General features: G+C 41.2%; 2 protein-coding genes across 6 annotated transcripts; one reads left to right on the top strand and one right to left on the bottom strand.

Moving 5' to 3' along the window:
- Positions 1-28,189: 28,189 nt before the first annotated feature.
- On the top strand, positions 28,190-140,326 carry STT3B (STT3 oligosaccharyltransferase complex catalytic subunit B). Of its 2 annotated transcripts, XM_023620807.2 has the most exons (17): positions 28,190-29,371; positions 78,229-78,337; positions 82,765-83,052; positions 103,882-103,947; positions 105,056-105,155; positions 119,014-119,112; positions 120,897-121,043; positions 122,000-122,048; positions 123,456-123,610; positions 125,813-126,024; positions 127,286-127,473; positions 128,195-128,366; positions 129,265-129,438; positions 132,277-132,390; positions 135,517-135,729; positions 136,426-136,490; positions 138,701-140,326. In XM_023620807.2, the coding sequence occupies exons 1-16, from the start codon at positions 29,058-29,060 to the stop codon at positions 136,444-136,446; spliced, it is 2,421 nt and encodes an 806-aa protein (XP_023476575.1). In that variant the 5' UTR covers positions 28,190-29,057; the 3' UTR covers positions 136,447-136,490; positions 138,701-140,326. The 2 variants fall into 2 exon arrangements, with proteins under 2 accessions (XP_023476575.1, XP_023476574.1); XM_023620806.2 differs by lacking the exon at positions 136,426-136,490 and having other exon boundaries at positions 28,195-29,371.
- Positions 140,327-161,987: 21,661 nt separating this feature from the next.
- Positions 161,988-447,376, bottom strand: OSBPL10 (oxysterol binding protein like 10). 4 transcript variants are annotated; one of them, XM_023620803.2, is made up of 12 exons: positions 446,609-447,376; positions 356,222-356,397; positions 353,164-353,243; positions 312,370-312,561; positions 242,175-242,385; positions 231,522-231,676; positions 196,893-197,042; positions 182,438-182,915; positions 171,994-172,180; positions 170,104-170,286; positions 165,777-165,930; positions 161,988-163,329 (listed from the first exon to the last, which is right to left on the bottom strand). In XM_023620803.2, the coding sequence occupies exons 1-12, from the start codon at positions 446,887-446,889 to the stop codon at positions 163,297-163,299; spliced, it is 2,280 nt and encodes a 759-aa protein (XP_023476571.1). In that variant the 5' UTR covers positions 446,890-447,376; the 3' UTR covers positions 161,988-163,296. The 4 variants fall into 4 exon arrangements, with proteins under 4 accessions (XP_023476571.1, XP_023476573.1, XP_070094169.1 ...); XM_023620805.2 differs by lacking the exon at positions 446,609-447,376 and adding an exon at positions 379,675-379,861; XM_070238068.1 differs by lacking the exon at positions 446,609-447,376 and adding an exon at positions 377,464-377,830.
- Positions 447,377-476,696: the final 29,320 nt, after the last annotated feature.

Here is a 476,696-nt window from a genome sequence, read left to right as displayed (position 1 = left end):
AGAGGAACAATATGCTTTGCTGAATTAAAGATATGAAAATGTCGTGTGAAAACAGAATGGAGCAGGATTGGAAGGCTCAAGTAGGGCTAACTGAAATTTCTGAAATGGAGCTGGATATGAGAAGATGACAGCCGTCCTCAGGACTGGTTCTAGAAACCCCCATTCATCCACTCTGGTATCCTTCTCCTGTGGTAACTGTAATAATGGGTGTGTATTGTGTATTCAAATTCCTATAGCTCTTAGAAATTTCTAGATCATTGATCAAGAGACTTTCTCATTTGTAGAAAGGGGTTAATATGTTTCCCTATTCATTTCACAAGGCTGTGGTATGAATCAAAGAAAAGAAAGCCTATGAACATCCTTTGTTGTCTGGCAAGTGATTTATGCACATAGAATAATTATTATCACCCTCAGTCAGTGGATCTGTTTTCACATTCACACCATCCACATATCCCTGGGTGCTACTTCCCACAGCAGCTTTGTCACAGAATGTGTGAAAAAGCACAGAGTACATGCAAAGTTTTTATTAACCTCACTTTGGACATAGCCAGCAACTAATAGTCATGCAATAAATTTTTATTGAGTAATTAATTGATAGGCTTTTTCCAATTACATTAATCTCCCCTGGAGATGAAATGGAGTTGTTTGACATATTCCTAGTCTTAGATCATTTCCCCTACTGAATACATGATCTCACAGTAACAAGGAAATATTGATTCTTTCTCAAAGAAGATATAAAACCGCCCTGAGTGACATAACCTGAGGTGAATTGCCTGAATTTCCTTATTTCATATGTAGATGGCTGCAGTGCCTTGCAAACCACTGATTTCCGGATCACATTCTCTCCATGGCTTTGTTTCCTAGTTTTTCAAGTCCCTCAATGTGGACAGAATAATCAGATTCGGTCAGATTATTTTCTTGAGCTGGGCAAGCTCTTCCTGGTGACAGTCGCTGCTGCTGTATCTTGCCCCACAGCATTTCAGAGTAAGTCTGTCATGAACAAGCCTGCGTGGGATCTCTAACTGGTTTGCTTGACTTTCTTTGTTTCTTGTTAAGTATCCTCAGAAGGGGGGGGACACACGTTGGAAGCCTGCTGTGTGTAATTAAGAGATAATTGTAGTTGTCTCGGCATTTTGTGCTGCTATACCATTAGCTCATTTTCAAGTGATGCCTAAATGTGGTTAGGATGACGATTTCGAAAATGAATAAAGAATACATTTTGAAGGATGAAATGTGTGATTATTTGAAAGAGCGCTTTACCTTGTATTGCTAAGATATGCTAAATTTTAGCTTGATGTTTTTAAATTAAGCTTGAAGTTTTTAAATTAAGCTGACTTGCTTTGGTTTCCAGGAGCCATCACCATGTATTTTGTCCTACTGTGTACAGCCGTGGAGAATTGTTTTCTACTATAACTTTCCTTCCTTGGAGATGTGTAATGCAAACTTTGGACAACTGAATATGATTAAATGCATTCTAGGACAGTGAATAATGATTCCCAATGAATTTTTGGAGCAAGTCTATTCAATTTCATTAACATTAGCTAGATGAAGAAATTGTCTGGTACTGTCCTGGGTTCATGACTTTTCCCCACTCTACTATATGATGAATGCTAATAAGTTATTTACGGGGAAATAAATTCCTAAAACAATATGCTGGAAACATTTTTCATCTCACTGAATAGTGGAAGGATAAGTCAGAATAGAGGCCAAAACATGGGTAGTTGCTTAGATTAAATAATGCACATAATTCCTGTTTCATTATTGTTTTCTCCATTGAATTCTCTGCCATTATGTTTGAATTGGGCTCTTTCCGATAAGGTTTATAAAGGTCTCTAGCCAGTTCTAAATGGTAAGATTGAGCCATGCATGCAAATATATACCCTGGATGTGCATTTGGCGAAACTGTGTTGCTGTCTAATGGAACCATGCAGAGATGTTGCAATCTCTTCACTTAGGCTCTTGACATGTGTAGAAGAATGTGAAAAATTGACGAGATACCTGAGAAGAAATTCAGTTTGCATTGAACCCAATTGTATAAAGTCAGCATCCCCTAACCGTGCACATCTGAGTAAGACATAATTTTTTAAGCTTTTAGAGATGACTAAAGGGAGCTAATGGCACTTACCTTTAAAAAAAAAAAAGGCAGAACTTTATTTGCTCTTTTGCAATAATTATACCCTTTCACTATGGTAATGGCTACCATAAATAGCACAATCTTAGAAGTGTCATTATTATCAAATATTTATCGAGTCCTCCTTCATTGCACACATAGATTGTACAGATTTATAGAGTTGATTAGAAACAGCCAGTGTTCTCAACAGTTTGGATTCTAAAGACAGAGATGATTCAGAAGAACATAAAAGACGCTATTCTCTTGAAGCTTAGAATGTTGCGATCTATCATTCTGTATTTCTCCTCTTCCATTGTCCTTCTAGAGTCTCCCATCCTAAGTGGGCTCTCTCAAAAGTCCCTGAGACAAGAATTTGGTGCAAGTAGTTTATTTGGGAGGTGATCACAGGAAGTATAGTGAGACAGTAGGGAAGGGAGACAGGAAAGAGAGGGAAACCAATCAAGGGTGTGTTCATGAGCTTATTACTGCTGCGGCATCAGGGCCAAAGTCCTGCTGGGGCCCCACTGAGCACCTCATAGAACCCATCTCAGAATTGTCCCTTCTGCCAAAGAGGTGAGGAAATGTGGATATTTATCCTCCAACTCCTGTCCCTAAGTGGTTGGTGGTTACTACTGGAGCACTAAATCCCAGGCACTGTGGGCATCCTCCTCGCACAAGCCCAGCACAATCCCACTGGCCTGGCCGAGAGACGCAGGAGGGAGGGAGCTGGTTTGTAAGTATCCCAATTCTCCACTGAAGCTGCAGGTGACCTCAGTGAGGCGCCAGAGGGAGGTGAATTGGGCATTGATATCTACATCTCCTTTTTCCATTTGGGTAAAAATTAGTCCGGCCCAAAGCCATCATCAGAATACCTGGGATTCGAAACACTTTTACCACTATTTTAAGGCACCATATACTTCACTTGTACTAAAAATTGTGTAGTGTCTAATTTAGTCTTGAATAACCTATCCTGATTTTGAATAGCCTAGAAATTAACATCCAAATCAGGATCATTTTTTATCACAAGTGTAATACATTCTCTTTTTTTTTTCTTGTCGCCATTTTTTTCTTGTAGGGCAATGGGTACCTAAGAAAAGAAATTATCCATCTTATATAAGAAGACAATTATCTCAAAAGAATGAAAGTGAAATCTATGCTAACCAAAATAGTAGATACTTCAATGTCACCCAGCAATTACATATTATATTTCTGAGGTTATATCCATGCCAAACAGGTTCAATCAAATTCAATTTTAAAAGACTGAATTCAATAAAATCCATTTTTAGAGATTGTCCTTATGACAGAGAATAGCAAGTTTGAAGGTTTTCCCCAACTTCTTAAAAGGTTGTGTGGGTGACCTAAAGATACAGTACATTTTAGTTGGACAGAGGCAAGTCAGGACTGGGGCCAAAACAGCAAACAGCAGCATCACACCTTTCTGGAAACTACGCTGGCCTAAGTGCATGAAGTACATAAGTATGAGCAAACCAATTGGTAGTCTTTTATAGGCACTTCAAAGGAAAGACTATTAGACTCAGGGCATGTGAAAGACGCAGAAAGGAAAATGGGCAAATCAGGACAAAGCTGTTTTATCACTTAGGGTTCCAGCAAGAAACACAAGATACGCTGAAACTGAATGATTCGAGGAGAGTTTAAGAAATGGATTATTTGTAAAAGTGTGGGCAGGATTAGGGAAACCACAATGGATAATGTAGTATGCAGGACTAGGGACAGCAGGAGGAAGCTCAGAGCCTGAAGGGGTAGGGAGTGAGAAAAGTTACCAGAAATCACAGAGAGAGAACAGGGAGGAGAGGACCACCTCGCAAGAGCTGTGTCAGTGTGTTAGCACTGGTGACCCCACAGAGAGGATGCCAGGGGAATAAATATCCCAGCGTCACCTGCCAGTACTCACCATTGGACAACCCCAAACAGAAGACAGAGGGCAGGGTCCCTGTCGATGTCACCCATCCAGGTCAGCCACCAGAGGCAGAGGGCATGGTGGAGAGAGGATCTGGAGGTCAAAAGGAGATATCCAGTACCATGATTCTATGAGAGGAAACTGCTTAATTCATGCACAAGCTAGACAAGAGAGATCACCAACCCTGGGTATGCTGGCTCTTTCTGAATTGTCCTGACGCCAACTTGAGAGAAGGCAAGCAGGAGTTTGCCATCTCATTAGGCAGTAAGGTGTCCCCCAATGTCATGTGAGAGGAAGGATACTCAGTCACCACAATGGCAGAGAGTCTAAAATGTCAGGATCCCATTTATAATTCTGAAGAGGATGTGTAGCTCCCTGAGTTCCATTAATTTGTGACAGACTCGCAGAGTTAGTCCCCATAATCATAAATTAGTAGCATCCACCCCCCCCACGCCCCCGCATACCTGGACATTTGTAGAATTTGACCTTGTGCTTCAGAAGCTTTAGGAGTCTCCATGGTGCTCCCGAGCATAATCGCACTAGGCTGGTAGCAACTGCTTATCATGCCCTGGGGGGAATGAATGATGTTCTGTAACGTGGCTCTGCCTCAAGTTAAATAAATTTTAAAGAATACATATAAGTGAAAGACACCCAGAATTCTCCCATTTCCAGAACTTTGTACTCATGGCTGCCTCAGCATCCAGTTGTGGAAAGATGGGCAGTAGTTGCCCCAGATGGATTCTCCCCATCTCTGATGGTTGTAGCAACTTTTCTCGCAGTGGCTTAAGGAAATCCTGTACATAGGCGCTTTGGGAGGCAGTAGGCAATGCTAAACCTCAGAGAGCCGATGAAACTTGGACTGTGACGGCAATTTCCCTTGCTTGAGAGGAACTCTCTGTTAGATAAGAAATTGAGCACTCCTTTCTCCTCTGCCATATGGTGCTGCGGCATAATTTAAATTCAAAAAGCCAAATTTCATAGCCTGAGAATTGCAGTTGGTAGACACTCCTAATCACTTTAGTGATATAAGAAGGTACAGAGAAGCATAATAATTTAAGTGAAAACCGTGCTTTCAGAATCTGATAGGAAAACTTCCAAACCTAATGTTTTGTATCTTCTGCTTCAAAAGAAAGACCCAGAAAAAAGATGCCAAGAAAACAGGCTAGGCAAATTGGTTCTATTAGCAAAGTTACTTCAAAAAAAAAAAAAAAAAAAGGCTGTATTGCTGACCAACTGTTTGGAACCCTTTAAAGTGAGACCTATTATGGCAGGATTCACAGATCAACAGAAAGAAATCCATTAAGCTCTAATTCCCACAGACGCTGTTAATGTTAATAAAAGTCATAACTAAGGTGGGTATGCAGCCAAGCTATTTGACAGAGGTTTTTACTGAATAGCAAAAGAATTCCAGGAAGCATTTGCTAAAGATAAATAAATATACCTAGACTAGGTAGGGCTGAGAATTCCAGCTTAAGAGTCTTAGTAGAGATTTACAAGCCAACATATTTTTTAAATTTTTAATCAAATGCAAGAAGGCAAGTTCTAAGAAACACAAGTAAGTTTCCTCTCCTTTAGGCTGAAAGGAAATGGAGCATGTAGATGCATAATTTGGACTCCAGGAGATCAAAGGGAAAACTCAGTTGCCATTCTGAGCAATTATGAGGGGAATGGAGAGCTTGAAAGGACAAAGGAATAAAGATGACCTTGTATGGTCTTTGGGAGAATCCTCCTTTCTGTACCAATCAAGATTTTTTTCAGTTGCAAAAAAAAAAAAAAGTAGTAGAAGAAGAAGACAGGAAAGAAGGAAGGAAGAAAGTAAGGAGGTGGGTAGGAAGGAAGATTATTAGCTTAAGTAGCAGGGGTAGTTTGGCTTCAGGTGCAGCTTGATCCAGAGGTTCAAAGCTATAATTGGGGCAAGAGTGATTTATTTTCATCTTTCAACTCTGCTCCTTCAGGACAGGCTCTATTCTCAGTCAGGCTCTCCTTTCTTGGAGATACAGCAGAGAAACCTCATTGTCCTCCCATTGCTGTTTTCCCCTTACTCCTTTGTAATAAAACCTCTAACTTGCAGCTGGGCACACAGCTTCCTGAGATAAAGACTACGTTTCCATTCCTCTATTGCAGTTAACCATAGTAGCATGACTAAGTCTGGCCAATGGGATACAAGTAGAAGTGTCATGAGCAATTTCCAGAAAGTGTCCTTGAAGGATCCCTTTTCACTCCCTCCTCCTCCCTACAACCTGGAAGCTCTAGCAGCCATCTGGGACCATCAGGTAGAGCCATGTTATCAAGGACAACAGAGCAAGAGAGAAAGACACCACTCTCTGACGACCTTGGAGCCACAACACAGCCCTGAATTGCATACCTCAAGACTTCATTTATGTGAGAAAAAAGACATTCCTATCTTGTTTAAACTATTGTAAACTTGGATTTTCTGTCTCATAGCAAAACCTAACATTAATTAATATACATAGCAGAATGCTTTCTACAGTTCCAAGCTTATATCCTATGAGGTAAAGTCCTGTGGCATACCATGCCTGCCTCTTTCTCAGTAACTCCAGAAAGAATTTCATTCGAGCATCTCAGTGGCTCTGATGGGCTAACGGGCCAATCCCTGCACCAATCACTGTGGCGTGGGGCTCTCATGGGTTTAACAGATGTGCCCACTGCTAGAGCTAAGAGTGGAGTCCTCTCCATCTGAATTGCACAGACTGAGAGCTGGGGAGGTTTCCCAGAGGGGAAACAACAAATGTTCACTATGCTTCCCAAGCCAGATTTTTTTCCTAATTTTCTGATTTCTATCAAAGACGTGATCACTCTTCTGGGCTCGCAACATATGATACATAATCCATTACTTTTTAACATGGTCTCATGCTTGATATGGTCTCTTTTCCAACATCTCTCAGGAAATAAAAACAAAGAGACAGATACAAGAGACACATTACTATTCAGTAGCATAGCGTCTGGGGGAGGGCAAATGATACAAATGTGCCTACGATTTTCTAAGAAAAAGTTTTTAATAGCTATTATAAACACAATAGTTTAAAGTACGCAAATCGATAAAATAAATGATCAGTATTCTTCAAAAGTGTCCAGGGTATGAAGGACAAGAAGACTGAGTAACTGTCACAGATTTCAGGAGACATGACAGCTGTGCCGGATAGAGTCTACAGGGCCAGTCATGATCCCCAGCCCCTGGTGGTCATGCCCTTGTGTAATCCCCTCCCCTTGACTTGTTTCTAACCAAGAGAATATGGCAAAGGTGATGGCGTGTCATTTCTGTAATTATGTTATATTATGTAAGAATACATATTGCTGATAGACTCGCTCAAGGGATCTCTCTTCCTAGCTGCCTTTGCAGAAGTAACCGGTCATTTTGGGAGGGAGGCCCACCAGCAAGGAGCTGAGGGCAGCCTCTCTGGGCTAAGAGTAGCTTCCAGGCAACAGCCAGCGAGAAGCCAGGGCCCTCAGTCCTACTGCTTCAAGGGAATGAATTTGCCAACACCTGATTCTTAGAAGTGGCTCCTTCCCAGGCTGGCCTCCACATGAGACTGTAGCCCAGCTGATACCTTGATTGCAACCTTGTGAGACCCTAAGTAAAGGATCCAGAGAAGCTGAGCCCAAACTCCTAACCCACAGAAACTACGAGATAATTAATGTGTTGTTTTAAGCTGCTATGGTCGTGGCAATCTGTTATGCAGCAGTAGATAATCAGCTAGAGCTGCTAGAACAAAATACCACAAACTGGACAGTTTATCAGCAACAGAAATTTATTTCTCACCGTTCTGGGAGCTGGAAGTCCCAGATAATGGTGCCAGCATGGTCCGATTCTGGTGAGAACCTTCTTCCTGTTGTAGATGGCTGACTTCATGTTGCATCCTCACGTAGTGGAAAGAGAGCAAGGTAGCTCTCTGGCCTCTTCTTGTAATATCATTCATGAGGGTGGAGACCTCATGACCTAATTACCTCCCAAAGGCCCCACCTCCAAATACCATGATATTGGGGATTAGATTTCAACATATGAATTTGTGGGGACATAAATATTCAGTCCATAACAATAAGTAATAAAACAACTAAAAGCAACGTGGGATCCTAGCACACAAAAAGGACATTAATGGAAAAACTTGTGAAATCCAAATAGAGTCTGTAGTTTAATTAATAGTCAAGTACCAATGTTAATTTCTTAGTTTTAATCATTGTACTAGGATTATATAGGAAGCTGGCATTAGGGGAAGCTGACTAAAGAGTATTTGGAAACTCTGCTACACATCTAGAATTTTCAAATAAAAAGTTAAAAAGTAAACACAAATAAATTTGAGAGTACACAAATCAGCTATAGAACTTGTGAAAAATAAGCCTTGATTTTGTTGGTTAGCAATAGCGTAAAAATAACAAAATGTTCATCAAGATGGAAAAGAAAACTATGGACAATTTGACACTACCTGTCTACTTATCTGAGGCCCAGCTTTCCCTCTTGCCCAAGCTTGTCTGTTCACGTCAACACCTGAGCAGCATTTCTTCCCTTAGCACACAAATTTCTTATTTTCAATCATTTGATATCTCACAGCTATGTTTTGCTATAGTTAGATTCTTAGTTACTTTTAATTGAAAACAATATTTATATAAAAGATCTTTCCCCCCACTCTCCGTACTCTCTAGAAATCTGTCTTGCTTCTGTCTCTCCAACAGAGTGTCTCATAACGGTGTTACTTTCTTTCTTCTCCTTCCACACCTCTTTTCTCTCCCCTCATCATCTCTTCCTCAAGTGGTTTGGAATTTCTAAGGAAGGTTAAACAGGAACCATCAGTATAAGAGAAACAAGGGGGCTTCCTGATGTGTTACTGTTTTTTAATACTCTAGAGAACACATAAAACCTACTCCTATCCCTTCAAAATTTTAGTTGTGCAATGTTTAGACACCATCCAGAATTCATCACTTCCCTCTACTCAAATCTTTCCAGCAGAATCTCAGCCCGGAGTAAAATGTGCCCAAGATGTTGTACCTTCTTGACCTCTAGAGGGTTTTATAACTTCAAAGGAAGTTTGTAACCACTTTTTAAAATGTAGATCAGGATATGACTTGGCAAAGGAAATGAATGTGGAGAGCCAGAAACAGTTATTAAAGAACAGAGTGCATTTTTATAGGCTATTGTTTGGAAAATAAATAGCTCCACCTGGATCCCAAAGAAAACTAGAATAATAAATGTGCCATTGACTTGGAGAAAATGTCCTGTGTCTGGTTGAGAGGGGCATAAATATTAATTGAATAAATTCCTTACATTTATCCTATCTGTAGAGTTAAAAGCCTCCTAAACATATTGGGAGCTCTCAGGGTTATTTCTTGCTGCCTGTCCTGAGCATTATGAATTCCTCCACAGATCTTAATGTCAACAATATTTGGTCAGTGTCTGCTATATAATCTGTACTTAGATACTTCTTAACTTCAATACGCTTCACTATTCCTCTGAAATCATAAAACCTTCTTTTGAAGTAGATCTAGAACAAGGCATCCCCTAGTACTAAGGCAGAGGCACAAAACCATAATTATGTTTAAATTGTGAAATAAATCACTCTTATTTAAAGGGCACAAAGATGAACAGCGAAAAATAGAGGAAAACTAAATTAAGGCCCTTATCATGCTCATAGAAGCTACTATTAACCGTTTATTATTTTTTGTTAAATAGTATACGTAGATATTTGAATTTCTTATTTCAAGATTACTTAGTTTTTTAAAGTAAATTTTAAAGTGCACTCAGAGTCTTGAGGGTTTTTCTGATCTTGGTGACATACTAAGCTTGTGAACACATGGGCTTAATGAGTGCTTTCAATTCAGAGAAGCAAAAACTTGAATTCAAGCAGAAATCAATGTAATGGTTCAGATTTATTGGCATACGTGAACAAGACTTTATTCTCACAAATATTTGGTGGGGTTCTCAATGTTGGAATGAAATAGAGTTGCCTGTGTCCAGTAGATGCCGGCAGGTGGGAGAAGGCTGCCTGGGCAGGTTAGACAACCTGCTGGTAGCTGGTATTCAGTCCTACATCCCTGGGGGAGGGAGTGAGGAGTTAACGGTGCCCAGGAATCCTACGCAGAGGCACTGAGAAATCACATTCCCCAGAGGCACTGTCTAGCAAAGAAGGAATAAGAGTTCAAGAAGAATTGGGATTCTTAAAATACATTTACCTAAGTCGAATGTTTTCAGGCCCAGTAGCCAAGAAGAGATTGAATATATTTCTTTTTGTGTGTATGTGTGAAACGAGAGTAGGTTAAATAAAATCTGTATTTTTAGTTTAGGTTTTACTTCTCAGTTCATGAATATACAAGACTGTGTCCAAATATATTACATTATGTACAGGATACATGAGGAGGGACTACCAAGATTGAATTTCACGTGTGGCTTGTCAAATATCTTGCTGCTTTACATTTTGTACCTTGCACACAAATGCCTGCACACGCACTTGCTTTCGCCGATAAAGACGACCACACTGCTCAACCAATTTCAACTGAACATGACCTTTGAGTTGTTTTTCCAATAGTGGTTTGAGGTTTGCACTGTTATTCCCTCTCATGTGGTTGCCTTTGTGACCCAGTGCACACGTTTCCACATTTTCTTTCTGAAGTTACATCTTGCAGCTGAGAAACAGTTTTTCTCAGTGAAAAACTAAGTGGTTCAGCAATAATAATTACAAGATTTATTAAGCACTCACTGTCCTCATGCTTTATTTTAATGAACTCATTTAATCTTGAAAACCCTGTTATGCAGACCCTATTGCGAACATCATTTTATTCCCTTTAACAGATGGACAAAACTGAGACACAGAGAGGTCGAATAACTCACCCAACGGCACACAGCAAGTAAAAAGAGCCAGGATACAAATTCAGGGAGTCTGGTTCTAAGGCTCATGCTCTTAATCACCAGGTTACTGTGACTATTATGCTGTTTTCTACATTTTCTATAAGGGAAATCTTTAACAACTGGTACTTTAAAACAATGAAATAAAAGGTAGCTAGACAAAAAGTCTAGCTAAACCCAAAAGAAATTGGGGTCTAATGGACAGAATACCTATTTTATAGTCAGAAATGTCTGGGATTGCCTCTGTACTAGTGATATTTGCTGCTCTCTGGATATCCAAGTGCTCCACTACATTTTCTAGGCCACTAGTAATTGTTAAGGCCATGTCACTAGTTCTGTCCATTGGGTGTGAGTAGAAGTGATAGAGGCCACTTCTGCACTGAAAATTTTAATTCTTCAGTCCCGTGTTCGTCTGCCTTGGCGATGGAGGAAGCCACTTGGTCCAGATGCTATAACTATATGATGGTAAAGCCTCAGTCAGGCTAGGTCTGTGAGCAATCATACAGAAGAGAACCCCCCACAAGCCCACTTGGATGTGAACCATGAGTGAGAAATAAACCTGAGCTGTATTAAGCCACTGAGAGTTAAGGCTAATTCATTTCTAATATTATCTAATACAGTCTACAAGTTTTACCAGGTTTTTTATGCATTCATAGAAAAGGTGTTTGACCTCTCTGCACCTTATTTCTTTATTTTAAAAACGTGAACACCAATGCTTTCTTGGCAGAGTTGACTTGAGGATTAAATGAGAGCTCTCAGTGTGCTTGGCACATAGGAGATGCTCAGTAAATGGTAGTTATTGTAATTATTCAGTATTACACTACATAAAGGTGACAGGAAAGCTCAAGTGACATAGTGTATAGAACATGAAGGACATTTTCCTAGCAGAGCTTATTACTAGATTCCTATAAATTGCATATAACTATAAAACAGCTAAAGAATATTTCCAATACAACACAGAAATGGGATTATAATGTGCACCTATTTTATGAATATCTCTTGTTTTGGCACTCAGCATCCACATTACTGTCTTTTGTTAACTGTAACCCCATTTCCCATGGGAGACCTTCTCTTCCCCCATTCTCAACCAACATGCTTCAGGTGGGGGTCCAGAATCAAGCTCCAGAATGGAACATGTGACTTGAGTCTAAGGCAATTATCACAATTCCCTGGCTACAATGATTGGTTCAAGGATGGGGACACTGTCATCTCAGAGCAACTGCAATACAGTGTGAATGCTGGGTATCCTGAAACAAAAGATCATATCATTCTTTTCTCATTTGAATGTGAGATGTTGAAATATTTGGAGATATGGTATCTATCTTGAACTACAAGGGAAAAGGCTGTCTGGGAACGAACCCAACATGGAAACGAATGGTACCAAGTTGATGTTGTGATAGAGAAATGAGGGCCTAGTGACATTGTTTGAGCCCCTGATCAAGCTGTACCTGAAACCAAAACAAACCCTGGGACCTTCACTTTAGTGAATTAATAAATTATCTTTTTTCTTAATCCTGTTTAAAATGAGATTTTGGTCAGAAATGACACTTGGGTAGCCTAAAAGGAAAGTGCCCAATTCTGACTAGATGGGATTAAAATATGGATGACACGAGTCTATATAGGATTCCTTCCCATTCCTGGGGCTCTACAAAGCTTTTTCTCTGTCATTCTTCCTGGATTCTGTATTGGCCTCTATTTTATTGCCTCTAAATTCTACACTCTTGGATTCAGAACTCTCTTTTAACTAACAGTTGTGTCTATGACTAGGTAAACAAAGTTAGGTTTACACACTCTAAACATTAAAACTCCTCACATAATTAAAATTTTTCCAAAATGACGAGTTTACAACCAGAATATATCTCTTTTTTTCTCATTTAAACAAAGCGTTGCATGTAAGTAAAACAGATACTCTTCAGAGGAAACATATATTTTGCTCAAGAAATATAGAACTTTTAATTAATACTATCTTTCCTTGTCTTAAGAAAATGTGTAAAGCATATTGAAATTTATTTTTACTTTTGGCTCATAAATTTGCTGCATGGAATTATATAAAGTACATTTTACAAACTATATTCTAATAAGCAGGAACCACAAGTGATATTTTTCATAGATTAGATTATTGTTTTCAATTCGTCATTCTCTTGTAACAGGATTACACACTCATATTCTTTGCCAGTGAGACTTTGCAATGATTCCCAGGAGAGCTGGTGATGTATACAGGCCCTCCCCATTGATGTTGGACTTGGTCACAGGATGTATTTTGGTTAATGAAATATAAGCAGACATTACCAAACAGTGGATTTAAATGTGTTTGCATGATTTGGCTTGATTCTTGAGCTTCTGCCATCTGCCCTGAGAAGAGCAGGTCTGAATAGCAACTGGGTCCAAGGAAATTGAAGAGACACATGGAGGAGACCTCAACCCTCCCCACACCTGAAGCTGAGCCACACTGATATCAGCTGAGCCCCACAGAATCAGACTGTTCACAGGCCCATGGGTGAAAATAAACGCTTGTGTTACGCCACTAAGTTTTGGAGTTATTTGTTATACAGCATTATTGTATCAGTAGCTGCCTAATGCAACCCAAAATTCTTGTTAAAAAGTAATGCCCAAAATAACACTTTCCTTTCCAAATGTTAAGGTGGTAAGTATTCTGTCTCTGATAATCTGTATTATCTTGCGAATTTAAAACATATTTTGTGGTCAAATTTATTACCTTTGTAATATAGTACCTAGTGTGGTGAATTGGAAGGCATTGAAAATATACCAGCAGTTACTAGAACTGGATTCTAATACTGATTTGGCCACTAATAAGTTATGCATCTTTCACAAGTCACTTAGCCTTTCCGGACTTCTCAGTTATCTATAAAATGAGGGTTAAACTAGATTCTCTATAGCCAAAATGTTATGGGTGTGGTCTTCAAATTCATTTAAAGTATGTACATAAAAATTAAATATAATGTTTGCTGTATGCTAATATATTTAGAATATAGGTAAAATAAGAATTCAAATCATAAGCCTTCTGGGTACTTCTAGTGTTCCTGGGTTTCTTAAGTAAATGAGATATATGTGTTAGTAAGTTTCTTGCATTTGGTCTGGTTGAATCTCATAAGTTTAAGATGGTGGAATTTCAAAAATTTTTATGAATATGCTAGAGCAAGGAAAGTCACTAAAAGAAAAATGTATTGATCATCTAGGTTGTTCTCAGTACACATGTCTTAGTCAGCTCGGGGTACCACAACAGAACACTACAAACTGGGTTGCTAAAACAACAGAAATTTATTTTCTTACAGCTCTGGAGACTGGAAGTCTAAGATTAGGGCACCAGAAGTATTGGTTTCTGGTGAGATTTCTCCTTGTGTCATCAAAGGCTGCTTTCCCCCTGCGTCCTCACAGGGCCATTCTCCTGTGCACAAAGGAGAGAGACACATCTCTAATGTCTCTTCCTCTTCTTAGAAGGACACTGGTCCTGTTGGATTAAGGTCCTACCCTTATGACCTCATTTAACCCCAGTCGCCTCCTTAAAGGCCCTATCTCCAAATACAGTCACATTGGGGGTTAAGTCTTCGGCATATGAATCTGGAGGTGACACATTCAGCGTATAACAACACATATAGTAAAAGAAGAATTTAGTAGAAAGAACACAGATTCTGGCTTCAAACATGCAAGGTTTAGGATCAGACCCTGCTACCTACTAGGGTATCTCCAAGTTATTTTCCCTAGAAGAATGTTTTATGGGCAATAAAACACAGGGAAATCAGATTTTTCTTCGCTATGCTCCATCTTTCTACAAGCAGGTCAAGAGCTGCTATTACTTTGCCCAGTGTTTCAAACCACCCTTCTTGGAGAAATGTGGCCGTTTCTCGACACACCCAAGTCCTGACATGCAAGGGCTGCACTATATGTTGGAAATGACAGCACTTCAGCCCCATCCAGTTCCTGCATTCTCACTTGGATCAAAAGCAACACTTCAAAATTTCATGTACATGCTCAGGTTATCCTACACAAAGGACAGCAATCCTGGCCCTATCACATGGAACAAGGATAAGGTGCTGAACCTTCTCAGCATTTCATGAAACACACACTATCTCTGTGTCTGGAACAAAATGGCTGAACCACCACCTCAGTCTCTTGAGGACGTTCATCTACCAATCCCTCCCCTCTAGCTTCACAGAATTCCTTGACTCCGCTTTGCACTCAGGTCTTTTTTTCTAGCAGGAATGTAGAAGAACTCAAATTATAATTTTGTAGTCACACTACTGGGAGGCTGCAGTTAGCTCAAATGAAATGATCTACACAGAGACACCATGTAGTCATAGACATCTTGAAATTTCCTTCAAGTTGATAGTAAACATATTTGTAAACAAGTAAACTTTCACCTTGCAAATATAGCGTCAACGGAAACTTCATTTTATGGACTTTTGAGACGCCTTCAGTGTTAGCTGTAAAACCTCAGGTGAATTAGCCTTTTAAAGCTTCATTTCCTTAACAGTAAAAAGAAGTGGATAATATCTACTTTGTAAAGCAGTGGTTCTCAAACTTTGACATGAATCAAATTTCCTTGGGTGCTTACTGAAAATGCAGACTCTTAGGCCATACCCCCCACATACTGGGTATGGGGACCAAGAATCTGCATTTATAACAAGAACCCCAGGTGGTTTTCATGTAGGTATTATTGGGGTCTTATTTTGAGAAATTAAGTGAGAAAATACCAAGTACCTGTTCCCTTTCCTGTACATGAATGGTAACTACTATTTAGAATCCCTGCTCATCTAAAAAATTAGGTCTGAGATATAGAGATAGTGGCTTACTTTCAAGACACACTTGAACAAAACAAAAGTTAAAGTAGCAAGTATGCATCTACGTGAAAATAAACTAAAATAAAATAGACTAATCTATACTGACACAGACCACGCAAGATATATGATGCAGGCCAGTTACTCTGCTCTCTTTTAAGAGCCTCAGCCTGTCTGTCAGAGCCACAGCCACCTATCTGAGGCTTTTTATACATAGGTGACCACGCACTGTAGCATGTGACCCTACTACCGGAGCCACTACTGACAAGACTAGAGAAATATGCCTGGTCTACAGTATCCAGTAGCCTACGGAGTGAGTGACCCAGTACAACAGCCCAATAGGAGCACCCTATTATAGGAGGGTAACTTCTGGACCCAATCACATTTTCTCTCTTAGAGAGCTCCAATCTGAGCCATATTTGAACCTGAGAGGGATGCTGACAGCAACGCTCCAACCATATCCAAGATCCTCAGATCTCCCTTTACCACGTGCACGTGCTTTTGCCCAAGCTTTCCCTTCTGATGACCTGAGAGCCAGAAGTACCTAAAAGCTCATGCATCTCCTCGGCCCTTCACCAGTGACCGACAGGTGTAGGAGCAGGAATCAGGTCTTTGCCTCCAGTTTGGACGTCAGAGGTGTAATTTACACTCCCTACTCCCACACTGGGATTAGGCCAGAGGACCCTCCTTGGACCTAGCTGAGACTGCATCCTCACTGGGGCTTCTTCCCTTGCCTTGACCTTCTCACCCTCTTACCGATTTCTCCTGAAGCACTTCCTTAATAATTCACAAAATCTCATCTTAGGGTCTGCTCCCAGGGAAACTGATCTAAGACAGATGTGCAAAGTTTTCATGGAAGCAGAGAGATGTTTAAGAGAGAGCAGTAAGCAGAAGCCCCAAAGCAGTAGGAGACATAAGGAAGTATGAGTAAAGAGTTGTTGAGAACAAGAATAGTATGAGTGAGTTAGAGGGTAGACAGGAGAGGCAGTTACAATGGGAACCAAGACAACAGTGGAGTCAGCATATGGACAGAGAACAGCGTAGGGAGCTGCTGAGCCCAAAGAAGATGACAGGTCCTGCTATTCGCCTAGCAAAGTTTTGTTGAGCCACCAGAATTGCAGTGCGTTCCAAAATAGCTTCTTGTTTTCTATGAGTTCTAGGTGGGCAGCTGCAGAGATGTCTTCCTGTCTCTCTGACTCCTTTGTACATCCTTTCAATAAATTCCATTACCCAGTAACCCAAATATATCTGTTCTTTCAAAACTGAAAGAGCCTAAGAAACCCACGCTATCAGAAGTAAAATTAACACCCCAATGGTAAATGCATTTACAATGCTTTAGATGCTTAGAATATTTTTACAATTAATATATCCCTTCAACTCCTTTTAATTTTGCTTTTATTATCAAAATTATAATGTAATTTTTGATTTTATAACTTCCAGTTAATGCACCCTCCATTCCTCATTGTGTCACTAATTTAATACCAACAAAATCTCTTCTAATTCCTTAGTAAATGAGTTTGTTTTGTGTAATTACTAAGTGGAATACATTTCTTCCACATGATATTTATTGTAACTAACTTTAAAATTAAACATTTGATATATCAACAGTTTACAATCAAAAGAAGTGGGGAGATTTTTTTTTTTAAATGTATACACAAATTGTTAGGCTCAATCTATATTAAATTCTCTTGTTAAGCAAGAGAGAGTCCCTATTTCAAGTTTCCTGTTTTCCTGACACCTATAGGGGGAAATGATAGCATCTCCATATTTTATAAACTTCTTCTTTGAACTTCAGTCTGACTTATTTTATAAGAACATAAGATAATAAATTCTCTTGCAAATATAATGAAGTTACTGATACTGTCATTGCTTGGATTAATATATAAAAAACACAACCGTATAGGATAGGTGATAGTACAGCATCAGAATCACTGCAACTGTGATTGAAATACATTGAAAGAAAACATTGGGGCCAGCCTGGTGGCGTAGTGGTTAAGTTCACACGCTCTGCTCCAGCAACCCCGGGTTCCCAGTTCAGATCCTGGGCGTGGAGCTACACACTGCTCATCAAGCCATGCTGTGGTGGCATCCCACATGGGAGAACTACAAGGACTTACAACTGTGATACATGACTATGCACTGGGGCTTTGGGGAGAAAAAAAAAAGATAGAAAGAAAATATTATTTGCTAAAGTGACCTATTTACTTGTCTGCTCCTAGAAGGCTCTCCGGAAGAAGCAGACAGTTACACATCAGGAAGGCACAAAACTTCATGACACTAAAACAAAGTGAAACAACCACCTTTCTATCTGGGGAAGCTTTTGCTAACAGTTACTTTATCTTTAGAAAATTTCTACCTGAGTTTCTTAATGCACCATAAAAATCCCGTCATTACTCTGAAAGTACTTTCATGAAGTACATGATCTAGAATAGATAATCTAGGGGATACGCTAAATTGAACAGTAGAAGAGTTTAATTTTTCTTAAGAACAGATTTGCATGAATTCAATATAGATGAATGACCTCGTTTTCTGAGCAACTGGCAAATAAAACTATACATGTTAATGGTTTCCATAACATTGGAGCATACTACTCCAATAATTACACTTAAAGATACACAATCAGTGAGGCAATTCTGCCTCATTGAGGATATAAAAAGATTGCCTTAAATACAAAATCAAGTACCCTCAGCCTTACTCGTAAGGGAAATGCAAATTAAAACTACCAGTTTGAACTTCACTTTTTGGCAAAAAGCCAAGTTTCTTACACTCTGTTGATGAGTCTTGAGAAATGGGCCTCTCACTTGTTGTGAGAATGCAATTGATGCAAGCCTGTAGACAGGTCAGTTTATCTACTGAAATTACAAATGGACACACCTACGCCAAATTTCACTCAGGATAATTTCTCCAACCAACACACTGGCACGTGGAAGAAATTACTTCTTTATAAGTCTATTCATTGCACCCTTGTTTGTAGCAGCACAAGACCGGACACAGCCCAAATACCCACCAATGGGTTATTGATTAAACTAATATGGTACATCCATCCTATGGAATATTATGAAGCCAGAAAAAATTTCTCTATGAGCTGGCGTGGAAAGATCTTGAAGACAAATGCTTAGAAAAAAAATAATCAAGATGGAGAGAAGTGTGTAGAACATGTAAAAAGAAGGGAAAAATAAGAAAATATGTTCATATGTGTTTGCGTTTCCATAAAGAATGTTGAAAAAGAAATAATAAAAATGACTACTTATAGGGATGAGGAGAGGGAAGGAATTAGGCTGCAGGAGAAAAGGAGGGAGAGAGTCTTCACGTGACTCTATTACCCCTGTACAGAATTAAGTAATAATAATAATAACACCAAGTTCCCAAGTTTGCAGCATTTCAGGGGTAAGGAATAGCCTAATTGAGGAGTTGGCAAACTGTAACCTGTGGACCAGATCTGGCCTGCCACCTGTTTTGATAAGTCGAGTTTTACAGGAACAGTCACTTCGTTGGTTTACATGTTGTCCAGGGCTGCTTTCACGCTACCTTGGCAAAGTGGAGTAGTGAAGACCGTAAGGCCCACAAAGCCTCGAATACTTACTGTTCGGCCCTTTCCAGAAAATCTTTGCAAACCTCTGTTCTAGATTGATATCAGATCTGAATCAAGCACAAGTCAATAAGGAAAGTTGTCTGCCACCCTCCTCAAAATAATTCTTTTATGTATTCTTCAAATTTTAGGTTTATTGGTATTTTTTCTAGCTCATATACACACTATAGTGTAAATAACTATACTGAGATTTGTTGCTCTTGGCCAAAATTCTCTATCCCATGTAGAGTGGAGAATTAGTTTTTTCTCCCTAATATCCAGTTCTGCTTCCTTTCTGTAACAGTGCCTCAGATTTTCTACAAGTAAGATTTGTGTAGGATTGCTCAAACTTCAGCTCCAGGGTAGCTTAAACCAGTGAGTGTTTTTCATCCCCTTAACCAAGGCATTTGGTCAGGAATTGGCACATGATCTAAGTCAGGCCAATCAGAGTTACTGAAACCCAATTTCAGGATTTTTGTTTAAGCTTCAGGAAGGCCAGACATGCCTAAAGAAGTGAAGCTGGAGCCCTGGAGCAATATAGTCAATATGAGCTTGGGAAATGGGGATGGTGGATTCTTGCCAATGAGACCTAAGGGAAAGTCAGGTAAGGTAATTTCTGGGAAAACTTTTGTTTTCCTTAAAAAATGAAGACATACGTGATTGACACTTCCCCTTCTCCTGACATTCTGCCTCAAATGCTGATGTGATGTCTGGAGCTTCAGCAGCTATCTTACAATAGTGAGGCAACAGTCTTAAAACCAACATACTAAGGGAATTGAATGTGTATTATTGGGTCCAATTAGTAAAACAGAGGTACTCTAGGCATTTCAGAAATAAAGAGTTTAATATAGGAATAATTACTTGTATGAATGTTGGGAGATCAGAGAGAATAAAGATCAGGGAAGTTGCTGCCTGAAGGTGAGGGTAAGGGAAGCAGACTTTGAAAACTTTAACCTGAAGAACTGAAGCAGGTAGTTCTGAAAAGCTCTCTAGGAAACTGCTCCAAGTCTCATTTAAAAAGCTCCCATAGAGTAAGCTGTCTTACTCTATGACAATGATCTAAGTGGTTTTCATAGCAGTCAAAAAGATGTTGTGGGGGCTGGCCCCGTGGCTGAGTGGTTAAGTTCGCGCGCTCCACTGCAGGCGGCCCAGTGTTTCATTGGTTCGAATCCTGGGCGCAGAAATGGCACTGCTCGTCAAACCACACTGAGGCAGTGTCCCACATACCACAACTAGAAGGACCCACAACGAAGAATATACAACCATGTACGGGGGTGCTTTGGGGAGAAAAAGGAAAAAAAAATAAAATCTTTAAAAAAAAAAAAAAGATGTTGTGAATCTTACATTTGCTCATTCTTCTCCTCCTGTCTGGAACCACCTTTCCTTCTTTCCTGTTTTCCAAATCTTGACTAAACTCTACTCATTGACAAATTCTAACATGGAACCATACAGGGAAGAGGATCTGGGAAACGTAGTGCCCAGCTTCTCCTATGCAATGCAGAGGTGACCATAGAAGGGGGTGAAGATGAACTGACAACAGACAATCCAGCACAGAGTGGAAGGACATGAAACCCTGAAGGCATTCTTGAGCAACTGAATCAATACCAGCAACTACCTTTCTCTGGACTTCATGGTATGGGAGAAAATAAACATTTATTTGTTGAAGTCATTGTCCTTCAGCCTCTCTGTTACTTGCAGCCAAATACAAACCTAATTGATTCACTTTCCTTCTTTGGAACCCGTGAGATAGCAGACACAGAAATGTGAACTTTCAGAATTACTAAAACAGAAAATTAACTTGTTTTATATGACCTGAAGCCTTAAGACTGGAATGTGCCACTGTTTTAACAGTAGCAAATAAAGATAAAATGTGATAATGCATCTCAACTCGATTACCAGCTCATTCCCAAGTATTCACTACGTGGCTTTACTTTTCCTTTTCCTCTGCTTCTCATGCACTCTCTCCACCCTCCAAATCTCACTTGTAAAATTCCTATCTCTTCTTTAAGACTAAGCCAATCATTCATGAGTGTCCTTGATTATTGCCCACATGCAAGCTCTTCTCTCTTCTCACGGTAGAGAAAATTCTCTGCCCCATAATGGATTTTGAGTTAGATTAGATCTGAGTAAACATTTTATTCCTCTACCATAAGGGTCAAAAAACTACGGCCTGTGGTGTGGCTGTGCTTGTTGGAACACAGCCACTCCCATTCCCTTACATATTGGCTATGGCTGCTTTCGTGCTACCACGAGTTGAGTAGGTGCGAGAGACAGTATGACCCACAATGCTGAAAATATTTACTGTGTGGCCCTTTACAGGAAAAGTGGCAGACTTCAGTTTTGTTGGATCATAAATTGGAGGGTATTATTTATTTCCATATTCCCCTGCAGCACTTACCTATTGCCTGACTTTGTAATGCTGTGAGTCACTGTCTTCACCCCTTTTTCATTTGAACTTTTCCATTAAATGCGTAGAAAATTTCCCCATGGGAACTTGGGACTACACCAACTTCGAAAAAAGGACTAACTTTACCGAGACATTTTATTAACTTGTATGTACCAAATAAAATAAAAATATAATACTGCAGTGCACCTCAGCTCACTTACTCAGTCATTTATCCAGTACATATTTACTGCTATGTGCCAAACCCAGAGTTAGGACCTGGCACTAGAGCAGTAAAAGGACAGGCGCAGTCCCTGCACGGTACTTAGATTCCTCTTCTGTGGTTACACTGAAGGACCTCCTAGACTTGCCGAGCTGTATAGCATTTAAGATAATGATGCTCTGTTTACTTTATAGGTACATGCAGGAAGCTTCGGTGACTTGCCTAAAGTTACTTGACTTACTGGCAAGATCTTACCCAACTCTCAACTACCTATCCAGGGTTCTTCCATATGAAAGGCCCTTCCAGTTTTAGAGCTGAAGTTGAAGTGTCAACTTTAATCTCATGCACTGTTTTCCAAAATACGTCTTAGGACTAGGTGTTTCACAGTCTGTTGATAAACATGATGAGGAAAAGAGGTCCTAGGGTCAAACAGGCTTGGGCCATGCTGGGTGAAATCAAGTCACTGCAGGACTTTCCAGAGCATGCAGAATGGTAATGTTTATCATAAATCTCTAAGGGGGAAGTAAACCATGTGGATTTTTTCAGCCAGGAAAACTTTTTTTTTCTCCCAAAGTACCTTATGGGAGGTGTGTGCCCTAGAACATTCTTTGGATGATGAAGTGGTGATAGTAGCGTTGTTTCTTTTCATCCTTGCAGGTTATTTAGGTATATTCTTAGGAAAATTATGAGAAAGATTGCTGATAAATCTTGTATTCTTTATTCCTATTATATTAGTTATTCAAGCTGTGTAACAAATTACCCCCAAACTTAGAGGCTTAAAGCAATAAACATTTATTATCTCACTGTTTCTACGGATCAGGAATCTGGGCCCAGCTTAGCTCAGGGTGTCTCACTATGCCAATCAAGGTGTCATATGGGGCTGGAGTCATCTCAAGGCTGAGCTGTGGGAGTATTTGCTTCTAAGCTCACTCTTCTGGCTGTTGGCAGGCGTCAGGTCCCTGCAAGTTGCTGGCCCGAGACAAAACTTCCATGACATGTAGGGCTTCTCACAATATGAATGTTTGCTTTCCTCAGAGTGACAGCTGAGAGAGACAGAGAGAGAAGAAGGAGGAGAGGAAAGAGAGGAGAAGAAGGAGAGGAAGGAGAAGACAGGAGAGGAGAGACCAGTTTTTAATAACCTAATTTCGAAAGTGACATCCCATCACTTTTGCTGTATTCTGTTTGTTAGAAGTAAGTCGCTAGATCCACCCCACACACAAGTGGAGGGGATTCACAGGGTACAAATACCAGGAGTCGAGGATCACTGGGAGCCATTTTAGAAGCTGCCTACCACACCCACTCCCTGAGGTTTTCTTCCCACCTTAGCTGCCCGCTAGTTTATCCAGCAGATATTTCCGTGAAACAGCATTCCTAAGTAGTGGCTGATTTGAGGCAGGCACTTCCCAGTTCAAAGAAACAGAGATGCATTCAGACAGGCTCCGGTCAATGGAGAATTTTTTAAGGATATCCCGGGAGGGAAGTCTCATAGCCCACCTGTCATTGTTCTAGAAGTAGTCCCAGTAATATTGCCAAAAACAAGATGTATTGCATGCTTCTTTTGTGCCAGGTGCTGTTCGAAGTTCTTTTCATGTATTGATTCATTCACTCCTCATTTCAACCCTAAGAGGAAGGTGCAATCCTTATCCACACTTTAGAGAGTGGGATACCCGGGCCCAGAGAGGTGAAGGAATTCACCAAGACCAGGTAACTCAGAAGGAGAGTCAGGATTTGACCCCTAGCAGCATGTCTCCCAGCCTATGTTCTAAACCACCACACGACAGTGCTTTTAGGCAGCAGACCTGGGATTTCACAAGCTCCTCAGTTTCTCCCTCCCTGCTTCCCTGTCCTCCACTGGTGCTATGGGTCACCAGGCAGGTACTCTGACCAAAGCTTGTCAGAAGGGGACAACATAAGAGACAAGAAGTCTCTTGGTCACCAAATATTTATAAATGCCAATTATATGCCAGACTCTGACGGCTCTCTACTTTGGTGTGTCCCATACAAGAGTATGTGTCACGCTGTTTCTCTTCCTCCAGGAAGGATGAAACTTTCTCTCAGACCTGTGCCATTCCTGAGACACATTATCATCACTTAAATCTTTTCTTGACCACAGTGGGAAATGCCAGGGACTGAGGATCTGTCATTTTGCCGTTTCTTCTCTAACCTGGTCCTCCGTGTGCTTTCAAAGCCAGACTTCTAGAAAGGGTGGTTTGCACTCCTTGCCTCCACATCTTTTGCTTCCAATCCCTCCTCACCCACTGCCATCTGGTTTCTGCTCCCTACCACCTCACTAAAATTGACCTTGCTAAAGTAACTGGCGAACTCCTGGTTGCCAATACAAGGTACACTTTTCAACGGTGTCACACTTCAGTTCTCTGCACTCTGTCACTGCTGGCCTCACTTTATAGCCCTTTCTTAGCTGCTGGGACATCACTCTGCTGATTCTTCTACTCTTTGGCTGCTTTATCTTGGGCTCCCTTGTAGGCTCATTTTCTAGCTTCTTAATTTGGGAGTTCCTTACGGTTCCATCCTCCACCCTTCTCTCATTATCTCTAAATTTCATTTCACCAAAATTGAATCCATAGCCACAGAATCCCAAACCTTTATTCCCAGAAAGAGCCTTTGTCTTGAGCATCATATCACTTTATTTAAGTGCCCGAGAGCCAACTCCTCTTGGATGTCCTAAAGAGACTAAAACATAACATGTCCAAAGCTGATCTGATCATCTTTCCTCCAAACTTGCTCCTTTCCTATGCTCCCCATTTCTGTGACACCACCTCCCACCCAAACGGCCAATTCAGAAACTCCAGACTCATCCTCACCTCCACTTCCCCTATCTCTCCCCCACCATCAATTTCTGGATCCCACTCTCTTGATACCTCTCCCATCTATCCCTTCCTCTCTGGGCCCTGCTGTCCCAGTTTTGGCATCCAGTTCTCCAATTCTCTTGCCTAAACTTCTGCAAATGCCTCCTTACTGGTCCCCCTGCTTCTACTCTCACCCTCTCCGGTATACTCTTCACACTGCTGTCAAAAAATTGTTTCCATCAACCAGGTCTGACCATTTTACTGTGGTTCAAAATGATTCAGTGGCTCCCAGCTGCTTAAAGGTTAATATCTAAACTCTTTAACCAGGCAGACAAGTCCTCAATAACACGGCTCTTATCTCTCTTTCAGCCTCATTTCCCAACACACTCTCATTAATACTAAACTTTGGGTATTACTTCCAGGGACTTTCTTGTTCCTGCTTGGAATCCACCCCCATCCCTCTTCCTGGTGTGTCTGGCAAACTCCTACTCATCCCTCAAGTTTCAGCTCAAATACTACCTCCCCTCGGAAGCCCCTAGTCTGGGCCCACCGTCTGCTTTGCTCCTGATGTCCCCCCGACTCTGCTCATCATACTGTCCCGTTTATGTTGGATTATCTGATTCCCCAGAGTTTTGAACTCAGTGAGGACATTATAAGCACCTAGCAGGATCAAGAAGTTCAGGTGCAGAGAGGCAAAGCTATACATTTATGTTCCATGTGCAAACTAGAAACCATTTTTCTGTGTTGGTGAGCTGGAAATTGAGAATGTCATAATTTATTTTTATAGGTTCCTTAGTGGTTCCTCAGTAACGCATTCCTCGCAAAAGTGACCTCTGAAATCTCAGATGTTCGCACGGGTAGACTGATGAGACCTCTTACTGGTCCCCTCCCCAACGTGATTTTCGTGTTGCACTCTTGGTAATCTTTTCAAAACACATATATCTGATCATCTCTCTCACTCCATCTCACATACACCACATCCTGCTTAAAAGCCTTTAAGGCTCCCTATTATTCTCAGGTTAAAACAAAACAAAAACAACCCCTGAACATAACCTATGCTATCTAGCCATTTCTTCAACTCCTATCCCACATTATTCCACTATCTGTGTTGCAGTCATACTGGTCCTTTTCTGGGTTCCTTGTGCTTGCTTCCCTAGCCCCACTGCATGGCCTCTGCGTGTGCTTCTCTGTCTGGATAATTCTTTCCATTCTTCTTTCCCTGGTCCATCTTATCCTCACCCTAAGTCATCAGCCCTAGTGCTGCTGCCTCAGGGTAATGTTCCCATCTTGTGCAGATCAAATTCCGTGTCTCTCTCTGCCATAGTTTGTGTCACATTGCATTTTGGTACTTAGCAATGTGGTGGTTTAATCAATGCCCAGCACTCTAGGGCTGGCTGGTGAGTTCCGTGAGGGCAGGAACCACGTCTCCCATGTTCCCTACGGCATCTCAGTGCCTGCATAGAGCTTGGAGGCCAAGGACAAAGGAGCAGCTCAACAAATAATTGATGAATCAGTGAATGAGTAAGTGACTGAATGAATGAAGAACAAGACTAACAGGCGTTTTTCCCACTGCTTTCACCCTCACTGCTGCCCTGTGGTTGCATACGTTCCTTAACAATTTTTCAAAGTGTTTTGAGATAAGCTATCTCATTTGATATTAACAACTGACTTTTAGAAAGGGCAACCAATGCAGGTGACTTGTCCAATGATACATGGCTAGTAAGCAACAACGGGACTAAAATCAAGCCTTGTCACTTTTCAGACCAGGACTCTGGTCATTAAACAACCAAAAAGGAAGCAAAAGAAGGGAATGTAGAACTTCATAAGGAGCATCTACACAAAAGACATCAAATAGAAACAGCCAAATAAACTAAAATAAAAACACAAAATAGGGCCGGCCTGCTGGCACAGCAGTTAAGCGTGCACGTTCTGCTTCGTCGGCCCAGGTTTGCAGGTTTGGATCCTGGGTGCGGTCGCGGCACTGCTTGGCAAGCCATGCTGTGGTAGGCGTCCCATGTATAAAGTAGAAGAAGATGGGCATGGATGTTAGCTCAGGGCCCATCTTCCTCAGCAAAAAGAACTTTGGTGCATGGAACATGGGCACAAATACTCTATGGGCTGGCATTTTAGCATACACAGTTTGGGCTCTCAGAAAGAGCACATCACCATTCTCGTACAACAGGGCTCAGTTAATATTCTATCATCATTCTCATTAAAATTTAGATGTTCAATAAATATTGACCACTAAATTATTAGTGGGAAAGTCTATTTCTGGAAACCTTTCCCTTCTTTCCTTAATGAGACTATTTATTTATTCTTGTAAGGAAATGAGAGAAAAGTTATCACTTGGCAGGTTAAAAGAGTAGCTGGATGCCTTAGTTTCAAAGAGCGACCTCAAACTAAGTATACTTGCTCATTTACCTAACTTTTTGAAAAGATCTACTATTTTTTTTCTTTTAAAGATTTTATTTTATTTTTTCCTTTTTCTCCCCAAAGCCCCCCAGTACATAGTTGTATATTCTTCATTGTGGGTCCTTCTAGTTGTGGCATGTGGGACGCTGCCTCAGCGTGGTTTGACGAGCAGTGCCATGTCCGCGCCCAGGATTCGAACCAAGGAAACACTGGGCCGCCTGCAGCGAAGCGCCCGAACTTAACCACTCGGCCACTGGGCCAGCCCCTGAAAAGATCTACTATTGAAACACAATTTCTAAGTGTGTTTAAATTTTCCAAATGTGTTTAATTTTTTGATGACTTAAGAAAATGATTGAGTACCTTTATAATACTACGCGAAGACGTGCTTTTAAGTTCAGATGTTATTTGCCTAACAAAATGGACAATTAACTGTTAATGTACACGAAAAGTTAACCATTTACTGAGTGTTGACTATACTGAAAGCTCTGTGCCCTTCATGGGGCTTATATCAAAGCAATTCTAGTCTTCCAACTGCTCCACTTATGTTTAAACTCATTTTGCCTTGAGTTTAGTCTACTCAGCAGCACTTTCTTTTTGGGGGGGGGGGGACGTGAGAAAGGGGAGGAAGGTATAAACATACGACCTAGACGTGCAAAAATTCTTGTACAGTATCTTCAGTCCGTTATCATTTCCTAGAGAGAATTGGGTAACAGCTGAAAGTCCATACAAAGTTAAATAGTTTCACTCGTTTGATGGAATGTATGCAGCCGTTAACAATGAATTCCTGCATTTGCCCATATTCCCAGTGAACAAACATTATTTTTCCAACTAGGAAAATGCAAGAATTGAAAAAAGCGAGAGAAAGTCGCCCTTCGCCTGACCCACTAAGTCTTCCTCGAGCTAGGGGATTGTCGGCTGGCTCCGATGAGTTTCCAGCGCCGGCAAACTCGTCTTCTCTCGCAGCCTGCGGGGCCGACCGCGGCGCCAACAAGCGCGGCTCGTGCGCTGCGCTGGCCGCGGGGCGTCCCGCGGCGGAGCCCTGCCGGCCAGACCCACGCGCGGGGGGCTGGCGCAGCGCGCCTGCGCGCTCAGTCACGTGGCGGGCGCTCCGCGCAAAGAGGGTTAAAAGTCACGACCGCGGAGAGCCCGCGAGTGCCCGGCCGCTCGGCGCTACGCTCCCTGCCTCCCTGAAACTGATTCTGACGGAGGCCGCTCCACTTTTCTCGACCACCTCCCGACCCCTCGGCCCGGCTCAGCTCCATGGAGCGAGCGGAGCCGCCTAGCACCCTTCCTCGCCGACAACACAGGCGCGCGAAACCGCGTCTTTCAACTGACAATGAAGCCATAGCCGCGCAGCACGGCCGCTCCGGGCGAAGGGGCGCGAGGCCGGGAGGGGGAGGGGGAGAACGGGTGGGCCAAGCCCCGCCCCAGCTCTTCCCCCTATTGGCGGGCACCGCGGGCCTAGGCCCGCCCCCTAACGGACCTGTCGCATTGTGACAGGTGGAAGAGCCAGTTCCTGTTGGGTCGGGGGCGGAGCCAGAGGTAGCCTGAGCTCCGCCCGGACTCCAGGGGGCTCCTCCTCCCGCTCCTCACGGCGGGGCGGGCGGCGGGTGTGAGGGGGAATGTCATTGCTGCTCCGAGCTGTGGTGCCGCCTCCGTCGGCTGCTTCTCCTTCTCTGGCGCCCTCGTCCCGTCGGCTTTCGCCGCTGCCGCAGCTGCGCTGGGGACACGGATGGCTAGTGGGGCGCAAGGGCCATCCGAGTTGAGAGAGCGGCGGTCGCGGCCGCTGCTGAGGCGGAGACTCCCCGCCGCCGCCTCCACCCGCTGTCCCCCGGCCTCGCGGCGCTGAGGGCGGGAGCGCGCGGCGCTCTTCCCTCCTCCTCCTTTTTCTTCCTCCTCCTCCTCCTCTCCTCCGGGTCCCCGCCCAGCACCCCTCGCACCAGGCGGCGGCGGCGGCGAGGAGCGAGACCCGCCGCCGGGGCACAACATGGCGGAGCCCTCGGCCCCGGAGAGCAAGCACAAGTCGTCCCTCAACTCGTCCCCGTGGAGCGGCCTCATGGCCCTGGGGAACAGCCGGCACGGCCACCACGGGCCCGGGGCCCAGTGCGCGCACAAGGCGGCGGGCGGCGTGGCGCCGCCAAAGCCGGCCCCCGCGGGGCTGTCCGGGGGCTTGTCGCAGCCGGCCGGCTGGCAGTCGCTGCTCTCCTTCACCATCCTCTTCCTGGCCTGGCTGGCCGGCTTCAGCTCGCGCCTCTTCGCCGTCATTCGCTTCGAAAGCATCATTCACGAGTTCGACCCTTGGTGAGTGTCCGCCGCCCCTCCCCCGCCGCGGGCACGGGGACGGGGACCGGGACCGGCGCCTCTGCCGCCGCCGCTCTCCCCGGACTTGGCCCCGAGCCCCGCTCGCGCCCCGGCGGAGCGCGCGGCTCCCGGAGCTCCGGGCGCGCCCCCTGCCTGGGGGCGAAGTTTCCCCCGAGCAGCCGGAGGCGGGGCGTCGGGGTCCCCGAGTGGGACCGCGACGCCCGGCCGGGCGAGGGTGACGACCCCCACGAGGGCGAACGGAGCCTCTCGCCGTGGGCTCGGGTCGCAGGGTCCGGAGTGGCCACGCCGGGAGCCGCAGGTCGCTCCTCGCCGACTCGCTGCGGACTCCCGCCCACCCAGCCGGCCGCCCGCGGCGTTCGCGTTCCTGCGTTTTGCGGGCGCGTTTCTGTGGTTGGGCTGGATCGGCCCGGGGCGCGCTGTTGCCGTCGGAGGGGAGCCCAGAGGTGCGGGAGCCCTGCGTGCCAGCCTCGCAGTCGTACGCCTTTCCCGTGTCTCCTTTTGCTCTCATTATACGAGAAGGGAAAAAGAGAGGGAGCGAGGTGTTGTGGCAAAGGAAATGGTATCCCTGAAAGTGATCTGAAAGCTGGGGACTCTTATTTATTTAACATTAGATATTTTCAAGAGTGGCTTTTTCCAAGGCCCTTAAGTGCACTCAGCGCCTCACTGTTCCACAGTTATCTCGGGTCGCTTTCTAGAGCAAGATCGTTAGTCTGTTAGCCCAACTGTCACCCTCGGTAGGTTATGCACGAGATCCGAAAGCATTGCATTAGTTCCTTTATTGGTCTCTGCAGGAAGGTTTGTGGATGAGAACAAACGGCCCTACGGTGACGAGGAGCCAAGCCCTGGATTATACTACCGAAGTTGCACATGTGTCAGGAACTGACCTGGATGTTTTTGGGAATTACTCCATTAAGAGCACTAGCTACTTTAGACGGCAGACTGGGCTATGAGTTATCCAGATAGGAAGATTGCTTTTATTTTTTTTTCCAACTTGTCCAATCTGAGTTTGGTTTTTTTTTTTCATTTTTTTCTGCTTGATCGTATGCCTTTTAAACTAACTCAATTCATCTTGCTGGCCTATCAGCCTTGAGTTAATCTTGCTTATAATTAGACTTAAGTAGACTTGAGGATATTTATCATTTGAAATATAGAAAGAGAATCTTCTTGAGAGTTACTAAATATATAGGTATTAAATATTTTGGGGAGTGAGTTACCATATATTCAAATGTTGGATTAAAGTTATGTTATGAATAGAAAAACTGGTAGTGCCTCGTCTATGGAACACCAGGGGGGCCCACTCATGGAGAATTCAGTTTAGGTAGTCAGTTAGCTACTGTGACATTCTTCCGTGAAACGTTTTAATTCCACTTTAGAGGTTTTCATTTTTTCCTAACACTTTTTAAAAAATAACTTTTATGTTACTTGGAATCACAGAAGAGAATAAATTACCGTGAAGCTTTGTTAGCTAGTTACAGTATTCTTATTCTTAGCTTAGAAACACTTATGCAAATTAGGTAAAAATGAAATTGGAACCAGAAAATGAAAACTGCTAATATTTTACTGAACAACATGAAAAGAGAAAGTTCTGTCTTTTCACATTACAACAGCAGAAGTGTATGGCTGGGCAAACATTACGGGTAACAAAAATTGTGAATAATGTTCCCAGAGAGTATCATCTTTACAAACGGAAGGCCGAATACTGTTTAGTAGTGATGTTGAGGCTGAAATTAAGGATTGTAGAAAAATTCAAAACTGAATGATGAGACAGTTTTGTCATTTTTCCTTATTTTGAAGGAAGATTAGAAATCTACCTCAAGTCAGCCAAAGAGTACTACTAAAATTGAGTATCGTAATCATGAAAAGTCTTACTGGGTTGCTTCACAAATAATATTCCTTTTTTTTTTTTTTTTTCAAGTGTTCCAAAGAATGAAAAGTTGATTTCTTTCTCTAGTTTCGAGAATACACTTAGAGAGCATAAACCTTTTTTATCCGCATGAAAATGTCTATAAAAACACATTTCAGAAACATTTTCCTTTAGCTAAATGCATAACATTTGAATTATAATTTGTATACACTAATCTAAATGTATATGCACCTCTTCGTTCTTAAAGACCTGCTTAATTTAGGTGTTCTGCTTACTGATAGTTTTAATATTTACATTTTAATATATTTGTGATTAAATGTTTCTGTTCATAATGTTAGATAATTCTGATTAGTACTAAACAGCCTTTTATCATAAAGGAATTGTCCCTATCTCTTATTGTGAACAGAGATTTGCCAATATAAATCTAATGTCTAGTTCAGGTGACTTAATGAGAGAAGTAGGTTTCAGACAAGAAAAAATCCCTTATTTGCTCATTTTTTATTTCTTTTCATATTTGTTGAAGATCTTCAGTAGTTAGGCATTGCATTCTTAATCCATTCTTGTTGAAAAATTTTAAAAAGGAGCTTAGGTGTAGATTTGCCTGTCATTATTACTTTGGATTTTTGAAGTAGTTTTCCTTCAAAGCTACTAATAGTACCAGCACTTTGACTGATCTACCATCTAACACCCTAGTGTTGGACTAGTTTGGGAGTCTCTCAGATTACTGTTTTAACATGTAGCAATGACATGAGCCTTTAATAATACTTAAATGTTCCTCTCAGGTTCTGTGTCCACAAACCAATTTATTCTGACCTTCCCCCATCTCTTTTTTTCATGTTTCTGTTACTAGCTTCATTTCTGAAGTCTTTTTAGTGAAAAGTTTACTTTCTTTGTTTGATTGTGAGTTATATCTATAAATTTTACGTTAGTTCTTAGGTTGTATAAGACTTTAGTTAGCTGCCAAAGGTGACTCATTGTCACAAAGTTATACTTGTTTTTTAAATTTGTCACTCAAGTTATTTTATAAAACTTACCAGTTATAAGGGGTGGTATATGATGTTGAATATGTTTATTCAATTTTAAAGTATGCTGCACTTTTTTAGAATTTAGAACCATTTTTGGTGATGATCTCCTTACCACTTCACTGTAGTAATTTCCTCTCTTATCAGTTGAGTTGATCACACATGAGGAAGCAGTTTGAGAACATGTTGTCTGTAATTGAGATACATTTGGTTGACCAACTAATTTAATAGCACCTAATTTTGTCTTTTTATCTGGAGCAAAATGTAGTTTGTTTATTTTTGTTGTAACTATTAATACTTTTACATTATATTAACCAAGTACCTTTTCTGTAATCATTCTCTTATTAAATTGTAGCTTTTCCTACAGAGGCAATGTAAAAGCTCTCTGTGTGAGGAGAGCTGCCCTTTTCTCTGCCTGCACGGGTGGTAGTGGGTTCTCCTTAGGGCCCTAGAGAGAGAATTCTCTGAGCCTTGAGTTTTGGCTGCATTTAGCTGATGCCTTTTTGCAGGTTAGAAAGCTGCAGTTTGGAGTTGAAACTTGAAATGCACCTTTTCATAGAAACTGTGGTATAAATAGGTTAATTAGTACAAACATGTTTTCAAAGGACTGATAAACCTTTGGAACATAAGCTGTTTGTAAGTTGGGGACTACTTCCTGTACTTTGAGGTGTCCATGTTTTTCTTCACTTTGCAGATGACTAAAAGAGGCTATTGACCTCAGTTCTGAAGAAGACAAAATGGGTAACAAAACCAGTTTTAGAGCACAAACATCCCCAAATCTTAAAAAGTCACTTTGTGGAATCGTTAGCAACAGCAGTCCAGCTGCACTTCAGAACAGGTATACTGTCACTGATTTCATTGTAATTTAAAATTTTTCTGGCCTTGAGCTTTTGAGATCATTCTAAATTATAAGAACACTTAGGGAGGAGGTGCAGGGAGTGCCTTGAGTTGCTGGATTGGATCTGCTCCCATTTGGGGTAAGTGCGGTGGCTCCTATAGGTAGTAATCATGGGTTTCATGAAGCATATGATAGGTCCTGGAGTAGGATCTGTCAGCAAAGATTCTGGAACTTTTTCTTTCTCTTTAGGGTTTTCATGTTTTGAGGGCTAACTTGGGTAAGACTGCACCACCCCGTACAGTATAGGCTCTGACCCAGTATTATTAATGTGGGGAAACTTACTGGCCTGTGTATACTTAATCTGTCTCTTATTTTTACGTTCTCAATAAGTTTTGAGTGCTTCAGGATATGAGAAAGTGTTAAAAGTTCTCTTCATGGTAATGTCTTAGTGTTCATCAATGCATACATGCTCTCAGAAATAATGGAAAGATTAATATTCTCAAGTGACTGAATCATATTTTTTCTGTTTGTTTACTTTGAAAACTTAAAGACAAAACTGCAGTTAACCTGAATTATAAAGCACTCCACAATTCAACAGATCTGTATATTACTAAATTGTTATACTATGAAAAATTTCAAACATACAGAAAAGTTGAAAGAATTTTATAGTGAACACTCATACTCAACACCTAGGTTCTACAGGTAGTATTTTATTTTACTTTATCACATCTTTCTATTTGTCCATTTCTGCTTTTTTTTTTTTTTTTAAAGATTGGCCCTGAGCTAACAACATCTGTTGTCAGTCTTTTTTTTTTTTCCTTCTTCTTCTCCCCAAAGCCCCTCAGTGTAGTTGTATATTCTAGTTGTAGGTCCTTCTAGTTCTGCTATACAGAACGCTGACTCAGCATGGCTTGATGAGTGGTGCTAGGTCCACGCCCAGGATCTGAACCAGTGAAACCCTGGGCTGCCAAAGCTGAGCATTCGAACTTTCGTGGGGCTAGCCCCACGTTACTGCTTTTAAGTCCTGCTTGTACACACTGATAGGGCATTGTTCACTGTCATATGAAGAACGTTATCTTTGTTCCCCAACTTCATGATAAAGAGGATCTCTTATTTCTGGATAGCGTTTGTTACTATAATACTTGAACATAATGAGTATAAATACTGTTTCTGTATCATCCTCAATTGGACTGCAGGTTAAAACTAGATTCAATCATTCTAGGTTTTGGATAGAAACTTAGCTGAGTACATCATAAGTCAGTGCATTAGCCTATGCCTGTTAAATGGCTTCACTTGGCTGAATCTGATGTCTCAGAAGAAACTCGGAAGATATTAGAAGGGTATTGATTTTTTTTTTAAGTCTTAATTTATGTGAAACTCCTAAGTTCTTTTGAATTATTAGAAGCCTTTTATTGGTCAGCCTGTTGCTTACTCTGAGTCTTATTCGTGCTCTTTCTTTGCCATGTTTTATCCAGATGTAATGCTTAATTTATGTATGATTGCAAAATGGCTTCTGTCAATCCCTGCAATAAATAGGAAAAAAGGAGAGCATTTTCAAATAATATAGGACCCACGAATATGATGTATGGGCCAAATTAATACTATTAACAGGGAAAAAAATATAAATGGTTAACCTAATACTCCTCTTCACTCCTTTATTTGCTTTACCTGATTCTGGTGGATATTTTTTGTTTTTAAGCTGTTTATCTTTTCTGAGAAGGTTTCTTTGTCCTCACTTCACCTACGTCAGACCATGACTAATTTCCAGGGATTTGGAAGTTGATAGAAAGTGGCAATATCATAGGATTAAAAAAAAAAAAGTGTGTGTTAGGTGAGGGTAAGGGTTGGAAGAGAGAAAGGCAACTGGCAGAGGCTCTCATATTTGCAGTAAATGTAGGTTAACTGGCATTTGTAGACTTCCCAGGAAACCTAACCACTGTTTGGAATTTTAATTCTTTGGAAAAATACTTTTTTTTTTGGTGAGGAAGATTCACCCTGAGCTAACATCTGTGCCAGTCTTCCTCCATTTTGTATGTGGGTTGCCACCTCAGCATGGCTGACAGTGGTGTAGGTCCTCACCCAGGATCCGAACCTGTGAACCTGGGCCACTGACGTGGAGCACTCAGATCTTAACCACTATGCCACTGGGTCGGCCCTGGAAAAATGCTTTTATAGTTTCAAATGAAACCCATCTAAACATATTTTGGAATTTACCCTGTACATAAGTTGGTGAATGCCTTTACATTTGTCAAGTGTGTACTATTTTTAAATAAATAAATTTCTGTAGAATTATGACTGGTACACGAATTAAATTGACCATATCATCTGTGACCATTTTTTTTTTCTTTCTGTGGAACTTAGTGTTGCAGAGTAACTGTAATATATGTTTTAAATGGCAGTAGACACTTAGTTTTAATAGTGTCTTATAACTATTTTAGATTTTAGAATTGAGATAAGGTAATATCTTTTATTTCTGTAGATAAAATATATTTCAATTCAGTATTCCCCACAAGGTTTGAATAATACAAGTCTGCCTGTCGCCAAAATCTGTCCTTCTTACTGCATCGTCTGCCTCCAAGGCAGGCTTAAATGAAAGTGTCCTCCATTTAATTTATGTTTTTTAATCAGCTGCTCCGATTTAAGTCTTAACATATTGGCCTCTCAAAATTCCTGGGCACAATCTGTGCTCTAGCTAACTTAAACTCACTATTTGGATGATGGCTAATTACTTTGTTTGTTTTGATGTAGGGAAGAGAGAAGAGTTGATGATGGCTTGAAGTTTTTAAACCTAAATGACTAGGGAATTCTCAGAGATGGGGCTTTTAAGGGAATAGCTGAATGAGAGGAAAAGATGATGGAATCCAAGTGAATGTTGTTTTCATTTAGATTTATTTTGTCTGTAAAAAGTTCATAGTAATGAGGTTGGAAGTATTAAACCATTCCAGTTAAGGGAATTGCGAGGTGGAAGCTAAACTTTCAGAGTAGGCCCAGAGTTCTGTAGCCTGAAGGACTTTTTAGAGTATATGTTGGCTTGTCTTTTTTTTAACATATTTTTTTGTTGAGGGGGGCTGGTGAGGAAGACTGGCCCTGAGCCAACATCTGTTGCCAATCTTCCTCTTTTTACTTGAGGAAAATTGTCCCTGAGCTAACATCTGTGCCAGTTGTCCTCCGGGATGCTGCCACAGCATGGCTTGACGAGCGGTGTGTAGGTCCACGCCCAGCATCCGAACCTTGTGAACCTGGGCCGCTAAAGCAGAATGCGGAATCTTAACCACTACGCCACTGGGCCAGCCCCTGATGAGAACTTTTTTTTTTTTTTTAAAGACATTTTTTTTTTATTTTTATTTTTTCCTTTTTCTCCCCAAAGCCCCCCGGTACATAGTTGTGTATTCTTCGTTGTGGGTTCCTCTAGTTGTGGCATGTGGGATGCTGCCTCAGCGTGGTCTGACGAGCAGTGCCATGTCCGCGCCCAGGATTCGAACCGCGAAACACTGGGCCGCCTGCAGCAGAGCGCGCGAACTTAACCACTCGGCCATGGGGCCAGCCCCCCCTGATGAGAACTTTTAAGATTTACTCTCTTACCGGTTCATGCCTAGTCTTAAGACACCAATAAATCCTGTAAAGTAAAATATACTATATTTAAGAAGGTTTTATTATTAAATTATTATACCATCTTACTTGTGTAATCCACAGGGAAAGTAATGGTGTACAGAATTATTGGAAGGCAGCACTCTTGTAGTTTTTGAGATATTTTTTGAAAATGTCTGAAATATTTACATAGCAAGAGAAAAGAGATGTGTTCTACAAAGTCTTATTATTGGTGAGAAGGTTTTCAGTTTCACTCTAAAGAAATTTTCTTTTATGGTGAAATACAACACATTCTGAAAAGTATATAAACCTAATGTACAGTGTAATGACTAATTATAAAATAAACACCCATGTGACTGTCACCCAGATCAAGAAATAGAACATTGCTGCCACCTCAGAAGCCTTGGTGTGTGCTTTCTCAGTACCCCCTCCTCCCACTTTTATAGTAATTACATCCTTGCATTTCCTCATAGGTGGTATAGTTCTGTGGGCATTCCTGAATAATAGAATTTAGTTTTGCCTATTTTAAAACTTTAGATAAATGCACTTGTGGCTTTTGTGTCTTGCTTTTTTTGCTCAGCATTGTTTTTAAGAGTCATCTTTATTGATCAAAGGGTTGTATGTGGGTAATAAGGTTTAGCAATAATTTGTTTAGGAAGGCTTCTTCCCACCGGAGGAGGTTGCCTGCTCTTTTGCAGTAGGAAGGGGAAGGCATCCTTTTCTTCACTTGAGATCAAAAATTATATCAAGATTTAACTTTTGATCTGGAGTCAACCTTGTCTCCAGATAACCTTAACAACTTTTTTAAAGGTGCTAAGTGGCAAGATGGATTCAGTGATTCAATAAGCACTGAAACCATGAGGAAGAGGGGGCAGGGGAGGAGACATCTCTGTCTTTCAAGAGACAAATGATAATCAAATAATCAGATAAATGCAAAATTACTGGTTTTTGAACTATGGCTTTTGCCAACTTGTTCATTTTAAAGTATATGTATTAAAATATACATAAGGAAGGGAGCAGTTGTAGTTAGTTCTTGAAAGAAAGAAGGAAAAAGAATGTTGGAAGGCAATCTGAACTGAAGGAATTTAGGAAAACCATAAGAATGGACTGTTTAATGTGTTGGTATTTTTGTAGAGGATTGTTGACCCTGGGTTGTGTGTGATTTTGTTTGTGTAGATATCATGGGATCTTGAATAGCTTGCATTTCTTCTACGTATGTTTTCCATGTTGCTTTCTTCTTCCGGTCTTCCATGGCTACCACTTTTATTCTTTCCCACGTCTTTATTTCCCTTATTGATTTAGTAGCTGTCTTGTTCTTCAGGAAGAATGGCAGAAGTATGATAATAGTAGGATCCTTTCAGAAATTGTCGTCAGGGGATAAAAGTTTTATTCAAAGGATGGTAGAGAAATGGTCATGAATCTATATGTAGGACCTTGAAATCTATTGGGGTATGAGAATTTGGTGGTGGTAGCAAAAGACTGAGGATGTTGGAAATGTGATTCCAGCTTATAAACTTTTCTTTTAATTAGAAAGCAGTTCTTGAGTGAAACAATAAACATGAATGCTCTTCAGTGCATTTCTGTTTATTGGTCAGAATAATTTTGAACTAATTTGGTATTTTCCTGCTGTGCATTAGTATGGAACCCATGCTACTTGAATGGATAACAGTTGATTTCTTTTGTAAACAAATAAAAGACTCTTATCATAGTTAGTTGATTGCTAGTTGAAGAGTTTCAATCTAGGACTGCCTTTCTTTTTCTTTTTTTTTTTTGAAGATTAGCCCTGAGCTAACATCCACTGCCAATCCTCCTCTTTTTGCTGAGGAAGACTGGCCCTGAGCTAACATCCATGCCCATCTTCCTCTACTTTATACATGGGACGCCTACCACAGCATGACTTGCCAAAGCGTGCCATGTCTGCACACGGAACCCGAACCGGCAAACCCCAGGCCGCCAAAGCGGAATGTGGAAACTTAACCACTGCGCCACCAGGCCGGCCCCTAGGACTGCCTTTCTCCAGACTCCCAATTTAGTCACCCAGTATTTCTACAGAATTCAAACTTAAAATTTAAACTAAGTCTCGTAAGGAAGGTATACATACTTATTGTCCCTTCTCCCCCAAATCCCGTGTAATACATGCCAGAGAGAAATATAAATGACTTTGAATTAGGCTCTATTTGGATATGATCCAGCTTAATGATTTAAGTTAACACCTTTAGTAGTCTTGTGTGAATTCTCCAGGGAAGTAGAGATACTTTTCTGAAATGTATTAACTGTTAGGAAACATTCGTGCATACTTCTAATATAGCTTATCTACCTTATGGGAGAGGTTTGGGTGCAGGTTTTATTAAACCTGTTTAAAGCAAACCAGTTAAATTTTGTTTAGGACTGTTCATTTAATTAAATAGGCCAGAGCCATTTTGAAGAAGATTTTAACACCTGTTGTGAAAAACACTCAAGGAGACTTAAGTTGTTATTTGCCTAAATTGGTAAGATATATTATGGTGATATGGTGCTCATTTCTCCCACTGAGGAATAATAATATTAATAATAACTTATTGTTACTATGGAGAGACAGAAAAGAAGATCCTTTAGGGTAAGAATATCTTTTCCAGTCTTCTTAGAATATCCTACGCTGTACTGGGAATATAATATTCAATTTATTATTAACATGGATCTTTTATCCTTAATGATAACCATGTTTTATGTTTTGTTGATGATAGTACAGGAAGTCTCTGTTGTGTAATACCTTGATAAACCTTGGATTTGACTGTGATGTCAGTAAAATCATATGTGTAGTTGTGATAATGTGATTTATAATAAATATACATTTGGTTTTCATCTGTTTCTGGCACAGAACTTCTAAAACCCTTATGATTTCCTAAGTGAAGAGAGTGATGCAGGGGTCATTTGTTATGTTAATGAGGTGACTTGGAAAGCCCCTAGGTAACTAAGGATAGGGGTTGGTTGCCGGTGGACCCAACCTTGTGATTAGATGGCTGGAACTTTCAGTCCTACCATCTGACCTCTGATCTAGTAAGTAAAATGTTTGTGAGTTCTGTGAGTTGCTCTAGCAAATTAGTCAAACCCAAGGAGGGGTCATTTACACCTCTTATCTATAACCAGTTGATTTGAAGCATAGGTGACAACCTGGACTTGAAATTGGCATCTGAAGTTGAGAAGGGGGTCAGTCTCTCTAAGAGCTTTTAACCAGTGGGAGCTGACCCGTCAGATCCCAGGTTGATGGTGTCAGATTTGAGTTGAATTGTAGGACACCCAGCTGGTGTTAGAGAATTGCTTGGTGGTGTGGAGACCTGCCCTCACAATAGAGTTGTTGGTGAACCTCTTGCTCCCAAAAAAGGTGTCATTTGAATCTTATAGAAGAAGGAAAGTCGATAATGAAGAAAGGATGATGCTTACAGATGTAGTAATTTATATGATTGCCATTAGCACTTGGGAGATGGCTGGGTGAACGGATATCTTCGGAAGAACTTTGAGGGAGATTTTAGTTCCATGAGTATTTCTTCCAAGTACAAATAACTCTGAGAGAGTTTTGTCTGAAGTTTTTTGGTTTTTTTAAAATTTTTTTTTTAAAGATTTTATTTTTCTCCTTTTTCTCCCCAAAGCCCCCGGTACATAGTTGTATATTTTGTTGTGGGTCCTGCTAGTTGTGGCATGTGGGACGCTGCCTCAGCGTGGTCTGATGAGCAGTGCCATGTCCACGCCCAGGATTCGAACCAACGAAATACTGGGCCGCCTGCAGCGGAGCGTGCGAACTTAACCACTCGGCCACGGGGCCAGCCCCTTGTCTGAAGTTTTAACTCACTTTTTAAGGAACATTGAATAAGAAAAGACAGACTAGTTAATATCCAAAAACCATATGAATGATAAAACTTTCAATGCTGTTAACTTTTGAGATGGTAAATGAAAAAAGACCAATGTCAGCAATAGAAGTAAAATTTACAGGATGGCATTTTGTTTGAACATGAGAAATATATCTTGATATGGAGGAATAGTAAGAATAGAAATGATCATTGTACACATAGGCATTAATTAGAATATGCTAAATTCACGAAAATGATGAGTTTGGGTGGGGTTAGATTAATGATCCATTTGGTTTCTTGGCTCTAAATTTAACTTTATGATTATAGCTAATTAATATGGAGATTAGGCAACACTTTAGGAAGCCATCACAGCTCTCACTGATCTCATTTAAACTTTACCATAAGAGGTTAAGGGATACTAAATAAAAATACTCATTAGGGATGAAGTTGCTTGTCTCCATTAAAGTGTCTCTGCAGTGGAAATAGCTTTGTCTGTCTAATTACTGGGAGGGTCATTGAATATCTTGAGAGTTAAATAAGCCAAGACATGAAGTCTTTATCTTCTTTTATTATGGATTGAACTCTAACAAAATGACTGGTCAGCTCTTTAATTATACTATTATTTTATGTAATAGTAGCAGTATTCTTGTGAGTCCTAAAACCGATATGTGGTAATGATCTCACAAGGTGTTTTTGCTTAAAAACTTGCTTAAAAATGCTATGTGCTTTTTTTTTTAAATAACAAGTCTTTATCCATCAGTGTCCCTTTAAAAAAAGTCTCTTATTGTCAGCAGGGTTTGTTGAATATATTGACAATTAAAAACATTGCATGTGTACCTTTTTTTAAGATTGGCACCTGCACTAACATCTATTGCCAATCTTTTTTTTTTCTTCTTCTCCCCAAAGCCCCCCAGTACATAGTTGTGTATTCTAGTTGTAGATCCCTCTGGTTGTGCTATGTGGGATGCCGCCTCAACGTGGCTTGATGAGCAGTGCCATGTCCGCACCCAGGATCCAAACCAGCAAAACCCTGGGCCGCTGAAGCGGAGCCCATGAACTTAACCACTTGGCTGTGGGGCTGGCCCCGCATATGTTCTTAATTTTAAAAATTCAATAAACTTGCTCTATAGAAGTTTAATTTCAATCCTAAAATCATTTTTACTTTAGACCATAGCTAAAGAAAAGTTTTATTTTAATATGCTAAGCAGCTTCCTGGCATTTGAAGGAACAGGATTATGAACCAATGTGCAGTAGATTAAATAAATCTAATCTTAAAATTGTGTAAAGGCCACTGATTTGTTCAAAGTAGAAAAATGAGCTTGAGGAGCAACCAAAATCTTTTAGATAAAGATATGTTTTGAAGGTTTTTAAAATAAGTCAGTTCATTAGAAAGAGAAATCTTTTCTCCTACGATACTTTATTTTGGTTGTTAAGATAATTTACCACATTTAAATAAAATGTCTAATATAAACAGCATTTAAAACAAAACAAAAGGTTTTCCTTTTGAAATAAAAATCATTCTGGAGGGGCCAGCCCTGTAGCCAAGTGGTTAAGTTCGCACGCTCTGTGTCGGCGGCCCAGGGTCTCGCCAGTTCAAATCCTGGGTGCAGACATGGCACCGCTCATCAAGCCATGCTGAGGAGGCATCCCATATGCCACAGCTAGAAGGCTCACAACTGAAAATACACAACTATGTACCGGGGGGCTTTGGTGAGAAAAAGGAAAATTAAAATCTTAAAAAAAAAAAATCAATCTGGACTTTTAAAGAGTTTGTGTAATAAGTATTTGTTATACCTGGATATGAATTGCAACACAATATAGTTATATTAAGCAATTTTACAAATCAAACTATATTTAAAATGCAACTTACATATAAAAGAATGTATATATCCGTATATGTAATTATCAACATAGTGATAAACACCTGTGAAACCCCTACGCAACTATAGAACTAGAACATTACCAATTTCACATCTATCCACATTCCTTCTCCAGTCCATCCTGGTTTTTCCTCTTAGCACTAGGAAACCATTATCCTGAGTTTTGTTCAACATTCACTTTGCCACATGAAAAAAACCCAAATCTCTTATGTATGTACCTCTAGACAATATGTTGCTTTGTTCAGAGTTTTGAAAAAATAGTATTATCCTATATAAAATCTTTGACTTGCATTTATATCTTTGCTAGTTGACAGGCATTTGGGTTGCCAGCTTTTTGCTTTTATAAACATTAAATACTATATTTTCTGATGCATATTTATACATTTGCTAGGATATATACCTGGGAATTTTGTCATAATATTTCAGTTATTTATAAAAATACGATACGCCACCCCAAATTTAGTGATAAAACAGCATTTCCTTATTTCACAATTCTGTGGGTTGAGTAGGGGGGTCGTCTGCTTCATCGTGTCACCTGTGGAGCTGGGATGATTATAGTCAGCTGGGGCTAGAATGGCTTGGATGCTGGGCTCTAAGGTCATCTGGAGTCTTGATTGGGTTCTCTGCCGGGGTTTTTGGCCCTTTATGTGGCTGCTTGGGCTGCCTCACTGCATGGTAGCTGGGTTCTGAGAAAGAGCATTCCAAGAGAGAGGAAGCTGCCAGGCCGATTAAGGGCTAGGCTTGGAATGGTCAGGGTCACTTCCAGTATATCTTATTGTTCAAAAGAGACACAGGCTTATCTCAGAGTCAAGGGAAAAGATGGATATACAGGCAGGGACAGAATTGTTTAGGGCCATGTTTGAAGACTAGCTACTACAGTGTATTTATCATTTTTATCTCCTATTCTATGAAATACCTGTTCATGTGTTTGGTCAATTTTGGGGATTTCTTTTGGTGAGGAAGATTGAGCTAACATCTGTTGCCAATCTTCCTCTTTTTGCTTGAGGAAGATTGTTGCTGAGCTAATATCTCTGCCAATCTTCATCTGTTTTGTATGTGGGACACCACTGCAGCATGGCTTAATGAGTGATGTGTAGATCTGTGCCCAGGATCTGAACCCACGACCCCAGGCCACTGAAGTGGAGCGTGCGAGCTGAACCAGTCCGTCACTGGGCCAGTCCCATTTTGGTCAATTTTTTTATTGGATGATTTTGTTTTTGTGGGAGGTAGAGATACTAAGTCTGGGTTAAATTTCTTGCACATACTATTGCAGTTTGTAGCCTATTGGTCCTTAAGCAATTCTGTGAGGTAGATATTTTATTACCCCCATTTTAGAGATGAGAAGAGGAAGTACTGCTTAGTATGTTAAGAGAGTAGGCCTTGAAGTGAGACGGCTTAAGGTGATGTTTTTGATGTAAGGAATAGCGTGTGCAAACATATACAATTATGAAATGGCATGATGCTTCCATCAATCTACTTGTTACACCCCTCTCCCTCGAAAAGATTGAGGCTTGGAAAATTTGCATGTTTTTTATTCATTTATGGTCAATTATGTTTTAGATAAAATGTGTGTGTGTGTATATATATGTGTATATATATAAAATATTCATTGGAGATCTCGTTTCTGTAATATATGACTGTGTGCCTCACTCAAATATATATTGCACACACGTGTGTGTATGCTATGTAGAGAGGGAGAATATATGGAAGCATATGCACCTGTCCCTTTTGCTTAGGTTTTTTAGATTTCATTCTGTGTTGGACTTATTTGAGCAAAGAGTATCATTGGATAGTTTTAATTTATAAATACACTATTTTATATGTGATCCTAGAATTTTTTTCACATTTTTTGAGCTACATTAAAACACTTACATCAACCTCCTATTTTGATATAATATTTTGTTGCCAGCTTCTCACTGTTCTTTCCTTTTTTCCATTAGTTCATTAAATGTCCTTTGTAAAGCAGAACAAACCCTCCTTTTTCAAATGAGTACTTAGGAAAATTGATAGCTGTCACTGACAATTAAGGCAGAATTTAAGAGATAGGACTGAAATATGTATCTGGTTTTCAATTAATATATGTTTGGAAGGAGTTTTTCTCTGTGTGTTCTTATGAGTTCTAGTATCTTTTTGATTTGTAATGCATCTCACTTTAAGTGGAAACATAGAGAAGCTGTAAGAAGTCTGTAAGACATTTTCAGCTTTTGAACACTCCTTGGTTTTTTTCTGTGTGTTGGTCAAAAATAGAGAAATAGGTGGTTTGTCCATCTGATACATACAGTGTGCTCTCTGCTTATGGAAGATCTTGAATAAAAATGGCCCACTCATCAGTTGTAAGAGCAGGAAGGTTAGTGAGAGTTGTCTTAAGACCCAGTTGCAGCTGCTTGTGCATAATGAGTAGTGATGAGTTGGTGATGTGGTAGTGTCAATCTTTGTACTTGTGGGTCTTTTCAAACTTCAGAATTGACCTAGTCAAAGTAAAATAGTGAAAAATCACTTGTTTATTCTGTATCATTAGTAATCCTTTGAAATTTTATTGTTTTGCTCTTGTTGCTTGCTTAAACACTGATAAGAATCTCTGTAGTAATACTAGGCTTGAACATATCCTCATATGAGTTTCCATAGTTATAAAATTGGCTGTGGATTTAATATGATTATCTAGACAGTGTCCATATGTATCACGTGGTAGGATTGGATTTAGATTGTTAGTTTTAGTGGTCCAACTTTTTTTTTCCTGCCATGTGTACTTATTTTGTATGTCAGTCTAGCATGCTTTTTTTGGTTTTTGATCCTGCCACTAGATGGCGGGAATAATAAAAGGTAGATTGAGAAACCAATTTTAGCTGGTTGCCCTAGCTGCTTTGTACTTTTCCTTTGCTCTGTTCCCATTAGTGCTGAATTTTGGATATGTATGAAGTCTCCCAACTAGTGGGGCTTATGTAGATCTGGTACCTTGTGTAGCCTGAGAGTGACAGGGTAAAGGAAAAGAGAAAGAATAGAAAATCTTTAATCCTGGCTGTAATCGTTGGTGTTCTCACACTTTGCTTTTCATTTCTATTTTCCCTTTGTGGAATTCTGTTCCTTTCTTTTATTTCTTGATTCTCTTACGCTTACATTGGCATCTATAATTGGTCATTTCTGTTGGTGGCGCTAGTTGCCTTCTCATTTACTAGGTGAATACGTGTTAATCTGACCAATTTTATAAAATCTTACACAACACTTTGCACACAAACTCTTAGAGTTGTAATTGACTCTGTAAATCTTTTCACGTAATGAATTATTTTTGAAAGAACCTGGACCTGTGTGTTGATAGCCGATAGCCTTCGAAGAATAGAGTGGTGGACAGAGTCTATGATGGTGGGATGTAGCTTCCATGATTATGATACATTATATAAGACTTTATCTTACTAGCAGACTCACGCCAGAGACTCTCTTTGCTGGCGTTAATGAAGTAAGCAACCATGTTGGAGAAGCCCATGTGGCAAGGAACTTGCAGGCAGCCTCTTATGAGGCTCCTTCCTACAGCCAACAAGAAACCAGGGCTCTCAGACATAGCCTCAAAGAAATGAATTCTGCCAGCAACCAAAGTGAGCTTGGAAGTGAATTCTTTCCCTAATTGAATCTCCAAATGAGAACCCAACCCAGGTAATGCCTTGATTGCAGCCTTTTGAGACCCTAAGCAGAGGATCCAGTTAAGCTGTGCCTGGACTCCTGACCCCTGAAACCGTGAGATAATGAATGTTGTTTTAAGCCATTGAGTTTGTTATAATTTGTTATGCAGCAGTAGAAAACTAATACAAATACCCTTGATAGATCTTTCCCATCTCTGAATATTATCTATTTGCCAGGTGCTGTGGGTATCGTGGTGTGAGCCCAAATAGATATGGATTCTAGTCTGATGGGGAAGATAGACTTGAAACAATTGAGAATGACAGGAGCTATGAAGGCAAATGATACCATGAGAGCAGCTAATAGACTTAAACACAAATATCTCTTTAGGACTTATTCAACTTTTTAAAACTTACTCTTCCTAGGTTGCCTTCTCATTTTTTGCTTTTGAGCATATTCTTGCCATCACAAAACTTAATCTAGCTTTATTTTCTATTAGAGTTATGAAAATGATCCATGTGCATTTTTTAGCTCTTGCACATGCTCTTTCTTCTTTCTAGAACACTTCTATTCCTTCCTGCCTTTTTGCTCAATAATTCATCTAGGTTTAAGTTAGATGTCAATTGTGGAAGCTTTCCATGACAGCTTTGTGAGAACAGGTCTGTCCTGTTTACTAGTGTCTCCAGTAACTAGCATAGTGCTGGTAGGGCTTTAAAAAAAAAAGGAGAAAGAAAAACAAAAAAACCTTGATATGGAGGAAGTAGAACTCTTATACATTGCTGGTGGGAGTGTAAATGGTACATCTACTTCCGAGAACTGTTTAATATTTTTAAATACATGTGTACTGGATAACCTAGGAGTGCAACTGCTAAGTATTTACCCAAAGAAATGAAAACACAAGTCCTCAAAAAAAGACTTCTACAAGAATGCTTGTTTATATTTTATAAGAACAAGAATGGTATAGGCTTGTTAATTGTTGCCTCAATTGGAAACAACCCATATGTGCTTCAATAGGAGAATGAATTGTAGTAATCGTAAAATGGAATACTGCTCCGCAGTAAAAAAGGAACAGACTGCTGCTACATGAATAAATCTCAAATATTATGTTGAGTGAAAGAAGCCAGACACCTATAGAAAGTAGAATTTATGATCCATTTATGTGAAATCTGATAATAAACAAAAGGAATCTATTGTCAAAGAATTCTGAAAGTGTTTGGGAGGGAGAAGTGCCTGGAAAGGTACATGTGGGAACTTGCTGGGATGATGGTTTTGGGTGATAGTTATGGTTGATAGTATGTATACAATTGTCGAATTCAACAAATCAAGCATGTAAAATTGGTGTATTTTAATGCATGTAAATTATACTTAATATTTTAAAAATTAAGAAAAATATGTCTTTTAGTATCCCATGTGTTCCCTTCTCTGCTTGATTATATTGGCTTTTTGCTGGTCCCTCCTGCAAGATTGTCAGAGATCATTAGCTTCATGAGGTCAGGGACCAAGTTTGTCTTTGGTTCTTAGTTCGAATTTGTACTTATATGCATAATGCCCAGGCTTATTGGCTGTGGGTCGAAAGTTATTTGTGAACTACAGTTTATTCATAAGTTGGTATCCATATTTTATGGTTGGATTTTCAAGAAAAATATTTGCGTTATTACAACATCTTATATTCAGTGTTTTTCTTTATGTAGCTTCTAGCTTTTTGAGTTCTAGGATGCACAAAAGACATCTGTTTAAGTGTTGGTAATCTCACTCCAACTACAGCTTTGCCAGCCACAATTTGAGATAGCACAGTGCTATATTTGTATACCAAAATTTAAAAATCAGATCTTTTTTATAATTATGAAGTTTATTTTATTCCTCTTAAACAAGTGAAAATTAAATATTAATCCTGTTTTCTTCCAACTCTCTTCTTGCATCTTGCCTTAACTTTTTGAGATAGGGCAAAGAAAAGAGAACATATTTTTTTACTTTTTTGATGCAAAAAGCCTTAAGCACCACATTAATTTGAAAAAGAACCAGGTGGTTACATAGCACTTTGCCTAACCAGTTCTATGCCTTGCGGTAGTGGTATTTTTTTTCCTTGATGAAAATAATATTAAATTTTAAATGATTTAACAATTGGGTCAGAAACTTGAAAAATAAGTATAGTCTCGATTTCCCAAAACTTCCTTGGTAGATCACAGATGTAGTTTTTTCTGAACTATCGAGGAAGGTAACATAGTAGATTTTTCAGAGCTAGAAATCTAGAAATGCCTTTCTATTGTAACTTATATGTTGGAGGTCTTCTAAACATAAATTCAAAATTCTGCAAATTTTTATGCACATTCTTCTGGTGAGAGAATCTGTATTTTCAACAGATTCTCAGAAATCCTCACCCCAAAAGATTAAAAACCTTGCCTCTCCCTCTGCTTTTTATGAGATTTTTTTTATTGTCAGTTGATGAGTTTGCCAGCTTTTCAGAAATGTAACCAACTTGAAGGTTGGCAAGAAATTGCTTTGTATTGAGTGTTTACCTATTCTGAACACTGTGAAAGTGTATTTAATGTGTCTGGTTCCCTTCGTTCCTTTGTTGTTGTTTTTATTGTTTTTCTGACCTTTTTGGTTGCAGAACTGAATCATAATTACTGGGTTTCACTGGCTGACCTCTTTGCTTCTGTGTTCTAAACCATCCCAGACATGGGTGTAAGAATGGTGAAGAAAAAAATACCTCTTCAGTAAACCTGAGTTTTGTTATGGAGTCTCTGGTCAGAAATACTCTTCTCAATTATAATACAGTTTTGTGGGGGAAAATAAATACTACTTAGCAAGACATTTAGGAATGTCAAAATCTGAAACTATGTGGCTTCATGCATATCGTGTCACCTGTTAACTTATTCTGCCCTCACTCTCCTGTTTGTAATCTTGTTGCTCTTAGCCTTGAGGTGGTACCTAGCTATAAAAACCTATAAAAAGATAAAATAGCTTGATTCTTCTAAACAAATCAGTTATTTGGATAAGCTTCATATTTTAAAAAATTCATGTTAGAGTCACTGTGTTTTTATATTTGTACTCTATTTTAGTTTAAAGACGCTATCATATTGATATACTTTCAATCAAAATTTAATTTGAGGAAATATTTTTTATCCTTTCTGTTGAGAGTTATGTCTCTCCTATTTGGCTTTGATTGCTGGGAAATGAAGTCAGATTTAAAGTTTAAACTCACAGGCCCTTATGACCTACATTTTCCTATGTTTTTATCTATTCTTGAATTTTTGTGTCTGTACTTCTCTTGTTCTTTATCCTTCTATGCTACCTTTACCTTTATTTTATTATGTGTTTTTGTGGAAGAAGAAAGTGATAAATTAAGACATCTTATAGATCTTAGAATTTTTTAAAGCATTGATTTTTGGGGAGGGGATAGGCTTTGATTCTGTATTTGAACTATGATAGAGCAAATGCTTTTAATACTAATGGTACCTTCAACATTCAAGTCATTTAACAAATATTTATTGTGATAACTATGTGCCAGACACAGTACCAACTATTTGGAATATATACAGGGACTCTGTTGTAATGGAGCTTATTTTCTGGCAGGCAAGCACATAAACAAAAAGATCAAGATAATTTTAGTTAGTGAATAAAGCCTATGAAAAAAATAAAGTAATACGGTAGTTAGGATCTGGGCTATTGCTGTGGGGCTACCACTATAGATAGGGAAGTGAAAGAGGCCTTTTCAGGGTATTTGAGCTAAGACAAGAACGACAAGGAGTTAACTACCCCTAGCCTTGTGAAGATCTGAATTAAGAGCATTCCTCTAAGCAGGAACAAGCTTGGAATGTTGAAGGGACAAAAATAAGGCCCCTATAGCCAGGATTTGGTGAGAAAAGTGGTATGGATAGTGTTAGGGTAGGGCCAGATCAAGTGCTGAGATTGGTAATTGTGGGAGTTAAACCCTTATTCAGATTAATTTTTAAAAAAAGAATAAATAGAACAGAAATTCATTTGGCTGCAGCAGATGTTTTTCATTTCTGTATACAATACTGAGTGGTTTTGTGAGTGATAAAGATTGATGAAAGACTCATTGATGATGAGGCCAGAATGTAAAGAGGGACCCAAATAACATTGTCTAAAGTATATGGCATGTTTGCACCATGAAAAGTCAATTAAACCAATACAGTATTTTTGTTACCTTCTACCTGAATAGTATATTTCTATAGAAAGAATAATTTACCTTAGAGTGGGAGTTAAAACATTTTACACAACTCATAACCGCACACTACCATTGAATCACTTTATTCAGGGGACATTCATGGAAAAATGTGTAAATTGGATCGTATAGAAAGTGTTCAGAGGCACTTTAACAAACATTTATTGAACTTACTATATGCCAGGCACAGTGCTTGGTGCTAGGGATGGGAAGATCGATTCATTCATCTTTGCCTAGAGACCAAATCATGTGAGGCAGACTCCTGGCTTTGCTATTCATTAATTGAGTGACCTTGAGCAAGTTACTTAACCTCTGTGTGTGTTGTCTGCAAATTGAAAATGACAGTAATACCCATCTCAATAGGTTGTCATGAAGATTAAATGAACTAATACACATAAAGGTACTTAGAACAGTATATGATTCATAATAAGCCCCATTAAATGTTCACCTTTTTTTTGTTGTTGTTATTCACTTACAACAAAGTCTAATAGGTAAGTTAATGCTCTTTAGTATATTGGGTTTGAAAGAGGTAAAATGTAAAGTGCAAGATCCAGTAGAGGTATTAAGGAGAGAGTGTCCACTCTTACTGAAAAGGATAAGATAGTTAAGGCTTAGGAGGAGGTGTCTTTTGAGTTAGGTCTTGGAAGGTAGGTGTGGAAGGATGTGGAAGGATTTGCTCTTCAGGCAGCAAGAACAGCTTGTACAAAGGTATAGAAGTATGAAAAAACGTAAACAGTACATGTTTAGGGAAGAACCAGAAGTTTAGGAATATCCAGTGACAAAGAAGTAGAGAGGAGCCATTTCAGGGTGAGGATGGGGAAGAGAGTCTTAAAAATATTAGGACTTTATCCTCTAGATTTTGGGAAACAGTTGCAGGATTAGTGTAGTTAACAGTTCATTTCAGAGAGAAAATTGTTTGTTGTGTGGGGGATGGATTGGGAGATAATTAGGGAATACTGGAATCTAGGAAGTCAGTAAGGAGGCAAGTGAAATAGTCTGGATAAAATATGAAGAGAGCTTTAATTAGGGGAATTTCACAGCTGGGTTTAGGGAATGAGGAATCTAAGAGGATTCCCAGATACCAGTGATAATGGTAACGTTTTAACTAAGATAGAGAGCAACTTTAATAGTGGAAGGCACAGTAAATAATGAGTTCCATTTTGGGTATGTTGAGTGTAATGTGCCTGTGGAGACATCTAAGTAGATATTCAAGTAGGCTGTTCAATATATGGATTTAGAATTTAGGAAAAGGAATGTGTACTTGGGAATCACACGTAGTCAAAGTTCAGAGAATGGACAAAGGAAAAGAGGAGAGTAAAAAGAACAATGAAGACCAAGCCTTGACACCAATATTTGGAGCATTAGTGGCTATGTACATGTATACGGTACTTGAAGATTTTTTTCATCCAAGAGATTTAGGGGCATGGGCACTTGTAAGAGAATCAGTTTTCAGATTCTCAGCTTCTTTGTGTGTTTTTTCTTAAAACTGGGGTCGAAACATCATACTGATTCTTTTTTCCCATCTATCACTGCACAGTCATCCATATTCCATTTTACAAAAGGAAGGCTTACCACTCGCCTGTCCCTATATGTTGCCCTCAGGTATAAAAACCTCTGGGTTCTAAGTGAAGGTACGGTTTGCAGTGCTGGTGTGCAGATACTGTTCTGTTCTTGATAGAGAACAAGTAAGATGTTATTGGGAGAACTCCACGATTCTTTCTGAAAATTTGACTTGTCAGAAATTTATTTCCTGGATCATAATCTGTTGAGATCAAACATAGTAAAGTTATCTTGAAAGTACTGACTAATATATGTCCTGAGATACTTAGGAGAGTAAGTCCAAAAAATTATGTTAAGACTATCCTAATTTTAAGGCATGCAGAAGAGCAGAAAAGTCAGCATCAAATGAAAAGAGGAAAAAATGAACAGAGGTCACTTTCAGGGACAGAAATTACAGTACAAACCTTGAGATGCTTGGCTTTCGTGAGATGTATCTCATTTGAAATTTTGATGTTCAGATGGTCTCTCTTAGGACAGAGCCAAGCTTTTATGTAACTTAGCATAGATTTTCTTATTCTGATGAAACTGATCATGGTTAAACAGGGTTCTTTAGGAAGCAGTGTAGAACTCTGAAATTAGAAAAATAGATCTTTTCCCTAAAGCTGATATCTTTTTTAAAAGACAGTGCTTTTTCTTATGTTTTCATACTACAGTTTTTGCTACTATATTTGACAAAATAGAATCATTTTCTCTTAGGGAAGTCCTAGAGTAATGCTAGAGAAAAAAGAGACTAATTGAAATAGATTTTTTTTTTTCTTTTTTGAGGCAGATTAGCCCTGAGCTGACATCTGCCAATCCTCCTCTTTTTGCTGAGGAAGACTGGCCCTGAGCTAACATCCATGCCTATCTTCCTCTACTTTATATGTAGGATGCCTACCACAGCATGGCCTGCCAAGTGGTGCCATGTCCGCACCCGAGATCCGAACCGCAAACCCCGGGCCGCCGGAGCGGAACGTGCGCACTTAATCTCTGCGCCACCAGGCTGCCCCCTGAAATAGGTTTTAGAAGTATGTAATGGAGAAGGTGAGCTCCCATTGCTTCACTTAGGGTGGAGACTCTACTTTTAGGTAGTGTAATAATATATTGTTTGAATAATCTAAGAGTGAAAACCAGCCAAAAGGAGCCACAAATTATCCACCCCTACAAATTTTTGGCATTTTTTTCCTCAAAAAGAGAGGGAGAATGACTTCTTAAGACAGACAAAATAAGTCTTATGTAGACTTTTTCTCATTTCTGAAATGGGTACATGAATAATTTTCTCTCTTAGATAACAAGACTGCTTAAAGATTTAAGGAAAAACGGGATGAAGAATAAAATGTGATTTTTAAATTCAGTAAAGGAAGAAAAACAACCATACTTGAAATTCAGAAATTGTGGAATTAGAAAATACTTGGTAACAGGGGTAAGAGGAAGAGATTCAGATCTAATTGTTAAACTTTAGATCTCGTAAGTAATTTGTTCAAATCAAAATGCTAATAGATGATTATGGTGATAATTAGTAATGAAAGTTGTATATCTCTTGGAAGATGTTTCAATAATGGACAATAGAATTAACCTTTTAACATGTCTGTCTGTGTGTCTTGCATTCTTTCTTTTCATGAGAACTGAGACTTCGCTTTCTACTACATAAGTTTTTGATCCATGTTTAACATGTATGTTGCTAAAATGAACTGGCTTTCTTAATAGAAATTCCTAGTTCCCTGTTTTATATCTTGTAAACAGAATTTTGAAAGCATGAAGGAAAAGTTCCGTGTGAAAAAAAGCATACTTTCCCATCCTTTTTCCTTTCTTTTTGATACATTGAATATGCAAATGATAGCAGACATTATTTCTATATTATCATTAGACATTCTCCCACAATATTTCATTTGTGTGGTAAGTTTGTCTATGATGGGGTAAAACAAGCCTGTATTGGGTGGAAGAGAAAGGAGGGCTTGCAAGTCTTTTGGAAAATAAATTGTACTCATGCTTACATGTAAAATGCCTTTGAGGGAGTAAAGATTAGAAATTATAGCTTACGGGAAGAGTTTGGTTATCTGGAAACTGATAGTAGTTGGATTGGTTAATATATGAAGTATAAGAGCTGCTAAGAAGAGGAGAAATTTGAGGCAAAGATGGGGACCACTTGTTTTCCATCTCCTATTGAGAGTAACAACTTGTTGGAGGATTTGCTAAAAAAGATTTTTACAGGTTGTGTGTAATGCTTATAAGATGGTGATGATGGTTGTTTTTGGTCAAGCAGTATTTAGTAATGTTTTCTGGCCATGATTTTTTCCTTTTCTTTGCCTAGGCTTTTTGGTTTCATCTTTTTAATTGTGTGTGTGTGTTTTTTTTAAACAATCACTCTGTGATTAAAAAAAAAAAAAAGAATGAGGCATAATCTATTAACAGCTTGTTGTGTACCTTGCTAGAATTTCTTCCCAGGATATACACAATCTTTGAAATATTATGTAAATATCCATGCATACATAACCTTTAAGTTTTTGGCATAAATAAGATCACATTATACAGACTAATAAATTTTGTTTCGTCTACAAAATAGCACGACATATATGGTAGCCCGTGGTACTGTTAACCAGTACCTGGTTTCCCTCTCTTCTGTGCATATGAGTAGGGCCATGTGACTAGTACTGGCCAAATGAATTGAGAGTTTAAATAAAATATGTATCTCTTCCCAGCTGAGAATTTGTTCTGCTCAATCCTCCAAAGTTCTCTTGTCTCTCTGGCAAGAATGACCGGCAACACTCAAGGTAGTGGCTATTCTGGCCAAGATTGTTTAAAAAGTACAGTAGTCCCCCCTTATCCTCAGGGGGATACATTCTGAGAGCCCCAGCGGATGGCTGAAACCACAGATTGTACTACATATACCATGTTTTTGCACTATATATACACACCTATGATAAAGTTTAATTAATAAATTAGGCACAGTGAGAGATTATATAAACTAACGTTTATGTTGTTTAATAACATTTATATTGTACTATGTATACGATGTTTCTTCCTATACATACATACCTATGGTAGTTTAATTTATAAATTAGGCACGGTAACAGATTAACAACAATAACTAATAATAAAATAGAATTACAACAACATACTGTAATAAAAGTTACCATACATCTTACCAACCTCAGCGTATGATTTTTTTCTTTCCTTATTAAGTTAAAAACGTTTACCCTTTGACTTAAAGGAAGCACTTTACAGCTTCTCTTTGGCATATCTAATTGCCAGCATCACTACTCTTGTGGTTTGGGGCCATTATTAAGTAAAATAAGGGTTACTTGAACACAAGCACTGCAATGCAGTGACAGTCGATCTGATAACCAAGATGGCTACTAAGAGACTAATGGGCAGGTAGCATACGGCGTGGATATGCTGGACAAAAGGATGATTCAGTCCCAAGTGGGACAGAGCAGGACAGCTCCACATTTCATCACACTATTCAGAACAGCATGCAATTTAAAACTTATGAATTATTTCTGGAATTTTCCATTTAATATTTTCAGACCACAGTTGACTGCAGATAACAGAAACGACGGAGAGCAAAATGGCATATGGGGGGGAACTACTGTAATATCTGTACCAAAAAGTTGAAATCTGAAATGGTATAATCAGAGATATATTGGACTTCTTTATCCTTTTGTTTCCAGAATAACTTAAGAAAGGGCATTAGCTTCAAGGTTCAAAGTTGCATCTTAAAACATCTTAGGAGAACTATGCTAATAGTTTTTGCTTGTATGATTTTAAACATATGCCAGTGTTTTTCAAACACTTGTTTTAGCTTTTGAACTGTTTCTTTAAATAAGAGTTTACACAAGAGCCTAATATATAAACAGATAAATGTGGATTAAATAGGATGGTACCCTTTTCTCTTCAAAAGTATATGCCCCACTCCTGTCAGAAAGGTAGTCTTAGAGGGGCTTTTTGGAATCCTTGAGGTAGAGGGAACTGTTTGAAATCTACTTTTAAGGTTTACAATGCCCAGAAGGTGATGCAAATGATTACTGGAATTTATTGTTCTATTGCTGTTGGGAATCATCTTGTGATCATGCTCAAGAATGCGGGCACCAGAGTCAAAGCTGCCTAGTTCAAATCCCATCTTGACCACTTAATGGCTATATGACTTTGGATAAGTTATTTAACATCTTTGTGCCTTAATTAGTCTAATCATCTGTAGATTGGGCATAATATCTTACCTCAGAGGTTTGTGTGTGATGATTAAATGAAAACTATTCTTATCACAGTACCTAACAATTGTTAACAATTTTTTTAAAATAGTAATTGTAAATAAATGGTGTTCAGAATGTATCTCTTTACCACTCTGCCTCTTGGACATCTTTCTCTTCCTTAAACGTGCTGAACTCTCCCATCTCAAGTTCTTTGCACTTGTTAGTTTCTGTACCTAGGAAGAGCTCTTTCTCCTCTTTGAATGCTGGCTACTCCCATCCCTAAAGGTCTCACAGATGTGATAAGACTTTATTTGTACCTTTACTTAAAGCAGTCTTTACCCCTTCTTCCTTTATTTTTTTCCCATTTCATTCTTTATTTCATCCCTTTAATGTCTTCCAGAGCTCTTGTTTCGATCTTTAATTACCTGGTTTGTGTTTATTGTACTTAAACTCTGGGAAAACAGAGACTTTGCCTGTCTTTTTCACTGCTCTGTTCCTAGTGCCTAACAGAAACCTGATAGATATTAGTTGTTCAAGAATTCTTTTTAAATAAATGGTTATTGCTCTTTTTTTTATTTTTTAAAGATTGGCACCTGAGCTAACAACTGTTGCCAATTTTCCTTTTTTTTTAAACATTGGCACCTGGGCTAACAACTGTTGCCAATCTTTTTTTTTTTTTTTTCCTGCTTTATCTCCCCAACCCCTGCCCCGTACACAGTTGTATATCTTAGTTGCAGGTCCTTCTAGTCGTGGGATGTAGGATGCCACCTCAACGTGGCCTGAGAGCGGTGCCATGTCCGCATCCAGGATCCGAACCCTGGGCTGCCGCATTGGAGCGCACGAAGTTAGCCACTCGGCCATGGAACCAGCCCCGGTTATTACTTTTTAAAAATGAAAACCATATTAATACCCGATGTAGAAAGGCCACCCTTAGTAACCCATGTTATTGTAATGTCTTGATAGGCAAGAGTTTTGGGGAGGCTTTGAAAGACATACTGTCCAATTGACATGTTTATCCATAGGAGACAACCCTAAGCTCTCACTTGGAGTCTGTGTATCCTTATTTTTGATAGAAACTTAAGTTCAGTTAACCTGGTATCTCAACTCAAAGCAAAGTAAAACACTAGGGTGATCCAAGGCTTCAGCCTTAAGGAGACTGTTGAGATGTGGTATAGTGGGTGCAGTATTCCACCACCTCTCTTCCCTTCTGCCCTACCTCTTCTTTGCTACTTATATTTGCTGTTCTTCATCACCATCATTGGTCCAAGCTACTTGCCTCTCCTTTGTTCCCTCCTTCCTGTTTCTGATTGATCTTCTGTTTGTTAGATTTTATTTGCAAAGGCTAGCCTTGTGTTGTCTTTGAAAATTAGACTTGTGAACTGAACGTTTGTGGGATGTGGGACATGTTATTGTTACACTCCTCTTTAACTGCCAAAGTTTTCTTTTTCTGTTGTTTCCTGCTTAGTTCCTAGTTTGAATCCATTCTGTAAAGCCTGGCCTCTAAATTTCTGAGGTTTTTACTGTGTTGATCTAAGTGTGTTGATCTTGGATCTGATAAGAATGTAACATAGAAGTGAAAAGTGTAGGAATTATTATAGCAAGCACCTATTTTGAGGCAATCATTGTAATGCCAGTGTTATGAAAATGCAAGATATACCCCTCCCCCAGGAAGATGTCAAATAGCAAACTTCAGTTAAAGGTTTAACAATGTTTGTATGCATTTGGTAGATAGTTTTAGAGAAGTAACATGGTTTAGGGAAAAGAAGGGCAGAACTGGCCCTTGGGAAACTCGTGTTTAACTTTCTGCACTGCCATTAGTCCATGTCTTTGGTCTAGAACTTTCTCTTTTACTTCTGTAGCTATGAATGAAGTGAAACCTTTATTTCTCAGCTTTTCTAGCTCAGATTCTACACATATCATATATTAAGTTTCAAAAGCTAGCTACAGGGGTCTTAGGTGCCTTCAGGTTCGTCGTAGCATTAAGGCTAACAGTATACTGTTCTTCCACTTAATTTATTCTTAGGCATTTTCCAATTATATTAATATTTTTTTCTAATACAGTGCAATATTTTTATAGAGAACTGGAAATGTTAAACATACAAAACCCTTTCCCACCTCAAAGGTTTCTTCTTGAAGATAAAAAAGCCTTAGGTTAATTTCAGGGCTGAGGCATAGTTTTTTTTTAACCTTTACAATTAAGGGTGTATTGTGGTATTTTACTTCAGCATATAATCATAAGATTTCATTGTTGTTGTTTTGAGTGTACACTTAGGTATTTCAGTATAATATAAGATGAAATAACAAATCTAAGAGCAAATATATCAAGTGGTTAGTTCTTCAACAAGATCCATAGAAGGAAAATGCAGAGGCAGCTCTTAGTGGCTTTCCCTCCTTGTTCATAAAGGCAATCTTAGTTTATAAATGGGTTGGTACTTAGTGTTTGTTTTCCTAAGGAAACAGTATATTATATGTTGGATAAGCCTTAAACCAGCTCGTAAAGTTCTATTTAGGCTGTAATTTTTGAATAAGGTGTTGCACTAATATCTCTACTAGAACTCGAAGTATAACCTTTTTTTTTTTTTTTTTGAGGAAGATTAGCCCGGAGCTAACTACTGCCAATCCTCCTCTTTTTGCTGAGGAAGCCTGGCCCTGAGCTAACATCCATGCCCATCTTCCTCTACTTTATATGTGGGATGCCTACCACAGCATGGCGTGCCAAGTGGTGCCATGTCAGCACCTGGGATCCGAACTGGCGAACCCTGGGCCACCAAGAAGTGGAACGTGCGTGCTTAACCGCTGCGCCACCGGGCCGGCCCCACCATTTTTCCATAAATGGAATTCCATCATTTAATCTCATCTTGCTACTTTAGGAAGTAGTCTCTTCTCCCTAAATCAAGCACATAGACCCTTCTTAACTTTTGAAGGGTTTGTTGGGATGAAGAAGAAATAAACTATGGGATTTATAAGGATTAAAAAAAAAAAAAAACAGGTGTGTGGCTTCCAGAAGCAAGTTCTTTATTCCTGTCTTTTCATTTGTTTCCTGTAGATATAGGGAAAGGCAGTTATAAAATGTAGTGTCTTTAAATTGCCAAAGGATACTTTAGGTCTTACTAATATACATTGCAGAAGAAAACAAAACTTATAAATATATTGTAGCTTCTTTGTAAAGATGAGTCTCTAAGACCTCTTTTAATTTGTAATATGGCTATTTCATTTCCTTTATCAAATTTAAAATGCACATTTTACTCTTTCTTTCCCAGTTTCTCCTTACATCTTTAAACAGTAAGTTTGCTTGTTACTGGGAAGTAGTAAAATTATTTATATGTCCCTTTCAGGAATGAAGAACGTTCATAGAATAATTTTATCTGTCTTAATAAGTCGTTCTCCTACACATTATTGGAATTGCAGGGTGGCTGTAGAGATTAGATTGAGAGCATTTGGGAGGGACATTCACTTATTTTTTTAAAAACTTCTATGAAAGTGTCAACCAAAAGTAGAGAAGACCATAATGAACTTCATATATCTACCATCTGTATTTAATAAGTATCATTTTTTTGTCACACTTGTTTCAAAACAAACCATTTTATTGAAGTTAAAATACTGAAAGTTGCTTTGGCAAGGTTAATACCAGGAAGGATATATATATATATAACCTGATAGTGTTCTCAGATGGTTTTAAGATAGATGTTATTTTACTACTTGTGTTTCTTTTTTATTTCAGTTTATTTCAGTGACTGTTAACCTTTAATACATCATTTCTCAGTTCACCTAGTTTTACTTGGGGAAAACTGTAATTTGTATGTATGAGCGCGAGTATTGTGTGAAATTTTCCATAATTTAAGTTTACATATATATGTATTATGTTACTTATATATAATTGTATGTCATATCTATGTACATAAATTTTATTACAATTACATATGTACATTGTGTGCATGTAACTATACATATATATACACGTATGTGCACACATATGGTATCATGGAAAATTCAGACATACAAAAGTGGAGCTAATACTATAATGAACCTCCATGTATATATATCACCTAGCTTCAACAGTTATCAATTTATGGTCCATCTTGACCCATCTATAACACCCTCCCCCAGCTATTTAAATGTTTTTAAAAAATATGTTGGACATGTTAAGATTGAAAGACTGCTTTTATGCACAGTTGCTTGAGTTTAATGAAGAAAGAAATAGAAGAGAAAAATTTAAGTGTTACTACTCGTTACTGGTGCACCAAAAAGGAGAATTAACTAAACAGTAATTGAGCCTTGTGAATGAAATGCCAGAAACTATATGATACCTCCAAGGATGCAAAAATGACTAAGGAAATATGTTCCATTTTTGAGGTGAACTAGAGTAGAGATTGCAACGTGATATTTTCAAAGCAAATTAAAGTGGACTGGGGAGAGGAGGATGGACTATTAGAGAAGGCTTCTTCAAGAATGAATTTCAGGTTTGAGAGGATTGCATGAAGAAGGGAGAATAAAATGCATGGCTGTGGTGGGTTTCTCTGTAGATGGAAAAAGAGTTGAGAAAGACCATGCTAAAATTGCTCAGTAAAGAGGTGAAACTAAAGATTGATAGGTATATTTGTTTCTCCGTTAGTTTCTGTAATGGAAAAGAGTAGTCAGTCCAAATGCCTTTTATATTTGTTTTGGATTTGATTTTTTTTTCTATTTATTAACTTTTTTGCCTGTTTGGTTTTTTTTTTTATATATAATTAACATAGAATAATGTATTAGTTTTAGGTGTACAACATAATGATTTGATATATCTAGATATTGCAAAATGATTACCACTGTTTGTTTAGTTAACTTCCATCACCACACCTAATTACAAATTTTTTTTTCTTGCATGAGGACTTTTAAGATCTACTCTCTTAGCAACTTTCAAATACACAATACAGTACTGTGATGCTGTACATTACATCCCCAGGGCTTATTTATCTTATAACTGGAAGTTTGTACCTTTTGACCACCTTACCCATTTTGCCCACCCTCTCACTCCCCACCTTTGGCAACCACCAATCTGTTTTCTGTATCTGAGTTTGGTTTTTTTCTATCCCACATATAAGTGAGATCATAACAGTGTTTGTCTTTCTCTGTCTGACATATTTCACTTAGGATAATGCCTTCAAGGTCCATCCTTGTTGTCTCAGATGGTAGGATGTTCTTCTTTCCTGTTGCTGAATAGTATTCGTGTGTGTGTGTGTGTGTGTGTGTGTGTGTGTGTGTGTGTGTTACCATATTTGTTTCACTAGTCATTCGTCGATGGACGCTTAGGCTGTTTTCATGTCTTGGCCATGCTGCAATGAACATGGGAATGGAGATATCTTTTCAAGATGGTGATTTTGTTTCTTATGATAAATACCCAGAAGTGGAATTGCTGGATCATAATGGTATTTCATTTTTAACTTTTTGAGGAACCTCCATACTGTTTTCCAAAGTGGCTGCTCCAGTTAACATTCCCACCAACAAGGGTTCCACTTTCTCCACATCCTTACCAACATTTGTTATTTCTTTTTTTTGATAATAGCCATTCTAACAGGTGTGAAGTGATATCTCATGTGGTTTTGATTTGCGTTTTCCTGATGATTAGTGTTGTTGAGCATCTTTTCATGTATCTGTTGCCATTTGTATGTCTTCTTTGGAAAAATGTCTATTCAGTTTGGATTGGGTTTCTGATACTCAAACTGATGTATTCTGGGAATTCACATAAATGGAAATAATAAGATTATATCTGTTGTAGTAACAGCTGAATCTGTAACAGTGTAATATATTATAAATTTAGATTTGAGTGCTTCTGGTTTTTCATATGTATATAATAATTTATATAATTTGTTCATGAGAATTTAATAATTTGTGTAGTGAGAAATACAAGCAATTATTATGTGTAGTTAATCTTGAATCACAATTTTCTCTTAGGCTCCAAACAAATTTCTGCATCATATAATCGAACAATGTCTTTAAAAGTTAGGAAAACTTTTAAAAAAATTATTAGTTTGACACTTATGTTTCTGAGTCAAAAATTTTTACAGTTTATGAACAGATGACATGGTTAGCATCATTGCAACTATGATATATAACCTCAAACTCAAAATTCTATGTTTACTGAAAGAATCTAATTGTTCTTATTGATTGACTTTATGAGTAAATGTTACAGATTTGTACTTAAATTTCTATTTTAAAAAGTACTTTTGTCTGTTATTTTTCATGAAGATTTTATTTGAATAAAGGTTCCATGCCTTTAAAGTTTGAAATTCAGTAGTTTTACTCCATATTGGATTTTGTATTCTGTATCTTAAATAGATATTTCAGTTAAGTTTTACTTTGAATGAAATTAATATTTCTCTGTGTTTTCTGCTAATCAAAAAGATTGGCAGTTAATAAGAGATGATAATAGGATAGAATGAGATGGGAACAAACTATTACCTCTTATGACAGAGCTTTAAAACCCTGAAGTTTGTCAAGTAGGCTTTGAAACATCTCTCTTTTTAACGTAGTCACAGGCATGTTTATTGACTTTCAAATTTTAAAGTGTGAAGGAATCTAGTGATAAATTATTGGAATTATTAAGCATTTGCAAGGTTTCTGGTTACAAAATCAGTGTAAAAGTAGCAAGAAATTCCTGTCATAACGTCAAACAGAATTTTTAAAAGATAAATGAAAATGTCATTAAAGAGGGGAATAAATCTAATAAGCAAAGATATGCAAGACCTCAAAAGGGAAATTATATGTTTTCTGGAGAGACATTAAAGACCTAAATGAATGAGGTAAACTATATTTATGGATTGGATGAGTCAGTATTGTAAAGAGATTAATTCTTCCCAAATTGACATGTGGAGTTAATGGACCTTCAATCAAAGCTTTCCATTTTTTTGGTGGAATTGACTAGCTTTTTAAAAATTTTACATAGAAATGCAAAGAAACAAGATAAAAAGCACAGTTAAAAAAGTTCTCCCAGATATCAAGATTTAATTTAAAGCTCTAGTAATAAATGTTGCATATTATTGCAAGGATAGACATAAAGACCACTTAAACAGAATAGAATCCAGAAACAGATCTGCACATTAGTGAACTCTTTTTTTTTCTTTTTTTTAGAGATTGGCACCTGAGCTAACAGCTGTTGCCAATCTTTTTTTTTACTTTTTCCCTTCTCCCCAAAGCGCCCCAGTACATTTGCATATTCTAGTTGTGAGTGCCTCTGGTTGTGCTATGTGGGAAGCCGCCTCAGCATGGCCTGACGAGCGGTGCCATGTCTGTGCCTGGGATCCAAACCAGTGAAATCCCAGGCCACTGAAGTGGAGCACACGAACTTAACCACTCGGCCATGGGGCCGGCCCCATGGTAAGCTCTTAATATAGGATAGAGGTGGAACAGTAGTGCAATGGAGAAAAGATAATTGTTTCAATAAATGATGGGGGAACAATTATTTATAAGGAGGAAATAAAAATAAAATTGAACGTCTATTTCTCACCATAAAAAATAATCAATTCCTGGTATATTGCTGGGCCAGTGAGTCCATCTCTGCATTCAGGGCCTGCATGAGTGTCGGGCCTGTGTTGGTGGAGTGTGTGGGGCCTCTGCAGTGGGGTGACTGGGTCCACTTCAGTGGGTTGAGGGGCACACCCATGGGAGGACCCTGTTCACAGGGTGTGTGGCCCTGCAGGCAGTGGGGCTTGTCAGCTGCAGAAGACTTGTGCTTCTCAAACAGCCACATAGGGAATCAGCCCCTCCTTCCAAAGCCTGAACAATCGGTTGCTCCCATGCCTGGGGCTGGGCCCACCCAGCTGCACTACTGAGAGCTGACAGCAAACTTACAGGTGGGAGGCCTACAGCAGTGGTAAGCCCCTGAGCCTACCAAACGGCCACACTGGGAGCCTGCTCACTCAACAAAAGAACTGCAACAGGAATGTGCTATTAGACCTTGCATCCAGCTGTTCTAGGGCTCCCCATGCCTGATAAAGTAACTGAAAGGTCCATAGCAACCACATACAGCTGAGCATTAGAACCAGCCAGCCATGGGGACAGCCTAGCCTCCTTGGGCACTTGCAGCAAGAGCAACTCTGCCATCAAAGAAGGACACACATAGCCCACACAGGGGACACTCCTGGAACATTTGGGACTGGTGACAACAGGGAACCTCACTGCTAGACCTCATAAGGCATCTCTTACGTAACAAGAGTCTTTACATCTCCCTCCAAGATCAGGAGATGTAGCTGACCTACCTAATACATAGATACAAGCACAGAGAAAGAGGCAAAATGAGGAGACAGCGGATATGTTTCAAGAAAGAGAACAGGACAAAACCCTAGAAAAACGACTAAGCGAAACAGAGATAAACAGTCTACCTGACAAGAGTTCAAACTAAAAGTCCTAAGGATGCTCACTGATCTTGGGAGAAGAATGGAGGAACTCAGAATTTCAGCAAAGAATTGGAAAATATAAAAAAGAACCAATCAGAGATGAAGAATACAATACCAGAAATGAAAAACTCACTAGAAGGATTCAGTAGTAGAGTAGATGATACAGAAGAACAGATCAGAGAGCTGGATGAAAGACTAGAGGAAATCACCCAAGCTGAAGAGATAAAAGGAAAAAGAATTTAAAAGAATGAGGACAGTCTCAGGGACTTCTGGGACAACATCAAGTGCACTAATATCCATATTATTGGTGTTACAGAAGGAGAAGAGAGAGACAAAGGGGCAGAGAATCTATTTGAAGACATAATAGCTGAAAACTTTCCTAACTTAAGAAACAGACATCCAGGTACAGGAAGCACAGAGAGCACCAAACAAGATAAACCCAAAGAGGCCCACATCAAGACATGTTATAATTAAATGTGAAGAATTGGGGATAAAGAGAGAATCCTAAAAGCCACAAGAGAAAGGCAACAATTTACATACAAAGGAAACCCCATAAGGCTATCAGCAAAAACCTTATAGGCTAGAAGGGAGAGACACGATATATTTAAAGCGCGGAAAGGAAAAAAAACCTACAGCCAAGAATACTCTACCCTGCAAAGTTATCATTCAGAATAGAAGGAGAGATAAAGAGTTTCACAGACAAGTGAAAACTAAAGGAATTTATCACCAAGAAACCAGCCTTGCAAGAAATACTAAAGGGACTTAAGTGGAAAAGGGAAGACCACAAATAGGAATAAGAAAATTCTTTTTTTAAAAAAAGCAATAAAGTTACTGGTGAAGGCAAACATACAGTAAAGGTAGCAGATAAGCCACCTATGAAGCTAATATAAAGGTCAAAAGAGAAAGTACTAAGATTATGTGTTAGTGATAAGAGGGTGACGTATACACACGGACAAAAAGAGAGGTTAGATATGATGTCAATAACATAAAATGTGGGAGGAGGGGCGTAGAAGAGTAGAGTTTTTAGCAAGAGGTCAAACTAAAGAGACCATCAACTTAATATAGATTGCTACATACGTAGCTTATTGTATATGAACCTTACGGTAATCACAAACCAGAAACCTATAATAAATACACAAAAAATTAAGAGAAAGAAACCCAAACATAATACTAAAGAAAGCTGTCAAACCACAAGGGAAGAGAGCAAAAGAAGAAGAAAGAGAGAAAGAACTACTAAGACACCCATTAAAAACGTAACAAAATGGCAATAAATGCATTCTTTTCAGTAGCTACTTTAAATGTCAATGGACTAAATACTCCAATTAAAAGACATAGGGTCAGGAGCTGGCCTGGTGGCATAGTGGTTAAGTTTGCATTCTTCGCTTTGGTGGCCCAGGGTTCGTGGGTTCGGATCATGGGCATGAGCCTAGCACCACTTGTCAAGCCATGCTGTGGTGGCATCTCACATAAAATAGAGGAAGATTGGCACAGATGTTAGCAACAGTCTTCCTTAAGCAAAAAGAGGAAGATTGGCAACAGATGTTAGCTCAAGGCCAATCTTCCTCACACACACACACACACACACACACACACACACACGGCATAGGGTGACCGATTAGATGAACAAACAAGACTCATATATATATATATATGCTGCATACAAGAGGCACACTTCAGACCTAAAGATGCTCACAAACTGAAAGTGAAGGAATGGAAAAAGATACTCCATGCAATTGGCAATGAAAAGAAGGCTGGGGTAGCGATACTTATATCAGACAAAAAATACTTTAAAACAAGAACTGTAACGAGACAGCGAAGGGCACTGCATGATGATAAAGGGAACAATCCAACAAGAGAATTTAACAGTTGTAAATATCTATGTACCCGACATAGTAGAACCTAAATATATAAAGCAATTATTAACAGACATAAAAGGAGAAATAGACAGCAAAACAATAATAGTAGGGGACTTTAACACTCGACTTACACCAATGGATAGATCATCCAAACAGATCAATAAGAAAACGTTGGACTTAAACAACACGTTAGACCAGATGGACTTAGTAGATATATATATAAACGTTCCATCCAAAAACTGCAGAACACACATTCTTTTCAAATGCACATGGGACATTCTTCAGGATAGATCGCATATTAGGCCACAGAACAAGTCTCAATAAATGTAAGAAGCTTGAAATAATACCAAGCATCTTTTCTGACAACAGAAGTATGAAACTGGAGATCAACTATGTGAAGAAAATTGGAAAAACCACAAATTAGTGGAGATTAAACATGATGCTACTGAACAACAATTGGGTCAATGAAGAAATCAAAGGAGAAATCAAAAAATATTTGGAGACAAGTGAAAATGAAAGTATGACATGCCAAAATTTATGGGATACAGCAAAAGTGATTCTAAGAGGGAAGTTTGTAGCATTATAGGCCGACCTCAACAAACAAGAAAAATCTCAAATAAACAATCTAACAGCGCACCTAAAGGAACTGGAGAAAGAAGAACATGCAAAGCCCAAAATCAGTATTATTTCCAAAAAGGAAATAATAAAAATCAGAGCAGAAATAAATGAAATAGAGACTAAGAAAAATAGAAAAAATCAATGAAACTAAGAGGTGATTCTTTGAAAAGATAAAATTGACAAACCTTTAGCTAAATTCACCAAGGAAAAAAAAGAGAAGGTTCAAATAAATAAAACCAGAAATGAAAGAGAAGAAATTACAACAGACACCTCAGAAATACAAAAGATTATAAGAGAATACTACGAAAAGCTATATGCCAACAAATTGGATAATCTAGAAGAAATGGATAAATTCTTAGAGTCATACAACTTTCCAAAACTGAATCAGGAAGAAATATAGAATTTGAATAGACCCATCACCAGTAAAGAAACCAAAAGAATAATCAAAAACCTCCCCAAAAATAAAAGTCCAAGGCCAGACAACTTCTCTGGTGAATTCTACCAAACTTTCAGAGAAGACTTAATACCTATCGTTCTCAAGCTCTTTCAAAAAACTGAAGAGGAGGGAAAGCCTCCTAACTCATTCTACAGAACCAACATTATCCCGATACCAAAACCAGACAAAGACAACAAAAAAGATCATCAATATCACTGTCTTCCACCTCCACATCTTGTCCCATTGGAAGATCTTATGGGACCCCTGTCATATATGCAGTCCATTGTTGACTAAAACGTTATGTGGCGTTGTTGAAAACAATGTGTACATTATTTTCCATCTCCTTTTACTGAGGAGACAGCCTTTCCGTGGTCCCACCTTTAAGTACGATAAATACTTTGTTTCTGGCATTTGGGGATTCCCCTTTTAAAATTAAGCTCAGATATCTGTTTTTGGAGAGTGGATAGCATTTTTAGCATTAGCTTAGTTTTCCATGTTGCTGGCAAATAAAGTTGCTGTTTTAACTTTATGTTCTGATTTTAAAATCCTTTTCCTTCAGACAGAAATTTGAGCATATTATTCCATTGCCTTATAGCATTCACTCATTCCACTTGATTCGATATTCCTTTGAAGAAAATCTGTTTACTTTCTATGAATGACTTTAAGTTGTAACTTTATCCTTAGCATTTTCAAATTTATTGAGATTTGTATGAGGTTTTTTGTGTTTTTTCCCAATCTTCTGTGGCACCTACTGATTTTTTTAAGATAAATGTGAAAAATTTATCTTTAGACTTTAAAATTTTTTCATAATACTTTTTCCCAGCTTTATTGAGGTATAATTGACAAATAAAATTGTATATATTTGTTGTCCGCAGCCACAAAGGGCAAGGAATGACAGGTACCGCCAAGGCTACTTGGTTGTTTAAGCAATCAAAGTTTATTGATAAAGGGAAACAGAATGAGGAGCAGGGATGAAGGGGGACAACAAATCGGTACTTACAACATCCACACCACAATCAGCTGGGAAAGTTCCAGTAGGTTGTACGGCGGAGCTGCTGATTGTCCGGGTTTGAGGCATAGCGCCCTTTCTTCAGTGAAACTTCCAATTGTTCTATGCCTGTGACTCCTTTTTATCCTAAGGTTTCTCTAGATTCTGACTCAGGGTTTTAGACATTTGGATACTTTGAGTTATTTCTTCTTGCTCCCGCGGACGGGCTGCTTCTATCTTTTTTTGTTCCCATGGATGGGATGTTTGTAAAGTCCAGTCAGGTGCCTGTCAGGGTGGCCAGCCCAGACAAGGAACATGATGCAGGACATGTTCTTTGTAACTCGTGCCTTAGAGTCAGGGCCGAAGTGACCATCTTTGGCCCCGATCCCAGACACATTCCTTCGTGTAGGGCCCAGGCCCAGTGTCCTTGGAAGGCGGGCAGGTCAACGAACTCTGTACAATATTTAAAGTGTACTACGAGATGATTCAATATATATGTACATTGTGAAATGATCACTACAATCAATTTAATTAACACATCATAGCCTCACATAGTTTTTTTTTGGTGAGAACTCTTAAAATCTACTCTTGTAGCAAATTTCAAGCATATAATACAGTATTATTAATTATAATCACCATGCTGTATGTTAGATCCTTAGAACTTATTTGTGTTGTAAGTGAAAGTTTGTACCCTTTGACCAGCATTTCCCCATTTGTCCCATCCCCATCCCCTGCTGGCAGCTACTCTGTTTCTGAGTTAAACTTTTTTTTTTTCTTAGCATTCCACATATAAGTTATACTATGCAGTAAATTTCTTTCTCTATCTGGCTTATTTCACCTAACACAATGCCCTCCAGGTTCATCCATGTTATCACAAATGGCAAGATTTCCTACTGTTTTGTGTCCAAATAATATTCCATTATATATATATATGTATGTTTTACATTTCTCTTTGTCTGTTCATCCATTGACACACTTAGGTTGTTTCCATGTCTTGGCTATTATTGAATAATGCTGCAGTGAACATGGGATTGCAGATTCTTTTCCAGATACTGATTTTGTTTCCTTTGGATATCTGCCCAAAAATAGGATTGCTAGATCATGTGTTAGTTCTGTTTCAATTTCTTGAGGAACCTCCATACTGTTTTCCTTAATAGCTATACTAATTTACTTTCCCACCAACAGTATACAGAGTTCCCTTTTTTCTACATCATGACAACATTTGTTACCTCTTGTCTTTTTGATAGTAGCTGTCCTAACAGATGTGAGGTTTATCTCTTTTGTGGTTTTGATTTGTATTTCCCTGATGATGAGTGATGTTTTCATCTACCTTTTGGCCATGTGTATATCTTTGGGAAAATGTGTATTCAGGTTCTTCGGCTGTTTTTTAATCAGGTAACTTGGGTTTTTTGCTGTTAAGTGATATGGTTCCTTATATATTTTAGATATTAACCCCTCATTAGGTATATGGTTTCCAGATTTTTATCTCATTCCATAGGTTGCCTTTTCAAATTGTTTATTGTTTCCTTTGCTGTACACAAGCTTTTTAGTTTGATATAGTCCCACTTGCTTATTTTTTTTCCTTTTTTTTTTTTGCCTGTTTTGGTGTCATATCTTAAAAAAATCATTGTCAAGGCCAATGTCAGGGAGCTTTTTTCTCTGTTTTCTTCTAGGAGTTTTATGGTTTCAGGTCTTATATTTAAGTATATAATCCATTTTGCGTTAATTTTTGTGTATCCACTTTTCCCAACACCATTTATTGTTGAGACTATCCTTTTCCCACTGTGTGTTTTTGGCACCCTGTCAAGATTTAGTTGACCATGTATATGTGAGTTTATTTCTGTGCTCTGTATTCTGTTCCAATGATCTTTCACTTCCTTCATTAAATTTATTCCTGAGTATTTTTTTGACTTTGATACTATTGTAAATAGGATTGCTTTCTTTATTTGTCTTTCAGATAGTTCATGTTTAGTGTATAGAAATGCAACTGATTTTTGAATATTGATTTTTTATCCTGCAGCTTTACTGAATCTGTTTATTACTTTTAACAGTTATTTGATAGAGTCTTTAATGATTTATGTATATAAGATCATGTCATCTGCAGAAGGAGACAGTTTTACTTCTTCCTTCCAAATTTGGATGCCTTTTATTTCTTTTTCTTCCTTAAGTGCCCAGGCTAGAACTTCCAGTACTATGTTGAATAGAACTGGTGAGAGTGGGCATCCTTGTCTTGTTCCTGGTCTTAGGAAAAAAGCTTTCATCTTTTCACCATTGAGTATGATGTTAGCTGTGGGTTTGTCATATATGGCCTTTATTGTGTTGAGGTACATTCCTTCTATACCTAATTTTTGAGTATGTATCATGAAAGTATGTTGAATTTTGTCAGGTGCCTTTTCTGCATCTATTGAGATGATCATATGATTTTTATCCTTCATTCTGTTAATGTGGTGTATTACATTTATTGATTTTTATATGTTGAACCATCCTTGATTCCCAGGGATAAATCCCTGTTGATCATGATGTGTATGATCCTTTTAATGTGCTATTGAATTTGGTTTGCTAGTATTTTCTTGAGGATTTTTGCATCTGTATTCATCAGGGACATTGCTCTGTAATTTTCTTTTCTTGTAGTGTCCTTGTCTGTCTTTAGTATCAGGGTAATGTTGGCCTAATAAAATAAGTTTGGAAGTGTTCCCTCTTCAGTTTTTTGGAAGAATTTGGAAAGGATTGGCATTCTTTTTTTTAAACATTTAGTAGAATTCACCAATGAAGCCTTCTGGTCCTGGGCTTTTCTTTGTTGAGAGGTTTTTGATTACTGATTCAATCTCCTTACTTGTTATTCATCTGTTCAGATTTTCTTTTTCTTCCTGGTTCAGTCTTGGGGTAGGTTGTATGCTTCTAAACATTTGTCCATTTCTTCTAGGTTATCCAATTTGTTGTGTGTAATTGTTCATAGCAGTCTCTTATGATCCATTGTGTTTCTGTGGTATCAGTTGTAATGTTTCCTCTTTCATTTCTAATTTTATTTATCTGAGTTTTCTCTCTTTTTTCTTAGTTTAGCTTAAGATTTGTCAATTTTGATTATCTTTTTTTTTAAAAAAACAGTTCTTAGTTTTGGTGATATTTTCTATTGTTTTCTAGACTGTTTCATTTGTGTCTGCTCTGATCTTTATTATTTTCTTCCTTCTGCTAACTTTGGAGACAGTTTATTCTTTTTTTTCTAGTTACTTGGGCTTTCAAGTTAGGTTGTTTATTTGAGATCTGCTTTTTATTAATGTAGACATTTCTTGCTATGAACTTCCCTTTTAGAACTACTTTTGCTTCATTCTGTAAGTTTTGGTATATTGTTTCCATTTGTGTTTCTCAAGATATTTTTTGATTTTCCATTTTTTTCTTCTTTGACCCATTGATTGTTCAGAAATATGTTGTTTAATTTCCACATATTTGTGAATTTTTCAGCTTTCTTATTAATTTCTAGTTTCATACCATTGTAGTTGGAAAAGATACTTAAATTCGTTAAGACTTGTTTTGTGACCTAACATATGACCTATCCTGGTTAATATTCCATGTGCACTTGAGAAGAATGTGTGTTCTGCTAGTGTTTGATGGAATGTTCTGTATATCTGTTAGATCCATTTGGTCTAAAGTGTAGTTCAAGTGCAACATTTCCTTAGATTTTCTCTCTGTGTGATGAATCCATTTTTGAAAGGGTATTGAAGTCACCTACTATTGTTGCATTTCTATTTCTGACTGTAGATTTGTTAATGTTTGCTTAATATATTTAGGTGCTCTGGTTTGGGGTGCATATATATTTATAATTGTTATATCCTCTTGATGAATTGCCCCTTTATCATTATATAATGAATGACCTTTTGTCTGTGTTACAGTTTTTGACTTATAGTTTATTTTGTCTGATGTAAGTATAGCTCCTGCTCTCTCTTCCTTTCCATTTGTGCAGAATATCTTTTTCCATCCCTTCACTTTCAGCCTATCTATGTCCTTAAAACGAAGTGAGTCTTTTTGAGGCAGCGTATATTTGAGTCTCGTATTTTTAATATTTTCCCCACCCTATGTCTTTCGATTGGAGAATTTAATTCATTTACGTTTATGGTAATTATTGATAGATAAAGACTTATTACTGCCATCTTGTTAATTGTTTTCTAGCTGTTCTGTAGTTCCTTTATTCCTTTCTTCTCTTGTTGTCTTCCTTTATGATTTCATGATTTTCCTTAGTGGTGGTCTTAGATTCTTTTCTCGTTATCTTTTGTGTATCTACTATAGGTTTTTGCTTTATGGCTACCCTGAGGTTTACATAAAACATCTTGTAGTTACAGCAGTCAACTTTAAGCTGATAATTTAACTTTGATCACATGCAAAATCTCTACTCATTTTGTCTCCCTCATTTTATTTTATGAATGTCACAATTTGTGTCTTTTCACATTATGTATTTTAACAAGTTGTTGTAGCTATCAATATTTTTAGTATTTTTGTCTTTCAAACTTTATGCTAGAGTTTAGTGATTTAGACACCATTATAGTACTAGAATATTCTTATTTTGATTATATACTTATCTCACCAGTGAGTTTTATCTTTTCGTATGTTTTTATGTTACTAATTATTGTCCTTTCATTTCAGCTTGAAGAACTCCCTTTAGCATTTCTTCTAAGGCAGATCCAGTAGTGATGAACTCCTTCAGAATTTCTTTTGTCTGTGAAAGTCCTGCCTGAAGGATAGCTTTGCTGAGTAAAGTATTCTTGGTTGGCAGTTTTTTTGCTTTCACCACTTTGGATATATCATACTACTCTATTCTGGTCTGAAAGATTTCTGCTGATAGCCTTATGCAGGTTTCTGTGTATGAGATAATTTCTTTTGATGCTTTCAGAATTCTCTCTTTGTCTTTGATTGTTGATGGTTTTATTATAGTGTCTCTCAGTGAAGTTCTATATGGGTTGAATATGTATTGGAACCTATGAGCTTTCATGTACATGAATGTCCATCCATATCTCTCCCCAGATTTGGGAAATTTTCAACCATTTTTTCTTTAAATGAGCTTTCTGACCCTTTCTTTCTTGTCCTTCTGTGGCTCTCATAATGCAAATATTGTTCCCCTTGATGATGTCGCATAATTAATACAGACTTTTTCACTCTTTTTTTTCTTCTCTACCTTGATAATTTCAAACGACCTGTTTTCTATTTCACAGATTCTTCTGCTTGTTCAAGTCTGCTATTGATGTTCTCTCCTGTACTTTTCATTTCATCATTGTATTCATCAGCTCCAATATTTCCCTTTGGTTCTTTTTTATGGGTTTCTATATCTGATGAACTCCTCCTTTTGTTCATATATTGTTTCCCTGATTTTTTTGAGTTGTCTACCTGGGTTCTCTTGTAGCTTGCTGAGCTTCCTTAAAAGAATTATTTTGAAATCTTCGTCAAGCAGTTCATAGATCTATATCTTTATGGTCAGTTGTTGAAAATAATTGTGTTCCTTTGGTGGTTGTGTCGTGTTTTGTTGATTTTCCATGTTTCTGTTGGCCTTGCGTTCATGTTGCCCCATTCAATGGACTGGTTTTGGTGGGGAAAGACCTCCACCTGCAGGTAGGTGTGAGGGTGCCGGCTGGATAGGCTGTGGCAGTTCTTGCCCCAGGGAAGACCAAGAGGTGTAGTCTCTGTGCAGCGTAAGTAGCTGAGTTTAGTGTTGGTGAAGATTGTAGGAGTCCTCCAAGCCCAAGGCAGCAAGCATCTACAGGACTAGTGAGGGCTGTTGGGGACCTCCTGATCTCTTTTTTTCTCCCATGGGGAATTGTTGTGGCCAAGGGGGATCCCCTTGGCACTGGGTTCACCTCATGGACACCCTCTTAGTGGTGGTGGTAGTGGTAGGTGCCCATAGATTGGCCATGGAGCTGGGACTGGACTTGCAAAACAGCTATGAAGCCAGGGTCTGGAGTTTAGACACACATAGGGTGGCTGCAGAGCCAGAGTTGGAAGTGCAAGTACTCACAGAGCAACAGTGGTTCTGGGGTCCAAAGTATTTGTGGGATTAGGAGGAGCATGGCAGCCCTGGTCCTGGGGCAGTGCAACAGCAACTCCTTCTTTTGGGGGGTGCAGCAATGTCTCCTTCTGCAAGGGATCTTTGGAAGTGATGGCTTTTGGTTACCTCAGTGGCAGAAGTTGCTGTTGTCCTCTGTGAAACAGGCCACTGGGGTCGGCACTGATAAACACTACAAGGTCCTCCTCTGTGAAAGCTTCAGGGAATCTGCGGCTGTCATGGGGGCTGTCGAGGTCCTCCACAGAGCGGGCCACTGGGGTCTGCGGTGGCATCCAATATATGGCTGATAATGATAGCCTCCACCCTTCTTTGTTCCTAGCTGTCTCCAGATGTCTCAGCTAAGCCTATCTCCCTAGTGATCCTTTCTGTGTGGTTATTCCCCATTCTTTTGCTCTGTTGTGCTTCTATAGGATCTTAATTGTACTCGAGCCCTCCCAAGGATATTTTCCTTTATGGATTGCTGTCTGTTCCTTGTTTTTTCTTGGGAGAGACTGGGATATTCTACTATGCCATCTTGCTGATGTCGCTCCTCAGAATACTTTCTATCTTGTTCTAATTTGCTTTTCATTTTTGAGCTTTTTGCTATTTAGCTTATCTTTTATTTTATCTTGATAATCACTTTTGACATTCAACAACTTAAATAGTTCTTTTATCATAGGTTGTACTGTTTACTCATCATAGCTACCTTGTGACATAGATATATTGTTATCCCTGTTTTACAGATGAAGAGACTAGATCACAGAGAACATAAGTCATTTGCCCAATCAAGGTTGCATATTTAGTTAGTATGGAACTAAGATATTCAAACACTGGCAGTATGATTCTAACATATACTCTTAACCTCTAGGTTATACTTCCTTTCAGGCTGCTTTGGCTTGTCTTAGCCCTCTGAAGATACTCTTATTTCTGTTTCCTGTGGTATTAGTTCCTTCATTTGTTTATTTTGATGCTTAGCTTTCATGTTACTTACTTTTCTCAAATGTTTGATTTTTGGGTGTGTACTTATTTATTTATTTATTTTTTCGAGGAAGATTAGCCCTGAGCTAACATCTGCTGCCAATCCTCCTCTTTTTGCTGAGGAAGACTGGCCCTGAGTTAACATCCATGCCCATCTTCCTCTACTTTATATGTGGCATGCCTACCACAGCATGGGCTGCCAAGTGGTGCCTTGTCCGCACCCAGGATCCAAACTGGGGAACCCTGGGCCGCCTAAGTGCGACTTGAGTACTTAACTGCTGCGCCACCGGGTCGGTCCCTTTATTTTTGTATTTGATCGAGTCTGTCTAAAAATGCTAGTGTTTGTATCTAGTGATTGTGGTAGGGAGAGTCATGACTTGCTGCTGGGAAGGATATATCAAACTGATTTTGGATATGAGGATATCCTGTTCATCTTCTTTCTGTCCAGCATTATTCTGCCTTTTGATTCATCTACATGTAGTGCAGATACCTCTGATGCTCATCACTTCCTTACTTGGCAATGGTAGGGGAACGGGATCCACCTGCGTGGCTCTTCCTAATGCTATTAGTCTGAGGATTGCTGCAGGATTCTCTCCTGTCCCCCATAACTGCTTCATACTTAACATGGAATATCCCTGAAATTGCCCCCTCGCCGCCTGCCACCCCCCCCCCCCCCCCCCCGCCCCGTAGTTTGTAGTTTACTTCTGGTTGCAGTTTGGGCTGTAGTTTCTTCTCATTTATCTCTTGTCTTTCATTGATTAAATTTTTCATTCCTTTAGGTCATATTCTTGTTTTACAATGTTGTTATGGTTTATTCTCTTATAGTTTTAGTGCTGTTATAATTTATTCTTTTTTTTAGAATTATTATATTGAGGCCATGTTGGTTTATAACATTGTGTAAATTTTGGGTGTACACTATTATATTTCAGTTTCTGTATAGACTGCATTATGTTCACCACCAATAGTCTAGTTTTCATCTGTCACCATATATATGTACCCCTTTATCCTTTTTGCCCCCACCCCCACCCCCTTCCCCCTTCCCCTCTGGTAACCACTAGTCTGTTCTCCTTATCTGTGTGTTTATCTTCCACATATGAGTGAAATCCTATGGTATTTGTCTTTATCTGACGTATTTCGCTTAGCATAATACCCTCAAGGTCTATCCATGTTATTGCAAATGGCATGATTTTGTCTTTTTTATGGCTAAATAGTATTCCATCATACACACACACGCACACGCACCCCTTCTTTATCCATTCATCCGTTCATGGGCACTTGGGTTGCTTCCACATCTTGGCTGATATGAATAATGCTGCGATGAACATAGGAGTGCATAAATCTTTTTGAATTATTGATTTCAAGTTCTTTGGATAAATACCCAGTAATGGAATAGCTGGATCACATGGTATTTCTATTTTTAATTTTTTGAGAAATCTCCATACTGTGTTTCATAGTGATTGCACCAGTTTGCATTCCTATCAGCAGTGTTCAAGGGTTCCCTTTTCTCTACATCTTCTCCAACACTTGTTATTTCTTGTTTTGTTAATTACAGCCATTCTGACAGGCATGAGGTGATATCTCACATAGTTTTGATTTGCATTTCCCTAATAATTAGTGATGTTGAACATCTTTTCATGTGCCTGTTGGCCATCTGTATATCTTCTTCAAAAAAATGTCTGTTCATCTCCTCTGCACATTTTTTGATCAGGTTGTTCATTTTTTTTTGTTGAGTTGTATGAATTCTTTATATGTTTTGGAAATTAATCTCTTGTCAGATATATAATTTGCAAATATTTTCTCCCAGTTGATAGGTTGTCTTTTCATTTTGTTGGTGGTTTCCTTTGCCATGCAGAAGCTTTTTAGTCTGATGTAGTCTCACTTGTTAATTTTTTCTTTTGTTTCTCTTGCCTGAGTAGACATGGTATTGAAAAGATACTGCTAAGACCGATGTCAAGGAGCATACTGCCTATATTTTCTTCTAGGAGTTTTATGGTTTCAGATCTTACATTCAAGTCTTTAGTACATTTTGAATTAGTTTTTGTGTATGGTGTAAGATAATGGTCTACTTACTTTCTTTGCATGTGGCTGTCCAGTTTTCCCAACACCGTTTATTGAAGAGACTTTCCTTTCTCCATTGTATGTTCTTGGCTCCTTTGTCGAAGATTAGTTGTCCATAGATGTGTGGCTTTGTTTCTGGGCTCTCAATTCTTTTCCATTGATCTATGTGTCTGTTTTTGTGCCAGTACTGTGCTGTTTTGATTACTCTAACTTTGTAGTATATTTTGAAGTCAGGGAGTATGATGCCTTTATTCTTTATTCCTGTAATTTTTAGGGTTGTAGGTTTGGAGGTGATTGTGTTGAATATGGTCCTTTCATTTTGATGCTATCTTCTGTCAGTGGTTCTTAATCTTTTCACAGCCATTGACTTCTTTGATCATTTGATGAATTCTATGTATGGTCACCTTTTTTTTTTTTTTTAAGATTTTATTTTTTCCTTTTTCTCCCCAAAGCCCCCCGGTACATAGTTGTGTATTCTTCGTTATGGGTTCTTCTAGTTGTGGCATGTGGGACGCTGCCTCAGCGTGGTCTGATGAGCAGTGCCATGTCCGCGCTCAGGATTCGAACTAAGGAAACACTGGGCCGCCTGCAGCGGAGCGCGCGAACTTAACCACTCGGCCACGGGGCCAGCCCCTTGGTCACCTTTTTTTATATGCAAATACATAGCGATGAACCACCTGTATCTCAAGCAATGGCCAAATGTTAATTTGAGGATTATTAGTTTTGTGGGTGGGTGTGGTTTCTCACAGGGAAGGGGTTTTGTTTTTTGTTACGTTAGAGGTATAAGCCTGTTCCTTGGAGAATAATTTGTTATTCAAGTTTGAGGAAAATTGCTGTAAAAGATATATTTAGCCATAGAGTTAAATAGAGAGACATTCATTTTTAAAATATTAGAAAGATGGAGCTATTTCTTTCTAGTAAACAAAGTTTTATAACATTTCTTTTTTTCCTGTTTTTCCTAGGTTTAACTATAGATCAACACATCATCTTGCGTCTCATGGGTTCTATGAATTTTTAAATTGGTTTGATGAAAGAGCATGGTATCCACTAGGAAGAATAGTAGGTGGTACTGTAAGTATATTTGAAGTTATTTATGTTAATCATTAATTTTTATGGTTATTTGAGTGAATTATTAATTGCCAAGATAATGGAGATTCTTGAAAGCTTTGTATAGTTAACTAATACATTTTTCTTTGGCTGATTATCCAGTATTTAATTTACTAAATCTCTTTTCTTGACACTTCCCGCCCCTCCCACAAACCTGTTTTTGTGTTATCTCACACTAGCCACTATCTCTGACAAGTGGTGGGGGCTGAGAGGGGGATCTCTTGTCATAGTATATCTTAAGTTCAGGTTATGTGTTTCTGTTTTGTTCTATAGCAACTTTATTGAGAAAACATGTTTTGGAAGGAAATAGGAATTTGGAAGAATTAGATAATCCTAATTTTCAAGTCCCAAATCTGTTGTAAATTACTCCAGGTAATTGAGTATTGATAACAATTTATGAGGAGTTATTATATCCATAAGATAACGTAAGGGAAAATATTTTTAGGATTTGGGATGTAAGGAGAATATTGAAGAGAAAGTGAAAGACAGACACCTATTTGGGAAACATTTATGCTTAGTATTTTTTTTCTCAATCAATTTTGTCAGAGGTTTATCAGTTTTATTAGATTTCTTAACCCAAAGAAACTTAGACTTTGTTGATTACCTCTATTTAATGTTTGTCTTCTATTGTATTAATTTCAATTTATTTCCTTCCTTCCACTTTCTTGTTTATTTGGATGTTTTTTTCTGACTTCCTGATACAGTTTGCCCAATAATTTTCAACCTTTCTTTGTTATCACTGTTTTCATTTTCAAGTTATAAATTTCCCACTAATCACTGTTTTAGCTACATTGCATTGGGTTTTATTTATTTATTTATTTATTTAATTTATTCAACCGGAGCTAGCATCTGTGCCAATCTTCCTTTATTTTGTATGCGGATTGCCACCACAGCATGGCCGCAAAGTGGTGTAGGTCCGCACCCTGGGACCAAACGTGGACCACCAAAGCAGAGCATGCTGAACTTAACCAGAAGGCCATGGGGCTGGCCCCTGCAGAAGTTTTCACATGTAGTATTTTCATTATCATTCAAGTCACAATGTATTTTAATTTCCCCTGATTTCTGGATTATTTAGAATTGTATTTTACGTTTAAACATAAGAGGATTTCCCAGTTATCTTTTTTTTGCTTTATATTTCAAATATATTGTGGTTAGAGAACAAATTCTATAATGTCAATACTTTGAAATTTGAGACTGGATTTTTGTGGTCTAGGATATAGACAAATTTTATAAATGTTCTCTATGTGTTTGGAAAGAATATGTTCTCTGTGGTAGTAAGATGTTCTGTTTCTAATCTGGGCATCTTCTTATCTTTGATGCAAATAGAGATAAAGATACAAGGAAAGTAGTCATGATGCTCTCCAGGGCAAATCAGAAAGATATTGAATAGTAAGAAATGTGGTAGATGGCTGTTATCTGCACTTCTTGTGGTGCTAATATTGTCATATACCTTATTGTATTAATATTTGATGACTATCGTTTGTTTGCTAGTGTGTTTATAACTTTTTATCTTGACTTCATCCTCAGTGGAGGCTTGTTTCTGAGGCTTCTGGTGTCCTGGTGTTTGAGACCATCCCTATAATAATCTTTCTCGTTTGCATTTGTTTCTATTCAAAGCTTTGTAAATAAGACAGGAGTTCTTTATTGTTTCCCTTGATGAATGGGTAGAATTTGTCTAGTCTAGTTTCATAAATAGCTAGCCCTGGTGGTCTAGTGATTAAGGTTCAGCACTGTCATCGCCACAGCCTGGATTCATTTCCTGATCAGGGAAACCACACCACCCATCTGTCAGTTGTCATATTGTGGTGGCTGCATGTTGCCGTGATGCTGAAAGCTGTGCCACTAGGATTTCAAATAGCAGAAGGGTCATCCATGGTCATCCATGGATAGGTTTCAGCGGAACTTCCAGACTAAGACAGACTAGGAAGAAGGACCCACTTCCAAAAACTGGCAATGAAAACCCTACGAATAGCTGCAGAGCATTGTCTGATACAGTGCTGGAAGATGAGAGGATGGTGCAAAAAGACTAGGCAGGGTTCTACTCTGCTGTCCACAGGGTTAGCCAGGAGTCGGAATTGACTGGATGGCACTACCAACAACAGAGTTTTGTAAACGGGCCCTGGTTTTGTGCTGGGAATTAGGCCGTTTCTCTGATCACTGTGTTAAATCATAATCCCCTATCTAAAGTCCCTAAGGTGTATATCAAGCCTGATGTGGTTTTTTTTTCCCCTCCCTTTTGGGCTCCAATGGCATCAGTTCCTACTTTGAATTTCCCCTTTATTTTTGGCATCTGGAGGGTTCCCTGTCTTCTGAGCTTAAGTAATGCCTTTGTTGTTGGGTGATTTTCTTTTGTTTGGTTAGGCTTTTTTGGTCTTTTGATCCAATACTTCTGTGTATTTTGGCTATACTTTGTAAGTCAGCTCAGTCTGCCATATTGTCATGGATGTATTGACTTACCTTTAGAGGTATTTTCAAAGTCATATCCTTTTGTTTTGAATATGGCTGACAAAATCCAACACTGGGACCTGGTATTATCGTATGTGAAATAGAACAAAATTTTAATTTTTAACACTAGTGATAATTCCCACACTTTTTTCCACCTTCCTTTATTCCATTCTGCTTCCATGAATACAAAAGGTATTTAGCATCCATTTTGTGCTAATGATTGTCCTGGATGCTGATGAAATTTTTCCTGCTATTTTGGATCTTATATTCTTGTGACAGTGTTTAGTTAATAGACAAATAAAAAAGGTAAAATAAATAGTATGTGAAATGTTGATAAGTGCTATGGAGGAAAAGAAAGGGAGTAGGTTGAAGACCATGAGGAGTTTGCAATTTTAAATAGTACAGCTTGGAAAGAAATTTATAGCATTCTTTATAGTTTCAATGATGGAGAAAGAAAAGAATCTTTTAGGATTTAGCTAAGGATGGAAATGTAAATACAGTAGGACCCCCTTATCCACAATTTCACTTTTCACAGTTTCAGTTGGCTGTGGTCAACTGCAGTCTGAATATATTAAATGGAAAATTCCAGAAATAATTCCTAAGTTTTAAATTGCATCCTGGTCTGAATAGCATGATGAAATCTCACATTGTCCTTCTCCGTCCCACCTTGGATGTGAATCATTCCTTTGTACAGCATATCCACACTGTATACGCTACCTGTCCATTAGTCACTTAGTAGCCTATTCAGTTATCAGATCACCTGTCGCTGTATTGCACTGCCTGTGTTTGAGTAACACTTATTTTGCTTAATAAATGGCCTCAAAGCTCAAGAGTAGTGATGCTAGCAGTTTGGATATGCCAGTGAGAAGCCATAAAGTAGATTCCTTTAAGTACAAGGGTGAAAGTTCGTGACTTAATAAGGAAAGAAAAGAAATTGTATGCTGATTTGCTAAACATTGTAGCTGAGGTTGCTAAGATCTACAATAACTTTTATTATGTTGTTATAATTGTTCTGTTTTATTATTGTTAATCTCTTAGTGTGCCTGATTTATAAATTAAACTTTATCAAAGGTATGTATGTATAGGAAAAAACATAGTCTATATGGGGTTCAGTACAATCCTAGGTTTCAGGTATCCACTCACGATGTTGGAACATATCCCCTGTGGATAAGGGGGGACTATCATACATGTTTTAATCACTGATGAATAGCTCAGAAATAATGTCCTATTTACTGTTCTTTGAATCCTCTTAATAAAGCTTTCATATTCCACTTTTAGAGAGTGAGGGTGAGGAGTACAACTATTTATTGGCCTCTTCTAGATTATTATTTCCCTTCCATCCTTAAATACTTTAGGTGGTTTAAAAACATTCAACCTTCCAGGAGTTCCAAAATATTATCTTTGAATTCACCAAATGACTAGTCTTTCTTTTCCTAGCTAGAGTTGTTTACTTTCCAAATCTTGGCTTTGAAAGGGAAAAATCATTTATAAATACCACTTAAATAATATTGCATATAACTTTTCTTCATCTTCTCTCCTTTTCTCATTCTCTTATACATACACAAATTATCAGCAAAATTGGAGCATGTTAAAACACCAAACTTAAGTGTAAGTTAGACTAGGACTCTGTTTTATAGTGAAAAAACAGTTAATGGGATCAATAAGAAAGTTACCTATGGTTTTCCATTGTTAAACATTTTCAATTTTGATCATTCATTCTATCTGATCTTTTATTTAAATATCTATCTCTCCATATCTGTGCTTTTTCTTGGTATCCAATCCAAAAGAACATTTAATTTTGTAGTGTGTGAGGAAGGCAAACTGTTTTGAGATCTTATTCTCAAACTTACAGTAAACAACATGTAATAATACAGAAAAGAACTTATGTTCATGTTTTCCTGCCTCACTGTATATGTAATTAAAATTTTCGATGTTTTTCTTCCTAGGTTTACCCAGGGTTGATGATAACAGCTGGCCTTATCCATTGGATTTTAAATACATTGAACATAACAGTTCACATAAGAGATGTATGTGTGTTCCTTGCACCAACTTTTAGCGGCCTTACATCTATATCTACTTTTCTGCTTACCAGAGAACTTTGGAACCAAGGAGCAGGACTTTTAGCTGCTTGTTTTATTGCTATTGTACCAGGTTACATTTCTCGGTCAGTAGCTGGATCCTTTGATAACGAAGGCATTGCTATTTTTGCACTTCAGTTCACATACTACCTTTGGGTAAGTAACACTTAATGTTTTGCTGCTATTAATATGCATGAACTTTCTCCTAAAATGCTATTGGTTGTACTCATTTATCTTTTATCAATTATAGTTGCATTCAGAGCTCTCTGTTACTATTCATAATAAATTTAATAATGAATAACATTTAAAAATGGTACTGTTCTCTCTATTATATATATATGTATGTACGTGTATATATATAATTTTGACAACAATCTTGTTACACCTATTTTACAGGCAATGATAATATCCTTACTTTATAAGTCATAGTTCCAAAAAACAAGGTATTGGTTTTTTTTTGTTTCTTTTTTGGAGAGGAAGGGGATCAGAAAGACTTTGGAAAGTTGAAATGTGGTTCAGTGGCTTGAGATTTTGAATTCTGTTTGTGAAACTGGCATTATTTTGCTGTTGCCAAGTTTTCTCCTCCCAATCTATATACCTTTTATTTCCTTTTCTTGTCTTATTGCATTAGCTAGTACTTCCAGTACAGTGTTGATAGGGGACAGGCTTGCCTTGTTCCTGATCTTAGTGGGAAGGCTTTAGGTTTCTCACCATTAAGTATGGTGTTAGCTGTAGATTTTTTGTAGATATTATTTATCAAGTTAAGGAAGTTCTGCTATATTTCCAGTTTGCTAGGAGATTGTATCGTGAATCGATGTTGAATTTCGTCAAATCCTTTTTCTGCGTCTATTCATACAGTTACGTGATCTTTTCCCATTGACCTTTTGATGTGATGAATTATGTTAATTAATTTTCAAATGTTGAACCAGCCTTTCGTACCTGCGATAAATCTTACTTGGTTGTGATATATAATTTCTATAATACATTGTTGGATTTGATTTGCTAATATTTTGTTGAGTTTTGCATCTGTGTTTATAAGAGATTATTGATCTGTAGTTTTCTTATGTCTTGTTTGGTTTTGGTATTAGGATAATTCTGGCCCTATAGAATGAGTTAGGAAGTATTCCCTTTGCTTTTATTTTCTTAAAGAGATTGTAGAGAATTGGTATAATTTCTTCCTTAAATGTTTGGTAGAAGTCACCAGTGAACTTGAACTGGTGCTTTCTGCTTTGGAAGTTATTATTACTTCAATCTCTTTAATAAATACAGGCTTATTCAGATTGTCTATTTCTTTACATGTGAATTTTGGCAGATTTTGTCTTTCAAGGAATTGGTCCATTTCATTTAGGTTATCAAATTTGTGGGCATAGAATTGTTTATAGTATCTCTTTATTACCCTTTTAATTAATGCCCATGGGATTTGTAGTAATGTCCCTTCTTTCATTTCTAATATTTCTAATTTGTGTCCTCTTTTTCTTAGCCTGTTTAGAGGCTTATTGATTTTGTTGATCTTTCAAAGAACCAATTTTTGGTTTCATTGATTTTTCTCTGTTGATTTCTTGTTTCAGTTTCATTGATTTCTGCTGTAGTTCATATTTCTTTTTTCCTACTTCCTTTGGATTTAAATTGCCCTTCTTTTTCTGGATCTTTCTTTTCTGCTATATGCATTTAGTGCTATGAATTTCCCTATAAGCACTGCTTTCTCTGTATCCTACAAATTTTGAAAAGTTGTGTTTTCATTTTTACTTAGTTAACAGTATTTTAAATTTCTCTTGTGCTTTCTTCTTTGACCCATGTGTTACTTAGAATTATGTTGTTTAATCTCCATGTATTTTGAGATTTTCCAAGTTATCTTTCTGTTACTGATTTTTAGATTAATTCCATTGTGGGCTGAAAACACACATTATGTGATTTCTGTTCTTTTAAGTTTGTTAAGGTGTGTTTTGTGGCCCAGAATATGATTTATCTTGGGACTGTTCCCTGTGATCTTGAGAACAAGGTGTATTCTGCTATTCTTAGATGAAGCAGTCTATAGATGTCCATTATATCCACCTGATTGATGATGTTGTTGAGTTCAACTACATCCTTACTGATTTTCTGTCTGCTGGATCTGTCCATTTCTGAGAGAGGGGTTTTGAAGTTTCCAATTGTGATAGTGGATTCTTCCAATTCTCCTCGCAGTTCTATCAGTTTTTTCCTTAGATAGTTTGGCACTCTGTTGTTAGGCACATATACTTTAAGAATTATGTCTTCTTGGAGAATTAATCTGTTTATCATTATGTAATGCCTTTCTTTATCCCTGATACCTTTCATTGCTTTGAAGTCTGCTCTGTCTGAAATTAATATAACTACTGCTTTCTTTTGATTAGTGTTAGCGTGGTATATTTTTTGTCATCTATTTGTTTATTTTTATTTTATTTTTTATTTTTATTTATTTATTTATTTTTGAGGAAGATTAGCCCTGAGCTACTATCCCTTGCCAATCCTCCTCTTTTTGCTGAGGAAGACTGGCCCTGACTAACATCTGTGCCCATCTTCCTCTGTTTTATACATGGGACACCTGCCACAGCATGGCTTGATAAGCAGTATGTAGATCCGCACCTGGGATCTGAACCAGCAAACCCCAGGCCACTGAGGCAGAGTGCACGAATTTAAGACCTGTGCAACTGGGCCGGCCCCATCCTCTATTTATTTTTAATCTGTATTTGTCTTTATGCTTTTTAAGAAACACAAAAGTGGTCTTGTCTATAGTTTTGTATTCTTTATTTTCTTCTAACATATGAATCTGAACCATTGCAGGAGTGTGTTAGCTGGCACCTTAATTACCTTTTAACATTTTTTAAAATTTAACCTTTAAAAATTGAGATAAAATTCACGTGAAATAAAATTCACCACTTTAACCTTTTTAAAGTGTACAATTCAATTGTTTTTAGTATCTTCTATTTTTAGTATATGTGCTGCCAAAGCAAGCACAAGTATCTTCTATTATTTACAGACATTTCTCCCTAAAGAAATCCTGTACCTCCCAATTCCCACCCTCCCTCCATTGATTTAATTTCTGTCTCTGTAGACTTACCTATTCTGGACATTTCATATAAATAAAACCCACGTAAGATCCCACATAAAATATATGAATTTTTATGTATGATTTCTTTAGCTTTACATAATCATTCATGTCTTTGACATGTATCAATACTTCATTCCGTTTTATGGCCGAATAATCCATTGTATGGATATGTCATATTTTTTAATCCTTCACCAGTTGATGGACATTTGAGTTGTTTTTGTGTATTAGCTATTATGAATAATGCTACTCACATTTGTGTACAAGTTTTGGTGTTTACATATGTTTTCATTTCTCTTTAGTATATACCTAAGAATGGAATTATTGGTTCACGTGGTAACTCTGTGATTAACCTTTTTGAGGAACTGCCAGACTCTTTTCCCACAGTGTTTGCACCATTTTACATTCCCACCAGCAGTGTATGAGGGTTTTGATTTCTCTAAATCCTCACCAATACTTGTTTTTTTCTGTTTTTGTTGTTACTTTTCTGTTGCCTACTGGTGTGAAGTGGTGTCTCATATGAGTTTTTTTTAATTGTTGTAAAATATACATAACATAAAATTAACCGTCTTTAACCATTTGTAAGTGTAGAGTTCAGTTCTACCCATTACACAATAACTCCCCATTCTTCCCTGCCCCAGCCCCTGGCAACCACCATTCTACTTTCTGTCTCTGTGATTTTGAGTACTCTAAGTATCTCATGTGAGTGGAATTATATAGTTTTTATCTTTTTGTGACTGGCTTATTCACTTGATATAAAGTTCTCAAGGTTCATCCATATTGTAACATATGTCAGAATTTCCTTCCTTTTTAAGGCTGAATAATATTCTTTGATATTTATATACCATATTTTGTTTATCCATTCATCCTTTGATGGACACTGGGTTGCTTTCATGTTTTAGCTATTGTGAATAATGTTGCTGTGCACATAGATGTACAAATATCTCTTCGAGACCCTGCTTTTAATTCTTTTGTGTATATACCCAAAAGTGAAATTGCCAGATTGTGTGGTAATTCCATTTTCAGTTCTTTGAGGAACCACCATACGTTTTTCCATAGCTGCTGTACCATTTTACATTCACATCAACAGTACACAAGGGTTCCAGTTTCTCTATGTCCTCACCAATACTTGTTATTGTTTTTTTTTTTGGATAGTAGCTTTCTTAATGGTTGTGAAGTGGTATCTCTTGTAGTTTTAATTTGCATTTCCCTAACGATCTGTGATGTTGAGCATCTTTTCATGTGGTTAATGGCCATTTGTATATCTTTGGAGAAATGTTTATGTAAGTCCTTTCCCCATTTTTGAATCTGGTTGTTTTTTGTTGATGAGTTTTAGGAGTTCTCTATGTAATAGATGATAATCCTTTATATAATCCTCTGTAATGTATAATAATCTTCTATATAATCCTTTGAAGATACATAATTTGCAAATTCTTCCCCATTCTGTGCATTGCTTTTTTTATACTGCTGATACTGTCTTTTGATGCACAAAATTTTTAATTTTTCATGAAGTCAAATTTGTTTATTTTTTCATTTATTGCTGTGCCTTTGGTGTCATAGTCAAGAAATCATTGCCAAATCTAATATCATGAAGCTTTTGCCCTGTTTCTTCTGAGATATTTAGGTCTTTTTGTATAAGGCATTAGGGAAGGGTCCAACTTCATTATTTTGCACATGGATATCCAAGTTTTCCAGTACCAGTTGTTGAAAAGACTGTCCTTTCCCCATTGAATGGTCTTGGCACCCTGGTCAAAAAGCATTTGACCATATATACAAAAGTTTATTTCTGGGGGTTCTATTATGTTCCTTTGGTCTATCTGTAAGTATGTCTTTATACATTTGTAGTAAGTTTAAAATCAGGAACTGTGTGTCCTTCAGTTTTGTTTTTCTTTTTCAAGATCCTTTTGGTTATTAGGGGTCCCTTGAGATTCCATTTGAATTTTAGGATGGGTTGTTTTTACTTCTGCAAAAAACAACACTGGGATTTTGATACAGATTGCTTTGACTCTGTAGATTACTTTGGGTATTGTCATCTTAGCAATACTGTCTTCTAATCCATGAATGAACATGGGATGTGTTTCTATTTATTTATGTCTTCTTTAATTTCTTTCAGTGATGTTTTATAGTTTTCATTGTACAGGTCTTTTACTTCATTAGTTAATCCATAAGTATTTTATTCTTTTTGATACTACTATTACTTGGGATCTTTTGGTAATTTCCTTTTCAGATTGTTCATTATTAGTTTATAGAAATGCAGCTGATTTTTGTGTGTTGACTTTGTATCCTTTTACTTAGCTGAGTTCATTTATTGGCTCTAACTTTTTTTTTTTTTTTTTGGTGGGGAAGATTGGCCTTGAGCTAACATCTGTTGCCAATCTTCCTCTATTTTGTGTGTGAGATGCTGCCACAGCATGGCTTGATGACTGGTGTGTGGGTCCATGCCCAGGATCCAAACTGGCGAACCCTGGGCTACCAAAGCGAAGCGTGTGAACTTAACCACTATGCCACCAGCCTGGCCCAGCTCTTAATATTTTATGTGTGTGTGGAATCTAGTGTTTTCTCCATATAAGGTCATATTACTTGCAAACAGTGATAGTTTTACTTCTTCCTTTCCAATTTGGATGCCTTTTATATTTTTTCTTGCCTAATTGCTCTGGATAGAACTTCAAGTACTATGATGAATAGAAGTGGAGAAAGTGGGCATTCTTGTCTTGTTCCTAATCTTAGAGGAAAATCTTTCACCATTGAGTGTGTTTGCTGTTTTTCATATATGGTTTTTATTATATATTATATATTGACATATATGTTATTAAATATGTAATGTGTGTTTTATATTATAGATTAGTACATAATATATTGTGTATTAATATTATTTGTATACTTATTAAACATGATATTTCTCTGTTGGATGCAGGTATTCCTGCAGTAGACAGGAAAGGCTCATGAGTACAGTATTCCTCAAGTTCTTGCATGTTTAAACCCGTTTTTTTATAGCCTCATACTTGAGAGTTTGGCTGGATATAAAGTTCTAGATCATATGTCCTTTGCTTGAATTTTTTCAAATTGTTGTACCACCATCATTTTATTTTGCTTGTTACTGTTAAGAACCTAATTGATTAGCAGACATTTGGATCTATTCAAAACATCTGTGAAACATTTGCTCCACGCCATAAGGTTCTTGACTTTTGGTCCTGTCCAAAATGTCCATAAGACATTTGGACATCCAAAACATCCATGAGCATATTTCGTCCAAGCCAGATGGTTTTGGACAGGACCAAATATCAGGGACCTTTGGGCATGGACCAATTGTCCTGCAAGGGCCTAATTTTATGTTTTTCGTAAGAAATCTGGTCTTTTTTTCCTGAAGTAATAGAGGATTTTTTCCTACAGCATTAAAGTCTAATAAATTTCTTAGAATATGTCCCAAAGTTAACCCTTCTGGTAATGATGGCCCCTTTCAACATGTAGATTGATTATTTTTTATTCCTGGAAAGTTGTCTTTGGTTAGTTTTAAATATTAGTTTGTTTCACTGTTTCATTTTCCTTGGATCTTCTTCCTAACTTGTACATCACTTTCTTTATGACCCTTTCTTTTTCTTTCTCTTAGCTGTTTTCCTTCCTCTCCTTTTAATATGCTGCTGAATTCTGTTTGCTAGTATTTTGTTGAGAATTTCTGCATCAGTGTTTGTAGGTGATATTGCTCAGTAGGTTTTTTTGTAGCATTTTTGTCTGGCTTTGGTATCAGGTTAATGCTGGCTTCATAGAATGAGTTAGGAAGTCTTACGTCCTCGTCAGTTTTTTAGAATAGTTTGAGAAGGATTAGTGTTAGTTCTTTTAATGTTTTGTATAATTTACCAGTGAAGCCGTCAGGTCTAGGACTTTTCTTTGTTGGGAGATTTTTTGATTACCAATCCAATCTGCTTACTATTCCTAGGTCTATTCAGATTTTCTATTTCTGTGTGATTTAGTATTGATAGGTTTTATATATTTATAGGAATTTGTCCTTTTCATGTGGGTAACCCAATTTGTTGGCAATACAGTTATTCATAGTACTCTCTATAATCCTAATTTCTGCTGAATTAGTAGGAATGTTCCCGTTTTCATTTCTCATTTAGTAATTTGAATCTTCTCTCTTTTTTTCTTAGGCCAACCAGCTAAAGGTTTGTTGCTTTTGTTAATCCAAAAAAGAAAAACCAAGTTTTTCTTTGGGTTTCATTGCTTGGTTGGGGTTTCATTGATTTTTCTTTATTATTTCTCTATTCTCTGTTTTATCTCTTTATTATGTCCTTCCTTCTGCTAGTTTAGGTTCAGTTTGTTCTTCTTTTTCCAGTCTCTTAAGTTGTAAAGTTAGGTTGTTAATTTGAGATCTGCTTTTTTTTTTAAATGTATTTGTTTATAGTTGTAAATTTCCCCCTTAGCACTGTCCCTTTAGTTTTGGTATGTTATGTTTTCATTTTCATTCATCTCTAAATTTTTTCTTATTTTCCTGTGATTTCTTCTTTGATACATTGGTTGTTTAATTTCCACAAATTTGTGTATTTTCTAATTTCACTTCTGTTTTTTATTTCTAACCTCATTCCCTTGTGATCAGAGAAAATACTTTGTATAGTATCTTTAAATCTATTAATAGAGACTTAATTTGTAGCCTAACATATGGTGTATCCTGGAAAATGTCCTATGTGCATTTGAGAAAAATGTGTATGCTGCTGTAATGTTGGGTAGAGTGTTCTGTATGTCTCTTAGAGCTAGTTGGTCTATTGTGGTCCTCCATTTCTTTGCATATCTTCTCTCTGGTTCTATCAGTTATTGAGAGTGGGATATTGAAGTCTCTAATTATTATTGTAGAACTATCTGTTTCTCCTTTCGTTTCTGTCAGTTTTTGCTTCATATAATTTGATGGCCTGTCATTAAGTGTGTAAATGTTAATTGTTATACTTGCTGTGCTGAAACATTTATTAATATATATTGTCCTTTTTTGTCTTAGCCTTTTTTGATTTAAAGTCTGTTTTGTCTGATAATAGTATAGTCACCCTTGTTCTCTTTTGGTTACTATTTGCATGGGATGTCTTTTTCTATCCTTGCACTTTATTTGTGTCTTTAGATCTGAAGTGAGTGTCTTGTAGACACCATATAGTTGAACCATGTGTTTTTATCCATTATGCCAATCTGTCTTTTGATTAGAAAGTTTAATCTGTTTATATTTAAAGTGATTATTAATAAGGAGGGTCTTGTTTCTGTCATTTTGCTATTTGTTTTCTGTATGCCTTGTAGCTTTTCTGTCCCTCATTTCCTTCATTGCTGTCATCTTTTAGTTGATATTTTTTGTTGGGAAATATTATAAATTCCTTTCTCATTTCCCTTTGTATATATTCTATAGCTATTTTGTTTGTGGCTTCCATGGAGGTTACGTTTGAACATCCTAAAATTATAATACTCTTATTTGAATTTATACTAGCTCATCTTCAATAATATGCAAAAAACCTGCTTCTTAAAGCTCCATTCCTACCCCTTTTGGTTGCTGATGTTACTAAATTACATCTTTATACATTGTATGGGTGCAAAAACATAAACTAATAATTCTTTTAAATGTGTTAGTCTCTTAAATTATGTAGAAGACAAAATTTGGAATTACAAACCAAAGTTATAGTAATACTAGCTTTTACTAGCTTTTAGACTATTTTTTATTTTTACTATTATTTTGTTTGCCTATTTGGGGTCCTTTGCATTTCCATATGAATTTTGGGGTCAACTTGTCCATTACAACATTATTTTTCTTTGTGACATAATTTTTTTTATTAGCTCAACAGATAGTTTTGTAGAATACAGTATGGATCAGGTGCTGTTTTATATGTTTGATCATATAGGGTTAAATGAAGCTGATGACCTAGTAGGAGAAATTATGGATGTCATAATGCTTTTAAGGATTGTAGAGTGACAGAATGATAAAGCATCCTCACTAAGGACTGAGAGATTATGTAGTGAGTTTTTCATGTGTTCTGTTTTTTAAAGCAAGACATTTAACATAAACTAGGTTTAAAGTGGAAGCAGCTCTAGTATTTGAAATCAGAATACTTGGGTTTGAGTTCTGGCATAAAAAAAGTTATTTTCTGACTCATGGCAAGGTGTTTGATGCTTCTTATCTCATTCAGTTTTCTTATAAATAAAATATAAAAAATGTTTTGGCTACAGAGTTGTAATAGATAATTAACATTTATTTAAAGTTGGATCATTACCAATTGAAAATAAAAATAATAACAGTTCTAACTACTCTGAAAAGTTGTTAGCAAAGTGAAGTTATGAACTTGAAAACACTTTATCCTGTGTAATCTCTAAAATGTAAATTAAGTTGTCTACTGATTCCTCATCTGGTGTTTATTTTTAAGACACTGCTTAATCTCTTTCGTTTAGTTGTTAAACCAACTGTTTAACCTCTTTTAAAAGATATATATTTTTAAAATTTAAAAGATTAAGTATGGGGCCGGCCCCGTGGCACAACAGTTAAGTTTGCACGTTCTGCTTCCCAGCAACCCAGGGTTCACCAGTTCGGATCCCAGGTGTGGACATGGCATCGCTTGGCAAAAGCCAGGCAGTGGTAGGCATCGCATATATAAAGTAGAGGAAGATGGGCACGGATGTTAGCTCAGGGCCAGTCTTTCCTTGGCAAAAAGAGGAGGATCGGCAGCAGTTAGCTCAGGGCTAATCTTCCTCAAAAAAAAAAAAAAAAAAGATTAAGTACTCTGGGTCGCAGCATTATTTTCAAAGCACTGTCGATGGACATTTTTAAATACGCTTTTGGATTCATGTTCTATAGAGATTCTACCTTTTTTCGTCAGAATCGAGTGGTTAAGAGTACAGTCTTTGGAGCCAAACTGCCATGGTTTGTTTTCCTCTTTGAATTCCAGCTCTGTCCTTGTGGGTTGTTTAAACCACTCTATGTCTATTTCGTCAACTGTAAAATGGAAGTAATAATAGTACCTACCTCATATGATTTAAACAAGTTTATATATTTACATAAATATATATGTAAATAAAATAAATTTATATCAAGTTATAGAACATTGTGGGAACACAGAAGGTGATGAGAACATGTTTGTTGTTACTTCTGTTGTTACTGTTCACCAAAAACAAAGCTAATGCAGATGAGATAGTACTTGGAACAGTGCTTATCAGATTGCCTCCTATAGATTTTTTTTTCAAGTTGGGAAGAACTGACATCTTAACAATATTTAGTCTTCCTGTCATAAACATGGACTATCTCTCCGTTTATTCAGCTTTTTTTTTAATTTCTTTTAACAGAGTTTGGTAGTTTTCCACATATGAATTCTATACATACTCTGTTAGATTTATACCTATGTATGTATGTATTGCTGTGGTAATAGGCATTGTGTTCTAAATGGTACTGTATATTTTATTTTAAATTCCAATTGTTTTTTGCTAGTATATAGGGACTCAGTTGAATTTTGTATCCTACAGCATTGCTTATTATCAGCCATTAGTTCCAGTAGTTTTTTTTTTTTAATTCTTTGGGATTTTCTACATAGACTGTCACGTCATCTGCAAACAAAAACAACCTTCTCTTCCCAATCCGTATACTGTTTCTTTTTCTTTTATTATTGCATCAGCTAGTACTTCCAGTTCAATGTTGAAAAGGAGTATTGAGAGGGGACATCCTTGCCTTGTTCCTGATCTTAGTGGGAAAGCTTTATTTTCTCACCGTTAAGTATGATGTTAGCTGTAGACTTTTTGTAGGTATTCTTTATCAAGTTGAGGTAGTTCCCCTCTGTTGCTGCTTTGCTTAGAGATTTTATCTTGACTGGGTGTTGGATTTTCTCAAATGCTTTTTCTGCATCTATTGATAAAATTATATGATCTTTTTCCTTTAACTTTTTGATGTGTTGGATTACATTGTTTTTCAAATGTTGAACCACCCTTGAATACCTGGTTATATTCCACCTAGTCGTGGTGTGTAAGTCTTTGTATTCATTATTGGATTCAGTTTGCTAATATTTTGTTGAGAATTTGAATGTTTGGCAGAATTCACCAGTGAAACCATCTGGGCCTGGTGTTTTCTGTTTTGGAAGTTATTAATTATTGATTCAATTTCTTTGATAAAAATGGCCTATTCAGATTATCTATTTTAGGGTTTAAAGTTTCAATTCTAATTTGCTATGCTTTTTTTGTGTATGGTTTGACCCATTGTTCAAACATCGTATAACTCCATTGTAACTAATTCTACCTTTAGGTTAAGTTTAGGGACAAACTTAGCAAAGGAGAAAGAAATGATTTTAATTCTGTCAGAACAAGTGTCATCTTTCCTACCCAGGCCTTTACCATATTCCCTCAGAATAGGAAGATCTGAGCTAAACTAAACTTTTCCTTTGTCCTATTAATTAGGTAGTAGTAAACCTTCTGTGCTTTGTACTCATTAAGCAGTAGTAAGCTACTAAACAAATATAACCAAATTAAGGACAATTACAAAGCTGGAGCAGAAAGGCTTGTGAGATACACAGGTGTGACTCATGGCCATACCAAGTTTGATCTGTCCAGTGTTTTTTGTGGATAGGTACCAGCTTATTCTTGCTTTGAAGAAAGGTTATAATGAAAGTGAAATGAAGGCTCACCTTTTAAGATTCTTTTTGTTGCCCACTAGGTAAAATCTAAACTAGCATTTTCTAACTGCCAGACTATAGGACTTTTTTGTTCTAAAACTTTTATTGGGTCTTTGATCATGCTTACTAATTTTTGTTGCAAAAGTATTATAATTAGGGCCTGGCCCTGTGGCCGAGTGGTTAAGTTCACGTGCTCCTCTGCAGGCGGCCCAGTGTTTCATTGGTTCGAATCCTGGGCGCGGACGTGGCACTGCTCATCAGACACGCTGAGGCAGCATCCCACATGCCACAACTAGAAGGACCCACAACGAAGAATATACAACTATGTACCGGGGGGCTTTGGGGAGAAAAAGGAAAAAAATAAAATCTTTAAAAAACAAAATTAGAGTTAAATTACAGAAAATTGAGTAAATACAAAAAAATTACTCGTAGTTCTAGCACCTTTAACTAGACATTTTGATATATTTTCTATCTGTATTCATTTTCCCACACATGTTACTATTTCCTCCTATGCATAGTTGGTAATTGTTTGCTAAGTACAATTCTGTATCCTGCCTGTTTTATTTAATGTATCTTTGCTTGAGTAAAGAAGAAGGCAAGAGATCTCTCTACCCTGCCTGGCAGCTGGTTAATTCTAAAGATGCTTGTCTTTACCTTTCCCTTTTCTAGTAAGCCATCCCATTTTGTAGGATCTCTTAGAAAGGAGTTGCCTTCCTGACAGGTTAATCTTTTTTTTATTTTTTGGTTTTCCTCTTTTTTCTTTTTAAAACAGCTTTACTTAGGTATAATTTATGTACAATAGAATTCACCTATTTTAAGTTTTATGAGTTTTAGTAAATTTGTAAATTTCTGTAACCATCATGGCAATTCAATTTTAGATCATTTCCATCGCTCCCAAAAGTTCTTTCGCTTCTGTTTGCAGTCAAGCCCCACTTGTCTACCTATCTCTAGACCCAGGCAACCACTCATATGCTTTCTATTTCTAGAAATTTCATGTAAATAACATCATATAATATATATTCTTTTGTGTTTATCTTCTTTTGCTTACCATGTTTTAGTGGTTTATTCATGTTGTGGCGTGTGTCAGTAGTTTACTTCTTTTTATTGTTGAGTAAGATTCCACTGTGTGGATATATACCACATTTTGTTTAACTGTGTATCAGTTGGTAGACATTTGGATTTCCAGATTTTGGTTATTATGAGTAATGCTGCTATGAATATTAGGTACAGGTGTTTGCGTGGACATATGTTTTCATTTTTTCTAGGTAGTAAATAGCCAGGAATAGAATTGCTGGGTTGTGTATTTGGTATAACTCCTTAAAAAGCTACCAAACTGATAATCAACAACAACTACAGCAAAGTAGCAGGGTATAAAATTAACGTGCATAAATCAGTAGCATTTCTATACACTAACAATGAACTAACAGAAAAAGAACTCAAGAACTCAATCCCATTCACAATCACAACGAAAAGAATAAAATACCTTGGGATAAACTTAACCAAGGAAGTGAAGGATCTATACAATGAAAACTACAAGACTTTCTTGAAAGAAATTGACGATGACATAAAGAGATGGAAAGACATTCCTTGCACATGGATTGGAAGAATAAACATAGTTAAAATGTCCATACTGCCTAAAGCAATATACAGATTCAATGCTATCCCAATCAGAATCCCAAGAACATTCTTCACAGATATTGAACAAACAATCCGAAAATTCATATGGGGCAACAAAAGACCGCGAATTGCTAAAGCAATCCTGAGCAAGAAAAACAAAGCCGGCGGAATCACAATCCCAGATTTCAAAACATACTACAAAGCTACAGTGATCAAAACAGCATGGTACTGGTACAAAAACAGGTCCACAGATCAATGGAACAGAATTGAAAGCCCAGAGATAAAACCACACATCTATGGACAGCTAATCTTCGACAAAGGAGCAGAGGGCCTACAATGGAGAAAAGAAAGTCTCTTCAACAAATGGTGCTGGGAAAACTGGACAGCCACATGCAAAAGATTGAAAATTGACCATTCTTTTTCACCACACACCAAAATAAACTCAAAATGGATCAAAGACCTAAAGATTAGGCCTGAGACAATAAGTCTTTTGGAAGAGAATATAGGCAGTACACTCTTTGACATCAGTTTCAAAAGAATCTTTTCGGACACTGTAACTCCTCAGTTGAGGGAAACAATAGAAAGAATAAACAAATGGGACTTCATCAGACTAAAGAGCTTCTTCAAGGCAAGGGAAAACAGGATTGAAACAAAAAAACAGCTCACTAATTGGGAAAAAATATTCACAAGCCACTTATCCGACAAAGGGTTAATCTCCATAATATACAAAGAACTCACACGGCTTAACAGCAAAAAAACAAACAACCCGATCAAAAAATGGGCAGAGGACATGAACAGACATTTCTCAAAAGAAGATATGAATATGGCCAATAGACACATGAAAAGATGTTCATCATCGCTAATCATCAGGGAAATGCAAATCACAACTACACTAAGATATCACCTTACACCCGTTAGATTGGCAAAAACATCCAAAACCAAGAGTGACAAATGTTGGAGAGGTTGTGGAGAAAAAGGAACCCTCATACACTGTTGGTGGGAATGCAAACTGGTACAACCACTATGGAAAACAGTATGGAGATTTCTCAAAAAGTTAAAAATAGAAATACCCTATGACCCAGCCATCCCATTACTGGGTATCTATCCTAGGAACCTGAAATCAGAAATCTCAAGAGTCCGTTGCACCCCTATGTTCATCGCAGCATTATTTACAATAGCCAAGACGTGGAACCAGCCTACATGCCCAGAAACTGATGATTGGATAAAGAAGATGTGGTATATATACACAATGGAATACTACTCAGCCATAAAAAAAGACAAAATTGGCCCATTCACAACAACGTGGATGGACCTTGAGGGTATTATGTTAAGCGAAATAAGCCAGTCAGACAAAGACGAACTCTATATGACTCCACTCATAGGTGGAATTTAGTATATTGATATGGAGATCTGATCGGTGGTTACCAGGGAAAAGGGGGGGTGGGAGGAGGGCACAGAGGGGGAAGTGGTGTACCCACAACATGACTAACAAAAATGTACAACTGAAATCTCACAAGGTTGTAATCTATCATAACATTAAAAAAAAAAAAAAAAAAAAAAAGCTACCAAACTGTTTTCCGAAAGTTTGTTTCCAAATTTTTCATTCTAACCAGCATTATATGAGGGTTCCAGTTTTTCCACACTCTTGAAAACATTGGTTTCATAAGTTTCTGATTAAAGCCATTCTAGGGGGATAGTCTAGTAATATCTCATTGTGATTTTAATTTGCATTTCCCTAATCACTAATGATGTTGAACATCTTTTTTCATGAGCTTATTGGCCATTCATATTCTCTTCTTTGGTGAATATTTACTAAAATCTTTAATTCATTTTTAGGAGGGAAAGTGGTCTGTCTTGTAATGGAGTAGTAAGATTTCCTTTTTTTGTTCTGGATATAGGTCCTTTGTTGGATATGTGTTTTGCATATATTTTCTCCCAGTCTGGCTTCTCTTTTCAATTTCTTAATAATCCTTTGAAGAACAAAAGTTTAAAATTTTGATGAAGTCTGATTTGTTATTTTTTTTCCTTTTATGGATTATACTTTTGGTGTCATATCTAAGAAACTGTTACCTAACTCAAGGCCACAAATATGTTCTCCTATCTGTTTTACTCATGAAGTTTTATAATTTAGCTATTACATTTGTCTATGATCCATTTAGAGTGGATTTTTTAATATGATATGAGGTAAGGGTCTAAGCCTCCCACTCCCCTTTTTTGGACACATGGGTATTCAGTTGTTGTTCAGGCATTATTTGTAGAAAAGACAATCCTTTCCCGCTGAATTGATATCTTTGTTGAAAATTAATTGACCGTAAGTTACGGGTTTATTTCTGGACGACTGTCTTCTGGTCCATTGATCTATATGTCTATTCTTACACCATTGGCACACTGTCTTGATTAATGTAGCTTCATAGTACATTTTACAGTTGGGAAGTACTGTAGATTGGTGTTTTTTTTAAGATTTTATTTTTCCTTTTTCTCCCCAAAGCCCCCTGGTATGTAGTTGTGGGTCCTTCTAGTTGTGGCATGTGGGATGCCACCTTAGCATGGCTTGATGAGCAGTGCCGTGTCCACGCCCAGGATTCGAACTGGCAAAATCCTGGGCCTCTGAAGCAGAGCGCACAAACTTAACCACTCAGCCATGGTGCTGGCACCCATAGATTTTTATGTATTGATCATGTATCCTGTGACCTTGCTGAACTTGCATGTTAAATTTTTTTTTTAAGATTCCTTGGCATTTTACAAGATCATGTTATCTGAAAATAAACAGATTTGCTTCTTCCTTTGCAATCTGTATACTTTTAAATTTTTTTCTTGCCTGATTGCACTGGCTAGAACCTCTAACAGTATTCAGTAGAAGCAATGAGAATGGACATCCTTTCCTTCCTGATCTTAAGGGGAAAGCATGTTAGTTGTAGGGTTTTTGTAGATGCCCTTTATCATAGCTTAAGGAAGTTTTCTGTTTTCAGTTTGAGAGTTTTAACATCTTGAATGTGTAGTAGATTTTGTCAAATGCTCTTTTTGTGTCTATTGAGATGATCATATGGCTTTGTCCTTTATTACATTAATTCAGAGTTTCTCTACCTAGGTACTGTTGACATTTTGGGCCAGGCAATTCCTTGTTGTGGGTGATGTTTTGTGTATTGTAAAATGTTTTAGCAGCATCCCTTGCTTCTATACACTAGATGCTAGGAGAACACTTTCCCTATTCCCCAGTTGTGACAACCGAAAATGTCTCCAGGCATTGCCAAATGTCCCTTTGGGGTGCAAAATCACCCTCAGTTGGGAACCACTACATTAATTTACTTTCAGATGTTAAAACAGCTTTGAATTCATGGAATAAGTTCTATGTGTTCATGGTGTATAATCTGTTCTTTATACATTGCTGGTTTGTATTGCTTATATTTTGTTAAGAATTTTTGCATCTATATCCATGAAGGTTATTGACCTATAGTTTTCTTTTCTTGTGGTGTCTTTGTCTAGGTATGGTATCAGGGTTATACCAGGCTCCTAAAATAAGCTAGGAGAGTGTTTCTTCCTCCTCCTCTGTTTTCTGAAAAGATTGGCATTGTTTCTCCCTTAACTGTTGGGTACTTTTCACCAGTACCCTGGGAAGATTTTTAATTACTAATTCAATTTTTATTGACATAGTTCTCCTCTGATTTTGTTTCTTCATGAGTGGTTGGGTAAAGTACATCTTTTCTGAAATTTTTCCATTTCATCTAAATGATCTAAATTGGTGGCACAAATTGTTTATAATACTCTCTTCTAATTCTTTTAATTTCTGTACATCTGTAGTGATGTCACCTTTCTTATTCCTAATATTGGTCATTTGCATCTTCTCTTTTTTCTTGGTCAGTCTAGCCAAAGTTTATCCAATTTTTCTTTCATTGATTTTTCTCTATATTTGTTTTCTATTTCATTGATTTCTTTTTTTTTTTTTTTCCTGCTTTATCTCCCCAGATCCCCCCCAGTACATAGTTGTATATCTTAATTGCAGGTCCTTCTAGTTGTGGCGTGTGGGATGCTGCCTCAATGTGGCCTGACAAGCGGTGCCATGTCCATGCCCAGGATCCAAACTGGCGAAACCCTGGGGCCCCTGAAGCGGAGCATGTGAACTTAACCACTCGGCCATGGGGCCACCCCTGATTTCTTGATCTTTATTATTTTATTCTACTTTGTATTTGGTTTGCTCTTTTCTAGCTTCTTGAGGTTGAAGCTTAAGTTATTTTAGCGATTTCTACTTTTCTAATGAGATTTAACGCTATACTGTAATCATTGCTTTAGCTGTATTTTATATATTTTGATATGTTTTCATTGTCGTGTAAAGATTTTTTCTAATTCATGATTTCTTCTTTGACCCATGAGTCTTTGGAAGTGTGTTGTTTGATTTCCAAATATTTGAGAATTCCCCGGCATTCTTTCTTTTGTTGAATTTAGTTCTATCGTTGTTGAAGAATTCTAATTCAAGCATTGCAATATCATCATGTCAAAGACTTGAGTTCAAAAACCACCCATCCACACTCACCACCTGTTGGCCTTTCTTCTCCCCACTGATGGCTAGTACCTCAAGCTAGGAAACTAGAAGTTCTCCTCAGCTTCTTTTTCTCTATTTCTCTCTAGTTCCAGTAGCTCACCAAAAAATAGTGATTTGGGCCTTGAACATAACGTCTCCTTTCTATCTATAGTCCTGCTATAAATTTGGACCTCAACACTCACTTAGTCTATTATACCAGCCTCTTAATTTGTATTTCTGTTACCAAGGGCATTCAGGATTTATAAGGACCTTTTGGCACTCATTGTCTATATTCGCCATATGGTCTCTGTCATATTGTGCTTTGACTATAGTTCTCGCTTTTGTGTCTTATCTCTCCAGTTGGAGCAGGACTGAATTATAACTTGTGTCCAACATAGGCTAGCAAAATTTTTTGTATATTATTAAATACTGAGGAATATGTTTGATTCACAATATATATTCTTTTCTCATTCTCAGGCCATACAGTTGCCTAATTTAGAGTCTGAGGAAATTTCAGGGTATGAACTGTATTTAGTGGTTATAAATATATATTGATTTTTTTTTGTAATAGATTGTAGCAGTCTGGGTCCAATCAATCACAGTAGGTTAAATAAGGGGAATTTTACTATGACAGAAGAGTGACTAAGATAGAAGGAACCTCTGTATGATACCGTAGGGCTGATGGAGAGTACCCAAGGAAGGACAAACTTGGAAAGGATTCAGATCTCTTTGGAGAGGGTGTGGTTCAACCCACCAGCAGCAGAGAAGTTTGATGGTTTGGCGAGGCTAGAGCTGGTTTGGAGCTGCCAGACAAGCAATAGACTACCCTCTGGAGTGTAGGTGTGTTCGGGGTGGGTTGCTGGTGACCTGTAGCATGGTGTGCAGTGGGAGTCTGGGTAACAGCAGGGGACAGGAGGCTTTCTTTTTTTTTTTTCCCCTCCCCAAAGCCCCCCAGTACGTAGTTGTATATTCTTCGTTGTGGGTTCTTCTAGTTGTCGCACGTGGGACGCCGCCTCAGCATGGTTTGATGAGCAGTGCCATGTCCACACCCAGGATTCGAATCAACGAAACACTGGGCCACAGGAGGCTTTCTGAGTGTGTATGGGGCTTCTAGTTACTATGTCAAGAGGTCTGCAGAAAGGTCATTACTAGATCAAGGCTACAAAGTCACGGAAGGACTGTGTTCCGGGCCCATGGCTGAGGTTAGCCCCCCCATATGTCCTCACACCCATACCACCAACCCCAGCCTACACCTGAAATGATTGGGGAGCCTCTTCTGCAGTGTTCCTCCAGCACCCTCTGCTGAGAAAACTTAATATCATACTACTTTAAAGGAGAAATACTTAAAGGAATTCTCTTATCACAGAACATATATTGAAGGGTGCATTTGGAGCTAAGAGGCAATAAAATGATAACTGACACAAATATAGCTGAATGGTCATTGTAAGCTTTCCCTGCCAGCATTTTTCTTCTCTACCTCCAGTTTGCTGGACAGCCTGTCGTTTGTATTCTCAATCTCTTGGTTGAATGATTTCTTATTTGCTCTATTGCTCCACCTACTGTAGCCTTTTGTGCCCCTGTCCTTGGGATTCCGTTTTGTTTCTAATCCAGCTTATTCTCTGAGAACACTCTGTCTTCTAGTCCCCTCACTTAGAATTAGATTGCCTTTCTGACATTCTTTTCTTTTCCATTTCCTTAGGACGCACTCCCCTTTCTAAAAATTATCTTTTGATCTCTCTGTCTTTTGATCTCTCTATGATTTTGGCAGCACCACTTGGTTCCAGCTCACTTCTTCAATCTCTCTGGAGATTGGATATTAGAGGAATAATCTCTAATCTGCTATGGAAATTTTTCTCACTTTAAAAATTTTCAGTATTTTCATATACTCCCTTCCCTGTTCACATTTTAGCATAGGACCCACCTTGTTATTTTACCCAGTCAAAGGTAAACCTTAGCCCTTGTGTTCAAAATCAAGATGGTTTTAGGGGAAAGGGAAGTGAATTTTGTCTCACACATATGCTATGATGTTGAATTCAAAGCAGTTTTCACTAGTCTGATAAAAGTCAGCCTGATACATCTTTAAGTGCTATAAACTAGGAATATTTCTTTTTCCTTCCTCTTTCCCTCCCTTCCTTCCACTGTTTTTTTTGTTTTGTTATGTTTTGTTTTTACAACTCCTCCAAAGATTGGATGTCACCTATAGTTTGTTTTAATGTACCAGTAGAGGCCCATTTTAAAAGTAAAGAATTCCTTTCAGCTATATAGAATACTGTTAAATTTGAACTTCCTATCAGGACATGGAGGTAACTCTTTTAATACAGAATTTCTTGTAATGGGACTTATGTCTTTCATTTCTTTAGGATACTCACTTGATTCATCTTAAAGATGACCCTTTGCTCTTGGCACAAGTATTTAGAGCTTCGTTTCTGAAACTTAAAATTCAGTTTTCTGAAATTGCTAATATATTTTTCTTTTTCAGATGACCATATAAACTCTTATCTGGGAATTATTTATTTGATTAGGTTCTTTTAAGACAGAGATTTGTCAACTTTTGGATCCTTATTTATTGCAAGTTGTCTTTCCAGTTCAGAGTAATTGAAAATTTTACTGATGTTAGGCCTTCTAGAAATTATTTTAGGAATATAAATTGCTTAAACATATTGATTATGGTATCTGAAAATTTGTAGATGATGAACAGTTTTCAAAAATGGATGTTTATAATTAGAATTATGTGTGAGATAGAGATGATCACATATTCAAATGATGAAAAATCGTGGATTAAGGTAATGTTATGTCTAAGCAAACCAAGCATATGAAAATGTAGATTTACTGAACAAATTTATTCTTTAGTTAAAATCTCAGTTTGTTGATATTAATCATTTTAAGATAGAAAATATAACAAATGGAAAAATAATTTGTTCCTTTTAAGATGATTCTTTTTATTGAAAACTACATAATTAAAAAAATAAAAGCTATTCCTAAAATGTCTAACTACTGCCAGGTGTTATAAATGCATATATTAAGTGTATCTGAATAAACTCAGTACTTTTCTTTTTTTATAAACTTGGCTTTTTGTAGTACCAGTTTACTGAACTAACTTTTTTTTATTCAGCAGGAGCATTTATAAACATTTTTATTATATCAGTTGCTTGTTTTTTTGTTTTTGTTTTGTTTTTTAGGTAAAATCTGTAAAAACTGGGTCAGTTTTTTGGACAATGTGCTGCTGCTTATCGTATTTCTATATGGTAAGATTTCACATTTGAAACTACATGAAATCTGACAAGTCTTCGACAGACCCACTCCTCTTCATCGTTCTCTTCTCATCTAGGGCTAGTTCTCTGCTTCCTTTCTACTGAAATCTCTAGGATCTTAATTTTGTTTAGTGTATATAGTCTTTCATTACTGCCATCCTCTTACCCCCATCCCTGGGGTATGGACTTTATCTTTAGTGGGGAAGGCTAATTCTCAGTCCCTCAAATGCAATATTTGCAGCAAATGAAGCAATTTTTCTTTTCAAGTATACTTTGCCTAAATAGTAGTCATATCCTCTAGGTTAACCTCTAAACTACCTACATAATTTTTTCAACAGATTACTTAAGATTAGGGTTCAGTATTATCTCTTCATTCTTCTTTCTTTTCCACACCATAGCATATATAGTATCTTTAGAATATATTATCTTTAGAGTCTTTATTAGTTTACACCAGAACATACTCAATTATTCTGATTAAATTGGATTATTCTAACTTTGTCATACAGGCTAAACATTAAAATGGGATCTTGATTTGTAATCCATTAGGAAGAAGCAATTTATTCCTAAGGTAGCACCTTTTGTTTTGAGGATCTCAAAGTATATCCAGATCATTTGAATATTCCTTTTGTTTGGGTTGTTGACTGATGTTAACATTCACTGTTCTTATTCTCAGTAAAGTTTCTTGTAGTGTATTGATCATCAGAAATGGGGAAAGTAAAAGCTTTTTTCTTTTAAAAACTCATGACCTGTATCCCAAAATCCTTATCTCCGTGACAGTCTTTTTACTGCTAATTTAGTAGTGTTCTGATATTCTTATAATGTTCTCAACATTCTTATTAAGTTGAATTTAATTTGACCATTTCTCCGGTGAATGTAAAAAAGCGTACTGGATTTATGAGATTGTGTTATTTTAATTGTCAATCAGTATAAGGAGAAATAGGTTATTTGTAGGTTATATAAATCCACTTTTAAGCTCTTAAAATTGCTAAAAATCCTAGTGTTATTTGCTGATTATATATTTAGATTGTCATGACAAATAAAACTTAACTATTTTAAAGAGCAAACATGTAAATTATTTAACTTAGCATTTCTTCACCCATAGGTTTCTGCTTGGGGTGGTTATGTGTTTATTATCAACCTTATTCCACTGCACGTATTTGTGTTGTTACTGATGCAGAGATACAGCAAGAGAGTCTACATAGGTAAGTCATTTGACTTTTGAAATCTGTCTGCTTCTAAGGGGTGTTTCATATACATTCTTTTCATTGAACAGACATTTCTGTTTGGCCGGTGTTACCCATGCGAAGGTAAAAATAATTTTATATTTATTTTGCTTTTTGTATTAATAAGGAGAGTCAGGCATTTTTGCCTAAGTGCATTGTTGTCAACTTCTCCTTCATGAGTTTTTTTGTTTTTATAGAAATTCATCTAGATTTAATGTTTGTTGGCCATTTTTTAAAATTTTGGGTGAATGAGTGTTTCCATCATAAAAATCATTCATGTATACATATTATTCAAATTCAGCTTATTCACTGTAACAGATTGAGCATTCTCAAAGTAAACAGTTTATAATAAAAACTTTTGAAAGCCCTTTCTATACAACATACAACAGACTGTCTTAATCCGTTCAGGCTACTATAACAAAGTAACATAGACTAGGTAGCTTATAAACAACAGAAATTTATTTCTTACAGTTCTGGAGGCTGGATCCAGAGTCCAAGATCAAGGCACGAAAATAGTCATGTTCTTGTGAGGGCTCTTTTCTTGGTTCATAGCTGGTACCTTCTTGCTTTGTCCTCACGTGGTGGAAGAGATGAGTTAGCTCTCTGGGACTTCTTTTAAAAAGGTATCAATCCCTGGAGCCCTTGTGACTGTTCACTTCCCAAAGCCACCTCCTAATACCGTCACCTTGGACACTAGGTTTTCAACAGAAGAATTTTCGGGCAACACAAACATTCAGACTATAGCATAGACTGCGTCTTTTCTCTACAAAAATTTTTATTTTCTCTACAGGTTTTAAAACACATCTTTTGAATAAGATGCCTAGTGAAAGATGGTATGTCTCAAATCTTAGAGCTCATTTTCCTTGAGACAGAAGTTTTATGGGTTAAATTAATCAGAGAGAAGTTATGATCTGAAACCAAGGTCTTAGTAAAATAATAAAATTCTATTATAGTAATTTGTTGGAAAACAGTAACACAAAGGTAAAGCTTATTTACCTGATTAAAAAACATAGTAGGGGCCAGCCCAGTGGCACAGCAGTTAAATTTGCACACTCTGGTTTGGTGGCTCATGGTAGCTGGTTCAGATCCCAGGCACGGACCTATGCACCTCTTATCAAGACATGCTGTGGCAGGTGTCCCACATATAAAATAGAGGAAGATGGGCAGAGATGTTAGCTCAGGGCCAGCCTTCCTCAGCAAAACAGGAGGATTGCTGGTGGATGTTAGCTCAGAGTTACTCTTCCTCAAAAAAACAAAAAAGTTTGTCAGTTCCTCAAAAGCTTAGATCACAGAGTTACCATATGACCTAGCAATTCCACTCCTAAATGTACCCAAGAAAACTGAAAATATATATTCACACAAAAACTTGTAATGTTCATAGCAGCATTCGTTATTCATAATAGCCAAAAAGTGAAGACAATCCAAATGTCCATCAGCTGATGAATTGATAAGTAAAGTATGGTGTATCTGTAAAATGCAATCTTTTTTAGCCATAAAAAGAAATGAAGTACTGGTACATGCTACATCATGAGCCTTGAAAACATTATGCTAAGTTAAGCCAAACACAAAAGGCCATATATTGTAAGATTCTTTTTGTATGAAATGTCCAGAATAGGCAAATCCATAGAGACAGAAAGTAGATTTAGTTCTTGCTAGGAGCTTGGGAAATGGAGGAGTGACTGCTAATGGGTATGGAATTTCTTTTTGGGGTGAGGAAATGTTCTGGAATTACGTACTTGGATTAGTGGTGATAGTTATACAATTTTGTAAATATAATAAAAATCACTCAAAGGTACATTTTAAAAGGGTGACTTTTATAGAGTATAATTTATATCAATTTAAAACAAAAAACAGTAAATTCATAGTATGTTAATTACATTTATAGCCATTTCAGCATACATTATAACAATCACCATTGAAATAATTAATATATATCAAATTCTTATTATACACCACAAACTATCCTACATGTTCTCTACATGTATTTAGCTCATTTAGTCTTCATCACCACACTGTGAGGATATGTACTGTTACTATCCTTATTTTACAGATGAGGAAACAAGAGAAGACGTAATAATTTGTTCAAGATCATGTAGCTAGTAGTAGAGCTGAAGCCTGAACTTAGGATGTTTTTTGTCTCCACAGCCCCTGATGCTAAAAAGTCACTACAACTGTGTGCCTACCATATAAATAAATACTGTATTGTTGAAATACATCAACCTATGATATCTCCCTACCCTGAAAACACTATAAACAGTCATTGGGATCCAGAAAGGGAATGATAGATTAAACTATAATTTTCTGCTTTTTGTTTTGGAAATATATAAGGAAAAATCTTGTTAAGTTGTTATCAAGGAGGAACTAAAAGGTTGTTTAATTAAAAAGATTTGGGGTCCTGAAAATTTAATGACCAGAGAAATAGAGTGGGGAGAAGATTGAGGGATAGACTTGTGAAATGCCCATGAATCAGGACAAGAAAGAAGAGAGCCAAGCAGAAGTCAGAAGTACCCAGATAAATGTGTTATTAAATAGGTCAAAAGGAAGTATTTTCTACACAAAAGTTTAAAACATGAGCAGTGTCCAACTCCCCTTGAGTGTTAAGACTAAGATCTAGTAGGATGAGAATTGAGAAAAGAAAAAGATTGTGAATAGGATTTCTCTGGTCACTTTAGAGAAGCATGCAATTAATACTGCTTTGGCTGGCTCTTGAGAATGTTTCTTCTTTTTAGAGGAAAGAAAAATAAAATGGTTTAGGGATGTTATATATGTGTATGAAATTAGATTAGTAAATGTCTCAGATAATTTCATAGTGTTGAAATTCTCTAGCCTACGTTTGCTGTTTCTTTTCTCTTTTACTCCATTCATGTAACTAAGGGTATTTTGGGGTGATTTTTATGTTCTTTCATAGAGTTGACTGTTAAATGGATGGAAAGTGGTGTTATAAAACAGTTATTTCTCTTCTTCATCCCAAATGTATCAGTATTTAAGTTAGGTTTAACCTAACTTGATGGTCCTGAAAAATATAGAAGCATTATAAAGTGTTTGTATATACAGTTTGTCCTCTGATTTTAGCACATAACATCCTTTGTCTATAGTTCTCCCTTGTGAGCAGAAATACTTAAAGAAATAAGGATTGATAAATGGCAAACTCATAATCATATAAACCAAAAGTTTGGGTTCTAAGTATCAAATTAAATTAAGTAAAAATGAATCATTTGAAATAATTATGAAAAATTGTTTTCCCTTTGAGTAAATTTTTTGCACACGTCCTTAGAATCAGTTGATAAGCCAGCCAAAACTGTCAAAGTTTGTTCACATGTGGAAAAGGAGGCACATGGAAGGTAATGTGGATGTATAGGGTAGGAGTAGCATGGGAGGGGAGGGCAGAGTATAAGAAAAGCTGAGATGTAAGGAGGTAAGAAAAGCCCCTCGATGAAATTTGGGTGGGAAGAATTGTATAAAGTTAAATGATTTTGTGGAGATAAATTTTGGACTTGTTAAATTTCACTATATTGGGCAGTGAACTGCTTAAAATTGTTACAAATAGGATTTTGATATTTAACAAGAAGAAAGAACACCTAAATGTTATTTTGCATTTATAGAAAGACTGGTTTACAGGTATCACATATCACTGATGGGATATAAAATGATTTAACCTTTCTAATTTGATAAAAGTTTATCATACTTTATGTCATAAGGAAATTATTAAAGATGTGAAGACATGTTTAGGGATGTTCTCTGTGGTATAACTTGTAATTGTGAAAATAGCATAAATGTCCAATAGAGAAATTATAATTTATAAACTTAAATTGTAGTGTTGTCATATCATGAAATATTATGATGCCATTAAATATAATCTTTTTAATATTTGATGATTTGGGAAAATGGTAATAAAAAGAGGACAGCAAGAATTACTAATGACTTTTTTTTCTTCATGCTTTTCTCTGCTTTCCAAATTTTCTACAATGGACATTATTAAATTCATAATAAATTTTTCATTTTCAGAAACTTTTCAGAGACTTTTTCATTTACAGAAATATGACTTTTACCTCTTATGTTTAAAAGGGTCTCAGACTAAATTAGAAAAATAATTTAAGAAGAAGGAAGAAATTAGTTTCTAGTGTTGATAAATGATTTTTAAATGTCCTTGAAGCAGTTTGTTTGTGGTATTGTCTGTGTTTTCTTTAGTGAGTTAATTTGAGTTAGGAGAGTAACAATAACTTTTCATGTTATATCTAAAATGTATTTTTATGGTAATATTTGCTGGGAACCATCTTTGAAAGAGTAAAGTGTTGTAGACACACCACATACTTTAGTTTTATACAAGTTATTCTAGGATTGTACAGAATGTGAAAAAAGACAGTCCTACTATTGAGTGAATTAAAAGTAAAGCCATAAACTTTTAGGAGTCATATTTTATACTTGGCAGCTTTAAACAGAACATATCTAATGCTAGATTAACTTAGACAACAACAAACTTAAAATAAAAATTGTATGTAAAAATTTGAGCATACAAAAGCTGCAAGCGCTAGAATTTATTTTGTCTAAGTCTACCATATTATTTTTGTGGAAAGTGAAGCAAATTGGTTCACTAGAGAATTAAGTGTTTAATAGATACTAAGTTTTGTACTAGACATTAGGAGACACAGATGATTAAAAGATGACCTTCCTCTAAGGAACTTAATATATTGTACAATGTAATTCATTATTGCAATGTAATTATAGCATGTAAACAAAATGGAAATGGGAAGAAGTTTGTGAAAATCAGTTTTGCCTGAGTTTGAGGGAGGTCTTGTTAGGCATTCCAACTAACCTTGTCCTTCTGAAAGTTTTGGAGATAGATCTTGATCCTGAGAGGAGAAAATAATACAGAAACAAATTTACAGAGGATTTGTGATGATATAACCATAAATGAGAGGTGCCATAACATAGAGGGTAAGAGTACACGCTGCGGAGCCAAATGAACAGCATTCCATTTCTGGCCTTCTCACTTAACTGGTGGTACAACTTTGGGCAAATGACTTAATTTCTTTATGCTTTAATGTCTTCATGGGTCAAATGGAGATAATAATAATTCCTACCTCGCAGAGTTTGAAGGATAAATGAGTTAATATATGGGGCTAACAGGGCTAACACAAAGTACTATTTAAGTGTTTGCCTCTTGTTGATGTTAAAATTATGAAGGAATAGCCGACAAGAAGAAAGAGTTCCAGAGGACTGAGAGAGGTGATTATAAAGACTGAGAAGTAAAACCCCAAAATGAGTCTAAACATTGTTCTTTTTTTTTTCAACTGAAAATAAACTTTTATTACAGCTGTTTTTTGATTATGAGAAATATAGTGGAGAAATAACACTGATGTGTTATATAAAGTACAAAATAGCAACTAAAACAAAACTCCTAATAGAGTAATGTGCTTTTATTTATAATTTTAAAATTTAAGACAATAAATGTATATAATTGGAAAAGTGAAATTTTACTACAAGGTTTATAAGCAAAATCAGCAGCTCCTGTCTCCACCTTTTCCTTAGCTGGCTCACTCCCTAAATTCTCATCTCCAGAGACAACCACTTTCAGTTCCTTCAATTATTTCTTCTGGTTTTTACCACTAATACACTTTTAAAGTGTTCTGGTCACCAGTTCCAAACTTGTTGGGGAGGTTTTTCCACACCACCAAACAATTCTCTGACACCAGCTGGGTGTCCTACCATTCAACTCAGTTCTGACACCATCTGCCTGTAGATAGCATCAGATGCCAAAGGTTAAGGGCTCAGTCCCACAAAGACTACCCTCCACTTCAGATGCCATTCGCACGTCCAGGTTGCCACCTGTGCTCCTGACCAAATGGCTGTAAATCAGAGGTTCCCACAACCCCCTCCTTGGGTTCAATTAATTTGCTAGAGTAGCTCACGGAACTCAGAGAAACATTTTACTTAGTGTATTATTGGTTTATCATAGAAGGGTGTAATTCACTAACAGCCAGATGGAGGAGATACATTGAGCAAAGTGTGGGGAAAGGGCATGGAGCTTCCGTGCCCTCTCCCCAAATCTCCACATGTTCGATCTCCACATGTTCAACCTGGAAGTTCTCCAAACTCCATCCTTTTAGGGTTTTATGGAGGCTTTATTATATAGTCATGATTGATTAAGTCATTGCCCATTGGTGATTGAACTCAATCTCCAGCCCCTCTTCCCTCTCCAGAGGTCAGAGGATGGGGCTGAAAGTTCCAACACTAATCATGTAGTTGGTTCCCCTGGCAAGCAACCCCCATCCTTAGGTGAGATCCAAGAGTCACCTCAGTAACATAACAAAAGACTCCTTTATTATTCTCATCACTTAAGAAATTCCAAGGGTTTTAGGAGCTCTGTGCCAGGAACAGTGGGTGAAGACCAAATGCATATTTCTTCTTATAAATCACAGCATCACAACTTTAGACTCCTATTGCTTGATTTTTTTTCCCCCAATTTTAGATGCCATCTATTGATCTTCTATTATCCCTACCCTTTTAATATTTACCTGCCATTCATCAGTTTCTGCTTTCCTACCTCTGCTCCTAAACGCATTCTTTTTTAGAAAATAAAATCTGATGCCTGTCTATATAATAGGAAAGACTACCAAATTTTTTAAAATGTATAGTATTATATTCTTTGTTTTGGTAGTGTCCCTTGAAAAACATCAGAAAAGGCTTTAATTTTGTAGCCTTAAGATCAGAAATGAGTCCCATTTGTTCACATGAAGTTTAATAGGTAAAACTGTATATTATTTATGTCATTGGCTCTTTATTATCTATACTAGTACTTAATCTTTATTAACATGGCCCATTCAAGGTCTTAGGAAGTGTATGCTGCAAAGAGGAGTTAGGAGTATTGTGAAATAACAAAGACTAGCAACAGCATACTGAGATACACACATGGGTTAATTGATTAAATAGAAGAGAGGCTACATTGTTGGTGTTACACGTAACTTGTAATGCTTTACAGGGTTATTTACCCAAGAAATTAGAGTTACCTGCATTTCACAATAAATAAATGAGAACTCAAGTGTGAAAAAAAAATTACACCTAAATATAGCCTAGAATTAGTTTTTTCTCAAATGAGATCTATAAATCAGGTAAGAATTCAAAAAGCATCATAAGAGTTAAGCTTCTTACTATAGACGTGTATTTTTTAAAAATTGCTAGTGATATTTTATGGGGTAGAAATGTACAAAGTAGTGTCTTTGCCTTTTGTGGTGATATGCAGTTGTAGATAATAGAACATCTTTAAAACCTATTAATTAGTAACTTTTTGTTAATTATAAAATAACTCTTAGAAGGGATTCAGTATGTAATTAAAGTCATTTTGAGAGTTTAGATCTAAGATATTGAAAGCAATAAAGGGCTATACAATTTTATATTTATGGCAGATAAAGTTTTACTAAAATAAGAGATTACTCTTATAGCCTGTAGACAAAATAGATTTTTATAAGGATTGAATATACCCATATAACACTAAAGCATGATTTTCCCATGCTACCTAGAATGTTCAATTTATCAGTGCTGCACTATCTTGAGTTAATTGTTTTTTTTTTTCTTCTTTATTGTACTTTCAGGGTACATGAACCAAGAGATGACAGGCAAACAGAGACTACCATAATTTTCTCTCCTACCCCCGCATTTTTGTACCAACTTTTTATTTTAAAGTTAAAAATTGCAACATTAGTTACGCAAAGTGAGTTTTTCAGCTGAGTACCCTGTAGTAGGCATTGAAGCTAGTTATTGGACGAAAAGGATAGGGAATTTTCTTTAGGCTGGTTTATAATACTTAAGGATTCCTTTTACAACTTTGTCAGTGTGTATTTTAGGGGAAAAATTTTTACCTCAAGCGCACACTTGAAGGGAAAAGGCTGTTGCTTCTGCCACCCGCATTGTTAGTATGACTCAATGGTTTGCAAAGGATTAGTCTTGTACTATCTTCTTGTATTAAGACCCAGGATATTTAGAACAAGGGTCTTACCTATGATTTAACAGTAAGCAATAGCTTGATCAAAAAGGCTTTTTCAGTGAATAGAAATAAGGATCTTCATGTTCTACAGACTAAACAGAAACATTAAATCATTTGGTACTCTTACCTAGAAGAATAAACCTGAGTGAGATTTCCTTTAAGGATCTATTCTCATTGAGAACTGTGTCTACTTCATGGTCTAGAATATTTGCTTCTATGTAGTAGAAGTTAACAGATACTTGGCGTTAAATTAGTTAAATGAATTTAGAAGCTGACTTAACAGAAGTAGCTGACATTAAGAAAAAGAAATATTAAGAAGGATCTAAACCATTAATTTTTTAGTGGTAACATGATTTGTGATTCTGTGTGGTTTAAATCCTTTTTATTTTTTGCTTGTTTTACTCTTAGTTTGTGAATGAATTAAGCTTCCTGATACTTGTCTATTACTGCTTCTTGACATAGTAGGTTTAGTAACTATTTAGCTCCAAAAACTGCCAAAGAGCATTATCTAATACTTTTTAAGTTATGTAAAAATTGTATATATTTCATAAGTTCTTCATACAGTCTTTAAACACATGCACACCATATACTTTGATGTTATCTCCTTAACTTTTGCCAAAACTTAAATGAATTGCTTCTATGTGATAGAACTAAAACTCAAACCCAGATGTATTTCTTTGTTGTTTTTTTTTCTGCTATACTATCCTTGACTTCATTTTAGGTATCAATACAGAATATATTTGCTATTTTTAAAAGTTGTGATTAAGTATCTCTCTACTCAGGTGTTTTCAACAAGGCATTTCTTGCTGCTTTTACAAATCACGCTTGTAAAATATTGGTTTCAGTGACTCATTCCCTACGTGTTTTACACTGAGCAGCATCCTTGGAAAATAAAAATTATTTTTCTCCTCATGGGCATCTGTTAACTTAATTGTTACATTTCCTTCTCCTTGTCAAAATCCACGATTTTTTATTTTTGTTTTTAAGCTTTAATTCATGTGAGTTTCTTACCATTCTTCACCCTGCTTATTTACCAAGGTTCACAGTAACTAGCTAGTAAAGTATCTTTATTAATCAGACTTCAACCATCTTAGAAGCCATAAGCCTTTAATCATGTTTGTTAGTAATAATGCAAAATTGGTTGGATTTTGGAATATTTCACTACTATTTTTCTTTTGGTTAATACTACTTTGGTTAAAAGAGAAGGAGAGTGACAGAGGAATATTTTGTTAATAACCCTTTCCATTAAATATCAGCCAGGAGATAAAGCAACTTAGAAATGCTAAGGTGATTTAATGGTGGATCAAAGTTAATGGGAATAGAATATTCACAAAACCTTTTCTAACTTTAAGTAAAACGAAGTACAACAGTAATTTAAAAGTATAGAGTGCTGTCAACGTAAGTTGCCATGCTTTGTCAGGGTGAAGGTGCTTAAGATTACTCGGGGAACTGCAGCAGAAACTTCTTAAAGACTTAAAATTTCAGTGGAACTTGAGTAAGACTTTTCAGTGCTTTTTTTTCTTATTTGTGTACCTTAAGTCAAGGGCAGTGGTTTATTTCTTCTCTGTGTCAAACTGGTCCCACCCCATACCCTTGGATAAAAGAAAAATAAAATACTTTGAGTGAGAAAATACTTAGGCTATGTTTAGAAGGTTACTATTTGTTCCGAATCTAAGAGATTTTCTTTGGTTAAAACAAACAGAATAATAGCTTTTGATTATATCTTTCTAATGGTAATTTTTCAAACACATTAGAAGTATGATCTGTAGTAGTGAATGCCAGTAGCTGTGCTTCCACAGGATGGCAGTGTAGTAACATTTTCATGATGTAATAAATGATTTACAATATTATTGATGGTGTGCATTTTTTTAGAGCTCACTAGTTTGATGGAAAGCTTTATTCTGGTTTAAAAGGCTAAGAAAAGTAGGTTAACATGGGTGGTTAGAAAGTTGTAATAAATGTGGATGGTAGTTTAGTCACGTATCCCGGAGAGTCTGTAGGAAGAATTGGTGGGGAATGATTGCTGTGGGTTTGTGTTGTTGAAGTCTTCTGAGAACATTAGAGAATGGTACAGGTGTTGTCAACTGCCTCTTCAATGCTTGTGTCAAGAAGAGGCGATCTCTCCCGCCTTTAAGTTTTTATAGAGCCAGGGTTTTTTTCCACCCATGTCACGTGTCCTTGCATCATTGTAGTGTGGTTATTTGTGTAAATCCTTGATTTTCCCAGTTAGATATCTAACTTTTAGAGGATGGGATTGATCTTAATTAGATTTTGTATTTTTAGAGTGTCTTGACCATAGTAGACATAAAGTTAATATTTGAATGAATCAACTAAAGAGGTAATTTTTAAACACACTGTTAGATGCTATAGTACAAAGCCTAGAGAAAGCATATTTTCATTTTGCAGTAGAGATTGTCTTTATTTTTGAGAATTGAGCGTTACTTCACTATTTCTTTCTACTCAAATATATCTAATTTCTACCTTCTTTGTTTTAAAACATAGGTTTGTAAATGGAATTTAAATTGAGGCATAGAGATGTATATCTAATTTTACAGATTTAAGGAGAAGAGCAGCATTAAGCAAGATGAGTTTGTGATATTTTATATTATCTGGCAAACAATCCTGAATTTTATTTAATGGAAATACTTATCTGTATATTGAAGAATGCATGAGATAGAACATATATCCACCTATGTAAACGTCTCAGGATCAGTGATCCAAAATATATAAAAATAGAGGAGACTTAAATCCAGTTCTCTTAAAAGAAAATGATTATTTTTGCGTTATGGCATATATACATTTATCAGTTTTGTATCATGGGTGCATAAATGAGGCTAGTTTGGATAGAGGTATAAATGAGGCTAGTTTGGATAGAGGAATATTTCAGAGGTAAAATATTCTTGAGAACTTGCCTGTTTCTATTAGTTCAGCTTTATTTGACATAACCTATGTTTACGAAGTAATACAAATTAAAGTCCCACCTGGCCATTTATGTTTCCTGAGATTGAGTTTCTTTTTCTTGAACTTATCTCCATCACTCCTACTGTTAACTTGAACTCTAGCGCAAAGCTTTCTATATAAAGTGTTTTCTTTTTTACTGATTACAATAAATGTCTCTGCAAAGTTGCATAAATCCACTGAATTGAGAATATTATCAGATTTCTTCTTCTCTTTTTGAATATGTCTGGAAATGAACTTGAGCAAATCCCTGAGAGGGAACTTCATCGAAAGTTCTCAAGCATGTGATTGCTGAAATTTTTACATTGCCAAGCACAACATAGTTCCATTTGAAGAGAGAGAATAGGAACATGAATGTGTATGTGTGCCCACTCACCTTCCTGTGATTATTCTGGAAAATGTGACTTAGAGGGAAGTAAATGGGCTGGAGACTTTTGCTTTTTACTATATAATATAGAAAATGTAATATATATAGTTTTTTAAAACAAAAAACCTATTACCTTTGCAATTAAGAACAAACCAGTAATTCATAGAGACAGATGCAGATTTGTGTTTGCCTTGGGCTGGAATGGGGGGAATAGAGAACAATTGCTGAATGAGTCTGGGGTTGTCTTTTGAGGAGATGAAAATGTTTTGGGACTAGAGAGATGTGGTAGTTGCACAATGTTGTGAATGTACTAAATACCCCTGAGTTCTTTGCTTTAAAATGATTATATGTGAATTTCACCTCAATTTTTAAAAAGGCTTTACTTTTTTGTTCAACATGTGCCATTAGTCCAAATTCTGTGACAGTGTTATAACATTCAGTGTTCATTTGTGTTTATAAGAAAGAGAAATCCAGCCTCAGAGGTGATTGAGGTATTTGGATGTAAGGGGAGTTAGCTATAATTAAAACACATATATGACATAGGTTTTCTCAGGCCTGACCTGTCTAGTTATGCCTCTGTGTGTTCAATATTTGTCTAAGGTTTGATTTCTCAGTTCTGGGTGTCTAAAAGGCCTGTTGATCATAGAATCTTAGGTTACTATTGTTAGCAGGGATCTACAAATCTTCTTGTACAAACCCCTCATTCTGTAGTGAGGAACCTGAAACTTTTCTTGTTAAGTAGTTGTTCAAGATCACATAATGCCTTGTTCCCATTTTTTTCTGGTTCTGCCTCTGACTCTGTCAGGATGTCTACACAAGACTGATTTTTAAAAGAAACATGTTATTAGAAAACTCATCAACCAAACTGGTTGATGGTTCAAGTCGTGACATAGAAATTCTTATTTACTTAACTTTTATTGTATTTGTGTTTGAGTACCTCACTGAGGGTAATTCCATTCCAACATTAATATGTCTGGAAAGTACTGTATTGGATGGATTGCTTTTGTAGTCTCCTTCAGACAACCAGTTCTCCATTAGCTTGAGGTCATTGGAAATGTTATTCATGTATATTGGTTCTTCCTATTAAATTTACTTGAGCTTCTTATCCTTTTCCTAACACTCTACTGATCATCTCTTATCAGACAGCTTGAGGGGCAACTTAACATTTGAACCATTGCACCATAATTTACCTTGTATAGATGGGTTTCTTTTAACAGCAAATAAACATTCTTTCTCAGCTAAGCTGGGTAAAGAGAAGAGGTGTATGCTGTATGCTGTGCTATACAGTGTGTAGCATGCATATAGGTATGCTATAACAGTTCTCTTCCTAAGTATACCCCCAGTCTTTTTTCCTAATAGAGTAATTTATTTGCCAACAACTAAATATTGACTATGCTTTATATGAGTTTTATCAATGAAATAATTTTCACATTAACTTATTTCAGATGGGTTTTATCATCTTTGCTAAATAATTTTTAGTTATAGTAATTCCAAGTACAACTTTCTCTGTATTCAGCTTGTCTGATAGTGATCTGTGAACACCTAAATGCAGAACAAGTCTGTTTCACAAATTGTAACCATCCCCATTTGCCTATACATTTAGGTTGATACAAGCCAAGAATACTATAGTATACTCAACGCCAAGAGCAAATAGATTTCCTTTATTAGACCCTAATAAGTTCAGTAACTAGTCTGTTTTGTGGCGTGACTTCTGTGTACTTAGTCCTTTTCTTCTTTAAACACAGAAAACTTAGTGGATGGACTTTTTTTTTTTTTTTTTTTACTGGTAAGTACTCTACAAAGAGTATTAGGACACTATAAAAAGGGTGTGAAACGCTTGAGCTTTTGAGACAATAGCAGCTATTCATATATGATGATCATAAGTATTCATTAGGTCATGCATACTTTGGTTTAATGCCAACAGGAATGCTGTTTACTTATTTATATATTACATAGCTTCTTGGGTCATGACAATGATTATTAATGATAGATTGAAAAAAACTTGATTCCATTTTGGGGAGAGGAAAGTAGCGCCAGTCTCTTAAACTCTTCTAAATGATATTTTGTAAAATAAAGTACTTAAAATAATATATATTTTTTAAATTGACAGAAAGAAAACCAATGTTACCTCAGTAAAAAAATTAAAGGGCCAGCCTAGTGGCGTAGGGTTAAGTTTGTGCACTCTACTTCGGTGGCCTGGGGTTTGCAGGTTCGGATCCTGGGCGGCTCATCAAGCCATGCTGTGGCGGTATCCCACATACAAAATAGAGGAAGATTGGCACAGATGTTGGCTCAGAAACAATCTTCCTCACCAAAAAATAAGAAGAATTTTTTTTAAATGGCAGAATTTTTGTGATTTATAATGTATGATTAACCATCAAATATGTATCAAATAGAACAGTCAGTTCAAGATTCTGTTCTTAAAATAAGTTCACTTAAAACTTCACTAAAAATATGTTATCTATATATTTATGTTTAAAGTACTTAATGGTAGTAGTAAATTATCCTTGTTTTCTATTTTGTCTTTATAGCATATAGCACTTTCTACATTGTGGGTTTAATATTATCCATGCAGATACCGTTTGTGGGATTCCAGCCAATCAGAACAAGTGAACATATGGCAGCTGCAGGTATGAAAAAATATTTATTTTCCTTCTTCTAAAGAATATATGAATGTGTGACTGGCCAGTCTTCAAGGGAATGAAGTGTTTTTTTGGTTTTAATTTTCATCTTACTGGTTCTAAAACATCATCACTATAAAATAAGAATATCATAGAGTTTTATTTAGAGTTTCTGATATTGTGTTCCCAAAAGTGTCTATCTTCCCAGCCACTGCTGTTTTGAAAAGGAGAACATGCATTTTTGGCACAATCCGTGTTATTTGCAAATACTAAGTAACATTTACTTTGTATAAACAAACACTAAACAGTGGTGTATCTGTACACTGAGTTATGTACCACTGAGTTTCCATTTCAGCAAATTTAAATGGAACATTTCATTTTTATGTCCCTTACATCTCACTAAAATATTTTATTTATATTCACTAACTGGAATTAATGGCTTTTATGTTGTTAAAAAGTCATATCATTTCCTTCCATGTAAGCAGAGTACTTCGCCATTATTAATCTGGGTCACAATTAACAAGATAATGGGAGATCTTAGAGATTCTCAACGCAAGCTCCATGACCTGTAGGAAGTCCATTGGTATTATTTTATTTGTAATGTTTTATGAATATCAGTATATTTAACTTTCTGAGATGATGTTCTGTAGCTTTTATCAGATTCTCAGAATCTTGAACTCCCTCCCCCAAGAAAGTTAAGAACCCCCCACCTTACTGTTACATAGCACTTTAAAATCTGTGAAATACTTTTACTTACATTTATAATTTGATGTTAGGGGCCAGCCCCATGGCCTAGTAGTTAAGTTCAGCATGTTCTACTTCAGTGTCTTGGGTTTAGTTCCCAGGAGTGACAGCAACCCACATACAAAATAGAGGAAGATACGCACAGATGTTAGCTCAGGGCGCATCTTCCTCAGCAAAAAAAAAATATATATATATAAAATTTGATGTTATAAAATTACCGAGTAGTAATTTGAGAGTGAGAGAAATGTGTATTCAGTTTTGAGTATAGTCATGTATAGCAATGTTTGTGTAGACACACAGTCACTTGACTCTATGCGTATGTGTTGTTATATTTCTTAAAATCTAAATCTTTAATGATGCTTATTTAACCATTCTAAAATGAACTTTTAAAAATAACCCTTATGACTGAATTTTTTTAAGCAAAAAGTCAGTTTTCCAGATGGGATAGGATACTCATTTCTTTGTTTAGTTTTAAACGTAGTGCTTTTGTGTTGTGTTCTGTACACTTTGACAATTACTTTTCACTATTACTACTTTAATTTTATTTATCTTAGCACTCACCCTTATATTTACTAATTTAGCATCTTGTATAATAGGTGTGTAATTAAGGTCACATTCCTCACTCAATTATAAACAGTAACTATATATCAAGATTCTCCTGATCCAAGTAATATGTATCCTTCAGTAAATCTCAGGATTGTTTTTTAATGACGTTTGTATTCCTCTCCCCTCCAGAAAACATCACTAAAATCTGGAAAAGGGAGGAGTTTAATGTGCTAAATAGGCTCCAGTTATTGATTGAAGTGGGATTTTTCTTGCCTGGTCCATGTATGGGAAGTCTGATCATTTCAGAAAAAATGTGTAACAGAATTTTTTGGATTTATTAATTGGTTAACTATCATTTGACAAGGAAAATGTCGGTTAGATGAAATGACTAGTCGTGGATATGACTGGTACAGGGTATTAAGAAGCTCTTCCAAATTAACGTTTTTAAATGTCCTTGGCAAAGTGCTTTGTTGATTATTTATTTGACCCTTTTCTTTAATTAGGTGTCTTTGCATTGCTGCAAGCTTATGCTTTCTTGCAGTATCTGAGAGACCGACTAACAAAACAAGAGTTCCAGACCCTTTTCTTTTTGGGTGTATCACTAGCTGCAGGTGCTGTCTTCCTTAGTGTCATCTATTTGACTTATACAGGTAGGTGTCATCACCTGTAAGATGTGAATCTTGTCTCCAGATTATTCAAAATGGTAATTCTTTTGCAAATTTTGTACATGTTCCATTTACCCTAGCAGGTCAAATACTATGGTTGTATTCTTTACAAAAAATATAAAAATAATAGTCATAGGTTCTTAAATCTGAATAGCACTACAAATTGTGATTTCTTTTTATTTTAACAGTATCTTAATTTTTCTGCTTCAGAATCTGATAAATTCACTTTCAAGCACCCTCTTGATAGATGAATAGGCCCAAACTGTATAAAATTAAAAGCTTCCAGTGTTAACCTATTGCATGCTTGCTCTCTCGTGTGCATACACTCTTTCTCTCTCTCTCCTACTTTTAAACCATCAACCAAATCAGTTTCAATCTGCTTCTGTGTTCTGACTGTTAGTCTGTTATCCTGACTTCACTTCACTTATCCTGACCTCTAGTCCCTAGAAACAAGTCAAATTCTTCCTAAAGGTATTCCATCTGTCAAATTAATGTACCAGCCTAGCTCATAAAATTATGAAGAATTAATTGACAGGAGTAAAAGGGCATGAATGTTTAAAATCATCTTTGTAATTTATCCAAATTTGGCATACTGGATTTGATAATTTAGACACCTCCCCCCTTTTTAAATTATCCAATGCTGTGTTAATGTCTTTGCTTTATTTTAGTAGTCAACTAGAAGTTTAAGAGAGAACTGGAAAACTTTCTACAGTTTTATCTATCAACTTATGTTTCTCTGGAAATATAATCTCTGTGGATATTTGGATTTTTTGATCACTGATTTTATCTGACAGCCAGCTTTGTGAAATATGTTGTCACCTACAAAAGAAAACTGAAATTCTCTGAATATTAGTTTAAATTAATCAATAATAATCAGTAAGCATAAAACCAATGTAACAATAAAAAGGCAAATTAATTTCCTTTGCATTTTTCCTTCCAAGGTTACATTGCACCATGGAGTGGCAGGTTTTATTCATTATGGGACACTGGGTAAGTGCAGTTATTTGCCCTCGTATTATATTAAAATGCTCTTTTTTTCTCTTCTTGTCAGCATCTCCGTCAATACTTGAGCAATCTTTCTAAAGTACCTAGTTTATACTAGTTTAGTAAATGTTGAATACCTTATGGTTTTTCTTTGTTACAATGCCTGTTTGGAATGAACCTTTAGTATGATATATAGGTCCTATTTTTGTTCTACATGGACAACTCCTTATTTTAGTTTTGTTTGACAAAACATTTAAGGTAGTGTTTGTGTTATTTTAATGCTTGACTTTTGTTTTTACCAATGTATTCAAAGTTTTCATCTTTTAGTAATACTTAATTTTTAATCACTAAGGATGGGTGTTATATTGTAAAACCATACACTGTAGATATGAAGAAAAAATTTAACTTGTTTTCTAATACCACTCTAAGTTCTTCGGGATTTTTAATCTGTCAAATATGCTAGAAAATATTTGTTTCATTTTTTTGAGTGCTATTATAAAATGAGTTAATTTTTAAAAATGGTTTTAAATTACCTAGTTCAATAAAACTTTTTGTCTCTTAAAATGTTTTCCTAAGGATAAGAAACTATCTGTTGATAATTTACCTCTCTCACCTGTTTCTGCTGTTCTATCTTCTTTGTTACTCCCTATCTGGCCCAATAAAAAAACCCATCACAATTTATTGAATGGGCCTGCCTTTTGATGTGATACCAAAACGGTTTATGTTCAGGTCTAACTAAAGGGCATAAGCAAATTATGTATGAATGACTGAAACTAACATTTAGACACAGACTTCAAGAGATCAGCCTGTGGATCACCAGAGAGTTTGAGGGAAAACCCCAGTTGTAGACAGTTATTCTGATTAGGCTAAATTACTAGGTTAAATTTTTGTCAGTCTTACTTTACTCTTGCTTTCTAAACTTTAATTGACTGCTTTGGAATCTCAGGGCATTTCAGGAATAATTTGTCCTGTCCTTTCCATTTTCCTCACCTGCCTCCGTGCCATCTCCTTTTTAAGAAAAATATTGTGGCAGCATAATATCTTGTTAGATAAGGTATTTCTACTAGTAGTAAGTCCAAAAGGTAATCAAACTCATTGATGCAGATGTAGGAGATGCTAAGTTAAACTGCAGAACAAATTCCTATTTGACCAAAGATTTTTGTATTAAAGGTCAGAGCCAACACTTTTTTATAACTGGCCTTAGATAATTCTCCCAATTTTCAGGAGAGCATATTGGTTTTAGGTTTACCAAGGTGGAGCAGATTTATTTCCAATATAGCAGGTTACATTGGAATGTACTTTTAAGTGATAAGGGGTGGGAAATAGGAACCATATCTGCAATCAAAATTCTTCTAAAAGAAACAACTGTTTTATCATTTTCATTTTAAATAATATTAACTTTTTAAATACCAGGTATGCAAAAATACACATTCCAATTATTGCATCCGTGTCTGAGCATCAACCTACAACTTGGGTGTCTTTCTTCTTTGATCTACATATTCTTGTATGTACCTTCCCAGCAGGCCTGTGGTTCTGCATTAAAAATATCAACGATGAAAGAGTATTTGGTAAGAGATTTTTTAATAAAACTGTGATTTGGAACAATTTATTTTCATTATTGAGATTATCACTTCAAAGTTTTGTTTTTCTTTGCTTGACTCTATGCATATTCAAGATGTTTCCTCTTATTTTGCATAAATGCCTAATCAAGAAAAACTCAGCAATTTTGTATTGTATATACTCTAATTATATATATATATATAGCTTTTAATTTAGTACTTGTATAGAAATTTTTAATTCAATTTATTATGGTTTTTGAGAAGTTAATGTTGTCATTGTCTGTGGCTGAGAATTGGAAATTATAACTTTATTCACCTTATAGTCTTGACTTCACTTTCTAAGTTAGATTTGATTAAGTAGGAAGAAGTTTGCATCCATCGTCCAAATTTCAGTGCAAAGTATATTTTGTAATGAAATAAGAATCACCTTTAAGTAAACACCCTTTCACTGAGAGATTTGTGTATATTTCCAACTAACAAGACTTAGAAATACGAACTATTTTAAAGCCAAGTGTTTAGGATCTAACATTCAAAATATAAATGGACAATATAAGCAGATACCAACAACTTCTACATGATTCAATTATCACAAGAAGTATGCTGTGGCTGTTTTGCATGTGATAAAACCTGAAACTGAAAAAAGTTGTGTAACATGCACCGGGTCACACAAGCAAACAATTTGTAGTACCAGGACTTGAACTTGTACAAATATGGGGCCTGGACCATTAGGGACACTCAAAGTATTATTCCAGAGTAAAGTCAGGAGAGAAAATAAAGTCCCTGCATGGGTCCTAACTGAAGGACTCATTCTCCTCTGGTTTATATAGATCAGTGGACTCTGGATAAGGCCATGTTAGTACTGCATCATTCAAAAAGATTTGGCTTAAACACACTGTCCACCTAATGGCTCAGCAATCCTAATTCTAGGTGAATACCCAAAAAGAAATGAATGCGTATGTCCAACAAAGGACATATTTAAGAATGCACCTAGCAACTTCATCCATAATAGCTCTGAATTAGAAACATTCCAAAGGTTATCAGCAGAATAGATAAATATAAATTTTGATGTATTTGTACAATAGCAATTAATAAAAGAATAGCGTGGATAAATAAAAGAAGCCAGTACAAAAGAGAACACTTTGTGTAATTTCATTTGTATGAAAGTTCAAGAATAAGGAAAACTAAATTAATGCTTTAGAAGTCCAAATAGTGTTTACCTTTTTTATAGGGGGGAGAACAGTTATTGACTGGGAAGAGGAGGTATAAAAATGTTCTGTATTTTGATATGGGTAGTAAATACATAGATGTGTGCATATATAAAAATTCATTGAGCTATACACAAGAATATGGTATAATGTATTTTGTGGTCAGGAAAAAAAGTTTTTGATTAGCTTCAAATGAGATAGGAGTTCAAATGACACATTGACTTTGTAAAGTCATATAGCCTTCAACCAGAAATGGTAGCGCCTTTTCCTGTGGTTAGCATAGTGTCTGGAAGGCTTTGGCTGTTTGAAATTACTTTCAGTTCTTTTTTAAAAAGCAGCCCCAAGGGTGTAGTAGTTCAGCACTCTCCACTTTGGCAACCTGGGTTTGGTTCCCAGGTGCAGACCTACACCACTCCTGGCCATGCTGGGGCAGTGACCCACATACAAAATAGGGGAAGATTGGCAACAGATATGAGCTCAGGGCGAATCTTCCTCAGCAAAAAAAAAAAGGCTCTTGGCAGTAACTACAGTTTCCTCCTTTGGTTAATAAATTATATTCTTCTCATCTCATTCTTACTTTAATGCGGGTTTTATGCCAGATATTGGCATTGTCTTTTCATAGACTTTGATTCTGTAAACTTACTGTGCCTAATGATATAATTTGCCAAATATGTTTTCATCCATCAGCTATGGATTTTCTAATATGTGATGCTGTTGACAAATAATGAATTCTTATTCCTCATAATAACTACAATTAAATTTGAATCATGATACATTTCTCTAAACAACAGTTTGTGTGTAGTGATTATTTAGTTTACGTAGTCAACACTAGTTATAATTTCTATATGACTATTAAATCAATTGGTCAGTATTATTAATTTAAAACAGCTCTTTTTTGAGACTTTTGTCTGTTTTTAGATTTGGTTTATAATATGTTAAATTTTTAGTTCAGTTGCCTGTGAACGTTTTCTTTTCTGAAGTGTTATAAGAGAACTTGTCTTTGCAGTTGCTTTGTATGCAATCAGCGCTGTCTACTTTGCTGGAGTGATGGTGCGGCTGATGTTGACTTTGACTCCAGTCGTCTGTATGCTGTCTGCAATTGCCTTCTCAAATGTTTTTGAGCACTATTTGGGGGATGACATGAAAAGGGAAAACCCACCTGTGGAGGACAGCAGTGATGAGGATGACAAAAGAAACCCAGGAAATTTGTATGATAAGGTGGGAAATCTGAAGTAAGGCCTTTAAAAATTTTATGTACTTTATTTTTTCCTCCACAATAAGAACCATACATATTAATAAATGTGTTTAAAGAAAGATTTAGACAAACTGTGACATTTCTAGTTGGTCTATACTATTTGCCTCAAATTTGAAGTTGGGTCTTTTAGCTCAGAGTAAGAAAGTAGAATATAATCAGAGAAGGAATTCTCATTTGTTTTTGGTCAAGTTTTATGTAAAACCCCTGTAATTACATAAAACTTAGCACTATAGCCATTCTGAAACCATGTGCCCAAGTGCTTATCCTTGAGGTCCATATTTAGTGTAAACTTTTTCAGTATTTGGTTGATTGAATAGTAAAATAAAGGGAATAAAGTGCCTTTAAAAATGAAGCCTCCAATTTGTTAGCAAAAGGGGGCTGGCCGATAGAATGTAATTCGCTTTTAACCTGCAACAGCAGGATTATATTTGGTGAAACACAGAAAAGACTTGAAAGAATTAGAGCACTTGTCTTGAATGACATATTAAATTTTACTATTTAACTGGGTTTTTAAATACCAGTAAGCAATGAAACTTCCTAGTTTAAGTATTAACTTTGAAATTCTTTCTTTCCTTACTATAGGTCCAATATAATTCATACAGATTTGTGTTAATAAAGCACATACTTTCTGTTGTGTCTGTAGTAGTTATTTGTTTTGTGGTTTCTTAACTAGCCTTGCAGTTTAGAACGTATGACTCTATTCTCTTCTCTCTTCCAGTTTTTGGTAGGCTTTTTTGTTGTTTTCAAAAATGTAATCTTAACAGGTCTATTGGTTTTGGGGTTTGGAAATTGGAAGACTGATTCTGATAATGCAATTTTTTCCTATGCTAAAGTCCTACATGGGTCTGGTTTATAGCTGGACATTGCCATTTTCAGGATGAGGAATTCAGATTTTATAAGAAAAGACTGCCACAATGAGGGCATTTGGTTATCTCCGTTGTATTTACATAAAACAAAAGGACAACTGGGTGTGAAAGCAGCTTCTTACTGCAGATATTTTGCTCTGTGACTAGCTCCTGGATTGGATATAGTCCCAGGAAGCCTTCTCAGTCACATTTGACTTTAGAATCTACCTTGATAAATTTTAGAAAACATTGTATCACTGACACAAGAATACTCAAAGAATAAATTGATAGATTAACATTCTCCCAACTTTTCACCTTGAGTGTCTTAATGAAGCAAGTTAAATGATGAATTTATCTAACCAGTTTTTTATATCTTCAGGCAGGTAAAGTGAGGAAACATGTAACTGAACAGGAAAAAACTGAAGAGGGATTAGGTCCTAATATAAAAAGCATTGTCACCATGTTGATGCTGATGCTATTGATGATGTTTGCAGTCCACTGTACCTGGGTCACAAGCAATGCCTACTCCAGTCCAAGTGTAGTCTTGGCCTCTTACAATCATGATGGGTAAGAAAATAACTTGGTTACAAAAGGATTTTATAGCTATTCTTTTTTTCTGTCTCAAAACATACAATTCAAAGATAGGTGTTTTTGAGGCTCTGCATATGAATCTACCATGTTTTTCATATGGCCTCTTCCTCGCCCAGCCCCTTTGGTTGAAGTGGGTAATAATCATTGTATTTCATGCTCTTTTCCAGAATATCTTTACATCATAACATATACATCATTTTTTCTCGAAGTGTGGTCCTTGGACACAGGGCATCATCATTACCAGGAAACTTGTTAGAAATGCAAATTGTAGACACTCCACCTAAACCTATTGAATCAGGAACTTGAGGTTGGGGCTCAGCAATCTGTGGTTTAATAAGCCCTGCAGGTGATGGAGCTAAAATTTAAGAACAGCTCATTTATATATTGCCTCTCCACTCTCCCACCCCAGCTTCTGCTTTAACTTGGGTGTTTGTTTGACTTACAGAATATCAGGCCCCACCCCAGAACTGCTAAACCAGAATTTGCTTTTTTATAAGATAACCAGGTGATTTGTGTGCATATTAAACTTTAAGAAGCATTAGTCTAGCTCTTCATTGATCCCCGACCCCATCGTTGAGGCTTTTAACTACCATCCTTAAAATGTGAAATTATTCAATGCTTTAGCACCTCAAGATTTTAAGTTACCCTCTTCACATTTAGAAGCTATCATTTAAAAGACTATTGTGATTCTTTTCAGCACCAGGAATATCTTAGATGATTTTAGAGAAGCTTACTTTTGGCTAAGGCAAAATACAGATGAACATGCCCGAGTGATGTCTTGGTGGGATTATGGCTATCAGATAGCTGGAATGGCTAATAGAACTACTTTGGTGGATAATAACACCTGGAATAACAGCCACATAGCACTGGTAAGAATTTGATAAACAAAAGATCAAAAATTATAAATCTTTTACTATTTAGGAATCAGGTTTCACTTGTGATTAAGTAAGAAAAATGTGGATAAAACTCCTCTTTGCTTGCTGAATTCTCAAAATGCATCTTTACACGTTTATTCAATCAAGTGAGTTCAAGCTATGCTTATTTATTTTGTTTTTAAGAATGGTATTTATTTATTTATCATTCAGAATTGTAGGCTGATTTCTGGCAGATCTTGTGATTTTTATTTAGCTCTCTGGAGAATTAGGCAAAATTGGAAACTTTTAGAATACTGTGTTTGACTTGTATTTTCCATTTTATAAATTAAGATAACTATTTGGAAATATGTAAAGCAAATGCACTGTATTTTATAGATATGCAGATTATGTTCACCTTAACTATTAAATGACTAGTTTGCATAAATTAAGGTAATCACCTCAATGTTCTTTAAAGATTTAAATAGATAACTAGAGTTAACCAAATGAATTCTATTTGTATTAGTGTTGTAGGTAATCTGTCTGGTAGACTGAGGAGAATATATTTGTGCTAGCCAGATCACTGATCATCTCTGGCCTGAAGTTGGAGAAATTCTACTTCTTTTAATCCTGCTGCTTTTGTATTAAGAGGTTAATTTCATGAAACTTAATTATTAGCAAAATATTAGATGTATTCTGATTTTGACATTTCTGCTATAACTGGTTGTAGTAAGTAGGATGCTTAAAAATTTCAGTGAATTTGTTGAATTCATAGCAAATCATTTCTCTGAAAAGAATCCCATGTTAAATCAGAGTCTTGAGATGCATTCCGTCTTAAGGTAAAAATGTACATTCATTTTTGGTTTTAGTGTATTGTGGGACTAAGTACACATATTCTCATTTTTTTATTCTGTAGGTGGGAAAAGCTATGTCTTCAAATGAAACAGCAGCCTATAAAATCATGAGGAGTCTGGATGTAGATTATGTTTTGGTTATTTTTGGAGGGGTTATTGGCTATTCTGGTGATGACATCAACAAGTTTCTCTGGATGGTTAGGATAGCTGAAGGGGAACATCCAAAAGACATTCGGGTAAGAAACTAGATCGTTCCAGGTGTGTGAGAGACAGCTCGCAGTGTCTAAGTAACTCTCTTATCTTGCTAATTGCATTGTATTCATTTTCATCATCCTGTCTCCTACATTAGTCCCTCACTCTGACTTTCCTATTTATTAAAGATACTATAAGCATTTTCCCAGGTTTAAAACTTTTGAAACTCATACCTGATACTTCTGTTCTCCCCTATGAAGCAATCGTTTGTCAAGACTCTTGCTTTTACTCCTTCACAGCCTCTCACTTCAGCCCTTTCTTTCCATTCCCATTGCTTCCACTCTAGTACTGACCCTTACGATCATAAACCTGAAACAGGACAGTAACCTTGAAATTGCTATCTTTGCCTTAGTCTTGTTCCCTCTCCCAGTCTAACATGATGTTGATCATGGCACTTTACAGCCTGAAAAACTTGAATAGATTAAGGAAAAGGGCCTTGAAACCAGACAGACGAGTTAAAACCAAAACCCTCCCACTGTCAGCTTGGTGCTATGGACCAAGTTATTTTTGGCCAGTCAGCATTATGTGCTTTGAGCACTAGGTCTTATTCTAGGTTCCGGGTTTTAATGATGAGTAAGGCAGCCTCAGATTATCACTAATGGGGATGCCAGGAATAGTTTATTTGTAGTGCTGTTATAAGAATTTGTAGTAATATAGATGAAGCTTCAGCTTACTGGCTGGTACGAAATAACCTCTGTAATGAAGTATTGGTATAAAATCCAAACTTCTTAGCTCGGAATGCAAACCCCTTAATACTTTGCTTTCCTTTGCTGGCCTTTTGTCTCTCTTATTTACAACTTTTTTCCACTCTGTCAGTCTGCTCTAGCCAGTGAAGCTCGCCTTGTTTCTTCCTTGACTCATCTGACATGTGTGTTTACACTCTAATCTTTCTTGGAATACCTTCTTAGCACAGATTTGTCCCCTCTCCAGAAGCCCTTCTCTGGTGCGTCCATGTCTGCACTCATCATCGAATCGTACACAACTTGTTTTGTAGGTAGATTGTGTAGTCTTTCTCCCACTCAGTTGCGAGCTCATTGAGGATGGACACCCAGCTTTCTAGTTTACATGATGAAGACACAAAAGATGAAAGATTCACTGCTGATCCAGAATAAAAGAACCTTTTAGGAAAATGTATGCATATGTGTTGTGTGACAGGGACAAAGTAGCGTAGAGCCCAGATTTTCTGTTCAGATGTAAATGCTGTGACATTTTCCCTTAACTGTGATTAATGAACATTATTTCCTTGTATTAAATTAATCTTAGTATTCCCAGTATATGATTTTCATTTGTGGCTTTGTTTTAGCAGTGTTAAAATTGTAACATGTAATAGATCCAAATATATGCTTTGAACATTTATATGATTAGAAACCCTAAATGTCTGTACTTTTTCAAATCAGTGTTTTTAAACTTGGTGAATAGGTAATATATTTGCATGGTTCAAAAAATGAAATATAAATATATGGGGGCCAGCCCGGTGTTGTTGTCGTTAAGTTTATACACTCTGCTTCGGCAACCTGGGGTTTACAAAATACAGGAAGATGGGCACCAATGTTAGCTCAGAGCCAATCTTCGTCACCGAAAAAAAAAAATTTAATTAATTAAAAAAATAAATAAATATACAGTAGAAGTTTCCCCCCTCCTCCTAAGAAAAGAAAAAAGGCCATGGTACTCATCATTTTCTTCAGATTCTTATTCAAGCAGATAACTAGTAGCAAAAGAAACATCCTTTTATTGCATTTTTCACTAGATTATATATCTTGGAGATCTTTCCATATTAGAATATAGAGAGTCTTCTTCATTTTTTTTTTTTTTTACAACTGCACAGTGTGTTCCATTTTGTGTGCAAAATGATTTATTTAACTTGTCCCTACTGATGGATGTTTAGGTTGTTTCCAGTTTTAGTCTCTGCAGTAAATAACTTTCTATACTGATTATTTTGCCCATGTACAAGTATCTCTGTAGGATAAATTCCCAGACAAAGAATTTCTATCTATAGTGTCAAATTGGCCCTCTTTAGAGGTTAGTTTATAAAGTTGATGAGATCACAATAAAAATTACTACAAAAAAAAGGAGGGGGCGGCTGGCCCCGTGGCCGAGTGGTTAAGTTGCTCCGCTTCGGTGGCCCAGGGTTTTGCCAGTTCGGATCCTGGGTGTAGACATGGCACTGCTCATCAGGCCATGCTGAGGCGGCGTCAACAACTAGAAGGACCCACAACTAAAAATATACAACTGTGTACGGGGGGCACTTTGGGGAGAAAAAAGAAAAATAAAATCTAAAAAAAAAAAATTACTACAGAACTTTTCTAAATAGTCCCCTCTCCAACTAAAGAATTGATTTTAGAGTTCATATGGAAAAATAAAGAATAACATTTAAGAAAACTCTGAAAAGGAGTAATGGAGGTGAAGATGTAGCAATTGGAGAGAGCCAGTCTGCTTGGTATTAGATGATGGTGTTGATATTATTCTTTTTTAATTATTGAGGTTTTCTAACATGATTTAAAACCTGGTAGGATTAACTGCCCTCGCTGACTCCCAACAAAAGACTGCTGTTCTTTTCTATCTTAGGCACTCGTGTTTATTTTTATAAATGATTTCAGGCTCAACTTTAAAAAACATTCATAATGGTTTTATGGGCTTTTTTAGGTATCACATTAAGTTTATAAGTTAATCTTCTGATTCCATATTTTTTTTGAGATGTAACTAAATAGGTCTTTATGAAGATACCTCAAAGCTGGTTCTTATGCGGGAATGAAAAGGGGCACCTGTAGCTTTGAATGTGTTAAATTGAACTGACACAGAAACTTCTGGTTTCTTTCTTGTAGGAAAGTGACTATTTCACCCCACAAGGAGAATTCCGTGTAGACAAAGCAGGATCCCCAACTTTGTTGAATTGCCTTATGTATAAAATGTCATACTACAGATTTGGAGAAATGCAGGTTAGTTACATCAGTTTTTTTAATAATCTATTCAAAAAACTTTTGTAAAAGTAGTTTTGTTTGCCTCTAGAAAACAAGATAATGATGTTCTGGTTGCACTCTAAAGAAAAATGTGCTTATCTAAAGATTCCCCCTGCCTAGTTAAATTTAGATATCTGAAACGTCTATGTGAAAAATTAGGAAAAAAATTTTAGATCAAAGATTTTTTTCCAAAATATTAATTAACACTAGGCTCAAATCCAACCTTTGCCTGCCGTGCCACCTTTGACTTCATGCTTTTGGAAGACGTTATTCTCCAGGGGAGAGGTTTTCCCAGCTAGGAAATAGTGTGATCTTAAGTAGGTTACTTTGCTGCTTGGTAGGGAAAAGCCTGAAATTAAAGAGTTGAGTTATATAGTCACTTCAGATATTCACTCTTTCCCTATTCTCCATCACTACAGATAGCTAGGACTATCTGGGTCAGAGTTTCCTAGAAAATTAGAATGATGTGGTACAGAAGCTTAAGGGTCCACAAGATGAGTGAATGTGCAAAGAGGCATTTTGGCAAAAAGAACAGACAGTGGGCTTACTATCATAGTACCTGGGATTTGGATCTGCTCTGTCAAGCCATGTAACCCTTGGACAAGTCACATCCTCCATAGACTTGTTTTTTTCTCTTTATATAATAGGGGCTGGACTGATGACTTGAATTCTAAGGTTCTTTATAGCTCTTAGATTGTGTGACTATAATACTAAATTATGCCTTCATACTAAGATTCAGTGAAAACTGCCTGATTGCATATTGCCTGCTGGTTAAGTTGATACTAGAAGGCAGAGGAAAACTTGCTTGTTTAATTTTATGTAAATACCAGGGATCAAGATAATGTTTCATCATTATTCATTTGTAATTACTCTGTAGATGGCTTTAAAAAAATACACAATAATTTTTACTAGTAGATTTAGGTTTTTGTTTGTGTTTTGATTTTTTTGAAAGCCACTGCCCAGTCTCTAAACTCATGCTAAGAAAGAAGTACTTAAACCATAATAATTAGGTACCTCAGAAAATGGGTCAAGGGTTTGTTTCTGTGTTCACTAATGATAGCATCGAAAGACCTTTTTTCCTGTTTTTTATAGGAGTTTTAAGCCATGCTTCTAGTATGTATTTATTTTGATGCCTTCCCTACTCAAGACTAATATATGTTTAAAACATGAAGTATAACTTTTATTGTACAGATATGCAAGAACGAGTTATTCCCTCATTGGAGTAGATTAGGTTTTTATTTTTGTTTTGAAGTTGAATTCAATTAAGTTCTGCTTGTGTGTTAACATAAACTTAGTCTGAGAATTTCTTAAAGTCTTCTCCCCTCTCCTCCTTTTTTCCTTTTATCCTGGTGGAGGATGCAGGAACAGATTTCCTCTGCTATCCAAAAGTAGAGCATTGCTGTGACAGCTTTTGTAAGCCAAAATGGTGTAAAGCAAAGATGCAGTTACCACTTAGGTGGGAAAATTTTTTGAACATTCCCAGACCCAAAAAATAACCTACCAAATCATACCAAATAACACATAAAACCTAAAATAACACTGACATATAGCAAAAGCAGGAATGACCTGGTAAATACACAGCCTAAGTGAAGTAGAAATAATGTACGTACGGTGTAGTTTCACACTCTAGAATCAGGAAGACAGCAAGCACCCTGGAAGGCCGAGAGGTGGTGGTGGCGGTGGTGGTGTCTGAGGCTGAGTAGTCAGAGGATGGGGTGGTGGGAGGTACAGGGGACTAGGGTGTAGGAGAGAGAGGAGGAGGGGCATCTGTTAGTACGTTATTGTTGTCTGACTCCATCAGAGCAGGCAGGTCACTAATGTCTACACCTTCTTCTATATCTGCCTGCCTTCATGTTGAAGGTCCAGGTTAGTCATCTCTGTAACTGAAGTGGAAGGCTTGAAATACGACAGTATGCTTAAGTTACTTAGTCTCTATAACTTGCTGCAAAAAAACTGCTGAACCCCATTTTCACTTTTTGCTTTTCCATGAAAGCAAAAATCCTCTTCAGGTTTCTTTCGGTTGGTATAGGTCTTCCATAAAAGCAAAGTGGCGTAAAGAGAATTTTTGGATAGCTGGGGAAACCTGTAATTTTAAAAATAAATAAAGGGGCCGGCCCCGTGGCTGAGTGGTTAAGTTCCCGCGCTCCACTGCAGCAGCCCAGGGTTTTGCCAGTTTGAATCCTGGGTGCAGACATGGCACCGCTCATCAGGCCATGCTGAGGTGGCATCCCACATGCCACAACTAGAAGGACCTACAGCTAGAAATACACAACTATGTACCAGGGGGCTTTGGGAGAAAAAGGAAAAATAAAAGAAATCTTTTAAAAAAATAAATAAATAAATAGGGGCTGGCCTCGTGGCCAAGTGGTTAAGTTCGTGCACTCCGCTGCAGGCGGCCCAGTGTTTCGTTGGTTCAAATCCTGGGCTCGGACATGGCACTGCTCATCAGACACGCTGAGGCAGCATCCCACATGCCACAACTAGCAGGACCCACAACGAAGAATATACAACTATGTACTGGGAGGCTTTGGGGAGAAAAAGGAAAAAAATAAAATCTTTAAATAAATAAATAAATAAATAAATAAAAACTTTAGCAATGAACGCTATAGAGTAAAAGATATGGAAACAATGGAGGAGAGTTCTCAACCACCAATCTAAGAAACTGTTTCCCTAAAGAAACGGTATTTGGGCTGAGACCAAAGGATAGAAAGGAGCAAGCGTGCAAAAGAGCCAAATGAAGCACTTTCAGGCTCAGAGAATAGATAGTGCAAGGCCCTGAGGCAGAAAAGAAGTCGCTTCTGTGTGTTCTCTCTCTGTACTTATAAAAAGGGCTTTGATGGATTTTGGTTTGCTGTGTTGGTTTTTTAACGCTTGCAGGCTGCTCATAAACTTTAAGGGTTCGGTGAAATTCTAATTGTGATGTATTTAGTTTCTCTCTTCCTGATTTCTTCCTATATCTAGTTAACAGCATATGAGAATTGTTATGGTATATTACTCTGATTCTGTTTTCCTAGTTTAAAGAGAATTTTACTCTGATGATAACATTTACTTCCTTCTAATACTTAATGATATGGCTAACATCCAATACTAATGTCACTTTTGCAGCTGGATTTTCGTACACCCCCAGGTTTTGACCGAACACGTAATGCTGAGATTGGAAACAAGGACATTAAATTCAAGCATTTGGAGGAGGCCTTTACATCAGAACACTGGCTTGTAAGGATATATAAAGTGAAAGCACCTGATAACAGGGAGACACTAGACCACAAACCTCGAGTCACCAACATTTTCCCAAAACAGAAGTATTTGTCAAAGAAGGTGGGTGCCAGGTGAAGTCAATGTCTATAAAAGGGTAACTCAAGGTTGGTTGGTTTGTCTGAAAAATAATTACTAAAATTTGCTAATAAATTTCCATTTACCAGATCTGTAAAGATGATGGCTTTTATACAAAGTAAATATCAAGCTGTCCTGCTAGGGGCATTCTTTTCAAGCTGAGCACTCAGATATCCCAAGCAGCAACTTTTTCTGGATAGCATATAGTAGTTATTGGTGAACCAAGTTGAGATTTCCTGGCTTTAGTTTGCACCTTCCCATTAATAAGACTTATTCATAAAGTAAGATGTGACTGTGGCCATCACTTTCTGTGAAAAGTAAAAATGCCAAATACTGAAGTAATGCCATTGTGATTGAAAAATGCCATTCCTCATCTTTTGGTCAAAGCAAATGTATACTACATTTTCATGTTCCATTCTTAGTATGATGTTACTGTATTATTCATTGAATAAAGAATAGGTTTGAATAAAAAAAATCATTTATCTTAAGATAATTATTTTTAAATGTAATTATCATGACAGAGCTTGTAGGCAGGAATTATGATGATGAGACTGTTGCAGTCCTTTTGTATAAATATTTAATAAGATGTGAAGTATTTTATTGGAAGTCATTATTGCTCACTTAAGCCAAATAGATCTAATCTTTGCTATAAAAGACTACTAAAAATGAATATTTATATAGGTTGCCCTCTGTGGAAGATGAAAAATAATGAGCAGTCAGATGAAATATTAAGGTTGTATTACAAGGTACTACCATTAAAATACTAATAATTATTAGAACAATTTCAGTCTTAAGTCTTGAGAGATGCTTGTTTACATTGCTTGGATTAGTTATTTTAAATCATTGAAGCAATTGTCTTATCTATTTGCATTACTTAAAGTATACTTCAAGTATATTCAGAATACAGATTATTTCAGTTTGTACTATAAAAGTGCTGAATATTAGCTGTATGATATGTAAATATAAACTTTTTAAATGAATACTTTCTGTGCCAGATATGAAATTCCCGTATCTAGACTGATGTATTGAAATATGTAGAGCTGACACTCTTTCTGTGGGTCATATCAGATTCACTTACCAGTCTTTATATCAAATGACAGATCAAATGATCTGGTTTCTCACAGGCCATATAGTGGGAGAAACTGGTGAGTCACATCAGTGCAGGAGTCAAAGCAAATGCTGCTAATCGCAAGGCAGTTACTCCTAAGATATCTAAGCCCAGTGAACGTCTACCTTTTCTGAAAAACAATGCCATTGAACTTACTGATTATAGTGAGTTTTCTTACTGACCTCTTTTGTCTTCCCATCATTTCCCTAAAATAAATAAGCGAATGGATAATTAAAATGAGTCTATCTTGAATGCCCACAATATATATTCTAGTAGCCAACAACATGGATTTTGAATTTCTGGTTTACATGGCTTTATAATCTCTCTTTTGTACTAGCACCAGAGGAATGCTTTTTGTTTCTTTATTTGGTTTCCTCTCCCTACCCTGGTTTTTAGTTTAGCAAGTGAGGGGGTATGAGACAGCAGGCATTCTGGGAGTTTTTCCTGCCACTGCAAAGAAGACATGACTAAAGCCCTAGGAATTGTAGTCCAGAGCTGCCAAAATTGGCTCACTGCCCGTAGAGAAAAACACCCTTAGAGACTAGTAACATACTTGTATAGACCTGGGGCATTTTACAATATCTCATAGAAAAATTTTCATGTTAGAAATCTGTAGGTAATGATGATAAAGACACTAACTCCTTGATCTCGTTTGAATTTTTAAAAATTGTGTCCTCTGAAATTTTTTACTTTTTGCCTTAATAAAATAAGTTAATAATAAGGTAACATATATTGTGGACAAGTTAGCAGTAACTAATTTTTGTAACTTTAAGAAGGATTGCATTTTGCCTTGTATTCTTGTCCCTGTTAGAAAAAATTATAAAGTGCTTTAAACTGAACATCATAAATAAATGTGCACGATGGAGCATTTATTCTAAGATTCTGAAACCTCCTCCAAGAGTTGTATTTAAATGTGAAAATTGAATTGAGTGGTCAATCTCCTGAATCTTCAGCCTCTGCTAACCCAGTGCTTTGATGGTGCATTAAATTGCTTGTTTCCAAAAAATACTTCCTTTCTTCACTATATGTCGGATTGGCAGACACATTGTGTCTGTATGATTTATCTTGTAGGATTCTAACACAGCAAACATTTTTGCAGCAATTTCTACCACTGCATTTGTAGTAATTTTGCTTCTTATACTAGAAAACATCTGTTGAAAGTATTTTAGTGGGATCCTGAACTGTTAAGAAAAATGTGTTATTTTTAAAAGATCTATGAAACTCAAGGAATGTTGGGCTTTTTTCTTGATGTTTGGTTTTTGTTTTGTTTTTCATTTTTAGATACTTATTTTCCTACCTAAATTGGAGAATGTGCCAAGTAATTTTATTTCTCTTTCATGTGTGTAGAATAGGTACAATCATCTTCATTTTACAGATAAGAAAACTGGGACCCCCAAAGTTACCAATTTGTTATTTCTGACATACAGCTAATTCTTGGAAGCTAAACTAGGAGCAGCATTAATATTTTCTTATTTCTTAGTCTAATGTTATTTTCTATCATGCCTGGACATGTGAGTAATTATTCCAGCTAAGCATTTATTGATTGAGAGGGGAGGTGGGGGTTCATTCACCTAATGGTGCAGAATATATGATACGCATTTGAGGAATGCTTTGGTAGTTCTTTGACCTTAAAGCTAGGGATCTAGTCCAGTTCATTTTGGATCTCTTCGTGTCCTCTCCGTAGAAGAGTTAGTGATGCTCATTGACTATTCAAGGAGTCCAGCCATAGGAAGAGCTAAGGGCTTATTAAGACAGTCTTTATCAATCACAGTGCAGTAAACTGTGTGTGTTTATATTTTTTTAATTTGTAGGAAACCACTAACAACATGTGTTCTCTTTTCTTTTTAGACTACAAAAAGGAAGCGTGGCTACATTAAAAATAAGCTAGTTTTTAAGAAAGGCAAGAAAATATCTAAGAAGACTGTTTAAATACACTGTTCTGGTTCCTGACTTGAAGCAGTTGTCCTTGTGAGAACCAGTCTTTGCCTTTAGCTCATGTCATGTTTCACAGCGACAGAGGGTACAGAACCATCACTGGTCCAGGTTAATGTACAAAATTTTCTGGCGATGCCTGATTTAAAAAATAAAATTGGCTTATTGAGAACAGCTGTTTTCAATTTGTAATGTGAAGCAAGACAGAGCACTGCTGTAAATGTCTAACAGCAGATTTTTTTTATTGGTACATATTATCCTTCAAATCTGAGAATTTGGACTAATTGCACCAAAGAACCCTCTAATTTGGTCCCTGGCACATGCATACTTGTCAATGTTTTTGTTCTTTTACAAGACCTGCATTTTATTTGAACTACCCAAATAGCAATATGTAAAATACAAATGACAAATGTGATGCGAGCTTCTTGAACCAGTAAACTAGTACAGGTCTGAGAAAGAGGTATTAGAAAAGTAACTATACTTCCTTGAACTATATTTATTTTCATGTTTCTCCAATGCAAAGAATGTTTCATCAAATGTACATTTTCTGTTGCTTACCATTTGCTCTAAGAAGAAGCTGCTGTTTCAGAGATAGACCTCTGAGTAACTAATCGATTCAAGTAGTTATGTTGACACATTATTGCTGCTGTCAGCAGTTGTTTTCACCAGGTACTTACAGAGCAGATCTCATATGTTCTTCATTCAAGGGCTAAATTTATATCCTTTGGCAATCATGGCAACTGCACAGAACGTTGCTTACTAGAATGAAGTTTGGTATCTTAGTACTGAGGTTAGCACTATGTTTACATGCAAAAGATTAAGGAAAAAACCCTTAAAGTGGACAGGTATCCAAAGTTCATTTTCTGTGACTCTTCAAAATGACAAAGGATTTGTAAACTTCGCCTGCATTTCTCTCATTTTATAACAGTTTCATCCGTCACAATGATTGTCCTCCACTCCATATTTTTTTAATCCCTTAAGCATTTGATGAAACACTCTTTAATGCTATATGCATTTTCTTACTTTCATTAAAAATGTGACAATTGTCAAAAAATGCACTAAAATATAAATGGAGATTGAACATGTTCACTTTCCAGCTTATAGGCAACTTTATATAGACTTGAAAATTTTCTCCAGTTGTTTAGTAAAAGTGAAAGAGAGTTTTCCTGCCACAGGATATGACTTTTTTTTATATAAACAAGCATAACTTACACCACTGCTTTTGGTGGAAAAGTGCAGAATAGTATGTACCTTTTATGAAGAAAAGTGTAATTTACGATATTCAGTGAGAATGTTACTGCTGATTTTCTTTTCCAAAGTGTAGAATATTCTTTGATTTATAAAATTCCTTTTTGACCCAGATGATGGTTCTTTTACAGACCAATAAAATGGCTGAACATTTTCACAAATAAAGTGTAACTAAATCTGGATTTCTGATACCTTGTTATTTGGGGGATTTTATTTTACTTTGTTGCTTTAAAATTCAATGCAGAGAAGTTGTTGACTGTAGGGGAAATAAAGTTAATTCAAATTTTGTGTTAATTGTTGTCTTTTATGAATCTTTTATTTTTGAAAGGAGTTACAGAGTACTGAATGTATACTTCCTTCTTTGTTCACTCTTACAAAGGTTTTAGAGAATATGTGTAGAAAAGAAGTGCTAGATTAGTTCAACTTAGACCTACTATTTTATTTTGCCTTCTCTCTACCCCAGAATGAAATCTCATTTTGACTTTTTATGGGTGAGTGAGGGAGAAGACACCTAGCCAAATAGGAATTTTATCTCCATTTAAATGAGGATAGTACTCTAACAAAAGCCCTGTTCCGGAAAGTTCTGGTATTTAATCAGTTATCTTCATTGTAGAATTTTCTCATTAAGAGCAGGAATGATCCCTCACCTTTCTTAGTTTTAGGAAACATTTTGGTTCAGTAGATTGCCTTAATAAAACGCTGTATTTGTAACCACATTTGTGGTTTTTGTTGTAGGAAAAAAAAGTGAAATTATAGTAGTTTAAATACATTGGAATATAGGATAATTGTCTCAGAATAATCTTTACATCTTTAAATTTATTTCATGTGTGATCACTGACACTGTACATCACAGAGGGAGGTATTAAAGATCATGACCTTGAAGTTTTAGACTATAAAACAGCTTTTGGGTTTGTTCCGTATCTTAGAATTGAACAAAACTGAGTGCTCTGTAGTATAAATAAGACAGTGAGGCAGCAAGTCCAAAGATAAAATTCAGTTTTCGGACTTACGTTGTTACCTACTTGAGTTTGCATTTGTAGCGTTTTGACTTCATTTGAGTCTGTAAGCTATGACCAAGAGGCCAGAGGTCTAGATAGTATAAAAGCGTCCTGTAGAGTGTTAGTGTGTCCATAGCTAAGCAACCATAAGATCATGAAATCTGGAGCAACTGTACCTTTTTTTTAATTGTGGTAAAATATATATAACATAAGATTCACCACCTTAACCATTTTTAAGTGCACAGTTTAGTCGTGTTGAGTATGTTCACATTGTTATGCAACCAATCTCCCCAGTTCTCTTCATCTGGCTCGAACTGCTGCTTCTTGATGTGGGTTTTGTCCGACATCTGTCTTGCTGCCCATAATCCTCAGTTGAGGAGTAATGAATAAATGGAGAGCTCAACAGCAGTCTGCAACTGAGACAGTAGGAAATTGAGACAGCAACAAGTAAAGAAATGTCATAATGTCTAATTTTTCTTTTTTTTTTTTAAAGATTTTATTTTTCCTTTTTCTCCCCAAAGCCCCCCAGTACATAGTTGTATATTCTTCGTTGTGGGTCCTTCTAGTTGTGGCATGTGGGACGCTGCCTCAGCGTGGTTTGATGAGCAATGCCATGTCCACGCCCAGGATTCGAACCAACGAAACACTGGGCCACCTGCAGCGAGCGCGCAAACTTAACCACTCGGCCCCGGGGCCAGCCCCTCTAATTTTTCTTTGAAAGTAAACTTTTTTTAATTATGAAATGTAACACAAAGAAGAACACAAAAATGACACTTTGGTGAATTACCACAAAACAAGCAACTTTGTAACCACAGCCCAGGTCCAGAGAACAGAACACTGCCAGTACTCCAGAAGCTTCCTCATGCCCCCTTCCAGTCACTGGCCTGTCCCCCTTCCTCTTCAGAAGGTAATCACTCTATTAGTTTTTATGGTAATTATTTTGATTTCTGATTTTAACAATTCAGTATTTCTCTCTAAACATAATGTTTAATTGCACCTATTCTTTGAGCAATATAAATGGAATCAAAGTATGTATTTTTTTGTATCTAGCTGCTGCTCAGTTTTTGTGAAATGCATCCAGAATGTTGCATGCCGCTGTAAGTTTATTTTCATTGTATTACATAGTATTCCCTTATCTCACACACACACACACACACACACCCCTTCCCATTCCCATTCTATTGTTGGTGGATATTTACATTGTTTCCAGTTTGAGGATGTTACAAATAATGCTGTAGGAATATTCTTTTACATCTTTCTCGGAGCTTATGTGTATACATTTTTGTGGGTATTTACCTGATAAAGTAGAATTGCTGAGTGGGATGTGAAGGTCCTTACTACTCCCACATTGTAATCAGCCCTTGCCAGTCTTTTTAATTTGGCCTGTCTGGTGGGTGAACAGTGATTTCTCATCGTGTTTAATTTGCCTTTTCCAGGTTGCTAATGAGGTTAATCATTTGGAAATCCCCTTTTTAATAAGGTTTTGGTTCCAGTCTCTTTTTCTTTTTTTAATTTTTATTATATCAGTAGGAATTCTTTATATATCTTGTATATAAGCCTTGCATCATTTGTGTTACAGACTGCCTAGGAATTCATTATTTTAATGTGGTCCTTTCAATCTTCTGTGTGCCTATAGCTTTTTATGCCCTGTTTAAAAAGTCTATTCCTAACCCAAGATGTGAAGATGATAGTCTACTATTCTTTCCCAGAAAATTTTTTGTTTTATCTTTTATACTTAGCTTTGCAGTCTGCCTGGAATTCATTTGTTGAGTACGGTGTGAATCATTTTTTGTTTTGTTTTGTTTTTTGCGTATGTATACCTAATTATCTGTGTAGCATTTATTGGAAAGACTATCCTTTTTCCTACAGCTCTGCAATACTCCTTTGGCAGTAAATCAAGTGTCCATATGAGTATATTCTCCGATTCTATGTCATAGTCCAGAGAGTTCTTACCTTTGTGTGTTGACTAAGTATAGCTTTAAGATAATTAAGATAATTAAGATATGGGAAAGCAAGTCCCTCTCCCATCCCCACCTTGTTCTTTAAATTTGTCTTAGCTGGTTATCGCCCTTTGCTTTTTTATATAAATTTTAGAACCAGGTTGTTAAGTAACACCAAAAAAAGACAAAGCTTGTCGCGCTTTTGATTGGGCATTTTTAACCTTTCAAGTCTTTTTTCTATTAATGTGACATATCCTTCAATTTATATAGGTCTAAGTCATCTTTAATCTCTGTTTTATAGTTTTTAAATCTTGCACATTTTCATAAGTTTTATTACAAGGTATATGTTACTTTTTGGTAAATACTGTCTTAAATTTTATTTTCCAATTGTCAGTATAGAGAAAGTTGGTTTTATGTTGAAATTGTACTCAACTATTAAATTCATTCTAACTATTTATTCAGATTATCTTTTATTATAAACATATGCCATCATAATCTGAGAGTAATGGCAGTTTTATTTCTCCCTTTCAAATGGTTATATATATAATTTTCTCGCTTTTGCTGCACTAGTTGGGACCTCCAGTATAGTACTGCATGGAAAAGGTAACATCCGTGTCTTGTTCCCTATCTCACACAGGAAATTTTTGATGTCTCTCCTTTATGTTTACTGTAGATATTCTGTAGATATCTTTGATCAGATTGAGAACATATTTTTCCCAGTTTTCTATGAGTTTTTATGATGAGTTTTGGTTTATCAAGTGTTTTTTTCCTTCATTTGTTGAGATGATTTTAATTTTTCTCCTTTATTCTGTTAATAGAGTGAATTACCGAGACTTTTTGTTCACTATGATAAACTAAATTTGCATTCCTGGAATAATCATCAATGTTTGATAGAACTTGGTGAAACCATTTTGGCTTGCATTTTTCTTTGTGCATGGGTCTTTAATTACAGATTCAGTCATTTTACAGCCACAGGATCATTTGGGCTTTTTATTCCTTATGTCAGTTTGGTAAGTTGTGTTTTTCAAGGGATTTGTCAATTTCATCTACATTTTCAAATAGATTAATGTAAAATTGTCGCTGATATGACTTGACTATTAATAACATATGCAGATTCTATAGTGATGTCCTTTTCATCCCTGAGATTGGTTTTCTTTTTTCTTCTTGCATCCCCATCTCTTTCTCTTTGTTTCTTCTGTCTCCCTCATTACCTTGTTCCTCATTTTCCTTTGCAGTTTTTACCAATTTTGTTAGCCTGTTTTTTCTTTCAAAGACCATTTTATGGCTTTGTTGACATTTTCCATGGTATTTTTTTTAATTTCATTAATTTGTGTTAATTTCCTTTTATTTCCTTGGAAGAGAGGAGTTCTTTTTAACTTAGCGTGTTGATTTCGTCTTTTCATAATATAGGAATTTCAAGTTACAGATTTACTTCAAGCATAGTTTAAATTCCATTCTCAAGTTTTGATGTGAACTGTCATTCAGTTTAATGCATATTTTAATTTCTATTGTATTTTCTTCTTTGAACTATGGGTTAGATGTTTCTTGATTTTCAAATATAGTGGTTTTCTAGTTATCCTCTTATTATCAATCTCTACCTTAATTACATTATAGTTGGATACTCTATAATTTTAATTCTTGGAAAATGGTTGAAATTTGCTCTGTGGTCCAAAATATATATACCATAATCTCTCTGAAGCTTGTTCTGTTATTTGCTGAGAAGGATGTATTGAAATCGTATACTATCATAGTTTTTTCTTTATATGTTTTGAACCCATATTATTAGGTGTATATACATTTGGAACATTTCATTGGTGAATTGAATTTTTGATTTTCAGAAATATCAGACTTTCAGTAATGCTTTTGTTAAAGCCTATTTTGTCTGATTAATAATAGTGTTATTATTTAAGATGTTTGCCTGATGTATCTTTTTCGTCCTTATGAACCCTACTTTGGATCTGTTGAACTTTTTTGATTTGTAGCTTGTTGGTTTTCATCAGTTTTTTAAAAAGTCTCAATTATCTCTTTAAATCTGCCGCATTCTCTCTCTGCTCTCCTTGTGAGACTCCAATTAAACGTTATTAGACCTTCTTTATTGGCTGTCTCTACTTTTGCCTCTCCATTCTGTGTATTTACTCCTAACTCAATTCTGCCATCAATTATGGCTACTGTGATGTTAAACCCCTCCATTGAGTTCATCTTGCTTATGCTACTTTTCAATTCCAGAATTTATCTCCCATCCCCAATCTCTTTTTATGGTTTACAGCTGACCCACTGACATGCTCAATCTTCTTTTATTTAAATAGCATAATTATTTTAAACTGTGTTTGATAAATCCACTATCTAGAGCTCTTGTGGGTGTTTGTATTGTGTGTGTATTTGTGTGTGTGTGTGTGTGTGTGTGTATGTCCCCGCTGGTTGTTCATGTGATCTTATCTCCTAATGTACAGGAGTTTTTTGTATTCCAGACATATTTAAGAAATTGTTTAAGTTTAGGCCTAGGATGATATTTTCCTTTATAGAGGATTTTGTTTCTGCTAGGTACCTAGGGAAAATAGCATGCCAGAATCCCCTTACCCAATTTAAGTGATGATTGATAATATGCTATACAAAGCTAGCCTACCATCCTTGTAAGGGTTAGGTTAGTTCATTATTCCCAGGCTGAAATTCTTCAAGGACCTCACCCACACAGATTTCAATACCAACATTTGTCCTAGTTCTACAAGGTTACTGAATTGCTGTCTAGTCTCTGCCAATTTCTAGGGAAAAATGGCCCCAAATGCTAAGCGTGTCTCTTGGGATTTCCATTTCCTAGATTGTGGCCTGGTGATACTTAGTTCTAGAAGTCTTAGAGCAAGTGTTCTTAGCCAGGGAGTTGGTCCAAACTCCCTAGTCCACTACTATCAGAAGTAAAATATGGGCTGGCCTTGAGGCCGAGTGGGTAAGTTTGTGCGCTCCAGCTTCAGCAGCCCAGGGTTTTGCCAGTTTGGATCCCGGACACAGACCTAGGACTGCTCATCAAGCCATGCTGAGGCAGCATCCCACATAGCAGAGCCAGAAAAACCTACAACTAGAATATACAACCACGTACTTGGGGGCTTTGGAGAGAAGAAGAAGAAAAAAAGAAGACTGGCAACAGATGTTAGCTCAGGTGCCCAGCTTTTTAAAAAAAAGTAAAATATTAGAAATGAAATTATCTATGGTCCTTCGGATCCTAAAACATATATAGCATTTAATCTGTTTCTTAGAACTTCACCTCTATTTTGCTGTCTCATAGCTACACATTATGACTATCTGTCTCTGGGAGGCACAAAATTTGTATTAATCTCTTAATATTTTATTTACTTAGAAAATATAGAATTTTCTTAGAGTTGCCATTATTTTTTAAATCTTAAAAAGAGCCTAGAAGCATTTTGATTAGAATATCAAGTGTCTGCTTTTGTGAAATCGGCTTCAGTGAAAGCTGGAGCTAATGAGATTGAAAACAAGATCAAATGGCGGCCAGAGTGACTGTGACAACAGTGCATTCTCCTGACCTCAGTACACTATCTTAATTATGCAGACAAGCTGGATAGACAAACATCATCTATTCTTCATTAGACCAACATGGATCAGAACTCAGGCTTGTATCCTGCTGAAGGAAATATATATTTAAAATGTTTCTGTGGTTCTAGCTATTGATGAAAAGGCTACACTAACAATGCAGAAGGTGGGCACTAGTCAAGCTTCTATTACTGCCCTTTCCCCAGGAAATATAAAAAATAGAATCCCCCATTTTGTATCATTGGTCTATATAGAATTAACTTTTAGGTCTGCAATCTATTGAGTTAATTTTTGTATATGGCTTGAGATATGAGTTTTATTTTTTTATCCAGTGGAGCCAACACCATTCATTGAAAAGACTATTATTTCTCCCATTCAGTTGGCATCTTCGTAGAAAACAAACTGACCAAAAATGTGTTGATCTATTTCTGAATTCTCTATTATGTTCCATTGGTCTATGTGTGTTCTCACACAAATACCACACTGTCTTGATTAACTGTAGCTTTTCAGTAAGTCTTGAAATCAGGTAATGTGAGTTCTACACCTTTGTTCAATGGCATTTTAATATTTACCCTGGGACCACAGGCACACACTGGGTATCTTGGGCAAATGAGGATGTATTGTCACCCAACCTGCAACTGACATAGGATGAATACCACAATACCCAGAATATATAAAGAACTCTTAGGAAAAAACATACAAGATTTTGATTAGTCCTTAACAAGAAATCCAAATGGCATACATTTCATAAATATATGAAAAGGAACATACCCACCAAGTTAGCTAAAATGTGTAAATAAGTATTAGGATGTGCAAAAAACAAACTCTCATATATTGCCAGTAGGAACTTAAACTGTTAAAACCACTCTGGTAAACTTTTCAGCATTAGCTGATGCAGCTGAAGATACACATCCCCATGTCCCAGCAATTGTACTCCTAAATCTGTCAAAAATAGCTGAAATAAATTGATAGTATGTTAATATAATGGAATATTATAGAAGGGAAAAGAATAAACTACATTTTAAAGGGATAACATTGGTGATTTAAAAATAATTTGAAGTAAAAAGCCAGACCAAAGGATATGTAACACAATTCCATTTATATACAGTTCAAAAATAGGCAAAACTAATATATTGTTTAGGAATGTATACATCATGTTAAAGCTATAAAGCAAAGTGGGATTGATTACACACAAAGTTGGAATAATGGTCAACTTTGTGAGGGGAGAATAATGGGAGATTTGGTTAGGAATGAGTAAGCAGGGAGGTTCTGGAGTCACGGCAATGTTCCATTTCCTGAGTTGGATTGTAGTCATATGCTTTAAAATAATTCATTACACTGTACATTTGACCTTTACACTATGCTTGTGTTATACTGCACACACAAAATCAGGGCAAGGTTGGAGGCTAGGAAGCACCAGGCCTCATTCCTTTATGGAAACTCCAGCGGGGGGGGGGGGGGGGGGGGGGGGGGGGGCAGACAATTAGAGACTGGCTAAAATAACTAACTATGGGCCTCCAGATAAGTCGTCAGTGGCCTATAGCAACTGAACAAATGCCTAATCAATCACATTCAAAACAGTAGGAAATTTCATGGTGTTTTTATTCACCTGCCCTACCCCCTCCACAGTGTGGCATGGTTGGGAGAAAGCAGCAGCCCAACTCCCAATGACCTCTCTCAAACAGGAGGAAGCAAAGCAGAGCTTATTTGCAACATTCTAATGTGTCTAGGGCTGCCTGAAGAACTGAATAGTCCTTAACTAATCACCTAACTTGCCTAAGATATGGAAAAGCGGTATAGCTCAGATTTCAGGCTGGGAAAAGGGACAGAAAGAGGGAGGCACCACTCATAAGAGCTGGAGGAAGAGCAGATCTGTAGATGCCTGGGCAAGAAATTATAGGTAGAGGGACAAAAGGACATCTAAGGTCCTGAGAAGGAGCTGGGGTAAAACTGGAAAATTAAGACATGTAAAAACAGCCATATATAAGGAAAGAATCAAACAGCACACAGCCCCAGGCAAGACATGCCCAGAAAAGACCTGACAGGACCTTAAGCCTCCATCCTGGGCTAATCCCAGGGCTCAAACACCCTATAAATTAGTGAATGTCTTCCCTGGCACAGAGCCAGTTTGAACAGACTGAAAGAGATGGTTATTTTTTCAAATGCCCAATTTTCAAAGAAAAGACACGGCCCATTCAAAGGAAGAAAATGCAGCAAAAATCATCCTTAAGAAACAGGCATCAGACGTACTAAACAAAGACTTTAAACCAAATGTCAAATATGCTCAAAGAGCTAAAGGAAAACATGTACAAAGTTAGAATATCAACTAAAATAGAAATTTATCTTTTTAGAAAAAAATTCTGGAGCTGCAAAAAATAAATGAATTGAAAAGTTGACTAGAGGGGTTTAACAACACTCAAACAGGAAGAAGAAAGAACCATGACGGCAAATCAATTGAACTTATTAGGTCTCAGGAGACAAAAAATTGTAGAAATGTGAGGGAAAAAAAAAAGAAAGAAAAGCCTATGGGGCATCATTAAATGGACCACTATAACTCTATGGGAGTCCCAGAGGTAAAAAGAGAGGGAAAGGGGCAGCAAGACAGAAGAAATAACCGCAGGAAACTTCCCAAATTTGAGGGAAGACAGACATCTACAAATTCAAGAAGCTCAACAAACTCCAAGTAGGTTAAACCCAAAGGAACCCATGACCACACTGAAACACACAAACTGTTGAAAGCCAAAAGCAGAGAGAATCTCAACAGTAGAAGAGAAAAGTGACTTGTCATATAAAAGCAATGCTCAGTAAGATTATCAGTGGATTTCCCAGTAGAAACGTGGGAAGCCAGGAGGAAGATATATTTATAAGTGCTAAAAGAAAACAAACTAAACCAATAATTCTAAACCTGTCAACACTGTCCTTCAAACACGAAATTGTTTTCTAGTTAAGCAAAGCTGAGAGAGTTTACTACCACTACACCTGCCCTACAAGCAATGATGAAGTCCTTCAAGTTGAAATGAAAGGCTTTAGACAATAAAAATATAAAGGTAAATACACAGACAAATATGGTAACCAGTATTATAACTTTGGTTCATAACTCCACTTTTCATTCCACAGGATTTAAAAGACAAACATAATTACAAAAGATGTAATTTGTGACATCTATAACAAAGAGGGGTGGGGCTATACAGAAGTGTTTGTATGTGATTGAAGTTGGTATTAATTTAAAATAGATTGTTATAACTTTAGGATTTTATATTTAATCCCTCTGGTAACCACAAAGAAAATAACTAGAATATAGAGAAAATGGGGAAGGAATAAAAATCTATCACTATACAAAATCAACTAAAGACAATAAGGGAGGAAATGAAGGACAATGAAGCTATAAGACATACAGAAAACAAAATGGCAAAAGTCCTTATCAGTAATTACTTTTTGTAAATGGGTAAAAATCCCCAATCAAAAGATATAAATTGGCAGAATGGATTTAAAAACAAGATGATCTATATGCTGTCTACAAGAGATTCACTTTAGATCTAAGAACACAATGTTCAAAGTGAAAGGATGGGAAAAATATGCAAATAGTAACGAAAGAGAGCAGGGGTGGCTATACTCATATCAGACAAAATAAACTCAGCCAAAAACTTCCAAGGCACAAGGACATTATATATTGGTAAAAGAAGCAATTCATTAGAACATATAACTTAAAAACATACATGCACCAAACATCAGAACTGCAAAATATATGAAGCAAACATTTATTGAAGGGAGAAACAGACAGCTCCACAATAACAGGAGACGTCAATACCCCACTATCAATAATGGATAAAACAACTAGACAGGATCAATTAGAAAACAGAAGACTTGAGCACCATAGGCCAATTAGACTTAACATACATATACAAATCACTCCACCCAAAACCACCAGAATACACATTTTCCTCAAGTGTGCATGTTAGCCCACAAAACAAGTCAATAAATTTTAAGACTGTAATCATACAAAGTATCTTTTCCAATCACAATATAATGAAACTAGAAATCAACAGCAGAAGGAAAACTGAGAAATCCACAAATATGTGGAAATTAAACAATACTCTCTAACAACCAATGGCTCAAGAAGAAATAAGAGAAATTAGAACATATCTTAAGACAAATGAAATAAAAACACACATACCAGGGCTGGCCCCAAGGCCGAGTGGCTAAGTTCGCATGCTCTGCTTCAGCAGCCCAGGGGTTGCCGATTCAGATCCTGGGCGCACACATGGCACCACTCGTCGGGCCATGCCTCAGCAGCATCCCATAGCACAACCAGAGGCACTCACAACTAGAACATACAACTATGTACTGGGGGGCTTTGGGGAGAATTAAAAAAAAAAAGATTGGCAACAGTTGTTAGCTCAGGTGCCAATCTTTAAAAAAAAAAAAAAGAAACCACACACACACACCAAAATGTATGGGATGCTGCAAAAGCAGTGCTAAGAGGACATATATAGCTATAAATGCTTACATTCCTAAAGATCTCAAATCAACAACCTAACTTTGAGCCTGATGAAAGAACAAACTAAACTCACAGCTAACAGAAGGAAGGAAATAATGAAAGATTAGAGCAGAGATAGAGAACAGAAAACTGAAACTAATAGTTGGTTCTTCTAAAAGATCAACAAAATGGATAAACTATTAGCTAGATTAAGAAAAAATCAGAAAACAAAGTTGGGGCATTACTACCAATTCTATAGAAATGAAAGGATTATAAGAGTATTTTGAATAATTGTACAGCAACAAATTGGACAACCTAGATGAAATGGACAAATTCCTAGAAACACACAGCCTACCAAGACAATCATGAAGAAACAGAAAATATGAACAAGACCTATTGACTAGAAAGAAATTCGATCAGTAATTTAAAACCTCCCAAAAAAGAAAACTATCAGTCGTTCTCAAACTCTTCCAAAAAATTGAAAAGGGAACACTTCCTAACATTCTATCAGGCCAGCATTACCCTGGATACCAAAGCCAGAAAAAGACATTACAATAAGAAAATTACAGAACAATATCCCTTATAAATATTGATGAAAAAATCATCAATAAAATAGCAAAGCAAATTCAACAGCATATTAAAAGGATTATACACCATGACCAAGTGGGATTTATTCTTGCAATGCAACGACCGTTGAACATACAAAATCAATGTAATATACCGCATATTAACAGAACAAAGGAAGAAAAACAAATGACCATCTCAATAGATACAGAAAAAGCACTTGACAAAATTCAACACCCTTTCATGATAAAAACACTCAACAACTAGGAATAGAAGGAAACTACCTCAACACACAAAGGGTCATATATAAAAAAGCCACAACTAACACATCCAATGACAAAAGATTGCAAGTTTTTCCTCTAAGATCAGGAACAAGATAAGGATACCAGCTTTGCCACTTCCAGTTAAGTATTAGAGGTTCTAGCCAGGGTAATTGGGCAAGAAAAAGAAAGAAAAGCCATCCAAATTAGAAAGGAAGAAGTAAAATTATTTCTATTCACAGATGGTATGATCTTATATCTGGAAAACCCTAAAGATTCCACACAAAACTCTCAGAACTAATAAACCCAGCAAAGTCGCAGGACACAAAATCAACAAATAAAAATCACTTGTTCCTGTATGCTAACAATAAACAATCCAAAAAGTAAATTGAGAAAGGAATTCCATTTGCAATAGCATCAGAAAGAGTAAAATACTTAGGAATAAACTAAAGAGGTAAACGACTTGTATACTGAAAACTACAAAATATTCCAAAAGACATAAATACATGGGAAGACATCCTATGTTCACAGATTAGAAGACAATACTATTAAGATGACAATACTGCATGAGGTAATCTACAGAGAGAATGCAATGCTTATCAAAATTCCAACAATGTTTTTAGCAAAACTAGAAAATTCTATCCTAAAATTCATATGGAATCTCAAGTGACCCTTAATAGCCAAAACAATCTTGAAAAAGAAAGAAGTTGAAAGTCTCATACTTCGTGATGTCAAAACTTACTACAAAGCTACAGCAATCAAAACAGCCTGGTACTGGCATAAACCAATGGAATAGAATAGAAAGCCCAGGAATAAACTTTTGCATAGATGGTCAAATAATTTTTGATAAAGGTACCAAGACCATTCAATGGGGGAAGGAAAGTCTTTTCAACAAATAATCCAGGAAAACAGGATATCCATACACAAAATAATGAAGTTGGACACCATTTACAAAAATTAACTTAAAATAGATCAAGAACCGAAACACAAGAGCTAAAATAAAATATAAAAATATAAAATTCTTAGAAGAAAACACAGAGGAAAAGCTCCATGAAATTAGATTTGGCAATGATTTCTTGGATGACAACAAAAGCTCAAGCTACAAAAGAAAAAAGACAAATTGGACTTCATCAAAATTAAATACTTTGGACGAGGAGATCCAAGATGGCGCCGTGAGTAGTCCTCTTTGTCTCTCCCCCTTCGAGTCTACAATTATTTGGACACTTATCGCTTAAGAAAGGATATCCAGACAGCATCTCAGGACGTCTGAGAGACCCACGCGACTATACATCGGAAGGCAGATGGACTTTCCTCCAGGAGGATGTGGAAATAGGTGAAAACTCTCCAACCCCGACCGAACAGCCTAGTATCCGCAAGCGGCTTTCTTCCAACGGACGCCCCCAGAAGATCAACACACATCTAGGGCAGGAGCGAGCACACAACAGAGGAGCGACGGTGGAAACAGGTGACCAGAACCCTACCTAAACCCCCCACAATTACTCCTAAACGCAGAGGGAAACTTTGGAGTTGCACACCTGGGCCCGCGGGGAGATCCCGCCTGGTGTTCGCGGCACCCGGAGGGTCCCAGAGAGAGTCGCTGAGGGTACGGAGGTCCCCCGGCTGCCACTGCCTGCACGGTGGGGCTAGGGATTGCCAGAGATCTCCGAGCGGACTGGGGCTGGGTGAAGCTCCAGAGGCCGACTCCGCACCCCAGAAGGGAAGCTCCAGAGTTCCGCCAGGGCAGCAGACAAAACTCTCTGTCTGCCATTAGCAGAGGGGCCACGCCCAGCATTCACGGCTCCGGGAAAGTCCCGGAGAGAATCCCAGAGGGCGGGGCGACCCCCAGCTGCCATTGCCCGCCCTGTGGGACTAAGGATTGCCGGAGATCTCCAAGCAGACTGGGGCTGGGTGAAGCTCCAGGGGCCGGCTCTGCACCCCAGAGGGGAAGCTCCGGAGTTCCGCCCGGGCAGCAGACAGGGCTCTCTGTCTGCCATTAGCAGAGGGGCCACGCCCAGCATTCAACTTCGGGAAAGTCCCGGAGGGAATCCCAGAGGGTGGGGCGACCCCCAGCTGCCGTTGCCTGCCCCATGGGGCTAGGGATTGCCAGAGATCTCAGAGAGGACTGGGGCTGGGGGAAGCTCCAGAGGCCGGCTCTGCGCCCCAGAGGGGAAGCTCCAGAGTTCTGCCCGGGCAGCAGACAAAACTCTCTGTCTGCTTTTAGCGGAGGGGCCACGCCCAGCATTCACAACTCCAGGAAGGTCCCGGAGGGAATCCCAGAGGGCAAGGTGATCCCAGGCTGCTGTTGCCCACCCTGCGGGGCTGGGGATTGCTGGAGATCTCAGAGATCTCGGAGAGGACTGGGGCTGGGAGAAGCTCCAGAGGCCGGCTCCGCGGCCCGGAGGGGAAGCTCCAGAGTTCTGCCCAGGCAGCAGACAAAACTCTCTGTCTGCTATTAGCGGAGGGGCCACGCCCAGCATCCACAATACCGGGAGGGTCCCGGAGAGGAGAATATCAGGCAGGGCAGCAGCTGACCAGCTACCACTGAAATCAGGATCTCCGGCTATCCCCCAAGACAGGGCAAAGGGCTCCCCGAGTTCCTGGGGAACAGGACTGGGGTGGGGGAGTTCCAGCGACCCAGCTCCGTAGCCTAGGGGGAAACCCTACAGGCTCACAGCAGCCTCAGGGAAAGCCTCTGCACAGCACTAGTAGAAAGCACCCATCTAGCAGCCACAAGGCTGGAAGACCCCGGGACAAAAGTAGCATAGCTAGGTGAACTAACCACAGACTGTAGAAGATGCCAATAGCTCTCCTGCGACCCATAGTGGACAAGTGAGATTTTGTGGGTGCCGACAGCGACGGAGTGACAAATATAAGTGATCCCACCCCTGACCGCTGGAAAAGCCCATAACACCGTTGCAGACCCCAAGGAGGGAGCACGTCTAGGTGGGCTGCAACAGTAGGCACCAGCAGCCTGAAGCCCCCCTGTGACGGCCCCCACAGCAGAGGAGGGAATCCAAAGGACCACTGTGACTACGAGGAGGGGCCCAGGCCCAGCTAGCAACTGCAGACAGGGTTCCTGGTTGGTGCAGTATAAACAGCTGCTCCCCCACCACAGCAGCTGAAACAAGTGAAAGGAGCAACTAAACTCTATCTCTATGTGGAGGCACAAATCAACAACATCAAGCAATATGAAAAAATACATTAAATCTCCAGAACAGAAAGAAAATAACAAATACACAGAAAACAATCCCAAAGAAAATGAGATATTTAACCTAAATGATGATGACTTCAAAACAGCCATCATTAAAATACTCAATGAGTTAAGAGAGAATTCTGACCGACAACTCAACGAGTTCAGGAGCTATGTCACAAAAGAGTTTGATACGATAAAGAAGAACCAAACAGAAATATTGGAAATGAAGAACACAATAGAGGAGAGTAAGAAAAATCTAGATGCTCTGAACAGTAGGGCCGATAATATGGAGGAAAGAATTAGCAATTTGGAAGATGGCAATATAGAATTGCTGCAGGCAGAGGAGGAGAGAGAAGCAAGACTAAAAAGAAATGAAGAAACTCTCCGAGAATTATCAGACTCAATTAGGAGATGCAACGTAAGGATTATAGGTATACCAGAAGGAGAAGAGAAGGAGAAAGGGGCAGAAAGCCTATTCAAAGAAATAATGGCTGAGAACATCCCAAATCTGGTGAGAGAGATGGATCTTCAGGTGACAGAAGCCAACAGAACTCCAAACTATCAATGCAAGAAGACCAACTCCACAGCATATACTAGTGAAGCTAGCAAAAGTCCACGACAAGGAGAAAATACTAAGGACAGCCAGGCAAAAGAAACTAACCTACAAAGGAACCCCCATCAGGCTATCAGCAGATTTCTCAGCAGAAACTTTACAGGCTAGAAGAGAGTGGAATGATATATTCCAAAATCTGAAGGACAAAAATCTACAGCCAAGAATTCTCTACCCAGCGAAAATACCCTTCAAATACGATGGAGAAATAAAAACTTTCCCAGATAAACAAAAATTAAGGGAGTTCATTGACACAAAACCTCCTTTTCAGGAAATCCTCAGGAAAACCCTCATTCCTGAAAAATCCAAAAAAGGAAAGGGGCTACAAAACCAAGAGCAGAGGAGATAAGTAGAAGGACAACAACAGAGAGTAGCAGCTCTACATCAGAACAGATTAAACCATGGGACGAGAAACAAAGGAAATTGAAGAAAACCGGAAAACAAGACACAAAATGGTAGTGGTAGGCCCCCACATCTCAATAATCACTCTAAATGTAAATGGATTGAACTCCCCAATCAAAAGACACAGAGTGGCAGGATGGATCAAAGAACAAGACCCAACAATATGCTGCCTCCAGGAAACACACCTCAGCCCCAAAGACAAACACAGACTCAGAGTGAAGGGATGGAGAACAATACTCCAAGCTAATAATGAACAAAAGAAAGCAGGTGTCGCTATACTAATATCAGACAAGGTAGACTTCAAAGCAAAACAGATAAAGAAAGACAAAGAGGGACAGAATATAATGATAAAAGGGACTGTCCACCAAGAAGACATAACACTTATAAATATATACGCACCCAACACAGGAGCACCAAAATTTGTAAAGCAACTCTTAATAGAACTAAAAGAAGACATCAACAACAATACAATAATAGTATGGGACCTCAACACCACATTAACACCAATGGACAGAACATCCAGACAGAAAATCAACAAGGAAATAATAGAATTAAATGAAAAATTAGACCAGATGGACTTAACAGATATATATAGAACGCTTCATCCAAAAACAGCAGGTTACACATTCTTCTCAAGTGCACATGGAACATTCTCAAGGATTGACCATATTTTGGGAAACAAAGCAAACATCAATAAATACAAGAGAGTTGAAATAATATCAAGCATCTTTTCTGATCATAATGCTATGAAACTAGAAATCAACTACAAGAAAAAAGCAGAGAAAGGTGCAAAAATGTGGAGACTAAACAACACGCTTCTGAACAATGGATCATTGAAGAAATTAAAGAAGAAATCAAATATTATCTGGAGACAAATGAAAATGAGAACACGACATACCAAATCATTTGGGATGCAGCAAAAGCAGTCCTAAGAGGGAAATTCATCGCAATACAGGCTCACCTCACTAAACAAGAAAAAGCTCACATAAGCAACCTCAAACGACACCTAACAGAACTAGAAAAAGAAGAACAAACAAAGCCCAGAATCAGTAGAAGGAGGGAAATAATAAAAATAAGAGCAGAAATAAACGATATTGAAACAAAAAAGACAATAGAAAGGATCAATGAAACAAAGAGTTGGTTCTTCGAAAGAATTAACAAAATTGACAAACCCTTAGCCAGACTCACCAAGAAAAGAAGAGAGAAATCGCAAATAAATAAAATTAGGAATGAGAGAGGAGAAATCACAACAGATACCAATGAAATACAAGAGATCATAAGAGAATACTATGAAAAACTATATGCCAACAAATTGAACAACCTGGAAGAAATGGACAAATTCCTAGACTCCTACAATCTCCCCAAACTGAATCAGGAAGAAATGGAGAATCTGAATAGGCCAATCACAAGTAAGGAAATAGAAATGGTAATCAAAAACCTCCCCAAAAATAAGAGTCCAGGACCAGACGGCTTCTCTGGAGAATTCTACCAAACATTCAAAGAAGACTTAATACCTATTCTTCTCAAACTATTCCAGAAAATTGAGAAAGATGGAGTACTCCCTAACACATTCTATGAAGCCAACATCACTCTGATCCCCAAACCTGACAAGGACAACCCAAAGAAGAAGAACTACAGGCCAATATCACTGATGAACATAGATGCAAAAATCCTCAACAAAATTTTGGCAAACCGAATACAGCAATACATCACAAAGATTATACACCATGATCAAGTGGGATTTATACCAGGGACACAGGGATGGTTCAACATCCGCAAGTCAATCAACGTGATACACTACATCAACAAAATGAAAAACAAAAACCACATGATCATCTCAATAGATGCAGAGAAAGCATTTGACAAGATCCAACACCCATTTATGATAAAAACCCTCAATAAAATGGGTATAGAAGGAAAGTACCTCAACATAATAAAGGCCATATATGACAGACCCACAGCCAACATCATACTCAATGGACAAAAACTGAAAGCCATCCCTCTGAGGACAGGAACAAGACAAGGGTGCCCACTTTCACCACTCCTATTCAACATAGTACTGGAGGTGCTGGCCAGAGCAATTCGGCAGGAAAAAGAAATAAAAGGAATCCAAATAGGCAATGAAGAAGTAAAACTCTCGCTGTTTGCAGACGACATGATCTTATATATAGAAAACCCCAAAGAATCCATAGAAAAACTATTAGAAATAATCAACAACTACAGCAAAGTAGCAGGGTATAAAATTAACGTGCATAAATCAGTAGCATTTCTATACACTAACAATGAACTAACAGAAAAAGAACTCAAGAACTCAATCCCATTCACAATCACAACGAAAAGAATAAAATACCTTGGGATAAACTTAACCAAGGAAGTGAAGGATCTATACAATGAAAACTACAAGACTTTCTTGAAAGAAATAGGCGATGACATAAAGAGATGGAAAGACATTCCTTGCACATGGATTGGAAGAATAAACATAGTTAAAATGTCCATACTACCTAAAGCAATCTACAGATTCAATGCTATCCCAATCAGAATCCCAAGAACATTCTTCACAGAAATTGCACAAACAATCCTAAAATTCATATGGGGCAACAAAAGACCGCGAATTGCTAAAGCAATCCTGAGCAAGAAAAACAAAGCCGGCGGAATCACAATCCCCGATTTCAAAACATACTACAAAGCTACAGTGATCAAAACAGCATGGTACTGGTACAAAAACAGGTCCACAGATCAATGGAACAGAATTGAAAGCCCAGAGATAAAACCACACATCTATGGACAGCTAATCTTCGACAAAGGAGCAGAGGGCCTACAATGGAGAAAAGAAAGTCTCTTCAACAAATGGTGCTGGGAAAACTGGACAGCCACATGCAAAAGATTGAAAATTGACCATTCTTTTTCACCACACACCAAAATAAACTCAAAATGGATCAAAGACCTAAAGATTAGGCCTGAGACAATAAGTCTTTTGGAAGAGAATATAGGCAGTACACTCTTTGACATCAGTTTCAAAAGAATCTTTTCGGACACTGTAACTCCTCAGTTGAGGGAAACAATAGAAAGAATAAACAAATGGGACTTCATCAGACTAAAGAGCTTCTTCAAGGCAAGGGAAAACAGGATTGAAACAAAAAAACAGCTCACTAATTGGGAAAAAATATTTACAAGCCACTTATCCGACAAAGGGTTAATCTCCATAATATACAAAGAACTCACACGGCTTAACAACAAAAAAACAAACAACCCGATCAAAAAATGGGCAGAGGACATGAACAGACATTTCTCAAAAGAAGATATGAATATGGCCAATAGACACATGAAAAGATGTTCATCATCGCTAATCATCAGGGAAATGCAAATCAAAACTACACTAAGATATCACCTTACACCCGTTAGATTGGCAAAAACATCCAAAACCAAGAGTGACAAATGTTGGAGAGGTTGTGGAGAAAGAGGAACCCTCATACACTGTTGGTGGGAATGCAAACTGGTACAGCCACTATGGAAAACAGTATGGAGATTTCTCAAAAAGTTAAAAATAGAAATACCCTATGACCCAGCCATCCCATTACTGGGTATCTATCCTAAGAACCTGATATCAGATATCTCAAGAGTCCGTTGCACCCCTATGTTCATCACAGCATTATTTACAATAGCCAAGACGTGGAACCAGCCTACATGCCCAAAAACTGATGATTGGATAAAGAAGATGTGGTATATATACACAACAGAATACTACTCAGCCATAAAAAAAGACGAAATTGGCCCATTCACAACAACGTGGATGGACCTCGAGGGCATTATGTTAAGCGAAATAAGTCAGTCAGAGAAAGACGAACTCTATATGACTCCACTCATAGGTGGAAATTAGTATATTGAGAAGGAGATCTGATCGGTGGTTACCAGGGAAAAGGGGGGGTGAGGGGAGGGTACGGAGGGGGAAGTGGTGTACCCACAACATGACTAACAAAAATGTACAACTGAAATCTCACAAGGTTGTAATCTATCATAACATTAATAAAAAAAAAATTAAATACTTTGTACATCAAAGGACACATCAACAGAGTCAAAAGGCAAACCACAGAATGGAAGAAAATATTTATAAATCATACATCTGATAAAAGAGAGTAATATCCAGAATATATAAACAAGTCCTAAAAAACTCAACACATAAATAACCCAATTAGAAAATGGGCAAAGGACTTGAATAGACATCTCTCCAAAAAAGATATACAAATGGCCAATAAATACCAGAAGATGTTCAACAGTAATCATCAGGGAAAAGCAAATCAGAATCATGAGATAGCACTTCATGCCCATTAGGATGGTTACTAAAAACAGAAAATACTAAGTGTTGGGGAGGATGTGGAGAAATTCACACCCTTATGAATTGCTAGTGGGATTGCGAAATGGTGTAGTCATTGTGGAAAACAGTGTGGCAGGTCCTCAAAAAATCAAACATGGAATTTTCACATGATACAGTGCTTCCACTTCTGAGTGTGTATATATATATATATATATATATATATATATATATATATATATATATACTTGAAAGAACATAGACTCAGATGTTTGGACTCCCATGTTCATATCAGCATTATTCACAATAGCCAAAAGATGGAAACAACCCAAATGTTTATCAGTGGGTAAACAGATAAACCAAATGTGGTATATATACATACAATGAAATATTATTCAGCCTTAAAAAGGAAGGAAATTCTGATGAACCTTGAACATAGTATGCTAAGTGAAATAAGCCAGACACAAAAGGACACGTATTGTATGATTCCACTTACATGAGTTACTTAGAGTGGTCAAAGTCATAAAAACACAAAGTAGAATGGTAGTTACTAAGAGTTGCAGAAGGCAGGGGAAATGAGGAGTTATTGTTTAATGAGTACAGAGTTTCAGTTTGGGAAGATGGAAACTTTATGGAGATGGATGGTAATGGTTCCATAATGTGAATCTACTGAATGCCATTGAACTGTACATTCTTAAATGGTTAAAATGGTATACTTTATGTTACATATTTTACAATAAAGGAGTAAAACAAAATGTGAACTCAGCAAAAAAGAATAAGAAAACAAATACAGCAACTCATAATATGGACTGACCTTTAAACAAAATGTTAGCTCAAACAAGCAAACTTTGATTCCATTTGTACAAAGCCCAAAAATACGCAAAACCAAGCATGTTCTTTAGAAATTCACACACAGTATGTATGGTTTTAAAAAAAAACACACGAGAGAATGACTACTTCAGGAGTCAGGACAGTGGTACTGTTACCTCTGGGGTGACGGAGAGGGGATATAATTTGGTAGGGGCACAAAGGTGGCTTTTAAGGTACTGATGAACTTAGGTTTCTTACGCAGTGAGTACACGGGTGTTTTAATTATTCTTGGAACTGTAATATGTTTCATATAAATCTGTATATGATATATCACAATTTTTTTAAAAGGCAAAATGAACCCCCCCCACCACCACCACCACCAGAAAAGTCAAACTTGTTTTACTTCCCAGATGGTTTATATTTTGGAGTAAGTCTGGAAAATCTAAAAGTGCCACAGTGATTACCTTTCAGTCTTCTGAGGATTTTTTTTTTTTTTTCAAAATAGCATCTATTCTGCTTTCCCTCCCAGAAGCTAAATGGTTCCACTTTATTCTCCTGGATGTTTTAAGGCTATGGACCCGAGCAGGCCTACATTATGACACTGCCTGGTAGTAACTTCTCACCATAAAACATTCACTAGATATGAGTTAAATGTCCTTATGAACTTGTTAGAAAATATCCATAAATAATGTTTATCTGGCAGATTTTTTAATGAGTTTAAAACATTATTTTGATGTAAATATGATTGTTCACAAATTAACACTATCTAACCAATAAAATTTGAGCTCATTCAGAGCCACAAATTCCAACAGAACTTTTGAATCTCTAAAAATAAAACGCAGACACACAGATAGGCACAGTATTTAATCGAAATATATTTGTCTAATATCTACAAAGTGTGAACAATTGGTCTTAAGAAAGCAGACAAAAGGCACAAAAATTAGTATTACTACAGAGAAGCATTCATGCTACTGGATTTTATAAATATTCTCATTTGAGTGGCACAGTAAAAAATAAATTAAGCATTGAACAAAAATCAAATACTTCATTTTTTTCCCTTGATTTAAATTCTAGTCATGTCTTGACCTCATTTGTAAAGGCTGGGGACTGAAATTCAACTGAAACCATGGGACACTTATGCAGGCTTTATGTATGTTTTAATCACAGTGGTTTTGTGGCAGAGTTTGGGTCACACAAGAGAGGTGCACTTAAAAAAATCCACTGGAAATTCTTTTCTCTTTCCCCAAAGTAAACATGAGATTGAGGCTGTGGTTGTACATGTTTGTATATGCATGCATGTATTTAATTTCTAAAGCCCTTTTTTCATCATAAAAGTAGTGAAGTCTCCATTGACTTGTTTTCTACCATAAAAGCAGCAGCTTCTGAAAAATGTATGACTAGTGCTTTGAGCATGAGAAATTGTCAGAAAGGTTCTGGGGCAAGTAGATGGGAGGAAAATTCCAAACTGGGCCTGGCTCTAGGTTCTCCCAGAGGTGCTCCATCCTGAAGGCTCTGGCATCAACCTTTAACTCCCCATCCAGCAGGAAATAACAGTTTATCTTTCTTGAGTATGCACAAACGAAATGTTGAAGTGGGAAGGGAGGTGGGACTCACAACAATAATTTTGAAATGATAGCCACCTATACACTTCTCCCAGGAATGAGCCATTTTCTGCCATGTGGACATCAATTGGGCCATGCCAATTCACCTTTGTTGTGACAGGAGTTGACCACATGAGAATACCTTTGTGAGTGCAAAACTTTTGGCAAAGTGAAAAATAGAAAACTTCAAACCTCATTGATAAAAAGGAGCTCATAATTACCCACTTAAATCTTGGTAAGTAGTATTTACATGTGTAATAATACTCAGCAGACGTGTATATAGTGCATGTGTGTGAACACATAGTGTGCCAAGAGCTCACACACAAACCTGTGTACACACACATGCCCGAAATGGCTCTTGAATAAATTCAATCCTCTAGCAGAGCTTGGGGGTGCATTTTTCACAGTATGTAGTTTCTCTCTTAGGTGCCATCTCTTGAGTGATATCAAGAGGTCTCAGGGAATACCAGCAGAACCTTGATACCGTACCACTTTAATTCCTAGAAAAACAGGGCTATTTCTGAAAGCTCGGCACCTCCACGCCATCAGTGTGCCTTCTAAAGGGGATTGAAGTACACCCAGCCGTCACCCTGTAAGAGAAGGAAGCAGATATTACATGGAGACCTCTGTGGGGAAAGGGGAGAAGCAAAGACAGTCCCCAGCCTCTGCTAGGTCAGAAGCCAGGTACCACGCACAGCAGTGCTCCGTCAGCATCTGTTCAGGATTTACCACCAAGATGTCCCTGCCTTGTTCCCGATATCTCACAGCCATGCCACACTGTTGGTCTCACTACCCCTCCTCTGCCCGGTTGCTCTTTAGAGCCCATAGGATCCTCACATCTTGGCATTTCAGGAGGAAACCCCATGAAATGACTGAAATAACAAAAGAAGGAGGGCTTTGTTGGTTTACATCAAGAAAGATTAGTTGGCAAAAAAAAGGTCTTTGAAACAACGGGACAGGAGAAAAAAGAGGGTGATTGGATGAAAGGTCAGGGGAGAGAAAGGGCAAGGGCCTGCAGATGCAGAATTTGCCCAAACCAGCAATTTACAGCCCACCAGCCTGGAGGTGAACGCCCAACAAAGGATCTCTTCAGTAGGTGGCTGTCACAAACAAATCAGCACACAAGAAATGACACTGATCAAGTATCTGCGAGGAAAAGGCAAGAAGCAAAATGGTCTACACACCTGGTGCTAGAGTAGAAGGAAGACAGTGAATGGAAACAATTCTGGTAGGGGATGATGTTTGTTCTTCACATATCCTCAAGCCTTCTGTTATGAACATACTGGCTTTTATGAAACCCAGGGCGCAGAACTGTATGTGTTTCTTTGTTGTCGTCATTTTGTTTTTTAACATGCAACTTAAAAAGCCAGCCAAACTAAGCTGTCTCAGAGAGACCAGGTCCCCCTCACGGCAGGATCCTTGAAGGATTTGGTGATGGTGAGTTTTATGTGTCAACGTGCCTGGCCACGGGGTGCCCAGATCACACATCATTTCTGAGTGTGTCTGTGAAGGTGTCTGCAGAGGAGCTTGGTTTTTGAATCAGTGGACTGAGTAGATTTCCCCCCACCCCAATGTGGGTGGGCATCACTCAATCTGCTGAGGACCTGGAAAAAAAAAAAAGGCGAAGGACGGAGGAATTTGCCCCTTTTTCCTGCCTCACTGCTTGAGTTGCAACATCTCATCTTCTCCTGCCTTTGCACTGAATTACACCACTGGCTTTCTGGGGTCTCCAGCTTGCAAATGGCAGATCCTGGGGCTTCTCAGCATCCATAATCTCATGAGCCAACTCCTCATAATAAATCTCTATATGTTTATATCTCCGATTGGTTCTGTTTCTGTTCTGTTTCTCTGAAGAATCCTGACTAATACAGATTCACCTCAGCTGGCGAGGCTTCCCAGGGTTCCCGCTCAGAGTATCAGAAGGACAGAGCCTCCCCAGGCGGGCTCCCTGTGTGAACCAGAATCCAACCCCAACGCCTCCGTTCAGTCCAGAGCCCTCGTTCCTGCCTCTGGGGAGGACAGCGGCTGCTTCCAGAAGTCCGCCTCAAGGGGACTGACTCACCCTGCAGCCTTCTAGCCACACAGAGTAATCCTTCCTTGTAGCAGAAGTCAGACATTAGCAGTACCTGGGCCAAAGAAAGCCCAGACATATTTCAATTGGCTTTCAGTGTTTACATTGTTTAAAATTCCTTGACACCATGCAAATATCAGATTTCTCATTAAAAAATTCAGATTTCTGGCTTCTTGTGAAGAACTGGACAATCCAAGTATGACTGCCTTGGGGTAAGTGGCATCCACCCTCTTTAGATATGGACTCGAGTCTGCTCCATCTATTTCTCTCATTGATGCTGCCAGGCTCCTGGGGGCCTGCCTTAAAAACTGTGGCTCCTACACTTCTATTATTTCCAGTTCTGTTCTCAGAATGATTCTCAATCGCTCCAAAAACAACTTCAAGAGCATAAGGGCCTCACCTGGGCACACAGTGCCTTGCCCACTTGCCTAGGGAGGTGGGGTGAACAGTCATGTGGATATTTCTGCCTTCCAATGTCACTTTCCAGGTGACAGCAGCAGCATTTTAGGCACAGGACTCATGCTGGCCTTTCCTAGCTGTCCATCCCATTTGGCCCACAGGAGGAACAGCTCTGAAAGGGTGGTTTCTCTATCAAAAAGGCTCCAGCCCACCCAGATGTGGAGATGGGCAATGAGGTGCTTCACGATTAATTTATTACTAACGGTAAAGCAGCAGGGGTTGTGAAGGTTGTGGGTTTTTTGTTTTTGTTTTAAGTAGGACAGCACCCACGTCTGCACTCCCTTTCCTTGCCGTCCCTGGCAGGCTGATGGGCTTTTCTGATGGAGGATGCCAGAGTGGAACTGTTAGGTGCTCAGTTCTGCCGTGGGAGGGCCTGGCCCAAAGCTGGAATGGAGCCAGGCTGCCCCAAACATCCCCAGGTCCTCCCTTGCCCTATCCTCTGTCATTCAAACTGCAGCATTAGCAACACATCCATCTCCCCTCACTCAGGACAGGCAGCAGAGTTACCTCCTGGATAAAATACTTGGGCTGCCATGGTGTGCGGAGGTTTTCCCGCTTCCGTTCCTCCACCCGCTGCTTCTCCTCCAGGCACCGCTTCTGCTCCGTGGCAGCGTCAACGTCCCCCAGCCGCAGGTATCGGGTCACCTCCCGCCAGAGGTTCCTGGGGATGCATGGAGGAGAGGAAATGCTCAGGTGAGGACAGCTGGCCCAAGGATGACAGTCCTCGGCAAGGAGGGGCCGGAGCAGGGATGGTGGCATCTGGGCAGGCCACCTACAGGGGCCGCTCCTTCCCAGTGCCTCAAAGACCCCAAGAGCCAGGACAGCAACCCAGGGCTGCCAGGCCCCAGCCCCAGGTCCGTGCTGCCTCCACGCTCCTCTTGTCCTGAGCAGCATGCCTCCCTCAGGGCACTGCGTGTCCAGGGGTTGAATCTAGTGGTAGGAGCAGCAGTAAGCAGCAGCACTACTACTAGAAACAGCAATAGCGGGCACTTACATGGCACTTACTATACTGCTAAGCATTTTATACATATATATTAACTCATTTAATCAGCACAACAACCCAGGGATACAGATGCTCCATCACCCCCACTTTAAAGAGGGAAAAAATAATATCCACATAAGATGAAGTGACTTGCCCAAGATCACCGAGCTGTAAAGATGAACAATGACTGCTTTCCCCCAAGGGAACTGGTATTAGGAGCTATAGACCTGGGGGCAGGGTGGGGGCAGGGGGTGGTTTATGCTGCAGGATCTGTCATCTCCCCCACCTCTACACGGAAAGGCACTCCTCCGCCTCATGCGTTCACTGTAGAAGGCAGCCTAGACTGGCTCCTGTCTGACAGGAGGCCCTGTAGCTTTCCTCCCCTGGACTATCCCCAATTCACACACATTGTTCCAGAGGGTGAGGAAGGAACCAAGGTAATGCAATTCCTCACTTAACACACCAGGACAAGTCGGGACTCCACCCAGAAGGAGCCATCAGAATTCTCAGCAGCGAGCTCTCCCTCCCCGGCTTTGAGGAAGGGCTGCCTCTGCGGCCAGGGGGACGCAAGTGCTGGGGAATTAGATCCGGCCAGCATCTGGGAATCACATCTACTCCCCTATCAGAGCGCCCTTGACCCTGTCTGTGGGAGGGCCTTGCATAGTGGGGAGCCTTGAGTGTTGGCGTGATCAGGCTGAAGAAGGGCAGGGGGCTGCCAGCAAAGTGGGGACACCGAGCAGCCCTTCTGAGGGGCATCAGAATCAAGGAACTGACGAGGGTCAAGCTCCTGCTGCAAGATCAGCCTGCCCATTGGACCAGCCCCAAGTCCAACCATACGGAGACCCAGGGACAGCAATGCTCTGGTTCCCATTTTACAGCAGGAGAAACTTCTGGAACTGGGATACAAGGCCAGGTCTGACCAGCCTCACAGACCTTGCTCTTTCTCTGTGCCCTGATATCTGACTTAAGAGGGAAAAACAACTCGCGAAACAGTGCAGTGAGTTGAAGGAAGGAAACAGTGAGGGGCTGGAACAAATCTCATCACCTCCACCCTCAACATACATCCCGTGCTGAGGGAGGGGCTGGGCACAAGGACATCCTGGGTAGGGGGTGCTCTCAAGGGCAGGGCCTCCCATGATAAGTCTTATCATTAGCTAGTGGCCTCAAGTTTAGAGGGCAGAACCCCAAGGACTGCAGAGGGGGTGGTGAGACAAGATCTGGACCCAGACAAAGGGCTCTGCCTAGACACACACAGGGACCCAACCAACAGAGCCATCTGAAGGTGCGGGGTAGTGGGGTGGGGCTGGGGGCTCATGTGGGGAAGACTCTGAACTTCAAGCCAAAAGAAAAAGCAGACAGGACAGGAGTCTTCAGAGGGCGGAGGAGTGGGAGCAAGTCAGTGAGAAAAGAAAGCCAAGGGAAGGCCCTGCTGAGAAGGGGCGGTCAGCATGGCAAAGGGCCGGGGAGTGGTTGAGGCAGGGCATGGCTGGCATCACTGGGAACTGGCTCTGACTTTACCCACGGGGGCACCAGGGCTCTGGTCAAGGCAGGATGGCCACTCAGACCAAGCTATGGGCATCATGAGCTAATTTACAGGAGTGGGCAGATGATAAAATATTTTCACTCCTCTCCTAATGGGGCAGTGGTTACCTTCCAAGGGAGCTAGTTCGAGCCTGGAGGCTTCACCACGGCCAGAGCCCTCATGAGGGCTGAGACGCCTGTTCTAACCACTGGCCCACCTAGCCATACAAATGGTCTCTCCTTTGCCTCTGCAGGTAAGGCCCAGTGGGGTGAGAAGGCTCAGGTGCTCTGAGCAGAAAGAGAGCCTCTGGACCAGCCACTCCAGCTCTCAGGGCTGGTTCCTCTCTGGAGAACGGAGTGGGCTAGGCTCGGTTTCCCCACAGCCCAGCTCCATGTTTCAGTCAGGTCCACATATGAAGACAGAAGAGGTAATATTCCTCTCTCTTACTGTGGTATCAGACTCCATCCTTGCTCCAGGCTAACTTCTGAGTCGCCATGGGCTAACTGAGTAACTGAGGCAGCAGAGAGAGTCTCAATGAGGAGCAGCTCAGCTACTCTGATATCCTTGGAGGAAGAGCACGAGGTAATCACAATTTCGTTCTCAACAGCCAAACCAGAAACAAGTCTGCCATGAGATGAACCACAGGGCTCCTGACTCTGGGAAGGCGTCATCAGAGGCCGTGTAGGCAAGAGGATGGGTTTCTTTCCTATTGCAGCCCGTGCCTTGTCCCGCTATCACCACCCAATCGGCTGGGCTGAAAAAGCCAGTGGGTGAAAGTTCATGCCCTCCATTTGGACACAAAGAAGGTTACACTCACTGTCCTCAAATAAACAGACTAACAAGGAGGAATGTACTAATCCTACAACACAGCAAAGGCTCCAGGGACACGGAAGCCCCGTGGTTACTAAACGTGTGTAGAATAATGCATTATTTCTACACACCATTGTATCCCAGCTGTGCTTCCACATAACAAGCGCTTCTTCTATCTGGTTACATACTCTTCTTGTGATGCCTGTCCTCTCACAGAATCACCTGTCATTTCATTTTAAGCCCACATCTCCTTTCTAAAGAGCAGCACGCTTTTAGATAAGGGCAGGGGTCAGCACACATTTTCTGTAAAGGGCCAGATAGTAAACATTTTAGGCTTTGCAGGCCGATGGTCTCGGTCGCAACCACTTAACCGCCATCGTGGCAGGAAGGCAGTTCCTGTGTAAACGAATGGTCACAGCCGTGTTCCCACAAAACTTCACGAACCGAGCCATGGGCTGGATTAGGCCAGGGGCCATCGTCTGCTGACCTCCTGGATTAAAAGGCGAAGACGGCATATTCCAAGCAGCTTCCGAAGCTCGTGTGCCTGTGTGAACATCACTGGGAGTGGCTGCAGCAATTCACGGCACAGAGCCAACACTCTCACTGAGTGGACACGCCACAATTTACCTAACCATCTTCCCATCGCTGGACAGTGAGGTGGTTTCTTTTTCTTTCGTTTGTTTGTTTGGTTTTCTTTTTAAAAAACTACCCAATTTTATATTTAAAATTTTTTCTGAATTTAAGAATTTTCCCTTAGAATAGATTCCCAGAAGAGGAATACAAGATTCAAGTGAAATCATGAACGTAAAGCTACTGATCCATGCAGCTGAACTGTACACCTTCCTACTGTTAAGCAGAGGGTGTAGAGTGTCCATTTTATCACACGCTTGCCAGCACTGAAATTTTGTTTAATATGTTGCTAATCTGGTAAGAAAAAAAAAGTATCTCATTGGATCACTGCATAATTCTTTGATTACTAGCTACTCTCGGTACATAACTTTGCAATTAAGCAACAGAACAGTTGAGTTGACAACCTCTTTTAGCACAGGCATTAAAAGTCTGCTGTAGGGGCCGGCCCCACAGCCAAGTGGTTAAGTTCGCGTGCTCAGCTTTGGTGGCCCAGGGTTTCACTGGTTTGGATCCTGGGCGTGCAGACCTAGCATCGCTCCTCAAGCCATGCTGAGGCGGCGTCCCACATAGCACAACTAGAAGGACCTGCAACTAGAACATACAACTATGCACTGGGGGCGCTTCGGGGAGAAGAAGAAAGAAAAAAAAGAAAGTGTGCTATAGACCGTCTTCCCACGCCATCCCATAAATGCAGAATAACTAGACCGAAAGCTTCAAAGGGTCTACTCCTAAGAGACACCAGTGGAAAATTCAAGTATCTAAAGCAGCCAGAAGAACATGATTCCTAGCCCATTTCCACTTGCTGAGCATTCAAAGGCTTCCTCTCTGGTTCCTTAGGTCAAGTGCTGAGGCCAGCGAAGTTGGAGAGAAGCACACGGCCTGATTCCCACCTGGACTCCATGGGCCCCTGCTTCTCCAGGGGTCTGATCTTCTTCGGGTACACTGGCAATGTGGTTGTATCGATGACTTTGGTTTCTCCGTTGTTGTAGGTGAACTCTAAGGTACCGTTCCACTCCCCGTGGGCCTTACAAACGATGGTGTTGGTTGGGTTGTGCTTCACTTCTGCTGTGACCCTGAATTAACAAATAAGTCAAAAGAAATCGCTTTGTGAGATTATCAAACAGAGACTGACCTCAAAAGCTGTACTCACATTTAGAGACTTTTTTTATGGGATGACAGGGAAGAGGGATTGGGTTTTTTGCTATTTTGCTCAAAGACTAGCTCTTAAAATGTGATCTAACATCCTTGAACAGAAAAAGAAAGCACTGCTGGAACAAAATGGTGAGATCTGAGTCAAGTCTGTAGATTAGTTGACAGTAATGCAGCAATGTTAATTTATTAGTTTTGATAAACATGCAAAGGTTATATAAAATGTTATTATTGGGGTGGAGATCAAGCCTTTCAGTAGAGACAAAATATACCCTTCTCCTTCCCAAAATAGCATCTAATAGTGCTACTTGTTTTGGTGAGGAAGATTGGCCCTGAGCTAATATCTGTGCCAATCTTCCTCCACTTCTGTATGTGGGTTGCCACCACAGTATGGCTGACAAGTGGTGTAGGTCCACGCCCAGGATCTGAACCTGCAAACCTGGGCCGCCGAAGCAGAGCATGCCAAACTTAATCATTATGCCACCAGGCCAGATCCCTAATAGTGCTACATGTTAACCACCAAAGGAGCATAGGGAGGGTAGGGATACTTTTTCAACCCTTAAACAAGGTCGATTCAGCCTGTGGGTCAAATCAGGCTGCCTTTGGGAAGGCTGCCCCAAAGCAGCCAAGTGTAGGAACTAAGCTCCTCTCTTCTAACAGGCCAGCTCAGCTTGAATTTAGAGTTTTCAAACACAGCCTTGGAAGCTTTTCCCTGAGCCTGAACAGGCCACGGTTCCTAGGTGGCAAGGCAAAGGCTCACGGGCAGCCTCAGGAATCTTCTGGCTGCACACAGTGGAAGGGTGTTTAGGGCGTGCTGGTAAAGGTTTAACAGCTGGCTCTCCAGGAGGGAAAACACCTGACTTGTAGCACCTGCCAATTTCTGCAGTGGCAAACCACTGCCGATTTCAAGCTACCCAAGTGGTACAAGGGACTGTGGGGCTGGAGAGAAATGCACACAATTCTGTAGCCAGTGTGTGTGGCTCCAAAATGGCCTCTGAGGGCGTCCACTGTCCTGGGCGACACTCTGATACCTTCACATGAACAGTACAGGAAAACACTTTCCAAGAAAAAGGGCAAAGATGGGAGCCGGCTTATATGGAGATCTGCTCCGAAGGAGGAAGTTCTGTAACTGTCGCAATCAAAACAACTTTACGCATCCCTCAAACAGCAGACTTCTCCTTCGATTTCTTAGGATTGGGCTGCCCCAGCTTCTAAAAGGAAAAAAAAAGTCCTGATCTCACAGAAGACAGGGGATTCAGGACACTTAATGGAACCAACTTAACATGAAATGGGGAGCTCTCGGGCAGTGCCCGAGCTCACAGATCAAACTGCTTCCCTACAGAGAAACAGGCTGTGGCCTCAGAAGGGAAAGTTTATTGTCACAAATGGAAAAGCCTTTTGTTCTCTGGTGTGTGTTCTGCAAATACGTCGTTTAGACTGGGGGGGGGGGGGGGGTGCTCAAAAAAACTGCCACGTGAGGGGGAAAAAGGAGGCGCCTCTTCTGAAAAAGATCTGTACCTTTATCTTGATTTTCAACTCATCCCGTGGCTGGAACCCAATCTTCTAATGGAGAAAAGAAACTCAGAGCATCATAATAAGACAAAGATGGAGCCTTCCTGGCCTCCTCCTACCTGTGGACTTTCCCTCCGTAAAAAGGCTTCGTGTGGAATGTCACCGTGGCCGAGTACCCGGTCTTGGCGCAGCTGATGCTGACTTTTCCACCTAGCTCCACCCAGGGGATGGTGAGAATGGAGCGGGCGTAGGCACTAGGCAGGGTGAACACATACTCCTCCCCGTGTTCCAGGAGCCTCAGCACACCTCCAGGGAGAGAGGAGGGAAGGGTTAGGTACACAGACATGAGAAAAAGGCAGCTGGGGATCAAAAGACAAAGAAAGATGAGAAACCAAACCACCTCCTGCGATGGATGCCGTGTCTCCCACCTTTGCAAAGGTCAGTCACTCATTCACCATGTGCTTATTTACTGTGTGCTCTGCTGTGTGCCAGGCACTGGGCAAGGCACTAGGAATACAAGGGTGAACGAGACACACCCACTTTCTGCCCTCAAGGAGCACAAGAGAAAGGAGGATACTAATTAATCACCTGGCAAACACAAAATTCTAACTGTGATGAGGACGGGAGGGAGAGGTACCCAGTGCCTTGGAACCCTCCAACAGGAGTTGAGCTGGAAACAGAAATTTCCCTAAGGAAGGGACACTTGATCTGGATAAGCAGTTGAGTAGGTCAAGAGGGGAGGGAACAGTCCTCTAGGCACAGGGAAGAGTATGTGCAAAGGCTCTGTGGTGAGGAGCCTGGTAAGCACGAAGGGGCTGAGAAAAGGGCCCTTATACAGAAATGGAGGTAGTGTGTACAGGCGTGAAGGCTGGCCAGGTCAGTGGGGGCCAGATCTTGTCTTTTAAACTTCGAAAAAGCACGTTAAGGAGTTTTCCCTTTATCCTGGGAGCAACGAAAACAACCTCAATGGTTCTCATGAAATGGGAGAAATCAGACAGCACAGCTGCTATCGGCAGGCTCGGGCAGACGCATGCCATGAGCAGGAGCTGGACAGAGCCCACGCACCTAGAGGTTCTCCATCCTAGGATCCAAGCCTTATGCCTAGGGAGGTCTTAATTCTCTTCAAACAATGCAAAATTTGTGGGTTTGTCTATTTTTCTAGGGAAAAGGGCCACCCCCCAAAACGCATAGACTCCCAGGGTGCTGTACAGTTTGTGCACTGCACACAGGTGCCCATCGAGGGCTGAAATCCAGCCCTGGCTTCGGCTAGTCTGGCTGGGCACCCACAGGGCTGCCTCTGTGCCGAGAGGCTGCATTTTGCTTCACAGAGAGGCCCTGAGAACCAGGCTATGGGCTAAGATTTGTTCTGCTACAGCATCGTCTTAGCATCCCATTCCAGCGCTGGGGCTCAGCTCCCTGAATAACTCTACTCTGGCTCCTTCTGGCCTGGTGATGATCCAGGGTCCTGTGAGCCTCAGGAAGGAAACTTCTGTCCTTTGGCCAGACAGGGGAGACCAGAGGTGGTTAGTGGTGTTCCCTCCCCAGGCTCCGGGTTCCTCCGGTGCAGAGAGTGAGGAGTGGGGTCAACAGGACCCACATATGGCACCTTCTGGCTGCCAGGCGTTCCTGGGGGCTTCACACGCATTCCCTCCCTCAGCTTTACAACCTCTCTCTGTGGCAATAATTACTACTGTCTTGCAATAAGGATGAGAAAATAAACTCAGGTTAAGTAACTGGCTGGTTACTACTTCTCTCTTAGGCTGGACAAGCATCTAAATCACTCAGAGCTGGGACTTGCCCAGGAGAGAGATGAGTGTGTGTGTGTGTGTCTTTTAATACTGATGAGCTCCTGGGGATCTGAGGAGAGACGGCACTAAACGGCACAGAGGAGTCAGGAATGCTGAGTCTCTAAAGTCAAGAAGAAGATGGGTTTAACTATAACTCCATTTACCCCTGAAAATCCCTTTCATCAGCACGTGCTACCGTCTGTAGATAACACACTGGGCTTAACTGAGAGTGAGGTTGCTGGTCCTGACAAGTCCAGGAAAGGCAGCTCTGCCCTCCTCAGAAACACACGACTGGTCTGTAAACCCGGGGGATGTGCCCGCATGTGTATAGCGGAGTTGATCACTCCCAGGGGAAGGATGCTCACACACGTGGGGACAGGCAGGAGCTGAGACCAGCAAGGAGAAATGGATTTGTGGGTCACACACGATCACATGGTCAGCAGTGGAGGGTGGATATCACATTTAAATCTTTCTCTCCCTGGCCAGGAACGTAACTGAATATGTGTGACATAAACGTACAAACAGCATGACTCCACTACAGCATATATACTGAACCTCAGAACAGACTGACCCCCTCTACTTCCCCAGCTTTCATCATTGCAGTAACCCATCCTCCTACAAGGAAAGCCCCGGGCCACCTCATGCTCCCACTCTGACACTCGTCTCTCCTCCTATGCCTCAGAGATGAGAAACACCCCAGATGACCCGTGAGGCCCTGGCCTCCACAGGCACATGAGGGAGGACCATCGCGTGCCTGGGAGGAGAATTAGACTTTAGTATCTCAATCCTTATAGTTTCCGATCAGGACCCTGGGAGGAGCATGGTCAGTCTGATAGAATTCTGTTTCAAAGCTGACTTTGTGTCTGACTTCCCTGAATTAGGTTGCTCAGGAAGACAGCCCAAAGCAGGTGGAAAATTGCAGCTAATGGCAAACCAAGGTATGACACCAACAGTCAAGAAGAACCGGAAGTGAAAGCTGACGAGAGGGACGTCACCTCAGATTTCTCTCTCTGCCCCAGTTCTATTCACAAGCCTCCGGTTCCTCGAGTGCCAGCCCCATTCTCATAGTCTCGGAGCCTGTGGCAGCTGGGAGATGCCCCTGGGACCCTGTAGAAGAGGCTGGCAGACCCTCAGTCACCCTGCCTTCAAGGCCCCGGAGAAGCTTCCCTAGCCCCCAACCCTGCCCTCCATGCTAACAGACTCCTTGGTAGTAAACCCGTTCCAGGTGGTCAATATGTCTGCCCGAAAGCACCGCCTCGCCCTGATGTCTGTGGCGTCCTGATTTGGTGGTTAGTCCTTCCAGTCACTAACTGAGGGTACCTGGGGGACTCGCCCACTGGCACGTCTTGCCAGCAGCCTCTCTCTTCAGAACAGGACCACACACAGCCATGAGCTCCCCATGCTAAGCCTTCCTGGTCTCGTTCACAAACATCAGCTTCGTGAGGTAGGACCGTACACTGACATTTTCTTTGCAATGTATTTACACAGAGAACATGTCACAGGTTTTTTTAGAGACTCAGATGAGATCTTAGAGGATCCTTCCAAGTCCTCTGTCACTCACTAGCCTGGTGACCTTACCTTCTTGGCGCCTCAGTTTTCTCATCTGTGACACAGGGGTAGTGGTGTCTGTCCCTCACAGGGCTGTGGTAAGGATGAGAAGGCAGTTCTAAAACTCAGCTGAAAGTACGCAGCCTGATACACTGCCAGAATCCGGAAAGTTCTATGTTCTAACTGCCCCTCGCTCTCCAAAGCAGCTCTCTCGATGGGTGTGAATCCTTAACAGTGGCATTTCCACTTGGGAATAGAGAGGAAATGACAAAGTCTGGTGGTAGGTCATGCACATGAGGGATGAAGAGACAGGTGGGAGGTATCTGCCTCCCACTCATCTCTAGAAAAGTCTCTCTCAAACCAACGTGAAATTTCCCTCCAGCTCACAGAAATCATGTGAGTCCCAAGCTCGGCTGGTCTGGGGGCCCTGGCGACACCACACTCCTTGGGCTCTTTTCTGAAAATCTATACATGTGGGCTTACTCAGTAAATCACCTGTAATTGTGCCTTCTCAGTACTAACTCTTTTTTTCAGAGTTGCATAAAAAAAAAAATCTGTCCCTAATAGGAATAAAAGACTATACTCTAACTGGACTTACCAACAGAGTCACAAATTAATCAGCCTCAGAGCCGCGAGAAGCGGGAAAACGCCAAAGAATCCATCTCTCCACGCCGCGCTTAGTCCTCAGGCGGGGAGATTTTGGTTTTAAATCCCGCAAATTGACTTACCAATAAACAGAAGGCAAAGCACTAAAACTGTCAAAGTGATACATTTAAAACAATTTCGCATGTGTTCTCAATCTAAGGAACCAAAACATTCCGTTAGGACATTTACTCCCGGAAAGCACAGAATCACAGCAAGTGACACTGGGGACCTGGGCCCGCAGGCACTGGCAGCACCGGCACTCATCAGCACCGAGCAAACGGGTCAGTTCTCTTCCTAGAACGAATTGCCTTTGCCCCCAGACTTGATTAAGGGGCTGTGCCGTATAGTGGGCGCCGGTTCTGGAGATTGGGGGGAAGCGGGCTGCAAGAGTAGTTGAACGCCCCTCGGCTCCCCAGCAGAGTGAGCAGGGGTGAGCAGTGGAGGGAATAAGTGAGGAAAAGAAGAATAACCTGCCTCCCCGTGCCCCGCCCCTCAAAGGAGCTCTGAGTGCAGGAACCAGACGTTTTGCTTGAAAGTTTGGGGAATTTTAGAAGTATTTTGCGTGAAAAGTAAGATCATTTGTGTTACAGAGCTCACATTTCATCGACATGAAAGAAAGGGGGCCGTAGCAATGAAGGGACTTTGGCAGACAGAAGGCCTCACAAGAATGAACCAGTGGTCCCGACTCTTCCCAGGTCTGCCCACATCGGGCATCCAGCGGGTTGGTGGCCAGGAAACCCTATGTCCTGGGAACGGCCTTCCATAGTCTCTCTCCCGAATTTTCTTTCTGACTTCCGCACTCTGAGGAGCTCTAAGTAGAATTTTCAAGCAGGTAGAAAAGGTGAGAGCAGCGAATTCTAACGCTGCTTCAGGGGATGGCTCCAGCGGAGGCCCCGGGAGAGGGTGTCCCCTGGCCTCCCTCCCACAGCAGGAAGAGCTCCTGGGCATCCGAGCGTGCCCCACCGCCACCAGTCGGGGACAGGGAGCCAAGACCCTGAGACAGCAGAGGCCCACCCTGCAGAGACAGACCCTCAACAACAAGAGACAGCGAAGGTGTCAGTTAACCCCGGGGAGACGGTGGGGGAGGCAGCAGGGAAGGAGCCCAGGCCTGTCCAGTAAAGTTCCAGAGCAGACGAAGGGCCGGCAGCGCATTCTGCAGGGCTAAGCAAGGAGCCCGGAAGAGGGGTGCTTCAGTGGGAGACACAAGACACAAGAGGGGGCTGACGGGATGGACCAGGGCACAGAGAATGGACGCAAGCGGGCAGATGAGCAAAGTGTGCTGGGAGGGAAGAGCCAGCATAAAGATGTGGTTACACAGGCAGCACTGGCACACACCCACCCCCTCACCACAGCCCACTCCTGGGAGGTGGTTGGGGGTTGGGGCGTCCACCACATATGGTAAGAGAAGGAAGCGTCACCGAGGCCAGGCAGAGACAGAGCTTCTCTGATTGAAGAATTCCCTAAATCATTAGAAACGGATGTGTAAATCTTCATCTTTATAAAAAATTTCCAGATATTTGTCTAATGTCAAGAATCCCTGCTTAAGGGCCCGGAGACTGGGAAGACCCCACTCTATCCTCTCATTTAAGGACCTGTGATTTTCCCACGCCTTGACGAGTGGCAGCCAGCGTTTCTGCCGAGCGGGGGGAGTCCCCAGAAAGGAACTTGAATAAACATTTTCTGGGTACCGGAGAAGGCATTTGGTTTTAACAGAAGATATTATATTCACCAAGCACTTATTTTGGCCAAAGATTTAAAGTAACAGAAAGAGAGAGAGAGAGAGAGCTGCAGTGAGTGAGTGAGTGAGTGAGTGAGTGTGAGTGTGAGTGAGTGAGTGAGTGAGTGTGTGTGTGTGTGTGTGTCTTTGGGAGGGAAGAAGAGAAAAGAAACAACTTGTGTGCCTACCTCTAGCTTTGCCACTGGGCCCTCCCCGCTCCACCTTCAGTCTCTTCTTCACACAGCAGCCATGGGGCTGCCCCTAAAACCGTGTCACCCTCCACTAACTCCCACTCTCACTCAAGAGTAAAAGCCAAGTCCTTCCAGGACCCACCCCAAAGCAGCCCTCGCGATCTGGCCCCTTCTCTCTGATCTCGTCTCCTCCACTCGCTCACTCTGCTCCAGTCCCACTGGCCTCTGTGCTGCTCCTAGAACACCCCAGCCACACGCTCCTGTCTCAAGGTATTGGAAACTGCTGCTCCGTTTGGCTTACTCTCTCTCACCTCCGTCAAGCCTTTACTCAAGTGCTCCATTCTCACTGAGGTCCGGCCTATTAAAAACTGCCACATCCCCGCCAGCCCTCCACTCTATCATCCTGTCCTGCTTTGTCTCCTTAGCACCAGCCAGCATCTATCACATGCTTGTGTCTTGTTTTGACTCGTCCATTAGAACGTCACCTCCACAAGGGCAGGGACATCTGTCTGTCCAGGTCACTGCTGCATGCCCAGCACCAAGAATGTGCTGTTCACATCACAAATGAATGGATGCATGATAAACAAATGAATAAGCCCATGGACTGAGGGGAGCCACCCCCCTCAGATAAGGAAGTAAACACACTGAAAACAGTATGTCTACAGAACGTGCAGGGGATCGACTCACACGGGCGGTGAGGCCAAACGCACGGGGGGAACCGGCCCAACACTCTGCCTTCTCCAGCAAACAAACATACTTCATCTTCAAATGACTTGTCATGTGGGAAATTTAGAAGAAGTAATAAAATTAAGCAGAATGAGAAGAGTCTCCTGAATGCCAATTTTGTTTTTAAACAAAGGAGAAGACTTTACCATTACGTACAAACCTCATGGCATTAGGTGGGCCTTTGGCAACCTACAGAAACACAGAGCCCCCGGATAAGTCAAAATCGAGAGAATGCCACTCCCATTTCTTATTACAAACTCAAACGTACGCATCAGCGCAAACAGAAACCTCCCACATGGGCTCCTTAGCAATCCTCTGCCTTGCATTGCTCTCCCTGCCTTCAGCAGGGAGAGCTACCGGGGAGTTCGAACCCAAGCTCTGAGTTCACGGCACTGCAGGAGGCCTTGTTGGGACCTCCCACGTGGCTTTAACCCAGCAGTGGTGCATGGGGGCAGCTCCCTGTCGCAGGCTCTGAAGAGAAGGACGGGTTGAGAGAAACAAGTCGCTGGGATCAGAAGAGAGGCCTGCAAGGATACACCCAAACTCATTCTCCCCCTCCCCCTCCGAAAGCAAACCTGAATCGGGTGTCTTCTCAGCTTCAGGGAGACAGCCCTCAACAGCCCTGGCTCTGCCCCTAAGGGACCCTAAAGCCCTTCGGCCGCCCACCACCTCTCTCCTGGTCCTCCACCTGCTGCTCACCCCACCTCCTCTATATTCCTGATCGTGGCCTCCTGTGACTCCTAGATCCTCGCTGATTCTGCTTTCTCATCCACAGATGAGAGACACGTCGATGACATATGGTCCCTGCCTCGGCAAGCCAGGCACCTTCCTGCAGCCCTCCTCACCGGGCTGTGGTGAGGGGAGGATGTATGTGGTCAGGTGTTATACACGCAACTGTGGGCAAGTTGCTTCCCTCAGGCTCCTCTTCTGTAAGGCGCGGGGCAGCTGAACTCACAAGAGGTTTGCTAAACATTTTGAAGCAACTGAACCCTCTTGCAAACGAACTCACAGGGAAGTCCAACAGGTAAACAGCTAAGAGTGGAGATGCTCAGGTTGCAGTGGGGCTGGGAGAGAGCCCCACCACTCACTCCCTTCACGCACCTCAGGGCCTGAGCCCTCCGTGGAGCCCTGGGATGTCTATGGCACGCCTGGAAACCCTGGGGCTTGAGAGATGGACAAACCTTCTTTCAGCTACAAGATTTCATGGTCCTGTGATCGCAGGTAACAACTCCTCCTTAAGAAGAAAGCTACTTCTGACTAGTAGTCTTGTGGAATTTTCCAGATAGGAAATGGTTGCAATGTTGCACTCCCACAAAAAAGTATATAAGGGGGAAATGATATTCATTATTGGTGTGGTTTATTTAAAGAGGAATGTGTCCACCCCTCCCTCTACACACACACAACCCATCCCCATCTAGATCATGGAGAAAGCCTAAAACTAGGTGGCCCAAGGTCAACCTGGTGACAGGTGAGTCCCTGGCCTCCCTCGCAAACTGATGAATCTCCTTTGGGTGAATTTCTTGAACCTGACTGATCATTGAGAGGAAGGCGCAGTCAGCGCAGGGTCAGTTGGCTGAATACTGAGCCTGTGGGCATGGAAGACCCCCATGAAGGCCCGCCATGGAAGATGGGCTCATCTCTGGGTGTTCTGGAGTTGCCGTCTTATCTCTGCATGGAAGATGAGCATGTCCGAGGGTAAACCGACAGCCCAGACACAGAACAGGGAAGGGGAACTCAGGAGAGGTTTTTTCCTCAACAGTACAAGGCATTCAAACAATAAACAAGGAAAAGTTGTCTATATTTAGTTTCTCCAATTCCTGTCCTCCCATTCTCTCTTGAATCTATTTCAATCAGCTTTTCACTAGCACCACTCCACTGACAGCCCTTGTCAAGGTCACCAATAACCTGCACAGTCCAAACTCCAATGGTCAATTCTCAGTTCTTATCTTCCCAGAATTAATCAGCATCATCTGACGCAGTTGATCACTCCCTCCCCTCCTTGAAACCCTTTCTCCACTTGGCTCGCAGCAAACACATTCTCCCATTCCCTCTGGCCACTCCTCCTCAGTCTCATTGACTGTCTACTCCTCACCTTTGGGACATCTTAAAGCTGGAGGGCTGCAGGGATCAGTGCTCACTCAGCAATCTCATTAGTCCTCAGGTCTTAAATTACACGTTTTTACCTCCCCCCAGAACTCCAGCCTGTACATGCAATTGTCTACTCAAGCTTGAATGCTAAACCATAACACAACCTCACTGAGCTCCTATACTCTCCCTCCAAACTAGTGTTCCCTCCCCAGCCCTCAGTGTTCCGCATCTCAGTTAATGCTATTCCATCCTTCTGGTTGCACAGCTCAAAAGCCTTGGCGTGTCCTTTCTCTCATACCCCACATCCAATCCAGAGGCAAACCCTCTTGGCTTTCTCTACTTCAGAATACATCCAGACCCTCACCACATTTTACCGCCTCCACCACTTCCATCCTGGTCCAAGCCACCATCATCTCTTCCTGGATTATTATAATAATCTCCTAACTGGTCTCCTTGCTTCCACCTTGACCCCTCTTGTGGTCTATTTTCAACAAGCAGCTGGAACAATCTTGCTAACCTGTAACTCAGATCATGGTACTCTTCTGCTCAAAACCCTCAACAGCTACGCAGCTCACTCAGTGTAAAAGTCAAACACCCCTGGCATTGGCCCCTGAGGCCCTACATGATCTGGCCACAGTCACCTCTCTGTCCTCATCTTCACTCCCTGCCTCATTCACGCTGCTCCAGCCACACAGCTTTCTGCCTTTCACCAACATGCCAGGGACCACCCTGCCCCTGGGCCTCTGCCTTGTTCTTTCTTCCATATACACTCATCCCCTGATCAACAAGGCTTGTCCTTCATCACCTGCTTTGGGTCTTTGCTCACATGTCACCTTCTCAGTGAGGCCTTCCTGCCACCATCCCATACTATGCTATCCTACAGTCCCACTGCCCTTTCCCACCACTCACAGGTCCCTTCCCTGCCTTATTTTTCTCCATAGCACTAACACCTTCCAACACAGCCAACATAATTTTATGTCCCCAGTGGAACAGAAGCTTCATGAGGACAGAATTTTTGGTCTGTTTTGTTCATACACATATCCATAGCTCCTAAGACACTGTCTGCCATCCAGTAGGTGCTCAATAAAAACGTGCTCAGTGAATGAAAGGAGTTTTTATCTCATGGGGTTTGGAAGGGCTTCCAAGCAGCCACATACTCCTTGGAACTGAAAGTCAAACTTTGTGGTGGATTTTTTTTTCTGGGAAGAGAGTCTATACCCTTAAAGTCTCAAAGGAATTTGTGACTCAAAAGAAGTTGAAGAACCACTAATACAGATGCTTGAATTTAACAAGGATTATTATGGGTTTCTTCAAACAATGAATAAACTTCATTCACAGCTATTTGCTGAAACAAGAACGTGTAATCCACGCATGGTGTGATCACACTGTGTTCCTGCTTCAGAATCTCTAGCACAGAGTCCTGAGACTTGCCTTGGGAATTTTTATGAGCAGATTTTGAATAGGCAGCACTATTATCCTCATTGTCTGTGAGCCAGAACACCAGTGAGAATACATAAAAAATATGTTTTCACAGATTTGGAGCCAACTGTAATATTCACGCAAAGCTGAAAGACTAAGTACACATAAGGCAGCTCACCCACATGCAGGGCATGTGAAGATCCAGGGCACAGCCAGTTAGGCAAAAGCTGCATCCCACCGAGTCCAACACCTTGGCCCCATTGGGAAATTACCAGAACTTGGTCCCAAAATAACAAAAACCATCCCTCTCTCCCACTCCCCCTCAATTCTAAAACGAAATACAAAGAAAGAACTCTACCCACAAAAATCATCGATCGTCTACCAGGTATACAAACGTCACTGTATAACAGCCAAACTCCATCATATGTATGACGTGGCTTACCTTCCCCTATCATAGAGACCCCCACGGACATGCCCATGAACTTGCTTTTGGTCCATACATGAGTGTTGACGCACAGTCTCTTCTCCTTGCACTCACAGTAGAAGCAGGAGATGGGCGGGTGATGGGATACTTGCTCAGCCACAAACCTTAGTTTGTAGCTTTTGGAAGGGTCATCGGTCATCGGGTGTTCATGACTGGCAGGAGAGTGGGGAGCAGTCCTCTTTGGCTTGACCCTGTCCTTGGGAACTTCCCAAGAGCAGTGAAATGTCTCGCCAATGATGGGGTTGTAGGGCTTCTTGGCCAAGGCCCCCTTGCGGCCCTCATGGAAGGCTGTGAGATAATACTCCACGAAGCAGATGACTCTCTCCTCTGGCGTGGCTCCAGCAGTGATGGCCAGCAGCAGGTCTGGGTGCGCCATGAAGTCCGCATACATCTCCAGCAAGGATCGCTTCTCCAGAATAAACGTGGGGAGCACCACCTGCGTTCGGAAGGAGACAAAGGCAGACAGGAAGCCCTGTGATCACATGAAAAAGCTGAAAAGGAGAAGATGACGGCTGGAACCACCGTCAAGCAGGTTCATAACGGCTGATGCTAGGGAACGGTTTCTTTTGATTTGTCCACAAATGACAAATCAGGGGAAACAATATCAAAGAAATTGGAAGTGGCTGTGGTGGTGGCATCAACGCCAACCCTGCTTCATGGACAAGACTGTTCTGAGCAATTTTCTTGTCTGCTCATCTGTGCTAAAACAACAGCCTTGTTTCTCTCCCCACTGCCATCACTCTTCTAACACACAGCTCTCTTTTACTCCCCTTTATACAGAGATACGAAGAAAACAGCTTGGAAGGCTTTTTTGTATTCTTCCTGACATCAGGCACAACCAAGGGGATGCTCAGTGTGTTCCCACAAACACGGGTCCTGGGGTTTGTTGGTGCCGCATCAAAGGGGGTCCAGGTAGACCAGGATCCACCACCAACAAGCATCTATTTAAAGATCTCTGTTAAAAGAGAAGCATATAAACCCCAACTTGATCAAGGCAGGAGAGCAGCGTCAAAAGAGCCCCTGGCCCAGGTATCTAGGACGCAAGGCCAATTGGCAGGCAAATGTGCACAGAGCTGTCACGGAGAAGAAGAGCCATTTGTGGAGGTTGCTCACCAAGGTTGGGCCAGAAGAAATGAGCAGAGGTTACAAAGAGGCGGGCTGGCACTTAATACAGAATCTTCTGGTAAGTAGACTGGCATAAGGGCTACCCTTAGGTTTATTATTGGCCCTATTACTGAAGATAAGTAGAAAGCTGGATGGTTCCATCACGGGTGAGACAAAGAGACTCCTTGTTGATCCAAAGTGGATCCAGGTGGTCACTCAGGTGCCATACAACCCCAAATGCCTACAACCCAATGATTAAATCATTCAATGCGAATGAAGAAGATTCTGGAACAGGGCTGGAAAGCAGGTAACTCATTACCATCCTTGAGATCTGAAGGAGAGAGAGCCTTTTTCTCACTGCCCTGGAGTGATCGTAAAATGACTGTTCTTGGTTACTATTATTCCACCCACTTAGCGGCAAGACCCAGCTCGCTCTGACCTGGAGCATCTCACATTGCTCCTCCTCATCGGGCGTCACAGGATGTTGATGCTGGAAGGCTCGCCTTGCCCTGCTGGCTCCTCGGCACCCTCTGAGTGAGGGCAGAGGAGCCCCACACCAGTGCCAGCTGACCAAGGTCATGCAGCTGGTTTACATTCCCTCCTTACAGACCACGTCTGTCCTTCCTTCACATAGTTCTTAACTCCCATGAAAACATTTGCAAGGGGGTACATTGCTGACTGTGACCAGCACACAGCTTACAGATCTGTAACCCTGCCTCCACTGCAGCCTGCCAAGACCCTTCCTTGCAAAGGATGCAGATTCAGTGGGAGAGAGATGTCCTGAGAGGAAGGACAGACAAACAGGCAGACATGAGGTCAGCAAAACACAGAGATTTCAAAAGAAACTAGAGAAAGCCCAGGCCACTGGAGAAGTGACATTGGTTATCTTTAATGCTTTTCTATCTTTCATTTAAAACTATGTCAGGGGAAAATCTACCTGTGTTAAGTAAAAAAGCAGCCAGATGTGAAATTGAACACGTAACACAATCCAAGTATCATAAAAAGACCCCAAATGTTAACACATGTCTCTTGGTGATAGAATTGAGTGATTTTTACTTTTTTTTTCCTGAGTATCTTTCTGCTTTGCTTTTATAATATACTAGAAGATTATTTAAAACAAGACTATGCAAATTAATGGAGATGTCCTGATTTTCTTTCAGCCACAACTTGACAAAATTAAGAATCCAGCTGCCCAAGGATCTGAGCTGGCCAGGAAAAGCACATCCTGACTCAGGATGGCCTTCAGATGCTACTGTTACTACTTTCTATGTCTTTCTGTGGGGACAGGTCACATTCAACAGCCATCACTGTGCTCTCTGGGTTCTGCCCTTCCAGTGAGGGTAATGGGCCAGGCCGCTGTGTTCTCCCCAGGGCCTCTACCATGCGGGTGGCCAATGGCAGAGTAAAGAACGAGAGCCAAAGACCCGCAAACATTGCCCCTCTTCTCTCCCCCGCAGCCACTGCAGGGTTCCCCTGGGAACTCCCCAGACAGGCTGTGCAGGTTGAGGACTGTGGATTTAAGCAGCCTTGGAGACCCCCCCCCAGTGAGGCAAAATCAATTAAAAAGGAAAAGCTGCCACAAACGTCCACATCTCCAGACAATCCCCAAATGATTTCCTGCACTCTCCATTCCCAGGGGCCAGCCGGGGGCCCTCTGATCAGGAGGCAAGCCAGGGGAGGTGGCGGACAGAATTACACGGAGGGTGGTCAACCTGATAGAACTCCAAGTGAAAATGATTCCAGGACCCTGACTTGCATCCTTGCCCCTCCTTGTGGAAGTGGAGCTTCTCCGGCAACATCTGCACCTCTGGACAACAAGAATTCTCAGGTTTGTACCCAAGATTAAAATTACCAGGAAGGAACCAGCTACAATATTTACTCTCTCGTTATGTACTTTTCAAAAGGGCAAGGATTTAAGGTATTTCCCCTAATGTGCTCAGCATTTCTGAACTCAGAAGCTGAAGGATTAAAACAAAATAAATAGGAAAAAGCATCCACTCAGAACCCTAAATCACTGAACATCAGAACCAAAAGGGACCTTCAAGCTGATGGCGTTCAAGGCCCCGGTCTCACAGGTGAGGGGACAGAGATGGGGAGGATGGAGGGAAGGCACCATACCTACACCTAGAAGCAGGCAGAGCACCTCAGGGCTCCCAACTGCCACCCCAGACTTCTTTCCATCGCCCCGATACATCGTGATTATCTGCTTCGGGCCAATGAGAACAGTTTCCTTCCATCGGCAGACTAGGGAGGTGAGAGTTCACTGGACATAAGAACTGGGACGCTAGACCACCCCATCCACTGTCCTGATTAGTAAATGAGGGCAGGAGGTGGCCCAGGGAAAAGGGTGGGACATGAGCTCCACCTTCTAGTCCATCCTACTCTTCCCAGGATGACAACGCAATCCACCATTCCAGAAACTGTCATTAATATTACAGACAGTGGGGAGACCATTGGCAATAAGAAAGGACACACAGAGCAACCCCCTCTGGAAAGGTACAGCTATAGCTCCTAACTGGCCTTCCAACTTTCTGTCATGTCCCCCTTTCTTTCTTTTCCACACTACAGCCAGAGTCATCTTTCTAAAATCTCTAAAGGAGTAAATAAAGTCCAACCTGTCTCCCCCCTTTCTTCTAGTCTCACATTCTCCCTCCCTTTGTGCCCCCAGCCCTCCCCTGACAAGCACTCCCACACACACACATTCCCTCCTGATTCCTTTCCGGGCCTGCTCTCCTGCCTTGTCTAAATGATAAACATCTTTCAGCTCAAGGGTTACCTCCTCTGTGACAGCTTTTTCTGACAGCTCCTGCTCCCCAAACCAAACCCACAACCCCCTCCTTCACAGCCTCACTGCACCCCACACATATCTCCATCAGAGCCTCCACAATGTGCTGTTTGCTCTTATTAATGCTACAAAGAGCATTATTGGGAGAAATTGGGGAAATTTTACTACAGGCCATATATGAAATACTATTGCATCAATGTTGAATTTCCCGTGTGCAGACGTCTTGTGTGGGAGAATGTCCTTGTTGTTAGGAGATGCTCACGGATGGATGTAGGGGAGACCTGTCATGTCTGTAACATACTCTGAAATGGTTCACAAGAAATAACCATATGCATATTGACACGTGTATATGTGGGGATGCAGAGGGAGGGAATGAGAGAGAGATGGAAGAGACAGTGGGGAAGGAGAGAGAGTAGGAAAGAGGAAAGAAGGGAGAAGAAAGGCAAAGTGGCAAAATGTTAACAATCGGCCAATAAAGGAGAAAAATATATGGGAGTTCATTGTACTGTTCTTGCAACTCCACTGTAGACTGGAAAATGTACAAAATAAAAAGTTGGAGGAAAAAGGAAAAAGGCTCTTCTAGGGATCCAATACCTGAGAACTCAGCAGTTTTCAAAGACAACCCTCCCCAAATTGCAGACTCAGAGAATGTGGTCTCACAGCCAACAGCAAGCCCAACCCACTAGGTAGGCATTCTGCACTTGAAAATGATGCTGTGGCTTTGTCAGAGCTGGAGGAAGTAGAATGCTGGGAGAGATGGAGAAGGGGTTGGGACTGGAGTAACTATTTTCTCTTTCATCTCTTTTGGTGTTTGTGCACAATATCAGATTGATGGCTTTCAAAACCAGCACCTGAACACTCTGGGCAAGATGGCATACTTTTCATGAAAGTAGATTTCTCTCTCATACGATCTCCCTTCTTTTTGTTTGGTGCCTTTGGAAATAAGTCACTTAATCATCTGTTCCTTGGGCGGTGGACACTGGAGACATAGAGCCAAGAAGTGGTGAGTACTAATGGGCTGTCTGCCTCCAATGGAGAGGAGAGTGATGGCCCAGCTGTTCAGACTGAAGGCATCCAAATGGCTGAAACCACTACTGCAGACCTACTGAGCCATCAGTCAGGGCTGCCTCTTCTCCCATTAACGTAATTAAGACAGTGAACTACTCTGGGGAAAGGGAAAAAAAAAGATCTGCACTCAGGACTCAGAGAACTATTAATTACATTTAAAGTTGCATCAATCTAGAAGTAAATAACTAACCTTCATGTTGGGCTCTTAGAACTCTGAAATAATTGACTGCCCATTGAGAAAGTCAAAGGGCCCCCCGAAAGAGTGAGAAAGTCAAAGTTCCCCCAACAGGGAACACAGCAGACCTCCGCAAGGGAAGGCTGCGAGCAGGTGCAACTTTCTCCAAAGAAACAGCAGTTAACTTAACAACCTTGAGAATGCTCTGTCCCTAGACTGGCAAACCTGCCCAGCACAAGCAAGGAAGCGAGGGGGGCCAAGACCACCCGCCAAGACCGATCCCTATAATCCTTTAAGGAAACCACGGGAGAGACACAAAACCCAATCTTACAAAATAAAGGGTAGGTAATTCACACTGTCAAAGGTTTCTTTCCTTAGCCCACAGGATGTTTCCCTGGGTTTCCTTAAAGTGCCAGCTCCCTTCATCCCCATCTCACGGTGCCTGGAACATCACAAAAGCATTCACTAAAACTTCTGTTGTATGCAAAGAGTTTGAAATAAAATTTTACTTTTTCCAAGACGATATTTACTACATAAAGAGAGTTACATCTGTTGAAATCAACCCCCGTGATCCCTCAAGAGTTCCGGACCTCGGCCTGCACAGGGGAATCAGGAGTGGCGAGCCAAGGTTCCTCTCTTGGCAGCTACAACCAAGTGTACTTGGGCAAGTGCATCTCTTCGAGACTCACTTCTCCCACAATAAAATGAGGTCAATAAGAATGCCAACCTCCTAGGTTTCTTGATAAGTATTAAATGAGAGTGTAAAATTAGCCCAGTGCCTACCTAGCACCTGGTAAATGCTCGTTCTGCTGGTGGCGGTTACAATCAGGGATCAGCACCCTTATCTGGAGATCAGGGGAAGACAAGGACAACAGATCAGACAGCAACTTGTCACATAATATTTCAGTGACAAAGCTGAAGACTAAAAGCAAGTCTCCTAATGACCACAGAAGCCCCTGGGACCACCTCTGATGCTGCCATAAATAATCAATTATTTGAGAAAAAGAAAAATAATTGTATAAAACAAGAAAAGTATGGTAAGAATGTATGATGTTTCACACATAAACCAGCCACAGTGCTTCGCCAAGCCAGGTGGCAGTCAAGCCAGACACAGTGCTTCGGGCTTCACATTACCTGGTTCAATCCTCTCAATAGCCTGTGAGCAGGTGTGACTATTCCATTTCACCAATGAGAACACTAAAGCCCCGAAGGGTTTTGCAATGTACGGATAGCTAATTAAGTAGAGAGTTGCCATGTGACCAACTCTGCTTGGTCAAGGCCTATGCTGGATCCCCCACTGTCCCCAGAGGGCCTGAAGACTCACCATCACTCCTTGGAACTCTTTCTGGAAGAGCAGGACTGAGGAACTCCTTCCATTAGCATAGGAAGGGAGGATGCAGATGACACACGTTGCCCCCTCAAGACACAGATTTACCAAGACCAGCTTAGGGAAGCCAGGTTACTACTGTGTCCTCTAGTAAAGGGCAAACATTTCAGGAGTGGGAGCAGGCTCTGCCCCACAGCATGTTACAATAATAAAATTTGGAGAGAGCTGCTGAAGGCATCAGGAAAGGGAAGTGGAAGCAATCCCTGAATATCCACAGCTCTGCCTGGGGGTAAACTCTGGGCCTTCCGACCCTTTCCATAAAATGGTCCCCATTATAAGAAGGAGCTTAAGCACAGGAAAGTTAATCTTTGCATATTGTGATTGACTCTGGAAATGCATCAAAGGAAAAAAGCTGTATGTATGCCCAAGATGTCCACTATATCATTATAGTATCAAGAAGCCAAAGAGAGACAACATGACCAGTTATACTACTACTGGTGAGGAAGCATATGACAATGCAACATTTGCTGGACTGTTCGACATCCACTAGAGTGGACACAGGTAGTGATAATGGTCTCTTCCTTAGTCCTGGTGGTGAGCCCATGGATGTTTGTTGTAGTGTGGTTCTCTTTATAACAGGTCAACAAACTACAACCACGTACCAAACCTCCATGTGGTTTTACAAATAGTTCTATTGGAACAATTTAAACAATTCTTTAAGAATCATGGAAACTTACCAATGACCTCAGCAAGCTTCTCTTTCAAAGTATGAATCTTGTCTAACATAGCCTGGACTGAGGGGATATGCAGTGGTATCTTCAGGGTCAGGGACCTCGCCGGCCGAGGAGAACCCCATCCACTAGGCCTTGCACTCGTTTTCATCACCATCTGCATCCCCAAAACTCCTACCTAACTCTACGGAATCGGCTGTGCCTTCTGGAAGCCTCAAAATCCACTGTTCTAGAAGATCTCTCCCTGACCTGAATCTGTAAAATTGGAGTTTAGGTTAAATCTCCTGAGGAATCCATACACGTTACAAACAGGCACACCTGGGCCTTGTTGGTGCCCGTAACTACCATCCTCCATTAATCTCAGTTTCAAGCATCCCACTGTCCACCCATCACCCCTCGATGTCCAGCTCACTCTGTCTCCACCCTAGCCCCAATAAGACCTACAGTCTGTTGACCCTGTACTGTCTACTCCCCCTTGTAGCCCCATTTCCCTCCATATCCAGTGTGGAGGCCATGGCCCCACCTTACACTTACTCCCTTTGATCTGCTCCCAGTGACTCTGCCACTCTCTCCCTCTGGGATACTAACCAAGCAAACCTCAACGCTGGTTTAATCCAGCTCCTCACGTTCTCCATGCCTCAACCTGGCAGCCCCACTTTCCTGGAGCAAAAGAGATAACACGCTGACTGGTCTCACTTCAAATTCCTGACCCAGAAACCCAAGTGGCCCCCTGGTGGTGCCAGGCAATCCGCCCACTTCTTCTTCCCCTCCCTGAGACAACTACTCCTTGCCTGTTGTTTCCTCCCTCCTCAAACCTCTAACAACCCTTTTCTCTTTATCACTCTCAGCTGATCACTTTGCTTCTTTTTTCACTGGGAAAATCGAGGCAGGCCACAGGGAATGAGCACATGACAATGACAATAGCAAACACTTACACAGCACTTACTCCGTGCCAGGCACTCCCTGAGTCCTCCGCACACACTGCTGTACGTACAGGTGGAGCAACCCCATGGGAAGGTACAATTGTCCCTGTTTCACACAGGAGAAAGAGGCAGGCGGAGGCTAGGTAACTCAGCTAGGACGCCACCCAGGCCGTCTGGCTCAGAGCCACCGGCTTAACCCGCTCTCCTGCAATCTCCTGGTGCCCGCCCCCCTCCGCTCTGCCTGCCCTCCTGCTACAAAGGACAGACCGTCCTATCTAAAGGCGACCCCTCCACCTGCACTGGGTCTCACGGCCTCTCACTGCTCAAGCTCCTACAGTCATCTCCTCCCGCGCTCCTAAGCACTCCCATCAGCATCCAACATCTTAAGAAATCAAACCTCTCTTAATTCCAGATCTTCCTCCAGCTGCCACCTAATTTTCTGCCCCCCTTTTATGTCAAAGCTCCTTGAACTGCCTTTAGTCCCTGTCACCACTTTTCTTCCCATTCTCCCTTGAATTCACTCCAATCAGACCTTGACAAAACCAAATGCAATGATCCAATTGTAGGCCCAATCTTTCTTGACACAGTGGATAACTCCTTTCTCCTTGAAACTCTCTCTTCATGTGGCTTCCATGACATCACACTCCACTAGTGTCCGTCCTACCTCACTGGCTGACTCTTCTCAGAAATCTCCTTTGCTGGACCCTTCTCATCTCTCCGACCTCTACATATTGGAGTATCCCAGGACTCAGTTCTTGGACTTCTTCCCCCACATCTCTACTACTCCCTAGAGGAGCTCATTCCCATCTCCTGGCTTTGAACACCCTCTCTATATACATTGTTTACTCTCAAAGTTGTACGTGACCCTCACGCATAAACCCCAGACTGCTATACCCAACTGCCGACACGTCCTCTCCACATGGATGCCTACTGACTGGATATCTGAGACCTAACAGACCCAGGATTGACTCTATGATATCCCCCACCATCTCCAACCTGCTCTTCCTGTAGTCTTCTCCTTCTCAGTAAAAGTGGTGGTAGTCTCTTGCACTGGTGCCCCCAACGAACTCTAGCTCCTGAAATTCACACCCTTGCATAGTCCCCTTCTCTTTCCTCTGGGCTGGACCTGTGACTTGCTTTAATCAATAGAGTGGAAGTGCCAGTTTGGGTCTAAGCCTTAAGAAGGCTTATCAGCTTCTACTTTTGCTCTCTTGGGAGCTTTGAGCTGCCATATAAGATATCTGGCTACCCAACCGGAGAGACCATGAGGGAAGGATACATGGAGAGAGAAAAGGCCTAGGACTCCACAAAAAGAGAGAGGCCCACTGTCCCAGCCAAGTCCAGTCCATAACCAACCCACCAGCTGAAGACAGGCACATGAGTGGCCACTGGCAAGACCAGCAGCAGAACTGCCCCGCTAAGCCCAGACCAAATTACATAACTGTGAGCAAATAAAATGGTCATTGTAAGCCACTACGTTTGGGATAATTTCTCAACAATAGATAAGTGAAACAAATAGCAGCTCTAATTTTTATTATTCTAGTTGCTCAGGTCAAAATCTTAGAGTCATTCCTTTTTTTTTGAGGAAGATTAGCCCTGAGCTAACATCTGCTGCCAATCCTCCTCTTTTTGCTGAGGAAGACTGGCCCTGAGCTAACATCTCTGCCCATCTTCCTCTACTTTATATGTGGGACGCCTACCACAGCATGGCTTGCCAAGCAGTGCTATGTCCACACCCGGGATCTGAACTGGCGAACCCCGGGCTGCCAAAGTGGAACGTGTGCACTTAACCACTGAGCCACCGGGCCGGCCCCTAGAGTCATTCTTTAATCCTCTTTCTCTCATACTCCACAGCCAATCATACGCAAACAGGATATTCATGTCCTGTTGGTTCTACCTTCTAAGTATGTCCAGGATCTGCCACTGCCACTCTGCTGTTATCTCTCACCTCCTCCTTGCTTCTACCCTTATGCCTGCTGCCTGCATCCCGCTCACCCCTGCCCCAGGTTACTGTCCACACAGCAGTCAAAATAATCCTTTAAAAATACAAGTAAGGCCATGCATTCCTTTGCTCAAAGCTCTCCAGTGGGGGCCAGGTCCGAGTGGTTAAGTTCTCACGCTCCAATTGGGCTGCCCAGGACTTTGCAGTTCAGATCCTGGGCACGGACCTAGCACCGCTCATCAGGGCATGCTGAGGCGGCATCCCACATAGCAGAACTGGAAGGACCTACGACTAGAATATACAACTATGTATTGAGGGGGTTTGGGGAGAAGAAGAAAAAAAGAAGAAGATTGGCAACAGATGTTAGCTCAGGACCAATCTTTAAAAAAAGATACAAAAACTCTCCAGTGGCCGCCTATATCACTTGGAATAACATTCCAAGTCCTTCCAACGTCCTACACCAGACCCTACGACCCAGCCCCTGCTACCTCACCAATTTAACTTCCTGCCAACTCTCCCAGTCAACTCTGATCCAGCCACACTGGCCTACCTCTCATCCTCAAAATGCCAAACAAGTCCAGCTTGGGCCTTTTTCACTCACTGTGCCCTCTGGCCAGAACATTCTTCCACTAGATATTCACCTGGCTGACTCTCATTCTAATCTGGTCTCTACTCCAGTGTCACCTGGGAGATCCTACCTTGACCAATTTATCTAAAGGACACATCCCAACCCCCACCCCATCACCTTATACCCTCCCTGCCAGGCTCTATTTCCCTTTATTGTACTTCTCATCTCCACATTCTTTTCTTTTCTCTCGCTTCTTTATTGTCTGTCTCCTTCCATTATCACACACGCTCTGTGAGGGTGTGGATTCTCAATGTTCTGTGCATTGCTGCACTCCTAGAATCGAAAACAGTACCTGGCAGGTGCAGTGCTCCATAAATATATGTGAGATGAGTGAACACATGCATCACTAACTGTTGCCTTTCGTCTCCCTGAAAACTAGGAAACATGGTCATAAACTTCCAAGCTCCACAGTGTATTCTGTGGGCCCCTCTCCCTGGACCCCAGGATGCAGCACAGCAGCTACTCCAGCATCTCCTGACGGCCACAGCATGTTCCTCACCATCACCCTGAGGATCAAGCTCACCCTCCTTCACAGGGCCCACAAGGCTCTGCAGGATCTAACCCCACACCCCACTCCAGGTTCAACCGTGCCACTCACCAGCACACACTCCACTCCAATCATGCTGCCTTCCCCTCTGACTTTGCCCATGCTGTTCCCTCTGCCAGGAATGCTCTTCCTTCCATTCCTCCCATGAACACCACTCAACCTTTAGTCCCAACCTAAAAGAGCCTTTTTGTGGCCCTCCATCTTTCTGTGGCTCCTCCTCTCTCTCTTCTCTTCCTTTCTAGGCTACCCACCATTTGTGGAAATGCTACAGGTTATCCAGTGCAGGCATTCACCAGCACCTTGGGGGTATGGAACCACGGCTGAGGAAAGAGGGCAGACATGGGTGCTTCTGGGGGCAGGACCAGCTACATATTCCGTGGGGCCCAGTGAAAAACAAAAATACAAGTCCTCTTGTTCAAAATTATTAAGAATTTCAAGACAGTAATAGCAGAACATTAAACCAAGCATGTGGCGCTTCTGAGCATGGGGTGTTGTGCAACCCCATTGGTCACATGCCTATGAAACAGGCCCTGTCTGGGGACCACAGTTAATTAACTAAGGCAAATGCAGCATCAGGTGCCCAGGCAGGCTAGTGACTTGTGACTGCGTCAATACTGGCCACCTCCTCAAAGATGGGGCAGTTTACCCGTTTTACAGAGAGACCAGAGCTTCCTCCTTGAGTCAAAAAGTGTTCTGTCTCTAGGATGGCTGCTCATCAGACACTCCATTCTGGCTAAGTTCTCCCATCAAGCTTTACTTAATGACATGAGCAAGAGCCCAGAAGAGAAAAGGAGACAGTAAGAAAAAATTTCATCAATCTGTTTATGACACAGGGTTACAAAAGCCCAGAAACCTCATGGGACAACAAAAAGTTTACCTCTTCTTCTCACAAGTCTCTTGGCTGGTTAGGCCTTCCCCTGGCTTTGGAATAACAGTAAGTAAATTAATAAACTGAGGACTAACTGGGAAAGTTTTTCTTTCAGATAGCTAGCTGAGCATTGGATAAATGCAACATTTGCTCTTTTAGGAACAGACCGTGGCTCCAGAAATGCAAAGCAATCATATCCTAATAAAATAATAATGAACAGGAGCTGCAGAGTTCTTATGATTTTATTTTAAAACAAGAGAGCCACAATGTGCTCTCTCTGAGACACTCAACCCGCCACAATACAGCGCCCTCAGTAGTTTACTGTGTTTCTCCACGTCTCACTCGGACAATTTCAGTTACCCTCGCAGTCTCTCTCCTATAGCGTTTATGATTCGACATCAATGTTTTACAAGTTTTTTTAATATGATCCACAATGACAGTATGTTTTACATGGTGACCCAGTACACATGTATCAACAGAACTAACATAAAAGTTTCATGTGCAGTACATTCTGATATTTTCTATTGTGTTTTATTTCATTTTTTAGAAATGATAAGCTGACTCATTAAATTGGTTTTACAACTACTGAATGGGTCATGACTCCCAGTCTGGGAACGTTGATTTTAGATCATACTAGTGTACGTTATTACCCACATTCCATCCACCAGATCTTAACTCAAGCTCCATCTGAAGTGTCTCTAAGAAGCACAAGAATAAAAGAGATGGCTTTTAAAAAGGCATGCATTTAAATGATCCCTGTAGCAAAAAAGACATGAGAATGACACGGCTAGAAGACTGTCATGAAGGGAAGGCAGCAGGATGTAGAGCAGGTCTTCACAGCTCGGGAGGCAGAGCCGGAGAGATCCAATCAGAGGGCGGAGAATGGCAAAGTTAGGGAACTTTCTAGGTCAAGCCTCCTCCTCGAGGGCTCACTATTTTGTCTAAAGTGATGCAGTCTCCCAGAATATCAGACACACAGATTCAAATACATCCCAAAGAAATGGCTTTTCTGTCATCATAGAGGTTCCCGACTCCTCTGTCTGCTGGAAATGGCCAGTCACCATGTTGTCACCTTCCTCTTCAAAGAATCTCTCCCCCCAGCCCCTGCCCTCTCTTTTCTCTGGGCTCCAGCCCAGTCTGAGGTGAACTTGTGGAATCCAGACCCTTCACTGCAGCCAAACAAGGCAATTACCCTCAAGATGGTTTCCACAGGCTGTGCCTTCAGTGGCTCTGACCATTTCAAGTACGTCCACGTTTTCCTGGCTGGCTTTCAGAATCTAGAACCTTCATTCCCCAGCACACGCTCCCTATGGGTCATATCTCCGTCTCTGTCTCTCTCCCCTCCCCCCCAATGGCTGCTCCTCTACCGCACCACACAGTCCACCACACAACACAGCACTTCGTAAGGAGAAGAACGATGACGTACTTAGTACGAGTTCAGCACCAGGCTAAGTGTCTACACACAAACTCTGATTCTCACACCACCCTTCCAGGGAGGCATCAGGACTGGAAATGGAACCCAGGTGGACCAGACAGCAAAGTTCAAGCACTTTCCTCCACCCCACAATGTCCCTGATGACACCACACCACCGCTCAGTGACACACAAAACTGCTTTTCCTGCTTGCCTCCAGAATGAAGCCACCGACTCAAGGCAAGGGAAGCTCTATATGGGTCCATCGACTAGCCATCAGTGGCTAGGACACGGGGCTCTCCTGATGAGGTTCCTTAGGAAGAATCCTGGCTGACAAGGCACCAGGAAGAGTCGGTTGCACATCTACCATCATCGAGTTTGTTTCTTTACGTGTGGAAAATAAGATCTGGGTCACCAACAAGGTTGCCCTTTGGAGACGAGCTGTTAAAGCTAATATAGCTAGCAGCAGGTCATGGCCAGGTGCGCACGGTGGCCTCACTCCTGGCTCCACCATTTTCCTTCCTCCTATTTTCTCTCTGTGGTCAATGTGCCATATCCATCTCCACAGGTCACCTTGAATCTTTTCTAGGACACAGCAAGAAATTCTTTCGTGAATTTTCCTTACCATCTTACATGTTTTTTCTGATGCTCTCCCTCCCCTGGTAGAGGCCCAGCTCCTCCAGAGCATCAAATGCAAGGCTCATGCTCTGAGGAGGGGCATTTATGTAAAACTATCCTTTCAGATTATGCCTGGAATAGCCACACTTGACTGCGATCCTGACCTTGGCCTCACCGCACTTTCCCAGTCTCCCCACAGTGAAAAGAATGCGAGTAGGGAAGACTTGGAGGCAGAGACAGCACCCAAACAACTGGCCACCAACCCAGCGGGACATGCCCACCTACCTTGGTCAAATCCATTCCAAGTTTGAGCTGTGAAATGAGATGAAGGATTACACTACGCTGATCCTCCATGACGCCCAATTCTGTCTCTTCCTTATCTTCAGTGTCGCTTTTTTCATCTTCGGACAAAACCAATTCAGGGCCTAAGTTTGGCTAAAACAAGATCATCAGTAAAAATCACCAGCTGGTCCAGCAGAAATTAGAACCACAGCATATGAACCCATGTGCACAGCAATGACAGGAGCCCGATCCTGCCAGGAAGAGTTTCTCTATTGACCAGTCCTGTTGGCCAGAGGGTGGAAGATGACCCTTTTTTGGGGTACAGGCCATCTTTAGCCACTGCACTGCCCTCTCGTCTTCCCATCATCTATGAGTGAACCTTCCGGCCTAAGGACTCTCCCTGACAAGAAAGCTTCCTGCCCTTTAAGAAACTAACTCTAGTACACAAGCCCCCTCAATCCTGACTATTCCCAAACAATATTCCCCTATTAACTCGCAGACCCCAGGACACTTTATGTCTAACGGAAAATGTTCTGTTTGTAAGTAAAAGTAAGATACCCCTGGGACTGACTGAAATTATTTTGGGGAAAATTTACTCTGAGACTATTTCTACTCACATCAATTAATATCACTACAGCAAGTGTAAACAAAAACGGCTCCAAGATGGCAATAACTTAGGGAGGAAGACAAAAATGGAAAATTAGGGAAAAAACTCTGAAATTTTATAACACTGCTGAGATTCATGCTGGCCAAGAGACCCTGCTTTCCTTGATGCAAGTTTATTAATTCAACTGCTTGATTCCAATTTTACAAATTATATAGAAAACAGGCAAATTAATAAACAAAATATGCAAGGGTGATGACTGAGCACAAAACTTCCCAACACCCAAGAACCAACAACTCTGGCTACAATGTCAAGATGTCCTCAGAATTGTGTTGAATGAAGCAACCCCATCCCACCGTTCCACACTTAGCCATGTTCTTATGATGCTTGTTTACATGTAAGCAAAAGCACTTTGCACAAAACATTATGCAATTGTTTCTAATTATTAAGGACAGGTCAGACATCATGAACTTCATATACAGAAATGCAGGAGCTCAAAGGTATTAAATATAAAAGGACACAGACTTGCCCAAATGCCCATGCCAAAACTGATTTATAAACCTCATCAGACAGAATCGCCCCATTTTATCTAAAGGCACTTCCAATATGCAAAGGTTATTTTAGTGATCAGAGTGGTTGCAATTGTCTGGCCTAACATACACATGGTGGCCATTCCTTACCAACGCTCCAGAGAGGAAATACAGTGGTCCCCCCCAGGGGTAGGCATTTTAGACATTTGCCATAGACTTACTTTTCAAATGATTCTCAATCACCTCTGAATAACCCCACTTCTGGAGAGACAGTTGGGGAGGCCCCAGGGAAGCCCAAGGGGCTGTCCCTCAGGCCAGAGTTGAGTTTCCCTCCAGCGTGTGCCTGGTTCTCTAGTCTCATCGTCACGTATGTTATCTGACGTCACTGGCAAGTTGCTTTGGTAAAATACATTGAAATAACTGAGGCCTCCTGGCTCCATGCTGTTCCAGAGAAGACTAACAGAGGGAAGCACGGCGGCTCTAGGCTGCCCTGTTCCTATGCTGGGTAGTTGGTGAAGGAGGGGACTGGACTCCGGCACTTACAGTCAGTGCCCTGGAGGCCACTCTGCCTCTCCTCCTGACGCCCCCATCTGCTGCGTTACAGCGCCTGCTGCAGCCACGCCACCGCGGTCACGAGTCTGAAGGGCTAAAGCAAGGAAGAGCAGGGCCACCTTCCTACCCACCCGCCCTCCTGGCTCTCCCTTCTTTCTTTCCACTCCTCCGGATTTCAGGCAAGTTGTTAAGTGGATGGCTGTCTCATTTCACTGTGAGCGAGCATTTCCAATCAGACGCCACTCGACGCAGAGAGCTCAGACACAAGCCCTTCCAATGGCACAGGTGTTGCTGTTGTTGCTTCTCTGCGGTGACCTGGTGGGCGGTAATTGTATTAGCAGACTTCCCCACAACCCAGGGGCAGCTGGGGGAGGAAGGGCCTTTGAGAGGAAAAAGGACAAGAGCAAATCAAGCCACCATCATGCACCCAAGGGGGCAGGCGTGGCATGCAAAGTCCTTAAACACCTCAACAAGAAAGGGGGCTGCGTCCTGAGTGCAATTATTCCTGCTTGAAATTAGTTGTTCTCACAAAGTACTGACTGCAAACCAGTCCATAGCTCAAGTGAGGTTGCCATAAGCTTTATGAAGCAGAGAACGATTCTTTCTTCTGAAAATGTGATTTCCCATTGGCCCACCAGCCAGCACACTGGGAAATCTCCATCCTTCCCAATCACTGCCACGCTCAGTGCGACGTGACGTGTTTACAGACCACCTGGGACCACACCTCCTCCTGCTGTCTGCCTTACTTGAAAATTAAAACCAGCTTGTCCAGACTTCAGAGCCAGGAAGCCTTCTGCAAGATCCTGCCACATGATACGAAGCACACACATTAACGTGCACACAAACCTCTCCAGCTCTTCCCACTTCAGTCAACATCACATTTCCTCTGAGTCTGACGATGCCTCTCAGAGACAGGGGCTCCAGCACAGAGAATTAAGGCTGGTGCACAGGTCCCAGAAGTTGACTCATCCCAAGGCGACCGGTGGCCAGAACTCCTCAGGGTTCTGAAGTCCTGCCAAGGGAAGAAAAGCCATGGGGAGCCCAACACAGCCCCCTCATTGGCACAGATCCTTAGCAAACGATGCCCTAAGCATAAAAAAGGATCCAGCAATATTTCTGTCTCCCACAGCTTCTGAGAATTTGTCCTTTTACTTATTGTATGATTTGCAAAAAATTCTCCTACTCAATCTCAAGTAAATAATCAGGGTTGGAAAAAAAAAGCTGGTTTCATTCATCACGTTGTTAGTGAAGGTCTCAGAGGACACCCTCCATTGCACCTACACTGAACTCAGTCCATTTGCAGAAAGGAGAGACCACCCTCTATTGTGGGTCCAGAACGGGGCACATGGATAGAGATTTGGGAGTATGCAACAGGTCAACTCAGTCAGAAACAGGTCAGTTGACAATGTAAATACAAATCTGTCGGCATCCACAAAGCACCACTGCTACAAGAAATGGAGGATTTGAAGAACCAGCCTTTGATGGAGTTTTAAAGGCAGAAAACTTTCCATTTTTGGATCAAGCGTCTGTTGACTCTGCTACTCTGATGGAAAATCCAAAATATCAATAATTGTCACTGGATCTAAGTCTATTTCCTATAATCAGGCCCAAGTACCCTTCCACATTCTCACCCTCCCTCTCATAAAGTTCTGCTTCTCTTCTGGGTACCCCTGCATGCCCACACCCACAAATCCCTCTGGATTTCTGCTTGTAAAGCAGTGACAACTGTCTCGAGGTGATCAAAAGCGGCAGAACAGCGTTTCTCTGTCTCAGAAGAAAACTGAAAATAAGCAATGGTTTTATAACACTGAGAAAGTTCATAAGAATTAAGCAAGAAGAATCTTCAGATCTTCCCGTCCCCCAGAGATCTTTGCAAATGAGCCAGCCCAGCCATAAAAATGCAAGGAAAGTTGAAGATAAAATGGAATTAGAATATGTTTTAAAGAGAAGTAGGCTTTGGAAAAATGAGGTTTTTAATAAAAACAATAATTATGACTCAATATTTCTACCACATGAGCACCTCAGGGCATACAGTGCTGTGAAAATCCAGTGACTCATGTCCATTAGCAAATGGGGGGAAGGACAAGTGAATTTGATGGACAGGAAAAAGCTACATGGCAGGCTGGGGTTTAGGGACACTCCTTGGTGGCTAAGGAGTGACTGTGCCCCAGAACAAGGGTTCTTAATCTGGGCCCCAGTGACACTCAAGACATCCACTACAACCCTGGACATTTTATATAAAAATTGTGTGTCTGGGCATTTTTCTAGAGAGAGAGTCCATGCTTTCCTTGGATTCTTAGAAGGGCAGTGCCCCTGGGCTGACCTCAGGCCTCCCAAGGCCCAAAGGGTCTGAGGTCACGTAAGAGAGCTGGGCTCAGGGTGGGAAGTGGTCTAATCAGAGACAGTCACAGCATCCGCAGATGGGCCCCTGCCTTCCCCCTCTAGTAGGTGAACACCTTCTTCCCTAGTAGGGAGCAGCGCGTCCATGACACTATGGCTAAGGGCCAAAGCCAGGAGCAAAATAGTGCCTCGGGTTAGGATTACGTGGGTTCAACAGTCTTCTCAAGGGGACACCAGTGCAGGGGAAACACCGAACTTTGGTTTCATGTCTTCTTTTTAACAAAAACCTTCATTCTTTAACACAAATGCAAATTCCAAGCAAAACTGGAATTCCAATCTATTTTATTCAATACACACATGGAATTTAACTACAGTTTGGGTCAGTTCCAGGAAAAACCATGAAACAGATATTTCTCCTCAGAACCCATTCATCTCCCTGCTGCAGGCCTCATTCTACCCCACGCCCCCAACCCACCCCCTTCCCAGTGCCTCACTCCTATCTCCGTTCCTCAGACAGCGTACATCCTACCCTCTTTCTTCACAGTGATCTCCCCTTCCTTATCTAAGACCTAGCTCTCAGAGAGCAGAGGCCAGTACAAGCAGCTTGATCTAATTTCCCCTCTAATGTAAATACCTAATAAGCTAGTGCCTTGTCTTAAAGGGCCACACCCTGAGATCAGAGGCATTATGAGAGAGGCCTAAGAGGCTGCATTACCCAACCTTTAAAGAAGCCTTTTTACTGTTGGACAGGGAGCTCTTCCATGCTGGAGCCCTTAAATCACAGACATGCAGGTGTCAGGGGTCTACTCTAGCAACAATCAAAAAAAGTGGGCTCCTACAGCCATCTTTTGCCCATGTAAATAAGCATCCTGGAATAGGCATTCTTAAGCAGACAGTATCTTTAAAAGAAAAATATAACCCACTGAGTTCAAGCGTTCTCCAACTATCCAGAAAACTTATATGACCAAGGACAGAAAGTAAAGCCAGCTAAAGAATGCACATCAAACTCTCTCCCAGGGGCCGGCTCCGTGGCCGAGTGGTTAAGTTCGTGGGCTCCGCTGCGGCAACCCAGGGTTCAGATCCTGGGCGCGGACATGGCACTGCTTGTCAGGCCACGTTGAGGTGGCGTCCCACATCTCACAACTAGAAGGACCTGCAACTAAGATATACAACTATGTTGGGGGCCGGGGGGGGGGTTGGGAAATAAAGCAGGAAAAAAAAAAAAGATTGGCAACAGTTGTTAGCCCAGGTGCCAATCCTTAAAAAAAACAAAAAAAAACCCACAAAAAACTCTCTCCCAGCAGAGAGCACACTGCAGCTCCATCATTCTTAAAGCCGGGCAACTGTCCGCGCACCCTGCGGCCTCGGCTCGGAGGCCCCGGGCAGACTGAGCAACACAGAAGAGCCTGGGTGTGGAACGACAAGAACTCAACATTGCCCAGAGAACGTCTTTACAGGAAAATGAGGAAACCCAGCCACGTCAGAAAGAACCTCTGCTATTCTGAGGGTCACGGAGAGGCGAGTAAGGGAGAAGGCCAGAAGCACCACCCTCAGATTTCCTCAAAGGAGAAGAACGCCACGCCATCCAGCAACAGGGCACAGGAGTAACCGGGAACTGTCTCCTCCTACGTAACCTACTTCTCAAGGCCACAGCTACACAGAGCATGCAATAACATGCAGTAAAGGCAACCAGGGCAAGGACCCTCTTGCTCACAAGGGAATAAGACTCAAGACAAGTTGGTTTGCCAGAGAATGAAAGGTTTTAGAAAAACTGGTGTGTAAAGTTGAGACATGAATAGAGGTTAGGGGGCCAGAGAGCATGAAAAAGTAGGTAAATGGGAGATGAAAGGGACAAATAAAGAAAGGCAGCGGATACTGGAAGACAGAGTAGGGGGTCTGAGCATCTGAGAGGTACAAGTGCCCAGGGACCAACAACTGAACCAATTTTTTTCAGTTCTAATGATAACGGTGTTACTGTTGTTGACGACATTTATGGACTTCATAAAACCAAGGAGTTAGTCCCTTCCACCTCCGGCTACTTTTTTCATTTCAATATTTACAGCTTATTTAACCAAATTATCCTAATCATTACTTAATCCTCATAGTGCATCTTCTCACATTAGCAATATTTTATCTCCTAAGAAGCCCCATCTAACAGCCCAAGGTCAGATAATTCGCATAGGTGCATTCCAAGATTCAACTCGGTACACAAGTCAGTAACATCAGCACGGCCTCGGGTGTACCAAGACGGCCAGCAGTCCAGCAAATTGCACTTGGCATTTTTGTCCCTCATTCCCCAATAAGAACCTTATATCACATGACTATCAAGTGCAGAACACTCACTCTCACATGCTTGGAAAACTTATTTCCCCTGAGGACACACACACAGCGTTTTGTCATAAGAATGTAAAGTGGCGCTCCTAATGACCTACTGTCCTTCCCAGACTTAGCACAGGCAGGATTTTTTCCTCCAGAAGAGTCGCTTTTGTGCCTGTCTCTAATTCCCCAAAAAGAAGACATCTTTGCCGAGTGGAGAGTCTCTCAGTTGAATGGCTGGACGCTCCCCTTGGGTCAGAAGTCATGCCAAAGAGCTTGACGTCGGACACATGTCTTCGGACAGTGTGTTGTACAGCTGACGCTCCTCGGCCCTGATGCAGGGCGGCTGCTGAAAGCTCGTCACATGTACTAGCCTCGATGAGGAGCCACCATGCCTTGAAGGCCACCACCGTGTTTAGGGGACCTTATCTTGCCATTTGGAGGTAGGTACAATGCGGCCACTGTGGGGGAGAACCTGATGGAGAAGTTGGCTCTTATCCTTGACAGGTTCAAGCGCAAGCATGTCCACACAGCAGGCTGGTCCCAGCTGCCATCTTGGAGATGCTGAGTTGGTTGCCACTGACATCACAATCCTTCTGCCGCCTCCCAGTGGATGCGCTGGCTTTCTTGCTCTAACCACACATACACACACATTTACCACACTTGGCTCTCACAGACTGGAAGGACAGATGCTCTTCCTGAGCAAAGGGGCCGACCTGCAGAAAGGTTAATTTTAAATAAAACACACCCTGAAAGGTAGAAGACAGTCACTTCTGGGGAGGGGAGAGGGGGGAGCATTCGTCATCAGCCAAGACATCAGGAACAGTTATGCCAAGAGGATTCAACAGGTGCTCCTTTAAAAACATCTGAGGGAAGCATTCACAGGAAAGGGCAGCAGTCCTTTTCTTATTTCCACATGTCTGCTTGTTTCAATGAAAGTGAGAAAGAAAGGAATTGAGAAGGAGCAAAGAAAACCTAAAGAAAGTACTGAAAAGAGAAAGGAAAAAGCAGCAGCAAATGAAGGAGGCGGCAATGATTTTGCAGGGGCGGCTTTTGAAGCATGCAGCGAAGATATCTGGCTACAGCGTGCAGGAATGAGGGGCCACGAACCACACTCTGCCGTTCCTTTAGCATCAGCCTGCCCCCAGGACGAAGGGAGGGGCACAAACAGGACGGGGAGGGTCTAAGGGCCGAGCAAGCGCAGCAGTGTCAGGTGCTTTTACGACATTATCTCAATGAGCAAGTCTAGCACTTTCAAACCAAATCCAGCAGCGAATTAATAGCCTTGCCAGGGGTTCAGCGAGGCTTCCTGAAAGGGAAGCGATATGGGGTTGAGCAGCACGGGCCACCACAGCCCTAATTCTGGTGTTGCACAAGCAGCACAGGTCACATTTCCAAACTCACAGGAAGCTCGGTAGCATCAGGCTAACAGTCACAGGAAGGAAAAGAAATAGGCCACTAAAACACAGAATGCAGTCACCACAGCTTCGGGAGCAGCGAAGGATAAAGGGAGAGCTCTGGGCTTTAGCTGCAGAGAGAGTCCTGGGTGCACCTCCTGAATCCACTACCTTCCACCTGTCAGGCTCAGTCTCCTCATCTGTGAAATGGAGGTTGGACCACCCACACCCTCAGAGGACCGCAGAGAGGCCTAAGGAAGACAAAGTACAGAAAGCACTGAGCCCAGTGCTGGACGCAGAGGAAATGCTTAGGCACCAGCCATTGCTCTCGTGGGGCCTGCGGTTTTCACGGTGGGTACGTGGCGGTACCCATGGACACGTTGATTAAAGCACCCACGTCCTCCTCCTTGTGCTGTACCCCTCCTCTCCAGCAGCATCCCTCTGCAAGTTGTATGATGCTTCCTAGGTGCTCCCCAGAATGGGGACACTGAGGGCTCTGGTGCTGCCGAGGTCTAGACCCCCCAAATAGTCCATGGTCCTGACCACAAGGTAGCATGACTTCCCGAATCTGCGGCTGCACCAGGAAGGGATTCAGAGAAAACTCAAAAAACATCTCAGCCAAGGGTCACATGCAGATCTAGGAACCAGACGAGAGAAACACAAAGCAGAAAGGGCAGTGACTCAGAAAGCATGTGCCATCAACTGGCCCCAGAATACCAGCTGCGGTCTGGAGTGACAGGTGCCATGGGCCTGCCATCCATGGCTATACCAGTTATCTAGAGGGCCCAGAAAAGGGAGGAAAGAAACACCTTTGAGACCCATTCTAGCCTTCCTGGCCTCTGCTAAGAAGAAAAGCAATGGTTTAAGACATAAAAGACCCTCGTTAGACTGGGCTGAATGGTAAGCGGGCACTAGGCCTGAAAGAGATACTGTCACCCCAGCCGCCTCAAATGCCCACGGTTAGCAAGGCACCACGTTAGATACTGAAGCTAGAAGGATGCTGGAGACATGGTCTCTGCATTCAACAAGCTGGGATCTGCTTGAGGAGGAGCGCCCAGATCCTCCTTACTCTTAGTCCTTTGTAGAACCGGTAAGTTCCAACTCACCACTCGAGACTTTGTTCAGCCACGTTCCACGGGGGCAGAGGTGGTGCCTCCAGCCTAACAGGAAGCCCTAAGCACTTGGATGAGCCCAATTTGGCACTTATCGAATTGTACTTATGCAACTGCACCCCTGCTTTCCTGATGGAGCAGGAATGTGAAACGTCTTTCTGTGGAGGAACACTGACTATTTGGGCTGGCTACTTGGAGCCCTGGGTTGATATGGACTTAGAAGCCACCTCCAGAATCTGGGAGAAAGAACACTGTGATCAATTAGTCATGCCAGCCAGGAGCTCAGGAGCAGAGAACGGTGACCATGCAGCTGTCAGCTTACCCTAATCAGAACTCCCTGATGACAGGAATCCTGTCTAATCAGCTTTTCATTTCTAGAATCCCAACACAAAGGATGGTTTTTATACTAGGTGCTCAATAAAATTTTTTTTAAAGGAATGAATAAGACTAAAGAAAAATGGGGAAAAGTTGAGTTTCCAAGAACAAAATCCAGATTTAAAATTAAAAGGACAGCAAGTCACAAAAGACCACATATCATATGATGCCACCTATAAAAGACATTCAGAACAGGCAAATCTATAGAGACAGAAAATAGACTAGTGCTTGCAGGGGCTGGGGGGTGAGTGGGGTAGACGGTGATAGCTAAAGAGCACGGGGTTTCTTCCTGAAGTGAGGAAAATGTTCTAAAATTGACCATGATGATGATGGTGGCATGTATTTGTGAATATGCTAAAACCCACTAAATGGTACACTTATATGGCTGAATTGTACAGCATGTGAACTATATCTTGATAAAGCTGCTATCAAAAGAATTAAAAATAAAGGCACCCTCGATGCAAAGTCAAACAACAAGGTCAGAAGGAAGGTTGTGGCCTGGGTGATCCGAGACTTACACAGAGACAGACTCTGGGCTGAGTCTCACCAGAGAGCAGCGTGCAGGGCAGCCACAGGAAGGAGGGGACGGTCCAACGGAAGGAGTGACTCGACAGTCAGGGAAGTGTGGCTGAGGCCAGACGGAATGTGGCTTGACCCTAAGACTTGACTCACTCCCTTGGGCCACCCATCTGATGCCATGGCTTTAAGCCACTTAGACACTGGGGACTTCTAAATCTCCATCTCAAGGTCAGCCTTCTCCCCTGAACTCCAGCTGTGTGTATCCAACTGCCTATTCGCCATTAGCCCGTGAGCCACCTGTGGTAGGCAGAATAGCAGATTCGCAGAGACATCCAAGTGCTGAACCTGGAACCTGTGAATGTTACCTTACATGACAAAAGAGGGTTCCCAGACATGATTAAGGGCCTTGAGATGGGGAGAGTATTCTGGACTATCCAGATGGATCTAATATAATCACATGAATCCCTAAAATTAGAGACCCTTTCCTGGCTGTGGTCAGAAGGAGATGTGCCTGTGTAAATAGGATCAGAGAGATGCAACGCTGCTGGCTTTGAAGACGGAGGAAGGGAGCCATAAGCCAAAGAAAGTGGGCAGCCTCTAGAAGCTGGAAAAGGCAAGGCAACAGATTCCCCCCAGAGCTTCTAGAAGGGAACACAGCCCTGCAGACACCTTGATTTTAGCCCAGGGGGACCCATGTTGGACTTCTGACCTACGCAACGATAATATAATAAATCTGCGCTGTTGGAAACAAGGAAGTTGTGATAATTTGTTACAGCAGCAATAGGAAACTAACACACTACTAGTCGTACCAAACTTAATACGTCCAAAACAGACCTTTCGATTCGCACCTCCAAAATGTGCTCCTCCTCATCTCAGTCAACAACTTCATTCTTCCCGTCATGCAGCCAAAAGCCCTGGTACTGTGCCTGACTCCACACTGCTGCTCACGCTCTACCCACATCACATCCATCAGCAAACCCTGCAAATTACATCCAGAGTCTGAAGGCTTCTCACGACCCTCACCATCATGGCCCAAGCCACCGTCCCCTCTCACTAATTACTGTGACAGCTCCCCAGTCAGTCCCGCCTGCCCCCGTCCTCCTCTGGAGTCTATGTCTCCTCATAGGAGTCAGAAGGCATCTTAAATCATAAAGGAGATCATCTAACTCCTGTGCTCACAACCCTCCCCACTTCATTCAGAATAAATCTCAGAGTCCTTACTGTGGCCTATGAGGCCCTATACAATCTTGCCCCATTACTTCTCCTACCTTCCTTCCCACCACAGTCTCTCCCCCTGTTCACCCTCCTCATATCTCACCAGCCACCTTCTGTTCCTTGAACACATGAAGTACACGCCTACCTCAGGGCCTTTGTACCTGCTGTTATCACTCTTCTAGATCCATGCATGGCTCACTCCCTCACTTCACTCAGACCTCCACTCACCTGTCACGTGACCAGAGCAGCCTCCTACCATCATCTAAACTGGCACCACTCCCCACCATCACTGTTCACTCCTCCCCAGCTCTCCTTCTCCCCTCGGCACTGACCACCCTCAACCATATCATATACTGATTTATCCTATCTCCTCTGTAGAATGCTGGCTCACAAGAACCAAGATTGTGTTCTGCTCACTGCTGTGTCTCTATCAACACAAACAGTACCTGACACTGACATATTAGTTAATGATTAAATGAAGTAAACACTTGGCTTTCCCCAGTGGAAGTGAGGAACCACTGAAGATTGCTAAGAGGCTGAAGAATATAACCCAGGCCCCAAGGGGATGAATGGTTAATTAAGCCATGGTGTAACTGCAGGCAGGGGCAACAGGGCACTGAGAGGCATTCTGGAAGACTCCAGCAGCAACGGCCCAGTGTGAGGGAGACCAACATGCACTGGGCAGGTGGTAGTGAAATGTTCCATGTCCTTCCTTTTCTTTTATTCAGTAAATAGACATGTCAGACTCCGTGTTAGGCTCAGTAGAGGAATCCAGATGGCACAGGACAGGGCCTCGGTCCTTCTGAAAACCGCAGCCTTGCTGGGCAGACAGTGGTTTGGTTGGGGGTTCCCATTTGTAGGATCAAGCAGCAAGGATCAGAGGGGCCCAGGAACCACAGGGGAAGCAATAAGATGGCGGCAGGCGGGTAAGACAGCAAGCAAGAGCTGAAGGCAGCAGATGGAGCCAGAAGCAAAACTGACTGGAAAAAATGTCTGCAGATGGAATTCTCTTAGTAAACCATGGGCAATATAAACCAGCTAAGAACATCATATGGGCAGGAGGCATTCCACTGGGAGAGAAGCTATTATAATCTTACCTCCCCTCCTCTCAGACCCACACGCACCTACAAAGGGCCCCACCATCCTCCTAGGCATCCAGGCTCAACGCTTGCAAGTTCACTTGGGGTGCCCAGCACCCCCAAACCCAGGGCCTCAGGCACATGACTGTATGATCCTAACACTTCCCAGGCTGTCTTTCTACTCCAGACGCCTCCTCTCACGCTTTGTCTTGTGTTGAACCACTAAGAATGTTCTCCCCAAAACACCCTCTTCTCTGTTCAAAAGTCTTCAATGCCGTCCCATGCCCAGAGAAAACTATCCACTCGGCCTGACACGGAAGGCCTTCCTCAACCTGACCCCGTCTGCGCTTCCCTCCCCTGCTCCCCTAACCTGCCTCCAGCCTAGACGGACCACAGCACCCACGCGACTCTCCAGACTCCACTGCCCAAAGCGGTAGCCACTAGCCACATGGAGCTACTTAAATGAATTAAAACAATGCAATTGAAAATTCAGTTCCTCAATGGCACCAGCCACATTTTAAGTCCTCAGTAGCCACACGTGGCTAGTAGCTACCGTATTGGTCAACGTATAAAGGGAACATTTTCATCACTGCAGTTTTCATCAAGTTTTACTGGACACTACTGCTCTACACTTTTAATGTCCTCTCATTTCTATGCCTCCCACCATTTGTTATTTCTCTGCAAAAACAGCCCCCACGCCAGGATACGGGCTCTAACAAGCCCGGGGCAGGAGCAAGCCCTCACTCCTCTAAAACCGCGTGTGTAAGCTTCGCGGCCGCCCACAGGTCACTGCCATGCCTAACATAACTTCTTGGTAATATAAAGCTCTGTGGGATAAATGATCTGTGAGAACAAATTCCTAGCGAAGCTCGAAAGAACAATTTTACAAACACCTTCCCCTCAGAAACAAGGTGATGAGAGATGATGTACTGGGGGTAACCGATAGTAATAAAATGATTCTGCGCCTAAAAACTTAAAGGAATTCTACTACCTATGATTTGCTCCTATCGTAACTGATGCACACCATGACTAGGATTCCGGCTTTCTAGATCCACAGTTTAAATTATTATTGATTTACGCTTTGTGCTGCGTGACAGATTTCTTCTGATTCCCCAGGTGGTAAATGCCTTTATTCAGAAAGTAAACACAATGAGACGCAAGTCGATGGCCCCATGTTAATGATTCTTTCAGACTCTATACTTGATGCCACTAATTGCTACACTGCCTTACTTTTTCCACAGATTATGCACAGTCATGGCCTTGAACTCTAAGACAGGGACAGGAAAAAAGATGCAAAGCAATGAGGGTCTGCAGAGCAGCAGCAAGAGGAAGCTCTGAATCAGGCCTCCTCAACCTATGGTCCCCCAACATGCAGCCTCAGCATCATTGGGAATTGGATAGAAATGCAAAGTCTAGGGTCCCATCCACGATTTACAGAATCAGAAACTCTGGGGACAGGTGGCCCAGACCCATCTATGTTTGTTTTTTGGCCTTTACTTGTTTTTTTTTTGGTGAGGAAGATTGGCACTGAGCTTACATCTGTTGCCAATCTTCCTCTTTTTGCTTGAAGAGGATTGTTCCTGAGCTAACATCCATGCCAACCTTCTTCTATTTTGTATGTGGGACGCCACCACAGCATGCCTGATGAGCAGTGCTTAGGTCCATACCCAAGATTCGAACCCATGAACCCCAGGGAACCAAAGTGGAGGGTACAAACTCACCCACTATGCCAGCCTGCTCTGGCTTTTACTTTTTAATTGAAGTATAGTTTACGTATGTGCAATGCACAGACCTCAGTGTATGGTTCCATGAGTTATGACAAATGTATCACTTTATATCCAATTAAAATTTTTTTACCATCTTAACTATTTTTAAGTGTGTAGTTCAGTAGTGTTAACTGTATTTACACTGTTGTGCAATAGATTTCTAGAACTTTCTCATCTTGCATACTGAAACTATACCCACCGAACAACTCCCCGTTTCCTCCCCCTACTCCCTGCAGAGCGCGTTTGACGGAGGCCTGCAGCCGATTCTGATGTGCACCTGCATGTGAGATGCACTACTCTAACCAGCACAGGCCACAGGGGCTGCAGGGAACAGCAGAGAAAAGCAGCAGCTGTGGCAGAAGCCAGGCACCCAGCAAAGACTGCAGCAGGAGATGTGTTACTGGCCCCTTGTCGTTCTCCAAACCCAATCCTGAGTGCCCGGCGTGGACACGGCACTGCCTTACATGCTAGGGAGAGCCAAACACGGACAAATGGACGTTTCTCAAAAATGTGCATAGGCACAAGTTGAAGAAGGAAATTGTATTTCTCAACATTAGACCAGGTTCTGCAAATTTCGCTTGAAGGCCCTAAAATAGAATAGGAAAGCTATAAACTTTGATTGGAAGAGGGCAACTGTATTTTCATCAGTGGCCACATGAGGTGGTCATTTAATTCTGACACTGAATTTTACCTGTCCATCTTAATCATTTATGGCTCTCATTTGGAAACTCCCAAATGATTCTCTCCAATGGAAATTTTGGGAGGGTGTGATAACAAAAAACAAATAACCAGTGGCATTGCAAACCACAGAAGAGTTTTGATTTACAAGTTATTAAAAGCAAGAGGCATTTACTGTTCTTTGCAGGCAAAAAGGGATTGCATCATGAATAATGGACAAAGCAAAGTGCATTAAGAACTCTCCTGCAGACAATGTTCTCTCCAGGCCACAGAGGACACACATTCACCGAGGACTCCCTGTGTGCCAGGCACATAGCAATGCAGACACAGTTGCATCCCAGCCTTCGAGGATCAAAATCAGGCAAATCTATGCCATTTCGGTTCCAGAGGTAGAGTTTCTGGATTATTATCTCCTGACTCTCAAAAGATCCAGTGATTTGGTACCACAAGCGGATCAAGAGCTAGGACGTCTAGAAAACAACCACAGCTTGGGTAATTTTAGACTTTTCATTTTTCTTAAAAAGGATTCTGTTATATTTCTATTATGTCCTGAATTCTTTAAATATTAACAGACCAAGGGGAAAGAATCTGGGAGACGACAGGCTTTAGTGTTTTGTAGGAAAAAAGAAATAAAACAAAATAAAACCAGCACAGCTTAATTCTTAATTCTACAATAAGGACACATCAATAAGGCTCCTTTAAACCTACAATCTCTAACCTTCACTCACTATCTTTTGGCTCAACTTGCAGGCATTTTCTCTGCTTGTTAATTTGCACTGTGTGTGTCCACTTTTCTAGCCACTGTGACAGAGGATATTAAAAGAAAGTTTCTCTGTACTTTTATTCAAATGTGAATTGGTACTCAGGATCTAAGAAGGTAACCGCAGAAATTCATTTTCTTTTTCATATTGTTCCACTTCTGCAAAATCCAAATGAGGCTTACTCTATCTTCCACTTTAAAAAACTGTCACAGTGCCACACTCTGCTTTGACCCACTCTCCAATGTTGCCTCCAGTGAAAACTTCAAGGGGAAATTTGTGAGACAGCTGTAATCACCCAGGGTAATGGGAACACTCTGTGGTGAGCACTATTAATGATGAGAACTGGGGCATTATAGCATTTAGCGCAACAAGAAGACAGTATTTTAAGGTGTAAATGTACTCAAGTAGGACCTACAGTCTTCTAAATACTAAGTTCTTGTTGTCATCGTTTGTTTTAGATCACTCTGACGCACAGAATTTCCATTTCTCCAGCATAAGATAGCCTTATGATCACTCTCGAAGCTAGGTTTTCTGTCACTTGGATTGACATTTTGACAAATGTTGTACTCATGAACAATAAGTCTTCACCCCATTCATAAAGCACAATCATGAAACACACCACTCATGCGAGTTTAAAAATAACTCATGATATGCGATACTTCATTTGAAACTGATATTTAACAGGATACTTTACCATGCTATCTATAATCCAATGTTTTTAGAACTAAAAACTGCCTTAAAAACCAGAAATATCAGACCCTGGATGGAGACAGAGTGTCCAAACCAGAACCACTGTAGAATGAGTCTCTACACATTTTGACATCTGCTTCAGAGCAAGAAGTAGGACCAGGAAGAAGGCGAGGGCAGGGATAACAAGCGCTCCATGTAGCCAATGCTCATAACGAGAGGACTTGATGCTTGCTAGATGACATTTCCAGGAGGAACAAATGTATATGTCAGTTCATGTATATTCCCATAATTGCTGTACCTCCCTACAAAACAGCCGACACAAACACACAGCCACATGGTGGCTCATCCCAGTGGGTGCTCCTAGACAGTGACACGCAAAATTCCAGAGCCTCATTTGAAACTAATGCTAAGTTATGAAAGGATGTAAGGGGAGTCTGACTCTCAAACCGATTCAAGCTAAGGGATCCTTCATGTGAAAAGACTTTACAGGGCGACTATAACCATAATTGCCGTCATCACTTCTTACCTCCAAAAGTGTACCCAACACTTTTGGAGGTGGACAAAATACTCGCCCCACATTATAAAGAACTAATTGGTTTACTATAAAAAGAATTCTTGGGGGGCCAGGCCAGTAGCATAGTAGTCAAGTTCACGTGCTCTGCTTCAGTGGCCCAGGGTTTGGAGGTTTGGATCTCAGGTGCAGACCTACACACCATTCAGCAATCCATGCTGTGGCAGCATCCCACATACAAAACAGAGGAAGACTGGCACAGATGTTAGCTCAGGGCCAATCTTTCTTACCAAAAAAACAAAAAGAAAAAAAGTATCCTGGGGCCAGGCCAGTGGCACAGTGGTTAAGCTCACACACACTGCTTCAGCAGCCCAAGGTTCATGGATTCAGATCCCAGGCATGGACTTACACATCGCTCATCAAGCCATGCTGTGGTGGCATCCCACATACAAAACAGAGGAAGACTGGCACAGATGTTAGCTCAGGGACAATTTCCTCACCAAAAAAAAAGAATTTTTACAAAACATTAATTAGGAAGTCCAACAACTCAATTGAAACATGTGCAAGACATTAAAGATAAGAGAAATACAAATGGCTAACAAATACATAAAAATATTCTTAACTTCATTCACAATTATAAAAATAGAGGGGCCGGCCCGATGGCGCAGCGGTTAAGTTCACACATTCTGCTTCTCGGTAGCCTGGGGTTTGCCAGTTCAGATCCAGGGTTCAGATCCCAGGTGCAGACATGGCACCGCTCGGCAAGCCATGCTGTGGTGGGCATCCCACATATAAAGTAGAGGAAGACGGGCATGAATGTTAGCTCAGGGCCAGTCTTCCTCAGCAAAAAGAGGAGGATCAGCAGTAGTTAGCTCAGGGTTAATCTTCCTCCAAAAAAAAAAAAAGGAAATAAATTAAAATAAGATACTATTTCTCTTCTAAAAAAAAAAAACCTAGTAAGAAAATAGGAATTTTATATTCATTCCTCATCACAAAAGTGCAGAAAAACAGCAGGCCTCCCACATTGCTGTGGGAGTATCAGTTTGGCTTAGTCTTGGAGGTCAGTTTGGTAATACTTGGCAAAATTTTAAATTCCCACATTCATGGACTGAATTCCATTTAAATGCCACTGCTAGACAGTCTCCCTATATATTTGCACAAGTGTGCAAAAACCTGTGTAGAGCACTATTTGGAAAGGAAAAGCTGGACAACTTAAATGTCTCTCATAGGATCAGGTTAAGTAAATTATGGGAGTAAGTCCATGAATGATGACACATTCACAGAGTTGAATGCTTTGAAGGTATTAAAAGGAATGTAAACAATCTATATACTGAAGTAGTAAGATATCTACGATATACTGTTAAATTTAAAAGCCACATTATCCATATATATGATCTATAGTGTGATTCCATTAGTGTAAAAAACAAAGAATAAATGTATATGTATTTTCTGCTGGCATCCTCAGAAGAGACACAGTAGCCCCTTTAAGGGGTGGCATTGGAAAGAAAAGTTACAACAGCGGACTCTTACTTTTGACTTCCTACAAGTTTTATGCTGTATTTTTTATGTAACAACTTTGTTGTTTTACGGTAATCTTTAAAGTTCTCCCCATCCCACTGCCAAGCTCTGAACTGCACGAGCTGTCAAAGATGACTTCATGGTTTGGTTTCATGTCTGGTTTAATTCTGAGGCGCTTGGGAGGCAGTGGGAGAAGGTGACATGGTGATGAGCCGTGTCCGACTGGGAAAAGCAAGTCTGAAAAAGTTTCACTGTGTAAAAGGCAAAGCCAGTTACTTTTTTCCAGCAGTGAATCCAGCTGAGCTGACTGCTTTCCTCCAAGGGAGCAATTTAATGACGTGCTCTATTTCAAGCCAGAGGTCAATTCCAGTTTTATTTCCATGGTACATCTAATGTGTTCAGGGAATGCCAACCAACTCATCTGCTGTGGTAAGCTGAATAATGGCCCCAAGATGTCCAAGTCCTAATCCTCAGGACTGTGATGTTAGGTTACAGGGCGTGGGGAATTAAGGTTGCTAATCAGCTGATCTTAAAGTAAGGAGATGATCCCAGATTATCTGGGTGGGCTCAATGTAACCACAAGGATGCTTAGAAGTGGAAGAGGGAAGTCAGAGAGAGATACCGACTATGGAAGCAGGGTCAAAGAGATGCAATGTTCCTGGCCCTGAAGATGAAGGAAGGGGCTACAAGCCAAGGAATGCAGGCAGCCACTGGAAGCTGGAAAAGCCAGGGCAACAGCTTCTCCCTTTGAGTCTCCAGAAAGGAACGCAGTCCTGCAGACACCTTGATTTCAGCCCACGGAGACCTTTGTCAGATTCCTGACCTACAGAACTTCAGATAACAAATTTATGTTGTTCTAAACTGTTAAATTTCTTACAGCAGCAATAGGAAATTAATGCAACCTATTTTTATTTCCTGTATTTCTCTACATCCCAGACTTCCTCTGCTAGGCAAACCTGGGGTATGGTCTGAAAATCAGCCCACCTGGGCATCCTACCTGACAGATGCCCCAGGGCCTGGGCCCCCACTGCCAACTGGCTGCTGATTTTAGGACTTCTTCAGAGAGAACCCAGGCAAGACACCAGCAGCAAAACTGCCTTAATGATGATGAAGTTAGCTCCATCTGGAGGAGCCGTCATTAATGGAAGTCATTAATTAAAGCTATTAATGGAAGCCCACTGTAAATCATGCCTTACCATACAAATAAATAGATGTCACCCTTTATACCCAGACCACATTTTTAGAAGACTAACAAATGAGAAATGAATCTCATTAAGGAACCCCAAATAGCTTAACAACACGTGCTTAGGGGCTTCTCAACATAGGTGATACCTACAAACATGGATAGGATATGTACGCTAAGGAACAATTTTAATAAAGACTTACTATTGAGTGTACCTACTACGTGGCAGGCACTGAGTTGAACATTCAACACATATGATCTCCTATAATTCTATAACATTCCTACCAGGAAATTACTATGCTCATTCCCATTGATAATTCTCACAGGCAGTATGTGAAAGAGCTAGGGGACCCTGAAGAGATGCCATGCTAATCCCCCATCAAGGGACAGCTCAAACTGACATCTACTCTATACCAAAATGCTCAAGAGAAGAAAGGGAACACCAGCATCCTCACTCTGATCCCGGAAATGCAACCATTTAACCACACCTCTCCAAAACCCCCTGGGACCTCGAAAAATTTTAAACTTGTCTCAATAGCCAAATTCTCTAAAACAGAATCTCTCATTGTTTTTATTACTATTTTGTATTTTATGTTCTACCAATCGCTTTTCCAAGGAATCTGTGTTCTGAAAAGATATAAAGAGAAAGCTGGCCTTTGTGAAGTGGCACCTTTATGGCTCAGGAAGTAACAGTTATGACATCTGTCCCTCACTTCTGCAGGGCACAAGGGGTCTCCGCTCACGTGGTTAGGAACCACTGATCTCATCTAGCAATATCTAAAACGAGCAGGTATTTTCTCATTATGGGAGTTTCTATATAAGATCCCATTCTGAATAAAGTTTTTAGCTTTAAAAATTCATCATACTGGAATTTTGTAAAGGGCAGGTAAACACAAAAGTAGTCCCTTCCTCTTGCTTCCATTTCTTCCCTCAATTCGGTACACGAAACGGCTAACAATGTACTATGAAAAAGCTTCCCATTCCCCCAAAGGATTCATTTTCTCTCTGAATTACATAATGTATTTCTTTTTTAAGCCAGAACTACAAGCTGGCCCTGCATTTTAGTAAACAAGCCATTGAAAAGCAGATATTTGGAATCTGAAACACATTTTCCAAAAAATAATGTCATTCGAGGTGCAGGTCCATTGCCAGAGTAACCCGCAAAGCTCTTCTAAACTCATAATGTGGGTCAAATACTATACATTCACTACAACAAGTTAAGATTTGACACTCTTGAAGTACTACTTTAAAAATAACTATAAAAAAGAAGTTATAAACATTTCTTCTTCTTTTTAAAGGAAAGCAATTCTGATGAGTTTGAGGAAAATGTGAATAAAGATTTGAGTAATTTGAAGAATACTTCCATGGTTTTAAGGATTGGTATACTGTTCTCAATGGGGTTTAATTTCATTTTCAAAAAAGTTATATTTTCCTTTTCCTCCACACGGCTGTATTTCCACCACTCTTCTTATACTTATTCACGATGGGGTTATTTGCTGGGATTATCATGGCCAATAAAGAGAACCACGTGTGGCCTAAGGACAGTCCAGTGTCCACTTAGCTGGATGCAGATGGTGAATGAGAGAGAGAAGGGGCCGGGGCTTTGAGAGAGGGACAGGAGTGCACTGTTGTCAGAGAAGAAAGAAGATGGTGGTGACAGGGCATCACATGGCACCTGACTTCACTTGTCACCTCACAGAGCCTACCCACTTGGCCTGCAAGGGCAAGGAGAGTTATGGTCCTGGGGTGACTGGGGACAGCCAAAGAGCTGCTGGTGAAGTATGTTCAAGAGTGAGAGAAGTGGTTGTTTGAGTCCTATATCCACAGGGTCTGAAAACCGCTACCAGAACTTAGACAATTCCACCACTCTCTCTCCTTCTCTCTGTTCCATTCACATGCACACACAATCTACACTCTGCCTAGTGCTCACACCTATCATTATCCCCCCATTGAAAAGTTACAATTATGATTTAGCACACAGTGGGCCCCCTGCACAGCACCATAACCCACCAACAAGACTCAATTCAAATTGCACAAGGGATACAAGAACTCACTGATTAATTCAGGCAAAGCCCAAAGTATATGTGGAAAAAGATTTTACTCTTTTTTTCCATAACATTCTTTCCCCAAGATCATAAATCTCTGAGCAGTGACTTTCCATCTTAGGAAAGTGAACGTCATCTGAGGCAGCATATAAATCACCCCGGGAATAGTTATTCATCGAGGGCAAATAAAAACGTAAGCCAGGAGATGGTGAAAACCTGATTGCTACTGGTAAAATTTCAAGGGACTAGGCAAGCAAGAGGGAAAGCAGAGGAAGTTGTGAAATTTGGGGTCACATTTATAAGATGAGAATAAATACTCAAAACAACAGAATACTAAAAATTATCATACCACATCGCTACAATCTCTTCAACTCTTCACCTCTGCTTCAGATCTCACTTTCTCCCTTCGTGGCAACAGGAATGAGAGGAGGCAAAGAGAAGAGGATGAGGAGGAGGGAAAACCCACACTAAACATTGCAGTGTTTTAAGCCCTTTCCATTCACCAGTTTCAAAGCGCTTAATCCTTCAGTACTACTGCGGGATAGAAGAGATTATACCACTTGGTGCTGGTTTTTTTTCCAGACGGCTCCAGCTCACAATTGGCAAATCCAAGGTGGCTACCTCCCAACACTCTGGTGGGACGTTTATGTCACAAAGCCACACTGGCCTAGGGGGGAGGGGAGAGAAGGCAGGCAACATGGTGACCACCCTGAAGGCTCCCCCCGGAGACATGCTTATTCCAGTGTTGAAACCCATTAAATGCCCTGAAACACACTCTACAGGCCCCTGAGAAGGTATAATTTGGGTCCTTTCAATATATTCCACCTCTCTCTTATAAAAGCAACACCCAGCCAAGAAAAGAAAACCTTATCATTACCCACAGAGAGGAAGAGGAAGGAAAAAGAGATGGAGGGAGGAACAAGTCCTTGAAAAAGTAGCATAAACGGAAATTAATCCCCAAAAGCTGCACAGGAAATTATACTGTCACACCTTATGGCTGGAAAGCTCACTGATACTGCCAGAAACCCAAGTTCAAGAAGCTCTTGAAAAATGCACACAAGGCTTAGGCTTGTGTGTGATAGTTATGTTTGCTGTTGATTTGTTAAGCAGAGATGAAGGGAGAGCAGAATTTTTTTTTGCAAGACAGAAAGGAGCTCTTGGCATGGGAGACACCTATTAGAGTGCCACAGAAATGTGTCTTCAAATTCCATGTCATCTCAGGGATGGTCATCTTAATTGCTGCAGGCCACAGGTAGACCTGCGGCAACATACCACCAGGACCCACGCAGTCTTGGCATACTAACCTGGAAACATCACTTGGCTAAAAACAATTTTTCCTTCTTCTAATCTCAAGATATAAACGATAATTATAACTTATGAAATACACATGGATCTAAGGCCATAACAAAATACCAGACAGGGTGGTGTAAACAACAGAAATTTATTTTCTCAGAGTTCTCAGGCTTCTAGCCTGAGATCAGCCAGCATGGTCGAGTCTGGTGAGGGCTCTCTTCCTGGTTTGCAGACGGCTGCCTTCTCGCTGTGTCCTCAGAGGGCGGAAAGAGAGTGAGAGAGCTCCCTTCCTCTTCTTATAATGCTGCGGTCCTATCAGATTAGGGCCCCATCTTTACGACCTCATTTAACCTTAATTACCTCCTAAAGAGAACCTCAAAGATACAGTCACATTGGTGGTTAAAGCTTCAACATATGAATTTTGGGAGGGACAAAATTCAGTTCATAGTACCAGGTTTTTAAAGTCTAATAAAATAAGGAGTCCTCTTTTCAATGCTCAGCACAACATAGCTCAATTAATGTTTGGTGAGTGAATAAATAGTTGAGTAGGTGAATAATTACTGTCTTACTATACTGGGATACAGAGAAAACTTATGCAGGAGCAGTATACTTTCAAGCACAAATAACCTAGATCCTTCTGATTTTTAATAAGTCCCGAGGGTCTGATAGCTAGGAGGCATATCGTCTGCATTTGCAGATGGATGGACTACTTTCCCTCCAGACCAACAGCCAAAAGAGAGGAAAAAATCCAGATGATCAAGCCACTGCACATTCCTATAGTGGCAGTACCCAAAAGGAATGCCCTCAGTGGATCTTTGCAAAGGTTATAATAAGAGTTCTACATAAAACCACCACCATCTAGTACCTGCTGGATACCTGGTCAAGGCCAAGGCCTAAAAATGAACCAATGAGGTGAGTCTTCTGCCTGGAGAGCTCCAAGTCACTGGCCTTTAATAAATCTTTCATGACAGAAGCTTATGTAACTGACATGCCACCCCCTCCCCCCCCATAGGTTAAACTTACTTCTATTGGAGCCACCAGAACCTCTAGGAAGAGCAAGGGATAGAGATGAGACAAGGGAGAAGCACGCCCTTCAGCAGTCACGAACAGTATAAATGGACCTTATTCACATTCATTCCTTTATCAAATGTTTCCAGGCTGTCTACTATGCGTGCAATACTCTCTTAAATATTTTTGAGTATTCAAAGAGGAATCAAGAGATGGGGTCCACCCTCAAAGAACTTGGCCTATGATACACCAATGGTCAGATTAGAAAAGTCTTAGGGAAGCTGAAGATGAGCAGTGCGTGAAGACAAGCTGCTCGAGCAGATCTGGAGGACAGCAGTCACCATCTGTTACTGCCCAAGGCCCATTCCTCTCTTCTCCCTTGCTAAGAGAAACCCAATTTTGGGGCTCCCTAGGACTTGAGATCCCTTTGATTCAGGTAAGGCACACTCTTCCACAGACATGGAGGGTGACACATGATTGCTCTAAGGCAGTGTGGGGACCTGGAATTGGCCACCCCAAGATATGTCTCTTTGGAATCAGGATTATTTGAGGCTGATTGCTTTTGATAAACTGAGACAGGGAAGGAGGCTCTGAGGAATGGAATTTGCCCTTTGTTGGGACACCTTTGCATTTGTAGGGTAAATCTCTATCTGTAGGGGATGCCTCCCTCTCTGTACCAGGAAGAAGAAAGGAGATGGCCTTCTCTCTGGAAGCTCTTAATCAATGCCAAAGGCAAAGACTTAAATCTGCATTTTATTGTGCTAGTCTGGTAACCTCCTGTAACTGACTTCCCTCCCCCTCCCAACTTTGGCATTCCTTAAGGATTAAGCATCTTTCCTTAGGCTAGGAACTGATTGCTGCACTCACCTGTGACCGCCCAGCTCCAGACATAGACTTGCCTCCTGCTACCCCCACCGAGATAGCAGACCACTACCTGCTGTGTCCATCAAGCACTGTGCCGACAGGGCAATCTTGTGACTATTGTGGGAGGGACATTTCAATCACATGTGAAACACCCCGTTTGGGGGTATATAACCACTGTCTGCACCCCACTTCTTCGGTGCCCTTTCTTCCTTCGGGAAGAAAGGCCCCAGGCCATGGTTCCTCTTAAAGCTTTGTTTAATTTTCTCTTGCTATTCTGTCTCAGGTGAATTTAATTCGTTCTCCAGCTAGACGAACCCCCATTTGGGGAGAGGAAATGTCCTCCTCCCCTACAGCAGTCATGGAAATCCAGTTACCAATGAGCAGTGATAGGTCTTGGGGTGGGTGCAGAATCCATTTCTGGCTCTGAGATAACAGGAAAAGTACACTGGGGGCTTCCCTTTCCACAGAAGGAGTCTTGAGAAGACCCCCCTTTCTCTTCCTTCATTCTAAAGGATACTGCTGTAGGATACAATGCTTGGGAATGTTGTTGTCACGTTGCCACCATGAAGTAACAAGCATAAGGATAAAAAGCCAACAGCAAGAAGAATGGAAGAAGCCTGTTGGGGTTTTTTTTGAGAGAGAGAAGTAATCAAAGTTTTGCTTGAAAAAAAGAAAAAACACATAAGATCTACCCTCTTAACAAATTTTTAAGTGTACAGCATTGCTAACTATATGCACATTGCAGTATATCAGGTGTCTAGAACACTTTTTTAATTTTTTTAATTTTTTTTTCCTTTTTCTCCCCAAAGTCCCCTGGTACATAGTTGTGTATTCTTTGTGGGTCCTTCTAGTTGTGGCATGTGGGACGCTGCCTCAGCGTGGCTTGACGAGCAGTGCCATGTCCGCGCCCAGGATTCGAACCAACGAAACACTGGGCCGCCTGCAGCGGAGCGTGCGAACTTAACCACTCGGCCACGGGGCCAGCCCCTAGAACACTTTCATCTTGCATGACTGAAACTTTATACTCACTGAACAGCGTCTCCTCAATTGCCTCTCCCCTACCTCACCCTGGCTGCCACCATTCTACTTTCTGTTTCTGTAAGTTTAACTACTTTAGATACCTCATATAAGTGGATTCAGGTCCTGTGACAGGCTTATTTCACTTTACATAATGTGCTCAAGGTTCATCCATGTTGCAGCATATGACAGGATTTCCTTCTTTTTAAGGACTGAATAATAATCTATTATATGTGAATATCACTTTTTCTTTATTCATTCCACCCACTGACAGTCATTTGCATTGTTTCCACCTCGTGGCTATTATGAATAATGCTGCAATGAACATAGGAGTGCAAATATCTCTTCGAGATACTGATTTCAATTCTTTTGGAGAAAAAGCCAAAAGTGGGATTGCCAGATCATATGGTAGTTCTATTTCTAATCTTTTGAGGAATCTCCATACTGTTTTCTAGAAGCCTATATCTTTGAGGTCATCATGAGTTGCTACACCAAACCTGGGAGCACTTACAGGCAGAATTCTCACTGAGTGAGAAAATGAAATTAATTTATTGCTTGAGGTACCAGTTGTTGGGTCCTGTTATCTGCAGTTGAAAGAATGCCACCAGATACAGGAGATGATGTGGGATATAAGAAAGGGCACTGGCATGGGAAAAAGGAGTCCAGATGTCAATCTTGTCTCTACCACTGCCCAGTTCTGTGACTCTTGGCAAGTTAGCCAATAACTCCAGTTTGGGGGGGGGGCGGGGGCGGTCATTTGACCCCTAAAGACTTTTCTAAGATTTAGTGATTCAAAGGCCATGATTCAAAGAGATAAAAAGTCTGTTTTGCAGGATCTGGGAAGGAGACGCAATCAAACTGATGACAGGATGGGGTGTGGGACTTACTTGTAACAAATTCTAAATGTGATCAACAACATTTCCTACATTGCAACCAAGTGTCATTAAATTTGGGGGGGCGGTTTATCACAGAATTCAGTAAAGTGATTTTCAATCATTATAAGTCAGTGTTTGCTGTCTCACTCCTTGGTCAAAAGGCTGACAACAAATATGACAAAATGAATATTTTGAACAAACCCATAAGACTGAAAATTTATGTTCAAAGAATTATCCAAAGGATCAAAACAGCACATTACCTTATCTTCAAAAATCTATCACTGTCCCATGCCTGATAGCCTCAATCAACATCAACCTATACATTTATGTGTCCTGGAGAGGAAGAATAAAGAGATGATAAAAACGGGTTGAGGAGATTTTCTGGCCAGGCTTCAACCTGAAAGTCAGAGGATTTTAAACTGATAGCTTTATATTGCTGTTAAGCGGGTCAAAAGTTCAGTGCTAAAATGACAATTCAACCACGGGCATGAAAATTCTACTTGAGGCAAAATTCAGCTCAATCTTTTTATATCTGTCTCCTTCCTTTATTCATAAAACAATTTTCCTCCCTTGGCAAGGGGGACATTATAACACGCTTACTTGAAAATTCACTTCCACAATTTTCGAACTGTGGGGACCTGGAATTGGCCACCCCAAGATATGTCTCTTTCTCATAAGGATTATTTGAGGCTGATTGCTTTTGATAAACTGGGACAGGGAAGGAGGCTCTGAGGAATGGAACTTGCCCTTTGTTAGGACATATTTACATTTGTAAGGTAAATCTCTATCTGTAAAATGTGCCTCCCTCTCTGTACCAGGAAGAAGAAAGGAGATGACCTTCTCTCAAAAAAACTCTTAATACCAAAGGCAAAGACTTAAATCTGCATTTTATTGTGCTAGTCTGGTAACCTCCTGTAACTGACTTCCCTCCCCCTCCCAACTTTGGCATTTCTTTAAGGATTAAGCATCTTTCTTTAGGCTAGGAACTGATTGCTGCGCTCACCTGTGACCACCCAGCTCCAGACAATCGACTTGCCTCCAGCTACGCCCTCTGAAACAGCAGACCACTACCTGCTGTGTCCATCAAGCACTGTGCTGACAGGGCAATCTTGTGACTATTGTGGGAGGGACATTTCAATCACACGTGAAACACCCCGTTTAGGGGTATATAACCACTCTGTGTACCCCACTTCTTCGGTGCCCTTTCTTCCTTCGGGAAGAAAGGCCCCGGGCCATGGTTCCTCATAAAGTTTTGTTTAATTTTCTCTTGCTATTCTGTCTCGTGTGAATTTAATTCATTCTCCGGCCAGACGAACCCCCATTTGGGAAGAGGAAATGTCTTCCTCCCCTACAGAACCAAACCCAATTTGGCTAATTTATGTGCTGATCTAGAGCTCAGTACTTAGGGACATTATGAGCAGTATCTAAATCTGCTAGATTTGGGGAGAGTAAGGTGTATGGTCTCTTGATAACATTGGTGCCACTGCAACTCAGACAAGGAACTAAGCAAGGCTTCTAAGGGAACAATCAACCCAGGGGTTGATAAGAGCTGACAGCATGCTCCTGAGGCACAGGCTTAAAAACTCCCTGCTTAGGGTCTCCAGCAGAGGGATTAACAGTAGATTCTCCATCTATCCATCCAGGCCAGGAGGCAGTATCTGGGCACCAAATATTTGCCTCAAATGATTAATCAATATTATTTCTAAATGCTCCCCTTTTTCTATTTTATCCATGGGGGATTTGAGGAAGTTTTTAAAGTTTACCAAACGTTCTTCAACTGTTGAATGGATAAACAAACTCTGGATCCAATGAATACTATTCAAGAGTAAGAAGGCATGAACTACTGAAGAACTAACAACATGGATGAATCTCACACACATTATGCTAAACAAAAGAAGCCAGACTCAAAAGTCAATATCCTGTGTTGATACCAGCTCAACACAAGGTTGACATAGGGGAAGCCACATTGTAGAAAAGAGACTGTATTGTAACTTTGAATGACCTCTGATTAACTAGCCCAGACAGGCTCTGCAGCTTCTCTGGCCCCTCCCTGCTGCTTTAAGATGATAACTCTGTTCTTTTGAGTTCCCTAGGAATGCGATGGCTCCCCTGGCAGAGAGTCTATGTTGATAGCCATCATCAATGACAACTGCAAGATCAGGGTACAAGGGTTGCTCCATTCTCTCATGCATATGCAGTAAAACAAAGGACTCTCAGGAACTGGGACCAGATGTCTGCCCTACCCAGGGACAAGTCACCTCCCCTACCTGGAGATGAGCTCCATATAACTGGCCTGTAGTCTTTGTTCTGAAAGGTGGTTCTTTCAGACATGAGTCGGCCATCTTCCCTCTTGCAAGCAAGCTGTAAGAAAGAAACCCTTTCTCGCCTACCACCTTGCCTCTCCACTTTTGGGATGTCTATCAGCAAGCAGACGACCCCTTCTTGGGCAGTAATGGTATGATTTCATTTATATGACATTCTGGAAAAGGCAAAACTATATGAACAGAAAACAGATCAGCAGCTGCCAAGGGCTAGGGGTGGGGGGGGAGGCATTTACTATAAAAGAACACAGGGGAACAGCGGGAAGTGATAGAACTGTCTTCTACTTTGATTTGCTAGTACTGATGAAATTATGGTTTTAAAAGGGTGAATTTTATTATTTATGAATTATACCTCAAGAAACTGATCTTTTAAGAAACACTAAGGTTTTGACCCTCAGACACATCCTCCAGAAGGTGGGTGTACACGGTCACGTGAGTCTCATTCAGGATCATCTCCATGCCACCCTCTGCCGTCCTATTCCAATAGCTCAACCAATCAGATCCAGCACAGGGGACAGAACCCACTCCAGGTATTTCCATCAGAAAGCTTTCACATGGGAATTAGGGGCTTACAGAATCACTAAAAGACCTAGAGGAGCACAAGTCTGGCACCTTAGATGTTTTAATTTGTTAAAAAAGAAATAACAGGCTCAAATGGAGTCATTTGCCCCCAGAACCGCAAACCAAGATTTAATTACAGTTTCAACCTATCCCAGGAATGTGATCTTTTTAACAGTCACTCTGGAATTTCCTGACTAGTACTCCGGAGGTTATCTGCATGATAAAACCCCTGCTGTTCCCTCCCGTCCCAAAGAAGATGTTCTGGCCTGAAACAATCCTTTCTTTTCTTTTGCTAATAACTTCCTTACCTCACCCTCCTTCTGCCTATAAAAACCTTCTATTTTGCACAGCTCCTCAGAACACCTTTCTATTTAGATGGGCTGCTACCTGATTCATGCATCCTTGAATAGAGCCAATTGATGTTCAAGTTTACTCAGCTGAATTTTAACAGATTCAAGGACACACCATTGTAGGTAGCCATGGTCCAAACGTCAGGAAGCTGCTGCTGCCATCACAACAGCTTCCCAGGCCAGTGCAGGCGGGACTAAGGGCCTAGAGCAATGAGTCTGTGCAACTGCCTCCACACACACATCATGGCCGGCCGTGCCTGCCAGCAGCACCAGCACAGAAGAAACTGGTCTCTCTTTCAAGCTTCCAAATTGCCCACAAATGCATTTATGAAACCTGTTATGCACTTAGAAACCTTTGTTGCTGCTGTTAGTGCTACGGAGTTGATTCCAACTCCTAGCGACCCTGTGTACAGCAGAGTAGAACCCTGCCCAGTCTTTTTGAGCCATCCTCTCATCTTCCAGCACCATACCAGGTAATGCTCTGCCGCTATTCACAGGGTTTCCATGGCCAATTTTTTCAGAAGTGGGTGGCCAGGTCCTTCACAGCCCTCCAGGACCACTTCAACTGACCCCATCTTTTTTCAACAGAGTGATTAAGAACTGCCTTTCAGAAAATTTGCAACGTCATGTAACCAGAGCACGAGCAGAAGAAATCTTGACCTGAAATGACCACAGAACCAAAGATTCTTCTCCCCATGGAAATAAAAGACTGGGACACAAACAGATCTTAAAAGTCAGGCTCCTCCCTCATTTGGGAAGATCCAGTGTTAAAATTCCTTCCCCACCTCATCAAAGAAGCCCACCAATCAAAACCTGTCCTGCCAGCATTTCTGTGTGCCAGCCTGTTCCCCACAAGCTCTTAAAGTTCACCCCAAATCCTGAATCGGAAAGACAGATCTGAGGGCACACGCTCCCTGTCTCCCTGCAGATCAATCTCACAAAATAAAGCTGATTTCTCCCCAAAGAGCTGATGATGTAATCAATTGTTTTTTTATGCAAATCAGGCAGGAGAATTCCAATTTTGTGAGGTAACACTTTTTTCTAGTCTGTCTTAGTCTGCCAGTGTCTGTCAGCTCCGCTGAAACCTGTCCACCATGGGTGACCCCACTGGTATTTGAAATACTGGTGGCATAGCTTTCAGCACCACAGTAACACGCAGCCATCACAGTATGACAACCGACAGATGGGTGGTGTGGTTCCCTGACCAGGAAACAAACCCAGGCCACAGTGGTGAGAATGCTGAGTCTTAACCACTAGACGACCAGAGCCGGCATATTTAGAAAGCTAGCTATAAGAAAATCTGGGACATGAGTTGTTAGGTTTGCAGTCAGAAGGGTGGAACGAAGGCCAGAGAGCCATTCCCCAGGACCTCCACAATCACCATTCTTTCCGTCCTAAAACAAGGCAGGCTTCCACAAAGAAAGCACAATAAAAACCTTTTCTGTCTAAACTGCAATTTCAAACGGTGTTAAGAGCGCTGAAAAATTCTTCTACTAATGGGTAAAACCAAGACCTAACTCATTTCATTATGGAACAATATTTCATTTTCACATTTAGTTAGTTCTAGCCCCAGCAGAATAAAATTTTAAGATCACTGCAGTTGATAACAGAGCCAACCGCAGTTCTCTTCTAACTCATGTATTAAATATACACTGGTCTTTGAGTTTTATTCTGCAGGGAATGAAACAGACTAAGCTTGAAAATATATTAATTTTCCAGATAGCTGTAAGTTATTTTATGGTAAGCCAGAACCAGGGGAGGGAAGTGTGCCATTGTGATTTATAGTAAGAAATATATATTTGGTTTTTGTCCTCATTCTGGTACAGAGCTCCTAAGGGCCTTGGAATTTCCTAAGAGATGAGAGAGATAAAGGCGTCTTTTGTTATGTTAATGAGGCGACTTTTGGAAAGCTCCTAGGTAACCTAAGGAGGGTGCTGGTGTCAGTGGAGCCAAACCTGTGACTAGAGGGTTGGAACTTTCAGTCTCACCCCCTGACCTCTTGGGAAGGAAGAGGGGCTGGAGATTGAACCCAATCACCACTGGCCAATCATTCAATCAATTATGCATATGTAATGAAGCCTCCACAAAAACCCAAAAGGACAGGGTTTAGAGAACTTCCCAGTTGATGAACACATGGAGATTCGGATTCGGGGAGAGTAGTGCACTTTTAGAGGGCATGCAAGCTCTGCGCCCTTTCTCCATACCTTGCCCTATGCATCTCTTCCATCTGTTCTTGAATTATATCTTTTCATAATAAACTGTTAAATGTTTCTCTGAGTTCTGTGAGCCACTCCAGCAAATTCATGAAACCTGAGGAGGCGGTTGTGGGAACCTCTGAACTATAGCTAGTTGGTCAGATGCACAGGTGACAACCTGGACTTGTGACTGGCATCTGAAGTGTGGGGAGGCGGTGGGGGGGGGGAGTGTGGGGGTGGGAATCTTGTAGGACTGAGCCCTCAACCTGTGGGAACTGATCCTCCCAGCAGATGGTGTCAGAATTGAGTTGAATTGCAAGACATCCTGGATTGAGTTAATTGCTTGGCGGTGCTAAAAAAAAAAAAAAAAAAACGACAAGCACTGAAGGGAGGTACCTTTTTTATTACCCTAATTATTGCTCCTAAAGACCTAAATGATCAAAACAAGCCAGAAGAAAATAGTTCATTTAGCTAAAGTACCACAATAACTACACTCTTAAAATTAGTTTCCCAACAATTACTATTCTCTATATCAAAAGGGTTAAGGAACCTTCTCGTAAGGAATTTTTACCCCTAAGTGATTTCACTTCGTTCCTTCTTGGGTTATTTCTCCATATTGTACAAAAGGGAGGCAATGGAAACATTTTCCTTTTTCTGACAGAAACACGATTGGGTGGATATTGAGAGTTTCTTCAACTCTTAAGAACAAAAAAAAAGTGACATGGGGCTGGCCCGGTGGCGCAGCGGTTAAGTTCGCACGTTCTGCTTCTCGGTGGTCCAGGATTCACCAGTTTGGATCCTGGGTGCTAACATGGCACCGCTTGGCAAAAAAGACATGCTGTGGTAGGCGTCCCACATATAAAATAGAGGAAGATGGGCATGGATGTTAGCTCTGGGCCAGTCTTTCTCAGCAAAAAGAGGAAGATTGGCAGTAGTTAGCTCAGGGCTAATCTTCCTCAAAAAAAAAAAAAGAAAAAGTGACAAAGCACAATAGCCTAAAATAAAAACAGTGTCCAACCAACAATGGCTGTTCAGGTTGCGAGAATCATCTCCCAGAGTTGTCAGTGGAAAAAACGACAGGAGTCTCCCTGTGAAAGAACTTCAATTCTCCCTTCTCAGAAAACGAAAACCCCATCACACCATCACACCCCGCAAGTCTCTCATGGCCATCAGGGATCATCAAACTACACCTTATACTGCTCCGACAAAAGGAGTAAGGGCACAAACAGGCAGAAACTAAAGACTGTTCCCAACTTAATGGAAAAAGCTCTCCCTAGCTCTCCTCCTTCAGGGTATTTTTAAAAACTTGAACTTGGGGGCTAGTTATTTCTCTTGGACAATTAGGTACTATCTTCTGCCAATGCTGCTGACCGGCAAAGCAGAGTGGGCAACAATTTTATGCAAAAAGAACAGACCTGGCCCGCAAACTTCAGCGGCTAGAGGTAGCACCTATCAGGGAACAACAGAAGAAACACTGAGGCGGATTCACAGACTAAGGACAATCGCCAGCCCTCACAGGTAAGCTTATTAGTTAATAACCCCTGTTAGGTTTCGCCTGAGAACGCTGCTGGGAATAAGGATCTGAAGAATTCTTACCAAAGATCTAATAACTTACTTCTCTACTCCGTTTATTTCTCTCTAGAGCAAGACTTTAAATGCATTCATTATGGTGTGAACCCCCAAAGGTTCTTTTCCAAGGGAATGAAGGATATTGTATTTTTCAACCTTTTAGCAGCGAAGCACCCCATCCTCAAATGCCACCCCACCCAAGTCTCCCAAAAGAACAACATGACAGCGGGGTTCCTACCATTTCTTCAGCTGCCCACTTACCTTCCAATTCACCTGCACGTCGGATGCGAGTGATTTCAACTTGAAACTCACTGTATAGGTCGAGGCAAATGCCTTCCAAAATCTCACATCCCCTGTTTATTTCATACCCTGGGAAGGCACCTTATGGATGCTAATGAAATATCTTATAGAGGCAGGCTGCTCCTGCCTCTATAAGAGCTAAGCCACCAAGCTGTTGTCAGAGAATATAATCATGTGAAGCTTGGAGAAAAATTTCAATTGATGACCAAGACCATTTGATCCAAGAAGCTGCCTTGGGGCTTTCAACATTACAAAATAGATTTCGTGAGTGTTCTACAGTTTTCAGGCTCAAGTGATTTCAATTAAAATTAAGAACAACCTCTAACACGTGGTTAAAGTCAGTCTCAGCCCACTTCACGGGATCGCATACATAGGACACGGGCATCAAAAGAAAAAACACAAATATTCACTCAGGACACAAAGGAAAGGAAAGGAAATGCTGCATTTGGCTTCCTTCCAGCTGCCACTTGGAGGCACAGTTAGGCAGGAGAGCCACGTGGGCCGATGAGCGAGTCCACGAAGCCTGTCACAGCCTGGCTGGTCCTTAAGAGCTGCAAGGGCTGCTCCTCCCTGACCAGGAAGGGCAGGTGTCCCCTGCAGCCTAGACCTGGGCTGCAGTGCAACGCCTAGGAGTCTTGGCCGCTGCCCCATGGGCCCTGGCCTGGTTCCGTAGCATGCAGGAGTCGAGCACGTAAGCCAGGAGCTTATGTTAGCAAGAACCACATGAAGAAGCCATTATTCGGGGGAGCGACATAATATATTGTAACTGCTCCCATCATGTCAATAGGCATCATTTTAATGGGTGTGTTAGAATTTCTCCCACTTGAAGATAAAATGACTCCCATTTCAATAAAAATAGGAGAGCCCTCATTGGTAGGATCACAATTCACCCACAGCAGCTGCCAGACACAAGAACAGAAGTGCCAGGCGTGCACACAGTGGATTTCGTCTCTCCAGGCAATGGTTCCATTTTATAATTTGTCTCCTCTTAAAACAAAGAGATGAGCAAGTTACAAATATAATTACTGTGTTTCGGAACAAGCGAGAACGCAAGCCATGAAACTGCTGAGAGAGGACGGCTAGCTTACCTCTGGCTCTGGCTGTAAGGTCTGTTCATCTTCAGCGGAGTTTGGTAAAATTGCCCAGGTTATGTTGGCACTGGCTGATGGCAAAGAGCCAAGTGTCCCATTTTTCAGCTGCTCTGTGGAATGTGACTTGGGCCCGTGCCATCCCAGGATGTTTTCTGAAATAAAGACCTAGAATGATGCCAAGTATTTTCCAAATTGAACATTTATAGCTCAAGAAATATCTGTACCTCACTGTACAAGGAGACCAACTTGAAATGGGCCCAATCCTAAGTGGACTATGGTGGACTTAAGTGGGACTTGTTTTGAATGGGGCACCAAGTGTAGATTCGGATCATCTATTTATAAACTCGTTTCTGTATAATGTCAGCATCAGATTCATCATAAGCTGTTTCTCTCCCCAGTCTTGGACAAAAACAACTCACATTTTACCAAAGCCAGATTTTCTTAAAGGTGTTTTTCTTATTTATTAACTTTTTAAAAATATTTTTAAATATTTACAATAAAAAACAAAAGTCAGATTTTATCAAACACAGGCTGCTCACACTCTGGTCTGAATGCTAACTGACATGGTGACCACAGCTGAGAAAAGATGCCTGCAGTGTGATCGACACCACCTCTGCCATTAGATGTGGCCCATGTGGTCGGAGTCAGGAAGCCCCACCACTAAAGACAGGTGTGGTCACTCCATTCTAGCAAAAAACACTTCTTTGTTTACCAGATTGGTGTTTATAAAGCATTTTTCTAATCCTCCCTCAATCTTTGGAAAAAAAGACTTCCTAACTCTAACACTGGGTTTTTTTTAAGAGTCACGCATCATCATGGAATATTTGTATATGTTTACTAATGGGGATGGGAGCAATCAGAGGTAGATCTTTTGACCCCATAGCAATTCTTCCATTAGAACAAGAACAGGTCTCAAACTCAGCTGACCTACTCCCTGGAGATGCTGTCCTCGGTCCAAGAGCAGGAGTAAGCGATGAAGAAAAGGTGGGCTAAGCGGAGACTGCCTCATGTGACTAGAACTCAACCTCTCAGCCTCTCAGATGTCCCATCCACACAGTAATCACATCCATCAGCCTTTTCATTAGAGTTACTCAAGGAAAAATCTACAAGTTTCCCAAACTTTTAGCACCCTGAGGGAATCTGGTTGATGGAAACAAAATAACAGAGGCAGCTGAAAGGACGGTAGCTGTGCTTATGCATGTGTGTTCGTGGGTGCAAGATTACCCAAGCCAAGCCTATTTTTATGCAAAAACTTTTTTTAATGTCAAGTGTCAGAGCACATAATTCTGCTGCTTAAAAGCCTCCAGTGGCTTCTCATTGCAACTGGAACACAATCTAACTGCTTGGTTTGCCAAGACTGCTCAAGCTCACTTCATTCTCTCCCCACTGCTCACTATGCTCAAGCCACGCTGGTCCTTTTGCCATTCCTTAAGTGAGCCAAGTTCATTACACTCAAGAGCCTTTGTGCAGGCTATTTCTTCTGCTCAGATTGCCATCCCTCTAGTTCTTCTATGGTGGGGGCTGTGGGGCGGGGCGGGGGGGGGGGGTCCCTCCTGCGTAAATCCAGGTGTGAACTCAAACATCACTTGCTCAGAGAAGCCCCCCTGGGACTTCTGTGGCCAAAGCAGCACCCCAGAGGCAACTCCCTGCCCCATCAGTCAGTTTCCTGTCTTCACAGCACTCAGCACTATCTGAACCCGTTCTGCTTGTTTGTCTGTTTTTCTCCCTCCCAAGAATGTCAGCTCCTTGAAGGCAGGGACAATATTGTCCTTGCTCATGGCTGTGTCCCTAAAACCTAGAACATGATCTGGCAAAGAGTGTGCACTCGATAAATACATGCCAAATGAATGAATGACCATTAAGATTTTCAGAGAGGGGCCGGCCCGGTGGTGCAGCGGTTAAGTGCACACGTTCTGCTTCAGCGGCCCGGGTTTCACCGGTTAGGATCCTGGGTGCGGACATGGCACCACTCGGCAGGCCATGCTGTGGCAGGCATCCCACATATAAAGTAGAGGAAGATGGGCATGGATGTTAGCTCAGGGCCAGTCTTCCTCAGCAAAAAGAGGAAGATTGGCAACAGATGTTAACTCACGGCTAATCTTCCTCAAAAATAAAAAAAAGATTTTCAGAGAGTAAATTTCAAGAAGAACGTGCATTTCACAACGTCCAAAAAGTTAAAAAATAAGAAATGGCAAAAAGAGAGAGAGAAAGGGGAATGGTGGCTGCAAGGTGCTGGGGATGGAGGGGTGGGGGTTATTGTTTTTGTTTGTTTGTTTTTGTGAGGAAGATTGGCCCTGAGCTGACATCTGTGCCAATCTTCCTCTATTTTTTATGGATGGGATGCTGCCATAGCATGGCTTGAGGGGCGGTGCCAGGTCCGCACCAGGGATCTGAACCTGCAAACCCTGGGCCACCGAAGTGGAGCATAGGAACCTAACTACTACACCACTGGGCTGGCGCAGGGAGTTATTGTTTAAAGGGTGTAGAGTTTCAGTTTTGAAAGATGAAGAGAGTTCTAGAGATTGGTTACACAACAATGTGAATGTTCGTAACACTACTGAGCTGTATACTTAAAAATGGTTAGGATGGTAAATTTTTTGCTATGTGTATTGTACCACAATTTTATTTAATGGCAGAAGGCATCCAAAGGGGGCTGGCCCGGTGGCGCAGTGGTTAAGTTCCCACACTCCGCTTCAGTCACAGGTTCAGATGCCTGGGACGGACATAGCATCACTTGTCAAGCCACGCTGTGGTGGCATTCTACATAAAATAGAGGAAGACTGGCACAGATGTTAGGCTCAGCAACAATCTTCCTCACAAAAAATAAAAACTAAAAAAATGGCATTCATATATCAGTCCATGACATCATTAAAAAAGGATGAAAACTCACAACACTAAAATCAAAGACTGAAGGATGATCTGAGACCAGACTTGGGAGGAACCCCTATAACATAAATAATACAGCAGATGGAGCTGGACTAAGAATACCAACACAGGGTTCAAGACACCAGAATCTTCCATAAGAAAAGTGGACAGACACTGCTTACTTGTCCCACTGACCAACTCATCAGATTCTGAATTCTGGATTCAGAGCTTATATACTGGGCAGCTGTCTCGTAAACACAGGGGTACTACTTTTTAAAAATTTTATTTTATTACATAAGTAGTAAATGTCCTCTAGAGTAATTAGGCAAGCTTAAAAAGCAAGCTTAAAAATGAGATCTGCTTACCTAGGCAATCAGGACAGTGTTCCCTCCATTACTCCTACACGTCAATTCTATCCCTCCCTCCCCTCCATATTACCATCATTCAGAGATAATAACCCAGGAGATAACGCAACATGAAGTAGAATGTGGTGGAGCAGTGATGTGCTGCATCCTGGGATAGACAAAGACCAGGACAGGAAGAGTGACGGTCACAAAGCATACTGGGAAATGTAGTTTCCTGTATACTCTGCAACTTCAGAGTGTCAAAGATCCAGAGAGTAAGGAGAGGAGAAAAGCCCAATTCAGATCAGTCCAGCTGCTCTAATCAACAAACACTGGTTTTAGAGTCTTGACTAGACCTGTCTCGTTTGAGGATGAAGGAGGAAAACTCTAACATAGAGCAAATGAAAAGGACTGCATAGAGCTTGGGAAAAGAAACAGTATCCTCAGAAGGCTTAGAGGAAGAATATGTCTCTGAAATTTCTAACGTAAGATGTCAGAGAAAACAGCAGGAAAGTGTATCCTCAGCAGAACACAAGATAAAGCAGCCTCTAGGAACAAAACCAGAAAGCCAAAAGAAGAAAACAGGCTGCGGTAAAAAAAGGAGACGGATGCACTAAGGAATTATTATGAGGGAACTAAATCAGCATTAGAATTAAAATAACACTGAAATGAAGAAAAAGTAGACTCAACACTGTAGAAAGTCAAATAAGTAGTACGTCAAGATAAGGAAGTTCTACCAGTGTGCAGTTGCAAAGAGCGCAAAAACGACAACAACTAGACAGGAGGTAACAGAAGATGCACACAGAGATCTAAGAGACCCTGAAGGATCGAGATCAGGTCAATGGAACAGAAACAACAATGACAGAAGTAAAGAAAGCCAGCCTGAGCTGACGAGAGAGCTGTGGGCACTGCTGAAACAGGCCACCACACTCCAGCAAAAACAATGGGAGAGACTCACATCGAGACGCAGCTTAGCGATACTTTCTTAGGCTTTTCATTACTGAAATTTCAAACACATACAAAAGTAGACAGACAATAGTATAATGAATGCCTAGCTCGAAGTTTGGCAACATTTTTGAATAACAAAAATCAAGAGAAAAATTTTCCAATCATTTAGGCAGAAAAATTAGACTTGCCTTAAAGGGAAAAAAAAAAAAAATCAAGCTAGTCTTGAATTTTGCTACAACACTAAATGCCAGCAGGCAAATAGATGAAGAGAAGAATGCAAATAAAAGGGGATAATGCTCATCCTCAGGCAAGCGATCTTTCCTCTCCTAAAAAGAGTCAACATTGACTGAGCTCTTGTTAGGTGCCGAGGACTATCGTATGTAATTTATGTGTGTTCACTTACCTCACTCTAACGACAACCCATGAAGTAGGTTCTACTATTACGACCACTTGACAGACAAAGAAACGGAGGCACAAAGAGCTAATAAGTGGTAGAATCGAGATTAGAACACAGGCAGCCTGGCTCCAGAGCCCAGACTCAAACTCTACACTCTATGCCTTCTCAGCGGCACTGAAGACACTCAGAAAATATTCTACCTTCTGAGGGAGAAACTATGTGAGGACGTATACTAATATATGAAGAAAAGCAGCAGAACTAAGAACTCAAGACTGGAGAAATCATGTATGAAAGGACCGGTGGTGAGCAATGAAGCCAGTTAAATACAGAGCTGGGCAGGCCTGAGGGTGAGGCAGAAGAGACAGGAGCCTTGGGTACAAAATATAAAGAGGCACCAAGACCCTCCATAATCAAGATAAATGAGATTTAATCAGTATCACACATTAAGAATTAAATTAATATTAAAATACTACTAACAACAATAGCCCCCATATTAGATTACCAAAAATTGGTAAGTATATCAAAAAGATCAAGGAAATTAAAGTATGCTGAGTCTTCATCACTAAAGGAGAGGGTCAAAAAGTAGTGTATCATTCTTGTCTTTGATGATTAGAAAAACATAGGCTCAAGAATGCTTATGAGAAATGTAATGCAACCACTTCTAGAATTCATAAATATATTTTTTCCCAAAACATCAGAGAAGACAAGAGTAAAGGAAATACAACCCATGTAGCAAAATAGTGAGAAAACAAGAAAAACAGCACGGAAACGTAACCACAAAAAGCACAGAGGAGACCAACGGAAAAACAAACACCATTTGAAAGAAAAAAACCAAATGGACTACATTACTCTATGAAAGACAGACTCTCAAGATTGTGTCATAAAACAAAAAGCAAGTCTAAACCCTATTTCATTAATTCTAAGACACCTATTTTCACATCTCTGAAATTAGAGTTCATCTTCTAGTCAATGGCGTGTCATAGTTTAATTGGAAGCTTTAATAATGGTGGTTTTTACTATTGATGGTATTTGACAGTTGAGAAAATAGGCCTCACCTATGGAAAGTGACTCAGAAAGGTCTAAAGCAGGAAGAGGGTCAAAACATACCAGGGAAATACAAATGAAAAGAAGACCGAGATCAAAATATTACCAGGTGGCTGCTGCCTGACAGTAAAATCAACTAGCTGGACATTAAGTACCTTTCACTCTCAGGTTTACCCTAATGCTCCTGAGCAGGGGATCACCAAAGATGCCACAACAGAAGAGAACAGAAAGGCGAAGGGTCATGCACAGGGTTCACCAAATGCAAATGCAATCCTTAAAACAGGCTTTTACATACCTGGTAGCTCCTTCCACAACATGCCTTAGTAGATATAAGAAGAGAGGAAAGAAGGAAGTCAACTATCAGGGTCTTGGTTCCCCAAACCAACCAGAAGCAGAAAGAAAGCTATACAAGATTTAACTGTGGACTTAACGGTTTGAGTGTGGAACCATCTTCATCCATCCTTGGCTCAGTCCCCATGCCAAGGCTGTGAGGACTCTGTCCAGAGGCCTGTGACAGGAGACAGCACCAGGAGGGTCCCTCTCTCCTCCTATAACACAGGCATTTGTGCCTCCCCAGTTTCAGTAAACCTAAAATGGTTTTCCAAAATGGAGTAAGATTGACATTTACAAACTTGAGAAAAACATAAGGCATATTTACAAGAGAAAGCTGGGATGTTAGAATCTAACTGCCTTCTTTAGGGAGAAGTTGCCACTCAAAGACTCTGTTTAGACAGTTGCATTAAAAAAAAAACCTCCACCATCCGAAATATTCTACAACGCCAGTTTTTCTCTTTTCCCAATATGCTGTTTACTGAAGGAATCATCACATGTCCACCTGGGCTTTTAATCACAAAATAAAGGAAGGTGGCTTATGTAGGGCACATTTTCACCAGAAGTAGTAGGTGTCAGGATAGAAGGTATAAGAGATGGAGAAAGTGCAGGGCGTCTCTGAGTGGTGGAAAAGAGATGAACATTCGGAGTCTAAAGATGACTGGAAAAAAGTGAAGCCCAGCAGAAGGGAGAAGTCAACTGGCTGAAAAAGCCAAGAAGTCCTTATAATAGTCTCACCTATTTGACTCTTTTTGCCACACCCAAAACGGGAGGACCAATGTAACCGGCTTATTAACTGACGATCCCCACAAATCTTTTATAAGAAAATGAAAAAGGTTTTGGAAGGACAAGGTAAAGCAAGCACGTTAAATCTGGCTCTTCTTCTCCTGCTTTCAATTACATGCCTCTTGATCTTTCGTCCTGATCTTTGTCCAAGGGCATGTGTGTCCTGCACTGCAATTCCCCAAGGCCCTGCTGTCACCTGCTCTGGCAGTTTTGACTCCAGTGTTCTTTCCCAACATGCCTTGCTCTGATCATTCTGTTCGCACCCAGCTCTTACCTGGCACTAGAATGTGCATGTCTGGTTACAGGTGTCTGCTCTGACTTCTAATATGGTTCCCTGGGTCAAGGCCTGCAAGCAAGGAACTAACCAGAAGAACAGACAACAGAGCACACTGTACCCTCAAACCACTTTAAAGGTCCAGTTTCTCTCCCACACTGGTAATCCATCTAAAGCCCAGCCTTTTCCAGTTCTGAAGGTGGTCCTGCCTGCCTTTCCGCACAGAATGGGAGGCACACACCTAGACGGGGGAAAACAGATGCCCACCTACCCCTGCCCCCAACATTCACTCACCTCCATCAAGCTGTGGAGGCAGATTTAGTAAGCCACCAGGAACAGAAGAGAACTGCATAGCCTAAGCCTTGACCAAAAAGCCAAGCGACTTTATTAATTGTAATTACAAACCTCTCCATAAACAGAAGTTAAATGAAGCATTTCATGCCAACTCTATCTTAGAGATAACATTGGAGACAGGTCTAGAAGCTGAATGCATGGGTGGGAGGCAGATGAATACTAAAATACTTTCGGATTTCAGTCCAGTTGCTCAGCATGTTTGAAATGAAATGAGCATTAGCAGCAACGTTTGCAGACAAAGGCTCCAAAGCCAACATATTCCCCAGAAAATGCAATGAAATACTACAGAAGATGAAGCACTACAAGACCACAAATTAATTTTTGATTCGGAAAAGGAGAAGAAAAAAACAATGCAAGGGTTGGAAAGCAAAGAGACTCGAAGCTGGAACAATGCGCAGGGATGCTTGGTATGCTGTGGGGAATCTGCGCCTCCCTGCCCGGTGAACATTTAAAGGAAAGCTTGACAGAATTTCACTTTAATGAGATTTTGATTTCCATCAACCCCGCCTGGTGCTCCTCAGTGATAACCGTTATGTTTTTATCAGTGGGAGTCAGGCTGCTATGGCTGCTATCACCTCCAGGGTCCCGAGATTCTAAACAAACATATTAGGTGGTGACACTACTGGGGTCACCATATTCTCTCATTCCACTAGCTTGAGATTCTGGAATTCTGTTTTAATTGCAGGCAACTATGATGTTTTGGATGCAGGAAGTAATTTAATGTTTTTCTCCACTGTGTGACCTAGATTTAAAAGACACATGCAGAACATTTTAAAACTTAAGGGGCTATGTTATATGGAATATAACTTCTAAAAAGGTTAAGAAGACAAGGAAATAAAATAACCATTGTGATCTTCATACTCCCTCTAGTCTCCAACCTTCAGTCAAGTTCCTTGATATGAATGGCTGAAAGGAAGGAAGAAAGGACAAACGGCAGGGAAGACATGCAGGGGGCAGCACCACACGCAGCATAATGTCAGGGACACTGCTTGGTCTCTCCTCCTCCCAAATAGTTCCCACTTCAGCCTGTCACCACCTCTGAAATTCCCACCTTAAGCTTTGTCCCTCGAGGCCCTTAAAAGCATCAGAGACCCAATGAAAATTAGGAAAAAAAATCAGAAAATTTGCTAGAAACCAGCTCTGAAGAAATATTTAACAGACTGATTTTAGGAACAAGAAAATGGTTCAGGGGCTGGCCCCATGGCTGAGTGGTTAAGTTCGCATGCTCCGCTTCAGTGACCCAGAGTTCGCCAGTTCAGATCCTGGGAGTGGACCTACACACCACTCATCAAGTGATGCAGTGGCGGCATCTCACATAGAAGAACTAGAAGGACCCACAACTAGGATATACAACCATGTGCTGGGGCTTTGGGGAGAAAAACAAAAAAAGAAAAGAAAATGGTTCAAGCTTATACTTACCAGCGAAAGATTCTTGGAATGAGCCCATTAGGTTGCAGAGGCCAGGAGTTATGGTACAGTATGAGAGATCACAGAGACCTTGAAAAGCCTCCAGTCTAGCTCTGAATTTGTGCCCACGCCCCTCGGGGTCATTGAGGCTCAGTCCAGATCAGGAAATGACAAGGAGTCTCATGGGGGCTTCAGCATCAGAGTTCCAAGTTGAGAAGGAAGGAAGAGGAAAGGGAGAAAGGCAGGTGTGGGCGCCTTCACTCTGTGCCCCAACACACACATCCGCTCCTAGACTGGATCCTGCACCAGAAATTTCTTTTTTCTTTTGTTATAAAGGACATTTACAGGGAAACTGGCAAAATTTAGTAAGGTCTGTAGATTAGGGAATAGAATTGTATTCATGTTAATTTACTGATTTTGACCATTGTACTGTCATTATAAAAGACAGTGTCCTTTTTTTAAGGAAATACGCACTGAAGTATGTAAGAGTAAAGATACGTCATGTCTGCAACATCATCAAATGTCATCATTTTGGGAGTTTGGAGGCGGCTATATGAGAATTTTTCATACTATTCTTGCAACTTTTCTAGAAGTATGAAATTATTTTTTTTAAAAAAGTAAAGAAAACAAAATAAATATCTGCCCTGAGACAATTATGATGTGAGCAAGACAGTGTCTCTGGCCCTAAGTTGGGGGACCCAGAGCCTACTGGGTGGTCTGTTCCATATTGAACAAAGAACCCCAAGAAGAGGAAGGGATCTGCCCCAGTGGGAAGAGACTGTCTCTCGCCTCAGCTCTGCCACTTAGCTGGGTGACCTTGGGCAAGTCATTTAACCGCTCTGAGCCTCAACATCTCATCCAAATGATGGGCATAATATCTGCTTTGTGAAGATTTCAGAAACTGTGTAGCAAAGGCCAACCACTGGTTGAATCAGAGCTCAGTAAATGATGAGGGGTGTTACAGAAAGAAACCCAAATTACCCAAACACAGCCTACTCTGGAAAGCTACCATCCCTTCTAATCTTAGTGAATTGGAGGGCCAACGGGACTGGAGGAAAGCATGAAATAGAGACGATCACTCATGACCTAGCCTGACTTTTCATCACCTAAGTTGTCTCGTTTCCTTAGTAAGTGAACCCTGGGCCACAAAGCTCAATGAGGCTTCCGCTAGTCTCTTAATTCTAATACTTTATAATTACGTACAACATGACCAATCTCAAGCTATTTTCACCTTTATCGTGGCATTTAATCTGCACTAATATCTTTATATCTGCTTATTGATTAAACCCTCCTCCAAAGGGATTAAGGCATCTTAACAAACTGTATTTTTATCTCTAGTTTCTTGATAAAGAACTAGAAATGCCTCTGGTACGTATCCCAGAGAAATTCTCATACAGGTCCTTGAGGGGACATGCAGGAGGATGCTGACTGCAGCGCAGTGAGCGGGGCAGAAAGCAGGAGGCCATGTGCGTGTCCATCATCAGAGGGCGTTGGGGAAAATGTAGTGGATGGACACCAAAGGCACATTAGAAATAATGGACCAGAAGCTGCAAAGCAATGGATCTTAAAAATACAACACCGAATGCAATGTCATAGTTGGAATGAGATACAGAACATGATGCCAGCAGGTCTAAAAGGAGTTCCATAGCATTCATGTAAACATGTTAGTTAAATGTCTCATAGGATGTTATATTTCTGATTGGTAAAAGACAAATATATCCCAAATTTGGTAGGGAAGGAGAGATGGCTAAATGGAGAAACATTTGGATAAAAGGACAGACGGATGGATGGATGGATGGACGGTGGCTGGATTTAAAGACGGAAGGCAATGGAGCGACACACACACACACCCTGGATGGTACTCATTTGCAAACACAGAGGAGCCCACAGGGACGTCTCACCTGAGGCCCCTGGCTTGTGGCTGGGCTGGCTCACGTGGTGCACACTCTGCTGTAGCAAGCTGAGGCACTCCCCAAGGCAGCTGAGGGTGGCAGCAGAGGTAGCTTTCAGGAGCAGCAGATCCTGGTCCAAGGCAGTGAGGGGGCCAGAACCTGGCAGAGACTCGATGGCGTGCACAAGGTTCTTCTGCTGTCCCTCCACCTGGTTCATCATCTGTCAAATGGGAAGACGGCAAGGAGGTCAGAGGCGGAAGTCCTCCTTTCAACAGGCCTGGGAGCCAGCACTTAAACCACAGGGCTGAATAAAAGTTAGAGGAAGGTGCAGAGAGAAACCATCATCACCCAGACTACAAGTGACTGAGAGTCAGCTCAGAGGGTGTTGGGGGCCATGTTAGTCCTTTGACAACACAGGCCTGGGTGAAATCCGTCTGGGTGAATCTATCCAAAAGTACACATCTACTGCTCTGATCACAAGAGAATTTTAGAACTTTAGAGATGAAAGGGTCCATTATTTTCAGACCTTCTGAAGCTAAGTCAATAGTGAATACATTAAAAGTAGAAGTCTATGTGACCCTCTGTAAGGTTCTTTGAGTATGGAAGGTAATCTGAGACAGTGGATGAACCGTGGCTTTGCCTCGGAGCAATGTTAATTCCTTGCTTTTCCTCCAACTCCTTGGCAGTCTTTCTGAAGTCCAAGAAGTGAAATCTGGGGCCGGCATTTTATGAGTGAGATCACAGTGAAGCCAGCACTGAACCATTCCACCCCAAAAAATGCTAAATACGATGTGACTTTCTTAACACCATGTAAGATGCCAGGAGGGAGAGAAAACCCAGGAATTCTAGAGCCAGCACTACTCCATGGCTGAAGCTATGACAACCCAAAATAACCATATTTTGTGACCTGGCTTCAACTCATCAACTACAGATATGCAGTAGTCTAATTGTATCTTTGAACTGACAAATCAAGGAGAAAGGAACTCAAGAACTAGAAAAGGACTTTACTGGTTACCTTGCGACAGACATTCATCCCCCTCATGTTTTACAGCTTCTCTCACTAAACAAGCTGATGTTCATCAAGGGCAGGTCTAGCAAAGAAACAGTCGCTCTGAAAGAGGAGGAGCTAAAGCAACCAGTCCAAGGTCCCAGGGCTGGTCAGCATCAGATGCAGGAACCAACTCCTGGTCTCCAGACTCCCATCCACTGTTCTCTAAGCCTCCCCCACAAAAGCCATCCTTAATTTGGAGCAGTATCTCCTGCTTTGTCACTGTCACCCTCAGAGGATCCTTGTTACCATCATGATGTCACCAGCTGGGGAGAAGCATTAATTCTGTAAGGACCACGGGACTTGGACACAGAACTCTTTCTATGGTCAGCCTTATTTTCCTATTGAAAACAAACACCTGCTATTTTCTATCATTCCATCTAGTTGTTTGCTTTAAAAAAAGGCTCATCCCTTGCAATCCTACTCACCAAAATAGGTGTCATTACCTCAAAAAGATTTTTTTTAAAAAAATCAATGCTAAACATATTGCCCTGACATGGTTGGGAGCACTCTCACCTCCATGAGCACACCCATCCTTTGGCCATGCAAATTACTTTCTGCAGATTTCAGAGTTTATACCTAGTCATTCTAACTCCTAAAATAGCACCTCAATCGGTATTCATTTCTCCTTCAGGTCTTCCCTTAAAAGTCACCTTCTCAGGAAAGCTTCTTGAACCACATAATTTAAAATTGCATCTCCAGCGCAACCCTTGGGCCTCCTATCCTCCTCACCAACTTATTTTTCTCCACCACATTCCAACCTAACTTGTAATTTACTTATTTATTAAGTTCGTTTGAGCTAGTGTGAAAGTAGGGATCATTAATTCCATGCTGTTCACTGATGTATCCCAAATACAGTAAATATCTGTGGAATGAATGAACGAATCCCCTCTTTCACTCTTCTCTCACTGAGGTGCAGGAGAATCTATTTATGACACAGTCTACAGAAATCATTATACTCAATTAGTGTAATACGGCTGAAGATTTAGTAAATGGTAACATCTCCATTATCAGTTTACGTTTGTCAAGAAAAACTGCCAAGTTCTTAAATTTAACTTCAAACAAGATAAAATGTTGATGTATTCTTTGACAGTCAACTATATGTAGAACTGCTAACAGTTACAGAGAAGTAGATTTCAAGCTATTTGTCATGGTCAGCATTTCTGTAAATTCCTATTATAAAATGTTGTCTTAGAAAAATTATGTGTTGAAAGGGAAGAAGAAAATATGATGATGAAACATATAATACATTATGTCTTGGCTATTAAGGATGATGCCATAACACTTAAGAGAAAAGGTAAGAACAATCAAGCCATTAACTATATGGAATACACTCGTTTTTAATCAATGAAAAGAACTGTATTCCAATTATATAGTATAGGTAAAATACTTCTAATTTCACAAGCGTAAAATATTATGTAAATCTCAGGCAATAAAAACACAAAATTGACTTAAAGAATCTTCTACTCATGCCCAGAGATGGAATCCACATATCTGCTCTCTAAAAAGCATTCAGCAGTATTTGAAAGCCTACCACCAGTAACAGAGGCAGCACGGCCTGCTAGAGGAGGCATCGGAACCAGCAGTGGGGTATAGGTTTGACACTTACAATGACTGGAGAAGTACTGGCACTGAGTGGGAGGGGGGATGGGGTGCTAAAGGCCCCATAAGTCAGGGCACAGCTCCATGCAAGAACTTTCCTGCTCAAAATGCCAAGAGCGCCCCCTTGAGTAACCCTGTGCTAGAGACACATTGCTAACCAGGCCCTTGATGGATTTCAACATCTTTCTTGGTAAACTGAGCACTAAAAATAAACCGAGCCTAGCACAGTGCTTGATACACAGTAGACACCTCCTAAAGATTTATTTTCTCCCCTTTTTCCATGGGATGTGAAACAGAACTGTCGTCTTTAATGACACAATCAATGCCAATCTTCACCTTACATTAGCTTCATCAGGCTCCAAAAGAAACTGAATGAGCCCTAAAAGAAATGCAGGATTCCCAGCCTCAGAGCTGTACATCACAGTTATTACTGCTCTAACATTTCTAAGACTAGGAGGCAGTGATGAAGAAGAGTCTTCATCAGACTTTGGAAGAACAAGTTTTAGCTATTTCCATATCTAATTTTAATTAAGGGCACATATGAGAAGATGAATGTGGCACTGAAGAGCTGTAGGCAATGAGAATACCAACAGCAAATTCTTAAAGCAGCTCGCTCTTCCCTTCAAGGTTCCTGCGGGCTCATCAACAGAACAGCACAGCACAACCATCGATGAGCCGACTCGCCTACCGCTCGCTACCAGCCTTTGAAAACGTTGAATCACTTACTTTAATTACTTAAGTTTCAAATCAGAGCTCTAAACACTTCTGAAGCACATCAACATTAATCATTTGTGGGTCTTAAGAAAAAAAAGAATGCACAAGTTTCATTTCTTTCAGGCATTTGGCTTCCACAATCAGCGGCTTTACCATCTTGTAACACAGGTGCAAAGTGGGGCCCCAAACGAAATTTCAGAGATCCACCCCCTGAAAATGTCAACTCTGAGGCTGTGAAACTGACTAAATATAGGTCAAGTTGCACCTCACAGATAAGCAAACTTCACAAAGAGGGAAAAAATTCGACAGCCCATTTCTCACAGCACAAACAATGGCATACGCATTGCAAAATCAAATCATAGGAGTTAATGCTAATAAAATCAGCGGCTGCAGATTTTATTTTATTATTTTATTTCAGTGAAACTGAAACCAAGATGCAAAGATCAAAACCCAAAGACATCCAGCTCAACAAGATTAGGTCTAGCCATGGGGCCGGCCCGGTGGCACAGTGGTTAAGTGCACACATTCCACTTTGGCAGCCTGGAGTTCGCTGGTTCGGATCCCGGGTACAGACATGGCACCGCTCATCAAGCCATGCTGTGGTAGACGTCCCACATATAAAGCAGAGGAAGATGGGCACGGATGTTAGCTCAGGGCCAGTCTTCCTCAGCAAAAAGAGGAGGATTGGCAGCAGATGTTAGCTCAGGGCTAATCTTCCTCAAAAAAAAAAAAAAGTGACGGTGAGGGGCGGGCCCCATGGCCAAGTGGTTGGGTTCATGCGCTTAGCTTCTGCGGCCCAGGGTTTTGCCAGTTTGGATCCTGGGCGCAGACATGGCACTACTCATCAAGCCATGCTGAGGTGGCATCCCACATGCCACAACTAGAAGGACCCACAACTAAAAATATACAACTATGTACCAGGGGGCTTTGGGGAGAAAAACGAAAAAGTAAAAATCTTAAAAAAAAAAAAAAAAAAGATTAGGTCTAGCCAAAAAGAGAATGAAGGGGAATGAAGGGGACAGCAAAGGGACGGGGTGTCGTTTGCTTTCACTGTTTCAGACTGTTCTGAGCTGCAAACTTTGGCGCAGGTTTTGAGGAGCGCCTGAAAGGTCAAAGTCTTCACAGGCCGGACATCAGCAAATACCAGCTCAGTCACTCATCCAATAATAACCAAAGGATCAGCATCAAGCGCCTCCTGAGCACAGAGTTCTCGTCCTAAAGTAACCAGGGCTGCTTGCCTTGGTGGGCAGAGCCTCCTGGGCTCAGGGTCCCCGGGGTCTTCGGGAACTCAATCCATCTTGCCTGGAAGTAGACGAAAGAATCTGACGCCAACTTCAAGGTGGCCTTGGTTTGGCAGTTCTCCTTAGCCTGGAGGAATTCTGGAGTCTGTTCTAAGTCTGTGTCAGGGATCAGGCCTTGGCTAACTTAGGCGTTTTTCCACCTGGGCAAAGTCCTCAGCTAGGCTTAAAAGCCACGCTTCAAGGATCTTTAGAACCAAAATTCTCACATATACACACTCACACACACACAAAGCTTACCATCTCCATTGATGTAGAAGATTTACTATCCCACTATCCTTATTAGCATTAATATTCCAGGAGACTCCCACCCCAGAAATGATTTGATAGCTCATTACAGAAACTTCCTGAAACATCCATCAACTCTTTCACGAAAACCATCAAAAGGCAGTTTGCACCCTAAAATTCTTTAAATGCTTTGCCTCAAAATCCTTGCCTTGTTTGCACCACCCCTGAACTGTCCTATCTTGATCTTTACAGGATCCTGATGAAGTCTCTGTATCATGAATCAAACTTCTAATTCTCAGTAGGTTCTCCGCTTGCCCTCCCCTCTCTGAGGCACTGCCGATGGGAGAGGCGGTGCTCTCCCTTATAGTGGTGAACGATGAAGTCATCTTTGCCTTGTCAACAGATTGCATTGTTGATGTTTGGAGGGCTGACATTCCAATCGCCAAAGCCTTTCTCCAAATCTCTGATGTTGGGACACAGTAAGTCCTGGCCTCACAGCTGAACGATTTCTTCTTCTCGCTGCTGACTTTCCTACCCGACGTTTAACCTTAACCTTCCTCCTCTACTTCCTGTGCTATGTCTCGTGTCCCACCTCTTGGCACAACATCTACCTAGAATGATTATCAAGAGTTTCCTTCAGACAGGGTCCTGGGTCTCCTGGGGACACTGCCCTCTGTCCTCCTAAGCAGTCCCGTGTAGGCCAGTCCTAAACGTCTTATGGACTCTCAAATCTCTCAAGGCTGATCTGGTGCGTGGAGACAGAAAACTCCATCTAGTGGACAGATCTTTAACTCCACACCTCTCAGTAGGGTTAAGAGAATTGACAGTAGCAGTAAGGGACAAAGATGGGCAGGAGGAAATGGGGTCCATCTCCAATCAGGGGAGGCTGATGGCTACATAGATGAGGTTACAGAAAAGAATAAAATGAAAACACAGGAAGAGACAGAAAGACCAATGTAAGGAACATAAGGCTCTATAACATAAACCAAATGGAAAATGGAAAGATCTCCAAAGAATTGACCACTAGGTCTTTGATGACCTTACTGCAGGGGCCAGCAGACATCTGTAAAAGGCCAGAGAGTAAATATTTAAGGATTTTTGAACCAGTGGGTCTCTGTAGCAACTAGTGAACTCTGCCACTGTAGCATGAAAGCATGAAAGCAGTCAGACCAGGTATAAACAACTGAACGTGGCTGGTTGCTCCAATAAAACGAACATCTGATTCATCTTGGTTTTGGCATCGGATAATTATTTTTTCTCATTCAAGTTGGGATTTTATTGGTTCTTGGTATGACTAATAATTTTGCATTTTATCCTGGATATTTTAACATTTTAGCTGCCATGTTAGAAGATTCGAGGACCAATTTGATTTTTTTTTTTTTTAAGCAGGCAACCACATGTTTAGGTTGAGCACACAGGCCCTAGCCTACTTTTCTGGCCCATTTCAATGACAATCTAATCTCAGAGCCTTCGTGGTCCTATTTTGATCTACTTGATTTTCTCTCTCACCTTCGGGGCCCCTCCACTGGTCCCTGCTGGTGCTGACTGAAAGGACAGAAGGAGCTTCCCCAGACCAGGGAGACTTGCGCCTCAAGGTGGGAGAAGGGAGTCTCCAGCCTTCCCAAGAGGCTGCTTGTTTTGGTGGGATCCCCGTTGCCCTCAGGTCTGGGTCGGGGAAGGGCGTCTCAGGTCTGAAGTCATTTTTATGCCTTGAGGCATAGGAGTCTGCTTTCTTTTCAAAGGTACCTAAGTGCAGACATCCTACGCCTCCTTCCAAGTCGAAGACTGCTTCATCAGCAGATCTAACCGGCCAGATGGAAGGCTGCTGAGCACCATCCATAAATCTTTTTGGTAATAGAATCTAATCTCCCTTTTAGAAAGCTGACAGGAGAGAAGCATTCATCATTTCTAGGTTTTTACCTACTCTCTGGATTCATACCACTGGGCTTTGGACTTCACGGTGCCATTACCGAGGCTGACCATTTAAACGACTTAAGTTACGACTCCAGATTTCTCTGTCCATTCCCACTCCTGGGAGGCAGGATAGGCTAATGGCATTTTTAAGTTCAACATCTTGACACTTGGCCTTTATCACATGAGATGAGGGGGATAAAAATGACAGAAAAGAGCAGTTGAAAGGCCAATCCAGAGACTGGACATCCAAAGTCTGTTATGGTCCCTCCATAGTTTAAATACAAGTATTTGAGTGGTATCAAGACATGTCAGTGCTATTTATAAATGAGTCATGCTGTCAAGGGCAAAAAGCAAAGGCAAAATTCCGAATTTTGCACATGCGCACACACACTCAAAAAACACTTTCTGAAGATGTGGGAATGAGTCTACTCCATTTCTTAAAAATAGATTCCTTTCGGTCATACCTTCACCTTTGGCTTTTCTACAGTCTTTTCCTCACCACTCCCAACAACAACTCCACAGTGCACAAACATGAAATGCAAATTTTATTTTTACAAACTCCTAAAAGGCAAACCCATACTGAGACATTCAAGAAATATGAGATAATAGCGTTCATAGCCAAATGAATCTTACGGCTCTGTCAAGTCCATCTCTTTCATTTTGCAGGCAGGAAATCTCAGTCCAGAGGGGCCAGGTGTCCCTGCTGAGGTCACACAGCTCACCTGTAGTGGCAGTCCTCACACTCCACTTCAGCGTCCTCTACGCTCTGAAACACGATCCTGTGGGCTTCCTCCTCTTTCTTTCTCATTTTCTGAAAGCAAACTATTATCTCCTGCCACAGCAAGTTTCTCCCACTGTCCCTCTCTCCAGCCTTTCTCATCACCTGAAAACACTTTGTTTTTGTTTTTCTGCTTACAAACGGCTGCCTCACTCCATCGACCACCATCCCAACAATATCAGACAGTAAAAAACGTTATAGGGAAGGCAGTAACAACTACCTGTAATCCTACTTCCTAGGAAAAAATAAGCACTGTTAACATTCTGGTATCATTCTGACTCTATACACACACGTTATATTATTTTACTTAAAAAGGACCATCCCTTATATATAATTTTGTAACCTTTTATCGCTTTGATTACATCAATCTGATGCCTGGGATTTACTTCAAAATAATCCAATGGGGGTAGGAGAGTAAGGCTGAAGTGATATGAGCTTTGGGAGGGTGTTGAAGCTACCAATGGCAACATGAAGGTTCAATGTCGCCCTCTCTAATGTTTTCATGTTTGAAAATTTTCATAATAACAAGGTTTTCTAAAATAGAGAGAAAGTACATGGTTATGGATTGAACTGTGTCCTCCCAAAATTCATGTTGATGTCCTACCCTCCCAGTAGCTCAAATGGGACCTTCTTTGGAGACAGGCTCTTTACAGAGGTGATAGTGGGCCTTAACCCAGCATGACTGGGGTCCTCGTAGAAAGGGGAAATCTGGACCCCGACACACACAGAGGGAGGATGAGAGAAGCCACGAGGAGAAGATGACCATCTCTAAGCCGAGGAGAGCGAGCCGGGACAGCTCCTCCCTCACAGTCAGAGGGACCAATCCTGCCGATGTCTTGCTTTTGGATTTCTAGCCTCCAGCACCATGAGATGATAAATGTCTGCTGTTAAGCCACCCAGTCTGTGGTCCTTTGTCACTACAGCCCTAGAAAACTAACACACTCCTCATAGACATCCTTCCACATAAACAAACATAGGTCTCATTTTAACGGCTGCACTGTGGAAGAGCTTTTAACTCCAACAAAGTCGACCCTGGCTTTAGAGCAAAACCTCCTTTGATGCAGTCTCACCATCACTTTTTTTTTTTTTTCTGTTTTCTCTCCCCAAATCCCCCCAGTACATAGTTGTATATTTCAGTTGTGGGCCCTTCTAGTTGTGGCATGTGGGACGCTGCCTCAGCATGGCTTGATGAGCGGTGCCATGTCGGCGCCCAGGATCTGAACCAGCGAACCCCTGGGCTGCCGAAGCAGAGCGCGTGAACTTAACCACTCGGCCACGGGGCCGGCCCCTCACCATCACTTCCTCTCATGTAATTTTTTTTTTTCTTTTTTTGTTTTTTTTGAGGAAGATTAGCCCTGAGCTAACATCCACCACCAATCCTCCTCTTTTTGCTGAGGAAGATTAGCCCTGAGCTAACATCTGTGCCCATCTTCCTCTACTTCACATGTGGGACGCCTGCCACAGCATGGCTTGACAAGAGGTGGGTAGGTCCGCGCCCAGGATCCAAACCAGTGGCCCCAGGGCCACTGAAGCAGAGCACGCGAACTTAACCTCTGCACCACTGGGCCGGCCCCTCATGTAATTTTTGCTGAAGGAAAAACTGAGGGGGAGAAAGTACTTTGAGAATTATGTAACAGAAGATGCCTACACAGAGGTTAAAAATTATTTTCTCATTCTGCGTGTCAGTACTGAATATTAACATGATAGTAATGAGGGGTGCAAGAGACAAAAGGAATAATCTCTCATCTTGTTCTCAAAGAAAACACCACAGGCCAACAGGCCCATTTATCTACACCCTCTGCCTCCCCGACACACAGACATGGACCTGAACAGGATCCTGAACTCAGATCAAGGAGCACTCTCTCTGGACACAGGGTGGCCACTCCAGTACCATGCCCACAACCAAGGCGACTCTCTCTGTTCTCATTAAAAATATCTTTCTCCCTACTCTTTTTAATTTGAATATTTTAATAATTTTGATTTAATTTTTGAGGAAACATTGGTTCACAACATACAAATTTCAGGTGTACGTCATTATATTTTGACATCTGTGTAGATACACCCTGTTCACTACCCAAAATCGAATTACTGCCCATCACCACACCCTTTTATTGTTGTTGTTCAAAAGTAATACCTATCACAGGAAAAGCAAATAATCAAATAGAAGAAAAAATACCCGTAACACGTCCAAAAACAGAGAAAATAAATGTTAAAATCTTGGTATACATACTTATACAATTTTTATGAATATATATGTATTTTTACTTGTTATGAAAATGGCTGCACATCATAATATTGCTTGTAACCTTTTTTATTCCATATCCCATGTCCGTAAATTCTGACAATACTATTTAAAATACTGCAGATCGTTGCAACTCATAAATGTGCCACAATTTATTGCTCACTTCCCTGCTGCTGGACATTATGCTGAGGTCTAACTCCCTTCTCTGTGACAAATTACATTCAACAAACTTCTCTGTAGCTAAATCTTAGCATAAATTTGTAATGATTTTCTTAAAATAAGCTCCTCGAAGAGGAATTGCTGGATTTAAGGGTATTTAACATTAATTTTAAGGCTTCTGCTAAACACTGTCAGCTCGCTGCCAAAAAAACTGTATTAATTTGTATTTCCTCAGCAGTGTGCGAGCTGACCTCTTCTTAACACTCTCTAAAATCATCTTTTACTGTTAACCAATTTCATAGGCAAAAAAATTCAAAAACCAAAAGCCAATATTTCATTGTTTAACTCATTGTACACGTCCCTGTATAATGTGGGGTAAAGAAAGGTTAAGAAGTTCCCATATCCAGCAAAAAGTAGTAACTAAGCCGTAGAGATCAAATGCACAGTAAAATGAATATAGACAACAGTATTGTACCATAATCACCAAACTTGCTAAGAGACTAGAACTTAATTATTCCAACCACTAAAAAGAAAAGATAACAATGTAATGTAACAGAGGTGCTAGGCATGCTACGATGGCAATTACAATATATAAATGTATCAAATTAACAGGTTATATACCTCAAATTTACACTGTTATATGTCAAATACTTTCAATAAAATGAAGTTTCCATATCCAGTAAAGAAAATATAAGCAAATAAGAATAAAGGGAGTCCAGAGAGTGTTCCTTCATTAGGATGGAAGCAGCAATGCGGATGACCGGGGGTGGGCACTAGCACAGGGCATGGGGCAAGAGGGTCCCCAGCAATGAAAGGAGAGCGAAAGTCCTGAGGAAATGGAGGGGAAGGACTATTTGAAATCCAGAAAGCTCTCGAAGAAGCCATACTTCTCTCCTAAGAGGTCCCATATTGAGTGCCTGCTACTCTCTTTTAAAATGTATTGCTGTTAGCTCAAATATCTACCCAAAGTAGCAGACAAGAATATAACAACCTAGTTCTCTTTTCCAGCTAAAATTAATTTCACTAGTGCCAATTATTTTCAGGAAAGAAACGTATCTCCAAAGGGCACTTGAAAGGGGGGGGGGGGGGAAATTGGACAAGAACTTCACGCCTCCAGGCAAATCCTTTATAGCATTTGAGCCTTGGCAAATGAAACTCTGGAGAGACAAACGCATTTATCAGGAATCTGCTTCATTAATCTGAAAGGGAAAACTAGGTCAAGGGATAAGCCATCAGTAATTAATATTTATTGTATCTCCACTGGGTAAATGACACTGCAGTCACCATTTTACAGAAGAAAGAACATAATTCCTACATGCAAACTGCTTACAGTGTAATCCTCAAGGTGGTCAAACATGAGCTGGAACAATGATATACAACACACTGTGCTTTATAAAAGAGCTAACCACCCTGCATAGATGCCTGCATGTGAAATTGCTTTCCAGCGACGGAAAGAACTAGCCTGGATCCATTCCCACTCCTTCTCCGCACTTCCCCACGACTCTGGCATACGCTTTTTAGGAAAGTAAGCGTTAGACTGTATAGTGCATAACCACTAATCATACAAATAAACATGTAAAAGGAAACTCTATTTAGTTCCATGCATGTCTCTCTCCAGGCCTAGCCTACTGATTAAATCAGTCAATTAATCCACTGCCATACAGTGAATTCTTTACGGGAAGGGCCCATGGGACCTTATTCATCAAAGGATTCTATTCACAGGCAATGCCTAACATCTATGTGCTGGTTGGATGGGTGGATGGAGAAGAGAAGGGAGAATCGAAGAGGGAGAAGGAATGAGGTGGCAAGTGAAAGGAAGGGGGAATGTAGGGAGGAAGATGGGGGGGAAAGGTGGGAGGAAAGAGAGGAAGGGAAGAGTAGAGGAAGAAGGGAAAGAAGGCGAGAGCTCCCAGGTTTCAGGAAGTTGTAACAAGCTGGCATGGTTCTCTAGCGAATCTGAGAACACCCTTCCATTGCCGCTAGTCTTGTGTTACTACTTCCACTCAAAGAATCAAGGATATGTTTTCCCCTTTAGCTTGGGACCTTGGAACTTCAGCTTAACCGTCAATCCTCTCTAATACCAATCTCCCCAGGGAAGAGGGATACTGTAACTGCACGTTAGACATCTCGAGGCACACAATAGTCTCAAGTTTCTTATGGCCCCTAAATTAATCTACATGATCCTGGGAAAAACAAGGCCCTACCTGAATGGGTCCAAGCTCAACTTCCAGTGTAGTCCATGGCATGCCTTTCTCCTGGTCAATTCTTACTCTTTCTTCAGACCTCAACTTAAGGCTGCTTTTACCAGGTAGCCTTCCACCATCTCCCAAAAAGGTCATGATCCCCAAAACCCATAGAACGCATTATGGTCGTAACTAAGTCATGTGTTATGTTATGAGTCGGTTCATCTCTCTCACTCTTATCAGGTTCTGAGCCCCATGAGGAGGAGGACCTGCCTCTTGTTCACTGTTATTTCCCCAGCACCTAGGACGAGGCCCGGCAAACTGTAGGCCAAAACTATTAGTTGAAAGAATGAGTGAACAAATACTTGGGGGCAAGAACCCAGGTACCTCCTTGAGAGACGGGAACTGGCTGCCCGCCTCCCTTCCAGGCATGAAAGATGACAGGGAGATCTGAATGGCACTAAGATACATCCATATGAATGAAAGTACCCAAGTCACATCTAAATGACAGCCAGTGAGTGAGCCATTAAAATCGACAAGTGAAGGAGGTATGATACCAGTTCTGGGGACGAACAGGAGCGGTTGATCATTTTCTTGCCATATCAAGGCAGAGAACTTTGGTAGTCAGAGGACAAGATTTCACACTTGTCTTGTATGCCTCCCAGGGTCTACTTGGCCATGGTCACAGAGAGCGTTTAGTAGCAAAGAACAGAAATCCACCCATGCTACTTCAAGGAGAAGGGGAGCTATTGCATGGGAAATTAATTTACAATGAAATAATACATGTTCCTCTACATGAGAGTAGGGCTTCTACACCTCTACAGGAGAGAGGCGCCCAGAATCTCTAGAAAACGCTACTCTCTGTCCTTCAGATATCCTGGCCTCTCATCTCTGTTCCTCAGTCTCTGTGGTCTCTGGTTTTCGCACCTTCTCTCTCCCTCCTCTTGCCGAACTGAAAACGTCTTCCACTTGTACAAATCGCAGCAGAGCCACTGAAGCCAAATCTACCCAATCTCGTAGGTCTGGCTTGCTTTCTCTCCTAATTCAAATTGGAGAGAAAGGGAAGATGACTGGCCGGCTATGGTCCCGTCAGTGGACACTAGGGCTGTGGAGAAGGACGGTCCTGTGATACAAGAGCTGGGGATACACAGACCTACCCCTACAGCACATCTCTCCCCTCTACCCACTCCTCTTGGACTGCGATATTTAACCCAAAATAGGACTCTAACATTCAGGATATATAAGGATGCACACTATTTATAAATATTTTTAAAACTCACTTCTCAAGAAGATTTATGTGTCAACTGGAACAGCAGTCAACATTCTAATCCAAAACAATTAGTCGAATAATGAGGTATTTCCCTAAACTTAATGTTCCTGTGACATGAATGCCAGGATTACACCATTTCCCATAAGAGGGTTCTAGAAGTACACTAAATTCTTGCAAATGCTTATGACAAACACCCAACTCCAACTGAGCCCAGACCACCCCACCTCTTTTTTCTTTCATTTGTGGTACCATCTCATAAGGCAAAGTCAATAGAGTACATCAGGTTAGAAGGAGTTTAAGAAGAGACAAGGGGGGCCAGCCCGGGGCCAGCCCAGGCCCAGTGGCATGGGTGGTTAAGTTCGTGCAGTCCGCTTTGGTGGCCTGGGGTTTGCCTATCTGGATCCTGGGCACAGACCTACACACTGCTCATCAAGCCATGCCACGGTAGGAGTCTCATATATAAAGTACAGGGAGACGGGCATGTCAGCTCAGGGCCAATCTTCCTCAGCCAAAAAAGAGGAGGATTGGTGGTAGATGTTAGTGCAGGACTAATCTTCCTCAAAAAAGGAAAAAAAAAAAAAAAAGGCAGGCGGGGGGAGCAGCCAGCCCAGTAGTGTAGTGGCTAAGTTCGCGTACTCTTCTTTGGCAACCTGGGGTTCACAGGTTCAGATCCTGGGTATGGACCTACACATCACTCATCAAGCCACAGTGAGGCGACATCCCACATATAAAGTAAAGGAAGACTGGCATGGATGTTAGCTCAGGGACAATCTTCCTCAAGCAGAAAAAAAGGTGAGGATTGGGAACAGATGTTAGCTCAGGGCTAATCCTCCTGAGCAAAAAAAAAAAGAAGAAAAACAGAAAAAGAAGAGACAGGGGCTCAGTCCACAGTCTTCTCTCAGCTTATACCTTTCCTGATGATTTCCAAAGTCTAAAAAACAACCCAATTAGCTGTGTTACCTATTTCCTCATGTCAGGCACATAGGTCCAATACTTCCACTAATGTTGTGGAAATTAAAATTACCACCAAGGAGCTCTGGATTTTGCTACAGCATTAGCCAACTTGTACTCAAGAGCCCTCTGGAGTCCTCCCTATGAAACTGTGATTAAAACAATTCCCTTCTTCATGAGAATAAATTCTTCTCTTCCCATGACCACCACCAAACCTGAGACATAAAGAAAATGTCTGACCCTGGCAATGACCTTTGAAAATACAGGATCTGAAAACAGAATCACATGTGATTCTCACAAAAGGCGGCTCGTATGTATCGTCCCTGCCTTCTCATGAAGATACTGCCCGCTTGGACAGCTTCACGCTGTTGACTTTCCCTCAGGCTACACCTTGCCTAGAAATCCTTGCCTCCTCATGCTTCCTGGTCAAAGTCCTACCAAGTTTCCAAGGCTGAGCTCAGGGCAGGGCTTCTGCGTGAAGCCCTCCTCATTTCCCCAGGCAGAAGTTAGACTCACCACGCCCCAGGCTCTCCAAGCCCTCTCGTGAGCGCTCGCCTTTCTTCAACATCTTGAGGTCTGGGGAGCAGCCCTTACCCTGTTTCCTGAGCACCTGGCTAGTGCAGGGCGATGCTAAGTAAGGTTTTCAGGAACCTCTACTGCATCCTTCAGGCTTTGGGTCATCGCTTCAGTCTTCAGGTTTGTTCTTTTCCTGATGAAAATGCTCCACTTCAGTTACATTTGTGTCGGTAGCCGAATTTTGACAAATCGGGGCATTTATGGAAGGAAAATGCATTTTCTCCTTCAGTTCAGAAAATGCTTAGAATAACTATCTCCCTTTAGACTTATCTGTACTGTTGGTTCACCATCTAGAGATTTTAGAAAATGTGTAATATTAGCTCTTCTTCCAAATATTTTCTCATGTTTCCTAATTGCAAAACAAACACACGCTGTAATTCTTTCCACACCTACAACGTAAATACATATTTCAATCTAGAGAGAAATTGGCTTTATGTAATATAATTTTCACGTAAATTTACTAGCAATAAAAGGTACCACTCAGCATGAGGCAGGCTCACTTCAGAGGCTTCTGACTGTGTCTGTTACCCTCCACCCTACCCCAAAGCACCAAAACCCAAAAAACTACGTATCTAAAAATGCAATTCCTCTAGGAAAAAGCAATAGTTTAAAATATTACTTCGAACTGAAATATATGGTAGACTCTAATAGAGCTAATTTCCTCAGCTTTTACGTGGAGTAGGTACACTTTTAAGGGCTCCATAGCTCCAAAAAGCCTGGTTAATCTGAAGGAGGATGACCATCATGACCACTACACTGCTGCCCCCTGCGGCCAGAAGGATGGGCACCTTCTCCAGACCCTGCCCCCTCCTGAGACAGTGGCGGCTGTAGACAAAAGAAGCCCACAGCCTACTGAGTGCCAAGCACCATAGAGAGTAAGAAAGGGCAACATAGTTCCTTAAGGGCTTTAAGAATGAATATAGAAGACAAAATATGTACATACAACCACCAAAAAACAGTATAAAATTACAATGTTAAGTTATAGAGTAAGGGCTGTCCAGACTAAAAGGATTCTGGGAAGAGTGAGGCCAGTGAAGACAGAGGCCCCATACAGCCCAGTGGTTCCCAATCTTTTCACCACTAAGGAACCCACCGTGCTCAGCATGAACTTCTTGCTTTCAATAATTTGTCCACATAAGAAAATCAGAGCACTCAGTGACATTCACCCAATCCCAGGCAAGAGCACAGAAACACAGATGACTGCCGGACTTCAGTTAGGTATTTTTAAGTGATGAAAAAAAACTCATAGATCTCCTAAGAGAGAAGGTTCTGGAATCCATGAACCCTAAGATGCTTTCTCAATGAGCTTCTCAGGAGGTCTGGAATACCCACAAAATGTATTCAACGACAGGGTTACGTGCCTGGAAGCATTTTCCTCCTAAGAGTCCTTAGCTTTCCCTAGATTCTCTAAGGGACTTATAGCCAACAGTAAATCAATCAACAAACAAACAAAATTAACATCTGTAGGCCCCGGGATGTTAGGCTAGGAAGTCCTGGTAGAGATGAGGAGAAAGGGTACAGATAGCACTTCCGGCAGCTGTGGGGTGGGCTAGGTACCAGGCTCTCCCATTTGTATCCTGAGAGGTTACTATTCAGGTTTAAATTTTAAAAATCTACTCTTCTTTTCCATACCAACTCCACCATACTTTCCCCTTATCACTTCCCATCAACAATTTTCAAGATTTTTTTTTTTTTAAATAGGCAGCTACAACAGACCATATTCTTAACCATTTATCCTGTGTGGTCAGTTCTCCTTGGCAAACAGATCAGTGTCTATTTGCAAAACCAGTTGGAGAAACAGGAGTTTCTCATCTGACACTTGCTACGTCACAATCTATAGAAACTGATTAGCTAAAGTACCTGTAGGCACTAAGCTGAGCTCAGCTTCATGGAAAATTAACACTAGATAAATAAATAGTGGATAGCGTGTCTAAGTTCCTACCCAGTAAATCTACTTATTGGTGGAGGGAGCGCCTTTCCCAGCCCCCATCCTGGGAAGCAACAGAGTTTAGGGTCCGAGTGTGCAGGCTCAGAACTACTTACTAAGTGTAACCTGGGCAGGTTGTTTAATCTTTCCGGACCTCAGTGTCCTTCCCTGTAAAATGGGGTTCATAATAGTTCTTATCACACAGGCAGGTTGTGAGGAACGAATTAGTCACTAATCGTGAACCACTGAGAAATGTTCCTAACACACAGCAAGTGTCACGCAAGTGTTTGCGGCTGCTGCTGTTCCCACTACCACGATTATTATTCTGAAGATTAAATAAGATGACACGTAAAGTGCTGACAACAGTGATAAGCATGTAGGAAACACTCAGTAAGTGTCAGCACCAACAATGGTGACGGTGGAGGCCAGTGGAAAAGTAAGCACAGATATGGAATTTCCATCCTGTTATTTGAGCCAGGTACCACGAAACGTCTTTAAGAAGCAATATATTCAACAAAAAGCACATCACACGTCTCTTGAAGAATCATTTCCTTCTCTATTGTAGCTGGCTTCCCCATTTTTAAAAATAACTTCACCAAATGAGTTGCAGTTGATTCTCATTATTCGGAGTAGTTATGTTCCATAAAGTCACCAAGAACACTGAAGTAGCAAATACTGAGCTTCTGCTCACAAGGGAAACACAGGGTAAGAGTTCCATGAGCGTGGAGTGACATTTCCGTCAAGGGAAATGCCACTGGCTTTACATAAGTTTATTTGCCAACATCTTTGTAAAACAAGCTAGTTTCATTAGCATTGAAAACGAGCTTTTCCATATAATCCTTTTCCTATATAACACTTAGCAGGTGCAGTCAATTCTCATTATTCACAGTAATTATGTTCTGTAAAGTTACCATGAAGTAGCAAATACTGAACCAGTATTCTTAGGACAAATGTCTATGTCTACGTGTGTGTGTGCACATGCATATATATCCAAAAGATTATAATCTTAAATGCTAACAACAACTCATCCTGGTAGATTATATGTTCTTTATTTTACAAAAGAGAAAATGAGGTTTAGAAGCATTGTCACTTGCCTGGGGCCACCCCACTAACAAGTGCCAGAGTTGAGATTCAAACCCTGTCCAACTGGCCCTCGACATGGAGCCCTACACTGAATTGCCCCCTCCCGCATCCACCTTCTGGTCATCTCTGTATGATAGCGGGAACAAGAAGGCAGAACATCGCCTTGTTCGATCTCAGCTGGGGACGTGTGTTGGACAACAAACTGTGATTTTCTGCGAATGTCTGCAAATGACCACAAAAGTGCCATGAATATCAAATGCGGAATTATAAATAAATTTTAGCAAGTAGTAGAATGTGCAAACACAGAATCTGTGAATGAGGACAGACTACATTTTTAAAATTCTTCCTCAATTTCCTGATCTTCAGAACCTGCCTCACATGCAAATTTAATGTTTTTCACGCTGTGTCACCTTTTGAAATACGTGAGCCAGCCAGCACTAGCTGCCAGGGCTTTAACTTTTTCCTGATCCTGGATGACATGACCAAAAGTTCTGTGGCTTTTAGCCCCGACAATGAGGTCGACTACCCTTTTTTAAATCAGTCGTCACCTCATGAATCTACAAATTCAGCTGCTTTTCCATCTTTTCCACAGTTTCATCACGCACTACAGATGCTACTTTAGCATTTTCCAGAGCAGCTGTACATACAGTTTCATGGCTTTCCTCTTCCTTTTTCTGGATATATCGTATCTTTTATTCACTAACACTGAACTCTCAGCCAACTGCATTAAAACTCACTCCTGAAAAAGAAATAAGAGGAATCCAAATAGGCAATGAAGAAGTGAAACTCTCGCTGTTTGCAGACGACATGATCTTATATATAGAAAACCCCAAAGAATCCACTGGAAAGCTATTAGAAATAATCAACAACTACAGCAAAGTTGCAGGGTATAAAACCAACATACATAAATCATTAGCATTTCTATACTTTAACAACGGGAACTAACAGAAAAAGAATTCAAGAACACAATCCCATTCACAATCACAACAAAAAGAATAAAATACCTTGGGGTAAATTTAACCAAGGAAGTGAAAGACCTATACAACGAAAACTATAAGACTTTCCTGAAATAAACTGATGATGATATAAAGAGATGGAAAGACATTCCATGCACATGGATTGGAAGAATAAACATAGTTAAAATGTCCATACTACCTAAAGCAATCTACAGATTCAACGCTATCCCAATCAGAATCCCAATGACATTCCTAAAATTCATATGGGACAACAAAAGACCCCGAATTGCTAAAGCAATCCTGGGAAAAAAGAATAAAGCTGGAGGCATCACAATCCCTGACTTCAAAACATACTACAAAGCTACAGTAATCAAAACAGCATGGTACTGGTACAAAAACAGGTGCACAGATCAAGGGAACACAGTTAAAAGCCCAGAAATAAAACCACACATCTATGGACAGCTAATCTTCAACAAAGGAGCTGAGGGCATACAACGGAGAAAAGAAAGCCTCTTCAACAAATGGTGCTGGGAAAACTGGAAAGCCACATGTAAAAGAATGAAAATTGACCATTCTTTTTCACCATTCACCAAAATAAACTCAAAATGGATCAAAGACCTAAAGATTAGACCTGAAACCATAAGGCTTCTATAAGAAAATATAGGCAGTACACCCTTTGACATCAGTATCAAAAGGATCTTTTCGGACACCATGTCTTCTCAGACAAGGGAAAAAATAGAAAGAATAAACAAATGGGACTTCATCAGACTAAAGAGCTTCTGCAAGGCAAGGGAAAACAGGATTGAAACAAAAAAACAACCCACTAACTGGGAAAAAATATTTACAAGTTACATATCCGACAAAGGGTTAATCTCCATAACATATAAAGAACTCACACAGCTCAACAAAAAATCAAACAACCGGATCAAAAAGTGGGCAGGAGACATGAACAGACATTTCTCCAAAGAAGATACATGGATGGCCAATAGACACATGAAAAGATGCTCATCATCACTAACCATCAGGGAAATGGAAATCAAAACTACACTAAGATATCACATTTCACCCATTAGAATGGCAAAAATAACCAAAACAAAAAGTGACAAATGTTGGAGAGGTTGTGGAGAAAAAGGAACCCTCATACACTGTTGGTGGGAATGCAAACTGATGCAGCCACTATGGAAAACAGTATGGAGATTTCTCAAAAAATTAAAAATAGAAATACGATATGACCCAGCCATCCCACTACTGGGTATCTATCCAAAGAACTTGAAATCAGCAATGCAAAAAGACCCATGCACTCCTATGTTCACTGCAGCATTATTTACAATAGCCAAGATGTGGAAGCAACCTAAGTGCCCATCAACTGATGAGTGGATAAAGATGATATCGTGTATATACATATACATACATGTATGTATGTGTATGGAATACTACTCAGCCATAAAAAAGGATAAAATCGTCCCATTCACAACAACATGGATGGACCTTGAGGGTATTATGTTAAGTGAAATAAGCCAGATAGAGAAAGAGGAACTCTGTATGGCTCCACTTATAGGTGGAAGTTAAACATGTAGACAAAGAGAACTGATTGGTGGTTACCAGGGGAAAGGGGGTTGGGGGGTGGGCACAAAGGATGAAGTGGTGTACCCACAACATGACTGACAATAACGTACAAGTGAAATTTCACAAGGTTGTAAACTATCATAATCTTAAGTAAAAAAAAAAAAAACTCACTCCTGAACAAAGCTCGTCTAACACACATTTTGTCCATCAGGCACATCACAGCCTTCTTGTGCTTAGAAACATTCAACAGCACTACACGCAGGGGCCATTTAAAACAGTGAAATCTACAAAAAGCAAACGTGCAAAACAACGTGGCACTAAATAAATCATGAAAAGGACACTTATTTACAATCTGAGAGCTGAAACAAGAAGCCAGAGTGTTGCCTTGTTCAACCTCAGCTGGGAACGTGCACATCAAGTGACTCATAATTTTGCACAGGTCTGCATGTGTCTGTGAATGACCAGGAAAGTATCCTGAGTACTGATTCTAGGGTTACAGATAAATTATAGCAAGCAGGCAAATTTCCAGGTACAGAATCCATGAAAAATGAAGATCAACTATCTATCTTTAAATTGCTAAAATATTTTTAAAGCCCAGAGCTATCAAACTAACACAAACTCAAATCTCAAAAGGAAAATATATAATGGGTGTGTGTGTGCATGCACGCATGCGTGCATATGGTGACATGAAACCATTCCATCCTATTCTTTTCACGTAATTATAGGCCTCCGATTACTGAGAGAAAAAGAGACACTTCTTATGACCACATTGTCCACTTCAAAACAGGGAGATTAACTTGACTCAATTATTTTAAAGTTTTGTGATGAATAGTAAATTGGAACAATCTTCGTCATTGCAGTTATTCAAGTTCAGAAAAACAGACTCAAAGACATGCTTCTAAAGCTTTAAAGGTATTGATTCTGATGTAGAATAAAGCTTCTCAAATACCTTTTTTTCCAGGTAAATCATTCTCCGGGCAGCCTTTATACAATAGATTTTATTGGATTTCACAGTTCAAATCGTCAATTCAGTTGCTAAATGGTATTCACCTATGGACTCCATTCTACCGCCTGTAAGTGGCCTCGTTTTCCTCACAGGTCACAGAGGCAACATATTTTAAGGCTATTCAAAGTTTCTGGGAAGAAAAACTGGGAGCACATCTTCAGCCTCAGCAAGATTAAACTGGGCACTCTTCAAAGCCAGGAGACACAACGAATAAACCAAGGGAGAGCCCACATGAGCTGATGTTCTAATGGAGGAAGACGGACCGTAAGTATACAAGCTAACGTGATGAGTGATAGGGAGAAAAATTAGGCTGGGAAGAAAGTAAGAGACGGCGGCAAGGGGCTTGCAGTTTTTAATAGGTGGGTAATCTACAAAGGAGTCACTAAGACAAACTTTGAGTAAACACCTCAAGGAAATAAGAGGAAGACATGCACCAAGCCAAAGAAAGGATGCTCTAGAAATGGGTGTCAGGAAGTGCAAAAGGCCCTGAGGTGGAGAAGGCCAGTGGGACTTGAATCAGAGGAGAACAATGGAGAAGTGTCAGAGGCAAGGAGGATGCTGCACTTCGGTGGGTCTTTCAGACTGTTTGTAAGTCTAGATTTCACTCTGTGTGAGAAGGGGCACTAATGAGAGGGTTTACTTGTTTTAGGTGGGGGTGCGTGTTTCAAAATCTCAATATTCAGAAAGATTTAAAGAATAGAAACCCACATACCCGCCACCAAGACTCAACAACTGTTAACATTTTGCCATACTTGCTCTATGTGTATGCATGTGTTTGTGTGTGTCTCTCACACACTTGTTTTTTCCCGAAACATGTGAAATTAAGTTACCGATATGCTGACACTGCACCCCTGAATATTTCAGCATGTGTTTCCTAAAAGCCAGGACATTTTTCTACTTGTCCACAATTCTACTGGAGTGGGAACGCAGAATTCGTTATTTTAAAACGCTTCTACAGAGAAACGTTTTTCACCTACAGAGAAATGTTCCATTCTTTTGGAGGTGAGTGGCCTGGTATTGTCCTACTAGCCTGGTGATCACTAAAAAGGACGTCATTCAAATCCGTAGACAATATAGAAGGTGCTAAAGTCTTTATTTCTAGAATAGTGCATGGCACACGGTAGACATCTGACTGGCATTTGCGAGAGGGACAAAGGGAGCTAGGAAAGAAATCAAGATAAAATTCAGGTCTGGCAATTGTTAAAGTAACAGTTTCAGCGAAGAAGGACTCCCAGACTTGACTCCATGTGTCTTAAAGCTCTTTCACTGGTCCCCAAGTGCCACGTGTAAGCACAAAGCCAAGGAGGGAGTTTGGGATTGGCAGCCGAGAGACTCAACTCAACCAGTAACACGTTGAGTGTGTGTGGCTTTGAACACTCACTAACCTCTCTGAGTCGTGTTCTCATCTACAAAATGAAGAGGTTGCACTAGATGGATTCCAACATGTCTCTCAGTTCTAAAATTGATCCATTCCGAGATTCCTTTTGTAAGGCTTGTCCTTAAGAACCAGAAGATGCTGGACAATTCCCGTTTGTTGACAGACAATGATCCCAAGGTAAGTCCTCACCTTCCCTTAATAGTTTTCTCAGCTTCAGAGAACTGCTCTCTTAGGAAGGCTTTGGGATGCTGGTGACCGAAGCTTCTGGACACAACAGAGCCTTAAGTTACGATTCCTAGACTGTGACTCAGAAAGGTCCCACTCAAACTCTTCATCATTGTAGGCAGAGGCCACTTGCTAAAAAGTTGGAGGGCCCAAACTTGGTTTCTGAATCACTCCCGGAATTCTCACGTGTGCCAAAAGCCCGGTCAGAGCCAGATACGGATGGAGGCAAAGACCCAGGGATGTTGCTTTGCTTTCCTTTCCAGTGAACTGTATTCTCATATTCTTTCCTCACTTTTCCACTGGATTATTGGGCTTTTCTTCATCCATTTCTGGGAGCTGTTGTACATTAGAAGAATTCGCTCTTTATCTATGTTATGAGTTGCAATTATTTCTCCAGGTTTACTTTGCTTATGACATATTTTTGGCCATGAATAAGTTTTTTTTAATTTTTATGAAGTCAAATTTATGAGTCTTTTTGTTTGCTTTCGGCTTAAGATTTTTTAAGTCATGTTTAGAAAGCCTTCCCCATTCAGGGTCAAAAAGAATTCTTGTGTGATGTCTTGAAGTACCTTTAAAGTTCCCTTTGTTTGTTTTACACCTAAGTCTTTGTTCTATTTCGAATGCATCACGACACACCTCTTGGGTTACTGCAAACTGGGTGTTCCAGACATGAGCAGTGTGGGCTAGACTAACAGCAGGAGCGTTTGAGACTGCAGACAGACAGACCAGAACCAGCTCACCTCCTTATTAGCTGAGACTTGAAGCAAATGACTTAAATATATTCAGTCCTCAATTTTCCTCCTCCAGCAAGTAGAAAGGGCACTACCTGTTTACCAGGTGTTCCTGAGATGAAATGAGACAGCTATAAAAAAGCATCCTGCACAACGCCCACCACAGACTACATGGTCAAGGTATGCTTGCTTGCCTCCTTCTTGGTTCTTCATTTGTTCTTCACTGGTTCTTCATTTCCCTTAGTCTGTTTGCCTTTTTGAGTGATTTACTGCTTATCAAAGGATATACTGATATCATGGGGACTCAACTTGTCAATTTTCTTTCTTTCTTTTTTATTTTTATTCTGGTAACAGTGGTTTATAACATTATATAAATTTTGGGTGTATGAGATTATATTTCAATTTCTGTGTGGATTACATCATGTTCACCACTCAAAGACTAACTACAATCCATCACCACACACATGGTACCTAATCACCCTTTTTGCCCTCCTCCCTCCCCACCGCCTTACCCTCTGGTAACCACCAATCCAATCTCTACGTGTTTGTTTATTGTTGTTATCTTACCGAGCAGTGGAATAGTTAGATTATATGGCAGTTCTATTCTCAATTTTTTTAAGAATCTCCATACTGTTTCCCATAGTGGCTGCACGAGTTTGCACTCCCACCAGCAGCATTAGAGAGTTCCCTTTTCTCCACATCCTCTCCAACACTTGTTATTTCCCCTCTTGTTAATTATAGCCATCCTGAAAGGCGTGCGGTGATATCTCATTGTAGTTTTGATTTCCATTTCCCTGATAATTAGTGATGTTGAACATCTTTTCATCCCTTCACACACCCAGGATCTGAACCTGCAAACCCTGGGCCACTGAAGCAGAGAGGGCGAACTTAACTACTACACCACTGGGCCAGCCCCCTTGCCTATTTTTTAATTGGGTTGTTAGTTTGTTGTTCAGATGTATGAGTTCCTTATATATTTTGGATATTAATCCCTTATCAGATATATGGTTTGCAAATATCTTCTCCCAATCATTAGGTTGTCTTTTCGTTTTGTTGATGGTTTCCCTTGCTGTGCAGAAGCTTTTTAGTTTGATGTAGTCCCATTTCCCTTGCTCGGTCAGACATGGTACTTGAAAATATTATGCTAAGACCGATGTCAAAGAGCATATTGTCTATGTTTTCTTCTAGAAGTTTCATGGTTTCAGGTCTTACATTTAAGTCTTTAATCCATTTTGAGTTAATTTTTGTGTATGGTGTAAGATAATGGTCTACTTTCATTCTTTTGCATATGGCTGTCCAGTTTTCCCAACACCATTTATTGAAGAGACTTTCCTTTCTCCATTGTATGTTCTTGGCTCCCTTGTCGAAAATTACCTGTCCATAGATGCGTGGTTTTATTTCTGGGCTTTCGATTCTGTTCCATTGATCTGTGTGTCTGTTTTTGTGCCAGTACCATGCTGTTTTGATTACTATAGCTTTGTAGTATGTTTTAAAGTCAGGGATTGTGATGCCTCCAGCTTTGTTCTTTTTTCTCTGGATTCCTTTGGCTATTCGGGGTATTTTGTTGTTCCATGTAAATATTGGGATTCTTTGTTCTATTTCTGTGAAAAATGTTGTTGGAACTTTGAAAAGGATTGCAATGCATCTGTAGATTGCTTTAGGAAGTATGGACATTTTAACTACATTAGTTCTTCCAATCCAAGAGCATGGAATATCTTACCATTTGTTTACGTCTTTTTTGATTTGACAATGTTTTATAGTTTTCAGTGAACAGGTCTTTAACCTCTTTGGTTAAGTTTATTCCCAGGTATTTTATGCTTTTTGTTGCAATTGTAAATGGGATCATATTCTTAATTTCTCTTTCTGCTACTTTGTTGTTAGTGTATAGAAATGCATCTGATTTATGTATGTTGATTTTGTATACTGCAATTTTACCATATTCATTTATTATTTCTAAAAGTTTTTTGGTGAATTCTTTAGGGTTTTCTATAGACAAACTCACGTCATCTGCAAATGGTGAGTTTCCCTTCTTTCCAATTTGGATCCCTTTTATAATTTTCTCTCTTTTAAAGTCACAAAAAAGGGATTTGATGAAGGCTAAAATCAGGCTTCAGTGCTATTTGTGGATTAATTTAACCATATTAAATCTGGTCCCTTTAAATGGATTTGAAAGACAGTAATATATTAATATTGTATGTCCTCTGGGAAGCCAGCCAGGTCAGCCACATCAATCCTGTTGATCAAAAGGTGACAGATCAAGGCCAGACCATTCACCCCCAAATTCATTTACATGCTACATACCTCACATAGAGCATTGCTAAGAAACTTGAGATCTACATGCACAGTGTTTGAATAATTTCCAAAATTCAGATTTTAAATGGCAAACAGCCTAAATACCCAACAACAGAATGAGTACTGTTTAAATAAATTATAGAGAATTTTTATATTTTTAAGTTAATATATAGAATATATTTTAAAATTCACGAATAGTATATAAATAGAAAAATACATTAAGTGAAAAAGACTAAGTTTTCAGCCCACCAGAAGCATAATAAATGTATGAATAATATTTATGCAAACTGACAAAGATGAGAAAATGTTATAAAACATTAAAATAGGGGTTTTCTCTTCTGCCATGTGAGGACCCAGAGAGAAAGTACCATCCATGAACTAGGAAGTGGGCTCTCACCAGACACCGAATCTGCTGGCTCCTTGATCTTGGACTTCCCAGCCTCCAGAACTCTCTAGATGGTGTGCTGCCTCCCAGGCTTTCATCTGCCACTCCAACCAGTCTTCAGGTTGTCTGGCCTACACAAGCTGGTAACAATGCTCCCAGCTCTCCCAGATACCAACTCCAGATGAGGCCTGGCCACGCCACCCATGGATTTCCAGTTATTTTCCATTCCTTCTGCATCGTTAGGCTATGAAATGAGAGATCTCCAACCACACACAGAGTATGAGTTTCGGCTGGTTGCCTCCGATGGATTTGGCAGTGCACATAGTTCTTGGATTCTATTCACAACCACAGAGGACAGTAAGTAGTCTGGACAATACACAGCCAAATGTCCTCTCTGTTAGGGCGTCTTAAATGTCTTCAGTTTTTCCAAAACAAAGAAATAAGCCTTCCCTGTTTTCTTGATGTTTAGTGACAATAATCTTTTCCAGGGTGCGAATGGTCAGACTCTCCAGAAAGAAGAAAAATATGGGCTTGGAGGGTTACGCCTACAGATAGGAAGAAGTAATTCACAATGAATGATGATATGGCCCCATTCTATCCTTTAGGGTGCCTGCCTCTAGGTGTCTTGCAAGAGAAAGGTTATCATCTTCTTCTCTGTGATCGAAGGCTACTTTGGGGGAATTCTGGCAGCAGAAGGACTTGGAATAAGAGCCTTACTTCACCAGATTTCTTAGAGCATCACCATACCTTTTCCTGGAAAGAGAGTCCATTGTACCTTTATTTGCACCTGAAAGACAGCCTCCAGAACAGAGAAGTATACTCTGAACACAATGATTCTGTGTGTATTATAGAGAGTAGATTGGGATTGCCCTATTCAACCAATAAAGAGAACTATCTAGTTTTTCATGAAAAAATAAAAAAATAAAATACAGGTTTTATTTTTTCAATTTACTATAATTTTTTCTCCCCAAAAAAGACGATTCTGAAATAAATTTTAAAGTTGTCTAGGGATCAACCTGTCTAGATTTCAGACCTGTCAGCAATCTAACTCTGGCAGGGTTAGATAAATTATTTTTCTAGATCATCTACATACACAAAAACACTGAAGGAAGTTACTGTACCAAGTTTTATCCAATAAAAGGATCACTTGCCACGTTATTTAATAGAAGATAACTTTTATCAATGTGGAATAAAGTCAAAACAAGTATCAAACAAATTACAAAAGACTAATTTTCCTCAAGTCTTGATTCAACTTAGTCCTTTACCTAGTTCCATCTGCTGCCAATAGGTATGCATATAATTTTTTATCTTGTTTTGCAAATTTGGGGTGTGGCAGAGAAGGAAGTTGGAAGAGGAACCTAAAAGATCAAAAGCATACTCTACTTAATCACTAATTTTGCCCTTTTTCTCTAACATTTAAGGATGTAAAAAGAAAAAAACTCCATTTAAAAATGACTTTATAGAATTATAAAAACATTATACAGACATTGTAGGAAATCTGGAAAATACAGAAAAACATGAAGAAAATGAAACTGACCTTTAACCCCATTAATTTAGAGAAAAATCACCATGTTGGTGTATTTCCTTTCAGTATTTTTTTACATATACCTTTTAATGAAATATTGTCAGACGTACTTTCATATCCTATAAATTGTATGGCCTGAAAGCTTCTATCCATGGATTCAATGGTGGGTCCACAGTGGGTAGTAAGGGGTGGTAGATGCCACCAAGGGGTCATTCTTCAGGTCTTCTTTGAGTCTACCATGAGACAGTAGTCTAGTCAAGCTTTGTCGGAAGAGAATCGGATCCTGAAATTCCTTACCACCTGAACACAGCTTGGAGTCTGAACTGTGGAATCTTCCTATAGCCTACAGGGCAGGGAGCACTGTGGGTATGAGAAGCCCTACATGGCAAGGAAAGGACCAAGAACTTAGTACTGCCTGTGGGAAGAGTGATAAGGGCCAACTGAGAGCCAGGAGCACCACCACGGGAGGGACACTGCTTCTGGAAGGACGGGAGGAGGGAAAGGGCCCAGTCAGGGCAGGTGGATGAGGATGTGGCTGAGGGTCAGGGGTGGTGCAGCCTCGTAGGAAACTCAGGTCCGGACCATCAAGCCCTGGCTGGAACAGACTAGGTCACTCTCTGGAAAGTTCTCTCCTCCTTCCCAGAGTAGAGGCTCAAGAGGATGATTGGACCACTCACCAAAAACACAGTACTTTTTCCTTGTAAGCTGAGTTTTAGGTGCATAAATTTGTGATTCTTAAATATACATGCCACACTTATATACTTCATTGATATTTTATTAAATTGGAATCATGATAGACTTTTTTATTATGATATTATTTCATTTAATATACTATAAATAATTCACTATAATATTAAATATCTTTTTTAAAAACATGATCTTAAGAGCTATCTGGTATCCCACTATATGAATGTTCCTTACTTCAGCTAAGTGAAAATTAGTGAGCTAAAACTATAAGCAATACAATTACCGAAACAAAAAAATGAACAATAAACGTGACTTTTTCAATCTCACAAGTAATTAAAGAAATGCAAATGAGAAGAATAATTAGATCCTTTTTCCTCTGCTGAGCAAGTTGGCAAAAATTTTTAAATATGATAATACTTGGTGTTGGCAAGTGTTCAGGGAAGTGAGCAGCAAACCGACCGCCGGCCAAGGGTGTAAATGAGGATGACTCTTCCCCCGGCCATTTGGCAATATGTTCCCAAAGCCTTTAAAAGACATTTGTGTGTGGCAGTACTGGTGAACCCGAGTATGTGCTCAACGAGAAACGTGTCCTGAATCACTCCCCGAATAGTTAAGAGCTGATTTACATATCACATACATCAAATCCTTATGTCTCTGAATCACAGATGTTAGGCTCCACCATCTGCCAATTACTAAACACTGATGGAGGATAAAGATGAAGGGGCCACATGATGGGTCTTGTGGCATTCCTCTCGCCACCTGCAGGCAGAGATGCCACTGAGATGCTTACTGAGCTGAGAGGTTCCTCAGAACTGGGAGCAGTCCACGGGGTCTGACCCCAAAGCACGAATTTGAAGACCTCGGAGCCCCGAGCACCCACTGCCCCCTGGTGACCCTTGCAATAAACACTACACACTCACCCACTAGATGTGACCCACACTAGTTTTTCTTGGGTAATAGGCTTAACTCATTCAAATCAGATTACCCAGCCCAGACAGGAAAGATCTACTACATATGTGTCTGAAGGCCAGATGGTGCAGAAAACACAGACACACTTGTTGGAACTCATTTGAATGTTATGCCCCAAACCTAAGCCATATGGTGGAGGTTCCCTGGCTGGCTGGCATAAGGAACTGGGCATTTGAGACTTATAAACAAGTTCTCACATGAATAAAGAGAGCATGGAGAGGACTTGATTCGGGTCCACTCGGATCATGAAAATAAATGCCATGGAAAAAAATACCTGTGTGACCTCGTTGCAAAACAAAACATTTTTGACTTAAAATAGAGGCATCATTTTTAACACTGGAACAGCTTGTTCTTCTAAAGACTTGGCTCTTAAGCTAGGTGAAAAATCTTGTCGTTGAAAAACCATAATGGATCTTTCCAAACCTCAGAAACTGGGAGTACGTGCACGGTGACTTTCAGAGAAAGAATTAACGTGGAGGACACATTCTTGGGCTAAAAATTCACATTTAGCAAAAGCCTGTTGGTCACAGTAATTAGTATGCCTCTGAAGGCGGCGGGAGTCTCCAGCACAGAGCTATAAAGGAAGGATTAACGCCAAATGAAAATACAGATGCACTTACCCTGAGGCTCTGACATTTTCTGATACCCTCACATTGTTTTCATAAGCATTCACAGGAGGATAAACTCAATCTCACACTCTGGAAGAAGTTCGCTATACTTATATTCTAATGTGCATTTAGCTTAAAGCCTGAGCCCAGTGAAAACTTTGAGTTCCTACTGGCTCGTGGAAGACAGCACACTAGTTAGTTTTACTTTACTAAGCTTTACTGAATTGACCTATGGCCAAAGAAACTGAAAATCCATTAAAACCTCATCTTTGTGCCCTAAAGAGCTAGTTACCACCAACTGAGAAAAACATATCGTTATGTAATTAATTAATTATGATCTTAAAAGCACACAGTGCTTAAAATGGAAAACTGGATTTCAAAGGCTACATTTATAAGAAAGAACACAGGATACTCCAATTCAGTCCAACATTTACTGAGACATGCAACATGTAAAGCAGCGGATATAGTGCTGTGAGGGATTAAAAAAATAAGCCAGATATATTATCATCTGACACTCAAAGAACATTCTATGAGCTTTCAAGCAATCAGACATTATGTGTCACTTTCAATAAACATTCAGGAAGGGAAAAATCATTATCAAGTTGTAAAACTGATCATTTCAATGAAGCTTATCCAAGTTTTCAAGCCCAGGGCAGCTTGCAAACATCCCATTTTAAGCATGTTGCAAAACACTTCCCCTCCCCCACACCCAGCATAGGAGATAACTGAAAGGCTTACAATTACCGAAAAATGAGAGACAAAGCACAGCAGGTTTTTTTTCTTTTGTTTTTGGTGTGTGTGCATGTCCGTGTATTTGTGTCTGTGTGTTTTAATCTCTCAGCCATTCAGACGCAGTGGATGTTCCAGAAAGTATTAGGGACTGGCTCCGCCCTCAAGAACTCACACAATGTGGATTTCCTAGAAGCTAAGCACAAGACAAGTTTTAGACTCCCTTTAGTATAGCCTCTAAGGGAAGAGAGAAAATACGTATGAGCTTAGCCAATTTCACCAGCTCCACTATTCCCACCCCACCTCCTTATTCATCAACCAACAAAAGGGGCAGAAACAGCTTCCTCAACCCTTGGTCTCTTTCCAGTTCTGTCTCCTTCCTAGGGCACCTATACCACCTGTGAACTCCCAGCCAGACAGGGAAAGCTCCTGCCACTTTCTCTTTGCCTAAAATAGCTACAACAAAACAGCAGCCAGACACTGCAGCTTCCCTCGGCTTTGCCGGAAGTTTGCAGTACCACAATCAAGTACCCATTTATATCACCCCTGTAGCATAAATAATTTATGCAGAAAATTTAAACATATGGAGAGTTTTTTTTAATTTCCAAGCTTAGATGTAATCTAATTAGCAACACATGTCTGATAATATAGCTGTGAACTGCTTATTTATCAGGCTGTCTTCAACACTATGTGGGTTTAAGGGGGGTGGGGAGGTCACATACGGGAATTACGCTAAGAAATCCAAAAACCAAGCACCAAATATGTGTTCCCCTTCTTGAAACCAGATGATCTCACAAATATGACTATTTTTCCATGGTCCTCTTAAAAAGCACCTCTGCTTTATAAAAATAACATGAAATTATGAAGACTTTCTAAGCTTCCTGAGCAAAAAAGCAATTGTAATTAAGTTCAGACTCATGAGAAATCAGTGTTAAGCACATGTATTAAAGAAAAATGACCTTTTGCAAATACAGAGAATTCAGATATATATGTACGTATTCTGCCTCGCTCTCCCATAAGTCAGGGTTCCTCAACCTCAAAACTATTGACATTTCAGGCCAGATCGTTGTGGAAGGCTGTCCTGTGCGTTGTAGGACACTCAGCAGCTTCCCTGGAGTCCACCCACTTCATGCCAGTTAGCAAATGTCTCCAGACATCGTTAAACGCTCCAGAAATGACAACCACTGCTATAAATGACTTCTTACAGCTGACCACTCTCCTGGCATAGACATGCAGCCAGTGAGGGCTTTCACCTTAGGTGTCATGCCACAGGAAGCAGCAACATCGTTCGTGATCTTTTCAAGCAGTAACTGACCTCTTTTCTCCACCCCACCTCAGCCCGCAAGCGTTTTCTCCCCCTCTCATACAGCTTCCTTCCAGAGAGACTGACAAATCTTACAAGTAATTTCAGGGCTAAACAGAAACTCGGGCTGAGTGTTAAGATCCTAAAGCAACCCTTAGCACTTCAATGGAACTTCTGCCCTTTGTTGTCTTGCTTTGAAGCCACTGATTCCATGATGGTCTTCCGAGTATAATCACAAAACCACGGCTTACAAGTCAAGAGACCCAACTCTGTGACCTCATGCAAACCATTTACCCTGCCTGATCCCTGGGGCCCAGGAGAGAAGATGAAGTTGAACCAGTTGATCTCAGGGAATGTTTCCATCTCTCCAATCTACAATTTCTGTGAACCCTACAAAAGGTCATGGCCATTTTTCCACACAAAAGGAGGTATGCTCTCACACACACACTCACACACTTCTTCCATATGAACACTGACATGAGTCACAGTCACTTTTTGCCATTTCCACAATACAGTGCAGCAGAAAGATCAACCAGGTTTGAGTCCTGGCAAGCCACTAACTCCAGGTGATCCCAGACATCTTCCTGAGCATCCACGCCTTTAAAGAGTAGCAGATTATGCCACCCCAAAATATGCCAGTTTGGCATAAGGATTATTGTGAGCTGAGGGCAACTGAGGAGATACAAGAAAAGCTCTCTGTCCACCCCAGATTTTCCCGAAAGGACATGAATTTACAAAGGTGTCCCTACTCTCTTCTCTATCAGGAAGGACAAAGGTTAATCCCCTGAGACAACTTCAGACCCTATCAACCTGGGGACACACCAGAGGAATCTACGTAACAAACTTGACTAGCTAGCCTTTATCCCCGGCCCGGGACCCCGAAACTGCTGCCCATTGTCCTGTCTTTGCTCCATAAATTTATTCTTCTTTGTTGAAGATACAATATAAACCGAATGCTAAGCCACCTCTGAGTTTCGTTTCCCTAGGTCTCTCCCACGTGTACATGAGGCATACATGCTAAAACACTCCTGTTTCTTTTTCTCCTGTTAATCTGTCTTTTTTTTTTACAGGAGTCTCAGCCAAGAACTCAGAAAGGTAGAGCGTGGTGTTGCCTCCCCTACCCCTTCCATCTGTAAAATGGGGTTGGGGGGGTGGGTGTATCAGACAAAATGACAGCTTTGGTTCTTTCCAGCACTCTCAACCTGGACACCACATGTAAACCGGAATAATGATCACTTTTATACTAATTGTTTCAGGCTCTGGGTCCAGGCCCAAGAAGCTGCCTGCAAGGCTGTCTTTACACATTTATCTACCAATAAAGCCTACTCAATCAGCAGCCTCTAGCCACAGGTAGCTTCTGAGCATGCAGAATGTGGCTAGGCCCAATTGAGATGTGGGCAGTACGTGTGAAATGCAAATTGAATTCCAAAGACTTGATATAAAAAAAGAATATAAGGTATCTTATTACAATCTTTTAATATTGAGCATATGTTGAAATTATAATATTTTGCATATATTGAGTTGAACAAAATATATTATTATAAATTAATGTTACCTGTTTCTTATTACTTTTAAGAGACCTAGTAAAAAATTTTTAATTACAGAGGCCAGCCCAGTGGCGCAGCAATTAAGTGCACACATTCTGCTTCGGCGGCCCAGGGTTCACCAGTCTGGATCCCGGGTGTAGACATGGCACCGTTTGGCAAGGCATGCTGTGGTAGGCGTCCCACATATAAAGTAGAGAACGATGGGCATGGATGTTAGCTCAGGGCTAATCTTCCTCAAAAAAAAATTTTTTTTAATTACATATGGGGCTTGCATTCTATTTCTATTGGACGATGCTAATCTAGCCCCTCGAATGCCATACTTAGTTCCAACTAAATAAACCTTTAAAGTAAACCTTTATTTAATGGTGGAAAACAGGTGTCTTCAAGTCCTCTGTACGGTTTGAGTTTGGATTGCAGAAAACTGTCACCAAGGCGGATGTCAGCAGGTCTTTTCAACACAAGGTCCTTTTAGAACTTGACCTCATCAGATTCTTCCTGCGGGGTGTGTCTGCCAGGCATGTTCCCCCTCTGGGTCTGATTTTCAGATACACCAAGAGACAGCAGAGGACTAACGTGCAGCCACGATTAAGAGTATGGACTTAGAAGTCAATCGAATCCCAGCTCCCCATTTGTGACCTTAGACGAGTGAGTTCCTTCCCTTCTCTGTGTCTCCAGTACCTCATCTGTAAAATGATGACCATAAAGGGGCGTAGCTCACGTAGCTGTTGGTGATGATGAATAAGTGCTCAGCACAGTGCCTGGTACATGGGGAGCACTCCAGAAATGGTAGCTGAAAACACTTATCAACCTCCTTTCACAGATAAGACGACGAAGGCTCAAGGAACTTAAGCCGCCGGCTCTCGATCACACAGATCATAAGCAGCAGCACCAGAAACTTATAAGCAAGAGGTGCATTTTTTAATACTCTCTGCCTGGGTTCAATTTGGCCAATCAAAGGGTTAAAGGGTAAGAAGTTTTGAGCAGAAAACGATCTTAGGGATTGTCTAACTTCTCACATTAACTTGAACCACAGTGATGACACATCTCCAGGTGCCATGTAGTCTCATGTAAAAACCACAGATGTTTTTAAAATGGAATGTCCTCCCATGTTCTCTGCTGTACTTTTTACCCTCAAGAACATTTCAGGTCAATCAATGGGACACGCTGGTCCAGCACAAGGAAGCAGCAACATGTCACCTCAAGATTTCTCGTCTGTGCTGTCTCCGATCATACTCAAGTACAACTGAAACTTGTCTCAGGGAGAGGAGAAGTTCTAACATGTCTCAGCAACGTGCTGAGCAGGGTGTGGACCTCAGCCTGCCCTCGGGCTGCGGGGCCATCAAACAAGGCGTGTGTTCCAACCCCTCCTGGGCAGGCTAGTAAAAAGAACTTCAGTCCAGACTGCCAACTAATGCTAAACCCTCGACCTAAGAAGGGTTTCCTTTTCCATCCACCTTCTCTCACTGAAAGCAAATGGGTAGGCAAAACAGCACTGCTTACAGGAATAAACAATCATTATAAAACCATCCAGGGCCACAGACAGGAAGGCGTTTAATGAGCCACATTTTGGAGGCAGGTTAAAATTCACAGCCACACCATGAAATTCAGAATGCTATAAAAACTTACAGTGCACGTTTAAAATGTTAAAAAGAAAACCGTACTGAAAGCAGTTAAGGAGACGTCAAAATTATGAGTCTCTAATAAGAAAAATGTCACCAGAATTACTCAGTTTGTAACGTCCTTTGGGGCCTTCCCTGTGAGGTTTTTCTGAAGTAAGCCTAAAATAAGGACTGTGCTTCAGGCTTATTAACTTTCTTAGATTTTAATTCAGTTACAAAATAATCCTTTACCATCCACTTTCCCCAAAACAAACTTAAAAAAAATATTTAACCTCTTAAATGTTCTTTTCTTTATAGATAAAGATAGGGCTACTGACGTCTTCGCAGCTAGGCTGGCTCCAAGAGGGCGGGGTGGGGGTAGGACTCAGTCACCCCAACTTTCTTACAGTCCCTAGATACTGAATGTCAGGCACAAGAACTGGCAACTTACTAGGGGCAGGAGATGGGGACTGTCATGTCATGTGACGTGACAGGGACCACACAGTCACATCACTCAAGTCTCCAAAGCTTCCTACAGAGACAAACAGCAGCTGCTGACACCACGCGTGCAGAGGAAGGATTGAATAGCCGTGAAAAGTTTACCTCGGCCAATCAGAGACTGAACTGTAACCTCCTGCCACCCTGCCCCAACTGCTCTAGAGATTCTGGCTTCCCACCTGCCTGCTCAATAAGCACTAAACTGCTTCCAGGTCATTTCTGAGTGTTTCCTGTGAGGTTGGGTCACTCAGAGGTCAATTTCTGAGCAGAGGCCTCCCACGGCAGGATGAGGCCCATGAGGTCTACCCCTGTGGGGATCAAATGTGTAGCCGCATTCCCACTGCAGGCAAAAGACACAGGTCTGTTCCCTAAAGGTCTTTCTCCAGGAGTGAACACAATTCCCCTTCCAAGGAAAGAGAAGGACCAGCTTAGGCACCTTAAGAGCCACAAATGCCCCCAACAGTACGTTATGCCAGGAGATGCACACACCTTCTTACGCCATGGGGTTATGATCAGACTGTTGCCCCCTCCGCTCATAGCGTTTAGACCTTATTTGCTGACAGGTAACAAGGAGCAGGGTTGAAGGCACGGGGCACATTTCTCAAGCTGCTCTATAAAGACTTCTCTGAACTACACAAAGACAGCAGAAGGTATCTGGGGACAGAAACTGCCACCGCTCGTCTAGTACCCACTCCCCCTTTCTTCCTTTTGATTCCACGCTCCTCTCAGGTTTCAGCAGAGCATGTGGCGCCCAGCTGGAGATCGCATCGCCCGGCCTCACTTGCACTTAAAGGTGTGACCACGTGGCTAAGTCTTGCAAATGCTTCCTGAGCAAAGGCCAAATGTTTAAATTCTCCATCTCACCATTAAAGACAATCAGCAGCATACTCCTCTTTCTTCCTCTCTTCCCACTGGCTGGGAAAAGGTAACAATTGGACAGCCAGGTCTGACCTGGGATAGAAGCCTGTGCTGACCATCAGAGAGCCGCCCAGCCAGCTCCAGTTCATAACCTCTGAACCCTCTGAGAGAGAAGAACAAATGAACCTTATTTAGACTGTGGTATTTCGTGCCTCTCTGTTACAGCTTCTAAGTCTGAGCTTGGCTAACATATTCCTCCAGTCTACAAAATGGATTTCCTAAAATCACAGACAACTCAGTGGGAATACCCCTGAATAATTTTTTCTGAATCAACGAGAGCACTCTGTAAACATCAGCTGCTACCCGGACATGACATTTCCATAGGAAGAAGGCAATGAGACGGCAGTTTCCGATGGTCCTGCTCCCAGCTTCCAAGAAAACCTCCACGGACAGGGCCCAATGACCAGATCTAGTCCCCTCTTCTCCCAGAGGGGCGTCGGCCTGAGGTCAGCCCGCGGGCCTAAGCTTTTGTGGGGAGGAACAGTGATATCCAGCTGTCAAGGGACATGACCGCCAAGCCTGCAACCCTACGACAAAACAGAAGAGGATGTTCTCAGGTGTTACAGAGCCATGCTAAGTCCCTGGCAGAAGCGGCAACGTCTGCACCCACCTTCCTCCAAACCAAAGGAAACAGCAGCAGCAGAAATTGTTGGTGACGTTCACTGAGCACCCAGTATGTTCCAGGCACTCTGTCAAGTCCTTCACATGCATCATGGATTTTCAAAAACCTTTTATTTTGAAGTAATTCTAGACTTACAGAAAAGATGCAAAAATTGTACAGAGAGTTTCTGTACACCCTTCACCGAGTTCTCCTATGGTTTACACCTCATATAAAAATAGTACAGGGGCAGTCCCAGGGTGTAGAGGTTAAGCCCACATGCTCCACTTCAGTGGCCCAGGGCTCGAAGGTTCAGATCCCAGGCGCAAACCCAGCGCTGCTTGTCAAGCCATGCTGTGGCGGCATCTCACATAAAATGGAGGAAGACTGGCACAGATGTTAGCTCAGTGACAATCTTCCTCAAGCAAAATGAGGAGGATTGGCAACAGATATTAGCTCAGGGCCAATCTTCCTCAAAAAACAAAAAAAAAAAAAGGAGTACAATTACCATAAACCAGGAAATTCACCCTGATACAATACTATTACCTAAATCTATACACCTAAATTTCACCAGTTCTCCCACTAATATCTTTTTTTCTGTCCAGGCTCCAATCCAGGATCCCATATCGCATTTAGCTATCACGTCTTCTTCATTACTTCTGAAAAGTCTAGGCTAGTAATTTTCAAAAGGTCCCTCATTTTCTGATGATTAGATTGAGGTTATGTGCATTCAGCAAGAATACCACAGATGTGACATTGTGCCTTCTCCACACACATTTGGGAGTACACAATGTCGTCATGTATTACCACTACTGCTGATGTTAACTTTGATCACCTGGTCACAGCAGTTGGCATCTGCTAGGTTTCTCTCTTTATAAATAAGTATCTTGTGGGGAGATACTTGGAAGTTGCACAAATATCCTTTTCCTCATCATACTTTCACTCACTAATTTTAGTATCCATTCATGGTTAGTGCCTGTGGCAATTATTCTATGGTGTTGGCTCAGTGGCGATTTCTCTCATTCCTTCTATATTAACTGGAATTCTCCTGTAAAGAAGAGCTGTTCCTACCCCCTATTTGTTTATTCATTTATTTATTTATATCAGCATGAATCACAGATATTTATTTTATTCTAAGGGTTATAACCCAATACTATCAACATAATGGATTTTTAATCCTGATAATAATTCTGATGTTATCCTCACTTTACAGATTAGGAAAATGAGGCAGAAGAGGTTAAAAACCATGCCTAATGTTACTCAGTAAGTCAGGAGCAGAGATGCAAAGCCAGTCTGACTGACTGACAAGTTCAAGTTCTTAATTAGCAAATGGTCCAGCCTTTAGGATAAACAGAGTAACGTAATGTCAATTAGCAAAAAAACCAGAATGTGATCCAACAACTAGTAGACACATATTAGGACAGAAGAGGAGACAAAAATATCTGAAGCTCTTTATCTGAACAAGCAGAATTATTTACTCCAAAATTATTTGCCATCCTCCCAGCCAAGCACTCCCACCCCTGTGCCGGACATAACGCGACAGTGCCCACGGAAGGCACTTCGGGAAGACTCGGGGCAACTCTACCAACACACAAAGTGCTGACTGCCAACGGCAATAAACAGCAACATTAGTGATCTAAATGAAGCTTAAAAAATTAAGCTGCTTCAGAGGTTGTTCAACTTTAATAAGACTTCACTCTCCCAACTACTAAATCTGCTTTGGTCCGCAATTTATTTGGGATGTTTAAATGATCAAGGTTCTCACTTTGCATGTCTGCTTGGTGGGAATGATTCAGATTTTAATTCAAACAAGCAATACTACCCCCCAAGGGAGCATCTTACTGCCTAACGACTTTTATGTCCTATCATGCCCAACTTTCCTTCTGGTTTTCTACATCATTGAGAAAATTCATAATAAGTAGTTTTATTTAATCGGAAAGGCGTTCAGGGTCTGCTGGATCATTCATCAGCTTTAAGACATACCTTTCGCTCACACTTTAAATGAATCCTCGTGGGTTTCTATTTTCTTTAAAAATGAACGATGCAAGTGATTTGGTGCCAGGTATTTCAGACTCCTCCTTACAGTGGAATCTTTAAAACAAAATTCACAGTCTGAGAAGACAGTCCATATGTTAACCCTTTCTGGGAATCTCCAACACTCTCTCCTCCCTCAAGGACCTGAACTGCCGGCCTCATGGGCAAGTGGGTGCGCGCCAAGGAGGACTGACCAAACCTGGTCATGTCTCCTACACTGCTCTCCAGTCCCCTCACTACATCTGGCCCTTTCAGCTCACGATGCTAAATGCAGAAGGCGACTTTTATCATGAGCTGAAGGAAAACTAGTCAACATAACTGTAATTGCCTCGTGTTTCTCATTCTCCCACCATCACCAAGTATTCAGTCATCCGTGCCTTGAGTTAGATAATCTGAAGTGACTAACGAATGGGTTTTCTCTCCCATGCACACCCAACTAACAAATTGGGCTTCCTTGCTTTTACGGTTTAGACATAAACAGCAACAATCCACACTCAAGACCAAGGCATGCTAAAATGGCAAATACAGAGCAAAGCCCGGCGGGTCTGGCGGTAGACCCTGAACGCTCGGCCACCACACACACTGCCATTTTACCCCTCACCAACCTCCTCCAGGAATGAGGAAATCCTGTCTTGGACTCTGAGACGGAGGACAGGCGAGCGCCCTGACTGCGGTCCCTCAGCCCTCCATGGAGCCCCTGGCAGGAGCCCCCACTCCCACACCTCCATCAGGCTCTGCCAGGAGCCAAGCCAGAGACCCGCGTCCAATTTACCACTTTCCTACTTGACCAGAAATGTCCACAGAAAGTTTTTCTCTTCCTCCCCAGCCTCACAAAATAACCTCTTCTTGAAAGACTGAACTCAAATGCGTGACTGAAAGACATTCTGGATGCCCATTCTTCATTCGTATTTCCCCACTTACTTCTTTTAGCTGAGAGTCAAAAAGAAACTACAAAGGTCGTTCATTCTTTTAATAAATATTTATTGAGCATCTGCTATGTGACAGCAGTGACAAAACCAGAGACCACCACTCCTCTCTGTGAAGCTTTACATTCTAACGCAGGACACAAGCAGTGAGCAAATAAATACTTAATAGAATGTCAGACGATAATAAAACTGTAAGTACTATTAAAAAAATAAAGCAAGGGGGCCGGCCAAGTAGCGCAGAGGTTAAGTTCACATGTTCCGCTTTGGCAACCGGGTTCGCCGGTTTGGATCCCAGGTGCGGACATGGCACCGCTTGGCAAGCCATGCTATGGCAGGCATCCCACATATAAAGTAGAGGAAGATGGGCACAGATGTTAGCTCAGGGCCAGTCTTCCTCAGTTAAAAGAGGAGGATTAGGGAGCAGATGTTGGCTCAGGGCTAATCTTCCTCAAAAAAAATAAATAAATAAAAATAAAGCAAGGCAGGGGGACAGAGTGGTGGGGGCAGGAGGAGTGCTGCCTTTCAAGGAGTGGGCAGGAAAGGCCTCTCTGGGAAGGAAGCATTTGGGCAGAGGCCTGGAGGAAGCGAGGAGGCGAGGCATGTGGGTGGCTGGAGGCGAGCAGCGAGTCCAAAGGCCCGAGATGGGAGTGTCCTGGCACATGCTGGGGAACAGCAGGAGACCAGGTGGCTGGAACCCAGGAAATGGGGGAATAGCAGAAATGGTCTGAGAAATGAGGCTGGAGACATAGCCAGGGACCTAGTGACGGGGAGCCTGTGGGCCATGGATCAGATCTGAGGTTTTACTGGAGGTATAGCGGAAAGTCATCAGAACTTTTTTTTTTTTTTTAAAGATTTTATTTTTTCCTTTTTCTCCCCAAAGCCCCCCAGTACATAGTTGTACATTCTTCGTTGTGGGTCCTTCGAGTGGGACCCACATGTGGGACGCTGCCTCAGCGTGGTCTGATGAGCAGTGCCATGTCCGCGCCCAGGATTCAAAGCCACGAAACACTGGGCCGCCTGCAGCTGAGCGCGCGAACTTAACCGCTCGGCCATGGGGCCAGCCCCTCATCGGAACTTTTTAACAGTTACATGATCTGACATGGTTATTAAAAGATTCACCCTGGCTGCTGTGTGGGAAATACAGGGTGGGGGCCAACAGCAGAAGCAGGGAGAGTTAAAGGCAAGACGCCAGGGGTTTGGAACAGAACAATAATGGTGGAGGTGGTGAGACACGGTGTGGCCAAATTTAGAACCAAACTCTTCTAGGAAAGAAAGAGGCACTGAAGACTATATAAGAAACAAGAAATCATTTAAGAATTAGAAAATATTTAAGAGTTAAAATACAGATGCTGGGCCATGATATAATAATACATTAATAACCTCATCTTTTCGCAGAAAGAACACTGCAAGGGTGGGGGGAGTTACACAGCACGAAGCAGGTGCCACAGTTCACATTCCCACCCTGATTTTGTCAACTGAGCAATTAGCTATGATGATCCTGAGTCTCACTCAGGATCAGTCACCTGCAACCCTGGAAAGAAAGGAGTCAAGATTCCACACAGCCACTAAGACTAAAGTCATTCCCCTTTTACTCCTGCCATCCCAGCAGGTTCAACAGGAGACCGGAGAAGAGAGGACCAGGGAGAAGAGCCAAAGGCAGACACTTCAGCAGCCAGAAGAGAGAGAAAAGGGCACACAGAGGCAGCCCCACCTGGAGCAACACGAGGAGAGCTGGTGGCCAGGGAAGCTCACAGGCACTCTGAGATCTTGTCAGGTGTCATGTTTGCAGATTGCGGTCCCAGAATGCAGCCAGTTGCCTTAGCAACAGTATCTCTATCCAAGGTGATAAATTACTCTTCTCCCTAACAAATCCAGTTCATTTCTTAAACAATCAGTGTCCTGGAAATAATATGAGAACAAGCAAATACCAACCAGTGGACTCAGAGGACAAATCACTCACTGGGTTTGCTCTGAAGTCCCCACAGCCAGGGGAAGATGCTGGAGGCTGGGGCTGGGGAAATGAGGCGGGGCTCAAAAGAGAGCGAATGTGCCCAAAATTCAAATCAAATAAAAAGAAAAAAGATAGAGCTAATAAAAAGGCACCGGAAAAGATTCTAAATCCCTTTCTGACCGTCCTAAATTCACCACATTATTCTCCATCTTTCTCCTCGCTTTACTTCATAGAACCCGACATTTATTAATTATTTGATTTCTGTTCCTGTCTGTTCCACTAGACTTTGAGCTTCTTGACAGCAAAAGCTTTGTCTCTGCTTCATTTCCCACTGTATCCCCATAACTAGAATCCTGCCTGAATCATAGGTCTGCAATAATATTTATCAAACGAACAGTTAATCTCTCTCCCAGATTTCTCAAAACTCTTAATAAAGTAATATATATATTTTACACATCTTATGCATACATTAAATAATATATATATTATAGTAATACATATATATGTATTTCAAGCTTAATGGGGGAAACAAGCATTTTCAGCAAACTTAACAACTAAGACAAGAATGATCACAATCACCACTTACTATTTAAAATTATTTTAGACACATTAGCCAACACAATTATTAAAAGATTTGATAAAAATCAAAAGAGAGGAGGAAAATGATCACTATATGCAACAGATAAGATTGTACACCTGCAAAACCCGAGAAAATCAACAGAGAAACTACAACATACAATAATAAAATGTATTTAGATTTCTGGAAATAAATTCAACCCAAAGAAAACAAGAGCCTCCCTATTTACAAGTTACCCAATCAAGTCGCTCAATGGGGTAGAAAATATAATGGAAAAAAATCCCATTTGCAACAGCAACAAAAGGGATAAAATACACAGCAATTAAAAGGAACATGGAAGGTCGATATGCTTTAAAATGCTCCTGAAGGACACAAAAGACCGCTGAAGTGAGTCGAAGGAATTATAACAATGACACTGTTCTGGAAAAGGATAGCATTCAGAGGGCAACTCTTAAGTAACGGATAAATTTAATGCAATCCTAATAAAAAAGCTGATAGGATGGCAGCCGCCGTGGTGGTTTTAAGAAGCTGACTCTAAAGTTCTTGTGGAAAATAACCATCAGGAACGGGTGAAATAAAGCATGGCTAAAGTCAATCTGGGTGCACTGCCTTCACCAGATGCAAAAGCATATTCCAAAGCGACAATACAGAAAACTATCGTTCTGGCACATTAATAGGCTGCCAAATCAATGAGAAAGAAGAGCAGGACCAGAGATAGACCCAAACACTTAATTTAGTATGCAGTTTAGGTGGCACTGCCATATCAGAAAGGAAAAGAGGGACTATTCAACAAATAGTGTTGGAAAAATGAAAAACACGCAGATGGATGCTGCTCTCACTTTTTTTTTTTTTTTTTGAGGAAGATTTGCCCTGAGCTAACTGCTGCCAATCCTCCTCTTTTTGCTGAGGAAGACTGGCCATGAGCTAACATCCGTGCCCATCTTCCTCTACTTTATATGTGGGACGCCTACTACAGCATGGCGTGCCAAGGGGTGCCATGTCCGCACCCAGGATCCAAACTGCCGAACCCCGGGCCGCCGAAGCGGAACGTGGGCACTTAACCGCTGTGCCACCGGGCTGGCCTCAACTCTCACTCTTTATACCAAATAAATCCCAGATCAAACAAAAATGCAAATATAAAAAAGAAAACATAATTTTTTAAAATATTTAAAACACAAAAATAAAACAGTGATAAAAGTATTCTAAAATTGGATTGTGGCCATATTGTACAACTATATAAATTTATTAAACTTCATTAAACTGTAAACTTAAAATGAGTGAATTTTATGGTATGTACTATATCTCAATAAAGCTGTTTAAAAAATGAAACTATAACATTATTTCAAAACTTCTTTTTTAATAATTCTGGAGTGGAAAAGAACTTTATTCTAATTATATTTGATACAGAGCTTTAAATCTCTAAAGAAAAGATTGATAATATGACTAAATAAAAGTCAATTTCAACACAGAACAAAACACCCTAAGTAACTGAAAGAACCACTGACAAATTAGGAAAGATGAATTTTCTTAATATACAAACAACTCTGAGAAATCAATAAGAAAAGGAACACATACTAACTAAACAAAAACGGGCAAAGAAGAGGAACGATTTTCAGAAAAGGAAATGCAACTGCTCTTATAAATAGGAAAAGATGCTCAATCTCACTTAAAATAAGAGAAATTAAAATGATGACCTACTATTTTCCCCTAGCCAACTGGCAAATGCAAAAAGTTCGTTAACACAGTGTGGCCACAAAGGGGTAAGGAAACTGCCACTCCCAAACATCCTGGGGGTGGTGTAAACCATTCCATCAAGCAATTCTCCACCCACGATCTTTACTTTTATTAAACAGCACATGACCACAGATACTCCCTATAGCACTATTTGTAAGAGCAAAAAATTAGAGACACTAATTGTCCACCAAGAGTCTCAAGAGCTGAGCTGCCAGGTGACCAGAAGGTCAGTTAGGATAAGGAGACAAACAAAGGAACCATTAAGCCTTCATTCACTTACTACGTAGCATAAGCAAGAGGCCAAACAGGGAAAAGGTGCCATTTTCCCCTATGGAACAGCACCAGGAGAGGGTCAGACCCATCCGTGTAGACGGCAGGGGAGGCCAGCCTCTCAGCGCCAAGGGAGAGGGGAAAGGGCTAAGAAAGGAAAAGGACTGAGGACTGAGTCAGAGCAGAGACAAGTGTCCTCAAGCTCCCTCCTCTCACAAGATCTCAGCAGAGGGGTCTGGGAGGGGCCTCGGCCCATGCCCTTTGATAAGGAGGCCTGGGAATGGAGGTGCCTGGGCTAGAAATGCAGATTTGTGGAAAAGCATGGCTGGCCCCTTGAGTCCTCCACTGTAACTCACTCCAGACTGTGCGTCCAGCCTTGCGTGGGGAGGACAGCTTCCCCCCCCACCCCGTGGGGCTGGCCCCTAAAGCCTGTGTCATCGCCTGCACTCAGGCCTGAAAGATAACACTTAGGATTTGGCCTGGAGCAGACGCCTCAAAGAGAGTCTTGAAGTGTGCCACGGTCTATCCATACAAAAGAGCACGCTGTCAACATCGAAAGGAAAAAGACACTTCTTGCATGTATTGCTAACGAGCCATTTCCAAGTAAAAGAAGCAAAGTTCCTAACAGGATATAACAAGTATATATCAATGTGGATAATACACTACAGTTGGTGTTTTTTAAAACAAGGCTTTTTTAATAAGCATATACATACAGGTACATATAAACATATGTGCTGACACATGTATAGAACACACAAGAAGCTAGTTAACAGTGGTTGCCTTTGGTCAAAGAAGGAAGCTGGGAGAGAGAAGACACACGTACCTTCTAAATCTGATCTCATGTGTACTTATTAACAATTCAAAACTAATTTGTCTAAAGAAATCAAGTTAACACCGAAGTTACCTCTGAACAAAAGTAAATAGCTGCAGATCTCACGTCACCAGGTTATTATAACGGACACAATTCAGTACCCAGCTACCCTCCCCGGGCAGGCCTGGAAGCCACCTGCCCCACATTCACATTCTAATTCTTGAGCTCTCTCTGTCAGTATGTACCAAACACAAGAGTTTCATACAACTGTCACATCTCACAAGTTGGTCGATCAGTTCTCTTTAGCACCTCAAATGAACGGCACTGTGCAATCATGAAGTCTTACCGCTGTGATTTATGTGCCCAAATGGTAGTAAATTCCAAATAACACGCCTTCCTGTGATCATGTCTCTCTCAGTGAGAAATCCTCACCTCACCTTCTTATCTCCTGAGTGTTAGGCTGATGTTTATTCTGGAGGTACGCCAGAACAGTTATACAACAGACAGACAGACACACACACACACACACACACACACAGATTTTTCCACAGTGTGTCAGGAGGATAATTATTTTCATGTTGGAGATAAAAAATTTGTACTAAAATGATATAAGGTTTATTTTTTTCCCCTCAAAATATAGGGCGGAAGTTTTTGTTTACGTTTACGATTCTTATTTCATCTCTATTGGACAACAAGTGTAAATCACAGATGTGGTCCACTGGAATTTCTCCATATAAGGAATAAGGAATATACTATATAAGGAATTTCTCTGAAAATAAAAATACAGAAACGCTTCTTCGCAGACCTATTTTAAGACCATATTCTTGCACTGGGGAAAGTAATCATCAAAGAATGAAAGGGAATGGAGGGAAGCAACCTTCAGAGGAAATCCTATCACGTCCTTTGCACTGTTACAGCAAGTTCTGATTTAAAGATGCCCAAAGCATCCTTCAGCTGGTGATCCCACTTGGTGCCTTCATGTTTCAGGTAGGGGCAAAAGTCAAAAAACTTGTCCAAGCGTCACACAGCAGCTCACGGGCCCAGAACCCAGACTGACTCCCTCACATGGTGTCCACCCAGCCCTGTCGCCTAAACCCACTATTCATTTCTTATCTACACAGGCAGAAGCTTTTCCCTATAAAATGACACATGGGACAAAGTGTTAATATAAATCAAAGCTACAAAAATTAAAACTTCCTGTTGTTGCTTTCAAACCAACTATAATCTGGGAATTACAAGTAGAATAAGGCATCTGTGGCCAATGCTATGCTAGATGCCATGAGCATTATTCCTGCCCTGTCACTACGTAGAAATGGAGGTAAAGTTTCTAGGGTGTGGGAGGCAACAAGGAACATGCACACTTAGCTTTGTGTGTGCCTGGTTGAGAGAGAGGGCTCCGGGGCAAGACGTCCACGGGCTTAAACTGTGGCACTGCTGCTTGTTGTTTGCATGAGCACATGCCTTGGCCCCTCCAGGCCTCAGCGTCCTCATCTGTACGGTGGGAATGAAACTGACATTACAGTGTGAGGGTTCAGGAAGACATACGTTAGCATTTACTAGATGTGAGCTCCTTTAGGTATGCGTGTACACACTGCACTCCACTGATCAAGTGAAGAATTATGACAACGCAAGAACACACTGAGTTCACACACTGGGCCTCATCGCTGTCTGAGGCTTAAGTGAGCCAGAGCCAGAATCTCCGTGTGAGAGGCTGGCCCTGTCAGCCAATCTGTGCTCAAACCCTCCCTCACCTTCGGGCAAACGTTAGAGGGAGCAGGAGAGAACCCCAGGCGGCAAGGCGACTTTCTCTGTGTGCGTGATGAACTCCAACAGGACTAGACCTCCTCCAGGCAGCCCAACAGTGAGGCCAGACCAGCTGTGGCTCCACATCAGGCCTTCCATGTTGGAAAACCAACCCAAGAGCTTGGAGAAGACACGGATGGCTCTTTGCACTAAATCATCATCGCAAAGTAAAAAACAGAAGAATAATCTTCAAGTGCTGTGACATAAAAGACCTTAACTTCATAGCGGTCTGTACTGGGTTGAATAGTGTTCCTCAAAATTCAAGTCTACCAGGGGCCAGCCCGGTGGCACAGTGGTTAAGTTCATGCATTCCGCTTCAGTGGCTCAGGGTTTGCAGGTTTGCATCCCAGGTGCAGACCTACACACCACTCATCAAGCCATGCTATGGCAGCGTTCCACATACAAAATAGAGGAGGATTAGCACAGATGTTAGTTCAGGGACGATCTTCTTCAAGCGAAAAGAGAAAGATTGGCAACAAATGTTAGCCCAGGGCCAATCTTCCTCACCAAAAAGAAAATTCAAGTCCACCAGAACCTCAGAACATGAGGCTACTTGGAGATAGGGTCTTCACAGATGTAATTAGTTAAGATGAGGTCATACTGGACTAGGGTGGGCCCTAAATCCAATAACTAGTGGCCTCATAAGAAGAGAGATGAGGCACAGGTACACTGGGAAAAGGCCATGTGACGAAGGAGCCAGAAATTGGAGTGACGCATCTACAAGCCAAGGATTGCCAGCTATCACCAGAAGCTAAGAGAGGCATGGAACACATCCTTCCTCAAAGTTTGCAGAAGGACTCAACCTTGCCAACACCTTGATTTCAGACTTCTGGTCTCCAGATGTGAAAGAATAAATTTAAGTTGTTTAAGCCATCCAGTTTGCGGCACTTTTGGTGACAGCCCTAGGAAACTAATACCGGACCCAGATCCTGGAAGCAAAGAATCAAGAAAGGGACATAGGGCTCTTTTGGCTACCTCAATATACATAAAACACATAAACAGCTTATTTGGTGGATTAAAGATGGCTGCAATTTTTTGTTCCTCCTCCCATTAAGGGGTAGGTTCTCTGTCCCCTCCCCATAAACCTGGACAGGTTCAGTGACTGTTCTGTGAGCCAAAAATACGGTAGAAGTGACAAAGCCCCAATTTCCAGGCCCAGCTTATAAAAAATATAACAACTTCTACTTCCTGTCTTCAGAGCACTGGATCTTACGGTCCTGAGCTGCTGCGAAAGAAGACTGAAGCCACCAAGCTGGAAGGCCCAAGCGGAGAGGCCCTGAGGCTACCTGCAGACAGGGATGTGCCCAGCCTCCCCTGAGCATTCCTGCACCTGAAGAACCCGACAAGAGGCCTCAGATGCTCAGAGATAAGTCGTCCTGTTGCCCTGCCCAAAGTGCCAATTCCTGAGCAAAATACATGATCGTTGCCGTTTTAAGCTGTCAAGTCCGGGGATGTTTTGATAATCAGGGCCACTTATGATGCTCAATCTCTAATATAAAAGTAGAAGCAAAAGATGTTACACCTTAAAAATGAACTAGAGAAAATTTAGGGGTACAAGTTTCCAATTATAAAATGAGTAACTCAGGATGATGACTACAGTTAATGAGACTATACTGCATATTTGAAAATAGCTAGGAGAGTGGGTCTTAAACATGCTCATCACAAGAAAACAAATTTGTAACTATGTATGGTGATGGTGAACTAAACTTGTTTTGGTGATCATTTTGCAATACATACAAATATCAAATCACTGTTTTGTACACCTGAAACTAATATGTGATGTCAAAGATATCTCAATAGAAAAATGTTTTTCCAACAAAATTTTTTTTGAAGTAAAAATAAAAGGCTTGGGAAGACCTGAATGATAGTGGGTGCAAAGCCCCAACACGCCTGGTTTTGATAAGGCAAGAATCCCATAACCTGAAAGGTGAACGGAATTTCAGAATTTCGAGATCATCTAGGCTATTTAGTCATCAAGCCCCCTCCTGGGCCCAGGGCAAAGATTTCTCTCAGTTTTTCCTAATGTAGTGCTTCAGGCAAATTATTATGCAAGCTAGGGTCTATTTGCCACCCCTGAGCAAATCCACGCCTCCCCACCTCGTATGGGTCAGGAAATAATCCTTCATATTTGCTGGTGTTGCATTGACAAGAGGCTCCCGCACATATCAACATTTAACCTAACCCTGCCCACTCACGAGAGAGGGAGAAACTGAGGCACTCTTAGTGTAAAGCCTCTGTCATCGCACTCTATACCAACACGGAGCTGCCTTCTGTGAATAGGACTCGGTACTGAGAGAGCAAACCCACACAAGCAGGGGAAAAGAAACTAAGAGGCAGCTGTCTCAGGGATTCTGAAGGCATTCCCCATCCTCTACTAAGACCCGAAATTTCACCGATTCCAGCAATTCACTTCTGAGTCTCCTATGACTATCAATAAGAATGTGACTATCCATGCAAGAGAGTTATTGTTCAAACTGAAGTGTGTCACAGAGAAGTTGTTGGGGGCTGGCCCAGTGGCACAGCAGTTAAATTCGCACATTCCGCTTTGGCGTCCCAGGGTTCACCAGTTCGGATCCCAGGTGTGGACCTATGCACCGTATAAAGTAGAGGAAGATGGACGTGGATGTTAGCTCAGGGCCAGTCTTCCTCAGCAAAAAGAGGAGGATGGGCAGCAGATGTTAGCTCAGGGTTACTCTTCCTCAAAAAAAAAAAAAAAAAGGGAGAGAAGTTGTTGAAGAAGTGAGGATTATAGTAGATCAGTTGATAGTTTGATGTACTAATTTATGTGACAAACAGTTAAGAAATTGTGAAGTTCAAGGGACTGCTGTAGGTACTGTGAGGGATTAAATGCAGAATAAATGATCCCTTCCCCGAAGGTTTTACAGTGTAATAGGAGATCCTCCAGTGGGGAGGGCAGGAGATTTTGGAAACAGAGTGGCTGTGGGAAGTGAACAAGAGTGATATAACTAATTCTAAGCTTTCTTTTGTAAAAGTTGAATTTGATAACCACTTTGAGGTATTTACTTGGTGGCATTATATGCTTTGATGCAGTAAGTTGAACATGAAGCAGGTTCTCAGAGGACAGATGAGATGTTTAGTGGGACATCCTGTAGCTAAGATGTTCCATGGATGACACATGAATGCTACGTTCAGATGACATATAAATTTTTTGAAATAGATGAGATGTCTTTGGGGCCGTCTTTAAAAGGAAAAAAAAGAAAATGAAGACACAAATAAATGGAAAGATATTCCATGTCCATGGATTGGAATAATTAATATTGTTAAAATGTCCATACGACCCATAGCAATCTACAGATTCAATGCAATCTCTCAAAATTCCAATGGTATTTTTCACAGAAATAGAACAAACAATTTTAAAATTTGTATGGAACCACAAAAGATCCTGAACAGCCGAAGAAATCTTGAGAAAAAAATAAAGCTGAAGGCATCATGCTCCCTGATTTCAAACTATATTGCAAAGCTATAGTAATCAAAACAGTATGGTATCGAAGAATTCCCGGAGTGGGGCGGAGCAAAATGGTGGGGTGAGCTGACCCGGGATTCTCTCCCCTCCAAAATACAACAAAAAATCAGAAGAACTGAATTTCAGAGAATAAACATAAGGCCAGCTCGTTAGAGACCTACAATACCAAGAAGGCGGAGATCATAAACCTTGCTTACACCCTTGGAGGCGCTGGAACGGTAGGAGAGAACATCGCTCCCTCCCCTAGAGTCTGCGATCGCTGCGGCGCGGGTCCGGAAGGAGTGGGGGAGGGGCCGCACGACGGGGGGATGATCCAGGACTCCTGCCGCTGGTTCAGTGGAAACCCGCTGACAGGGGAAAGCTTCCGTCTGCGGGGACCCCATAAACCAAGGGTCTTGGGAGACCAGAGAACAGAACTGATCTGAACCCAGACTGGCGCGTGTGAGAAACATCCCCTCCCCCCCCAGCAAAGCCAGTGGGCGCAGCCATCTTGCCCCAAGGCGGAGAGCTCATAACACACCACTCTCGACCCCCGTCTAGTGGCGACAGGCTGTAACTGCAACCGAATTCTACCACCATGAGAAAAAACTGCTCCTCTACCATCCAGCAATTTATAAAAGCCCCAGACCAGAAGGAAAACAATAAAAACATAGAATTAAGTCCTGAGGACTTGGAAGTAAGTAAACTAAGTGATAATGAGTTCAGAGCAGCTATAATCAAAAAACTCAATGAGGTAGAGAGAAAGATAGAGAAATAAGCCGAGTTCTGGAGTTACTTCACAAAAGAGATTGAAATCATAAAGAAGAATCAAACAGAATTACTTGAGATGAAAAACACAATGGATGACCAGATAAAACAGAATACGGATTCCCTGAATGCCCGTGTAGACAACATAGAGGAGAAAATTAGCATAACTGAAGATAGACAGGCTGAATGGCTCCAGACAGAGGAAGAAAGAGAACTAAGAATTAAAAAAAATGAGGAAAATCTCCAAGAGATAATGGATTCAATGAGGAGTAAGAACATAAGGATCATAGGAATTCCCGAGAATATGGAAAAGGAAAATGGAGCAGAAAGTGTGCTTAATGAAATTATTGAGGAGAACTTCCCAAATCTAGGGATCGACGGAGAAATGTGTGTAGACGAGGGTTTTAGATCTCCTAGATTTGTCAATGTAAAAAGACCTACTGCAAGGCACACAGTAGCAAAGTTGGCAAAAAGGAACGATAAGGAAAGAATACTCAGGGAAGTAAGAGAAAAAAAGAGAATAACCTATAAAGGAGCCCCTATCAGACTGTCAGCGGATTTCTCTACAGAAACCCTATAAGCTAGGAGAGAATGGAGTGACATATGCAAAGCTTTAAAGGATAAAAATCTTCAGCCAAGAATACTCTATCCAGCAAGAATTTCCTTCAGATATAAGGGAGAAATTAAATCTTTTCCAGACAAACAAAAGTTAAGGGAATTTGTAACCAAAAGCCCTCCATTACAAGAAATCCTCAAGAAGGCTCTCATACCTGAAAAAAGAAAAAAGGGAGAAAGGGGACACAATCCACAGACTAGGGAGACCGATGGATAGAACCAGAACAGGATAGCAAATATTCAATTATAGCATTAGGGTAAAGGTAAGGAAACTACCAAAACAAGGATGATCTTAGCACTCTAACTGCCAATTAATAAGATGAGTTGGAATAAAAAAATGAAAATAATTATTTAGGAGGGGAAGAGCAAAGGGTCTAAATCAGTATTGGTCAAGTAAGTAAGAGACCACCAGAGAATAGACTATATTATACACGAGATTCTAAATACAAACTTCAGGTAGACACTAAAATAAAGTACAGAACAGAGTCACAAATCATAAATAAGGAAAAATCTAAGAAACCCAGCATAAGAAATTGCAGTATTAAATGGGTAGTCTAAAGCAAACTGGAAAAGAAACGCAGGAAAACAAGATAATGAGCAACAGATTAACAGCACTAAGTCCACATGCATCAATAATCACTCTCAATGTGAATGGATTGAACTCTCCAATAAAAAGAAACAGAGTGGCAAAATGGATTAAAGAACACGATCCAACAATTTGTTGCCTCCAGGAAACACACCTCAACCCCAAGGACAAACACAGACTCAGGGTGAAGGGGTGGAGGACAATACTTCAAGCTAATAGCATGGAAAAAAAAGCAGGTGTTACAATTCTCATATCAGACCAAGTGGATTTCAAAATAAGACAGGTAAAGAGAGACACAGAGGGACAATATATAATGATCAAGGGGACACTTCATCAAGAAGAAATAACGCTTATAAATATCTATGCACCCAACACAGGAGCACCAAGATTCATAAAGCAACTATTAACAGACCTAAAGGAAGATGTTAAAAACAACACAATAATAGTAGGGGACCTCAACACCCCACTCACATCAATGGACAGATCATCCATACAGAATATCAACAAGGAAATAGTGGAGCTAAATGAAAATCTAAAACAATTGGACTTAATAGACATATATAGATCACTGCACCCTGAAAGAGCTGAATACACATTCTTCTCAAGTGCACATGGAACATTCTCTAGGATAGACCATATGTTGGGAAACAAGGCAAGCCTCTACAAATTTTAAAAAATTGAAATAATAACAAGCATCTTCTCCAATCATAGTGCTATAAAGCTAGAAATTAATTACAAGAAAAAAGCTGAGAAAGGCACAAAGATGTGGAGACTAAACAACACACTACTGAACAAGCAATGGATCATTGAAGAAATTAAAGAAGAAATAAAAAAATACCTGGAAACAAATGAAAATGATAGCATACCATACCAACTCATATGGGATACAGCAAAAGCTGTATTAAGAGGAAAATTCATAGCAATACAGGCACATCTTAACAAACAAGAAAAATCCCAAATAAGCAACCTTAAAGCACACCTAACTGAACTAGAGAAAAAAGAACAAATGAAGCCCAAAGTCAGCAGAAGGAGAGAAATAATAAAAATCAGAACAGAAATAAATACTATTGAAACGAAAAAGGCAGTAGAAAGGATCAATGAGACAAAGAGCTGGTTTTTTGAGAAGATAAATAAAATTGACAAACCACTAGCCAGACTTACAAAGAAAAAAAGGGAGAAAGCTCAAATAAACAAAATGAGAAACGAGAGAAGAGAAATAACAACAGACTCTGCAGAAATACAACAGATTATAAGAGAATACTACGAAAAACTATGTGCCAACAGAACGGATAACCTAGAGGAAATGGATAAATTCTTGGACTCCTACAATCTCCCAAAGCTCACTCAAGAAGAGGCAGACAATTTGAAAAGACCAATCACAAGGAAAGAGATTGAAACAGCAATCAAAAACATCCCAAAGATTAAAACCCCAGGACCAGATGGCTTTTCTGGGGAATTCTACCAATCAGAGAGGATTTAATACCTATCCTTTTCAAGCTATTCCAAAAAATTAGGGAAGATGGAACTCTTCCTAACACATTCTATGAGGCCAACATCACGCTGATACCAAAACCTGACAAGGACACCACGAAAAAAGAGAACTACAGGCCAATATCACTGATGAACATAGATGCAAAAATTCTAAACAAAATTTTGGCAACCAGAATTCAGCAATTCATCAAAAGGATCATACATCATGATCAGGTGGGATTCATAGCAGGGACACAGGGATGGTTCAACATCTGCAAATCAATCAACATGATACACCACATCAACAAACTGAGGAATAAAAACCACATGATCATCTCAATGGATGCAGAGAAGGCATTTGACAAGATCCAACAGCCATTTATGATAAAAACTCTGAACAAAATGGGCATAGAAGGAAACTACCTCAACATAATAAAAGCCATATATGACAAACCCATAGCCAACATCATACTCAATGGGCAAAAACTGAACCCCATCACCCTGAAAACAGGAATGAGACAAGGATGCCCTCTATCACCACTCTTATTTAACATAGTACTGGAGGTCCTGGCCAGAGCAATCAGGCAAGAAAAAGGAATAAAAGGAATCCAAATAGGGAGGGAAGAAGTGAAACTCTCGCTGTTTGCAGACGACATGATCTTATATATAGAAAACCCCAAAGAATCCAGTGGAACACTGTTAGAAGTAATCAACACCTACAGCAAAGTTGCAGGGTATAAAATCAATTTGCATAAATCAGTAGCATTTCTATACTCCAGCAATGAACCAACAGAAAAAGAACTCAAGAATACAATACCATTCACAATCCCAACAAAAAGAATAAAATACCTTGGGGTAAATTTAACTAAGGAAGTGAAGGACCTATATAATGAAAATTACAAGGCCTTTCTGAGAGGATTGGATGACGACATAAGGAGATGGAAAGACATTCCATGTACATGGATTGGAAGAATAAACATAGCTGAAATGTCCATTCTACCTAAAGCAATCTACAGATTCAACACCATCCCAATCAGAATCCCAATGACATTCTTTACTGAATTAGAACAAAGAATCCTAAAATTCATATGGGGCAACAAAAGACCCCGAATTGCTAAAGCAATCCTGAGAAAAAAGAACAAAACGGGAGGCATCACAATCCCTGACTTCAAAACATACTACAAAGCTACAGTAATCAAAACAGCATGGTACTGGTACAAAAACAGGTGCACAGATCAATGGAACAGAATTGAAAGCCCAGAAATAAAACCACACATCTATGGACAGCTTATCTTTGACAAAGGAGCTGAGGGCATACAATGGAGAAAAAGTCTTTTCAACAAATGGTGCTGGGAAAACTGGACAGCCACATGTAAAAGAATGAAAATTGACCATTCTTTTTCACCATTCACCAAAATAAACTCAAAATGGATCAAAGACCTAAAGGTGAGACCTGAAACCATAAGGCTTCTGGAAGAAAACGGAGGCAGTACACTTTTTGACATCAGTATTAAAAGGATCTTTTCAGACACTATGCCTTCTCAGAGAAGGGAAACAATAGAAAGAATAAACAAATGGGACTTCATCAGATTAAAGAGCTTCTTCAAGGCAAATGAAAAGAGGATTGAAACAAAAAAACAACCCACTAACTGGGAAAAAATATTTGCAAGTCACATATCTGACAAGGGCTTAATATCCATAATATATAAAGAACTCTCGCAACTCAACAACAAAACATCAAACAACCCAATCAAAAAATGGGCTGGAGACATGAACAGACATTTCTCCAAAGAAGATATACTGATGGCCAATAGGCACATGAAAAGAAGCTCATCATCGCTGATCATCAGGGAAATGCAAATCAAAACTACACTAAGATATCATCTTACACCCGTTAGAATGACAAAAAATATCTAAAACTAATAGCAACAAATGTTGGAGAGGTTGCGGAGAAAAAGGAACCCTCATACACTGCTGGTGGGAATGCAAACTGGTGCAGCTACTATGGAAAACAGCATGGAGATTCCTCAAAAAATTAAAAATAGAACTACCATACGATCCAGCCATCCCACTACTGGGTATTTATCCAAAGAGCTTGAAGTCAGCAATCCCAAAAGTCCTATGCACCCCAATGTTTATTGCAGCACTGTTTACAATAGCCAAGACGTGGAAGCAACCTAAGTGTCCAGCAACAGACGAATGGATAAAGAAGATGTGGTACCTATATACAATGGAATACTACTCAGCTGCAAAACAGAACAAAATCATTCCATTTGCAATAACATGGATGGACCTTGAGAGAATTATGTTGAGTGAAATAAGCCAGCGAGAGAAGGATAATCTGTGTATGACTCCACTCATATGAGGAATTTAAAATTATGGACTAAGAACAGTTTAGTGGATGCCAGGGGAGAGGTGGGGTGGGGGGTAGGCACAAAGGGTGAAGTGGTGCACCTACAACATGACTGACAAACATTAATGCACAATTGAAATTTCACAAGATTGTAACCTATCAGTAACTCAATAAAAAAAAAAAGTATGGTATCTGCATAAAACCAGACACATAGATCAACAGAACAGAGAGCCCAGAAATAAACATATATGGTCAATTTATTTACAACAAAGGAGCTTAGAATATATATTGGAGAAAGGAAAGTCTCCTCAACCAATGGTAATGGGCAAACTGGGACAGCCACAGGCAAAAGAATGAAACTGGACCACTATCCTACACCACACACAAGAATTAACTCAAAAGGACTCAAGACTTGAATGTAAGACCTAAAACCATAAAACTCCTAGAAGAAAACAAAGCGGGTAAGCTCCTTGACATTAGTCTTGGTGATGATTTTTTGGATTTGATTCCAAAAGCAAAGGCAACAAAAACAAAAATAAACAAATGGGACTGTAACAAACTACAAATCTTCTGCACAGCAAAGAAAACCATCAACAAAAGGAAAAGGCAACCTACTGATTGGGAGGAAATATTTGCAAAAAGTTATCAGATAAAAGATTAAAATCCAAAATACATAAAGAACTCATACAACTCAACAGTAAAAATACAATCCCATTAAAAAATGGGCAGAGAAGCTGAATAGACATTTCTCAAAAGAAGGCATACAGATGGCCAACAGGGACATGAAAAGGCGCTCAACATCACTAATCATCAGGGAAATGCAAATCAAAACTACAAGGAGATATCACGTCACACCTATTAGAATGGCTATTATCAAAAAGATAAGAAATAACAAGCGTTGGTGAGGATGTGGGGAAAAGGGAACCCTGTGCACTGTAGTGGGAATGTAAACTGGTACAGCCACTACAGGAAACAGAATGGAGTTCCTCAAAAAAATAAAAATAGAACTACCATATAATCCAGCAATCTCACTTCTGGGTATACATCCAAAGGAAACGGAAACAGGATATTGAAAAGACACCTGCACCCCTATGTTCATTACAGCAATATTCACAACAGCCAAGATGTGGAAACAACCTCAGTGTCCATCAATGGATGAATGGATAAAGAAGATGTGGTGTATATATACACACGCAATGGAATTATTATTCAGCCATGAGAAAGAAGAAAATCCTACCATTTGCAACAACATGGATAGACCCTGAGGGCATTATGCTAAGTGAAAAAAGTCAAAGAGAGAAAGACAAATACTGTAAGCTATCACATCTATATGGAATCTAAAATAGCTGAACTCACAGAAACAGAGAGCAAAACAGTAGTTACCAGAGGTTGAGGGGTGGGGGAAATGGGGGAGATGTCAGTCAAAGGATACAAACTTCCATTTAGAAGATGACTAAGTCCTGGGGGTCTAATACACAGCATTCTGAATATAATTAACAATACTCTGTTACACACTTGAGAGTTGCTGAGAGTAGATCTCAAATAATCTCACCAGGAAAAAGAAATAGTAATCATGTGATGTGATGGAGGTGTTAGCTAATGCTAAGGTGGTAATTATTTTGCAATATATGTGTTAAACCATCACATTGTACACCTTAAACTTACCTGTTATATGTCAATCATATCTCAATAAAGCTGAAAAATGTGATACACACACACAGAGTGGAATATTATTCAGCTATAAAAAAAGAATGAAATCTTGCCATTTGTGACAACATGGATGGACCCTGAGGGCATGATGCTAAGTGAAATAAGTCAGACAGAGAAAGACAAATACAGTATGATCCCACCTAGATGTAGAATCTAAAAAAAAACCAAGCTCATAGATACAGAGAACAGACAGTTGCCAGAGGAGGGGGAGTGGGTCAAACGGGTGAAGGGAGTCAAAAAGTACAAACCTCCAGTTATAAATCAAGTCAGTCATGGGGATGTAATGGACAGCATGGTGAGTACAGTTAATAATCTATCTTTAAAAGTTGCTAAGACAGTAGATCTTAAAAGCTCTCATCACAGGGAAAAAAAATCTGCAACTATGTATAGTGATGGATGTTAATTAGATTTATGTGGTGATCATTTCACAATATATATAAATATTAAATTATGTTGTAAACCTGAAACTAATATAATGTTGTATGTCAATTATACTACAATTTAAAAAAAAAGAAAGAAGATTAGAGGTTCAAATAACAGCACATAGAGTCCTCGGTTCCTCAACAGCTGGTAGAATTGAATTAAGAAGTTTGAAGAAGATAACGGCACAGAAAGTTAAATTGTGGGCCGGCCTGGTGGCGCAGTGGTTAAGTTCACATGTTCCGCTTCCGCAGCCCAGGGTTCACCGGTTCGGATCCCGGATGCGGGCCTACGCACTGCTTGTCACGCCATGCTGTGGCAGGGGTCCCACATATAAAGTAGAGGAGATGGGCAGAGATGTTAGCTCAGGGCCAGTCTTCCTCAGAAAAAAAAGAGGAGGATTGGTGGCAGATGTTAGCTCACGGCTAATCTTCCTCAAAAAAAGAAAGTTAAATGGTGAGGATGCAAAATAGGTAAATTCTATATTCTGGAAACAAGTGTAGGAAACCTAAGCTATCTAGGAGTAGACAGTGAACCACAATGTCAGAGGTGAAGTAAATCTGATTTCAGTAATCCGTTTTAGACTTGTTAACATGAAACTAATTTTTAAATCAACTTTATTGAGGTATAATTTCCCTACAGTAAAACAAACCCACTTTAAGTGCATTTCAGTGAGTTTTGACAAATTTATATCACTGTGTTATTACCACCACAATCAAGATATAGAACATTTCATCACTCTCCCCAAAAAGATGAACTAGAAAAAATTCAGATCAAAGCAACAAAAAAATGATTATGGTCTTGGCAGGTGGGGCAAAGAGGTGGCTAAGGAAGGTGGGGAGTTAAGGAAACTACTGTAATTAACCTGCAACTTTAGAATGGCCAAGCATCTAATGGGGAGGGGAGGGGAAAATAACCACAGCGCCTCCCTCCTGCCAACAACAGAATAAGACGACTGGGTTTTAAATGAGGAAGAATCTGTCTTATCCTGAAATACTACAATGAGCCACTAGGGGAAAAAACAACCTTCTCTGGAGAAATTCTCAAGAACAAGATCACAAAACACAAGTTCCAAGGGTGGCCTGAGTGCCAAAGGATGAACTTGGCCAACTTCCCTCCTTGTCTACTCACTCAATATCCAACATATGTTATTCTCTCAAAGCCTTGGAGCTCCGATAGGAAGGCTCCTTGTATTAAAGTGCCACATAAGGTAAAACCCAGACGTCTTTTATGTCACAGAACTAACTGTGACATAAAATAACCTGCCACTTAGCTTCCTTCTGAGTGCAGAGCTTCAAGAGTGTCTGAACCACGAATTTTCTGTGAGCCAGAGAGGGGCAGATGCTCCCTCACTATATATATTATTTTGCTCAGCAGCATTCTAAACATAAGAAGGAAGAGTTTATAAGGCATAAATTCAGTCTACCCTGGATGCTGAATCCGGAGGTGACACTTCCCAGGGTCCTGGCAACTTGCGGAACAGTTCTACATGAGGGCCAGGCAGCCCCCGCTGGCCTCACCTTCCAGTAAATCCCTATTGCCATTAACCATTGTAGCACCAAAGAATTTTCATGTTAGTTTAACCAGCCTCCTAGATTTTCAAGTCCCTGGACAATATATCATTGCACCCCCCACATCAGAGGCCAGCGCAGGACCCACAGCAAATGCAATAACTGAGCATGGTTTGACTGGCGATAGTCAAGCTCTCTTAGCTTTCCAGAAATAAACCCAGCAGACAGACACAGACAGTAAGACTACAAGGGGCGGGGCCAGCCCCGTGGCCCAGGGGTTAAGTTCGCACCTCCACTTCAGCAGTCCAGGGTTTCACCGATTCGGATCCTGGGTGCGGACATAGCACCGCTCATCAGGCAATGCTGAGGAGGCGTCCTGCATGCCACAACTAGAAGGACCCATGACTAAAAATATGCAACTATGTACTTGGGGGCTTTGGGGAGAAAAAGGGAAAGGGAAAAAAAAAAGACTACAAGGAGCAATAAGACAGTCTAGGATGCTTATGAGGGTTAATCCTATGTGTAAACTTGGCTGGGCCACAGCGCCCAGATATTTGGACAAACATTCTGGATGTTTCTGTGAGGGTGCCCTTGAATGAGATTAACATTCAAATTGGTGGATTTTGAACAAAGCAGATTGCCCTTCATAACATGGGTGCGCCTCATTCAATCAGCTTTATAGCCTGAACAGAACAAGAGTGACCTTCCCTGAACAAGAGGAAATTCTGCTGGTAGACGGCCTCAGACTTGAACTGCGACACTGGTTCTTCCCTGGGTCTCCAGCCTCCCAGCCCATCCTGCAGATTTTGGACTTGCCAGCCTCCTTAACAACACGAACCAATTCCTTAAAACCAACCAACCAAGCTCCCTCCCTCCCTCTATAATTACACACACACATATGTATACATTAACTATACACACACATATGTATACATATTTATACACACACACCCACTATTGTTTCTGTTTCTCTGGAGAATCCTAATACAATGCCACAGCAACTCTCATGGTAACCTCTAGAAGTCCACTAGTTTGTGACTCAGGGGCTTATACTCTGTTGGCAGCAGTTAGTTTCTCCACCTCTTGGTGTCTGCGCACTTCCTACTCACGCTCTAAAGGGGCAATTCACCTTTCTAGAGTTCCCACTTAAGACCACCTCAAAGTCCAATGGCAAGGCTAAAGGACAAGGCAGCGAGAGCTGGTCTGATCAGCTTTGGTCAGGATGGTGGAGTCACATGGTACAAAACTCAACAAGCTGGTCATCATTAACCACTCAAACTCCCTTTTTCTTTTTTTTTTAAATCACTAGGACTAGGGTGGGAAGTGCTTGGAGACCAGTGAGACACTGCCAGCATGACCCGCAGGCACTCTCACGCATGAATCCTAGCATGTCGTACACAGACTGACTGATTCATCAGGACTTCAGTATTTTGGCCAACTCCCAGCATAGGAACTGACACCTGGGCCAGAATCAACCACTTAATATCTGTGTGACCTCTTGCAACTTTAAGTAATAGAGATTACCTAAATAATCTGGGTGGGCCTGATTCAACTGAAAGGTCTTAAGAGCAGAGTTGAGGTTTCTCTGAAGAGGACATTTTCCCTGTAGATAGCCATGTCAGCCTGTGCCCGAGAGATCCCGCCTGCCCTCCGGATTTCAGACCCGCCTTGAGAACCCCACAATTGCACATAAGCCAATTCCTTACAATAAATCTCTTAATATATATCTCCTACTGGTTCTATTTCTTTGATTCAACCCTGACTGGTATACTTCTCTTTGCTTTAATATCTTTCTGCCTCAGTTTCCTGTCTGTCAAATAGAGATACCAACAGTCTAACCTCACAGGGCAAACCTGAGGATAACACAAGGAAAGCTGAGCACAGTTCCTGGCACACAGTAAGACCCCAACAAGCATGAAATATTATTGTTCACGTAACAGTTACTATTGTTATTAATGAATCTATATGCCTTTGGGGAAGGAGTTTATACACTAGAGGGGAGATAGAACAAATTATACACAGACATATTTGCTGAAAGTGTAGGTAGATATGAATTGCACCAGGAATTGAGGGAAGCACTCCCTAAGCATGGCTGGGGCACAGTGGGAGGTTGGCACTGTACGTACAAAACATGGTTGGGCCCAAGCTCTCCATTGCTCCTCTTTGGGACCATAACTCTCCTAAAAATATGCTACAGGACAAGAAACTACTTTCTCAGCAAAAGCTTTTAACCAAATCTGCAGAGGCGTTTTTCCCAATGGCTATGATCTCCTTTATGGAAAATCACTCATTTACTCAAATTTTTATTGAGCACCTACTATGTGCTAGGTGCTGGGCTAAGAATTTTTAAAAAAACACCTCTAGATACTCTAGATGGAGGGACAAAAGGGGTCAGATACTAAACAAGTAAATAACCAAACACCTAATTTCCCAATGTAACAAGATAATGAAAGAAAAGAGCCTGGTAAGAAAATCAGCTGAGGGTAAGGAAGGAATTCTGTGAGAAGCTGCGATGAAAAGTGGGAAAAGAGGGAATTTGCGCTACAACCAGCTAGGCTGGAACTTATTTTTTTTTTTTTTATCAAAGTGAAGAATACCATGGTAAGGGACAGAAAATTATGAACACTGCTAGTTTTCTAGAAGACCAGGTGGTTGCTTCCTTTGTGGTTAATTCCGCCCTCAGCCTCCCCCTCCTTCCACATCCCACCCAGCCAGGCCCCGAGCAGGCCGGGACACCAGAGCATCACTCTCCCGGGGCAGTGGTTCATGACACGATGAGTTGACGGTTGATAGTGAACATTATCTCACTCTTGCTCTTGTCGTTGTTCACCTGAAATGTTATTAATGCCAAAATCCAACACCTAACTCTCAAACTGCATTCTCAAAGGATCTCCATAGCGTTACACAGACCACACAAACATTTGTTTCAAATCGCACGGATACAGAGCTGATGAGGGATTGCAATGGTGGTCAGATCCTCAGTCTTCCAAGTCAACTTGCTTCACGATCAATAAATGCCCATTTTACCTTCTAAAGTAAAACTACACTAATAAAACACCACTTTTAACCTGATTTTATATAGTAAGGATTTGAAATATTTTTATTAAAAAAAACATTTTACTGCTTTAAAAACATTTGGAAATCACTCCTATTCACTAACTCCACCTTACAACTTTTGAAAACTGTAAGTCTGGAGCTGACTTATTTTTGAAAGATAGCAAATTGCTACCAAAAATACATGCTAGGGTTACTTGTCATCATTTATCCAAAAAGTGCACAGGAGAATTAATTTAGGACATTTTAAAAAATAGTAATTCTGTTCACACCAAGGATAAATGCGGTTTCCCTGGTGATGGGGCGGCTTGTACTCAACACGGCCAGTACTGACCACTACCTCAAAATTGATCAGCTAATGGAATTCATCAGGGTGATATTTACAGTTAGTGCTGCCAGAGCAAAGGCTATTTGTGAACCAAGGTTTCTAACCAGGCCTTCACTACATCCATGTGCACCAGGATCAAACCAAATCCCCCTGAAGGGAAACAATACTGAGTCAATATCATTTATAAAGTTGGCAACTTCATTAAAGGATCCTTCCTGGTATGTGTTTTAAGTAAATATGACAGGGCAATTACAAGAAGAAACATATAAATTCACACAGACCACACAAACATACATCTCCTCCATATATTATACTCTGTGACAGGTTTATTCAAAGCCATATTAAATTATACAGCCTCCATACAGTTTATCCACCCAGTATGAACCAGCACAGTAAACAGCTCTACACTTTAAAAAGGTATGTGCCTCTGGAAGCAACCTATTTTACAAAAAAACATTTGAGAAGGATAATTCCTATTTGTCAATAAAATTATCATTGAAAGCTTAATTAAATCTAAATTTATGCCTTACATATGCCCATTATAATTCAACAGCCTGACCTTTTCCCTTATCAAGCTACAGAATCCAGAGAAAGTCTCTCTATTGAATTAAGCGTATTTTTTTAAGTCTCAAATGTCACAACTCAAAACATTATTCAGTCAAAGCTGGAAAAACCTGGGCTCTCCAAAGCTGATTCTGTTTCTCAAATATTTATTATGTCCATGCCTATTACCACTTCCGGATTTAGAGAAAAATTTTAGTAGGTACTCTCTTTAGAGAATTTTCTTAACTCTAATCCAAGGAAGAGAATAGTTAAAATAAAATCAGTTGTAGACCACAAATAACCCCATACATATGCACGAATCCATGTACGTGCACAAACATACACATGATCTCAAGCTTGCAGATTCACAGAACATCTAAGGAGTCACTTCTGGGAAACAGTAATGAGGAATTAGGAAAAGAAGAAACATCTTGACTTTCCGACTTATATTCTTCAATTCACGTGTGTATGCAGGTGGGTCCACACACACACGTTAATATGAACATGTATTAAGGGCTGTATTTTTTCAGAGAGCATGTAGCAAACAAGAATTTTAGGGGCTGGCCCCGTGGCCGAGTGATTAATTCTGCACGCTCCACCATTGGCAGCCCAGGGTTTCACCAGTTCAGATCCTGGGCGTGGACATGGCACCACTCGTCAGGCCACTCTGAGGCAGCGTCCCACATGCCACAACTAGGAGGACCCACACCTAAAAATATACAACTATGTACTGGGGGGATTGGGGGAGAAACAGCAGGGGGGAAACAAAAAAAAAAAAGGAAGATTGGCAACAGTTGTTAGCTCAGGTGCCAATCTTTAAAAAAAAAAAAACAATTTTATAAAATCACACTGCACTTGTACCAAATGAACTTAGGTCTATTTAAATAAATGTGAGCCAGTTAAAACCTGTTATAATGTAACTAACAGTATAAAGTTAAACTATAAGCGAATACCATATTTCCACCAGCACACGCTTCAACAGCTGAAGGTTCAAATTGGTTTGTTAAAATATATTAGATTCCATTTATAAAACAACTCCAGAGGCACTCACACTATCATTGCTTCCCTGATCCCGACTCACACAGGCATTTCAGGGTCCACCTGACTCAACCCTCAACCAATCGCCAGGTTTCCCCTCACTCACATCCACTCCGTATAGTCACCTAAGCAACCCTCGAAAGCCTCCACTTTCCATCTCTAAAGTGCTCTAACTGCTAGAAAATGGGTCCTTAAATCAGTATGTTCAACCAACATGCCCAGCAACAGTGCCAGGGCTGGAAGATGCAAAGATGTAAGACACGACTTTCAGCATAAAAATCCAGTGTCTGGCACACACAGCAAGTGCCCAATTAACACCTGTATAGCGGATGGAGGAGTGACTGAGTGAGCAAACTCACAGTCTAGGGCAGCACCATCCAAGAGAAATATAAGGCAAGCCACAAACCGTAGGCACAGGCGTAATTTTAAATTTTCTAGAAGGCGCCTCTAAAAAGGTAAATAGAAACAAATGACATTAATTTTTAATATATTTAACCCAACGTACAGAAAATATTTTCACACGCAATGAGTATCAAAAAACATTATCAATGAAACATTTTACCTTTTATCGTACTAAGTCTTTGAAATCTAGTGTGCATTTTACATTTACAAGACATCTCAATTCAGACTAGCATATTTCAAGAGCTCATTAGCCCCATGGAAGCAGTGGCTCCCTTAGTGGAGAGCAAAGTTGTAGAACATCTCCATCATGGCACAAAGTTCTATTGGGCAATGAACCTCCCAACAAAGGGAGGAAGCAAGTGCATGGTGTGGACGAGGAGGAGCATTGAGAGAAGGGGGCAGGCGAGTGAGGCAGAGACAGACAAGGGACGGCCTTGTCTGCCGTGCTGAGGAGTCCAATCTTGACTCTACGGACAGTGGGGAGTAAGGATGATACGATAAAATGCTTTCCTTCAGGAGGGTGGCCTCCTTGAAATAGAGTAAGGAATGAACTGGAAAGAAGAGAGAATGGCAATGGAGTAGATGGGTTCGACTGAAAGTCATTTCTGAAGTTAAAAATCAGTGCTAATCAGTGGTTCAAAAACACAGATTCACAGGCCAGGATCAATCTGTAATGAACCCTCTTCTCATCCAAGATAAAACATTAAAAAGAAGAAAAACAGTATGTTTTCAAGAAATTAAATTTATTCTACGCAATGAAAGGCCCCTTATTCTCAAATTATATTGCTTTGGAGGAGGCATTAAAATGTGCTTTTATGAGATGGTGGTAAACCATAGGCTGCCAGTGTGCTTTAAAATGCCTTACTGGGCAAAGTCAAAAATTGGCAAATATATTTTCACTCCCAAAAATCTAAATTTTAGTTTGCAAGTAAAATCCAAAATTCTGGAACTACAGTTTTAAACAATTTCTGGACTTTATTAAGATGGATATAGGGTCCAATGTTTGCATATTATTCTGTATCCTGATTTTCTTATTTCACACACACATGTCCATGTAGTAAGAACACTGACAGGGCTTTCATCCTAACCTGCTATATAGCAATTCAGTATGTTCAGCGTATTGTGTTTATTTAGTCATTCCCATGATGTTATGTATTGGACTTATTAGCATGAACAGCTTTACCAAAATGAATTTTCTTCCTTCTACCCCCAATTCCACAGATCATTTCCTCAAGATACAGTACCCAATGGGGAATTTAGGAGTCAGTGGTGAGGCACAGCTTTGTTCTGTGTTTCGCTCTTATTACACATCACTAGACTGTAGAATATGCAACCCTGCCAATGCTCATTAACAGCCCAACCAAGAACGGGCTATAATTATTTCTGGTAATTTCATAGTCAAATTACCAGGTTTTCAAATTTTGTCAAACTGACAAAATAGGTTTTGCTTCTTGAACTGCTCGTGAGGCTATGCCTGCTCCTCACGACGATGTCATGTCTCGAATTCCTCATGTTCACCTCTCCTGACCGCTTCCAGGAAGGACTCTGAGTACTGACCTGTGGGATCTCAATTCTTTATATTTCGGATGATAACCATTTAATCTCTTAAACTGTCCCATTATTTTCACCTGTGCTATGGCATTCCATTTAATATTTATTCTATTGCCTTTGGCTGGGCTATTTCTCTTTTCTTCTTCAGATATTCAGGCTCATTTGTCTTGTGTACGATGATTTTCTCCAGTGCTGCAGTGGTCCTATCTTCCCTGTACAGCTGGGTTAAAAACGCTATTCCATTTTCTTCTAGTTATTTTACAGATAAGAACAGTGGAATCTAAAAGCAGAGGGCTTTATACTCTGAAATTAATATACTTTTAAAACTGTAGAACTTTCTGGTATGGACGAAATTTGCTGATAGTTTCCAAGTGGAACTGTCCACATCATAAAATGACAGATGTCACAAAACAGCTGCTGTTCTCCAGTCAGGAGTGAAGCTGGACATGATATCTGAGAATCAAAACTTTGGACTCTTCCTTCAGAGGTGTCCAGCATCCTAGAATTCTAACTGCTAATGTTTGTCCCTATGTCTCAACAAGCTCACCTAAAATTAATTTTCAGCAAGAAAGGTCATCGATAGACAAAAGCCATCACCTAAAGAGATAGACTATTGCCCAGGAATACAAAAACCAAATAAAAATAGCTATGGAGACATTTCACCTAATTATTTTTCATATAATGAAACTCCACGGGGAAGTTCAATAATTTCCCCCCCATGGATGGAAAACAGAGAGAAAACAATACAATTAAGAAAAAACCAGCATATATGTAATCACTTACAAAGTTTAGATCATACCATATAATTTTTACATATCTATATATGCAACTTACATAGAAAAAAAAGACAACCCAGAAGTAAATTCATTGAAAGAACAACAGTGGTTATCTGAAGGAAGGGAGAATTATGGGTAATTTTGCTTTTCTTCTTTAGACTTCTTTTGCAATATATACTTGAACTGTATATTTTATACAATTAAACATTTTTATATACACATCTACAAAGAACAAGATTTTTTTTTTTAACTTGACTTTTTAAAAATGGAGGTAGAAAAGATTTTGGCATTATGTTGAATTAACTGCTACTAAAATCAACTAAAGTACTTCAAATTTTATTTAGGCCATTGTTCACTCAACACAAGCACCTCCATTTTTTTTTTCACGTGTACCAAGCCTCTTATCACTTATAAAAGTCTATCAGATTCATTAGGATAGAATTCAAAGAATTTTCAAAATGCCACAAACTTTCAACTTGCCTTTTTTCCTTTTCTTTTTTTTTTTTTAAGGTTATAGTCTCCAAAGTACATGCAAAAAATATCTGCAATGAGGTTAACATAGAAACAACATGATGGTATTGCAGTTGAGTTTTTTTTTTTAAGTCCTTATCTGTTAAATAAATATTGAAGCATTTATTGGCAATGATAAAATATTTAAGATTTCCTTAAAATACTCCAGCAAAAAAAAAAGTGGTAGTAGAAAACAGATGAATCAACAGTAAGAGAAATTGGGAATGCAGTTGGGTGATGAGTACCATTATCCTATTCTACTTTGCATACGTTGAAAGTTCTTCCATAATACAGCTTTCTGTAAAAGTGTGCTATGAAAAGTGAAAAGCAATATATACATGTGCAAAACCATTCCTCATATCATCTAATGTACCAAAATTAAGCTCAGAGCCAAATACTATTTTTTATTTTTACATCAGGGTGACCACATCAAAGGGAGCATGACTCTCTATCTTTTCTTTATTAGGCAATACGGAGTATGTGCACGAGTAAATCTATCAAGAAAAACAATGTCTTTCATACGCATCTACATATTTGATGCAGATTTCAGATTTTCTGTCCTGGGCCAGAATTAGACAGTCAGCCGACACAGCACTACTTGGCTCATGACATTTAAAAAATAAAATGAGATGCATGCTGACTCAAGCAGCAACAAGACTCTATTCTAGGAGTCCCAGTCTCCTGCTGGACACAGAGGAAGGGCTCTGCTCCTTCTCTGAGAGGACAAGCTGGTCTGGACACAAGTCAGCTGCGGGGCAAAAAGCCTCAGCACTCAACAGAAGTTAGGCAACCAAGACCAACATCATTTATTTTATATAGTCTGTTCTCAGTAACAGTTGCAAAGGATAACATGAATATTAAGGATCTGGGATCCCCAAAGTGATGACTTCCTCATGTATCAAAAGCACCCACATATGTTCAGAAGGCACTCACAGTTCAAGGGCTTTCATGTGCATTACCACAAGTGATCCTCCAGTCTCCCTCGAGAGGTTGGTAAGGCCTGTATTATTCCCATTTTACAGATGCAGAAAGTGTCTACCCAATGCGTCCCCTGAAGAGTGTCTGGGACGTTAATGAGGAGGTCAGCACTTTGTAAAGTGAAGTGGGGCAGAACAGAGGGGAAATCAGCTTTAGGTCTAACACTTCCTGAGTTTCAAAACACCCGCAATTATTTCCTGATGACCCAGGATTTTGTAGCGTCTATTCTTTGCTACGAGAATGGAGACTTTAATTGATCGTACTTCCGTTTACAATCATGTGTCTACGATCTTGCTTTCTGTTTTCTGAGCTCTAACAGAGGTCTCCTAACAACTCACTTACCCTAAAAAACAGAAACAATCATTCTTTTAAAACCGGGAGGGACTGTGATGGTTGTGTGGCTGAGCGGTTGGCCACTGGTCCTCTCTCTTTGCAGTCAAGATGGCACAAAGGAAGGGAAGTTGGCAGAGCAACAGTCACAGCCCTCAACTCCCACGGACCCCTTAACCTAGTAGGAGAGCAGAGCCTACCTCTCTGACTTCGTGAAGCTGGCCGGAATACTGACTCTTGACTCTTCGGGCGGCTGCAGGCGACTTGTGATGTGTGATTGTGACAACACCGGGGGCCCCCGCACCGAGGTGTCTCTGGCTACAGGGAGATGCAGAATTGGGTGTTCCATGGGGGAGCAAAGTGAGACTTCGGCTTCGGGAGCTTGGAGTAGTCTAGAATAAGCAACAGGTGTCAAAGTCAACAACGGACCTGCAGAACACAACTAAGTGTTGGTTTCTATTTATTCTGGACCTCTTAATCTTTCCCCTGCATCTGTTTAGATGGACGAAAGCATAGGGGAGGCATAGCAACACTACATGCCCAAATTTGACACTTAATTAAGAGAGACAATCTCCATTAACTATCCTTCTGGTCTCATCTCCAATTGCGTCTCCTGCCCTACACTACGGCCATGAAGAGCCACTCAGCGTCCCCCCAAACACCATGACTCTTGGATCTGTCCCTCTGTACATATTAGCTCCTCTTCCTAGAATGTCCTTCCTCTCCTGGCTGGCAAACTTCAGCTGAATCTTCAAGACTCAGCACAGTGTTCTCCACTGTGTGAAGCATGTCCTTGTCTGTCTCGGCTTCTCAGCTGCTCTTACTCCACTGTATCAAGATTATATTCTTTGTCCAGCTACTCTCTTAAGTACTTAATAAATGTTTGCTGCATGAATGAAATCACTAAGTTATCCACCATAATCCTCACCGGTTAGTGCAGTGCTTATATTTCATCCTCTAGTAACATATAATCCAAATCACAAGTACGTATGTGATAAAGATGGCATCTCAACTTAGAGGAGATCAATTTTTCAGTAAGCAGTTTTGGGATAAGTGGGCGGCCATCTAAAAAACAAAGCTGGATTCATTTCTCAGGTCATAGATCCCAAATGGATCAAAGACTTAAGGGGGAAAAAAAGCACTAGAAGAAAATATGTAGCCTTAGGATAGAGAAGGCCTAACACCTCAAAATCCAAAAGCCATAAAAGAAAAGCTTGATAAATTTGATCACCTAAAAATTGAACTTCTGCATGGGAAACAAATTTTTAAAATGCACTGCCACCACCAACAAAGCCAAACGATCAACTAGGGAAAATAATTTCAACTTGTTTCATACACAAAAGGCTCCTCATTCTAATTTATGATTAGGAATATAATTCCTAGGAAGTGATAAGAAGAAGGGCAATCTATTACTGAAATACGGCAAGATATGAACAGACAGTTCACAAAAAAGAAAGATAAATGGCCCTTCAACCAACATGAAAACATGTTCAACTATACTCATAAGATAAATGTAAACTCAAACCACATTTAGATACCACCTTTCACCCATCAGATTGGCAAAAATCCAAAAGTTGGAGTACACAGTCTGTTGACAGGACCATAGAGAAATGCTCTAAGGTGGCGAAACCCCTAGGGAGAGCAATCTGGCAGCCCCTGTCGCAGTTACAAATGCACTTCCCTGTGACCTAGCAAGGCCTGTTTGGGCAGGTATCCTCCAATACACCTGCACCCAGTGAAATGGCCTAGGCACCCATTAGTCACCACAGCAAAGGGCAGGAGAAAACCCAAATGTCCACCCGTCTGGGACAGGTTAAATAAATTACGGTACACTTGCATAACGGAATACTACCAAGCTGTAAGAGCATAATGAAAGAGGTCTCTGAGTTGCCCTGGGAGAAAAAATCTCTAAATAATACATTTAAGTGAAAAAAGCAAGGTGTGGAACTCTTTTATAGTGTCAAGATGCGGAAAATAAGTATTTTTATTGCAATTTGTTTAAATCACAAAAATACTCTAGAAGGATACAGACAAAACTAAAACAGTGGCTACTTCTTTGTGGAGAAGCAAGGAATGAGAGGGTACAAACCAAGGGAGATTTTTTACTGTGTAGTTTTTTATCTTCTTTTATTTTGAATCATGTGAACGTATCACCTATCCAAAATTTTTAAAGTTCTACATAAAATTTACATTCTAAATGTTCCTATACTTCATTTCAGCTCAAGAAAAGGCAGTGAGATGATATGGTGGATTCATGCCAGTTTCTGTATTTCAATTATCAAGTGTTTACTGAATACCCACTGTGCGCCAAGGAGAAGAGCCACCATGTGGTGTCAAGGAGAAGGATGAGATGTATGAGTCAGTCTTTCACCACAGACATTTACAGAATATCTGGGGATGGAAGATGCACAGACACAGAGGCAGAAAGGCACATACACCCTCGAGGAGTAAGGAAGTATATAACAAGGTGCTAATTTGTCAATACAGACAGAAAGTGCCAAGGAAATGAAGACGAGAAAGATCTACCACAGCTGACCTCATCACAGAAGGCTCTTCTGAGGGTGAAGCGCCTGAAGTCTAAGGAGGATCTGGGAAGACAGACACCCGGCCAGCAGCAGTGTACAGACGACCCAGACAGTCGGGACTCAGTCTCAAGGAACACTCACAGCTCTGAAAACTGTTAAGTGTTAATGACCTGTAGGTTTACACATCATCACGGGGCAGGGAGTAGGGTGGGAGCCAGAGTGGAAATCAGAACTTCATGCTATCCTATAAGATCGCAGTAGCTAGGAAGGTTCTCTGCACGTGAACTTGGATTTAATTAAAAGGAACACAGATAAAGTTGGGAAGCATGGCATTGCTTTTAAATAGCCTTATATACAGGGAATTGGGGAAATCTGTGGTCTGAGAATTACATCTACCTTGAGCACAATGAAACACAACAATCATATACTTTCAGTTTCAGTTTTTTCAGTTGGAATGTAGAGGGGGAAAGAACCTGTTTCTTTAATCCTTTAATGACAGTAAATTTGCCTAAGCATTAAAAGTCTCCTGAAATACCTATGTTGTGGGAGCCTTATTCTAACCAAAGAAAAGGCAGATTTTTCACTGCCCTTTGAAGCCAGACAAGTTTCACTCTTTCAGCTTCACCAGGTTCCAGCTGTGTGACCTCAGGTGAGCTATTTAAGCTTTCCTATTAAGCATCAATTTCCTAATCTTTAAAAAAGGAATAATAATTCTGACCCTTAAAAGCCATCATGAAGATTAAATTAGATCATGCACATTAAATGCTTAGCCCAGTGCCTGATGCGTGGAAGCTGTATGGCCAAAGTTTGTTTCTTTCCTTACATCACTTAAAACTCGATCGATGAAGCCCTTATTGATTTTTAAAATGTTAAGAAGTCACTTAGCACGAAAGCATAAGCAGCCACTGACCTGTTCCTTATTTTCTACAGGTTCAAAGTGGTGGTGAAGCCCAAAACAATTAAATACATACTGGAGAACATATATGGTCAGCAATTAAATTGTGAGATTGTTGAGGGAAAAAACACTTCTAAATTCTAAGTAGAAGGAGAACCCGTCAGAAAGGAAGACAACTCTGGCAATGGGCACCTTTGCCTGGAGTAGTCCCAGTGTAAATGGCAATAAATCAAGAAATCCCCCCAGAATTCAAATTATTCCACCGTAGACGTCTAACCCCATGATCATTACTTAATGGCTGTCATTTGAATTCACAAGCAGTAAATTTGAATCAAAAAACCTTTAATTTTCCATTAACTGTGGGATTCTCATGATTTAATTCACACTCGTGCCTTCCCTCAGGGGAAATATGAACCAAAAAGTCTCACTTTTGGTAAATCCCACAGGTCATGAGGCCAGGAGAAAAGGCAGCAGACTGCAACCACTATAAACAAGTGGCCCTTCCCAAAACGCAGCCTGTCTAAAATTGACAGGTTTTGTTTGAAAATTGCGCTTAGATGTCATACGCACTCATCCTTGCTACTAATTTAAAATAAAATATTGTCAGAGTCTGAGGATCAACATGCTGGGTTTTTGCTCCAAATATTTACTTCAATGGGGGAGACTACAAATGCCAAGTGTGCCATCTGTGGAAAATTCTGAAGAGAGGGAAACCATTTCTATTCAGGAACAAGATTCACCCTATACCTAGGAGAATCACCCCTGTGTCCCCACCCTCAGCAAGCATCTGCCTGATAAATGATGCCAAAGAAGAGAACGAGGTAGCAAGTAAGAGAGAGTGCTGGTGCCCAGATCCCGTCCAGGCATCCGACATGCAATCAGGTTTTACGGTATTTACCAACCTCTTGGTTTTTCTTGACATTCTTCACTGGATTCCTAAATTTCCTAAGGTTGCGAGGAAGGGACATACACACACATTCTTTGTATTTACTGGCCAAAACCGGCATAAAGGAAGGTGTAACTGGAAAGGGAGAAGAAGCACTAGAAAGAAGAGGTCCAGCCAGGGAAAGCAAGCAATGAGCCAAGAGATAGGGTCTAGCCTGGGAAGCTTAGAGCAGAATCACTGGACTATCTAGAGGCTTCCAGACCATTCCTCTGTGCAGAAGGGTAGGAAGAGGATCTAGTCTGACCAGACACTGTCGGGGAGTGGTCAGAAGCACCGTTTCTAAAGTCAATGGCCTGGGTTCCAATCTAGGCTCTAACACTCATAAGCTGTGTGTCCTAAAAAAGTAACATATTGTCTTCATTTCTAAAATTTTAATATTACCCTATCTCACTGGGTTGGTAGAGAATGAAATAAGAAGAGGTAGGTAAAGCAGGTGCCACAGAGTAAGCATGCAGTAAATATCATCATCATTCATAAATTAATAAAAATGAGGCCTTCAGACACCAGTGTAGGTGAAGGATTAAGGGGTCCCAGAGGCAAATATATGGGCTGAAAGGCTGTTTTGGTTGACAATGCCTTAAGCAGACATAGCCCTGCTACTTCCTTCACTTAAAAAAAAAAAAAAAAACAGGTAAATTAAGATTAATCATCCTAATTAGTAAAAAACAGTTTGCTTCAGAGAAAAAGTACATTTAAAGTACGATTTCACATTTTCAAAAACCCATCTATTGTAGATAGAACACAAAGTGCCTGTGGATTACTCTAATGCTCCATGAGTACCCAAAGTAAAGAATTAGTTTAAATAAGTAATGAGCAATTTCCCCTTAATATTCTGGAATAAAATACAAAACCCCAAATTGAAAAGAACATCAGTTAGTCCTAAAAACCTCTTAAAACATGTTTCAAAAGTTTATAATTAGGCTTGCTGAGGCTGGAATTAAAAAACTGAAAAGGAGTAAGAGGGGACACAATTTAAATATACATTTGTGGCAACCACTTCTGTAGAAAATTTTTCTGATGGGAAAAATTGCTGAGAGTCAATTTAATTATAACAGCATTCAAATGACATTTCATTTGGAGCATATTCCTCACTTCCCTGAATTCTTTCACAACGAAGAGAAAAAGACACTATATTTCAGAATAAAATAGCCCAAGGGAGGAAGAAAAATCATACCAGCCTGGTTATGTATTTAGAAAAACTTTAACTAAAATCATTTCATTACATGCCTTCTCTCTTTCTCTAAAAAGAAAGAAATTAACATGCCATTTCTAAATATGTGAAAGCTAAGCATAAAAACTGGATTTATTCCTTTTCTTCCAAAAGTAAACATACCTTAAAATCAACAAAAAAGGAAAAGCATAACAGTTTTTTAAATAGTACATTCAGGGCCTTAAAATGATTCAGAATTTCATTTCATCTGAATAAAATGTGGAGTGTTTTTTAAATTAATCCATTCCACTATTTTACCTAATAGCTTCATATGGACCTTTTCCTTTGCCCTGCTTGTTTGTTTTTTCTAATATTCTGTTATCTCAAGCTTAAAAGAGACCTAAAGTAGAAATAAGATTTTTTAAACTAGGACATTTTCCAAGTTCATTCCTATGATTAACTTTTCAAAATTATACTTAGCTCTCTCTACTTTTCGAAATTCCTGTCTTCTTGCAGAAACAGGAGTTTCATCTTTAAGTTACCAGGTCTAGGCAATTTCTTCCACTGTCATCTGCAAATCTGTAATATATCGTAAACATTTCCACTAATTTTATACCAATATCCTCTTAAAATATACACACAGAAATGCATGCCAAGATGTGCGCAAAGGAAAAATAGTGGTTCACCCCAGAGAGGCAATCTCTAGCTTGCTTCTAAGAATACCAGCCCAAGCGCATGATAATACATGCAAATGCCAGATCTTTGAAAAATCAGTGCAAGCAAATGCATATATTGCCATTTCCTGCAATAAAGGGGAAAAAAACCTGACATTTTTAGCTTGCCTTTTCTCCCAACATTTTCAGTCCCCAAACAAATTCTGTTGACTCTTCTCTAACAGCTAAACCAACCACTACTCCAAAATCCCTAACCCATACTCTGGCCCAGCCTCTGTCTAGGTCAAGCTTGAAGCTCCCAAATGGGCTTAAATTAAAGCATTGGTCTCATGCACTTGGCTCCCTTATCACACACACCCTTTTCCCCTACTTCCCCCAGCTGTGGCTGTCTTCCAGATTCACCTAGAAGTGGTTATGTGCCATCTCAAAGCCCTCCACACATCCACCCTCTCAGCTTTTGCACCTTCCATTCAGATCCTTTGTCTGGGACCTTGCAATTCCAAGCATCAAGACTCCTTTTTGATGTTTTATTCTGATAGCGTGAAGATTCCCTCTTTCTACTGACCAAGCCCAATTCTCTCAATTTCTCATGCTGTGCAACTATAGAATTGTAGAGCTAGAAAGAACCTCAAGCCCAGTCCTCTCCTTTTATAGATCTAAAAACAACAGCCTCAAAAAGGTGAAATGCAACATAACCAAGTAGGGCCCAAATTACAAGTCTTGCTCAAGATTCAACTAAAAAAGTCTGATTAGAGACTCTGCCCCTCCAGCAGCTCCTTCTCAGTTAAACGAGGACCTAGTCATTCAGTGTCTAAGACAAGGTTGATGTTAAACTATTTGACAGAAAGGACAAATGCTGATATCCATTATGTTTTCACCGTTCCTCCTCTTGCCTAAAACTTCAACCCATTCACCTATCATAAAAATATACATGCAACACTCCTTTGAAAGCAAGATAATTGTTTACTATATTCTCTTGGAATTGCAGATCTTTAAAGAAATTTTATATTTGTTGTTTGTAAATAACATGAAACAAAGACATTTAAACCTGAATTGTCATTTTAATAGAAAAAAACCTGAAAACAAGGCCTGGAAAGAAGTTTCCCTAACTTAATTAGTTACATAACAAAAACCAAAAGCAACCACCATATTTAATATAGAAATTTTAGCTTGACTGCTTTTGGTTTTAGAAACAAGATAAGGATTCCAACATTATCAGTGTTTCGCATAGTACTGGAAGCACTGGCCAACAAAACAGGACAAGAAAAACGAAAGGAGAGGTAGAAGGATAGGAAGGGAAGGAACAAAAATGTCACTGACTGTAGATGTAATCATTTTACAAAGAATAAAAAGAAATGAGTCCAGCAAAGTTGCCAGATACATGATGAATTTAGAAAAGTCCACAGCATTCCTCTGTATCAACAATATGCAACTAGGAAATATAGTAGAAAAGATATTCACAATAGCAATAAAAACTATGATGTATAGATATTAATCCAAAAAGGAATACACAGACATCTGGAGAGAAGATTTTTTAAATCTATGAAAGGAAATCAATGAGGAATTGAGAAAATGGAGATACATATATGAGGTTAATGAATGGAACAACTTAACATTGTAAAGATGGCAGTTCTCCCAAATTATTATATAACTATTCTAACAAAAATTCCAGCAAAATTGAGTAACAAAAAATTTAAATCAAATTTATTCTAATATATAAATAGAAGAATAAAGGTTTGTGAAGGGCCAATTTTCAAAAAGGAGAGGGACTCGCCCTCCCACCAGATACAAATATTAACAAACATCAAAGCCACAATGATTATAGGGTATTTATGCAAGAACAAGTAACTAGAGTAAAAACTAGAAAAAAGGGTGTAAAAACATATTTATGTATACATGACAACTTGGTATATTACAAAGGCAGCACCATAAACCAGTGAAGAGAATAAAGGATATTGGGAAATGCACAAACATAGCCGGCTCTGTACCTCACAGTATATACGATGGTAAAAACCTAAACGTAACACAGTAAATCTATGAAACTAACAAAACAAAATGTAGGAGAGCATCTATGTAGCTCTGCATGTAGAAAAGCATTTCTTAAACAAGACCAAAAGCACACATCACAAGTTGAACATCTGACGGACTTGACTACATCGTACTATTCAATGTTGTATCTTGCAGTCAATGTAGTCAATACATGGACTACATTGTAACTATTGTGACTATTCCATAAAGGCACTTGAGACAAAATTAACAAATGTGTGGACACTGGGAGAAGACAGATTAATATCCAGAATATAAAAGGAGCTCCTACAAATAGAAGTCAGAAAACACCATGAAACAATGCGAAAGGGTAAGAATGGGCAAGATACAGAAGAAGAAACATGAATGGCCAAGAAATATATCAAGGTAATCAGAGATATATAAACTAAAATAACTAGGAGATTCTACACCCACCAGATTTGCCAAAATTCTACACCCACCAAAATTAAACAGTAAAACAGCAGTAAGTAATGGTAAGGGTACAAAGAATCTGGAACCTCCTGCACTGCTAGTGGGAGAGTAGACTGGTGCAGCCATTTTGGTAGCAATAAAGCAGAATTGAGGAAAATAGATATGCATCTTCCCTATGATCCTCACACTTTCTACTCAGCAGGTACACAACAAATATCCTCACAGTCACATGAATGTACAAGGATAAAGACAAGGAGCTTCACTGTTCACGAGGGTGGGGAGTCTGAGGCAGTGGAGGCACACATCAGTAAGAGCTTGTATAAATAAAATGTACGCTACACATGCAATAAAATAACATACACTCATCAGTTAGAAGTAGTGACTTAGATGTATGTACAGCAACATCAATAAAACTTAAAACATACTGCTGAGGTAGGCAAGTTTAAAAAGAAATCGATAAGATCTGCAAGACAATACCACTTATGTAAATTTAAACACCTATAGGCAAACAAAGACCCACACATATACAAGGAATTGATGCTAACACGGACAGAGGGAATGGGAGCAGAGAAAAAAGGGAAACAATGGTAAGAGTTGAAGAAAAATTTTTTTAAAGAGAAGGCCTTGTTTGGACTGATGAGTTTGCCATGATCCAATAATGACGATAGTAACTTTAATTATATTTATAATAGTTAACACTGACATGATAGTAGTATGTGCCACAAACTGCTGTATTATGTACACACCTTAAACCATTTAATCCTCTTGATAATCCCCTGAGGTAGATATTGTAATTTCCATTTCACAGATGAGGAAAATGAGGCACACAGAGATTCACTCTCTTTCCTTGGGTCACACAGCTGGTAAACAATGAAGCTGGCTGGCTCCCTAGTGCATGCTCTCAGCCATTACACTGCACTGCCTTGCTAGAGGGGGGTCACCCACTCTCTTCAACTGAGGTCCAAAAAGTCACCCCAGCTCTTTATGAACGCCACAACTGATAGCTTAGTTAGCATTTAGAGGGAAAAAATTACTTTTTAATATCAAAGTCCCATACAGCATACCAATTCTCAAATACTTAAACAATAAGCTCATTAAGGCTAAAACACATGGAGCTAAAATACATTGACTTAAAAGTTTTTTAAACAATGACACATAATAATAGGGACAATGTTTGATGGACAACATGTCTACAGATGTCAGAGAAAACGCAGTTCACGTCACTTGTACCACTTAATGTGCTTTACCCCTGAGTCGCCTATCTACGCCTTACTGTCTCCCAAGACTGCGACCCCCCTCAGGCCAGGGACTGTGTCTAACTCGCCACAGTGTACCCTGTGGAAGCTGATCCAGGGCCTCGCCTTGCAGATGCTATGAACACAACAAATACTTAGAGGGCAGTGAATCCCCCAACTTCAGTTTTAACCACTGGTTGAACCCCTGCTCCTTCCGTGAAAGCCTAATTTTTAAAATACCAACAATGACTCACTGGCATCTCCTCTCCTTTTCCAAGAGTCAAAAGAACCTGGAAAAGACACACCACCCACACTTAATTACATATAAACATTAAATGTCCAAAAGTCAACCTGGTACAATATCAACCAACACACATTATTCAGAGATTCAACGAGTATTTATCGAGTGTCTGCTATGTGCCAGGCACTGCTCTAGACAATAGAGACTTAACAATGAACAAAATAGACAGATATTCCTGCCCTCATGGAATCGGCATTCTGGTGAGGCAAAGAGACCAAAATAAATAAGTAAATCAGTAAAGTATAACGTGTTTTAGATACTATGTATAATAACACAAGACAGGAATAGAGAATGGTGGGAGGGCTTTCCAGTTTTAGGCAGGTACCCAGGGAAGGTCTCATGAGAAGGTGACATTTGATTTAAAGACCTGAATGAAGCAAAGGAGTGAGTCATGCTGACATCTGGGGAACAGACTTCTGGGCAGAAACTCAGCAGATGCAAAGGCCCTGGGGTGGGAGCCCACTTGGCGTGTTTGAGCAAGGAAGACGGCATGGCCAGGATGGAAGTGAGCAAGGGATGGAGCAGTAAGAGCTGAGGTCAGAGAGGCAACAGGCTGGAAAGATGAGCTCCTGAGTTAGAAATTACAGACAACCGCAGGCAAGCCAGAGTACCTGGCCTCACCTGTGGCTGATTCAAACACTCAGAATGATGAGTCAGTTAGAACAACGGGTTCCAATAAGCTTTGTCCCTCAGGGCCATACTCAGGTATTAAATTTTTATTTGCATGCAATTTACATACACCTACATAGCATGTATCATCTCTATTGGATCATTTTCATGGTAAAATTGTATTACTACTGCCCTGAAGATGGCCTTTCATGATTTATTCCATTCTCTATTTCTTCCCAAGTCTCAATATAATCGACCCAGAAGATACTTTACGCCACAAATGAATCAGAGAACAAAAGGAGACCGCATGCCAAGGAATTCTACAAATGATTACTCCATAACGTGGGGCAAAAGGGCTCTTATTTTACATTTAAACTTCTGTCACCCACCAGTGAGTCAAACTAGTCATGGGGATGAAAAGTCCAAGGCAATTCTAAGACAGAACAGTTCAAGAAGCAAATCTGATTTTCGTACAATCAGTAACTAATCTCTGACAGAAGCGCTCCCATCTGCTTAGAGCACATCCTTATCTCCTTCCTTGATGCTCCGGCACAGAAGCTCGAGGCTCAAAGGGGCTCCCCTGCCTGTGTTTCAAACAAAATCAAATCACACCATTGTCAACGTGCCTCAGCTGCACGCAGAATTCTACAGGATCTGCAGAATAAATCCCACTAACCACTGATGCCAAGCGTAATATTACTATTGGGGGTAAGACAGAAACGCGAGATTTGCTAATAACTCAGGGAACCTGGTAGGTAGCACCTTACAAACCCACGTGGGGAGTGACAAGGTTATAAGGTGTCTACAGCTTCCTGTGGCTATGTGTCAATTGGAAATTTTCCTGAAAATGTTACCTCTGACCAGAACCTTAGAAGCTATTGATATTTCTTTTTTTCTGCTGCACTTTTTATATGTATGTAACACATACCTACATAACCCCTCCCTAATTCTCCCTAAGGCACCTCTTGCCAAAGCAGAGATAAACTGTAGGTTCACAAGCTGATGCTAACACTAAGCTAAGTTTATTTTTAAAACACTAAGGAATTTAGATTTTGCGTCTCCGATTTTTAAGAATCCAGACACAGGCCTTGACATGTACAGAGAGCCAACTTTTTCTTTTTCTTTTTTTTTGCTTAGAGCTAATTTCTGGATCACAAAGGAAAGAAGCTGACTCTCTCTCAGATCTCTCAATTTTTACCGAAGAATTTAAGTCAGGGAATCAATCGAAGTGTAAGTGGTTTAAGGACCCTGTCATTCCAATCACTGAAATGTGCAGAGCCCGGCCCATCACACGAATAGCCAGCAAATCTGGAAAGCCCGCGAGACTCCCAATGGGTGCCGATAACTTCCACGCAGAAAGAGTGTGCATGGGTCATTAGAAGCAACCCAGAAGAGGTTTAGAACATTTTATATGTGAGGATTTTTGCATTGCCCAATCTCAGGGTACCAGGCAGCAGAGTTAGATGCTCTCAATGTCTTCAATTTAACCAACAAATTGGACTTCCTACCGCTTTCCATTCCTTCCACAAACTTGACTGACTGATGCAAATGGGGCTGACCAGCTCATGGCTCACAGCCTCTCTCTAGTTATGTCTGCACACTTCTGCCCCGACCGGCTGAGCTGGGCGTCTACAAAGAGCCAATTCTACGCAGTCCCTACTCTGCTTATGCTGGTGCACCTATATTTTAACTGAATAATTTAAATGACAAACTGACAAAATATAACTATGAAAAATAATTGTCTTTATGAAACTAAGCTGTACGACTTGAAAAATGTCAATAAAAGGGAGTTGCTATAAACTGCTGTTGAATTAGATGTGGTCACGATCACTGTGAAAGACTAGAAACCGTTTACAACGATCTAAAAGGATTCTGTAATCAGTTTGCCCTGTTCTTTAAAGAAATCAAAAGAGGAGATTATAAGTGATACATGACAGATATGCTTTCTAAAAAAGAGAAGATGCAGGATTCCTACCAGTAAACCCAGGCTCGATGAAAGGACCTTGGAACTACACAGAAAGACTGGCCAGTGAGAATTTTAAATTAAGATGGTATATGTGCTTAAGGTTTGTATACATCACATTTATGATTCCTTGCTTTAGCCAACTACTTTTGATTAACTGACAATGTCTCCCAATCATCAGTTAAGAGGACTTCTCCTGGAGTCTTGGTCTTAGGGTTACAGGACCCTGAAGTGGCCTGTTCTCCATTGCGTAAGCTGCAAGACAGCAGTTTCCATAAATTCAGCGAAGAGCTCCTGGGCTCATCACAGGAGATGTGGGAACGGCTAACAGGTGTCTATACCTGGACAGGTAAGGACAGGGAGGAAGATGGCCTGATCCTCAAGGGAAATGGAGATGCAAAGCTGTTGAGTGTTACAAAAACACAATAGCTCCTGCTGGGACTCAGAATGCTTCTGAGCCAGTATGTCACTGTCCTAACAGACTCCCAAGCCCATGAAGGAGAAAGTTAAACTCTGATCGCTCTCTGCATGAAAGTATGTGAGAGTTTTCCTCATTTCTCCCTGTCTCCAGAGACTCTAATACCTGTTGAAGAGTCCAAATTATTCATTTTTTGAAAAAGGGTTTTGCCTTGTATTAAAATCTAATTGGATTCCTACAGCTTTAACAGACTTAGTGGCTTTAACTCTGACAGATCAATTGGCCTTATGCCATCAAAATGAAGAATGGAAGAGAGAAAAAGACGTTAAGGGGACTGGGACAAACACACGGCCTTCACTCAGAGCCAGGCTGAGAAAATTCCCCATGATTGGGTACTGTCAGTTCTGGATATTCTGGACGCTCTGAGACATGCAGAAGTGACTACCAAAAGAGAGATGGGGGAATGTGGAAATTACATGTGCCAGATACACGTGTGTCCTGCCTTACATCCTCTCAGCTCCCTCTTAACTCCGGCAGTGGATGAGGCAACCAGTGGTCCACAGCTGTTAGTACCAAGCCTTGGCTGCACTATCTACCTCCTGCTTTCTGACTAGGGCTATTTTATGGAAGCCATTTTGGAAAGTCAATGGGAACCAACTTTCAAAAGCAGGTACAAGAGTGTGGGAGATCAGAATTGGCTACCTCAAAAATGTATCTTTTTGGCTTGATTATTTTTAAGAACAAAAGACTCTGAAAGAAACTTTGACCTTCCCCCCAACTGCCTAAAAGCATTTAAGCTAAAAGGCCTGTCTCCAAGACAGGCCATCACCATAGATAACTACGGGTATGGTAGACTGGGAGGATCCTTGCTAAGCCCACTCTTATCAAAGTTCTGTCTACCAAACATTTGCTTTTCCATTTCCACATGAATTGCCTCTCCGCAGCACCCCCCCCCCCCCGCCACCGAAGTCCCAAACCACTACCCCTAACATCCTCCTCTGTCTTCAGCTGAAGATGGTATTTAAGATGAGAGCCTCAGCCATTTTGTCAAGTTACTCAGTTTTCCTGGGTCTCTCCCATGTATACACGTTAGAAAGCTTTGTTTGATTTTTCTCCTGTTATTCTGTCTCATATCAATTTAATTCAGACAAAAAACAGAAGAACCCAGACAGTAGAGGAAATGTTCTTCCTCCCCTATAAGAGCAAACCTAGAAGTATAAGAGGAAGTCAACATCCCCATTGGGCAACGCTTGATCAAAGGAAAAGGGGAGCCAGTGGATAAATAATCTCATCTTCTGTACGTGGGGTGGAGAATTCTGAAGTGCATTCTATATGGTTCCTACAAGGGTGACGGGGGGACTTCTGCTTTAACTGCCCACAGCAGCAACCAGCACAAGAGCACACCTTTTAGCTGCCTTTGTTAATTTCTCTTCCTGGTCTCCCTGTTGCACTTGTCTAGGATCACATTCCTGGATCCAAGTCTTCATCTCTCAGGCTCTGCCTTCTTGGGGAACCTACCTAAAACAATAGGCATGCATTGTTTCACATGGTGCTGGACAGTGGCCAAAATGATATGCTTGCTTTAATCTGTCATCTCTGATATTTGTTGGTCCTTCTTTTCTTTCCCACCCAGATTTACTCTCTATAGGCTGAGTTCCAGTTGGTATGACATCAAATTCCATTTACTCCTCAAATCTTTCAAGAACTGTATTGAAGAATACAGAGATAAATTTCCAGACATGGGCCCAATCTAGACACTGTAAATGGAACATAACTGATTAAAAAGTTCACAATGGGTATCTCCAGGACATGCGCCCAGTGCTTGTGGGACTTGCTCTAACAGCTCCAGTCACTGGGAGCCCTGGACTGTCAGTTCTGAACCAAACAAAGAAGGCAGCCATGAGTGCAGATGCTCTATCTGAGCAGACAGAGGGCAGATGAGGCAAGGAAAGGGACTCTGGGGATCTTGGACTATGGAACTAAGACCTGTTGACAGAGCAGTAAAAGATTGTTTTACCCCATGAGCAGTTGTGACAAGAGTAATGAGATTCTGTCTTATAATTTACACCATACACATAAGATGCTGAACTCAGTTTCCTGTAACAAAGCACCAATCACCCTCTATTGGGCAAAAGGGACCCCATGTATTATCTTTGGGATTATGACCAAAATCAATATAGAGAAGTGCTTTGCAGGAAGCAAAATGCACAGGTTCCAAGAGTGAGCTTCATGATCTAAGTGGACTGCCTCAATCTATGTATTTCACAACGCAGGGAGTGAGGAACAAGATCAATGCCGTCCCCAAGAGAACTGAAAACAGGCACTCAAATAAATATATGTACACAGATATTCATAACAGCACTATCCACAATAGCCAAAAGAGAAACAACTCAAATGCCCGTCAACTGATAAATGAACGAATTGTAATATACACACACAACAGAATTTTATTCAGCCATAAAAAGGAACAAAGTACTCATATATGCTACAACACAGCTGAACCTCAAAAATATAATGCTAGATGAAAGAAGTCAGACACAAAAAGCTAAAAAATGGGGAAGAAAAGATTAATGCCTGAAGAATGAGACAAGCCTCCAAGGATAATTCTAACATGGTCTGTGTCTGTCTGCCTCTCCCCACGTCCTCCTACTCATTCTGGAAGGATTTATCTTCTTTTTTCCACGTATATGGAACACAACAGAATATTTTATTATAAGGCTGGTCTTATTTCCCCTTAATGCAGGCAGAACTATCTACCCAAGGCTACTGGATAAAAAACTGGCAGGCATTCTAAACAACGGCTCAAATTTTCTTAATAAAATAGGAAGTCAGTCCACCAAGAAGAGTAAAAAATATTTACACCAACTATTACAAATTGTTAACAGTGGATGCTTTAGAATGGCAAGACAACATTCTTTCCTCTATTTTCCAAATTCTTATATGCAATTATATTACGTTTTATCATTAAAAAAGTTAAACTAATGAATTAATTATATTATTCTGGAATTTCCTCATAACACTGACTGTATTACACACAGAACAGAACTCAGTAAGAAGTACTTCTCTCTCTGACTTCAGCCAGAGGAGCTGCAAAGCATGCGTTTCAGCCAGCACACATAAAATTTTTTTTAAAAACTGAAAAAAAAAAAAAAAAAGCAAAAGCAATTATTCCACCAAGTCCAGATTTGAAATTCTCTAGCACTATCCTACACGCCCCAGAAAGAGGGAGGTAAGGCAATCTAACTCATTTCAGATCTCAAAACCTCTGTTATATACCGCAGGCAGGTTCTTTTGGGTCCTTGTACTGCCACCATTTAAAGTTTCCGTGGCCTATTTGTGCACTACTTATCTGACTTCAAGAGGGATCCTGCACAACTGAGGTCAAGGTCAAGGCACTGAGAAGACAAGATGTGTGCCCCGCAGAGGGCAAATCTAAGGCAACTGAACAATGATACAACAAAGGAAAGGCTATTTTTAAAATCCTACTTGGAACAATTAATCTAATGCTGGCGGCTAAATTTAAACATACTACTCACTTGACCTTCCTTGGGACAAATCAAAGCCCTTTTCCCAATCACTCTTTATTTCTCTGCAGCTTTTGATGCTACTGAGCACTCTCACCTTTCAAAGCTTCTGGGATAATAGCCCATCCCAATTTTCCTGCATCTTAGAGCGCATCCTTTTTTCTCACCAATGTCTTCTATTTATCCTCCATCATCCAACTGTGGGTGAATCCTGAGGTCCAGTCATCAGTTCTTTGTATGTACTTTTCTCTACAAAGAGCTTTTTTTCACTTGTGTCTTCAACTGTCACCTTTTCTCAGAGGAATTACAACTGCCCACTGTCTACTCTCAAAATAACTCCAGATTTCCAATTATGTATATATATTATATCCTAAAACGCTTTCACTTTCAGGATCCCCTCAATGCCTCATTTCCCCGTTTCTTACTACATCATCTGTCCAGAGGTTGGTTTCTCCTATCTGAGCCTCCACTCACAAGTCAGCCTAAATCGTCCCCATTCTTTTATTTCTTACACTCTTGTGACCATCCCTCTCTAGTTTTTCCTCCTCAGAACTGTCCATTCCTTGGTCTACTCATGGCCGTCACCCCAACCCATGTGTGTTAACTACCAAATAAGTCATCCAAATGAGTTGTCAAAATATGGACCTCATCCCCACTATACTATGAGTAACAAGAGTGCATCTTGAGGTAACAAAATTATGTCCAGTCAGGAAATCAGAAATCTCTCAGAGGGAATTTAATATGGAATACAGAGGATGGAAGAACAGAAAAACCAACCTGGGAAAATGAGGGCAACCTAAAGATCAGCAACATCAAAACACTATTACAACCTCTAGGGTTGGAGGGATCATGGAAAGAGGGGATGGAAGAAGAGTCCAGAAGCTGCAGCCAATCTGCAGGAGCCTGACACACAGTGGGACTGTGTAGGGTGAGGCTGGCCAGGGGAGGACAGGCCACCGTGGAGACACAGCCACCACTTACCCAAGACAGAGTGGAAAGAAGAAAAACATGCCACTTCTCCCTCCTCCAGCCCACACGGCTTCTACCCATGCCTCCCACTGGCTGAACCTACCTGGAACCAGAGAGCATGGGATCCGGTAAAGACCGTTCCTTACAACATAGCCAAAGAAGCGTTGCAAATTTGCTCTATACAAGATTATTCAGAATCAGTGTTTAAATCACAGGACACCTGCCATAAAGGTTTAGTGTTTGTCTGTTTGGTCCTGAGCATGGTGTGGGGTCATTCTCTATACTTGGGCATGATTCTCCATGTTATTTTTTTTTCCAGGTCTGTTACCCTCAGTCTTACCTCTTTTTTCTTTCTTTTTAAAGACTGGCCCTGAGCTAGTATCTGTTGCCAATCTTCCTCTTTTTTTCTTCTTTCTCTCCAAAGCCCCCCAGTACATACTTGTATATTCTAGTTGTAGGTCCTTCTGGCTCTGCTATGTGGGACGGCACCTCAGCATGGCTTGAGGAGTGGTGCTAGGTCAGTGCCCAGGATCCAAACCAGCAAAACCCTGGGCCACCGAAGCGGAGCGCACGAACCCAACCACTCGGCCATGGGGCTGCCCCTCAGTCTTACCTCTTGCCGAACTGCCCACCCTTTCTCAGGGACACGTTTCATTTTCTCTTCTGCTATTGCTATTTGCTCTTTCTGCAAGAATTTCACATTCCCCCACCCCCACTCCAACATCTTGTTCAAATATAGACATATGGCAGGTGGAAGGTCATGGTTAAGAACGTTTCGGATTCTCATTTCAAACATGAAGAACATGAGTTGTGTTAGTCTAGTTCCAATTCCACTCAGTGACATTTTTCTTCAGTTCTTTTTAAAACTCATGCTCTACTCTTCTCATATCTCCTATTGTGTTTAAAACAAAAACAAGCCTACATTTTAAAGAACAACTACTTCCTATGCCAAAGCCCATCCTCGTAATGGTGCTTTTGCCTCAGAAGAAATGGGAGCAATGCCCGCCTCCCACATGCCCAGGCACACCTTGCCGTCATCTCTCTGCCCAGGTTTTAGAATTAACACAGGAACAGCTGAAAGCATTTCTACCCAAAAGCCAAGAACACCAGGCCACCTAAAAGCATGGCAAAATGGTCTATAATAGTGTCCCACACATTAAAACGAAATTGGACAAAAGGTACACCTTACTTGTTTGTCTTTATTTATCCACATCCCTGATCAAGATATAGATCATATATCAGTTTGGAACACTCTAGACTGCAAGTAACAGAAAACTGACTGACAATGGCCTGAACTAAGTCAGGACCCACAAGAAGTCCAGACTCTGGTGGTCCCAGAGTCAGTCTGGTGGCTCTTTCCATCCTTCTGCTCAGCTACTCTCCATATAGTGGTTTTGGCCCAAAGGCACAATCCCTCATGGTTACAAGTTGGCTGCCACTGCTCCAAGTGCCTTGTTATCACACATGAGTATCCAGTGCAGGAAGGAAGGGAGATGAGACCAAAGAATTTTCTCCTTCTGTAGCTTCCTCCTTTCACCAGAACCAAAACATTCCCCTTCTGACCCCAGCCGCCTCCTACTTATGTCCCACTGGTCAGAATGAGTCTCATGACCATCCCTCACTACGAGACGGGCTGGTGAGTGAGTACCCGGCCAAGGGGGAACTGATTAGCCATGAAGAGCTCAGATAAGCACAATTCATCCCTGGGCCTGGGACCACTGATTATGGAGCAAATCAGGGTCCTAGTGCAAGAACAAAGAAGGAATGGCTATTGCGCTGGCACCCAACAGCTTCTGTCACAGGCAGTCTCTCCTGAACCATGCTTCTAGGCTGCTTAAGAGAAAGGGCACACAATGATATGGCAGAATTACTCTTCACTAGGCTTCCACGGCTATTCACAGCTAACTCAAACTCATCTTGGAAGGAGCCAGGGTTGAATAAGAAATAAATATTATTCCCTCATTTTAATATGTTTGGTGTATGACATACAGGTACTAGACTCAAAAAAGGCCTTAGAAATGAAGGAACGGAAAAATCAATACTCTACCCTCTTGTCTTCCAGAACATCCAAAGACAAATTCAGAGGAAACATTGAAGTTCTGGTTCATTTTCACCAACGAGCACTTTTTCACATGGCCCAGTCATGACTTCTAGTCACATCTGACCACTGCCACATCTGCCTTCTGAACTCAGCCCTTACTGACCCCATAACTCTCCGGAGCATGAGTCCTTTGGTCTTTCCAGGGCACAGAACCTTCATTCCTGCTGTTTCCTTTAGCTGCAAACCTCTTCCCATGCCCACGCCAGCCCTTCTTTGCTCAATAAGCGCCAACTCACTCATCCTACCAGAATCAGCTCCCAAAAATCTTCTCTGACTCTCCAGATAGAAGTGGGGGGCCCCTTCCTTGGGATTGCACAGCACTGGATTTACATTAAACTATAAACACTTGTTCTGGATTATAGTTGATTGGTTTAGCTATCAAAGCCCACACTAGACATTCTCAGAACAGCGGCCATTGGGAATTTGTCTTCATATCCCTGGCATTGGGCAAAGTGTCTAGCATACGTATTGTACTGGCCCAAGGAAAGGGTTTTGTCCTGTTTTGTTTTTTTTACTGAGGTCACATTGGATTATAACAGTATATAAACTGCAGGTGTACATATTTCGATTTCTTTGTAGATTACATCATGTTCACCACCCAAAGACTAATTACAACCCATCACTATGTACATGCACCTAATCACCCCTTTCCTCCTCCCTCCCTCCCCCCTTCCCCTCTGATTACCACCAATCCAATCTCTGTCTCTATGTGTTTGTGGTTCTTGTCTTCTATTTATAAGTGAGATCATAAGGTATTTGACTTTCTCCCCCTGACTTATTTCACTTAACATAATATAGCCTCAAAGTCTATCCATGTTGTTGCAAATGGCAAGATTTCATCCTTTTTTATGGCTAAGTAGTATTCAAGGAAGCAGTTTTTTGTTTGCTTTGTTTTTTTGCAACAAGGACACTTACCACTAATGGGAAGAAGTTCTTGCAATCTCCATATTCAGCTTCTGTCTGTTTCTTCCTTTTTCTACGGTCTTTAATTGCTATTCAAAGGCTCAATTTGTAGGATACACTAGACTATAAAAATGGCCACAATTCTTTGCAGTTCTTCCCACCAAAAGGTGGGGTCTATCTCCCCACTTCCTGAATCTGCTTGGCCTTGTGACCTGCTCTGACCTACAGAATGCAATGAAGTGGCTCTGCATCAGTTCCAAACCTAGGCTTTAAGAGACCTTTCAGCTTCTGTCCTTGCTACTTTGGGAACCCTGCCCAGCCACATGTGAACAGACCCAGAGGATGAGCAACATGTAGTTCATTGACACGCCCCCATCTCTAACTGTCCAGCTAACAGCCAGCCAACCACCAGACACGTGAGCAAGGCCATCTAGAAGACCAGACCCCAACCCACCTGCAAACTGACCGCAGACATATGCCCAGCTCAGACACGAAGAAATCCCAGCCTAACTGTAAGCTAGATAACTAGTTGCAGTTTTAAGACATTAAAGTTTTGGGATGTTTGTTATAAAGCAATAGATAACTAGTACACAAGATCTGAGGATGAATTTATAACATTTAAAGCTGGATAGGATCTGAGAATATCTTCTAGTCCAAATCTCTCTTTTTAATAAGAAACTGAGGCCCAGAGAGGCTGAGCAATTAACTCTAAAATAGACAGATCCAAGACTAGACGATTTCCATATTCCAGGTCTCCTTGGCCTTACCACTTCACACCCTAACGAGGCCTTCCCCTTTAATAAGGATCTATTATGTACCAAAAATGCCCACCAAGAGACTGAGAGAATCATGACACGTGCATTCCATTAAATACCATGCAGCTGATTTCTTTTAAAAAAAATGACAGAATCAGACACATATAAACATACACTGGCATGGAAAGACTTCCAAGACTATTATGTGAAAATACAAACAAAACATGGAAACAACAATAAATCACAAAACAATTTCTAAATTATTTTGGTCCCCATTTCCCTCTCTTGTTGAGGACAATGCACACATGCATATGCCTGGAACGGAGGGGCAGAGAGCAAGGGGACAGCAAAGAGCTTCCTACATGTAACAAAGCAAATCAAAATTCTGCTTTATGTACACTACTGAATGAAAATGAGCAGGAGAGAGAAACGTTCTCCTTTCTCTCTGCACAGAAACACACAGAGGTCGGCTACAGAGCACTCCCAGGGCACTCCTAGCACCTTCAGCACAGAAGCTGGCAATTACACTATTCGTCATCATAATTATGATATTAATAGCTACTGAACCTGTCTCTGATTAAGCCTCTCTAAAGGTATTACTTTACTCATCTTGCATTATCTCTGCGAAACAAGAGGGGAAATGCTCCCCTACTTTACAGGATAAGACACTAAGGTACAAAAGAAGCAAACAGCTCAAGGTCAAGGCCAAGGGCAGAACCATCAGAATTCTCAAGTTTTCTGACTGTCAATCTTGAACTCTACCCACTAATGCAGTGTGTCTGTACATTACTTGATGTCTGAGATAATGAGGAAAGCAATAACAACATGGTGACTCGAGTTGGCTCCAAAAGCCAGCAAGTCAAAGCAGTTATCCGAGATCAGGATCTAAAGCTGCGGAAAGACTTCACAAGAGCAGACGGAGAGTTTTTCTCTTGTGCTTCAGAAGTCAACCAACTCTCAAGTAATATTCTTTAGATCCTGACTTTTAAAATACAAGAGAGACACCTTCTCAAGTTTAGCCACTCTGTACGATTCATCCCACTGGGGGAAGGAGTATTTATGGCTTCACCACATGCAGAAATCCCGGATGCCCTGGGAGCCCGTGTCTATACTGTCCTAAGTGCTTCTTCCTCAGGCAACGAGTCATGAAGGGAAGCTGAAGAGCAAGTGTGCCCTTATCCCACTCCCCAGGTCCCCAGAGCCCATTCACCTTAGATGACCAGGGGTGAGGGAGCAGGCGACAACCTCTCTCCACATCTGCCCCCAGCGGGATGAGGCAGGAGCCGGCACCGCCGTGGGTCCTACTGCAGCCGAGTGGTCACAGTCCCTAAGGAGGACAGAAGGCGCCCCGGCGGAAGCCCTGGGTGGCCCCAGCACAGCTCACACAGGCTGTCAGGCTTCAGCCTCAGGCTAAGATTCTCTCCAGTCTCTTCTCCACTCTGTCAGCGCAGCACAGAGCATGGGGGAAAAATAAAACTTCAGAAATATGTGATTCACCTCTCTAGCAGTAACAGGTGCCAGAGGGGCACCTCGCTCTTCCCAGATTTGTACAGAATCATGGCAAAGGAAGCCTAAGACTGCAAAGTTTGGGGTCCCCTTCATTCCACGGCTGGGCCTGGGGATCTCCCAAGCTGGCCTGATGGAGCAGGACTGCGAGAGCATTATTGCTTCGCTGCTAAAATCTCTTCTCAATTCCTATCTGCATCCCTCAGAGGGGGAGCTCCCAGGAGTCTCAGAGACGTGATGGATGGGCTATCTCACACCCAGCAAGACAGCAGGGACTCTCCCAACAGCAAAAGCGCAGCGGCAATCCACCGCACTGGCCTTGCTCCTCCCTGTCCCCTGACACAAGTTCCCAGCAGCTATGGGGCACAGAAGGCCTCAGATGAAGAGTCCAACATGTGGGATGGCGTCCAGTCTCACTTCCGTCATGTCCCAGCCATGTGGCCATTCAAACTTACTAAGCCTCAGTTTCCTCATCTTCAAATAGGAGAAAATACCTACCTAAGAGGATTTTGGGGAGAACTATGAGGCAGGCTGTTCTCAACTAGGGGTCATTTGCCCCCACCAGGAAGCATCCAGCAAAGTCTAGAAATTTTTTTGGTTGTCACAACTGGTGTGTGGTGGGGGTACCGCTATTAGCATCTAGTGGACACAGGCCAGAGATGCTGCTGAAGGTAACATTCAGGATAGCCCCTCACAACAAAGAATTATCAGACCCAAAATGTCAATAATGCCAAGGTTGAGAAACCCTGGTATCAGGTGATACACGTGGAAGGAACTTAGGAACTACAGTGCACCACTTATCATTTTTACTGTGAGAGAAGAAAGCCCATGTTTTTGTGGGATTTGAACGAACCACTTCCATGAGACAAAAGTATTGTCCTGTTGTGTTTTTTTTTTTTTTTTTTGAGGAAGATTAGCCCTGAGCTAACATCTGCTGCCAATCCTCCTCTTTTTGCTGAGGAAGACTGGCCCTGAACTAACATCTGTGCCCATCTTCCTCCACTTTTTTTACATGTGGGACACCTGCCACAGCATGGCTTGCCAAGCAGGGTCATGTCCACACCCGGGATCCGAACCGGCAAAACCTGGTCTGCTGAAGCGGAATGTGTGAACTTAACCACTGCGTCACTGGGCCAGCCCCATGTTTTGTTTTGTTTTAAACATCAATACATGATGAGAATCTGGCAACTTCAAGCTTCTATGCTATAAGCTGTAAAGGAGAGAGTACCAGGGACAGTGTGCTGCACACAGTGGGCAGTTTTATAAATGCCTACTGTCCAGAACACAAGAGAAGGAGCCTTTTAATCCAAAGAGGCATGCAGATGCTCCAGGAAGCAGTACTTAAAGAAGATAAGAAGATGCCATTAAGATGCCAAGTAGATGAATGAAAAATAAATATCCTACATACAGGCATCAGGCTCTTCCAGCTGCTGACCTAGCCAAGGAGTATTCAGAGGAAAGAAAGATCCAGAAGGCAGATGCCAACCTACTAACTAACTCAGGGTTCCACTGAAAATGTCCCTGTATCCTAACCCCAAATGGGCTTCTTGATAACCTGTCTGGGTTGTAAGGGTGAGTGTCAAGGAGTCTGTGGGGGGCGGTTAAAGCAGCTAAGAGCAGAACATGATGGGGGTGAAGTTTGTGTAGAGAAATAGGATCATCAAATCTGTAGCATTGGCAAGAGAAGGTGGGGATGTTGGTGCCCGGCAGAACCAAAAAACTGCAAATCAGGGTTAGTCAGGCACCTTGAGAACACAAGTCAGAGTGTGTGGATGGGTAGGTGGATGGATGAATGGAATAGTTTATCCAGGCCAAAACTGATTCCACTGATACTAACCCCAGAACACTCAATTAACTTCCCAGATACCTTCTTTTTCCTACGTAACATACTAAAGATTTCTTAGAAATCTTTCTTCTCTTCTTGGATGAAAAAGCAGCACTACACTTTTTCCACCTTTAAGTGCCCCATGTTCTGTTCTAAGGTCCTGGAGATAAATCAAGAGCCTGCTGACCCTGCCTGCACAATTCCTCCATCAGGGATCAGAGACCTGGGGCTGCTGGGGAAGCAGCCCAGGCTACCAGCTTCACAGTATCAGGGAGTATCAGAGATCTGGGTTCAAAATTCAGTTCCTCACCAGATATGTGACCTAATGTAGCTCTTTATAACCTCTCAGGGTTTTATTATCTTCATTCTCTATTAGGAAATTAAAACCTATCTTGTAAAGATTGAACGCAATAACGTCTATCAAAGTACTTACCATTGTACCTGGCTTTTTGATCAATTTTGATAGCTATTGGCTTAATGATCTTTATATATTAAATTTACATAAAACTATTGTTATTAATCATCCACAACCTTCATGATATGTATACTATCTCAATAACGTTGTTTAAAAGAAAAAAGATAAATACCAAAGATAGCATACAGCACGGGTTAGACAGGTCACCCAACGGTAGAGGCCAACCTTCAACCCAGTGGGAGTTCATCACTGGCTTGCCCCAATCGTCCTTTCTAAATCTCTATCCTCTATTACACATTGTCCTCCTTACTCTCCAAGGTCCCGTATTCTAACCAGTTCTCCATCATTAGCCTGACTCCAATGACCCTATAATGCCTCCTTTTCCCAGAATCTCTTTAACTCTCAGAAAATCACTGAGTTCCTTGGGGTTCAGCTAGATAACAGTAAGTGAATAATTACTTTCCTTAAAATTCATACTAATACGAAAATAACTATTATGTACATTTCTTAATACATGAATGACTATTATATACATTTCTACATATGTGCATGACTAACATGTAAATGATAGGAAATTTCTCCCAAGGAATATATGCCTTTTTTAAAAAACAGGATCTTGTTCTTAAAAGTGTTAGACTATACATGACTTTTAAAAACTTTTCATACATAATTAATTTCAAACTTACAGAAAGTTGCAAAAAAGAACACCTGTATCCCCTTTACTCAGGTTCACCAATTAATATTTTACCCCATTTGTTTCATCATTTGTTCCCTTCTCTCCCTCCACCCTCTATATATACACACATTCAATTATAACAAAAATAAACCATTTGCAGGTAAGTTATATACATTATAGTCTTTTACCCCTTAAGTATTAACTACTTCAGTGTGTCTTTCCTAAAAATAAGGATATTTTCTTACCATAATCACAACACAGTTATCAATTACCTTTATCTAATCTACTATCCACATTCCAATTCTGTCAATACAAAACTCAGATCCAGTTTAGGACCAGAGACAGCATTTAGTTGTCATGTCTCCAGCCTTATTTTATCTGGAACACTTCCACAGCCTTCTTCATCTTTCATGATATTAACGCCTTTTTTTTTTTTTTTTTTTTAAGATTGGCACCTGAGCTAACATCTGTTGCCAATCTTTTTTTTTTTCTTCTTCTTCTTCTTCCAAAAGCACCCCCATACATAGGTGTATATTCTAGTTATAGGTCCTTCTGGCTCTGCTATGTGGGACGCCACCTCAGCACGGCTTGATGAGCGGTGCTAGGTCCACACCCAGGATCCGAACTGGCAAAACTCTGGACCACTGAAGCAGAGCGCACAAACCTAACCATTCAGCACAGGGTGGGCCCCAATATTGACATTTTTAAAGAGTACTGTGTACGTGGCATCTGTTTTTGAGAAGGAATACCTTAAAACATCACTGTTGTTTTCTATTCTAGTCCCTGACCTTGCTTTATTTTTCTTCATAGAACCTATCAATACCTGACATAGTCAAACGGGTATGTACTACCTCCCCCAGGAAAGCATAAACTCCATGGGGCCACTCTCCATGGTCCACCACCACACCCCCAGTGCCAGGACATGACGGCACACAAGCATTCAGCATTTATTGAATACTCCTCCCAAGCTGACTTCCTTCTAAGCCTCCCCATGTCAGAAGAACAGGGACCAGACAACCCCACTCTGAACAGCTGACCCCAACGCTATGCCTAGATTCTCTTGTCCTTAGTGTCTTCATTCATACTTGTGTACTGTGAAGTTCAATGCGGGAAATGACCTCAGACTATCTTGCCTTATTCAAAACCTCTCACAGAGAGGCCAGCCCCAGGGCCGAGTGGTTAAGTTCGTGCACTCCGTTTTGGTGGTCCAGGGTCTCGTGGGTTCAGATCCTGGGCGGGGACTTAGCACCACTTATCAGGCCATGCTGAGGCAGCATCCCCCGTAGCAGAGCCAGAAAGACCTTCAACTAGAATATACAACTATGTACTGGAGGGCTTTGGGAAGAAGAAGAAGAAGAAAAAAATGAAGAAGACTGGCAACAGATGTTAGCTCAGGTGCTAATCTTTTAAAAAAAAAAAAAAACGAAACTTCTTACAGAGACCTATCTACATAAAATCATCCACCAATATTCTACACAGAGAATAGCAACTGAACTGTTTATTCTGGAACAAAGCCTTATTTAAGTACAGATAAATGGTGGAATAAATTAGTTCAACCAAATCAAAACCTCACCCTAATTCTTTCCTAAAAAATTTTAAAACTGGGGGCGGCCCAGTGGCGCAGTAGTTAAGTGCGCACGTTCCGCTTCGGCGGCCCGGGGTTCACCGGTTCCGATCCCGGGTGCAGACATGGCACCGCCCGGCAAGCCATGCTGTGGTAGGCGTCCCACGTATAAAAGTAGAGGAAGATGGGCATGGATGTTAGCTCAGAGCCAGTCTTCCTCAGCAAAAAGAGGAAGATTGGCAGCAGATGTTAGCTCAGGGCTAATCTTCCTCGAGGAAAAAAAAAAAATTAATCTGAAGGTCCCCTTGACCTAAGATCACCATCCTGGGTAGCTCTAATACTTTCCTTTTGGGCAAGGCAGGCAGCCTAATTTTAAAATTATGCTTGAGAAGGTACGCATAATTGTTGCACTTTATTGAGACAATAAAAATCCCCAAACTTTATTGTTTTAATAAAAGCTGTTCTTAAATTGTGTTTTATTTACTTAGTTTGATGGCATGTTTCGGAGGGTGATGTTTTACACTCAGTTTTAAGTACCCAAAGGGTAATTATCTGCACAAAATTCTAGAAGAAATATAGCACTGAGCTTAATGTAACACAAAAGTAAAATTGCCCAACAGCAGAAAACAGGAAGATAGAGCCAAGGGAAGAGTAAATCCTCAGAGGAGCCTGCTCAGCTTTACCTACTGGGAGCTTATCAAGCTCAAACCCATCGTATTCTATTCCCCCAAAGACCTGCTACTTAGGAAGACAGACAGTGCCCCCATGATGCTCTGCTTTTCAACTTGGGGCAATTTCTACCACAGAGTCTCAACGGGAGATGTGGTTCATCTTGCCTTTTACCCAAAAACTTGAGGAAACAAAACATTTTAAAAACATTAAGTCAGGCTAGTATATTACACAGTAAGATATACAAGTTGAATTTTTTGAGACATGTGGGATTTCTAAAAATGTTTTCAGGTGGGCAGCATCAACCGCCTTCAAGCTCCAGGGGCACTCACTCTCACTGTAGTCGGCAGCGGGGGAAGCTCTGCTCCCAGGACCCCAGACCCCGGACCCAGGACCCAGGATGCAGGACAGAGCTGACTCTGCTCATCAACCACCTGCCCCAACACTGAAGACGAGGCCACTCCACATTCATCATTAATCACCGTTCAATTCGAACAAGGGGTGGGGGGGGGGCACTTCCTCCAAAAGCATTAAACTTTAAACACTTCAACCCATATCAAGTAAAATCAATTCTAAGTAACAAAAATAGAAGCCTAATCTGAACTGGCAGAAATCTAGAATTATCGAGTATCTTCAAGGACATTTTGTTTTAAGACTTCCAAGTGGAGAGTATAAGGAGAAGCAGGTTAATCGGTGACCACCCGGTAAAGAGCTTCTCTCTGCAGATAAAAGGGCCAACTTGAAAGTGGCCTAAGAGCACAGCACTTAACCAAACAGCCTCGGCTCCACTTTTTTTGTTTTGGGTTTTTTTTTTTTAATTTTACAAATTTCTATTTTAACCATTTGAGCAACTACAATTTCTATGTGAACATTTCCAGTAGCATCAAAGGGTCCACCTAAACCCCTACTGTCTTTCAACCCTCAATCCCTAGGTCCCCCTTCCTGCCTAGGAGCAACCACTGGTTCCTTTTGCGTCCTTCCAAAGACGCGTGTATGTATCTCTGCTTTCTCTGTTTCTTGTTTCTTTGGACTGGTTGATTGGTACACCTTTCCCACCTTTTTTTCTTTAAGCTTTTCATCAATTTTAATAAGTTTGCTTGTTTAAATAGGTCAAAAATTTCTCTTCTGATTTTACAGACTCAGTTATTTATCAGAAATACCCCATTTCACAAGCTGTGCGTTTGCAATCATGGGTAGTCCAGTACTGACCGTTTCCCCAGGGAGGTCACCTCGTGAAGCCCAACTTGGCAGGGTCCCCCCGTCAGCCCAACACCCCTCTCGGAGGAGAGCCGTCTCAGCGTCTGGCCCTATGGTAAGAGCACCACAGACGGGATCTCACTGAATCATCACCACCACCCACAATTCAGTCTTCACATCTACAACTGTCTCCCTCTCATAGATGAGGCACTGAGAGTAACTTGCCCCGAGCGACACCGTAGGGCTGGTCTTGAATCTAGTACTGTCCACCCCACAGCCTCACAGAAAGTGAGACTAGAGCCGCTCAACACAAGAAGACACAATACAAACAATGCCAAACTGGTTACGTCTGGATCATACGAGAGCTTTCTGATACAGGAGGAACATCATCACTTGGGCAGTGTAGAGAGCTTCTCTGGGGACAGTCATGACAATTAGGTTTTAGGGGAGGTTCTTAGCTCCACTTCTGAGTAGTCCATCTTCAGGTGGAACCTTGCTCAACAACTGAGTCGCTCATCAACACAGATGTTCTAGCAAAGCTGGGTGAGCTCATGTTATAAAAAGAACTGATACTTGAACCGAGACTTGTGAAGCACTTAATGTCATTTAATCCTAACGCCACCCTGCGTGGCTGATGCAATTATTCTGCCCAATTACAGAAGTGGAAACGGAGGCTGAGAGGGAATAAGTTACTCCAGGTTACAAAGCTAGTTAGTCACTTGTGAGTGGCCCAGGCACAGCCGGTAACCAAGTCCTTTGACTCCAATTCCCTATTTCATGCACAAAATCACATGCTTTGTTTGTTCTCAAAAATTCTGCTTATGTCAAAAAAGATGAGAAAAGTGAAAATATTTGCAAATCATGTATCTGATAGGGCTCTAGTACCCAGAATATATAAGGAACTCTCACAACTCAACAATAAAAAATAAAAAGTGGGGGCTGGCTATGGCCTAGTGGTTAAGTTCTGCGCACTGTGCTTCAGCTGCCTGGGTTTGGTTCCCTGGAGTGGACCAATACCACTTGTTGGCAGCCACGCTGTGGCGGCGACCCACATACAAAACACAGGAAAACTGGCACAGATGTTAGCTCGGGGACAATCTTCCTCAGAAAAAAAGTAACTAATTAATTAAAAGTGACAAAGGATTTAAATCGACATTTCTCCAAAGAAGATATATGAACGGCCAATGGGCTCACAAAGAGATGCTCAAGAGTCATTAGGGAAATGCAAATCAAAACCACAACGAGATACCACTTCATAACCACTAGGACGGCTATAACAAAAAAGACAGACAAGATCAAGTGTTGACAAAGAGATGGAGTGAAACTGGAACCCTCAGACAGTGCCACTGGGAATGTAAAACGGTACAGCTGCTTTGGAAAACAGTCCAGCTGTTCCTCAAAAAGTTAAATATACAGTTACCATGTGACCCAGCAATTGCACTTTTAGCTATTTACTCAAAAGAACAGAAAGCACATTCACACAAAAACTAGTACATAAATGTTATGGCAGCATTATTCCCAATACCCAAAAAGTGAAGGCAATTCAAATATCTATCAACTGAAGAATGGATTAAAAAATGTAGCATGTCCACACAGGGGAATATTATTCAGCCATAAAAAGGAACAATGTACTCACTGATGCCACAACATGGAAGAACCTTGAGAACATTATGCTAAGTGAAATAAGCAGACACAAAAGGCCACATATTATATGATTCTACTTATATGAAACGTCCAAAATAGGCAAATCCCCAATGACTATGGCTAGTGGCTGCCAGGGGCTGGGGAGAGGGGATGGGTGGACAAGGAGAAGTGACTGCTAATGGGCACAGGCGCTTTCTTCTGGGGGTGATAAAATATTTGGGAATGAAATTGTGGTGATGGCTGCACAACTTTGTGAATATACTAATAATCACTGAATTGTACACTTCAAAAGGGTAAATTTTATGGCATGCGAATTATATCTCAAATTTTCTAAAAAAGATGGCAGCCACTTGCTAGGTATGTGACCTTGGGCATGCATATTACTTATTCTCTCTGCGCCTCAGTGCCCTCAGCTGTAAAATGGGGTAATAGTAATACCTGCCTCAAGGGGCTATTGTGAGAAATGTGTGAAATAATCCAAGAAAAGGTCTTCTCATAGTCCCTGTCACATTGAAATGTGTGCATAGATGCCATCCATGAGAAGCGCTGTCCTACAGGTAAGTACGAGTATAAATGGGAACACAGAAGAGAGAAGATCCACTCTGACCAGGCAGGTCAGGAAGGCATCACAGAAGTACATGCGCCTCAGAAACCACATGGGTATTTGCCCTAAGAAAAATGGAGAGGGAAAGGCATTCCTAGCAGAAGAAACAGCACGGAAAAAGGCAAGGAAGCGTGAAAACACAGTGTGCTTAGGGAACTGCTCGTCTAGAACACTGAGAGCACAAGGATGGAGGGAAAGAAACTGGACCCAAAATGTGATGGGCATGCAATGCCGAGGTAAAGTTTTGGCTTTTGTCTTAGGAAGTGGGTGCTACACAGGTTGTTAGAGCCGGGGAGCAGCACCATCAGCAAGCTTCCCTCCCTCCTCTGCTCCTCACCAAAGCTCAGACTAGCTTTCTCGACAAACAGCCACAGTGGTGAGCACAGAGCAGAATCTGACCACAAGAGAACAGCAGCTCCTGCCTTCAGACAACTCAGGTGGATGTCCCCGTGGCACAGACGAGGCAACTGGAGACATGAGAACGATCAAGATACCTAATGCCAAGGCCATAGAGAAGACCAGAACTCCTGACAGGAGGGATGGTAGGGAAGGACAGAGGGGTTGGGACAGTACCATTCAACCCTTTTAGATTTATACAACAAAAACAAATTAAAAAAAAAAAAAAAAAAAAAACCCCATCCACAGCACAACTGGAGATTAAACCAGACATTGGTAAGTTCCTCCTCAGAAACCATCAAGTAGTCACTGAAGCTTTATCAGCACTGTCCAACAGAACGTTCTGTGCTGTCCACTACTGCTGCCATTAGCCAAACGTGGCTACTGAGCACTTGAAACGTGGTGAAGTGCAACTCAGGAACTGAATTTTAAATTTAATTTCAACTAATTTACATTTAAAGAACCTCCTGCGGCTAGAGGCCTCCATACTGGACTGCACAATTTTAGGACCTGTTTTTCGCGCATATTCCTTATGTCTACTCTTTTCGGACAAGTGGAACAAAGGGAGTTTGGAATCCCTTCCTACTTTTTAATCACTGTATTACTTCTGAGATATTCCAAATTGTTCCGAGAGGCCTCAATGTTGATTAGTCATAAAAGAGAGGTATTCAATGTCATTTGTCAGACGATGACCACAACTCTTAGCATTCAGTCAGTGAGTTACCAAAAGTGCTCTCTCTAGATGAATCAAATTGGGTATTGTTTGAGGAAAACCAAACCATACTTCTTCATTATTACCACAAATATTTTGGTAGGCATTTTTATGCAAATAGTGGGATGAGGTGGGGCCAGGACATTGGACAAGTTCCTTGTAACCACACGGTTTCAGATTCGACAGATGTCACTGGGTTAGTCCCAGCAAGCAGGTGCTTCCTGCTGTGACTCATTTTAACCAAAATATCAAAGCACCTCTCCCAAGCCCTCGGGCTCCCACCCCAGGGTGACAGAAAGTCAGGAAAGTTGTTATTGTTCATCACCAGAAACCCCAATGGCTGGGAGAAACAAACAGTAGCTTCCAACCTCTTCACTCCTCAAACGTGGCTGTGAATTTGACACAAACAGAATCCCCAGCCACTCCTCCCTCCAACAGACAAGGCTCCTAACTACCCAGAATGAGTCCACACATCTCCCGCGCCACCCCAGATAAGTCTCTGAATGTCCCCAAACAGGGGTGTCCGCCCCTGGCAACATAGCTACCAGGGGCAGACACACCGGCTGGGCCTCTTGACCCATCAACTCCTGCGCACTCAACCAAGCACACAGCCCTGGGGACAGGAGGCACCCACAGCACGCTCCTGGACCACAGGGGACATGGAGCTGACTGGTGCGAGCCAGTTTACCAAGCCAGCCCATCATTCTTGAGCCTCCTTTCTCACTGCCCAATACCCCTGATCGAACCCCTGCATCACTGGGGGGTACCAGCTGTCATGGCAAAAGCAGGGGACGTGAGTTAGAGACTATATCACCAGTGTCAGATGTCACAGGGAGGTTGTGGGCATTAGAGCTTCCTCAAAGCTACAAGAGGAAAGGAAGAGCTGCCCTGCCTGCTTTTGGGGCCGTCTAGACCCCAGCCACAGGGCTCAAAGACCACCAAGTCTCACTCAAATTAGTATGCCAACTATCATTCTAGGAGACAGTGAGGGGGAAAAGAACTTGTGATTTGGGTATCTTCCAGCATGAATATGTATACATACGCTCCCTGAAACTCAGCAGCTTTTGCTGCTCATTCAAGACCTCCTAAGACTCACAATGAATTTAAAATCCTGTATTAGACAATCATATGCCTCCATGACCAAATCTGCATAAGACTGTACTGTGAAATCTGCACTGTCATTGAGAACTACCTAGCAAGGACAAGGAGCCCTATACCACACCCCACTCCGACCTAAGCACAATGCCTCAACACTCTACACAGACAAAGATTCCCTGGGACCTACTGGCCGCCTCAGTGAGTGCAGTAGTCAGCGTCAGCTCCTAGTAGTCGGCGTCAGCTCTCAGGGAGCACACGATCAAGTGCGGGAGGCAGACAGGAAACCAACGGAATCACTGGAGCCCGAAGTAGTAAATGCAAAGATGGAGTCAGGCCTGGGGTCCCAAGAGCCCAGAGAAGGATTTCAAGTGAATATTGTAAACTACTTTACACTCCCCAAATATCTACATGTCCTTACTTAATTCATAGATGGGAAAAAATAAAGCTACAATTCCCATTTTGTTAGACGGGCATCATCAGTAAAGACATCCCTTTATTTCTTCAACTTCCCACCTGCATCTAAACAAGAGCATGACAAGGAATAAGGGATGAAAAATGACCGCGAGGGAGGGGTAAGTAGCTAACTGGAAGATAAAACACACTGGAGATCCCGGAAGCAGTCTAAGAAACAGGCCACCAGTCATACACTCACACAGTCATTTTAAAGAGAAAACAACCCAAACACAGAGAATAGGCCCGTGGCCAAAGGCTGGTCTTACAATCCATCTTCATGGAGAAGGAAGCTGCTCATGAAATCAAATGTGTGTGACTTTTGTGTATGTGTATGTATAGAAAAAACACTGGAAGAATAGACCGCCAAACGCAGTCATGTGTTCTCTTTCTATTGATCCACACAGAAAAGTGTCTGCAAGGATGTACACCCAATGGCATCATCAGAGATCAGGTCTGGGGCTGGGTTTGGGGTGATTTTTCCCCCTTCTTTATACTTCCCTATCTTCTGAATGTTTTATACTGTGTATGGGTAATACTCACAATTTTTTAAAATAATGCTATTTCCACCATGGAATATAAAAATGCCTTCACAAGCTGTCAACAGTGAATTCATAATAAGAGTATGTTTGTGGTGGGGATGGGGGTGCCAGTCAGAAAGAAGCTGACGAAGCCAAAAAGGGAAGTCCTGAGCTCCTTCAAGAGTCTGAACCACCGCACCCCGTCTCCCCACTGTGCTGTTGGCTGAAAGACTCCCCCTTCTGAGGAAGTGGTAACCATTAGCATACATCACACATTTGCCCTTCAGGGCTGAGAGTCAGGCGAGAAGACACTAATGCCCAATTTGCATCAGAGCAGACTAGTAAACTCCCCACTTAGTATACAAGTCACCCCATGAGTGAGTCCACCTTCCATGTCTGGAGGAGAAAAATTAAATACTGGAAATACAGTAGGTTTTGATCAAGTTTAGCCTTTAAAAATGCTCTCAATTAGTCACAATGAAAGCCAACCAAACTAAAATCTTCAAAATCTGAATATCCTTTAAATGCTTTCTAATCACCTGACCATTGCCTTCATTATCCCACTTTGCCCATAGGTGAAAAGTAACTTGAAAAGAGCATATTCAAAAGTTCCTCTGACTCCTCACTCCACCCCCAAATATTGACTTTGGTTGATTTTGAATGACCCTGAGTTCTCTGATGTGCCTATTTGAAAATAACGGGGCCTATCTGATAACAGATACAGAACCACAAATGGATTCCAAGCTCTAGGGGCTGGTGCGATGCTGGACTTCCAAGCAGCAGTCTTATGAAAAGATCAGCGCGTGCTATGAGCTCCCAACTGTTGTGTGGAGCGCTGTCTGTCAGCAACCGGCTTTAGCCTGCATTATCCTGCTTTAGCCATGTGACAACCTTATGAGACCCATGTTGTCACCATTTTAAAGATGAGGACAGAGGATCAGAAAGAATAAAAGTGACCTGAGCAGGTACGCCCAACACATGATTGGCATGGCAGGGATTTAAATACGGGTCTTCTCACTCTGCACCCCACAGTATATCTTCCAAACCAGAACGTCGTGAGTTGAAACATGTATATACTCAATCAGAAGATGCTTTTAATTCAAAGTTCATGGGGACCTGCCCAAAATGTCAACTTACGTACTTACATCACAAAAAAAATTAGTGCAAGAGGCCAATAGTACTTTCAAGTAAACTCACTAGAGAAAACTTTGGAATCAGAATCTGTTGAAAAGACTGAAGGTTTCCTTGATTATATAAAAATTACAAGTGTCCTATTACAGAGGTGTCCACTCCATGTTATAAAATACGGAATTCATTGGGGGGAGAGTACCATCATGAAACTTCCAATTAGCTCCTGCCAGGAAACTAGGATGAGGGCGGGCCCCATGGCCTAGGGGTTAAGTTCGGTATGCTCTGCTTTGGTGGCCCGGGTTCACTTCCTGGGCACAGACCTACGCCACTCGTCGGTGGCCAAGTTTTGGTAGCAACCTGCATAGAAAGTAGAGGAAGACTGGCACAGATGTTAGCTCAGGGAAAATCTTCCTCAGGAAAGAAAAAAAGAAAGAAACTAGGCTGAGAAATGAGGGGGAGGAAGTATGTTTAGCAGCTCAGGCTCTTGTCCCAGTCCAGTCACTTACTGGCTTTGTGACTGAGCCCATCATTTAAGTTCAGTTAGTCTCAGTTTTCTAATTTGTAAAAGTGGAGATAACACTACCTACCCCACAGGACCACTGTGAAGAGTAATGCAATCACGAGTGAGGGTCAGTCACATAAAGGTATTAATTGTCATTACTTCTGTCAACAGGCCAGTCCTTTCCCATCCTCTGTGCTTACTGCAGTTCCCAGAACACCACTATTCCCTGTCCTAGGGGTTTCCTACTACCACCTACCTGGAAAAACAAGACACCCGCTCCCGCATGTCTGATACTGTCAAAGTCACACACAAGTCAATTCTCATGAGAACAGTTCCTCACAGGTCTCTCTGAACACTTCCTAATCAATGCAATTCTCTATACTGCTTTAATTTTGTATACTGCATTAAAAATAGGATGTTTAGTTTTGTTGTTTATATTTTCAGAGAAAGCTGATGTTCCAGTCTTCCTGGCATCCTCATTCCTAGCCTCGTATCCTCACAACTGTGCCTCAAATAACAAGCCTGCAGGACAAATCTACGTGAGATCGAAAAAAGGGGGACTCCCTGTTGTTTGGCAGTTTCTGTCCATCTAGAAGGAGAAATTGCCTCAAAGGGACCACATCAGCCACGGAGGGAAGAACATGGCAGCCCCGACATCTGTGACGTGAGAGCAGGAAACCAGGAGATCAGAGTTCAAGTCTTGGCCCCACAACCCTCCTGGCTGGAGCTTTGTCGTGTGTAAACTAAAGGAGGCTGGACCACATGGCCTTTAGATTTCAAAGGCCAATCATTTTTTTTGGTCTGGGAATTAATTTAGGTATTAATGTCTTTAATCTGAGAATTAATTTAAGAATTAATCTGGCAATTAATTGGGAATCACTTTTGATTTTTGAAATTAAGAATATTAAAAACAAAAAGTACAGGGGCTGGCCCCGTGGCTGAGTGGTTAAGTTCACATGCTCCACTGCAGGCGGCCCAGTGTTTCGTTGGTTCCAATCCTGGGCGCGGACATGGCACTGCTCATCAAACCACGCTGAGGCAGCATCCCACATGCCACAACTAGAAGGACCCACAACGAAGAATATACAACTATGTACCGGGAGGCTTTGGGGAGAAAAAGGAAAAAAATAAAATCTTTAAAAGAAAAAAAAAAGGACAACACATTCACTAAAATAGCTAAAATTAAAAAAAGAATTAGCTACTGATATAACAGCATGGATGAAATTCAGAAGCACTATGTTAAGTGAAAGAAGTATGATGTGAAAGACTGTACAATTCTATTTATAGGACATTCTAGAAAAAGCAACACTATAAACAGAAAATGGATCAGCAGTCGCCAAGAGCTGAGGGTGGCAGGGGGACTGACCACAAGGCAGAGAGAACCCTTGGGGATGGCAGAATTGTGACTGTGGTGATGGTTACATGACTGTACACATTTGTCAGACTCAAACTTTACCCTTAAAAGATGTGAATTTTACCTTATGTAAGTTGTACCTCAATAAACCTAAATTTTGTAAAAAGGCAACCAATCAATATTCTACCATTTTTCTATAATAGAAAGAATATTTTAACCCCCCAAAAGCAAAGCAAAGTAAAATGTGAATAAAGAGCAGTTCTTTCTACTGAATCAAGGTGTCTTTGGGAACAATTCCCTCCTTGTTTCTTGCACTTCACTTCTGGACCAGGGAAAACCTCATCACGAATTGACTGAGACGGTCTGGGTTTCAGAACCCCTGGACTGGCCAGCTTGAAAGCCCTTTGCAGCTCCAGAGTTCTACGAATCCTGTTTTCCTGCAATTCTCACTAAGGTGAGTTTGAATGATAGTGCCACTCCATCTACCTAATATTTGTTCCAGGGAACACTTGATTTTAAATAACACGTTTTTAAAAGGCAAAGTGCAAGCAGCTGTAGGGAGAACATTCTCTACAATCTCCCGGGGAGGGATGTGCCCTGCTGAGAGAGAATGAGAAAGAACAGTGTCGAGAAGGCTTAGCATAATCACCAGGATGCTGATGAAGTGGCCATCCTACGGCTAACGGGATATCCAGTTTACAGCCACTTTAAGGCTAACTTCATTTTCACTACTAACTTCTGTCCAAGCAGCCGCGGACTTCACAACACTCCTGCTGAATAACAAGGCCTGTTTACATTTACAAATTATTATTCCCTGATTGTTCACAATCGCTATGCTATAAATGAATGGTGGGGGCAACCTCACCTCCAGTTCTCAAATAAGGAATCCTATAGGCCCTAACATCACAATTATGATTGATTTTGTTTCTAATACTAATGGATCAATCCATATTCTTGAAACTACCTAAAGAATGTACCAGGAATTCAAATTCTCCCTCAGAGAAGCTTCAAATTCTATTTCTTACTACCATTAGGATGTCTTTACCTTTCCTTGTGTCTAGGAATTCATCAAAAACACCAATGTACTGAAAGTTGGTTTCCTTCCTGAATTCTTACACCCAAAATACATTCCAGATGAATCAGTGATGTAAACATGATAATTAAACTACAAATTTACTGGAAGAAAATACTGAAGAATGTTTTCATAATTTGAGCAGAGAAGCCCTTTTCTAAAAATGATGCAAAGCCAAAAGCCAAAAATGAAAATATTCATAAATGTGACCACAAAAATTAAATATTTTACAAAGCAATAAATGTATTCAAAGTCAAAATACAAATGACCTACTAGAAGAAAGTATGTAGAGTACAAATGACAGGCAAAGGACAAATACACTTAATACACATACGGCTACTGCAAATCAAGAAGAAAAATGATGAACTCAATAGAAAAGTGGGTGAGAAATAAAAATTGGCAGTTCATGTGAAACAGTAGCCAACAGACATTGGAAAACATACTCAGCCCCAATCATGTTTTTAAAGTGGAAGTGAAAATAACGGGAGATCCATTTTTTATTTGTAAGACTATCAAAAACTGAATATTAATAAGAGCCATGGTTAGTGAGGGGGGAAAACACCCTTACACACAAAACCCGGTGGGAGTGCAAATTAGGGCAACTTTTTTAAAAGACAATTCAGCAACGTCTATGAAAATTTAGAAGATACAATCTCTGACCCGGCAATTCCACTATGTAAATTCATATATATACCTACAGAGAGGAAAAGATATATGTACAAAAATGTTTATGATAGCATTACATGTAACAACAACAGCGAAAACAACCTAAATGCCCATCAGCAGAGGATTTAAATAAGGTACTGACATCCAGTCCTTAGATCACCATCCAACCATCCTAAAATGAGTACAGTAGATCCATGTGTCTAAGAGGAAAAGACCTCCAAAATATATTAATAAATGGGAAAAAACAGGAAACAGTTTACATGATATAATCACACATGTGTAAAAACAGATGTAGATATATATACACATACACTAACACATGCCTAAATTTATTAGACTGACATACAAGAACACTTAAGAGCAATTTCTCTAATGATCATTTACAGCAATAGTGGAGATACGTTATATCCTTTTTATTTTATCCCCCTTCTGTTATGTTTTATAAAAAGTAAAATGATATGTATAAAAAAAATTTTTAACTGCCCTGCCTAGGTGTTTATAAAATACTGATGAAATGTCCAGAACTCCTACTATAAACTCATGGAAAATAAAGGAGACCAGAGGGAAAAAGCTTTACAAGTAGGGCCCTACCTACAGTTACCCCGATTCTGCTCAGGGCAAGTCAAGAGGGGAATTACTGTGAGTGAAACTGTGGTAAGCAAGTCAAGAACAGAGGATGTCTCTAGAAAGGAAGAAAAAAGAACAAAATCATAGTGAAGAAATCATTTCAGATCATATCTGGAGGCAGAACAAGGAGGTAAAACTAAGCAAGACATTTCCCAAGGCCGCAAGCAAGACAGCAGGCAGGTTACAGCAAACGGAGTCATCAGAAGTTTCAATTGTGGGTCTTTCTATAAGATGCAGAGAATACGAAAAAAGACCACAATTAGATATAGCAGCTAAATCTGAACTGATGATATAAAAGGGGTAGTCCTTTGAATATTGATTTTAACAAATATTTATTGCCCTGAATAAATTCATTTTGCAATTATTTCCTATATTTTAATGATAGGAAATCCTCCGAATAGTCCATGAAAATGCCCACCTCCTGTCTCCCGCACGTCTCACCCAAGATCTCACACGGATCCTGGGGAGAAGATAATTCACACTCAGAGGCCAAATTACCCGAGAACATTTTTACACACTTAGAATGCAGAAGCTCCTTGCAGAGTACTTCATCAATTTGGGGTCTAGGTTTTATTTAGGGATCAGTGATGACAACTACTCTTTGTGAACAGTAAATCTGACTACTCTGCCTCCACAATGAAATCATCCACTCAATGCCTCTCAACAGACCAATTCACAGCTGCCTGGATTGACAACATGGAAAGCAAGAGAAGTGTCTTTCCAGAATCAGTTCCAATGAAGTGTCTGTGTGCATGTCTCTTCATTCTACCTACAAGCGAATCTCACTATTCTTCTCTTGGCTTTAAGTTTAAATGCAGCAGGACAAGTATGAATTCTATTATGGAGGATAACTTAAAATATAACATGAAACACAGCTTCCCCCAAGAAACGTAACCATCCAAGCACCGGGCATGCCTCCCTCCTTCCCAGGGTTACTCACCTTAGAATTCGTTTCCATGTGGTATTTGGCACAAGCTCGAAGCTGAGTCACCCAAAACTGTTTCTCTTTTGCATCGGCAGCTAAAATAGAGAAAGAAATGCTTGCAAAATTGTTCCAAAACACATCTAACCTATTTCTACACCCACCTAAGGGAGTGGGGGGCCAGGGCACAAGGGGGAGAAAAAGAAGGGAAAAACGAATGCAGATGACAATATTCTCACACAGTCTGTACTTACACCAAAACACAAACTACACTAAATCTCATCAGAAAACTCCCTCTGGAAGCACAGTCATGATGTATTCTGAAATGTCTGTTATAAGAACAATTTTGCCATTTTGTATGTGTGTGTGTGTGTGTGAGGAAGACTGGCCCGGAGCCAACATCTGTTGCCAATCTTCCTCTTTTTGCTTGAGGAAGATTGGCCCTGAGCTAACATCGGTGCCCATCTTCCTCTATTTTATGAGGGACGCTGCCACAGCATGGCTTAACAAGTGGTGCTAGGTCCACACCCAGAATCCAAACCTGCAAACCCCAGGCCGCCCAAGCAGAGGGCGCAAACTTAACTACTACGCCACCAGGCTGGCCCGGCAATTTTGCCATTTTTTTTTAACCTCCTCTGAAAAAGTAATTTTTTCTTCTTTAAAAAGGCAGCAGGGAAGGGTAAACATGATTATTTTTAAATGCCTCCACTGTGTGTGACTAATATGAGGATCAAAGCATAGTTTTCCAGGGCCCTTTGTTATGTATCAGAGCTGTACCATGGAGCTGTTAGCATTTACAAAGTAAGTGTTCAGGTGAATTACCATTTTAACATGTGTCTTCAAGAATTCACATTATGATCAGACAGAACAAGATACCAAATGCTGCCTTAGAAATCCTCAAATTCCGCCACAAAGAGGCATTAAAGTACAAGCCAACTGCACAGTCATAATCTTCCATCTACACCCCCATCCCTCAAATACATAAAAGTACTTTCTTAAAAAAAAAATCATATATATGTAATAGGTTCCAATAAAATCTAAATCAATTTAACTGCAAAAATTTTTAAATATAAGATTAACTGTGTAAATGTTGACCATGCAGAAAACAATGATTCCCCTAGAAATTGTTTTTAAAAATGGGCCTAAGTGTCATTTCTCAATAAAACCCAACTTCAGCTTGAACTTTCAGGTGAAGGAACCCAGAGCTGTAGACCAGTCTAAGATCCGGTGAGCTCAGCTTTCAAAGTCAAAGGATTTTGCAGAGACTAGAGCCTTTTTCCTTAGGAAACGTGAAGAATTGCCAGGTTGTGGCAGTATGATCCAGAGGCTGAGCCCCAAAAACATTCCCCAAAGCTGTGCACCCAATGACGTCAAGATTCAACTCGACACGTAGGTGAGATGAGAAACGAGAAAAGCAACCCCCAGACCTCGTGGGATGGGCCAAGGAGCTGCCATAAATATGCAGAAATTTATCCTGCCTTTTCTGTAGCTGATAAGTTTAAGCTAAACTTAGCCCTTGTCATTATTTCACATAAATAATGAATCTTTTATATTTGCTATTAAAACTACCCTTAAAAAAAAAAAAAAAAAAAAAACCCTGGGGTTTCAGCATCCAGAAAATAACAACCACTCTAAGGCAAAATGAGATGGCTCAATTGTCAAATTAGTTGGATTTTCCTTTTGTATGGGTTTGTGTCATTTTATAAACCACAAGCAGGGGGTAAAGTGCCATTAAGTCTTTCACCTGCTACTGTTTCTGCTCTAACAATTTATTAAGCAATAAACAGTGCAGCGAAACCAAGGACCCTATAAATCTAGCCAGCTGCAGCACGCACTGCACGAATCTCAAAAGAGAACATGAATCTTACCACGTTTCTCAAAACTGGAAAACTTTCTTCTTCAACTATAGGCATTTTTATTTCATAGGCTTTTGAATTATTTTATAGATTCTGAAATATGACTTGTATATAGATAATAAAGAAACATTAGCCTATTCCGCCTCTTGGTGGTAAAGCCTGGAGATAGAACAGCGAAGACCAGACAGCGAGGTGAGGAATCGAGGCCCCCGGGCTGGCTTTGCAGAGGCGATGTATTATGGTCAGTTCCCAGGGGTCAAGGAGAAATAACAAGGAGCCTTTTCTTTGTACACAGCCCTTACTTGGGCAAAGAAAAATGTCATTAAGAAGGCAGAATTATCAACCACCTCCCAATACTTAACACGTACTACCTTTCCTCAGACCCTAATAACACTGTGTGTGTGTGTGTGTGTGTGCGCACAGCCGTGCAAACATGTGGACTTGGATTTTTGTTTTTGTTGTTATTTTAAAAAACTGACAATTTTTCTGGCAATGCAACTGCAAAAGAATGCTGGAAGAATGATCTAGCAACCAAATTATACTGCTACAGTCAAATCCGGCGTTCCTGACAGCCTGTGTGATGGACTTGCCGTGGGGGTGGCAGGACCTACAGTTATGGCCAAGTGCTGGACTCCCTCGAAAGTCATCCTCACTGATGAGGATGCTGGGCAGACATCAGTTTTCAAGAAGCAAAGAGAAGAGGAGAAAGCATACAAGAGGAAATTAACTCAACACGAGCTGGCTTGACCAGGCTCACTACAACGGATTAACATAAGTGAAGGGGCCCTTTACTAAGAGATGGTTCCAGAGAAACTGTAGGGCAAGGGCATGATGACCCTCGAAAGGCATGTTTTGTCCTACCAGCACAAAGGGCCTACAGGGCACTAGAGTGAAGATTCATACTATAAGGTCAAAGGAGATACACACTGAGCTAACATGAAAATCGGCAGAGGTCCTAGGGCTCAGCTGGGTTTGCAATCCTTCACCTCTCCTTTGTCCTTATTTCCTCAGTTAACTAGGGCAAATGTTTCCTCACATCAGGCCCTCTCCCCATCCCAGGGGTAAGAGAGGCAGCATCCGTCTTTCACTACAGAGCCCTCAAACACAGCAAACTGTTAAAGGTGATTTTCAAAAAAGATCAAAAACCAAGAGAGCCATCACCATGGTAATCATGAAGGTAGCCCACGCCGCCAGTTTGGAAAGTGAGCAGAACAACGTACCTCTCAGTTTGTACATCTCCCCGTTAGCGGAGTACACGACCAGCATGTGGGGAGCTTCGTCGCTCAGGGAGACTATGGCTCCGGATAAAGACAAGGCTCCTCGAGGCTTCTGGTGTTTGCTTTGCTCATTCACAAAATACTGCAGGATGCCAGCCTCAAAATCCAGCACAAAGTACCTGTGCAGAGAAACCACAGTGCATCATTTTTCACCCCAGCCCATTCCTCATAGCAAAGAAGGAAAGGAAGGTAATCCTTACATTGACATCAAGGCTCCAAACCCAGGAAGCTGGCAACCAGAAGTCCCTCCCAGGCGCCCCACGGAAGTCAGTCCCCAAATAGGGAGAGAGCACTTCATTCAGAAGTCAGAATGGAGCTGGTAACAGCCACTACGGGAAAGGGCCAGGTCCATTCAGGATTGGGTACGACACCCACCACTCCCCCTGGGGCCCATGGACACCAGAGTAAACCTCAGAATGGCAAAGATAGCAAATGCATTGCCACAGACTCCGATACCATGCTCCATATGACTTCAGAGAACAGCTGGAATTCACTACGCCCCGAAGAGCAGCTGTGTTACACCTTGTTGTACTCTCAGTCTATCACCTAGGAAATAGATAAGACAACTTCCCCTTCTCCACCAGGATGGAAATGTCTTCACCTGAGTCTCAAATTCTTCCTGTGGCCTAGAGGCTCAGCACAGCCCCTGCCAACTTTTCCACCTTGTCACTTTCTGTTCCACCCACACTCACCTTTCTTTTCCTCCCTCATCTTCACCAAGTTCTCTCTCACCACAGGACCTTTGCCCATGCTGTTCCCCCATCTGGAGCAGTTACTCAAAGTCTACTCCACAAATTTTGATGGCCCACAAATTATACCAGCCCATGACAGCTTTTTGAAACTTTCCCTGCAATTTGGTTTTGCTTCAACATTCAACTGCCTGATCAGTGGCTGTGTCTCATTACACAGTCCAGATGTTGTGCAACACACACAGCACATAGCACACACAAGCTACATACTAGTCATGAATCAACCACAATGCAATTGAGGGGGGCAAGTCCTTCACGCCAGTTTGAGAAATACCTGACCAGAATGCTATTCCCTCCACCTAGAATTTGGTTCAACTTTCCATGTTAACTCCTTAGCCTTCAGGAAAAACTCAAGTACCACCAACTTGACAAAGCTTCCCCTAACCAGGTCATACACCCCTCCCACAAGCTCTCAGGCACCTGGAAATAGCCCTTCACGCCACTGGCCATGGGAGTCTACATTTGGAGGATTACCCGATTCAACATCGTTCCCACACTAGACTCTGCGCTCCTTGGAGGCAGAAGTGTGTTCCCCCCCAGGGCCCAGCACAGTGGCTGATGCTTCACTGCTACTCCGGTAACATTAATTCAGTGAAGGAATGAAGAGGGGAAAACTAACCAATTCCACAGTTTCCAACCTGCACACCAAAGCACCTAGCTCACTACTGAGAACTCAGAGGCACCGCAGAATACTGACGTTTCTGAGGGGTACATGGCCATACTCAGCATGGGTCAGAGACCGTGCCTACCCACTTAGAGAGTTTTCAGACTCGGTATTAGATGGCACTACGTTCCTTGCAATGACATCGTATCTTTGCAAAGGTGGGTTTTCAGCAGGTGCTGGGATAAAAAGCAAACACAACATGGAACAGGAAAAGAGGAGAGCGATGCCCAAAGGGGTCCAAGGTTTGAGAAGCTGTGCAGTGCCCGCAGGTCCACACATCTCATCAATATGTAATCGTGGGTATTTAACAGGGAATTAAAATATATTTCTTTCCATTTATGTTATTTTTTCCAATGGGTACTGAGGTGTTAAGATATAAATTTGCATGAAGTATTTAGAGCTCACCACTTAATAATGAAAACGTAGGATTTTTTTTAACCTATGAAGACCACGAACAAGAAAGCTTATAAACCTCTGACCTAATTCCTTCTCAGAGCAATCTAACAGATGGACATTATTATCCCCATTTTACAGCTACCCCAAATCTCAAAGAAGCTCTAGATCCGAGTCCTGCTGGTCTGTGTCCCAGCGTCCAGGCGTGGTCCACTCCAGCAGTCACACACACTCTTCATTCTCAGGTAAGGCCTCCCCTCGTCACTTTCCCCAAGCCACCTCTCCCGTAGCTACTTAGGTACTTTATTCCCCCAACCTTCCTGCCCCAGCAGAGCTGATGGAGCTGAAAGCTCCTTTCCTGGCAACAGAGGTCCCTATTCATCCCCCTCCCACAGAGCAAGGGGCAGCCGTCTCACTAGCACCTGACTGCCCAGGCCTCGACCCTCCAAAACTCCAATCCTCTAAGAAATCCTCCACTTTTACTACTTTTAACATTCCAAACGGCCTGGCCAAGACGATTTTACTCCTCTCCTTCCCTCCTATCTCTTCTGTCACTATGATAAAGATAGACTTCTGGTTTTCATGATTAATATGGATAAATCAAGACACAAAGATGTGTCATAGGGGCCAGCCCTATGGCCTAGTGATTAAGTTCACACGCTCCACTTTGGTGGCCCAGGTTCGAAGGTTCAGATCCCAGATGCAGACCTACACTTCTCATCAGCTATGCTGTGGTGGCAACCCACATATAAAGTGGAGGAAGATCGGCACAGATGTTACCTCAGGGACAATCTTCCTCAAGTGGAAAAAAAAAAAAGAGGAAGACTGGGAACAGATGTTAGCTCAGGGCTAATCTTCCTCAGCAAAAAAAAAAAAAAGTCACATACCAGGGCTATTCCAAGTGTGGTCCCCAGCCCAGCAGTATCAACATCACTTGGGAGTTTATTTGGAATGTAAATTCTTGGCCCCCATCCAAGACCTGCTGAGTCAGAAACTGGGGGAGGGGCCCAGGAAGCTGTATTTTAACAAGCTTCCAGGTAATTCTGATGCAGCTAAAGTTTGAGAAGCACTGGCCTAAACTAATAGCCCATCGTCAAGTCCCTGTCCTCCTCTTCAGAAGACACAGACAGAATATATTCCCCAGCTATCCTTGCAATCAGGACGTGGCTATTTGACTGAGCTTTAGCCAGCGGAATGTGCACAGAAGTAACGCAGGCCTGGCCCACAACATACAGACAGACACACTCATACACATTCTCTCTCTCTCTCTCTCACACACACACAGGTTGGAATGGAGACAACCTACAGGGAAACTTGGGAGCCCCACAATGCATACGGCAAAGACAAGAGGGAAGGAGCCTGGGGCCCCAAGTCACCCCCTGGCAGAGAGTCACCAGCTGAGCAGCACCCATGTCACACTGCTACATGAATGAGAAACGTCTGTGTCATTAGGCCACTAAGATCAGGATCTCCTACAGCAGCTAGTCTTACAAACTCACAAAAAACATCTTTGTTAAATTTCTATTTTTTATGTCCTTCTCCGTGAAATTTGCTCCTACTCCTTTATGTGGGACAAAAACCCAACTCCTTCAATGAGGGAAGAATGAGTGTAATGTCTTTTTCTCTTCTTCTTCTTTCCTCCAAAGCCTCCCACTACACAGTTGTATACCCTAGTTGCAGGTCCCTCGCGTTGTGCTATGTGGGACGCCACCTCAGCATGGCCTGACGAGTGGTACCAAGTCTGCACCCAGGATCTGAACTGGTGAAACCCTGGGCCGCTGAAGCTGAGGACTAACTTAACCACTCGAGCACAGGGCCGGCCCCCAAGCGTAATTTCTGAGCTGCCAATGGTCAATTTATTTACGTGCTGACCGTGCCTTCTCTTCGTGAGTAAATGTTTTCAACCTGACCTACATTTAACATCACCGTGACTGTAGCTATGCAGACACTGCTCCTGGCAAGTCAGAACATGAGCAGCAATAATCCTTCCAAGTGTAGGGAAGAAATCGTGGCTCCAACTACAGCACTCTGTGTCCCCCCATCCTAGGCAGAACTGTGGCATCCTCCATTGACAAACATGCCACCTTTACACAGGGGGAAGCAGAAAAGGAAGGATCATCTGAATAGGCTTCAAGAAAAAGGCACACGCCGTTGGTTGGAACGGAGAAAGGGCTTCCTCCTTACTGCTTCTACCAACTTACCTACTGGAACCTGTCGGCCTTCCTCCCTCCCAGAGGCAGCTTGCCAAACACACCCTGTTCAAACAAGTAACCGTATATTTGCAAAGGACATTATTCAGAAGCTCGTACAAAGAGACGAATTGCATGTTTTTCCCCAATAAGGATGACAGAATAACCAATTGATGTCACATTATGCAGGATATGGGGACACATTAATGATTTTTCATGTTACCTATTTCAAACTGACATCTTAATTCTAACCTACCTCAGATGGAAAATAACATATTTCCGCTACTTCCTAAAACAGTTTAAATGCAAATGCACAGGTTTGAATCACGTGCATAACGAAGGTCATCAATAATGTGCTCCTTTTCTAAGGACAGTTAAAAATTCTATCATCTTTGGAAGGGATGAAGGGAGATTAAAAATTGCAACAGACTAAACACCAAGTGTCTTTCAGGACAGCTTCCGGAAGTTAAGATACAGGTAAGAGCTGTCTGTACAGCACTAGGAAGGGCAACTCCTGTCGGTCACATCCCCTGGGAGGAGAGAGATTACACTGGGGTTCCTGCAGGGCCATGGCTGTGAGGCACCACTGTTCCCAGCCTGAAGCTCTATCTGAAAGTCACAGCTTTCCTTCTAAATGGGCAAGTTAACCAAACTTCTGGACCAGGCTCCATGAAACCAAGTGAAATTGCTAGATAAAATCCTGAAACATTCTCAAAGGTCTTCCCTTCTAGAGAAATGAATCAGACAACCCTGATTCCTAGTTTGTTCTTTTTAAATGAGTGTCTTTGAGCTTTATATGCAACTGGACTGATGTGTAGGTAACTTAAGTGTATACAGACAGAGCATATTTTATTTGCTATGTTAACAAACCAAAGAATGTGCTGGGGAGAGAAAAGAGAGAATGAGGGGGGAAATCAAACAAACCTGGAAGAGAGCCATCTTAATTCTTATCAGGCCGGCTTCTTGGCACCCTTGCCCAATTCCAAAGCTGGGAGCCAGGGCAAATGGCAGGCCTCCTCCTTGGAAGGCCTGAGGACAAGCCATTGCCTGCTACTACCCTTCAGACAAACACCAATGCTCTAGAAAGAACACACAAGTGCACACACACACACACACACTAACACACATACATACTCACACTGATACCCATAGATACTCACGTGTACTCACATTCACACCTGTACGGATACTTGCATTCATGCTCACTCTCATACACTCACATCCACTCTTGAACTCATGCATTCCACACTGTACACACTCACAGACGTGCAAACACATTCACACTCACTTGCACACACTCTTACTCACTTCCACACACACATACACACAAAGCAGCCCCCTCCCCATCACTGCTTTCCGAGTCTCACCTCTGAGGGTTGTCTACACCTGTAGCCTTTTAACTCCCACCCCCATCTGCTGATAGAGTTTCATTAAGGTTCAACTTTAGGATCTAAAAGTTGAAAAACATACTTTTTTTCCCTTTTTTTTTTTTTACTTTGGGAGAGGAAAGAAACCAGGCCTAGGAAGACACCAACATCCATTAGCCAAACTCCAGCTAGGAGCAGACACATACAGGGAAAGGATCCGGGGGTGGGACCGGCATCGGGAAAGAACCTCATTAATGCTGACAGGCAGAAGTTACAACCAAACTACAAGAGAATTACAAAGAGAAAAAAAATGCAGTCAAAAAAATCTTTTGAAGAGGAACTTTGCTAGACAGGCTGCTCCTGACAAAAAGCTAAATCATTTCATCTAAATTCAAAAGTGAAAATTAAAATGACAAGAATAAAGGGCCTGACAAAGGGAGGTTACCGCCCTCTCCTTGATGACTGAGAGGAACACCTTTCATACTCACGTTACTGTTACCTCCGAGAGGGTGTCAGGACTCTTCCTGTTCCCCAGGAGCCTCAGCCCCCATCCCCACGCCAGAGACTAGGGCCAGAGCCACCCAGGCCCCCTGCCTACCAGGCCCACCATCCCCCACGTGAAAGAGGAACAAGGACCACGTCCCCAATGACCGCAGCCTCTTGGGCATGAGGTCCTTCCTTCTGGGATCTGCCTCACCTTCCCCAGCTACTCTGTCTTCTGAGAAGCACCTGTTCCAAGCTGCTGGAACCCACCAGACATGGCCTGTGCTCCGACTTCCAGACCCTACCTTGTCCTGACCAGTGACAACAATGACCTTGTTCTGCAGTTTAAGATCCCTTCTTAAGGATTTACTACCTGACTCTCCCAGCATCCCAGTCCACACTCCAACAACACACCAAAATGGCAGAGACAGAGACCCTCTTGCAGAAGCGTGGACTTCTCCCCGCTCCTCACAGTCCCGTGCCCCTGGAGGACTTGACCGGTACAGCAGGCACGCAGCTGCCAGGAGTGGTTCTTGCCAGCACTGTGCGTACTGACTCTTGAGCCTTCAAGTGCCTTCCAAATTCCCTTCTGCCCACAATCACTGGAAATCGCACCACTTCTGAGATCTAGAATCCCTGTGTTTCTAAACCCTCCAATCTACTGCTTACAGAAAATAAAAACTCAGGGAAAATCAGAAAACTAAGCATACTCAGCATGTGAAGGGAGGGGAATATCAAATTGTGGATGCATTTTCCTAAGTTTATCTTAAGTCTTCAAAAGTAGTATCATCTGTTGGTCATTTATTGAGCCCTCTCATCTTCAGAGATCAACACATTAAAGTTCTCCAAAAAGTTACCTCACTGGAGCTGCCAGTCTCAAGAGAGGATGTCTAGGGGCCGGCCCGGTGACCTAGCAGTTAAGTTCACACATTCCGCTTCTTGGCGGCCTGGGGTTCACCGGGTCAGATCCCAGGTGTGGACATGTCACCACTGGCAAAAGCCATGCTGTGGTAGGCGTCCCACGTATAAAATAGAGGAAGATGGGCACGGCTGTTAGCTCAGAGCCAGTCTTCCTCAGCAAAAACAGGAGCATTGGTAGACGTTAGCTCAGGGCTAGTCTTCCTCAAAAAAAAAAAAAAAGAATGTCTACGCATCCCCAGGTGGACCTGTAACACCTTGATCATTGTGGCCTCCTCACCTCAGAAGAGTTCACATTCAAAACCCTTAGAGTTTCTGGCTTGGAAGAGAAGAATAAATCTTCCGGAATTTCTCTCACGATAACCAAACTTCCTGAAAAAGATGCTGGATCCTAGCGCCAAAACCTCACAAGAGTTCCAAGGCAGAGCATAGGCAGGCAACCTCGATCCTAGCCAAGCTTTAAAGTTTGGAATCCTCTCAACTCACAGAATTTGTGGCCGTGGCTGGAGAAATGCAGGTGCCTTCTTACATCTCTCAGTTACCTACTACTCATGTGCGACCAGAGATTTCCACCACTGCCACCACCATCCCCCAAACCACAAAGAGAAAGAGATTCCAACACACTCCAGAAAGTCCTAAATTGTCAGAGGGCCCCAAGGTTCATCACCAACCAGGGGAAAAATATACTCTATTACATAAGCACTCCACCCATTATTAAACATATTAGGTGTGCACTACAACAAGTTCAACCCCAATATATCAGAAAAATTTACCATAATGTGGTCTGTCTACAGCAGAACCACTATGCTAACCTTGAGGCATCTTAAAGCTATACAAACTAAACCATTCATAAAAATCATTGCTGGGGCCAGCCCCGTGGCCGAGTGGTTAAGTTCGCGTGCTCAGCTTCAGCGGCCCAGGGTTTCACTGGTTCAGATCCTGGGCAGACACGGCACCGCTCATCAGGCCATGCTGAGGCAGCGTCCCACATAGCACAACCAGAGGCACTCACAACTAGAATATACAACTGTGTACTGGGGGGCTTTGGAGAGAAGCTTAAAAAAAAAAAAAAAAGGCTTGGCACCTGAGCTAACATCTGTTGCCAATCATTAAAAAAAAACAATCATTGCTAATGTTTACAGGGCACTTTCTCTGCGTCACACATTGTGTGCTGCACATATTAACTCGTTTATAGCTCCCGCCAATCCCAGGAAGTAGATGTGATCAGAACCTCTTTCTACAGACAAAAAACCTCAGGCATAGAAAAGTTAACAACGTGCTCAAGATCTTACACACAGAGAAAATGATGGGCGGGCCCAGATTTTAACCTAGGCAATCCGGCTTCATAGCCCATGGCTCTAAATCATTAAGACGTTGTGTGTTGATTAAAATACAGTTTCTACTGCAAAGATCCAAAAACATAGGGTCAAAAACACATAAAGCAAACTGATAGACATATAAGAAGAAAATCAAACACAATCACATTGGGAGATTTTAGAATCCTCCTATCACCCAGTATTTGACAGACATGCAGAAAACATAAGAATATAAATTCAAAGCACTACAATCACAAGTTTTAAGTTTTACAAATTATATGCCCCAAGGAAAAACAAGACTTTTTAAATGTGCATGGAACATTTTCCAAAACAGCTAAAAGAACCATCGAACATTCAAAAGTAGAAATTTTACAGGTCTAATTCTTTAACTACACCTTATAGCAAAATAAACGTCTAGTATGATAAAGACAAATTTTTAAAAAAATAGATAGGATTACTTTTAATAATGTAATATATGATATATAATTAATTATAATATGATATATAATTATATATACTTTATAATTATACCATATGATGTATTATATAACAATTTTCTGTTATTAGTATTATGAGAAAATATCGGTGAATACTTTTAAACTGTTAGGTGGGGAGGGCATGACAAGAGGCAAAACCATTAAGTATGACACACATTTCTAAATAAAAAAATAAAAACATCTCTGAAGTAAAAAATAATCCATAAATTAAATTTTAAAACAACCAATAAAGTATAGTTTTAAAACCAGAACGTTAATGTCTGTCTTCTCAAAAGAACGTTTCTTACAGTTTCGGTGAGCTACTTTCTGCTTCTGAATCAGGCGGGCAGCTTGGTAAAAGTATGGATTCCTGACTCCCGACCCATATGTAGAGAATCACAGTCTCTGTGGATGAGGTCAGGAAATCAGGAATGCGAATTTCAAAGTTTCCCTAAATTACTCTAAAGTATCAGAACCAGTGCAAAATCAGAGTCAGGATAAAACCTCACAGTGTTATTCATCACCCTGTTTTTCTTCTAGTCTTTTAAGCTTTTCCCCCTAATCATTCATTCAGCAAACATCTGAGAACCCACATGCCCATACAACCAAGCAGAATATATTACTTAAGGGTGAGCCGATCTCCTTTTTGTCTTGGTCTGAAAGAGCCACAGCCCAGTTCCTAAATCCCAACAGTCCAGGCAGTGCATTTCTTGGCTCTGTCACTTTGGAAGTATTTTCAAGAAAGATTTAAAGAAAAGTTACACAATCGCCTGGCCTCGAGTTCCTGCATAATCAGATCATCTAATAGCATTATGCAGGTGCTCGTTGCACAGAGAGGCCCCGAGGCAGGGCTGAATGAAGCACCTGAAGATTAAGAGCCACCAGCCCGGTGGCTGCCGCCTCGGGGACCACCTGATAAAGCACCAGCATAAGTCAAAGTGAACTTTAACACAAGGTTTGACGCACTGCACTTGGATTTGATCTACGATGAGATTCAATCTGCTTTTAAAGAGTAGGTGATTTAATACCAAAAGCAAGAACTGAGACCTGTCTAACAAGGATTAATACAGGCTCTCAGAATATTGCCTTGTCACCTTCTGAGCTTCTATTAACTCTTGAGTTTCCAGTGTCTTTAGGTGAGAACTTCAGACTATTTTAAGTAAACTGTAAAATATCAAGATGTGTCTTAATGCTCAAAATTCACATTTTCATTCTTGCCATCGACAACACAGGGAATTTACCTGGGGATCCTAGAGATGGGCTGAGTCTTGATTCAAGTCTCTGCTTTGTACCAGAAGCTTGAACATACACATCAAGTCACACTGAAAAAGATTCTGACACTGGCGAAAGCCCTGAGGTAAAGATGGGTGGGCATTCCCAGCTTAGAACCCACCAAGAGGAAGAGAGATGGGAAGCTGGCCCGTGGAGAGAAGGAGAAGCAATTCGGATCACAGGCAGGCCCCTAGGCTCAGCTTTTCCCCCAAATATCCTACTAAGTCAGGCCCTAAACACCACTGTCCCTGGATCAAAGCAGCCTTTGTTTTTCCCTAGGGGTTACACAGCACAGAGGAAAGAGGTGTGATTTGCTAACAACAGGTCTGACTGTGGCCTAGACCCATGGTTTTCAAACTTCAGCTGTATAAGAATCACCTGGAATCTTGTTAAAACACAGCTTCCTGGGCCCCTCCCCCAGAGCTTCCTACTCAGAAGGTCCGGGGTAGAACAGGAAAATTTGAATTTCTAACAACTTCCCAGGTGATGCTGAAGCTGCTAGTAGGACCACACTTTGAAAGCCTCTGGTTCTCACTTTTGTGACCTTGGCCAAGATACTTACCTACTCTGAGCCTTGATGCCCACATCTGCAAAAGCAGAAAGCTGGCAAATCCTCTTTTGCAGACCGTCCCAATATCCCTGTGCCTAAAGGTCCATCTGGTTACAGAACAAGAACTTTCAGAAGTACACATCACATTTCTAAATGCAGACAGTAAATCGGATCTGATGCTGATGCTCATATTGCCTTGGCTCAGCAGTTTAGCTAACTGACTACAATGCCAACAAGACAAAACTTAGAAGAAGAGCCTGTATTTGTGCTTTTTTGGAGATACCATGGAAATATTCTTTGGCAAGGACTCATCTGGTTCTCAATGCGGTGAACCGTAAAAGGTCCTGCGATATGGATAAAGCATTGTGGGTACACTGACTCGACTGGGAGCTAAAGAAGACCTATAGAAGTCCAACTTACTGAGAAAGCTAGCTTTGGTTCAAAAATTTTTATTCCCAAGAACTCACTCATTTCTTTAAAAAAAAGAATTTACAATGTTCTAGGCACTGTGTGCCAAATGCTAAGAATACATCAGCAGGGAGGGGCAGACACACTGATGGGGGGCACCGACAGACAGCAAAATATTCACTAAAATGAAAGCAGACCTATAACTACGTCAGTGTCTCATGGTAAGAAAAGAGTAGAATGTGACCTAGCTCGGTAGTTCCCAAGGACAAAACGTCCCTAAACTGGTGAATGGATAAAAAAAAATGTGATATAGCCATACAATGGAATACTATCTAAGAATAAAAAGAACAAAATACTGATACAGGCTACAACAGAGGTGAACATCAAAAATATTATGCTAAATGAAAGAAGCCAGATACAAAAGATTACATATATGATTTCTTTTGTATGAAGTGTCCAGAAAAGGAAAATCTATAGAGACAAAAAGCAGATCAGCAGCTGTCTGGGCTGAGGAAGGGAGTGGATTAACTACAAACTGGCTACAGGGAATTATTTTGGTGATAGAAATATTCTCAAGCCAAATTGTGGCGACAGTTGCCCAATTGTATAAATTAACTAAAAATTATTGAATTGTACACTTATAATGGGTAAATTTTATGGCATATAAGTTATAGCTGGCAATAGTCTAGACCAGGGTGGAGGTGGCAGAATTACTGCAGGGGTATAAGTGACAAGACTCGATGACGAACTGGGAAGTCCGTTTTAGGAGTGTTGCACTTGAGATTCTTTAAAACTTCCAAGACATACTGACTAGCAATTGGATGAATGCATCTGGCACCCAGAGGAGGTATGAGCCGGAGATGGAAAGTTGAAATCACCTTCAGTAAATAAATAGCCACCGACGCCACAGGCATGGATAAGATTGCACAAAAAGAGTATACAGGCAGGAGAAAGGAAGGCAGACAGGAGTGGACCTGGGAACAAGACTTGAGGAACTCTAACATCAACAGCAAAAGAGACAGAGAAAACAAGACAGAGAAGTAGGAGGAAAACCAGAATCTCAGAAAGAGAATGTTTAAGTAAGGAGGGGAGTGATCAGCTGTGTCTAATGCTAACAAAATGTCAGTAAGATAAGAACTGAAACATGTCCTATTTGTGACCATACACTGATTTATCTGTTTATTCCAAGATTCATGAATTTCTGCGACCCTACTTTATTGTCAAGCTAATCAGTTCTTGTTGATGTAGCAAGCCCAAGAGAGACAGGAAAATAATCTCTCTTATTTTCCAAACATATCACCTAAGTCCACCAGGTGCTTCCCAATATCTATGTCCCATTTTTACTGGGAACAGTGGAACGATTACTGGGTTGAAACAGGGTCTGCAACCTCAGCTCTGGCACTGATTAACTCATGGTCTGCAACCGAGTATGGAAGAGACAGCTGACTAACCGCCAAATATCCATTTTCTCTTCTCAAATCAAGACAGCAAATCAATTTTTAGCTGGGCCCAATACACTATGCCAGAATACATTTCCCAGTCTTCCTTTCAGCTAGGTATGGTCATCTGACTAAGCTCTAGCTAATGAGGAACAGTGACGATTTAGACTCCTTCCTCTCCTCTACCTGCTTTTTGGGAAGATGGATGTTGTGGCTGGAATTCCAACATTCCTCTTGGACTTTGCAGAGATGGCCATACCCCAGGGATGGTTAAGCATAAAGTTCGAAGGAGCCTGGGTCTCTGAAATCTGTGGAACCCCCAAACCAACCCTGAAAAACTTACCTCAAACTTCTTTTCTGTGACACAAAAGTAAAGGCTACATATTAGAATCACCTGGTGTTATGGACTGAATTTTTGTGCCCCCCAAATTCCTATGTTGAAGGCCTAACCCTCAATGTGACTGTATTTGGAGACAGGGCCTAGAAGGAAGAAATTAGAGTTAAATGAGGTCAAAAAGGTGGGGCCTCATATAATAGGATTAGCGTCCTTATAAGAAGAGACACAAAGACACCAGAGAGACGTGAGAGCTCACGGCAAGATGGCGGGCATCTACAAACCAAAGGAAGAAGGCTAAGAATGAAACTTACCTTCCCGGCCCCTTCATCTTGAACTTTCCTGCCTCCAGAATTGTGAGAAATAAAGTTCTGTTGTTTAAGACGCCTGGTCTGAGGTATCTTGTTATAGCCGTCCGAGGAGACTAACACACCTCGAGACTTTTTCCAACTCCCATTCCCCAGCACGCATTTAGACCAATTAAATCAGACTCTCTGGGGTGAGACCTCGGTACCGGTAGTTTTTCCAGGCTCCCCAGGTGACTGCAATTGCAGCCTAATTTGAGAACCAGTGGCTGACTCCACCTTTATACAGATCTATTAATAACAGCTGAACACAAGTCCTAATTGACACATCAACCCATCTGACTCAACTTCCTGTGCCAGTATGAACATCTTTAAAACAGATGATTAAAATGCTTACTATTTCCACAAATATTTAGCAAGCCTACCATATGCCACATGCTTATACACTAGTAAACAGGTCACAGTTCCTGCCCTGAAGAAGCTTATAATTAAGTTATCTGAAAAGATACACAAATTTGTTCCACAAGCAAAAGCAAACTATATAACCACTACAATTATTTGGGGTAACCATAATGCAGAACCCAGAAAAAGTAACACGGATGAGGGGAAACCATATGGTGACGTGGTGAATTAATATAGTGTTATTAACTGAAAGTTAACCTACTCAAATCTAAATAGTGTTTCAGAATGCACTCAGTAATTAATTGCTGAGAATAACTCCACATTACTGCCATATCCCCATTACACACACATATACACACTGCACTAGAAATTATGCTTAGTACATTCTACACTTCCTGTTTATGATCATCAAGAAGAGTGCTGCATTAATTTCAAGAAACTCAAACTCCAAGAACTGTATGACAGACATATAAACGAAGCATTCATCATTGATCATAAAGCTTTCAAAACACGGCCGCCCTTTAGATTCTCACATGATCGATCGCCATCACACTTCGTAGAGGATAAAGAGTTATTGCCTCATTTTTCAGACTCGACATAAAAACAATCATTATTCCCCCAGAGATAGTTTAAGATTATATCCATTTGGGGATCAAATGCTCCAGGTTCCAAGCATAAAGACCCCATTCCAGAGGACTAATTAAATGTAAACTACTGGTATTTTCTGCAAAGGAGGGCATTCTTTCTTTACAAATCTACGAATTTCAGATCACTGCTTCCACTTCTGGACAAGCTGGAGAACCAGCACATCTTCTGGCTCGCTCCTTGGAATCCAATCCTGGAGATGACACAGAAAAGAAAGAGAGCTGAGAGACTGGAGTGGAGAGTAGAGGTGACTGGGTTCCCAGGTGCAGGGACAGGCTGGAGGCAGAGAAGATTAGCGGCAGACGCAGCCACAGAGGAGGGGCGGATTCCAGGAAAGTCCTGTAACTGGGCCAACCCATGTCACTATTACTGCCAGATAAGCAAAAGCACCAGCTTGAAGGGCTGCCCTGATATCTGGGCAGTACCTGGCTTAGGTGGGTCACCAACAGGAACAAGCACAATGGGCCAGCCAGCTCCTGACCACTCCTCCTTCCCGCCTCAACTCTCTCCATAGGCCACAGCCAGGCACAGTTAACAAAGATTCAGGTCAAGTCCTGGGGAGGATGGGGAGGAAAGAGAGCGAGGGAAGGGAAAAACAGGAGTGCACTTCAGTCCTGAGGGCACCTGCCCCCACAGGTTATCTCATCGGGGAGGATGGCAAGTGCCTGAGCTGTCTCTCTTCTCCCAGCCTGAAAACAGGAAGGCAGCTAAACCTTACCAAGTAATAAAAGGTACGTGCCAATGGCAAAAAGAACCAGATATCAGAGAAGTATGTGTGCCATGAGAGGGACAAAAAAGAATGAGACAATTTACACTGGAAGAAGCAAGCCTAACGAAAACAAAGAACAAAAACTTAAATATTTTAAACAGCCTCAGTGACCTATGGAGTGGAGTAGAAAGAAGCAGTTGGAACCACCAATTGAAAATACTGCGTTTGAAAAATAAGTTTTGAAAAAGGGCACTTAAAGGATTGGTAGAGAGCAGAGAATGAGGTGGAAGAATGAATTGGTGAGCTGGAAGACTGATCAAGGCACTCTCGCTAAAGGCAACACGAACGGATTTTAAAAATGGAAAAAATGTGATAAAACAGACGTGCCAACATCCATCTCACAGCAGTTCCAGAGAGCAAAAAAAGAATAAAAGGAGAAGAGAAAATATTTAAAGAAACAAGGACCAGGAATTGGCCACAAAGAAAGATCTAACACTTTAGATTGAAAGAATTTACAGAGTCCCAAAAAAGCTGAATAAGGAAAAGCCCCACCTAGATCTGTTACGGTAAAATTTTAAATCAAAGAAAAAGACAAAAAGCTAAAAACTTCCAAAGAGAAAAAGCAGAAAACCCATAAAGAAAAAATATGAGATTGACATCAGAGTTTTCAACAGCAACACTGGATGGAAGAAGACAAAAGCATGATATTTTCAAAATATAAAGGAAAAGATCTTGGAACCCTTAGCTTGGTATTTAGCTGAATTATCATTAAATGTGAAGATGAAAAAAGATATTCTCAAGTCCTTTCACTTCTGGTAGCATGGACAATGGGAGTTTTGAGGAATTTTCCTGGTGCAGTAATTAAACTCTACTCACAAGAAACCACGGAGGTTTCCTAGGAATGCTGCACACATGTGCCCATATGGTGCCAGGGCAGCGGGCAGCTGGGAGCAGCAGGATTGGCCATCTTGAGAGCAGATTAAGTGACAGCAGCATGCTACTGGGATCCTGAGCCTTGGGCCAGGTTTTTCCCAGGCTTAGGAGAAGCCACACCTGGGATCCCCACTAAGCCAAGACCCTCAAGGGGTCTGAAGTAGTCTCAAATCAGTGGTGCCCCCTGGCTACTATAAGAAGCAAAAGTAAATCCTCTGTGGAGTAAGCATCCCTGATGCATATCCTCAGGCCTCCCACAGAATAAGTTCAAGCAACAAGTTCAGAATCAAAGATGACCTAGCTCGAAAGAAGGCAAGCCACTATGAGTGGGGCTTAGCAGAAACAACAAACGATGCATTCAGATCTCCCAGAAGGGCAGGTATTGAATCTGTCAGACACAGAATGCAGAACTTGTTTGGAAATCTTTAATGAAATACAGGATGCAAACACGAAGATGTGCAGTTAACAAGAGACTATCAGGAAAGAGCAGGCAAACCCATCCTCCAGAAATGACAATTACAATTTTTTAATTAAAAGACTCTCTTGATGGGTAAAGCAGCAGATTAGAAACTGCTAAAAAGAGAGTAAGTACACTAAAAGATATATTCAAAGAAACTACCAAAAGTGTGGCTATGACAGAAGATAGACAGAAACCGGAGGAGGGATGCTGGGAGGTCAGGAGGTCAAACATTGATCTAATTAGAGTACCAGGCAACCAAACAGAGAGAATGAAGGAAAGGCAATAATGAAGCAAATAACAGCTGTGAATTTTCCAAAATGGATTCCAGTGTATCCCAAGCATTACAAATAAAAAGAAATTCACAGCTACTCACATCAGAGAGAAACCACAAACACCAAAGGGAAGATCTTGAAAGCAGTCAAAGAGAAAGTTCAGATCCTCTACAAAGGAATGACAATCAGAATGACAGCATGTTTCTCCACAGAAACAGCAGCGGCCAGAGGACAACACCATCAAAACACGGAGAGAATAATAGCTGTCAATTGTAAATCGTGTGCCCAGAAAAGTTCTTTAAGAATAAGAAGGAGATACCTTTATAGGTAAACAAAAACATAATAAAGAATAAAATAAAATGCTAAAAGAATAAAAAGTCTAACTTGTGCAATTTTTTAAAGGACAGAATTAAAATAATGAACAACAGCATGTAAGATAGGAGGGATCACTGAAACTTTTAACTGGGTTTGGGAAGGGGACTGAAACAGTTAACTTTACGCTTTTTTGTTCTTGCCAAATCCCCCCAGTATATAGTTGTATATTTTAGTTGTGGGTCCTTCTAGTTGTGACATGTGGGATGCTGCCTCAGCGTGGCCTGATGAGCGGTGCCATGTTCACTCCCAGGATCCAAATGGGCGAAACCCTGGGCCGCTAAAGCAAAGCAGGTAAACTTAACCACTCAGCCATGGGGCTGGCTCCAACTTTACACTTTTTAAAGCTCAATATGCATTGAAAAATTTCAAGGAAAGCCAATAAAATAATAGTCTGTAAATTCCAAACCAGCAGAAAGAAAAAATGGTATATAGACAAAGCAATAAAAAATTCAATCTATCTCAAAAAAGACAAGGGGAAAACAATGGGACAAACGGAAACCAGTGATTACAATGGCACAAATACGTCCAAATATATCAATAATCACAAAAAATATAAATGAACTATGCTTGGCAGTTAAACAACAGGTACTGTGAATAAATAGATTTTTTTTTAATCCAAACACATCCCTAAGGCAAAGGAACAAAAGTAAGAGGACAGAAACAGATATACCAGGCCTACAGTAACCATTATCAGAAAAAATAGATTGTAAGACCAAAAAAAAATTTTTTTCTAAGAAATTAAGAAGAAAAGCCATGATCATTTCAAGAAATCCAGAAAAATGATGGAATGTTTAATATCCACTTACAGGAGTGAAAAAAAAAAAACTTTTAGCAAACCAGAAATAGAAAACTGCCTTAAGTGATAAAAGGTATCTAAAACACATACACGCACTCACATGCGCATACCGACACGCACAGCAACCCTAAAAGTAAAAGCTGAAAATGATAAGGCTTTCCTACTAAAATCAAGACAAGAATGCTCACAATCATTACTTCCATTCAACAACAGTACTAAAGTCCTAGTATAGTATAGGGCTAGTATAGTAATAAAAGAAAAACAAAAACTCTAAGAATTGGCAAGAATATGAATGTCTATGTAAAGCACAGGAAAAATTTCAACAGAAAACAACTACAACTAAAAAGACCTTAGCAGAGGCCGGCCCCAGCCGAGTAATTGAGTCCTGTGGTTTCGCCGGTTCAGATCCTGGGCGTGGACATGGCACCCTCGTCGGGCCATGTTAGGGCAATGTCCCACATGGCAAAACCAGAGGCACTCACAACTAGAATATACAACTATGTACTGGGGGGTTGGGGAGAAGAAGAAGGAAAAAAGACAAAAAGAAGATTGGCAATAGTTGTTAGCTCAGGTGCCAATCTTTAAAAAAAAAAAAAAAGACCTTAGCAATATGATAAACTATTTTTAAAACTGTATTTCTATATAACAACAAAGGTAAAAAATGAAACTTTAAAAAACAAATCATTTATTATAGCATTGTCCCTTCTTGTCTGCAGACCTGCCTCTGCTGAAATTTCCACCTCCTTGTCTTCAGACTGTGCCCACCATGAGGAATTTCTCACTAGTCGGTTTTTCTACTCAGCCTTTGGCCTCTCCTCATACCAGACCCATTGTTCTCCGAGATCCTTATATCTCCCCAATTCTCAGGCTGGTCCTCCAAGGAGAAATTACACAATATAGGGGTCAAACCCACTGCAGTTAGTTGCTTTAAGTAGCAATTATTTATCTCTATTACATTGGTATACATTTTTAGATATTTATTTCATAATTTTACCATTTCATTAATTGCTCAGTTTTAGGAGTTTTTCAACTGACTCTTTTGGGTGTTACAGGTATTGAGAAGTATTCCTCTAACTGCTTCTCATTTCCTTTTCTTGCCTTATTGCATGGCATATAGTGTTCTGAAATACGTATAAGTGAGCAGGCAACCCTGTATCATTCCTGTCTTAAACGGAAACACTTTTAGTATTTACCATTCAGTATGATGCTGGCTGCTTGTTCCAGAGATATACTTCAATATAATAAAGCAGTATCCATTTCTAATTTATTAGGAGTGCTAATTAAAAATAAATGTTGATTAGAGAGAGCTGAGGGAATAGTATATGAGAAGGTTCTTACTATTTTTGCAACTCTTCTATAAACCTAAAAATATTTCAAAATCAAAAGCTTAATAAAAATAGATATTGATTTTTGTAAAATGTCTTTCAGCATCTATTGAAGTGATTATATGGATTTTGGATACACTTTTAAACCCTGTAGTCAAAGCATAAAGTTTTCTTGCTTATCTCCCCACGTCCATTCTCACTTACTACTAATCCATTTTCCCTCTACTCAACATAATGATTTTTTTTTAACTGTAAATGAGATCACCATGCACTCCTGATTAAAACCCTTAAATGGCTTCCCACTGCATTCAATATAAAATCCCAAATCTTTAATGGGCCTAAAGATCTTGCATGATGCAACTCAGCTCACCTCTCAGTCAATCTCCTCCTTATTCCCTCTGCTCCTGCCACCGTGGCCATCTACCAGTTTCCACATCTTTATTGACTCAGAGTGTCTACTGTTTCAGCATCACTGAACAGATGCTGTTCCCACTACCTGGAAACCTGGTCCCTACTCTCAGTCTGGCTAGTTCTTACTTGTCCTTTCAGAGATCTCACCTTATAAGTGTCTGCCCTTCAGCGAAGCCTTCTCTTCCCCACCAATCTACACCAGGCCCCCTGTCACTCCACCCCACAGCATACTCTCTCCCCAGTATTTCTCACAAGGCATCAATCTTTGTAATTATTTATGGGATTATTTGTTAAACTGTCCACTCACTGGACTGTACACTCCTCGAGGACAGGAACCACAACAGGTCTCTTCACTGCTGGCTCCTCGGGGCCTAGCATAAATGCTTGGCACCAAAAGAAAAGGTATTTAATAAATATTTATAATACTGCATCATCTTGGACAAGTCTCAGTGGCTCCATTTCCCAACTGTGCACAGAGCTGTGCTAAGGCTTAAATGAGCTAATGTACATAAAGCACGTTAATGATGGGCGTGGCATGTGAAGAGTGCTATCTAAGAGGTTGCTCCTTGCCAGTCCTAATGCAGTATGCTCCCACCCACCCTCCCCCAGCCACGTCAGTCACCAGTGCCCTGGGCATCCTTCCATGAAGTCTCAGATTCCACAGGCGGCAGTGAAGAACAGCCAGCTCAACGATCAGAAAGCTGAGTGCATGTAGAAAGATGGAGGATTTATCAGTTCTTGAACTTTTCCAACACTTCCAGTTCCATGCCCTTCCTCCTTGATCCCCTCTCTGTTCCAAAGATGCATGGAATACAAGAGGACATAGCAAGGTGTATTCACATGGTCTTTCCTACACTACTCATTCCACAGATATGCTGAGCACCTACTTAGTACCAGGCACCATTCTAGGTGCCAGGAATACAGCCCTGGGGGAAAAAAAGACAAAAATCTCCACAGCTTTCATCTCATGATCCCTCTGTGGAGGAGAGCGGGGAAGGTAGAGAAGATAACAATTGCTAAGATTTGTCTAACCCTCTGATGTAGGTACTATTACCCCTTCCTAAAGGTGAGGAACCAAGGCACAGGTTTTGAGAAGGACTACTCTCTCTTCCTCTAATTGCTTCTCATTTCTTTTTCTTGCTTTATTGCATGGCACAGAACCTTCTGAAATAAGTATAAGTGAGCAGGCAACCTCGTATCATTCTTGTATCATCTCTCTGAGACTATGTGAACCTAGGCAATGTGGCCCCTAACCACTACACTATCCTGCCTCTCTCAGAAACATAGCAGCATACTAAATCCTCCACTTCAGAACAAAGGGTTTCAACTTTAAACAATTTTCTACAAGCAGGGGCGTGGGTGGGAGGGAACACTGGTGGGTCAGGAAATGTCGAATATTCAGACTGGAAGTCAAAGGTGAGATGTCTGCTAAAACCCTCGAACCAAGACTGCCCAGGAGTAATTTCTCCTCAAAGGATTCCGTAGGCAGCAAACACCTAGGAGAAGGGAAGGAGAGGAGCAGAAAGAGGAATGTTCAAACACTACTGTCCAGAGAATTCTCATAGGCCTGATGGGTTTCACCAAGGAGAGATCTCGTATCCTGCCTCTTCCGGCCGCTGTGGGCAGCTGGCTCGCTCACTCTCTCTGGTTCCCCCACACCTGCTTCATCCGCCTTCTCACACCCAGCTTTGGCTTTATTGCTTGAATACCTTCCCCCAGCATGGGATCCCAAGCCTCCCAGACTGGCAGGAAACCAAAACCTGAGTGGGAGCATAATAGCCACCAAGTCAGCGTATCTCAGGGCTGGCGAGCAAAGACAGAGCAGGCCGGGCAATGAGTCCCAGGCACGAATCCAAGAATAAAGCCAAAATGATAAACGGGCAATCAGATCAGGCAACCACAAAGAAAAACAGACACATTTCCAAAACAAAATCCACTTGCTGGCTAGCTCTATTTGGCATTTAATTAAACTAACCTGAAAGGGTCAAACGTACCAAAAACGCCACGCAAAACGAGATTAAAATCTCAACTGTTCCCCCAGCACAGGCTCCAGAGCCTCCAGGCAACATGATCCACCGTGACCACAACACTGAGTCCAAAAGCCAAACCGCCTGGAGGTCCTCCAGGTCCCCCCGGGTGGCGGCGGGCGCACATATGCTCTCTGGGGAACACAGAATCCCAAACGGAGGACAGAGTGGGCTGAAATTCCACAGACTCTCAGGGATCCTGACGCAAAATCATTTCCAGTCTGGTCTGACCTTGTCAGATCTGCGCCTGTGCAAACAGATGGTGTTTTGCCGCTGAGCTTAAATAAAGGTGGAACTTCCCCAATTTTCTAGGGAGGAAGAGGAGACGTCAGCTAAGGGACAGAATTGTCAGTTATGAGGTTTTCTCCAAAGAATTTTTCTTAAACTAGAAGCAGCTACAAACATGTGACTACAGCTGCCACTTGGATAGAGAACAAGCATATAAGAAACAAACGAATCAGGTAATAAAAGCATCTACCTCTCAGGATTTTTATGAGGATTAAACACATTATTATTTGTAAAATGCTTAGAAAAGTGTCTGGCAACATGGCAAGCACTACATATATATAGTATATATATAGTAATTCTATATAATTCTATATAATTATAATATATAGAATTATTTGTCAAATAAACTAAGGAAATACCCATCACCCTTTTAAAAAATCCCAGTCTTGCCTACATAACTTATCTTTTCAGGGGCAAGTGTTTCTGAAAGCGTACTGGATACACACAAGACGTGACTTCCTAGTCTTCAAGTCATATGATGACAGTAAACTTACCAATGTGTCAAAGAACATGTGGCATTCCACAAAGAGCACCATGGCAAGGAATCTGATGATTGCTCATCTCAATAATAAGCTAAGGTCTAAGGAGACAGGAGAATGGAGATTAATCAGTATCAGCTGAATTCAAAACATCAACTATGATATTTTCCAAATCTAGTTTGAAATCTCCATTATACTGTCTCTAGAAAAAATATCTAAGCTTTCTTAGCAAGACAGCCAAACATTCCCTGACAAGCAACTGTCACTCGATTAACTGTTCTGGCTCTTCCTATCACCTCGAAAAACAGGAGAAAAAGAAGAATGAAGAGATTTATGTTCCCCACTGTTGGGAATGGTCTAGCCTAAGTTTTGAGCACCAGTTGCCACTGATCAACCTTATCAACCTACTCTCTTACAGAACCAACATGAGTTTGGGGAGTCCCCCCCAAACTGTTTTAGATTTCACAAACAACATTAAAGACAGTGTGCTCGAAAATGTTAATATCCAGGATGGGCACTCCATCCCTTTAGTTTGCTCTGTGGATTATCTGCCAGTTCAGTTTGCCAGGCAAGAGCAAACAAAACAATGCACTTCACAAGAAGGGAACGAAAAAGCAAATCTTTTTTCACTTTTCTTCACATTTCTCATACCCTCCCCACAACGTCTAAATAGTTGTTCATAAAAGATAGATGACCCACCCACTCCTACCACCCTCAGCCAGGATTAATCCTTCATCAACACTCCCACTAGCAAAGCGATGGAGCTGCAGAAGTGGGAAGTCATTCGGTTCCCTACTATTATTTTCACTTCTGTGACTATCTCTGCCTACTAACCTGGAAACTCCTCTGGGGCCATGTCTCTCAATTAAGCATGGATCTGGGCTTGGCACAGTATCGTGCACACAGAGGCTAATACATGCTCCCTGATGGGCCCAGCCTAAAAGATCAGTAAACAAAGACTTGTCCCTTCATTATCATTGTCTCATTCATCTATTATCACCATCATCCCAATCAGAATACAAAACTCTTTAAAGCCCAAACTATTCTCCAGAACCAAGGACATTATTGGACTCTGTGAATATTTATGAGGCTCCGGCACCAGGACAGGAAAGCTTAAAATCATTGATTCTGCATCTTACCCAAGGTACTTATCCCTGATCAAAAATCAGTCAGTTAGCAAAATAACCTATCTCCAATCATTCAGGACCTAATTCCCCAATCTGGGGACCACCCGGATACTCTAGTATTCTTCCCCAGGGGCCACGCCTCTGAGTACAAAGAAAAGGAGAGAACCAAGTCTGCCACACGTGGTTGACCTCTAGCAGATGTGACTTAAGTTTCAGAGAGAAGAGGCTGCACCTGATGGTGACAATGATGTTTTCAGATCATCCATGGCTAACGGAGAACTTACTGAAGTAAAACCTGATTTTGAAAAACCGTCACTGAAGTCATGGAAGACAGCTTGCCTGCCAAACCCACTTCTGTAGATTTTATGTCAAGAGAACTTTTATGGCTCTGGGAAGCAGAACATTTCTCCAGCCCTCTGGAGAAGCAGTGAAATTACACAGCCTGCCTCTGAATTATTGATGTCATAATTTATTGAAAGGTCTCCATTAGGTCATAGGCCACACCCCAGATGCAATACCATGTACCCACCCAAGGGTCGGTGACCAGGGATAAAAGCAATATTGAGCCAATCGTTCACGAGCATCTGCTGTGTGCAAGGGCTCCATGGCGCTCTGAATCTGACCAGCACTCAGAGCTTCCAACACGCTCATCTGATGACCTCATCTCATCATCTCATAAATAGGGCTGGCATTCTTTACTTCATTTGCCTATAGGAAACGTAAGGCTGGTCAATTTAAGTCATCTCATTGTCTCACAGCTAGTTTGTAGAGGGACTGAGGCTAGGACCAGATATTTGAACTTTTGGGCTATAGAGTTATTTCAGTAAATTATGCGATTCCCTATACCTTGTTTATATCCACTGCCAGGCATTCATCTAGATGCTGGGGATGGCACAGGGAATAAAACAGATAAAAATTCCTCCCTCAGGGAGCTTACATTCTAGTCGGGGGAGAGAAATTACAGACACAGAAACAAGTAAGGTAAGTGTCAACAAGTGCTTTAGACAAAAATAAAGCAGTCCAGCCTTAGAAAGGGACAAAAGGCTGCCATCTGGAGAGTTCTAACTTCACTTGCTCAGGGAAGGCCTGTCTGTAAGGGGCTCTGAGCAGAGACCAGACAGAAGAGGGTGAGGTGTGCCAGCTGAAGGAAATAACTGTTCCAGGCAATAAATACAAAATTGGAAGTGGGAGCAGGCTCAGCACAGGGGAAAACAGCAGAAGGAAGGAAGGTTGGCATGGCAGGAGCAGAGAGAGCAAGCGATGTGAGCTGACCTTACGAGGCCACCAGAAGCCAGATCACACAGGGCCCCGCAGACCGTGCTAAGGACCTCAGGTTTTATTCCAGATACAGGGGGCAGCTTCTGGAGGGCTCTGATGCTAGAGAATCACTCTAGAACGATGCTCAAGTGGGTGGGTTGGAGAAGCGGGGAGGTCTGTTAAGAGCTTACTCTAACAGCCCAGGCAGAGATTTATGCCGACAGACACAACATATAACACACAGCGAGGTCACACAGAAGGCATTACCTTCTTATTTCTCCAGCACAACTAACAGAGCCACTCCCTCCCCTCCCCCTGCAGCCTGATAACTCATTCCTCTATCAGTGGAGTTAGAGGCAAGGTGGCCAGCCGGGGACGATGGCACCGGGTGTTTTTACCGTGTAAACGGTCTATTTGTGTCGGCTGTGGTTCACTGGTGAGGATGAGGTTAAGGAAAGGACTGGACAGGCAAAACTGGCATTGACTTTGGATTCCTATTACTGAGAATGTGTGCTCACCTCGACGTTCAATGATTCTCTGAATTCTGGCGATCAATCCCCTGATGCAATACTCCACTTCCATAGGCCAGGAGATTTCTTAAGTACCTGGAGGAGATTGATCTCCTACAGATGATGGCAGCACTTCTGGGCAAAGAGATGGGAAGAGGAGAGGGGCCGCTCCCCTGGGGCACGGCAAGGAGCCGTTTTATTTGGCTTTCACTTAACCGGTGATTAGCAAGCAACAGGAAACCTTGAAATCACATCCACAACAGCATCCTTCGGAGAGCGGAGCCTGCTCAAGGGCCCTCCAAAGACACTGACTTAGGTCACTAGAGACAAGTATTATTTAGCTTAGAAAGAGGTATCTTAAAAGAAGAAAACGTGGCTGGCATTCATCAGGATTCTTAATGAGTGTGGTAACTCCTTTTCCTTTAGACTGAGCTCTAGGAAACCTACCTAGACGTTAATGGCCTTGGCCCTCGGCTGGTCTCTCAAAGCTACATTTCTATAACCACTCTCTCCTTCATACTGGAACTACTGAAGCGGTAAATCATTTTATCACCAAGACCTACAGTTTCTAAACAGTGCGCTCTACCAAAAGAAATATATTGGCATGCAGCCAGAATACCAACTCAGTTTGGTGTCTGCTCTTCTGCATTGTATTTTGTGATGCTGTTTTTTAAGGCACCTGGAGCTCAGTCCTGGGAAAGAGAACCAGCATAACAGAAAACAAAAGATTCCATTAATTCTATGACTCTTGTGGTTAATGAAAGCTATCCCTGGGCAGCTCAAGGTTAAAAAAAAAAAAAGCAGGAGGGAGAACTTCTCACTAAATGGCCCCCTCTCAGCAAATTATTTCATTAGCAAAAAATGCAAATTAACATTTCTATGGCGACTCACTGACTGGCAGAGCCACTGCGGCACGCCAGCCACTTCAGACCAAGCGAGCGCGCTATGACTTCCACAGACTCTCAGTGTCCGCATCAGCTTTTCCTTCCAGGGCTATTCCCTGCATCCCAGGCGAAACAAATGATACTTTGCCGTCTGTGCGCCTCACATCCATCTACTTGAATTGCTCCCACTCTGAGGAGCAGCTTTGAAACCAACCACCTAACATCCTTAAAAAAAATCTGAGAAGGTGAAGACTCTGAAAGGCGAGGTCCAAGAGCACCCAGAGGCTGGCCGCCTGGAGATGTGGAGGACAAGCACTCAGCATCCTCGGACCTGGCCTTTAAAATACGGGAAGACAAGGGCCAGCCCGGTGGCTCAGCGGTTAAGTGCACACGTTCCCCTTTGGTGGCCCAGGGTTCGCCAGTTCGGATCCCGGGTGTGGATATGGCACCACTTGGCACCCCATGCTGTGGTAGGCCTCCCACATATAAAGTAGAGGAAGATGGGCACAATGTTAGCTCAGGGCCAGTCTTCCCCAGCAAAAAGAGGAGGATTGGCAGCAGTTAGCTCAGGGCTAAACTTCCTCAAAAAATAAAATAAAATAAAAGACAGGCTTCAGGAATGGACAAAGCATTTGCAGAATTCAGAGGCTAGGAATCCAGAGATTCTCTCCCCTCTGCTGCACTTCCTAACAAATAGCATGTATGGCGAATCAAAGGTAGCAATTCATTGCTCGGTCTTCCATTGCAAAATGTAATGCACAGCCGTCACTTCCTGCAACTAATCCATAAGTTTCCCAAGCCTTACGAGTATTTACAGCACGTTTGAATTGCCTTCCTAATAAACCACTTCATGAATTAAAGGGCCCCTACTTCCTTTATTCTAACCATCGTGTAACCCAGCAGGCTCTTATCTCAAGCATAGTCCAGAATAAAATGTTCTCTTTAATCAGAGAACACTGTTTCAAGGTCTGCCACACCTGGGCTGTTACTTTGACTCTTTTCATCATCACAATGGCACAGCCTTTCAGGATACCAAAGCAGGGCTGGTATTAAATGCGACACCCACAGGGAACTCAGATATGGCCCGTCCTGCTTCAGCCCTGCTTCAGCCCTCCGTCTGAGGTGAGACTGGAAGGACACACACAGCTAGGGGCACTCAGGGCCCACAGAGGAAGCCCTAGAACAGAAACGGCAAACTGTTTCTGGAAAGGACCAGAAAGTAAACATTTTAGGCTCAGTGGGCCACACACTCTCTGCCACAACTACTCAACTCTGCTGATGTAGCAGAAAGGTGCCCACAGAGGATGGTAAAAAATGTGTGTCCCAATAAAACTTTATTGAGAAAAAAAGATGGCGGCCGGATTTGGCAGACAACCTGGAAGTTACAGTTGCAGCTGACAGAGGAGGCGTTCTGAGCCTTTATCACCCTTCCCAGGGCAGGGATTGCAGGCCTTGGGGTGAAATCTCCACACACCCCTGCGGGAATGGCAGACACCAGGAAGCTTGGAGTAACCCCTCCACCACTCCGACCACAACTTTCTTTTGCTCTGTTTGGGACTCAGCGGCCTCAAGCAAGGAAAATGCAAATGTTCGTCCTTCTTCTTCTGTAACTATAGCTGTAGTATGGAAATAGTTGATTTTGGTTGGCAGGCCTTGCTTATAAACAACGATTATTAATTTATTAACAACAATTTATTAATACAGAGCACATGCTGGAAGGTCAGGCCCCCTTGGGAATTTCCCCACATCCTCCCTGCAAACAAGCATTGATTGTTTGGTTACAAAACAATGTGACTGTACTTAATGCTACAGAACTTTATGCTCAACAATAGTTAAAATAACTTTTATGTATATTTTACCACAATAAAACAATATCTGAAAAAAAAATTTAAGGCAAAAGATTGCTAGCCACAGGAAAAAACAATGGTAAATTGGTGGAAGAATTGGTTATTGAGGCATTCCAAATGGCAAAAAGAAGCAACGTTTTTGAAACTGTTAGAATGAAATGGAAACTGAAGGAACCCAAGAAGCTCTGGCCCTTTTACAAGGCCAAAAATCAAGTTCATCACATACATTTTCTTTATCGAAGCTTTTACGTATTTTGAGCATATCTCCCCTTTGATGCTAGAATTTAAGTTAGCCCACAATACACTGTTTTACTACAGTGAAAACTCTCAAAGCTGTCACGGAATGACACTCTCAGTACTGAAAGAGACCTTGGAAGATACACTCCCAGCAGTTCTGAACCTTTTCCCGCCACATCAGGCATGATGGATGGTGTTCTCCAGCATGAGAGAGGACACAAGACTCATTCTCATGGTTTGCTCATTCCATTTCCTTCTCTCCTGCTTAAGAAAGTATTTCAGAAAGCAAGTAAGGGGCCGCTCCAGTGGCGCAGCAGTTAAGTGCGCACGTTCCGCTTGGGCAGCCCAGAGTTTGCCAGTTCAGATCCCGGTGTGGACATGGCACCACTTGGCAAGCCATGCTGTGGTAGACGTCCCACATATAAAGTAGAGGAAGATGGGCACGGATGTTAGCTCAGGGCCAGTCTTCCTCAGCAAAAAAAAAAAAAAAAAAAAGGAAGATTGGCAGCAGATGATAGTTCAAGGCTAATCTTCATCAAAAAAAAAACAAAGGCAAGTAAGAGCAGCATTATTCTATGAATAACCTTGAATCCAGTCTAATTTTCTTTTTAAGTAAGGCATTAGCAAACTCAGATACCTTATTCATATATACCCACATGTATAATAGCATGAGTGAGAACTCATGTATAATTCAATCCAATCAGAACTTTTAAAACACCATATTGGGTTGATATGTCCTTTTAATTTATACCAAGTTGAGGAGGGGACTTAAGTAACTGCCATGGAATTCCTGGAGGGCTTTGTAAACCAAGTCAGAAGGTGGAAATGGCCACATGAGTACTCTATTTATAAATCCAAATAAATAAAAGAGAAAAGCAAAATCCAACAGTTCAAGCTCTCCATGCATGTATCAGTTCAGGCTCTTAGACCACAGACTAGCTTAGAAAACATAGAAAACTGACTAGACATAATGAACACAACACAGTATAAACACCGTACATTAAAACTCTCTAAGGATCTTAGTTGTTACAAGGAGCAATTATCCAGCACCCAAATGTGTAATACACATTTGATCCTCTACCCACCAAAATCTAGGAGAATGGAGGGATTCTCATATGCTTGGAAAATCAAGAACGAAGCTAAGCAGAGACTTGTCTTACTCTGTTCGGGCTGTTAGAACAGAACACCATAGACTGGGTGGCTTATAAACAACAGAAATTTATTTCTCACAGCTCTGGAGGCTGGGAAGTCCAAGAGCAAGGCGCCTGCAGATTCATGGTCTGCAGAGAGCCCCCGTTCCGGTTCATGGACAGCTGTCTTCTTGCTATGTCCTCACATGGTGAGAGGGGCGAGGGAGCTCTCTGGAGTCTCTTTCCTAAGGGCAGGAATTCCATCCCTGAGGGCTCCACCCTCGGGACCTAAGCCCCTCCCAAAGGCCCCACCTCCTAATACCATTGCACTCAGGAGTAGGTTTCTACGCATGAAGTGAGGGGAAGGGGGAGACAAATATTCAGTCTCTGGCAAAACTATAAACATTTCTTCCTTTTGCTTTTAAGTCAGTCCTAAAGCAAGCTCAGCTCTGTCCCTGGACCAGCATTTCCCCAAGTCTCCTGTGTGTTGATGGGCGTCGGTGAATCAAAGGGCACTATCATCACGTAAGCCAGCCCTGGTGGTCTAGTAGTTACGATTTGGCGCTGTCGCTGCTACGGCCTGGGTTCATTTCCTGGTCAGGGAACCACACCACCTGTCTGTTGATTGTCATATTGTGGCAGCTGCATGTTGATGTGAGGCTGAAAGCTATGCCACTAGGATTTCAAATACCAGCAGGGTCACCCATGGTGGACAGGTTTCAGTGGAGCTTCCAGACTAAGACAGACTAGGAAGAAGGACCTGGCCACCCACTTCCAAAAAAATTGGCCATGAAAACCCTAGGAATGGTAGAGGAGCACTGCCTGACACAGCACCAGAAGGTGAGAGGATGGCACAGAAAAACCAGGCAGGGTTCCACTCTGCTCTACACGGGGTCGCTAGGAGTCAGAATCGACTCCACAGCACTAACAGCAAATCATCAGCTTTGTTGGAGAAACCCAGCCAAACTACAACTGAACCAAGCACTAGTTTTTTCACTGTGACGTATCAGAGTCTACCAACATGCCTGTGTTCACTGTGTAGTTCCACAGCAATATGGCGGCAGGCAGTGCTGTCCAAACTTACTACCCATAGTACGTTTTTTTGGCAGTCTATCTCAGGAGACCAGTGTTCCATGGAACTCGCTTTGGGAAATGTCACAGCAAAAATACATCCAAGATGCGACTCTCGCTTCCCAATGTGTGGGATTATTTGGGCCTGGGACTCTAGCCTAAATTTAGTACACAATTTTTCTAGTTTCCTAGAATGAGGCAGTCTAAACAGGAAGATTATTAGGATCCAGTTGACCCACTAAAACATGCTGAGTAGTAACTAGCCACATGTGGCTATTTAAACTCAAATTGATTAAAATTAAATAAAATTTAAAATTCAGTTCCTCAGTCATGCTAAGCACATTTCAAGTGCTCAATAGCCCCATGTGGCTGCTGGCTACTCCATTGGACAGCATACCTATGGATCGTTTCCATTACTGCAGAAGGTTCTAATGGACAGCTCTGCACTAGAATATAAGCTCCCTGTGTGCAGGGATGTGTCTGTTCTGTCTTCTACTGTATCCACAGCTGCATCCAGCACAACGCTTTGAACACAGCATGTTTTGAATAAACAGTTGTTGAATGGTAATAGGAAAAAAAGTTATCAGGAATAAGATCTGCCCTGCTCTGCAGTTATTCTAACCCCTTCCGTGCCCCTCCCAACTTCTGTCCTCATATTCTCTGGTGACAAACCATGCAACATCCCCTCAGCATGGCTGGACCTTGAGGGCATTATGCTAAGTGAAATAAGTCAGAGAAAGACAAACACTGTATGGTCTCACTTATATGTGGGATCTGAAAAAGCCAAACTCATAGAAACACATTGTAGACTGGTGGTTGCCAGGTGCTGGGGGGTGGTAAAAATGGGGGGACGTTGGTCCAAGGGTATAAAGTTATACCCTTTGAGTTATAAGATGAATAAGTAGTGGGGATCGAATGTACAGCATGGTGACTATAGTTAACAACACAGTACTATACACTTGAAAGTTGGTAACAGAGTAGATCTTTTTTTTTTTTTTGAGGAAGATTAGCCCTGAGCTAACATCTCCTGCCAATCCTAATCCTCTTCCTTTTTTTTTTTTTTTTGCTGAGGAAGACTGGCCCTGAGCTAACATCTCTGCCCATCTTCCTCTACTTTATATGTGGGACGCCTACCACAGCATGGCTTACCAAGTGGTGCCATGTCTGCACCCAGGATCCGAACCAGCGAACCCTGGGCCACCGAAGCAGAACATGCAAACTTAATCGTTGCACCGCCAGGCCAGCCCCAAGAGAGTAGATCTTAACTGTTCTTACCACACACAAAAAGAACAGTCATTATGTGAAGTGATAGACATGTTAACTTATTATAGTAATCATTTGCAATAATATATGTGTATCAAACCATCATGTTGTACACCTTAAACTTCTACAATGTTATATGTCAATTATATCTCAATGCAGCTGAGAAAAAAACCGCCTCAGCACAGACCCAGCAGTATCTCCAGTAAGTCAATAACTAATGCACACTAAGTATTTATCTACTTTCATTGACATTGTTCAAATTCTATCAAAAAGGCTAAAAACACACAACCATGGGTCCACTGATACTGGGTTCAACTCAGAGGGCCTACATTCCAGAACATTTCAAAAGGAGTCAACATGGAAAAATCAACGTGCATATTTTATACAGTTTCCTGTCCACGTATTGCCTCAGTTCTAAAGTAACCATAAAATGTTGCTTCTGGGTTTGTCTTCCTGGTTGGATGGATTTGGCAGGTTTGGGAGTGGGCAGCCAGCCCCGTGCCTCGACAAACAGAGGGGTCAAGTGTAACGTGTAACAAGAGGTCTGTTAGGAGCATTATGATGCCTCTATTCTCATGAGCAGAGCATAAGTAAGCTATCTTAGACCTTCTTCACACACCAGACCTCCCCCTAAACTGACTCACTGTCTTTTACCAGCAGCCCCGAAAATGGTCATTTCCCATCGTCCACAGCTCATCACTGAGCATGTAAATCAGTGCACGAGAATGTAAATGTTTGTTCCACTCAATCCTATTATAGACTGAAGTGGACACTTTCACAATCACCTTTTCCCCCTAACACAAAAGCTCTAGAAATCCATGATAAATTACTTCTCGGGCGCCTGTTAATCTCCCTTGCTCTTTCCAATTAACAAAACCAAAATCAGTGGGTTTTCATATTCTTGCCAAAGAACCCAATTGTGTTGATTCATCCACCTGGCCCTTTCCTGAAAATGGCCACTTATCTCTCCTTGTACATCTTCATTTTAACTATTCTGTTTAATAAATGTTTTCATGGTAAGCCTCAACTGCCATTAAGAAATACACAGACTAAATATAGGTTGCTAAATATATCTCTTTTGCTGTAATATTTAGATTTCGAGAAATCTATTTCAAGCTTCTCCGAAAGCATTAATTCTACATAATGCAAGCCTTTGCGTCCTTGCATCACTTTACCTCATTTGTGCACATCAATAAAGTGACTCCAGGAAGGAGGTCGAGAGGACACTGGAGAGTAAGAAAAGACAAAGTTGGCGTCATTGCAGCCAGAGTTCAGCATCCCACCAGTACACGAGGTTACACGATAGAGCCACAGCAGCCACGGGAGGTGGGAGGAGGAATCAAAATTTACATCTGACTCTCCCGGGGAGTCCTAACCAGATGAGGAAATCAGTCAGTCTTTACAGGGAAGAGCTATTAATGAGGCGGGTTTTGCTGTTTTGTGAAAAACAAAAAGAATAAATCCTTGCTTCGTGATTGTAGAGAAAAACATAAATCCAGGAGCCCCTGTTAATTTACGTGACGGGTGGTTTAGGACACCCTGCTGCAGACCAGTGCAACTGGAACACTACCAATGAAGGATGGAACCCTAAACCCCCACCCAGCAGTCAGCTTTGTTTGGAATCAGCCCACCGGCTGTGCAGAGCTGGAGCACCTGGGAAGTAACAGATCCAAGGTGCTGACAAGGGTCAAGCAAGTCATCGGTCAAAACACGTGACCTTGATGGACCCAGGCAAGCTCCTTCCCTCCTGGTATCCAGTAGGATGGCTGCATTCTCTAGAAGATGTAAAAATATGTCTAAAAGTAATAAGCAAATTTAAAGCCCATATCCTAAATATCTGTGCTAGTTTTGAGAAAACGTAAGTTCTGAGTTACTTCATGAATATTTTGAGAGGTTTGAAACATTTAAGAAAACCTGTTCTGCTAAATAGATGTCTCATTTATTAATTCTCAAGAGTTGTTGAAATACTGAGCATGACTTTGCTCCTTTTCTTATCAGCCTTACTTAAGGTGTTTGAGAGAAACAGATCCTTTAATTTGTGATGACAGTTTAAAATCTTAAAGAATTCTGATTAAATTTAGAAATGGTGCTCAAAGCCTTAAGAACTTTAATTTGTTAAATTTAGAAGAGAATGTTAATAAATAAGTGAAACCATTTTTAACACGAAAACCAATAGTTTATAAATAGTATCTAAAAGTTGAGCTTTAGAAATACTAGCAGTTAATATTTACAATTTTAATAAAATTGAATAATAACTGAAAAAGAACAACTGTCAGCACTCCTTTCCAAAGCATAAAAGCCATCCTCAGCTATGAAAAACACACTGACAATTCACTTAGCCATTACGCTATGATTTTAAACCTTTTGGGGTTTTTAAAAAATAGTAATAATGACAAAGTTAAAAGATAGCAAAACAACTCCCCTGAAAAATTAAATAAGCCATCTTAGAAGACATATACCGGAGCTGTTTTTCACCTAAAGCATTTTGAACGGAAAATCACCCCACAAAGGACAAGGGTCAATGAGACGGGAGGGTTGTCATCGTTGGCTCCTCTGCTGACTAAACAGGAACCAAACAGAAGTAAGCGACTCTCTGGTCCCACTGCCTGCAGCTAGGTGGCCAAACCCGTAAGGACAGTGAGGCAAAGTCAGTGGGCAGAGCAGACCCCGGCAAGGCCACAGCAACAGGAGCACACACACCTCATTTCATAATGCCTTCTGGAATGCAGGCCCACTGCATTCCACTAGTTCTTCCAGAAAATTCTGAACAGTAATGTTTATATATATCCAGATTTTTAAGTGAAAGCATTTAATTTTTAAATCATGGCAACTAATGGTTGAAAACATTTGCACAAGAGAAACAAAACACATACGTGGGCCAAAAATGGCCCATCCAAGGCCCATTTGTGGCTTATGATCTACAGGATAATGTCAAACTCCACAGCATGAGACCCTCTTGGCCTGGATCCCACTTGCCTACCAACCCCAACCCAAACACACCCTAGGTTCCTGAAGGTGATTCCATTCCCAAACTCGAGGCCTTTGCTCATATGCACCTTCTACCCAGAATGCCCTGACCTGCACACTTGGCAAGATCATGTCTTTCATGGACTCTGTCCTACTGTCCCCAGGTAGATTCAACAACTCCCTCCTTTGCCTCTTACACAGACTTCCATTAGGGCTTTTATAACGCCTTAGTATCGATGTAAATAAGTGTGACACATCAAACACACTTAGAACAGTACTTGGCAGAGGAAAGACCAAACTAAAACACGGGTCACTTCAGTAGGACTCCTTCACTGCAAATAATAGAAACCAATTTGAACTGGCTGAGCAAATATAGGGGTGACTTACTGAAGGGGTTCAAGGCATCTCACAGAAGCCAAGAGAGATGACTGGCCTTATGAAGGCCCTGGAAGCAAAGACTGGAAATCCAGCCAACAGACAGAAACCGTACTTTCTCCCCGATTCTAATCTCTATTTCTCCAGAGATAAACATAACTGCTCCAGCTCCCAACGGACGCCTTGTAGAGTTCAGGAATACGCCTACGTTGATGGGGTGTCTCTCCAATTCAAAATGGCCGAGACAGGGGAACAAATATCATCATCAAGGGTCTCGGGGAGGCAGTTCACAAAGGAGGAGGAGTGGCTTCCAGAATGTGTCTGCAGAATTGCTTGCCTCATATTGGGGATCCCTATCCTGGGCTGAGGAAAACAAGGGGTACAACACAGGTCTGCCCATCAAACCAAGCTGTGCAGGAAGCGTGAACAAATGCACTTTTTATTGGAGGACAACAGCACCAACAGCACAGATTGCAACATACGGAGATGCTGTCGAAGTAATGCGTTTTAGCTATCATAATTTTCCTCTACTTTACTCCAAAGAGAAGTCCAGCTTCCCCTCCTTCCCAGAGGAGCAGGATAATGACCGTGAGGTCTGAACAGCTGGCCATCTTCAGTGGACACTCACTTAAGAGATTCAAATGTAAAGAATTTAAAAAGTGGAAGGTGGAAAAGGTAAACCTATAGAGAAAGTAAACAGACTAGTGGTTGCCAACAGTGTAGGAGGAAAAGAGGAGGGATAAACAGAGGGAGCACAGGATACTTTAGGGTGGTGAGACTATTCTGTATGATACTATAATAGTGGATATATACATGCATTTGTCAAAACCCATGGAACTGTACAACACAAACAGTGAAGCTTGATGTATGCAAATTAAGAAAATCATTTAGGAGATCAGGGGATCCCAGGAAAGAGTCCAGAATGTGACACGGGAAGCTAACTGTATTACAAATGTATGAAACAACCTCACTGACGGGAGTAAAGGAAAGGTGCTGACCTAGGTAACTTTGGAAATAAGTAGAATTCCTAAGACTAAAAGCAAAAGAAACTACACCTAAGCACTATACTCTAGGTGATAAAGTTGTTTCCCGTGGGGGTATAGGTTAACAATTCTGATACTGCTACATACTTACACTGGAATTGAACAATTCAGTAAATGTATGTCAGGGCAATAAGCCACGTTTCTCACTGTTGAAGTGGGAGTTTACAGATAAAGAGGAGGAGGCTAGAAAGATCCATGTGGTAATGGATTAAAGTTGGAGACATCAGTATGTTAAATATGAGTTAAACTCATGTACAGATACAGATGGTTACACATATAAATATTTATAAATATATGTGTGTGTATATATACATATCTATATATATATATATACAGGTTAGCTTACAAATATTTTTTTCCTATCAGCTGAGAAGACCTAAAAGAAATGGCATCCCAACAGCAACAAGCACACCTAGCACCCAGATCTTAGTTTGGTTTCGAACAGCATTCTCCAATAAAAGGAACCAGGGCTCCCTGGAAAAAGGCCTGATTCTAGGATTGGGGCAGGGAACACACAAGTGAGCCTGGAGGGTCTTGTAGCGCCAGAAAGTAAGGAAGTGCCCAAAAACAAAAAAAGACCACAAAAAAAAAAAAAGGCCACAATGATGGAGGCATATTAAAATGAAGCCAAAACTAGAATAATATTAGCAATAAAATAAATTAGTATTGAACTATAACCCAAAGTAAAAAGTATATACCCATGATTCCATTCTGATGTGAATATACGATTAAATGCAGGAGAATATGACAAAGAATTCCAAATAAATTACATACATACTCTTCTCTCAAGGACGTGGAGCGTAACTCCCCGCTCCGTAAGTGTGGGTTGCACAGTGACTTCCTTCCAAAGAGTGCAGTACGGAAAGGGTGGGGAGAGAGTGCCTTTACAGTGGAGAAACCCGCCAAACACCACTACCAGCCAGGTAATTCCAGTTAACGACAGTCATCAATCATGCAGATACGTGTTCCCTTGATATGCTGTGTTGAAAATAGCACTTTATCTCTGTGATCTTCCTCTCAAAGCCCATAACCCCAGTCTAATCATGGGAAAAACATTCTAGTAAAGGGCATCCTACAATAAACCTGACCAGCACTCCTGAAAACTGCCAAAGTCATCAAAACCAAGGAAAGCCTGAGAAACTGTCACAGTCAAAAGGAGCCTAAGGAGACACGACTAATAAATGTAACATGGTCTGCAGGATGGGATTCTGGAACAAACAAGGACGTTAGGTAAAAACTAAAGTCAGAATAAACTACGTACTTCAATTAATAATAAGGTGTCAATATTGGTTCATTAACTGTAACAAATGTACCACATTAACGTAAGATGTTAATAACAGAAACTATAGGGGGTGGAGTGGGGGAGTAGAGGAACTCTGTGTACTGTTCACTTATTTTTCTGTAAATCTAAAACTGTTCAAAAAAATAAAGTTTATTAATTTCTAAAAAGTAGAAAGAAAGAAAAGAAAGGCAGACCAGCGATTTGGGGTGTCAGTTTTCAGAGAGTATGACGGTGATTTGTTCCCCGCTGGCTTCACGTGTGGCTGTCTTGCTGGGGTGGAATTCTTCATCTCAGCACTGCACACAAATTGGGGCAAAACCTCTTTTAAGATGTAGCTACGGGCAATCAGCAAGAAGAACTTTCTAGAGCACAAAACAGAAGCTATTTTAAGTGATACCAGGAATTTCCAGGAAAATTTCAAGCCGTTAATGTGAGGTTTTCACAGGGTGTAAAAATCACTTGGGGCCTTAAAGGAGCAAACGAAAGATGGAGGAAACCCTCATGGGGACACTTTGCAAAGCAAGAACAAGGGGCACGGTCCAGGACCATGAAGGACAAAAAAGCATTCCTCATCTATCAGAGCTGGTTTCCTAGGGTAACCACTCTCTTTTTATTGAAGAAACCCTGAAAGCAGGCAGCCAAATGCCACCAAGAGCTGAGCTATCCAGACCAACGCAGGAGGGAGGCGAGGCCACCAATTCCGGTTAATTAACATTGTCCCTGGCTAACATCTTGCTGTCCTTGCTGTCTCTCCAAAGGTCCCGTTTCTACCCAACCCCACTGAGCCGCCGGACCGGACGCTAATCAAAGCGCCAGCGTCACTTTGAAAGGCAGTAAACAAACAAACACGGCCATTAAAATGAGCAGAGACCAGAGAATTACAAGGAGGAAATGCACTAGGACAACCAAAAAACTACCTTTCTCTGCTTGTATTTTTAAAAGCTAAAAATATTCTCAAACGCATAAATTCATATAAAACAACACTTAAAAAAAAAAGAAAGAAAGAAACTTGAAATTGTGAAATATAATTGTCCTTTATGGCTTTGACTCTGGAGTTAAAAGAGAAAGGCTGCCAGACACACTGCACAGCCGACAGGGCAGCGGTGTCTGTCGCGGGCACCCAGGGGGGAGCAAGGCCACCACGCAGCCTGTCAGCCTCGGCAGCGTCTCCCAGTGACTCCAGTGAGCAGATTCAAGATTTCCTAGAGGATGAAAGCCGAGTTCTAGAGCTTTATGCCTCTCTCAGGTAAAATCTTGGAAAACACGATTTCTACCATAAGATTGAAAACACAAACCCCACTCGGAACAAATACATGAACTAAAAATAGCATAATTTAATCCATTTGTAAAACTATCTAAACCAGAGTAAAGGTGTAAAAAACACTTGAGGGATTTAGTGATTTTATGAGAAAAGTTATCAAATTCAGTTGGATCAAACTTTTTCTCTAAAGAGCCAGATAGTCATTTCAGACATTGCAGGCCTCAGGGCATCTGTCGCAACTAGTCAACTCTGCCTTCATAGCACCAAAGCAGCCGCTGACAATAGTCAATGAATGACTGTGGCTGTGTTCCAATAAAACTTTATTTACAAAAACAAGCAGCAGGCTAGATTTCACCCACGGATGTACTTTGCCAACTACTGAATCAGATAATTCCATCTCTCTCTCCTTCTCTAAAATAGTCACCATCCATTCAAATTTCAGTAACAGAGCACAACTTCCTTCATTCATAAATCAGGAAGAAAATCAACATAAATCCCCTAAAGGTCTGCTTTATACATTTCTTAAAGTCAGTTGAAAGTCACACAATTGTGAACAGTATCTGGATGTAACCAAACAAAATTTGGCCAAAAATATCTTCTCGGGGAACTATTTTCTCTAAGACAAAGTGTTTGGGAGAAGCACACACCGTATGGATCAAACTGCAACTTTTCAAGGGCCCAGAAAGCTTATCTTGCCTGTGGCTGTCTTCCTAACACACTCCCTTCTCTGGAAGCTTTGGGATGGTTCCTGGAATGTCCAGAACAAGTCCAATCTTCATAATATGGGATACAAGACCCTTCAAGACCCTCCACAACTGGTCCCAACCTCATCTCCAGCCATCCTCCACATCCCTTTCCACTCCCAAACTACACTCTGACAACATGAGGATTTACTACACCTCAACTACACCATTTACCCACATGCTTTCGAGTCTCTAAGCCCTTATCAGAGTGACCATGTAATTTATTGTTCAAACTGGGGCACTTTTGAGAGTAAAACAAGTGCTATTAATAACTCTGCTGGGACAAGAAGCGTAGCCCAATGCCAAGGGTAATGTAGAGTCATTTAGCCTTAATCATGATGACTTCTCTGTTGTGAAAGGTGGTACGAACTCATGCTGGTGAACTCCTACTCATCCTTCAAAGCCCAAGTCAAATATCTCTTCTCCTTTCCCATGCTTTTGCTGACCTCTTTCTGGTAGAGGTAACCACTCCATCTTTATATCTATTATAGACTTTATCACATGGTGTTATATTTACTAGTTCATGCGCTTGTTTTCTTTGAGGACAAGAATACTTCCTCTATACACTTGGCTTTGCGCTGCAATTGTCTTACAGTTAGTGCTCAACAAACGTTTGTTCATTTTCTTACAATAACATAAACTACGTATTTACCCTCAAAACCATTCTTTGTACAGCATAAACCAGTGATTCTCAAGCAGGGGTAATTTTGCCTCCCAGGGGATATTTGCCTCGTCTGGAAACATTTCTGGTTGTCATAATGAGGGGAGACACTACCGGGATCTAGTGGGGAGGGGATCGAGGATGCTGCTAGGCATTCAATACACAGGACAGCACCCCCACAACAAAGAATTATCCAGCCCCACATGCCAATAGTGCTAAGGCTGAGAAACCCTGCAATACACTTAAAACTTCACCTCACTTCCCCATGAAGCGACTGCAAATTCTGGATTACGGAACAAGAAAGGGATGAAAATTTCCAGCACATATTCCATAAACATATTCAGATAGCTAACACACTCAAGGATTTAGCGTGACATAAGACAAGTGAAAACGGCACAGACTCACAGGAGAGATTCATGAACTGGTCTGAAAAGCACTGTGGCTACACAAGGTTACACAGAGCGCTTGGAATGTTATTCTCAGGCAGAGGTTATTAAATCCGACATATGAATGACATGGAACACACGTAGCAGGAGAAATAATAAGCCAGTGGAACTTCCTCAACCATATACAAATCAAAGGTGAAATAAAAGCTGCAAACTCAGGACCTTTCCTGAGTCACTGACATTTGGAATCTAAAGTAGACTAAAATTGAACTCATTATGAAAGTTGAATCTGAAACTTTCTCAACTATCATCCAAATCAAATGCCACTATTATATATAACAGAAATTCCAGAATATTTAGAGGATATTTTCAACCACATAATCTTATAAAATTAATTTCTAAAGAAAAACTTAGCCACCAACTATTTAACTGCTTCCATTAGAACAAACCTTTTAAGCTTCCTTATTAGCAGAAACCTGCACTCTTCAATCTAAAACATACTGCACACCTCTGCCTTCATAAACAGGACAAACTATGCCAAATTTGCTTTTCCTGGATGCCCAGGGTCATCTTAACTACTTTTAATATTGTACTATACTAATATAACCCTCATAGCCTGTTGAAAAGGAACAGAAGGCTTGCCCCTTCACTAAAATGGCCCCAAATGGCCCGTTTTCTCCTGTTACAATTTCAAGGTTGCCCATTAAGCTGCAAATACCATTCCTGTTGCAATTGGGGTACCTGCCTCTGGTCTTCATCTCCAGCCTCTTCTAATTTAGCTCTTCTGGAAATCTGATATGAAGTAATTAACCATAAACACCTTATCTAAACCATGGGTGAAGTGGCTGTGAATGACTGACTCAAGAGTTCTTCCCTCAATACCAGGCAAAGAGCTGGGCAGCCTGTGAATTCTCACATCTGCATAGGTTCATGCCTTGAAGTTCCTCTTATCCACCCCAACCCCTAACTCTGGTACACAGTTGAGAACAGAAAGGAGGCCACATACATAAGGAGTAAGAAGTGAAAAAAGCCCAAAAAGGACAGGTTGCAAGGACAAAATGGGGAAAAAGAGGGAGAATAAATTAAACAGGAGCCACAATCAGTAAAATTAAGGTCATTAAACTCCCAGGGGTCGAGATCAGGTTAGTTACATTTACGACAATCACCTTCTACTCCTAAAGCACAAATACTTTTAAGAAAAATAACTGAGACTTGCAGATGTTATTTAAAACTCTACAGAAAATAAGCACTTAGGTCCTTAAAAAACTTTAATTCAGTGGTATTGATTTTTTTAAAAGAGGCAACACATAACCAAAGTATCCTGTCCATTTGGCATCTATCTTAACCTGCCTGGAAAAAAACCCACTAATTGAGAGTTTCAGGAATGATTCATACATCAAGGTGACTTTTAAAAGTTTATCTGCAAGCTCCCAGACAATAATTACTGTGTGAGCCATCCGTCCCCACCCCTTAACCTGCTCTTGATTCAGAAGACACAGGCTCTATCTAGCATCTACCTCAGACTTACACAACTAAGAATGTGCAGAATGCACATTTTCACCCATTTAACTTCATCTAGACTAGAAGTTTAACTTGAAGCTACCTAAAGGTGTTGACAGAAGAAGGTAGAAATATAAAAATCACTATCCAAAGGCAATCTATTATCAGGTCTGTGTTTATTAAATATTGATAGCATTTGATAAAAAAGATGAGCTGTACAATAGCATCACAAAGACATCTAGTCCTGAACTCTCTTTACCTCCTTCTCAGTGAGCTAGGATTAAAAAGAAATCTTTTAGATGATGTACATCATTGTTATACGCACTGAACGGGCATCTGATAATACTCAATCTGATAATACTCAGCCATTCTTGAAAAAAAAAATAAAGATGGAGACGGATACTTTTCTAGCATCATAAAATATATCACAACATGAAAGCAAGCATCATGCTTAACAAAGAAATTCTAGTCAGGTACAAAATAAGAATGTAATCTATCACCAGTATTTTTAACATGGATCTGGAGATTTCAGTCAACGTACTTAGACAAGGAAAAAAGTTTACCAATACAAAATTAACATAGAAAATAAGCAGCTTTAAAACAGACAAAAATAACCAATTATAAAACATAATACAAGCCAGCCCTGATGGCCTAGTGGTTAATGTTCAGCGCACTCCACTTCAGCAGCCCGGGTTCAGTTCCCAGGCACGGAACCACACCACTCGTCTGTCAGCAGCCGTGCTGTGGCAGTGGCTCACACAGAAGAACTAGAAGGACCTACAACTAGAATATACAACTATGTATGGGGCTTTGGGGAGGAGGGCAAAAAAAAGAGAGGAAGATTGGCAACAGATGTTAGCTCAGGGCAACTCTTTCCCAGGAAAATAACAGTAATAGTAATAGAAGAAAAGACTTCATCCATGATGGCAACAAAATAAAAGGCAAAATATCCAGCAATAAACTTAACGAGAAATATGCAAAACTTGTATGAAGAAAACTTTCAAAACATTCCAAAGTGTCACTAAAAAAAGGACTTAAATAAAAGCAAGACATACGTCTTAGGGATAAATTTCACATCAGCAAGATGTTAGTTCTGCCTAAGCTAATCTATAAACTCCATACAATTTCAATAAAAGTACTATGAAACCTTTTGGGGAGTTTTAACACTGAAGGAGCACATTCTAAAATTCATATGGGAAAACTAACAAGGAAGGACAGACAAGACAATTCTGAAAATAAAGGTAATGAAGAGAGAACAGCCCTTTCAAATATTCAAACACATATATATATTATAAAGCCACAACACTTCAAAGTCTATAATTGGTACATGAGCAGTGAGATCAGTGAAGAACAGAAAGTCCACAAATACATCCAAATGCACATGAGAATTTAGAGTATCATAGAAGTGGCATCTCAAATTAATGAGGAAAACATGGTTTGTTCAATAAATGATATAGGGACAACCAGGAAGCCATCTGAAAAAAAAAAAAACTGGATCCCTATCTCTTATCTCATATATATCAGGTTCAACATCAGAATAAAATCCAGATAAATTCTAAATGAATCAAAAATTTAAACATGAAAAAAATAAAAGTACCAAAGACATCTCATAGTTTTTTTCTAATAAACCTGAAGTGGGGAAGGTTTTTCTAACTGTGGTATAAAGTCTGACAAATCCAATAACACAGAAATTAAAAGTTCTTCATGATATAAAAAAACACCACAAAATGTGAAAAAATATCTGCAACTCCTGTCCCAGACACAGGACTAATTTTCCTAATATATAAAACTCCTACTAAGAAAAGACCAGTAACCTAACAGAAAAATGGTCAAGCAATATAAAGATAATTCACAGGTAAGGAAATATAAATGGCTCTTTAATATACAAAAAAAGTTCAACTTCATTCACAATAAGATAAATGCAGATTAAAACTGAACTGAGACATTATTTTCAAATCTCAGACGGTCAAGAATCCAAAAGCTTGACTACACACTCTGTTAATATACACTCTCATATTTTACTGACGGAAGGATACAACCTTTATGAGGAGCAATTAGGCAACATATATCAGAACAAAAAGTTCACATACCCTCTGACTCAGTTTCAACATTTACTCCACAGAAAGTTACACATTCGAGAAATGACATGTGTACAGGTATTGTAATGTATATTCTTTGTAACAGCAAAAGACTGGAACCAATCTAAATGTGCATCAATAGGGAACGACTAACAAATTACAGTATATCCACACAACAAACTACTATGTAGCCCTAACAAAAGGATGAGGGGGCCTTTTATCTGCTGCTGTGGAATGAGCCCCAAAACTACTGTTAAATGAAAGAAAAATGCTATCGAGTAGAATAAAAAGATGGGAAAAAGAGTACCCACTCTCATATATCTGCTTATACAAGCATTAAGTATCACTGGAAGCACAAACAAGAAATTGACAACATTGGTGACTATCTTTGGGGAGTGAGACCATGGGACAGAGGCAAGAGGGAAATAGCTCACGCCATACCCTTTTGGATTATGACCTATGTGAATGTTATACCTAATAAAAAATTCAAATTAAAAAATGTTTAAACCTTAATAACACTCAAAACACTCCCCATTTCCAACCCCCAACCTCTTACTAAGTTCTGACAATTCCCTTCCCAAAACATCTCTTATTTATCCATTTACTCCCCCACTCTGTGGCCGAAATACAATTTCAACTCCTTGGGCAACTATCAGGAGCCTCCTAGCTGGTCTCTGCACTCCCTCCCTCTCCCTTAAGAATGCACCTAACTCCACCACCAGAGTCCTCTCTCTCTAAGGAGATCAGCTTCCCCTACGTCTGATGACGCCCCTCCTCTATGCATCAGTGGATGCTGACTGTCCACAGAACTCTGCACTCCTCAACTTGGCATTCAGGTCCAATCTACCTTTCTAGTTCTACTTCCCGAGGGTGTTTCGTGAACATTTCTTAACTTTCCAGTTATACGAGAAATTTCTTAAAGACCAATTGTTGTCTAATCCATCTTTTTATTTTCAAAAACTCTTAGTATGGCATCTTGCACATAGAAAGTACTCAAGAAATGTTCTTTGAATAAATGAACACACAACAAAAAATATTACATATAATTTACAGAATTTAAATATCTGATTATATTATACTAAAAAATGAAAATGAAAAGCATGGTCTCTCATTCAAGCAGCTTGATGGAAAAGAAGTTTAAGAAAACCAAATACTGTTATTTACCGATGACGAAAGTTTATTCTAAAATAGTCCACTTCACTCCAGTTTTCAACTCCAAACGTTCTCATTTCCACCTCCATCTTTATCTCTCAATCTCCCTGCTTAGCTTAGGCACTTTCCTCACCTTCAAGATGACAGTGCCTCAAGTTCAACATCCTAAGTGACCTGACTTCATTCATTTCAAACGGGAAACAGACAGCTTAAGTATCTGATGCTGCTTGTTCTGATAATGGCCTTAACAATAACAATGTAAAAGTTATACAATTTATTTCATTGATCTGGACTTCAGCTTCTCCCATGATTTAAACTTAATAAACACTTCATCTTTCTAAACCCACACAAAAATCAGTAAAGTGTTTTAAATTGCATACAATAAAAATAAGTCCAGTCTTCTGAATTCTTACCTATCACTCTTTCTTCTACCTGAATACTATTAAAGGACATTACAAGCTCTCAATATCATTAAGAGGCTATTTAATATCAGTTTAAAGATGTTTTAGTCTTTATCTTCTTTGTGAAAAAATTTTTTTGGTGTCAGCAAAAAGTAGCGAATCAAAAGTTTAACATCTTTCATGAAAACAATATGTGAATTGTTTAAATAGCCACAAAATATTAAGATTTTTTAAAATCTGCATAAACAAAAAGTATTCTTATTACAGGAAATGAGAGTATTGTGTTTTTCCCCCCCAGATTCCTCCAGAATTACTGCAGGAGCTGTACTATACCTGAAAACACCAGGCCTTTGACTTCTGGATAGGATTATTAAGGACCATGCAGACAAATTACAACTGGTTCCTAATTACAAGATTTTGGAACAATCTTGTTGTAAAGTTTTTACAAGTTCTTTGTAGTAGAGTTTTGTGTCATAAAACTGCACATGGTTAACAAGAAGAGAAGAAACCAAAACTGACCACTCTACCCCATTCCATCACTTAAGCTGAATAATCAATTTAGGAAGTGACTAGAATGATTTTTTTTTTTAACCTCTCTAACGATCAGCATCCTTATTTGCAATTGTGAGATCCATAACAATTCATTGATAGTATTTAGGGGAAGGTTAAATTAGATATTGCATGTAAAGTACTCACATGTCTGGCACATAGTACTCAATAGGTAATGATTATTTGTTATTATTTGTGAAGGAATTGAACATTAGATGCAGAAAAAGCATTTGACAAAATTCAAAATCCATTTATGATAAAAACTCTCAACAAAGCGGGTATGGAGGGAACCTACTTCAACATAATAAAGGCCATATATGACAAGCCCATAGCTAACATCGTACTCAATGGTGAAAAGCTGAAAGTCTTTCCTTGAAGATCAAGAACAAGACAAGGGTGTCCACTCTCACCACCTTTGTTCAACCTAGTACTGGAAGTTCTAGCAAGAACAATTAGGCAAGAAAAAGAAAGAAAAAGTCATCCAAATTGGAAAGGAAAAGGAAAACTGTCACTATTTGCAGATGACATGATATTATATATAGAAAGCACAGCAAAGGAAATCATCAACAAAATGAAAGGGCAACCTAACGAATGGGAGAAAATATTTGCGTATCTAGTATCTGATAATGGGCTACTATCCAACATATTTGAAGAACTCACATAACTCAACAGCAAAAAAACCAAACATGCCAATTAAAAATGGGCAGAGGATCTGAACAGACATTTTACCAAAGAAGGCATACAGATGGCCCACAGGTACATGAAAGATGCTCAACGTCACTAATCATCAGGGAAATGCAAATCAAAACTGCAATGAGATACCACCTCACACCTGTCAGAATGGCTACTATCAAAAAGACAATAAATAACAAGTGTTGGTGAGGATGGGGAGAAAAGGGAACCCTTGCACACTGTTGGTGGGAATGCAAACTGGTGCAGCCACTATGGAAAACAGTATGGAGATTCCTCAAAAAATTAAAAATAGAACTACCATATGATCCAGCCATCTACTTCCAGGTATTTATCCAAAGAAAACAAAAACATGAATTTGAAAAGATATATGCATCCCCATGTTCATTATAGCATTATTTTCAATAGCCAAGATATGGAAACAATCCAGGTATCCTTCAATGAATGAATGGATAAAGAAGACATGGTACATATACACAATAGAATACTATTCCGCCATAAAAAAGAATGAAATCTTGCCATTTGCCACAACATGGATGGATCTTCTGGGCATTAGGCTAAGTGAAATAAGTCAGACAGGGAAAGACAAATACCATATGATCTCACTTATGTGTGGAATTTAAAAAACAACAATAAAAAACCAAGCTCAAAGATACAGAGAACAGATTGGTGGTTGCCAGAGGCAGGAGGTGGGCAATGGGAGAAATACACAAAGGAGGTCAAAAGGCACGAACTTCCAGTTACGAAATAAACAGGTCATGGGTATGTAATGTACAGCACAGGGCTGTATTAATAATATATTGCATATTTGAAAGTTGCTAAGACAGCAGATTTTAAAAGTTCTCATGACAAGAAAAAAACTTTTTGTAGCTATGTAAAATGATGGATGTTAACTAGACTTATTGTATTGATCATTTCACAATATATGCAAACATCAAATCATTATGCTGTATGCCCAAAACTAATATTATATGTCAATTATACCTCAATAAGAAAAAAAACATTAGTTGACCTTCCCTGAATAAACACAGACTGGCAATCCAAAAAGGAGCTAGAAAAGGAACAAACATCTTGTACTTAAAAAAATATTGCTAAAGCAGAGAAAAAAAAAAAAGGGGGCCGGCTCGGTGGCCGAGTGGTTAAGTTCACACGCTCAGCTGCGGCGGCCCAAGGTTCGGATCCTGGGCGCGGACATGGCACCGCTCATCAGGCCACGTTGAGGCGGCATCCCACATCCCACAACTAGAAGGACCTGCAACTAAGATATACAACTATGTACGGGGGGGGGGGGTTGGGGGAGATAAAGCAGAAAAAATATGTATATATTGCTACAAGTAATCTGCATGTAAGTAATTGGAATTGTACAACCAAAATTATTATTTCATATTAATCAAAGAAAATGAATTTCTCGAATTTTTTAGAATGATGGAAATATTCTGTCTTATTTGTGGTGGTGGTTTCACAAACCACATACTTTGTCAAAACTCATTGAAACACACATGAAAACACTGAATTTTATGCACTGCAATAAACCTGAATTTTAAAAATATAAACTTTCCTGAAGCCAAATGTCATTTTTTCCAAAAAATATGGCACACCGGGAAAAGTTTTCAACTCCAAGTACCTAACTCAAAATAGTTTAGAGATTTTACTGTGAGTTGGGCAAATGAGAAGTTACTCGTTTTACTGATGGAGAAACTGAGGCCAGATGAGTGAAATGAACTGCATAACTTCCTACACTGTTATTGTCAGGCCATCACCAGACTGAGCTGAGTTCCCGGGATGGAGCCCCAGTTCTGCCATCATGTGGCTCAACACTGAGGCCTTAGGACGTTCTCAGTCCCTTCAGCCATAAAATGAAGAAGTTAAGACTCATTTGCTGAGAGGTCCCCTTCAACATTCTGATTTTATATTCTACTAGAGACCTAAAATATAACTTAAATGTCCTTTAAAAAAAAAAAGCAAGATCTGAAAATTCTTTTATCAAAGAATTGAGCCTAACACTATAAAAAAAAAAGAGAAAAAACCTAGGAAAACCCAACTTACAGAAAGAGAGCAATAATGGGGTTTTCAATCAAATTACAAAAGAATTCCAACTTTACAAAAATCATTCACATGAAGAGCTTCCGTAGGACATTTAGGCGTTGGTTTACAGAAGATTAATTTTATAAGAAAGAAGAAGAAAAAGTGTTAAGTGCCAGTCAAGAATAAAATCATTCAAAACAAACTAAACATCTCTGATATTGTGATAGAAATAAATGTACATCTGAGTCAACTCCCCTACAGATTTTGAGAACAATTCCAGTGTGTAAGGAAGACATGAATAGGCTAATAAAACCATCTCAGTTTTTTAAAAAACTGGCATGTATAAAGTGCTTTGGTAAGAGGCATAAAAAAATTTCAGTTTTTTTTAAAAAAAAAAAAAAGCAAAAATATCTCATATGAGAGGAAGAGATAAGACTAGAAGAAAAAGACCAAAATTCAAAACCCTAATTCTACAGTCAAAGAACATGAGAAAATTCATACTTGCAGAAAAAGGACTAAATACATATGACTATCTTTCTATTCATATTCTTTAGACACCATTTCCCAAAAAGTCTTCTACACAGTTTCAAAAACAAAACAAATTTCCACAGTTAAAACAAATTCAATTACTGCTTACTACATCGCCCTCGTGTAAATGAGGACTGCATTCGGCTGCACGTAAAAGAAACTCGACTACAATAGTCTGACCAAATTGGGCTTTATTTTTCTACTAGAACAATCAGTCCAAAAATGGAGCGTCCAAGGCTGGTGGAGTAGCTTCACCAAGCCAGAGAGAACTCCTTCCATTTTTCTGATTTGCAACTCTTAGCATGTGGCTTTTGTTTTCCTGGTGCAAGCCGGTTACAACTCCCTCAGGCAGGAGAAAGGGCAATGACAAAAGAATGTGCCAGCCTCCTTCGATCCTGTTTATCAAGGAAGCACTAGCAGAAGCAACCTAGGTGCCCATCAAGGGATGAACGGATAAAGAAGATGTGGTATATAGACACAATGGAATACTACTCAGCCATAAGAAATGATGAAATCCGGCCATTTGTGACAACATGGATTAACTGCTGTTGATTAAATGCTGTTACAGATGCTACTATTACTTTCAAGAAGAAATGTTCACATTTTGGGGGGAAAATAGGGAAAATAATCAAAACATAAAACCTTGAGGGTATTATTCGAAGTGAAATAAGTCAGAGGGAGAAAGTCAAATACCATATGATCTCACTCGTAAGTAGAAGATAAAAATAACGACAAACAAAAACATAGCAACAGAGATTGGATTAGCGGTTACCGGTGGGGAAGGGGGGAGGGAGGAGGGCAAAAGGGGTGATTAGGCACATGTGTGTGAGGATGGACTGTAATTAGTCTTTGGGTGATGAACACGATATAATCTACACAGAATTCAAAATACATTACGATATACACCTGAAATTTATATAACGTTATAAACCAATGTTACTGAAATAAATAAATAATCAACTTAGATCCCGTTGGTCAGTGCTGGGTCACTTCTAGCAGCAAACAAGTCTGAAGAGGTGAGAATTTTCAACTAGGTACATTGCCACCTAGAGCAAAACCAGATTTCCAAAAAGAAACGAGAGGCTGAATGTTCAGCACTTTAGAGGGTCCATCTCATTTATGACAGAAATTCAAAATGCATATTTGATATTAAGGGCTCTGAGAAACTGTGCAGTAAATAAGCCTGTTCACCTTTTTTTAACACAGCACTTCTCAAACTTATTTGAACACAAAATTCCTTATTTCCTTTGAACAGCATGTTGGAACACCATTCAGTGAAACATATCTTGGGAAATACCGCTTTGGAAACTAAAAGAAGAAAAAATCTGCTCTTATGCAAGAGTCTGTTTTCCTACTTGGAAAGGTAAAGGGAATATGTTGCATTTAAACAAAAGGCTCTGGAGATAAAATTACTGAAGCGATAACAGAATTCTACAATCAGGATCTGACGTGTTTTCACTCTTTATATAAAATCACAATTGCAGTGAGAAAAATCATTTCTCTTTTCCCTTTATGCCTTTATAGGCTGCCAGGCTAGCAAGCCTCACTCCCTGTTCATCATCCCTTCTCAACTCCAGAACTGTCACTTCTTTATGTAACTTTCCTCCACTCTCACATTTCAATCTGGCCTTTAAATGTCCATTCCAGAGTTTTTCTAAGGCTTCACACATCCTTTGGTTCAGCTACTCATGCTTTAATACTTGTCTCTCTTCTCCCATTTTCTTATTATAGTACCAAAACAATTTGTGGCTTCGCATTTATTTACTGAGTCAGCCCTTCCTATTTTTTACGCAATCTTTTCAACCATCATTCTTTGACACCTCATAGACTCTGCTGTTAATTAAATGCTGTTACAGATGCCACTATTAATTTCAAGAAGAAATGTTCACATTTTCAGGAAAAAATAGGGAAAATAATCAAAACATAATTTTTCATTTTGATACTAAATCTTTCCCAAAAAGCCATTCATCATATCCAGTTCCATTAAAATATTCACTTCTTTTAATTCACTTTGATAGTTAAAAAAGGGGGGGGGCGGGATTCCCATTTCCAAACACATCCATTTCTACAGCACACATAGGTATTTCCTATGTGTGCCCAAAAATCCAATGCTTCTCTTTTTTGGAAGGGAATTAAGAAAATGCCATCTTTTATTTCCTGCAGAAAAAATTTAAATAGGTCAAATATATAAAACTTTCATGAACAAAGGCAACACTTCATTTAAGCCATCAAAGGAAACTGTATTTAAACTCCCCAACGGAATGCCATGCTCTCTAACAGGAAAGGTTTATTCATTGCTGACTTTAAAAAACCAGACATGGCTTATCACACCATTTTATGAGGGCACTGAATGGAACTGAGCCCCACGGGGTCTTTTTATCCTTCTGTTTTCTAGAAAAAAAGCAGTTGAGAATATTCACTTCTCCAGTAGACAGTCCTCCAGAAAGTGAAAGGACCATGAAACATTCAGATGCCATAAAAGGCCTTTTAGTGCCAACTCCCAGCTATTCAGACTCTCCATTCTCTTTAGAGGCTGTCATCACTCACAAAACAGAAGGTACAGCCAACTCGCTCCAAGTCAGAAATTTGGACAGCATCACTGGGTTCAGCAGACCCCTTCCCAAATTGCTTCCAGAGAGAAGACTGGATCCTCCCAACCACCAGGAGAGCCAAAGGAACCATATATCTACTCACCTCCATCATGCCTCTCAGCCCTATCCCAAGTTTAAGTTCCCTCCTGCCCCCAACCCGTCCTTTCCCATAATCTTACACCCACATCTCCATCCTGATCCCCATCCTCCTATACCACCTTTCTACTATACCCCTTAGAACCACCTCTTACGCCAACTTCTCTTCCTGTCTTGGCTAAAACTGGAACTTTTGATGGAAACACATTGTAGCCTCTTCTTATTCTCCAAAGCCAAAGTAAGAATCCTCCACCCTTGCAAGAACTTCCATCTACCCCTACCAGTCATCCTTTCCCACTCATTGAAGACCTTGTCACCTGGCTCAGTCTTGCTTGAGATACCAAGTCCAGCTGTCATTCTGAATGACCTTAGAATTCACCAAGCACACTGTATAGTCAGGTCCTTGTCCTCATTCTATAAGCTCCTTCTCTGTGTTACTGCCTTTGTCTCAAAGATCCATCCTGGACATTTCCATCACCACTCAGAACTGCTCCACCTCTGAAGTACCTCCAAACATCTCACCCTACTTCCTTTTATCCTCTATAAACTCCTTCCCCTTTGGATCTCTCTCACAGCTTCTCCCACTACACTAACTCTTCCATTTCATCTGATGCCCCACTTTGCCAATCCCTCTATGGTCTACTTCTCTGACAGTCCTCTGTCTTCACCTCTTTTCTCTTTCATCCTTCATCAATTACTTACTGGCCAATGCTCTCAACTCCCTTGCACTCTCATATACACCCATCCAACGAAATTCCAACCCCAGATCCTTCTACCTGTTGCCCCTCTGTTTCTGTCTCCAGGACACTCAATACCAAGGAGAAAACCACACATCTGCTAAAGCTGATGTCATAACAGATTCATGGTCTCCATTCCCAAGATGCCCTCAGAGCTGCCCAGCAAATCTGCTCAGCTCTTCTCCCAGTCCCCTGAAAGCCTATTTCAAACCTCCTCCACTTGACTTAAATCTCAGAGCCTATCCCCTCCCCCTCCTCTCTCCGAAAATGACCTCACCTCCCACTTCACAGACAATGAAGCAAAAACGCCTTCAACCTCCTGTTCACCCCCAAACTCACCTACATCTGTCTCCTTCCTTTTTCTTCCTTCCTCAAGCCAACATGCAGCACTGCTCAGGACTCCTGACTTCCCAGGCACCGGCTCCACTCAGGTAACCTTCTCCTACACCTCAAACTTTCCTCTCTACCAGCTCACTTCCATCATCATTTAATGTGCCAAGACTCTACCATCTTGAAAAATAAAATTCCTGCCTCAAACCTACAGCCTCCTTTAGCTATGATTCTCTTCCTTTTCCTCACAGCCAAGCTTCTTGAGACATCTCTCCCCTCTTGTCACTCCACTCCATTAATACTGGTTTCCTTCCCCACACCTCCAGCGAAACCCCGCTAGCTGCAGTCACCAGAGCACCACCCCAGTCTTAGCTTCCAAACTCCAGAACACATTTCAGACCACGCTTTACTTCCTCTGGAACTTCCTCCCTCAGCCTCCTATTACCACACACACGCCTGGTTTTCCTTCTATCTGGCTAGCCAACCATTTCCCCCTGCCTTACGTCACTGCTTTTCAAACTGTAAGTCTTCAACTTACATCAGGAAATCAGCTTAAAGCAGGGTTTCTCAACCTTGGCTTTACTGACATTGCGGGCTGCATAATTCTTTGTCGTGGGGGGGGCTGTCCTATGCTTCATAAGCTGTTTACCAGCATCCCTGGCATCTACTCCCTAGCTGCCAGTAATGATGATCAAAAATGTCTCCAGACATTGTCAAACTAGCATCCTTCCCGGTTGGGAACCACTGACTTAGAGGGTCACAATCAATATATTTTTTAAATGAAATGAAATAAAATAGAAACTACCAAAGACTATCTCCTAAGAGAAGACAAAGATGTTTCATGAAACTTTTCTCTCTGTCTGGTCTGTATTTGTATACATGTGTATAAGAGGAATATAAAATGTTTCTTTCTGTGGGTCAGAGTCAAAACACTTTAAATCCCACTGCCTTACACACTGGTGCTCCCAAGACTCTGTCCTCAGCTCCCTCTCTTTTGAAATCATTCAACGATGCGAAAAGGCATAAAGAGACGGACAATGAACATTCACGTACTCAGCACCTGCTCAAGAAAACAAAGCATCATCAACCAGATGAGCAAGCCCTGCTAGCCACCCCCCCATACTCCCAGACGAAACCACAACTCTAATTTGGCATTTTTACTCTGTTTGGATGTGGGTCCTTAAACAATATTAATACTATTTTGGTTGATTTAAAATGCTTTGAGAGTATCATGTTATACATATGCTTCTGCAACCTGCTTTTTTCTGAACATTATATTTGTGAGATTCATCCACGTTGGTACCTGCTGTTCAAGGGCATTCATTTTCACTGCTGTACAGTATTCCACGGAATGACTATACTACAATTCATTCATTTATTCATTCTTCTGTTGATGGACACCTGGGCTGTCTCCATATTTGTGTGCATATAAACAAGGCTGCTGTAAACCTTTGTGTGCACATAACCTGGTGCAAATGTGTGACAGATCTACTTGGATATATGCTCAGAAGTAGAATTACTGCCCTCCTATAGAGTATGTTCATTAATAGTATTGCACAAAACAACTTGTTTTACACAATTTGCATAAAACACAATTTGCATTAAAAAAAATGAGTACAAAAAGCTTGTACTCGTTTGCACTCTTAGCAGCAGCGTATGAGTCCCCGAAGGACAGCTTCCCATCCTTGCCATCCTTTGTTGCTGAGAATTTTTTGTTTTTGCCAGTCTAAAGGGTGTGGAATAGTATGTTGTTATGGGTTTTTTTTTTTAAATGAGTATATCTTTTTGTTGTTGTTTTTTGAGGAAGATTAGCCCTGAGTTAACATCTGCTGCCAATCCTCCTCTTTTTACTGAGGAAGACTGGCCATGAGCTAACATCTGTGCCCATCTTCCTCCACTTTATATGTGGGACGCCTGCCACAGCATGGCTTGCCAAGCAGTGCCATGTCCACACCCGGGATCCGAACCGGCAAACCCTAGGCCACCGAAGCAGAACATGCGCACTTAACCGCTGTGCCACCGGGCTGGCCCCTGTAGTTATGGTTTTAATTACATTTCTCTCATGACTAGTAAGGTGGACAAAGCTTAATGAGTTTAATGGCTATTCTTGTTCTTTCTCCTCTGAGGAGCCTCATTTTATCATTTGCCCATTACCTATTAGATTATTTACCCACATCTTACTGACATTTAGTAGTTCTTTGATATACTCTGAAACCAAATGCTGCAGAGGATGATGAGTCATAAACATCTTCTCGCAGGCTGTGGATCTTTCTCCCCTTCTTGGTGATCTCCTCCACTCCCATGGCCTCCATTACCTTCTCCATGGTGACCACTGCCTGCTCCATGCAGGCCAGGATCTCTTTTCTGGCCTCCGATTCATGGAACCAACTGCCTCCTGTTCCTCTCTCCTGCCTGCAAGCATCTCAAACTCAACTGTCCCAAACTAAACCTGTTACCATCCCCGGCAACCCTGCACCTCCTGGTTCCCCAGCTCAGGGGAAAACACTGCCATCATTCTCACGTCCAGCGATCCTTTTTCTTCACTTGTCTCCATCTTGTCCATCACTGAGTCCTGTCACTTAAACTTCTCATTAAAGGGATTTTTTTCACTGTTGTCTACCTCCAGTAGGAAATTACCTTATTTCTAAACAATTTCATCTCTCAGTTGGATTGTACATCATGGCCCCCCTGTTCCCAGCTCTTGAATTCCAAGAAAGTCTTTAGAAAACAGCCAGACCAGCAATCCCATTATTATTTGCCCAAGAGAAATGAAAATATATGTCCACAGAAAAAGACCTGTATAAGAATGTTTACAGCACCTTTATTCATCAAAGCGAAAAACTAAAAATAACCCAAATGTCCATCAACAGAAGAATGGAAAGACAAACTGTGGTTCATGCATACAATAGGATACTGGTCAACAATAAAAAGGAGATACTACTTATAAATGCAATGATGTGGATGAGTTTCAAATTATGTTGACTGAAAAAAGCCAGTCACAACAGAGCACCTACTGTGTGACACCATGTACATGAAATCCAAGAAAGACATAACTGGAGATAATAGTCAGAAAGTGGCTGTAGGGAGGTGGGGGTTGGGCGACCGAATGCAAAGGAACATGTGAGGTAATGGAGACGTTCCATATCTGGTTTGGGTAGTAACATGAGCGTATACAACTATCAAAACTCATCAACCAGGCGCCGGCCCCATGCTCCGCTCCGGCCGCCCAGGGTTTCGCCGGTTCGGATGCTGGGAGCAGACATGGGACCGCTTGTCAGGCCACGTTGAGGAGGCGTCCCACATGCCACAACTAGAAGGACCCACAACTAAAATATACAACTATATACTGGGGGGATTTGGGGAGAAAAAAGCAGGGGAAAAAAAAAGATTGGCAACGGTTGTTAGCTCAGGTGCCAACTTTAAAAAAAAAAAGAAAAAACTCATCAACCAAACTGGCCATTGACTAGGATCTGGTCATTTTACTGTATGTAATTATACCTCAAAGAGATAGATTAATTGATTGATTGATCATTTATTTATTGGTAACTAGAGTAAGCTTGTTAAAATTAAAATCTGATCAAGTTATTACCCTGCTTAAATTTTTTTCTGAGAGCTCCTTGACCTCATGACAAAAGCCTTTGGAAAGTCATACCTACTTACCTCTCCAATGTCCACACTTACACCTTCTCCACTCACCTTCCCTCAGAGGTTACACTGCTCTCACACTCAAGCTCCTATATTTTCCCAAACAGATGATGTCTTCTTTCACCTCTGGCCCCCTTTGCTTGGACAGCCCCACACCCCTTGACATGGCCAACTGCTACAGTCTTTCAAGACTCAGTGTGGATGTCACTTCCTCAAGGCAGTCTTCTCAATCCCCCACACTGGGTTGCGTCTCTCTCCCTCAGGCTCCTGCAGCTCCCCATGCTTATTAATACCACAACCCCTTCCACTCTGAAATTTACTTGTCCATCTGCCTCACCAGAAATGTGAACACCCAGAGGACAAGGCCTGCAAGCTATTCACTGCTGGATATGCCAGGAGTTGGGGATGGCAAGTATTCAATTAACGTTTGTTCAATGGGTGAATGAAATACTCAAAAAACGTTTTCTCTTCAAGTTAACTACATAGGGATGGAAACTCACAATATCAATATTTAAGGGAAAATAACTTCAAAAGAAAAAAGGTAAATATTTTATATTTAATACTTCAGTAACTAAACATACACAAGAGACTGTACTGTATCACAATCTGCTGCAAACAGAAAGGAAAAGTAAGACAGACAGACTCGCTAACTCTTCTTCCAAAAGCTAAGATAAAAGGAAAATGGAAGTCATCTTGGGTAAATAAATAAATCTCAGGGAAGGCATACTGAGCAAAGAGAAGCCTCTTTGATGAATATAAAAGGGGTCACTTCTTCAGTTGATTTAAGGCAAGCTGAGAGTTAGTCCAACAAACCTCTCTGAACTGAGTAAATTCCAACAGAAGTAGCCAGGAGCCAAACAATTATCTGGAAAGGTACCAAGAGTTCAAAAGCATCAAGTCTAGACACCTCAAACTCCCCCGAGAGGGATCTGGCTGCTTGCCTATTGCCAAGATCCCTGCTGACCCCAATTTCTTACTTTCCATAATCATTTTAGATGGATTGCTAAGAAGTTAACTTTAAGAGAAGGAGTTCGGTCCCCCACCATCTTCCACATCTCACAGGGGCACCGCCTGTCCTTTGTAAGGGAAAGAAAATGGACCAGTGTTAAATTGCAAGTGAAATGAATTCCTTAAATATCAGGAAGCAGAGAATATATGCTAAGCTCTTCCTTTAACACTTCTTGCTGCCAAATGAATTCCCAGAGCAAAAAAGTGCTGGCTGTATTTCTTCAAGTACTGATTTGCCAGGATACTTTTGAATATTCCAGAACTATTATTGGCTGCTGGTTATCACCAAGGCTTCTCTTTCTTCCTTCTCCTCCCAGTCAAGGACTCAATGTATGGCCCAATACTAAATGTGACACATTTCCCTTTATAAATTCTTTTAAATCCTCCTAGATGCCTCATTGACCCCTCTGCTCCATTATGAATATCTGAGCCTGGCATCCAAAATCTTCAAAACAACACATTTACAGCGGAGGCATATTTGAGGGGTAAAGGTAAAAAGCAAAAATTGAGACTTCTTGTTAGCGGCACCTTCCATCACCCAGCTCACCTGCCAACGGCAGCTTCAACCGAGTCACTAACAGTAGGAAATCCGAATGCTGTCTTCCTCACAAAGGGAGAACCACGTTTCATCCACTTCCTGTCTGTGGGTAACCGTCCAAATGACCAATGCCAGATCCCACACCAACACCAGAAGTCACCTCCCGGCCCCTCTCAGCCTCTGTATATGCCACCTTCCCTCACTGGGTTATTCTTTTGACCAGCACCACACATGTACTAGGAGCGGGACATGACGTTAGGAGGTTTGGTGGAGATCTAAAGACAAACAACACATGAAACCAGCTCTCAGCAGAACCTAACGGGGCAGGGAGGACTCCTACATAAACACTCCATATACTGAGCAGTGTGATAGGCCAGAGAAGAGAAGCAGTCTGTCTTAGGTCGTGTTCTCTAGAAGAAGAGCCTGATGTAGGGATTCCTGTGTAAATGACTGCTTGAGAAAGTGCCCTCAGGAGAACCTTGTAAGAATAAGGAAGCTGCATGGGAAAGGAAAAGATGGGGGTTGAGACAGGCCAGCCTCAGTCTGATCCCACAGAGAGTGCTGGAGTGACCTGCACTATAGACTTTGTGCTGCCTGGAGACAAAGGTCTGGGTTTTATAACCCCAGTCATTGACATCAGTCAACGATGTCAGTCATTGGATACAGGCCACCCCAGGGTGGAGGACAAGGTATTGCCTCCCAGTCATCTCTAGGCTATGGGGCTCTTATCTGGCAAGGCAGAATCTTCCAGTGAACGATACAGTGTGAGGTGTTAGCAACTAATCCTGCAGCAGCTGAGGGTTGGGGGTTTTGGTCCAGTAAAGAGGGATCCAGGCAGGGCACCAACACTATCTGCTACAGAATCCATTCCAGAAGTCCATGAGAACAACATATAGGTAGAGAAAGAGAGAGGGATCATGCTTCATTATGAAGCTCTCCATCTTTCTACCTCCCTGGAAACAGTCCAGGATGTTGACAAACTTACCTCCACAAGGTGGTTGGGCATCTCTGAAAAGTCCCAAGCATGGAGTGTAACTTTACAGCCCAGGCTGAAAGCTCACCTCCCAGGTACTGGGTTTACTGTTCCCTATTACAAACAGCAGCCTGCAGTTCCACCTACCTTCTGCCCTGGAGCCCCGTGGCCTCCGAGTGAATCTCTGTGACCACAGGTGAGCAATAAATGGGCAGTCATCCTCAGCCATATAACTGACAAAATTCCTCCAATTTTTATGGTGCTTTTTATGCTCACTTTATAAAGTTTCATGTGTTACTTTGCAGATTTCATTGTGTCCACTCAATGTCCCCCAGGAGTGTGGCTAAACAGTTTTAATTTTCCAAGAAGTATTTCTCTGCCTCTCCTTTCCATTAAAGTATGGCTAAGAAACTGGAAAAGGCCCCTAAAGCCAGTTTTCTGTGCAGCATATACAATCTGGTCCAAGACACTCAAGCAGGAATTAACTTAAGGAGAACTTCCAGCACCATGGCTGAAGCCACCACCTCCTATCTTGATGTATTTAGAGGATACATCTATGGCAATATAGAGCTGAGTAAGCGAATCCCAAAGGAATAAGATTAACCTTGTAGGGGACGGCCCAGTGGCATAGTGGTTAAGTTCGCATGTCCTGCTTCTCGGCAGCCTGGAGTTCACCGGTTCAGATCCCGGTTGCAGACATGGCACTGCTTGTCAAGCCATGCTATGGTAGGCATCCCACATATAAAGTAGAGGAAGACGGGCATGGATGTTAGCTCAGGGCCAGGCTTCCTCGGGAAAAAGAGGAGGACTGGCAGTAGCTAGCTCAGGGCTAATCTTCCTCAAAAAAAAAAAAAAAAAGATTAACCTTGTAATAAAAGTCTGATTATTCAGGGCAGAGAAAGAAGATATTTGGTAAGATGCCAAAGAAATTCTGAATCACCAGCCAGACCCAAAAGGAAATAAATGCTCAAGTCAATTAACTCGTTAATTATGATTTACTCTTTGATTAAACTCACAGATCAAGCCTCTGACAATACTAGGGCAGAGCTGGGGTATGGGGTTCCCAGGTTGATTTCTTAACCAATGCAAACCTGCCTCAACTGCCTTTCCTAAAATGCAAACACTAATGAACGCACCAATCAACTGAAAAAACAGATGACTAAGGGTAAAATAGCAACAAACAAACTTTACAGAGTACCTTGCATGTGCCCGGAACTGTGTAAGGGGCTGGATGCTTACATTCCTTTCCACTCCCATGAAAACACTGTGCGGGACAGGAAATATTAAAGGATATTGGATCCCTACCTCACACCACAGACAGAAAAGTCCAGATGTCTTAACAACTTAACTGAGAAAGGTAAACTTCTGAAACTTTCAGCAGAAAATACAGAATATCTTTCTAGCTAACCATAAAAGAAAATATTGAAATCCTACTACATTAGAATTAAGAACTTCTTAAACTGAGGTTCTGTCTGTGGACTGACTTGGTTTGGATCAGAGCTGGAAGCTGTTCTCTCTCATTGAAAAATGTGAGTTGTCAGACGTGCTGTGGGTTGAAGTAGCGATCTGAGAGTTAGCAATTTTTAAAAGTAGGTCTCTGTGAGAAATCCTATTTATGTTTGCTTGTATTGGCTTCCCAGCCATCTGAGATGGGCCTGCCAGGAGTGATGGCTGTTTCTATCAGTGAATGGAGCAGTAGTCATGAGTGGGAAGCATAATAAAGATAATACGAAAAATAAACAAGAATTTCTGGTTTTTAAAAAATCACAAATAAAGCAAAAAACAAGCTATGAACTAAGAAAAGATATTCCTAACATATACCCAACAAAGGATAAGTATTCAGGATATATAAAGAATTCCTACAAGCCAACACAAAAAAGATAAATAACCTAACAGATAACTGGGCAAAAAGACACAAGCTGAAATTTCACAAAAGGGAAGAAAAAGTGACCCTTAAACAAATGAAGAGCTGCTCTCTTTCCAATAATCAGGGATACACAAATTGAAACACCAATGAGATACTATTTATACCCACTAGGTTGGCAAAATTAAGTCTAACGATTTCAAACACTGGAAAAGATGCGAAACAATAGGAACACGTATACTCTGCTGGTGGGCATTAAACTGGTACACCCACTTTAGAAAACAAGTTAGCATTATCTTATAAAGTTGAGTATCCAAATACCCTAAAGCCCCCAAATTCTATTTCTACACAAACATCACAGAGAAATTCCTGCACACGTGCACTGGGAGACATGCACAGGCACGTGCACAGCAGCAGCACTGCTCACAGGAGCAAACATTAAACTATCTAAACACCAGGATAAACAAATAGTGATGCATTCACACAAAGGAGTGTTATACAGCATTGAAAACAAATGCACCACAGTTAAACACAGTAACAAGGATCAATTTTGGAACCATAATGAGCAAAAAAATCAACTGCAGAAGACTATATATAACTTTTTTTAACATAGAAACTGAAAACAAAACTAAATGATACATTATTTAGAGATATCGCATATAGTATTCTAAGTATTTATTATAAAATAATTTGTATTATTATTTATAAAAAGGCAAAGGAATGATGAACTCAAAACTCAAGAATTAATGGTTACCTGAAACGAGAGGAAAGGGGACTCAGCTGGAGAACACACAGGTAGTTGAGCTACTAGTGGGCATATTATCCTTCCTAGACTGAGTGGCGAGCTCACGCCTGTTCATTTTCTTAGTATGCTTACACGAGAACATATATATATAACTGCATACATTCTTTTGTATAAACCAAATATTACATTTTTTAAAAGATAAGAAAAAATTAGCGCATCTATTTATTCTATGATAGTATACAATTACAAAAATGGAAACAAACAATAAAGAAGTTATTTTTAGGTTATATGAGGTATGTATTTATTATTACTCCCATTTTACTGAAGAGGAAACTGAAATTTAGAATGATAGAGTAACTTTCATACATCCAGTTAAGTGAAAGTGACAAAGCTGGGCTTTTCATTAACTTAAAAACCCAGGCTTTTAACACTGTGCTATTCTGTTAAGGTTAACACCAGAGGGAAAAAAATAGAAATAATTCACAAGATTTTGGAATGTCTACCCAAGATCCCTTTGGTGTGCAACTCTTTTTGCAGAACTCCGTCTAGCACCTGTGCCTTCCATGAGTGGTGGGAAATATGCACTAGTTATTCATGATTTTTTAGCTCTAAAGTCATAAATTTATTTACATGGTCATATTAAACAAACAAGTAACAAAATCCTTTTCAATTCAATGAAATTTGCAATTTACAGAAAACCTATGTTAAAGCATTTCGTCTCATTTTACAAATGCAAATAAGGATCCTGGTGCAAAGTGAAAAACCATGCCTTAATGCACAATGGGTGGGGTGAGAAACAGCCTTCCTCAGTGAAGCACATCTGTTCAGGTGCTGGTACTTCATCATTCCCAGGTTCTTCTTTTCTCTCTCGCTTTCAGCTTCAGAGCTTCTTTCACTCCCTCCATGGAGCCCATGCTTGCTCTCTCTCACCTCCAGGTCTTAACTAGGTGGTATTTCCTAGAGTTCTTTGCCTGGCCAGGCCCAGACTCGGTGCTCCTCCATCGTGATCTCCCCGTTCCCTGGCTGTTCCACGAGAGCACGTACCATACCACAGATTAACCGCCTGTCCACTGTGTCTCCCTAATCCATCAGCTCCGAGGCAGGGACCCACCAACAATATTCCCCAGGGTACTTCCAGCCACAGCGTGACAGATGGTAAGCAACAAATGAATGAACAACTGGAATGATCCATCCTACTATGTGAAATCCATTCACATAAGGGGATCAGAGGGAACACACAATAATGGGAAGACTGTGGCATTTGCAATCAGACTGACCTATGTTAGAATGTCCACTTGGAGATCAGCTTGCTCAGCTAAAATAAGAAGATATTACTAAAATCTGCCTGCCTTGGGTGGTTCTTAGGATTAGCAGTGATAATGTGCATGAAAATGGGTCCTGAAGGTACTAAATCAGTGACTTTAAACTGGGGCTGCACATTAGAATGGCCTGGGGGAGGGGCCCACATTCTGGTTCAACTGGGCCAGGTTGGGACCTGATGGTGATGTTTTTGTAAAATCTCCCCCAATACCTGTAAAGTGCAGGCAGGTTCCAGAACATTTGCACAGGACAGAAACAAAGACAGACCTAGCACCCACAGAGCCCTGCTGGGATCGGGTGCCACAAGTTACATCATTTAATAACCTACCCCCGTAGAGTGGGTACTGCCTCCCTATTATCAAGTGGCCATTCTTTTTCAACCCTCTTCCTTCTCCCCTTCAGACATCTCAATCACTTTCAAAAAAGATCTACCTAAACTTTCAGACAAGTCACTATATGTAAATAGGCTCAAAAGGGTTGTGTGTATGTGTGTGACAGAGGGAGGAGGAAGGAAGGAAAGAAAGGAGGGAGGGAGGCAGGAACTTGGGATAGGAGACAAGAGAATGACTCCTTATTCCATCAGAGAGTTTAACAGCTTCAGAGTCCCAGCTAATTCATTAACAGAAAAGCTAAATAGGAATTTGTTTCCAACACCAGCTGTTACAGCCAACTGGTTCTATATTTCTAGCATGTACTCAACATAATGAAATCCCCAATAACAAAAATCATTAAGAGAAGGCTGGATTCATCCTTTTTTTTAGCACTAAAACAATTAAACGTCTAAGGTGCCCATACACTGGCCCTCCCGCACATAAATTCCCGCTAACAGTAGTCCAAAGAGGGAGGAGAAACAGATCAGAAAGATGGCTGCCCTGGCCAAGATGCCAAAGACTGGGAGAGGGACTGAATTAAATGGCCTCTAAGCCCCTTTAACTCTAATCGTCTACAAAGACCCTATGTGCATTGATAACATTAGGCTAGAACGGAGAAGAAAGAAACAACCTCCAAGTTCCATGAGGGAAGTGTATGGTTCTTCCTTCTTTGCAGCAGTCAGGCATAATTTTAAAGCTTGCCATCTCAGCAATAAAAGCTAGACGGGTAAGACATGACTATATAAATGAATCTCAAAATGTTATGCTGACGAGAGGAAGCCAGACACTAACGAGTACACACTGTGTGATTCCATTTATATGAAATGCTAGACCAGGCAAAACTAATCTACATGGGGAAAAAATCAGGATGGTGGTTGTCTGGGGTAGAGGCACGAGGGAATTTTCTGGGGAGTTGGAAATGTTCTATGCTTTGATACGGGTTTGGGTAACAAGCATATGCAGTTGTCAAAACTCTGCAAATGCACACTTAAGATTTATGCATTTCATTGTGAAATTTTACATCAAAAGAAAATACTGCAAATAAATATCACTAATGATATTTGTTAATAACATGTATGCTAAAATATTTACAAGGAAGTGTACTGATATTGGCAATTTACTCTGAAATGTATAAAGAAATAAAATGGGTTGATGGATGGATAGATGGAAAGATAACGTGATAAAGCAGGTATAATAAAATGTTAATTATAGAGTCCAGAAGATAGATATATGTGTGTTCACTGTACAATTCTTTCAACTTTCCTGTATGTTTGAAATTTGTCATAATAAAATGTTCAGGGAGCAGTGGGAGAAAGTTAGGCATACAGAGGGTGGGAAAGGTAAGCTAATTGCTAGAAACAGCATTGAAGTTACTGTATCCGCTATGGTTTAAGGCAGTTGTGAGTTGCTCAGACAAAAGGAAAAAAGAAAGATCACAAAGTTGGGCATAATAGTAGTAATTTATTGGGTCCCTACTATACATCACAGTGTATATTAGACAGTCACATGTTATCTGATTTACAATCACAATCCCTCTGCAAGTTAAACATATCACCACTTTATAGATTAGCAGACTAAAACTCAGAATGGTATAATAACTTAGCTGTGTTCACACAGGCTGGAATTTGAAACTGATTCTGCCAGCCTCAAAACTCCAATGCTACATAGGAAAAAACACCATGAGCCCAGCACTTCTTCCCTCTTAGTAAGGTCAAGACCTTGCCAAGAGCACAGGCATGGCATGGCAGCCACTTCTACCCAGCAACACCACCTGTCCCACAGTGGGCTGCAACCCTCCTGGTCACAGCAAGGACAGCTGCAGTGAATCCTGGTCACTTCATTTTCCCAATAGCCCTCGTGAGTCTCCTACACTCAGCCCTCTCCCCTCTGCTCTTTTCACCGCAAGAACCTACCCACCAGAGGTTTAGCTGTCACCTCTATGCACACATCCTTGGTCACAAATATTGCAAAGTGGTTCATTCAGCACCACCGAACAGTTTTCAAGCCCATCAACCTTCTTGGTCTACAGAGGCTAGAAAACTAAACGCTCTCTTCACTGACTCCCTTGCAGCTAGATTCTTCCAAGCAGACACATCCACGCAAGATTTCAAAGGCAGAGGGGAACGACAGGAGGCAGTAGCCATATGCTGGGAGGTCAGAACTTCTGGCAAGACAGTCGTCCATGTGTTTGATTCCTTGGAGCAGCTGTGGCAGAGGTTTTAGTGTTCTGCCTCTAGTGTCACAGGTACTGGGGTAGAGATGTAAGTAAGTTAGAACAATGTTACAGTTGGAAATCGGTTGGAGACAAGTTGTGTTATTGCTGAATACATAGCATGGAAGCTTTGTTCTCCCAGAAATACTGCAAAATTCTCTCTAATAAATCCCTGCTGCTTAGAAGGAATCTACTGTCTGCAACTAAGAGCCTAAATAGCATGCCTTCTAAACTGCTCTGAGCCTGCCTCCTAAGTTATGAGCCTACATAACTGCCTGCCAGACAGTAAAACTCCCTAGTACAGGACATAAGCTTCCCCCCCTTCCATGTTGGAGGGAGGGGAGGGGAAGACAAGAGGAGTAGAGAGAACATATTGCAGTCCATCAGCTTCTATCAATATATACACAGTCTCTCAGAAAAGCAAACCTAGAACAGCCTTTTAAATGTCCCAGTTAACAGAGACAAGAGAGCACATAAAAATGAGGGCCTTTTGAGTGGGATTTGGAATAAAGCAGCTCAATCTGGGAGGCCACTTCATGTCAGAATGATCTCATTCAAAAGCCATGTTGGCATGGCGGTCTGGGGACAGCCTAATGATGTACAAAGGCATGACTTTTTTTTTTTTCAATGATCACAACTTACCCAGAGAAATAAATATTTTTGTTCCCTCCAAAGAAATACCCTCAGAAGCTCCTGGCTTATTGTTATTACCCTCAACCTTTAGCTCAATCCAACTACTCTGAGCATGGTTATGAGATCCAGAAACAGCTGAAAGCAACTCAGAGCCATGGGCAGTGGCCAAGGTGATGCAGTTGCGCTGGCTAATACCATTTTTAGTCAAAAATGAGGTAAGACTACAAAGCAGGCAGACTTCTTTTCTGCTGCAGCTTGTAACTTATTCTGAAGGCAATTCCCAAAAAGGAGCTTCAAAACAATTTCAGCAATGGTTGCACTGTTGTAAAAAAGAATCTTGCTGTTCCTGGATAGACATATTTGGAAATTCCTGTTTAGAAAAATACATCTTTAGAGTCGCATCATATAGAGTGAGACTGAAGTGTGGTCATTTATTTCTTGATTTATTGTGTGCGCACCAACTAAAAAGGAAGAAAAAATTAAAAATCTGCTACGGTCCAGTCTTTGTAGCCGTTGGCAGGGGTGCAGGAACTCTCACGCCATCACAAAACCCTGGGGACCACAAACTTAACTCAGAGCTAAAGCGTGACTTTGGCACTGAATAGCCAACGACTCGATTTACTTTAGCCAAGGCCTGATTTCTCCCAATAGTTAATCCTCTGGACATTGCTGTTTTGCAGGGCTTATATAAAGAGTGAATTAGAACTTTCATTGAAAAAGTCAAAAACACAGAAAATGACAGTGCTCCTCACAAATCAGCCCTTAAAAATATCTTCCCTGCCGAATCTAGTTTACAATTTTTAGGCTTCCCTAGATCCCCATGTACTAACAACTGTCAGATATGGGGGTGCATTATGCTCTTGAGTAACACCAACTGATAGGTACACACATTGGGACTTTGCAAAAGTATATATACAAGAGGACAGGACTCAAAAGAAATGCACAAAAATGAAAACACAGTTGTATTAAGAGTGGTGGGATTAGGGGCCGTTTCTTCCCTAAAAGAAGTCTTTATTTTTGTTATATCAACTGAAAAGTTATTGAAAAATAATACAAAAGCATCTTCCCCACCACAGATACTAAATCTCACCTGAGAAGTTTATGTTCTGGGTACCGGATTCTTCTCTCCATCACCCACAGAAGCCAAGCCACCACTTGTTTTTGTAAATAAAGTTTTATTGGAACACAACCATGCCTATTGGTTGACATCCTGTCTACGGCTGCTTTCCTGCTACAAGAGCAGAGTTGAAATTATGTACTATCTGGCCCTTTACAGAAAATGTTTGTTGACCCCTGTACTAAACCAAAGGGTAAGACCCACTACAGTACATGGAGAGCTCATTAACGCACCATGGGACAAGTCCCCCAAAGGTCAAATACCACCTCTAGAGGGCCAGGATCCTAAAAGACACTTTTAGTAATTGTGGTCCAAAATAGCAGCTTCTCAAGTGTGGAGGAGTGTGCAAGGAAAACAAAGAAGCTACACTGGCCCACAAGCCAAGGTCCAGGCTAGAACGGCTCCCAAGCAACTGAAGAACGCTCTGTCCTAAAGAACTGCTAGGAAATATCAGCCCACAGAGAATAGTCTCAAATTATTAATGCAGTCTAATCAAACTTAGCTAGTAACTTCTCGAATTTAGAAGCACATCTTCTATTTCGGCAGCACCATAAACGGTGTGCTCTCTACTGACAGATTGGAAGCAGTCCTAGAGGCTGGTTCTTTATTCATAATCTGGAAAATAAAATAAAAGCAACTGTGGCTACTGAAAGGTATTATTAAACTGAGTTCTCTTGGCTATATATTAGAGGAAATTAGCATGAGACTCAGAGATAAGATATCCCAAAGATGATTTTTTTAATACCCCAGGAGCACAGGGTTCGAGAAAAGCTCTCTGCACATTTCGAATTTTTTCTCCATCACTCAAAACAGCTAATAAACCAGAACATCAAATGAGTCTCAGAGCATCAGCCAGATAAGGAGACGCCAGCGGGTATTCTTTGCTGCATAACAAAAGCACACAGCAGAGAGACCATATTTAGCATCACTTTTCTGGAATTAAATGTCATCTCTTTTGGGGTTGTTTGCTCACCTGTGAAACGAGGATTGGGCAACTTCATCTGAGGGCCTTCAGGGCCCCAGAATAATGCTCTGTGAAGGCAAATGTCAGCTTCCCCTTGCCTTTTACTGTTAAGCAATTTTTTTTTTTTTTTATTTTGGAAAATGCTTCCAGTAAAAGGATATAGGTAAAATGTTAGGATTACTCCTGAGTTGTGACATGTGGTGACAGGGCTACTTAAAATCAGCTTCTCTCAGATGCAGAGAATGAAAGTTGCCTATCACTTAAGAAAAATAAACTCTCCCCCCTGAGGTCTGATGTTTTCTACCGTGAAACCGTTCTTTCAAACTCCCCAGGACAGAGAGGACCATCTTAGCACTGTGCTGAATGTGTAAGAAATTACATACAAAAAAGCTTCCATGAGCAATAAACAGCTCAAGATCCAGGGATCCCCCAAATAGGGAGCCTCAGAGGTCCCTTCCTGAACTTGTTTCTGGGCTTATCAGCCCCTTAACTAAAAGCACCTCCCTGTAGCCCAAGACGCCAGAGGTACCACATAAAATAAGGCTTTAGCACCAGCCACCCTCAGTCGGTCATTCAGACTCTCAGCTACACTCAACACGTTCAATAACATGATGCAAAATTAAACAAATCAGAACCCTACATTCAATTCACATTCAAGATAACAAGAGCATTTGCATCAATTAGGATTATAAAGAGACTATGGAAATGAAATACAATAGGGGAAACCAGTTTAAATATTTGGTTGTCTGGCCAAATTCCTTACTCAAATCCAATTGACCTAAATGAGAAAGCAAGGTTAAAATGGACACCATAAGGTTGCAAATTAGTTTACGGAAAGCAGGCCCTCCCCAGCTTACAACTATCCACCTCCAGGGAAGAACAGGAGTTCCTCTCGCACCTCCCTCCCTCTCGCCTTTCCCCAGCTCAGAAACCAAAGAGCATCTCTGAACCTTCCCGACTTTGAAACCACCACTTGAGACACTGTGTGACCCATTTCTCCCTCAAGGGCATCAGCCACCTGTCCTCGTGTTGTACCCCCCCTTGTGTTGGTCAACACCTGGCAGAGAATTACCCGCTCTCTTTCTTTCACACAAGCCACCCTCTTTAATCCTTATTCCACATTTCAAAAGGAAAACACATTCCAAGATCCAAAAAGTTCACCCACAAAGAGTGAGAACACAACCTGCTTGGACACGAAAGCCATCTGAAAATTGGTTTACCCCCTTCGTAGTTCATAAACACCCCGAGGCACCTCCCCCTGTGAATGTTGAATCAAGAAGCCAGAGATTTGTTTTCTTTATTTGCCAGAGCCGTTTGACAGTCTTCATGTGGAACTCACCCCAAAAAGAATACTTCTAAGCAAGACTACAATAAACCAAGTTCAGACGCTGTGCAAATCTACTCAGTGGCTCAACCATCAAACACTGAGCAAACACAAACCCCGTGGCTGCCTTCCTGCCACAAGAGTGTCATGAGCCACCAAACAAGACGGCGTGGGATGACCTAAGTGCCCGGGATCTGCACTGGCCAAGGAGCCGGGAGAGGTTTCTGGAGAAAAGTGACCTCTGAGAGCTGGGAAGGCTGGCATCTCTGAATTTTATTTTAGCAGGCATATGCTATTTTAATAGTTTAAAATATAACAAAAGAGCCTGGGGGGGTGGACTGGGGAGTATATGGGAACTCTGTAGTTCTGCTCAATTTTGCTATAAGCCTAAAACTGCTCTAAAAAATAGTCTATTTTTAAAAAGGAGAGAGAGAGACAATACTAATAATTTGAGGTCAGGGACTGGGCAGTTACTGATGTCTTTTGTTTTCTCTTTAGCCTTTTCTGAATTTCCCAAGTTTTCTATAAGGAACATGAAATAATACCTTTATAACTAGAAAAAATAAGTCATTAAGACAGAATAACCAAAAGGGGGGAGGGGCAGGGGAAACGGTATTTGTATCAAAAGAAAAAGACACAAAAGTCATCACAGTATACACTGAAAACAGGTACATCTGTCTGTTAATTATCCCACCGTAAAGTTAATTTTTAAAAAGTTTTTAAGAAGCCTTAGAACTCTTATATTTCATTTTAAATACTATATATTATAGTATATAAGTTATACTCTTTAGGGAAAGTTAATTTGCATGAACTAGCAGTAAATGTTCCTGTTAAATTTCTAAGTGTTCCCTTTCAAGATAATTAATTAAATTTAAGTAAGAATTCTCTAATTTTGGTGCACTAATTTTAGTTTTGGGGTGCAGCAGCCTACTATTACTAAAGGTAACAATTATAATTCTGTGGAACAAATGATTTGCTAAGCACATAATAATAACAAGTGGTTGTTTAATGGGTACAGAGTTTCAGATTGGCAGGATAGAGTTCTGGAGACCATGGTGATGGTTTCTCTACCTAAGCACTTTTTGGAGGAGATTTCATACTTTTTAAATGGAAACCAACCCAGGAGAAAGGCTCTGCCGGATCCCTCAGGGTGCCTTTACCAGCAAGAAATCTAAAATTAGCACTTCAATCTCTTCCATTATACTAATTGTAATGCAAGGTCCCCGGGACAAAAGTTTTCCATTTGATGACTGTCACAAAGTCCACAAGGGGCTGTGTGGGGAAGTCCCCCCAAATCTGCCCATGCCCACTTGTGCAATGGAAAAATCTATGCCAAAATCACCACTGCACTCATTTCATTCATTCAAATACTTATTGAGCGCCTACTATGTGCCAGGTACTCTGCCAGAACTTAGGTCTGACACCTGCTCTCCCCGATCTTGCCATATAATGACGTGCTTTCGGCCAAACTAATTCACTTCTTTTGCAATTTCAAACAACATTACAGGACATGGCAACTTGCGTTTCTCAAAGGAGCCGTGTGTTTTCTCGTTTGCTTTTTAATTTTTTTCCTTTGTACTTTGAAATGATTCAAATTTACAGAAGAGTTGCAAGAATATTACAAAGAACCCCTGTATATCCCTTCACCCAGATTCCACAATTACTGATGCTTTGGCACACCTGCTCTATCACGGCTCTTGCTCTCTCTCCCTTCTCCTCCTCTTCCTTCCTTTCTCCCCTCCCCTCCATGCACATCCAGGCAGCTCCCTCCTGCTCCCCTTCCCACTCCCTCTCCCCTTATATAAAGTTTTTCTGGAATCATTTGTGAGTGAGTGGTAGACATCTCCTTTTATCCCTAAATACTTCATTATCTATTTTCCAAGAATAAGGACATACTCTTATAGAACCACAGCACAATTATCAATTTCTGGCAGTTTAACATTGATTCAGTAGTATTACCTAATATACAGTCCATAGGCAAAAGTTGCCAACTGTCCAAATGAGGGGAGCAGGGGTGGTGTCGGGGTTTACAATACTGAGTAGAAGGCTCCCTCCTCACCCACCCAATGGACTGACAGCACCCGAGGAGGCCTCCCTAGCTCACTCCCTGCTTCCCACACCTCCTTTCCCAAAGGGCTCCAGGCAGAAGGGAGGTCTCATTATTTTCAAATTCCTTCCTATATTATTTAATGAAGCTCTCTGGCAGGAACAACTGCCTCACATTTAACCTGACTTCTCCATGATATGACTTAGTCCTATTTCCTTTTGTTCCAGGCACTGAAAATCTCTGGATAAGAATATTTTCTTATAATAAAGTTCAGTAGCATCCCCTTCCACCCCCTCACAATCAGAAATAGTTCAAATCCCAGTAGCCTTTCTGCCCAGCACCTCTCCCAGCATCTTCAATTTAAAGTAATATTTCTCAACCTTTTTATCATTATCACTCCCCTAAGGGGCCTTTTTAGACAATTTTTTCCCTACGTAACCCCCCCCCAATGAAATTAATAAAAGAGATAAGACTATATCCATTAATGTATTGTACCTATATCTGTGCTTTATACATAAAAAGAGTAAGATATTTTCACCACCACTACCTAGGAACCAATTTTTTTAGTGCCATTTTAGAATGCGTGGTCTAAGGTCATCCACTCACCTAGGGTGGGAAGAGGAGGAGAGACAGCAAGGTGTGACCTGCTTGCAAAGGAGACCAGACCCCAGTTCAGCCCATGACCCTCAGCTGGGTGAGGTCCGACTGAAGACCCAAAGCCTCTGACGGGCCCTTCTTCTACAGACGTGGTTTAGGGTCCACCCTGTTCCCCACAATAGGCTCAAAATATTATGGAAGATTTTGCTGATCCAAACCTAGAGTGGAAGTCTTAAGGGATACAGGTAAACCTCTCTCTTAAAAAGGGGGTGGATGAGCCTGCACTGTCTGATGTCCTTCCACAGATGTCTCTCCAACAACTCAGTATACTCAGCACTCTTAACGGGTAAGCAGAGGTCTCAGAACCTCTCCGATGGCCCTTCATCTACTCATTAGAATCCACACATATTTCTTTATATCAATCTTCACTTGATGAGGTAACCAACATATTTACATTGTCTGAATTAGAGTCAGCTAAGTTGTCTGAAAAAGCATCTCCAAGTAGCTGTAAAGCTGGTTTTCAGGTACCTAAAATCACGGCAGGTCCAAGGTAATCAGGGAGAGTACCTCATAAAATGAAATTAACAACACTGTATCCTAGAATATTTGAGTGTTTTCAAAACACATGAACAAATATCAAGTTGTTGTGCCTTCATGCAGGTGATATTCAGGAAAATTAAATATAAAAATAAGGCAGTCTGTGAAAGAACACAAATTCAGGGGAAAATTTGAATACATATGACATATTATGAGCAGGGGTTGTGCTTTCCTTCTAGACCACAGCTCCAAAATTATAAAATAAACATTTTAAAAATGCATCAGGACATAGAAGAACAAAACATCATCAATGAACTAGATCTAATTGACACGTACAGAACAATTCTCCCAATGACAACAGAATATATATTCTTTTCAAGTATCCAGGAAACGTTCATCAAGACAGAACATCTCCAAGGTCATAAAACAAACCATAACAAAATTAAAAGAACTGAAATAATAAAAAGTATGTTCTCTGACCATAATGAAATTAAACTAGAAATGAGTAACAGAAAAATAATAGGAAAATCTTCCAACACCTGGAAATTAACACACTTCTAAATAATTCATGAGTCAAACAGAAGGACTCAAGGGAAATTAACCTGAACTAAAATGAAAACACAGCATATCAAAATTTGTGAGGGCAACTAAAGCAGTGCTTAGAGGGAAATTTATAGCATTAAATGTTTATCTTAGAAAAGAAGAAATAATTAAAAATTTAAGCTTCCACCTTAAGAAACTCGGAAAAGAAGAAACCAAACACAAAAAGCAGAAGGAAAGAGGACCAGCCCAGGTGGCCTAGTGGTTAAGTTCGGTGCTTCAGTGGCCTGGGGTTTGGCTCCTGGGTGTGGACCTACACCGCTCTGTTAGCAGCAATGCTGTGCTGGTGGTCCACATACTAAAAAGTAGAGGAAGACTGGCACAGATGTTAGCTCAGGGAGAATCATTCTCAGCAAAAAAAAAAAAAAAAAGGAGGAAAGAATAAAAAAGATTAGAGCAGAAATCAATTACATTGAAAACAGAAAAACTAAATAAAGACCATCAATGCTACAAAAAGCTGGTTCTTAGTAAGATCAATAAATTGATAAACCTCTAGCAAGAGACAAAGACAAAAAGGGAAAAGACACAAATTACCAATATCAGGACAAGGAAAGAGAGAATATCACTACAGGCCTCAAAGATATTAAAAAGATGATAAGGGAATACTACAAGTAACTCTACATATCCTAGAAATGCGACAACTTACAAGAAATGGACCAATATCCTCAAAAAGTGTGAACTACCAAAACACACTCAAGATGAAATAATCTGAATAGCTTTATAAACTATTAAAGAAATTGACTTTGTAGTTAAAAACCCTCCCAAAAAACAAATCTCCAGGCCAGATGGTTTCCCTGGTGATTTCTATCAAATATTTAAAGAAGAAATAACACCAACTCTACACAATTTCTTCCGGAAAATATAACAGGAAGGATACTTCCCAACTCATTTTAAGGTCAACATTACCATAATACCAAAAGCAGACAAAGACAGTGTAAGAAAACTACAAACCAGTATCTTTCATAAACATAGGTGCAAAAACCTTTAACAAAATATTAGCAAACTGAATTCAGCAACATAAAAAAAGAATATATAACATAACCAAGAGAAGGTCATCCCAGGATAGCAAGGCGGTCTCAAAATTCAAAAATCAGTCAACGTTATCTACCACATTAATAGCTGAAAGCAGGGACCAATCAGGGGCCAGATAGTAAACATTTTAGTCTTTGTTGGCCACAAGGTCTCTGTCACAACTACTCAACTTTGCCATTGTAGATTGAAAACAGACATAGGCAATATGTAAACAAGGGGCATGGCTGGTTTTCAACAAGATTTTAGTATTTACAAAAACAGGTAGCAGATCCTTACATAATAAAAACACTCAACAAACTAGAAGGAAACTACCTCAACATAATAAAGGACATTTATGAAAAGTCCATAGCTAACAACATACTCAACGGTCAAAGACTGAAACCTTTTCCTCTAAGATCAGGAACAAGGCAAGGATGCCAACTCTCACCAATCCTGTTCAACAGAGTACTGGAAGTCCTAGCCAGAGCAATCAGGCAAGAAAAAATATATCAGGCATCCAAACTGGAAATAAAGAAGTAAAATTATCTCTGTTCATAAATGACATGATCATATGCACAGAAACCCCTGAAGATTCCACACAAAAAAACTGTTACAATAAACGAATTCAGCAAAGTTGCAGGATGTAAAACCAACACACAAAAATCAAGGATTTTTCTGTACACTAGAAATGAACAATCCGAAAAGGAAATCCAGAAAACAAGTCCATTTACAACAGCATCAAAAAGAATAAAATACTTAGAAATAAACCTAACCAAAGAGGTGAGACACTTGTACACTGAAAACTACAACACATTTCTGAAAGAAATTAAGGAAGGTACAAATAAATGGGAAGACGTCCCACGTGTCTATGGATTGGACGACTTAACATTGTTAAGATGTCCATACCACCCAAAGAGATCTACAGATTCAATACAACCCCTATGAAAATCCTAGTGGCATTTTTTGCAGAAATAGAGAAATTCATCCTAAAATCCATACGGAATCTCAAAAGACCCTGAATAGCCAAAACAACTTTGAAAAGAAGAACAAAGTTGAAGAACTCACACGGAATTCCTGATTTCAAGACATACTACAAACCTACAGTAACCAAAACAGAATGATATTGGCATAGAAATAGACACAGAGATCAATTAAATAGAATAGAGAGCCCATATGGTATACGGTTGCGTATACGGTCAAATAATCCTTGACAAGGGTGCCAAAAACACGCAGTGGGAAAAGGAGAGTCTCTCTAACAAACGGTGCTGGGAAAACTGGAGGTCCACATGAGAAAGAATGAAGTTGGGCCCTGATCTGACACCACATACAAAAAATTAACTTAAAACAGTTTAAGTATCTAAACGTAAGACGTAAAACTATAAAACTCCTAGAAGAAAACATAGAAAAGCTTCATGACGTTGGACTTGGCAATGATTTCTTGGATAAGACACTAAAAGCACAGGCAACAAAAGCAAAAAAGACAAATGGAACTACGCTAAATTTGAAAACTTCTGTGTATCAAAGGACAGTCAACAGAGTGGAAAGGAAACCTATACAATGTGCTGAGAAAATATTTTTTTTAATCAGTGGTAAAAACACATTTCACTACACACATCACAGTGAGTTAAGCCATACTTCTGTGGCATAAATAACATGCTCTGTGAGATGATGTGAGACGAACCAAACTAACCTTGCACAACAAAACCCAGGACAAGAAAAATCCTTCCAGCTCTGAGTAGGAATGCAGAGCTCACACTGCTCCACTGTTATTTTATTTCTTAATATTCATAGTACTTACTTTGTGCCACGCACTGACCCTTGTGCTTTGCAAGTATTGATCCATTTGGTTTAATCCTCACAGCAGCCATACAAGGTAGGCATTCTCCCCCATTTTACAAATGAGGAAACTAAGGCACAGAGAGGGTAAGTAATGTGTCCAAGTCAGTGGTAGAGTCCAGTGTAGAAGCTTCCACCTCTGCTCACAGAAGAGGGCAAGACTCCTTGGCTGTCCTCAGGATACCGTCCCAGCAGGCAGTGACTAGACATGGCCGTGCCGGCCCAAACAGGAACGGAAGGGGGAGGAAAACCCCATCAAACCGGCAAACGTGGATGGCCTTCCGAACCCTCGAAAGCCGACGTTTTCCCTGTCTGCTCTTTGCTTTCTCTTACTGCAATTCAGAGCAGCCACGAGGAAAAGGTTATCAGGGTCAGGTTTATGAGTCCCTGCCAGCCCTTGCAGCTGTGGAACCAGAAAGCATCTGGTGCTTTCTAAGCAGCCCACCTGTAGTCACTGCCAAGAAGGAAATCCTGTGTGCCGACCCCTACCTACCCCACCTGGTCAGCGTGAAAACTCACACGCTGGGGCTCCATGAAGAGCACACATCTGATGGATCAGAGCACAAGGAAGGGACTAATGGGACCCTGGTTTTATAAAAACAAAGAGCAAAAATGCCTCATAAACGGTGAAAACGCTGACAGCACAGACAGCCCTACAAACCTTAGACTCCAAGAGGCAAGTAAATTCTGGTTCAAATACAGACATCAGCCAGCTTGACATTGAGGCAAATATCTGAACCAAACTCCAGCCCCAATTTCTTCATCTACACCTGTCAGCGCAAGGCCACCAAACCCACACAGAGGCTGCTCTTAGAAACTGGCCCATCATCACACAAAAATCCCCAAGACACATTCCCTTTACCCTCTTTATTCAACAAATGTTTTACAAGCAATTTTAAAACAAGCGTCACCATAATTCTAGATAACAGAATTACAGAATAGAGCTGTAGGTTTAAAAGTGCTTATAAATGATAACTCATTCTAATGTTCCTATGTTGGAGTAGTGGGGAACAAGCAATATGTTTCCCACTTCATCCCATTTACAAATGAAAAACAAAAAAACGGTTGACATTCATATAAATGAAACAACTAAACAGGGAACGGATAAAAACACAAATCTCCCAGGCCTTTGGCTTAATGGTCTTTTCATAAGCTGCAAATATGCCGGTTTTACCCAGTTTAATGGACAGTGGCTCACAGGCACTAACACATTCAATCAACTCCATCGGAGTTAATATCTGGAAGTGTCTCAGAATCATTTTTACCACACCTGGAGCAGCTTCCAAACCAGTCTGGGTGAAGCCTACAGAGGGATGTCGCAGGGGCCACTTTGGAAGACGAGAGTTAAGGCAAACTGGATAACTTTTATTAGAAAGATGCTACATTCAGCCAGGAAGTATACACTGCATGCCCCATGGCCTTTGTTTAAAACAGGCCAAACGAATTTTTGCTAACTTTTTAACATAATTTCCAATTTATTACAGAGAAGTTACAAGGCTAATACAAAAAACTATTTATTACTAAAGAATTACTAACATTTTGTCACAGTTGCTTTATCATTTTCTCTCCTCTCTATATACATACATTTTTTTCTGAACCGTTTGAGAGTAAGTTGCCAACATAATGCCCCCTTACCCCTAAATACCTCTGTGTACGAACATTAAAATCAAATAATTAGCATGGATACAGCACTATTATCTGAAGACCTTAAAATTTTCCAAGCGTCATAATAATGGGATTTATAGGGAAAGAAGATATCAGATCACAAGTTATATTTAGTTGTCACAAAAAGTATATTTTGTATGTAACATTACAAAGGAATTTACAGTTTCAAACTTAGAGCAAAAATAAAGAAGGAGGGGCTGGCCCCGTGGCCGAGCGGTTAAGTTCGCGCGCTGTGCTGCAGGCAGCCCAGTGTTTCGTTGGTTCGAATCCTGGGCGCGGACATGACTCTGCTCATCAAACCACGCTGAGGCAGCGTCCCACATGCCACAACTAGAAGGACCCACAACAAAGAATATACAACTATGTACTGGGGGGCTTTGGGGAGAAAAAGGAAAAATAAAATCTTTAAAAAAAAAAAAAACTCATTTCTTTAAAAAAAAAAATAAATAAAAAAATAAAGAAGGAAACAAAACAAAAAACACAAAATACTAATAACTGCTACAATGCTGGACAGGAAAAGGAAGCAATCCTTTAGGTAAACAGAAATTCAGACAACCCCAAGACTTGAATAACTACAATTCAGTCTCTTCCAAGTTAGGTCACGCTTTGCTTTTGTTCAAAAAAAACTACTTCATCCAGACTTAAACTGGATGTCACAGACACAAGTTTAGTCCTCCTTCCTTGAGACAAAGATTTCTGAAGCATCTTTATGTCTACCCCATAAAAATGACCTATCGTGTTGTTCAACATGAGAAAAAACTGGAGTTTCGGCTTTGAATACTATTCTCCTGAGTTTTAGCTGACTCCAAATGAATCATGAAAACTGATGTTTGACAGAAAAATTTCAGTTACAGGCAACTGCAAATTAACTAAGTGACCGTAAGAGCGTTACAAGGCACTTTGGGCCAATGTATCAACTACAGACTTCTCATAAAAAGAAAAAGGCGCACATTTGCCAGGCTAATAAAAATTACCACAAAGAATTTTGCTAGTATGAAGAGTGACATAAACATGAAAAGCTATATAACAAACGTGCCACAATGTTCCCTGAACAGCACTGAACAGCACAAACTGGCTTCTGCCCTGTTCAACTTTTTAGGGACCCATCCACTAAGTGAGTCAGTTGGAAGAGATGCACACAGAAAAGTGCTATGCCGTGCAGTTAGCCAAGGGGGTCGGGAGGCCCATTTTTAAGGTATTAGTAATAGGGTGGAACTCAGATACACAAGAATCCCCAAAGCGAAATGCATTCAAAATACGTGACCCCATTTCAGCCAAAGTCCACGCCCTGAGCTTACTGAATCGGGAGGCCTCCACGTCCATCAAGATCCATCTGTCAGTGCTCAGAAAGAGTCACAGGGCCAAAGAGCCCCCTCACCCAGCCCTAAAAGCCCACATGAAGAAAGGACAGTACAGGCAAGGAAGTCATTACCAGGGACCAGTCCACAGGCAGCGAGGGGCAAGGCTGTGAAAGCTCTAACACACAACCCTGAAAGAGTCACGGCTTCTGACCAGGAGAAAACCACGAGACAGCCACCACTCACAGAAAGAGGTTCTGACCATGGGAGGATTACAAAATCACTAATTAAAACATGGCGGGGAGGGGAGGGTCCTTTCTTTGGGAAGCCTGTACCTAGAGAGAGAGAGAGACAGACAGAGAGAGGGATAAAACAGAATAATGACTATCTTGCAGTGATGAGCAGGTCCTGGCTTACCCTGAGGCAAAGGCCTCAGTGATCTCATCTATAAAATGAGGGAGCAGATCTCTAAGTTCTTTCCAAAGTAGTGGGAAGAAAACATGTTTTGGAGTCAGACAGATCCTGGCTCCACAACTTATTAATTGTGCAACTTATGTCCCTCTATGCCTCAGCTTCTTCATCTGTAAAATCGAGTTCCACCTGCATCAGTTAGGGTTCGATTTGGCTGTGAATAGCGGCTTTAAAAAGAGGCTTATTCTCCTCATGATGGAAAATTCCAGAGGTTGGTAGCCTAGGATTTGTGAGGTAGCTCTGATCAACAAAGTCCTCAAAGGCCAGGTTTCTTCTGTCTTGATGGTCTTCATCTTGGTTGCCTCAAGGCTCAAGACAGCTGCTGGACTTCCAGCCATCAGGTCTGTATTCCAGTTTCGGCCATCTGTCTGTATTCCAAGAGGAAAGGAGAATGAAGGAAGGATAAAAAGAAGGTTCCAGGAAACTACCATGTGACCACTCTGCTTATATTGAGAATATAATCACACGGCCATCTCTAGCTACAAGTAGGAGGAAAGGGACAAATATAGTTTTATCTAGAACAACCCTGTATCCAGCTAAAAAGTAGGGTCCTATGACGACAGAAGAAGAGGAGAGCGAATAGATCCGCCACACTCCCCATCTCATTTTAAGGATTAAATTGGATAATATATGTAAAGTGTCTGATGCTTCCTGGGCCCGCAAAAGTATTCCTTCCCCTTCTGGTAACACTGACATCTTATGATCTGTGGTCTCGGCAGCTTAAGAGGTCCTTCACAAAGCAGGGTTTGACAGCCTGGCCTGCCTTTTGCAGTCTCGTCTCTGGCCACACTCCACACACAACCTGCATTCCAGCTGTTCCAAACCTCTGCTCCTTCCATGCCTCTAAAGCTTTGTACTCACAGAGCCTGCTCCAAGGGAAGCGTGCCCCAGCTCTCTTCTGCACAGCGAACTTCTCTCCAACATCCTAGCTCTTCCCGGCCTGCCACCTGCCACTTCTCCCCTTTCTCCCCAGGGAGGACGCGCTCACACTCCCCAGCACTTCCTCTACCGTAGCACTCACTTCCCCGGCTCCTAACAGCACCTTGCACCTAGTAAGGGCTTTCTACGTGCCAGTCAAAGCCCTTCGCACCCATCTTCTCTATTGGTCCCAACAACCCTAGGACACAGACAGTATATTACTCCCATCTTACAGATAAAGAAATGGAGGTACTGGGGCCAGCCCGGTGGCACAGCAGTTAAGCATTCACCTTCCGCTTTGACAGGCTGGCGTTCACAGGTTCAGACTCTGGGTGTGGACCTACACACTGCTTGTCAAGCCATGCTGTGGCAGGCATCCCACATATAAAGTAGAGGAAGATGGGCACGAATGTTAGCTCAGGGCCAGCCTTCCTCAGCAAAAAGAGAGGGACTGGCAGCAGATGTTAGCTCAGGGCTAATCTTCCTCAAAAAGATAAAAAAGAAACTGCGGTACAGAGAGGTTACATAGTTTGTCCAAGGTCACACAGGTAGTAAACAGCAGAGCCAGGATTCAAGCACAGGCAGCTGGACCACAGAATCTGTACTCTCAGTCACTACATGAGGCTGCCCTGACTACCTGATGAAGGCGTCTGAGTGTCGTTTTAGATCAGGGATGGTCAAACTACACCCCACAGGCGAAATCCAGCCCACCATCTGCTTTCGAACATAAAGTTTTGTTGGAACACAGACACGCCCACTTGTTTACAGTGGGAGAGTTGAGCAGTTGCCATGGAGACTATATGGCCCACAAAAGCCTAAAACACTATCTGGCCCTTTAGGGAAAAAGTTTGCCGCCCCTGTTTTCGACAGTCCCCTCCTTCAGGCACGGCCTGTGCTTTCTTCTGTGTCTCCCACATCTCGCACGGCATTCAGCAAATACACAAAACGTGCTCGCCATACATGCGGGTCTGAACACTTCACCAGGCCTAATTACACACAAAGAGGAGTGTGTCTGCGCGCTGATGCTGCCAGCCTGCTCAGGACTTGGAAAGTTCCCACTTCTGTCCAGACTCTAGTTAACAACCAAGAGGCCCAGCAACACTGTCGTGTGGTTTTCCCGGCATCGTTAGCAGCCCACCACGGGTCTGATGGAACCACTACTGCAGAGACGAGCCGAGGGTCATTTGTATCTGTCACCTAATCCACTCAACTCCCGCAAACAAGGGGCTCAGGCAGAGCCCCCAGGTCCACCCCACGTAAAGGGAGAACCTGATTCCACTACTCCCTAGGCAGGTTCCCGTCTCACACACCAGCCTCCTCTCCAGCTCACTGGTCACGTGACCAGCACTGTCAATAAACATTAACACATCCTGGAAAAGTTATTAAAAACGGATGTTGGTCGCCCTTCAACTTGTTATATTTCCATCAAAATATTTATAGAAAGGGAACAAACCACACAAAAACATAAACAGTCTTCTAAAAACGACAGCACAACGTGAAAAAGTTATTCCCGGCTCAAATGCCTTCTCTGACCTTCAAAGAACAGGCTTGCAACAAGACTGTGGATAATGTTTCCTAATTGTGACTTTATTGTTGATATCATTGCACGGGGCACAAATAAAGCACTTTTCTTTCTGGGCTGTGACCATATTCCATCCAGTCTGAGAGATCAAAAGTGAAATTCTGGACGGTCTTCTTTTTAATTCTGTCTTGGCCTGGCCCCAAATCACGCAGGAGCCAGGCAGAGCCAGAACGGCCTCCCACATTTCCAGCACTGTCGCTTCAATCCTCGTTTCAGGACACCACGGCCCACGTCTCTTCTTTCTTCCCAGAGTTCTCAACCAACTGTCCACCGGAGCGGACTGAGGAACCACAGACTAAGCAGCAAATGCAGACAGTCAGCCACCATGACAATAACTGGTCACCTGGGTCCCCACGCAGAGGGGGATGGGCTAAGAAATACCTGCATATTTGCTAAGGCTGGGCCTACAAAGACCCCGACTTGCCCCCTATTGTTTTCACCAAGCTGCTGACTGGTCTGTCCAAAATACATCACAACATGGCCAGTAAACAAACTTCTGCTGAGGACCTACTATGCTCCAAGCCCTGTGCTGGGCCTGGCGCCGCACAACATCACTCCAAGGTTAGTATCATTTTACAGATGAGGAAACCAGGGCCCAAAGAGTAAAATGACTTGCCCAAGGCCTTCAGCCAAAAACAGAAGCCAAGCTGGACGACAACAAGGTCTAACGGACTTCACCAGCCTGTGCCCCTACAGACTGCCCCTCCCAGAAGCAACACGACTCATGTGAGAAGGCGGCAGTCCCCGCTTCCCCACAGCTCTCCAGGCAGAAATACCAGAGTTGGCCAGGATGGGGAGCGACCCTTTGGCTTCTGCACTGCTGGTGGGAGCGTGAAATGGTTCAGGCCCTCGGGAAAACACTGGGAGGTTCCACACGCACCCATTCTACGAGCCTGCAATTCCAATCCTGGGTATTTACCCAAGAGAGATGAAAACATCCGTGCACACAGAGACTTGTACACAAAGAGCCACTTTATTTGTAGCAGCCAAAAACTGGAAACAACCCAAATGTCCATCCAAAGGTGAAAGGATAAACAGACTGTGGTAGACCCACAGAATGTACGACTACTTCTCAACAACAGAAAGAAACAAATTATAAACTACTGCCAGGTGCAGCAACAAGGACACATCTCAGAACCTACACTGAGCTAAATAAACCAGATTCCAAAGGGATAGCCTATATGGTTCCATCTGTATGAAACCCAAGAACAGACAGAACTATTGCACCGTGATAAAAATCAGAAAAAGACTGCAGGGGAAGGGGAACTGACTGGAAAGAAGCACAAGGCAACTTCCGGGGGGCGGGGGCGGGGGGGGACTGACACGTTCCATACCTTACGGAGCAGTGGTTACAGAGTGTAAACGATTGTCAAAACTCATCAAACAAATACATTTTATTGCATGTTAATTACACCTTTAAACAAAAGTCCTCAGGTTATGAGTCATTCTGATGATAAAATGGAACACAGGTGATTACCCGTATACTTCCAAAACTGATTGCTCAACAGTATTTAAAGAAACCCAAAGAAATTCCAACTTGCCCGTTAAAGGAAATTAGGTTTACTCACTGACATTAGAAACAATTTCCCTCATAATATTACCTACCTTACATTGCCCAAGGGGTCCGCCTAATAGACAGAGATGAATGACTCCACCAGCCCGCGCCAACAAGCCCCCTGACAGACACCCTATGGGGGAATGACTGTAAGGGACGGGGTGAGGGGGGAGCTGCTGCTTCTTGATCTGGGTGTGTTCTGTTCATGAAAATTCATTGAACTATGTACACTTAGGAATTGTGTAATTTCCTGAATGTACATTAGACCTGAAATTAACCCTAACAAACTCAGTTATTCAGAGATTACGTGAAAAGGCATGAGCAGCTTTTCTTTTTCTCAATAACTTTTTCAAACCGCAAAATGGATGCAAGTTCACCTTAGGAAAAAAAATAATGGAAAAAAAAAAAAGAGAGAGTGCCAGCCCTGATGGCCTAGTGGTTACAGTTCGGCACTGTCACAGCTTCCACGGCCCAGGTTTGCTTCCTGGTCTCAGAACCACACCACCCATCTGTCAGTAGCCATGCTGTGGCAGCAGCTCACAGAGAAGAACCAGAAGGACTTACAACTAGGATATACAAACATGCACTGGGGCTTTGGGGAGGAAAAAAAAGAGAGATGAGAAGAAAAGAAAAATCACCCATAATCCCACCAGCCAAGGAAAACCATGGTAACTATTTGCATAAATCTCCTCAAATATATGTACATTTTAAGGTGGGGGGATGGGGGGGCAGATCCCTCAGAGAGTAGTTAACACAAGGCAGGTGCTCAATGAATATTTTGAATCATATTATATACCATTTTGTAACCTAGGCAACCACCCCTTTATTATAATTATCAATGAAGCAATCTAGTACACCTAAAGGATTTGAGTGTGCAGACTCAGAACAATCTGGCAACCTAGACAGCAAGACGTGTGAATACTTCATAAGTACGCGAGGGCAAGAAGATAAAACCCAGAGAAGTGATTCTCAACCCTGGTATCACCAATTCCTCTCAAATTATGGGAATACTCAAAGAATCATTCATTTTAATTCAGTGTGGTTTTAAAAGTTAATATACACCCCCAATGACTTTTCCTCAAAACCCTGGGAGATCATGGCTAGGGGCTTAACACTGCACATTCTCAAAGCATGTCATTAATGCAGATCAAGTCAAAAGCAAGCCCTGGATATTTGGTCACTAAAGGCCCACAGTGGATGGGCTGTGGTGGGCCCCAGGTCAGGGTGGGGACGTCACAAGAAAAGTCAGACTTCTTGACCCAGATGACATGGACTGATGGCTGCAGACAGCAGGGCAAATGATACACATACTAACTCAAAGACAAGGCTTGAGCAGGTAGAGATCCAAGAATTACAACAGTAGCTAGCACTGGCCAAAATAGAACTACACCCTGGTTTGTTTGCTTCTCTGTCATTCATTGGTTTTCTTAATCATTCACTATTTACTGAACCCTTATCATATGCCAGACCTTGTTCGAGGCACTGGGGATACAGCAGTGAACAAGACAGACAAATGTATTCTCTGTCCCCAGGGAGCTTCCATCTAGTGCGGAGACAAGAGTAAAAACATGGAGCACGTCTGATGATGTGAGAGTTACAGAGAAACAGAAAGCAGGGAAGGGAGCAGGGATTAGAGGCTGGAGGAAGGGAGTAAGTCACTTCCCGTAGACATGCAAACGTTTGATTCCAAGTGTTAAAATGATTCCTTCAGGGGCCAGCCTGGTGGCACAGTGGTTAACTGCACACGTTCCGCTTTGGTGGCCCAGGGTTCACCCGTGCGGATCTCGGGTGTGGACGTGGCACCGCTCGGCAAGCCATGCTGTGGCAGGCGTCCCACATATAAAGTAGAGGAAGATGGGCACAGATGTTAGCTCAGGGCCAGTCTTCCTCAGCAAAAAGAGGAGGACTGGCAGCAGTTAGCTCAGGGCTAATCTTCCTCAAAAAAAAAAAAAAGATTCCTTCAAAATGAAGTCATCATCTCCTTCTCAAAGAACTCTGTGATAATGACGTTAATGGGGTTCCAGGGTAACCACAGCATTCAGAAAATAAACCAAGAATCTTATGGACCAGAAAGGGTCCAGTGAAGAAGGGACAAACCAAAGACCCAACAACAGCTTCCACTTCTGATCCTGCTGAGCACCATCCTCAGCCCCTTAGACATCAGCATCCTGAGTTAAGCCTCACACTGAACCACTGAGAAGGATAACAGCATGGTCACCATGTAGCAGGAAGGAAGACAGAAGCCCAGAGCAAGCAAGGAACTGGCCCAAGGCGACACATGTGCTGAACGCTGATGTCAGGATTTGGCTTAGAGTCCACACTATTTCTACTCTCCAAATAAATGTCCACTGGTGGCCTCAGGTTTTCTTTTGCCAACACTTGACTTCTTTAACCTATTGAAGATTTGCCTTTCAGTGTTTTACTGAGTTCTTACAACCCCACCAAACACCAAAAAAATGAATTGGAGGCTGGTTTCCTATTTGCAGTGTCGTCTTCTCTCCAAACAGAAAAACTGAATGGCAATGAAGAACCTCAAATATTCAAATATCACTTCCTAGATCCAATTAGAAATTATTTCCCCAAGCACCTGACATTACGAGCAACCTCAAAGGAGTTCCATCTTGGCTTAAGACCAAAATTAGCCTTACGGCAAATGAGAGTTACATAGCCAATTTCTCACTAGGTGTAGACATCTCAAACTGAACACAGCTCAAATGGAATTCTTGGTTGTCCCACATCCTACCCACCAACACTTTCCTCCCCTGTGACCCTCATCTCCATAAAGGACACCTCCACCTCCCACCCTCTCAGTCCTACAAACTCAAGAGTCATCCTTGACCTCCCTCCTTCTCTCACCTCAACATGCCCAATCCATCCGCAATTTCTATCCTCCCCACTCCAACTCTGTCCCTTTTCTCCATTTCCCATGTCCCCCAAGTCCAAGCCCCCACCATCACTTGCCTGAACCACCATGACGGGCTGGCTCCTAATGGGTCTCTCTGTTTCCCAGTCTGGCCCCTTGAAAATTCCATCTCTGCATAGTAGCTAGAGTGAACTCTTTAAATCAGACCAGATGGTGTCACCTCCCTGTCTAAAATCCTTCTGGGCAACCAAAATATAGTCTTAAATTCTTCTCCCAGCCTAGAAGGTACTGTGTGATCTGGCACTGGCCTGCTTCCCTAAGCTGTTGGGGTTCACTCTCCCCCTGCTTCACTCCATATGAAAGCAAAAAGACAGTGCACTAGATTAAAAGGCAAATAGGAGTAAAAAGACACTAGATCCACACAAAATTATTTCCGTAAGTACTTGCCTTTATTTCATCATCTTTTTTCTTTTTCTTTCTTTTCCTTTTTTTTTCTTGTGAGGAAGACTGGCCCTAATCTAACAACATCTGTTGCCAATCTTCCCCTTTTTGCTTGAGGAGGATAGTCCCCGAGCTAACATCTGTGCCAATCTTCCTCTATTTTGTATGTGGGACGCTGCCACAGCACGGCTTGAAGAGCAGTGTCGGCCTGCACCTGGGATCCAAATCCGCGAACCCCAGGCCGCCAAAGCAGAGAGCATGAACTTGACTACTATGCCACCAGGCTAGCCCTTCATCATTTTTAAAACATTTTTTTAATCTTCATAGCACCTGCCTCTTTTTGAAATTTTTTTGTTCATCATTTAGATGTATTTACTCTTTAACACCATCCTATAAATCTATATACCATGCTATTATATCTGAAATATTTTTTAATATCTATAATAATGAATTACAGAAATTCTTTAATGCATAGTTTCCCCATGCTCTGATTATTTCACACTCTCTCAGCCAATGAGTATGAGCCAAGTGTCCCAGACATATTCTAAGACGAGTATGACCCACAACGTGCAGTTTTGTCTCCTGTGACCTCTCTTTATGTCATTTATTTTGTATTCTGGCCCAAACTGCCTTCCTAAGGGCATAGTGATGGGACTGAGAGTGCTACAAATAAAATAAAGCAGGGTATGATACTGAATATTAAAATGTAAGCTTTACTGCAACTTGAGGAAATGTAAGAGGATACCAGAGTGAAAACTATTAGTGGGTGATTGGTGTTAAGACCCAGGAGCTGGTAAGGGGCATTATCAACAGCGTGGCAGCCTGAGAACACACACCAAGAACTTTGCGGCTAGAGATTTGTCACTACCTGTGAACAATTTGAAAAGAAATGCCAAAGAAACATGTCATGAGGCCGCAAAATGAAGGTAACTTCAATCAGGCAGCCCACCTATTGCAGCAAGGCATTCCCCTGGAGTGGGGAGGTGCGGGCAACGTCTACTTTTTAATTCTACTATTTCATGAGAAGATGCCCATGTGTTTTGTTCACTGGAGCAGCTTCAGCTCCTAGAACAATGCCTGGCACATAGTAGATCCTCAATAAAAGGCTCTGAAAAAGAATAAAATAAAATGGGGCTGGCCCAGTGGTGTAGCGGTTAAGTTCGCACATTCTGCTTTGGCGGCCCGGGGTTCACCAGTTCAGATCCCAGATGCTAACATGGCACCACTTGGCAAGCCATGCTGCAGTAGGCATCCCACAAATAAAGTAGATGAAGATGGGCATGGATGTTAGCTCAGGGCCAGTCTTCCTCAGCAAAAAGAGGAGGATTGGCAGCAGATGTTAGCTCAGGGCTGATCTTCCTCAAAATAAACATATAAATAAAAGGCTCTGAATAAATAAACGAACAAATGAATATATTTTCAAGGTTTCTATCTTTATTCTCTCTTCCTTTGCACTGATCCTGATCTCCCTTTTTAAGACCCCTTGAGAAGCGAGACGTGAGCAATCACAGAGCCATCATAAATCTTCTCCAGATCACTAATGGACCCTCAGCCACAGTTCAGAAAACACGGTTGTGGGAAACATAAACCCGACACAGAGATGTTAACCATTAGAAAGAGACAACGCTTTTGGAGTCAGCGGTAGACTTAAAAAATCCTGAGTCTACTGTGGTAAGAACAAACATCGGCAGGCAGCTCTAAACCACAGTAAACAAACTCAATAAAGATGAGAGCTCAGCAGTGTACACAGAACATTCCACCTGTGTAGCCTGCAATCATGTAGGTATTATCATGATTATTAATTTTGCCTCTTCTCAATCTGGCCTCCAACCTAGATACCCCAGTGGATTTAAAATTATACAAAAGCATGAGTTACTCCAATTCCTCCCAAATCCACTCCAAAGAACAAATCCTTTAATATACATGGCAGGTAAAAATCCCATCCCCAAGTAAAATAACTGTAATCCAGGGTAAAAGCTCTGCTGGCCTCAGAAGCTACTTGGAAAAAAAAGCATTAAAAGTGATTGCCCAACACACAAACCAAAAGCCGTCACCAACAAGGCACCTTGAGATGCCATTAACAAGACACAATTACCAAGAAGTGAAATCAGATTTAGTCATCTCACTTCTCTCTCGTCCTACACACTCTCTTCGTTTTCAGCTTTCAAGAACTGAAGGGGAAAAGGGAGAGGAAGAGCAGACACGGGGGCTATTCTGAGAAATAAAAAGATCCAAAAGTTTAAGTGTAACTTCCACTAACTAGTAGGACATCTCCAAGGAAACCCAGGCAACGCCGAGAGTGCTCTGTCTCTACTGTCAATATAGAAACAACTCGGTTTCCACACTTAGGAAGTCACCTTCCTCCTGGTTGAGTTTCATGTAAATAATTGCCTGATAGGTTTCAACTGGAAGTAATCTGAGCCTTTCCAAAGGATCTGCAGGGAGAGATGACCAAGTAATCTGTGTAACCAGCAGAGATAAGAGCTCCCAGGAAGTGATTCAGATTTCAGAGCATTCTGAAGAACCCCAAGTCCTAAGATCCAAGGGCTATTAAGAGCAGGACAAAAGATCTCATCAAGAGCCTCTCCCAAAAGCCCCATTCTCCTTGCGTGGACATTTGTACTTCCCTCTGGCTTGTTTCTGAAAAACAAAGTAAAAAAATGTAAACAGCAATGCCACACCTGCTCCTTCCAAGTCTTCCTCACTCTTCTCACTATCTAGTCCACATAGGACGCCTCCCCATGTGTGCTGAGTCCCTTCCCTTGACATCCCCATCCTTCCACGTGTCCATAACTAGGCTTCCCAACTGTGAGGGCAAAGTGAGCAGGGAACTTCAAACGGCACCAAACGGGGAAAAACAATAATGATGGTGATAATTTAAATAGCACACTGCCCATTTCGAAAGGGGAGGGTGTCTTTTTTTTTTTTTAAACTAATCTTCCATTGCAAAGATTGGAGGTTCCAAGCCCCAAGTGGGCAGGGGGTAGCATGCGCACCGGAAGGTGCCGAAGATAAGTGGCAAGTTTTTGTTGGTGGTGGTGTTTTTAAATGCCAAAGTTTTAAATGAACTATGTTATGGAGAGAATCGCCGTGGTGGGACCATTTCATCCAGGCATAAAGCACGCCCCCTCTGCCTCCCTTTCTCAGCCGTTCTTCAGGGTCGCGAGAAACCACTGGCAGGCAGGGCCCGGAGACCAGCGCGCTCCTTCTGCCACTCCAGTTCCTGCAGGTGCCAGCACAGAAGAAAACCAAGGCTCTCGCCTGCCTCCCCGCCACTGTGGTGCGGTCCTGGGGTAGGGTCACGGCGCGCCCCATCCTAGGCACCTCACCTGGAGAGGAGCAGGGACGCAGGAAGGGCACTCGTGAGGAGGCAGCACCGAGTTCGCTGGTGGCACAATCGCGCGCGCACACACTCACATACACACCGAGCGGCGCGCAGGGAGGGGCGCGCGGTGGCGCGGGCGGCGGGCGCGGGCGGCGGGCGCGTTACCTGTTCTGCCAGCCCTGGAGGAGGTTGGTGTATTTGCTGAGCACGCCCTCGAGCGCCGGCTCCCTCCTGCGGCCGCCTCCCCCGGACGGGCTAGCGGCCACCGAGCCGGGGCTACTGCGGCTGCCCCCGCCGCCGAGCCCGGCTGCCGCCGACCGGCTGGAGACCCCCCGGCCCGCCAGGGAGCAGGAGGGCGAGGAGCCCGCCGAGGTGGCGCGGCTGCTGCTGCGGCTGCTGCTATTGCTGCCCCCGCCGCCGTCTGCGCCCTGGGCCGCCCTCTCCATGGTCCGTGCGCGCCCGGGACGCGGGTACCCGCCGCGGTGGCGGCCCCGGCGCTGGGGCTCCTGGCGTGACGGCGGCGGCGGCGGCTGCTGCTACAGCTCCGGGCGCCCAGGCCGCGCGTGGCTGCTCCAAATCCCCGGGAAATGCCTGACTCATACAGGAGGAAGAGGAGGAGGAGGCGAAGGAGAGCTGGGAAGGAAGCCAAAGGGGCTGGATGCAGCTGCGGCCGCCCCTCCTCCCGCCGCGGCCCCGGCCCCGGCCCCTCCCTCCGCACTAGTTTCCCTGGCAAGTTCGGAGCGGGCGGCGGGTTCGACGAGCCCTCCTCGGGTTCCTCCTCCTCTTCTTTTGCGTCCTAACTCAGGGACTAGCTGGGGGCGCTCCCCGCCGCCGATGCGCAGGGTGGGCACGCCCTAAGTCCACACCCTGTTACCCCTCGCGTTCCTTCTGCCGCCCCATCTCGGATCGGAAGGGGCAAAAGGCAATCTCTGCGCGTCACTCCCCAGCCCCAACCCACCTCCGGACCTGGAGGGAGGGGCGGCCCCACCCACCCAGGCCACCCGGATATGGACCCGCCCGGCCTAACGCTGGCACCCAGGCACGCTCCTTCTGTCTTCCGCACCAAGCCTGGGCCAGACACACGTACACCGGTAACCTGGAACTTAATCTCCCTGGCAGAGCAAAGTGACTGGGCAGGGAGGTCCTCCAGGTTTTCCGGTGTGTCCGGGAGGGGAAGGGGAGGACATATGATTTTCACAGGTAAGCTCAGCCTAGCCGTTTGCTCGCAGGGGAGTCATCATAAATGCATACTGGACGCCAGGGCCGGGACTGAGTGAGGCAAGAGAACTCTCGGGCTCCTGCAAGTGGCACCTTAAATTGAGTGCCCTCGGCGCCACACTTGGCTCACCCAATCCCCACCCTGATGGCCACACATAAACCTGGCAAGTCAAAACCTACCTGGTGGTATCCTACAGCACCGAGCACCTGGGAGTCAGAAGCTCTGAAACAGGGAAGACTGCTATGAAAGCAAAGGAAATCACTATTTACATAGTGAAGTATCCTATGTTTTGGCTGTAACTTCTGCCCCCATCCCCACCTCAAGATACACTGAGCTGCAACTGGTTTTCTGTAACAAAAATTGTTGCTCTTTGGCAAAAGTAGATGGGTTGTACTCTCTCACACCCAATAATAATTTTTGTGAATATAAATATCCAGTACAATCGGGAGGTAATTTGTGTATAAAGTGTGAGGTATAGGGCTTTAGATTTTTTGTATAGAAATGTTCAACTTCTCCAGCACTGGAGGATGGGAGACCTTGTGGAAGAGAGAGAGAGAGCCCAGCTGTCCCAGCCAAGGCCAACCTAGACCATCCAGCCAATGCTCAAACATGTGAGGAGACCCAGTCAGGATCAGCACAGTAAAAACGAATTCAGACTTTCTGGGAGTAATTTTGCAATACGTGAGCCATACTTACAACATGCGGTTTGACCCAGTCATTGTAATTCCAGTATCTTAGTCTAAGGAAATAACTAATGTACAAGATTATTTAAAGTGTTACCAATTTCACCTGACTCCAGTGGGCCTCTGACCCATACTAGGAGGAGCTCTCATGAGGGGCCCACAGGTAGGCCTGGTACCCACCACATGTCCCTCCCTTGAAGGCTCCTTTCCATTTAGTGTTTGAAACAAAATTGAAGCTGAGTGTTCCATAGCACAAGCTTGATTCAATGGCCACAGAATGGAGAGGTGGGAACTTAGTTCACAAGTCAACTTCTCAGCTCCCGGGGGTGATAAAGCAGCTTTTATAAGGGGTCCAGGTAAAGAAGGGGAGGAATATTCACAGTAATTCAGGGAAATGGGCAGGCTTTCCTGGGGAGCAAGGGTGCCACCTCTTGTCTTTCCTTATTTGGTTATAGCCAGCCATTGCCATGGCCATGTTGCCTTCAACTGGGTTTAATTGGATTTGACCTATGTCAGCCATCTTCTCCTTCCTCTCTGTGTAGTTTACCGGAAGCTAAAGGGAACATGTCAGGCTTATTCTGAGCAGGGTGGTGGTTAACATCTTATGGGGGTCGGTGGGCAGGTAACAAAAGAACATGCTTTGTAATAACAAAAGTTTGAAATACCATAGTGTGCATCAATAGTGGAATGATTAAATCAGAGTGGGTATATACTCTAGAACTGTTACAAATGATGATATAGCTCTAAAGGAAACTGTCCATATGATATACTTCAGTCAACAAAGCACATTAGAAATCATTACATATACACATATTTTTTAAGATTTTTTATTTTTCCTTTTTCTCCCCAAAGACCCCCAGCACATAGTTGTGTATTTTTAGTTGTGGGTCCTTCTAGTTGTGGCATTCGGGATGCCGCCTCAGCATGGCTTGATGAGTGGTGCCATGTCTGGGCCCAGGATCCGAACCAGCGAAACCCTGGACCACCAAAGCAGAGCATGTGAACTTACCCACTTGGCACAGGGCTGGCCCCAGAAATCATATATTTTATAGTATGAACCTGTTTTGGAATAAGATAATATGTAACTACATTTCTGTATAGAAAGGTGTCGAAAGATATTTATATATGTCAATTATTAATAGTGGTTTCCTCTGGGGAGGTATTAGAGATGATTTTTCACTTTCTACATTATACCTTTGTGTATGTGAATCTTTAAAAATGAGCACCTGGGGGCCGGCCCGGTGGTGCAGTGGTTAAGTTCGCATGTTCCGCTTCGGCGGCCTGGCGTTTGCTGGTTTGGATCCCGGGTGCAGACATGGCACCACTTGGCAAGCCATGCTGTGGTAGGCATCCCACATATAAAGTGGAGGAAGATGGGCATGGACGTTAGCTCAGGGCCAGTCTTCCTCAGCAAAAAGAGGAGGATTGGCAGCAGATGTTAGCTCAGGGCTGATCTTCCTCAAAAAAAAAAAAGCATTTTAATAAAATTAACCATCAAAACAAGGATATAATTTACATTTTGGAAAAATGTTAATATAATGTATATATAGCTGTGCTGCAAAGCTACATATGACCCTTGGAGTGATTTGATTTTCCTGGTTGGAACCTCAGGGTCATCTTAATGGAGCTGCTTGTTCATAGGATGGCAGACTGTCCACATTCTAATGGTAGTGTTTTCCTCTTCGTACTAGATGATAAAGTTGCATGTACACTTCACAACCGAAGTTCAGGCAGCGGGCTGTATTTGCAACAACATTGGACTTGGCAACACAAATGGAAAGGAGCCTTCAAGGGAGGGACGTATGGTGGGTAGGAGGCCTACCTGTGGGCCCCTCATCGGAGCTCCTCCTAGTATGGGTCAGAGGCCCACTGGAGTCAGGTGAAATTGGTAACACTTTAAATAATCTTGTACATTAGTTATTTCCTTAGACTAAGATACTGGAATTACAATGACTGGGTCAAACCGCATGTTGTAAGTATGGCTCACGTATTGCAAAATTACTCCCAGAAAGTCTGAATTCGTTTTTACTGTGCTGATCCTGACTGGGTCTCCTCACATGTTTGAGCATTGGCTGGATGGTCTAGGTTGGCCTTGGCTGGGACAGCTGGGCTCTCTCTCTCTCTTCCACAAGGTCTCCCATCCTCCAGTGCTGGAGAAGTTGAACATTTCTATGCAAAAAATCTGAAGCTCTATACCTCACACTTTATACACAAATTACCTTGAAATGGATCAAAAACTAAAAGGTGAAACATAAAACTATTAGGCTTTTAGAAGAAAACATAGGAGAATTCTTTATGAGTTTGGGTTAGGAAAATAGAGCACATACACATTACCTTTTGTGAAAAGGGAAGGTTGATGAAGAGGGCAGAACCAAGGGTTCAGAGAGGGGAGTCAAGAACCACAGAGGTTACTCCCAGGCTGAGACCTCGTCAAGGAACTTGCAACTGAACTGCCATTTGCCTGACTGGATTTTATTTTATTTTATTTTTCATTTTTTATTTTTTTGAGGAAGATTAGCCCTAAGCTAACATCTGCTGCCAATCTTCCTCTTTTTGCTGAGGAAGACTGGCCCTGAGCTAACATCCATGCCCATCTTCCTCTACTTTATATGTGCGTACTTAACCACTGTGCCATGGGGCTGGCCCGCCTGACTGGATTTTAGAACTGCCGTGGACCACTGAATCCTTCAGCCCTCCTGTTTTCCCTCTTTCTGAACAGGAATATCTGGAGCAGTTATCCGACGCCTGTGCATCATTTATGTGGGGGGGGGAGGGGGGCAATAACCCATTTCTTCAATTTTACAGTTCACAAGAACTAAACTGGGGCCGCCCGGTGGCACAGCGGTTGAGTTCACATGTTCTACTTCTCGGCGGCCTGGGGTTCACCAGTTTGGATCCAGGTGCAGACATGGCACCACTTGGCACGCCATGCTGTGGTAGGCATCCCACATATAAAGCAGAGGAAGATGGGCACGGACGTTAGCTCAGGGCCAGTCTTCCTCAGCAAAAAGAGGAGGATTGGCAGCAATTAGCTCAGGGCTAGTCTTCCTCAAAAAAAAAAAAAAAAAGAACTAAACTCAACGAGCTGATCTTAAGGATCTGCACGTGAGGAGCTCTCCTCTCCTGGACCGGACTTAGATGACAAGATTCTGGACTTCAAGCTGGTGCAGTGATGAATAAGTCTCTTGAGGGCCCTTGAGGAGTACATGAGTGTATTTTGCTCATAGGAGGAATATAATTTGTCACCAGGGTGGACTGTAGTGGCTTCAAAGATATGTCTACAAATTCTGCAATACGCCTCCCTTCCAGAGGTGGAGCTTAATTCCCCTCACCTTGAGTGTGGATGGACTTGCCGACCCACTTCTGATGAATAGAACATGGCGGAAGTGGTGAGATGTCACATCCAAGGTCAGGTTCTAAAAAGACGATGGTTTCTGTCGCAGGTGAGTTCTCTGTCTCTTCCTCTCTCTCTCATCACTCACGCTAGGGCAGCCAGCTGCCGTATCATAAGGACACTCAGGAAGCCTGTGGAGAGGAGTTAAGGCATGCCAGCCCCTGTGTGAGTCACCTTGAAAGCAGATTTTCGAAGGCCAGCTAACCACCACGAGTGACCTTGGCAGCAGACCGTCGCTCGGTCAAGCCTTGCGATGACTGCAGCCCCGACAGACAGCTTGACTGCAACCTCCTGAGGGTCAGAAGGACCCAGCGAAGCTGCTTCCAGTTTCCTGGCCCCCAGAAACTGTGCGATAATAAATGCTTTTGTTTTAAACCACTAAATTTGGGATAATTGTTACTCAGTAATAGATAACTAATACAGATGGCTACCTTGAAGCCTGTCATTTTGTGCTTTTTATCTCTTTGGTTCCTTCTTACTACCATTGACCAACTTTTCATATTCTGAAGATATGAAGAAGGGAAAAGAAGAGAATTCAGGGCAGGTTTAAATAGATGTATCAGTATGGTATTGGCAAAAGCATAGACAAGTAGAAAAATGGAACAGAATAGAGAATCTAGCAGTAGTTCCACATAAATATAGCCAATTGATTTTTGACAAAAGTGCAGAGGCAATTCAGCAGAGCTTTCTGTGTTCTTTTCCTATTGCTGCTGTGAAATATTACCACAACCTTAATGGCTTAAAACAACACAAATTCATTTTCTGTCAGTTCTGGCAGTCAGAAGTCCAAAAATGGGTCTTACAGGCTAAAATCAAGGTATCAGCAGGGCTGTATTTTTTTGGAAGGTTCTAGCAGAGAATCAGTCCCTTGCCTTATCCAGCTTCTAGAAGCCACCTGCGTTCCTTAACTCATAGTCCTTTCCAGCAATGGCATCACTCCAGCCTCTGCTTCCATCAGTTCATTTCCTTCTCTGCTTCCGACCCTCCTGTGTCCCTCTTTAGAAACATTCTTGCGATTACATTGGGCCCAGCTGGGTGATCTTTTCCACCAATGATGCTGGAACAACTGGACATTAATATGCAAAAATAATGAACCTTACCTAAACCTCATATCTTATATAATAACTAACTTAAAATGGGTCATAAACCAAAGTGTGGAAGGTAAAACTCTTAAACTTTTAGAAGAAAACACAGGAGAAGTCTTTGTGAACTTGGATTAGAAAAATAGTTTTTAGATACCACATCAAAAGCACAGTGTCTTGTTAAAAATTGAAAAATTAGACTTTATCAAACTTAGAAATTTTTGCTCTGCAAAGGTACTGTAAAAAACTCTCAAAATGCGGAAATAAGAAAACAGTCTTATTTTTTAAATGGTAAAAGATTTAGATAATCATTTCACCAAATAAGATGTACAGATGACAAATAAGCACATGAAGAGATACTCAACAGCACTAGTCATTAGGGAAATACAAATTAAAGCTATGATGAAATACTACCTACCTATCAGCATGACTAAACCACCCCCCCCCCCCCCCCCCCCCCCCCCCCCCCCCCCCCCCCCCCCCCCCCCCCCCCCCCGCCCGATGACACCAAGTGCTAGTGAAGACTTGGAGTAACTGGAACTCTCCTACACTGCTGGTGAGAATGCAAAATAGGCTGGCTACCTTGGAAAACTCTTGGGCAGTTTCTTTTAAAGCTAAATGTACACTTACCATATGACTTCGTTACCCCACTTCCAGATATTTATCCAAATGTATTGAAAATCTATGTTCACACAAAAAAACCTGTATGTGAATGTTTATTGCTGCTTTATTCATAATCAGCAAAACCTGGAAGCCACCCAAATATCCCTCACCTGGGGAGTGAACTAAAACCAAAGCAAGACTGTGATCCATTCATACGATGGGCAAGAACTCAGCAATAAAAGAGAGCAAACTATTGATCCATGCGACAGCACAGCGGAGCCTCAGATGCATTATGATGAGTGAAAGAAGCCTGACTCAACACACGCTATCCGATTGCATTTATATGACATTCTGGAAAAGGCGAAACTATGAGGACAGAGAACAGATGAGCGGTTGCCAAGAGTTAAGGGTGGAGCAAGGGCCTGACTCTGAAGACGTTAACTAGAGAGCATTTTTGGGAGGAGGGTAGGGTGATGGAACTGTTGTGTATCTTGGTTGTACTTGTCAAAACTCATAGTCTGTCCACCAAAAAGAGTGAATCTTATTAAACGTAAAATTTGTAAACACATTTTTAAAAAGAAGAACAGGGGCCGGCCCAGTGGTGCAGCGGTTAAGTGCACACGTTCCGCATCGGCAGCCCGGGGTTCGCCAGTTCAGATCCTGGGTGTGGACATGGCACCGCTTGGCAAGCCATGCTGTGGCAGGCATCCCACATATAAAGCAGAGGAAGATGGGTATGGATGTTAGCTCAGGGCCAGTCTTTCTCAGCAAAAAGAGGATTGGCAGCAGTTAGCTCAGGGTTAATCTTCCTCAAAAAAAAAAAGGAGAAGAAGAAGAAAAAGATATATGAGGTCAAATGTACTGTGTACCTTCATGTTAGGGAATGGGTTCCCAGTGTGTCAGGGAACAAAAAGATGGACGGATATCTGCCTGCCTATCTATCTGCATACATATCATCATTTACTCAAACTTTTAGGTCCCCCAGCTGATACTACTCATATCTTTTGGGTAGGAGTACAGGTGTCTTTCCTCTATACCACCCTCAGTGTACTGTACAACGACCCTCTGAGGATTAAACAAGACACCAGTGTGAAAATTCTTTATAAATTGAAAGTGTACTACAAATGTGAACTGTTACTGCTAAAGGAAGAAAAAAATCTAGATATTCATTTGTTTCGCAACAATGTGGAGGCTCCTGAAAGACCACAAACAAATACCACAGGTTAAAAACAATCCGTGGAAAGCTCCACTCCAAAGATGAAGTGGTATGCACGTAACGCAATGAATGCACGAGCAGTGCAAAGCCACTACTAATGGCCATCCACGGCATGTCTCCCTCCCAACTCGCCACCTGACTAAATGCTCTGCAGAAGGTCAGAAAGAGAGGATGAATCCAATCTTAGCATTTTCACGACAAGGAAAATGAAACTTAGAAAGAGGAGGAGACTTCCCTCAGGTCACATTGTGAGTTGGCGATAGAGTTGGAGCCTTAGGCTCACGGTAGGACGTTCTTGGCTAGATTCCATTTCAATTGCAGTTGTTTTTCTAAAAATTTTTTTAAGAGATTTTATTTTTCCTTTTTCTTCCCAAAGCCCCCCAGTACATGGTTGTATATTTTAGTTGTGGGTCCTTCTAGTTGTGGCATGTGGGGTGCTGCCTCAGTATGGCCTGATGAGCGGTGCCATGTCTGCGCCGAGGATCCGAGCCAGCGAAACCCGGGCTGCCAAAGCGGAGCGCGAGAACTTAACCACTTGGCCACGGGGCGGGCCCCTCAATTGCGTTTTCAAGTGGTGTGCAAAATAATTCTTCCAACTTCCCAGCAGCTTACCCCAAATAAGCAGACTGGCAGACTACTGAAACAGGCGGAAGATTCCAGAGATGTAAAAGGGGAAAACACAATGTAACGTTCCCATAAAGGAAACCTGTGTCCAAAGAAACCTTTAAATTTAACTGAGAATTGTAACTCTTTTCACCCCAACCTGCTGGGGAGGACTTGCTTTCTCTCTGCTCTCTCATGCGAGAAAACAATGACACAATTGTGGGTTATTTTACTTGGAGTGTTTCTCACCCTCTAAATATGAGCCATTCCTTGTCTCTAAATGGAGCCAACCTATGCTATGATCCGAAGAATTTTCTTTAAATGTAAGTTTCCAAGCGTTGATGCAAAATAATCCATAACCATTCTATAGATAAGAGAGAGAAGATGAGTTTTCCTCAAGCCAAGCTGAGGATTATAACCCAGGAAGGCAGTTTCCATAAAGGAAGAAAGTATTCCAGACAAGCGTGGTTTCCACTACAATTTTACACCTTTTTAGAACAAAGAATATACATTAAACATGCCTAGGATACACATTCATCAACACTTCAAAGAGGTATTCAGTTGCAGATTAGCAGGTCAACAAGACCCGGATCCCTGGGAAAGGGAATTTATCTTCAGGAGCACTGATACGGGAATTACTGATACTGATGGGCATAGGAGGAGAAACACGCATTCTTATCTTAAAAGGGTGCATTCTTTAACTTTGAGATAATGTTTAATGCATTCTTTTTTTTTTTTTTTTTGAGGAAGGTTAGCCCTGAGCTAACATCCACCGCCAATCCTCCTCTTCTTGCTGAGGAAGATTAGCCCTGAGCTAACACCAGTGCCCAACTTCCTCTATTTCATATGTGGGACGCCTGCCACAGCATGGCTTGATGAGTGGTGTATAGGTCCGTGCCCAGGATCTGAACCATCAAACCCCAGGTTGTTGAAGCAGAGTATGCAAACAACTGCTGCATGGCTGGGCTGGCCCCTAATGCATTCTTTACTTTCATGGTTAAAGCAGATGTACAATGTATGTTTGATAGGCCATAGGCAGGCTTCTTTAGTTCAAGCCAAACAGTTTTGAACCAGAATAGTTACCCCATATACTTCAACAAGGGAAACTCTCTTGTCACAAGGAAGGAAGAGGGTTGGTGGTCCTTAAAGCTCTTATCCACAGATCTAAGAACTGGTTTTCCCAAAGTTTAAGAACAGAAAAGACCACTGTACAGGAAATCTAAAATGCATCTTTGTACTCCCCAGTCTAAGGAAAGAAGGGAATTCCAGAAAGAAGCTGCTGCCACATGATGATGGTCCTTTTTGGAGTACACAGATCATTCAAGCCAATTTCTGTAGGTTGAAACTACTGAAGAAACAAAGTAAAATTGCCTGAAGCAAAAGACCAAAAAGCAGTAAATAAAGAGATTCCCACTCTCCACTCCAGAAGTGTAGAATTAAAAACTAAATAAAAATAAACAAACAAAATGTGACCTGCGTCTCTGGACAGGCAGAAAGCTCATTGTCGTGAGAATTCCATTCCACAGAGCAGTGACCTCACGAGTCTTGAGGAACTGAAGCAAAGTAAAAGGGCTTTGTAGACGACTGGAATTGGCCACCGCGAGACGTGTCTCTTTGGCATGAGGATTATTTTGGGCTGGTTACTTGTAAAAACTGCAGACAGGAGAGAAACTCTGGAAGTAGAATTTACTTACCTTTTGTAAGAGACATTTACGTCTGTAAAGGAAATCTCCATCTGTAAAGGTGTCTCCCTCTCTGTCCTAGGAAGACGGGGGAAGAACTTATCTCTAGAAACTCTTATCAGTGCGGAAGGCAAGGACTTAAATCTGTGTAATAACCTTACTCGTGTTTACTGTGCTTTTCTGGTAACCTCCCATAACTGACTCCACCCAGCCCAACATCCTCCTGATCTGTAGCTGAGGATGGTATTTAAGAGGACACTCTCCTCCATTTTGGCGAGTTGTTCAGTTTGCCTGAGTCTCTCCCATGAATACATGTTATAAAGCTTGGTTTCATTTTCTCCTGTTTTTCTGTCTCATGTCGATTTCATTCATAGCCCGGCCAGAAGGACCTAGAATGGGTAGAGGAAATGTCTTCCTCCCCTACAGCTTCTACCCTTCCCTCCACAAGGCTTCCCGCTCACAAAGGGCTAGAAGCCAGAACAAAGGAAATGATCATGGAAATTCATCTTGATGCAAAGGTGGGTGCCTTTATTTATAGATAGCGTGGCCTTCTTACAGCTGAATGGTTTACTTCCTGACAAGACACATTTAGGATCATCATATGCTCAAATTTACCAGCAGACATTATGCAGTAAATTATTTCTGGCTATAAAAGCCTGACCGATTTATGTGCACAGCAGAGCCCCATAAGTATGACTATTACAATGTCAATAGACAGTGTTTAAGTTCTAATAGTCTCCTTATGAGCATTTATGAACATCATTCATTTCTAAAGAGACAGAGAAGAGTTAGTGAATTGGCAGACGTCAGACAGAAGAAGAAGTTTTTATTTTACTCTCTATATCAAATAGTCTGCTTGCAACAAATTTCATCAAACAAACATTTTGGGATGGGGGATGGAAGAGCCGTGGCATAGTAGCAGTCCGGGTCCAGAGGACTTGAGTGGACATTTGGCTTTGCCTCCCCTTGTCATGGGGGGAGCTCTCCCTTGGAGCCCCAGTGTTTTCATCTGAAAAACGTGGATGCTATTGTAAGGCTTGAATAAGATATTTTGGGTTGTACTTTATAAACAGTAAAGTACTAGAAAACAGGAGAGGTTGACTGGCTTTTTGTTTTCCCTTCAGCATTTTTTTTGCCCCCAAAAGAAAAGGAATATGAGGAAAGTCCTCACCATCAAGTTAGACTCCCCATCAGCATATCTCACCACTGGGGCTTAGCTCTGTCAAATGAAAACTTCTCACAAAATGTTCCACAGGGGCGCTGAGCCGGTTGATTTCTCACCAGCAAGGGAGCACTGTGAACGGCCAGAATCGGAGCAGACGGCTGTCCCCAAGTGTTGGCTTTATTTACAATTTGGAAAGGGAACTTCACAACTATATTAACTGGGGATTGCATGGATTGAGACGCTTCATTCTGTCATCAGCAGAGCTCATAAGCAAATTCCAATCCCCTGATCGGTCTCTTTCATTGGATGTTTTTCAAGAATTTTGATTCGCACTACCAAATATGGTCTTTTAATAGTTTGAATTTCTGGTTTTAGAGCTGTTCTTTCCACTTGGCTACCCATCCATTCAGTCCATATTGGTGTTAAAGAGAAAAACGGCAGGCCTGAAATGGCGTCCCTTGTGCTAACGCCCAGGATACCAAACCTGGATTTAACACCTGACCTCACTGCAGTGTCGAGTTTCCGCAGGAGTGTGACCTTAATCCACCAGGCTGGAATTTCCTGACTAGCACCAGGGACGTCATCTGCATGAGAAAACCCCTGCTGTTCCCTTCCCTCCAAAAAGGCAATGTCCAGAAAATGTCTGGGCCTGAAACAATCCTTTCTTTTCTTTTACTGACATCTTGCCCCAGCCTCCTTCTGCCTATAAAAACCTTCCATTTTGGGGGCTGGCCCCGTGGCTGAGTGGTTAAGTTCCCGCACTCAGCTGCAGGTGGCCCATGGTTTCGTTGGTTCAAATCCTGGGCGCGGACATGGCACTGCTCATCAAACCACGCTGAGGCAGCGTCCCACATGCCACAGCTAGAAGGACCCACAACTAAGAATATACAACTATGTACCGGGGGGCTTTGGGGAGAAAAAGGAAAAAAAATAAAATCTTTAAAAAAAAAAAAAAAAACCTTCCATTTTGTACAGCTCCTTGGACTATCTTTCTAAGCGTTGGTGGGATGCTGCCCGATTCATGAATGGTTGAATAAATCCAACTAGATCTTCACATTTACTAGGTTGAATTTTGTTTTTTGACATTGGAAACTTCACCTTTTCTCTATGTGGCACTAGTCTCCTATCCCCAATTGTTCCCTCTTGGCCCGTGTCTATTGGTTTTTCTGTCCTTATTGAGTTTTTTTCCCCTTTGGTCATGGTAGATATGAACCTTAATGGAGAGTTTCCAACTATCTCAGTTCTTTTTCAACTATCTTGGATAAATATAATTTAGTTTTCCAAATGGGCATACCCATTGGCTTTGAGTAGTCATTCTCACTTTAGTATAAATGGATCTTTAACATCTATGTAGCTAATTTGCATTCATAAGAAAATGCAAGGTTGAGGAAGATGCATAAAAGAGAAAAAAGGAGGGACATAATGTACAAGTTCAAAGCAGCCAGATGTGGATGATAAGCTCCTGGAGAGGGCCTAATTTTTAGTTTTTATTTGGTTCTGCTCTGCTGTCAGCACTGCTATGGGACTTACAGTCTTAATCAGTTCTCCTCTGTGTTCTCTGAATGGCGTTATTTTAACTCCAAGCATAGGCTACACCCAGGCTGCAAAGGCTACTTGGGATGTGGCATCAGGCAAAAGTATCAGTCTTCCCTGTCTTACCAGCCCCTCCACCCACTAGGTTCCCATATGTCAATGGTGATGACATGGCCCAGACTTTTTTCTTTCTTTTTCATAAATGTGATTATCTATTTATGCTCTAGGAGATTAAAAAAAAAAAGACATCAAAAAGTCATTTAAAAACATCTTTTGTGGGCCAGCCCCATGGCCTAGTAGTTAAAGTTCAGTGCGCTCTGCTTCAGTGGCCCAGGTTCAGTTCCCAGGTGCAGACCTACACCACTCATCAGCTGCCATGCTGTGGCAGCAACCCATATAATAGAGGAATATTAGCCCAAATGTTAGCTCAGGGCGAATCTTCCTCAAGCAAAAGGAGGAAGATTGGCAACAGATGTTAGTTCAGGGCCAATCTTCCTCAGCAGAAAAAAAAATCTTTGCCATTCATATGTCTTGCTTTGGGGTTCAGAAAATATGGCTGTCTCATCTATGCCCAGGTGTCAAGAACAGGATTACTACCCTGCCAGCTTCACCTTTTCGAGGGCATGCCCACTGGCTGAGGAAATGAGACCCAGAGAACATTCTGTTTTGTTTTTGTTTTTGTTTTTTTTCAAGATCGGCACCTGAGCTAACATGTGTTGCTGATCTTTTTGTCCTTCTTCTCCCTCTCCCCAAAGCCCCCCAGTAGGTAGTTGTATATTCTGGTTGCAGGTCCCTCTGGTTGTGCTATGTGGGAAGCAGCCTCAGCGTGGCCTGACGCATGGTGCCATGTCTGCGCCCAGGATCCAAACCAGAGAACCCTGGGATGCGGAAGAAGAGGGCGCAAACTTATCCACTCGGCCACGGGGCCATCCCCAGCACTCTGTTTTATAGTGGAACTCGCCAAACTCTGACTCAAAGTAATTCTACTGCTGTCCAGGCCTGAAGACAGGGCATTACAAGGGTCATTCGATTCCCTCACCTTAGGTCAGTGCTGACTGTTCAGGAGAGGCCTCTTCTGAGAGCAGTTCCTTTCATTTTAAATCTCTAGTGCTCTGGCCTCGGCTGCTCCTCAAGGTCTGAGCCTCACTGTCTGATGATGATCTTTGTGGGAGAGATTATCTTCCTGTCAGAAGCGTCAGCCTTCATTTCCCCTTCCTTAATCACCCCGGCTTATTCTCTTTGAGCCTTTCTTCCTTACCCCGTAGGTGAGCGTTCACTCCCCTGGGTCTTAGACAAGGGTCGCCCCCATTCTCCTCCTGTACACTTTCATTGTGCGTGGTCACTCTGCTCAGTTAGCACTCGAGATAAAGAGAGAAAATTCAGATCAAAGGCACGTCTGAGCTAATATTAGAATACGTGCTTACAAAACCAAAAATCTGTTCCAAATACAGTCATGCGCTGCATAACGACGTTTCGGTCACCGACGGACCACCTATGTGACGGTGCTCCCATAAGGTTAGTACCGTGTGGCCTAGATGTGTAGAAGGCTATGTGTCTAGATCTGTGTAAGTGCCCTGTGATGTTCACACAAGGACGAAATCTCCTAAGGATGCGTTTCTCAGAAAGCATCCCTGTCATTGAGAGGTACGTGAGTGTAGTATTTAGGATCTAACTGCCTCCAGTTGGTTCTGCCGCTTCACAGCTATATCACCTCTCTGGGCCTCAGTTTCCTTATCTGACACTGAATGGCAAGCGTAGATCACCATACCGCCCCAGTGGGCTTCTTTGAGGGCTAATTGAGATCTGGAAGGAGGCTAGCACACTGGCTCACATAGAGAGGATAACGAATTCACCTACATAAGCACATCACTTATCTAAGTCACTCCACAGCTGTTTATACAACCTCTTCCGTGCAAAATCACGGCACTATTCTCAGCACGGCGTGTCAGCCCCAACCCTGGCTGTTCCTCCTTTCGCCATTGTTAGCTGCCGCCCTGCGATGTTCTCTGACTGTCACACGGGACTTTCCAAGTCTGTCCTGAGGGGAGGTGGAAGGAACATTCTGCCTTCTCTGCACTCTCCCTTTTTTTCTCGGAGCAGGTCCCCCCCTCACTCCAGCTGTGCAGTTCACATGGCAAATACTCTTCTGACATGGCCACAACTGAATCCTCCGAGACGGACAGCTTCCCAAAGCAGACCATTTAATCCTTCCTGGAAATCTTTGGAACTGGAATTGAAAAGAGACGGCCCTTCTCTCCTGGGAGCAGCTGTGGGACGGGTGGCTTGGGGGCTTCGGCAGCCCTGTTCTGGGGGACAAGGTCAGTGTGCAGGAACAGAGAATCAAGCCAACAAACAAACAGAGTTGAGAGAGGGAAAGAAGGCACCCTGGTAGCACTGGGGTCCTTGAATAAAGACGTCCTCAGGGCCAGGTACATGTCTGCTCTTCCTGAGGGTCGGCTGTTTGGCCAGTGCTTTGTGGCATGAGCTCCCTGCATTGTGCTGGGGCGGGGGGAGGGGGGGGGGCGGTTCTATGCTTGAAACCAAGAGACACCGAAGATGAGGGGCAGGCTGACCCATTCAGCCAGGACGTGTCCCAAGAGAATCACCCTTTCTTGAACCCTTCCCCAGCCTCGTCTGTGAAGCTGGGCTCTGTGTCGACCCCTAGGCCCTTGCTGGTCTGTTGGCTCTCTCTGTTGACTAGCTCAGTCTGCCCATGAAATAATCATCATAGCTATTCCTCCCGGGTCTCTGGCAGAGTAAGCATTTTACATCTATTATAGCTCTTCGTTATGCTAAGTTATAGTCTTAAAAGGTAAAATCATGAATCAGGTGCAAATGTGAAATGAACACATCACCAGTTTTATTCAACTCATCAATTAATAGGAAACCAGTAAGATGTCAAAACTGGTTCAAATAGGAATTGGAATTACAGAGATTTATATTCTCTACTAGACAAAATTAACTGGCATTGCTATGAACAGGAATTGCTTGCATTACTATGAACAAGAAATACTACCATGGGTTTTCTCAACTTAATTTCTACCCTTAGAGAGTTGTTTAAAAAAAAAAAAAAAAAAGCTTGGTCAACAGTGAGTGCATCAAATGTGCACAGCCCTAAGGAATCAGATGCCTCAGATGGTCCCCTAGACAATGGCCAGCTCTCCCCTGAAAGGACCCCCAGTAATCTCTTTTCACCTCTAAGGGCATTGCTGAAGTGTTTCAAAGAGGTTGCTACAGGTATTAACAATAAGTGTATCACTGTGAAGAGAGGGAGCTCGCTGGGGGGTCTGTGGTGCTGGCAGCTTACGTGCTCGTCAGCTGCTGCGGTTCTTAACTGGGAACTCAAACACTAGCCGCTACGCAGGTACCGCTGAAGGGGGCCCGGTGTGGAGGCCACTCTGCATCCCTGACCGTGACCTTTGCCCGGCACCCCTGAGTCCTTTCATATCGTAACTGAGAACCCAATAAAAGAGGGCTGGTAAAAAAAAAAAAAAAAAAAAAAAAAAACAAAGGAAAGTATACAACATGTCGATTTGATACATTTATATGTTATAATATGATTACCGCTGTAGGCTGTAGCCAGCCCCTCCATCACATCACCTAATGATCATTTCTTTGTGGTGGAAGTTCCATTCAAATAGCAAAGTTTCTGATTCTGGAGAACAAAGTTTCTCATGAGTAAGAAAGCAGCAGTCACTCTAAGAAGGGAGTTTATCTGACATTTTACAGCTACATCGTCTTTGGGAGAAATGTTGTTTATTGCTAACTTTGGAGCTGATTTTATCTGCGTCTTTCATTCCAGCCTGATGAATGGCCAGGCAGATTTTAAAAGTCCAAGCTAACATTTACTTTCTCCTGTCTCAATGGGGGTGACAGACAATCAGGTCATTACAACCCAGTGCAAGAAGGTGCCATAAGGAGGGATTTGATTTAAACTGAACCTAGGTGAAGGAAGACTGCCTGGAGGAGGCAGCCCTCCCAGCTGGGAAAAGCAGAAGTTGGCCAAATGAAGGCGGAGAAGAGGGTTACAGCAGAGCAAGGACTTGGGCAAAGGCATAAGGATGAGGGCGACAGTGACACATTGGAGGAATTGTGAAAGTTGGTGGAGGGGAATCAACAGAATGTCTAGAAGGCTGGGGGAGAACCACACAACACACTTGATTAAAATGTATACCACACTCTGCCGTGTCCAAAGGCACCTGGTTTTTTAGCAAAGCTGATCCTTGTGGAGGAAGTGGAGCCATTTTCTAGCCTTTACCGTGAACCATCCCGTCCTATTTCCTGAGAACATTCGGGGGAACCAAGCTGGCCTTCAACCAATGCTGAGTTGCAGGAAAGGACAATGAGACTCCAGAGATAAAACTGCCACGAAGAAACGGTGTGCCTCCAAGGAGAGAACTGGGTCTAGCAGTGGGCTGTATCCTTCCAGGTGCTGGGAGGGAACAGACTGTGCGCTGAGACAGGCTAATCCTCCAGCTTGTCTCTTCACCAGCCAAACCCAATGAGAAGCAGAGGGCGAGGAAGCCTGTTGATGCTGTCTATAGAGGTCAGCCTCCCAGAGCACGGAGCGGGGCAGAGAAGGGAAGAGTGGATCTGGAGGGAGAGTGAAACTCCTAGCCCAGGAGTTAACACTGAGCGCGCTTCCTGCCCTGGTGACCTTGGCCTGATGGCTGTTCTCTGAAAAAGAGCTGAGTTTGGGAAAGTGAGATAAAGGGAGTTGTTACTTACTCCGGATCAGGGAGGGCCAGACCCAAGGATGGTGGACCTGGTGTCTGCAACAAACTGTCACCTCAGGAGACAGGCACAAGAAAGCATTTTAAATTACCTCCTTACTTGGTTTTAATTTTAACTATTTTATTTCAAATCATTTATTATTGAATTTAAAAAACTAAAAGGAGTAACTATGGTTGTACCCCTCACTAAAGAAGCAGATCAGGGACAGGCCCCATGGCTGAGTGGGTAGGTCCATGGGCTCTGCTTCAGTAGCCCAGGGTTCACCAGTTCAGATCCTGAGCATCACTCATCAGGCCATGCTGTGGCGGTGTCCCACATAGAAGAACTAGAAAGACCTACAACTAGGATAGACAACTACATACTGGGGCTTTGGGGAGGAAAAAAAAAAAAAGACAAGAGGAAGGTTGGCAACAGATGTTAGCTCAGGGCCAATCTTCCTCACCAAAAAAAAAAAAAAGAAGAAGAAGAAAAAAAAGAAACAGATCATACCACTTATAGTGGCCAGAGCCAAGGCTGGGTTGCTGAGCAGATCTAGAAGAACCTGAATGTCAAGTAGAGATTTTATCCCGAGGGCAATGTGGACCCATGGGAGGGCCTCATAAAAGGGCAGCACATTTTACTGGCCTGCTTATGCTGGATTATTGCCGAGATAAGCAAACTCCTGCCCTCTCGCTTGTACAACCAGGAAGAAATGCACATTAATTCCATCGTCACCTGACTTTCCCTCCCAGATAGAGAGGACAACTGGAGGCTCTGGGGACCAAGAGAAGAGGCAAGGAGCCAGTAAGGCAAGACAGAAAACAAGGAACAAAAACTGTCCTTGCTTTTCAATCTTGAGCCTTGCAAATATGCCGTAGGAGAATCAGAAAAGCTTGTTTCCAGGCACACATTCTTCAGTTCTTCCACGTTTCTAAGCTTTGAGGAATGTAGAAATTGGTTTCCAAAATATTCTGAGTTTTCACTCAACAAAACTATTTATCACCTGCTCTGAGCCAGATACCGAGAGAACAATGGGGAAGAAAACGTGGGTGCTGCCCTCAGTCCTCTCAGCCTTGCAGAGCGACAGACACACGAACAATTAATTGAAAGTGGGTGTTGAGCCCCTAGAACAATGCAGGGCACATTGTAGACAAAAAAAAAAGATAGCTAGAATTTTTTTTTATTGAGGGCATAACAGTTTATAACATTGTGAAATTTCAGGTGTACATTATTACCTGTCAGTCACCATCTGTATGTGCCCCTTGACCCCTTATGCCCACCCCCACCCCCTTCCCCTCTGGTAGCCACTAACCTGGTCTCTTTGTCCATGTGTTTATCTTCCACATATGAGTGAAATCATAGAGTCTCTGTCTTTCTCTGTCTGGCTTATTTCGTTTAACATAAGACCCTCAAGTTCCCGCTATGTTGTTGCAAATGGGACGATTTTGTCTGAGATAGCTAGAACTTTTAGAAATTTGTTTTTGGAAAATTTAGTTAATTATAGTCTTTAGGTCACAGCTCTACCATCATCAGTCTCCTGTTTTATTTTATTTTGTCCCATTCAATTCCCACCCCTATGCCTCTCCCCTCCTCATAGGCACCCACTTTAATGGACTTGATAAGTACTCTTGCATATGTTGGTATCCTAGTAAAAAGATAGGGAAGACATAGCATGCCATAGATCTTAATCTGCTTCTTTTAGTCAACACTCTGATTTTAAGATCTATCCATGAGGCACTTGCGTATCTGGGTCATAGCATCCAGCTGCTGAAGGGTATTCTGTCGGTTGCATCTATTCCATAGTCCTTATTCCATTCCCCTATGGGGAAAAGCCTGGTTCCCTCCAACTGCCCCGCTACGACGTGAATGCTGAGATGAACACCCGTGGACTTGTCCATTCATGGGCTGTGAGCAAGTTTCTCTGGAGTGTTTACCCAGGAGCAGACTGGAAGGGTCGTGGGATATATGTAACATCCCTAAGTACTGGCATACTGTTCTCCCATGCTTGGCATTGTCTGACTAGCTGCTCTAGTATTTGCCAACCTAGTGGCTGTGAAGTGGTATCTCGTTTCGTTTTGCATTTCTCAGTTACCTAGTGAAGCTGAGCAGTGTTAGCCATTTAGCTATTCCCAATGAATACCCTTTGTGCATTTTTTCTTTGGATTTACTCGATAACCTAGACATTAATTCTGTGTCACTTTTTGATGATGTAAAATTCTCCCTGTGAGCCAACTGATGACTTTGTTGCTTATATCACATTTAAAATAATTCTTAATTTTGGTGAAATATAATCCATTAACTTTTTTTACTTTGTGGTTTGTGTTTTCTGGGTCTTGCTTCAGAAATCCTCCAACCATACTCCCATCACAAAAGTACTCTCCTACATTTTCTTCTTTTAACTTTTTTTTTTTTTGAGGAAGATTAACCCTGAGGTAACATCTGCTGCCAATCCTCCTGTTTTTGCGGAGGAAGACTGGCCCTGAGCTAACATCCATGCTCATCTTCCTCTACTTTATATGTGGGACGCCTACCACAGCATGGCTTGACAAGAGGTGCATAATAAGCCCCAGCCCAGGAGCCCAGGATCCGAACCTGTGAACCCTGGGCCACCGAAGAGGAGCGCGCAAACCTGACTGCTACGCCACTGGGCTGGCCCCTCTTCTTTTCACTTTATAGTTTTTCTTTCCGTGGGACCTTAGAGGTAAGGATGCAATTTTATTTTTCTCCAATGCTCAGGCACTACTTCCTTTCTCCACTGACTTGAGGTGCCGACTTTATCATCTATCAAGTTCCCCTATACACGAAGGCTTGTTTCTGAGCTCTCTGTTCTGTCCCATTGGGCTAGTCTGTTCATCCGTAATTACCACATTGCTCTTGTTGCTATGGCTTTGTAGCATGTGTTAATGTCTGGGAAGATGAGTCTTCCTTCTTGGCTTTTCTTTTTTAAAATGAACCTACCTATTTAAGGACACGTATCCTTCCTTAGATATTTCAGAGGAAGATGATAGAGTTTTTAAAAAAAGAAAAAATCCAACTGGAATATTTCTTAGAGTGCACTGAATATATCAACTAACGGGAAGGAAATTAACATCTTGATAATATTAAATCATCCAGTCCAATATTGAGGACTGTCTCCAATTATAAGATCATTTTCTATTTTTTCTCTTTTTTTAAAGTTTTCGAATTTTCCTCAAAGAGGTTTTGAGTACCTCTTTGATACCTGACTTCCTAGATACCTTATAATTTTTGTACTTGTGAAAGATATATTTTCTATTATGTCTCGTAGTTTTTTATTGCTGGTGTAAGGAATGAATACTATTGAGTCTTGTAAGGTGATCTTTTTTTCTAGACACCTTGCTAAACTCTTACCAATTTTAATAGTTTGTTTATTGATTCTGTTGGGTTTTCTATACAGTTGAGCATATCATTGACAAATAATGACAGTCTTATCTCTTTCCATATTATCCTTTTACCTTTCAGTTCTTTCTTATGTCTGTTGGCATTGGCTAGAGCCAGCAGTATCGTGTTGAACAATAGTGGTGATATCTGACATCTTTGCCTTGTTTCTGATCTTACAGAATGCATCTAAAGATCTTCCTTTGAGTAAGATGCTTTCCGTGGGCCTTAGATATGGAGACTCCAGTGGTTCACCATAATCCACCCCTCTCTTTTCCATGGTGTCTCAGCCCAGTTTCTCTAGAAAAGGGAACCTAAGGTAGAACTTTACATGCTAACTCTCTATTAGGGAGAGGAGCAAACCCAGGGAAAGAGAAGTCAAGGAAATGAGGCAGGAAAGCAGGGAACATAGAGCAGGAATGTATTCCCAGGCTGGTCACAGCTTCACAATAGCGGCTGCTCATACTTTGCCGCATATCTCCAGAGGGGCTGTATGAAATGCCCGAGTCACAGAACAGTCTGCTTGATAGGGTTGGAAAGGGAGCACTGTTTCTGCTCGTATCCTGCCATGTCCTGTCTCCCAGTGGTGGAGGACAGCCCCAGGAGGCCTTAACCTCCTTCATGTTTGGAGTCATCACTCAGCCCCCTCAATAGCTTCCAGGAAACTTAGAGCCTCTACAGGTCCAATCTGGCTAGTGCACATTTGGGGGCTCCTTGGACTGTGGGAGCAGCACTGCAGAAACGCCAGGTGATGACTCACCATGACTCACTCAGGTCTTCTCTTCTCATCTCTAGGTCTTTAAAGCCCCCACAATGGCATGAGCTGTCACCAGGGGCACCCTTGAAAGTGGCTAAGGTAGACATAGCCAAGGAGATCTGGAACGGTGCATAATGGTTGTGAACACATGGCAACAGAGTGAGAGCTTGGCACATTTCCTAGACTTGCTTGCAGTTTGATGAGGCCATGTGTCTAAACTGTCATCATTGGAATGTGAAATATGAGCCATTCTGGGTCTGGAACTGAAGACAGTGGGCATGCCTCCCTCATGGTGTCTTTTCTTTCAACAGCTGGAACGTGGTCATGGCAGCCACCTCGCTTCCATCAAAGACAATGCTATCCCTATGGGAGGGTAGAACTGTAACTTGGAACTCTGAATGACAACACGGAGCAGAGCCATCCATCCCCCTGACCAGGACTGCTCACAGTGAGATGGTTAAGAAAGAAAGAAACTGGTTTTTAAGCCACTGTTTTAGGTCTTTTTGTTATTGCACTTCACTGTGCCCTAACTAATATATTAGCCTTTATCAGGAAAATAAAATTACCATCTATTCTTAGTTTTCTGAGAGTTTTTATCATGAGTTGTTTAATTTGATTGAATGCTTTTTTGTATTATGACAATTTTGTGATTTTTCTCCTTTAGTCCATCAATAAGATCAGTTGCATAAGAGATTTTCTAACGTTGAAGCATCCTTGTATTATGTGTGTGTGTGTATATACGTATGCGTATGTTAGATTTAATTAACCAATATTTAATTTACAATTTTTGCATCTGTGTTTATAAAGTGAGGTAGGTCTTAAATTAGTCAGGGTTTACTTGTGTGTAAGAAATCATATAAGCAGGAAGGATTTAAATATAGGGAATTGGGTGCTTATAAAATCATTAAAAGGGATGGAGAAGCAAGCTCTAGGCTGGGTCTCCAGGAAGGACTCTTAGACTAGATGAGGGGAGCTGTTAGCACTGCCGTGGGTGGAGAGGGGAGATTGAGAGCTGCCATTGAAAGGCTGGCTGCCAGACCTCACTGGAGCTGTGATCCACAGAGCAGGAAGCTGTTGCCTCCATGACAACAGCCTCTTGACACCACAAAGCTAGTGACTGAACACTAGAATGCAAACACCAGACCCTGATGCACCCAAAACTGCCTCTCAACGCTCGGAGCCAGCGACTGGACTCCACAGTGCTGCAGTGGTAATGTCTCCATGACCGTGCTAAGCGAAGAACAGCAAGAGCGTTAGAAAGACTTTGCACTTCTAAATTTCATTCAAGTGCATCTAATTGGTGGAACTTAATCACATGAAGAAGTCTAGCTGCAAAGGAGACTCAAGGTGTTGTATTTAGTTTTCCAGGTTTTGCAGTATGAGAGGGCACGCTGGAAGAGTGTTGGAATGGATAGTGAGTATCAATTGACCATGTATTTGCCAGGATAGACTAAATTATGCTGTTATAACAAACAATTCCCCAAGTCACAGGAGCTTAAAATAGCAAAGATTTAGTTATTACATCCGCACCTGTCTATCACAGGTCAACAAGGATGTGACTCCGCTCATCGTAGTCACTCAGAGACCCAGATTGATAGAGCAAGTGGCACCTCATGCATTGCTGGTGCCCAGGACATAGGTAAAGAGACACTAGAGGGTCTCAGACCAGCCATTAAATGCACCAGCCTGGAAGTAACGTGCCTTTTAAGCTTGTAAATCATTGGTCAGAGCTTGAGTCCTCACCTAACCTCAAGTGAGCTAATAAATGCAATCCAACTAGGTGCCCAGAAAGCGAGGGGAGAACTGGAAATATCTGGTGAATATCACTCACAACTACCACAGTTATGTCTACCCAGACCTAGAAATGTCTTCTCTTCTACTCTCCTTATACAGATTTGGAATCAAGGTTATACTAGACTCAGAAGATGACTCGAGTAGATTTTCTTCTTTTTCTATTCTCTAGAACAACCTGTATAAAGGAAGGATTATACAGTCCTTGAGAGGTTGAAAGAATATATTTATAAAACCATCGGGGCCTGCGATTTTCATTTTGAGATGTTTGAGATACTTTTCTTCAAGATACTAGGAAGTCTGTTCAAGTTTCCTATTTTTTTCTCAAATCAATTTTTGCTTTTTATATTTTTATATTCTATTATGTTTAAATCACCATTATATCTGATTTCCTGCTTTTCCCTTTGTAATTGGTTTATTTACTTGTTTCCTCTCTGTTTCTCTTACTCAATCTTTCTAGAGGTTTGTCTATTTAATTAATCATATTGGCAAAAGATTGGTTATATTAAAATATTCTTTTTTGGTTTTGTTCTTGTTACTCACTATTTTACTGATTTTTGTCTTTTTATTTATTACTTCATTTTGTTTTATTTTTTCATGTTTCCTCTGTTCTTTAAGTGGATTCGTGAGTAGAGTGGTTAGGTCATTTGGTTTCAGTCTTTATTGCTTTATGATAAACATATTTAAAGCTATAAATTCAAAGGCACACATTGTGACACATGCTACCTGGAGTCCATTTGGGAAGCATAAAATATTCTCTTTAGGCCTGAGGAAATGTTTGTTGTATAAGTTAAATCCTTTGCCTCTCATATTCCATTTCTTGGAATTTGTCCTACAAATACAATTGTACAAGTGGATAAAACTACATGTATAGGCTATTTATTACAGCGCTTGTTCATAATAGTGGAAACACCCTAAATGTCCATCTATAAGGGAATTGTAATCATTTCCTGTGGCTGCTATAACAAATTACGACACACTTGGTCGCTTAAAATAACAAAACTTTCTTCTTTCACGGTTCTGTAAGCCAGAAGTCCAAAATCAGTATCACTGGTCCAAAATCAAGGTGGCAGCAGGCCGCACTTCCTCTGGAGGCGCCAGAAGAGGATGTGTCCCTGCATCTTCCAGCTTCTGGGGGCTGCTGACGGGCCTTGGTTTGTGGCCACAACACTCCAATCTCTGCCTCCGTCTTCGCATCCCCTTCTCCTCTGTGTGTGTCAAATCTCTTTCTGCCTCTCTCTGATAAGGAGGCTTGTGACTCACTGAGGGCCCACCCAGTCGTCCAGGATGACCTCCTCCTCTCAAGATCCTTAACCACATCTGCAAAGACTCTTTCAAATAACGTAACATTTACAGCTTCCAGGGATCAGGATGTGGACATTTTGGGGGGCCATATTCAGTCTACTATAGGAATAATTTAAAAAATCATGGTACATTCCTACAATGAAATATTTTGCTATCATTAAGAAGGAGGAAATGGAACTATAGAGATTAATATGAAAACATGTCAAAGACATACTGTTCAGGGATTGAAAAGTGCACTACAGAACAATAAGCATAGTATTATCCTACACTGTAATTTACATATATTTTACATGTGCTTAAGATATATTTCTGAATACATACACATAGTAGCAATAATCATCTCTGGGGAATGCTATTGGGGATGGGTTGGGAAGATGAGAGAATTTACTCCTCCTTTATACTTTTCTATATTGTTTAGATTTAAAAAAAAAATCATAGACAGGTTATTGTTACAATCACTGTAAAGTGTTTTTGTTATAAAATATTCTCCAGCCAGTCTGCCTAAGGTGCCCTGGCCTGCCGGGCGGGCACTCTTTGCTTTCCCCAGCAATCCTTTTGGCACGAGAAGCAGAACGAAGAAATCGTTTTCCAATGCCCTGTGAGGGTCTGTAGTTGTCTCCTTTTGCCACCTGTTGTTGAAGCTGCACTAAGTCATGTGGGAATGCAGAAAGAAGCCAACGAATGAGCTTTCGGAGTGAGCAAACACATGAGCTATTCAATCGATCAGCACATAACATTTCAAATCCACATCCACCTTAGGTTGTGTCTCTTACTAACTGGAGAGCCTTGAGCAATTGACTTCACCCCTCAGACGTCCTTAGCTATACAATGAGGAAGTGTAATGGTCTCCCTCATAGGGCTGCAGTGAGGACTAAATGAGACAATGAATTTCCCAGTGAAGTACTTGCCATGAGCTGAGTTGCAATCTGCCCAGGTGTAAACGAATGCATTGGCGAAATTCAAGGTGGTGCATAGCAGGGACGATGCTATATATAAAATCAGATTTGAAATAGCCAGGTGCATTGCAATCAAATGAGCCCCGCACCACATGAGGAGTTCTGGGTTCCAGTATGGATGTCAGTCAGTCCCAGCTGTGTGACTCTCACACAAGTCCCTTCCTCATTCTAGTTCCAAGTTTCATCAACTGAAAAATGAAGACACTGAACTATGACCTCTAATGTCCCTTCTGGCTTTCACATTCTATAATTCGGGGAACTTGGACACAAGCTTCTTCGTGATTGTGCTTGTCAATCAACATGTTTCTGCAAGTAGTTATAGAAAACATTATATTACCTTGAGGATAGGAAATTGAATGGGGCCCGGCCCAGTGGTATAGTATTTAAGTTCACGTGCTCCACTTCGGCGGCCTGGGGTTCTCTGGTTCAGATCCCAGGTGTGGACATATACACTGCTTGTCAAGCCATGTTGTGGCAGGTGTCCCACATATAAAGTAGAGGAAGATGGGCACGGATCCTTCCTCAGCAAAAAGAGGCGGATTGGCAGCGAATGTTATCTTAGGGCCCATCTTCCTCAAAATAAAAAAAAATTGAATGGATTTTTTATGGACTGAATTTTGTCCCCCTAAAATCCATATGTTGAAGTCCTAATCCCCAATGTGACTATATTTGGAATAGGGCCTTTAAAGAGGTAATCAAAATTAAATGAAGCCATAAGGGTGGGGCCCTAATCCACCAGGATTGGTGTCCTTGTAAGAAGAGGAGGAGGGGCGACATTAGTAAGATGGTGGAAGAGAAAGTCCCAGCCCTCGTTCTCCCACAGAAACACCCTTCATGATAAAAACTCTCGACAAACTAGTTATGGAAAGAACTTACCTCCACATAATAAAGACCATATATGAAAAGCACACAGCTAACATCATACTCAACAGTGAAAAACTGGAAGCAGGGCTGGCCCGGTGGCACAGCAGTTAAGTTCACACGTTCTGCTTCTCAGCACCCCAGGGTTTGCTGGTTCAGATTCCGGGTGCGGACATGGCACCGCTTGGCAAGCCATGCTGTGGTAGGTGTCCCACGTATAAAGTAGAGGAAGATGGGCACGGATGTTAGCTTAGGGCCAGTTTTCCTCAGCAAAACGAGGAGGATTGGCAGTAGTCAGCTCAGGCTAATCTTCCTCAAAAAAAAAAAACAAAAACTGGAAGGTTTTCCTGTAAGATCAGGAGCAAGGCAACGATGCCCACTCTCATCACTTCTCTTCAACATAGTACTGGAAATGCTAGTTAGAACAATTAGGCAAGAAAAAGAAATAAAAGCCAAATCAGAAAAGAAGAAGTAAAATTAACTCTGTTCACAAATGAGGCAATCTTGTATGTAGAAAACTCTAAAGATTCCACAAAAAAGCTATTAGAACTAATAAACGAGTTCAATAAAGTGGCAGGATACAAAATCAACATACAAAAGTCACCTTTGTTTTTATACACTAACAATGAACTATCCAAAAGAGAGACTAAAGAAAACAATCCCATTTAAAACATTTAGAAATAAACCTAACTGAGATGAAAGACAAGTACACTGAAAACTACAAAATACTGATGAAAGAAATTTAAGAAGACACAAATAAATGGAAAGACATCCCATGCTTATGGCTTGGAAGACTTAGTATTGTTGAAATGTCCATACTATCCAAAGTGACCTGTAGATTCAGTGCTATCTCCAACAAAATCCCAATGACATTTTTCACAGAAATAGAAAAAAGAATCTGAAAATTCATACGGAACCGGAAAAGATCCTGAATAGCCAAAGCAATCTTAAGAAAGAAGAACAAAGCTGGAGGCATCACAGTATAGTACTGGCATAAAAACAGACATATAGACCAATGGAACAGAATAGAAAGTCCAGAAATACACCCCTCCCCCCAAATACGGTAAACTGATCTTCAAGAAGGGAGCCAAGAATATACAATGGGCAAGTATAGTCTCTTCAACAAATGGTGCTGGGAAAACTGGATACCCATAGGCAAAAGAATGATCTTGGACCCTTATATTACACCATATACAAAAATCAATTCAAGGTGGATTAAAGACTTAAACGTAAGACCTGAAACTGTAAAACTGCTGAAAGAAAATGGGGAAGAACTTCTTGACATTGGTTTTTGCAATGATTTCTTGGATATGACACCAAAAGCACAGGCAACAAAAGCAAAAATAGACAAGTGGGACTATGTCAAACTAAAAACATGCGTGGCAAAGGAAACAATCAACAGAATGAAAAGGCAACCTACAGAATGGGAGAAAATAGTTGCAAACCTTATATCTGATAAGGGGTTAATATCCAAAATATATAAAGAACTTGTAAAGCTCAATATTAAAAACACAAATAACCCGATTATAAAATGGGCAAAGGACTTGAATCTACAGTACTCCAAAGAAGAGATACAAGTGGCCCAAACAGGCATATAAAAAGTGCTCAACATCACGAAGCATCAGGGAAATGCAAATCAAAACCACAGTGTGATAGCACCTCATACTTGTTAGAATGGCTATTATCAAAAGACAGAAGAGAACAAATGTTGGCCAGAATACAGAGAAAAGGCAACCCTTGTGCAGTGTTGGTGAGAATGCAAATTCATGCAGCCATTTTGGAAAATACTAGGGAGATTCCTAAAAAAAATTAAAAATAGAACTACCACAAGATCCAGGAGTCCTACTTCTGAGTCTATATCCAAAAGAATTGAAATCAGGATCTCAACGATATGTCTGCACTCTCACTTTCATTGCATTATTATTCACAATAGCCAAGATATGGAAACAAACTAAATGTCTACTGACACACAAATGGAAAAAGAAAATGTGGTATATACACAGAATGAAATAGTACTCAGCCTTGAAAAAGAAGGAAATCTTGCCATATGCAACAACATGGAGGAACCCAGAGGACATTATGTTAAGTGAAATAAGCCAGTCACAAAAGGACAAATACTGCAGGATTCCACTTCTATAGGTATCTAAAATAGTCAAACTCAAAGAAGCAGAAAGTACAATGGTGGTTTCCAGGGGCTGGAGGGAGGAGGAAATGGGCAGTTGTTCGATGGGTATACATTTCAGTTACGCCAAGATGAATAAGTTCTAGAGATCTGTGTACAATATTGTGCTGCCTACAGCTAACCATTCTATGTTTTGCACTTAAAAATTTAAGAGGGTAGATCTCATGTTGTGTTCTTACCACAAAAACAAACAAACAAAACATGAAGAGGAAGAGATCCCAGGGATGTGTGTGGACAAAGGGAAGGCCATGTAAGGATGCAGCGAGAAGAGAGTTGTCTGCAAACCAAGGAGGGAGGGCTTAGGACAGACCAAACCTGCTGACACCTTGATCCTGACTTCCAGCTTCCAGAACCGTGAGGAACAGATTTCTGTTGTTTAAGCCCCCAGTCTGTGGTGTTTTGTTATGGCAGCCTGAGCAGGCTAATTTAGGACTAAAAAGCCAATTGCGGCAGGAGCTTCATTTGGGAATGTTCGAGAGATTTCATGGAATAGTTAAACATGAAAAGGGTTTTTCCTGGCATTATAAAAGCCATATGTAGAGGTTATCTCTGACTGGTTTTGGTAATTAGAATAGGTTGTCAAAATCGAGTGCAGTTTTGGATGGTCTCAGGTTTTAATTCTCCCAACAGTTCAGTTTGGGAGGCAGAATTAAAATAGAACAGTGGAACAGTACTGAGTTTGGAGTGACCTGGACCAGGATGAAACCGCTCGTTAGCAGGATGGCCCTGGATCAGCTACTTAATCCGTCTGCATCTGAGTATTCTGATACCTACCTCATTGGATTATTGAGGGAGTTAAAGTAAATGAGACACTATAAAGACCTGGCAACCACACGGCGCGTGCTTGGTAGCTACTATGCTCGTTTGACAATGAAAAGTCGTTATTGCTGCTTTCCTTGAAAACTTCATTACTTTGGAAAGAAAATAATATTATCTAATAAAATATTTCCCAGACTAAACTCTTTAGTTCAGTATTTTGTCCATTAAGAGGTCAAAACTTCCATTGGAAGCTGGAAAGGATGCTGGTAATAGCATTCGTTTATTGAGCTCTGACTTGTGTGCCAAGCACATATGAATTTTTCAGGCTTTTTTTTCGTTTAAGCGTCTAGATA

The sequence above is a fragment of the Equus caballus genome, chromosome 16 (assembly GCF_041296265.1).
Source record: "Equus caballus isolate H_3958 breed thoroughbred chromosome 16, TB-T2T, whole genome shotgun sequence".
In the NCBI taxonomy this organism is placed as follows: domain Eukaryota; kingdom Metazoa; phylum Chordata; class Mammalia; order Perissodactyla; family Equidae; genus Equus; species Equus caballus.
The sequence above is the reverse complement of the archived record's forward strand: the minus strand, read 5'-3'. Positions and strand labels throughout refer to the sequence as shown.

What these genes read in the sequence shown, in the direction of transcription:
- STT3B (XM_023620806.2), top strand. Translation starts at nt 29,058, where the DNA reads ATGGCGGAGCCCTCGGCCCCGGAGAGCAAGCACAAGTCGTCCCTCAAC. An exon ending in AGTTCACATACTACCTTTGG is followed by an intron (nt 83,053 to 103,881) that starts GTAAGTAACACT and finishes TTTGTTTTTTAG; the next exon opens with GTAAAATCTGTAAAAACTGG. An exon ending in ATAACAGCCACATAGCACTG is followed by an intron (nt 128,367 to 129,264) that starts GTAAGAATTTGA and finishes TTTATTCTGTAG; the next exon opens with GTGGGAAAAGCTATGTCTTC.
- OSBPL10 (XM_023620803.2), bottom strand. Translation starts at nt 446,889, where the DNA reads ATGGAGAGGGCGGCCCAGGGCGCAGACGGCGGCGGGGGCAGCAATAGC. An exon ending in AGCTTCACGAAGTCAGAGAG is followed by an intron (nt 242,386 to 312,369) that starts GTAGGCTCTGCT and finishes CCCATTTGACAG; the next exon opens with ATGATGAACCAGGTGGAGGG. An exon ending in CCAAGTATTTTATCCAGGAG is followed by an intron (nt 163,330 to 165,776) that starts GTAACTCTGCTG and finishes CTTCTCTTACAG; the next exon opens with GGTGACGGCTGGGTGTACTT.